This window comes from Nymphalis io, chromosome 23 (genome assembly GCF_905147045.1).
Source record: "Nymphalis io chromosome 23, ilAglIoxx1.1, whole genome shotgun sequence".
Taxonomy (NCBI): domain Eukaryota; kingdom Metazoa; phylum Arthropoda; class Insecta; order Lepidoptera; family Nymphalidae; genus Nymphalis; species Nymphalis io.
Genome location: NC_065910.1, coordinates 1,586,946 through 2,150,634, shown reverse-complemented (window position 1 = coordinate 2,150,634; position 563,689 = coordinate 1,586,946). Strand labels below are relative to the sequence as shown.

At 33.7% G+C, this 563,689-nt stretch overlaps 12 protein-coding genes and 1 non-coding gene across 26 annotated transcripts; 7 read left to right on the top strand and 6 right to left on the bottom strand.

The window, feature by feature from the left end:
* The first annotated feature begins 34,736 nt into the window (after positions 1–34,736).
* On the top strand, positions 34,737–76,819 carry LOC126777701 (putative mediator of RNA polymerase II transcription subunit 15). 5 transcript variants are annotated; one of them, XM_050500845.1, is made up of 3 exons: positions 34,737–35,096; positions 74,544–74,669; positions 75,881–76,819. In XM_050500845.1, the coding sequence occupies exons 1-3, from the start codon at positions 34,916–34,918 to the stop codon at positions 76,201–76,203; spliced, it is 630 nt and encodes a 209-aa protein (XP_050356802.1). In that variant the 5' UTR covers positions 34,737–34,915; the 3' UTR covers positions 76,204–76,819. The 5 variants fall into 5 exon arrangements, with proteins under 5 accessions (XP_050356802.1, XP_050356807.1, XP_050356804.1 ...); XM_050500850.1 differs by lacking the exon at positions 34,737–35,096 and adding an exon at positions 45,338–45,362; XM_050500847.1 differs by lacking the exon at positions 34,737–35,096 and adding an exon at positions 51,826–52,083.
* Positions 76,820–97,474: 20,655 nt separating this feature from the next.
* Positions 97,475–137,429, top strand: LOC126777665 (uncharacterized). 2 transcript variants are annotated; one of them, XM_050500787.1, is made up of 5 exons: positions 97,475–97,658; positions 129,645–129,752; positions 131,531–131,602; positions 135,229–135,391; positions 135,608–137,429. In XM_050500787.1, exons 2-5 carry the CDS (start codon positions 129,721–129,723, stop codon positions 136,625–136,627), a joined length of 1,287 nt encoding a protein of 428 aa, XP_050356744.1. In that variant the 5' UTR covers positions 97,475–97,658; positions 129,645–129,720; the 3' UTR covers positions 136,628–137,429. The 2 variants fall into 2 exon arrangements, with proteins under 2 accessions (XP_050356744.1, XP_050356743.1); XM_050500786.1 differs by lacking the exon at positions 97,475–97,658 and adding an exon at positions 111,968–112,182.
* Positions 137,430–139,926: 2,497 nt separating this feature from the next.
* Positions 139,927–337,958, bottom strand: LOC126777719 (uncharacterized). The gene is made up of 36 exons (XM_050500872.1): positions 337,785–337,958; positions 317,955–318,140; positions 316,223–316,360; positions 303,413–303,577; positions 288,080–288,250; positions 286,891–286,994; positions 285,234–285,358; positions 281,248–281,339; positions 266,844–266,938; positions 266,397–266,520; positions 264,677–264,889; positions 264,261–264,431; positions 262,428–262,565; positions 261,921–262,053; positions 261,122–261,264; positions 260,321–260,495; positions 257,037–257,128; positions 249,048–250,507; positions 233,099–233,240; positions 232,803–232,916; positions 231,981–232,106; positions 230,249–230,353; positions 229,708–229,893; positions 229,178–229,268; positions 184,896–185,098; positions 178,156–178,250; positions 173,197–173,266; positions 147,637–147,690; positions 146,238–146,339; positions 145,823–145,894; positions 145,120–145,228; positions 144,976–145,035; positions 144,678–144,802; positions 143,853–144,014; positions 143,379–143,516; positions 139,927–142,389 (listed from the first exon to the last, which is right to left on the bottom strand). Exons 2-36 carry the CDS (start codon positions 317,955–317,957, stop codon positions 142,216–142,218), a joined length of 5,670 nt encoding a protein of 1,889 aa, XP_050356829.1. The 5' UTR covers positions 317,958–318,140; positions 337,785–337,958; the 3' UTR covers positions 139,927–142,215.
* A 7,996-nt stretch (positions 337,959–345,954) lies between these two features.
* LOC126777673 (homer protein homolog 2) lies at positions 345,955–389,877 on the bottom strand. 2 transcript variants are annotated; one of them, XM_050500796.1, is made up of 11 exons: positions 389,773–389,877; positions 382,850–383,006; positions 378,383–378,514; positions 374,476–374,652; positions 374,153–374,200; positions 373,401–373,466; positions 372,674–372,813; positions 350,962–351,131; positions 349,446–349,561; positions 348,050–348,166; positions 345,955–347,213 (listed from the first exon to the last, which is right to left on the bottom strand). In XM_050500796.1, exons 1-11 carry the CDS (start codon positions 389,796–389,798, stop codon positions 347,172–347,174), a joined length of 1,191 nt encoding a protein of 396 aa, XP_050356753.1. In that variant the 5' UTR covers positions 389,799–389,877; the 3' UTR covers positions 345,955–347,171. The 2 variants fall into 2 exon arrangements, with proteins under 2 accessions (XP_050356753.1, XP_050356755.1); XM_050500798.1 differs by lacking the exon at positions 374,153–374,200.
* Positions 361,472–370,153, top strand: LOC126777708 (cuticle protein 19-like). The gene is made up of 4 exons (XM_050500860.1): positions 361,472–361,525; positions 368,986–369,132; positions 369,240–369,336; positions 369,847–370,153. Exons 1-4 carry the CDS (start codon positions 361,514–361,516, stop codon positions 370,116–370,118), a joined length of 528 nt encoding a protein of 175 aa, XP_050356817.1. The 5' UTR covers positions 361,472–361,513; the 3' UTR covers positions 370,119–370,153.
* A 21,811-nt stretch (positions 389,878–411,688) lies between the features above and the next one.
* Positions 411,689–414,143, bottom strand: LOC126777670 (la-related protein 6). Its single transcript, XM_050500793.1, has one exon. The coding sequence runs from the start codon at positions 414,033–414,035 to the stop codon at positions 412,821–412,823; it is 1,215 nt and encodes a 404-aa protein (XP_050356750.1). The 5' UTR covers positions 414,036–414,143; the 3' UTR covers positions 411,689–412,820.
* Positions 414,144–473,463: 59,320 nt separating this feature from the next.
* Trnal-cag (transfer RNA leucine (anticodon CAG)) lies at positions 473,464–473,547 on the top strand. Its single transcript has one exon. It is a non-coding gene; the product is annotated as a tRNA-Leu (tRNA).
* Positions 473,548–475,278: 1,731 nt separating this feature from the next.
* On the top strand, positions 475,279–477,352 carry LOC126777698 (6-phosphogluconolactonase). The gene is made up of 4 exons (XM_050500838.1): positions 475,279–475,489; positions 475,595–475,795; positions 476,620–476,900; positions 477,009–477,352. The coding sequence occupies exons 1-4, from the start codon at positions 475,372–475,374 to the stop codon at positions 477,105–477,107; spliced, it is 699 nt and encodes a 232-aa protein (XP_050356795.1). The 5' UTR covers positions 475,279–475,371; the 3' UTR covers positions 477,108–477,352.
* A 1,035-nt stretch (positions 477,353–478,387) lies between these two features.
* LOC126777622 (protein lingerer-like) lies at positions 478,388–509,469 on the bottom strand. 8 transcript variants are annotated; one of them, XM_050500706.1, is made up of 27 exons: positions 509,401–509,469; positions 506,524–506,669; positions 505,076–505,150; positions 501,472–501,594; positions 500,856–500,967; positions 500,368–500,532; positions 499,858–499,934; positions 499,498–499,572; positions 498,902–498,991; positions 497,952–498,026; positions 497,616–497,700; positions 497,247–497,332; positions 497,001–497,165; positions 496,612–496,704; positions 496,131–496,215; positions 495,749–495,879; positions 494,959–495,042; positions 489,842–489,943; positions 489,249–489,629; positions 488,782–488,880; positions 488,589–488,669; positions 488,354–488,510; positions 487,572–487,672; positions 486,933–487,052; positions 482,552–482,587; positions 480,212–480,306; positions 478,388–479,702 (listed from the first exon to the last, which is right to left on the bottom strand). In XM_050500706.1, the coding sequence occupies exons 2-26, from the start codon at positions 506,629–506,631 to the stop codon at positions 480,220–480,222; spliced, it is 2,793 nt and encodes a 930-aa protein (XP_050356663.1). In that variant the 5' UTR covers positions 506,632–506,669; positions 509,401–509,469; the 3' UTR covers positions 478,388–479,702; positions 480,212–480,219. The 8 variants fall into 8 exon arrangements, with proteins under 8 accessions (XP_050356663.1, XP_050356664.1, XP_050356662.1 ...); XM_050500707.1 differs by having other exon boundaries at positions 509,338–509,424; XM_050500705.1 differs by lacking the exon at positions 509,401–509,469 and adding an exon at positions 509,146–509,297.
* Positions 509,470–509,861: 392 nt separating this feature from the next.
* Positions 509,862–515,279, top strand: LOC126777661 (TIMELESS-interacting protein). Its single transcript, XM_050500782.1, has 5 exons — positions 509,862–510,250; positions 510,641–510,787; positions 512,880–513,016; positions 513,754–513,947; positions 514,535–515,279. Exons 1-5 carry the CDS (start codon positions 510,112–510,114, stop codon positions 515,256–515,258), a joined length of 1,341 nt encoding a protein of 446 aa, XP_050356739.1. The 5' UTR covers positions 509,862–510,111; the 3' UTR covers positions 515,259–515,279.
* A 376-nt stretch (positions 515,280–515,655) lies between these two features.
* On the bottom strand, positions 515,656–525,211 carry LOC126777681 (homocysteine-responsive endoplasmic reticulum-resident ubiquitin-like domain member 2 protein). The gene is made up of 4 exons (XM_050500813.1): positions 524,816–525,211; positions 519,252–519,691; positions 518,441–518,662; positions 515,656–517,748 (listed from the first exon to the last, which is right to left on the bottom strand). Exons 1-4 carry the CDS (start codon positions 524,948–524,950, stop codon positions 517,499–517,501), a joined length of 1,047 nt encoding a protein of 348 aa, XP_050356770.1. The 5' UTR covers positions 524,951–525,211; the 3' UTR covers positions 515,656–517,498.
* A 792-nt stretch (positions 525,212–526,003) lies between these two features.
* Positions 526,004–545,923, top strand: LOC126777631 (uncharacterized). Its single transcript, XM_050500740.1, has 15 exons — positions 526,004–526,192; positions 526,267–526,409; positions 527,456–527,715; positions 528,764–528,965; positions 533,571–533,696; positions 534,173–534,281; positions 535,493–535,629; positions 538,388–538,465; positions 538,868–538,950; positions 539,659–539,784; positions 540,368–540,515; positions 541,641–541,762; positions 542,697–542,829; positions 543,007–543,306; positions 545,426–545,923. Exons 1-15 carry the CDS (start codon positions 526,179–526,181, stop codon positions 545,632–545,634), a joined length of 2,190 nt encoding a protein of 729 aa, XP_050356697.1. The 5' UTR covers positions 526,004–526,178; the 3' UTR covers positions 545,635–545,923.
* A 1,442-nt stretch (positions 545,924–547,365) lies between these two features.
* On the bottom strand, positions 547,366–552,862 carry LOC126777666 (uncharacterized). Its single transcript, XM_050500788.1, has 4 exons — positions 552,762–552,862; positions 552,364–552,498; positions 549,470–550,495; positions 547,366–549,017 (listed from the first exon to the last, which is right to left on the bottom strand). Exons 2-4 carry the CDS (start codon positions 552,478–552,480, stop codon positions 548,901–548,903), a joined length of 1,260 nt encoding a protein of 419 aa, XP_050356745.1. The 5' UTR covers positions 552,481–552,498; positions 552,762–552,862; the 3' UTR covers positions 547,366–548,900.
* Positions 552,863–563,689: the final 10,827 nt, after the last annotated feature.

Genomic DNA, 563,689 nt, shown 5'->3' with positions numbered 1-563,689 from the left:
GTTAAGATTCACGCGTTCTTACCACAGGGCCATCTCGGCTTATTATTGTTACATACGCATCTATCTTAAAAGGCAATATATACGTTATGTGTAAGTATCAGTTGCGCGATCGTTTAAGTGTTTTAAATGTTTTGCCGCGCTCAAAAAGTGTTAGCGTAGTGTAGATATCATATTGAGTTCGGAATTAATTGCGAATGTTTTTGGAAATTTTAATAATTAATAATATTTCGATTAACAGATAGTGATTTTGGCATCTGTTCGAATAGAAACATTTTCGATAATTAGAAACTGTGATATTTTTTCATTTTTTATTATTGAATAGGTAGCGGACGAACATATGGGCCATCTTATGGTAAGTAGCATTGTAAGAAATATAAACCATCGCTTTCATCGCCAATGCGCCATCAACCTTGGGAACTAAGATGCTATGTCCCTTGTGCCTGTAATTACGCTGGCTCACTCACCCTTCAAACCGGAACACAACAATACAAAGTAGTGCTGTTTTGCGGTAGAATATCTAATGAGTGGATGGTACCTACCCAAGCGAGCCTGCACAAAGCCCTACCACCAAAATTATAATTATACAGATTGTTTCGAAGTTGTGTTTACATGCATTTCATGTAGATGGGCCTCAAAATCGAAATACTCCTGCCTCGTCTTCTATAATGACGAGAATTTTTGCTTCAACAATTACTGGCGACAACACTACGAAAACCCCTAATATACTTATTTGGTGGTAGACCCAGTAAGTATATTATAAAGTATCTCAAACTTACTGATTATTTTCGATTGTTGATTGTTTCCCATACTTGGAACATTCAATTAGGAAGATGTAAATTTAAAAAACATGTTATCTTTAAATGATTATAATATACATGAGTGAAAAAATTTTGATTATATAGAAACTTTTTTTTATAAGCAAATCAATTTTTGTGGTCTCGTATAATTCTTGCTCCGTCCGAGTTTTGACTGTGACGTCATTTCACCCGTTCGTTATTGCGGGCGACTCTTTTACAACACGCGCGTTGATCATTTCGTGTTTATTTTATCCCTCTTTGTGATTTGACACCCCAAATACGTTTTTTCACTTATAATAATATTAGAACGTTTATTAATATATTATTTTATTCTAAAATAAGAGAAGTATTTTCACGTAGACTAACAAATAATCTACCGAAAGTCGATCTTATGATTGCGGATTCTTTCACAAATCATGCGAAATATATTGTGAGCTTATTATTATTGTTTATTTTAATATTTTGTTAATGCAGATTGATCATACCTGTGATCGGCAATAATCTTCATATCGATACTAGTGCTTTCCGCTTTCGATAGAAGATAATATCGATATAGAATATAATATACTTTACCTGTGTTTTAATTTTACTTTTTATAAAATATTTATAATTTTACTTTATTTTTTTAGCAGGAGGCTCTCCTGATGGAAAGTGATAACCACGGTCCAAGGACAACTGCAACACTGAAGTGCTTGCAGGTGCGTTGTCGGCCTTAAAGGAATGCGTAGACTTAGTCTTTTCTTGAAGGAGTCTATGTCATAATAGTTCGGAAAAGTCGCCGGGTAATATGGTTCCGCAGAGTGGCAGGTGCGAGTAGGTGATAACAAGCATATTTGTGGGACTCTAGAATTGACGAATTTTAAGTCAGAGCATGCACAGTCGACAACGACCTTGATGTCTGGTCTGGTAAAACTGGTGATCCAGTTGCATTATTTCCTGGGAAGTTCATAGAAAGAAAGCTTCGAAACAAGCGCTTTATGCCATACCCAATCAAAGGCTATTTCTATGTCCAGACTAACTGCTAATTTTGTATAATTCAGCCCATCGGTCAGGTAAACTAGAAGATCACCGGTGGTAGTTTTACGTTTAATTCTGCACTGTAACGTGGCGATTCAAAAGTGCCCTTGTATCCTATTTGAAAGAAGAATTATTTGATTTCATTTGTATCATATTTACTATACTAGACTACGTATTTGATTTTCAAAGAACCATAATATGGTAAAAATCAACTTCAATGGATCACAAAATTGTTTACAAATAATCTTCAAGATTAACAATAAACTCTTATGACAACACAATCTTATGACACAAGGACGTTATTACGAACATTCTGAATTATGTTTATATTAAACGAATACATATAACAGGCCTGTAAAAATTAAATGATTGATCCTTACACTAAAAACTTATAAATACGACAAATTTTACTACTAAGGTACTCACATTAAAATGCTCATCACGGAAACATCTACTTGTTTTTTTTTTTGATAATATATATGATAAAAGTATTTTTTCAGAGTTCTATTTGTTGAATTAATGTCTTATGGTACTGTATAATAAATATATAAAAGTATTTTGTATATTAACTGAAATATAAATAAAATCAATAATAACGTAAAAATAATGGCGAAATTGTATGGGCGAGCGAGCGACGTTGGGCGATGTGACGTCACGCGTCGATCGGTCGCTCCAGAAAAGAATTTAAAAACTCGTAACTTTAAAAAATTGTAAAAAAAATATTTTTGCTGATATCGTAAAAATTCTTTCGCCAGTATTTCTTATATTTTAAATATGATTTTTTGAGATCATAAAAAAATAAGCTCATCTTCCTAATTCATAGTAATAATAACTCCCTTCTATTTTTATCTTGCATTTAGAATACTAATTTTAATTGATTGTTGTGTTAAAACAAATGACAGCAGTCTTCATTACTGAAGAAATGTTTTTTTGATTTATTTATTCAATTACCGACTTTTTGCTTAAAATAATTATTTTTCATATTTGTTAAGATATCTGCTAGTAAATAAGTTTTATTTAGTAGCAGATATCATAACAAATATGTAAATCATATCACATTGAATAGTCGATGGCCGAAAAATGTCACTTATCAACGCTCCTTTGTCGTGTTATGTTTAAGCCTACTCAGCGTGTTGTAAGCCCTTTTTTATCGCTTTAAAAACGCGTTTCCCGCACGGGAACAGTGAGGGGGAATGTGGGGCTCGCCGCTGTCCAAGGCGCCAAGTGCGCCCCGAACATCGGAATACCCACTAAAATCCAGCGTTACCCTTTCAGTCTTAACGAGGTGCGCCACGGGATCGCTTTCGCATGCTACCCTGACGCTCTGACGTCTGTTAGTAAGCCCTGATACAACATATTAATGGATATATTACCGTGATATTAGCTGATTGATAAAACACTTACATTTCTGATCATATTCTAGGTAGACTAATGCAATCGTGTTTAAAGTATCCCTCTCGTATTCAGGATGTAGTAAGTAGTTAGTGACATTACAATTCCACTTGAAGTCAGTCACGTGAAAAGTTGCCTTGGCTAATTTCCTGAAGATAATATTTGGTTTCTTTTTTTGTTTTTTGAATGGTAAATGTTAGTTCAAAATCAAAATACATAGAGTTCGGTTCTCCTGGCTAGCCTAGGCCAGTCAAGGTACGGGCCTCGGGGTTGCCCCCTTTACCCGGGCTCCTCCTCGACAGTTTCAATTGTCGCGTCTTTTTGTTTTGGCCCAAAGGGTCTCAATGACCCAGTGGCTATTTACTTCAAGGTTGTTGTCAATCTTTGAGTGTTGATGTCCGGTGGTTGTTGTCGTCCTATCGTCAGTACAAAACGTCGCCTTCTTCATCGATGCCCGCATCAGAGCAGATGGTCGGCGACAGTAGGAGTTCACGAGGTAGAATACATTACGCCCATGTTATTTTAATTTATCTTTTCATTAATAGATGGCGTTAGATGTATTTTACATCGCGTTATAACAATATTTTTTTGCAAGTGCTTAATAAGGTTTAGCCAATTTATAATGAGAGAGAGAATTACACTATCTGAACAGCAGTATGTAAAACCACCGGTTTTATTTTTGAAGTCTCACAGTACCAATACTACTGGGTAAACCCAAACAATGGCAAATGCTGGTCTATATCAAGGAATGTTATACGACATCTCCTTGGCTGGCTTGGTAATGAAAATGCCAGGAAACATGGTGTAAGTGACGTAAGAACAGTTAATAAAAATCGATTTTTAGTTTTACTATATTATGTGATCATTCTTTTAAAATAATATTTGATTTCGGATAAAAAAACCATCATTTGCTCTTCTCCTATAAGACGTCTTGGAATGTCGGTGTCTATTTGGTAAATGTGATTAATGACCAGCCAATATATTCAAGAAACAATTCGTTATGCTTATGGTGGAAATATCGATGAGACGTAATTCAAGTGTCTCAGTAAAAAAGTATTATAGGTAGGCGGACGACCATATGGGCCATCTGATGGTAAGTGGTCACCAGCGCCCATAGGCATTGGCATTGTAAGATGTTAACCATCCCCTACATCACCAATGCGCCAACAACCTTGGGAACTAAGATGTCATGTCCCTTGTGCCTGTAAGTATAAGTAAGCCTGTAGTGTTACTTAAGAGTAAGGAGCCTTCTCCTTACTCTTAAGTAAAAACAATCAGTTACTAATGTAAAATAACGACTCCTATCCTTGTCTTTAATAATGAATTTGTTTATTTGTCTATAATAATTTGTCTATAATAATGAAAAAAGAGAGAAAAAACATTTGACATTTACCGCTACAAATATACATTACCTTATTACTTTATTGTCAACTCTTGATATTTCATTCGCATTGGCTAAAGCGATACGCTCAGCTATTAAAACTATCCCAGTTACGAATTCTATTCTTCCTATAAATTAATCAAAGTGTTATTTTTATTGTATATCAAATTAATGTGAGTTGTTTAAGGTTTGAGCGTTTAGGGCTGTTAGTGAATTTGCCAATGAGCTGTCTGTCGTGGATTATAATTAAGCCCCTTGATTAGTGGATACGTTTATTTACATTTCAAAGTATAGGCTGTTTAGTTTTATGCTTTACTCCACAATTATACATTTATCGTACCGATAGCTTAGCGAAAATACATTAAAGCTATCGAAATGGTAATACAAATTACATTACAAGAATTATCACAAAAAATCAACGAAATTATAATACTCGTATAGTAAAAATAATCTAACTGTAGTCACAAGTGAGAGGACTTTAAGACTTTCTTTTAAAAATACATAAAGGGGATACCTGAATTATGTATGGAAAAAATATAAAAATATTTGAAAGAAATTAGTAAATACCACCTAGTTTTACTCTTAACAAGCCAATCCAAGAGTATTTTTCTGTTCCGCTGTTCTTTATATGTTCTAAATCACGATTGGCTATGGCATAGATTGTACCTGAAAATATATATGTATGATATGACATAGATTATTAAATTATGATACTACTCATGTTTTAAGGTTTTACGGCAATTATGAACGGGTGATTAGTTAAATAATGCTGTCTTTTTCTTTTGAATATCAAATCAATAATGACAGAAAGAGCGAAATCAGTGTTTAACTGAACAGCCGCTAAGCAAGTAATAAGTAAGTTTACCAACAATTTATAACATTTGTATATAAACTACTAAAACAAAATATTACGCAAATTTTGTGTAAGCCACATATGCAGTAAGTAGTCAATTACATTAACGGCCTGTGAATATCCCACTGCTGGGCTAAGGCCTCCTCTCCTTTTTGAGGAGAAGGCTTGAGCTTATTCTACCACGCTGCTCTAATGTGGGTGAAATATACATGTGGCAGAATTTTAGTGAAATTAGACACATGAAGGTTTGTTTTCTCGCGATGTTTTCCTTCCACTTTAAAGCGCGATGAATTATAAACACAAATTAAGCACATGAAAATCAGTGGTGCTTGCCCGGGCTTGAACCCACGATTATCAGCTAAGATTCTCGCGTTCTGACCACTGGACCATCTCGGCTAAGTACAACAAGATACGCGATGTTAAACAACAATAAAAATTATATCTGTGTTCAATTTAATTGTAATAATAATTAACTTATATCTATTGATATAAATATATATTTGATCACTTTAATAAACATTCGCGTACTCGATTATGACATACAACATACACGATGTAATACTAAATTAAGTTTAAGTATTTATAGTATATTTATCAGCTATTCCGGTTTCGGTTTTGACGCGTGATTTCAACGACCTGACTCCTTAATCACAAGAGCCATAAACATCACGAAACATGACAAGTAATCGTCGATAAATAAAATTAGTGATTACTAAAATAGTTAATATAATAATATATCCTGGGACATTTTTCACACACTGCCATCTGATCCCAAATTAAGCTTGTACAACTGATATACTACATATACTACTTTTCTTTTGTAAATACATACTTATATAGATAATTACACCCAGACTCAGGACAAACAGACATGTTTATGCACACAAATGTATGTCCTGGGTGGAAATCCAACCCACAACCTTTGGCGTGAAAGGCAAGTATCTACCAACCACGCCAACCGGCTCGTTTACATTATTGATACTAAAATAGTTAAAACAAGCAAACAGATATTGCAGTTACATACCTGTTATTAAAATAAATAAAACAACAAAATTATTCATCTTGTTCAAACTCAATTAATAATAACAGTTCCGTATGAGAACGATAATGGGACTGAAATAAACACACAGTGTTGCCATTAAATCCATTAAGTACATATCTCATCGTTCGCTATAATATTATGAAGTTTCGCTTTGATATTGAATCCTATTACGGCCTTACTTATTTATAAACGTTGCTCAGCGGCTGTTTTGTTAAACACTGTTTTCTCTCTTTCTGTCATTATTGATTTGACATTCGAAAGAATAAGACAGTATTGTTTAACGAATCACCTGCTAAACAACGTGTATGTAACTGCCGTTAAGCAGTAAATTACATTCTCATTAAAATTATCTAAATGATACCATCTTAGAAATTTAGTTGTAATTATTATTAATAGTACTTTGATAAAATTGAAATCATATTTTTATTTGAGAATTCATTTGTTCAAACTATTTTGAACAGGCACTTCCTAATTATACATTACCAATGCGCCACCAACCTTAAGAATTTAGATGTTATGTCCCTGGTAGACCAGGCCTGTAGTTACTAGTTACTAGTTCACTCACCCTTCAAACCGGAACGCAACCATACTAAGTATTGCTGCTTAGCGGCAGAATATCTGATGAGTGGGTGGTACCCACCCAGACAGTCCTGCACAAAGCCCTACCACCAAGCAAAAATTGACAACAACAGAAATAATTATAATTAATAGTTTCCATTTGCGGCTTCGCCCACGAGGGTAGATATCCTCTGTCCTTTTCTGTATCCATCATAGCATGTATGCATAATTTTAATATGATCGGTTGAGTACAGGACATGAAAGCATAACAAACAAACTCACTTTCAAATAATATTAGTTTTAACGATACATAAAATATAAATTAAGTTATAAATAATATGTCAATTCAACCTGGTTTACATTAAAATCAAATTATACAAACTCGTACTGTTTATAGTTTCCATTACGACTCAATCCTAGAGCACTTTACAAATTTTATTATGTACACATCAATACGAGTCAACGTTAAATATTTAATAATATTAATTGAACCTAGAAACAATTATAGTTTATGGTAATTCTATAGGATTTGTAAACAATTACAAGGTTTTAAGATTTAAATACTTAAAGTAAATTATTTTGCAACAGTTAATCTAATTGATTAGAACCTTATTTAAACACCGAAATAATCTAAAGAATAAATAAAATAATTGAAATGGTGAGATTCTCACGTCACCTCTGAAATAATAATGTCATCCAGACCGATTTCGGCCACGGCGGCCAATCTCAAGAGAGATTAGCCAACTACGCAGGAGATATTATAGTGCACAAGTGTGTGCAAGCACAGGCGCACTCTCTATTCCCTAACTCTCATAATCCGATGGGACGGCAATCCGACATGAGTGGAAAGAGTTCAGGCGCAGGACCAACGGCTTTACGTGCTTTCCGAGGCACGAGAGTGTACACACTTCCAACTATCAGACTCCGGGCTGCTACGGAGAATTTTCTAACAGAAAAACCAAATTACTTTTTATTGGCACGACCTGGGAATTAAACCCAGGACCCCTCCGGCCTTACATCAAGCCGCTAGACCAACGAGGCAGTCACCTCTGAAATACATATAATATAAAAAATATTCAATTTAATATTGAAGGGTAAAAATCAGGAATGAGATTATCTGAATAAAAATCAGAAATACCGAAAAAATAGTAGACAGAAGTGACTTATAAGTAAGCTTATGTCGATGGATTTGAGACCGTTGGAGCAAACGAGAATTAGAGTGAAGACCGTGCAGCGGGAAGTGTACAGCCAGGTGGACAGACGACCTGGTGTCGGCGGCCTTGAGTGGATGAGGAACATGGAACTTCAGTGCACCTTATGAGACACATGTAGACTGCGATTGGCTAAATTATCATGGTATATAATCATTGTGTAAATTGTATGAATTTCAGTAATATTACGAAGTAATATTAAAGTTATCCTGTTATTTGAGTCAATTCTGGCAATCTAACACCTACAATAATCATGCACTTAGCATCCTTAAGTCCACCTTAGTTAAGAAGACACAAACTGCTAAGTGTTTTTTATTTCAGTGTAATTTATTTCAGTGTATTCAATGTGGCTAATTGATTGACAGTTAAAATTACTCGTCTGCACTGCTGTGCTGCACTTTGCCAGATGTGCGCTGACCTTATCTTCGACTAACTCATTTAACAAATGAAAATACTAAATAACAGGAGCTGGTTCTCTTTTTGTAAATTAGTCGAATAAAAACTAAAAGAGCAACCGGAGACAATTGATGATAAATCACGACTGGGCTCATTTTCATAAATCTTTTTTGTACTGTCCGCAGAAACATTTAGAATATAAAATTTGATATTTTATACACAATTCATAAAATAAATTACAGTTGGGGATTAAGAGGCTTATTATCAAATGATAAGCAGATATTTTTTTTTATCGCATAAGGTCATGGGCCTACTAAGTATGTTTGTTATGATTTGTTATGAGTTTAGCCTGAGAATGTAATATTATTTATTATATCTTATGTTTCTTCCAAATAATAGACAATAAAAGTTTTATTGTAATTTTTTATAATTTTACTGCGGTCTTTGAATATTTATAAATCATACAAATGCCGTAACCGTAACCGTAACAGCCTTTGAATGTCCCACTGCTGGGCTAAAGGCCTCCTCTCCCTTTTTTTAAGAGAAGGTATGGAGCTTATTCCACCACGCTGCTCCAGTGCGGGTTGGTGGAATACACACGTGGCAGAATTTCGAGATGAATTATAATCACAAATTAAGCACATGAAAATGCAGTGGTGCTTGCCCGGGTTTAAACCCACGATCATCGGTTAAGATTCACGCGTTCTTACCGTACTAATAATACTATATCAATGTCTAGAAATATAGGGAATACAGGTTAATCGCATCTCAATGTGCTATTGTGCACGTATCGACTAATAAACTTAATTTCAAGGACATACTGTATCAAAGTATCAATTCATTGAAGATGGTGTAAAATATCGTGCAAGCAACAGAGTGAAAGCTTTTTCTACTTTTTAAATTAAATGTTTCTAACTTCTCGGTAATTTTTATAAAATAATTTTATTTCTGACGCTACATTATACTCACCGGTAGACAAATGTGTAGGTGCAAATTACGTCAACTGCCATCAACGCAAATGCTTTGTTGCCAAGCCGCTACTGTGAGGTTACATGTATATACAAAAATGCAATTAAAGCAAATAATTAATTATTTTTTTTGTTTTTAATTTGCAAGTGTATAGAGAAAAGTTATTTCTTTGTCTCTCAGTAAACTTACAACAATATTTAATTGTTTTTTTTTATTGTTATTATTTTACGTTTGGTATCAACTCCTTATAGCTACATATAATACGTATTAAAATAATATATTATTTATATACCGTAACCGTAACAGCCTGTGAATGTCCCACTGCTGGGCTAAAGGCCTCCTCTCCTCTTTTTGAGGAGAAGGTTTGGAGCTTATTCCACCACGCTGCTCCAATGCGGGTTGGTAGAATTCACATGTGGCAGAACTTCAGTGAAATTAGACACATGCAGGTTTCCTCACGATGTTTTCCTTCACCGTAAAGCACGAGATGAATTATAATCACAAATTAAGCACATGAAAATTCAGTGGTGCTTGCCCGGGTTTGAACCCACGATCATCGGTTAAGATTCACGCGTTCTTACCACAGGGCCATCTCGGCTTTATTTATATAATAATATTTAATTTAGCGTATTAAGGAAACTACGTACAGTTATTTTTATAATATATAAAATTAAAATAAAAAAACAAATTACACATTACAAATTTATATCAAACACACGCCGTGGTTGGTTTTTATAGTTTATTTGTAGATATTTGTTTACGTTAATTTAGTAGAATTGTTTGTTTAGTAACTGCCTCCTTTGTCTTTTAGCTAATAATTCCTATCTCTTGAAAAGTGTCACTCCCGAACATTTATCTAAAGCTTCGAAGATGCAATCTAAAATTCATTTTGCTATACATTAATTCTTTTTATGATTCAGAATGCCTTAAATTAACAAGACAAGAGCAAATGCAAATAGAAAAAAAATATCCAAAATTTCTTACGAAGCGTGCGAAAATATTAAATCGGAATACTTTGATGACGGCTTGGCAATTTACGTAAATTGACTTTTTGTGCATGATTCATCAGGTACGAATCGTTAGGTTTTTCAACAGGGTACAAATGTAACCGTGTTTTTGCAAAATATCATTAAAAAAATTTGGTTACACCATTCTCAATTATCTATTGAAAGACGATTTTCAAATTATATTTTCTTAATTTGAATAAAAACCTTTGCATAAGCTTTTATGAACTTATAATTTCTAATAATAAGTATATAAAATCTTCAAATACTAATTTATCTAAATTCTCCAAAACTTTATAAGTCAAATTATCAAGCAAGTGTAATTAATTATAACTAATATTAGGTCCTTACATATAAAATTAGCGTTTTGTCGTACTGACCACTTTGACCTGAAATATCTCCTTTGGCTAAGAATTCCAAATTCAAATTTATAAATTCATTTAGCTGGTACATTTAAGTTTTAAAAACAGTAATTCATTTGTTTTTTCCATATTATTATTTTCTTTGGCGTCGCTTATTACCGCACAATGGAAAACATGCAATATCGGTCATCTCATAGGTAGGTAGTAAAAAAACCATGAGGGCGAGAATCAATAAACTCTTTGAAGGCGGTTTGGACTGCCGCATCGGAGTTGAATTTTTTCCTTCTAAGAAGTTGTCCAAATTCCGGAAAAAATGGTAATCTGTTGGAGCAAGGTCCGGTGGATCTCTAACTCATCTAACTTAGTGGTTATTTGTTGTTCAGTGTATGGTCTTACGCTGTCGTGAAGCTGCAGTGGCCTAGAGCCATATATATATATATATATATATATATATATATATATGCTCTAGGTATAAAAAATATGATAATTATGAAATTTGTTATATATATTTGAGAGGTATGAGAATAGGTCGTAAAGTATATTTTATACCGCTAGATGATAAGGGTGTCCCTATCCAGAATTTATTTTTCTATTTTTTAGACTTTTTTTATTTGTAGTTTATTTTAATTTAGCATCAAAAATACATATAACACCAAATTTTCACTCTCCTAACCCATCATCCCATTTTGTAATCACGAATCTCATCGAACTTTTGTCTACGACATTCACGAGAAGCATCGCGTCATTTTGACATTTAAAAATTTGCAAAATATTTAACGATTTATTTACTTGATAAAAAATATAAACGTGTTTTATGATATTAAAAAGGTTGGTAAAATACTAAAAGATCAAATATATTATCGGTATACCGTTTTTATCAGTAAATACAACAATTTGGTCTAATTGTGTGTGTCTGTTACAGTGAAAAATGCCAACAAGACGCAATTTGGACCGTCGAACTAATAAAGCATCAAGCATGCGTAATAATAGAGCAGAAAGAATAGACGAACAAATCCAACAAAATAACGAATATATGCGTTTGAACATGTCACCATTGAGCGGTTTGCTCATCGGCACGTATCCAAATAGCAAGGCTGTTCCTGAAGTCCATTCGCGCACGAAAAAATATCGCAAAGGACTTTGTTCCTCCCTGGGTCTCTTCTTCCCTAATTTTTTTTGTTATTGTTTTAATTTACACGGGACTTATATCGTGTCTTCATCGCAATTTTTATGGAGGAAAGTCAAGAAACCGAAATTGTAGCAAGTGTAAATAATGCAATCTTGAAAAATAAATTAATAAATCATGTTAATTAATTCAAGTATACAAACATTTAATATACACATTGGAGTGTTTACTATTGACAGTATAATCAGAGAAATGATAGTATAAACATATACTCAGCGTCAAAAAAACTATCGAAAGAAAAAAAATTTCAATGAATGAAATAAAAAGAAAATAATGGTTATTTATCAAGCAATTATAACAATATTTAATTTATAGTAAGCTATGTTTTGATTGTTTGAAACTTTTAAAGACATTTTTGATATTTAATTTATTGTTAAAGAGCTTAAATTACTTTGACAATATTCAAAATAAAATCCTTTAGAAATAATATAAATTCTGAATCAAATTTAATTATTTAATGGAATAAGTAAAACTTAATTCCATTTGAATTCTGTTAGCAGCGCCACCTTTGAACAGACTATGTTTGTTTATATAGTGTGTGTGAAATAAATCATCTCGAGTTGTGTAAAATAACAGTAACAGTACAGTAACAGCCTGTGAATGTCCCACTGCTGGGCTTTGGCCACCTCTCCTTTTTTTGAGGAGAAGGTTTGGAGCTTATTCCACCACGCTGCTCCAATGCGAGTTGGTGGAATACACATGTGGCAGAATTTCAATGAAATTTGTCACATGCAGGTTTCCTCACGATGTTTTCCTTCACCGCCAAGGACAAGATTAATTTTAAACACAAATTAAGCACATAAAAATTCAGTGGTGCTTGCCTGGGTTTGAACCCACGATCATCGGTTAAGACTCATGCTTTCTAACCACTGGGCCATCTCGGCTTTTAGTTTGTGTAAAATATTAAACTATATATCAAAAAATATTTAGCAGTAATTCAATTTGTCTGTTTTAATAGAAACTGTTAGTTGCTATTAATTGAATCGATTGTAAAGCAATAAAAAGATGCGGTTGCCTCACTGGAATTATAAAAGGATTAATTTAAATTAATATTTTTAATTAATATTTTTAATTATAATTTAAATTAAAAATATTTCACTTTACATTTAACTTTTAATCAAACAATAAATATGTCCACTACATTAATGAAATACATTGAATTTAGAAAATGAATGGTTCGTGTTTTTTTTTTTTGTTTCTATCGGCGGTAGTTATTAGGCGGCGACGTAGACGATACTACGTCTTTTCCTTTTTCTGTTATAGATCCCATCCCCACACACTTACAATAAATTCGTTATTTTATATTTGAAAACCAAAATATTCAGCATATATAATCTATATGCCAGAACAACGGTTGCCGGGTCAGGTGGTATATATATATATATATATATATATATATATATATATATATATATATATATATATATATATATTTATATATATATATATATATATATTATTTTTTGTTGAAAATCATATGTACAATCTTCATCTTGCTGTCCTTAAAAATAAAATTATCGGATAAAATTATGTCACGATCCATCCATCAACCGACAAACGCATTGGAACAGAGGAATTCGGCCAGAAGATTCTCCTCAAAAAGAGAGAAGGCCTAGCTGTAGAATATTTCATATAAATTAAATTTTATTTATAACATAATTAAGATTTTTAATCAGCAAAAAACTATGCGAGTCATCTGATTTAACCTTGTCAAAATGTCATCCATTTAAAAATGGTCCTTACCGTTCTATATGTTAAAAAGATGTCTTGAAATTTTTGTAACGAAGTATGTCAATAGGTGGATCAATTTGAATTGGTTACCATCATCCGCTATAATAGATAAGAATTATCAGATTATCTTAAAGCATTATTTCGATAATTTGACTCTTATTCTCGAAGAGATAAGATATATTTTAATTTAATTTATAAAATATATCACCCTTCGAATGATCCCTCCAATAGTTTTTCATTTTGATACACAAACTTATCTCGAATAGACGAGACATTTTCTTTTGTTTAAAACATCAACAAATGATAAGAGACTTTATTGTGGTTAAATAAGAGTGTTTTTCGTATATCTACAATATAAATATATTTTAAATAATATTTTGTGTTTTTAAAGAAGTTGATTTTGTTTAAAAATACGTTCGTTTTATTGTAGGAATCATGTTTCTGGGTATAAAGGACTTCTGTTATTTAACTTTTATTATAATAACATTGTTCTTGATATTCATCTATTTGCAAATGTGTGACATGGCGATGGGCAGACTTGTATTGAAAATATTTAGTAAGTATTACACTTTAATACTCATACCTTACTTATAAATGTTGTTTAGCGGGTGATTAGTTAAACAATGTTGTCTTCTTCTTTTGAATGTCAAATCAATAATGACAGAAAGAGATATATCAGTATTTAACTAGACAGTCGCTAAGCAACCTTTAATTATATTTGATTGTATGATGTATAAAAAATATATACCTAAATTAGGACAAATTTCAGTTTTTTCACCCTTTTTCGCTTCCTAAAATACTAGGTATCGAGGCGAGCGGGTCATGATCCCATGAATACAAGGATTCTTTTATTAAATTGTAATGTAGAGTCGATTTATTTCTAGAAAATCGTAACGAAATAACAATAAACTATTATATTACTTATTTTCACAACACGGTAGACGTAAAATTGAACCTGAGACCTGGGTAACACCTGACTGTTCTCGTACTGATTCAAGTGATGCATTTGTCCGATGATGAGTATCGACTACGATAGAAGTTTATTTATCCATGGGATGTAAAATAATTATCACACGTAACATTTTAGTCTAGTAAGCTACTAAAACAATATTTCTAAAATTGTATGTAACGAATACAAATTTCGAATATATTCTCAGAAAAAAATATAGTTATATCAAAGCATTGTTCTTTACAAAACACGGATTTGAGGAACTTTATCATACTCGGGTAATATACTCTACTGGTGGTAGAGCTTTGTGCAAGCTCGTCTGGGTAGGTAGCACCCACTCATCAGATATTCTACCGCAAAACAGCAGTACTTGTTATTGTTGTGTTCCGGTTTGAAGGATGAGCGATGGTTGTCATTTCTTACAATGCCAATGTCTAAGGGCGTTTAGTGACCACTTACCATCTGGTGGCCCATATGCTCGTCCGCCTTCCTATTCTATAAAAAAAAAATATAGATCAGAGGATTCTAGATTATAAAAAACTTTATTTTCTTAACATACGAGACATAATTATAAATGAATGCATAATTAATAATTGTCACGAAGTCGTTATAAATTATATTAATATTTAAGATTTTTATAATGAATTAAATTTCCGTTTCCATTTAATATAAACCGAAGAAACGAGGTAGAGTAAGATTTTTTTTAATGAAAGAATAGGTAAGCAGATTAGCATACGGGCCATAAGTAAGTGGTCATCAATGTTCATAGACATTAGCATTATAAATAATTTTAATCATTGCTTACATCGCCAATGCGCCACCAACCTTGGGAACCAAGATGCTATGTCCCTTGTGCTTACACTGTAATTATACTGGCTCACTTACCCTTGAAACCGTAATACCTTGTGTGTGTTTGTACATATACATATTTAATATAAATACATGTAGCATTTTGAATATATTATATAGGTAGATAAGTAAATTTATAATATGCTATCGCCGTTATCACAATACGTAAGCCGTCGTTGGTCTGAAGCGATGACGTTTGTGACGTCATAATATTCCTATTAGAGTCTTATGATTGGTTTCTTTACATATCTAATCGTTATTATACATCAAAAACAGATGATTTTTGAGTACCTAGTAACTCGAGTCGCATCTATCAGTTTAACTATGTAAAACTTTCGACATATCTCTATATAAAAAGGTTACATCAATCTAGTACCATTTTAATCTTGATCTTGAAAATTAACTCTATGCTTTTTATAACCTTTTTTTTAATAATACGCCTTATTTATTATTATATTTTTAGATTTCTTAATGTTTGACAAAAACCGTACAACGAATAGTCATGATACGAAATATTTGACAAAATATTCTGGTAATATTCTAATAATCTTTTATTTTACAGTGGTGAAATTCGGTATGTTAAAGTTTAATTAATATTTTCAACGTTGTAACCTCACTTAGCAAGTATAATGATTTAATTATTTGTTTGTCAAATGATATTCGACATAATGAAAAGTTGCCTGGAGTAAATGAAAATAAATTATTTGTCAAATTAATTATATTTAAAGAACCAGTATTTTGATGATGAAAATGTATGAATTATTATTAAAAATTAAAAAAAATACTTGTTTTTTATTAAATGTCAATATCTCGATTTCTTAAGATTTCTGTACCAGTATTTATTCATTGACAATTTCATAGTAATAATTTTATCATTACTTATTTCTATCGAATCAATATTATTGTGAATGTATGCGTATTAATATTGTAATTTTGAATATTAATTAATATTATATAATAATAATATTTTTTTCATAAACATCCGGGAGTTTTAATTTCCATGTATATAGGTAAATAGCCCGGACATCCTATTTATAGAAATAGTTAATATTAATAAATTTATTTAAAAACCATCATATCAGATAAGAAACAAAATGTAAACGATAATAACTGCTACAGTTTAAAACTGTGATGCAGTTATTAACCTACGCTAGCGTTGTGTTCGCTCACTCGAGCCCTCATAACTTAGCTAGGTTACAAGCAACACAAAATCGATTCCTACGCATTGCCTCGGGCTACCCGTGGTATATGCGTAACATAGATCTACATAAAGATTTCAAAATAGAATCAATAGCCAGACTATTCAAAGACCTCTCTATAAGATATTTTGATAAAGCATCGCAACACGCTAATCCGCTCATCTCTAAGGCGTGCATGTATAGCCCCTTAGAGCTACCTAAAGGGACCCGTAGGCGACCTAAGCACGCCCTACTCGATCCCGTCGATAGACTCACCGCTGCCAACATGCACTTGTTAGATAGATCCCGATTTCAACTAACGATTTCAACGGAGTCCTAAGCCGAGGTCCGTCCTCACAGGAGGCATCCTTAGGACGTCCGTCTCTCTTGAGCCCTGTGTGGCTCCCAACATCCGGCTGAGTTCAATTCGCCCATCCCGCCCGGTGACGCTGTAGAGGCCAGTAAGGCCAACAGTAATACACAAACCGAAAAAAAGCAGTTATTAACACCCGCAAACAAAGCTACAAATCTCTAAAAACATTTGCGTTGCACAAAAAAAAAACGCGATAGAATTAAAATTAACAGATTACAATATAATTTTTTTTAAACAAATTCAAAGAATAATAACAATTATAAAGTAATAATAATTTAGTAATAAAATAACGGCTTAAAATATCTCTAGCATTACTCGAAATATGCCGTAACAGATAATATTATAATAATAAATAAAATACTAATCCAGTAGTACAAATATCAGTTGTCTTAACTTTCTAACAACGTATACTGCAAAGCTGAAATCGAACTGTTTTCGATTACTTACTAATCCAATGTAGCAACAGTTACAAAAAGATCACTATTGTAGCAATAACCAATAACTGCTGTGTATTTTTTTACACTAGTGCTTTACCCAAAGATTCGCTGGCGTCATAATTCCGTACCGTACCGTAACAGCCTGTGAATGTCCCACTGCCGGGGTAAAGGCCTCCTCTCCCTTTGAGAAGGTTTGGTAGTTATTCCACCACGCTGATTCAGAATTGCTATAATTTGATAAATTTCCAGATTTCTTATTAGAGATTCTCATACAAACTTTCATCCACTTTATCACCTTAGGGATTGAATTTTTAAAAATCCTTCGATAGTGCTAACCTACTGTGTAAAAGAAACACGTACGCTAATTCTCATGGTGTTAGCCCTAGTAGTTTGGGCTGTGCGATATGTTAGTTAGTCAGTCACTTATTATTTTATTTATATATAGATTAATTACTTTATTGTACACTATATTAGGGTATATGCTTAAAACTCGCATTGATAATTACTACGTTTAATATTTTTGTGTTCCGGTTTGAATGATGAGTCGGCTAGTGTAATTGTAAACACATGGAACATCACATCTTATCCCAAGGTTAGCGGTGGCTGGAATGATCAGTATTTTTAATAGAGCCAATGTCTATGTGCGCTAGTCACCACTTACCGTCAGCTAGTCCATTTACCAGCTGTCTACATATTATAAATAAATAAAAAATAAAAAGACTACAAATTTTGTTTTTAGCATTTTAAGCTAAATCTGTAACACAATGTATGAAAGTGTCATATGGTTCTCGAAAAAATCTATCTAACCGCAAGAATATTAGCTATTAGTATTAATTCATTTATTATCAAATCTGTCATGAGTAACAGATTGATAGTATTATCAGTTACGTGTCGATATTTCGATAACAGTACATTGAAAATATATTTTGTTAGTCTTATTAATTAGCCCTTAAGATGGACTTCCTTATACTACTTGCGCCGTTTTTGGTATTAGTGGTTATGTACGGATTGACGTGTTTTTGTTTACAGTGTTGTGAAATATTTGGTAAGTACCTAGTTAAACTGTCAGCCATTTTTATTTTGCCAGTACGTCATGTCACAATTTTGACATTTTTGTTGACTTGAAACGCTCGGCTACGTTGTTATAAATCATGGTATTGTTTTTTTTATTGTTGTCCAAAATCAATGTATTGTGTTAAAATTGCATGGACTGTTATAAACTAAAAAAAAAAAAATTTTGCCAACATAATATAAAATATCAATTATTCGTATTATGAATTAACACATATCACATTTCTATTAAAATATAATTGTTTTTCTATTAGAGTTTAATTGTTAGTTTTAAATGTAACCTATTATTTTGTTATTGTTTTTTTATATATTAAAATTAATCTGAAACATCAGTTATATTTGATGATAATAGATGGCTCTATTGTCGCCTAACAATATATACTGCCACCTAGCGTGGAATAGCAACACTACGTAATTTAAAGTTTACCTTGCTTAATGTATGGATGTCACTGTTTAGTTATAAGAAAATTATATTGTTAAATATTAGAACAGTTGCTTGTTTATATAAAAAAAATAATTACAAAAACATTGTACCAACATACGAAAACGTAAACGTGTACAGTGATATGCAATATACTGAAAACTTTAATAGGTTTTTGTAGATATAGCGCTTCGATTTCACAATATTATTTAACTATTATTTGAGTTCCGATTGATATGACTCTTTCACGTCATAAAGTTTTAGGACGAACAAAAGACATTTTGTCATCAGAGACGGAACGAATATTCTAAAACTTTTTGTGTAACTTGATGTGTATTATAGACAAAAGGTTAAGAGTTTGAAAAGTCGGTGCCTCCTTTAGTCTTAATTTAGATCAATACGTTTGGGAGTGTGAAAATATGTTTTAAAGAGCGTCTAAGTCATGTAAGGACGATAAAGTTTAATACTTTATGCGATGTGTTTTTTTTTAATTCAAAGAAAGTAGGATAATCTAACTAAGCCAATACAGAAAATAAATATAAACTGCCTTGTTGGCTTAGTAGCTAGATATAAGGCTGCAGTTCCCGAAGTCATGGGATTTTCTGTCGAAGATTCCAAATAGCAGCCCGGAGGCTGGAAGATGGTAGAGTATAATTCCCGTGACTCGGAAAGCACGTAAAGCCTTTAATTCTGCGCCTGAACTCTTTCTTGTCGTGTTGAAGAGCCGTCTCATCGGATTATAGGAATACATCACTTGTGCACTATATGTCCTGCGCAACTGTCTAGTCTCACGTTAGATTGGCCGTCGTGGCCGAAGTCGGTTAGGTTATCTTCTGCTTCCTACCCTTATCCCACTACATGGGGTCGGCACAACATGTATTTTCCTTCCACTTCTCTCTGTCAATCGTCATCTCAGTACTTACCCGTTTCATACACATATCTTTTTTTACGCAATCCATCCACACTTTCTTAGCCTCCCCCGTCCTATATCCATAAACATTCATACTCATCACCTTTCTAGGAACATGCTTTTCGTCCCTCATCACATGCTCATACCACGCTAATCTATTACTCTTCAACTTTTCATCTGTTAGTGCTACTTTTAGATTTCCTGTGATATACTCGTTTCTTATCTCGTCTATTCTAGTTACATAAACACACGCACATTTTACTTAACATTAGCATCTCTGGCTCATGCATTCTTGTTAGATCCACTTCTTTTGCTGCCCAACATTCAGAACCATCATCAAAACATCCTCATTATTAAATATATAGTCTATTATTTTCACTCAAATGGCTGCTAAATAAACATTTGAAACCTCAGATGTTTTATAATAATGCAATTGCCGCTAAATAATTAGTTCATAAATATTAATACAATGAAGTTGTTTACGATTGCAAACAAAACGATTAATATCATACCAAGCAACAAATATTATTGACTTTTATTGGTGATACAGCCACTTGTTTAGCGGGTAATAATGCTGAAAATTGCTTGGTGAGACTTAAAAGGTTAAATAAAAGCTTGCTGGATCCTTTTACTTATTGATATGTGTTGATCTGGTTAAGGTGAGTAAGTAAGCCAGTGTACTTTATTATAGGCCGAAGGTACACAATATTTTACAAATCTCTCTTATGATTGGTAACATAGTGACATTCCTAATATATTAATAATGTAAAAATAATGACATCATTTCATGGGACGGCTTAGTTTAGATTAAAAGCAGCGCTGTAACCGCGCATATTTCATAGTTCTATCCTCCTACTATGTAAAAAGAGCCCGCAATTTTTCATGGTGCTGGCCATTAGTTAGCTGTGCTGTCCTTTGTTATGTCACTTAGGCAGTCAGTTATTATCTTATTTATTTATATTATATGATTTTTTTATTTCGACACCAACTATATAAGTTTCAAATATAATTATACAAGTTATGTCCAGCTTAGCAAGGAATGTTACAATCAATCAACAGCCAATCGTTGTCCACTGCTGAACATAGGCCTCTCCCAAGGTGCGCCAAAGCTCCCTGTCCTCCGCCTTCCGCATCCAGTTGGTGCCCGCCACCTTCTTAAGGTCGTCGGTCCACCTAGCTGGAGGGCGCCCTACGTTGCCCTACGTTTGCCGATTCGCGGTCTCCACTCTAGGACTCGTCTGCTCCAACGGCCATTGGTCCTACGACATACGTGACCAGCCAACTGCCATTTCAGCCTGCTAATTTTGCAAGCTATGTCGGCGACTTCGGTTCTTTTCCGGATAATCTGATTTCTGATCTTATCCTTCAAAGATACTCCGAGCATAGCTCGCTCCATAGCACGCTGAGCGACTTTGAATTTGTGGACTAGTCCCGCAGTTAGTGTCCACGTTTCGGCACCGTATGTCATGGCAGGTAAGACGCATTGGTTGAAGACTTTCGTCTTCAAACATTGCGGTATAGACGATTTGAGGACTTGACGAAGGTTGCCAAAAGCTGCCCATTCCAAGCGAATTCTTCGATCGGCTTCCTTCTCGAAGTTGTTCCTACCGACTTGTATTATCTGTCCTAGGTAGGTATATTCACTAACAACTTCGAGAGGTTTCCCCTCAACGTATATCGGTCCCGGCACGACATGCCTATTGAACATGACCTTGGTCTTGTCCAAGTTTATACCGAGATCGACACACCGGGAAGACTCGCCTAGGCTACGCAGCATTTCGGTGAGTTGTTCCAGCGACTCCGCTATGATGACGATATCATCGGCAAATCGAAGGTGTAAGATGTACCGTTTACATTGACTCCATACTCAGTCCAATCCAGCGTCTTGAAAACGTCTTCCAACGCGTTGGTGAACAGTTTCGGGGATATTACATCCCCCTGTCTCACCCCTCTACGCAGGTGGATCGCCTTCGTCTTACAGTCCTGGATGTGGACAGTCATTGTAGCGGCATTGTACAGACATCTCAGTACCTCGATATATCTCCAGTCGATATGACATCTCTGCAATGAGTCGAGCACTGTCCAGGTTTCGATGGAGTCGAAGGATTTCTCGTAGTCCACAAATGCCATACACAGCGGCTGATTGTACTCTTCTGTCTTCTGCACAATCTGTCGAACAGTATGGATGTGGTCCACGGTGCTGTAGCCTGATCGAAAGCCGGCTTGCTCTGGGGGCTGGAACTCGTCAAGTCGTCTGGCGAGACGGTTCGTGACGACTCTTGAGAACAGCTTATACACGTGACTCAGGAGGGAGATTGGTCTGTAGTTTTTCAAGAGGGTTTTATCACCTTTCTTGAAAAACAGTACCGCCTCACTCCCGCTCCACGTTTCCGCGGTCTTGCCATGTTGGATGACAGAATTAAAGAGGCTTGCTAGCTCTTTCAGGACCGGAGTCCCGCCTGCCTTAAGCAACTCTGTTGTGATTCCGTCATCTCCCGGAGCTTTGTTGTTTTTAAGCTGTTCTAGAGCCGCCCTAATCTCGCCTTGGTCAACGACCGGGAGCTCCTTGGGGTAACAGCGCGTAAGAGGGGCGCGCTGGTCATCAATACTGATTCCCACGGGTTTATCCGATCTTGAAGAGAACAACTGCCCATAAAACCTCTCTACTTCTCCGACAATCTCAGGCGTAGAGGTAACGACCCCACCATTTTCAGTTTTAAGTTTTGTCAGACGCGTCCTCCCAAACTTGCGAGCGAACACTTTCGATCCCCGATTTTGCTCAATCGCAGCCTTGATGGCACGGGTATTGGAGCGTCGGAGATCGCGTCGCGTCAGCGTTTTTATTGTTCGGTTTAAGGCCTTATCTGACAAAAACGATGGTAGTTCTCGTCGTTTTCTCATGAGCTCGAGTGTCTCAGCAGAGAGTTTTGGTGCGTTGTCTCTTCTCTGTGGCGGAAACACTTGCGGGATGTGTTTTGCAGTATTTTTATATGTATTCTGCAGACCAGCTTGTCGGTTTTCTCATCAATGCTGCTTACGGTTTCCAACGCGGTGAATTGATTTTGAAGTTCCATTTGGAACTTTTCGGAGCCTTGAGCAGCTTGGAGCATGGTAGGTCGGAGAGTAGACCTCATCATTCTCGATCTTTCGGCTTTTAAGTCGATATTTAGAGTGCCTCGAACCAAGCGGTGATCACTTCCGGTATTAAACCTGTTGATCACAGTAACATCTCTAAATATGTGCCTTTTATTCGAAATGATAAAGTCTATCTCGTTCCTTGTCACGTTATCGGGGCTTCGCCAGGTCCACCTCCTCTCAGGCTTCTTTTGATATAAAAAAATTCATCAAAAAGAACCCCTGCCCTTCGAGAAAGTTAACCAGCATTTGCCCCCTGTGATTTCTGCAGCCCAAGCCGTAAGGTCCGACTTTCGATTCACCGCTATCTTGTACTCCCACTTTAGCATTAAAGTCTCCCATAACAAAATTGTAGTGGGCCTTCGAGGTGTCGTTGAGGGCCTTTGCGATGACCTCGTAAATCGCTTCGACCACATCATCAGAGTATGTCGAAGTTGGCGCATATACCTGTACGACCTTCAGGAAGTACCTGTCGGAAAGTTTTAGGAAATGTAGGTAACCAAGGTATGCTACCCGGTTCGACACATTACTGATTTCCACAATGCTGCTAATAAGATCCTTTTTGACTAGAAAACCGACACCACCCTGGGAGAGGTTATCACCTTCGCGGAAGTAGAGTAAGTTACCGGAGTTATCGTGTCCTCCCCCTGTCTGCGGACTTCAGATAACCCAGTAAGATATGCCAGTTTATATGACTTAACTCTACTTCCAATTCGGCGAGGTGATGGTCCAGCCTCATCGAGCGTCCATTGTACGTTGCCATATGAAGTCGTCTTATATGGTAGCCTGCCGTGAACCGGTGAATCTTAGCACCCCCTGCCCTGCCGATACCGCGACCGCTACCTTGGTCGGGCCTAGCGGGCTTGCCGGTAACTGGGGGCCTTTTTTTGGGCGCATCTGCCATTTAGGAGGGTTTGCCCATACTCGCCGCGCTGGGCAGGCATGTTGGCGAGCGCAGTAGGGGTGTAAGATATTTATGGGGGGGGGGACGCTGCTGCCCATCCCCCCTTTTCCCCGTCCCTCAGTCGCCTCTTACGACACCCACGGGATGAAATTGGGGGAGTACTATTCTAAGCTGGTACTCCATGGCGAAAGGAATGTTTAACGATTTTATAAATAGCCAGTGTAACTTTAGGCACAATACATAATACATATCTTAGGTTGGTTGCACATTGGTGATCCGTCCCGATTTCAACGGCATCCTAAGCCGAGGTCCGGTCTCAGAGGAGGCACCCTTAGGACGTCCGTCTCTCTTGAGCCCTCGTGTGGCTCCCAACATCCGGCTGAGTTTAACTCGCCCATCCTGCCCGGTGATGCTGTAGAGGCCAGTAGGGCCAACAGTAATACACAATCCGAAAAAAAAACATTGGTGATGTAAGGAATGGTAAATAATTCTTACGCCAGTGCCTATCGCCGGTGGTATGCACTTAAAAATTGGAACAGAGGATTACGAAAATAAAATACAGGTCTTTATACGATTATAAATATCTCAGTACTCAGACGATGTCTATCAGTAATGTAATTAATGTATTTAAATAATCTTTGATACCTGTGAACATAATCAGACATGAAATTATTTTCACAAAAATAAACTAATTTGCGTGTATTTAATTTTTTTTTTGCTTTTTATAAAAGAGGATTTTTCTTGCATCTTTTTTTTTAAATATATAGTTATGATACTATTAGTTAAATAGTACATGCCTGTATTTATTTTGCAACTTTTTTTACAGTTTTATCATTAAATATACATAATACATTTTCTGCGTGAAGCCTCACATCAAGGGATTTTTGTCAAAATAACATAAGTAGATAATAATACAAGTAGTATTTTATTAATAAAAGGAAAGCCTTTTTTATCTGTGTCACTGCGCAAAACACCCGGAATTCACGGCAAGGTATCAGTGGTCTGAGATAAAAGTTTTGATTAACCACGTCTAAATTTCGCAATGAAGTGCTTCACAAAATGTAGAAATCTACGTCTAAGTTAAAGGCTTAAGCCATCATGAAAAGCACCGAAAATCTTACTTATCTAGGCTGATAAGGCAATGTTCTCAGCACGCGATCAACGATGATGATGGATGCATGGTGATTGCGTGGTGAGTTTATAGATTGTTACCCTCGCGCGCTTTTCATTGACAGCTGTCTGTGAACAGAAATAAACCATTATTTGTATTTTATTTGTTCGCAGTTGGTACATCTAAAAATGATTACGTTAAGAATTGAAATCGTTGTTATTTTTGTGTATTTTTTTTTTGTCTAAATGAATCTAGTTTTATCTGTCGTAGTTGATAATTTTATTTAGGCTGTTAAGGTGTTAACGTACTCGTGTTACTTTTATTTGTAAGGGCATTAGTTTACAAAACCCTCGAAGTACCGTAATCGTCAATTCTTATATAAAAATTGCATATTTCGAACAACTTTTTTTTAAATAGTCATTTGTTTTTCATTTTACTTTAACACTAAAGCTTCAGCGTTAGCAAGCACACAACAAAAATAAAATAGCTTGAAAACAGAAGAGAAAAGGTTATTTGTCATTTATGTATAGATAGCAGTCTTATCATATAATTAAGAATAAAGTGCAAATATTATACGTTAGTAATAAAAATTAAGTTAATGTAAAATAAATAATCGAAACGAATTGTACGCCTATTCGGAATCTGGTATCGTTAATAAATTATAAAATACACGTTGTTAATGTGCAATTTCTAACGCGAATATGATCTTTCTGCCGATTGATTATATTCATTTTTTTTCATGTACTCTAAATATTGTTTATGTGTACTTTAAAACGTAATACCCACTCAAAATTAGTAAATTTTAATACCATTTATTATTTGTTGCTTCTACTGGTGACCGGAATTCCAATTTTCACGCAGCACGCAGACGCTAGCACACGCTTAGATATATAGTCTGACCTTTGTTTTTAAATAAGTCTTTATTGTAATCCTTATATAAAAAATAATAAAATGCTTTTTACAAAACAACATTATTTATGTGTGCATAATGCAAACTAATAGGTACGTCGGTTGTTATAAATAATACCGCAGAATCAACTTGTGCTTGTTGAATCGCTTGGAGATGTGATAGTGGCTTCGCAAAACAAATCTATTGCTAAGTATAAGGAAAAAGATGAGTTAACACACATTTAAAGATATATTAATTTTTTATAAACACAAAAACAAATTGCATTGACCTCAAACAAATAGCATAAGTGCGCGACAATAATTTTACTGATGGAGCTTTGTGCAAGCTCCTCTGGGCAGGTACCATCTACTCGTCAAATATTCTACCGCAAAATAGCAGTACTTGGTATTTTGAAGGGTGAGGTAGCCAGTGTAATTACAGGCACAAGGGACATAACATCTTAGTTCACAAGGTTGGTGGCGCATTGGCGATGTACGCGAGGGTAATATTTCTTACAATACCAATGTCTATGGGCGTTTGGTGACCACATACCGCCTACCTATACTATAAAAAAAAATCCTATGCACCCAATCCAACTTCATTCTCGTGTTTTGATTCTTATTTCGATATATTATCTACCAAGCTTGCTTTAAGGTCACACCAAGCCAGATATCCTGTCCTTATCCTGTACCTTACACATTACAAACTCTTGTCTTTTTGTTTTCAGTTATATCATTTTATTTATGTTCAACACATCAGCAAATTTACAATAACGAAGCAAATAAAATAAATAAAAACACACGTACGTGTACGATGATTAAATACGTACAAATAAAATCATTGATATTAATTATTTTTCATTTAAAAACAATTTAATGCGACCGTTATCTATTAAAGAGATCGCAGTGATACTCCTGAAATCTACTAGAAAATCTTTTGTGACTTAATTACATAGTCGTAGAAATAAAATAAAAAAAACTTTATCACACATTTAAATGCTAAATCGACTCAACCCGTGGAAACTCAAATGGAGCGCGAGAAAAAAAAACAAAAAAATTGTAGACAATGTAACGAAATCAGTAGATACTTAGATCGATAAATATTTTTAATCTATGATATATTTTTTATTGATAATTGTTATGTTATATATTACCGATATTTTTAATAAATGCTTATCATAACTTATATAAAATTATTTAACTGCTTATCTCTTGATCTTTGTTATATGTGTGGGTCTTTGTAATTAAAATTCAATCAGAATTGTGCTATGATAAGTTGTTTTGCATGTTTGCATTTGTTATGCATGTTATTTTGATTGCCTCGTTGGTCTAGTGGCTTGATGTAAGGCCGCAGACCCAGAGGTTTAGATTCCCAAGTCGGGCCAGTAAAAAGTTATTGGGTTTTCTGTCAGAAAATTTTCAGTAGCTGCCTGATTGTTTTCCAATCGGATTATGAGAGTTAGGGAATAAAGAGTGCACTTGTGTTTGCGCACACATTTGTGCACTATAATATCTCCTGCGTAGTTGGCTAATCTCTCTTAAGATTTGGCCGCCGTAGCCGAAATCAGTCTGGAGGACATTATTATTATTATTTTGAAAACGCTAAAGTGATATGATATTCATCTCAGATGCAATCAAGACTCATATGTATGATTTATCGTTGCAGTGATGTCATTCGAATGTTGAGTGACTAGATTGTTTGACAGGAAGTTAAAAATATTAGGCTGTTCATGGGCGCATCTTTATCTGCATCTAAAAAAAAGATAATGTTGCCATCTTATAATCATACAATAATATTGATAAGCCGGCTAACACACGCCCAAAAAATTTTACATACTGAACTGTTTTGAGTCGAAAGTACTGAAGCTGGTATTATAAAAAAACGTAAATAACTTGTATTGTTTGAAATTGTGAGCCCCTAATTTTATTGAGTATGTTATTTATAATAATTACAATAATTACACAATACTGAAGGATGTATTGGGAGTACTTCCATCAGCAGCCTTTTTCTTTGTCAAGTTATTCAATTAGACTTTGATTCGCGTTTCAGAAACTTACAATTAGATAGAATTATTTTATTATTTTTAGTCGAGATGGTCCAGGGACTATGAGTTCGCCCTTTTGTAGGTTCTAATTACACATATTTCCACATACTATATTTTCACATACAATGTGTTCACATGCTTAATTATTTTATAATTCATCTCATGTTTGGCGGTGAAAATGTGAAAAAAATTGCATGTGTCAGATGTAATTAGGTCATGTACAGTGTACACCAATCCACATTGGAGTAGCGTGGTGAAATAAGCTCCAAATCTTGTCCTCAATAACTGCTACATTACTTTTTTTGATGTAATAAAATCAACTGCGTCGTATTAGAACGACGTTAACTCATCAGTATATCTTATGAATTATCACAATTACATTGAACATACAATTTTTCATGATGGCTATTATTAAAAGAACATTAGTCTCATAGTAATTTTTCTTACGTAATGAAAATGTAGTATATATACATAACTATTTGTATATATACAAAAAGTATATCTATATTTATATATATTATTTAATTTTATCTTGTAATATGACTTTTTAAATATATTTGTAGATAGTAGTAGGGATTTGTGCTCGGGTAGGTGCCACACATATTGTATCGCCAAACAGCACAACATATTATTGTTGTTTTCCGGTTTGATAGGTGATTGATAGTTAATATTTCTTAGTGTCAAAATCTTGGTGACAACTGATCAGCAGGTGGTCCATTATAGTCTGTCTGTTATTTTTAAATAAAAATTAAATAAATACTTCTTTGAAGATCACATATTAATCTGCGTTTTCCATTTTTATCAATATGACATGTGTCATCAACGAATCTATAAACGCGACAGTATCATGTTTTTAGTACATTTACGTTTATCAACATGTGTGTTTGACGCATAAATATATTGTGTACACAGGCCCTTAACCCTGCCCTTCACTTTATTATCTTAAAGACACAACCTTCTTGAAGGATCAATTTGAAACAGCCTGTTATGTTTTCTTGTGTAAGGTTTAGAAATAACAAACTTCATTGTAAATATTTTCCAAGTGATGATAATAAAATATTTCATAATTTAAATAAATGACGCTTAACGTAATGATAAGGAAGTAAGTTCATAGTTATAGATAATGAATGATAACAGTGATGAGAATTTATACCGTAGAGGTGTGTCTTTATAGAGGTCGTATAGGTTTTTTTTTCGGCTCGGATTCATTGCCTTTGCATCTTGTGTAGTTATATTAAATTAAGGTGCTATGATTAAAACTATTGCCACGTTTTCATTGCTACGTATTTGCGCGTGAACGCATTGATCACTCGGTAATATGGTCAGCATATACATATGATTAAAATAATTGTGTAATCCTTAAATTATTCGCATTTTCCATATGATTATCTCATAGTATTCAAGTATCTTCACTTTTTTGTCGTATTGCTCATCTATGTATTAGAATTGGCACTGCGTTAAAAAAAAAGCTGATATAACCTCGTAACAGCGCAATATGGATTAAAAAAAACTACAAAAAGCAATAAGCATTTCTTATTAATTTAAAGTCAATGTAAAATTATTACTTAACATAACCTGTAACGTACAATTACTATAAGTACACAAAACGAAAAAAAAACTTTATTTTACGGTACGTGAAAGTTTTATACATATGACCTAATTTGTAGAGCGTAAAAAAATCTAATTTCAACAAAAAAGTATCTAATTAAAATTTGCGTATCATAAAGGAGGACCGAGTTATCGTAAAAAAACGTTTACTACTTTTCAAGATGGCGAAAGAAAGCTCATAGCAAATCTTCCTTGACATTTTCAAGTTAGGCTTTTCAGACAAAATATTTTATGTTAACAATTTCAGTTCAGTTTTTTGTTGGAATAATAATGTTGGCGTAATTGTGGAAAAATAACGCATTGTTTACTGTGTGTATTTTACACAATTCTAATACCAATATTTTAATGACTATTTTTTTTATAAAAACAATAATCAACTTATAATTCACTATTTAGTAAGCTAAATAGTGAATTATAAGTTGATTATTGTTTATTAATTTAGGGTGGAATCATGGAATAGTAATAGTTAAAAATAGGGAATTGGACACTTGTTTTTCTAACGGTACCGGTGTGCAATATAAAAACTTTAACACTTATATACCGCTATATATAAAAAAAACTAAAGAAAAGGACAATAGAACAAATTGATTATTGTTGTTAAATATTTAAAACATCTAATTAGTTATTTTAGGAGTCAACGTTAACCTTTAATGTACTTTTTCATAATATAAAATTGAACATTTAATAAAATAGAAACCGTTTTAAAAAATAAGACGTTTAAATGATAATCTTAAATTATATTTTCCTATATTGTTTGTTATATAGTAAATGCATAAACGCTCATTGAAAAATCTATTTCTACTGCGATAGCAATCAATCTAACTGATAATGACAAATAGTTTAAAAATAGTTGAATAAAGATGAAAATATTTGTATCAAGATAATAAGCGATAAAAAAGCCGAGATGGCCCTGTGGTAATAACGCGTGAATCTTAACCGATGATCGTGGGTTCAAACCCGGGCAAGCACCGCTGAATTTTCATGTGTTTAATTTGTGATTATAATTCATCTCGTGCTTTACGGTGAAGGAAAACATCGTGAGGAAACCTGCATGTGCCTAATTTCACTGAAGTTCTGCGCATGTGAATTCTATCAACCCGCATTGGAGCAGCGTGGTGGAATAAGCTCCAAACCTTCTCCTCAAAAAGAGGAGAGGAGGCCTTTAGCCCAGCAGTGGGACATTCACAGGCTGTTACGGTAATAAGCGATAGCGTAGTCGTACATTATAAATAAAATATTGCGTAATTTCGTGCTTTGTTTTAATTTATTCTATTTTAATTACTCGCTAGTGCTGATCGTACATTTGAGTAGTGTTATTGTTAGTTTTAGGCTTAGAATGCCAATAGGACTTTGATAAACTAGCTACTCGTCCCAGCTCAGCCAGTTCGCACGGTTATAATAAGGGTCTACATCAAACGTTTGTAGTTCAAACGTTGTTCGAAGGAAAAATATACAAAGAAAAATTCAAAGCAAAAACCTTCACGGGCTTGAGCTTAATAGTTTAGTTTAGATGTTTTTAAGCGGTTTTTTTTTAAATCGCAGCGCGTTATATTTTTACTGAGGTTACGACTGGTACCTAGGACCTACCTAGTTATTTTTGAGCTTTTAGTTCACTAACTAATATACATCAGCGTTATCTTTCTTTTAAAAAAAAAACCCTTGAACTTAAAAAACATTTTTACCCATTATATTTTATTTGTTTTTTTTTTTTATAGAATAGGAACGCGGACGAGCATATGGGCCACCTGATGGTAAGTGGTCACCAAACGCCCTTAGACATTGACATTGTAAGAAATGTTAACCATCGCTTACATCACCAATGCGCCACCAACCTTGGGAACTAAGATGTTATGTCCCTTGTGCCTGTAATTACACTGGCTCACTCAGCCTTGAAACCGGAACACAACAATACCAAGTACTGCTGTTTTGCGGTAGAATATCTGATGAGTGGGTGGTACCTACCCAGACGAGCTGGCACAAAGCTCTACCACCAGTAATTTTAAAAATTACGATATTATTTATTTAAATTATTATTATATATTACGTGAAACAATGTTCTTTCGACACACCGCGGAGCATTCATGAAAAATCACAAAAAGTGATATGCGACATTGATTTATAATGTTGTTTCTGAGAACATCAACCGAAAAATTCTCACTTATCATATACTGTCAACCTTAATAAACAAATATTTGTTCGATGTAGATTGAGCAAATTGTTCTTGATTTTTCTCATTTTCGTCTAAATCTTAAACTAACTGACGTCGTGTTGAAGCTGGTATATTCCATGACATAATACATGACATTTCCATGACAGCGGTATTTCTAGGTGGCAGGGCTTTGTGTAAGCTCGTTTGGGTAAGTACCACCCAGTCATCAGATATTAAACTACAGGCATAATCTACGTTCCAATGGTGGCGCATTGGCGGTGAAAGGATGGTTAATATTTTCATCGCCAAGGTCTATGGGCGGTATGTTGCCGTCCGCCTACTTATAACATAAAAAAAAAAAATATTAATAATATTGACACACATGAAAATGTTGACTAATTCTCCTCTTTGATTTTGTGAACGAATACAAAAATCCGATCTCATATTACTCGAAGCAATTATATTTATTTCTTAATAAAATTTTAATTTTATTTGTCGAATTACCCGTTAAATATTTATGGGAACCGTTTCTTTACACACACAGAAACAAACATGTAAACACCCACATTGACAAGTATAATAAATTGTTTTAGAAAAAAAAATATTCATACTTATATATATGTAACATATTATAAATAACTATATTTATCGCATAGATAGGAATCAGCCGAGATGGCCCAGTGGTAAGAACGCGTGAATCTTAACCGATGATCGTGGGTTCAAACCCGGGCAAGCACCACTGAATTTTCATGTGCTTAATTTGTGATTATAATTCATCTCGTTCTTCACAGTGAAGGAAAACATCGTGAGGAAACCTGCATGTGTCTAATTTCACTGAAGTTCTGCCACATGTGAATTCTACCAACCCGCATTGGAGCAGCGTGGTGGAATAAGCTCCAAACCTTCTCCTCAAAAAGAGGAGAGGAGGCCTTTAGCCCAGCAGTGGGACATTCACAGGCTGTTACGGTACGGTAGATAGGAATCAGACATATACATTAACAATATCTAAAATTGTGTGTTTGTTAAATCATGTATCCGTATCTTATGAGGCTGCGATGTGATAAGATTAATCGGTCAAAGAAATTATAAAATTGATATATTATTTAATGTAGGTCTTGTATTGATTTTAATATTCAAAATAAATAAAAAATATTATTGTTATCATTACTGAATGAGGTCATCTATATTAATATTATAAATGCGAAGGAACTTTGTCTGACCGTTACGCTTTCACCGCTAAACAACTGAATTTTATGAAATTTGTTATGAAGCAAGCTTAAACCCCCTAATGTGCATTGCTTAAAATTTTTCTTTTTGATCGAACACGACTAACTTTTTTTTGTGCCTTTATAGTATAGGTGTAAACATACCCCTGAGGAGGACGGCAGCCGGGATGGCCTCGCGCTGCCGTACGCACTAGCGAAGAGTGCGGGGGGGGAGATTACCTTCGCCCCCTGAGGAAAGCTCCGCCGAACTATGAGCGGAGCACAGCTAGGAAGAGGCGGCGGATGCGTTATATCAACACGATCCCGCAGCCTATCCGATCCGTGCTGAAGACGGCCATCGCAGTGGTTTTAGTGGGTAAGAATCCCACGTAACCCGGTTCCGCCCATGCGACCCGGGTACCTTTCTGAAGGTTTCCACTGCGAGAAAAAAAGGTGTAAACATACATTTTTTTTTAAATATATAGGCTATCGCTTGACTGTTATCACACCTGATGGAAAGTGAAGATACAGTCTAAGGTGAAGCGCGTTTGCTTAGATGCCTATTCACTCTTAATCTCTACTGGTGGTAGGGCTTTGTGCAAGCTCGTCTGGGTAGGTACCACCCACTTATCAGATATTCTACCGCAAAACAGCAATACTTGATATTGTTGTGTTCCGGTTTGAAGGGTGAGTGAGCCAGTGTAATTACAGGCACAAGGGACATAAAATCTTAGTTCCCAAGGTTGGTGGCGCATTGGCTATAAGCGATGGTTGAAATTTCTTACAATGCCAATGTCTAAGGGCGTTTGGTGACCACTTACCATCAGGTGGCCCATATGCTCGTCCACCTTCCTATTCTATAAAAAAAAAAAAAAACTTGAATGTACCCATATTGTACGTGGTGGGGAAAACGAAGGTCGGGAGGGTATTCCAGACCTAAGCGGTGTATATCAGAAACGAGGAAGCAAATCGTTTCGTACCTGTCTTAAATATGTTAACTACGTACGGGTGCATCTTTCCGATGCCTCGTTGTTCTGTGGTAAAAAGGTGACGAGGGAACCAAATTGAGTAGTAAAGTTAGTTTATATATATATTTATTTATAGACAAGACAAATATATTTATTCACTGCTCTCTAAATAGTTATTTATTTAGGACAACCAGCAGTAGATACATTAGATAGGCAAATAAACAGAGATTGAAAATTTATTCGATAAACGTTGAACAATTGATAATAAAAGAAACAATTAATAAAACAACTATAATATTAATATAGAGACCTCGATCATTCAGTAATAATAACAATGATGTTTTTTTTAATATATAGTCACGCAACGTAAACTTTAGGATGTTTTCTTGCCCAAAAATAATTTACAAAACATAATAATATCGAGTATCATTCGATAGTAATCAGCTTACTACTTTATTCCTTATTTCAATATAATTTAAATCACGGCTGATAATAAGAAATTACAATACTTATCTAGTGCTTTAAAGTACACAAACCATTCATAATTCGAGGGTTTTCTTGCAAATCGACTTTGTGATAAGGGAATTAGTGACAACGTATCGTGAATTGTCGACTTATTTAATATAAACCGAGCGAACGTAACAGTCTTATAAACGCGTCGCGCTAAGACACTTCACCGAAAACTTGTAAAATACAGATTCAAAATAATCAATTTTCGCGCGCTTTTTTTATTGACCGACAGTGACATTTCGTTAAAAAAGTTTGTACGTTATACACAAATACAGTTATATATTTTTAAATAACTTTTTTTGGAAATGGAACAAACCGATATTGATAACAGTGTAATTGTTAAAGAAGTTACCGACAGTATCAATAGTACAGAAAAAAGTAACTCGACTGAAATGGATACAGGACGTGTCTTAGGACTTTTACCAATATTTATATTGATATTAATAATGTTTATAAGAATAATATTTGTGATATACAAAAGCAATGGTAAGTTTCCTTCTTTAAATTTTTAGATTTTTTTTATTGTCTTAAATTTGAACAGTTGGTAATTTATACCACAAATCATATTATATATAAAATATTTTAATTAATTCATATAATAATGCATACGTGATTGATGATATGACATAAATATAGATATTAAATTATTTATAATACAATATGCATATAATTACTATAATTAAAATAAATGTCATATTATGAGAGCATAATTCAATAGATTATTTAACGTCATTAAAATATTGTGTAGAATGTAATTAAAAAAAAATTGTCGCTATTAAATTATTATAGCACTTATTAGTATACAGAATTTACATTATATAAAAACTTCTTATTTATTCAAGAATCAAATTAGGATGTTTAGTCAAAGGCGTGGAAATAAAACAAAAATGTATATTAAGGTCGTGAGAATAATTAAATTAGTTACATTAAAATTAATTTGCGCATTTGTGAAACAAAGTGCTCTACAATACGTCATGCTAACCACTTGTAACATAAGCGTTGAACATTTACTTTTAATATTTACTGGTCATCCATTTATAGAAAATACGTGACGTCTTCATTATATCATGTCATGATTTAACATAGAAATGACTGTAACTTTCATTGGACTTAAATGCAATATTATAATATTAATTTCCGTCCGAGGCTTTGTCCGCGTATGAGGGGGGGGGGGGATTCGCTTACAACTTGTATACAAAATTTCATGATAATCGATTGAGTAGTTAAGACGTGTAAGCTTAACAAACAAACTCACTTTCGTATTATAACATTCAGAAGAATAAAATATGACAATTTATTATTAAATTTAAAAATGGAATATGTTTTCAACTAATACATACTTCTACAGTATAGATCATTTATAAGGTTGCGATAGAACGCTAAGCGCAATTACCATGAGTAATTAAGTTTTTGTAATTATTGTGTAAGCTAAATGTGTATAAAAACATAGACATATATACTAGATTATGCACATTAGAGGTCTGTAGCTATTAATTTATAATATTGTACCTACCGGTTGAATCGAACTACAATTATTGTAATGTAGAACTCCTTCCTAGAATTTATATATAATATTATTGAGGAAACAACGATATCAATCTGAAATAATAATTATTTTTAAATAATAGTCAGTGCAATTTTAATAATAGAGCTATCTGCGACTTTGTAGTAGATTTACCTTTACCCCTTTTGTTTATAAGTCTAAATTACTGGTGGTAGGGCTTTGTGCAAGCTCGTCTGGGTAGGTACCACCCACTCATCAGATATTCTACCGCAAAACAGCAATACTTGATATTGTTGTGTTCCGGTTTGAAGGATGAGTGAGCCAGTGTAATTACAGGCACAAGGGACATAAAATCTTAGTTCCCAAGGTTGGTGGCGCATTGGATATGTAAGCGATGGTTGACATTTCTTACAATGCTAATGTCTAAGAGCGTTGGTGACCACTTACCATCAGGTGGCCCATATGCTCGTCCGCCTTCCTATTCTATAAAAAAAAAATAAAAAATAAATAAATGCGCAGTCCATTTTTTATTTTCAATAAAATTCTCTCGGAATCTCAAACTGTCAGTATGCCAGAGGCAGAATAAAGAAACGCCATATATAATAATAGTGATTTAAATATTATCATTATTATACATTATTATTTTTTATTTTTTAATATATATATATATATATATATATATATATATATATATAATAAATTTATCACATTTTAATTATAATAAATACTAAGTTAATTATGACGATATAAATAGCTGTATAGCCTGTTTTTTCTGTTCAAATATTATAATCAACTTTATTTAATTTAATTTATTTATTTAAGGAAAACAACAGCATGATACAAATTATGTTGACATTAAAAATACAATATACAGACAATAAAGCCAATTACTGTTTTCCATTGAATTATGCAAACCTTAACAGAATAGCAACACACTACTTATTAAGAAATTATTAATAATTATAAATATAAAATAATTTTTTTATATACTAACGATAATGACATGAAATGACTACAATTTATTTTATGTTTAAATTATAAGACATTTGTCTTTCAAACTACCTAATTTGTTATAACAAAATTTTGTATTGTGTTAATGTTTCGAATAATAAATAAATTGGCGCGTCTCAAGTTTCATCCAATTTAGCAGATTAGGTTTATTAGATTCGCTAATTGAGTCACGTAATGTATTTGTAAGTTTTCAATGTCTTCCAACTCATAGACAAATATCGGCGCCATCTTGATATGGCAGTAAATGAAGGATGTATTTTTTATTAACTTATTAAAACGTTCAATCACGTGTTTCTGATCTACCCATGTCGAAAAATAAGCATTCCATTGCAATCTGTGTCAAGGTAAAAAAGTTTGAGGTCTTATAGAATTAATTTATTTGAATGGCAAAGTTAAAATATCAACGAGTAATTGTTGTTACAAGACAGTAACATATATATGTGGTTTAAATTGAAAGCAGTTGCGATTGCAATTCTAATTATCTATACAAATAAATAAAATTGTGGCGTCGCTTATTAAGGGCTGTTTGCGAATTTGCAAAACCAAAATATCCACCTTTTTTATTTTGATCAATGCTGCTACTTATAATATAATTTGTTTATATACATATATAATTAAAAATGCATTAATATTTCGTCACGCACTGATTTTCACGCTGGCGAAGCCACGGTCTTTGCTAGTATAAATATTTTTATATATAGTATGTTAGGTATTATAGGTACTAAGCTATTTTTGACAATCTATCTATCTGGCACAAAATGCATATCTGTATCGTTATAGATATGTTTGGAAAAACCTATGTCTAGTACCTCATACCGAAATACTATAGTTACGAATAATAATAATAATGTCGTCCAGACCGATTTCGGCCACGGCGGCCAATCTCAAGAGAGATTAGCCAACTACGCAGGAGATATTATAGTGCACAAGTGTGTGCGCAAACACAGGTGCACTCTCTTTTCCCTAACTCTCATAATCCGATGGGACGGCAATCCGACACGACCGGAAAGAGTTCAGGCGCAGGACCAACGGCTTTACGTGCTTTCCGAGGCACGGGAGTGTACACACTTCCAACTTCCAGACTCCGGGCTGCTACTGAGAATTTTCTGACAGAAAAACTCAATAACTTTTTATTGGCCCGACCTGGGAATTGAACCCAGGACCTCCGGGTCTGTGGCCTTATATCAAGCCACTAGACAGTCAATAGTTACGAATAAGGGTGCGATTTTATGTGAAGTTATCTGATATGTCCGATATCTACACAAGACCGTGCACTTTTAACCCATAAGCCCATACTTCAGACCTTCTTGGTGATTTATTTTATGCCAATATTTTTATACGATCACAATTACATGAATATTTATATTTGTATGTATTTTAAATATATAATTACATACATTCTTTTAACAATAATCTCATTTTGTTATTAAATAGTATTGAAAAAAGATATATTGTGAATCCTTTGATGTTGTGTTTTAACGTGAATAAGTATTCGTATTAATATAATTTATTTAATATAATTAAAAGTAAAATAACAGCCTGCAATTGTACTGCTAGGCTCTCTGTCTGATCTTTAGGAACAGCGTAGCTATTCATTATCAATATATTAGGTTCTTACATATGCAATTAGCGTATTGTCGGACTGACCACTTTGGTCTGAAATATCTTCTCTATGGTTAAGAATTCCAAATTTAAATTTATAAATTCATTTAGCTGGTAGATTTGAGTTTTGAAACAGTCATTCATTTGTTTTTTCCTCATTATTTTTTTCTTTGGAGTCGAATATTACCGCACAATGGAAAACATGAAATATCGCTATATTTACGAGTACGAGTTCTACCGTGGCACCAGTGCTGCAGAAACAGCTCGAAGGATTAGTGATGTGTACTGCGCTGGTGTCGCAAAAGAAAGCACGGTACGTTTTTGGTTTCAACGTTTTCGTTCTGGAAATTTCGACCTGCAGAACCAACCACGGGGTTGGTTCTGAATCTAAAATTTGGCCAAACGATTACGGCAGATACCTATTGTCAGCAACTGCAAACCATGAAGGAAGGACTAGCTGCTAAACAACCGAGATTGGTCAATCGCTCTAGGCCACTGCTGCTTCACAACAACGCAAGACCACACACTGCACAACAAATAACCACTAAGTTAGATGAGCTACAATTGGAATGTCTGCGACATCTACCGTACTCCCCGGACCTTGCTCCAACAGATTACCATTTTTTTCGGAATTTGGAAAATTTCTTACAAGGAAAAAAATTCAACTCCGATGCGGCGGTCCAAACCGCCTTCAAAGAGTTTATTGATTCTCGCACCCATTGTTTTTTTTTAGTAAAGGGATTAATGAACTACCTATGATATGGCAAAAGTGCATAGATTACAACGGTGCATACTTTGATTAATTAAATATATTTTACAAAAAAAAAAAAAATTTTTTTTGTTCCTCTCGTATAAAACGCCAATTTCATATGTAAGGACCTAATATAATTTAAAAAACCATTCTCTTTTGATAGTGGAAACTTGATCATAAATACTGATCTATTAATACGAACAATAATATTATCATGTGATTTGTGCGGCTCTAATTTGACAATAATGTCTTGTGAACTTGAATCACGCGCTTTCAATTTTGTCTTCACTTTGTTATATTGATAAAAATCTTTATAGTTATCGAGTAATACGGATTTGTTAAATTACATTGTTAGATGTTTTGTTTATAACAATGTTAACGAATGTTATATTTCTTTGTAAACTTATATAGACTACACTGAAATGGGACTTATGTACATTCACTTTTGCAGAATTTGCGGTTAAAATAATATTAATTCAGATAGGTAAGGTTCGCCTCTAGGTAAAATGTAATGAGCAAATGGATCACGACCGCCTATAGATATGGACACTGTAAAATATATTAACCAGAGATGGTTTTTTTTTTAATATATAGGCTAGCGTTTGACTGTTATCACATCTGATGGAAAGTGAAGATACAGTCTCACGTGGAGCGCGCTTGCCTAGAAAATGCCTTTTCACTCTTGACTTGAAGGTACCCGTATTGGAGGTAGAGGGAGGATTCCAGACCTCCAGACCAGTTACGTCGCCAATGTACCAACAGTCTGAGATCTCAATGACCAAATTAGGTGGTCCTAATTTGGTAACTGAGATATTGACCATTGTGCCTGTAGTAGCACTGGCTCACTCTCCCTTCAAACATATATATATATATTATGTTTCTATAATATATATATATATATATATATATATATTATAGAAACTATCCAGCATACTTAGTTTCTTTTTTTGTTACGGTACGGTAATATATATGTATATATATATATTAAATCCACAGCCTATCTACAAACAATATTTACAATTATTTTGAAAGTCTTATCTTAAGCCAGTTTGGATATTTTTATTTAATCTTAGCCTAATTAGTAAATTATTTAAAAACTGAAAAGATAAAACAAAATGATTGGTAGACAATTTACGATAATATAGTATCAATTTACGAAAAAAATAAATATACAAAATTATGAACCTCATTTCTTTCTTATAAGCAAATTCCTTAAAATGATTTTCTGTAGCGAAAGCATTAAAAATACTTATCCGTATTACTTTATCTAAATGTTATACAAAGTGGTATAAATTCGCACAAAGGGAAGTCACACCGACAGTTTAATACGTTGCACGTGACAAAGGGAATGAGATAGGAAAATTGTTTCCGTTATATTGTCTTACGATCGATTTTTATTCCAGCAAATAGACATTGAACAAAACGATTGTTGTATTTAAAATATTTTAGATCCGAGCTCAGTGGATTTCACGTTGGTCTTAGAACGCTGGTTCAATTCCAATTTATCCTATCTATCTATATATATCAAAGAGTCTGATAGTTGATATGTTAGCATGTTTTTATTTCCAGGCATTGTCACATATTTTATCGTCTTTCATTTGTTTTCCTTGTATATTTGATCGGATTCTGGATTCCTAGACCGGTTTGAATGGTATTCGCCTATAATGCTCTTTATTATTGATTGTTTGTTCATATTTACTTATTATTTTTTAATGTGTAAACATCTTGGCGCTCGGCCATTACCGGGCTAACTGAGAATTCGTGCGTAAGATTTCGAGCGTAAGATGACGTCAGCGTTAGATTTGTTAATGTGTGCGTAAGATCGGTACACGGTAGAGGTAGGGCTAACGAGAGGGACACCTTGGGGTTTTAGTCGGTAAGAGTCCGACATAACTCCCTCGCCTCCCCGGGCGGGGAAGTATCCGAAGAGGATTTCCCCAAGAAGAAAAAAAGCGACTAACTGAGACTTAGAGCTCACATCAATTTACGTCAGTAACTTGGCACTGACACTATTTTTTAAGTTAAATGTAGGCTCGCAACAATATAATTTCAACTTATTTAGATCATACTTTTAGCAAACCGATAACAACAATCAAGATTTTATTTTTGATTCTTTATGAATTACTTTAAAGACCGACTTATAAATAAATGATAAGCCGTCATATGACTTCAATGACGCATTATCGAGTGTTCGCAATTTGACAGTAAATGCTGAACCACTTGAGTGTGAATGTCGGTTGTTTTGTTCTTGAATGAATAGCTTAGCTTTATTTAGATAAATCGTTAAATCTATGTTGCATGTTATTGCCTTTGTTTTATAGCCCAACTTGTACTTGAAGGTTTAAATGTATTTAATGAATATCATTTATTAAAAGCAATATCGTGACTGTTTGATTGTCAATGAACTACTTAATTTGAGTTAAATTTTAACTGGGTTTTGCAATCTTCGGATCGCGACCCGAATCAGACAGTGGCCTTTTTAGATATTCCTATCCATTTATTTCTTTTGTTAAATTTGCATAATGTACATATATATATTAATGTACATATATAACAATATATATAACATTGATTTCTGTAATACAGGTCTTTGAGCCTAGCTCAGAAATCAGGGACTTGATGATACTTTGTAACTTTTTATGTGAATAAAGATTATTTATTATTATTATCAATAATATAATTTTAAATTATTAAAAAATTTAATATTTACATTTATTTCTAAAGTTACCTTTATTCTGTTTCGAAACTATTCAAAGAGAAAAAATTATCGAAATAAAATATTTTTCTCGCTTGTCAATATAATTATTTTATCAAATGTTTTTGAAGTCTAAACACTTAATATCCAGAGGAACCGCGAAGAGAGCTGCAAGTTCAGCAAAATCGGTTATTTTGTTTAATAACGTTTCGTAGTGCTACGAAATAATTTTGAGAAATATTGATTTTGAGGGGGCTTTGCCACCGACTTTCAATCGTCAAGTTTATGCAACTATTTAAGCACATAACGCAAGTTAATCATGGACACATAGCATTCTGGTATTAAACAAATGCATGATTTGAAAATTGAACATTGAAAGTGCTTTTGAATAAATAGTCATTTTACGGAGCTGTATGGTACATATATACAGACATACAACATACCGTTTGCATACATAATTAATTACCTATTGTATTAGGATTATAATCCTATTGTGTCATATTTACAATAATAACTCCCTTTAGGTTGATAAGATTTCATTTCAGGTAAAACCAGTTGCTATTTATTTAATGAGATGAGACATTAACGGTTTTATTTGTAAACATGTTTTAAGAGGGTAGTTAATTAAACACCTATTTCTCTCCTTCTGCTATTATTGATGTGGCATTTGAAAGAAGAAGACGCAGCATTGTATATCTAATCGCCAACTAAACAACGTAGAAATCGAAGTGGAAGTTGTCATATATGTTTTGGTTTTCATGTAAAAAGTTTTTATTCCATCCATATAACTCGCCACTTAATGGCACTGCTGCACTTTAATCACTATACCATTCACCGATTGCCGAAAAATTATTATACTAAAAAAAAAACAATTTGCAGCCTTACTAATTAATTATTAACCCACGTACTGGTAATCTTGTAAATCAAGTACTGCAATTAGATACAAAGCAATTCGATCGACTTTACTTCACATTTCACTTAATGTTATGTAAATAGGGCGCCTTATTCACGAAGGTCAATCAAAGCATGACGGTTTGAATTATTAAAAGAAAAACGCACAAGGCGTCATGAGCGGGCTTCAAGCCCCCGCCCATCTGGGGGCGCTTGTCAGGAGTTCGGCCGAAGCATTGGTCTCTTCAGTCATGAACGCAAGTGCCTTCGCGATGCTGCTTATGTCATCTGTCAATATATATATTAGCACATTTATAAAAATCATTTGATTGGTTATATTAATACCCGTGGAAATTTTTGACATATTCGCGCTTCTTTCTACCTAGCGCCTCGAGCGATCGCTTCTCTCGCTCTACCCCAGGGACGGCGCTGGTTGTATTTATGAGTCATTTTCGTCATTCCATTAATAACTTATCAGCTTCAATGATTTCCTATTATAACAACGATAATTGTAAAGAGTTAATCTTAATAGCAAACATTACATTTATTTGCATTGAGATAAAATTTCTATGATAAAAAAAGATAAACGACCATTTCACGGCCAATACAATATCATAATAGTGATTTAATTATTATCATAGCTGCAACATTTTAATTCCATAGTGCAGAGAAGTTGATCTATTTCGCGGCTTTTTTTAATTATACAATTTTGATTGTGCAAAGATGATAATTTATGAAGCTTATATTTAAATTTCCTATAAAAACTATTTAGTTTATTTAAAATGAACTCGACAGAGGTGCCAGCTGATGTGGTTACATCGATTTTGATTAAAATAGTGATAACACCAGCAGTAATAACGTTAATATTATTGTTATATCTATTATGGAAATGTTATAAAAGCAATGAAAAAATGTGAGTATTTGTACTTGTTTTTATACATATAATAATTATTTTTAGTAAATACTAAATGACGTAAGATCTCCCGGGGCTTCATTGTGGGCATTTCTCAGAGAAATGTTCTATGTCCGTGTCTCTTACTGTTTTTGAAAAAGTAATTGCTTATTAACTTTTAGTCAAAAGCACGTAAAAATAAACTTGTAACTTATGTAGATACGGCTCGTCTGTTTTAGTTATTATCACAGTATAATGTCCTAAGACACAATGGGGTAATGCAGTTATCGAGACATAAATCTTCCACGACCGAAGATCAGCCAAAGGCTTTGCGGGATTTTTGAGTATTGAGAATATAACCCTGCCAGTTTTCTGACTCCAGACAGCTATTAAGGATTTCTCATTAGAAGATATATATATAAAATATCAATCAAATATAAAATAGGTAACGTAAGGAATAAACATTAAATAGTTTAATAGCATGTCGTATGAAGTACTTTTAACCCTATGACCTTATAAAGGCGTAACTATTCGGCCAGCAGTAATAGTTTAAGCTTCAATCAATATTTTATGGATATCATTAATTGTACAATGATTTCGTTCTCATTGTCATTAAAAAACATTATTTAAAAAAAAAATCTTCAACCACGCTGGGACACGACATCATCGGAGCTACGTCCATAATAATAAAATATGAGACATTAATAATAATAAAGATATGTATATTTATCAGTTATCAAACTTAACGCTAGATGACGGTATATATAATAATATAATGTTTGATACGCCATCTAGTGGTGAATAGTCGTACTATAAAAATACTACTTTTTTTATTGTCATATAGATGGCTGTTTTTAAATGTGTTGACAGTTTGGACAAAATCAAAATAAATAATTTTGTAAATTATTATAGTGATATAAGCTATATAACTTTTTTGTTTAGTTAGAATTAACATTAAACAAATAGCTTCGTTTTGGTTTGTTTGTCAAATGTTAATAAACTATGTTTAATTTATTATGTAAGTTGATAATGTACCTTACGTGCTTACGTCATAAAAGCACTTCTGAATCCCGTTTCCCGATACGAAAATAAAAGATAAGATTTCTTATCTAACACAAAAGTGCTTTTTCATATCCCTATCCAACACCATTCGTTATTATGATTTGCGTTTTGCGTTCTAATTTTGAAATCCGTGCCTAATTTTCATACAGGTTTTATACATTATTTTCATAACAAACTATTTGGTTCTATTTTGTTTTTTACTAAAAAGGTTAAAAATGTGTTATTATTACGAGTGATATTTTTTTTCAAAATGGTGGATTTTTCGGTAGCAATTGTATTGCCAGGGGCGATGGTCGTGACATTGTTTAGTTGCATCTTTTTTCGATATTGTGTAATGTTTTGTGGTGAGTCTATGTGACATTCTTTAATTATAATTACTAAAATGTCTCTTTATATAGGTAATTAAATATCTATTTAATTATATAATAATATTATAATTATTCCACGATATAATTATATTTTATCAAAATTATATTGAAAACAAAATTATTAAGCAATCATTTTACCTTTCTTTTAAATATTATTAAATCTTAAAAGAAACGCGTAAACTGTTACCATTATTTGGTAAATTTTAATTTTTAAATAATCTCGGTTCCCCTTTAATTTGAATCTTTCAAATAGATAAAATGAAAAATATTTTATTGTATTTTTATTGAATGGACTAAGCATTAAATGTAACTTATAAAAAATACTAACTAGGAATTATTAATAAAATAATATGTCTTCTTAGTTTTAAAATCATATACTAATAAATATTATTCAAAAAATAACTTATTAGTTATATTCAACAATTCAAGTCATATTAATAATAATAATAATATCCTGGGACATTTTCACACACGGCCATCTGATCCCAAATTAAGCTTGTACAAAGCTTGTGCTATGGAAACCAGACAACTGATATACTACATATACTACTTTTCTTTTGTAAATACATACCTATATAGATAATTACACCCAGACTCAGGACAAACAGACATGTTCATGCACACAAATGTCTGTCCTGGGTGGGAATCGAACCCACAACCTTCGGCGTGAAAGGCAAGTGTTCTACCAACCACGCCAACCGGCTCGTCAATATTATATTTCGTCATATTGAATTAATTATTATATTTTTTAATATATTTATATAAAGCCGAATGTTAGTAACGTTAAATATATACAAATAAAGACGGCTTTACCCAAAATTTGCTGTGTTGTTGTATCGGCTTGATGAATGAGTGAGCCAGTGTATCAACAGGAACAAGGGATATAACTTAGTTCCCTAGGTTGGCGGCGCGTTGGCGGTGTAAGGTTTGGCTTATATTTCTTACAGCGCCAAGTCTAAGGTGACTCCTTACCATCAGGTGGTCCACCTGTCACTCCTATTGTAAATAAAAAAAAAACAAAAACACTATATTTAAATGTATGGTATATATTTTAAACCTTATTGTGTAAGCAATACGGGTCACAATTCTAGTTAACTCATACGTCTAATTAGATGATGTAAGTAGCGGTCAAATGTCAAGTGGATAATTATATCCTGTGGGTAGGGACAGCAAAACATTTTTTTTAATACATTTAAAATTATTAGGTTTTTTTTCAAAGTTTTATCATTAAGTATTTCGGTTTAACTTACGTTTAATAACGGCTTCCATCTTCATGGAGCAAACGGTTTATTTAGCAGCAAGATTTTTACTGGTGGTAGGGCTTTGTGCAAGCTCGTCTGGGTAGGTACCACCCACTCATCAGATATTCTACCGCAAAACAGCAATACTTGATATTGTTGTGTTCCGGTTTGAAGGGTGAGTGAGCCAGTGTAATTACAGGCACAAGGGACATAAAATCTTAGTTCCCAAGGTTGGTGGCGCATTGGATATGTAAGCGATGGTTGACATTTCTTACAATGCCAATGTCTAAGAGCGTTGGTGACCACTTACCATCAGGTGGCCCATATGCTCGTCCGCCTTCCTTTTCTATAAAAAAAAAAAAAAAGAGACAGCTTTTTTTAAAACCATTTCAATCATATATTTTTTTTTATTTCAATTATGTAAGTTTACTACCAGGTGGCTCTTGGTCTATTGCCTTTTGCTATGAAATTTAAAAAGAAATGGTAATCGTTTTGCCTACATTACTTCTTCGTGTAGGAGTTTTTTGCTGTCCGTATTAAGTTCTGTCTACGGTCACAGTATTACATTTCGCTTTATAGCATTAAAGTATTCAGTAACCCCACTCATGAATGTATTATTAGCCATTACTAAATAGTAAATGACGCCCTCGTGAGTATAAGATAAGATTACCTACCTAGTTACATGGAGATATTAATAAGAAACATAGTCATAAATTTCAACAGTATATGTGCTATGAGCAATAAGAAATTCGCGTGTTCGATCCTGAGGTCTAATGCATAATGATGCAATGTCGTCTCAACTCATAATATAAGCAAAATGTTTTTTTTAATTAAAATGAATGTTGGCAAAGGGTCTGATTGACCACCTGTGTTTACCACTACCCTTGACATTGACACACAACAGAAGTATTGCTGCTTTGCGGTAGAATATATGATGAATGGATGGTACCTAAGCAGACGGGTTTGCACATAGCCCTACTACCAAATTAGAGGGAACATGAGATATTGTTAATTTCTTGACAATTAGCGTTGATAGCATTTTGTATGTATACAATAATTGTGTAACAAATTAGTACACCTCGTGACGTCATTATCATTTTAAGATTTGTGTTAAAAAAATTAAATGTGTTGCGTTCCATACACCAGTATACATAGTGAATATATGTACATATAATATATATCAGTTTAATATTTGATGCGTGTTCTATTTTTAAGGGTGAGTGAGCCAGTGTAACTACAGGCTCAAGGGACATAACATCATAGTCACCAAGTTGGGTGGCGCATTGGCGGTATAAGGAATAGTTATTTCTTACAGAGCCAATGTCTATGAGCAGTGGTGACTTACTATCAGATGGTCCTTTTGCCTATCAGCTAAATTATACAATAATATATTTTGGAATGAAATTGCACATCGGATGGGATTAATAATATTATTAGATGTAATCACGAATCATTGGATTTGCATTGAGACCCGTGAATAGCAAATAATAACTAAAATTCTTACTAATATTATAAATAAATATGTTTTTTCGTTTGTTTTTATTTGGAAGCTAATTTAATATAAGACCTTTAATATAAATTCCCAAAGTTGATGGCGCATTCGTGATATAAGGGATGGTATATATTTCGTACATTACCACTGTCTTTGAGCGGTATGGCCAATTTGAAATACTATTATATATTATGCGCGTGACGGGCCAGTTGGCGTGGTTGGTTACTTGCCTTTTACGCCGAAGGGTTAAGGGTTCGATTCCCACCCAGTACAGACATTTGTGTGCATGAACATGTCTGTTTGTCCTGAGTCTGGGTGTAATTATCTGTGTATGTATGTATGTAATTATGTATATATTTACAAAAGAAAAGTAGTATAATATGTAATATATCAGTTTTCTGGTTTCCATAGAACAAGCTCTGCTTAGTTTGGGATCAGATGGCCGTGGTTGAATGATGTCCTAGGATATTATTATTTATTTATTTATTATTAAATTGAGTGGACTGTCATATGGCTATCCAAAACGTTTGCATATGAAAAACAGTAAAAATACGATAAACAACTATTTATCTAATTCATCCGCATCCAAAGACAACATTCTAATAAACTAAGAAAAGCAGTGTCGTGGAATAAACTCCATATAATTAATCGCAGAAGATTAGTTAATCTGTAATATGATTCACAAAAACAAAAAACAACGTTAAAGTATTTTAACAAACACGATAAGGCAACTAGAATATAAAATACCACGTAACCCTGTATCCGCAATTAATACCAGCCCTTGAAAAGTCTTTTCCTGGGGAATTAAATTTTCTTATCATTTTATATTTTTTTCATTGACACCTCGTTAAAATCATGTTAATTTACTTCCTATTTGATGCGTATTCGAAGACGGAAAGGAATGTTTTTTTTTAAATTATTGTAGCTCTTTAAATTATACAAACGAGGTAACATTAAAACAACTTATACATAGCTTGAAACATATAGAAACGTTGCGTTCAAATTCGAATATAAATCTAGTAAAAAAAAAACAGTTTTTTTTTAATGATTTATTTTTATAATCTGTACTTAATACGTTTTGAAAAAATTAATATTGATCAATCATGATTAATGATTACTTACAAAACTCTCATGATAAGACTTATAATTTTTTTTTTATTCGATAATTTAATTTGTAATAAACAGTTATTAGGTGTTTTAAATTACTTAAGGTGCTATATAATTGTTTTGTACATAGTTTTGGTTATATTGTGAAGTTGTTACAATGGATGACGTTTTTTTAATAATTATTATACAAACCTTACCGGCGCTGCTCGTGTTTTTGTTATTCATATGTATCGTGGCATCTATATCGTATTATTACAGGCTAAGTATGTTTTTATTTATTTTGCTATGAAATATATATATATATATATATATTTAAAATTTGCCCCTAAACATAAAGAAACCCTCATTTAGTTAGTAAATAATTCTATGCTAGCTAAATCGGAAGTAAAAGCAAAAGTATTTATAAAACAAATTAAGATCACATATTCAAAAACTTCTCTTACAATCTTTTCATATATATATATATATATGAATATATTAAGCATGTTTCCAAAGCAACATTATAGATTAAACATTAATATTATATAATAAAATCCAACCAATCCTTATACTAGCAAAAGGAGAGGAGGCCTTAGCCCAGCAGTGGGATATTAACAGCCAGTTATTTTACTTTTATAGGATACATAAAGACAATTCTAATATTCTATTAAAGTAACTTCATTGATTTTAGGAAAGTTTATTATAAAAAATGATAAGGCACCTCATATCCGCTACGAAAACTATGTAATCTTAATATCTTGGCCCAAGTGATAAGCGTGTCTAGTTTACAGTTTTAAATACCATTCAAGACCTATTTTTTTAAATTGATTGACTGTAAAAGCTTGCGATGGCCGCAATAATGCATAAAATAATAATTTGTCTTTCTGTGCGATTTCAGTCACCGTCAATTTAAACCGAGATGGCCTACTGGTTAGAACACGTGAATCTTAAACCGACGATCGTGGGTTCAAACCCGGGCAAGCACCACTGAATTTTCATGTGCTTAATTTGTGATTATAATTCATCTCGTGCTTGACGGTGAAGGAAAACATCGTGAGGCAACCTGCATGTGTCTAATTTCATTGAAATTATGCCACATGTGTATTCTACCAACCCGCATTGGAGCAGCGTGGTGGAATAAGCTGCAAGCCTTCTCCTCAAAAGGGAGAGGAGGCCTTAGCCCAGCAGTGGGACATTAACAGGCTGTTACTACTACAATTTAAACGATGAATAGCTAGTACAAATTATAAATCATTATTACACTCTGACTGGTCCGCAAATTTAGGGTCGCTCAGCGAGCAATGGAACGTGCGATGCTTGGGGTTCTCTGGCAGATAGAATCCGAAATGAGGACATTCGCCAGAGAACTAAAGTCACCGACATCGCGCGTAGAATTAGCTCGCTGAAGTGGAAGTGGGCTGGTCATGTCTCCAGGCGCATTGATGGCCGATGGAGCCGACACGTGTTGGAGTGGAGACCACGCTTAGGCAAACGTAGTGTAGGACGCCCTGTGACAAGATGGGCCGACGATTTAAAAAAGGTGGCAGGTTCGGGATGGATGCGGACTGCCCAAGATCGGGATGGTTGGCGTTCTATGGGGGAGGCTTTCGTCCAGCAGTGGACGGCAAAAGGCTGAAAAAAAAATACACTTTATTAGTTCACTCTCATCCGGTTGGACGATACTCAGGGGACCAATTCCACTAACAAATTGTCACTAGCGCTTTCTATATAATGTATCACGGCAAGTGCTATGAGGAATTATTCTCCCTCATTCCCGCTTCCCCCTCCTTCATAAATCTACGCGAGCTGGCTCTCGATGTCACCGCCTAACTGTGACATCAATTCCATCTCAAAGAAATTTGGCAACTCTTTTCTTTGTCGCACTACTAAAAAATGGAATTATTTACCAGCACACGTGTACCCCTCTTACAACCTGGGTTCCATCAAACGAGGCGTGAAGAGGCATCATGCGGGTCGGCAAGGCGTCTACTAGCCGTCGTCACGTTTGGACTCCACTACCACTTACCATCAGGTGGAGTGGAGTCATTTGTTTTCTCGGTATATAAGAAAACATAAATATAATATAATTGTTTAATTTACTATCGGCTATTGACGTAAAAGTTAACAATTAAGTTTGGTTTTGACATAACGATATATGTTAATAAAATATCGGTTCGGTTCCAATCCGAATAAATATAGAATAGTCAAAATTGCATTGGAATTGAATCGGGAACGTATCGGAATCGTTGTAGATTAGTAGAATTCGGCCCCTGGATGAAACAATGGCAAATAACATTTCCAACAACTAAACTCTTGATTTCTTGGTGAGAGTTTCTTCTTTTTAGGTAGAGCTTTTTATAGGTCCGAATCGGCTTAAACTTATTATGAAGCCTCGGAATCTATAGCTTAATGAACTGAGAAGGTAATCAATATAACATATATATATATATACTTGCCATTATTAATAACAAATGTATATTCTAAATTTTAATAATTCAATGGAACATAATATCAATCAATAGCATTAATAAATCGAAAGGATGTATTAATTCCGACACGTAAGTCAATTGGACAACCACGCAAGCGTTTCTTGACGGTTAGTATCCGAGCATTCATTCGTTCGTGAAGTTCATTGCGAGTTCTATTTTCAAAAAATGAACAATAATCAGTCGCTTGTAATTTTTTTTACACAATATGATACTTCGTACAGATAAGAGTAGATAAGATATTGTTTAAAGGACTGCCACTTCGTGTTTTAGTCGTTGATGTAAACAAATGAAAATGGATCTAATATCGTCTGTTATGGTCGGAGTTTTTATATTTATGTGTTTATATTTGTTCTGGCTTTGGTTCTGTTTCGGTTCCTGTCTGGAAAATCGTAAGTCTTTTACATTTTATATAATTTAAAAAAAAAAAACATAAAATACACACTTGTCACGTCGTTATTCCAAATTCAAAACGGGCGAAACTGTCAATCGCAGCTTTAATAAATATCTAAAGGTTATCTTAATATAATCATATAATATTAACTCCGAAACGCGCTGCATATTCTGGAATATGTTTTGTGTATATTGTTTTTTAGATAGATCTAACAAAAAAGTCTCCTCATTTATTGGTATTGATTATATGACAATCAATTGACCAGAAACAAGAAAGTTTTTATTTCAATTTACTTATTTTTGTTTTTATTCATATTGTAAATCAAATATTATACGTGCAATATATTTTATTTTATTTAAAATATATTTGAGTCTTATATGTAATATCGGAATTAATGTAACACCTGTAAGAGATAATAATAATAATAATAATATCCTGGGACATTTTTCACACACGGCCATCTGACCCCAAATTAAGCTTGTACAAAGCTTGTGCTATGGAAACCAGACAACTGATATACTACATATACTACTTTTCTTTTGTAAATACATACTTATATAGATAATTACACCCAGACTCAGGACAAACAGACATGTTCATGCGCACAAATGTCTGTCCTGGGTGGGAATCGAACCCACAACCTTCGGCGTGAAAGGCAAGTGTTCTACCAACCACGCCAACCGGCTCAAGAAAAGATATTGGTGTTTTTTTTTTTAATTTTAATGACATGTACATGTAAACATTATCAAAAGCTATCAAATTATTTCTAAAATCAGCTTAATATTTATTTAAATAAGGAAAGATAGAAATCGTTGGTAATATTTGCGATTTGTAATTACTATATATTTATATTTATATATATATCATTATATATATCACTATGTGTTTATCTATATCGAATAATAATCAAGCTTGATAACGATGGCTCGTTGTGTGATAACGTATACGAGTCATATTACCCGATTATACTTGTATGTCGTTTTATTTACTGCACAAATTCTGATAAAGTAACGAGATGGGTAATTTTTTTGTTATAAAATTGCGATGTGGACTATTAAACGGGCCACCTGGTCATAAGCGGCAATGGCGCTGTAAGAAATAATAACCATTCCTTATATCGCCAATGCGCCACCAACCTTGGAAACTAAGATGTTATGTCCCTTTTGCCTGTAGTTGCGCTGGCTCACTCACCCTTCGAATAGGACCCGGACCTTTCTGAAGGTTTCCACTGCTAGAAAAAAAACGTGGCTAGCGAATACCGGTGCAGATCAGTGCAGTCTGGTCAATAAGTGAAGTGTGCTTGAACTCTTTGAAAACGACAAGACTAAGCAAGAGCTTGATGGTAGAATATGAAATGAGTTGTTGGTACCCAGACGGGCTTACACAACGCCTTACCAAGTATTTCCGGTGGTGTCAAATATACCATTATATCGGATTATGAGAGCCAGGGAACAGAGAGTGCACTTGTTTTGTTGTACACACTCGAACAAGATAGGGTGTGGACCCATGTCTACGGTGTGGCAGCGGCCACCGTGTGTATGTCCCACGCAATGGGCTAGTCCTGCATGACAATGGGTGCCGTGGCCTTAATTATTCAGAAGGACATTATTATAACAGATATATACCCTATTCCAATCGAAGTAGGAATAAAAATGAACAAACATTAGATTTACATATTCCATACGATTTGCTTAACAAATTATAACCACTTTAATTTAACTTCCAAAGCTTTCGTTACAAATTCGCGAACATTGAAAACGCAATTATTTCGCGAATCCATAGTGAATATCATAGATTATTTAAGATCTCGACCAATGATATCACGTGAATTCGACGTCAAAAATGTTTATTTGTCTACTCTTCTTGTGGTTTGTATAGGCTGTACATAATTACACGGTAGCATGCGAAAGCGATCCCGTGGCGCTCCTCGTTAAGACGGAAAGGGTACCGCTGGTTTTTTAGTGGGTATTCCGATGTTCGGGGCGCACTCGGCGCCTAGGACACCGGCGAGCCCCACATACCCCTACTGTTCCCGTGGGGGAAACGCGTAATGCGTTTTTCTAGCGTTGAAAAAAGGTTCCTACATAATTATATTATAAAGTATTCGAAAGTCACAAAAAAAATCCCGAATTAGGGTAAGAACGTATATGACAGAATATATATGATTTATTTTTTATTCTCAAAAAAATACTGCATATTAAATTACGCTTCAGCTATTGAATATAAAATTACATTACGTATCAATCATTTATTACCCAAGTCACGTTATATGTATGCACTAATTATTCGTAATATAATCCACTAGAGACAAACACACACAATAATATTATATGTATCGAAACGTAATCTAGAAAATATTATTCCTATCATAGAAGGAAGTCTCAATAAAAATGTAGCGATTTTGAACTTTATTGTCAAACGTATAAGAGTGAGCATAATATGACGATCTATGTAATAAATTGATAAAGCTGAGTGATGACTACGCAAGCATAGCGAGTGATTTTTTTTTATTAACAGCTTAATATGTTTGCAAAGGACAAGGCAATAGTAGTATTGAAAAAAATAGAATTAAGCACTTAAAAACGTTATTATTGCGTAAGCAATTTAATTAGCAATAACAAATAAGTCCATTTAAATATTGTACATAAAAATGAGATTATAATTCATATGAAATAATAATTATCGTTACTGCCACTTTGTAAAACAGGTAAAAGAAAATGATGTTAAATTTTTTAAATATATATCTATGAATGCGTAGGAAATATTTACTTTATTATTAGAATGATATTTACATATTGTTTCTCTCTGCTTGTTTTTATTAAATTTACATAAGGCCTTTTACATTAAAGGTTATCCTTCTTTTGAAACGATTTATGAATGAAATAAAATCAAATTTGAATCAAGTAAACTTTACATAGAATTTTAATCATCTATAAATTAACGGTCTTTTTTATAGAATAGGAAGGCGGATGCGCATATGAGCCACCTGATGGTAAGTGATCACCAACGCCCAAAGACATTGGCATTGTAAGAAATGTTAACCATCGCTTACATCGCCAATGCGCCACCAACCTTGGAAACTAAGATGTTATGTCCCTTGTGCCTGTAATAACACTGGCTCACTCACCCTTCAAACCGGAACATAACAATACCAAGTACTGATGTTTTGCGGTAGAATATCTGATGAGTGGGTGGTACCTACCCAGACGAGCTTGCACAAAGCTCTATCACCAGTGAAGACCACACCTTGCTTATAAACGTAGTATAGCTGATGTTACAGTTCTCTCTGTCATCATTGATTTGACATGTAAAAGAAGGAGACACAGCATTGGTCAAATTTCAATTTCCAATGTCACTTTATATGCCTCATAATAAGATTTCATAAAAATAAATTACTTAGAGCTAAATTCTTAATTTAATCATTTTACACAGATAGGCAGAATTGATCGGCTTATTCACTCTTACTAAGCACTGGAACACAACTGTAAAAAGTATTTAGCTCAGTGTTGAATGAATGGTACTTAGGGCAGGGCATTTCTTAGAGTAGAATGGAGGCCCGCATAGACGTGCCGACCGTCAGAGCGTCACGGAAGCATGCGAAAGCGATCCCGTGGCGCTCCACGTTAAAACGGAAAGGGTCCGCTGGTTTTTTAGTGGGTATTCCGATGTTCGGGGCGCACTCGGCGCCTTGGACACCGGCGAGCACCACATACCCCCCACTGTCCCCGTGGGGGAAACGCGTAACGCGTTTTTCCAGCGTTAAAAAAGAGCATTTCTAAGTGTTATATTATCAGTATGAATGAATAAATATGGTACTTGAATACGTTTCTTTTAAGAGTTTTAATTGCTCGATTTACTTAATTTTTCGCCTAAGATAGCACGGTGTTGAATTAATGTCCTTATCAGTCATTAACTATCATAATCGTCCGATACAGGATGCTTATCACACACAGTCTTACAATTCTTAATTTTATACTTTCCGATAAAACATCCATTTGTCGTTCTAATTCCGTCTCAATACAACAATTTATATACTTTAAAACTTACAATAATGACAAGCTTGACATCTTTGTTGATATTTATGGCCCTAAACGTGCTGCTGTTTTGGATTCTGTATGGATTGCTGGTTAAATATTTTGGTGAGTATTTTTTAAAATTATAAATTCAATATGGCCGACCTTATTGTTTATTGATTGTTATATGTTGAACAATATACTTAATTGAGTATATTTATATTGTTGTCGATGATCTATGTATATATTGAAAAATTTTGAAGTTCAAATAGAGCTGTCAAAAAGATTATGACGTCATCAATAAATTTTCTTATCATCTAACTGCGTATGATCAAAAGTAAACATGTAATATGGCGTGACAAATACATGTAAATATGTTTAAAGTTTATATGTTGTGGTTATATAATATCTATTCATTGGTTACAATATTTTTAGTACAAAATGTTGGATATTTGGGTATAATAAATAATTTGACGGTTCTAGTACTTTGCATACCTACATTGTATAGTAGCCATTTTTGATTTTACTTTTTCCCCATAAAATTATATGCTTATTACATCTGTGTATTATAAACTAATTTCTGTAAATAATATTTCATGATAGTAAGCTTTGTCTTAGCGGAATCTAGTTGTGACTGGCACAGATAATAATTTGGGCAATGCTACGTGGATAGGGAATTTTATAATCAGAACTGACTTAAAGTTTACATTTCTGTTGTCAAATTGACAGCTCAGTCTTACTAAGTAAAAACAATATTATTCTCTTTTTACATGACATTGGCAGAATATTTTGCTCAACTAGCAATGTTTCTACTATATTTTTTTATTCTGCTGTTTCAGAAAGATTTTTTTTTTCAATACATGAAAATATATTTGTATACAGGCAACACGAAACGTAACTTATTATTGCAATGTATATCCTATAGTCATAGCTTTAAATGTTTTTTAACTTTTAAATGACACGGAAATATTAACTGTTTTATAGCGATTGTAATAAAGACTATTTTAGCTTTGTATATACATAGATATTCAAAGCAATTACAATAGCATAAGTTGATCGGTGATTTTAGATTATTTTTCCTTCTAGAAAAATCTAATCTTTAATGAACATAGTACATATTATTATTATTCGTAGATCTGTTATGATAACATAATTAACAACAAAAAACTGATAAAGATATTTACCTTTCAGTTTTTTTTTTGTTGTCTATGTTTTGGTTTTAGGCAAAAGTGTATGGACCGTGAATGTAACGGCTATACGGCATCCAATATTAAATACGAGCCAATAAGCGTTATTATAATGCGAAAAATGTACAAACATAGGTGCACTCAGAATTCCTTCTTTTTCATAATGGGGTCGGCAATTTGAAACGTTACGGTGAGATAAACGGCTTATCTTGCTTTCGGAGACACGGGTGTATAAACCTACCCTTCCTATCTCTGGACCCCTAAACTCAAGCATGAAATTAACCTTATGTAACTATGTATAAAACTAGTTTCAAGACGTCACGTTTAATAAATTTATATATATTTAAAGTGAAGGACTCTATTTAAATAAAATATATTCATATTTTAAATAACGGATTTTCTAGTAAAATCTAAATAGACATAATTCCTTCATTGTTGCAGTACACATACATTGTCTTCCTAATTGTTCTAGACGTTAGATTTAAGGCTACAGATACCGAAGTTCAGGAATTGAATCCCGGGTAGGGTCGATGAAAAGTTATTGGATATTGGATTCTCTGTTTAAAAAATTCTCAGTACCAGCCCGGAGTCTGGAAGTTGGTAGTGTTACACTCCCGTGCCTCGGAAATCACGTATAGCCGTTGATCCTGTGTCTGATCTTTTGCCGGTCGTCTCGGATTTGCCGACAAATCGGATTATGAGAGTACACCTGTATTTGAGCACACTTGTGCACTATAATATCCTGCACAGTTGGCTAATCTCTCTTGAGATTGACCGCCGTGGCCGAAATCGGTTTGGAGGTCAACAACATAAGTTACACATAAGGCTTACGTAGCTTTCCAATCAGTAGTATTTTGTAATTGCATTGGGGGTCCGCTTGACATAAATAAATAAAAAATCTAAATTATCTTAGATTGAATGAATGATGGAGAAACGATTTACGCAAATTTAAGTATTCACCCATTCGTTTTGCAAATATTAACTAAAATGCTTTGTGAGCTTCAGAGAGTAGCTTGCTAGAGATTATTTCTAGTTTAAAATGCGTCTCGGAAGCATGTATTTAAATAAACGAACAATAAATACGGATTGAATTAATAATTACTACTTTTTCTCTTGCCTAACCAATTCAATGATGCATTTAATGACTAACTGTTAAGCTCAACATAACTGTTAAACAAAGGGTTTCAAAACCATGTCGCTTTGGTCAATTTGATTGAATTGAAGCGCTTGATGATGTACTTGTAACGTAAGTACTTGTAAGTCTAATTTAATAAAAATATTTGGTTTTATTTTATACAGTAAGCATAATTTCATAATTGAATGATTAAAGTGAGTGAGTGAGTGAGCCAATGTAATTACAGGGACAAGGGACATAACATCTTAGTCACCAAGGTTGGTGGCGTATTGGCAATGAAAGCTATGGTCAGTAAAACACTTTGATAAAATTTAATTATTTACGTATAATAAATGATAAATGTCACGTAGAACTTTAGATAAACTATTTAATAAGCGCAAGGTTCTATTAGCATTTTATATATAGCTTTCTGATAATGATAAAATATATCGCAGGATTTAAATTAACCGTGTTAGTAATGATAAGCAAATACGAATTATTAAAGTATGTATTTATGTTTTGTCTATTTTGAAAAGGGAGGCAATAACAACTAGTACGTTATATCCAATGTATTTCTTATTAATATTTTTTACTGTCCCTTCTGTTTTCGTTGCTGCACACAACACTCCCTGTGGTCTGTTAACCGAGTTGCCATGGGCAAAATTATCTCCTAGATAAATTAGCGAATGACGTTCCGAAATGAGCAATCGGGTATTTAATTATTTTCACTTGACAGTCGGGTGTGACGTCATTAATGGTCATCACGCGGGCGGGACTATTCGGGACTATTATATTCTCGTGGCATGGCTTTGACTTTAGCTTGGCTTGGCTTAGCTTGGCCTGGTTGTTAATGTTTGAATGTAATGAATGAAAGTGTTTTGTTTTGTAAAGTGTGAGTGGTTTTTCGTGCTACAATCATATTTCAAATAAAATAAACGCATTCTGTAATGATATTATTAAATAATATATTATGTAATATTTGTATTATACAATAATTTATGATTTCTCAAGAATTTTAAATGGTGATTGAGCGTTCACCAACATAAAATTTTATGTTATTTTTAAATAAACGATCAAACAAGTAGTAGATAGTCAGTAGTAAGTTGATAGTCAAGCACTTTAATACTTTTATAAAATTGTAATCGGCGCAAGAACACTATGCATGCTGTGTTTGCTTTCAAATGGGTGTACATAAAATATTCCTTTTAGTACACAATTTATTAAGATCATCATCAAGTTTGTATCATCCGCAAGCAAACTTTTAATAAAAAAAATAAAATAAGATTAACGTCTAATTTCTCGTGGATTCCTTGCTATCGATTCCTGAACTTTATCTATTTATTATACATTAATATATCTTGAACAACAAAATATATTTTTTTGCAAATCGAACGGTTTTATCTGTGTGACGTCATATAATATATACATTCGTTCTGAAATGAATTCAATTACGCACATGTTAAGACCTAAAATAATAATTAAATATTTAAATACTTTATCATGTAAATTATATTTTATTTATCTATAAATTATGTATTTCCAAAGATAAAAGATAAGATTGTCTGAATATATTTTTTAATTCGTACTAACGATGAAAATGTTATTATGAAAATATTCTGTTTCGTGGAAGTTTAATAATTACGTGAAAGATTATTTAAAGTGAAAAATCATACCAGTGATGTTTCCGGCATTTCTTTTTTGGGTTGCGCTGCTCGTTATTATAATTATGATAATAACTTTTCGACAGATAAGTAAGTTTACATAAATATTGTGCAATATGTTTTTTTTTAAATACTACTCAGATGGCCTAGAAAAAGCACGTAAATCTTAACCGAAGATTAATAAAAGTGTATGCTGTGATTTCAAAATAATTGTCGCTTTTTATGTTAATATGGCTATTTGCGAGTTACCAATTTGAAAACATATATTTTTGTAACTGCCCCTTTGTTTGGGATAATCTTCAAAAAAACTAAAAATTACAAATGTAATTAACTGAATCGATATAAGGGGTACTGCAATGTATCGTATAGTTTTTATTTCATCAAAATCAGTTGAGTCTGGACAACAGTTACAACAATTTAAAAGTTTATGTATGTATTTTAGTCGTCCACTTTTTTAAGCTAGGGCCCTTTATAAGTTAATAATAATATTTGCAAGTTAACAAAACCAAAACAACCAGACCGGTGCCACCTATTAGTAAGTATTTAAATATATATATTATTCGAATAGTGACTGCCTCGTTGGTCTAGTAGCTTGATGTAAGGCCGCAGACCCGGAGGTCCTGGGTTCAATTCCCAGGTCGGGCCAATAAAAAGTTATTGGGTTTTTTGTCAGAAAATTCTCAGTAGCAAAAAAAAAGGAGTCTTGAAGTTGGAAGTGTGTACACTCCCGTACCTCGGAATTCACGTAAATCCGTTGGTCCTGCGCCTGAACTCTTTTCGGTCGTGTCGGATTGTCGTCCTATCGGATTATGAAAGTTAGGGAATAGAGAGAGCACTTGTGTCATTCCTGCATAGTTGGCTAATCTCGCTTGAGATTGGCCGCCGTGGCCGAAATCGGTCTGGAGGAAATTATTATAATTCGAATGGGCATTATGTACGTTGATTTGAAGGAATTTCGTCACCAACTGAATTCCAAGCTAGTAAAGCCGCGAGTTTTGATAATAGATAGAAATAATCTCTCTTCCAATGTTAGTTTATTTTATTTTATCAAATAATTTCATATCATTGGTCAAAAATATAATGTTTTTATATTCATTATGATCTATCTATTTACTAGACTATATACATTAAGTATGTGTGTCCTTGCATTGTTTTAATGCAAATTAAATTTCCTACACTAATAAATATAATTTAGTATAAGTTCAAGTTACTTTAAAATTAATTAATATAAAGATGTATTTTAAGTTGACCTAGGCCTTGCTTTTTTAAATTTATTATTCTTTTTTTTATTTGAATGTTGAAGATAATGCCATATTCAGTTTGTTTATTTCGGAACTGAAATATTGTATGTCAACTCGTAAAAGTTTTCTGTATTGTTAATTTATTTATGATGTACAACGTTGGTGTCTTTAAATCCAGAGTGAACAGGTATATTTTAGACAAGCGTGCTACATCCTAGACCGGGCCGATGCTTAAGATCAGGCAAGTCAACGGTCAAACAATTGCCTATTAAGTGTAAAAAAAAGAGGATAGGATGCAAATCCCATGGGTTCAAATATCGAACGGGGCAGAAAATTTATTTTGATTTTTCTTCAAGAAAATCAAAGAAATTTCATATGCTCACGTGTGTGAACTCCCGTGCTTCGAAAAGCGCGTAAATACGTCGAACTGCGTGTGAAATCCGGTCATGTCGGATGTGTTGTCTCATCAGATTATTAGAATGTGAGGATAGAGTGACTTGTGCTTGCATATATCGTTCGATCTTGGTTAATCTCCCTTAAGAATGGTCACTATTGCCAAAATCCCTCAGAATGACATCACCATATTTTTATGTGATTCATAATTTCTCTTCTCCCAGCGATAAGAAAATGACCAGTAATTGTTAAAATTTGATTATTCAATTAAATCAAGTATCCCTGAAATACTTATTTGGTAAAGTATTCTAATTGCATTGCTTACATTTTTCATCACAGCCATCGTTTTGATACCGCCGATCCTAAAGCCTCATACTGAATATTTATTACAACTGTTTCATATTGGGTCCATTTTGTTTGAATATACTATTTGAATTAAATCTTTAGGCAGAGCTTTTATTGTATAGGTAGATGAACTGGCAAATAGGCTATTTGACTGTAGCGGTTATTATAAACATTGTTGTTATAAGAAATAATGCACCACCAACCCCAAGAACTAAGAAGTTATGTCCTTTGGTTACTGACTCACTCGACCTTTAAACCGGAACACACTTAGTTATTGTTGTTTATCGGTAGAATAAAGTGATGGTCGACGGGCTGTTTTCTATCGTAATATGATTTGTATAGTTAATCTAAGTTAAATTATACTAAGTTTTTTGATAGCCTAATACGTGTGGTATATCTTCAATCAATCAAATCAACAGCCAATCGTTGTCCACTGCTGAACATAGGCCTCTCCCAAGGTGCGTCAATGCTCCCTGTCCTCCGCCTTCCGCATCCAGTTGGTGCCCGCCACCTTTTCAAGGTCGTCGGTCCACCTGGCTGCGCTTGCCGATTCGCGGTCTCCACTCTAGGACTCGTCTGCTCCAACGGCCATCGGTCCTACGACATACGTGACCAGCCCACTGCCACTTCAGCCTGCTAATTTTGCAAGCTGTGTCGGTGACTCCGGTTCTTTTCCGGATAATCTCATTTCTTAATTTCAATCTTACCACAGGAGAAATGTAATCTTTTTAAGATTTTCACATCGGAATCAATCAAGATACTGTTGACATTGTATTTTCTAGTAAGGTTTTAAAGTCGTTGTACAGTCGTGTAAATTCTGACATATATAACCCATCATAAATAAAATCGTATAAAAATGATACGTTTATTTAAAATTAAAAAAACAATTACGATTAGTAATGAACGTATTCATTATGTGGGTAAAAAAATAATTAAATTCGGTGTGTATCGTGGTTTTTATTTTATTAGCCACATTCGAGCTCGACCATTCGCGTTTGAGATTTGCAATCATTTAATTGCTTATAAATATTTTATCACAACAATGATGTACTAATATTATTATATTTTTTAAGAATGAGGTCCTTTCTTATTTTTAATTCTGTAAGTAGAGTGTGGACATACAAGCAAACAGTGTCTCGAAGTATTGTTTTTTTAATTGATTATTAAACATAAAAAAATATATTGTACTCATGTACCGAAAGTTAAATGTTGTAAATTTATCGATAACCTTTATAAAGAATATAAATTTATCTCAAATATTTTAAATTTCAATATTATATATTTAAAAGCTTGTCAACACTTTCTTAATTCATTATACTATAACATATTAATCTTATGCCTTCAAAAGATAAAACACAAAACCTCTACAAACAGAAAATCCTTTGAAAGATTCATATGACTGAAAACATGCATAGTAAAATGTACCTTAATTCAATTCGAATAAGGACCTGAAATACATACCATAGATATTTAATATTGAATTTATCTCTTAGTTTGATATACGATTATAATATTTATTGTTATAAAAATAAGGGTGAGAATCGTATAAATGAAATTATTAAAAATTTATCATCTTCGAGACCGTTGACAGTTGTCACTGTTAAAAATTTATATATTATTTTTCGTTCCATGAAAGTAGACAATTTAAATAATTTAAATCAAAATGATAAAATTATTAATATTAAGTTCGCTTAAATAAGCTTAGTGTTAATTTGTTCAAACTTCAGCGGTTTTTATTTTGAAAATCGTTCCAAGTTTAAATTTGAAAGTTATTCCAAATTAAATATTTCATTCATAAGTGAATTTAATAGTTTTAACGAAGTGATAACTCGCGGAGTGAAGTTCAAAGTTGTTCAAGTTACTGTGCTTATTAAAAATAATTCAGTCGTCATGATCACTGATCGTCACGAGGTACATTCTGGAGACATTGGTTCCGCAACCAGTATTATTTATATATCAATATTTTCCACTCTACTTGTGATGTCATTCGTTATAATGTGCATCAAGGTGGCAGCTATAGGTAATTATTTTGATAATCTGTACTCTATGATCTTCGGCGTCGCATGCTTCAAATAAGAATCAAAATTAAATGTTTATATCATAATACATAATACAACTATTGGTTTACAAAGTAAAGCTCCTAGTCGTGATGTTTATTCCGACATCTTTAACAATCATAGTCATATTACAGCCAATTAACACAAAACACAACACAACACATACAGACAGATTCAGACAATATGTAATACATAATACCTATTTGAATGATCTATGTAATCATTCAAATACGTATTATGTACGTTAAAATGGCAGATTTCGAAGGAATTACTTCATAAACTGAACTCCACGCTAGCAACACCGCGGGTTTTTCTAGTTGTTTAATTATATCGTCATATAACTTAGATTATTTAATATTTTTTGGTTTGATAAGTCATTATATAATAATAATATTATTACACACCGAAAGATAACAATAACATTACATTACAGTAACAGCCTGTAAATGTCCCACTGCTGGGCTAAGGCCTCCTCTCCCTTTTTTGAGGAGAAGGTTTGGAGCTTATTCCACCACGCTGGTCCAGTGCGGGTTGGTAGAATACACATGTGGCAGAATTTTGATGAAATTAGACACATGCAGGTTTCCTCACGATGTTTTCCTTCACCGAAAAGCACGAGATGAATTATAAACAGAAATTAAGCGCATGTAAATTCAGAGGTGCTTGCCCGGGTTTGAACCCACGTTCATCGGTTAAGATTCACGCGTTCTTACCACTGGGCCATCTCGACTTTAACATTACATTAATAAGGTTAAAATCTAAAGCCATCTGTTCTTGAGCTAGCTACTACTATATATACTATATCATATAGATATTATTTCAGGCGACAGTTCTCTCCTAAATCTGTTTTAGGAGAGCACTGTCGCTGCTCCAGTGCGGTCACTGTCACTGTCACTGTCACTGTCGAGAGCACTGTCACTGTCGGTTTTATATTTTATAGCGATGAATAAAATTAGGTTAGCTTCAACGATCGAAGACCAAAATCGAATTGTTAAGTTCTTATTTACCAATTATGAAGGATACTCTCAATGCCCAGGTCGAATGAAAAGAGCATTTTACTAGTAACTTGTCATTCTTGTCAATTTGTAACTAATGATTCAAGCATTTCCTAATCATATCTAAATACCCACTGTTAATGTTAATGCAATCATTGTAATAACGTTGAGGTTAAATTCTTGCGAAAACCATTGAAATTTGAGTAATATTTACAACTAAAACTAAAATCTATTAAGATGTACATTTTTAAATGAATAAAAAGGAATATTTTTCTGTGGACCTACAAATTTTTAATAGCAACTTCTTTGTTAAGACATGTATTAGGATTGCTACTATTTTTTGGCAGGCTTTTAAATAATTTGTTAATATATTATAATAGTTATTTTTTTCTTGGTAGATTTAAAAATGTCTTTTATTCACCACATTATATTTAAAATACAAAAAGTTTTTTAGCCTCTAAAACAAAACCCTTAATTTTTAAATATTTCTGGACAATATATAATAACTTTGTTATAAAAAAAATGTTATCGAACTTTTGTCCTTTGACGTAATGTATTTGATTTATTCTTGTAACAAAATATAAATATTTGTTAAATGATTATGAATCATTATTTTTAAATGCTCACAATGGATTTAACAGTAAAAGATTACATCGGTAACTATATCTATATGCCTATATCTAAAATAAGATATGTCAATATCAAATGATAACCGTTGTTGAAATACTTCTTATGATATTATTATCATTTTTGTTCATATAAGTATTTCAGACACTTCTTTGTACCACAAAATGAACAAAGAACAGATTTACAGTCGTTCATTTAATATAATAAAAAAAGTATAAAGTGCTCGTAATTAAACATTCCATAAATTTGCTTTAGTAAATTTTTGTGAGTGCTTCGAATATCGAATCACTTATACCGCTTGTGTCGCAAGCGGATTGAAAGTGACGGTTTTTATGAAGAAGTGGTTAACAGTGACAAAATGCCTCCCTACGGTTTTCCTAACTACGATTTCATTGATGACGACACGAATAGTTCGGAAAACGAAAAAGATTATGAGAAAGATGAAGTAAATTTATCCCAAGTGTCATTATGGTATATGGTGGTGTTAATAACGCTGTTGCTACTCTGGATACTAATTTTCTTCTGCCTACGAATTTTTACTCTGAGTATGTATATATTATTTGACTTTGATTTTATTTATTTTGTCAGTTTTATCTGATAAAAAAAAATAAATTAAAAAACAGGAATGGCTTTCAAAAACTTTAACCTTATTTTTTTAAAGATATTATGTAATAATTTTACTACATATTATTATTTTGTCGTCGAATAGAAACATTTAGAGACGCAAGGAAATACTGTATTATGTAAAAATCTGCTTTTGTAGTATTAATACTAATCTCTATATCCGAGCGTTTAAATGATTTATCATTTATATCATATTCGATATGATAAAAGTCATATGACCAAAAATTGTTCATTTTGGCATTATAGCTATCGTTAGTTTGTATTTATCCAAGGTATTCATAAATCACACCATTATGGACTAACTTTGTAATCTATAATATTTTACAAAGCTGCAGACTTTGTTTGCTTGAATGATAATAAAAGGATTTATAATTTCGATTGAAAAAAATGTAATGTTACTTTAATGTTAGCTAGCTTACATAAAATAACGCTACGAGGGCAACGTAGTAGCTTTTAACACGGTGAAACCGCGTGGAACAGCTCGTATGATAAAGGACGTGCTTAGTATACTTGTACGTGTAGTCTACGGTCATCAGAATATTTATACTCCTAAATATACTAAACAAATATAATTGATAATTAAATTAAACTTGACACGAACGGTCCAGCTATGAATATATAGATGTCAGTATATCTTTTAAAAATGGTAATGTACTCATATTTTTATGCGTAATATATTTCTTTAATTATTTCTATCAACTTTATATTAGTTTTATTACATACATTGGTTTTAAAACAAAGCGTAAATGACCCGCCTGATTGTAAGTAGTCACCTTTACTTATAGATCAAAATCAACCACGGGATCTAAGGATGTGTCTCTGTGTTATGTCTCTTGTGTAATTGGTGAGGTAGACCACGTTTGGTAGGGTTTCAACCAGCACTGCATAATACCCTACCATCTTATATTATTCAAGTTCAATAAAATTTTATGTTAGTCAAAAAAAAGTCATATTTAATTATTTGACTTTCTGTAATACTTTTAGTTGAATATTATAATAACCAGGAAATAATATCGTTCATATTACATGTGATATTAAATTACATCATTAAGCCATTATAATAAATAAATACTTCTTTTATTATTACTTGTAAATTAATTTCAAGTTTCATTGAGATTAGATTACATTTCATTAGTAACATTAAAAAAAATCTATTCGAATGTATATGTGATTGTGACGGTATTTACCTAGGTTTCCAAAAATAAGTGTACAGCAATTTTAGGTAATGTACCATCAAAATGTGAATATCTTATCAAAAGCTGTTTCATGATAACAAAAATCCATACATAAGATAAAACTAAATAAAAGTGGAGCGCAGTGTACTTGAAATAATTTAGCAAATATATAATTATGGATATTATTATCACTTTAAAAATTTATTTTGTCTCGCATTATATGTAACGGTAGTGGTACATGATGGTAACTGAATTTCTCTATCAAAATGTAGAAACGTCTTTGTAAACGTCTTTGTCTTGATTGTTCTTAGGTTTTAAACATGGACTATCAGAGTCCCGGATATATAAAGACGCTAATTTGTTCATGCCATAACTCAAAATACAAACAATTTACAATAAAAAAATCAAATTCTAGTGAACCAACATTCATATATTGCTAGAAGCAATTTAACGTTATAGCAAAATTGCTTTTATTTTTATATAGGCGTTTTTATTGTTACTTATAAAGGTTATTACATCGACTAATATCTAATACTGATATTTGTTATGGATATGTAGGAAATTAAATGACATGACATGGTATTTAATCTTACTTTTTTTAAATTGATATAACATTTTTATATGTTTTAAACAAAATAATTTTGAGAGCCGAGATGGCCCAGTGGTAAGAACATGTGAATCTTAACCGATGATCGTGGGTTCAAACCCGGGCAAGCACCACTGAATTTTCATGTGCTTAATTTGTGATTATAATTCATCTCGTGCTTTACGGTGAAGAAAAACATCGTGAAGAAACCTGCATGTGTCTAATTTCACTGAAATTCTGCCACATGTGTATTCCACCAACCCGCATTGGAGCAGCGTGGTGGAATAAGCTCCAAACCTTCTCTTCAAAAAGAGGAGAAGAAATAAAAACGGTAAAATAATTTTCAGTCGCATTTCAAACTGGCTTTAAAAAATGTGGCGACTAAAATACGTTATTGATAGTTTTTGAACTATTTTTACATCTTTATAAACGAAAACATCATATAGCGTTATCGTCACGGATATCTATATAAAATTGTTTCACGGGAGTAAATAAGGATAGATAATTTCTAATTTTAAAAACGTGTTATTATTCAATATGTCACTACCTAATTGCCTATTGTTTATTTTTGTAATAGAGAATATCGTCAAGTAAACATAGATACCAGTAGTGTATATAACTTAGTCTTAATTTATTAGTCATTTCGATATCCTTGCTTAGAGTAAATAGAAGGAACTGGTTTCAAACAATAGGACGTAGTCTCAAGTATAGATTTCTCATTTTTATCCCATATGCATAACAAGATAATATCAGCAGTGGCCAAGACCGTTAAATTTTATCATTGCTGTGGATTTTTATTTGACATATTTATAATATTATTATTGAATATTTCTCCAGCCTTTGTATCCGTGCCATTTAGCATGTTTTATTTTTATTTTGTTTCGTTTCGCTCCACGATTTGCGAATTTCGACTAAATTATTTACACATATGTATCTAACTACATCTAAATTTTATATAATTACATCTACATATTAATCTTATATAGTGTACTATTATTGTTTTGTGACATTGTATTGATAGCCACCTACCCAGCATTTTTTATGGTGAAATCCTCATGGGTGCCTCCATCTCGGTGCCTCAGAGATGCTGGAGGATTAAGTCGGACTCATACCAACTAAAACCACCACGGCGTTTCTTCGCTCCACAAGGGGCGTGGTTACGGGTACTCTATCGCATTCATCCGCGACCAAGGTGTACGGACCTAGCATGAGTAACATTATTAAGTACCGTAACCGTCAACTTCATGGAAACAACGACGTCTCCGTTCTGTGTATACATTTGATATTATGATCTCTTATCGCGTTACTTGGAGCAGTCTTGGCCTTCCGGTTGAGTGAGGTTAGATCATTACAGGTTTTATTGCAACAACTGATCTGCAGTACTGTCGTAGTTACTACACGCACAATAATTACTGTTTTACTTGTTAGTCTATATTATATTTTCTTGGTCTAGTGGCCTAGATATAAGGCCGCTGAGTCGGAGGTGCTGGGTTCAATTCAGGTCGGGCCAGTAAAAAATAATGAGTTTTTCTGTCAGAAAGTTCTCAGTAGCACCTCCGGGTCTGGAAGTTGGAATTGTATACACTGTGCCTTGGTCTTCTGCCAGTCTTTCCGGTCGTGCCGGGTAGCCGTCCCATCGGATTATGAGAGCTAGGGAATAAAGAGTGCACCTGTGTTTGCGCACACATTTGTGCACTATAATATCTCCAGCTCAGTTGGCTAACCTCTCTTGAGATTGGCCACCGTAACTGAAATCGGTCTGGAGAACCTTATTTTCTTATATGTAATTATGAACAGAGTATCCGAGTATTTCCCATCGTTGGTGTCACATGAGCGTTGTTCACATCCTGCGTCGAGCCTAAAACTAATTGAGGGTTTTTTTGTCAATAGGTTCTCAGTTTCAACTTGCAGCTCGTAATAGTCGACAATGTTACATACTCGTAATGTGCGACTGTTTTCGGTCTGATCAGATTAACATTCTATCAATATATAAGTGCGAGAAAAAATACGTGCTCTCTCTTTGAAACGGTTTGCATATAGAAAAAGTATCTAATGCTTTGTAGTCTTATCTCCGCTTAAAATTGTCGCTGTGGCCGAATTTCGTTCAGGAGGGTTAATAATATTGTTATTCACTCTGAAATCCTCGAATGTTGAAAAAAAGGTTTTATTTATTATGCAAATGTATTTTGGGAGTTGTATTCACGTATTTATAACTGATAAATTAATGATAATATTCAATTTTATGACTAAACATTTTGTGTGTCAAACTCATTATTTCAAAGAATATTTTATGACTCAACAAATCGTTTTGTAAGTAGTTTTTTATTTTTTTGTCGTATTTAGTGAAAATAATTTATTATTTTACCAATTAATATCTTATACCTTACTTTATCAGCCAGTGTAACTATAAGCACATGTGGAATAACATCTTAGTTAACAAGGTTGGTGGTAGATGTAAGTGATGTTAATATTTCTTATAATGCCAATGTCTATGGGTGGTGGTGGAACATTAGGTGGGCCACCTGCTAAAAAAATATACTTATGGACTAACAATTTACACCTTTGATATACGAAACAAAACAATAATTTAAAAACAAAAAAAAACAAATATTTTCTAAATCCACAGATAAAACGAAAGTAGGATAAAAGAAAAAAATAACATAACTGACAGTGTTACAATAAAATAAATAGATAATAAATATATTTTAGAGATCTCGGTCAAATACCTCAATATCTCTGCAATAAATCACTGTGATATAAAACTAAATGAAAACAATTCTTATAGCCTAATAAACATAGATTAGACAAGTAATTTAGGTCCCTACAGACGTCATAGTCTTACCTGAGGAACTATATAGTAATCCACTTGATTGAACGTAATCTCGACGATAAAATACAACGTGATATAAATACGTTTGACTGTAAACAGTATTTATTTATTAAATAGACTGCATTTGAAACTGTCGTCGCGATCACAGATAAAAAATATTCGCATAACGAAATGTAAGAAACGGTTATCGAAATCACACGTATTTCGTACACGTATTCTATAACGATTTGTGTTTAAAAAAATAAAAATAAAACTTTTTAGTTTTAGAATTTTAGTTTAAATTTAGAAGATAAATAAAATGGAATCTTTAAATGAATCTGTGAATATAAGTGCTGTTGATTTTCAAAAAGACGAAGAAATACACACTCCACTAGTTAGTTTCGTGTGGTATATAACTCTGTCCTGTTTGTGTTTTATATTTATAACTATAATAATAGCTGCTGGAAGAATGATACAATTAGGTATGATTAATTTTATTATATTTTTTACTTAAACAAATAATTATAGTATAAGCATTTTTACTTTTTTTTTATCATGTAAGCGGCTTGGATTGTACATTTTAAAATATTTGTAAAAATTAAAGCTACAATTGGTTTGAACTGTTCAAACATGAATTCGTAATATTTTACCTTATAATTATTGTATTTAAAACCAAATACATCGAGTTATTATTCATTGATTTCAATGCAAGGTACATTGTAATTTAATTGTAATAAATTATCTGTCATTTAATTGTCTAAAAAGAGTGATTACTGAATTTCTAGCCAGTTCTTAAAATATAATATAAAGAATAGACAATTCATATTTTAACGTTCGTTTCGTGGGTTTTTACTATTAGTTGGGTGCTGTAATCCCTCTTTTTCAACTTCATCTATTTGTTCAGTCTTTTTTTAAGACACTAATACTATTTTTTAAGACGCAAATAGATGTGGCTATAAACATTTTTATGGTCTTCGATTTATAGTGTTTCATACAATGACTGCAGGCAAATATGATAATTGAAGTCTAAATTCAACAAAGTAATACTTACGAATCTGAGGTAACGTTAAAAACCCAAGAATTTTAAATAGAGATAAAGAACAAATACGCTAATAAATCTAACGATTAGACAATCAGCTATCGTTTATTAATCCAATGTCAATTGAATTATAACAGAAATCAATTTGTTAATATTATGCTGGCTGTAATATGTAAATGTAACTCACTTTTCAAGCTTTGTGCAAGCTCTTCTGGGTAGGTACCACCCACGCATTAGATATTCTACCATTAAACAGCCAGTGTAACTACAGGCACAAGGAACAAAACATCTTACTTTCCAAGGTTGATGGCGCATTGGCGATATGAGAATAGTTAATATTTCTTGCATCGCCAATGTCTACGGGTGGTTCCCGTCCGTCTAACTATATCGTAAATGAAAGTCATTTTTGATCATATTATTATAGCAACACAGGAAAATAACGTCTGAACTAAATAGAATAAATATAATGAGATATATATGCGATATGATTTTCAGAACAATCATAAAAATATTAAGAGGAGTTTATATCTTCATATAAATTTAATTAAAATTTAATTTACTCTTCACGTTAATTTTACTTATTTTATTGAAAAACTCAGCTATTATTGAATTTTTTGTCGTCCACCATTGAGGAACTATATATCATAGACATTCCCGCTTTTTGATATAAATATCCTCAAAGATTTGGGTGCATACATATTCCGCTTAATTTCATTATCTATGACGATAAACCGATACTACTGGAGACAGTTCAAGCACAGGTCCGTACGTGCTTTCTGAGGGTGCCAAGTGGCATTGTTAACATACTCTTGAGGCTTGTAACTTTACAAGCCTCAGTACCCAGATGTAATTGACAGATAAAGTTGATAACTTTTCATTGGCACGACGCGTTGTTTCAACTCCAGACCTCGAGCTCTGCAGCTTTTTGGGCTAGTTGGTAATTTAAAGAGGCAGTCATCAAAATTATAAATCCGGTATGAATACCGTAAACTATTACACCATTAACTTATTCATAAACGATAATCGTTTATTAATAAATTCAACTTTTTCCACGTAGATATTGAAGTATGAAGATTCATTAGTAAATTTGTTACGCAAATGGAATAAACATAAGTATTATTATGATATAATTTAATAACAATTTTCCTTATACATATTTTTATTTTAAAAAGATAAATTAAAAAAAAACAACTTTTTATCATCGACCGTCAATCTACCGATTACTAATCCAAGTTAATTTGCTAAAATTTAGTTAATCTCTGAACGTATTATAATATTTTGATTGAAGCTTAGAAGACTTAGAGGTGTATAATCCTTGTGTGACGTCGGGCATGAACTTTAGATTTGACAGTGGATTTGTAAACAAGCTTAATCTAAGAGCACATTCACAAGGTCCGTATTTACGAGAACGTTTTTAAAGCAACATTTGTAGTTTAAAAAATGTATGCAATAAAACGAACCTTAAAAACGAATCGTTGTAAGACTATATTCTAAGTTAACTTGTCTGAAGTTAGGCTAACTTTAAATTTGGGCTATAATATAAAAGTTAAAATCGACTAATTAACGAAGTACATTGGTGGACAACAATTATCTTTTAAGGGGTGCAGTTCCTTATTGTCCTTATTTTTGCAAGAGATCTCGCCTTGAGGTTTCATAGCTTCTTCTTTGTCGCTGATTCTGGTGTTATGCTATTTACAATACTGCTTAACTTTTCATCTCGTCCACTCGGGCGCAGTGTCTTTAAATTCCGGAGGTGGACTTTCCGCAGTCTAGATTCATGAGGACTCTTGGTTTTGATTCTCATTATTTTGAGTCTGATTCATTTTTCTAATGAGCTTCTCCATTTAGCATTGTCTGCTCTTCCACAACTTCCATTCTATAGGGCTCTAGGATCATATTCATAGCAGCTTCTGACATCATTCATTCTTACAGCATACGATAGATTTCAAATAATAGCTTTACGGCTAATCCAAGCTCAACGTTAAGATTTTCGTTTATTTCATCTATTTTTTAAATAAATTTTGATATGACTTGATGGTTGATTGGTAATATTCTTAATTTAAAAAATGATGTATTTATAATATTGTTATCGCAACAACCGAATTTTAGCAACAGCTGCCAGTTTTCAGAATTAACTAACTTATGAGGAGAAACTAGTATTATAATACATAAGTGTGAGTGCAGACTGAGATGCACATTCTATTCCTCCACACTCGTAATAATATTTCTTTAAGGGCTTAATGTGAAACAATATAAACCTACATGCTATTGTAATATGGTTCAGAGCGATAAAAAAGTATAAATTTTCCATGAAATTTTTAAAGCTTTATCAATATTTAATCATAAATAAAGATAACAATTACATATTTTATTATACTAATATTTTAAACATTATCAAATATTCAACGTAAAAAGTTATTAAGGAAACAAACGGTCCTACGTCCACCCAAAAAAGAGAAAACATTCTATTTTATTATTAAAGACCATAGTATGATAATAATAAGTAATATATATTATGTTACAGCATATTTAATAAATTCAAGATTCTTATAAAATTATGTTATGTGTTCATGTAATGTTTATTAATTACAGGGCAAAAGACGCGCAACTCGCAACAGAGACGAACATACATGGGCTCTCGACAGCGACCGTCAGATTCACAGTCGGAACCAACTGTTTACGTCAGCCCGGCCAATTTACCCCCACCGCCCAAATATGGTAAGTTGTCATGATGCAAATTCTTTATTCAATATAATTATAGGTATTCCACTATTGCAAAACCATTGCAATACAGATAGGTATTAGTCAAAATTAAACACCTTTCATCTAGGCGTCCAGCATCTTAGGTACAATGCCACTCATGTCTTTTTTTGGCCCGGGCAAATGGGCCACCTTATGTTACGTAATCACCACCGCCCATTGGCATTGGTGCTGTAAGAAATATTAACCTTTCCTTACATCGCTAATGCGCCACCAACCTTGTGCACTAAGATGTTATGTCCCTTGTTGCAATTACAATTAAACATTTGCCCTTCAAACTTATTAATACTAATTGCTGTTTGACAATAAAAAGATTAATGGTTGGTACCACCAAGTATACGTAACATTAGGTAAAAACCTCGCTTTATTCCATTCCAACGTTAGTAATCAAAGAATATCCGATTTGAAAAGACATTTTGTGACATCGAAAATGTTTCATTCTTAATTCAATAGTTAAATCTATTTTGTATTAGATTATATATTTTTCTTTTTAATATATAAAACCTTTTTAAATTTGAAGTCTTTTATACCTATATTATTTCAGTTCAAGTGCATCATCGTAATTATCTATAATTATGAATTACTGTGCACTGTCATAATAACGTCACAATTTTACGTATTCCATACTGATAAATATGCAATTATTCAGAGAATGAAACATTTTATCTATCGCTAAATTATTTATCTATTAAAGAACAATATTAATATATATTTGAGAACAATATACTTATCACACTTTAGCTGATAAGGAAGGGAGAAAATGAATATTACGTGGGCTGCGGTATCCGGAGATTATTAAAAGTATTCGATTTTTAAATAAGGATAATTTTTTTCATAAACTCTTTTATTTATAGAGATAAGACTATCCCGAGAGTATAAAGATAACCATGAATAGCTTATATAAGATTTTCCCAATATATTCCAATAAGTGACGCGCAAAGCTCGGCTTTATTCAAATTACGCGCGACAGATAATATTTAAGATTAATCTATTTTATCTTTATGAATATATTTATATCCACGGAAATAGTTTATCATATTAAAACATAATAGACGTCTGTAGACACTTTTTTATCAGCTGCTGTATTTAGTTAAAAAAATCCACTTTTGCAGATATTATAAAAGGATATTCAGAATTATCGGATTAAAGTATTATTTTTATCATTACAGAGGCAATGGCACCACCTAGCTATGATGAAGTAGTCGGAACTCACTATCCGAGCTTTCAACCACCAGTTCAACCGATAACTCAACCAATCACAGCAGCGCTTGCACAGAGCTCAAATTCAACGAACAATGAACATGAAAACAGTGCCAATAGTAACGTAAATGCAGTGCCAAATAACGTAAATGGAGTGCCAAATAACGTAAATGGAGTGCCAAGTAACGTAAATACAGTGCCAAATAACGGTAATGTACGTAACGTTGTTCCCTCAACGGTTATAACTGTTAACCCAGATGAACGAACAACCGTAACGGTTGCCGCTTCATGATTATAGAAAACAATATTAAATATTTATTAACCAGGTCGACTGGTGTGGAAATGCATTTATGGGGTTAAGTACATAGGATTATGTACATGTATGAGAGGTTTATAAACTATTATGTAATTATGATTTTATAAAAAAAGCCTAATATTTGACATTTTCAAGGCTATTTTGATTTCATAATAGTCTCTTAATGGAATTATTAGCAATTAAAACTTTTTTTATGAAGAAAGAATTAACGTCACACGTTGCTCATTTCTTTGCACATATATTTTAATTTTAAGAAATTATGCAACGCTGACATCCAACTATTTCACACTATGTAAATACAGATTAATATATAACCCATAAGTAACGTTATTAACGAGTAATGTCAAGTAAACGTAAAAAAGTAAGTCATGAACAAATTAATGTTAAATACGAGATTTTTGTAAGAATTTTCAGTCTTTCACGAGGACGTAAGGCTGACTGTTGTTACAAATAATAATGTTATTAAAATACAAGTTATTTACAAATTAATTGTTAAAATAACGTCTGTTATGTTTACGTACCTGTATTTTGTAATGTTATATTTAAAACGATATATTTTATTGAAAATATTTATAATAAATAATTAGTTATAAGTAAAGTCTCTTTTATTTCATACCGGTGTTAAAAATATTTTATATAATTATAAACAAGAAACAGAATCTTGTTTCAGCTTATATTTTTGTTGTATAATAATTATATAATAAATAAATAAATAATATCCTGGGACATTATTCACACACAGCCATCAGCACCCAAACTAAGCAGAGCTTGTACTATGGAAACCAGACAACTGATATACTACATATACTACTTTTCTTTTGTAAATACATACTTATACAGATAATTACACCCAGACTCAAGACGAACAGACATGTTCATGCATACAAAAGTCTGTCCTGGGTGGGAATCGAACCCACAACCTTTGGCGTGAAAAGCAAGTATCCACGCCAACCGACCCGTCAATTACGTGGTTGTAAAAAGTATTTGTACACTAGGCAAAAAATGTGTAATTTTTTTGAACAATACACATTGAATACAAACATTAATAATTCTTGTTCTCTCAATAATTCCAAACAAAAATAGCTTATAAATGAGAATATTTTAGTTTGGAAAATAAAAATATAACGAAATTGAGAGATTCCAGAACAGAACAAAAAAGATTCGTACACAATTTTGGTTCCTACATAATGTATGGTCGACCACTTCGACTACGGACGAGCATATGGCCCACCTGATGGTAAGTGGTCACCAACGCCCATTGGCATTGGCATTGTAAGAAATGTTAACCATCGCTTACATCACCAATGCGCCACCAACCTTGGTGACTAAGATGTTATGTCCCTTCGGCCTGATTGTATGCGTGCCTTTATGATGAGTAGGTGGTACCTACCCAGACGAGCTTGCACAAAGCTCTTCCACCAGTAATTATAGCCTTTCTTTTCATTTTCGACAAGTAAAACGTGAATGAAATATAGAATTTTCGTCACCAGACCCAAACCGAACGATGTGAACAAGCATACAAATAGTGTTTCCGATCTAAGACCAAATGTTGTCATTGGTAACATATTGTACAAATAGTTTTTGTGCTGTCTGGAATCCTATTTATCCGCTATTTTTTGTTTTAGAAACTAAAATATTCTAATTTATAAGTTTTTAATTTTGGAATTATAGAGATAAGAATAATACAGAACATTTATTTGTTCAATAAATATTGTTAGATATGTAGTGTATTTAAATACACTGATTTTTGTAAAAAAGCCCAGTGAACGAATACTTTTTACACTTACCGTATTTGCATATATTATTTTAAAGAAAATAAATTACATTATATTAATTATTTATCAAATAAAATAAATCACAAACTGTGCCTATGTGGCTTTGTTATTTTTTGCATCGATTTTAATATATTAATATTAGTTAAAACTAGCTAATGCTTGCGACTTTATTGATCACGACACGTCCACCTGTCCACCCACGTCCTGCTTGTTGCTGGGTTGTGCCTTTTTTTATAAAAACCCATTTCCGCGTTTCTCCCAGAAGAAGTGGGGATATGTGAGACTCGCCCGTGCCTGGAACGTCCAGTGTACCGGAATAACCACTAACACACCAGTACCCTTACCGTCCCTTCGGGGGCGTCACGGGATCGGGATTCCGCATAATACCGTGACGTCTCGGGTCTTGCCTGCCTTTGGTCGTGGCTTTATGTTTTTTTAGTTTCCTTGCTTTGGTTCTGTAGTGCGTGGAATTAAAAAAAAATCTGTTTGAACTAAAGCAGTGTGTCATTACTGACTGGGCAATATTTGTAAAATATATAGCAGATAATATTAAAAACATTTTTTTTAACCATGACCTAGGATTTAAGTCCGATACTTGCAGTATTATAAGTTTACTAGAATAATGATATATTTCATAACATACATAAAAAAAATTATGCAAAGAATTGTAATTATACAAACACACTCTCAACTTCATCTATAATTTGACTTAAGACTAGTATGTACTTATGTTCAACATATATCGTACCGTAACAGCCTGTGAATGTCCCACTGCTGGGCTAAGGCCTCCCCTTCTCTTATTGAGGAGAAGGTTTGGAGTTCATTCCACAACGCTGCTCCAATGCGGGTTGGTGGAATACACATGTGGCAGATTTTCAGTGAAATTAGACACATGCAGGTTTCCTCACGATGTTTTGATGTCACGATGTTTGATGTTTGTTGTTTGTTTCTAACAAATTAAGCACATGAAAATTCAGTGGTGCTTGCCCGGGTTAGAACCCACGATCATCGGTTAAGTTTCACGCGTTCTTACCACTGGGCCATCTCGGCTTTTTTTAGTAAGGATATTAATAAAAATACATAATACAAAATTTATGTCTTGTTTTTCGGAATAGTATTTTAATAACATAGATAAAGGTTTACAAATGTTTGAAAAGAGTAACTACTGAATTTCTCGCCGGTTCTTCGAACCGGTTTTCATTAAATATACTTTTTTTAAATGATGATTCACTTAAGCATAACCTGAAAAGTGTATTTATATTCTTAGCTTCCATGGAATTTAGGTCTAGTACGGAGAACAGAGTGATATCAGGCGATTTACATTGCTGCGATATTGATTACTATCTACGCCTACTTTTACTGAGAAGCTAAGCCCGTAGCTTGGACACTGAGACCTTTTTAAGACCTTGGGATCTAGAACATATATAAGCTTGTGATATTTACCATATTATAACACGAGTTAGTCATATCACGAATGAGTTTAATGTTGTGTTTATAAAAACATATTTATGTACATAAAGATCAATATATTATTAATTCTCACGTGCCTTATATACAAACAAATAATTGTTATAATTCTAGTCGGTGGCTTATTTTATTATCATGCGACTTCTAATCCAGGCGCTTTAGTTTAAGAATGTTAATCCTTTTAAAGCAACCGAAATACAATCATAAGCGATATAAATAAGTTATTTTATATTTTAAAATATTTAGAATTTATAATTAAATAAATATTTACTTGAAAATCATGTGTAAATATGGCATTTTAAGGTTTTCATTTATATATAAAAACTCGAGACTCACCGTAGTAAACGGTCGTAAAATGTCAGAAAGTGATATGCGACATTGAACGTAATAATAACATACGATACATAATAACAACATAATAGGGCTACTGTTGTATAATGTAAGTAATAATTTTATTTACACTATTTGTAATTTATTAGTTTTCAAGTTTAACTATTTAGTTCTCAACCGGATTTGTCACTTTTTTTTTTATAGAATAGGAAGGCGGACGAGCATATGGGCCACCTGATGGTAAGTGGTCACCAACGCCCATAGACATTGGCATTGTAAGAAATGTTAACCATCGCTTAAATTACCAATGCGCCACCAACCTTGGGAACTAAGATGTTATGTCCCTTGTGCTTGTAATTACACCGGCTCACTCACCTTTCAAGCCGGAACACAACAATACCAAGTACTACTGTTTTGCAGTACAATATCTGATGAATGGATGGAACCTACCCAGACGAGCTTGCACAAAGTTATACAACGATAGTTATACAACTTTTTTAATGTAAAATAATTTTTCTTTACAATTATACAATACATTGCTTACTACTAGGTTGATTGATTATATGTATTGACGTCAATACAATCATATATTATATAGATAATGTATCATCCTATATATTTGTAATATCCAATAATATACCCAACAAGTATAAAAGAACATATAATTACGCAATATTGTTATGCTATATAATTATATAAATAATAAATCATAAATAACTTTTAAGTGATCTATGAAAATCGACACTAAATATTTTGTATGATAAGAAACTAGGAATTTATTCAGGGCGCACGCTATATAGATATATACATACATACATACGCATCATACGACTCGTAAACCCACATGCAAAAACGTACATGGTCACTTTATATTGCAAGTGCATTGTAATGGCAATATAATTAAACTGGCTTACTGGAGTTGGCAATTTCAATAAGATGGGCCTGCACAAAGATATCGTTATTTTCAGCTCATATCAATTGTTAATGGACATAGGCCTACTGTCTGTAGAGCCAATTTTGATGCTGCTGTGCAAACATTGAGCATCTGGCATTTTTATTTTTTTTCTAATATCCCTTATCTGCCTATCGTGACTACTTTCCTTCACCTTCTGATTTCTGTCTAGCTATATGCCCAGCCAGCTTTACCTTAATCTCACGACACACTTTAGCCTACTCCTACGCTTTCCACTTCGTGTAATTTTTTTATTTGACAAATTTTATGCTCAGTAAGCGTTCATATTTTGGCTCCATAAATGGAGATATGCAGAGCACATTGGTTGAACACCTTGGACTAGAACCTTGACCTTTAAATACTTCTAATTATATTATAACATTATATCATATGAGTTAAAGATTTTATAGGAAAGGAGAAAATACATTTTTTTTTTTATAGAATAGAAAGGTGGACGAGCATATGGGCCACCTGATGGTAAGTGGTCACCAAACGCCTTTAGACATTGGCATTGTAAGAAATGTCAACCATCGCTTATAGCCAATGCACAACCAACCTTGGGAACTAAGATTTTATGTCCCTTGTGCCTGTAATTACACTGGCTCACTCACCCTTCAAACCGGAACACAACAATATCAAGTATTGCTGTTTTGCGGTAGAATATCTGATGAGTGGGTCTGGTAGCCCAGACGGGCTTGCACAAAGCCCTACCACCAGTAAAGCATTTTCAAGCATCATTACAAGACTTGCACCATTTTGTGTTACTATACTATGATGATATATTTAATTAAATAATGAATACTTGAATTATCTTAAGATTTCCTGTAATTATTTATTTAATGCAGTGATTCAAAATCAATATCAATTAAGTATCAATTATGTTATGACGTTTGTAAAATGTCATTGATAAGCAAATTATGCAATATTGTAATAACATGCTTTGACCTTAATCACAGATCAGATGGTCAAATCTGGCAATTATTTACTTTAAGTTGTCATTGCTTTGGAGGAAGTTATGCCACTTTTGTGTTCCACCAACTCGCACAGAAGCTACGTGATAAAAAAAAACTCTAAATACTTCTCTTTCTTTGAAGATAAGTTCTTACCTAAGCAATGAGATATTAACAGGCAACTTACATACTTTAATTTTAATATTATTTTAAAGTTTAATTTTTCTATCTTATTTTTTTATTGTATTTGGAAAGCTAATTGGAAAGTAGACCCGACGGGAAGTGGTCTTCACCCTTAAACTTTAATTAACATTGGAATCGTAAGAAATATTAACCATCCCTTACATCGCCAACGCGCCACCAACTTTGGGAACTAAGATGTTATGTCCCATGTGTCTGTAGTTACACTAACTCACTGACGCTTCAAGCATAATAAGTATTGCTGCTTAGCGGTAGAATATATGATGAGTGGGTGGTATCAACCCACTTGCATTAAGTTAATATGTGTGTGTCGAATCCATTATATTATAAGCAAGTTCCATTAAAAATGCCAGTATTATTATTATTATATTTTTTGCTGCTAATGAGAATACATATACAATTGACTATATCAAGGGATAAATGCTTAGGAGGTTTAATAATACTTTGAGTACATGTCCTTAGTACGTGTCTTTTAGTTCATTATCATTAATAATGCCTAATTAATCAAGGATTATCGATTTAGTAGAAATTTAAAAAGGTTTAGGCTTTATAGTACGAATTATATATAAAAAAAAATATTATTTTACAGTATACATTATAATTTGACATAATACTTATTTAATCCAGAACACCTTAAAACTAGAAGCCGAGATGGCCTAGTGGTAAGAACGCGTGAATCTTAACCGATGATCGTGGGTTCAAACCCGGGCAAGCACCACTGAATTTTCATGTGCTTAATTTGTGTTTATAATTCGTCTCGTGCTTAACGGTGAAGGAAAACATCGTGAGGAAACCTGCATGTGTCTAATTTCATTGAAATTCTGCCACATGTGTATTCTACCAACCCGCATTGGAGCAGCGTGGTGGAATAAGCTCCAAACCTTCTCCTCAAAAGGGAGAGGAAGCCTTAGCCCAGCGGTGGGACATTAACAGGCTGTTACTGTACCTTAAAACTAGAACTGTGTTATGAAAACAATTGATTAGTGCGTTATGTCACTATCCATTGAACAAAATATTAACAATTTTCTAAAAATACGACATAATCATGATTACTATTTCGTTATGCGGAATTTAATTGAGGAAATTTGTTTATTGCCGCCTGGCATTAATGCGTTTCCTTCCGTTTTATTATCGTTTTTTTTTTTAATTTATTCATCTGAAGTTAATGCTATGCTACCTTAAGAAACAATTATTTATATGATTTGAGAGTACTTGAGTTTAATTGATTAAGTGTTTTTGAAAAATATATTTAAATACATTTCCGATGTACAAATCCAAATATATTATGTACCTCTCTGTCTGCTTACCTAATAAAATGAAAAAAAAAAAAAACTATTAAATTATAATTAGTCTCGGGAGATTACTAAGTTCCGAATTATGTTTTGTAAAGTACGCGACACACGTGAAACCAGCTCGTTGAATTTCAACTCCTAAGCTTATCATAATATAACAATATAATAAGTACACGGGTACATCGACCCCTCTTATCGGTGACTAATCTCAAAAATGTAAATAGCCATTTTTATTTGTCTTCGAAAAGTGGATAAAATTCTAAACATGTTGATCTGATGATCTGATGTTTCATTCGTTATTATTAGCTTATAAATTTAGATCTTCAAGTCCATTGCTTAAAGTATGCCTGTCACACGTGATGAACGGGCGAAATTCAACAATTAGGTTCACTGACCTCTTTAAACATCAAAAACTTGTAAACTCGTAGCACGCTACATTATGAAACGAATATCGGGTAAAAAAGCCAAGTTTTCCAATTGAAGCATCCGATACTCTGGTAATGCATAACCATCACATACCTGTATATGAAAATTAATGGCTATTATTTTTTATAGTAAAGTAGTAGTTTTTGAATATAAAACTGACATTTGTTATTTACAAAAATGCAAAAAAAGTAATGTCATGGAATAAAAAAAAACGTCAGTGTATGGTAAAATGTTGTTATAAAACATAAAAAAATATCCATTTTTTTTTCTTTATAGATATAGATAATTTAGAATATCAACTGCATATTTTGAAATTAGCGCCGACTAACATTCTCCCGTTTAGATGCGTTTTTATTTATCAAAACTTAACATGTATCATTACAGGCCAAGGTTGTCCTAAAAGGTTTAAAGGTATAATTCGACAATTCGACAAATTAGCACGTTTAATATTATTGTGTTTTAATTTATTTAAATATGTTACTACATTATATTTCACTGCCTCGTTGGTCTAGTGGCTAAATGTTAGATCGCAGATCTATATAGATAGATTGTCCCGACCTGGGTTCAAATCCCAGGTCGGGCCAATAAAATGTTATTGAGATTTTTTGTCGAAAATTCTCAGCAGCCCGGAGTCTGGAAGTTGATAGTATGTACTCCCTTGCCTCGGAAAGCACGTAAAGCCGTTGGTTCTGCGGTTGAACTCTTTCCGGTCGTGTCGGATTGCCGTCCCATCGAGTAAGGGAATAGAGAGTTGTGTTTGCGTATACATTTGTGCACTATGTATAATATGTCCTGCATAGTTGGCTAATCGTTTTTGAGATCGGCCGCCGTGGCCGAAATAGGACTATAATAGGATATAGTCTAAATGGCTTTCCTTGTGAGCTCACTCAGACTGCAACAAAACAAATTCGGAATGCGCAGCGCACGCTTCAGTGGCGTCTCCATGAGCAACTTGGTGCTCCCGTTCGTTAACGCCAGCAACAATATTTAATTAATATAATTATAATTTGCATATTTTCATAAACTCCACAAACTAAATGAAACGATAAAATTATCTTCACCTTAGTTTAAGCATCGTTAAATATTTCATTGCTTTAACGCCTTATTTAAATGCACGCATTTAAATAGCGTATAATTATATGCATTTTATGTAAATTACTGATATATGGTATTTGTGCTGCGACGTTGAGGTAATTATACCTTATTTAGATATAATTCATTTATTTGATATACGTTTTTTTATTACAAATTGTTTGTGAAAATATATTAGTATATTTATTTAAATTTATGAGATTTTCATATTTCTAAATAATACAGATTTTAAATTAGGAATGATAGCGGACTTTTATTGATGATTTTTTTTTTATATTTTATAACAAAGGTATAATATTTTTTGTTAGAATGTCGTGTCTCAAAATGCTAAATTAAATAACAATCGATTAGATATAATTCGAGGTGAATGTTTATTATAAATCTGATATATTAAGACATTATTATTAATTTTCGCACTAAATATACAAGCAGACTATAACAATATTTATTGATTCAATTTATATAAAATAAAACTTACTATATCAACGGAAGGTGTACAAATTGCAAATATCTTTATTTTGAAATATTAATTGATTTTCATTTTTTAATACCTTTATTTAAATTAAATCAATATTTTGATTGCCAGAAAAAAATAATGTAAGTTTAACTATAAAACCACCTACACTAAGATACAATATAATATGTAATATATATAACATATATATATATATATTAAAATAAGAGTATTTAAATAAAACGAAATTAATATAATTTTAATTTTATGGCTTAAAATCTCCGATGAAATATACACACTTAACATTTATACTACAAATTAGTGTAATTAGTAATAATAATTATTACTTCAGTTTTAAAAGAGACAACCACGTACTATTATTAATCGAATAATAATTGTCCCATTTACAAGTGTAAACTAATGGGATAATAAAACCATTTCACAATGACGAGCCTGTTGGCGTGGTTGATAGATGCTTGCTTTTCGCGCCGTAGGTCGTGGTTTCGATTCCCACCCAAGACATATTTTTGTGTGTATAAATGCGTCTGTTTGTCCTGAGTGTAGTGAATTACCCAGCGTAATTATCTATATAAGTATGTATTTACAAAAGAAAAGTAGTATATGTAGTATATCAGTTGTCTGGTTTCCATAGTACGAGATCTGCTTAGTTTGGGATCAGATGGCCGTGTGTGAATAATGTCCCAAGATATTATTATTATATAGTATAAGCAGATGGAATGATCGATGGATGGAAATGTATGGATAAACTGAATGGTAGATATTTGTGAAGTACCTGTCTGATGCCAAACATAACTGGAAAGCTTTTCCAACGACACTCAACTGATTACTATTCTACAATTGAATTTATCCAAAAGATATTTTGGATTTTTTTTTAATTTATGCAAAAGATATTCTGGATAAATTAAATAAAAGTTTTTTGTAGGTTCTAATCACTTTTCTAGTCTTTTTCAATCAACGCGTGTAAACTATTTCATGCACAAAAAAAACTGAACCAAGTACTTTTAAGTACGACATCAATATATTCAGACCATAAAACTTCAGAAGGCCTCAGTGTTAACTGACTAACTTTGACCGTAAAAAGTATTAATTGCATTATTAGCATCAGATAACTTGTTACACACTCGTTAACATCGTTATAGATACATCTAATAAATAAATAACTATTTAATTATGCTTTTGAAACAGATCTTATTTTCATCATCATAAAGTTTAAATTATATTGCAGTACTGTATAAATAAAATTGTTTTGTAAACGATTCATTAGGGGCTAGCAAGTTCATTTTATTAAAGTAAATTGAATGAAATGTAGTGAAAATGTCTGTATGAATAAAATAAAATAACTAAGGAACACACACAGACATACTTCAACAGAATCCATTGAGTTTCTTACCGGTCATACCCGTTAGCTTCATCATTCAATTTAATCTTATTATGAGATGATTTAAAAGTGCATGTGAAAGCCTACTTCAATAAATTTTGAGCACTGTGATGGTCGTCTTCAGCGTCGGTGGGGCTACGGGATCTTGTATATATAACGAATCCGATGCCCGTTCCGTGTAGTACTGCTCGGCGGAGCTGTTCTCAAAGGGCGAAGGTGATCCCCACGCACTCCGCACTAGTGCGTACGCAGTGCAAGGCCAGATAGATCTGCTGTATCAGTAAATTTTATATTAATAATGTATGACACAAACGATGTTTTAAGCATTAAAATTAACAAACGCTTGGTTATTAAACATTAAGAACTTATGAATAAGTTGAGTTCTTGCGGAAACTGCGTCAGTATGCTATAATACATGTTTATGAAATTTAAATGATTTGGGGGTCGCTATATCCGTTTTATGTTGTTCATTTTATAATTTAATAATTATATGTATTTTTTAAGTTATATTTAATTAGTTCCTAAACAATTGGCATAATTAAATTGTGACACAAACACGTGTCGGTTTTAGATCTAGGTAGACACGTGGATGGAAACGCGAATTCGCTAATAACGTTTTTTTTAGTCGGCGGACGGGCAAATGCCACCGCGCATATACTTTGGCACCGTAAGCGATATTAAGCCTTACATCGTCAATGCATCTGAAAACTTAGCTACTAAGACTAAGCTAAGAATACTAAGTTTTGATGTTTGGCGGTAAAATATGTAATATTCAACTTGGGAGTACCTACCAAATGAGCTTATACAAATCACTACCTTCAACTATATATTTGTGCAAGTGACGTAAATATAACATAGGTACAGTAGTAATATAAGATAAGTATCGTATTCGGAGAGTTAATATACGCATGAAGCATTTATTTGTTCAAAATAGCTTAACTTATATATCTAAATAAACAAGCCAATGAGATATATAATAAATAAGACATTCAATAGAGTCGGACATGTATATTAACAATTCCATATGTAAAATAGGTTTAGTTAAAGCGAGCAATGCCGGAGGCAACACTTATAACATAAATAAGGCAATTATTTTCAATACAAATGCATGTTCTCATAAAATGAAATAAGCAATCAGAGTATTAGCCTTGTTGTAGTTTATCAACTTTGAGTAGTGTGACCATAATTTATTTAATTTTTTTACTTTTATAATAATATTGAAATATATTTACTTGAATAATTTTGTTCTTTTAAAAAAAAAAATTGCTTTTTAATAATAGCAGTTTGTCTCTTGCGAGTTGTCTTTCGGAAGGACAGGTATTTGAAGATGTTAAATTTGACATTTGACGTCATAAGTAATGACGTCATAATGCATATTGATTTTTCATGATAAAAAGGACAATATTAAAATATGAATTACCAAATCATCATAACAATACAAAATGATCACGAGTATAAACAAAAATATTAATGACAAAATGGACTTAAGCTACACATGATTCATTTGAAAGGAAATTATCTATTAAAAGATATAAATTGGAATTGACAACGTGTATGTAAATAATGTAATTTGTTATGACTTGAGTGACTGAACATTTGCATAGAGTCGTTCAATTTATAAACGTATTAGTTTCTGTATAATCTACTTGTGGTAACTTAAATAAATGATTTAAGTGAAGAGGTAAAATTAAAAAGGTTTTATTCTTATTATAACAGTGGAGCCCACGAGGATCTTGAATTTCATTAGGTAATATTCGCACTTCCACTCATAAGAAATGAAATTATAAGAAAATGTGTAACGGATTCAAATTCAGGACTTAATCTGTATGACTTTTTAACGAATCCACAATAAATGACATGTCGGGACTTGATGAGTTTTAGAATCGTTTTGAAATATGTAACGTGTATTGCAATAGACAATATTTACTAGACGTTTATTTTAAAACACTGTAATTAAAAATCCATTGAATATTTTTGAAAATCTCTATTATTTTCTTCAGTAATCTTTGTTTTATACGACTTTTTTTATATTTTCCGAGAATGACTCCACTCCACCTGATGGTAAGTTGTAGTGAAGTTCACACGCGACGTTGGCCAGTACAATATACATTAATTGTACTTAAAGCAGCCAACGCATAAAAAATAATGAATTGCATATATATTTTAAAATTCGAATAACGTTGATTTCATGTTATTCACGTAAAGTTGGTAGCTCTATTGTCATTACCACTTGAGTGACTAGATAAATGAAGGCAACGTGCATCTTTACAAGGTAATAGCAGAAGTACTGTTCTGTAAACACTCACTTCATTACTCACCCGTGAAATGTTGACAACCGACTTACAGTGATATACTATTTTGATACGTGTATTCTTGAAATTTTATATTGATTATGGTCGATGTCGCATATCAGTTTCTGACATTTCACAACCGTTTTCTGCGTTTGTTGTTTATAAAATTCAGAGTTTGTTGTTTATAAAAAATCTATATTCTTGTATATATTGTTTTTAATAATGATTTTAATATCACCGCTCGCCATTGGTTTATTTCGTTCTCACAACTAACACAAGCTTCACTATTAACTAGACTAAATAGAAATATCATTAACTCCTTGCGAACAAGCATTCTCTTTTTAAATATGTTTATTTATATATATGTATATAAAGACCAATACATACAACATTAAAATATAAAAAAATATTTTTGCTGAACCTTTTCTATTTTAATACTTACATTATATTATTAAATTAAACTAATTATTTAATAATAAGGAGAGCATATATGTGCTTGAATTGGATCCTAAACGTGGTAATTTTAAGCAATTTAGCTGTCAACATTAAATTGTTTTATTACAGCTGTAAAGCCTTAGGCATTGTAAATATTAATAATCAAGTTGATATTTCTATCAATGTTGAAACATTACACTTGTTGATAGTTAAAGTATACTTGGAAACTAAGAAATACCAGATAGAAGCATCTTGGAATAAACTCAGTTTTTTTTTTTGTTTAATTTTTCAATATAAGAAAAGCCCAGAAGCAATTATTTCTTTTCGAGGTATTATAACATCTATAAAATCACCAATCGTAATATAATCGTAATTATGCAAGAAAACGTCAATTCACCTTTTTTTGTAGCTAGTGCAGTTTGTACCCGTTTTTTCAATGTAAGAGGGAGAAAAAGGGCAAGATGCTAACCTGGTGGGAAGTGATTACAACACTTGCAACACTGAAGGGCTCGCAAGTTTCTTGCAAGTTGCCGGCCTTTAAGGAATCAGTAGGCTCTTTTCTTCGGTTCTATGTCTTCGGTTCGGTAAAACCGCCAGTGATAACAGGTTCCACAGAATGGTCGTTCGAGATAAGAAATTGAATTCTGGGTGTTTTTTTTATTAATAGTCTCTTTTCTGTTAAATTAGAAGCGTAAAGCTTGGAATATTTAACCCAATCTGGGTTAGTTTTAAAAATCAATCTGAAAAAGCTTTATGCTCAATCTTTATACATGTATACTGTTTGTGTCTTAATAAAATAGATATATTTTTTTGAGATTTTTATCGCTTTCTTACTTCTCGCAGTTGAAAATTGAATAGTCTATAAAAACGTTTTATTATAGATATTAAGTTCGTTTATAGTTTATTTTCTAAATTGCAAACGTTTTACCGCTCCATCAAATAGAGATACAGATTATTTATAAACGTACTCCAACGCAAACAGTGGCTGTCTACGTGAATACGTATGAAAATATTCAATGTTCTACTCGCGACTTTGTCTGGCTGATATAGATATATGATTGTAGTTATTATTGAAAATAATTTATCACAGATACAAAAAAAAAACAATATTAAATCCTTTTCATGATTAACTACAAACTTTTTTTTGAATCATTCCGTTTGACAAATTTTATTTTTTATCTCATCATCGTTTTTTTTATTTGTAATCAGAAATGTTCAATTAAGAATATGTATGTTTAATTAAAACGAAATATTAAAAAAATAAATGTATACGTACAAAATTCAGACAATATTCTTATTTATAAGTAAACATACAAAAACTCCTTCGTTGCGATGACATGAACAAACAATTGAAATTCTAAAATAAGCCATTTGTGTGCTTTGGACTTGGCAGTGACAGCTGAAAGAAATATGGCGGGTAAAATATTAGTTTTAGCAGTGACGTCATTATTCGAATCGAGATTATTGAAAATATAAAGATGGACAGTGAAAATATTTATTGTTAAAATAAAGAGAAGTGGGAAATTGGTATTTTGAACTGGATAAAGATTAATTTCTAATTTTGCCGATTCAAGCAAATACTTGAAGGCTTTTAAAACAGTCGTCATTGATAAAGTTCAAACCTTTACTAAAAAGTAACTTTCTTTAACAGCTATGCAATTTATTAAGTTTTTCTTTCTGTTGGTTCTCATTAGAAATATAAAGTTATAAATATGTGTAATATCTACGTATTATATACTTGCTAGTATTGTAAAACATAAAAACACCTTATGTATATTGAACATCAATTTATGTTACTTATAATTTGGTTCATGTTACTGCCTCCAGCTTCAGCTAAATTCGTTCAGAAATTAAAAAATCCTTCTAATTCCGATGTATATGACAATACAATGCAATATGTACATAAAATTAAAATATGAGGATATTTCTATTTCATGTTTCTCATTCATAAATTAAAAATTATTTGATAATCCTGCGAAATTCATAGAGCTGACAAAATCCATGGGTTCCAACTCTTAATTCAATCTGTCTTAAGGTCATGGGCATAGAATCATCGGCTATGTCACAAATAGGCAAACGATTATAATCAATAGAAAAGCAAATATACTAAAAGGAATTGAATGTCCCACTGCTGGGCTAAGGCCTCCTCTCCTTTTTTGAGGAGAAGGTTTGGAGCTTATTCCACCATGCTTCTCCAATGTGATTTGCTGGAATGCACATGTGGCAGAATTTCAGTGAAATTAGACACGTGCAGGTTTACTCACGATGTTTTCTTTCATCGCAAAGCACGAGATGAATTATAAGCACATATTAAGTGAATATTCTAAAAACTTCAAATAAAACGAGACGGGGCCATACAGCACCTGTGAGAAATTTACATGGATGTATGTAATAAATAATAAAGACTTTAGATATTTAACATATTTAAGTCGAACACGACAAACACTATACACCCACATGAAATGTCTGGAAGTAATATGCGAAATTAATAATAACATATTATGAAGGATACAAACAAAAAACTTACTTAGGCAAACGTGGTGTAGGATGCCCTGTGGCAAGGTGGATCAAAGATTTGAAAAAGGTGGTAAACGTGATGGATGCGGGCTGCCCAAGATCGGGATGGTTGGGGTGCTATGGGAGAGGCTTTCTTCCAGCAGTGGATCGCGATTCGCTGAAAAAACAATGAAGGACACAAGTATCAAAATAGCGTATCACCGTAAATCAACATTCTACATTTCACAAGTGAGATTCGAAGTGAGTTCTTATAGAATAGCCCTGGTGGCAATAAGGGGTAATACATTTTTTTATTGTACTTACTCTTGACTAACAATGATTATTATTTAAACATTTAAGGAAATGTTGTTATATTATATAATGTATAGATACATTTAAAACAATGGTACGTTATTAGATTGTATGTAATTAAGGCTATTATGCTGTTTCTCTGTAAGTCACGTTGTAAGAACCGTGAAGGCTGCATCATAACACCACTGTTACTGTAAAACGTCGTATGTAAAAATTGTCTACTTTACAGAAGAGCATAAGAGCTGAATACGTTACGTTTTATTTGTATATTCTATTTTTTTCTTATGTAAATATTTAACATCCAAAAATAAACGGCTTCAACTTTAAATATAGTTTAGGCCTTGATAAATAATTTAATAAAATGCGACCTTCTTTTTTTGAATTCGAATCAATGATGACAGAAAGAGAGAAATCCGTTAAATAACTATGCACTTGCTAAACTACATACAGCAATACTTGATATTGTTGTGTTCCGGTTTGAAGGGTGAGTGAGCCAGTGTAATTACAGTCACAAGGGACATAAAATCTTAGTTCCCAAGGTTGGTGGCGCATTGGCTATAAGCGATGGTTGAAATTTCTTACAATGCCAATGTCTAAGGGCGTTTGGTGACCACTTACCATCAGGTGGCCCATATGCTCGTCCACCTTCCTATTCTATAAAAAGAAATAAAAAAAATAAACAACGTTGGTAAGTAAGGCCGAAAATGTAAAGATTTTTGGCAGTTTAAAATTGGAACTTAATTTTCACATATGACATTTTTCTATTACCAGTAACGATAAATTGTCTTACGAATTCGCTCCGGTCCGCTGCATTTGAGTACGAATCATGACTGATGGCAACAATGATTGATTTTCATTATTATGTATTTTTGTTGAATATATGAATAATTTTCGCCATATATTATATAGACAACAGTGACTGTGAATTAAGTTATGATACAGTTGGAAAATTAATAATTTGAGTTAACTAGTGTAACCATAGGTACAAGGAACATAACATCTTAGTTTCCAAGATTGGTGGTACATTGGTAGGAATGGTTAATATTAATATTGTAATTATAAACATTTTAATATGACATTTCTAATAGTACCAATGTCTATGTCTATGGCAGTGGTAACCATATACCATCAATTGGCAAATTTGCCAGTTCTATTAGAAGTGATAGATAAATAAATAATTTATAAATTTCGTATAAAGGACTTGAGAAAAACTGGAGACCTGACCTGGCTTTTAATAAAATGAAGAGTTTTTTTTATAGAATAGGAAGGCGGACGCATATGGGCCATCTGATGGTAAGTGGTCACCAACGCCCATAGACATTGGCATTGTAAGAAACCAATCTTGGGAACTAAGATGTTATGTCCCTTGTGTTTGTAATTATACTCATATACACAAAACTCTGCCACTAGTAAAATTCACGGAGGCAAAGGCTTTCTAACCCTTATGGAGGATTAAAGCTTATGCGCTGCTCTAGATTTTTACTGTATACTAAAATTTAAGTCGTTATATTATAATAATTTGAATTCCCACAACTTATTTACTAAGAAAATGTACAATAATCTAATATCCAAATAAAATGCAAAAATAATTTCTAGATATAAAAACAGGTTTCCTGTCCAGACAGATATAATGGCATAGTAGTTAAACAATGACCATGAATCACGTTTGATTCACAGGACAGGAAAACAGGTATAAATAACTTTGCATACAATAACTTATGATTGTACGTTGTCACGTGTTCACTTCCTAACTTACTGTCTAAAAATACTGACTTAACTTACTATCCAATAATTATTAGCTGCCTCGTTGACCTAGTGGTTAGATATAAGGCCGCAGATTCCGAGATTTTGGCTACGATATTTCCGCAGTTGGCTAATCTCTCTCGAGCAATGCTGTCGTGGCCGACATCGGTCAGGACGACATTATCATCATCACAATTACTCCTCAGAAGCTAGAAGAAATTTCTTCAAAGGATTTTTTTTATATACGTATTTGAATAAGGCATACAATAAGTAATAAGGCATATCATAAGTATATATGTAGGTCACCTTTTGTTAAGTGATCAGCTTCGTCCGTAGACATATTCACTGAAAAATACATTTTTTTTTTATATTTAAGATAGCGCTTGACTGTTATCACACCTGATGGAAAGTGATAATACAGTCTAAGATGGAGCGCGCTTGCCTAGAAGATGTCTATCCACTCTTGACTTGAAGTACCCATATTGCAGGTGGTGGGGAAAAGAGGTCGTAAGGGTATTCCAGACCTTAGCAGTGCGTATCAGAAACGAGGAAGCAAATCGTTTCGTAAGTATCTTAAATACGTCATCTACGTACGGGTGTAGATCTTTACGATGGCCAGCATTTCTGTGGTAAAAAGGTGACGGGGGAACCAAATTAAATAATTTCTGAGTACACTCTCCGAAATATATTCTGTAGAATACCGACAGACAGGCAACCTTACGACGGTGTTCGGGTCGCCAATGAGTCATTTAGCACGACGATCTACTGAGTCCAAAGCATCAAGCTGGTACTTAGCAGAGCCGTCCTATAAATGGCTCTACTCCATGCACCTGATCTGATTTGGGCTTGATACAAGGTCAGAAGCTGTTCCGGTGTGAAGTAGTGTTTGATCTTATTGAGGATGCCAAGTTTTTTGCCAGCAGATTTAGCTTTGAGTTCAATGCATTGTCCAAAGTTGAGTTTGGATGTTAAAGTAACTCCTAGAAGCTTCATACTGTCGGTGATGAGTACAGATACACTTCGGAAAGTCGGAGTCACAGGGAATGGACTCCTCTTGGCGGTGAACAAACACGCTTGAGTCTTGGTAGGATTAAAGTTGACTTGGCTAAGGTCGCCCCAATCCGATACTTCTTCTAATGTCAAATTGATGCGTTCTACCAAGGCCTCCCTATACTATATATGGGGACCGAATATGCCGTTACACTGCTGTCCTCTGCGTACCCAGAGATACCGGGTTTCAGCAGATCGTTTATATGCAGCAGAAAGAGCGTAGCGGAGAGAATTGATCCCTGAGGAACACCGGCAATAATTGCCATTAGATCAGACGAGAAGCGATCTAGGAAAACTCGAAATGATCGTTCACTCAGAAAATGTGATATCCAGTTGCAAAGACAAACAGGTATTTCGGAGCAAGGAAGTTTGCTCAGAAGGCCCCCATGCCAGACCCGGTCGAAAGCTTTGGACTCCTCAAGTGAATCGGCTAACGCTTCATCGTACCTGTCCATGGCCTCGCCCTAGATGTGAGTAGCGTGCACTAAAAGATCTCCTGTTGATTAACATTAACCACTTTTTACAACGTAAAAGATCTATTTGCCAATGGGTTTAGGGTTTTATGTTGCGTTGTGTCCGAAATAATACTGAATAATCACTATTTAACTGGAATTTAACAATACAATCTAATTCTGTTTGTTTAATTACTTGAAGACCAGACAGAACTGCAGGTATAAGCTATACCACTGTTAAAAACTGAATTAAAACCACGAAGCAGGCTTTTTGCGCTTTCTTTTGATAACATTTTATGAGTCCTTTTTGTTTTTTATTGGAATATTTTCGCTGTTGCCCATATTCAACCGACTGGAGCTAGACATTGAAAATCCACTTAAGGGATAAGTAGATAAGAATACGATAACAAATGTGTATAGAATCTTCGTCGAATCGTAATTTGAAAGATGAGTAAGTTATATAAAGGATAAAAATTAAAAGTTATATATTAAAAATATATCCGTAATCCGTAACAGCCTGTGAATGTCCCACTGCTGGGCTAAAGGCCTCCTCTCCTCTTTTTGAGGAGAAGGTTTGGAGCTTATTCCACCACGCTGCTCCAATGCGGATTGGTAGAATTCACATGTGGCAGAATTTCAGTGAAATTAGACACATGCAGGTTTCCTCACGATGTTTTCCTTCACCGTAAAGCACAAGATGAATTATAATCACAAATTAAGCACATGAAAATTCAGTGGTGCTTGCCCGGGTTTGAACTTTGAAAAAAATATATATATTTATTTATTATTTTATTAGGAGTCCTTAAAACATGTTGTTTCGTATACTAAGATATAATATACGTTTCAGCGATGTAATTAGAGTTACATAAACAATCGTTTGTGTAATGTTATTTAATTGGAAATGAACTAACTTTAAAATAAATTGATTGATTTAAGTATAGATAACCATCTTAATTATAGTCCAATATTGTAACGTGCTGTCGGTGAAACTAAAACATCATATAAAATTGGGTGTGTGTTTATGAAAACCCATTTTAGTAAAAATTCTAAATAACTAGTTTTTGTACATACTGGATTCTCTAAAGGAAGTTCCAGAAGTGGATTTCTAAATAAGCTAGCTATGGTATTAGTCTAGTGCAGTATTTATTTCTGCGTTCATTGATTTTTATTAAGACGCAAACCTTACATTTTACATTAGGTGTTGTTTATTGATATTTACTATGATTTTACTAAATGTGTTCAATTTCATTATTTAACATTATGACGTTGGAAATATAATTAATTATTTCAACCTGTAGGTACACAGGTAACTTACAGACCTCGAATGTCCCACTGGTGGGCCTTCTGTTCCTTTTGAGGAGACGTTTTCTGAGCTTATTCCACCACGCTGCTCCAATGCGGGGTGGTGGTATAGACACGTGGAAGAATTTCAGTAAAATTAGATACACAACAGTACAGTAACAGTCTGTCAATGTCACACTGCTGGGCTAAGGCCTCCTCTCCCTTTTGAGGAGAAGGTTTGGAGCTTATTTCACCACGCTGCTCCAATGCAGGTTGGTAGAATGCACACGAGGCATAATTTCAATGAAATCAGACACATGCAGGTTTCTTCACGATGTTTTCCTTCACCGTCAAGCACGACATAAATTATAACCACAAATTAAGCAAATGAAAATTCAGTAGTGCTTGCCTGGGATTGAACCCACGATCATCGGTTAAGATTCACGCTTTCTAAGCACTAGGCCGTCTCGGCTTTAACGTATAGGTGTAGGCGGCATATTTTTTTGTTTTTCTTCATTTATTTGTGGATGAAATTAATTTATTTTAATGTATTTATTATTGTTGGGCTAAGGACTACTGGTATGTAAATAAAAATAAAAATATTATATTAAAAAAACTCTTGCTTACGTACATGATTTCCTGTTATTAATATGTGAAATACCTTTATCTCGGGAAAAAAGTTAAGAGGAAATATTATAACATTAAATGATTAATACAAGCGATGAGACCAAAAAGGAAATAATCATTATATTTTTAATTTTTAAACCAAATCACCGTAAATAAACTGTGGTTTGGCATTATGCTGACGATCCGTTGTCACGCTACCAGTTTAAATTGTGCAGACATGTCGACTGCACGTAACAGCTGATAATATAAATTGGCGCGAAATATTTTAAGGTTAAATTTAAAAAGAAGGTTATATTCAGATATCTTTGGTGCTTTCATGTATATTTTTAGCTAGTTTATTAATGTTAATTGTGGTGAAAATTTTCCCTAGTGACTTAATAATATGGCCTTGAACAATATTACAGAGGTAATTATTTTTTTATTTTAATTTATTAATGTTAATTAATGTCGTTCTCTATAAATCCATTAAAAAAAATCTTATTTTACGATTAATCGGTAATTAATTAACTAAGGCTATTTTTTACTAAACTATTTTATTATTATTATCGTGTTAAAATATTTATGTAACACACGATGTCAATATTTTTTTCATTTTGTTACTTTTTTATCACAAAATACATAGTTGTACCATGTTTTTATAAATTAATACAAATACACGCCTTTTTATTACCACGTAGAAATTGCGTTATATATAATATAGTTGATAATTAATTATATTTTAATTTAAATAATCTTAAAGACAATTTCAATGACGACTGTTTTATTATAAAACAAAATAAAAACCTTGTCTATATAAGTAATAAAACAAGGTATTAATTTGTAGTTGTTTTTAAGCACACAGATTTATTTACATGTCATAATTAATTTTCCTTATACAGATTATAAATGCATTTAATTAATTAGCAAGTAGTAAGCCGATTATAGAAATTGAGTGATGTTTTTTGTTGTACAGTTAAATATATTCGATCTCTTTAGTAGGGTTCTGTGTAAGTATTTTTTTTTAATTTAAAATAGGTAGGTATACCGTAAAATATTAACTGATGATAAGGAGTCACCACCGCCCATAGACATTGGCACTGCAAGAAATATTGTATACCCTTACATCGCTAATGCGCCAACTTCCAAACTTGAAACTGAGATGTTATGTCCCTTGGGCTTGTATTGCTGTTTGGCGGTAGAATAAGTGATAAGTGGGTAGTACCTTCCCAGACGGGCTTGTTACCATCTACCACTAAGCTAAAAATACTTACAAAATGATATATATAACTATTTAATTTAATCACATTTGTGCGTGGTAATGCGAACGAGTAACGACTTTTAAAAAAAATCCTTTTTTAAAATTATTAGTTTTAAATATATAAAAACTGCTTAATATAATAAATTTGATGTAACATTAGTAGCTGAAGGTGAATATATTGTTATATAATTGTTAACGTTATTGTGTTAAATGATTAAAATTGTCCTCGTTCAAGGATAAGTAAATATTTATTTCATACATTTGTAACTGAGTGCAACACGAATGAAAGGATCTCGTGCTCCGTTATAATTATTACATTATATTATACATACGATATATATATAATCTTATCGGAGGTAAATCTCATAGGTGGTAATCACTTATAACATATACTGCCAAATAGTATTACTTAGCATTGTTGTGTTCCGGTTGGAAGACAGTGAAACTTCGGGTGCAACGGAAATAACATTTTGGTTCCCAAGGTTGGTGGCGCATTGGCGATGTAAGGAATGATTAATATTTCTTACAGCGCCAATGTCATCAGTTATTCCATTGGTCCGCTCTCCTACCTATATTATAAAAACTAAATAAAATTATCAGTACAGCTAAAGGTAACAGTATCAATATCGAGGTTGCACCATTAAAATCTCTTTTTCTGAAAATATTTGAAGTCGTAAAATTCGATGCCTCGGAAAGCACATGACCCGATGGCTGCCTGAGCCTGATATCTCTCCGATCGTGTTATGTTTATTAGCCGGACTCATTAGTGAGGTAATAGAGAGTGTACATATGTGCACTCTAATATTATTTTCTGCGTTGTTGGCAAGTCTCTGTTAATATTGGTTGTCGTGATTTAAAGCGATCAGGAGGGCTAAGCACATATTATATTACAAGACCATATATACCAATATTATATACACAATCAAGCAAATTTAATATCAGCTTTATATAATACAAATTTTCGCCCACGGCTTCGCCCGCATGTCAGGTAGGGAGGTAATAGGGATAGGGATGTTAGTGTTTGGAAATGTTGTTACAAAAATTAACCCTGCGTATTTTTTCGGGGTTCAAACTGGCAATACCAAATTTCATCAATATATATTCAGTATTCGTAACAGACAGACAAATTTACTTTCGCATTTATAATATTACTAATAAAGATGATAAATAACAATAATAATTAAGCAAATTAAAAAACACCTGACAATACAATTACAAATTAAAAAATTATTCAATGCAATTTGCATTTTAAAAATGCATCTAAATTAGTCTATTTTGCATATACGCGTTCTTGTTACGTCAATAGATTTTTTTAGTTCATATTACATTATTTGCGTAATCATGTGACTACACAATGAGATTTACGGGGACTCGTCGGTTTGGAAAATTAATCGCTTAATCGAATATTAATGTTCGCAATAACGAAAACAATATGAAAATTAACTTAATTTTGTTAAGACATTGTGTTTGTTGTGTCTGTTTTTTTCTCGTAATAAAATTGGCTTAAACATCTTTCCCAAGCCTTCCTCCTCCCCAGAATATTAAAAGTTATTATGCTGCCACCAGATCAACTTTTGAGTGTGTGGTATATAACAGGACGAGCTCATATAACGGCTTTAATTATATTGAAAGATGTTACTAATCTTCGTGTTATTATTCTTTTTATGTAATTAATTTTAATTGACATATGACTCACATCACTAATTAAATTGTTACAAATAATTAGATATTACATAAATCGTTCCGTTTTTATATAAATTAAAATGGGTGCACGTCGAATACAATAGTGCTGAATATTCGGATTGTCCAGCTTTCATGCAATCATAGCCAGACGGTTAAGGTATACCAAGTATATCCTGTCTCTTATGTAAATCGTGGACATAGCATCTCGCACGCCAGGTACGAGTATAGTACACGCGGAAGAATGTCGCTCATTATCATTACTTTCACTATTTTCTCAGTTTACGCTTTTGTATAGTGCAAATCAATTAGACTTGCTAAATTTTACTTAATAAACAAAACTAATTTTTAAAAGCAGTTGATAGTGTGACAATATCAAGTCACGCCTTTTTTTATTTCGCTGATAAAGAAACCTTTACGTTTGGGGGAAACCACATGACGTGTAGGGTATAAAGGACTTACCGGCACTGAGTGTGCCAAATACCCACTAAAAAACAGCGGTATCTAGCTCTTCAGGGTCGCTTACGCATACTACCATGACGTGCCGACAGTTGGCCCGCCAATTCTGGCCTTTAATAGCTAGGGGGTGCCCGGGGTGCAGACAACTCCCCTAGCGGGGAGAAAAGGTTCGCAGTGCACCGATGTCTCCTCCCCGGCCAACTCCGGTGGAGTGAGTCAGCGGAGGCACTCTCCCCACGCTCTCACACTCCGCGGCCTCCTTCTGCGGTATAACGTTCTCGACAAGACCAGGTCACGCCTTGCCTAATGTTTAACCTTAATTGTGATAAGAAATTTCACCCTGGTAAAAGAAAATAAGAATAAATTGGTGTTCAGGTTTCTGTTACCAAGCATATCACAAATTTGGAAATATATAACCTAAGGCTAAGCAGGTTACCTAAAAGTTAACATTTGAGAAAAATCGAATTATTCACGAGACGAGCCCGATTGGAAAAACCATCACATCTCGGAACGGCTATGACATTATAATGCTAATTAAAGCTATAAGAGACATATTTGTTTGCTTTTTAAATTTACGTAAAAACTACTAAGATGTATAAAATATGCAGCGCAATGTTGCCTATTTCGGCACAGCAGATGATCATGTATAAATCATATACATAATACATACTAAAGAAGTTGATGTGCTACGGCGCCGTGTAGATTTATATATAAATATTATATATATATATATGTATAGCAGCGGACATTACTTATAATAATCTGTATTGTGCGGTTAGCATATTTTTCTAGTAAAAACCATCCATTGTTTAGAAGACATGAACGAGATGTGACCTTGACAAAATAAATTCAATAAAAACACGTAATTTTAGCTTCGACATTGAACATTATTGAAAGGCCATAAAATTTATTTTTGGTTGACATAAAAATTCAGATTATTTTAGAGAAGAACATACTAAGTTTTGCTGTTTAGCGGTAGCATATGTGACTGTATCCACGTCGGGCTTGCACCACTTTTGTTTGTTAGTGTTGATTAATGTGTAATATTCCTTATTTCTGTAGTAACATTGGTTAATCTTTAAGCCGAAACACAGTATGTAAACACAGATGGATTTCGGCCACGGCGGCCAATCTCATGAGAGATTAGCCAACTACGCAGGAGATATTATAGTGCACAAGTGTGTGCGCAAACACAGGTGCACTCTCTATTCCCTAACTCTTATAATCCGATGGGAAGGCAATCCGACACGACCGGAAAGAGTTCAGGCGCAGGACCAACGGCTTTACGTGCTTTCCAAGGCACGGGAGTGTACACAATTCCAACTTCCACACTCCGGGCTGCTACTAAGAATTTTCTGACAGAAAAACCCAATAACTTTTTATTGGCCCGACCTGGGAATTGAACCCAGGACCTCCGGGTCTGCGGTCCGTTATCAAGCCACTAGATCAAAAAGGCAGTCAAATCGTATTACTTAGTATATTAATCTTAAAGTATTACACACTGCTAAGTAAGCGGAGTTAAGAGTTCGACATAAAATTATCTATATAAGATTGGTTTCCATTATCTTGTACTTAATAAATGTTCTAAATTAAATTAACTAATTGGTTTGCGATATTGCTATCTCTTTCTCATTTATGAAGTTAAAAGAGGATAGCAAATAATTAAATTCATTCAAATTGCCTTAGAGATTATTTTCTACAAGATAGGTACAATTTACATCGATAATCCATGGAAAATGCATACATACCAATTTCTTACTTAAAGCTAGCCTATTAATGTTTGGGAGATACCCCTTTTTTAATATAACAATAAAAAAAAATTAACCAAAAATTTCTAAACCACAGCGTCAGAAAATGCGAGTCAGACTTGTGCACTATGGGTTCCAAAAGACAAAAGAAGAAAGGGCAGCTCTTGGGCACTGAATTCTAAGACAGTCAAGAAAGATTGTTATGTTAATGGAACAGCTCTGCCATGTTGTATTACACGGTGAACTGGTACCTATTGAATTTATAACAATGAAATCAGTAACAGTTTCATTCAATGGTAATCGCATGTTTTAGGCGAATAACCTGTCAATGTCATCATGCTTTTGTCATTGTTTGATGACATTAACGGCTCATATACTCTTCTGGTTTGATTAACCTTGTATGTTTATTATAATGAAAAAAATGATTATTATTTAATATAGTGTAGGCGGATAAATAATTGATTCGGTATTAAGTTATTGAGGTATTCTGTTAAGAAAATTTCAGAGGGGTTCTACAGAAAATTTGGTAGCGATACAGTTCCTTGCCTCAAACAGCGCGACGGCCAAATGGCCATTTACGAGTATATAATATAATATGATGTGTAGCACAATTGGTGCTTCTTAGTACAAGCACTTATTTTATACTTATATACTAAAACTCCGTAGATGTTTTTAACTTTGCATTTGATTTTAATAATCTAGGTTCAGAGCTGAATTCTTGCATATATCATCGTCATATTATATGTCAAACATTGAATCTATATATCGGTCCTTTAAAAACGATAAATAAAGTATCTTAATGTGTATGTTTGGTTTGTTAAAAATCAGATATGTAGCTGTGTGATACTTAGCTGTAACAACCAAGTATATGCATAAAAATAAGCGTGTTTAGTTAAAACTTTGAATAATTTGAATTGGCTTAAATATTTCAGATATAAGGTTGTGTTCAATAAATAATGATATTTTTTAATGTTGCCTTTTATTTATTTATATTTTATTATAAAGAAATTAATATTGCAAATCGAAAATATAAAACATTATATAAATGTATTCTACCGCAAGGTCAATGCCCTCATTATGTAAAAATATTACCAATATTATCGTAAGTAAATCTAAATTTCAGAGGCACCGTATGAAACAACGGACTGTGAAATTGACATTTATCACGGGTTCGGACTAAATCGGTTATATAACTGTCGTGTAGATACGATAGCAGGAAACGTTTTTTATTTTACCGACTCTCATAATCTTATGAGACGGCAAATCCGACAAGACTGGTATAACTACGACCGAGGCACGGGAGTGATCACAAATCCAACTTCCAAACTACGGGCTGATAAAGAGAATGTTTCGATTAAAAAAATTCGATATTTTTATCAGCCTGACCTGAGGTTTACCTCGGAACCATGCTCTGTCACTTAGGTATCTCTGCTTAGTGTTTCCCCTGAATAAAGTCTGCGGTTAAGATCCTCATGTTCTTTCCACTAGCCCAGCCCTTATTATTGCATTGATTTATAAAGATAATTAGCTATGTGTGTGTCTGTTTATCATGTGCCTTCTAATATCTTATAAATGTTGTAGTCATACAATGGTATATACAATATGTATATAACACACAATACACGAACACGTCCTAACTGATCCTCACAGGGTATCCTTTTGAAGAGGATTAACAATAAAATTTTATTTTGTTACTAATTGTTAGTAAAGAAAAAAAAATATTTAAATTTTATAATCTTCATCTCATTTATTTTTTAGTGTAATAATTGTACAGTGGCAACCCTACGTTACACTACATACATTTATGGTTTTTAACAACCTACTGGTTGTACTGGACCAACATTAGGTCATATACGAGCACCATTAACTGGGCCTTTAATAATTTATTATACGCTTTAACAGCAATCTAAATTCCAATCAACTATATCCAACCTAAACCTATATATTTGTAAATTTATTACTATTATAAACTGCAAATATCAACCTTATTACAGAAGAAATAAAGTATTTTATACTTGGACATAAACTTGTGCTCTGATATAATTATTTTGCAATAAAAACGTGTAATAGGCGCGAGAGTTTGAACCAATAATGCGAACAAATTGGAACCATGTCGCAGTTACTCCTGACAATTTATCTACAGCGTTAATATAAAACGTTTCGATAGCGTAGTGTGCCAGAGTTCTAAAACTTGTAACTACAGTATTACTGTCATACATATATGGAGAAATTAATCGATTCGATGTCAAGCAGAAATGATCAATATAAGTGAATTAGGGCAAGGACATATTTATTTTCATAAAAGCAAGTCAATAAAGGTTGTTCTACACGAACACGTTTTAAAAAACCAAATACATGAATATGGTAAGCCGGTTGTAATATAGTTTTGATAAAAAATATATGACAAATGAAAATAATTTTTATGTCTAGGATGAGTATTAAGTCCTATTTCATTGTCATGTATGAATTTAATTTTTTTATTAATGATCGTACTTTTACTCGTAATTTAACTGTACCACCAAATGCCACACAAAAATCATTCCAGTCAAACTCGTTTATGTACTTTTAATAGTTTCTTATAAATCTTGAACCATTTAGAAATGTCGGGCAACGTATATATAAATTATGTGCTATTTACTCATAAGTACCCCAACAATGCCAATGGTTTGACGTCATTTTAAATAGTCAATAAATTCAAAGAAAGAAAATCCAGTTTGACTATTTTCATATTCTCATGTTTCATTGTTAAATAGTAATTGGATTATTTTGTCACGACGCCTTATACGGATCTAATTTTATTTTTTTCTAATGCAAATAGCCTCACTAACAAACACGGATCAAATATAAAGACACACTACACATTTAGCTATAAGATTTCTACCTGCTTTGCCTAAAGTTTGTTCAACTTTATGCCTACTTCGATTGGAATAGGCATAGGAGCACGAATACTCAGTCATCCTTAAGATGTTTTCCATCACTTAGCTATCTTATAACTCAATTCATGCAAGCAATACTAAACAATTCGGTACAACTTGTAAATACAAGTCTACTCACGCGAAAATAATTTTAAGCGTCTAAAAATAAATTAACACATATTTCTGAAATGAAGATGCGTTCCGAGAACTCCTTGGTCACTTGTTTTCAGAAGTATATTTCTGGAAAAGGAAACATTCAATGACATTTAATTTATAAATATTTTTAGTATATTTAATGCTTATTTGTGATGCTAATGTGTTGCGAATGATTGACCTGTAACTTTGTACAGTTTGTATTAACACTTAAGTAGAACAATTAACAGCGAGCGAGTCATATCTGACTTAATTTGCTACTTGGTTGCAGGACTTTGTGCAAGTCCGTCTAGGTTAGCCATTCATCATATTCTTCCGTTAAGCAGCAATACAATACAAGCAATGGTTGTGTTGTAATGTTTCTTACAGTGCCAATTTTTATGTGTGACCATTTAGAAACCGGTGGCTCATTTGCCGGTCCGCCTATTTTATATAAAAAAAAAAAAAAAACAAAAGATTTAGTTAGACATTGCAACGCATGTCCATGTTCAATAAGAAATATTTATTTCACAGCCTGATTCTGTTTCACATTAATTTACAAGAATACAAATGAAAAAGAAACTTTCGATTTGAAATCACAATTTTTATATAAATAATTATGAATATTATGTTTTTTTTTTATATTATAGGTAGGCGGACGGGCAAACGGGCTACCTGATGTTAAGTGATCATCACGGCCAATAGAGATTGGCGTTGTAAGAAGTATTAACTATTCCTTACATCGCCAATACGCCACCAGCCTTGGAGACGAAGATGTTATGCCCTTGTAGTTACACTGGCTTACTCATTCTTCAAGCCTGAACTCAACAATACTAAGTATTGATGTCTAGCGGTAGATTGTTGTCTAACAATCAGTTATTATTGTGTGATTGTTGTCTAACAATCAGTTATTTTGTTATTACATTAAATTTTGCGCCTTCGGTGTAACGAAATGTATTAGAATTGAAATGTAATAAGTTCATAGCTTTGAATCAAACAATAACAAACAAATATTCATTCAATATCTATGTATTGAAATACATAGATTGCTGTTTTCCCATTTTATTAACTGTGTCATTATGGCAGTTTTACTTAAGGATACCTTAAATGAATTTGTCTGATCCAGCATAATTATTTTTTCAATTAATTACTTTCCAAATAAATATATAGTGAAGTTGGATATAAACTTTGTGAAAACATGATTCTTTAATATGTTTTTTTCGGGAATGATTAATTATTAAACATTTTTATATTAAAGATATATTTCATCGTGCAATTGTTTCCGATATTGTCACCAATGCTAAGATACATAAGATTTCACGTGTATTTCAACAACACACTAAGTTATGTTCTGCCTTTATTACAATATATAATAATTATACGAGAACGTCAGCTTAGCTAACGTAGTTTCTTTCTTTTACTCAAACTTTAAATCGAATATGCAACTATGAAAAATGTTTTGATTTTTTTATGTCCCTTGATATTCTATATTGTGTTCCTAAATGTCACTTATGTATTTCTCTGTTATGTAACGAAATAAACAATAATGATGATCTCAAACTCCAAATAGAACCGATTTATCGCTTTCGAACGAATCACACAGCTATTAATGATTTCATAATGATTTCCTTCAGGCATGTCAAAGGCCTTAACCGGTTTCAATATCCGATTTACGAAACGCCCTTGAAGATTTATTTGCAACGTGTATAAAATAAGGTGATCAGCAATCTTGCCTTTTGATAGGACAAGTCCCGTTTTTAGAGTATTGTAATGTACATTCTACAGTCTATAAGCTTAGTACTTTATTTTTAAGCTGAATTTTGAATTTTTTCCGAAAAGCTACTTAAGTTCACGAAAAAGTTTTTAAGAATATCTTTTGAAATATGTTAGTTTCTTCTTGTTGTTTGTTTCATGTTTCATTAACACGTGTCCTGTGTCCTGGAGAGGTTCCAAAAGCACAAAACACTTTTTTGATGTATTTAGTAATGCACATAGCGATGTGATTATTGGACTAAAACGAAATAAACTATTTATTTATAAGCATAACAATTCGATGATTGGTACCCAAAAAAAAAATTGAAATTAGACGACATTCATAGGAGACATTTTTAGATAATAATAATTTTAAAATTAGAATGTATTCTAATTAAAGCTAACTCATCTGGGTTTTCTTAAATGTCCTTGTTATTAAATTTTGTAAATGGTAACATAGTATAAGGCAGGCTACACTACTTACTATTTAATTTATTAGTGTTATATGATAATGGGAGATTTTAGATAAATATAAATTAGCTTAAATAGATAGATAGATAAAACTGCGATGTACATAAAACATTTGGATCATTGTATTTTTTGTAATGGCGGCGGCTTTGAAGCGATCAAGCGTGTTTGATACAAAAAATAAACAGACTTTGATTTCAATTTCATTTATAATATTAGTAATATTTTTTCATTACCTTTGTTATCAATCATTTCATTAAATATTATGTTTAACAAAATAACACACATTTTTAACAATTAAAGGGTATTAATATCGTTTTTATCGCTGTACACATGCAACAAAAATACAATTTGTTGTTTAGTTTTCGTTAGATTAGTTAAACAATGCTGTCTTCTTCTTACGAATGCGAAATAGATAATGACTGAAAGAGCAAAGTGTTCATAAGTAATGTTAGACAGAATATATCACTTTTTCTGAAATTTATGAAAATCATAATGAAAACGTTTAAATTACTTTGATTTATTTTCAGTTATATTATTTAAACTGCCTCGTTGGTCCAGTGGCTTGATATAAGGCCGCAGACCCGGAGGTCCTGCGTTCAATTCCCAGGTCGGGCAAATAAAAAGTTATTGGGTTTTTCTATCAGAAAATCCTTAGTAACAGCCTGGAGTCTGGAAGTTGGAAGTGTGTACACCTCGTGCCTCGGAAAGCACGTAAAGACGTTGGTCCTGCGCCTGAACTCTTTCCGGTCGTGTCGGATGGCCGTCTCATCGGATTATGAGAGTTAGGGAATAGAGAGTGCACCCTTGTTTGCGCACACACTTGTGCACTATAATATCTCCTGCGTAGTTGACTAATCTCTCTTAAGATTGGCCGCCGTGGCCGATATCGGTCTAGAGGACATTATTATTATTTTTATATTATTTAAAAATAATTCGTGTATCGATCGCCGTAATTACAGCAATATTATATACCGCAACAATTGATGTGTTCAAACGATTGACAGTGTCACGTCGGGAATTGGTCTAGATTACATTACGACCAAAAGACGGCCTTAATACAATAATACTAAGGCTCATATTGTTATACGAAATACAAGTATCATTGAACTATCTAAATATAGGCGGTAACTGATCAGAATGAATATCACATGACGGTTTTATTGTCATGTGGTAATAATAGTTAAGGATTGACAAATTTTCATGAAATCATATTAGTATTTATTTATTTGTAGCGGTGTCTTAGATACCGCTAAGTCATTAATATTTTGTACAGTAAATAACACTATTTATTTATCTAAAACACTGTCGGTGTAAATTCTATCGCCAAGTAGCAAAAGTATTTTTTGTGTTGCGATTGGAAGGGTGAGTGAACACTGGAACTGGAAGGGTGGGTGAACCTTTGTAACAACAGGCAAAAGGGACATGACATCTTAGTTCCCAAGATTGTTGCATTGATGTAAGGAATGGGTAATATCTCTTACGGTACCAAGATCTATGGGCGGTGGTGACCACTTACCATCAGGTGGCTCAACTGCCAGTCCGCTTACCTATCTGATAAAAAAACACACACAAAAATAAAGTAATTGATTGAAATACACTGACTGATGCAGTGTGATATACCAACATCGATTTAATAATAATAATAAAAATATTGGGCATGAAGATAATGTTTCGATATCAAGCGAGAGAGTCAGTCATTCATCTTATAATTTTTATAATATCTTAGATCCATAGACTGCGTTCAACGGTTAAGATACATCCTGCAGTATACATACTGTATGTATAGTGTGACTTTCCATCACGCGGTCAAACTGCTCTTTTTTTATAGTATAGGTTGACGGACGAGCATATGGGCCACCTGATGGTAAGTGGTCTCCACCGCCTATAGACATTGGCATTGTAAGAAATGTTGACCATCACTTACATCGCCAATACGCCACCAACCTTGGGAACTAAGATGCTATGTCCCTTGTACCTGTAATTACACTGGCTCACTCACCCTTCAAACCGGAACACAACAATAACAAGTACTGCTGTTACTGCTGTTTTGCGGTAGAATATCTGATGAGTGGGTGGTACCTACCCAGACGGGCTCGTACAAAGCCCTAACCACCAGTCGTCTCGTCTGTCTTTGGCACAATGTTTTATGTAAGTAGGCTCTATGCCGGACATTTAGTCATTAAAACGTATATAGTAAATAAACAACAAACACCCACACTGTTAACAATTCAATCTAGAGTATTTATTGCTAGTGTACATGAAATGCCTCTTGGTCTAGTGGCTTGACATAAGGCCGCAGACCCGGAGGTCCTGGGTTCAATTCCCAGGTCGGGCCAATAAAAAGTTATTGGGTTTTTCTGTCAGAAAATTCTCAGTAGCAGCCCGGAGTGTGGAAGTTCGAAGTGTGTACACTCCCGTGCCTCGGAAAGCACGTAAAGCCGTTCGTCCTGCCCCTGAGCTCTTTCCGGTCGTGTCGGATTGCCGTCCCACCGAATTATGAGCGTTAGGGAATAGAGAGTGCACCTGTGTTTGCGCACACACTTGTGCACTATAATATCTCCTGCGTAGTTGGCTATTCTCTCTTGAGATTGGCCGTCGTGGCCGAAATCGGTCTGGAGGACGTTATTATTATTATTATTACATGAAATACATAAAAGCCTTTCTACAGTGCTTTCTTCAGTTCTACATATTATCCACTGGCCAATTTGAGATTATTAATAATTTAATATCATAAAATAATAGTTAAGACTATATTTAAATTTAATAAATTCAATAATTTATTATATGAGTTAATCGACAGTAATTTTAAGTTTTTTTTTTTTATAAATAAAACAAGCATTAATATAATATACAAAATTAAATATATTATTTTATTTAAAATTAAATCACTGGTGGTAGGGCTTTGTACTGGTGGTAGGGCTTTGTACTGGTGGTAGGGCTTTGTGCAAGCTCGTCTGGGTAGGTACCACCCACTCATCAGATATTCTACCGCAAAACAGCAATACTTGATATTGTTGTGTTCCGGTTTGAAGGGTGAGTGAGTCAGTGTAATTACAGGCACAAGGGACATAAAATCTTAGTTCCCAAGGTTGGTGGCGCATTGGTTATAAGCGATGGTTGATATTTCTTACAATGCCAATGTCTAAGGGCGTTTGGTGACCACTTACCATCAGGTGGCCCATATGCTCGTCCACCTTCCTATTCTATATAAAAAAAAAAAAAACCAAAATTCGGAGGCCAGAAAAAAGTAATCGAATTCAATATGATTTCTATAACAAAAATGTTAATAGTAAAATAAAACAAACTTAACTTTTTATCCCAAATCCTTTTAAATTTTAATCGTACAACAGGTAAGCTATCTACACTAAAAACCTGATATGCTGTACGTCGCGGCTTTTAACATTTTGGGTGTACAAGTGAAAAGGGAACAGAGATTTATTTTATGTTTATTTTGTCAAGAGATGGCGCTGTAAGACGATTATTTAAATACCTACATTACATATTTAATGTGACTGTTTAAAATTGGAAATACGAACTTACTCGAAAAATTATTTGGATATTTTTTTTTTTATTATAACTGCAATCTATTAACGACGGCTTCCAATGGACCAAGAGGAGTAATTGGTAATACATTGCTACATTCAAAGTATTCTTAATCAGTCTAATTATTTAATTGTTTTAGAGCTCGAATACTATTCTATATGAATTTACTTAGCTCACCCGTGAAGTGTTGACAATCGACTTATGGTGATATACTATTTTGATGCGTGTATACTTGAAATGTTATATCTGTTAGGGTCAATGTCGCATATCGTTTTCTGACATTTCACGAACGATTTCTGGAGTCAGCTTTGAGTTTGCTTGACTTATGGGTATTCTGAGCCCCATTTTGTCAATTGACACAGGATTTGTTATTTGTTTCGTTAAAAGAGTTTGTGCATTAATTTACTTAGTGATAAATATAATATTAAGTATTTTTTTATTATTACAATTATTCGCTCAGTAATCGAAATTCGGCTGTAATCATTATTAATAATTTAATAACATGTTATGCAATTTTTTATGTTTCAAACATATTTTTTTCTACTCTTTTTATCTATGTTTTACTAACATAGGTTGCGAATACTAAAAAGAAAAAAAACATTCATTTTATTTTCAACAATGTAAACAATATTTATACTCAACTCATTCATTAAATTCAATAAGTATATGCTTTTATCGTTGAACGCTATAAGTTTGTACCATACTAAGTGATTCTTGAATGAATCACAAGTAACACTCGACTCAACTCTCAAGTCACGTCAACAGTTTCACTACGAACGCAGCGCGTAATACCCGTTCTAGAATTAAATCGAATATATATTCGATCGTGTTTTGATAAAACAAGTACTAAGTTATAATAAAATCAATCATAATTTGGATGTGATAAGGTTGAAAATAAGTGATTATAATTATTGTTACTTGTGCTATTTATTTATTTATATGTGTTGTTTATTTTCAAAATGTGCTTTTAGAAATTATTTCTGTGTTTATGTGGTAAGTTTCTATTAAACAATTTATTTATGTATAAAATGTATAAATTACCGATTATTTTATTTAAATTATTTGATGAATATTTTATTAATTCCTTATATTTTATTGATATACGTTTGTTATCTGATTATTTATTACAATTCATATTTAAATCTTAGCTTATAATGTTATAATTATGAATTAAATTGAAGTAAAGAATCGTTTAAAAAATCAAGGAATTTGTTTTATGAATTATTATAAAATTTAAATTATCAAAGACTTTAATTCTTCGGTCTATCAATATTTAACAGCAATGTGTTTTGGCTTAAAGAGTAAATGAGAATAAAAATAGATCTATTGACAGCAGAGTAGGTAAGCCACATAATATGAGTTACGGATTATATATATTTTTAATTAAGTTCGCTTGTAAATGCTGGCACAGTAAACAATATAAATCATTGTATATATAGCCAATGCGCCACCAACAGCTACGAGTATATCTCTTATGCCTCTAATTACACTGGCTCACTCACCATTTAAACTGAACCGCAGACGGCACCATTTAAACTGGAACACAATATAATCGAATTTCCTTTCAACCTATGTATAACTGTATTTTAAATTTGGAATATGCTTAGAAAAGTATGTTCGAAATTTAAAATAAAATCGGGTCGAAACTTAGTGGGCTTGTTCCGAGATCAATTCTAAAAATTCCTCAACCTCTATGTAATCGTCAAAAAGACCTTGAAGTGAATTTCTATTATATAACATTGTCAATTAAAACATGAATATCAATTTATTTCAAAGAATTTCCCAATGTCAACAAATATGATATCATACAAGAATATATTACTGGTATACAACTACTTTACTAAATAGCCACAAAAGCCGGTCTATTAGTCAGAATACGTGAATCGAACCCGAGGATTGCAAATTCAAGTCCGAGCTGGCGTCACTTTATTTTCATGTGCTTAATTTATATTTTTGAAACATCGTGCTCCGTAAAGAAAAATATCGTAATGAAAATCTGCTAGTGTCCACAAACCAGTATTGCGGAAACGTGACTGAATAAGTTCCAACCTCCTCCTCAAAAAGAGAGGTGGCCTGACGCTAACATTGGGATATTTCTAGTCTATTACCCTACTTTTATAGTTTTAACAGCTACCACGAGTTTTCTTTTCCTGCAAAAGATGATATGAATTATAACAAATTCAGCACATGAAATTTTAATGGCTGGCCGGGCCAGCCCGGGGCTTGAACCCGTAATCTTCGGTTATGATTCACGTATTCTAATCACTAGATCATCTCGGTTATCATAATGAAATTCAATTGCTCGAATTGAAGTTGAAAAAATCTTATTTCCGGCAAAATTCATCATTGTTACTTGTCTTTAATATTTATTATGTTATGTTTCGGTAATTCAAAGCAGTATTAAATAGTTATAAGCAATTGAATATATACATAAGAACCAGCGTATGCGTAATGCTGTGTCAGTAATTCTCATTTTATTTATTTATTTATTAGATCACCAACAAAGTACACCAACAAAGTCACAGATACATGATAGCACACAGTTCATAAAATAAAAAATAAAAGAAGTGGTACCTAAATTACAGGTGATAACTGCATGAACAATATGGCAACATATACATTATAGCACAAAAAAAAAAACAAATTAAAAACAAATCAAAATTTCAAGTTAAAAAACAATGAATAAAACATTAATAAACTAAAATAAAAATAATAATGAAAACTAATATTTTAAGAACCTTAAAATGTTTATTAAATAAAAATTAAATTTCAATATATGTTTCAACACCTCCCATAGATATTGGTGATGTAAGAAAAAATAACCATTTCTTCCATTGCGCCACCAACCTAGGGAACTAAGATATTATGTCCCTTGTGCCTGTAGTTACACTGGACACGACCGAAAAGAGTTCAGGCGCAGGACCAACGGATTTACGTGCATTCCGAGGTACGGGAGTGTACACACTTCCAACTTCAAGACACCGGGCTGCTACTGAGAATTTTCTGACAAAAAAACCCAATAACTTTTTATTGGCCCGACCTGGGAATTGAACCCAGGACCTCCGGGTCTGCGGCCTTACATCAAGCCACTAGACCAACGAGGCAGTCAAAGTTTTGTGGTACTTATAACATTAATCACATTTCTTATTCGTTTTTAAATAAATAGAAACATTAGGTTGAGTTTTGAAACATTAGGTCCATGGTCGACTGATAAAAATCATAAGCTTCTAAGAAACTGGGCTACACTTCTGGTGACCCAAGAGCTGGCGCTTATTTCGCCCAAAGGCTGAGTCTAGCGGTGCAAAGAGGCAATAGTGCCAGCGTCTTGGGTACAATGGCACAGGACAATCTTTTAGACGGCGTGTTTTGCTATAAATTTGTAACATGTATTTTGATTTTTTTTTTTTTTTTTTGTATATTATAAAAATGTCTTTAAATATTTTAATAGATAAAGTATATAAGATAAAATATAATTACAATTTTATTTTAAAAAATTATCTAAAAATATTGAAAAGATAACAACCATTATTTTTGTTTTAAGCTGTTTTGTCTTACACTGTTGCTTGTTCTTGTCAGCGACGTACGGATGATGTTAATCTAAGACTTATTTACCGTTATCGTTATCTTAATTACCGTCAGAAAGATATCGGCCCTCCCTGGGGGAGGCACCGGGTTATGTCTGACGCACTAAAATCACTGCTATGGCCGTCCTCGTCAGACGCACTCTCTATTCCCTCACTCTCATAGTCCGATGGGATAGCAATCCAATAGAGCAGGAAAGAGAGGCGCAGTACCAACGACTGTCCGTGCTTTCTGACGCACGGGAGTGTATATACTTTCAACTACCAGACTCTGGCCTGATATTGAGATCCTTCAACAGCAACTAGATTGGATTTAGAAACTCAGGCCTTATATGTAGCCACTAGACCAACGTTTTTTTTTATCTGAGTATGGGTCATATGAGTAAAGAAGTGTATGCATAGATTAAATTGGTTAATAAATAGATTAAATATATGTGTGTTGTATGGGTATTTCCTTCGAGACCGTAGACGTATTAAATAGGAATCAAAGCAAATTAATCTTCAGTAAAAGCTCGATCGTGCCTTTGTATATCCGTAACGGCTGACGTCACGCCCATGCCTCAATGACGAATCTACTGCTAGACAAACTCATACCATTGTAATGTGCTGTCAACTTATTGTATGGTAAATATCAATATAAGTTGTTCGAAATTTAAAAAATAGAACGCCTTAATAACTTTTTTATATAAATGCAAGAAATATGGTAATTCTTTAATTAAACCGTTCTTTAAAAAGAAGAAAGAAAAATTACAAATCGCAAAGCACTTTCAAGCAAAACATTATAAAAAATAATGTTAAAAGGGATAAAATATAAAATTCAATTTTCTTAATATTATTAAATTCACCACTTTAGACTTAATACTACAAGTACGTTATGCAACTAGTTATTTCCTAAAACGTTGCGTCTAGAACTTAATTACAAATCGTCTGTCATTGCGCTCATTTCTCACTATAAATTCCTATTATATCACATATATCACTTATACTATAGTAGTAATAGTAGGATAGTAACAGCCTTTGAAGGTCCCACTGCTGGGCTAAGGCCTCCTCTCCCTTTTGAAGGTAAAGTTTGGAGCTTATTCCACCACGCTGCTCCACTGGTGGTAGGGCTTTGTGCAAGCTCGTCTGGGTAGGTACCACCCACTCATCAGATATTCTACCGCAAAACAGCAATACTTGATATTGTTGTGTTCCGGTTTGAAGGGTGAGTGAGCCAGTGTAATTACAGGCACAAGGGACATAAAATCTTAGTTCCCAAGGTTGGTGGCGCATTGGATATGTAAGCGATGGTTGACATTTCTTACAATGCTAATGTCTAAGAGCGTTGGTGACCACTTACCATCAGGTGGCCCATATGCTCGTCCGCCTTCCTATTCTATATAAAAAAAAAAAAAAATGCGGTTTGGTGGAATACACATGTGACAGATTTTCAGTGAAATTCGACACATGCAGGTTTCCTCACGATGTTTTCCTTCACCGTCAAGTACGAGATGAATTATAATCACAATTAAGCACATGAAAATTCAGTGGTGCTTGCCCAGATTAGAACCCACGATCATCGGTTAAGATTCACGCGTTCTTACCACTGGGCCATCTCGGCTTTTTACCTATATTATACTTGTAGTTATTGTAGGTATTGCACATGAGAAGGAATCGAAACCGCGATCATGATTTCAACAGTTGCAATGATTTACTGTGACAGAAACAGTCAACCCGTTGCTTGTTGGTTAACCGAAGGTTGTAAGATATTATAAGAAAAAACGTAAATAAAGTACAGATCTGATGAACATCCTGAATGTGTAAGCTTGCTTATGTGTGAGTTTTTTTAAGTTTTGTTTTAAAGTATTGTTTTAAATCTTTTGTTGTTATCATTTTTCAGTAGTTATATACATAAATACGTATAGAGGCTAGAGACTTTGCTTTTGTTTGTTTTAAATTTGTACATTTTATATATATGTATGTCGTGGATATTTATTTAAACCTAAAAGTATACTTACAATACTAACTCGTAATAAATGTAATTATGGCAGCACTAAATAAAATATAATTCTCCTTTTTATTTCGTATTAAATCGGCACATAAACAAATCCTAATTTTATTGGACCGTTATAAAAGACGATATCAGATATATCGTTTTTTAACAACAAAAGACAATTCGACAACTTTATCGCAATCGTATCGAAATATAATCGTTGCCGTTTAAGCGATTTCACATTAGCCGTTTCAACTATTCTATTAACAAAACAATTCAGTTGCGTTTTGGTTGAAGTTGAACCGGAATAGATTCGAGTACATATCGTAACCGTTACAAATTAGTACAATTGAGCTCCAGCAATTACATCTCGAAAGAATTCGTTTGGTATTTTCCTTAAGTGGCTGCTTATTTAACTATTCTTAATTTAAATAATTATTTTTTAATTCGATATGCTAAATTACTGGCATTTAACTTCAATCCTTATTTACTTGAGAGACGAAATTCTTATTATCAAAAACTTTAAAGATGAATGTCAAGGATGGTCATTGCAATCCGATGTCGTGTGAGCTGAGTTTAAGACATCCAAAGTAATATCGAATATTGTTGAGAGGTTTTCGAATTTCAGAATTTAATTTTAAAAATTATCTGTAAATAGACCGCTGCTGGGCTAAGATCTCCACTCGTATCGAGGAGATTGATGGAACCTATTGCTCCAACAATATTTCCATCATATGTTGTTTATGGTTATTAATAACATATTTTTTTTTTATTTTTACAATTATATTACTTAAGAAAGGTATAACTTATGCCTTTGCTTGTATTTTTAACAAATAAATGACTATTCTATTCTACTTTATGTTTCTGTTTAAGGATGACTGAGCTAGAGTAGCCACAGACATAAAATTACATAAGCTTGACGGAAACGTTGTAATAGTTAAAGTAGGAGGTGACTTACCGTCAAGTTGCCTATCCACCTTCCTGTTATAAATAAATAAAATGAAAGTGAATAACGAATAACGTTTGTATAAAATAATTACTCTTGTCAGTTATTATTGTACATATTATACAAGCGATACGCAGTGAGTAATGCCTCCGGAAGGACTTTTTCATATGGAATTATTTTAATAGTCTTTTGTTCTCGACTCAGGAATTCAAGACAACGACCGTCGACTACAGAATATTCTAGACTCTTTATCGTATTTAATAAAAAGCTTTAAATATTAATGTTGTATAGAGTAATTAATTCAACAATTTGTGTCTTCTTCTTTCGAATGCCAAATCAGTGATGACAGAAAGTGAGGAATGAGTGATATCCTAAGCATCTACTAAAGTTTAAATGCAAAGTAGTTACAATTTACATACATTTAATGAAGATGTTTAGAGGTGAATACCGTAACCGTAACAGCCTGTGAATGTCCCACTGCTGGGCTAAAGGCCTCCTCTCCTCTTTTTGAGGAGAAGGTTTGGAACTTATTCCACCACGCTACTCCAATGCGGGTTGGTAGAATTCACATGTGGCAGAACTTCAGTGAAATTAGACACATGCAGGTTTCCTCACGATGTTTTCCTTCACCGTAAAGCACGAGATGAATTATAATCACAAATTAAGCACATGAAAATTCAGTGGTGCTTGCCCGGGTTTGAACCCACGATCATCGGTTAAGATTCACGCGTTATTACCACAGGGCCATCTCGGCTTTTGAGGTGAATGCTTTAGAGGTGAATGCTTAATCGTTATTAAAATACAATAAATTAAAAAAGAAACGAAAGCAATTTTCTATTCAAACCATGTCCAAAAATAAACAAGTTGTCACTAGAAATTTGATTTAAAACTCAATTGAAAGATTTGACTAACACGGTATGTGTAACATGCAAAATTAAATAAAATCTGTAATAGAAAAATCCTTTAAAATGATGAATTTATATGTAATATATTAAAAACGCTTGAATTGTAAAGCGCCATAATTTGCACGTCAGGAAATAATTTTTAAGTTAGGAACGGATGTTATATAATTAACAAATGAATTTAAGAATTAATTATCTTGGGAGTACGATGAGATTAGAATTTCAAGAATGCGCATTTATGTTTATGTACATTGAGTAAAAAAATTTTGTAAAAAAGGTTTTACTTCTGTACAATTTATCATTTAAGTAGTGTCCGAAGTGTTTGCTCTTGAATTATTTTAATTTAATTAGAGCTGAGATGGCTAACCCGGGCAAGCCACTGAATTTTTATGTGCTTAATTGTGATTAAAATTCATCTCGTGCTTGACGGTGAAGGAAAACATCGTGAGAAAACCTGCATGTGTTTTCACTGAAATTCAGCCACATGTGTATTCCACCAACCCGCATTGGAGCAGCGTGGTAGAATAAGTTCCGAACTTTCTTCTCAAAAAAGGGAGAGAAGGCCTGAGTCCAGCAGTGGGACATTCACATGCTGTTACTGTTCTGTAATTAGAGGAGCCCAACTTAAAAACGCTATGTATAATATAGTAAAGAATAAACTAATTTTTAATCTCGTCATAATAATATAATTACTGAAAACCTTGACAAATTACTATTGTATAAATTCTTCGAATAGTCCAAGAGTCACGCGGTTGTTTTGAAGGTCGCAGGGTTTTTGCGTTCGTTTCGTCAATAATATAAATTTGTAAAAAATGTGTCTGTTTTTGTGCATATCTTGCAATCTTAATTTAGCGAAGATTAGAATTTTGTTCTTTTTTCTTAAAAAGCTCGATATAATGTAGCCTGTGGTATTCTAAAATCTCCAAATCAATTCTTTCTCCTTTTTTTAATACAATTTATTAATTATATATGAAAAGATATAATTTTTATTAATTTATTTATTATAAAATATTACGTTACTTATTTGAGTGATGGTCGTTGATATTCTGTTTTACATTTTTTTCTTTACCTGTCGTGTGTTTATCCTAATTGAGAGGCGTTATTGTATATTTATTTATAGAATTTATATTGATTTAAAATTTTGATTGTTATTAAGAAAGCAATGTTAACGGAAGTGTGACTATAAGTTTATCTTGTACTTATATAATTTATCGTTATCAATAAATGTTTCGATATCTTTTTATGATTATGTAAATCGCTGACAATTTAGATTTTTTATACAAGATTTTATTTTCAAATGCGTTTTTGAAATTAAAAACATATGGGGAATAATCAATTTAATGAATCTGAAAATGAGGACAGTCGCTCCGGGTCCTACGGGCAGAGAGGTTGTCCATTGCCGTACAGCGCGGAAATGCGGCCTGCATTATGGGCAGCTTTGCTTCGGGTGGGGATCGGGAGGGACTATTTTAAATTTGACTTAAAAAATAGATATTCTACCGCAAAACAGCAATACTTGATATTGCTGTGTTCCGGTTTGAAGGGTGAGTGAGCCAGTGTAATTACAGGCACAAGGGACATAAAATCTTAGTTCCCAAGGTTGGTGGCGCATTGGCTATAAGCGATGGTTGACATTTCTTACAATGCCAATGTCTAAGGGCGTTTGGTGACCACTTACCATCAGGTGGCCCATATGCTCGTCCACCTTCCTATTTTATAAAAAAAAAAAAAAAAATATAAAAAAATGACATTAAAAAAATTAATAATAATGAATTTGTAAATCAAAATATTCATATTTTATTTACAGATAAAATTTAAAATAACAGGCAAAATTTAGATTAACAGGCATCGTCACGTGTTCATCGTTGATCATTTATAAACGGCACTTATATGTATTTATTCATGAAGAAGTATTGTATACACTTTATTTTAAATCGCCGCTAGATTCCACAGTAGAAACAATATCGAAAAAATATTTTTTTATAATTTTAAACCGATAGCTGTTACAATTACTCATTAATAAATTTAAATCAAATTCAAAAAAACTTTGATAAATTAAATATTACTAAACACAAGATTATATAAATGATTAAAAAAAGTGTGGAGTTAGTATTTGTTGATTTCCAAGCGGGCTAAGCATAAATTTAATTATTTATTGACTGTGATTAAAAGGATGTAACGGGTTCTTCTCGGTAGAATCTATGTTCCGACCGGTGATAGGTTTATATTTAATTCAATACTGCAACATGACGATTCAAAAGTATGCCCTCATAAGCTTAATTGAATAAAGAATTATTTGATTTGGTTGGTACATACACCGGTAGGGCACGTCCTTTGTTCGTGTTTTAATAGTTCAAGTATATATATATATATATATATATATATATATATATATATAGGGCATACTTTTGAATCGTCATGTTGCAGTATTGAATTAAATATAAACCTATCACCTATATATATATATATATATAGGCCTCGTTAGACTAGTGGCTTGATGTAAGGCCGCAGACCCGGAGGTCTTGGGTTCGATTCCCAGGTCGTGCCAATAAAAAGTTATTGGTTTTTTCTCTCAGCAAATTCTCAGTAGCAGCCCGGAGTCTGGAAGTTGGAAGAGTGTACACTCCCGTGCCTCGGAAAGCACGTAAAGCCGTTGGTCCTGCGCCTGAACTCTTTCCGGTCGTGTCGGATCGCCGTCATGTCGGATCGCCGTCATGTCAGATCGCCGTCATGTCGGATCAACGTCCCATCGGGTTATGGGAGTTAGGGAACAGAGAGTGCACCTGTGTTTGCGCACACACTTGTGCACTATAATATCTCATGCGTAGTTGGCTAATCTATCTTGAGATTTGCCGCCGTGGCCGAAATCGGCCTGGAGGACATTATTATTATATATATATATATATATATATATATATATATATATATATATATATATATTATTTTACATTTACATTTGAAACATACTGTAACTCTAGTTGATATCCGTCTCATAAGCAACCTCTACAATATAATTTTGATAAAAACCATTTTAATTAATTATAGTATGTTTATATATAATTACACAGATTAAACACGTTTGGTAATTGTTGGTAATTAAAAGAGTATTTATTTTATCATTTTTTTTGGAATTATTAAACTTGCTACTAGCTGTTTTTTTTGTAAGCATAAATAAAAATGTTTATGGTTTCGCAACATAATTTTTTTTTTAAAGAAAACTGTGTGTAGCAAGCTCTCGAGGCATTCACGTAAATAGTGATGGAATTGAATACACATTAGTACTTATAAAATTATTATATTAATCGTAAATGTAAATAATAAGATTTATCACCCTCATAAAGTTCTATAGACTCCTCAGAAAGGTCACTTCAATCACATTCAATCTTCCTAGCGATATTTACTTCCATTACCTATAAATTCTAAATACAAATGAAAATTTTAGTTATAGGTATAGGCTTAGAACCCGCTATCTCCGCTTAAGATTCTCGTGTTCTAGCCACTGGGTCATCTGGCTGGAATTTTTAAATATAAAAAGCAATGTCACTAAAGGCAAGTCACATGTCTTTGAACACATGATAAAGAAAAAAAAACTTTTTAAAACGAAATATTTCTTACACATCTGTGACATGCTGCATTTATCTCGGAGTTGATATTTGTGTTCAATGTACATCCAAAACTAAACGCAAAGCGTAAATATAATTGAATATGAAATTCAATTATATATTTATCATATTATAATTATTACTATTATACGTGTTTTATCAACCAAGCTGTTTCATTTCTTATTTACGTATAATAGATATATTTCTGCAAAATATGAGTTTATTCTTAGCTAGTTGTCGAAGAAGGTTTATTACTCAGTCTTATTATTAATAACACAAAACAATATATTCTCATAAATGTAATAGTAATAATAATTTTATTTAAAAACCATCATGTAAGACCAGAAACAAAATGTGAACGATAATAACTGGTATAGTGTAAAACTGTGATGCAGTTAAGTTGTAATAAAATAATATTATAGTATAATCTACAGTAATGTTATAACTGCAAAAGTAACTGTGTCTGTGTGTTACGTTTTCACGGCTAAACTACTGAACTAATTTTGATGTCATTTGGTATGAAGCAAGCTTGACCCCAATGATTGTCAAAGGCTACATTTTTACCTAATACCCGCCGCTATATTCCTAACACGCGAGCAAAACCGCAGGCGAAACCATAGAGAACACTAGTCATTAATATACCTACGTTTTATTATTGAAATGGTAAATAACCTTTTATAATACGTATTCAATTGTTTTTCCAGTTTTGCCTGATTCATCACACAAGTCCTGTTTGTATATTTAATGAATCCTTATTGAAAACCCGTAAAAATCGCTTTTGAGGAACGAGTAATGAGTTATCACTGAGTACTATATACGTCACATACGCGACGTAGAAACTTTCGAAACGTTTTTATTGGGACACTTTTGAATTACGCCTCGTAGATCATTCTAATCCGCAAACGAAAAATTAATTTTGAATAACCGGACATACAAACATAATTAATTGGACATAAAAATACAAACTATAAAATATTAATCATAATTCTTCAATTCATACAATCAAACGTGTTTTTGATTTAAAGATATATATACTAATGTTTTAAAAAAATTTACATTTTCCTCTGGTGCGAGTTATTTTCCTTAAGCTACATATACCTAAAATATAATGGTCTTTATATTAGGAATACAATAACTCTAGTGGACAAGGTTTATTTATTTGACGGGCCGGTTGGCGTGGTTGGTAGATACTTGCCTTTCACGCCGAAGGTTATGGGTTCGATTCCCACCCAGGACAGACATTTGTGTGCAAGAATATTTGTCCCGAGTCTGGGTGTAATTATCTATAAAAGTATGTATTTACAAAAGAAAAGTTGTATATGTAGTATATCAGTTGTTTGGTCTCCATAGTACAAGCTCTGCTTAGTTTTGGATCAGATGGCCGTGTATGAAAAATGCCCCAGGATATTATTATTATTATTTATTCATGTAAGAAATGCAATCGGCATTTTCACAAAATTAACATAAAAATACGACACTAGTACATCATTAGGGTCATTTACAACAAGGTTCAATTTAATATGAGTATATGAAAAACGAGGTACACAAAAGTGACTATAATATAAATTTGTACTATTGTTACTATGTGAACCGGAAGTTATTATGTCGTGAGTCGTGACGGAAAACGGCACGGCTTTCTTATACAGTCATGCCCCCCCCCCCCTCGTCCTCCGACGCCACGTGACGCATATATACTTCGTTGCTATATTATTTAAAAAATGAAGAATATATTTAACGAAGTTCTATGTTTTTATTTATTTCATTCATAATTCTTTCAATTACGCAAAGATCAATATCTGCCAACCCGCAATGAGCAGCGGCGATGATAGCAATGATTTACAATTTTACGTAAGCAGTTTGTATAAGCATTTCGAATGTGATAGTAAAAACAATAACGTTTGTACGATTTGGTAGCTGCTTCTCACGAGTGTCTCTGCATGTCTTATATTTTATCATTGATCTGACTGCACATAACTGTTCTTTTGGTCTAGTCTAGTGGCTTATACGGTTTCTGATATTATGATCCTGCATTCGAATCCCAATAATGTCTCGATGGGAGAAAAGAGTTAGAAAATTGGCTGTGATACAAAAAATCGAACCGCATTGTTCGATAAATAATGAGATTATAATTAACTACTTTCCGACCACAGCTTCGCCCACGGTTGAGGCGTACCGCGCAAGTATCACACTATGCTCTTTTCTGTAACCCAGATAACGAGTATCAAAATTACATGATGATCGGTTGAGTAATTAAGTCATGAAAGCGTAACAAACATACGCATGTACGCAATAATATTAGTTAGAATATAAATATTGATCTTGAAATAAAATTTCATTGAACTGAATAAGCCAAGTTCATTGAAGTGAAACTTGAAGCTGTTTTAATAATAATATTTCTTGTTTTTTTTTTTTTTTAACTTTTATTAATAATTTATCTTTTGATCTATATATCCGGTTTGTAGGTTTTTTATTTGTAATGAGAATTTAAAATTGTTTCCGTAGTTGGTGATTACTATCAATAATAATCGTATATACATATGTATGGGTGCAAAGCTTTGTATGAACATTTAATATTTTCTTTTCAATCTTATCGAATTGCCGTCTCATCATATGACGAACCGGTTGGCGTAGTTGGTAGATACTTGCCTTTCACGCCGAAGGTTGTGGGTTCGATCCCAACCCAGGACAGACATTTGTGTGCATGAACATGTCTGTTGGTCCTGAGTCTGGGTGTAATTATCTATATAAGTATGTATTTACAAAAAGAAAAATAGTACATGTAGTATATCAGCTTTGTACAAGCTAAATTTGGGATCAGATGGCCGTGTGTGAAAAATTATTATATTAAGGCATTCGGTTAAGATTCATATATATTATTATCATACCTTTGCTTTTTTAATATAGCAGGTCGCATAGGTCGAAATTGGTCACGATATCATCTTCATATTTATAATATGATGTTGCAATAATAATTAATTAAAAATATTTACACTTCTAATTTGACAAGACATTTTTGTCTCCACACTTTAGTCTACCAGGAGATTGACTCCTCTCCTGGCAGACTAAAGTGTGACATAAACAACTTTGACAATCGACGTGATATTGATATGATATCGTGATGATATTGGTCGAGATCTTGAATAATCTATGATATTCATTATGGATTCGTAAAAAAATGGCGCTTTGACTATCGTAGAAGTTATTACAGGAAAATTGGAAGTCGAATTAAATTGGATATATAAGCAACTACATATGTAGTTAAGTAGAAAATTGTCGTATTATAAACAAGTATATATATTATTTAAAAAGTAATGGCTCTGCTAGATTATGCACTACAAACATAGTAAATCGTATGGAATACGTAAGCCTAAGTTTTACTGGCATTATCATAACTTTTCCGATTGTAATAGACTATGAAACTACAATACTTATAATATAATTATTATATTCATAATATTTTATTCTTACCTACAATATTTCTATTGTTTTCATAATCTATATATAAATAGGAAAAGACATATCAGTTTCACCGTAACAGCCTGTGAATGTCCCACTGTGCTGGGCTAAAGGCCTCCTCTCTTCTTTTTGAGGAGAAGGTATTGGAGCTTATTCCACCACGCTGCTCCAATGAGGGTTGGTGGAATACACATGTGACAGATTTCAGTGAAATTAGACACATGCAGGTTTCCTCGCGATGTTTTCCTTCACCGTAAAGTACGAGATGAATTATAATCACAAATTAAGTACATGAAAATTCAGTGGTGCTTGCCCGGGTTTGAACCCACGATCATCGCTTAAGATTCACGCGTTCTTACCACTGGGCCATCTCGGCTTTTTTATATTTTTTATATTTAGTATCTACCCTTTTCTCCTCTGTTTTTATCAACCAATTTTCTTTTTTTTTTGTTTGATAGTAATTGAAGAGCTTCAGTGTCGCCGTTGAAAAAAATTAAAATAAGATTTGAAAAAAGAAATATTTTCTTCAGTTTTGATCGCTATTCCGATTACATAATTATAATAATGAATAATTATTTATAATATTAAGTACAGTGAGGCTATTCTGTAAGAACAAATTCGAAACTCACCGTCGTCAACAAACCGAAACAGACGGTCGTGAAATGTCAAAAAGTGATATGCGATATTGACCATAATAATTATAACGTATTAAGTATCCTCAAATCAAAATAGTACATCACTATATAAGTCGGTTGTCAACATTTCACGGGTGAGTAATGAAGTGAGTTCTTACAGAAAAGCATTGCAGTTATTTGACACCAAAACCTTTTATATAACCTAAAATCATTTAGGAAGTGTTTTGAATGTGTCTTGTCGTCGAAAACTGCTGTTATGAACAGAAATCTAAGTCATAACCGATCTATTGTATGTAAATGCGACCTCGTAACTAGCCTACATTGACAAGATAAAGGGCATCATACTATTGTTACACTTAACCTTATAATTAAGTATATTCAGGTTACGACCGTGATCACAGTGTCGTGAAAAATAATAAAAAAAACTATATCGTTGACATTGACTTTATTGTGAGCTAAAACCGCAGGATCCAAATCCACGATAAATTAAAGAAAAAAAAACGTAACGATCATTTTTAAAACTCGAATTCCATATATTTTAAATTAAAGTGTGTTAAAAAACTAGTTACGTCCGTGGACTATCTATCCGAACAAGTTACCCAAACTACGCACAATACTGTTTATCTGATTTATATAATCTCTATTATCTATTTATATATGTATTTCTTTATTTCAGCAAGAATAGTTGTAAATTCGAAATCTTATTCGTATAATTTTATTTAGTTGTAGTTTTGTCATCATCTTTATCATTAAAAGCGCAATTTATTAACGTGAAAACCAAGTAGTATTCTTTGTACTCGCTATCTCCGGCTTAGATCTACGTGTTCAATCCACTATGCCGTTTCTGTGGGCTGTATTGTTTGTATGAAGTACAAATCAAATAATAATCTTGCCATGCAATCGACGCCTAATCTTAATAGCATATTCATGATTTTATTCATATTTTTAGCGTACAATGCGAGTTACATTCCCGCGTTGTACGCTAAAATATTTAATATATTTTGCTTTTTGTGTAATGAGATACTAAAAAGTAATCAACATAGTCGACAACAAGTAGTCGATTGTATAAAAGATACTAGATAGAATAATTTTATTTAGTACTTGTAACTAATTTTTTGTAAGGGGGGCTGTTGTCGGGGGGTTGTTAGGTAGGTAGGTGTATACAAAAATTCATTACGATTTAATAATTAAGACATGAAAGCGTAACAAATATGCAAACCTTTCGCATTTATAATATTAGTAAGAATTACACAAAAAATCGAATATCCTAAGAGAATCAACGTAAATCAATTCCAAGCGTTTTTATCTTTAGTCAAAACTTGTTTAGATATTTATCTACTAACACGATTTTGTATCGGTCGCTTTAAATAGAATTTCCATTCAATTACAAACAGACGATATTAAATTTTATTTATTTTCCTTTAAAAGTTGGTGATGTCTATAAAAAATCGTGTATAGATTTTAGTTGCTGTTTGTTACGAGTTCCATAATATTATTCATGCAGATAAGATTTAGGGACGATTCACGCCAAACGCACCGCATCGAAATTCACCTCAGTGAATTTTACATGTGGTAAAGGTAATTAATATAATAATAATAATAATAATGTCCTACAGACCGATTTCGGTCACGGCGGCCAATCTCAAGAGAGATTAGCCAACTGCGAAGGAGATATTATAGTGCACAAATGTGTGTGCAAATACGGGTGCAATCTCTATTCCCTAACTCTCATAATCCGATGGGACGGCAATCCGACACGACCGGAAAGAGTTCAGGCGCGGGACCAACGGCTTTACGTGCTTTCCGAGGCACGGGAGTGTACGCACTTCCAACTTCCAGACTCCGGGCTACTACTGAGAATTTTCTGACAGAAAAACCCAATAACTTTTTATTGGCCCAACCTGGGAATTGAACCCAGGACCTCCGGGTCTGCGGCCTTACATTTAGCCACTAGACCAACGAGGTAGTCAGGTAATTAATATAAAAAATCCATATTTGGATATAGAAACACTCGGCTACAATCGAATGCCGCCACAAGCGAGTGAACTGGAAGGTTAAATTACCGGAGGACGGTATCCATGAAACTTCTAGAATGTTTGTTTAACATAAATTAAGTCATACTTAATTCGTATTTCCGAATTATTATTTATTAAGAAATCGTCGAAATTAATTAAATTCTTCTTCGTTGAAACCTCATCGAGTCATCGACTGATCTGGTCGTGATCACCATAATTCAGTCCAAGCTGTAGTGTTCTCTACGCCTAGGCCGGCGAACATTCTGCAATTATTTTCGATCCCTAAAATTTGGCACACGTAACCTCTTCAATCGCGTCATATCAAAGGGTCTGCCTCCGCACTTATTTCTGTTGTATTTAGAGAAAAATTATACCATTATTATTATTAGCCATTACCATTATATAAACTATTTATACGGACGGACGGTAATATTCACATACATTACACTTTCCTTACATTTGACCAACGACATCAAATGTCAAAAATTGTCTGGTTTTTGACGAGCCGAGTAACCGAAGACACCGAGAATTCGTCTTAGGCAGATTAATTATATTTACTCGATAATTTATTAAAAATAATAAAACGTTTGCGTTAATATAAAATTGCGTTTATAGTAACATTCCATAGCTTTTGTTTCATATAAGGAAATACAAGACTAGAAATATTCATGAAATTACTTAATACTTTATGCTAGTAATTATTAATTCAAATATATATATTTGTTATTCATTAAATTTTTCATTTATATTAATATTATTTATTTATTTTAATAGTTAGTATTTTATTTTATATATTTTTATTAGTCTGATGTCTCTTAAGTCATTTACTTATACATTGGTAACAAAATATGGTTTACAAAAAGATAAAATTAAAGCATTATAATAAAATTATCATAATCTAAACTAAGGGGGCTCAAAGACAAACCAGAAGAGATTATAGGGCATCCGCATGCACAAACACGGATGCACTCTCAACTCTATAACTCTTACAAAGGTCGTTAATACAAGACATTTCAATTTCTACTACAAGATATGAAAATAAATTAAGTAACAAGTAATTAAGACAGGTTGTTTCAATTGATATTGAAACTCAAAGTTAGACCAACGAGTCAGTCAATGGAGGCAAGATAGTCTAATTGTTAGAACTCGTGAATCTTAACCGCAGATTATAAGTGCAAGCGTGGGCAAACCAATGCGTAATAAAATAGTAGTTGTTATTCATTGTTGTTAATCAAGTTTAAAAAAAAACATTCTGAGGAAACCAACACATGTCAAATGAAAGTCTAACACGTAATAATAAGGAATAGTATTGTTTGAAATCATTAATTAAATTTAATTGTTCACAGATTTCTTAATAATGCGGCGTCTTTTGAGGGAGATGTAAAATAAATCAGTCTGCAAGCGCTATGTGAAGCTATCATCATGCTGTTGAACATATGCAAATCATGCCAGTAGTAAGTAGCTAATATTTTTTACTGACACATAAATAATTCTATCCCTAAACATCAATACTTCCTAAAATGTTTTCCTGTTAAAAAAGGTTCAAGGAACATAAGAATGGAATTTTTGCTTTTTATTTCTTGCAATGTGTATTGGTCCACTTGCTCGTTAGCCTTCATATATGAGATTAATAAGGTTTTTTTTACAATTTAGAGGAATTTTATACCATTGTTCGCATGCACTTAAGTACGATTACTCAAGCGACTAGTTATCTCGAGATTTGCTGTAAATCTTCCTCGTCTGAACGGGGTTTCCGAGTTCAATCATGATAACATTCAAGCTGTCAAGATAAACTTGTTATATAAACGGAAAATTTGTCTTTTCAAAAATCTGTCGTGTTACGTGTTAATGAATAACAATATTTCTCAATTACTTCCTATGAAATGTTTCAAAGTGTTTTTTTCTTCAGTGAAGTTAATTTACTGAAGAAAAAATCATGTTTGTTTAGCATCAATATAATTTGGCATTTATATAAGTAGGTGGAATTAATAAAATCAATAATTATATATTATATATTGCTTGAGAACAACTATGCAAACAATTATGTACGCTAATCTACGAAATTATCTCAATATATATCAACCTAAGTTGAAAATTTTTGGCATGTGTGATCTAAATCTGAACACATGAAATTGTTTTTCGTCATCTGACGAAAAACTTGTGGTGGTAAGCCACTACCAGGGTAGGTACCACCCACTCATCACATTATTCTTTTGCCAAACAGCAGTATTTTTATGGTCCGGTTTGAAGGATGAGTGATCCAGTGTATCCAGGTGCATGAGACATAATATCTTAGTCCCCAAGATTGGGGACGCATTGGTGATGTGAGGATTCGTTGAATGAATGACTGAATGACAACTCTGTGTTAATAGCATAACGAAAGAGAAATGTTCAAAAGGCATACGAACGATCGCATTTCTAATATTAGCATGATTATGTGTTCAACATACACATTTTTTTTTTATATATAGAAAAGGAAGGCGGACGAGCATATGGGCCACCTGATGGTAAGTGGTCACCAACGCTCTTAGACATTGGCATTGTAAGAAATGTCAACCATCGCTTACATATCCAATGCGCCACCAACCTTGGGAACTAAGATTTTATGTCCCTTGTGCCTGTAATTACACTGGCTCACTCACCCTTCAAACCGGAACACAACAATATCAAGTATTGCTGTTTTGCGGTAGAATATCTGATGAGTGGGTGGTACCTACCCAGACCAGCTTGCACAAAGCCCTACCACCAGTAAACAACTTGCTAACAATCCAACATTGAATATATGTTGAATTGTTAACGCAATAAGATGGAGTGTTGTATGACTAAGAAATGAGTATATAAAAATAGTTTGTGTATTCCAAGATACTTATTTAGGTTGGGTGTAAGAAGTGTTTCCACTCACACATATGCTACATATAGAAATGTTACATTCGAATGATCTTGAGATTGTTATTTTATAACGCCCATAAAGCGTAACGTCTAAAACTTCATCGGAACTCTTCTAAAACATTTGATATATTTGTAAAGTAAAGCTTAGAAATAATTGATATTCAAATTTTTCCTAATTTATGCTATTTAGTTAATGAATTTGAGTCGTATATATTGTATGCAAATCTTAATCAGTACTTTTGCTATCAGGCTCACTGCCAGTAGGAATACAATCGTGATTGTGATTGACAGTGATATGGATTTTCTTGTCACATATATAATATAAGTGTGTTTCTATTTTCAGCTGCCTGGAAAGTATGTACTGGTCATGTTGTGAAGAGAGATTTTGCTTCGATAAGAAAATCGCTGCCTATAAGTAAGTATCGAACAAAGATCTATTTGCTATTTAGTACAGACTATATGATGATAAGCTAGGTTCACCCCAAGCACGGATATATAAGTCAACTTGCTTCAGACCAAAATTTATCAAAATCGGTTCAGTGGTTTAGCCTTGAAAGCGTAACAGACAGGCATAGTTACATTCGTATTTATAATATTATAGTATTCATCTCGTGCTTAGCTGTGAAGTTATACATCATAGCGAAACCTTCATATGCCAGTTGAAATATGTACCCAACATTCCCAATTTGAGCAGCGGTGGAATAAACTCCACCTTCTTGCAATATATATCTTTATTTATTTAACATCACTATTCACATAAAAGACATTCTATGTTGAAAACTCAATTAGTACTTACACAATAATTATTATCACAAAAGATAGCTTTGACATTTATTTTTAATCGGATTTAAAATAGTTCCTCCAAATTGCCACCCGACGCAGAGCTGCCCATAATGCAGGCCGCATTTCCACGCTGTGATATATTTTGAGAGAATAGTTTCGATTGATACAAAAGATAACCTCATACATCACAACTACCATTACCAATAGTATATATTTATATATAATATTTGATATTTACTCCACGATATGAACCTTATCACAAGTGGGAGATGTATTAGATTAAAGCTGTTATCGTTTATCATTGCTTATATCAGCTTTGATCGCGAAATACAAGGCCACCATTGTAGTTAAAATACCATACCATAAATATAAATAAGTAATTGCCTAATTGGTCTTCTATGGTACCTCACATTCTTAATATTAATATAAGTAATTAAATATAATTATAGTTAGTGACTGCAATAATATTTAATAGATGAGTATGTATATCAGGAAATTAATTCTGAGAGACGTTTTCACGAAGTCGTATCGTTAAATACCTAAGAGTTATCTGTTATAAATAATCATAGATATTACAAATAAAATCATTGTAATAATGCGTAATTGAATGAACAATGAACATTGCTTTCAGTGAATTATAATTGTTTGTTAATTATTTTTTTAAACAAGGCTTAATGAGCTATGTGAACACATTGATTTATATTTTCTTCAATTGAACATTAAATCTCATCAAATATCGTAAGATCCATTGAATACTAGATTGATTTAATACACAGGATAGTGCTTAGAACTTGTGAATCTTATACGAAAATTGCGGACTCAAATCCGGGCAAGCATCACTGAGTTTCTGTGTGCTTAATTTGTGTTTATAATTCCTATCGTGCTGGCCGGTCAAGAAAACCATTGTGAGGAAAACTGAATGTGTCGGATGATAATTAACAAAATGTTCATCAACCTTGTATTTAATTACAAATGTAATTTAACAGTCTGAAAAGAGTAACTACCGAGTTTCTTGGCGGTTCATTTCGTGAGAATTTACATCCCGAATCGGAATTGAATGAAAATTAAATGGCTCGTAAGTGTCTCATTGATTTGATTTTTTTAATTCTCACTGTGTCAATGTATCATTCATCATTAATATCAGTATCATGATATTCTGTTTTTTATTGTAACTTTACATAATGAAATGTATAAAATGATATTAAAACATAATTTCACAAACCAATCAACCAATCAGTAGCCAAAATATTATATTTGGCTGCTATTTTAATTCTTTTTTTAAATCTTTTGTATTCATTAAGATTTTAGTATCATAATATTATACTTATTTATCATATCTCTAAGTAAAGCAAGCAAGGTAAAACTATCTTTGACAATCGGCTTAACGTTTACATACAACGATTTATTCGCAACAGATAACAGAGCGGTAATTCCAATACAATTAAAACTTTATGATGCACAGATTATATCAAATATCATTTGCCTATATATCGTTATTGTTGTATTATCTGTGCAACTTTAAATATTTCAAAACAATAATTAATTAAAAATCTATTAAACATTTGTTACGTCTTGTCTTAAATTGTTTTTAAATTTAATTTACATAACAATAATATAATTTATCATGTCAATATTATAAAGAGAAAAGTATAATTTTTAATTTCGGAAATGTACACAAGATTTGCTTATCAGTTTAATGAAGAAATTTGATACTGTGATAATTTCTGTCTTGAAGATGAACACAGTCCTTATATACTGTTAAAGTTAATCTTTTCAAATTATGTTAGTTTCAAAAAATCATTGACAAAGGTTATATTTTGTCAAACAAGAAAATATTTGTATTTCTAAAATATAACAAAAATTTAAATCGATTTTTTTATGTGATTTTAATATACTACCTATGTATGTAACATAATTTTAAGGTTAAAATATAATTTAAAACATTAATACATAAAATACACATGAGAAATATGAATGAAACATCATTCGAAGATATAATATATATTCCCTATTATTTTTTATTACGAAAACTGAAATATTCTAAACATACATACGTCAATACAATAAAAACTAATTATTTATTGCCAGTGCCTGCAATACTCACATACATTACAGTACTTAATTATTTCTAGGTGATTTATCATTGTTGATACCCAATGATAACATATGTATATACTACATTATATACACACTATATTTTATACGGCCATGTATTTTGAAACCGATGAATGCAATTATATTAATGGATAAGAATTATACAACTGTAACGCCTTTGAAAATTGTTATATTATTTATTATAGATTTATTGATATATTCGCAGCAGGGTTTTTGATAGATGCTATTTATTTGTGTATTTATTTGGATACTTATAGAAGGTCTCGACCGAAATCGGCTAGGAGAACAAACTGGTAGTTTTTGTTTTACTATACGGTCTACATATATCGGCCGCTAGTAATACATACTATCTCGCCGGAAAGCCTAAAATTGACGAGAATATTTTTTTTTAATTATATGTCCATATATACACAAGATACAAGTCCGCAGATTGCTCTGTCTTACAGTTCGAATAGACTGTTTATTTGTAAGATAATTTACAATAAACATATTATAAATTTTTCTTTGTACATAATTTCAAGAAGTTGTTTTTCGTATTAAAGCTTGCTAAAAGGCAATTTACTTGATATTTTTGTATGATCATGAAAATGCTTTTTATATTATTTTAATTGCATATTAATAACCATCATAATTACAAGTGAAATTATCGCTAAATTACGTACGTATAATACGTAAATATCAAATTATTTATTAACTTTGGTATTTTATCGGTATCAAGGTAGATTCATTGGTTTGAATATTATTTAAATGTCCGAAACAAGCAAAGTAATTAACTATACAAAAGCCTTTCACCGTAATAAAAACTGAAGCTAATAAAAAGAAAATTACGTACGTATTTGCTGTGTAAAGTGAAGAAACGGTCTGTAAACACTGCTGGGCTAAGGTCTCTTCTTCTTTAGAAAAGAATGTTTAAGGCTTTTTTGTCACATGATTGTTAGATAAACATGTAACTTATATTCATCCGACACCATCCGGATCTCTTCAGTTACCGCCAAGCACGAGATAAATTTAAAAACACACAAAAAATCAGAGGCTGTCCGGATGTGGACTCGCAATTTTCAGAATTTTTGGTTACAACATACCTATTAGTACATCTTTTAATGTATTGGACATGTTGAAAATTAATTGATATCTTTTTTTCAGTTTGGAAGATGATAAGACTTACATGAACGGCTACTCGAATATGGGAGCCAGTTTCGACAGTGTGGTCACGCAACAGCCGATGAACAATAACCATCTGCCGCAGGGTGCGATCATTGGCAGAGAGATCAACGAACTACCACTACATGCCGATAAGCTTTATGAGGTGATTGTAAAAAAGATTATTATCTAACGAAAGAAAGATTATTATCTCACCATTAGAAATCCCATAGAATGATATTTATTATAAACACAAAACATATTTAAATACCAACTGCTGCACTTAAACTTTTAATTATAGTTATTAATGTTTTTATTTTGGATAATAAGTTTGTCGATTCATACTTAATTGTTTTTTTAATTAGAATATAAATGTTCACAGGTTTTCTCCAAATCCTTGATATTTAGAGATGAACATGAATTAAAAAAAGGCAGCGCGAACTCTTTAGACGATTTAGAAACGAAATCTGAACCGGATTACTTATCAGACAAACCAAACAGAACGAAAGTTTACTTCGAAGACGAAGTCGACTCCCCAGTAACAGATTTCGAAATAATGTTCAAAGATGAACTTCTTATGAATCACGATATGTTTAAAATAGAGGAAGAGGAAGAAGACAACAAATCTCAGGATACTGAAGAAGGATTAGTTATGAATGTAGCTGTTAAGAAGCAAGATGTAATTAAACCGAGCACAGTAACAATTAAAAACGAACATAAAATAACAACACAGCATCCTATATATGAGTATGATCCTATTTCCGCCGTACTTACGCCTTCTTCACTCACATTACCAAGAGTTGAAAGCGTGAAAGGAATTCTACGAACAAATAGTTCGAAAACGTTAGATAGAATGGATAGTGGAGGTAAACTAACAAGACCAATTCTTAACAGGGTCGAAAGTCTTAAAAATATAGATCCGATTAAAATTAACAAGGTCTTGGCAAGAGTACCACACCGGAGCGCATCGTTCTTGAATATACCAGCTCATTTAGTTCCTGATAAGCCTCCACTGACTAAAAGCAAATCAACTGTTGGAGTGCCATCCTTAGCAGATAGCGAACTTAAATTGAGTTCCCTACCAGACACGCCTATTATTAAAAGTAATAATTTACCAAGATTCTTTGCTGATAGTCCTTCTTTGACCGAATATAAAGGCGAAACAAGCTTGCAAAGTATCAAACAAAAGACGGCGTTAATGTTACAAATGAACGACTTCAGCATGCCCAGATATTATGGAACTGCAACGAAGCCTTCAGAACAATTACCAGTACATGAAAGCAAATCCATGCCCGATTTGAGAAATCCTACTTCAACGGGAAAAGTTAGTAAGCGCCTTGTTAAATTTAGGAGCAGATTAAAGCCGTTAGTTATAAGAAAAAGTTCAGAGGAAAGACTATAAAAGTTGGAATAATTAATTTATTTAGTTGATGGTAATATTGTTTCCTGGTATGGAAAAGGCGACCAATGATAGATTTTAAGATTATAGGTATGTGTATGGTACTTTCAAATACGACGTTTTTTTGATAATGACTTCTCATATGTTACGTAAATTATCTATGACATACTTAAAGAAACTTGACTTTTATGAACAATGCTTTAAGGGTCAAAATAGAATGACATTCGACTTGACATTATTGACGATTAAAATGTTTTTTGATAAAATGTTTCGTATTTAAAGTACAATATCTGTATATCATTTAAATGTGTATTTATTTAATTGTTTTTTGCAATATAAACTACGAAAATAATCCATTTTATTGTGTAAATGAAAAATCGTATAAAAATTCAGTATTCTTTTGCTCAAACGTTGTACCTAAATGTTGTGATTTTAATCAAATAAATGTACTTAATAATTGAACAATAATTTATCTCTAGTCACAAATTAATATTAATTTAAATATAAGGTGACTGTTTACTTTTAATAAATAAAAATTTACTTATAAATCATTAAAACTAGAGTTATTCTGTATTAAATCACTTCATTACTCATTCGTGAAATGTTGACAACTGACTTTTGGACTATTTCGATGCGTGTTTTGTTATTCTATATACTTTTTGACAATTCACGGCCCTTTTTTGCGGTGAGTTTCGTGTTTGTTCATAAAGAATATAGCGACTATTTCGGTTTAAGTATTTTTAATGTATTGTGATATAATAAATACATTGATCTGTTTGTTAATATACATACAAATAGGTGATTACGTTCTTATTATTATTATATGAATTTATTGATTAAATATCATGAAAATTATGTTTATTTTATTTAAACACGATGGTGGCTTTCCTTCGCTATTTTAGTTTTTTAGACATAATGCAGAAATCGCTTTTAGCGCATTTCTTAAATTCATAAATTTTAGTCATTTTTTTACAGAAATTCATCAATTTCTGTATACAAATGGCTTTATTATTATTAAATAGCACCAATCCAGTGCTGAGATTGTATAGTGGGTTCTGAGCGAGCAGGTATGATTTTTTATATCCTTATTTTTTTTATAATTTATCTCACGCAAGTTCTGCACCGTTTACTTAGGTGAAGAGGCGGCCTACAATATATAAATGTTATATTTAACAAACTGCATTTTTTATAAATAATTCTAACTAAAAAAAAAAAAACACTTAATCACAAACACACTGACGCTCGCTCAAATACAAACATAATGTATGAAAATGAATTTACCCATATTTTAAATTAAATTAATTTAAAATTGGAATGTCATTGTTGGGCGTTAATAACTGCAACACACACACACAATATGTGCTAATAATGTCCTCCAGATCGATTTCGGCCACGGCGGCCAATCTCAAGAGAGATTAGCCAACTGCGCAGGAGATATTATAGTGCACAAGTGTGTGCGCAAACACAGGTGCACTCTCTTTTTCACTCTCATAATCCGATGGGACGGCAATCCACCACGGTCGGAATGAGTTCAGGCGCAGGACCAACGGCTTTACGTCTTTTCCGAGGCACGGGAGTGTACACACTTCCAACTTCCAGACTCCAGGCTGTTACTAAGGATTTTCTGATAGAAAAACCCAATAACTTTTTATTTGCCCGACCTGGGAATTGAACCCAGGACCTCCGGGTCTGCGGCCTTATATCAAGCCACTGGACCAACGAGGCAGTTTAAATAATATAACTGAAAATAAATCAAAGTTATTTTAAACGTTTTCATTATGATTTTCATAAATTTCAGAAAAAGTGATATATTCTGTCTAACATTACTTATGAACACTTTGCTCTTTCAGTCATTATCTATTTCGCATTCGTAAGAAGAAGACAGCATTGTTTAACTAATCTAACGAAAACTAAACAACAAATTGTATTTTTGTTGAATGTGTACAGCGATAAAAACGATATTAATACAATTTAATTGTTAAAAATGTGTGTTATTTTGTTAAATATAATATTTAATTAAATCATTGATAACAAAGGTAATGAAAAAATATTACTAATATTATAAATGAAATTGAAATCAGTCTGTACACACTTCCAACTTCCGGGATGCTACTGAGAATTTTCTGACATAAAAACCCAATAACTTTTTACTGGCCCGACCTGGGAATTGAACCCAGGACCTCCGGGTCAGCGGCCCGGAGGCAATCAAAAATCAAGCTAGTAGACCAATGAGGAAGTCACATATACAAATATATACTAGTTAGTATCGATATAATTGTTTTAATATGTATTCCTAATTTAAGATAAAGAGAAATGAAGTAAATTGATTGATTTGAATAAAAGACGAATAAAAAAAGCGCACAATTTATTACAGATTGTCTAGTCCATACAACTTTTTTTTTTTAATATTTTTGGTATATAATTTTAATAACAGTATATTTGAAAACCAATTATAAACATTATAAGAAATATTGGTTTTAAATATAACGGAATTGTTAAAATTCTCTAAAAAATTGAAATGCTATCCAATACTACCTATTATCTATGTGTTCTTAATTACTTAAATATTTTATAAAATATTTTAGCATTTAATTAAATCTTATAATAGGATTGCAAGCGATTGGTAGCGCAACTTTTGCGACGTCACTTATGATTACAATGAACTGACTATAATTGGCGCTATTATGAATAAAGTACAATATTATTTATACACAGCAATAGTTGCGCAACTAACTGGTGTCATTATGCTAGCCTAATTTACATGGCAGCGGAAAAAATAAAGTAATTGATGACCTTTTATTATCATTAATTATATTAAAAGTTAAATTCGAGATAAAATACTATATTTCAAACGTTAAGATTATATTTGGAATTATATCATTGTTCATTGCCATTTATTGTTATCGCAAATGAAAAATACAATGACTACATTCTATTTTCAAAGGATTAATTTTTTTTATTACTTTTTACAGTTTTAAAACTTTTGTGCGTAAATCGTTGATAAGCCAATATTTTAAAAAGTTAATTATATATTTCATTTACGATATTTAAGTACATTCCTTTTTCTATTTGGCAAATCGAACTGATTTCGAAACACAATTGGAACAGATAAAAAAAATATCTGTTGACAGTTTTTCACAAAAAAAGTTACATAATATATGTTAATTATTCGCTATTTCAACTATATCGCCTTATAAATAGATGAGAAATGTTCTAATTTGACTACGAGTGAAGAAGGAAACGCTTTATACACTTTACAATATTTTAGAATAATGCTACGCAATTCATATTTTTATGCGAAATTTTATTCGCATAAAATTTTATTACATCTAACATTGAATATTTAAAGGTTTTACAGAATTAACTAAAATCTAAACCTGATAGATCAGGTGAAAATTGTAATGGAAGTTATATTGTTAGGACAAAACCTATATTATTACTGGTTTAAAGTAATATATACAAACATGATCAAGCACACTACAAGTTATTAATAAAAACCCGACTATTGACTGATAATCGCCATTTGAATATCTTGCAATATGGCTACCGAACGCCATCTTGTACTTGTTATGTCAAAAAGTTAATTTTAATAGATTTGTTTTGTAATTAAAACAGTACACGGTGTAATAAATTAAATGTCATATATATTTATTCTATATTACTAATTATTTATGTTGCTATTCAAAATCTATTAAAATTTCCTTTATACATAATAAAAGTTATGGTCGTAGACCGTAGTCGAGTAAAAATAACTTTAATTTAATAAAAAGGAATAAAATTTGCGATAAACGATTTACATGGGAATATGCAATAAATATTTTTTTCTAAGTTAATTCTAAATGATATTAGGCTATATTGTTTAAAGGCTAACTAGCTTTCTATTAAAGGGCACAGGATGAATTATTTTATAGATTAAACGACCAAATACTATTCAGATAAGGGCAGACTAGAGGAGTTTTAATAAATAAATTAACTAAATATAACTGGCAAGTTAAAAAGATTTTTAAATGTTGCTATTTTTTTTTATTTGTTAAATACTTAGTGATACGAAGGACTAAAAAGTAAGAGCCTAAAGTGATTACAAAAAAAAAAAAACTAAAATTATAATAAAATGTAAAATATTTAAATATTTTTTTTTTTATATATTTATTAATTATATAATTTTATTGTAAAACTTTAGATTTGAGATTAAAATATATTCGAGAATAATTTTGTTTTTTTTTTTTTTAATTTAATAATGTTTATTTAGAATATTATATCAAAAGCAGTTCTTATGGGGATTTGAAGAATCGTAAAATCGTGTAAATTATATTTATATTTTATAAATTAATATATAAACTTGCCAGCTACATATAAAAACATTTCTTAAATAATCATTGAAATAACCTTTACAATTACTAAAAATTAAGGGTCATATCGGCCTATTATTAAATTGTATAATCCGATAAACCAACAATACTGAGTCTCAATGATGTTATTACGTAAAAGCTTATACGAATAAATATGTCTAAAAACTAGTTTGGTACTTTATCTTGACTAATTTAAGACTAAAATTTTTATTTTTATTGAAAATCTTTAAACTACAATTATGAGTTTTGACTTTTGAAATATCATCGATAATAATGAAAATAGTTCGAAATTTAAAAAAATGTTTAATATTTTTTTTTTTTTTTGGATTTTCGTTAAAATGTTAATATAATAATGTTAGTTATCCAAATACCTTATTGTCTAGCCACTTCACGATCTAAAACATGCTTTGAAGTAAATAGGATATTATATGGAATGTAAATTTAAGATAGGGTATGATAAATACTAGATATATATCGATTTACGATCAATAACATACTAGACAAAGCGACATAATAGTCTTTAATATTTATATACTAATATGAAAGTATATATTATGGTATATAATGAAATTATATTGCGGTAAATCGGCACAATAAAAACGCACAAGAAACTTTTATGTCTCTTTGTCTGTCTGTGTCTGCCTATGTTTTTCGTATCGTCTAAACTATACTGAGTTAAATGTACAGCTTTTCAGTTACATTTCAAAGAATATTCTTCTATATTAACAAATAAAATGTCAACACAAGATCTGCCCATCTTAAATATCCATCCTTTATAATAAGTTATAAAAAAAAACACGTTTCACAACTTTCAATGTTTTTTTTTTAAATTAAGGAAGTTATTTGTTACATGCCCCAAAGATTTTGTCATAGAGCTATAGTTGATGTGACTTTTGGATTCATACATTATTAATCATGACTTCATTAATAGTGACCTTATTTTTATTATTAAGAATGATATTTGATAATAATCAAATCATAATTTCAAGAACTAATAACTTCGACAAATGTTTTCTGTAATGCAATCTTAAATCTGCAATTGAATTGTATTTCAAATTTGATATATCACGATAAAATAAAGACGATATTCGTGTGACTAAAAAAAAACAAACTAAAACCTCCTTAGAACTGATAGAAATTCCTTTATTACTATGACCCTATAACTATGAATGTAATAAGCCCTAACTTCCTTCAACGTAGTTAATGTCAGACCTATTTATTTCAAACGGCACCTTATCACAATTATCTAGGGACTACTTTGAATCGCTTAACTTTAAGTGTGATCTTGTTGCTACACAATTTTAACATGGTGGCTATGGCTATGGGATCAGCTGAGGATATATCTTTACCATCAACTGCTACTAAAAAGTCTCCTCTTTGCAGCTTGCCGTCCAGTTCAGCTGGAGAACCTGGGAGCTGGGTTAAAATACATTGCATTAGTATAGTTTTATAATTTATCTGTTCATTAGTCTAATTATTCGTTTACTAAAAATAGTAAAGCTTTAAATTTATAACATGCATGAAATAACTGAATTCTATAAAATTAGAATTAAGGCTTAATAAAAAGAGGACATACGATTTTATTCATAACGTGATCTAGGCGACGGACAAAATATTTCACATAAAAAAAGTAAAGTAAAATTTTGTAATCAATTATTTTATTTTATTGCTCTCATTTCATTTAATCTAATATCGTATGCTTAGGCTAGTTTGTATAAAGTTAAAAATCAAAATATATTTTCATTACAGACTATTACAAGCACCTTTAAGTACTTATTTTAGGATTGAATTGAATGTAAAGTTATTATAGTAGATTGGAACATATTATCTTCCACGAAGAATCGCCAAGAAATTTAGTTACAAAATTTAACTCTAATATAATTACGTAATCAATTATATATAACTACGCAGTTTGTATATCATATATGTAACTCCACACATTTTTATCACCGACTAGTAGACGTTTGACGTTACCGCTCCAATCTCGTCAATCGTAATTTTATATAGTTTATAAACGTTGTTCTGTCTAACGCATATATATTTTTCAAACCGAACAATCAAATAGTTTCTTCAGTTATATAGTCTTTTTTTATAGAATAGGAAGGCGGACGAGCATATGGGCCATCTGATGGTAAGTGGTCACCAATGCCCATAGACATTGGCATTGTAAGAAATGTTAACCATCACTTACATCACCAATGCGCTACCAACCTTGGGAACTAAGATGTTATGTCCCAATAACACTGACTCACTCACCCTTCAAACCGGAACACAACAATATCAAGTACTGTTGTTTTGCGGTAGAATATCTGATGAATGGGTGGTACCTACCCAGACGAGCTTGCCACCTTTATTACAATCCTTTATTGATTAATATGCCTAATTTATTGACTAATATGCCTTACCAATTCTCCTAAATAAACTCCACCACCCTCCAGCGGAGCCACGCAGTTCAGGCCAAACGCTCGACCAGATTTCTTCGTTAACTCCACCTCCACCTCTTCGTACTGCAACGGGTCGGGACGGTAAACTGTCATTTTCATCTGGAATATATTAGAAAATATCCGAATATATCAAAGGTATAGGAAATATAGTAAAAAAAGTAAAAGTCTGTGTATGTCCCACTGCTGGGATAATGTCTCCTCTCCTGTTGAGAAGGTTTGCAGCTCCAATACGGGTTGCTGGATTCACATTTGGCAGAATTTCAGTGAAATTAGATACATGCAGGTTACTCACGATGTTTTCTTTTACCACCGAGGACAAGATAAATTATAAACACAAAGTAAGCACACTCATACACACACAGACACGTATTGCTTTTCCAGTTTTTGTTTCTCACATGTTGACGTCATTATCGTTCTGGAATAAAGTTTCCTCACCTTAGGCATTCTTAGCTTGATCGACAAACAGACCCTCTCGTATGTCATATCTTTGTTTATCGTGATGCCGTTGCATTCTCTGATCTGATCGCCTACTTTTAATCTACCGTCCTTCGCTATCATGCCATTCTTGAATATTTCCAATATAACAGCTGCTGGACCCTGAAATAAATATAATATTGACCTTTCATAAAAAACGGAAGTATAATTCTTTGTTGCATATTTTTTTATTTGTAGTAAAAAGGCAGATGCACTCTGAGTCTGTTCATCATATTGATACTTTAAAATATTAACTCATTTTCATTTTGTCATCAATACTTTGCGAAACATAGAACTGAACTGTTAAATTGTATGTTTTTACATTTCGTTGGTTAAAAGGTTGGTTGAGGCTAGTTAAAAGGCCACAGAACCGATAAAAAATGTGTACACTTCCGTGCTGTGCACGTAAATCCGTTGGTCCTGTGTCTCATCTCTTTAAGGTCGTGTTAGATTGCCGTCCCGTCTATGAGAGTGAGAGAATAGAGAGAGAGACCTGTGTTTGCGTACACATTTGTGTAACGCTGTACTTTTTTTATTTAAAAAAATGTAGGCAGGCTGAAAATGCCACCTATTTGTAAGGCGTAACCACCAAAAATATTAACCATCAACTCAAAAAATTATATTGCCTTTATTTACATTGGCTGATTACCCGTAACACAGAAATTCTAAATTTTCTGTTTGGCGGTAGAATATATGATGCTGGTACTACTTCCCTAGAAGGACTAGCACAAACCCTTATCACCAAGTTTGTACTTCATCGTTAAGAGATAAGGTAATTGGACTTACATTAATAAAAGTATCACTTCCACCCAGTAATGCTATACCGAGGACATCGTTGTTGGTATTAATTTCTATTACTGTATCTTGATTAGGTTTTATTGGTGCTGTTGCTGGATCTGGTGGGGGTTCCGCTGTAAATGAAATGTAATTGTTATTTGTATTTTTAAATACAGTTGACCAAATCATTAGTAAATAACAATCTCCTGACTTCTTTTTTGCCCGGGAGAATGAGGGAAGATTTACTGGATGTTATTATATAATTATTTTATATATTACATAAATATTTGTACTATTTTTTACATACGTTTGGCTGGCGAAGCCGCTGGCTTTGGTGTTGTCGGTCGAGATGTATCCATTTTAGAACCTGAAAAAGAAAATGCCAATAATATATTTTTTTCAATGACATACAATATTAATTGAATAATTTGTATATGTATTTGTTTATTACCTGAAGCACCCGATGCTGATTCATCAGTCTTATCAGCCGGGTCTTTCATATTTGGAGTACATACTGTCAATATGACTACTCCTTCAGTTTGTTTCAATTTGGCTGCTGCCTGTAAAAATTCAATATCATTTGCTTATACATTCAATACAAACTCACACTTACTTCCAATCAGACACACATACATAAACAGACACACAAGCGAATTTCTTTTCATTGATATTATATGAATATTTATAATATATTATATATATTTAAAAAAAATTGACAATTCAATGTATTTAAATGTAGTCAACATAAAAAACGCTGGTCACGTCAACAGACTAAATTTAAAGCGGACTAAATTTAAACTTCTATAATAATATGTATTGGTTTGGTAGTTTTTTCTATTAGGCGTTACAAAGATAAATGAGCCACGAGTGTGTCTATATATAGATATAATTTTTGTATTATATTTGATGAGTATATCTCATATTACCTTGGTTATCTAAAGTTGGAATATGAGTCTCTATTTATATTTAATTATAAAATAAGTTATATAAACAAAATTTTTTTTTATCATTAAAGTCATATAATTATAACAAAGTTCCGCTAAGTATCTGTTTGAGTTTGAGTTACAATTTTTTTATTTTTCAAATAATAAACGTAGACTAACACAAATGGCATAAAAACTTTTAGAAGAACAGTAATTAGAATGAAAACTTACGGCGTCATAGCTGCAGCTGAGAAGAGAGTCTCTATTTACAGCAAGTATCATATCTCCAATGTTCAAGCCAGCCTGAAACCAAACGAATTTGTCTTTATTAACTAGTTTCATCCCGTGGCGTGACGTGTGAGGCAGGTGTTCTGTTTTTATGTGTGCAAAAATTCATAATAATTGTTTGAGTATATAAGCGGATTGGTGGCGGATACACGTGGCAAATTTTAATCCATCACATGCTGGTTTCCTTACGATGTTTTCTTCACCGCCGAGCAAGAGATAAATTATAAGCACAATTAATCACGTGAGAATTCAGTAATGCTAGTCCAGGCTTGAACTTGGAATCATCGGGTAAGATCTTCTGACCACTGGGCCCACGGCTCTTATTCTCAATCCATTGTATTATTAATTTTATTTTTACCTGTTCTGCAGCGCTACCTTCTTGGAGGTCGGAAACGAAAATACCACGACCAGCATCTGTGTGTCTCCCTTCTATTATCATTATGCCCAGCCCAGTAGCACCCTGAAAAGCAAAAGTTATTATAATTAGTCATAACATGATCAGCTCGGCTTCTTAAATATCTCTTTAAGCACTTTTATATGAATAGTTACATAAGATTGAAACATCTTTAAGCCTAAGGAAATCTTGATAGATTTAATACTGAAAATGGCACTTAAATTATTGCTCATCTTTCAAAGAGAGATGAATCTATTTCTCTCTTTGAAAGATGAGCAAGCCTCCATGTCATATGAGGAAATTCTACAGGAATATTTACATACGGAACGTGCAATATAAGACTTGGTATAATGCTCGATATTATCAAGCTGGACCCATGATTAGCAAAATATTCACCTAAATGTTATAAATAAAATACAAATGTATTCTCAGATCCATTTATTTATAAGACAATCAGCGCTGACGTCCACAAACGTACGTATAAATCAAATTATTTCCGTTCGTTTTAACTTCGAGACCGACAATTGTTCTCAGCGAGAGACATTATTTATATTTTTTTTGTATCAATCATAAGAGATTTAACTTAAGTTTTCGTGTTAAAGAAACTTTATTTCTCATTAAGAATAATATTCAGTACATAAAAACATTAGATAATTACAACCAAACAGCATTACTTATATGCAATTGTTTTGTTCCGGTTTGTAAGGTAAGCAAGAGTAACTACGTTCACAATAAACGTGACATCTTAATTCTCAAGGTTGGTGGCGCATTGTCAATATAAGGGATTATTAATATTTCTTACAATGCCAATGTCTATGGGCGGTGGTGACCACTTATCATTACGTGGCCTATAATTTGATAGTCTACCTACTTATTAACAATAACACAATATTCATTCGCAATGCGGTTTTTTATGTTATCATACACGCTCTCTAAAGGTTATCGATTAGGAGATAAATTTCTCGTATCTATAATATCTATCTGTATATGTGTTATGATTACGTGAAGGGTAAATCTATGGTGCTATGAATATTTTTCAAATATCTGGTGATTGGTCTTTTAAATTTCGGTCGTTTAAGAGTTTATTCTGGATCAATGGGCGTTCACTTGTGATTCTCATATATTTACCCTCGTTAAATGAGATTACAGATGCATTTTCCGAATTATTTTCCATGTAAATATTTCAATGAGTTTAGACATCGATTGTGATTTTATATAATAAATGGTCATTGTTTTACGTCGGCATGGGGTCAATGAACTGTAAAGTTGAAGGTAACAGACAGATTCACTTTCTTAAGCATTTGATTTTTTAATTCGAACACTTAATTTACTAAATATTTTTTATAAATAATATATTTATTACCTTTTTTACAGTGATGTCTCGTACGCCTTTGTAGCCAGCGAACCTGTCGTCCGCCTGTAAATTGAATTAAATAATATTAATACAGATAATATTGACGTCCTTGATGATTAATAAGGATGATATTAATTTCCTTCATTATAATACGCCGCTCGACGGCAAATCCGTCACCAGAAATAGTTCAGGCGCAAGACACAGAGTATCTGTACGTGTACAGCACGGGAGTGTGATGACTTCAAACTCTGTATTGACAGGCTGACAGTTTTTCGAAATAATCAATATTTTTTATCAGCCTGAACTGAAGTTTGAATACGAAACCTTTGGATCTGTGACCTTACTAGCTAACTATTAGATAAACAAAACATTCGACGATAAAATAATTCTTATAATTACACACCCATTGACATAAAATCTCATACACAATTTCCAACATCGCAGAAACTTAGTCATTATAAAGATTTCTGAAATTTACTTGAAATATCGCATTACATTATAATGTCTTGAGATACGAGCTCGCTTAAAATAATTCGATTATTTGCAAAGATAAGCCTATTTATAGATTGATATATTATCTGAACAAATTTAAATAATAATCTAAATCAATAAATCGCGTAAATTGTTCAGAAACGTAATTATTAATTTTTTTTTGCGTACACTACTTTGTTGCATAATAAATTGTTTGTGAAAATCAGTAATATTCAGCTGGCTCTTTTTCCATACAATATTATACGTAAAATTATAAAATGTCATTGTTCTCTTAATTTTATAGCGAGTGACAATAAAAAGTTTATTTCAACCTTAATAATAATAATAATTAATAATTATGTATATATGATATATATCTCACTCGTGAAATATTGAAAAACAACCCGATACGCTATTTTAATGCGATTATCCTTTGAGGTGACTTCTCACGGTGTTTGATTCTACAGATTATTCACACACGACCACGGACAGCCACGCACCGCAGCAAGACTTCCGATGGTGCGTGTCGATCTTAAGAACGAAAGCCATTCTCTCATTCCAAAAAGACAAAATTCGCACCGCTAATGACTTGTCTGCGCTTCCACGGGCGATACTCTTTCCACAGTTCATCAGAGCTGTCCGCGTCCGTCCGTAATATCACGCACTTATTAATGTTATAACTAATTCTCGTCATTGTGGCATATCACATGTTGACATATATCGTACTGCTGTATTTATTATTATATCATCATCATCATTATCATCATATCAGCCGAAAGACGTCCACTGTTGGACAAAGGCCTCCCCCAAGGATTTCCACGTTGGCCGATCTTGCGCTGCCCGCATTCAACGGCTTCCTGCGACTCGTTCTAAGTCGTCGGTCCACCTTGTAAGGGGCCTGCCCACGCTGCGTCTTCCGGTTCGTGGTCGCCACTCGAGATATTAAGAATTGCTTATATTAATATATAAGCAATTCTTAATAATCCTCGTTATGCAATGTTATTTAATTGCTTCTTATATTTTTACCTGCCAGGGGAAGTTAAACTAGGCGTTGTGATTTAAGAAGTCTTCTAATTATATTTTGAAATTAGGTGTCGTTAACTTCGTCTTAAGACTCCCGCGAGTCGTTAGCAATTATGATTTAAGATTAAATCCAACACATCCAATATGACTTGCATATTACGTTAAGTGAAAAAAATGTAATTGCATCGAGTTTCGTATTAATTAAAAAAATATGAATTATATATATTAATGTTCGGTGATTTTGCTTAATCGTTTTTTTTATTATTTTTTATGATTCTTCGAGTGTACTTCGGTATTTTATTATGTATTTTGTCGGAGTTGATAAAATATCTTTAATGAAGGATAAAATAATTGTGACAATATATCATGTCAAATAATGTGAACAAGAGAAAATCAAAAACTTTTCTGAATGTCATATTTGTTTTGACTTTCTTTAGCCTAGATTAAAAACCTCATTGGACTTTGTGTACGCGCGCAACGATATTCAAGTTCAGAGATTACTAATACTACCACTAGTTTTTTTTAAAACTATTATCTTGTTTGTTTGTTTTTATATGCTTTGGTAGGAAGGAATATTTTAAAAACAATTAACATTCATTCATTCATTCATTCATTGTAAGAGAAGTAATTCTGTATGTATAATATGATTTCGCAATGTCGAATGTGGAATCCAATACACAGTACTTATTAAGATCCATTACGTATTGGTTAATTTTATGCTATTCATAAAGAAACCCGCTAATTAAAGATGTATTTCACTATATACCAGCAACACCCGAATGACGTTGTCCTACCTATAAACATATACTATTTGTCATGACGATCGGTATGGAAGGTTATGTGGTGAAATTTGACTGCTCCAAAGAGATTTTTCTTCAAATAATTTAGATTTAATAGTTGATAGCATATACATCAGGTATATTAACATACAGCCGAAATTACTGTATCTAGACTACTGGAGAACCATGAAAATTTGCATACATGGAATCTCCATTTACACAATAGATTAACACTACGGAATTTTAAAATTTTACCCGAAAAGGGGATGAAAATTTATATGAAAATACTTACTTTTCAAAAATGAAACAATTCTAAATTATGACGCGAGCGATTCCCTGATATAAAATAATATAAAGTAGGAGTTATCATTATTATGTTCAAAGTATAAAGTAACAGCCTGTGAACGTCCCACTGCTGGGCTAAGGCCTCCTCTCCCTTTTTGAGGAGGAGGTATGGAGCTTGTTCCACCACGCTGCTCCAATGCGGGTTTGTGGAATACACATGTTGCAGAATTTCAGTGAAATTAGACACATGCAGGTTTCCTCACGATGTTTTCCTTCACCGAGATGAATTATAATGACAAATTAAGCACGTGAAAAATCAGTGGTGCTTGCCCGGGTTTGAACCCACGATCATCGGATAAGATTCACGCGTTCTTACCATTGGGCCATCTCAGCTTTTTTATTATTATGTTCGACGATCTCCAATCGAATGAGTAATCCATTCGCGAGATTAAGACATAACAAATATACTTCTTCATATTATTAGGATATTGACAAAACCAATTTATAACAGAAATAACCTATCAACGATCTCTAAAACGTTTTAAAAATAGCGAAAGCAAAAAATAAAATCTTAGACAAGTTTTTTTGATAGAAAAAAAGCCTTGTTTATATATTTGAATGTACTGGAACGATGATAATCAATTTGAAGATTATGTAATACTAGTATCCTCGACGGCTTCGACTGCGTATGACGAGGTCTAAGGTACTGTATCTCATTATTATTATTATTATTATTATTATTATCTATAGCATATATTTCATGATGATCGGTTGACTAGTTAAGACATGAAGTTTAAGTTTAAGCAATAAATAAATAATAGCCAAGTTCACATAAAGATCGCGGGTTCAAATTCTGGTAAGAACATTTTCATGAGCCTAATTTGTGTTTATATCCCGAGCATGAATGTCACATATAATATTATCTAAATTGCCTAATTATGCATGTGTAAAGTCAGGATAAATATTCCATTTAAGTTTAAAAATTACAAATGTATTTCTGACTTAATCTTAACATTTTTTACAATTCGCTTTAAATATCTACCTTTACCCACGCGTTGCAATGCCTCTTTAAATTTATTTGTAAACTATCCGATATGACTTCCGCTAAAATATTCTCCGTGGTATTATGTATTTCGTTGATATCAATTTACATGGAAATCGGTAGAACAGCTTAAAATTATGAGCTGTATACGAATGCAGTGGTAACTTAAAATAAAGTATATGATATAAAAACCTTCATATACTGATATACTGATATATAACTATGTACCAATTTTACCAAGGTGATCTATACATATACGTATACAATCAAATATTTTTATATATGTATAAGATAAAAGCTTTTATAAAGTGTAACATTAACATAATATTTCGGTAATATAAAATACAAGAATGAAATTCGCGTTTGTCACGTTAATAGTCTAAATATAAAACGGGTTAAACTGTGAATCGCTTGTACTTATATTAATATTATACCCTGTACAAAACGCGCTGTATATTTTGGTAAAAAAGTAAAGTAAAAGCCAGCTGGAATGAGCTGGCTTTTACATTCATGCTCCAGAGTAGTTGGACACGCACGTGGTTCTAATCAAAATCAAAATTATTATTTTTTCAAATAGTCATTTACAAGCGTTTATGAATCGTTAAGCGCTACCACCGGTTCAGATGCTACTGATAAGAACTGGCAAGAAACACAGTAGTAACCCTTTTTTTCCCAAAAGTGCAAACTTGAATCAATTACATATACTTAGTTCCTTTACGATATCCAGCAATCATTCAATCCACGCATTACACGAATAATTTACACCAATGTAAACATAAATATTTTATGTTAATTGGTTTGGTAGTTTTTTTAAGAACGACATTCTGAAATAATCCTCTCCTTAATTATTAGTATAGATGTTATAATTATATTTAAAATATACGATTCGAATATAAATATTGTTTGCAGTTCGCACGTGCTGTTGGCTCTCTTTGTACAACTGCTACATCTGTCTGTGATGGTTGAAAGGTTGAAACAATTCTGACAGTTTCAATTGAAGTTTCTTACTTGAATGCGCTACAATGGCCGATAGTCGAGTGTATTTCTGTGAAGGTTTCTCTGTTTTTAAAAGAAATAAGTTTTATTATAGGAAATTGTAATTTTTATTAACCGAGGTTAAAAATGAGATTATTTCTGTCGTTATTATCCATCCAAATATATTGTTACGTTTAAAGAATATTATAATTTTGAGATGAGGTCTTAAATACCTTTACTTTTAGGATCAATTAATAATCTTTGGTAATTATTTTCACCCAATTAATCGCGACCATGCTAATTTAGATATTATGACAATATATATGTTATCGTACATGTTACAAAGTGAAAAATAAAACAGACAAAACAAATACATACATATACTCAAAAAACATTATAAGTATAAAACAAAGTACATTGATCTTTCGCAATATTTATAAATGTGTATAAAACTTACTAATTAAATAAAAGCTAAAGATAAAATTTTGTAAAATTTGGCGCCATTTCTTTATACTTCTTTCTCTACTGATGTTTTTACAGCAGGCACTGGTATTGTTTTATTCAGTCAAATAAAAATTTGCCAGAAATGTTTTAAAAGAGTATATATATAAAAGATCCACGTGCCGCTCCAACATAATTATTTATTTATGTAAACTTGAAGTAACATTTGAATAAATATTAACTTAGTGTCTGCCGGAAAACTATTTTTAGTAAATTTAATTCGACTGAAAAAAAGAACAAAATAAAATTGTAATTTTAACAGTTTTGTATAAATTTAGGTAACGTTGGAACAACGTTTTTTTTATATATTCTATTCACATACAAATCGTTTGTCCTTATTATTATTAATAATGCTATAAATATTAACTAATAATATGTTTTTGCATTAGAGCAGGCCTTATTCCAATAGAAAACCACTACGAATTCCAAGTCACGTGACAATATTAAATGGTATTAATTCCCCAAAAACGACGGATATTCGTCGACATTACATTGATTTTAATAAAAATTTGACCTTAAAATTTTTAATAGCATTAAATTAACATTTTGTAACTGTATTTATTACGATAACTCTGTGATAAAAACTCTATTCATATACATATATTTAAATGTTTTAGGTATTGAATTTTGATAAATATAAAAATAGCCTAATCGCTATATAAACAAATATTTCGATACTGATATGACTAGGAGTTATGATATAATCGTCTTTGTAAGTAATAGTAAGCTGTTACTTACTTAGGTACATATTAATATTTTACCGCAACTGCTCTTGCTGAATGATAATATTATTATTTTGAAAACAATCAACACCATTTCTTCTTAAATGAGGTTTTTTATAGCTGACCAATCATGAACGTTATTATGCGGTTGGTTTTCTTGTGCGTACGTGATACCTGTGCCATTTTTTTTTACGTAGAAGAAAATATTGTAATGACAAAATACAAAATTATAATTATATCAATGCTATTTTTAAACCTAACACTTCGTATTCTATTAAGTGTCATAATATCCTATAATATCCTGGGACATTTTTCACACACGGCCATCTGATCCCAAATTAAGCTTGTACAAATCTTGTGCTATGGGAACCAGACAACTGATATACACTACATATACTACTTTACTTTTGTAAATACATAATTATATTGAAAATTACACCCAGACTCAGGACAAACAATAAATAAAAATAATAATGTTTATATGTATTTGGTCTGTAACTTATAATTGCAATTCGATTTTATCTTACTTCCGGATTTCCGCATAGTTTCTAACTTTACACACATTTAGAAAACCCAATAGACAAGAGTTATAAAAAATAGATTTCAGAAATATTAATACAAAAAATTAAAATACAAACATATATATATATATACTTGAATGATCTAAAATGCAAACGGATCTATAAATACGAACTTTATTATCGTGAAAAGACTATTGTCCTGTCTACATACATTTTCACGACGTTGCCTATTCGTTTAACGATAAAAAATTTACGACAAATTATATGAGAAGCAATTAGCTTTTTTTAGTTCTTATTTATATCTTACACAGCGTAATAAATCAATAATCAATTTATTGATATATTTAAACGCAATGTTATCGTATGAAACGAGGTAGAACTAATAAAAACTTCGCTATCAACAAACTATGTTTAACGACTCATATAAGCTGTTAAAAGTTGAAAACATTCAACGAACTATAATTTCTGTTCACTCAATTAATGAAATCCTGACCAACATACCCTTGGAATGAGATACACAGATGATAAAGAAAATATTTTTTATTGAGCTACGACAGGAGGATTAAAACTTGGACTATAATAATACTTGTACATCCTGACATGACAAAAATATTAAAAATAATAGTCTTTTTAAATCTTTAACAAGATTATGTAGGTTCTAGTATTTTTATTAAATACTTTTATTAATGCGAGTACTGTAGGGGAAGCGTTTTCGGGTGTTGTAATAAAATAGTAGCCTATGATCTTCCTTTGGGTTTGAGCCTGCTACATAACAAGTTTAATCAAAATCGGTTCAGTGTTTTAGCTGTGAAAGCGTAACAGACAGTTACTTTCCCGTTTATACGAAACGGACGTGTACCACGAAACGGATTGAGCTGAATGTTTGTGAATCCTATTCTAATTTTAATTTTTTTTCCTGTACAGATAAAAAAAGTTTATGAAAGTAGTTTAAAGAAAAAAATTACCAATTTTCAATACAAAAACATTTGTTATGTTCGCAAAACTTTTTCAACCCACAGCAATTATAATCTCAATCAACCTTAAAAAAGTTTAGAGGCGTAAGAATAAGATGGGGTATATTTTCATCACAATATCTACTTCTTTTAATTATTCATTCGTGAAAAGTTAGTGGGGAAGAAATATATTTAAGTTTGTAAAAGTATCAATATCTTTATTTTACCGAATAGTGTTTAATAAGTAGTCTATGAAAAAATTTTTGTTTAAAATATTAATTTAAAGCCTGTAGTTAACAAAAAACCTTACCTTTTTCTTTTTGAAGGATAATGTACGCCGCCATATTGTTCTAAGGAAGGCTGTCGGTTTGTAATAGTTATCCGTTTCGCGCCTGCGCACTTCGTTCATTACAGTCATTACTAAATCATTTTTGATTGCACTATGACTTTACACATCATTCACTTTTTACGATACACAACACTAATATTTCATATTTAGAATTCTTGCGATTTCGGGCATGAGCATTTTTTTTAAAGTACCGACAACATCAACCAGTTAACTTAATTATTATATTATACATATCTGTAAGTGCAAAAAAATGGTTGGTACCTTAGTATGTAGAATATAAAATATTTTATTTTGTATATAAATTATTCCCATTGAAGAATCATTAAAATTATTCAAGTTAACACTATATATGTTAATCATATGTAGATTGTTTGTTGTCGTTATATTTAATCTTGACTTCGCCATTGATCTAGATATAAGACCGCAGACCCCGAGGTCTTGGGTTCAAATCCAGGTCAGGCCAATAAAAATTTATTGAGTTTTTCTGAAGAAAATTCTCAGTAGTAGCCCAAAGTCTGGAAGTTGGAACTGTGTTTGCGCACACACTTGTGCACTATAATATGTCCTGCGCAATTAACTACCTTTTCTTGAGATAGGCTGCCGTGGCCGAAATCGGTCTGGAGCACATTATTTAATCTATCTTTATCGCAAAGCATTTCTACTAAAATAATGATTTTTTTTTTCAACCTCACACACACGAAAACGATAGCAACTTATTTAATTTTATTTAGTAGCATCAGTATCCTGATAATCAGAACAGTTAATGATATCTGATAATATCTTTTGACCGACTTCTAGTAGCTAACTGCGTAGAAGATATTATGGTGCACAAGCGATTACACAAATATATATGCACAATTTATTACCTCCACTCTTATAAGCCAATGGAATGGCAATACGACATCTGAGAGTGTGAAAGCGTAGTAACAACGGTTTTACGACCAAAAACCCAATAGCCTTTTATCGGTTAGACTTTGTATTTCAATCCAGAACGTTTTAATTTGCAGCCTTATAATTTAGCTAAAAGATCAAGAGGCATTTCATTTAATGTCAAACGAACGGAGCTAGAAACAATATTAGCTGAAATTGTTCTTCATTCAAAATAAGAACGAAGGCAGCTTTACGAGATTCGACAAACAAGTAATCTGACACACGAAAATAACGCTCAATGAGTTACAAGTACCTGTGACCTATTTAAGTTTAGTACTGGTATAGTAGTATCAGTTATTGTTAAATATAATAAAATAAAGTCCCCCGTTGCGTCTATTTGTTTGTATATGTAAACGCGATAAACTAAAACTACTGAACTGATTTTCATACGGTTTTCACCATTGGACGGATTTTCTAATGAGCAAGATTTAAGTGTATAATTTATTAAAAGACGGTAATTTTTTTTTTTTTTTATAGAAAAGGAAGGCGGACGAGCATATGGGCCACCTGATGGTAAGTGGTCACCAACGCTCTTAGACATTGGCATTGTAAGAAATGTCAACCATCGCTTACATATCCAATGCGCCACCAACCTTGGGAACTAAGATTTTATGTCCCTTGTGCCTGTAATTACACTGGCTCACTCACCCTTCAAACCGGAACACAACAATATCAAGTATTGCTGTTTTGCGGTAGAATATCTGATGAGTGGGTGGTACCTACCCAGACGAGCTTGCACAAAGCCCTACCACCAGTTTGATTTTTTGACAATTGTTGGATATCAACTACTGAAGTCGTTAAAGAGTCGAAATAGAGTTACAAGTATTACGATATAATCGTTCCATGTAGACCGACCCTAATTCGAAGCGATGTCAGTACGGGTAACTAGTTGTTAATAAAAAGAAAAAAAAAACAAATACTACGTAAAAAAGAACTCGAGAAGTTTTACATTTAGCTTTGTTAAAGTTTATTTGGCGGAGATGTGCAGAAGCCAAAATTGATGTGTATTTTTGCTATAAATAAATAATATAATAATAATATCCTGGGACATTTTTCACACACGGCCATCTGATCCCAAATTAAGCTTGTATAAAGCTTGTGCTATGGAAACCAGACAACTGATATACTACATATACTGCTTTTTCTTTTGTAAATACATACTTATATAGATAATTACACCCAGACTCAGGACAAACAGACATGTTCATGCACACAAATGTCTGTCCTGGGTGGGAATCGTGCAACCTTCGGCGTGAAAGGCAAGTGTTCTACCAACCACGCCAACCGGCTCGTCATATTAAATTAAATTAAATATTCAATAGTTTTTGTTCACACTGTCAATGTCAAACATACAGTTGCAATAGTCTATCGTTCATTGTCAAACGTTTTTTGACATTTCATTGGTTTTTTTTACTACTATACCGGCCAGGTTTCGCTAACTATAATCCAAAAAATTATGCATATAAGAAAAAATGAAAAACAACATAATGAATGTTAAATCCTTTTTATTATCAATGACTTAGGGTTGAATTTCGACCACTGCGAGACCTCTAGTAATATTAAATAAGCATTTAAATGGGCTATATATGTTTTGAGTCTCCGAGAAACGGCCGTTAGGGCCGATTAGGCTTAAATTTTATATTTAGATAAGGTTTTGCTCTTTAAGTTTATCTATATATATATATATCTTTTCCAAAAAGACGCAATTTTACACAATTAAAAAAAAGAACAAAACTATTAGAGCGAAGTTCGGTCGCCCATGTAGCATAATATTAAACAATTTTATTTTTGTAAACACAATCTGATAACCAATTTCAGCCAAGATCAAATGAAACTGCGCAGGAGATTTGTACAAGCTTGTCCAAACACAGTTGCAAATTCTATTCCTTTACTATCATAATCCAATAGGAGACAGTACAGCGCCCGGGCAAGCACCACTGAATTTTCATGTGCTTAATTTGTGTTTATAATTCATCTCGTGCTTGACGGTGAAGGAAAACATCGTGAGGAAACCTGCATGTGTCTAATTTCATTGAAATTCTGCCACATGTGTATTCTACCAATCCGCATTGGAGCAGCGTGATGGAATAAGCTCCAAACCTTCTATTCAAAAGGGAGAGGAGGCCTTAGCCCAGCAGTGGGACATTAACAGGCTGTTACTAACTAACTAACTACTAACAGCGCCCAAGGGATTTCCACTCTGTTCGAACCAAGGGAGTATAAGCAATGACAAGCTCCCAGAAGCTGAACATTTCTGACAGATTCCTTTATTGAAAATGAAAATAAATTATATCTGATTAAAGATGAATATCACCATATTATTGACACATACGTCATGGGTTAAAACTTATGAATTTATAATTTAATATAGTATGCGTTTTCATGTGAATACGTTGTTGTTAAATTTACCTTTAGCTAGCCGCAGACAAAAGGCTGTTTACTCGGCTCGAGTTACAATACAAATCTACGTGACCTTTACATTACTTTACAATACGATGGTCTAACAATACACTGCTGCTGCATAATGACTTAACTATAATGATAAATACGAGTATGCATATATCATATTAAAAATATTAGCCAAGACTAATAGGTCCGTCTATTGTATACAAAATTAATAACGAGCAAGGATTTACCAGCCACTCATTAGATATTCTAGTGCAAAATAGTAATACTTAGTATTGATGCATTCCGGCTTGAAGGGTGAGTGAGTCAGTGTAACTACAGGCGCAAGGACAACATCTTAGTTTCCAAGGTTGGTGGCACTGGCGATGTACGGAATGGTTAATAATTCTTACATCGCTAATGCCTATGGGCGGTGATTACATACCTAAGATTTATAAAATTTCATAAAAAAAAAATACAATGAATTTTATACATGAATTTGAATATAATTATAATACACGGTTTTACATTCAAACGTTATGTTTGATAAAGAAATATTATATTCATCGAGCTTAAAGAACTTTTTTGGTAATGTTTTTTTTTCGCGTCGTCACAGTTTATTGCTAATTTTGCTGTCAGTAGTTATCCGGTCTGTTAATGAGAACTTTGACAGAAATGCAATATTTTTTATTGGTTGATCCGATACTTGAACCCGGATCTGGCTTTATAATCTAGCTATATAACGGAGGCTGTGTTTACTTATAAAATTATTTTATTGATTTTGTCCAACTTTATAATAATATAAAAAAAAATTTGTAGATTTTCTAGAAGGTTCATTCAGTTTTTATTTCAAAAAGTAGTCCAACAAACAATCCTTAAGTATAGTAATCAAAATTGAACAGCTCTTGACAAAAAATACATAATATTTATACCGTATTATGTCTTACAATAACTTCAAAGACGTATAGTTTCGAGCCTTGGCTTATAATTTTTTCTTTACTTTTGTTCCGAATTTAAAATTACAAAACTGAACAGCAATAACCTACTTATCTACATCTTATGTACTTTAACTTACAATATCTTCAAACACATGTGCGTCCGTTTATATTTGTTTTCCTATTTATTATCAAATCTTTGTTCCAAATTTAAAATTTACAGAATTAAACAGCAATAATTATAACGTACTCATCTACATAAGTGACTAATACAATTATTTTTGTGTACTAATGTTTTATGCTGTAGATTAAATAGTATGTACTCTTGTGTCGAGCCGAGATGGCCTAGTATTTAGAACGCGTGAATCTTAACCGATGATGACCAAGCACCACTGAATTTTCATGTGCTTAATTTGTGTTTATAATTCATCTCGTGCTTGACGGTGAAGGAAAACATCGTGAGGAAACCTGCATGTGTCTAATTTCATTGAAATTCTGCCACATGTGTTTTCTACCAACACGCATTGGAGCAGCGTGGTGAAATAAGCTCCAAACCTTCTCCTCAAAAGGGAAAGGAGGCCTAAGCCCAGCAGTGGGACATTAACAGGCTGTTACTAATGTTTAATTTATTTCAATCCCGTCTAGTGTAGTTCATCTATTGTAAACTAGTCCCTTATGAGTCCCTGCGCGTCAAATTAATTTTCTTAATTCCCTAATGAATATTACGTTATTTCGTAATTAATATATATGCTTGTATTTAATCATTTCCATATTCAATTTAATTATAATCAGTTCAGCAGTTTCATCGAGATGACGTAACAAAAAAAAGACAGTCATATTATTATTTCATTTATACTGTTAATCTGAATTACGTTTTTAAATTCACTTAAGTATGTAAATAATTCTTTATTATGCTTCTATGCATAAACTTTTAGCTAATTAGTTATTTATTTATTACATTTTATTTCAGCGTAATCATTTACTTATACTAATAATATATTGTTGATCCTTTGTGATATAAAATCCTTCGATATTTATCTTCTAGTCTAGGGTTTATTCAAAGGGTACACAAAGGTATATCAGGTAAGTTAAGCGAATGTATAATAAATCTATAAAATAGAAAGAAAAAGTATAGTAAAACAATACACAGATTGTTTTATTTTGTGTCTCATAGACCTACAGGCTTTTTTAAATGACTTTAGTAAAATTCATATAATCTTAATGCAGGCTTGTCTGGAAGAGATCACTACTTGAGTGATAAGACCGCCCCTTGTATGCATCATATTACAGACCGCAAATATGTTTATATAGCATGACTAATTTTAAGCTTTTTTTTCTATTTTACTTGTATATGGTTTTTTTCTTGTTTTAAGTTATTTAATAATAATAATAATAATCGTTAACATAATTCCCCTTAGCAAAGTTTTGATTTACATGAAACAACAACACAGACACATTAAAATAGACATGTTCTCATGTTTAATTTTCGTAGAATTAAGTGTGTATTTGAATTGTTTGTAATTCTGTATTTCAATACAAACGTCACCATTGTCTTTAAATGTTAAGAAAATGCACGATGCACTGTCAGTATAAAAAAAATGGTAATCTTTCGGTTTAATTGATAAATCAACGTCGTGTTGATGGTCCTACCGTGTTTAGTTATAAATTTTAATTTTATATTTCAAACTAGCTTACGTCGAGAGAGGGCATTGAAAGGTGTTAGGTAAGATAAAAGTTAGTCATGTCCTAGGAGTTCAAACTTATTCTATACCGAAATTAATTAAAATCAGTTCAGTGGTTTAGCCGTGAAAGCGATCAATGTATTTTGTAATATATTTTTTTTTATATTTTTGGATTTTTATATAAACTTTGCATATATAATTACAGGACAAAGTTGTCCTAACTCGACGATGCAGCACGTTTAATAATATTATGTCAAATAATATAACATTCTATAAGATATAATCCAGATGACTATCCTTGTGAGCTCACTCAGATGCAACAAAACAAATAAAAAAAAACTTTCACTTATGGACAAGGTTTGTAAAACAACATGATATTCACACTTGTCACGTTAATAGTCTGAATTTAAAAAGCGTGAAACTACGAATACGCTTATGAACAAAAAAAAAAGTCCACTTTAATGCAAGTTCCGTTTAATTATGATATGCGATGATCCGGACGTGGTCTGCCCTCATTTAGTTCGGATTACTAGGACTCTACTGTGTTTAAATCGCTATGTACACCAAACTAATATATTTTATTCTGTAAGCAACGCTTAAACTTAACAATGAATACTTATATTTAAAATTGAGTTTATCTGGCTCAGTGGTTTGAACAGTAACAGCCTCTTAATGTCCCACTGCTGGGCTAAGGCCTCCTCTTTTTGAGGAGAAGGTTTGGAGCTTATTCCACCACGCTGCTCCAATGCGGGTTGGTAGAAATGTGAAAACACATGTGGCATAATTTACATGAAATTAGACATATGTAGGTTTCCTTCACCGTCAAGCACGAGATGAATTATAAACACAAATTATGCACATAAATATTCAGTGGTTTTTAGATTCACGCGTTCTAACCACTAGGCCATCTCGACTTGGTTAGATCACGTGGCACAAATTGCAGATAGCGTGATCAAATACATACAAGTGCTACATAATTTTTATGTGCTTATTGCTAATATGTGTTTATAATAATTCACCTCGTACTTCGGTAAACTAAAACATCGTGAGTTAATCTGCATCTGATGAAATCCTGACACACGTGTAAGTAGAGAAAAGCCCAATAGTGGGGTATTTAGGCTGTTACTTAATTTTTAATTTCGTGTAAAATAAAAACTTTATGTAAACGCAGTGTGTAGTTTAGCCCCCGTGTGTTCGCTATCGGTTATGTACATAGATATGTATTTGCATCCTGTTAAACAGATTATGTCAATCAATGTGTGGTCACGGTAACTCTGACTAATGGGTGACCCCTTGCGTTATAAACATCGTATGCCTTCTATTAAGTAATTTATACGCTTTTTAATATATATATTTTATATGCAGTTGATTTCTATATAACTTGTCAAGAAACTTGAAATTTTTCATAGAACTTTAGAAGTATCATATCTGCGTTATATTTTTTTATAAAATAGCCGGGCGGGCAAATAGACAACCTGAAATTAAATAATAATAATAATAATATCTTGGGACATTTTTCACACACGGTCATCTGATCCCAAATTAAGCTTATACAAAGCTTGTGCTATGGAAACCAGACAACCGATATACTACATATACTACTTTTCTTTTGTAATAGATAATTACACCCAGACTCAGGACAAACAGACGTGTTCATGCACACAAATGTCTGTCCTGGGTGGGAATCGAAGCCACAACCTTCGGCGTAAAAGGCAAGTATCTACCAACTACGCCAACCAGATCGTCACGTAAATGGTCACCAGACATTAGTACTGTAAGAAATATTAGCTATCTCTTACATCGGGAATACACCACGCCACCAATTTTATGCCTTGCGCTTGTAGTTACAAAAATGAGTGAGTCACTCACTCTTCAAACCAAAACACAATACTAAGTATTATTGTTTGGCAGTAGAGTATCTTTGGTACAGTAAATTTAAAGCTTATCTTAAAAACATTAAAAAATTATGCATATTACTTTGTATAAAATAAAAATACCTTATAAAAAAACGTGTAATTATTCGTTTTCTAAAGCAGATAACGTGCAGAATGAATATATTATAAATTTAATTTTATAAGGAGAATACGACTCTGAATGAGAGTACTGAGTGTCTTGATTTTGAAAGGTCGCTCTTTAATTTATTTTGTAAAATGATAATTCAAAAGTGCTTTTAATACTTGGGTACTTGAATATAGTATATCTAGGGTTTGATATGAGCATCGATTTAGCATGTGTGTAAGTCAGTCTTTAATATTTCATAATAGTATTATACATATTTCTCGAAAACTTCAAAATTATCGAATTTATGAATCATGATAATTTTAACATCAGTATAGCACTAAAGTAACGTATATTACGAGCACGCTAGGCGTATCCTGTATTAAAAATGTTTTAATGCAAAAAAAAAATATCGCTACGTTTGTTATAATAGCTTTATTTCTCATATACTTTGTACGAATGATATTAAATGGTCTTTTTAAAAATGGTGTATTTATATAATTAACTATATACCCCTCCCGGCTGCGCACGAATGGAATACACATAGTCGAATACACGAACACGAATAGTCTACACAAAACGTTTATATTGAATCATGAAAAAAAAAAAAAACATTTTTGTTTTGGGCCAATTACCTTCGAGGACGTTTACAAAACATCACACTAAAGTTTCATCATAATTGACGAATTATTTAGAAACGTAGACAAACAGAAATAAACGTTCATTTTTATTTATATAAGCGTAATCATTAAAAGTAAAAAGCAAGTTGACGAGGTCGCGTCCAAGCAAAAAAACAGTCGAGGTTGGCTATAAGAGATCAAAAATTAAGTTTTTAACATAATATTTACGTGTTGCATACACTCATGCTTCACCGACCACAGCCTATGAATATCAGACAGCTTACTCAAATGTGAAAGGAAAGCTTGGAAGTTACAATACAAATTCTTCTAAAACGTTTCCGTTTTTATTTCATCATATTTAAACTTCAAAATATTTGATAATTATTAGCTATAAGTTCATAAAATGTGTTGGTATATTTTATATTATATGTGATTACGTAATAGATAATAAGAAGTATGTTTGTTACAAAAAAAAAATATGTTTCGCAAAAAAAATATTATTGAAACATTCGAATGAAAGTAATTGTTCAATTTATTTCGAAAATAATTACGGTCCTCGACCTTCGTTGTCCCTTAGCCTCCAGACCTCTACGTCGGTTCAGCCGTAAACAATAAACTTAAAAACACTGTAAGACTGATGTATAAACCATATTTAAAACGCATTTTAATTAACCACGAAACCTATGGGTTATGTCCATGCGTTAATAATTAAACGCCGCCCTCCATAGTCAAACTAGAACACAATTCAAAGTAATGTTATTTGACGGAAGAATAACTCTTGGCTAGTACCACCCTTGAGAGACCTTTTTATGTTAGATGGGGCAAACGATCAAGAGGCTCACCTGATGGAATGTGACTACCACCCATGTTGCCGGCCTTTAAGGAATGAGTACACTCTTTTCTGATTACATGTAATATCGGTTCGGAAAAGTCACCGGCAAAAGCTGGTTCCACAGAGTGGTTGTGCGAGTCAGGAAATGCCTTAAAAAATCGCGCAGTTGCTGATTACCAGGCATCGACCTGCACATACTTCTACTTATTTGCACCGATTAAAAAAATAATACTATCGAGAGTATAAAAGTTAGTTCATTTTAAAATTTGGTCAATTGACAATTATTGATATATTGTTACTTGCCCTTTGGTTTTAAATTGTGCCGCATTATATACCAATTTAAATATACGAGTGTGTGAGTAACTGTTCTTGAGATAGACCGGATTGACCTCTGACCTCTGCTTAGTACATAATCGTCTCTTGTATATATGTATCTATATATCAATCATTCATATATGTACAACAAAAAAACAATACGAACTTAATATTAAGTTAAATTATTACGATTATAATGACGGAGGGTGTGTATAAAGCGTATACATATAACTCTGATTCGATTTAGCGACTTCAGTCGGCATATATTTATTTTTCGACATATTCAACAAACACCTCGTTTTGTGTAAACGTTTCAGTTAATTTACACAAAACCCTAATAATTTATACACTTAAACCGTTGTAATGAATCCGTCCAATGGTGTTGAGCGTATGAAAATTCGTTGTTGAGTTTATCGCGTTTAAACAGAGAGACCAACGCGAAGTGTGGACTACATTTTATTATATTTGGTGGTAAATCATTAATGCGTGGTCTGTGAAGTAGAAATGCAATAATTTCCCGTCATATTGCAGTTTTAATTTTCCTTCATATCTATATCTTGATCAAGCAGATTTATCAAATTTGATCAGTTTACGAGATAAGTATAACATACAAACAAATATTTGCATTAGATACCGTGTGTTAAACTTTGGTTATGAGTATGGCCACTATAGTATTTGACTTGATTACCTCAGTTCAATAATCCATACAATTTGCACATTTAATCCAATTCGATTTATATCTACATATAACACAAATCGCATCAAAATCGTATCAACATTAGGCCGATATGAATCAATTTATATAGACCAAAAAAATAATATATTAATTAAATAACATCTCACTTATTAAATGATCACGTCCTTCCATTTAAGGATAATCTTAATTTAAACAATCACGCTATTAAAAGTATCATTGCCATGTTACGAAAGTGAATTAAAAACAAAAAAACTAAAACCTCTTTACATAAAACGTTAAATATAACTCTAATCGAGTTAGTTAGTTATTAAATAATTTTATGTAAATATTTAACTTCAAAATCCATATATGGTGTCGTTACGAAATATTTGCTTCAGGCATCACTTAAACGCACACTTCACTCGTAAAACACTTTATAACATGTCAATTAATTGAACACTTTAATTTTATATTTAAATTGTTGATTAGTAATTAAATTATAAATTGTGAGCGTACTCTTACGCCGCGGCGTCTACACTACTTACACATATGTTAGTATGACATTGCTATGTGTAAGATAACATAGACAAGATTTCATTTAAATTCACACCTATCATAATTTTATAAGCCATTCGAATTCCGACCTTAAAGTATTAACAATAAGTTCGATTTTAATTTAAACAAACTGCCGCTTATACTGTTTTGTTGCGTAAGTGTAAGATAAACACTGAAAAATGAAGCGTCAATGAACATTTTATTTTATGACGTTTAAAATAAAGTTTATTTTTGTTTGCGCGGATATCTCGTAGGAAAACCGTACGGAAATCAACGGCGTGTATAATATAATTTGTGCGAAAGAGACGAGAGGATTCGACAAGGTCAGTGCTAAGCGAATAAACAATAATAAATTATTATTTAACAAATATCATTCTTTGTATAATGGAATGCTTTTCGTTTTTCTCTTAAAATACTTTTTACTTATAATCTAATGCGGTCATTCTTTCAGTATTATAACTGTAATATTTTCTCGTGATTCTATTCATGTATACTGGCTATAAAAATGCTGTATTCCGACTGTCTCCATTCAACACATTAATTCCGCTGGATAAAAACTAAGCTAATTTACGAGCCTGGATAACCCTTGCGGGTTTCAACAAAAACGAATCCTATCCGCATAATTCTTGACTCAAACGGACAGCTTTAATAAAAAAAACACTGTATATTAATATTACGTTACATATAGTGTTTACATATGTATTTTAAATACATATGTAATATATATATATATATATATATATATATATATATATATATATATTTTTTTTTTTTTTTTTTTTTTTTTTTTTTTCTGTAAAGATACTTTTATTATTATATATGTCGGGTTAAAGAAATTAACTTTATTTCTCATTAAGAATAATATTCACTTACATGAGAACATAAAATAATTGCCTAGCGGCGTAACAAAGTAACATTTATAAAGTATTTTAGTAAAAAAGAAATAAAAATACGAAGAGGGTATCTGTGAAAACCTTGCATTATTGTCAGAGAACAGTTTTTAACGATATTTGGATGTTATTGTTATTTTATTATTATATTTTGTGTAAAAAATATTAAAACCAAATGTTTTATCGATATAATAATTAATATAATATAATTTCTTAAAAGAAAAGTTAAGAAATTATTTTTATTAATAAAATTAATTTTTAACTTTTTACCAAAGAATCAATTATACTAAAACTTTATTGATAAAAAGTTTAACCGACATATTCGGAGAGTTCAGATTTAGGACCGCGAACGAGTTAAGCTTACCCTTTATTTGTAAATAAAGGGATTTTCTGTTTTTTTTTTAAGTATTAATTTTTTGTGTCGTGTTCCATTTTAAAATCACGATCCAAAACATCATTTTTTTATTTTTTTTAACGCTAGAAAAACGCATTAAGCGTTTCCCCAACGGGAACAGTGGGGGGGTATATGGGGCTCGCCGGTGTCAAAGGCGCCGAATGCGCCCCGAACATCGGAGTACCCACTAAAAAACCAGCGGTACCCTTTCCGTCTTAACGAGGAGCGCCACGGGATCGTTTTCGCATGCTACCGTGACGCTCTGACACGATCCACGACATGCGTAGGTTTTTTGTAAATAGAAGAAATCCCTACTAATATTGTATATGCGAAAGTAAATAAACTTAATGAGCTGAACCAATTATGATGAAATTCAATACGACAAGCTCGAACCACTGGTACAGAAATAGGCTTTTGGTAAAGTAAATAACTCCTAAGCTGTACAATAAAGTGCTAATCACACTCGAACGAAATCGTGAGGTTAAGCTAATATACCATAATTTATCTAAATGGCTGCCTGGTACAAAACATTAGGATAAACATAAAAATATGTATTATTATTTTCTCATGTATTTTCGACTAATTTAGTAGTTATATAATATTGGATCATTTAAATAACTTAGTATCTGGAAGACCGAGTATCGTTCGGCTCTTATAATTTGAAATATTTTAAAAAGCAAAACCTTATCTTAACACAAATTTGAGCCAAATCGTTGGGGACGTTTCCTGGATATACAATATATATATATATATATATATATATATATATATATATATATATATATATATATAAAATAATTCCTCATTTAATATTAAAAATAAATATACAATTTACTTTAAATATTATATAAAAAACTTGATATAAAAACAACTCGTAACTGTTTATTGTTATTTTAAATAAAAAATCGAAGTTAAATTGTACTCACTGACGATGGTCCAGCTTCCATAATCCAACAACTTATTTTTTTGCTGTGTATTAAGGTGACACTTCCGACATCAACTGCGTTCTCATCCGTGATGAACCAAGGTACGAAGGTCTTTATGACTACGCATAAACCACCAAACAACGAGCCATCGAGCTTGGGACTTATATATTCAACGCAAAAGAGGGTAGAACAATAATGAGTTTTATCCGATCACCACCTACGCCATCCATTACATTTTACGAAGGCAATAGAAACTCGAAGGCAAGCGGCCTTGACAGGACTGGGGGATCGCAACCGGACTTAAGAAAGTTTAGCGAAAATTTTATAGATTCCGAATCGCAGCACCGAATTACCTTTCGCCATAAGAAAAAGCATCCGGATAATGATTTCGCCGTGAAATTTGATATATTCCAAAAAAACATTAAGACCATTTTAACGGCCTATGGACAAATCACAGAGTGAAAACTTGAATAGAATATCTCAAGACGTGTTATCCACAAAAAAAGAAATCAGTCTGATTAAGGCTACGACAAATAAGTTATCTACAGAACAGAACAAACTAAAATGACAGCTAGCTGATATTTCAAACTTTAAGAATAATATTGATAAGAAACTAGATATTTGGAACATAAAATACAGTGTTTAAAGTCGAACGCCTTTGCCTATCTGCAACCGCAAGAATCTCTTTGCTATGAATATATTATACACGAAACTCAAGAGCGTCAACAAAGAGAACGAACTTAATCATACGAGGAATTAAGGGAATAAAATAAAATCAACATATTCAGAAGTTAGACGTAAACATGATTTTGATGAAGTGAAAAGCGTTACAAATTGGCTATTCCCGAATGCACAGACCCGATAAAACCCGTTCGCCTAGGAAAATATAACCCTAATAGTCACAGACCAATAAAAGTTGTTTTTGAAACCAATGAGATTACACGTATTATATTTATACATTTATTTTATGATATGAACGTGTTGTGCAAAAGATATTGCACACGCATTTTTTAACACAAAACTATCGTTTACAAAAATAGGACAAACACGGAAACGGATGAATAATGTATGTCTCGTACGATCAAGAACCAACTACGGTAAAAAAAGTATATTATAGGAAGGAGCATGCTTATCCAATGAATTACCTAATAACATTAAGCATATTCACTCCTTAACTTTATACAAAAGAAAACATTAAAAGAGTTTTCAAGGCCCTAGAGTATTTGCATTTGTTATGAAATTGTTTTTAAGAGCTTCATTTAATACTATTAGTGACTAATATTCTTACAAATTTTAATTTGTATAAAGATAATAATATCAATTGCCATCTAATTGCTGTAACACCAACGATAGTTAACATTGCATCTTGTTTTTGTCATACCCACATTATTTTAAGTGACGAGTTTAATTTGTTGTACTTTATATTTGTGTACCGCCCGTGTGTATATATAATATTTAAGTACGTTAATATTGTTTTCTCAAATATTTAAAGTAAATTATATTACGCAAACCGTAAAATAATAAATATTTTCTTTTTCTGTTTCAGTTTTTTACAATACGAATTAACAGTGCTTAGGTGTTTGTTTGTAAAATAATAACAATATCATGGGACATTATTCACACACGGCCATCAGATCTCAAACTAAGCAGAGCCTGTACTATGGAAACCAGATAACTTATATACTACATATACTACTTTTCTTTTGTAAATATATACTTATATACATAATTACACCCTGACTCAGGACAAACAGACATGTTCATGAACACAAATGTCTGTCATGGGTGGGTATCGAACTCACAACCTTCGGCGTGAAAGGCAAGTATTTACCAACCGCGCCAACCGGCATTTCAAAATAAATATATTATAATAATTTCTAAGCGTCTAACCATCGATTTTAATAAAGTCAGCCAAGTTTACAAAATGTTTATGATACAAGATGATATTATATGATAAGTAGTAAAATGTGATAGCCGAGATGGCCCAGTGGTAAGAACGAGTGAATCTTAACCAATGATGTGGGTTCAAACCCGGGCAAACACCACTGAAATTTCATGTCACAAATTAAGTGATTATAATTCATCTCGTGCTTTACGGTGAAGGAAAACATCGTGAGGAAACCTGCATGTGTCTAATTTAACTGAAATTCTGCCACATGTGTATTCACCAACCCACACTGGAGCAGCATAGTGGAATAAGCTCCAAACCTCCTCAAAAAGGGAGAGGAGGCCTTCAGCCCAGCAGTGGGACATTCACAGGCTGTTACGGTTACGGTGAAATGTGACATTAATCACTTGACGTGTTCAAGAAACAATCTTTCTTAAAAACATGTGTTTGGATTTCGGATTGTAGATTAGTTACCTTATACTGTAAGAATAAACTCACCATAGAGATCGATCGTGAATTGCCAGAATGTGATATGCGACATTGTAATACACACTATAATAATTACAACTAAAGGCATTCACGCTTTCAAATATTCACCGTAATTGTATAGTATCACTGTAAGTCAGTTCAACATTTCCCGAGTGAGATACGAAATGAGTTCTTAACTTTTAACCAACAAAATTTACATATAAATTTAATTGTATTTTTGCAGATGACTGAGTTTCATTTGAGAAGTTTGTAATTTTTGAGTTTCTCTTCATAATGTTTACTGGTGGTGGGGCTTTGTGCAAGTTCGTCTGGGTAGGTACCACCTACTCATTAGATATTCCACCACAAAACAGTAGTACTTGGTATTGTTGTGTTCCGGTTTGAAGGGTGAGTGAGCCAGTGTAATCACTGGCACAAGGGACATAAAATCTTAGTTCCCAAGGTTGGTGGCGCATTGGCTATGTAAGCGATGGTTGACATTTCTTACAATGCCAATATCTAAGGGCGTTGGTGACCACTTAAAATCAGGTGGCCCATTTGCTCGTCCACCTTCCTATTCTATAAAAAAATGAAAATACATTCATAACCATTAATAGCTTATGCACAACAGTAAAGTAATAGCCTGTCAATGTCCCACTGCTGGGCTAAGGCCTCCTCTCCCTTTTGAGGAGAAGGTTTGGAGGTTATCCACCACGCTGATCCAATGCGGGTTGGTAGAATACACATGTGGCAGAATTTCAATGAAATCAGTCACATGCAGGTTTCCTCACGATATTTTCTTTCACCGTCAAGCACGAGATGAATTATAAAAACAAATTAAGCACATGAAAATTCAGTGGTGCTTGCCCGGGTTTGAACCCACGATCGATGATCGTGGGTTCACGCTTTCTAACCATTAGGCCATCTTGGCTCGACACAACAGTAAATACATACAACAGACCACAAGAATATTTCGATCCTAATGTCATATTGCTTTTTTATTTTTTCTATGATTGGACTCTGACGAAATGTCAATTTGACGTTACGAGTTATATTTTTTTTTAATCTATCAATATTAGCATTATGTTTAATCTGTGCCTCGTAGTATGTATAACTAAAACAAATCTATTATCTATCTTTTAATACAATGAGTTGATAACAATAGCAGAAGATTCATAATTGGTTAGTATTGAATGGATTTTAAAGAGCCCCTCAGACTTCCGTTAGGAACACGCATAGGTAATTAAAGTTTTATGACCCTTCTAAGTGCTTCATGCGTATTCATCGGCTTAGAATGAGCTTGATTGTAGTTCAATTCCAAGTACTAGCTCTTGGCAGTACAGAGAAACGCTATGATTAAGATACTACAACTATCAGCTTTCATTTATCGAATATAATATTGAATTGAATTAAAGTGTACTTTATTCAAATATGCACTTACGAGCACTTTAAAATATTCATTAACAATTTTAAATTACCGCCGGTCCGGATTATATGTGTTACCGACAAGAACCGGCAAGAAACTGAGTGATTAGTCATTGCCACGATTAAATTATAGTAGATGTATATTAAATAAATAACGCAATAGGTATTGAAAATATTTAAAATATATTCAAATTGTTATTTTAAAAGTATTTCCTTAATTGTACATATAGACAGCTTTAATATGGACTCGGTTCTTTTTTTACTCGTAAATAAATTTTATAGGTTGCATATGAAATATAGGTAGGTCATTCTAAACTGCTCAAATTCAGACTCGCAGTGGAAAGAAAGAAAATGAATCTTATAGCTTGCCAAAGTTTTTTCACCCTTATGATAAACCATAAACTAAAGAGATATTCACAAAGACAAAAGCATCTTGCGTAAAATGCCACTTCGTATTTTTTATAATTTACCGTAACTTTATTACGAAACTTAGAATTTTACTGATTAAATTAATTCTGTATTCCTTATTTGTATAAACAAATATGAATTAATCTATTATATAACAAAATATCTCCTCTTCGTGAGTTTAGCGAAGCAAAAAGTTAATGCTCAGCCCCCGAATTGCAGACTTATATCATATATTATACAAAATCTTCAATTAAAAGGGAAATATTACGTTAAGTCGAATCCAACTGATAGATCACAAGATTAGCGTGTTCAACTTGATATAAAAAACTCTGTTATTATTGATGCAAAAAGCAGTGCATTCGACGATTATTGTAGTGGTTCCCATATTCGCTTTCATCTAAATTATTCAATACAATTGTATAACACGTCACTTTTTGGTCACGTGATAAATCATATATCAATTCCATACATTTTTATCTTTCTATTAAATACATAATATATATCAATATATAATCGCTATGTAACTTTGTATAGACCTAATACTTAACAATAGTCAAAAGTGCACAAATTAGTGCTTGGTTGAGTGTTACATTTATATACTAAGCTTATGTAAAAACTTACCTCTTCGTCGAGTCCAACAGGAAACTGTGTAAGAGGTTTTACTGCTACATCTTCTAAGGCCGCCTTTCGTCTGCAGAAAAAAAATATGTAAGCAATTTTTTTTTCCAAGTGATTTCCCTTAGTGTTATTAAAGAATCGGCGTCTAAGAGCTATTTAATAGGCTTAGGCATCGTGATTAAGGCTTGTGCGCCTTAACCCAAGGTCGCAGGTTCCAATTCGAATAAGGACAATAGAAATGTTTCATGTACTACTATTGTAGTGGAAGTTATACAAGTCATGACGTCAACAAAAAGAGCAACATAGACATCAGGATAGTACGCTCTTAGCGAGAGAAGGGCTACATCCGGCACATTAACGATATTTACTTGAGTACATTTTTTCAGCGGTTTTTCGTTCGATTCGAAGATCTCAATTTTAGATTTATTTATTATATAGTTACTCTCCACATTGTTATATGACATATGAAATTTCAATGCTTGGCCGGGTTTGAATGTACAATCATCAATTAGGATTCAGATTTTCTAACTACTGAGCCATACCAGCTCATAAGATATTTTTATATTAAAAAAAAGCAAACCTCTTCGAGACTTAGCCAGCGGAAAGAACAAAACGCGTCATCACTGCAACACGTCGTCTAATCCCAAATATGTATATAAACATATTTTATTGTATTGATGTGCTTAAAGCAATTTTTTTAAACAATTCAATTAGAAACGTTGACAATTCAGAGTCATTCGTTATCGAAGTCTACTCGAACGAAGTCTCGTGAAAATTTCAAGTATATTTTGATTTAAATTCAGCGTTTAAAGCGGTCAATTATGAACATTACCGTTTATGTAATATAAGTATTTCTCAAGCGACACGACTTTATCTTGTTTTAACGACAAAACTCCTATCGAAGTGTTTTCTCAAATAAACATTTATATTTCAGTTTACTTTCTTCAGAAAATAATATGAGAATGTCACAGCTGCGTTGCTATGTAATAAAGTACACACGAATTACTTTGGGAAAAGACAAAGTGTTTGTCGGGAACGTATTAATTTAGAGTTCCGTAGTGTCTTCTTTGAATGCTCAAAAAATACTTTTATTATAATTATTTAATATTTTATTGCATGGTAACAAAAAAAAAAAAAAACAAAAAACAAATGGCGCGCCAGGGTGTTCTTATCGCTTGTAGCGATCTCTCACAGATACCCTTTGGTTGATATTTATAAATTTAAAAAAATCGTCATATATTTATCAAAATTTCATTACTAGTATTTTTTCTGGCATTATGCCAGATCAACGTAATCCAGTCTTGAAAACTTACTACTTTTATTACGCCTGTACATGAACATTGGCAATATTGGAGGCATTAGTCATGATGTATTTCGCCAATGCTCTGCCAAACTTTGAACTCAAGTTGCTTTATTCTTTTTGCCTTTTATTAAGTAATTATAATTTTTTTGTACCACGTAAACATACATACGCGTCGTGACTGCGCATTGTTTATAGTATTACAATGGCTACTGACACGCGTAAAACTTTGTAACGTGTAATAAATTACGGAACCAAAAAACCTTCTTCGTCCGTTTTATGCAGATCCTTTCATTCATAGCCTGATAAGGGGAAAATAGAGCGGCCATCTTTCTTTATATTGCTGATGTTAAAGACAAAGATATAAAGATAAATTGCTGGAAGAGATAAGTTAAAGGAATAATCACAAAGGCCTTTGATAATACTCCTGGCTGTGTACACGTTAAATATACTTAACTACTCAAATTCATCTTCATCTGGTTATTATATATATTTTTATAATTCTACGCTTTTTATTTCTATAAAAACATTAAGGTCTATTACAGCTTTAGTATTTTTATTTAATAATACGTACTCCACAAAGATATTAGATATTATAATACTTTTTTATAATTTTAAAAAATTAAAACCTTATCCATATAACGGTGGTAGGGCTTTGTGCAAGCTCGTCTGGGTAGGTACCACCCACACATCAGATATTCAACCGCAAAACAGCAGTAACAATACCATTATTGTGTTCCGGTTTGAAGGGTGAGTGAGCCAGTGTAATTACAGGCACAAGGGACATAACATCTAAGTTCCCAAGGTTGGTGGCGCATTGACGATGTAAGCGATGGTTAACATTTCTTACAATGCCAATGTCTATCGGCGTTGGTGACCACTTACCATCAGGTGGCCCATATGCTCGTCCGCTTACCTATATATATATAAAATTAATAATAAAAACGTAACGAAAACAAAAAAGATATAATAAAATAAAAACTCAAGAACTCCCCGTCTCCATTGGATATTAGGGTTGACTAAATTTTCGCACAGATAATCGAAATTGTGATGAAACGAGTAAATAGCATACGTCAATACGTCTTTGCGTTCGCGATTTCCACTTGAGTACTTTGTTATGTGTTATAGAACATTGGTCGAGCGTTAATTTCAATTTAATTAATTATAAAAATAAAAACATAAAAGGAACATCTATTCGTCCACTCGTTGATCTAGTAAAACTTTATATATATAATTGTATATATTATTTGCTTTTTATATATTTTACTTCATATTTAAAATCATCTGGAAGTCACTTTTGAGGGCAAAAATGTATATTTCCAAACCACTTTGTAGATATAATATCTGATCCGTTGGGTAATAAACATTTTTACTTGTGATCGATTGGCCGAACATTAATAAAATTGTCTCGCGTATTTGATATTTTAAATTATCTCTTAAACTATGCAACCAAAATACAAACTGTAAAAAATAAATTTTATCTAAATAAAATTTCCTTAGTAATAAAGCAATTTATTTTTAAATAAATTGACGTGTTGTATACGAAAAAACCATCTAATAATTTACGGTTCCATACCTATGTCGTATTATCTCTTTAACCATTGGTCCAAATTATATACAGCAAAAGGGAAAAGACTTTTATTTTAAGCATTTGAGACGATAATTTACTTATTTTGATAAGAATTAATAATTATTGATAATATTACCAATAAACATGACTTAACGATTTAAATAATTTTTTAATACAAAAAACTACTTATTGTGTCTTAAATATAAAAGGCATACTGTTGCTATTTTTTTGTAGGCATTATTATACTCTATAACTTTTTTCTAGAACTCAATCATATATCTCTCATCGTTAAGGCAGCTTTCGTAAGAAACGTTTTCATTCGACTGTTTTTCTCTGACTTACTTTGTAAATCCCACTACCATGAAAAAGTCTTTTAATTTTTCGGGTAAATATATAGCCTATGACACTCACAATGTGGCTTTCTTCTAGTAAAAGAATTTTCAGAATCAGTTAAGTAGATCCAGAGATTACCCCCTACAACCTCACAAACTTTACCTCTTTATATTAGTATATAAGTACAGATAAAATGAACTATAATAATGTTTGAAGCGTTAAATGTATAAGAAATAACTATTATAAAAACCACGATAACACATGAATTTAATTTAATGAAAACACGCCAAGAAAAACTCATTCCAATGATTCGTCTTCTTAAGATCCTTTAAGATCATTCAATATAAATCCGAGTCATATTAAGTCATATGATCGCCTTGATTTAGAAAGGTTCAGCTTTGATATTGCTTAAGCACTCAAGTGCTGAGTATTTTTTTATCAAATTTTAGAATATTTGATCAATTTTGTTGTAATAATAATAATTATATACCAAAATCTGCCCACGGCTCCCCCCATAAGGGGAGTCAAGTGTTAGGATATATAGGGTACCATCCATTTTTACCCCTCACAACGTGTAAGCAAAATTTAATGATGATTGGTTATAAGTTAGAATGTTAAGCGTACAAGCAAACCAACTCACTTTCACATTTATAATATTAGAAAGATTTTCATCAATGCAATGTCTATTATGACTAAGCTCATCATATAATATGTAGATTTAGATATAAATTCTTTGGCGCAGGCAAAAAAGTCTGAAGAGATAAAATTAAATTTGAGTTCGTACTATAGATTAAAAATTGACTGCAAAATTTTGATTTAAGTCGAACCGCTACTATTATTTATCAACAATTTCATCAAACTGGCTTCTTTTTACCACAGATGAAATACACGCAATTATGTAGTTTTGTAGTTTTAAATATAAAAACCATTAGATAATTAAATCAAGCCGACTCTTACAAGCGATTTTGAATGATCATATCATAGATAGAATCCTCATCAGCGGTAGAATATCTGATGAGTGATTACACCGTACCATTAAACAGCATTTGTTGTATTATTATGGTTTGAAGGGTGAGTGAGCCAATGTAACTACAGGGACAGGGGACATTTATAAGTACCCAAGGTTGGAGAAGTATTGGCGATGTGTAACCGCTCCTAGTTAATATTTTTTAAAGCGCCAGGGTAGTGGGCACCGTTTAGAAAAAAAATAAAACGATAAAATAGCGTAAACGGTAAACGGTAATTTTACCGTTTACCGTTTCTATTTAGAAAGTATAGTTTTCTAACCACTTATCAAAGGTAGAAACCTTTGAACAACAATGCTTCGTATTGTTGCCGGTTTGAAAGGTAGAATAACCAGTGTAACTGCAATCACAATAGACATGACATCTTAGTATCTAAGGTTGGTGGAGCATTGGTGATATGAGGAACGGTTAATATTTCTTACAGCGCAAATGTCTATGGGCGGTTGTGACAATTTACCATCAGGTGGCGTTTGCCGTCCACCAATGTATTTTACATAACACAAAACAAATTATAAATAAAATTGTAACAGGACTATGGCTGAAGACATTTATGGCTATAATATTATTAACATCAAACAAAAATAATGTAGAGTCATTTTTATAATATATAAATAAAATAATAAAAAAAATACACATTACAAATTTATAGCAAAAACACGCCGTCTAAAAGATTGTCCTGTGGTATTGTACCGAAGATGCTGAAATTATAGATTAGTATCTGTGTAATTCCTTACCTCAACAAGATGATTTTGAAGACGGGCCCTACAAGACCTTTGATGATAGCGGACGCATTAAGATGACATCTTCCATACAGTACTATGCCGTTCACCTGGGAATGAAACATTAAAATATTAATAAAATGATTATTATAGCGTTTAACTTTAACTATTACTTCAAGGAAAAATTAACACGCTGTTGATGTCCCACTAATAGGCAAACGCCTTATCTTCTCTTGAGACGGAGGTTCGTCATAAGTCATCATCATCACCATAAGTCGGTTTTCAACATTTTAAGAGTTAGATACTCTTCGTATCTTACTGAATAGCTCTGTTGAAACATGTTTTAAAACTACGCTATTAATAGAAAAATATTAATGAAGTACTTGAGACTCAGAGATTTGAACTCACGACCTTTTGGTTTTGGTGTAGTCATTATTTAGTCATTGAGCTTTGACTTTAGGCATTGATTACGGTTTTTTTTTTACATTAATGATTTATTGTGAGATATTGAGTGAGGGGTTTCTGTTAAAACTTCTTTTAACATGATGAGAATAAAATGTCATCTTTTATTTCAAATGCAACACATACTTAAGTAAAAACGTTTTAGATTTAATCAAAGATATATATATATACTACGCACATACATGCACATACATACAACTTATATCTTTGATTGAATCTAAAACGTTTTTACTTAAGATTCACCTACCAAGATAAAATTATATCAAGCAATAAAATAAGACGTGCAACTTTAAACAAGATATTAATTATATTATATACAAAAAAAAAACGAACAAATACATAACCCAATATTAAAAATTATCACTTATATAATAATAAAAATAATTACACATTACTTTATGGTAGTTTTTTTTTTTTATTTTTTTAGTTATTGTAAATTTAAGTTTGTAGGTAGGCGATTAGTTCGGCCGTAAGCCGTTGCTATAACAGTTTGCGCGTGCGCATACTAAAAGTAATGTTTCAATCACGCACGTTAAACAAGAATAGTTTGTCTGGGTTAGTTTCCGGGCCAATTTTGAACAGGAGTAAAATGAAATACGCCTTTAGGTGATAGGCTCATGCGGTATTTTAGTTGTTAACGATGGGGGATAAATTAGAAATACTCCTTTCAATATTGGAGAAGTTTTACGTATCAAAATCTTGCTTATCAATGATATCTTAAATTTAAATGTGAGTGATATTTATATTCAATGGTATGTGTAAGCCCGTCTGAATAAACAACCTCCACTTGTCATATATTCTACCGCCAAACAGCAATACCTAGTATTGTTGTGTTTCGGTTGGAAGGGTGATTGAACCAGTGTTACTACATGCACAAAGAACATCAACTATCTATCTTAGTTCCCAACGTCGGCGGCGCGAAAAAAAAACGAAATCGCGTCGCTGACTTATTTTTCAAAATCGTTAATAATACTAAAATATAGCAGTGCTATTCTGTACAAACTTACTTCGTATCTCACTCATGAAAAGTTGAAACCGGTGATATGCTATTTTGCTGCGTTTTTCTTTTAAATGTTATAATTATTAGTCAGTATGGCTAAATCCTTTTCTGACTTTTACGATCGTGTTTTGCGGTGCGAGTCGAGTTTGCTCCTACATAAGTTTTAATACATTATACTAACACATTCTCTATCAAGTAGTACATAAAACAGCAAAGGTTTTCTCGTCACGCTTAATCGGAAACTTGGGCCATACGCCATTGGCACTTGGCGCGGCGCCAGACCGCACCAACTCAAGAGATCCGCGTTAATGTATGCAAATGCACATAATTGTTTGATTGTGCGCGCTTGACTTTGCGCAATAAACATTGTTATAGCTTTATGCCGATACGGTAGCGTGAATTCGGTTTCACTAATTATAAGTTTGAAATGTTTATCAAATGCTTAGGATATCATGTGAAGTTGATTCCTTATGTCCGGTTCATATCTTTAACCGATTTTGTTTTACGAGGTTAATATTTGTTTAATTCGTTCCTATAAGTTTTTAAATCAGAGGCGTGTTTCATAACTTCATGCTTCGAAACTTACATGTAAATTCAGAATTGGCTGCGGAATTTTATTATAGGATTGAAATCATGTAATGCGAAAATTTCAATATATATGTATATATATATTGAAATATATATATACACGTGTATGTTCACAGTTAGTCACACGACGTGGAATGATTCTTACAAAGTGTAAATTAGACGCTAATGAAAACGTTCAGGTTGAAGAGATATTTAAAGGTAATTGTAGAAATTTTTAACTGGATCTTAGCCTCTAATTTATGGAACAACTTTCTTATACGTAATTATATGTTTTAACGTGACACGAGTAAAACGATATTAGGGATATAAAGTTTCCAGCGATGTAAAGTGAAGAAGTAACGGAACAGCTAATAAATAACTGAGCAGAGACCTTCTCTTTTCTTGAGTAGGTTTTGATATTTTTCCACCTCATTGCTTCAAATCTGACGGTAATATATTATATACACCAGAATTTCTGACTGATGCAGATTTCCTTAAAAAGATTTTCTTCACCACCAATCACGAGCGAGATGAGTTATAAAAATAAAATTTAGCACATGAAAACTCAGTGAAGCTTTCCAGGGTTAAGTTAAAATAACTATCGACTAATAAGTTTTCGAATCGTTATGTTTTATACTTCGTAATAAATGCGAAAAACGTAAAACAATACAGCAACACACTTGAAACCGTTTATTCAAGACCACATCTGTTACATGTAATTACTGAAAGCATACGCTTTTTTATGTTACCGTAAAAGTGGAAATTGCTTATTTTTTGGGTCGTTTCCGGTGTGACTGAATTTGTCTTAATAAAACTTAAAGTAACAGCTTGTAAATATTTCACTGTTGGGCAAATACCTCCTCTGCTTTTGAAGGGTTTAGAGATTATTTTTGTTAGATAAATAAACAAGGGGCAGATTTTCACCGAACACGTGCAGGTTTCCTCACGGTGTTTTCCTTCAACGCCGAGCACAAGGTGAATGCCACGTGATAATGATGATTCAAAACTACTTGTAAAAACTTACTTGAACAAAGTTATTTTTTTTATAGATTTATGCACAAGCTATTTTTTTTAATAGAATAGGAAGGAACCTGATGGTAAGTGGTCACCAACGCCTATAGACATTGGCATTGTAAGAAATGTTAACCATTGCTAACATCACTAATCTTGGGAACTAAGATGTTATGGCCCTTGTGCCTGTAATTACGCTGGCTCACTCACCCTTCAAACCGGAACACAACGATACCAATTACTGCTGTTTTGCGGTAGAATATCTGATGAGTGGGTGGTAAAATTAGATTTATATGCAAAATTAGTTACATAAAATTACACTTCATAGATAATTAAAATACCCCATGTATAACGTACCAATTAAAGTTTTTGTAATGCGATATTTAATCTCGAGTAATGTACACTAATTCTTCCAATACCGGAAGTGTAGACCAGTCATCTAGAAACCAAGTGAACACAAACAATCGCCTTACAAGTAAAAAAATAAATTACAAAACTTATTTGTTTTACTTCTATATATTAAAATTACGAGCGACTGTATAAGTTACATAATAATATGTTAAGCTTATATGTTATGTTATATGTGTATCGTTTCTTGCGGTTTCAACCGCGATTATTTACTATGGTATCAATTAACCACAATGTTATATAAGTTACATTCAAGATTGAGTTAAAATTATATAAATTAAATCATAGATCAAAAGAGCTGAGATAGCTCAGTGGTTAAAACGTGAGACAAAACTGAAGATGACGGGTTCAAGTACAACTGAGTTTTAGGATTGTGTTTATTTTGTGTTTGTTATTAATCTTGTGCTCGGCAATTGAAATGTTTATTATTAATTTCAATTAAAATTTTAGCAAAGGTTGACAAAAAAATTATAATCACCAAAATTGACATAAATGTTTTATACATAATATAGAAATAATACGTTTGTTTTAAATAATTTTATTTTATAGTATGCATTGATTTTATCTTATATTTATACGTTTATTCTAGCGTTATTTCTGTTTTATAATAATATGTGTAGTGTTTATTGTTATATTGTTATTAATATGTAATGCAGGCATAAATATATATATACCGCCTACCTTGATTTCAATTTTGAAGTGTCGTAACCCAAAGGTTGTCTGGAATTAATCGTTAGTAAGAGACCGTCTTTCGTGCTGCACGTATGTATTTTTGTGTTTTTTTTTCATTTTGTAAGGTGGTGTACAGAAAAAGGAGTTAAACAAAACCATTATATTGTTACCAAGTTTGTTTACAAATACTTTTGACATTCACACAAGATTAAATTTAATGTAAAGCTACCATGGTTTCGGAGAAAAACCGTAAAAATCCTCAGTAATTTCTGTTCGATGTATTGTACTCACACTTTAATGCACTTTACTATAGAGTTCAAATTAAAAATTTGTACCTCAACTTACACCTTTATTCTTCTCAATTACGCTTAATCAACATTTGTCACAATTCGAATGATATAGAAAAAAAATGCTAAGGATTGCTTGCTTAAAATTGATACATTAACAATAACAGTAACAGCCTGTTAATGTCCCACTGCTGGGCTAAGGCCTCCTCTCCCTTTTGAGGAGAAGGTTTGGAGCTTATTAAAATTGATACAGCGCCATCTATTAATGATTTTAAAACATCTTGATATAAGCGAATGAAACAGTAATACTTTTTTCATATATCAATAAACATGCACGTAATAATTATATACAGCAATATTGTATTTATGTATCATATACGAAAATCAATATTATATGTGATATTGTTAACTACTAACATATAAAACTATACATCATAATTTTCTTGCACCTGCTAATATAAATACCTAATAAATCGTTGTTACTCTTGGCAAATTGTTTTAAATCAACTCTTAAATAGCAATAATTTACTGGTGGTAGGGCTTTGTGCAAGCTCGTCTGGGTAGGTACCACCCACTCATCAGATATTCTACCGCAAAACAGCAATACTTGATATTGTTGTGTTCCGGTTTGAACGGTGAGTGAGCCAGTGTAATTACAGGCACAAGGGACATAAAATCTTAGTTCCCAAGGTTGGTGGCGCATTGGCTATAAGCGATGGTTGACATTTCTTACAATGCCAATGTCTAAGGGCGTTTGGTGACCACTTACCATCAAGTGGCCCATATACTCGTCCACCTTCCTATTCTATAAAAAAAAAAAAATAATAATAATAATTTTTCAAACATTCAAGTATCCATTACTATAGATAATATCGAGATAAGTTAAAAAAAATCATTCGAATTCAAACCTAAAAAATTTCAACTATAATTTCATAAAATACTCTTATTGAAATGTTTTGTACTCCGAAAATACTTACCAATCATTCGATTGTTCCATTTATTCTTCATTCACTCACATATCATAAAAATAAATTTTATAACTCTTTTTATCTATAATGAAAATTTAGACACACAGCTAGTACGAAAAACTGACTAATCATTCGGTCGTTATTCTCTCCATTCATTCACTCACAGATCAGCGATCCGTCTTGTTCTCGCGTTAATATCACGACTATATCGTTGGCGGTGAGCCAAATGTTGAATGTTAGGGTTTGGATATAATCGCACTACTAACATATTCTAATAAAATTTAATTTTATTTCGTGAACCATTACATGCATCAGAATAAAATTATCACTGCAGTTTGGAATATTATTATTATTGAAATGGAATACATTGGTCTAGCGGGTTGCTTTTAAGATCTCAAGGTCCTTGGCTCAAGGCCCGGATCAGACCATAGAAAGAGTTGATTTTTCTTTACAGAAATTGTCTATAGTTTGTCATTTTTTGCCGATTCTTCTTCATATAATCTACATTTTCAACCGTTAGAATCATATTAACTATTGTCATATTGTATTCCTAGCCCATTTAAATAAAAATATTTTTTATTTCACTTACGTAGACTTATAACGACGTAAATTAATATAATATATCAGTGTGACTAAGCCCTTATTCATGACCTAGCAAAAAGTTTGAATGTTACTGAGACCATTTATATTTTCTTTTTCAAAAGAATAATATGCCCTTAATGCCTTTTTGTTTATAAATTCTTGTATTACATGTCAAAGCGTTCAAAATTCCATTGACTTTGAAGTACCAACCTGCTTATATATTTCTTCTATATATTAAGGCTATGGCATTGTACCCTGAATTCTAATAAAATCAAAATCCTTACTGAATAACATGAATAGAAATTCATGTTATTCAGTAAGGATTTGGAGTTGAAACCGGGGCAAGTACCACTGAATTTTCATATGCTTAGTTTGTGTTTATAATTTATCTCGTTTTCGGCATCGAAAGAACACATGGTAAGGAAACCTGCACGTGGCGTTTGTAAATCAGCCTCGTGTATCCACCGACCCGCAACAAACCGACCGACCCGCATAATTCTCCTCAAAAAAGAAGAACAAGGCCTCACCAGCAGTGAGACATTTACTGGTTGTTATTGTAATTTTCAAAATATCGTCGATTTTATCAGGTTAAAGATGAGGAAGGTGCAGCTCAGAAAGAAATTTACACAAAATCCTCCAAATTTATATGACAAACGTAAGTTAAATTTGGAGGAGGAGGCAGAGAAAAAATTACTTAGTCCTGATATAAAGTTTTTATATCCAAGTAATCGGAGTTATGTTCTTTTCACATCGATATCATATAAATTCGGTCTAGTGATTAAATGATCGTGAACTCACCTCCAAGATCTCATCACCGACTTTGATAGGCGGTGACGATTTCGCCGCCGCGCCAGCTGGGTGCATGCCGCATATGAACACAGCCATGCGACTCCTGTCCCTGTGACCCGCGAGGCTGAGACCGAGTCCAGCTTTCGGGGTCCTCTCCAACTTGACGACCACCACACTATCCCCGAGAGATGCATATTTCTTCTTGATTTTATCTATGAACAAAAATATCACATCAATCAATAAATCCGGCAAAGTAATCAATCATGAATCACCACATGAATCAATCGATAGATGTTTTATTTCATCGGACGATCAATCAATTTCGTCCATTATCATAAAGGTATCCTTTATGATAATGGACGAGTGTTAATAAAGTTAAAATATTCGTATACAAACGAGTAACTGACGCTAAATAGTTGTTTCGTGAAAAATATTTGTTAGTAATTTTGTACACGTGTTGTGTTTGTAACTGTTTTCATAATCGTGGAGGGTATAATGTTTTAATTGATTACATTTAATCCATCGATATCTCGAATTCTTTATTGACTATTTTATGTTAAATCTCCAAGTATTTTAAAAAAGTATATCAACATTTTGGTTCAAATATGCAAGTGATTTCAAGGAACTCTCCAATTAAGCGTAAAGAGGACTAGAAGTGAGTACGCCAATAGAACAAGAGGTCAGGATTCAACCAGAGGCTTTCATATCGCTAGGTGGCCCTTAGACAATCGAGTTTTGAAAATATAATTTGTTTATGAGAATTATGAAATTTATATAGACGACTATGATAGTTACAAATGTAACAATTTTTCCTTTATATACTGCAAACGCCAGTAATTAGTGGTAACGCTTTACGAATCAAAAGTATTTCTAAAAATATATTTAGAATATAAGCTTTTTTTTCATGATGGAAAAATATGCTTTTAAATGAGATGATTTGGTAACAACGAAAGTTTGCGATTTAAATTTATAAAAAACTTTCCATGATAATGATTCACTTCACATTCACATCAAACAGTAATAAAAAGCTGTTGTTACCAAAAAAAAAGTCTATACATACAGGCTTATTTGAAAATTACATTGGGTACATAACCTAGTAAAAGTACAGTAACAGCCTGTGAATGTCCCACTGCTGAGCTAAGGCCTCTTCTCCTTTTTTGAGGAGAAGGTTTGAAGCTTGTTTCACTCCGCTGCTCTAATGCGGGTTTGTGGAATACACATGTGGCAGAATTTCAATGAAATTAGACACATGCAGGTTTCCTCACGGTTTTTTTCCTTCATCGTCAAACAAGACATGAATTATGAACACAAACTAAGCTCATGAAAATTCATTGGTGCTTGTCCGGGTTAAGATTCACGCATTCTACCCACTAGGCCATCTCAATAACCTAACTATATAATTTTACATGAGAGAGAAATCGATATAAATATTGTAACAGTTCCGATAAAATGGACTTATGTGAAACGTGTAGCTAATTAAGGGATTTTAACAATATTGTACTTGTAAAATTAAGAATGAACAAAATCTACACATATGGAGGCTACAAGTAGTTATCCATTTTACAAGATTAAATTAAATTCATAGTTACCATCGGCTTGGAACAGAGATTCTAACGAAAAGAACCGGCAAGATAGTACCATAGGTAATAAAATACAATGAAAGGTATGTTATATATAATAATGGTTGTTCGTGTTATTCTTTAACATTATTTTACCTTGATGAAGGAGATATCCAGTATCACAGTTCTATATCTAATACAGGAACCCTTTAATAGTTTAAATGTGCATATATATAAATCAAATCAAAATATTATTTAATCAAGTAAGCTTTATAAATATACATATTAGATTTTTATATCGCATATTTGATATGTCGAAGAATGACGAAGAATTCCATTCGAAAAGAACACACGGAGAGGTTAGGCCTAACAGTCAGAATCATACTTTCGTTCAGATCATTTAGTTCATCATTCCCTTGATTTTCCGTAGCTAAAAACAAACCATTTTGCATATTCCGCTGTATTTTATTATGCAAAACAAATAATATTTAAATATAATATTGGAATGTATGCATGACGTTACAAATAACAAACGTTACGTGTTTATTTCGGTATAGAAGTTAACAGCCGGACCAGTATGAAATTATTTACATACGTATAATTAAACTAAACGGTGCGTCCGCTTCGTTCTTTTTTATAGAATAGGAAGGCGGACGAGTATATGGACCGCCTGATGGTAAGTGGTCACCAATGCCCATAGACATTGGCATTGTAAGAAATGTTAACCATCGCTTACATAGCCAATGCGCCACCAACCTTGGAAACTAAGATGTTATGTCCCTTGTGCCTGTAATTACACTGGCTCACTCACCCTTCAAACATGAACACAACAATACCAAGTACTGCTGTTCTGCGGTAGAATATCTGATGAGTGGGTGGTACCTACCCAGACGAGCTTGCACAAAGCTCTACCACCAGTAAAATTCGTACAGCATTAATTTAAAAAAAAAAACAGGTATAAAACTACTAGACTAAGGCTTTTTCGCCTTTTGCAGAGAAGGCTTGGAGCTTATTCCACCACGCTGCTCCAATATTCGTAGAATATTTTTATCAGACTTTTGTAGGTTTTCTCTCGAAGTTTTCCTTCATCGAGATGAATAGCATGTTTTATATTAAGCTTATTTATGTATTAATATAGTTCCCACGTTGAATTTAATAATTGTATTTTTTATTTCATTTATATAGAAACTTTTAACTTACAGTTTTGCTGGGATGTAATTTATAAATATTTATAGCTTTTTCTTTCAGATTCTAAAAAAAATATCCTGGCTGTTGACAGTAAAAATATAAAATATTCAACGTAGGCCTGTTTTAATTATCAAAATTTTTAATCTTAATCTTTGACTCACTTTGCCAACGTGTGTTGTATTAAAGTTTAATTTGACAGAGTGCCAAAATGTTTGTTATTGGTACTATTGTTACAACGAATGAATAATTGCAACATCGTATAACAAAGTACAACGCGTCTTAATATAGTAGTATATATAGTAGCAGCCTGTGAATGTCCCACTGCTGGGCTAAGGCCTCCTCTCCCTTTTTGAGGAGAAGGTTTGGAGCTTATTCCACCACGCTGCTCCAATGCGGGTTGGTGGAATACACACGTGGCAGAATTACAATGAATTAGACACATGCAGGTTTCCTCACGATGTTTTCCTTCACCGTCAAGCACGAAATGAATTATAACCACAAATTAAGAACATGAAAATTCAGTGGTGCTTGCCCGGGTTGTACCCACGATCATCGGTTAAGATTCACGCGTTCTTACCACTGGACCATCTCGTCTTAATATTGAGTACAAATTTAAATTTTTAAACTACAATGTCGATTTTGATTCGACTCATTAATTTGTCCGTTTCAGAAAATGTTATTTTTGTATAACTATCTTGACTACCCCGATGGAGTAGTAACTAACTTACAAGTTTGCAAATCCCGAGGTCCTAGGTTCAAACACAAGATATTAAAACATTTCACCTTCTATAATAAAACAATAGGGTGACATAGTATGTACATGGCAGTGTTATTTTCTAGTAAAGAAAATCTCAATGCCATGTACATACTATGTCCTACTATTAAAACAATGGTAAATAGTATAAGCATTATTTTGGTCTCCACGATACAGTTTTACTACTGTGACACCGATAATAATCTTTTTTTTGCTTAATACCTTACCAATGTGCAAACTCAGAATGTATACCTTAAAGTCACTTTTATAATTTCCTATGTACGTTGCATTATAAGCTATGTATATATGTTTTAATTAAAGATAAACTTTTTCAAAAGACGATAAATCCTTTTTCAATTGCTATTCTCCTAAAAATCAACTTGTACGGACTCCTTATTTTTACACGGCCAAAACAAGGAGTATAATGTTTTGCAAGGTTCATCTATGTAAGTTTCTTTATTCCACCTTTAAATGCTTGAACAAATTTGGATGTACTATTAGCTATAAAGTTATTCATTCAGGACAGTTTATTTTTTATTATTTGTAATCAATATCATTTATTTTATTGGCAAAATTAATAGCTTCATTAACTACAATAGTGCCGTATATACTTGAATTCCACCCTAGCATGTTTTATTGTATCGATCAAACATAAATACTAAAGGTAATCTTCAACGCTTAAATTCGTTTTACAAACCCGGTTGTTGGAGAATCGTTCCATTATCTACACTTTTATACGTAACGAGATTTCCTTCAATGGTCCTTTTGGATTGGTTTATTATATAATAAACTAGTTTCGTCTCGACGAATCGCTGAACGGTTTTCTAAAGACCGTTACAACATATACACTAATTAGAAGACCGTAAAAATAGTTTCACATTACTTACTGGCCATTTATATTAGTTCGTGTAATTTGAAAAAAGAATGTTTTTATCGTCTTCTATTTCCACGCACCATTCGTTTTTTTCGCCTTTGTGGTCATCTCATTAATGCTTATCGAAAGAAGATCGCTGCCGTGCGCTGGATTGCTTATTGATTGTGAAATATCTAGTCAGGTTTTTTTTCGAATATAAAATGACATTGGTAAACTCGGAGAAATGACAGATTGATTGTTAGTTATATGCTAAGTTGAATAAAAACTTCGCTATTGCTAAGTAAAAACCTCAGGAATTTTGAAAAGTGATTGTCCATAACTATAAGATCTATCGCGGCGGGATAGAGGCATATTTTTCAGCCAGCCAGAATACAAGCAGTTTCATTTACGAATAATATTGGTTCCCACTAGTTTTAACTTGTTAAAAATATATTTATAAGTTTAGTTAGATATTTAAAAGCTAGCTGTTATAAACTGTATCTTCTTCGTTGTCCAAGCCCTCTTCCCAGGTCTCCTTGTAAACTTTATAAATATTATAAATCATACATAATAATAAATACAGCTATTAAGCAATCCGTAACAACCTGTGAATGTCCCACTGCTGGGCAAAAGGCCTCCTCTCCCTTTTTTGAGGAAAAGGTTTAGAGTTTATTCCACCACGCTGCTCCAGTGCGGATTGGTGGAATACACATGTGGTAGAATATCAGTAAAATTAAATACATGCAGGCTTCCTCTCGATGTTTTCTTTCACCGTAAAGCACGAGATGAATTATAATCACAAATTAAGCACATGAAAATTCAGTGGTGCTTGCCTGAGTTTTATCCCACGAACATCGGTTAAGATTCACGCGTTCTTACCACTGGGCCATCTTGGCTTCATTCAATCATCTTGTCCTAAAGTTGGTCGAAGTTAGTTGTCACGAAAGCAAAAGACATGATAAACTGAATCCATTTCATCTCTAATTTATTCGGCAAGCGACTAAAATATTCGGCTTCCAAATAATGACTGTGCCATTTTTAATTGAAACATTTAGACTTAGTAGATGTAAAAACGCCTTTAAAAACAGTATCGTCTTATTATCTTTACTTTTGAGAGTAGGGCCTGGCTCATTTTCCTCTTTTAACACAAACAATTTCGAATTTTATCCTTTTATCTCTATTTTAAATAGAGGTTCTCTGTAATAGATCGCTGTAATAAAAACCTTTGCATAATTTACAATAAATTTGCTTTTTAAGTTATTATGATTGTGCCCAGTAAGGACAATATTAAGGATAAAGGTTAATACTTCATTTCCATAAGAACTATTTACACTCAAAATGAAAAATAGTTACCGTACAAATCATGACCACGTGGAATGGTGGTCAGACTCCTCCACAATATAAAAGAGTGGGAACACTTTCAGTTCTTCTCTGGCAAGCGACGTGTACTACTAAGGTACGATATTTGTTATTATTTTGTATAATACTATTGTATCACTGTTATAATCAAGAAATAAGTATTAATTTAACTTTTCATATATCACATTGTTATATATTATTACATAGAAAATATCTAATACGCGCAATCGTGTCATTGTGCACTTATTGGATCAATCTTAGTTTTACGCTACGTAGAAATTTTGAGTGTAACAAATTTATTTTATTCCATTATATTTTGTTACAATTTTAGTTGTTTTTTTTTCTAATATCGCATATATATTGCAAAATTAGAAAGAGTGTCTTATTTAAACTTGATACAGTAACATTGAAAACCAGTTATAATTTATTCGGTAAGTTGCTAATATTCTTTACATAAGGTAAAAATATCATAATTTTTCGCAAATATATCGATGGAAGAAGCAATATATCATAACCCTGAAAACTATAAGTCAGGTATACGCCGTGCCAAAAACTTTGCCTTGTATCAAGTCAAGGACGTCCACTTCTCAGTAGCGAGATTCGAAGTCTTAATGACGTCGAAACTTTCCCGAAATCCACTGTCAGCTGTTCAAGATCAAAGTTTTCTTCGTTTACAACGGTCACGAGTTAGACAAGTTGAATAACTTGGCCAAGGATTTGGTGTCTGTTTATACAAATGAAATGGTTACGTATATTTTCGAATTTAGCATTTTTCATCTAACTTTTTTTCAGCATTACAATAAAATAATAATTATATATAGATAAAATCAGCACTTCAGAAACTTCTTAGAAGGATAAATGGAAACATATCACAATCAAAATAGATTTTCATATAATTTTATGGCTTATATAAAGTTAAATGCCTTTAACTAGATTCTACCGAAAAGAACAAACAGTTAACTTAGCAGTAAGTCTCTTCTATCAATGAATGCCAATATATTTCATTTCATCATTTAAAATGTACTTTAGTACTATTGTTATGGTCTTGATTAAACCACGTGCTTCTGGGTCAAGAGTCCTCGGTATAGACTCATGTATGGCCCTTCAGTCCTAAAGATGAAATCGATATAGCATGAACGGGGGCAAAAATGTGATCGGAGTCTTTTGAAGAATTATATATATCATAATTATAAAAGAACATTTTAATTATTTATGAATATTCACGTCAATTGTCTAAATTTTAAAGGGGTAAAGTTTTTAAGGGGAGTTTTAAAGGTAATCGCAATCGCAGTTATATAATTAAAATATATATCTTCTCCGAAATGCACTGCATCTACTTGTATAAGTTTTATTTATAATGGTTTAGTAGTTTTTCAATTAGACATCTCCTCGTTTCATTTTTATAAATAATTGTCAACATCGTTAAAATTCTTCTTTGCGATATAGAAAAAAAGTAAAGACACATACACATGTACACTTTGCACTCACATTTAGAGTGAAATTTTGATTTCATCAAAAATCTGAAAGTTGGTGATTTATATACTTTACAATTCAAGATGTTGTTAGCAAGCAATCAAGGTCCTTTTATTAAAGAGGTGAAGGTTTGGAGCTTAATCCACCGTGCCTAATATGGGTGTGGTGGATGCACATATGACACATTTCACGATGTTTTTACACAAATGAAGCAGTTCAGTGGTTGGCCTGGATTTCATCGTACGATCATCGGAAAATATTCACGTACTTCAACCACTGGGTCATTTTAGCTATAAACGCCAATATTAATAAGGCAGTAAAGAAAGTCTAATTAAATGAGATATGTAGCTTGGTGGAGGGAGTTATTTCAGAATGATATGGCATTTGGAGTGCCCAATAAACAAGAGAGCTTGATTAATGGTACAGTTCTAGATTGTTTGCCGCAATAAAACTCTTAGTAAAACGTACGTAATAAATAGCATAACTGAGTTATGCTATTTATTTCTTTTTTCAAGGGCTTGGCAGTATATTGGAGTTAATACTAGGACATTTATTTGACTGTGACAAAGTGACATATTGTGCTTCAGTACATACTAAAATAATAGCAACGTGACTTTGTGTACTAAATTATTATAAAAAAAAATTTCACTTAGTTTATTTTGTATGTACTTTTTTATAAACATACACACCCATACAATAAGCTTTCACAATCGAAGCAAACATTTATATTATTATGTATCTAGTCTTCTCATTCCTTTTTTTCTTTTTTCCCTAATAATTAAGAATTAATTTCTCGTTATGCCGATTTATTGTTATGTGAAAGAGCGAGACACATAGCTCAAGTTAATATGTTGTAAAACTTTACTTATATAACGACAAAAGCCAAGAGTCAAAAAACTCGCTTGTTATTAAAATAATATAATTATATTTTATTTTATCAGCCTTATTAAAATTTCTCCCTTTCTGTTATCTGTGTCTGTAACATTTGAAAGCAGAAGATATTGCTTTGTAAAACTATATAACAACTACACAAAGCTTATGAAATCATTATCTTTATTCATATGACAATTTATACATTAGGTATAAAAATAAAATAACAATAAAACTTTATTCGACAAAAAAGTAAAGAAAAAAAAGATTTTATTTTATTATCTGATTTCAATCGTCATCATAACTTTTTCATTATGGTTTTCCTATTGGGTTTTTTTATTGTAAGTTTTAATTATTAAGGCAATTAATTAGTAAGGCAGACTGGCAAATAGGCCAACTGGTTGTAAGTTGTCATCTAATTGTGAGAAATATTAAGCATTCCTTGCATCGCTAATGCGCCTTGTGAACCAAGATGTTATGTCCCTTGTGCCTGTAGTAACACTGGATCGCTCACTTTTCTAATCGGAACACAACAATATGAATTATTGCTGTTTGGCGGTATATATGTTGAGTGGGTATTATCTACCCAGACGGGCACAAAGCCCACCGAGTAAGTGATTCACTGGCTGAAAAAATATCTAAAAGTGACAAGCAAGTCTTGTTTTGATTGTTTTTTGTGCTTTTAATATCTCTGTATGATACGTTTCCAGATAATCAGCATTATTTTATTTAAAGTTAGCCCAGTGTACTGCTTTCAAATTGGCTGACTTTAGGTCCTGTCGTATAACTGACGGGAATTCTGTTGTGTTGATTCCCAGCCACATTACAACACTTTTTCTTTTTATGGGCTAGTATATGAAACGTCAACAGCCATAAGACTTCATCCGTCAAAATGAACGTTTCTTAAATATTTTAGTATTCCCCAATCCAGTAGTTTGGGAACCTCAAGCGTACCTATAACGAATCTATTGTAAAATTATACAAATTCGATATATTATAACAATGTTCAATAAAGCAAAGTGACTTGGCAAAGTCAAGTACCGCAAGTTTGGAAACATCTGACCTATATAAGTTCGGGAACCCACTTGGGCGTAACTTGTAAGGAACGGTCGTGTACTTTGCGCACTGTTGGCTCCGACACGGTTCAGTTTAAGTGATAATTTTTTTGTATAATGTTCTTTATTTTCTAGGCATATACTTGGCTGCCAGAAAATACTTTTTTATATATTTCACTGAACGCAACTTAAATTTTGATAAGTAAAGGTTTTATTTATTGCAGGAAGTTACGCAGATAGTTGGACTATGTAATAGAAATGGTTACTATTATCCACATTAAATCAAATAAAAAAATATTCAAATAGACTTTCTCAGGTAAGTTTGAGTAGACAAGTACTACCACCGGTTCGGAATTGACCAGGTTGATTCTACCTAGAAGAACGATGACATTTATTCGTACGTTATTACACGACAAAATTATCTTTATTTTAACAAGACGGGCTGGTTGGCGTGGTTGGTAGATACTTGCCTTTCACGCCATGGTTGTGGGTTCCACCCAGGGCAGACATTTTTGTGCATGAACATGTCTGTTTGCCCTGAGTCTGGGTGTAATTATTTATAAAAGTATGTATTTACAAAAGAAAAGTAGTATATATATTTTTTTTTATAGAATAGGAAGGTGGACGAGCATATGGGCCACCTGATGGTAAGTGGTCACCAAACGCCCTTAGACATTGGCATTCTAAGAAATGTCAACCATCGCTTATAGCCAATGCGCCACCAACCTTGGGAACTAAGATTTTATGTCCCTTGTGCCTGTAATTACACTGTATTAGTATATGTAGTATATCAGTTGTCTGGTTTCCGTAGTTGGTGGCCGTGTGTGAATAATGTACCAAAAAAAAAAAAACCAATATATTCTCTTTACCGTCAGTAAATTTGCAATATGGAATATAAATATTTAATAATTAGTGTAAGCCCAGTGGTCGAAAGTCGAATTGTTTTCCGGTTGAAAGGGTGAGTGAGTCAGTGAGACTTGACAGGCACATATTAGACATGACATCTTAGATTGACGATTTTCGTCACTAGCTGAATTCACTAGTCACTAGCTAGCTTTTGCTAGTAGACACTAAAATTAAAAAATATAATAACATAACAGAAAATACTAATAACCATTTTTTACACCGTTAATGCTTCGCAAACTGTTTGTTCATAGAAAGCCGTTTATTTTTTTACCGTATGTCCTTGTTAAACTCAATCATCGTTCAAAAATGGAACACAGCAGTACAAATATTCATGTTTGAATATAGAACGAATGTTACGTGGGTGGTTCATCCCCAGAGACCTTACACAAAGTTCTATCATCAGTAATACTCTCAGATCGTTTTAGTTCAAGCAAAAGTCTATGCATGTATATATCGTATATCACTCTATCAGATTACTATTTAAACTACACCTCTACTTACATTTAGTTGATTATATAGAAAAATCTTGTACCACTCGTTATTGACGTGGAACTTTTATTCGCGTCAGAATAGTTTCATTTTAAAACGTTACATATAGAAATGCTACACCCAAATTGCACTTTAAAAACATAAGACGAAGAATGATTTAAATTTCTGACGTCTGAAACTCAATCGTCTTTGGTTTTTTAATATTCGAATGAAATTTGGAAAATCTATACAAGTTAAGCTTGAAAACTTTAATAAAAAATAAAATACGCGATCGCGATACGTAAACGAATATTGAGAAGTCAATTGACGACGAACGAACGTTTATCTTGATTCCATTACGCGATGTAAAATGCCACTGTCGCGAACAAACGCGTCTAGACGAAAATAATATTTTAAATATACGAAAAACATCATTACTTACTTTTTGTGCAATACTAATTCTTCCGATATAATAATATACATTAAACCTTAGAAACGAAATATAGTTTTTATATATATATATATAAGCCGAGATGGCCTAGTGGAAAGAACGCGTGAATCTTAACCGATGACCGTGGGTTTAAGCCCGGGCAAGCATCAGTGATGCTTGCCCGGGCTTTGAATTTTCACGTGCTTAATTTGTGGTTATAATTCATCTCGTGCTTAACGGTGAAGGAAAACATCGTGAGGAAACCTGCATGTGTCTAATTTCATTGAAGCAGCGTGGTGGAATAAGCTCCAAACCTTCTCAAAAGGGAGAGGAGGCCTTAACCCAGCAGTGGGACATTAACAGGCTGTTACTAAATATAATTTCTAAATAACTATCCGTGAACTTAGTAAAACGTGAAGAATTTAGTATTTTCAATATACAATCACAATAATTTAAATAAGGAGGAATCCTATATACTTAACTATTTCAGGACGACTCTATTAACGTTTATGTTGGTACAAAGTATTATTCGAATTCATTGAAACAAATGCATATTTTCTAGCGATGCTGTCCTTAACTGCTGACCACGAGATGAAATAAAAACACAGTGGCGCGTGCCTGGATTTGAACCTCTTCAAATCTTTATATCATTAGTTAAGTTATATCTTTATTTAAGATTCACGTGTTCCAGTAAATAGGCAAGTATATAAGTCATTAGTGTAAATTTAAAGATGTAATGTAATAGGTTAAGGAAGCATACATTCAGCACACTAATATTTTGATATACGGAAACAGATACCGGATTTTTATTTCCAATATTACAAGTATTTCCACGCAAATGAAGCTTTGAGCAATAAAATGTAAACAACATCAAGTAGCTTATTACAACTCAAAATAATATTATGATAAAGAGTGTTATATTTGTACGTTCGCCGAAATGTTTTGATTTCATTATTAATCTGAAAGCGAATTTTAATTTTATATTTCACAATTCACTTACATTATATAAATTTACAATAAGTGTAGGGATATTTATTACCAGATTTCTAAATCTAACTTAATACTGAATAATCATTGGTCACCTATTGCGTCATCAACTGTCATTAACCAATCACTATCGCATTCAGAGTTTCAGAAACTGAAATCTCATACCGAAGTTTATTTTTCAGTAAATAGCACTTTTTCATACAGCTGTACGCTGCTCAATGCATCACCACACCTTTTAGCTGTATTGCAAACGACATTACTCATAAGGCTAACATCCACAAACAGATAACTCTCCACGTTATAATCTATGCAACTTAATATCATACAAAGTCAATAAAGTAAGTAAGTATATAAAGTAACTACAAAACAGTCATTTTAAAAAACATCGCGATTAATAGTGCAACGTGATCCTGGAGTCGTTGAGCATACATACGAATAACAGTGACCAGAAATATTCGGCAAAGACACAATTCCTTTTTTAAAAATCGAAAAACTATACAATACTTAATTCTATAAATTAAAATATACAATATATTTTTAAAATTTCAGATCTTTTGAAGAATTATATAACGAAGTAAGATATATAGTGTAATAAGTTACTTAAAAAAATGTAACCGTTTTTTTTTTAATCTTAATTATATTTATAGAATTGTTATATAAATACAAATTACTTTTTAGTTTGTTAAATTTTAAATTCTGGTGAACTAGATTTTTATATTTTGTTTTTCATTATTTAATAATCGTTTAAATCTGTCTGTAATTTTTATATAACTTGACATTTTTTTCCTAATATTATTATTTATTGTATTTTAAAATACTTTTTATTAATGTGTGCTTCTTTGCTATTTTAATGTTTTGTCTTTAGCTTTATTGGTTTACGTGTGTGTTGTGTTCATTAATTTATGGTGCTATTATACTGTTTGTTTCCTGCATTTAAATAGATAAAATAATATTCAAATATTCAAAATCAAGGCTCAAGTCTCACAGTATCGTATTTTTAAATAAATGGTATAATAAACAGTGCTGATGATGACTGACGGTTCCTTAACAGTTAAGCGGTACTTTATTCCGAGAAAAGACGAAAACAAAATGCGAAGCGAAGAATAGAAAGGTCTTGAAAATTTTCATTGCAACTGACTAACGTTCCTTAACAATACAAACACTAGACCTACTCTAGTCAAAGCGAGACAAAACCTCGAGTGTGCAAGAGACAGCTTTTTCCTTTTCAGATTTAAATAAAGTCTTTGACTGTGTAACTTGTCAGGCGCAGATTTTGTTATATAACTATAGTGTTTATTAATTTTCGATTTATTACTTCATAAAAAAGAATTAAGCTCACAAATTCAGAAGAACAGAAATAATTTGCCTTAGAAATTTTGTACTCAAATTCGAAAAAAAAAAAAAAATCTCTTATTTAATAAAATACAGTCAATAATAAAAGGATTAACGGGTCCAGAAGGGCTATTTTGTATGTTATGCTCACTACGTATCCCACTCGTGAAATATTAAACTACGTTATAACTTACGTTATAACTTACGTTATTTTAATGATTGTATTCATTAAAATGGTATAATTATGCTATTTAATATCGCATAATATCTAATATTTCACGATTTTCTGCTGTGTGTGTGTAATCTCGGAATCCATCTACTAATCTCGGCTTTATGCATAAAATGAATCAGAATTTTACTTCAATATTGCTTTTTTTAATTCAGAGAGATAATAAATATATTCTACATTCCACTATATAGATTGATTTAGCATATTTTACTTAAATATAGAGTTTTAATGAATTACAGAATTTAGTTGGTGGGACTTCGTGCTCCTAATAAGTACCATCCATGACAACAGCAAAGGTTGACAAACAGCAATACATAGTATTTTTTGTACAGGCTTGAAGATTAAGTGAGCCAGTGTAGCTGCAGGCACAAAAGACATGACATCTTAGTTCCCAAGGTTGGTGGTGCATTGTCGATGTAAGGAATTGTTAAGATTTCTTACATGGCCAATGTCTATGGGCTGGTATAATCGTCTGGATATAAAGGTGATGATCAATTATTAACAGGTGCCTCATTTGACCTATTTTATTAAATTGAAATATCTTTGCATGTACTATGTAAGAAACACACACTTTAGACATCTTCTAATAATTCCAATAATAAGTGAAGCAAAACTGTGGAAGTCATAAAGTGTAAGCAGATTTGTTTATTTACTTATATATTTCATTAAAATGCTTATATATTCATTATAACAATAATTTCCAATCTATAGCAAAAAATAGCTAAATTTACTCTCTAATATGGAACATGATAAATTTAAATTAACAGTTCATAAACATTCCAAAGCTACGTCAAGCCTTCTTCGCCCTTATGGGGAAAGTTTCGAACTTATTCCACGTCGCTGCTTTTTGCAAACTAAGAGGAACTTGCCCAGATTAACCCACGACCTTCGGTTGATATCCAAGTCGGAAAACTTGGTTGTTTATTATATATCAACGGTTATATATATAAATATCTTGCAGTAACGAACACTAATTGAATAAAGCAGCTTGAGAACAATGCCCCAGTACATCATCAATCGTGTGCCTTAACTTTTGTCATGATCATCAATTTTATCGTTTTATCTACAGTATATAAGGTTCATTATAAAGATTGTTATTAAATAGCTATTTTGATGTTGTATTAAATTATTATTTATAATAATATATAATAAAAAATGACTAATATGATTTGACCATGTATTGCGAGTAACTCAAACTAAAACTGAACTGTACTCACCAGTTACATAAAAATAATATTTATATATAATTAAGTGAGGATGAATTCTTCATCGTCATTCATCATCATCGGGCGTCATTTCAGCCCTTTGATTCGATTCAATTGTGATTTATTCTTTTATTTAATGACCAAGAAAATATTAAAATACATTGTCAATTTCAAAATTTAAAGGTCGTTGTATTTGCAAAGTTTGTAAGCAAAACTATCGCCTCCAAGATGTGATTACATACATGACTTGAAAACTGTTGTAAAAAAACATAAATCCCTATGTTCTCTTTGCAGCGTTCTATTAACCTTTCGAAGAGTAATATAAAGATATTGTATCAGAGCAGTCAACAAAAAATCTTATGACAAAGTTACATTAATTAATAACTATAAAAAAGCGTTGATATTTGGTGTAGTCAGTTGTATTCATTATGTATTAACTTAATTGTTTGTTGTTCAATGTTAAAACATTACATTTTGAGAAATAACTTAGATACTACTCAATTTCTTGTTAGTTGAATCTACTCGTATGTATGTTGAACATTCTTTAAATTCGATTTGAATTTTGTAATATGATGATTCGGAAATGCTCGTAAGAGCCTTTTGTTACTAAATATTTAACGATTATTAATTCTATTTCGATTTAATGTTTGATGATGATTAATGTTATTAAAAAGTTTTCTTTTTCAAGTTCACTTTTCGAAGCCTTCATCCCTTCCTGACGCTGACAAGGCATCTTTCGGGCAAATGGTAATTAGTTTTGAACTATGACGTAGGCTTCAAATTTCCCAGCTGTTTTAGTATTATCCCTCGCACTGAGTAATCCAGTGATGCCATTACAGTTAAAAATACTTTTGGCTTGCGCAAATAGATTTTGGGTTTCTGACTACTTGTAACACCCTCTAAAATCAATAAGTCAGTTTCATGGACAGTTTATTGTTTTTAGGTTTAAATAATTATTTTGTGTAAGCAGACGTTTTATCTTTTTTTTTTGTACAGGTATGAATGCTAATAAAGTCATCTTAGTATCCAAAAATGTCTCACTGATGGACAAAGACATTCTCTATTCTCCAAAAGATAATTTGGATCGTTTTGCTGCTGATGCAAGTTGGTGAATAACATAATTTTATTCGATCATGGCAATTTTCCTTCACCGTCGAGCAAAAATTAGGAAGTAAGCTCATGTGACCGAACTTCAATCCCCGATCTTCGGTTAAAATTCACGTCTTATCTCCATTTCTGTGACTTACCGTCACTTAAGTCTGCGTATACCCTTGAAGATGTAATATCTCGGAGTAGTGCAATCACTGGTAAAATATGCGGCCAATGATTGCGTAATCCAATTTTATGAGTTCCGTTACGTATTTTTTATATTGGTATGTGTTTTACGACATTTTATTTACGATTCACAGCGATTACCATCCGACAAATATTTCTTGAAAATATATGTTGATATTTGAAAACCGATATCTGCAAAAAATTCAGCCAGATTTTTTTGCTGGAAAGTAGATTTATCAAAAGCTCTGGGAATAGAGTAATGCAAAGAGATCTCTCTAATCAATTTGTTAATAAATTAAATTTACATATGTGTTCCATTATTATTGGATTTAGCTAATCAGATTAACCAAACGAAAAATTGACTCTCTCATCATTACACTAATATACAAAAGAGGGGTTTGCTCTTAAAAGGGGTTTGATTTTATTTATTATTTTACTAATAAAATACTGCTATACTATTACAGACGCGAACGTTTGTTAAGATGGATGGGTCTTTCTTACTCTTTCACGCAAAAACTACGGAATGAATTTGAAAGAAATTTGCAATAGAGATAGCTTATACTCTAATTTAATGCAAAGTCTTAACACTTGTCCCATACCCTCGCACACACATATAAAAATATAAAGTATAATATGTAAAAACTGAATAGTAACTGGGCGGGACATGCTTGTCGCATGTTAGATAGAGCTGTGAGGGCTGTGATCATGGTGAGGGCGCGATGGGCTGGACCCCTTGCAGAAGATTAGTTCTTGTTTTGCACATCAGTGAGACATACCAGCAGATAATAATAGTAACTATAATATGTATATTTAGCTCTTCTGGGTAGGTACCACTCATCAGTTATTCTACCGCAAAATAACAGTACTTAGTATTGTTGTGTTCCGGTTTAAAGGGAGAGTGAGCCAGTGTAATATTTAAATATTTTTTTTGAACTAATAATATTCCATGATTATTGTAGCCATTATTGTATTAATTTACATCGCCAAATAAAAAGAGACTTATTTTGTATATTAAAATGATATCAATAGAGTTATTTATATTTTAAGGCTTTCTATAAAAGTAGTTTAACGATTCCTTTATGGAAACTATAAACATTTGACGTAAATATTGAACATCTACCTTATATGAATAGGCAAAGTCAAAACGATTTCTAACCGATTTTTTTTGTAAGCTATTGAAGATTTTTAATTAAAAAATGTATTGGATAAGAGTAAAAATAAAATAGAATAAAAGCAAAATCATATTATATGTCTCTCCTAAAATTTTCAATAATTATTACGGTTGAATTTCGAACACAGGGCGAAAAGTAATTGTAATTAATTGATTAGCGCATGGATTTAATGGAAGTTCACAATTTTGAACTAAACAAACGCCATTGACCGCCGAATTTATAACAAAACGTGAAAGTGTAAGTTCTGTGCCATTACATTCTGTTATTTTTTTTAATTAAAATAATTAAGTTACTGGAAAAAGGCACACCAGATAGTATACATGTAGGTGAGATCATTTAGAAATGTAATTTGCGAGAGTAGGATGCGGCTTAACGGGTAATTGGTACTTGATGGATGGTAACTGACGAGCGTGTGTTACTAAGACGTGTGTTATTTTTCATGTTTAAGTCAATACCAAGCAGTTAGTGTCGATTTTATAAAAAAATAACTTAAAAACAGTGTGTAAATTATTTTGCAAAATTATCCTTATTCTAATTTCATTACATTTAAATAATAATTAAGCTTATATTCCTGAAGCGGAGATGGCCCAGTGGTAAGAGCGCGTGAATCTTAACCGATGATCGTGGGTTCAAACCCAGGCAAGCACCACTGATTTTTCATGTGCTTAAATATGATTCATCTCGTGCTTGACGGTAACCTGCATGTGTCTAATTTCACTTAAATTCTACCACATGTGTATTCCACCAACCCGCATTGGAGCAGCGTGGTGGAAACAGCTCTAAAACCTTCTCCTCAAAAAGGGAGAGAGCCTTAGCCCAGCAGTGGGACATTAACAGGCTGTCATAGCTGTGTTGAAAGGTGAGTGAGCCAGTTTCATTATTAACGCCAGAGTAACCTTACTTAGGTGACTAACCATAGAATTGAAGATCTTAGATTCTATGTTTGGCGGTGCGTTGTCGGTGTACAGTGGTTTCTTGCAGTGCCAATATACATAACTTAACAAAGGTTCGCATCAGATTGCCCATTTGATTCACTGCCTCCAAGAACAATCTCTTGTAATAAGCTATTAGAAAGTTTTTGTATATTTTTAAAACTACAACTATACGATAATTTTAAGAATAATCTATACATGTAAACATAATAAATAAAAAAAACCACAGATAATGTATATCTGAGTATTGTTTATGAGATGCTATAGTGAATAATATCTATATTTTGCACTCTAAAATTATAGAAAACAACACTGACTTGAAAACTTAACTTTATCGATGTTATAATGAATAATTATAAATTACCAAGTTCCAATTCAGCTTCTGCATCCTCAGATATCGTCTCCATGACACGCTCAGGGCATGGCTCTAGGTCGCGTAGGGAGGCACGCGCACGCGCCGCCCTCCGCGCGCACTCCCCACACGCGTGCGTCAACTTGCCGTTTTATATTTAACGCTACACTAAATAAGGTTCATTTTCACTTGCACTAATAATAAGTTCGGAATGTTTTTTTCGTCTGGTGTACACTGTTTTATGCATATGTTTTTGACAATAATTAATTAAAAATGTCCGCTTCACAAAACTATTTAAGGTTTATATTATTTTTTAAACATTTGTGAACTTTTTTCGCTGCGTGAGTAATACGTTAATGACATAAATACATCGTACATTGTATTTAAAAATAAATAGATGTATTGTATACTTATAAGTGGCTGTTGAAATCTACTTGCTCTGCGCTCAACGATAAATCAAGATTATATTAACACATAAATTGTTACGTTTTTTGTATATATCTTGTATCTTGTAAGAAACAACGTGAATTGAGAAGGAAATGTAGTGACTTTGTTTATAATTAAATTTAAAATTTGTTTAAACTATCTTATTACCCCTAAGCTGGTAACAAAGTCTATCTTTTGGCAGAGAGAATTAGAATTTTAATGCATTTTTTGCATACCATGTGATTATGATTTGATATAATAACAATTGTTACGTGTAAAGAGTATATGAATAAATTATTTACATAAATTATACTGTAATATAATCCTCGAATACTCCTGATTATTGCAGAAGTTATTAAATTGCACCTAATTGAAATATACTTGTTGACGCAAACTAGACGAAAAAATGATAATAATTGACTTTATACTTAGATATTGACTTTATATAAAAACTTTAAACGTAAAACTGTACTGTCATTTAAGTACACTTATAGGTTTCTGGAATATAGGCCAAGCTGCCGCCACTAGCGGTATGCAAACGTCGCGTTTGGCACTATAAGTCGGCGGATTGGGACGGTATGCGCGATTACTATGTGTCGGTCCCTTGGAAGGAACGTTGCTTCAGTGGGAATGACCCGTCAGCTAGTGCCGCTGCTGTTGCTGGCGAGATCATGCTGGGAATGGAATACTACATTCCTAGCTCAGATCTCGTCAGTAGGAGTACGCGTAACCGTTGGTTCACTCGTGAATGTGCCGATGCTGTATCATCTAAGCACGCGGCATATCGCAAGTGGATCAACGGCTGCATAACCGGGGCATCTAACATTGACTCACTGAAAGCAAACTATAATAAAAATTCCAAGTCCTGTAGAAAGGCATACACGAGAGCGGATGCACAGCGCATTGTACAGATTGGTCATGACCTTGTTTCGCATCCTAGGGGCTCCCGTAGCTTCTGGCGTCTGACCAAGTCTGTGCAAAACAATTTCTGCCAACCTTCGCTGCCACCGCTCAGAAATCCGGACGGATCGCTAGCTCACAGTCCGCAAGAGCAAGCTGATCTCCTGGCTAAACTCTTTGCCGACAATTCCGCCATCGATGATTGTAGTGCACCTCCACCTACAATACCTGCATGTGGCCATACGATGCCTGACATCAAAATCAGGCAACGTGATGTGCGTGCGGAGCTGCAATCACTTGATGTACGGAAAGCTAGCGGTCCCGATGGAATACCAGCCATAGTGCTGAAGAAGTGCGCAGCGGAGCTGTCTCCTGTGTTAACGCGCCTGTTCCAACTTTCTCTCTCTTCGGGAAGTGTGCCGGAGGCTTGGAGAAGAGCTAATGTGCAAGCGGTTCCCAAAAAAGGGGATCGGTCTGACCCGGCAAATTATCGGCCAATAGCTATCACCTCAGTACTTTGTAAGGTGATGGAACGGATTTTAAACAACCAACTGATACATTACCTAGAAGATCACTCTTTAATTAATGATCGTCAATACGGGTTTCGACCAAAACGGTCCACAGGTGATCTTCTAGCGTACGTAACGCACCTCTGGGGTGCAGCTATCGACAAGCATGGAGAATCGTTGGCTGTCAGCCTCGATATCTCCAAGGCTTTCGACAGGGTCTGGCACAGAAGTCTTCTCTCCAAGCTGCCGGCATATGGTCTGCCTGCTCAGCTATGCACCTGGATTGCCAGCTTCCTACACAAGCGTAGCCTTCGTGTTTTAGTTGATGGTTGCGCTTCACAATTCTATGTAGTGAATGCTGGGGTCCCCCAGGGATCTGTGCTATCTCCCACACTCTTTCTTTTGCATATCAATGATATGCTCTCTCTTGGGAACATACATTGCTATGCAGACGATAGTACAGTGCATGGTGGATACCACGGACGTGCAGTGGCTGGGCGAGCGGAAATTGAGGAGAGGCGGAAGAATCTTGTCATTGAACTCGATAGGACGTTAGAGCTCATCGCCAAATGGGGCTCTGATAATCTTGTTGAGTTTAATGCCAAGAAAACACAGGTATGCGCTCTCACGGCGAAAAAGTCAACATTTTCCCCTCTTCCCTCCCTCTGTGGTACTCCGCTGGTGATGCAAAGCAAAATCGCCATGCTGGGGATTGACGTTCGCTGCGACAGTCCAAGGGATTACATCGAGGCTGTTATAAAAACAGCTTCACGGAAACTCGGAGTTCTGAACAAGGTGCGGCGCTTTTCACGCCACAACAACTGTGCCTGCTGTACAAAACACAGGTACGGTCTTGCGTGGAATATTGCTCGCACCTTTGGGATGGCTCCGCTAAGTACCTACTTGAGGCCTTGGACCGGTTGCAGCGACGTGCCGTACGCATTATTGGCGACGTAAAGGTCACAAACACCCTTGAACCTTTACAATTGCGTCGTGAGATAGCAGCACTGAGCGCTTTCTATCGACTGTATCACGGCGAGTGCTCTGAGGAATTATTCTCTCTAATTCCTGCTTCCCCCTTCCTTCTTAAGTCCACGCGAGCTGGTTCTCGATGTCACCGCCTAACTGTGACATCAATTCCATCGCGAACAAAGAAATTTGGCAACTCCTTTCTTTGTCGCACTTCCAAAAAATGGAATTCCTTACCAGCTCACGTGTTCCCCTCCTCTTACAACCCGGGTTCCTTCAAACGAGGCGTGAAGAGGCATCTTGCGGGCCGGCAAGGCGAAGGCGGCTAGTGCAGAACGTTTTTCCCGTCTGTACTGGCCATCGTCGCGTTTGGACTCTACTACCACTTACCATCAGGTGGAGTAGAGTCATTTGCCCTCCCGGCGAATATAAAAAAAGTTTAGTGGCTTGATATAAGGCCGTAGACCCGGAGGTCCTGTGTTCAATTCCCAGGTCGGGCCAATAAAAAGTTATTGGGTTTTTTCTGTCAAAAAATTCTCAGTAGCAGCCCGGAGTCTGGAAGTTGGAAGTGTGTGTACTCCCGTGTCTCGAAAAGCACGTAAAGCCGTTGGTCCTGCGCCTGAACTCTTTCCGGTCGTGTTGGATTGCCGTCTCATCGGATTATGAGGGTTAGGGAATAGAGAGTGCACCTGTGTTTGCGCACCCACTTGTGCACTATAATATCTTCTGCGTAGTTGGCTAATCTCTCTTGAGATTGGCCACCGGGGCCGAAATCGGTCTAGAGGACATTATTATTATTATTTTAAATAAAGTTACGATCATTCGCAAGACTTAATGTTTTAATATATTATAGTCTACTCATACATCAATAATTTGAAGACATTTTAAGCTAATTCCATTTCAATTTGGTTCTCATACTGTAAATGTTGAAGAATTTTTTAGTCAAAGAAATAAAACATTTTAACTATGAAAATTTATATTTCCAAGCTCTAGTAAGTTTTATAATGAACGAGTTTGGCTCGGTGGTTTTATCAACATAAGGGGTCAATTGGCTCAGCTGTCGCTCCTCGGGAAACATGAAATATTAAAATTGGCAACACTGAGCTTTCAAAATGGCACTTCGTCTGGATTCAGTATATCAAAGAAAATATATTTACATAGCTAATTATCCCTTTTAATTTTATTTAAATATAAATTAACATAAATATTATACAACCGAATATATGTCTATGCAGAACATTTTTTATGTCATAAATATAATCCAAAATATTTACACCGATTGAGCTAAAACAAGAGCCGAGATGGCCCAGTGGTAAGAAAGCGTGAATCTTAACCGATGATCGTGAGTTCAAACCCGGGCAAGCACCACTGAATTTGGAGCAGCGTGATGGAATAAGCTCCAAACCTTCTGCTCAAAAAGAGGAAAGGAGGCCTTTAGCCCAGCAGTGGGACATTCACAGGCTATTACGGAGCTAAAACACCAAAAGTCAAAGTCAAAAATCTTTATTCAATTTAGAAGCGTTACACGTGCTTATTGATTGTCATAAATCGGTTCGGAAATAAACACCACTAATATACTTAAAATATATATCACTACGGTTAAAAAGGTCGTATGTAAAAAATATTTTTGAATGAAAACTTCCTTAAATCGGTATGTAAGGGTATGCTGTGATTGATAAATTATTTTTTGATAGAGAAACATTTATTGGCACGCCTTCGGGGTAAGACCGGCTTGTATGCCGTAACGGCAAACGGCATGACACTCTCTTAATCCGTCATGCCCTATCCGCCACCCCTCTTTTCTATCATTAGAGTACGTGGCGCATTGTATTTTCTTCGTTCCTACTTTCATGTAATAATAAGAAAATTATATTTATTGTATTGACGGAACTCTGTTTTTTAATTTATTCATTTTCTTGAATTACAAATACTTTCAATAATTATCAATTTATATGTTTTACTTCCTGTGTCCTGTCACATTTTTTTAAGATTTCCATAAGAACTATAAATATAATGTTTATTATATTTGAAACTTCGTTAAATTGAATAAATATAAATAATATATCATCGTATGCAATTGTGCTCAGTATAAAATACGTACCCAGTGACCGGACAAAGGACTTTGTTCACAAAATTTGCATAACTACAGGACCTATCCATCTTCTTGGCCCGTCACGCTTAGCGGAGATTTTTTCGTTATTATGTTCGATGACTTTCACAGACATTTTACAAAGTAAATCCATATTTCGAAGTGAATGCTATGGAATCGTTTTTATTTACTCACGATGAAATATTTCGATATATATTGAGTAAAATGTTTTTTATTTGGTTTGGTATAATATATTATTCAAATTAAACTTATACATATATATTTATGGCATATAGGCGGACTGGCAAATGGGCCACCTGATAGTTAGTGTTCACCACTGCCTATAGACATTGGCAATGTAAGAACTATCAACCATTTCTTAGATCGCCAATGCACCACCAACCTTGGGAACTAAGGTGTTATTTCCCTGTGCCTATAATTACACTGGCTCACTTATCCCTCAAACTGAAATAGAATACTAAGAAAGAAGAGTGGGTGGTACCTACCCAAACGGTCTTGCACAAAGTCACATACGTCTGGATTTCTTATATTATAAAAACTGACCTTCAATGAAATATATCAGCTTATACCTATACCTACATACGCAAATGAGATTGATGATGAGATGATGAATTTACTTGGTTCTAAATTAAAAATTGCAATGCCGTTTCACTATACTAGAGCAGCATACTTTTGCCAAAAACCAAGTTACATAATTAGATAACTGCAATTGCTGGAATAATACTGCACTTTGTAATAATATCCCGCACGTTATAATACGAGACTTCACCCGTAGTCTCGGTTACTTAGTCAACACTATTCGTTTCTATGTTTACATAAAAAATGTAAAGATGAAAACTTTTAAAGGAAATATTGTCTTCAAATATAACTGAAAATGCAACTCATTTGGTTTTTTTAATAAAAAATTGTGTAACACTAAAGAGTTTGAAGTCGGTGTTGAGAATTTTAAGATTCTTAAATTGACATTAGCTATGTAAGAAATATTAACGAAGAGCCGGTTGGCGTGGTTGGTGGATGCTTGCCTTTCACGCCGAAGGTTATGGGTTCGATTCCCACCCAGGACAGATATTTGTGGGCATGAACAAGTCTGTTTATCCTGAGTCTGGGTGTAATTATCTATATAAGTATGTATTTACAAAAGAAAAATAGTATATGCAGTATATCAGTTGTCCGGTTTCCATAGTACAAGCTCTGTACAAGCTTAATTTCGGATCAGATGGCCGTGTGTAAAAAATGTCCCAGGATATTATTATTATTATATTAACCAATTCTTACATCGCCAATGCGCCACCGACCTCGGCTACTAAGATGTTAAGTCCCTTGTGCCTGTAGATACACTCGCTAGCACCTAGTAAGCATTTTTTTGTACATTAACATATAAAGTTAAGCCGCTTCGCTCGCAAACTATCATAGTTAACATAATTTGTAAATTCATTATAACTACATCCGTAAAAATCCGATAAGTTAATCATAGTATATAATAATATAAGTATATAAAAATATAGTTATCTTACATTATTTGATCTTGGCACCGACTTCAGAAACTTTTGTAGTACATAAGAAACCTTTCAATAAAAAATTGTACGAATTGAGCTATTTTTCACTTTTTACTGTATTTTCGAGTATTTATGTAGACCGTAACAAAATTTTATACGAGTCGTTTTTTCAGTCACAATGATTCATAAGAAAGAACGCCGTTAAGGACACTTGCGCGCTCTTCGCATTGTTATATGACGATTTGTGTGCAATCAACTTTATTATCTAAGTTTGTTTATGTCTGTTTGACTGCCTCGTTGGTGTAGTGGCTAGATATAAGGCCGCAGATTCCGATATCCTGGGTTCAATCCCTAGGTCGAGGTGATAAAAAATATTTGATTTTCTGTCAAAAAATTCTCAGTAGGGGCCCGAAGTCTGGAAGTTGAATGTGTGATAAATCCCATGCACTGGAATGGAAAGAACTTAAAGTTGTCCTGCGCCTGAACTTTTTCGGATCGTGTCGGATTTGCCGTTCCATTGAATAGGGAATACATCGGTTTGCGTACACACTCGTGCACTTTAATATGGCTAGTGCAATAAATACTACCGTCAAATAACGATACTTATAGAATCGTTGTGTTCCGGTTTGAAGGATGAGTGAACTAGTGTAAGTACAAGGGAAAAAACACCTTAGTACCCAAGGTTGTTAAGGCATTGATACACTTACAATGCCAATGTCTATGGGCGGTGATGACGACTTACCATCAGGTGCGCCATTTGCCAATCTGCCTTCCTAGATTTAAATAAATAAAATAAAGTAAACTAAAATGTATTGTCTTCACCAACAATAGTATATACAAAAAAACGGCTTCTTTCTGTAAATTGATTTTTAATCCAATTGCAAAGTTTTGACCCACATCAACTTAGATGTGGGTCAAAACTATCTATACTAATATTATAAAGAGGTAAAGTTTGTGAGGTTGTAGGGGATAATCTCTGGAGCTACCGAACCGACTTAAAAAATTCTTTTACTAATAGAAAACCACATTATTTTTGAGTATCATAGGCTATATACCAACCCATAAAATAAAAAGACTTTCGTGGGAGTCGGATTTGCAAAGTCGGAGAAAAAACGGTCAAACGAAAACGTTTCTCACGAACGCTGCCTTTACGATGAGAGATATATGATTGAGTTCTATAGAAAAGTTGTAGAGCTTGATAATGCCTATAAAACTTAGCGATAGCATATGCCTAACTTTTATATTTAAGTCACAAAAAGTAGTTTTTTATATTAAAAAATAATTTTAATCGTTAGGTCATATTATCAACAATTATGAATTCTTATCAAAATAAGTGAACTTATCGTCTCAAGTGTTTAAAACAAAAGACTTTTCTCTTTTACTGCATATAATTCGACGAATGGGTAAAGAGATAATACGACATAGGTATGGACCGCGACCGTGTCGTAATCTATTCGGTAATATTTCTATTAGACGGTTTTTTTATATGCAACACATCAATCTACTTAGTAATAAATTGCTTCATCACCAAGGAAATTTTATTTAGATAAAATTGGTTTTTACGGTATATTTTTTGGTTGCATAGTTTAAGAGATAATTTAAAATAACAAATACGCGAGAAAATTTTATTAATGTTCGACCAACGCGACTTTTGACAGTCAGGAAATAAATCATAGCACCCGATACTAACCGAACCACAATCACTATTTCATCACAAGTAAAAATGTTTACCGTCCAACGAAGTGGGCACGGGACAGCTAGTATAATATAATCGTACATTCTTATTTGCAGATACATCAAATAGGATTATCAGCTAAAAAAATATAGAATGTAAAGAATGAAGTCACCAGAAAATAATTTATTACTGTTCACAGAGCTCATAAACTACAAAGTAACTATTTTGATAATGTAAAAAGTCTTTTAACGAGCAATAAAATTGACTCAAGCGTATTTATTCTAACGTAATATAGAGGACGTTATAGTAGGTATGAGTCGTGACTGCGCAAATACATCATTATGACAAAATGTTCATTTGAAAAAATACATTTTTTATTTATTTTGAAAAACGAGGCGGTTTCAGGGAATATTCAACTGGCAGCTAAATCTTGGTATTTTAAGAGTTATGTACTAAAAATTAATTTCATCGTACATTACGTTAAAAAGAATGCTTACGCTTTAATTTAATATCACTATGATTTTATAAGCTTTATTGATACACAACGACAGTATCCAGAATTTAAGATATTTTATAGTTATTTCCAGTGGATTTTTGTGTAGGATTTTTCAGGCTTGCATATTGAAATGAGGTTTCATTAAGTGGTAGAGTAACGCTTTGAGTGATCTTTTACAGCGTGAGATAATCTGAATATTTTAATTATGCATAGAAAATTCCGCTTAGCTAGCTTGTTGTTACTTAGTTATTATTTTGTAGCTCTATATATCTATATTTTTATATAATAATGTCGTTCGTAATGTTAATGTTTAAACATCAAGTGGAAATTAGAATTAAAAATGTATATATTTGATCACATTTGAACGAGTGCAACTTTTTAACAAAATACCATTACAAATGTAAGGAATTTAAGCTCGTTTAACACAATCTAACTTAAAACAGACTAGCCGCGTATCTTATAAAAGATCATTTGCTTCTAAGCAAGTAGTTACAATGTGTTAAATATAAATTAATAAAACGACGATTAACGTAACACCGAACGAAGAATGTAATAACTAATTTTAATTTTAACATTGTTCTCATGTAAGTGACGTTTGTCTTTATGAGAATATATTGAAATATTCTTTAAACGACTTGACGTGACCAAATAAGCCCATTATTATTACAATGGAAGTTTTACATAGGTACCTGTTTAATTAAATTCAAACTTTGTCAGTGTTTCATTATACACATGTGTATTGTATGAAATTAGTTTGTGATTAATTATTTTTATATAGTTCATTACAGTAAAAAGTATTCATGTTTTAGTTTATTTAGTAAAGGGTAAGTGTCCACCGGTTTAAAGCAGGTCATCTCCTGACGCATTAAATCGATCAAATTACGCAACTTATTATGTTCAAAATTTATAATGTTATGTACCTATATCATTTTTATTTAATTATTCACATATATGAAGTCGAGATGGCCCAGTGGTAAGAACGCGTGAATCTTAACCGATGAACGTGGGTTCAAACCCGGGCAAGCACCTCTGAATTTTCATGTGCTTAATTTCTGTTTATAATTCATCTCGTGCTTTTCGGTGAAGGAAAACATCGTGAGGAAACCTGCATGTGTCTAATTTCATCGAAATTCTGCCACATGTGTATTCCACCAACCCGCATTGGAGCAGCGTGGTGGAATAAGCTCCAAACCTTCTCCTCAAATAGGGAGAGGAGGCCTTAGCCCAGCAGTGGGACATTTACAGGCTGTTACTATATATATATGACCTTGAATTTTCGGTTTCATGACATCCAATTTCACACATTTCCTAGGTGGTAGAGCATTGTGTAAATCCGTCTGGGTAACCCGTCTGGGTACTCACTCATCAGATATTTTATCTCTAATCAGCAATACTTAGTGTTGTTGCGTTCCTGTTTGAAGGATCAGTAAGCCAGTGTAACTACAGACACAAGATAATGGAATGAAGATTGGTGGCCCATTGGCATTATAAGGAATGGTTATCATTTGTTTCATCCCCAATGTCCGTAGGCGGTGGTGACCACTTAACATCAGGCGCATTTGCCGCTCCGCCTACCTATAGTTTAAAAAAACACTGTAGAGCTCTTCTTGAAGAACAAACTCAAAACTTACCACAGAAAAAGGCCGTGAACTGTCGGAAAGAGATACGCGACATTGACCGTAATAATTACAACATTTGAAAAATACACGCATCTAAATAGTATACCTCCATAAGTCGGTTGTCAACATTTCACGGATGATTGATGTAGTAAGTTTTTGAAGTAGCGCCGCTGACTGATGAACCAATGAGCGTCCAGTATTTTATTAATTTCTTACTTCGATTATAATTTCAAAAACTCGCGGTAAATAACCCAGAAAGAGAATAAACAATTGAAATAAGTGTTCAATATAGAAATTGTATTAATTTTTTATCGATGTAATCGGTAAAGTAATGAGAATTGAAGTAGGAGCTTTTTCAAAGGTAATTAAATTTATTTTGTTTTATCATTGAGTGCATTCAGATCGAGAATAATAGTAGCAGTATCGAAGTCTATTAATCTCACAAATATAATTAATATTTCTTTTTATACTATTTACGATTTTTATTATTACTCATATATAAGTAAGCTAGTATTGACCAATATAAATCGTTTGGAACTCCAAGGTACTTTTTAATATACTTTTACTAAATACCAAGAAGATTTAACGAGGTATATATATTTAATAGGTAATATCTTTAATATATCAGCCTCGAAAATAGCAGATGCTTTTAAATTTATTAACTAATTCTGTTTACAAATGAATGAATGAATGATACGAAGCTAAAAGAATTAGCCCTGATGTGAACTTTATGACAGGCTTGTTAAACCTCTCCCTTAAAAGCATTCGATTAATTTTCAATCCATTATGAATTGAATCTTGTGACAAATGTCATAAGGTTCAATTTCCAAGTTCATATTATTCATCAATACATTCAATGCAAATACGGCTCTATATTTGATATATAAGGTATAATTTTGAATGTAATTTATAATTGAACGTTTGCTATTGTTTTAATATGTCATTTTATTATAGACAAACGTATTTAAGATATTTAGTATGACGTATCCGAATGATTACAGTAAATAGTGTATTTAGTATGAGATAAGCGAGATTATTTAACTTAAAATATTACAAACGATTGGATAAAATGATAAAATATGTAGTTTATATCTTGCTAGATGCAAAATTTGATCAAAAGTTTGGCCAAATTTTGCACACGATTTTGGCTCTGCTGCCAATACAAAATCATACTTTATTCAAGTGGGCTCTTATAAGTACTTTTGAATCTTCATTTTATCTTAATTAAAAGTCTCATTGGTTCAGAATGCTGACTCTACCGCAAAGAAATAGCAACAAGCTCAGTAAAAAAAATCCATAGTTTATTATATTAAATTTAACGCTTTTATCATCTCAATATTTTTTATTTCATAATACGCGTAAGGCATAAATAAATTATATTTGTAAAGCTAAAATATATGGACAAGTCGTAATATTATCTAGAATTTTTATTTATAATAGTAGGCGGACTGGCAAAAAGCGCTACCTGTTGGCGCTGGCTGACATTGGCGATATAATAAATGTTAATCATTATTACATCACCGATACACCACTGATCTTGGAAACTAAGAAGTTGTGGACTTTGTGCCTTTGCACCAGGCACAGGCACTAAAGCCATTTGCACTTTAAATCGAAACAACAAAACTAAGTAGTATACAATACGTCGAACAGACGGTAGTAATGAATGGGTGGTACCTACCCAGACGGGCTTGCGCAAAGCCCTTCTATGTAAAATAAAAATTACACTATATTAAAATCAGATTGTCTGTACTACAAAACGGTTTTTTTTATAATATCTGACAATTTCGATGAATTTATAACATCATCGTGTGGCTTTGTTACTATAGAAAGTGTTTTTTAAAGCACTTAAATCCAAACCCTTAACCCTTGCCCGAAGGGTTTACTATGATCGCGCCACGGTCTATCTGTTGCAGGATATGTATCTAGAACTTATGTGATTTTGTACTTACACAGTGTAACTACGGCCACTTTTATATGAAATGATAAAAATAAAATTAAATGAAACAAATTTTAAGTTTCAAACATCACACCAAACTAAAAAAATTGTCCTATAATATATTTTAAAATTTAATTTATAAAAAAAAGATGACATTAAAAAATCAAGAGTATAAAAATAAATTATTTTTTAAAACAAGATAAATAATAATAAAAATAGTGACTTTGGTTCGGTGTATTTTGGGTAGTATTTGTAAGCCTTTTTTTAATTTATTTTTTTATTTTTCTCCGCAGAGCTATTACGTAGTAAGTAGTTTTATTTTGGATCATACACATATATTGGTCACACATCTTTTAAAAAAATATCAAATTAATTATATATATCCGAGTATAATATTATAATACAATAGTATTATAATCATAATGAAATATAATATCACGTTAATGCCTTTTTCAGTTGAATATTGTTTTAATTGCTTGTTTGACTGACTGACTGACTGGCTCCATTAAAAATTAATTAAATTTTACATCTACTTAAATAGGTTACTAAATATATAAATATATATATATATATACGTTACTAAAACTCATATATTTTTTTGATACGACCGTGGAGTTACCACCCACTCATCAGATATTCTACCGCAAAACAGCAATACTTGATATTGTTGTGTTCCGGTTTGAAGGGTGAGTGAGCCAGTGTAATTACAGGCACAAGGGACATAAAATCTTAGTTCCCAAGGTTGGTGGCGCATTGGTTATAAGCGATGGTTGACATTTCTTAGAATGCCAATGTCTAAGGGCGTTTGGTGACCACTTACCATCAGGTGGCCCATATGCTCGTCCACCTTCCTATTCTATAAAAAAAAAAAACCCTCGGTTTTGGACAATTCTGCAAACAGCTCAGGTTCTAAGGTCCTTTAACTACAGCAGGGCTAGTCTATTGAAATTTTTATTTTTCTGGATATTATAGTTGGAAAATGTGTAACCTTAAAACGTATTATATAAAGTATTATCATTTTGTATATATCAAAGAGTTTCCGTGGATTTATTGTTGGGCTCTGGGCCTTTAAGATTAATATCACCATTAAACAGTTATTATACCACCTAACATAATTTATATTACTGTTTCGGTGTAAAGGGTGGGTTTACCAGTGTAATTACAAGTAAAAGGCATGTATTTTATATTTAACTGTATAATATCATAGTTCTGAATCTGTTAATATTTTCAGCATATTTAACAGACCTGATCATAATTTAGATTCTGAGTAAATTTTGAGATGAAATTGTATCCTTACAAAGTACCAACGGATGTTTTGTTTTGCACTTAAAAATATTTTAAATAAAAGCTCTTTAGGCGATTTTTTTAAATACGTCTTAGATATCTGTGTCAAATATTTCTTACGTAATTCTTATTCTGTCTTTTTTATCTTTCTAAAAACACTAATATAATATTTTGCTTAACATTTTTGGACGGAATTTTAATTCTGGTATTATTATAAAATAGTTGCTTAAGTTATTTAAATTTAACTTTTATATATTTTAAATGATGTTTATCGTTTATAATTTAGTGTTACATTCAAATATCACTTATTATAATTTATTAATATTAATGATGTTCTCATACATGTAAAATATACAAGAAACAAAATAAAAGTCGTATTATTTGCCTTTGAATATCGAATTTTACATGATTCTATTTGAATTGACGTCAAACATAATAATTCACTGCACAGATCCAAACCACTGTCAAACACAACTGGCCATCATATATTATTCACTAGCCATGCCATTATGATAAACGAAAGAAAACATTACACACACACCTACATTTAAATTTCAAATTCCGAACTAAAAACTTCCGCGGAAACGTCAAAATTCGCGCGAAACGTCACAACGTCTGCGTACGGGTATTTCTATCACGACACTGAAAATCTAAACACGTGTGGCAGAAAATATACCAGCCTTTTCATATGCGTAAAGACTTAATTTTATCATATAACGTCGCAAAAACACTCTTGTCGCACAACTAGATAAGATTCATATTCCAAACACATGTAGTAAGGCTGGAGGAAAACAAAACAGTTCATTTGAAAAAAATCACATTGAAAAATCAACTTTAACTTGTGTACATAAGGTTACGTTAGGATTAACAGCTTGTCAAGAGTATTTCCAACAATGGAAAACTTGGTTCGGAAGAAATCGGCAGTTTTCGCGCTCGTTACGGACTGAGCTTTCGGTTGCAAACAAATATCACTTTCTCTTACTAAACAAATATTGAGACGAGTGATTGGAAATTGAATCTAAATACTATTGTAATAAGGTAAGTATTTCCAAATTCATTCTATTTACATTTTATCACCCGCAAAAAATTTTTTGTAACGTTGTTGTAAACGACAAAATTATTTGGGTAATGACGTGTAAAAATATTCATGTACGACAAAACGTGCATATTATTAAGTAAGAGTAAATTATTACGAATGGAAACTTAAAAAATATTTTAGGGTCTCCCTCGACGCTAAAACATTTTTTAATAATTCCATGCAATAGAAATTAAAATAAAAAAAACAATTATTCAAATATGTATGTTTAATTTCAAGGTAAAATTATTTAAAAAAAAAAAACAAGACAACGTTTCTATAATAAATGCTGTACACATAGAGTATATAAACACTTATAAATGCGAACGGAGCTCTGTATGTCATTTCTCTGTTACGCTTTTACGGCTAAGCCACTGAACTGATTCCGATCAAATTTGGTATGTAACAAGTTTGTGAAACAAAACATTTTGGCTGGTTCATTTTTCACCCATTTGTACAGTAACTATTGTTAATTTTTATTTGTATTTATTTAAGGCTTCAATGTAAATAAATGTTGTATTCTTAATATATTATATCTTAGGACTAAAAAAAAAGATTGAACTAAGACCAACCCTTATACCTCTAATATGCGGCCAAAAACTAGTAAAAAATATATAAAATATTTTTTCCGAAAAAAATCTTGAAATTTCAAAAATGTACCTGAAATTAAATATCCATATGAAATAAAAACTTACAGTTATCAAATAATAATGACATTGAATTGGAGCCGGCTATACTTCTAGCTATCCTTGGAGCTAAACGGAATTTGGAACCTCCCGCTTTTTCATAAATAATATAATAAAACTAATCTTTTTTCAAATGATAATTTATTATGTATTAATATAACTTCGCGACAGCTTATATAATATATTTTTTTTATTGGTATAATCTGCGATCAGTCCTAAGACTATGGACAAATTTGTTGAGAGCAATTGTTGAGGAGCTGATCCTCGTTAGGATATCTGCTGTTAATTTGTCTAAATTTATACAGAGCTACATCAAGGATGGCTTTAAAATAAATAAATAATATGAGTATCAGGTTTATATCCATATTAAAACAAAATTATTCACAACTACATCCAAATTTATTTGAATTTATTTGTATCATTGGAAAGGTTCCTAATAAATAAGTATGTTTACATTACATTAATACTAATTGGTTTGAATATATTATGTATTCAAAATATATATTTTATGAACAGGTTATTATGTATATATATTTTTGTTAGAATCTACATTCCATACCAGTGGTAGCTTTACATTAAATTGAATCTTGTGAGATGACAATTCAAATATGTTTCTAAGTCTACTTGAATATACTTTGATATAATAGAAGAACTTAGGGATAACTACTGTCACTAGTAAAATTGTCATAGGTCGGAAATACTGTCACATATTTTTTATACGATTGTTTTTGCACTGTTTTGGTAATACAAGAACGATAATAATGGTGCGTTTGCGAATAATCGTAGTGAGTCCCCAAATTAATCGTTTAAACGACTCAGACTTTAATTAAACTGAACACAAGCGGTTCAACGACCTAATATAAATAATTTGACAAAACTCACACTCGCGTAATTAAGATATCATAACCCTGGAAAGTAGATTAAATTGTTCATGTGATATTATATATTGTGGTACTTGTGAAGTACATATACAAACCCTGAATCAAGTATTATTGGGTTAAGTAATTCTAAGTAGCAAATTGAGGTTTGGATGTTAGCGTTTACACTCCCGTGCATCTGATAACAAGTATAGCCTTTGGGGCTGCACCTGAACTCTGGCTGTTTCTGATTTCGGTCGGCGTGGTTGGTGGATGCTTGCCTGTCACGCCGAAGTTTGTGGGTTCAATTCCCACCCAGGACAGATATTCGTGTGCATGAACATGTTTGTTTCCTGAGTCTGGGTATTATCTATATAAGTATGTATTTACAAAAGAAAAATAGTATATGTAGTATATCAGTTGTCTGGTTTCCATAGTACAAGCTCTGTACAAGCTTAATTAGGGATCAGATGGCCGTGTGTGAAAAAATGTCCCAGGATATTATTATTATTATTATGTCCCTTTCAATACAACCCTTAAGTATATGAGCAAACACAACTCATGTTTGCTCATATACTTGTGCTCTATATATGTATATATTAATTGATTAGGCTACGTTGTGATTGTCACTAAAACCGATCAAACTTCATCATCATTGCTTAAAAAATTGACAAATGGAAAAACATATCTAATTCGACTAACATCTAAGTCTGTAGAGATACGTTGCGAAATAACTTTTTCTAATCTTTAACAGAAAATCAGGTTTTTGGAGTTGCGACTGTTTCATACGCAATAAGCAACTACCCTACATACTTATATCAATATTTATTTTCTATTAGCTTTTACACGCCTTTTCTGCTATATTTCCTACAGCATAATCTAAGAGAATAAGATTGATGGCATATTGACCCAAAATATTTATGAAATTAAATAGTTGGATTCTCTTAGCGTCAAACTAATGTTTTTGTAAAGATTTTATGTTGTTATAGGTATATATATTACCGTGTATATTTTATTCGATCGATCGTGATTTATTTTTAATTAATTTAATACTTCAGCCATACAAATTGTAAACGGGTTTTTTATACTTTGTTATACATTAAATTAACGCAATACATCGTTCTCCAAATTTATTTTATAGAGCCGTAAAAACGTTCAAAAACAATAAAAGCTAAAACTAAAATAACAGCCAGTCAACAAATATACTATCACTGAGGTGGAGGCTGTTGTTCGCTTAAGATACCTTATATTATAAGATAAGATAGTCTTAGAATAAGAATTTTATATCTAAGATTTATAAATAATGTTCAAGGCTTTACTTAGATATCTGCGGAAGTAGCTACGGCACGTGTATCCAATAAACCTACATCAGGTTTATTAAAATAGATGGCCTTTTTCCAGCAATAGAACAATTTAGCTTCCCTTTTCAAATGTATCGAAACTTTACAATTTACAATACAAAGTCCCTTTATATTTACGACTAAATATACGGGCAGGCACGAATGGCTTTTCTAGTGCTTAATTTGACACATTGAAGCAGCGTGATGGAATACGCTCCAAATTTAATCAGCAATTTTAGAATTTAAACTATTAATGAAATTTAGTATTTATTACTGTATGCAAAAAAGAATATTAAATATACCCAAAAGGAAAGATAAGAAGAAAGTTTGTTAGAATATATCTTCATATGACGAAATTCTTGAGCAATTACAAAAAGCATATAATCAACGAGTATTTTATAAATATTATGATTTCGTTTCGTTTTATTGTCTTCGGGGTTCATAATAATGAACCACTTGATGGTAAGTAGATACCTTCTATAACCATTATGACTTACTCTCAGCAAGAAGAAAAACTTACTCCTTGAACAGTCACTGCTCAATAATGTGGTGAACAAAGAACATAAAACGTATTTGGGTTTGGGATTTGTATATTCCGATAAGAAGAACGTTATAAAAGGCATGACAATCTCCACCTTGTTATTAATGTACATAATCATGTAAATAATAACGTGACTTGTTACTTAATGATTTTCCTATACAAGCTTGTGTTACTTGACATGTGAAAGTATACGTAGGATTATATTACAGAAATAATATGATTCATTTGCTTTTTTATTCAATCTATTTGGGCCAGTCATAATTTAGCATGAAAAAAGATTTGTTAGACTTTTACGACCGGTCGTACACCTGGCGCCAACACTCCTTGGTGATGCTAGTATTTTGTTCACTCACAAAATACGGTTGAGGTGCTAAAATGCTCGATAGTGTTATTAAATAGACTTAACTATAATTTAATTACCATTGTGCAAACTAAGCATGAGCCGAAGCGCGCTGTACAGTTATCACCCGTCAGCGAAAATAGAGCTACGCTGGACAGCCTAACGCGGTGCAATGACCGCGAAGTGTCATGTGTTAGTGAACCGATTAAATGTGTCTGTGACACATAAGAGGATATGGGACATAAAATAAACAAGCCTTAACACCATCATCTAAGGAAAATGCACCCGATTCTCTTGACGCAAAAGGTACTGAAAAGCAGCGGCCAAGGCATCCGCTTTAAAAGTTTTTTTAAAAATAAACAAGGACGGATTTAGATTGATTGAAGGCATTATAAATCTAAATGTATCCGCGAGGCGAGGCAAGATTGTAATAGTTACATTATCCCTACATTGCTCTTTTAAATGTCTCACTTAGACCCATAAACATGAGGAAATAAACGTGTCCAGGAAGATTTTAAATATATGATTGTCTATAAGGTCATTATAATATAATCTATTGTTATACAAATTAATGAAAAAAAATTAATCATATCTTACAAGAATAAAGATGATGTGGTTAACTCTGCCAGAACCATACGAATAAAATAATAATATATTGTCTGTAATACAATAAAAATATTCTAAATATTCATCTAAATCTTTAAACAGATGTTCCAATCAGCTATACTAGTTCATCGTTTATGTTTAGAGTTGAATATTCAAAGTATATTCAATAATATACTTTATACAATAGAAATCGCATTGTTTATATTATAACTGGTGAAGCTGGCTAATGTTAATATCAAGGATAGCTGTATCAGGTTCAGTTATATACAAGTGTATTCAAAGCCAATAATCCCATAATCGATGCAGCAATCGATTGAAGCATAAAAACAAAATACTTTAATAATTGGATTTTGTTATTCCAAAATATAGCAATCTGCATGTGACTGACTTAAAACAATTGAGCTTACATAATTTTAAAATCGTATGCGTGTGTTTGCGTGTTGTGTGCTACTTTAATAAAGAGCTTTGACCTACAATTGCATTAGTGCAATCAATGTTCCAATAATTCTAAGGCTTAACTCACTTTAATCATAGATCTTCCTTCATTGAATTATGTCTCGGTTATTCCCCAGAATATTCGGTCATTTCAAGGTCAATCGGTAAACCAAGCCCTAGTGCAAAAATGATTCTTCAGCTAGAAGAATTACATCCGTTCTAGCGGTTTTATTCCCAAAAAACTTTATTTAATATGTATTAACAACTTTACGTACATCTTTCCGACATTCCTTCTCATTCACCGTCGAGCACGAGATGAATTTTTATAACACAAATGAAGCACATGAAAATTCATTTGTGTTTCTTAATCTTAATCGAAGACTCAGGTTGAAACCCGGTTCTTCGTTTAATATTCACGTGTTTTCACGTATAAGTCAGAATTCTGCGAATCTCTATCTCCTTTGATTATCAATACCTACTTGCGTTTATACTAAATTAAAATGATGACTGTCTATTATTCTCTATAATTTCAAAGGCAACTGGTTACATTAATGATCAATGCAAATCATATCAAATCCAACCTTTAATACCAATCCCGTATCTTCTTAAATCCATTGTCTATATCTAGTCAACGGGTAACACCTGCTTTATCGTGCGACCTTGGTTTAGAAATAGAATCGTTAAAAGTAAATCGATTCACTGAAAGTTTAGTTGATGAACTAATGGTATTATGGTTTCCGCAGATTTGAAATACTTTTGCTAGATCATCAAACGACTTTAATCTCAAATTACATAGCCCATGATAATGTTTGTCACGCCCTTTTGGACGAATATGGTTCCTTTTATTTCGCGCTCCTTGCAACATTTATTAAGATAGTTTTCATTATTACAATGTTCAATAAATGATTCATTTCTTTTTGATTTTATAGTTACAGTCAAATCAACTTGGAGTAGTTTTTGCGTGAGAAGTAGTGAACGGTCAGAAGTTAAATATATATATTTTTTAAAGTACTATTATACATATTAAACGTAATTTTTAATCAGGAATTTCTTCAACTCCAGACATATCTTAGTCATCCTCATCAGATAAACCATTTATTAATTCTGATATTATATTTACAGTCTCATCTCTACCCTGTTTTAATTCCTCTCCAATATCATTACAGCAATAGCATCAATTTTTCCTCAGCTAATGTCATTATAGTATTTATATTTATTGTGACATTTCTTTGCGATGTTAGTTTTCACTATCCTCCATATATTTTTTATAGAAAATAAATAAAGGGTGGTTAAATTCAAATTATAACTTTAATATCAAATAAAATAAAGAATATACCACAACAAATAACGAAGAAATAAGTAAGAAACGTTTCACTTCTAACGCTACTTAAGAGAGACTTCGAGTCACGTGGTCGCTAACTCAAATTGGTTTTTAACTATTCTTTTTATAATAACAGAATTAAAAATATTTTAATCAATTCTGTTGTATATTATTTTAATATTATAATTAATAAATCGCCCAGTACCTAATAAAAAGTTATATTGTCAGCATAGCCAGTACAATAAATATAAAATAATAAATTTTGTCACTAAAAAATAAAAATGTCAATGTTTACGTTTTATCTAATCGTTTGTAAAACTTTAAAGGAATAACACGTTACGTTAAACTATTAATAGGAACAAGAACTCCACTCATGTAAGCCAATAAGCCAAGCTAGGGAATATAATAAAAAAAGCCATAAAATAAATTAAAAAAAAAACATTTATTTGTTAACTATTTAATTATAAAAAAAACTATATAATATAAGCAGTGAAAAGATACATTATTTATTAATAAAATGTAAAAAATAATGTGCCAGATAATTTATGAAAAATCTGGATAACCTAATTTCATGCAATCGTTTTATTATAAATGGATAATTTTATTTCCTCGTCAATGATATGAACGATGTTGTTTGTGAATGTTATTTGACAGCGTCAGCCATATTGAATGAATATATCAAATGTTTTTAAAAGTGACTTAAGCGATTCCGCGGTTTGTTTTTTGGCGACCACTTAACATTTTACAATCGTATAATTGTTATACATGACAAAATGTATTTAAGAAATATATGGGAAAACGTTAGATGAGTATTTTATTATACATCGTACCTTTAATTTTTTGTACATACAACTAGAGCGCCTCGACATTTTATGTATAATAATAATAATATAATAATAACCTGGGAAATTTTTCACACACGGCCATCTGATCCCAAATTAAGCTTGTGAAAAGCTTGTGCTATAGAAACCAGACAACTGATATACTACATATACTACTTTTTTTGTAAATACATACTTATATAGATAATAACACCCAGACTCAGGACAAACAGACATGTCCATGCACACAAATGTCTGTCCTGGGTGGGAATATATTTCAAATATACATCAATATTATGTATTGAGTATAAATTCAAAGTTTGTTTTATAGTAAACGAATTTAAGAATATTATTAAAAATATTTCACGGCTTAGGATTTCATATTACACTACCTGTACTGAAGATCATCAAAAGCTAAAAGTTAACAAACAAAACCACTAGTGTTCTCATTATAATCGAATTTAGTGACATCTGATTAATAGCTTTCAATTATTTGCAATCAGGCAGCTTAAAGTTGATTATGACTTAGATAGGAACTATATTCTTATATCCAAGGTGCATCGAACACGTCAGTATGAGGCAAGAGTCCGATTTTTTGATGAATCTATTCCACTTATGCCATCATCGTGGAAATAAATAAGATTTCCTCATTTTAATAATTTTAATATATTAGCAATGTAAATAATCGACTATAAATTGAGAAGCTTTTGCCATTTTTTTTTGTTTGTGTCATTATAGTCTACAATACATGAGACGGATCTGCTGAAACTGAACTGGTAAACAAATCATTCTATTCGGAAATATTAAATATAAACAAATATAATAATATATATTTATTAATAATAGAAATTGAACATAGTAATTATTACAATTTGCTGCAACCTTTTAAATTAATTCCAATCAGGTAGGTAGGTTGTACTCTGTATTACGGAGTCAAATAAACAAAAATGATCACGCAATTTTGAATACACGTTGTCAAAATTACAGAAAATGCGCGGAAACTAGTTTATAATATAAATGAGAAATTGTATCACTATATTGAAGTTACGGGCCCAGCGTATGTATTAACGAAAAATCCAGTTTCGAACAAAAGCAGATGCTTGGTTAGCGAACAAAAATAAACATATATATCCGCGTTGCTACGAGTCGAGATTAGCCTTGCGCTATTGGCATTGTGGGTCAATGTTTCAGTAATGTTTTATGTAAACATTGAAAGTAAAGTAACAAAACAAAATAATTATAAATTATAATGTATATTAAAATATCGGCATCGTGTTTGTATATCAAAAAGTTTATAGAAGGATAGTTACGATAGCGGAGCGCACGGTGACGCAACGCTGGCAAGACCGCGGCGCGTTGTGTTCTATGAGTAATCATATAAGTACTCATACAGACGGGACGTGGCCCGTCGAATGAAACGGCGCTGTGTGAAGCATTTCATATTAACGGTAACAACCTGTTAATGTCCCACTGCTGGGCTAAGGCCTCCTCTCCCTTTTTGAGGAGTAGGTTTGGAGCTTATTCCACCACGCTGCTCCAATGCGGGTTGGTAGAATACATATGTGGCATAATGTCAATGAAATTAGACACATGCAGGTTTCCTCACGATGTTTCCCTTCACCGTCAAGCACGAGATGAATTATAGCCACATATTAACAAGTACATTACAATTGCTAACGCCCCGTCGCCGTCCCGCCCCGCCCGCTGGCCAACCATACTATTATAATTGACATAACTACAAATTGTGTGCATAGACAATAGAATTTTGTAAAAAATTGAAATTACATTTATATTGATCTATACAAATATTATAAATGCGGAATATGGCTGTTTGTTTGTCTGTCTGTCTGTTACGTTTTTACGGCTAAACCGCTGAACCGATTTTGGTAGAATTTGGTATGAAGCGAGCATGGACGGCAAAGACATTGGAGGTTTTTATAGATAAAACCTGTCCCTTAACACGCGCACAAACCTAGGGCGAAATCTAGTCAATAAATAAATTTAAGGCTCAAAAATATTATACCGTACAAGATTATAAAAGAGCTCGGAGTTAGAAGTTAGAATTTTATGATAATAAGACAGAAGTAAATGCTTGATGAAAGGAGTAACTACTGAATTTCTTGCCAGCTCTTGTCTGTTGAAACTATATTCCAAAACGCTAGTGTATTAATGGCTATTGGAATCCATGTAAAGTCAAAGGACACAAATTAAATACACATTATGTATTTATATTCCTTGAAACAACAAGGCTAATACTACAATGCTAATGATACCTCACAGCTCAAACTTCGCTCGCACACTTAGGCGTGATCGGTCTTGAACAGTAACGCCGACCCGAGTAACAAAATAACCCGTTATACACCTGAATGTTTACAAAACTCTAAAGTTAGAACATCGATGGAAATCGAGGAATTTGCGAGTTCGACTAAGCTTATTAGAATTCGCGCTGTCGGTTTCGCACGTATTTAGGTAACAGTATAATTACATAAAGTGGCAACGTAGTATTTTGCTCATATATAAAACAACACCCCAAAATGTCCAAGCGCTTAAAAAAAGTTAAGAAGAACAGATACTGTTCTTCTCTTACGTAATAAATTTGGAGCTAACTCCACCATATTCTATTGCAGGTAGGTTTTTGGCACATGGTAGAATATCATCCGATCAATTCAGTTTTCCTCACGATGTTAATCCACGACTGTATAATGTTTGCACAGATTTGAACCCATGATATTGGTTAGCATTCATGTTTTCTAGTCATCATACTATCATGTATTTTGGAATATATATTAAAAGAGAATAATAAACGGCCTAGAATTAATAATTACGTATGCTGAAAAGTTTTCAATTTAAGCAAATTCAGAAAAAATGTGAAGGGTTTATAAAAGAATTTATAAATCCTTCACATTGAAACAATAGGTTGCTTGTATAACTGTATAATTATATCTATAAATACAAAAAGCGCAAATATTCATCTCTAATTCCAATATATCTTTGAACATCTATATATTTGTTCCGTTTGTATTGATCCCTCGGAATACACAAACATTTAAAAACATATAGTCCAGTCGAAATAGATTTAAATTAACTATAATTCACATAGAGCTAAAAATTGGAACATGTTATTTTATTATTATAGATAAAATATCAAAAATCCCTGCTGATTTCACGTCAGCTAATAAAATACTCAAGGTTAAAGGTCTAAAGTATTTTTAGTAGTTTTTACTTCTTTCGTGTAAACACTCACCGCGTTATCATTAAAATAATTCAGAAAATACCGTATAGATCATTCATCACCTACAAAAAATGTATATACTTCTTTCCTAAGAACCACCATTACTGTGGTGTGGTAAGTTATTTTATCTCACCTCTCTATATTATTGTCTCGCCTCCACTGGTGACATGGTTCATTTTTCGCCCAGAGAATCAGAAATGCGATTCAACTGGGAAACTTTTGCCACCACTTTTCACACAACTTTTGGACATGATATTTACATTTACTATTTATAATTGCATATAATATTGAATACTTCTCCTCAGTGTAAGCAATTCCTATATTTCCTTATTTACTATCCACTTAATTTTATGACATAAGTAAGTCAAACAATTGTTTTAGAAACAAGTGTTTAGTATTCATTAGCATCAGAGTTTGATAATTATTTTAATAGATTAAATAGGTTCATAATTTAATTTTTGTTTTTGGTTTCGAACCAAAAAAAACATGGATAATAGATGGTATAAAGATGTTTCATTGATTATGAAACTGTTAAAAATCGTGAGGTTAATAAGACACACCATTGCTTAGAATATACGATATTTGTTACACAGGAAACGATACCTATTAAAAACTTACACTAACAACTCATTATGCAACCGTAAGAAACATTCGAAATTCAAATTAACATTTTAAATATTCATTTGTATACATTATTCTTGAGATTAAAGTTAACATCTATGAAATAACGTAACATCTCAAGGAATTGCATTACAAAATAACTGTTTTTATATTGATATCTGTGAAATATTAACATGGTATTTTTAAGACAAGTCATTTTATTCATAAAATCGTAAGCCGAGGTTGTGTATACATATTGATCGTTTTTATATAATTCAATAGTTTAATTTAATGTATAATAGTTATCATGGTATAGAAGCCAATCAGCTAAACTCTATGTATATTTTTTACCTTTTCAAACTAATAAAAAATTTTGCTTATAAAAATTAAATTGATGATAAAATAAAAAACTGAGCAGGAACACATAGTCAAAGTAATTGAAAGTAAACGATTTGTTTCCAACAGAATCAAATGCTACAATTAATGGAAGTATTTCAAGCGATTTTCTTATACATTAATTACAATTTCAGTTATGTTCCACGATGCACGCGTAAAAATAAACATGTAAGATGTAGAATGAGAAATTAACGAGGGCGAATAATGTATCTCTCCACTTACTTGTAGTGTAGCCGAAGTCGTCCTCTTCTTCTGGATCAGCTTCTTTCTCTTCTCTGCTACGCTTAATAGCACCCGCAGAAGCACGATCGATCTAGAAAAATATGAAAACCAATGTAACTCGGTGCTTACTTTGCAGAATCCGCAAAAGTAATTTTGATATCCTTAAATATGCGGCTCACTATAACTTAAACGTAATACGACCTGCGCTTCACTGAATGAGTTTATACCTGACAACTATTTAAAGTTATTATAGATATAATCTCGTGAATATATGTCAATAAAATTGTATAAATTGATTTAAAGTTGAAGTATTATACTTCAAAATATTACTGACCCAAGTAGTAAAATGCATATCCTCTTTGAAAGCATTTTGCAAGCAATTGGTATAAAAAACGATGTTTTTTTCCGTTACCTTTATTGAATATCTACTCAATTTTACCACTAATATTTAATAGTTCCTAATGTTTTTTTTTTAAATATTTCTTGATAAGAATTATTAATTTAACAATTACATCTTTAAATGCATTTACCTCGACTCCCTTTTCTGAATAAGTCCTTCCTTGTAACTCTCTTTCGTCCTCTTCATCACTGCTTTCAGAATCCGAATACACTGGTTTTGAAGGTACTGCCTCTCCATTTACTGGTTTTTCTTCTGGTTTCCCGTTCTGCTCTTCTTTTGGCGACTCCTTTTCAACTTCGGGCTCTGTTACTGTTATCTGTTAAAATGTATGCTTCAGGTTTAATTTTACTCATATTGATATAATATACGTTTAATAATTATCAGGTCAGTTTCTCAGAAAAGCAGAGAACGAAATTATTTTTAAATAAAAAATTAAATAGTTTTATTAACTAGTTATGTCAAACATTTTAAGTTAAACAAAAGAGAGTAAAATAATGTTTTTATTTAAATAATTAAGAGCGCTTGCGACTCAGTGTATTTAACATAAGTAAATAAAACTTATATTCCATCATTTTAGTGTCAGAAATGTTTAATTGTGAAACATTGCACACATCTAATTTAAGTTGTACTGTTTACTATTAAATGTAAATTTATTATTATGAAATATATACCTTTATATCATGTTTTGGAGGTTTTGGCGCGGGCGTCTTTTTAATACTCGGTCGCGGAGGTGACACGGTTGGAGGTGACGCCTCTACGTCTGATGAATCCGTGTTCTATATATATATATACATAAACACTTTATATATAATCAAAAATGACTTATCTAATTATACATTTTTTCTATTATTAATCTTTTAGAAAATGGATAGCTTTTTAATTTCTTTAAAATATTGTTACCTGGTTAAATACAGACGGGCAAAAACCGTAAAAACCCGAAAGGCAGAAACCGTAAACTTTCAATTAAGGTTTTTTAATTTACAGGAGAATAAATATTTAAACATAAAGTAACATTCAAAATCATATAAAAAATAATTTACACAGAATAACGTAAATCATAGAACTTCTCTTAGAAACAATTGTGTATTAGAATTACACAAACCGTTGATGAATTGTATTCATATTCAAAGCAAAAGCTACCACCGGCCAATCGGCTAGTATTTTTGTCAAATACAAACACAGTCTGTAAGTGATTGAATTTTAGAATATAATAAATTTAATGAGATAAATCAAAACTATTCTCATAGTGTTACTCGATTATATAAGTAAAGTTGTAACTTTAATCATTTTATCTAATTATAGCATGAAGACGAACGTAAGATGTCCCTTGAATACCTTCAAGTTACGTAATATTATTATCATATTTAACTACTGTCTTAGAATGTCTTGCAAAAGTTAAATAACAATTTGGTTTCTGATTTTGATTAGTTGTTTTTAAAATACCTTTATATGTCTAATATGGAATTAAATGTATTCTATACATTAAAAAAAAGAGTTAATTTTTTTTATAAAGATTAAATAAATTTGTAATAACAGAATGTTATGATAAACTATTGTTATTGGAATACCTACAAAACACTTTAAATCTAATATAATATAATAACAAATATAACTTTGACAATAAGCATTCACAAAATAATGTCTAGAAATCAAGTAAAAGTTAATCGATTCACAATAAAGGCAAACAAAGACATAGAATACATCTTAAACAACTATCGCGGGCTTCCAATCGACCCGAACTTTTTTGCTTAATTTCATCAAACAAATAAATAATAATAATAACAAATAATAATGTCCTGGGACATTATTCACACACGGCCATCTGATTCCAAATTAAGCAGAGCTTGTGCTATGGAAACCAGACAACTCATATACTATATTTGTTTTTTTTTTTTTATTATAATTATCTATATAAATACATACTTATATAGATAATTACACCTAGACTCAGAAAAAACAGACATGTTCATGCACATAAATGTCTGTCCTGGGTGGGAATCGAACCCACAACCTTCGGCGTGAAAGACAAGTATCTACCAACCACGTCAACCGGCTCGTCAAATCACTTTTATTTCAACATCATTCACTTTCATTTCAACCATCAAAATTCGCATTTTATTGCTGTTTATACCGCATATCGCTCTTGTCTGCAATATGTGCTGTTTCATATAACCTTCTCTTTCTTTCATTTAATGTTTTTTTTTTCAAATTGCATTAACAATTCAATGATAAGGATACTTCCATATACCAGCCAAAATTTTGGTCAAATAAAAAGGCATGTTCGCAAAATTTGCGCCATAAAAAAGCTCCGGAGTCTTTTTAACGATAACTTTTACCGAACATTTTCAGGGGAAATGAAATGAAATGTTGAAAACAATGCATAAAAGAGTTTTTAACCCTTACCCAAGTTACTAAGCTCTGGACAGTCAACGTAACGATATCCCGCGCGGCTTTGATCAACTCGACGGCTCTTTCATGTTGTGCTGTTCTGACGCATACTCCGTCCACTTCAAGGATTCTGTCACCAGTCTAATTGAAAAGATTTAATCGGTAAAGGAAATACTATGTATTCACACTTTAGCATTTTTTAAATAAAAGGTTTAAAATATTTGTACATAATAATATTGACCAGTACTATATAAAAGTAGCTAGACCGATTTTGCATATTCATTAATACAAATTAAGTATTTTATAGGAAATATGTTTAAAAAAAAAAAAAAAAAACAAATATACCCACAATATATTTGCCATTTAATTTTAACCATCTGAGGTATTCTATATATCTTTATCTGTTCGTATGCCAAATATGATTAATTTACAAGTATTATTTTGATTAATAAAAGCTTGCTAAGAAATTGTCCTGGCGGTAGAGCTTTGTGCAAGCTCGTCTGGGTAGGTACCACCCACTCATCAGATATTCTACCGCAAAACAGCAGTACTTGGAATTGTTGTGTTCCGGTTTGAAGGGTGAGTGAGCCAGTGTAATTACAGGCTCAAGGGATATAACACCTTAGTTCCGAAGGTTGGTGGCGCATTGGTGATGTAAGCGATGGTTAACATTTCTTACAATGCCAATGTCTAAGGGCGTTTGGTGACCACTTACCATCAGGCCCATATGCTCGTCCACCCACGTATATAATATTATAAAAAAATGATTTAAAATCATTATTCATTGAATCTCTTAGTGTTTTTCGCAATTAATAATTAATATATAATGTCACTAACCTGTAATTCCCCACTAAGTGCCGCTGGACTGTTAGGTACGACGTTTTTGATGAAAATACCAAATATCGCCTTTTCATCTCCATTTTGACCATTATGGTTAGCAATGATATCCACCTGAGAAATTTATAAATTTGGTCTCACACTTAATTTCATACTAGCTTGATTAAACCTAGAAAATGAATTAACACTCAAAATACCATTTATTTAACATATCAAGCTATTTAATAGAGTACCAATCTTGTTCAGTGTGCGAAGTTAATTACTTTGAAGCTAACTTTGTAATTACTCTATCGAACCTTTCCACCGACAATGCTGACTCCTAATGGTGCTCCAGGTCGTCTCCTCAGGGTGACCCTACGTGGTGGTCCCCATCGTTGACCGGAGCCGCCATCACGCCGGCCGGATGACACCGTTACCGTCATAGTCGGAGTCACGTGACTGTGATAAGGGACAAAACATACATTTTAAATATTTATGTTATACATTTTTAAAATCATTCTACGTGGCATATATTAATTGACTAAATAGAAATTACAAATATAACTAAGAATATAATCCCTGAAAAAAAATTCTCATCATTCAAATATAAATTTAGGAGCTTTGACTAATAACAAAACTTGACAGTATCTGAACTCGTTATCGGATAATAATACTAAATATATGATTAAACGTCGTAAATGTTATTCGAAATCACATTACAAATAACTTACTTCCGCTGAATTAGTATCCATGAAGACATACAATGGACGACCTTAATAAAGCAGGGGACACGTGTCGGAGCGTGTGACAAACAATATATATGGTAGTTAGTAGCCAAGGACAAAGTATTGAACCGCTTTATCAAATAATAAAAAAAGAAAAAACATTCCTTATATACATGGCATGTATTATTGTATATATTAGTATATTTGGAGAAACTGAAAACTGATTGGTTGGAGTTTGAAAGTATATCTATGTGCATCTCGGTCTGGGTGGCTGACAATTTATACTACCCCAAACAGCAATACTTTATATTACTGTATTTTAGTACGAATTGTGGATCGGGAAAAAGTGAATTAATACGGTCACCACAGATGTTGGTATCACGATTTATTGTGCTTATGAAAACAAATATAAAGGCCACTTCTTTTGAAGCACCGTGTGAAAACAGCTTTCACTTTCGAAGTGAAAGTGCACAACGACAATTTTTTATCTGACTACATAATTGAAAATGAAATGAAAATAGTATATTTAACTCCACGCTTTTAAAAACGCAATGAAAATATAGATTTTTTATTTATAGAATAGGAAGGCGGACGAGCATATGGGCCACCTAAGTGGTCACCAAACGCCCTTAGACATTGGCATTGTAAGAAATGTTTACCATCGCTTACATCACCAATGCGTCACCAACCTTGGGAACTAAGATGTTATGTCCCTTGTGCCTGTAATTACACTGGCTCACTCACCCTTCAAACCGGAACACAACAATACCAAGTACTGCTGTTTTGCGGTAGAATATCTGATGAGTGGGTGGTACCTACCCAGACGAGCTTGCACAAAGCTCTACCACCAGTAAAAATTTATTTCGTATTGAGTAAAAAGCGAAAGTCTGATCTATTTATTTTTTTACTCATAAATAGGTAAAGATATTGGGTATTCAAAACGTTAACGGACAGCCGTATAACCTCCATTACTATGTTATCCTATTAGCTTAAGCTAATTAATACGTTAAGTTAATTATTAAGTTGCGGTCAGATCAACTCGTTCCAATAATAATGAAAAGTAAATGTATATTATTACTGTAACAGGAAAGTAGGACAAATTATGCTCACTGGTTTACCTGATATTTAGTGGTCAGTATTGCTAAGGGTTGGTTTGGAAGTTTAATTGAAACTGAGTTTTTTTTTTTACAATTAATAGGCCAGCGTTTGACCGTTGACTTGCCCGATGTTAAGCATCGACACGGTCTAAGATGTAGCACGCTTGCCTATAAGAAACCTTTTTACTCTGGATTTGAAGACATCAACATTGTTCCTATCGGGAAATACGGATTATTACTTATATATTTATAAATTACCTTCCTCGACAGGCTGACAGTTAGCGGTAAAGCTCTGGCTCTACAATTATAAAAAAAAAGTATCAGCCTGGAAATGTCCTACAGCTGGACTAAGGCGTCCTGCTCTTGTGGGGAGAGGATTTGGAATTTCTACTGTCACCCACAACATGTTTGATACAAATGTGGCATTTTTATTCGATACATGCAGATTTCTTCACGATTTGGTCCTGCCGAGCTCTTGCCTTTCGTGACGAGTTATAAACACAGATCAGGTACATGAAAATTTAGCGGTGAATTTCAAACCGTTATAATCAGTCAAGATTCTAGTCTTCTGGCCACTAGACTATCTCGACTCTATAATTAGTAACTTATAGTGCATTATGTTATAACAATTATTATATTATCTTATAGACACCATTTTTATTGGCTATGTCGGTAATACTAATTTTTCGGGACATTAACAAAATATCCTCTCATTTCTAAGCCAATTTGAACAAATAATCAATTACTTGTATTTGTATTAAGCTAGTTTATTTAAATAACGTATTAGTAACGTCATAGATTAAATTGATTAAGTATCACCAAGGATGGAATAGTAGAACTGCTTTATATTGTGGTTATTTTTGTGATTTACATCACAAACAAATGACAAAATAGTTTGTATTCATTAAAATTACATACGAAATGCTTTGTAATAATATGAATAGGGAATCGGATCAGTTATTAAGTAAGTATCATTAAGGGGAAAACAACAGAATTGAAAAGATACAAATATTGAAAGGGTTCATCCAACTGTCATTGTTCGACGACTTCAACCTGATACAGTCAATGAAAAATGTGTTTATTTTTGTCTGAAACACGTTTAATGTATATAATATAATAGTATATAAAAATATATAAATAGATTTTATATGATAAACATTATTAAATACTCATTATTGATATTTTCACCGTATAAAGTCAACTAGTATAAATAATATAATAACTAATTACAATTTTGTATTATTAATTGTAATTGCGTATTGAACAATAATTATATAGGTACTGTGACTTAATCAGAGATTGTGAGTGAACCCTGAGCGACCGTCACTGAATATCTTGTGAAAAGGTAAAGTAAAATAAAGTGAAAAAACTTACACCTGTTCTATGAAAACATGACACTTCTTATTGAATTGAAAGGCATACTAGCAAGTGAGCCACCTGATGGTACGTGGTCACCACCGCCATATATATTGGCGCTTGAAGAAATATTAACTATTCCTTAGATCGCCAATGCGCCGCAAACCTTGGAACTAAGATGTTATGTCCCTTGTGCCTGTAGTACGCTGGCTCACACACCCTACAAACCATTTCGGGATAAATTACCTAAATTATTACTACATTGTATCATAATTATATAAGTGGAAAGACGTGAAAAGCAACTTTATTTTATATTATTTCAAAATAAAGAAATTGACAAATGTTAAACATGTCATTAAAGTGCGCATATGCAATATGTATATCATTATTATAGAATAATATTTAGTAAGATAATAATTATTTTTAATTAAATTAGAAATAATAAAAACGAAACCGAAATTAAAATAATAAAATAAAATCGCCATTACTTCAGTCTAAAATCTCCAGAAAGTGATACTGGTTTGGATTGACTTAAAACGTCCCTTTAGGTAACTTTTTATAGTAAAAATAAATGTTATTTTGACTTTTTATCAATAGGAGCATCTTGGAGTGAAGCCAAGTCAATTAACTAAGGTTATTGAACTCAGGGCTTTAACAATACGTACGATATTTATCAAGAAGTATGAAACAATAAATTTATGGCATTTCTAAGATCCACTTCATTTGATAAGTTTCTCCAGAGTACAGGATTGTATTTTATTATAGTTTCTACAATAAATAGCAATAACACAATCTTACATCGGTGAATATGACCGTATTTTTACAGTAAGGTTTAGTATGGATAGAATATTACTATGACGGGTTGGTCCATTTGCCTAGCTGTTTTATATAAAAAAAAATAAGTTACAATTAAGGAGAAATATGTTTCGTAATAAAGTTACTAAAAATGCTTTTATAACTTGTGCTGTCTAGATCATGAAAGATCCATCTAATCAATGTACTTCTGAAAAATAGAATATATATATATATTATATCCTTAACAGGTAACAATAAGCATTAGTACTGTATATTAATATAAACTTGAGTTAAAATTTTCTATCACAATTTGAAGTCAAATCAAAATACATTACATTCATTTTAAGTTACTTCTATAAATAAAAATGGCTATTATTATTTACAGTAATACATAAGATTTGAATAAGGGACAAACAGTAAGAATCATTAGCGAAGTACAAATGGATACATCGCTTAGTACGATCCTAATTATTCAAATAAATAAAAACAAAACATTGTAAAGAAATATTTTTGTGGTGGATGAAAATCTACCGCTTATATGAAGAGGAAGTCCTCTTTTTTGTAAGAATGTTATATTTGTGGAAAAATACAGACCTCATCTCTCTTATCTCTATTAAATAGTCCTATAAGCCAGACAGTCACAGTTTTCCTTTTTCGGAAATACAAAAGTGTAACACTGTAAGCCTTAGAACTTTACTGATTGTCAATAAATTATTAGCAGCTCACAAAATCCGAACAAAAAGCTCGACCAAGAAATCGAGCCCGACACCTTGTTCACAGCCATATTATTACCTAACCAAGAGACCAATGCAGTAGATAAGTCCAAGGTTTCATCCTAAGAAGAGAGGACCCTTCTTAACCGTGAGATTTACTATTTCCTGTCGAGTTGCTCTTGTCTTAAGAGTTTAATATGTACAATGCCGTAGAAAAATCAAATCAATATTTAATTGACCGTTTGACTTCGATTAAGCTTATTTATACTGTATTAGTAAAAATGATTCTGCAAATAAAAACAAAAAAATAAAAACACTTGATACTTCGACTGTACAGTCCGCATACATCGCAATCACTCAACACGGATCGGTCCAGCGAACACGCCTGTGTGCGGAATAGGTGTGGGTGCTATTTATAACGAGATATTTATATTTTTGTATATTTAGATGCAGCCCATTAAAGATAAAACCCCAATATAAATAATGAAACTAACCTTATTTAAAGAGTTTAAAAAATATGCTGTTGGATCATAAAAGCATATTAGTTTATTAATGATTACGTCAAAGAAATCATTTAATTTAATTTATTCATGATATTGCTTTGATATTCAAATATTTGTGAAGTATTTGCTCAACTATAATATGAAATCATTTCGAATTTTCGTATTATTGTCAATAAAGAACAGCCAACTACGTGAGAGTGCTCGAGTACGCAAACATAAGTGCACTCTCCATTCCACCTTTCTGGCTCCGAGTGATTCCACCACTCTGGTATCGGAAAGATTTAAGGCGTATGCCCAACGGCGAACAATGGGAATGGTAATAATGACACATTCCAAACTTCGGACTGCTGCTTAATTTCTTAAAAGGATAATCCAATAACATTTGATTGGCTCGACCCGAGGTATGAATCCAGGACCACAAGAAGTACAGCCTTATGTGCTAGCCACCGGACCAAAGAAACAGTTTTAATGTATTAGACCTATAGCAAAAAACAATGCATATTTTTTTGGTTTATATTATTATTACAATAATATGATCTACTATCCAAGATCACGGTAAAGATTTTGCATCTTAAAATTATCCTAATGCGTGCCACCTCTGATCATCTATGTTCGACTTTGTGTTTACACGTACACTGATCAGTACATGGAATTACTTCGCACATAGTGGTGATCATTACTTATGTATATACGTACTTTGGAATATATTTACAATTCTTATTGCTCTACCAAAATCTAGTGTTTTCATTGGAACTAAATAATGAGAAGCACGCCCCGTGTAATGTAAGATAATTGTAGAATTAATACACATAATCAGCTTTACATACAAATGTTAGGATGTGATAAGTTAATTTAACAATATGTCTTCTTCTTTCAAATGTTAATTCAATGATGACTGAAAGAGATAAATCAGGGTTAAGCTAGTTACCCTCTAAACAACTTAAGGCTTAAAGTCTTATAACGCTATACAAATGTAAGTATAAAAGTACATAGTATTTTACTGATGGTAGGACTTTGTGTAAATTCGTCTGTGTAGGTACACCGCCCACTCATCAGATATCTGATAGACGAAAATACTTATTATTGTTGTGTTCCCTTTGAAAGGGCGAGTGATCCAGTGTAACTAGAGGCACAAGGGACATAACGTCGTAGTGCCCAAGGTTGGTGGCACAATGGAGATGATTAGTATTTATTTAGGCGCCAATATCTCTGGGCGGTGGTGACCACTTACCCGTCGTTAGGTTCATTTGTCCGTCTGCAAACGTATGATATAAAAGAAGTATAGCGATTCGAAAAGACCATTTAAATTTAAATAAAATTGATGTCTGATTCGATCTGCGATAATTACATCAGGTAGCTGTTGTGATTTTGAGAATATTTGATATTCTGATACAATGTTCGAAGCAGATACAAAGTATCACAAAAATACTACTATTTAATTGCTATAAAAAGAAAACCAATTCTACACTATAATTATGATGTTTTCCTGGCCGATTTCAGCCACAGCGGCCATACTCCATTGAGAGCGGGACATTATAATGAAAAAGTTAAATTCTTGTGCACTTTCTAATGTCTCGTTTTATGTATGTGTGTATGTATATTTTGTGAATTTATATTTGTATTTTTGATGATATAATCTATTAATTACTGCCTTCACGGATTTCTGTTTAGCCTAAAGGTTGACTGGTAGAGATGCCTTCAGGCATTAAGTCCGCGTTTAGTTCCAACTGTATATTGTGGTGGTCAACAAAGTTCAATCTGACGCGGTCGGAGCGAGTTCAGGCGTAGCACCAACCACTACACATGTCTGCAGGCACGGCAATGTAAGCACTGCCTAACCATTCAAAATTCAGCGTTATAACCTTATAATTTTTTATTGATCGATCAGGGCTTTAAGTTCAGCCTCTGGATAAGCAGCCTTATAAAATAACAACGAGACCAAAGAAGTAAGTTAAAATTATATTTAGACATAATTATAACAACCCGTAACAGAGGTTGGTGGCACCTTTCTCAAAAACATTCAAAGGTTCATTATACGTTTATTTTTAAATGGAGTCGTAGAATGTCTGGAGAATGTTAAATCAATGTATAACTCCGAGTTACGATAGCATATTAGGCTCGCTGTTCAACTAAGTGAATAATTCGCGGTTCAATGCGCCGGATGCACAATTCTGATCTTGGGCGTATTCAGTGATATCAAAGTTGAATTTTCTCTGATAATAGAATTAAAATGATTTATTACATTTGTTTCTACGATTATGGAATAAGATAGGTTATTTACTATTATTAATTTGGTATTGTAGTTATTCCTTTTATAAAATTGAAGCTATATTATTAATAAGCAATATTGCTAAGTATATTTACGTAGGCGTTTTGATTTTGTACAATTAAAAAGTCTCATCAAGATTTAACATTTTTCAAAAGATGATTTGAGAGTATATAATATTATGTATATAATATATATTGAAAACGGTGCTAAAGTAAGGCTAAATCTAAAAATTGTTTTTACATATATATTATATGCTTACCAATAAAATCATTCAAATTGATCAGCCAAATAATTTTATTATATGACAGATTCAAGATAACTTTGAACGTCGTAGCATTATTTCCCCACTCACACATTTAAGCCACTCTTTTATTACCAATTTCTATTGAGCAAAGGTACTCTTTAAAGAACTAGAAGATTCCTTCTTATTTTCTCTACACCGGGCTGTTTTATATAAATACATGTAAATATAATAAATAATTAAAACAGATTATTAATGAACACGTGAAAACTCAGTGGCGCCTGACATTTGAACCCGCGATATTCATTAGGATCCACCAGTGCTTTCCACTGGGCTACCTCAGCTCACATTTTATATTCATGACACTTATTATAAATATATTTCATTAATTTATTAATAGCAATTTAAGCTGAATGTTAAACATTAATGTACCAATTTCTTAACTTGCCAAACACTTAAGGGACCTTGTTTGATATTGATTGCATTTAAATAAATATTACATGACGCTGATACAAAAATATCTAAAATATTATAAGATTATTATTTAAGACATTAATTAAATGTTTTAATGTCGTTCAAGCGCCGTTCTTAGCAAGAAAATTGCACATCACTACTCATTAGTAGGTACTGATACAAAATCGTTTAACTTACCAATTTTCGAATTGAATAGCACAACACTACATGTCCCGTCAAACGCCGAATTTCATATAACGTTGTAATGATGAAAATTTGATTTTGACCGAAAAAATGAACCGTAAAACGTGAATAGACAGCAAGTTGTCAATCCGTAATGGTACACTGAGGTCGGCTAACCATAACTCAATTACCCGTATTAGCAATTTTCTTTTAGTGACGCGCGACATTTGTTATCGATAAAATGTGCTTTTAGCTAAATTAAATGAAAAGTAGCTTTTTTAAAATTACTTTTATATAGATAAGAATATGTTTTGCTATATGTAAGGTTGAATTACTTAGCAATCATAGCTTAGATATCATAAAAAATTTTAAAAAAAAACAGTATTATTATGTAAAGTATGAAGTAGAAACTTTATGTTTCGCTATCGTAATCGTAATCGTAAGGTAGCCTCCTACCATTGCTAACTAGTAATTTAAATATAAATTTATTTATTTTTGTTTTGGTAACTCGCAAATATTTATTTAAATTAAAAAGAGGCAGTTATTTGGACAGACATTGGATTGGATCACAGACGCACTTTAATTACGTCACCACTAGTGAATTGTCTTGTAGAAGTTTTAATAATTAACGAACAAAAATGTTAATAACAAACCGTCACATAAATGATAGTCATATTCTCTATAAGCATAGAGCTCTAAAGTAGGTAAAAGAGTACAAGATATGTTTAACATTAAAAACTATAAGCATTGTGGGGTATGTGTTTATACCAATTGTGATAAAGAATAAAGACCACACTCTACATAACAATGTCCTAATTCCATATTAAATAGATACACTCAAAAAATCAATTACAATTGGTCATAAAATTGCATTTATAATATAAAAAACTTATATTATTTGTACCGCCAGACACGATGAGATTTCTTATTATTTATAAGTGTCATCAGAACTCTGCAATTCAAGGCTGAATCAATAACGCTATTGTGAGATTAATCAATTGAGGCGTTAACTATTACCAGGAACGCTGTTTTCATTATTGCTAGACAACGATCATACAATAACTCACAAATATCCGACTGCTGGGAAAACGCCTTCGTTCCTGTTTAAAAGACTTTTAGCTTATTGTCAAAAGCACTTCACTGTGAGTCAGTTGATATTAATTGTATACAAAACTGACATGAAATTGAAAATGGATTCACCTCTGATACCCGAATTTGTATGTGCAGCTTTTATCATTTGAAATCCTTGTACTATTCGAGTATATAACTAATTAACAGTCATCTAAGAGTTAGTTTATTTCTATATTTTTATATAATTACTTCATTTTTCTTGTAGTAGGGCTTTTTGCACGCTCGTCTGGGTCGGAGCGATGTTCGTGAGTCATTGTAATTACAGACTGGAAATATAATGATCTTAGGGTTAACGGAGATTTTAAATGACAAGTCGTTAGTAAGTAAATATTATTGTTCTAATAGTTTATGCGGTTATAGATTCTGTTTTAAGTACGTTCCTAGAACAGTCGCTTTGTAATCAATGCAGATTTTACCTAAGGAAAAAACAAAACATTACAAAAATGTGGGCTTTTTATTTTTATTCTATTAATAATGCTAATACCCTTTAGCTGGATGCTGTCATACGATAAGGGTCTAATTCCTGCTCATGACAAATGTTTGTTTGAACAAAACGGGTGTTTTCATGACCTGGGTGATGGGGATTATTTTGACACGTGTATTCAAACTGATATAGGTAGTAGAGTGTTGAGCATTTATTTATTTATACATTCAAAACTTTTTTATTACATGGACGGGCAAATGGGACACTTCATGGTAAGTGGTCACCAGAGTAGACATTGACGAAATATAGACAATTCCTTACATCGCTAATCTGCCACTAACCTTGAGAATAAAGCTTTTATGTCCCTATTGCCTGTAATTACTGGCTTACTCAACCTTCAAATTTAAGTATTGCTGTATTAATAATAATAATTATAATGTCCTCCAGACATCTCATCATAATAATAATTATAATGTCATCAGACAATCTCAAGAGAGACTAGCCAACTGCTCAGAAGATATTATAGAGCTCAAGAGTGTGCGCAAACACAGGTGCACTCTCTCTGCATTGAGCATAGGGAGGCCTTGGTAGAACACATCAATTTTACATTGGAAGAGGTATAGAATTAGGGCGATGATAACTAAGTCAAATTTAATCCTACCAAGACTCAAGCGTGTTTGTTCACCGCCAAGACGAGTCCATTCCACCTGACTCCGACTTTCCGAAGTGTATCTGTACACATCATCGACAGTATAAAGCTTCTAGGAGTTACCTTAACATCCAACTCAACTTTGGACAATACATTGAATCCAAAGCTAAAACTGCTGGCAATAAACTTGGCATCCTCAATAAGGTCAAGCAGTACTTCACACCGGAACAGCTTCTGACTCTATATCAAGCCCAAGTCAGATCGTGCATGGAGTACTGCAGCCATTTATGGGACGGCTCTGCTAAGTACCAGCTTGAAGCTTTAGATTCAGTGGATCGTCGTGCTAGAAGGCTCATTGGCGACCAGACACTAGTCACAAATTCCAGACCTTAGAACATCGTCGTAAGGTTGCCTGTCTGTCGATATTCTACAGGATATATTTCGAAAAGTGTGCTCAGGAACTATTTAATTTGGTTCCCCCGTCACCTTTTTACCATAGAACTGCGAGGCATCGAAAAGATCTGCACCCGTACTTAGTTGACGTATTTGTATGTATTTCGAACGATTTGCTGCACGGGAGTGTATGCACTTCCAATTTCCAGACTACGGGATGCTACTGAGAATTTTCCGACATAAAAACTCAATATTTTTTTTATTGGCCCGACCTGGGAATTGAACCCAGGACCTCCGGGTCTACTGCCTTACATCAAGCTACTAGACCAACGAGGCAGTCAATTGCTGTATTATATTATATTTATATGGTAGGATATTTTGGTGGTACTTATTGAGACGGGACGAGCGGGAAGTACATATTTCTAAATTATTTTGAATGTTAATAATATTAATGTATTTTTAACTTTAATTGGCGAAAAAATATTACATTAGTTTTACTGAAAGCTCAATTCAATCAAAGTTAGCTTTCATATAATATTCTTGACAATAATATTATTCCATTTGCGTACTATCAAGTCATTTAGAAAATATATTAACAATTTTCCTATGCAACTAAACTATTATTTTTTGCCTCATTAGTTTCTATCGATAATAAAATGTTATAACTTGTACATCACTAATAGTGGTGTTTTTAATCTGCTCTGTCGTCTTTGTAACGTTTATTCCAAACTTGTGATTGTGTTTAACCTAACATGTATTTATTTGGCTTCTTGATATTAAAATGATAAAATTTAACTAATAATTTCATTAAAAAGTCTTAAGGTCATGTTAGACGTAACAGTACAGTACAGTACAGTAATTACAATGATTAATAGTAATGAAAAAAATATTGGTATATATACAATACAATAAAAACTAATTTCATGTCCGTCAAGTACACCATTTTAAATAATATTATCTTATTCATCCTTTACATGTGATATACAATTACAGAATACATAGATTTAAATTATTTTACAATCGAAAGAAGATTCGGTACCTTACTTGCACGTTAAGGAATGGTTTGTAAAATTTTGTCATGTGGACAAAATTTATGACACGATGTGACCAGTATATATTCTATGTACCAGATTTTCTGATGACCTTTGAGGATGCAGCAACATTAAGACTGTATACAACAGTATAGAAGATAGAGAGAGAGAGAGAATACGTATTTTCCAGTAAGACATATGAGGCATCATTAGAGTTTTACGCGGAGTTCTGACACGTACCTAATCATATTATTTTCTGATTATAATCATATTATTTTCTGAGTTAAAAAAAAAACAGAATTTATTACTAGATTTAAAAGGTACACAGATTTATTAAGATGGTCCTTTGTTTGAATATTTTCCTACTAATTGCTTTGAAGCCCACCGATCAATACAAAAGTTTGCTCAGCCGAACAAGAATTTTTAAGAGGAAGTGAGAAGAAACTTGTTCCCTACTATAAAATAAACGATAATTTCGATCAATCCACCACTTGCAATTATTGTTAAGCTGTCTGTTTATGATAGTGTTTTTAGGATTACATATGATATAAGAAAAAAAAACAAGAAAAAAGTTAAAACCTAATAAAATTTACCAAGTTTAAATAAGAAATACACCATTTTAAACTACAATGCGTTGTCGGGTATAGGATAATTGTGATGAATAATTTTGATAGAACACAACAAACTTAGTGAAATATAGACAACAGATCAACAGTACTAAAATCAATATTAAAACCTAAAAGTTGCTTCAATAACTTTAACTAATGCCAACACTATGAGCAGGACGAAAGCCGAAAGAGAAGATAAAGAGAAAGAGAAGAAGGTATATTTTACAAAAAGACTACTGTTATACTATTTTGTTCAAAGACGTTGGAAACGAAGGGTATTATAAAATTGTCACAAATCAGAATTGCTGAAAGTAGTGCCTTTTTTACCTGAAAATTTGCATGTTAAAGAGTTCAGGATGTAAAAAGTAACGATATCCAACATAGGCGCAAAAGAAGAGATAGTACTATACTCTTTTTAACATCACGTTTCGTTGAAAATAAGATTTTTTTATTCAAAAACATGACATCACATCAATGATTCTAACATCATTATGACACTCTCGACTCATAATTACACGAAATAATTATAATAAAAATGATTTATTTCATATTAAGTTTACGTTTCACATTTCAAGGCAAGTCAATTTATATTCATATTCAAAGTTCATGCAAAGTCAAAAGCACCACTTGTGATAGAATTTAAACGATAAAAACCTGATGTATTAAGTGAAGTAATTCATGGGGGCTAAGTCTCACTTACATAATGAAACAATTCCGTATAATGGGACATTTTAATATTCTCTGAAGGATTGCATTTGTTAAATTGTTCTTGATACTAATTTTGGTGAGTGGTTAATTCGCATGGGTATAAGGGTTCTACGAAATGTAATTTTATAAATTATTGCATTTTATACCATACTAAAAGCCAGCCAATTTAAATACAAGTAGTATGTTTATGCTAGTTCATAGTTATTATTCAATTATTTGATTTTTCTCAGTTCGTGGTCGGACCGAAAGTTCTGTTTTATTTTTAAGTCCAGAATTTATCTGTATTTGCCAGGACTAAGAACTCCTGTAAATGCTTTCTCCGGTCATATTCGATTACCATACCAATATAATTTATGAATTAAACAATGAAGGAATATATAAGTGTTAGTCTTGAGTATTGACGAGCCGGTTGGCGTGGTCGGTAGATACTTGCCTATTCACGCCGAAGGTTGTGGGTTCGATTCCCACCCTGGACAGACATTTGTGTGCTTGAACATGTCTGTTTGTCCTGAGTCTGGGTGTAATTATCTATATAAGTATGTATTTACAAAAGAAAAGTAGTATATGTAGTATATTAATTGTCTGGTTTCCATAGCACAAGCTCTGTAAAGGCTTAATTTGGGATCAGATGGCCGTGTGTGAAAAATGACCCAGGATATTATTATTATTATTATTATTATTATATGAGTTTTATAATATTATGACGAATAATCGAGATGATTAGGTCGAGATGGCACAAGACAGCAAAGCAGAAATAGCCACGGGAATATACCGAAATCTTAACCAAAGCCGGGTAAAATACTACTGATTTTTCAAGTGACATGTCGTATTTATAATTAATATCATACTTAGCGTTGAAAAAATCCGCATTGATGAAATGAAATAATGACAGATGAGACAAACCGATCAAACCATAGTAATGAGGCATACTAAAAATATAAGAACCTAAAGAGGAAAGAAGATCTTTGCCCGATAATGGGACATTTATTGGCCCTTAATTCAGAGACTAGCAATATGGGTATATAGCTAACACAATCAATATTCGATCCGAAAATAAGGAGGATTCTGTGTACATAACGAATGTTTATCAAAAAGAAAATAGGATACCTAATTGCCTTTAGTTTTGTAAAGAAATACTTTGTAGGCACTTAGACTATACATTTTATACTACGTTAATAAAAAAAATTATGATGCGTTCATGGACAATTCGTTTGTATATTGTATTTCATAAATATTTCATTTCCATGAGCGGGCTCTTTGAAGATTTATTTCATAATTTATATTCACATGTTTAGGTGTCTAGTCTCGGTGTCGGTGTCGAAAATATTTATTAAACAATATTTTTATTTCTATTAAATTATATTGAAATTGAATTTATTTTTGATTGTATAAATTAATAATTGTTGAATTACAGAACAGACGGTTAAAATGTTAAGTTAAATGAATCAAATATCAAAACGACGCCTTATCAATTCTTTCAGCATATTACGCCAGCAATGAAAACTCTTGAACTTGAGAAACAGATACTATATATATGACGTACATTACAAATCTACAACGGCACACAAAAAACATCCTTAAGATCATTTATTTAAAACTTATATTCAATTGCATTTTATTAACAAATCGAAACATAGGTATTATGGTAATTGTAACTTTATTTCTTATAAAATAGAGTTCATATTGTACATGAGATTTCTTTGTAAGAAGTTTGTCCTCGTTTAAAAGGCTTCATCTCATTAACGATCACGTGTTTGGGAAATCTAGCGTCAATGCCTACCCTGGAGTGAATATTTAATAAAGGCATTGTTATAAATGTTTGAAAACAAATTAAGGTATTTCATTTGACAAAAACAGTCTACTAAAGTAGACACACTTATAATAAAAGCTTATTTACGGTTGAAGATTGCCAGCCCTTCTGACTATGAGAATGAAGTAATGGAAAGTGGATTCCACACATCATTCAAATGTAATATATAAAAAACAATTACTATTCTTATTTCTCTTATTATTTTCAATTAATATATTTTTTTATATTTAATAAAGTTTTATATTCATATTTATATAATATTTCAAATCATTTATATTTTGTGGTTGTATTCATGATTATATTAAAAATAAGTTAATATAATAACATGGGAAGCTGAAGGAAAGGAAATTTTGAAAGGCCGCAGTGGCAGGCGGAATATGCTGAAGCGAATAAATGGCTTTTTTTTTGGGATAAATATCAAATTATTTTTTGTGCTCTTTGCAATTAAAACTACTTTGAGAAATATTGAAAACATATAACATAATTGCTTCTTTTTTTTCGCGTTCGCGATATCTATAGAAGCTATTTTTAATTTTGATATTTATATTAATTACATAGATTTTTTCTTCAATTCAATTTTGGTCCGACCAAAATGAAAAACATATCATTCGAACTTTAGGATTCCCAAAGTTCACTGTTTTATTTATAACACGATTTTGGAAGTTTATAAGAACATTATTGGTATGTAAATAATGAAATAAAATAATAATATTTAGTCTTATACTTCTGTCATTACAATAACTTCCAAATGAGAATCACACTTAAACTTCCTGTGAATATCTATATTTACAATTTTAATTGAAATTAATAATCACACTAAAGCCTTAACATTTCTTATAACAAGCATGAATAGTATATTATTAGTTAAAAAATTGTATCAGGAGTCACCAACTAAAGCGAGTACGCTGAAGACTATTCCGTCAAACGTAAACTCACTCCATTAAACTCCACTTGATCCATCCATCGTATTGTTCATACTGCTATTTATAACTAATGTATTTTTATCCGAATGAAAAACTAGTTTGAATGAAAGCAATCGTGTCATTTTTGTATTTTGTAAACATAACCTTTTGTTTTTCTTTATTATTTTAGTAATTATAATGTAAGTATATATTTAAATAAAAAGGAAAACACATAATATTAATTGTTTTTAAAAAAATAAATTAATTTAACTTACCTAGTTCTTCTAGCAGGTACTGGAAACTTCAACGGACCAGTAGATTTTCTTCTATCTTTTACAACAGGAACAGCCAGGAGATCCTCATCTTCCGTTTCAGATCCAGGACTATCTAGATTTACTAACGCTGGTGCTGATCGTCTTCTACTTGATATAACTGTAGGCACCTCTAACATATCCCTAATTACATCACAATATTTACAAGCTGTAGCTTCGGCTATATATGCTTTAGTTATTTCATAGGCATAGCTTTCGAGAAAACATTTATGACAGCCTGGTACAAAGTTAGGCTCAGCATCTATCGAGTCCTCACTAAGTTGCTGCTTTGATAGCATTTTCTTCTCCATCTTAACTAGACTGGTATCTAAAATTATCTGCTGTTCTTTATTTTTATGTTCTTCTTCTTCTTCTTCAAGTTTCTTTTGGCGTATCTCTTGTAAACATTCAGCTTGGTCGTTATAGTATTCGATGCAACGACGTTCCTTCTTGGACGGTTTCGTTGGACTTTTTTTCTTCAATTTCTTGGTTCCTATGTTTACATTTAGAGGTTCTATTCTTAATGATTTCATTTGCTTAATTATATGCTCTTCTACGTAAGGATGGCCATAAGACGACACTTCGTCATCGGCATTGGCAGTGTTCTGATCTTTAATAGTTTTGGCACCGGAATCGTTGTCTTTGTTTCTAATAACTATTTTATCGTGTTTACCTAACTCTTTGATCTCACTATCGCCGTTAATTTTATGACCGTTTTTTTTCGAGCACTTTACAGACGATGAGTCGTCATCGAGACATGTTTCGTAACCGTCAATTTCATGGTCAATATATAATAGAGAATTGTTATGCTCCTGGACGGAAATTCGTGTGGTTGCGTCGTAAAAACTCGCGGTTTCATCGGTGGGTGAATTTATGGATTCTTTCCAACTTTCGTCATTCTTTAATTTGTCTTTATTGACATCACATTCCTTCCAATACTTTTCAAAGCTTATTCTCTCTAAGCCGGTCGGCGTAACTGCAAATACCATTTCGTCTGACGTTGACAAATCTTTACTTTGTTGCTTTGATAAGCACCTATCACTTTCCGTGCCCTTTATATCTGCGGATTTACTTCTTATGGTTAATTCTCTAGGAGCGACAAGAACATCATCTTCCGTGATTGTCAAATCGTCTTCTTGTCCGTCTAAAGAATCGTCTGATTTGAATTCAGTAATACCATTAACCTTTTCAGTATCATTATTTCCAAGAGAAATAAACTTGCTATTATCATTTAACGAGTCTGCTTTTTTATATTCATCATAACTTATATCAGCCAAGGCAGATAGCTCTTCATCTTTTATAGATGACTCTTCAGGCTCTAAGCAAATTTGAACCACTTCCAAACCTTCTCCGTATTCTTGCAAACATTCGTGAAATGAGTCCATTCCCGTTTGATCGTCAGACGCCAATGAATTTATGCATTCCTAGGAAGAAAAAAAACTACATTACTGTCATAAACATTTGATAATATTTTTGTGTTTTATTTTTTTATTATTTTAGAGCATATTTGGATCTTATGTTATTACGATTTAAATGCTTGGATAATTTAATTTAGAATATTAATTAAAAGATATAGATTTTTTTAAATATTTATTTGCTGCACAAAAACAAAACATTTCAAACAACATTCAGGTAAAACTATCCTTATAGTAACAAACATTAAAAATATCCACCATTTAGCAACAACAATTCATTACAAACTACGTTTCCTAACGATAATAATAGGTGCTCCTGTTTTATAAAGAATAAAAAATAAACAAACAAAAATATTGAACTAAATAGAATCAACAAATAAAGCTGCGTAGAGACGATTGAATAAATATTTACATTTCAGAAAATACTCATGTCACTAATTTAGACTTTTTAATGCTGAATAAATGTGAATCAAATCGTTATACATTACAACACGCTACCATTTTTCTGTGGCATTGCACGGGTCGCTGGTTATAACCCCTCTGAACTACGATGCTAAGTCTTTGAGCTAAGTAAACGCCAACTCTTGGGTCACCAGAACAGTAACAGAAGTTAACGCTAATGTATGGAATAATTCAGAAAAATATCTAGATTTCCGTATACAGTATTAAGAATTGACCATAGTTCATTTAAAGTTTTCTTACTCATAAGAATCAATAAATGCTTATTAATAATATAATTTTTTGTACGGTGAAAAGCGTTGCAACAACGCTGATTAGAAAATAAACAATTATCAAGTTATCCGGTTTCACTTACGTTATTTATCGAGGAAAGCTCGATATATTTTCTTCAGCTGCTCCTAAGTAATTGCAAGCTTCCTAGTCGTAGCGTTATATTAGTATAAATTTATATAAATTAAATTAAATTTACATTTTATATTCTTAAATTTAACAAAATCTTATTGTACACAACCGTTTTTCGATCGTTTTTGAGAAACTGGTACCGATAAAATCATTCATATACGTCAGATAAATGCAACTTCGAAACTTCCGACACGTTCTACCAACTGTAGGACTAAGGTAAGGTTAGGTTTCTTCTAAAAAACTTGAAACACGAAAGAAATCAGTCGTGAAATAGTCAGATAGTCAGAAAGTGATACGCGACATTGACCATAATAATTATAACATTTTAAGAATACACGCATCAAAATAGTATATCATCATTAATCGGTTTTCAACATTTTACGGGTGTGTTATGAAGGTAATTCTTTTAGAATAGCACTACAGTAAGCAAATCGATTTTAACACTAGTCGAATTCAAATTCACGATAAATCACTTTAGTGAAACCAGATCAGTTCTTAAGACATGAAAATTATTTGTAACAATTGTTCATTTGTTTTTGTTTATATAATAGATGTTTTTAATTTATGAATGAAATTACTGGTATTTTTATGTTACGTGTTATTCGCATGTGTAAGACGCAACGTCTTTTGAACATTAAAATTGAATACAAATCCTTCACCATAATCCACTACAGCACATACTACCGCAAATTTAATTGCAATCGTGTCGTTCAAGCATTAGTGAAGGATAAACAGCAAAGTATACGCACCTTTTTTATAGAATAGGAAGGCGGACGAGCATATGGGCCACCTGATGGTAAGTGGTCACTAACGCCCATAGGCATTGGCATTGTAAAAAATGTTAACCATCGCTTACATCACCAATGCGCCACCAACCTTGGGAACTAAGATGTTATGTCCCTTGTGCCTGTAATTACACTGGCTCGCTCACCCTTCAAACCGGAACACAACAATACCAAGTACTGCTGTTTTGCGGTAGAATATCTGATGAGTGTTTGGTACCTACCCAGACCAAAATTAAAAATATAATAAATTACAATTGATATACATTTTTATGATTCCATAATACAATTTAAAGTATTTATTAATATTCGCTCATTCACGAATTACAGTCTTACAACAATTATTACATTTATTTATTTCTAATTACCTTTAACATTCATAAAATATACACTTTTAGTTAAATGTCCTTGGACATTTGTAAAAAAACATCATTGTCCGTTATTAATCTATTTTCAATTGCATAAAACCTTCTTGATTAAAACACACAAATAAAATTTATATTCTATGATATGTCTCAGAATTACCTGTAATACTAGTATTAACCATATAAATAAATAAATTCTAAATTGTATATGATTATTATTATATGTTATAATAATATTTATCTGAAATTAATTAGAAATTTCATTTGAATATTATTTAAGAAATAAAAAAATAATAATAGCATGGATGTACCAAGATGTGAGGCACAGATTAGCTCAGCTGACGCCCAAGCCCTATTTTCAAAATGGTTGAGCAAACACTAGAGTGGACTTAAATGGAGATCACTGCCCCCTAAGTAGTCAGTGTTCGCTGCTTACTTGTATAAGTCTAATTTAATTTATGAAATTGTTTAATAGAAAAAAAATATATAAATTCAATAAATTTTTAAAAAAAATTTTTGCAAAAACTTGTACTCTTAAAACTACAATAAATTAATGACACAATATTAAACAAAAAAACAGACACCTTTTGCCACGATTCTTTGTAACTTAACCGTGATACCTAAGCTGCAATATACTTTGTAATATATATTAAAATTATATATTATAAAACATACATTTCACACGTAAACAATAACACTACAAAGTATTATTGCCATATAACACACTTGATAAAATTTAATATAGTCCATACAACTACAAAGATACAATATACCTATATTCAATAATCGTATTATAGTGCAATATGAAAGTGCGAGAGAGAAAGAGAGAGAGACATAGATAATGAGAGAACGAGACCGCGAATGAGTATATGTCCAGAATCTAGATTTATTTTGAAAATTGAGCAATATGTCAGCTATTTACGTATTACTTTACTTCCAATAATTGAAGAAAGAATTTTTCTTCGAAGAATCCTTATTAGAAACATTATCTAGTGTAATAATACAGGATGCGTTTACTGAAAGCGTGTTTCTGGGAAATAGAACAAATAGGCCTCAATACTGAGACTCGTATTATACATACATATACAGTGGACTCCCGGTAATCCGGCCCCTGTCTAATCCGGCACCCCCTGTAATCCGATATGATTCATAATTTTTGATTATTTTAGTATGTACATTTGTTTGTACACAATTATTTCCTAATGTAAAGTTATTGCATATTTTTTGTAAATTTTGTAAGTTTTATAATAAAATGTAAGCTCCCTATTGTGTTGTTTAATTTACTAGATTTGACATACATAATGAAATATGATTTGTACTTCAGAGTTCATATATGTAACATATAGAATCTTATCATTGGATATGGAATTTGTCGGATTACAAGGTACTCTTTTATAAAAAAAATCCGGACTATATGGAAATATAGTCCATTATATGTATATATAGAGTCTTAAGCAGTAGTCTATTATCCGACAAATTCGATAGTCCGACACTGCCCTGCAAATTGTCGGATAACTGGGACTCCACTGTATATAAGAATTATATAAGACTTGAGTACAATCGCTTAACAATAAAAATTAAGTTTTTTTATACTAAATTAAAAGCTATTTAAGAGCTGAAGAGTTTCAACAAAAATAACTAAAATCTTAATCTTTAATAATCTTAAGTCCTTAAAAAAACAATATTGGATCCTATTATCTGTAAATCATTTGAAGTGGGTTTCGTTTAAGCGTTACATTAAAAATAATGGTAGCTTCATATAAATATAACATCTGCTATTACTCATTCGTATTAGTTTCGTATTAATTTCATTCATATTATTCTAACATTAATATATTTTTATTATTCATTCTTATCACATAAAGAATTGACTACAACACACAATTCGCTAAATTTTACACAACCAATAATTTTACTATACTTAAAGTCACCCTTAACCTTCTCCTCAAAAAAAAAGGAGGGAAGGCCTTAGCCCAGCAGTGGGACATTCACGGGCTGTTACTACCACTATACTTAATGATAAAACTTATTTATTCGATATTCGATATGACATTTACTAAGCATTTCATTCATATAAACGAATTTAGAACAGAATATAATTTTAAATATAATTATATTTGATTGCTTTCAAAACCATTAAAGAAAATGTGACCTATAAGAAGAAAGACCTGATGTTGGTTGGCGTGGTTGGTACTTGCCACGAGCCACGAGCGGAGCAAAGCACGGGAGAGGCCGCGGATGCGTTATATCAACACGATCCCGCAACCTCTCCGATCCGTGCCGAGGACGGCCATCGCAATTGTTTTAGTGGGTAAGAATCGCACATAACCCAGTTCCTTCCCCCCATGGGAGCTAAGTACCTTTCTGAAGGTTTCCACTGCGTAACAAAAAAAAACTTGCCTTTCACGCCGAGGGTTCGATTCCCACCTAGGACATACGTTTTTGTGCATGAACCTGTCTGTTTGTCCTGAGTCTGGGTGTAATTATCTATATAAGTATGTATTTACAAAAGAAGAGTAGTAGGTAGTATGTAGTATCAGTTGTCTCGGTTCCATCGTACAAGGTCTGCTTAATTTGGGATCAGATGGCCATGTGTGAATAATGTCCCAGGATATTATAGAACCCCTTGGTGGACGATGTAAACCAAACAAAGCAACGTGGAATACAACATGGTATCAGATATTATAGTAAACTATATTTATCATTCACTAAAATATTGATAATATTTATTTTATTTTTTTGTATCCTTTCCCATCTATATCAAGATAAATTCATAAAATTCTATTTAATACAGAATATATTCTATCGATTTCCATAAAAACGTAATCATTTTCATTAAAGTTATATAATTAAATGGCTCGATATTATTATTATTTTCCGAAATATGCGTGACAAAAAATTACTATCAATGAAGGCAAATATACAAACACGTCGATCAAAAACATAGACTATAGGGATCCTAATTTTATTATTGGACGTACAAATGGGTCACCTGAGAGTAAGTGTTCACTGCGCAAGCGCATTGGCATCATAAGAAATATTTACCATTCTTTACATAGCCAATGCGCCACCAACCTAGGAGAATAAGATGGTATGTCCATTGTGCCTAAAGTTACACTGGCTCACTCGCTTTTTCAACGGGAACACAACAATGATGAGTGGTAGCTACCCAGACAGGGTACCACAAAGCCCTACCAAAGTGTTAAGGGATGGTTGGTATTTCATAAAGTACCAATGTATGTGTGCAATAGTGACCACTTTTCATCAGATAACATATTTGATAGTCTGCCTATCTATTTGAAATAAAAGGTTATCGTTAAACAGTGTTGAAGTCTATTGATCTCATATATATAACAACATTAATTTTTAATATTTATACATAAGATTTCACTTCACTCGGTCACTTCATTGTAATCTCCGCTTTGATCTTAGGTGGGACTCGGAAGGGCGCGTCCTTTACATCTTGGGAGCAGTGGAGTTCCAAATCCATGATGTCGCGGTGGAGAGACATTATGAGACGTAGAATTTTCGTGAAGTATTCAAGTCTCTGGAAGGAAATATTGATGCTTCAATAGAAAAAAATTCATAATATTTAATTAAACTTAAAATTACCTATTTTTTCTATAAATTTTAGTAAAATGTAATAAAAAAAATGCTATCTCTATTTCACTCGACGGTATAACGAGGTTAGCTAATTTAGGTATTAGAGATTAGCGTCATTAAAATATATATAAATACGAAAATTTAAGAGAAACATAAAACTACGTGTTTATAAATTCTAAATGATTTTTTTATTTGTTTTTATTTGAAAAGTCTTGATGCAGTTAAATAAAAAACTATTTTTTACACTAAGCTAAATAATTCATTCTCCTTATGTTCATATTTGAAAAACATTTGAAGTGAAGACTTTATTAGTTTATAATAAACATTTTCATAGATTAGTTAAATATTTAATTATTGTTTTTACTAATAAAAACAATATATAAAACTATTGCCAAATAAAGCATGCAAAATTTATTGTACACTAAAGGGAAAAAATTATAATTTACAAAATAAACTTCCAAAAACAAGATATAATAAAAAATAATAATAATAATCTTAGAGCGGTAGATGTTCTATTCCCTTTATTGTACAAAATGCATATAAGTAAGAGATGCATGCTTGAAGAATTTATAAATACTGCTCTAAGCGCAAAGAGAAAGCTTAAAATGTAAATATGACTTACTTTTAGATTTTCCCCTCAGTGTACAATAACTCACTCAACACAAACACTTATCACTCAAAAACTAACAGTTTTTTTTTATTATAGAACTTAAATATGTTATTTTATAAATATTAATTTAATAAATACAAAAAAAATTAAATGATATATTTATATCAAATCTTATACAAATTTAGATTTTTACAAATTAATTTTATCTGTGATATTGTTTCTAGAAAACCAATGTCATTTATGTGTTATCATAAATATTTTAAATTAAATAAAAATATTTATAGAATCATAATATTTAATATATATTTCATTCATACCTGACTGCTTTGCACGCTGTGACCGTTCGCCCTTTCTCCGCCTACCACGGTGCTGCAGGGTAGTGGTTTAGCTACCCCAATTGTGACGATACCTGCAATCAATAAACAAATACTCACTTTACTTTAATAACTAAATAAAAAAAGTCACTTATAAGACATGAATAAATTTTAAGAAATAAAAATATTGATAGAAATATACAACCGGGCGTATGAGAAATTGTGGTTACATAACATTAAAACGATTAACAAGAAGAGAGAAAGTTATTAATCGTGTTACTCTTTTGTGGGGCAATATTTTTACAAGAGGATCTCAGAAAATACCCAAATGGAGAGTTGCTAATCTTAAAACGTTTAAATAAATAATAACCTGGGACATTATTCACAAACGGCCATCTGATCCCAAATTAAGCTTGTACAAAGCTTGTGCTATGGAAACCAGACAACTGATATACTGCATATACTACTTTTATTTTGTAAATACATACTTATATAGATAATTACACCCAGACAGGACAAACAGACACGTTCGTGAACACAAATGTCTGTCCTGGGTGGGAATCGAACCCACAGCCTTCGGCGTGAAAGGCAAGTATCTACCAACCATGCCAACCGGCCCGTCAAGTGCCCGGTTTACATAAGGAACGTTTGCGAGCAAATTAGTGAAGTCAGTTTACTGGTGGTAGAGCTTTGTGCAAGCTCGTCTGGGTAGGTACCACCCACTCATCAGATATTCTACCGCAAAACAGCAATACTTGATATTGTTGTGTTCCGGTTTGAAGGGTGAGTGAGCCAGTGTAATTACAGGCACAAGGGACATAAAATCTTAGTTCCCAAGGTTGGTGGCGCATTGGATATGTAAGCGATGGTTGACATTTCTTACAATGCCAATGTCTAAGAGCGTTGGTGACCACTTACCATCAGGTGGCCCATATGCTCGTCCGCCTTCCTATTCTATAAAAAAAAAAAAAAAAAAGTCATATATAGCACAATTATTATGTAGTTGATTACCTAAAGGGAATCGTTTTATTACCAAAGTATGCTATTGTTTATTTAGCTATTTATTTCTAACAAGAACGTGTTACATCCACGTTTTTTACGTCAGTAATAGAAATTTGAAGCAGGTAAAACTGCGAAGCGCTAATACTTGTTAAATAATAAAATCTTCTTCGAAACGCGCTGCATCTCCTGGTATAACTTTCATGTAGATTGATTGTGGTAGTTTTTTCAGTTATTACAAAAAACGATTCTTTAGTCAGTATAGACATTGAAGATTGTATAAAAATCCAAAACATTAACATAAAAAACCCTCTGAATTTCTCAAGTTCTCCTTAGGTTTTAGAATATGTTCTTTTTTCGAACCCGAGGTAGTTTATTTAAATAATTATTAATAAGTTTTTTATCAATAAGTATCTAAATGTAATGCTTCTTATTCAAATATATTAGAATTATATATACGATTTATAAAAGGAATAATCCATCCCATATACAAACGATTCGCTTTCAATCTAAACCAAATCTAAACATACTTTATTCAAGTAGGAATTTCATGAATGTATACCTATGCGTGGTAGCATGGCTGCTTAAATAAATTCACCAAGAGGAACCGCCAAGAAACTCAACAGTTATCTTTTCCAATATTTCACATACAAAGTTAAGTCAATCAAATACAATTAAATTTATGTATTACCTGCCTGCAAGTAAAAAAAAAAATTAAATTATTCTAAAAAGTTATTTTCAGTAGTCAAATAGGACCAGAAAACGGGCCATGCTCAATGTTATGAAAATATGCCGTTCACTATTAACGCACTGCTAACTATATATCATAAATTACACTGGCTCTTTCTCAATTTTGATACCTACTCAGCTTTAACAGATTTATACCAATATTTTTTCACAATTTTTCACGAACAAGTAACCAACTAATTGAATTATTAATAAAAATAACACGACTGTGACACTTTCATATCTCCGTTATCTTATGTCATCTCATTTAGCAAATACAAATATTTTTCTAAAACACATTTAACGTCAAAATTTACATGAGTTATCATCTCGAGATAAGTGAATACTACGATTAAATAATTCTTCCTGTTTTTGATATAAAAGTACATTTGACGCGATCAAAATAGTGTGACGGGTCTTTGCCTTCTTCCTTAAGTAAAAAAAATATTAATCATGGCATCATGTCAGATTATTTTTCAGATATATTGCATACTGTTACGCATCTCTCTAAAATGGACCACGTAATACTAGACCCATACCAAATAACCGAAAGTCCGATTTACCTTTTATCAGAATTGGGGATACACCCAATTCTGATACCCAAAAGGTTTCCTTTTGGGACAGTGCCAGCCAAAATACGGTAAACAAGACATTATGTGAATCAATCAGTCAAAATATTAGGTCCTTACATATGATATTAGCGTTTTGTCGTACTGACCACTTTGATCTGAAATATCTCCTCTTTGGTTAAGAAATCCAAATTAAAATTTATAAATTCATTTAGCTGGTACATTTGAGTTTTGAAAACAGTCATTCATTTGTTTTTGCCTCATTATTTTGTTCTTTGGCGTCACTTATTACCGCACAATGGAAAACATGAAATATCTGTATATTTACGAGTACGAGTTCTACCGTGGCACCAGTGCTGCAGAAACAGCTCGAAGGATTAATGATGGGTGTCGCAAAAGAAAGCACGGTACGGTTTTGGTTTCAACGTTTAGGTTCTTGAAATTTCGACCTTCAGAACTAGCCCCATGAACGGCCGGAGACCAAAGTGGAAAATGAAGAATTAAAGGCTATTGTGGAAGCGGATCCATCATAAAGCACTTCAGAGATAGCTGCAGGCTTTGGGGTAAGTGTTAAAATTGTATTAATTCACTTGAAGCATATCGGGAAAGTAAGCAAACTTGAACGATGGGTACCTCATGAATTGAGTGAATCGAACATGCAAACACTTGTCGACTGCTGTGTTGACCTAGCCAAATCCTGCCCTAAACAAAAATTGACTCAGAAAAAGTTACTTGTGAGTTTGGTGGACTAGCGCCGGTGTCATTCACTACAGCTTTCTAAAATCTGGCCAAACGATTACGGCAGATATCTATCGTCAGCGACTGCAAAACATGGAGGTAGAACTAGCTGCTAAACAACCGAGATGGGCAATCGCTCTAGGCCACTGCTGCTTCACGACAACGCAAGACCACATACTGCACAACAAACAACCACTGAGTTAGATGAGCTACCGTTTACAGCCCGTCCGCCGCCTGTAACGTGACGCGTCGTACCTCTGGGCGCGCTCTTGATGGCGTCGACGGCGACGGCGAGCTCGCAGCGCGCCACGTCGCGGCCGTTGACGGACACGAGGCGGTCGCCGGGCGCGAGCCGCCCGTCCGCCGCCGCCGCGCCGCCGACCACCAGCGAGCGCACCACGATCACCGAGCTGCCGGCCTCCGACGGGTCCTGCGCGGGACCACACACTCTATATGCACTGCTTTCATTATATATGTGATCCGAGTCTTATTCGTTTATTAACTATTATTACCACAATCGGACAGTACCTTATTTCGTGTCAGATCGGTCCGGTCAAATTTACGTAAACCTTTCCAGGAATTACATGCGCGATTTTAATGTAGTACCGAACATATCGGAAATATGTGCGCGAACATATCAGAGAGATACATATAATTCTCAATGGTCAACTTAGACTGCGCGTACCGGATGATCATCGGATAGTCTGTATGCTTGAGTCGACGTAAATAACACTAATTAATGTTCTTCTTCTATCCTATTAAGATATAACCAACTTGTATTCCAAAAATAAAAACGAGTCATCCGAGTGTGACGTAACAGACATCAAATCATACAAGCGTAGCAGTAACAAGTATAATATTAGTAAAAAATCAAATCGACTAAAAAAAATCATATAGGTCAAAGAAAACTGAGCCTGTTATAAAATGAACTCCAGTAAATATATGATGAAATATAATCCATTCCAAAATAGTACTTGTGCTATAATCTCAGCTTAATCGCCAATAAAATAAAAACACACTAAATTATAATCATATCTACATACGTACTGCGCTTACCAAGTAGTCCAGTATTGAAAACCCGAGGCCCCTGTCTTCTTTAAGCAACTGGATGTACTCCACCTGGTCGCTCCACATCGCCAGCCCACTCAAAGGCTCTAGTGATCTGGACCTGTTTCGTTCAAGGTCATCGGAGCAGAATTCTAGAAGGAAATATAAAGTAATTTATAGAAGGTTTTATTTCCTTAAGATTATAAAAAGCCTATAAAAATGACCTGATATTTTTAAAGGACTTAAAGAAAATATATGCTATTTCAAATCATTACACAATTTAAAGTGTTTATTTTTATTTAAAATAGATAAGCAGACTAGCGAATTGGCCACCTTATGGTAAGTAGTCACCACCACCCATAGACATTGGCAATTTTAGAAATATTAAAATTACATTACCTATGCGCCACCAACCTTGGGAACTTAGCTGTTATGACCCTATGTCTATAACACTGGCTTACTCAAAATCATCAGTTCCCTTTGAATCGAAACATATTCTTTCGATTTATAAGTAATAAAAAAGAATGACGCCTCAAGCCTTTTCCTCAAAAGGTGAGCATCGAGACTCTTATGGGCTTAAGCATCAAACGCAATTCTTTTTAACACTAGTAAAATGATGTTTGTAACGCTGTGTTCCAATTTTGGAGGACGAGTGAAACAGTTTTGGCTCCCAAGATTGACGCATTGATAATGTTAATATAGCTTATATATAATGTGACAAGTTTACCTAATATTTTATAAGCACGTTTACATAGCAGGCAAATATAGTTATTTGCGATTTTTCTATAAAAAAATTATGTTATCTTGCCATCATGGTCGTGACCCGCTGACATGACCGTGGTTGCACTACACAGAGACGCGACTGAGCTCTCTGACTTAGCTTTGATGAGACGCTGCGGCGGTGCCAGCAGGTCTTGCAGGCTACCACCTATGTTACCACTCTAAAAAACAGACAAGTAAATATCAATAACTGATACAATACAATATAAATATTTTGTACTTGATAAAACATTTCTACGCTGTTATATAATTATAATTTTAACCGCGATCATAACTTTGAGTTGCACCTGACATGGTGACGAGATAAACTAGAGGAATGGTCGATTACTTATTACGATACGCTTTATAATTGTAAATATTTTTTTAATTGATTTGATCTTTATTAAAAGTATATATTTATGGACCTTAACATATTTCAATAATACATAATAATAATACTAATATATATGTATATATACATATATATATGTAACTAATTCATTATTAATTATGGATAGAAAATAGACATTTTAATAAAGGCCTTAAGTATTTGTACCCTCGCAAAGCTGTGGTCAGATCTGTTGTTCGTTTCGCTCCGCTTGCGCACGACCACGAGCAGTACGGGCGACTTCACAGCGCGCAGTCGCGTCACCACCTCGACGTGATGTGCTCCTAGTACTCGCCACCCGTTTACCTTTTAAGCAAACTTTATATTTTATTTACACATATTTTTATTTATCTATTTTTTTAAAGTTTTTTTTTTATATGCGCCGGGAGGGCAAATGACTCTACTCCACCTTATGGTAAGTGGTAGTAGAGTCCAAACGCGACGACGGCCAGTACAGTCGGAAAGAATGTTCTGCACTATATTAATTTTATTAACAAAACAATTTTTTCATTCATTTTACTTCACATTTATGTATTGGTCATTTTTAAGTATTAGGCCCTTACATGTTAAATTGGCGTTTTGTACGGGAGGAATATAGTCTTTTTTTTTTTGTAAAATATATTTAATTAATCAAAGTAGGCACCGTTGTTATCTATGCACTTTGCCGCAACAGAGTTGAATTTTTTTCCTTGTGCTTAGTTGTCCAAATTCCGAAAAAAATTGTAATGTGCAGGAGCATGGTCCGGGAAGTATGGTGGATGTCGCAGACATTCTAATTGTAGCTCATCTAACTTAGTACATAGTTGTTTGTTGTGCAGTGTGTGGTCTTGCGTCGTCGTGAAGCAGCAGTGGCCTAGAGCGATTGACCAATCTCGGTTGTTTAGCAGCTAGTTCTACCTCCATGTTTTGCAGTCGCTGACGATAGATATCTGCCGTAATCGTTTGGCCAGATTTTAGAAAGCTGTAGTGAATGACACCAGCGCTAGTCCACCAAACAAGTAACTTTTTCCGAGTCAATTTTCGTTTAGGGTAGGATTTGGCTGGGTCTCCAGGGTTCAGCCATTCGACGAGCGCTTCCGATTATCGTACAGTATCCACTTTTCATCACAAGTAATGAATCGATTTAAAATCCCTTCATTATAGTTTGTTCTAATGTTACGCTGTAGTTACTAGCTAATGTAATTTTTTTTTTTGTTTTTTAGCCCTCATATAAGCATGTAATGTCCACACATCGAGAAGACTCAATTGTAAATATTTTCAGTTAAATGAAAATATTATCAGTAAAAAAAAAAAAAATTGTGTCGGTTGAGCAAAGTAAACAGCAGTCGACGCGTGTTTGCAAGTTCGATACACTCAATTCATGAGGTACCCATCGTTCAAGTTTTTTTACTTTCCCGATTTGCTTCAAGTGTATTAATACAGTTTTATCACGTACCCCGAAGCCTGCAGCTATCTCTGAAGTGCTTTGTGATGGATCCGCTTCCACAATACCCTTAAATTCCTCATTTTCGATTTTGGTCTTCGGCCGTCCACGAGGTTGGTTCTGAAGGTCGAAATTTCCAGAACGAAAACGTTGAAACCAAAAACGTACCGTGCTTTCTTTTGCGACACCAGCGCCGTACACATCACTAATCCTTCGAGCTGTTTCTGCAGCACTGGTGCCACGGTAGAACTCGTACTCGTAAATATACCGATATTTCATGTTTTCCATTGTGCGGTAATAAGCGACGCCAAAGAAAAAAATTATGAGGAAAAAACAAATGAATGACTGTTTTCAAAACTCAAATGTACCAGCTAAATGAATTTATAAATTTGAATTTAGAATTATTAACCAAAGACGAGATATTTCAGATCAGAGTGTATATTTCATTTGTAAGGACCTAGTATAAATTATTTAATTAACAATCAATCGATGCTCATTAGGGCGACTCGTGAAAGCCACATTTTTTTTTAAATGAAATTAAATTTTTAAGAAGTTGCATTAATGCAAGTCACACTCACCTCTAATAACTCGTCTCCAACTTTATAAATGCCTAATTTAGCGACAGGTCCATTTGGTGCAATAGCTCTTATGTAGTGTCTTGCCTGAACTTCTTTCCCCGCGACCACTCTCACCGTACCTTCGAGAGATATCCCTAGGCCATTGTCCTTTTCTTTTATGATTGTGCCAACCTGAAAATAAAACGGTAACAAAAACATTAGAATATTTAGTAATGTATTGCGGACAAATGAGACATCTTGTGGTAGGTCACCACCACATAAATGTTGGCGCTGTGAATTAGCTGTGAATTATTAACAACTCACTAACCTTTTTACGAAAGTAGACGAAACGAAATTTAAAAAAAAAATTATAAAGCAAGCTAAATTTAAATAAAAAAACTCATTAAACAAAAAAAACTATATACTGTCATACTTACAATGACATCGTATTGATATTGATGACCAGGCCAGTCAGGTTCTTCTTGTAAGATGTCCCGCCACTTATCCTGTATTCTTCTTATCTCACGCTCTGAGATATCGTCATCTCGTCCGATAACTATCTCTGCCTCGTCGGAAGGAGAGGTCGGAGATGGCAAGTGCGGTTGTATCTCTGATTCTGGCTCTGCTTCTATTACAGTTGATTCGTCGTACTTTATAAGAAAAAGAAAAAGGTTAGTTATATGAAAACGTAATTGTGAAGACCATGAGGGATTTCGTAAGGACCTCATCCACAACCTCCAACAATCATGGGATGTTTGCAAATTAGGACCTAAATAAAGTCTAAATATTTTTTTCAGTTGCAAAATATATGGAGTTTATTTGTAATCAAAATAAATGTAAATAAAAATCATATGCCTCGTTAATAAAAGCATATTTCATATAAAAAAAATAAAATATATATATAATTTCCCTTTATTGAGACTGAGTAGAGATAACTTGATTTCCTCGGTAATTAATGGTTTTTTTTTTTAATAAGGTTGCTAACGTTGTTCTGATAAAGTTTTTCAAAGAATTAAAAACGGCGTTAAATTTATTACTAAAATGCCCCATTGGATACAATAAAATTGTTAATAAAAATAAAAATTTAAAAACTAAACCGACATATATTTTTAAACGAAGGAAACGAGGAAACATTATTGCCTAAAATCCTTATCTGCCAACGATTCAATTATCTTCTAATAATTAGACAATATATATATTTAACACAAATATATAGTGAAGGAAATAGCCGTGGTCACATGCTACATTGCCCTAAGGATCCTTTAATAATAACACCTTAAAATGTATTGCTTTGTAAGCTACCCTTAGGGCAAGGCGGTTTGCGACCACGCCTAAACTTTTAAGGGTATTGTTTCAAATGAAACATATTATATTATATAAAAATATTATTTTGTGGTTTTTTTTTTATAGAGTAGGAAGGTGGACGAGCATATGGGCCACCTGATGGTAAGTGGTCACCAAACGCCCTTAGACATTGGCATTGTAAGAAATTTTATTTTTTTTTTATTTTTTTTATTTTTTTTTATATTTGGAAAACATACAGTGTGTTATTAAATATGTCAACCATTGCTTATAGCCAATGCGCCACCAACCTTGGGAACTAAGATTTTATGTCCCTTGTGCCTGTAATTACACTGGCTCACTCACCCTTCAAACCGGAACACAACAATATCAAGTATTGCTGTTTTGCGGTAGAATATCTGATGAGTGGGTGGTACCTACCCAGACGAGCTTGCACAAAGCCCTACTACCAGTGAAATATAAGAGTTACTCTATCACGCTAAAACGGCTGAACGGATTTAAAAGATATCTAGAATATGCATTTTTATTTTAAAAAAATTTACTAATAATACAGGTAGTTTCGTATAATTTTTAAGATGTTTGTTATGCAAACAAAGAAGAAAGCAGCAAGAGCGATTAATATATTTAGCCCTTATTAAGCATTTTTATTTGATACCCAACACGGCACTTTTTAATATATTTATTTAATAAACACAACAAATTATTTATGTACGTTACATAAATAACCTGGCAATTGGATATTTTGGTCAGAATTAGAACACAATTAAATGAATATTTGCATTGATAATATAAAAATTCTTCATAAACGAATGAAGTCATAGTCCAAATATGTAATATATAAAAAGCGATGCTCACCACACTAAAACTATATTTGGCGAGCGAAGTTACAGAAGGGCTTGGCGGCGCTATCGGTGATCTTCGACCATCCTGAGCCGCTAATGCTTTTTGAAGTCTCTCAAATCCCGCCCCTCGAAGGTATCTACAAATTTGAACATAGAAAACGCTTATAAATTTAGCAAATTCAAAAATTTTTCTTTAGATAATTGTATCTTTATGTTTAAAATCATCAAAACGTCTTCGCTGTCTTAGCAACCAAATTGTTCTATGTAAAATATTTAGATGAAATATGTGTATTTTTAATATAATTCATGAAAAGTATCGCCATTTTATCTAGACATTTATGGATGACTGATATGATATGAACTATTAAAACGATATTTTGCAAATAATGGTCGAGATTATGTGACAAAAGTTAACATGGTATAGCCATTAACGGTTGTTTCTGAATATGATTATATTTACCTTAAAGCTTTTAATCTCACGATAGGTCCTCTAGAATCGCGTAACAAGGCAACCGCTCTGTGATTCGTAACACCATGTAGCGACACGCCGTCCACCTGAAAATATACAATTATAGTAATATAAATTGTATACATCATTACTAGTAAATTGTATGTTGAGTCAATTAAAAAGTTATTGAGTTGTTCTGTCGAAATATTCATTAGCATCCTAGAAATTGGGACTACAATCCCGTATCTCACAAAGCACGTAAAATTGGTATGGAGCCTTAACTTTTTCCGATCGTATCAGTTTTAGTTTCAGGGTATAGCGACTTCACTTTGCACGCACACTTTTGCACTATAGTATGTCACGCAGTTGGCTAGAATCTCTTAATAATGGGCACCGTAGTAGAAATCAATTAGAAGGATATCATCATCATATAACTTGGGACATTGTTCACACACGGCCATCTGACCAGACAACTGATATACTACATATAATATTTTTCTTTTTTGTAAATACATACTTATATAGACACCCAGACTCAGGACAAACAGACATATTCATGCACACAAATGTCTGTTCTGGGTGGGAATCGATCCCAGAACCTTCGGCGTGGAAGGCAAGTATCTACCAACCACGCCAACCAGCCTCTCTATAGTCAATATCATCATCAGTAGTCACGAAAAATATAAAATAAATAATACTATAAACCTATAATGTATGATTAGAGCAACCTTCACTTTGCAATTAAAAGGAACTATTAGTTACTTATAATAAAATAGTAAACTTTAGGTCCTTACATACGAAATTGTAGTAACAGTAACAGTAACAGCCTGTAAATGTCTTACTGCTGGGCTAAGGCCTCCTCACCCTTTTTGAGGAGAAGGTTTGGAGCTTATTCCACCACGCTGCTCCAATGCCGGTTGGTGGAATACACATGTGGCAGAATTTCGATGAAATTAGACACATGCAGGTTCCCTCACGATGTTTTCCTTCACCGAAAAGCACGAGATGAATTATAACAGAAATTAAGCACATGAAAATTCAGAGGTGCCTTCCCAGGTTTGAACCCACGTTCATCGGTTAAGAGTCACGCGTTCTTACCACTGGGCCATCTCGGCTTATATTACAATTTCATACGAAATTGGCGTATTTTTATTCGGAATATAGTCATTTTTTTTTGTAAAATATATTTAATTTATCAAAGTATGCACCGTTGTTATCTATGCACTTTTGCTATCTCATAGGTACTTCATTGAGCCCTTTACTAAAAAAAAACATGGGGGCGATAATCAATAAACTATTTGAAGGCGGTTTGGACTGCCGCATCGGAGTTGAATTTTTTTCCGTGTAAGAAGTTGTCCAAATTGCGGAAAAAATGGTAATCTGTTGGAGCAAGGTCAGGGGAGTACGGTGGATGTCGCAGAAATTCCAATTGTAGCTCATCCAACTTTGTGGTTGTTTGTTGTGCAGTGTGTGGTCTTGCGTTGTTGTGAAGCAGCAGTGGCCCAGAGCGATTGACCAATCTCGGTTGTTTAGCAGCTAGTTCTTTCTTCATGGTTTGCAGTTGCTGACAATAGATATCTGTTGTAATCGTTTGGCCAGATTTTAGAAAGCTGTAGTGAACGACACCGGTGCTAGTCCACCAAACACTCACAAGTAACTTTTTCTGAGTAAATTTTTGTTTAGGGCAGGATTTGGCTGGGTCTCCAGGGTTGAGCCATTGGGACGAGTGCTTTCGATTATCGTACAATATCCGCTTTTCATCACAAGTAATGATTCGATTTAAAATCCCTTCATTATTGTGTTGCTTAAGCAAAGTAACACAGCAGTCGACGCGTGTTTGCAAGTTCGATTCACTCAATTCATGAGGTATTTATTCATTTTCCATTGTGCGGTAATAAGCGACGCGAAAGAAAAAAATAATGAGGAAAAAACACATGAATGACTGTTTTCAAAACTCAAATGTACCATCGAAATGAATTTATAAATTTGAATTTGGAATTCTTAACCAAAGAGGAGATATTTCAGATCAAAGTGATAAGTACGACAAAACGCTATTTCATATGTAAGGACCTATTATATGTAGGTACATTGAAATCAACATTTCATTTTCAGTTTCTGAACACATGGACGTAGTAAGAGCCTAATTAAGGAATTTTCTGTCAAACGTATTCATCAATCGAGCTCGTTAGCGCCTCAACCGCTCGTACATGGCGTAGAAGTACGTGTAAAGCACACTCAAGGAGCGTTAGCATCACAGACATTGCACTACCCAAAGTAAATAGGTTAAAGGCGGAGCGAATTCAAACGCTATGATGATTTATTTGTAATTTTTTTAATCTTCTATATTTTGGTTATCGTGTTACTGAGATTATTAATACTTATTTTCCTTAATATCCTCAGACAGAGTACAGAGTCTCTGTACCTTTGTGAAATTAATTCATATTTTTCTTTATATGTATATACTGATAATGTTCTTGATTGCTAACTATTGTTTAAAAAATTAACTATAAATATATATAGCAAGCATTTTCTTTAAGGATGAGTATTAACATAATGTTCAGTAACCCTTATATTACAAAACAAGTAAGCTTAAAATACCTCTCAGATATTATCCTCTCAACTGCTATTTATAGTTGATTGCCGTTTGTTCGCATAACAAATACATACTAATGAAAGCGTATCAATGTTTTGTGTCATCTGCATGTTCATGTGTATAGAACCTTAATATATTTAATCATATTTGCCTTGTCGTATTATTTATTCTGGTAGATCTATTATTTGAAATATTTCGTTTGTGTAAATTTTATTGATGCCAATTTCTGTCTCGTTGGTCTAGTGAAAATAAAGGAACAAACCCCGATGCCCTAGGTTAAACCCCGGGTCAAGTCTATAAAAAAATATCGAGTTTTTCTATCGAGATATTTAAGCAACTTGGAGTCTGTAAGTAACTGCTTTCACTTCCCTCGAAAAGTATTTTCTGCGTCTGATCACTTTCCGAACATTTCAGATTACTGACCCATCCGATTATGAGAGTGAAGGAAAAGATAATTAATTTTAGCTTTGTGCAAGCTCATCTGGGTACGTACCACCCACTCATCAGATATTCTACCGCAAAACAAGAGTATTGTTGTTTGAAGGGTGAGTGAGCCAGTGTAATTACAGGCACATCTTAGTTCCCAAGGTTTGTGGCGCATTGATGATGTAAGCGATGGCATTTCTTACAATGCCAATGTCTGTGGGCGTTGGTGCCGACTTACCATCAGGTGGTCTGAGTTATACACCATTCAAAACCGAAAAACAATGAGTTGCTGTTTGGGGGTAGAATATTTGATGAGTGGGTGATACCTACCCAGACGGGCTTGCACAAAGCCCTACGTAGTACATTGAAGACTGTCCCTAAAATTCACGTAACTAAGTGTTAATAAGCAGAAACAAAAACTAAAACTAAAGTCACAGAGTTCACTATATAAATGCTAGTAATAAGCTGCTTTGTCTATCTAATCTTAAATTTCCATCCCATACACAACTGCAAAAAATAAGGTTTTATGCGGCTCGAAGGACCAGGATTGTATTAAGGTAGTCAAATGGAATTGACCATCACGTTATAAAATTTTTATTTAAAATATATAATATTTATTTAAACTAAAGGTATTGAATGCTATTTCATGGCGTTAGTTCGGTCAACTCCCACATTTCTGCGATCTAAGTGTGTGTATGTGGAATAATAAAAAATATAGTTTGTTAACCGTGCATGTATGTTAGTTTTTTTAATAAATTTAATGTATGTCCAGCTGAATGTCTAGTTTCGTAATAAAGGATAAAATCGCAAGCAATGGTAAAACACAATATAGAGTCAGCATGCGAAATAAACGTTACGAGGTCAGACCAGACGTGACGTTAGCCATTTATACGTGTAGTGACAGCAAAAAATGTTATAAAAAATAATACAACACTTTAAATATAGGAAATAAAAATCTGTTCAAGTATATACTTTTTTGACATAATTATAAGTTTCATAATAATACTTTGTTAGTTGATTTACTATTTCGTGCGTAATTATGACATACAAAGATATTTGAACAAATATTTGTTTACAATTTTGAACCCTACAATAATAATTATAATGGATTCACCTTCCTTGTCATATTGATAAGCCAGATGTTGTGCTGGTCAAATTTGACAAATCATTCAGATGAAACTTATTCCCATGTTATCTTAAGCTAAGCGAGCAAAACAATAATACTTCAATGGTGTTTAAAAGTTGTAACATTGTAGTAAATTGTGTATTCTATCTGATTTAAGTTTTTTTTATTTTAAATATTCTTCTTAATTTTAATTTTAATTTAACGTCTCTTCCATTTATACAAAAGTAAATTCTAATGCACTGTTATTTGTCTATAAGTTATTGCCTTTTTTATTAATTCTTGTATGTTTTTCTTTATTTTGTTTCGAGAGATATGCATTATTATTAATTTCGATTTAAAAAGAAACTTGTAGACAAGTTTTTAAATAATAAATAAATTAATTTTTGCAATAAAAGGGGATGATTTTAATAGTGACTTTATTAAAATCATCTCCAACTTTTAGCTGAGGTGTCCCTGTGACTATAACAATTGAAAGCCTAACAAGCACGAGTGAGCTTTAATGTGCTTCTTTGTGTTTATAATTCAATTTATGATCCATTTGAAGAAAAAGATCGTGAGGTAAACTTTATGTATCAGATGAAATTGTATTTTATGTATCCACAAAACCCATATTGATTCAGTTTGGTAGCAAGCTCAAAGCCAAGTTCAAGAGGCCTCTGCCCATCAGCGGAACATTTATTTAGAAAATAAATATATGTTTTGAAAAATATTAAATACCGTATACGTTACAATAGAGAAAAATATTTCATTTTTGTTTAAATTTCGAATTTTTGCTATTCGTTTTTTAATTGAGACTATATTGACTATTTTTTTTTAACTTTACCAAGTGGTAAGGTACAACTGACTTAAAACCAACCAAACCGATTGACATAAAATGTTGCACAAATTGATACTGACAACAATACGTAAATAATACGTTAATATGAATGACATCATTATATACAATTAGAATTTACATAAAGTATATGATTTTATATACAATTATTATTTTTAATAGTAATTACTAATATTTTTGCTGATGGTCTTCTTAAGGGCTTTGAATTGCAATTTTGTGCTTTGTTCACATCATTCGAATAAAAACAGGTTTTTTATTGAAATGCAGAGCAAAATAAGCATTTCCGTTTCAAATTTAAGGTCACGAATACAACTCTACTTTAAAATATTTCTTTCAATAAAGATTATTTTTTTCAAATATTCATTTACTATATTTATATAAAAATATACACTGAAATATAATATAAAATATATTAACTGAAATTCTGCCACATGTGTATTCCACCAACCCGTACTGGAGCAGCGTGGTGGAATAAGCTCCAAACCTTCTCCTCAAAAAAAGGGAGAGGAGGCCTTTAGCCCAGCAGTGGGACATTCACAGGCTGTTGCGGTACGGTAATTTATATAAATATAGGATTTACTTATAACTAAACTATTTATAACATACTAAAAAAAAGAGTAACGCTTTGCTGACCCTACACAAAGGTCTTGAATAAGGCATTCGACAAATTGCAATTCAGAGCGCTTTGTCCCGCTCAGACAGTCGACGATTAAAAAAATACACTTATTGTGAAGTGAGACGGCATGAAATGAATTTCTTTCATTTTTTATTGTTGGATGAAAACTATTTTGAAAGATTAAGTAAAGGATATTCCTGTATAGAGAGAGTTTATTAAATATTCTTTCGTCTAGTATTCGAAAATAACGCTCAATTTAGATTTTTCTATATTCACAATAACAGCATTCAAACAAAAGGCGGGAAATAACATAGCTATATTATAAAATTAAAGTAGATCTGTAATAACAATCAACTAAATCGATCTTTACACTAACCGGTATTAAAATTCGGCAAAATTATCAGTCAGAGCCTCTTATTGAATACTACGACGATAACAGTTAAAAATTACAATTGCATGACTATTCACGATTCTATATCAGCTATTATATTTAAGCCTCTATATTCAACACACTTTGTGACTTTTCTTTTACAATTAATAGGCCAGCGTTTGACCGTTGACTTGCCTGATGTTAAGCATCGACACGGTCTAAGATGTAGCACGCTTGCCTATAAGAAACCTGCTTACTCTGGATTTGAAGACACCAACATTCTTCAACTTCTATGCTCACAACAGTCTGTACCTTCTAAATAAATAAAAAGTTGTATGTTTGTCCTCAATGCGTTCTTACACTATTCATGTGGTTTTGATAAAAAAATAGTGGATTTTTCTGCGTAAGTCCAAGAAGGCTCCTGACACAATAAATAAGATTTTTCTACGTATATTTGTCCTTCAATATAACGTTCTATGTAGCGAACCCGTGCAAGCCCGGGACGGGTAGAAAGAATCGTATTTTATATAAATATAATAAATTCTTTTACAAACATTGTATACAAAAATAACGTTTGCAAACATTGCTTTTACGTTGAAATCCTGTTTTGTTTGTTAAATAATATAAACGGAACATATTGTTTGAAAGTTTAATAAAAACGGAAAGCTCTATTAAGCGAATTGAAGGGCCGGTTGGCGTGGTTCATAGATACTTGCCTTTCACGCCGAAGGTTGTGTGTTCGAATCACACCCAGGACAGACATTTGTGTGCATGAACATGTCTGTTTGTCCTGAGTCTAGGTGTAATTATCTATATATGTATTTACAAAATAAAAGTAGTATATGTAGAATATCAGTTGTCTGGTTTCCATAGCACAAGCTCTGCTTAGCTTGGGATCAGATGGCAGTGTGTGAATAATGTCTAAATAAAAAAACAAGAATGCTCGTAAAGGAACAATTACGATAGTCATATAAAATACGACTGCGAAAAACGTACAGATGTAGGTTATTAGATTTTCGAACCTCTTAAGGTACTCGTATTTATGTATAGTTATTATTAGGAACATGTTTTTTTTTTTATAATGTTTGGCTATCTGTTATTGATTTGCTGCTAAAACAATAAATGGTTTTTTCCATTCGGATCTTCCTGTCCATGGTCTTTTCTTGTTCTTTAAAAGCCGAGATGGCCCAGTGGTAAGAACGCATGAATTTTAACCGATGATCGTGGATTCAAACCCGGGCCATTTCAAAACCACTGAATTTTCATGTACTAAATTGATGATTATAACACATCTCGTGCTTGACGGTGAAGAAACATCGTGAGGAAACTTGCATGTGTCTAATTTCACTAAAATTCTGCCACATGTGTATTCCACCAACTCACATTGGAGCAGCGTGATGGAATAAGCTTCAAACATTCTTTTCAAAAAAGGGAGAGGAGGCCTTAGCCCAGCAATGGGTCATTCACAGGCTGTTACGGTAACGGTTACGGTATTGCTTAAAAAAGGAATTCGTAATTTGACATACCAAATGAAAAATCGAAATTCGAACAATCGTGTCACTGTTACAATAGGAATTAATACAATACGAAGGACTACTTTGTTGATTAAAAAACTATCGATTACAATACTTATATAATTTAACTGATCGTTTCTCCAGCAGTGACTTTAACGAACTGATACTTCCTTAATTTACTTTATACGCAGTTCGCTTAGTGGATAAAAATCGATCATAATAATTATTGAAAATTTGAGTTCATTGCGTATATTTCTATATATTCTATTGTTTTTTATTCATGACACTAAAGCTCGTCACGAAATAATTAAAATAGAATTGGTTGACAAATCGGTTAAGAAGATACCTATATACCCTACGTACTTATCTGTTTATCTATCAATTTATATAATAATAAAATAAAACATGTGGCTTTGCAAGCGTGGATGTCAGTTTGTGACGAAAATTATCTCTATAATTCGAACGATATATATTTAAATTATGTTATTATAATTATATAGCACTGGATATTCTACAAAAAAAATCTGTTTTCTTTTTGGTATCTAGCAATAACTTTTAATTAAAAAGTGACAATTATTTTGAAATCGACAGACAGACATTTAAATTTCATTTTTATTGATTTATAGATAAATAATAATGTCCCGAGAAAGAATGAATTAAGAATGATCCGCATTTATTAGTTTCTTCAACAAATCTCATATAAAATAAGTATCAGGTATTATTTACCGTTTCCCTCTATTGGCTAAGCTATCTGTGTTCACTTGGCAGAAACAAATGATACTTAAGATCGTACTTAGAGTACCGTAAAACCTATTTTAATTTAAACTTTTTTCAATAAGAACTTTATAAGTTCTCTTGTAATAAAAAAATAGGTCAAAGAACTCTGATAAAATGTCGGAATAAGTATTCTCATAAGTTTTCTTGTAGAGGTTTATTAAATATTTGATTACCATCTCATATTTTACTTTTATTCTTTTGATAGACTTGTAATCATTATACATTTTTTAAATGATAAGTGTTTGTATTATATCATGTGATTTTAAGTATGTCACGTATATTGTATTTGTTTGTACTACTATAAATAACCTGTTTTTTCATACAAATTCTACAGTTGACTGTAAAAGGACTTTTTTTAACATTAAAGGACGGATATACCACCTGATGGTAAGTGATCACCAGCTCCCTTAGACATTCGCACCAAAAGCAATATTAAATTCCTTACATTAACAATGCGCCACCAACCTGTGTCTGAAGTTACACTTTTTGTATATTTATAATGTTTTGCAAGGTATAATTAATTGATTATTTTTTATTATGTATTATAAATGAAGGTTTTTTATTCGAATAATAATATTAGGACTTCTGTTTATTCTGTTTATTGTTTCAGAAAAGCGTTCCCAGTTTAACTATCTTCAGGGGACGAACTTGAAAAGGAAAAAATGAACGTTTGAGTGAAATAACAAAAACCAAACAGTGTAGGTATTAAATCAACGCTTATTTTATAACGTGTGGAATGCTAGAATTCCAGCCACTGTTTTTCTTCTTGATTAGGGGACTTTAATCGATAACAAGATTGACTAATAATCTTCTTCTTCTTCTTCTTCTGCCTAGCGTTTTCCCGGCCTAGTAACGCCAGGGTCCGCTTTCCTGCATCTATGCCTCCACTTTGCCCGATCTAAGGCGTCCTCCTTAGTGAGATCGTGCTCTCTCATGTCGTCCCTCACAACATCGAGCCAGCGCTTCTTGGGCCTGCCGCGGGATCTAGGGCCTTCGACAGCAAAGTCCAGGCATCGGTTCCCGACATAGTCTGGTGGTCTGCGGCTAATGTGGCCAAACCAACGCAGACGGCTTTCCTACAACTTATCCGCTACATCGCAAACTCCAAGGCTACCACGGATGTGCTCGTTACGAATGCGATCTAGTCGCGTAACGCCACACATCCACCGCAGCATCTTCATTTCCGCGACGTGAAGTTGCTGAACGTGTCTCGCGAGAGCTGGCTACGTCTCGCTGCCGTACAATAAGACTGGTCGGATGATGCACTTGTACACAAGGCCCTTTAATTTCACCGGTATCCTGCGATCACAGATTACCCCGGTGACTTCCCGCCATTTGGCCCAGGCTGCGTTTATTCAAGCTCTGACGTCGTGGTCGACTGTACCAGACTCGTGCAGTACGGACCCGAGGTATTTAAACTTTTCCGTCTTGATAATGAATTCTCCGCCTATCTTTATGGATTCGAGTTCCGTACTGCCACAGGCCATATACTCGGTCTTCGCAACATTTAGCATCAGACCTCCCCTCTCTAGCACACCCTTCCACTGGTTTACCTTTTGCTCCAATACCTGTTTGTCCTCATCTACCAGTGCAATGTCATCAACATACATCATGAGCCAGGGAGACGGCTCATGGGCTTTCACTGTGACAACGTCAAGCACTACACTGAACAGAAAAGGACTCAGGGCCGAGCCTTGGTGGACACCAACTGTGATCGGGAAAGGGTGTGTGTCGCCAACGGCGGTCCTTACTATTGATTCCGAATTATGGTACATGTCTCGGATAATGTGAATATAGATTTCAAATCTCGGATAATGTCAATTAAATCAACAAGATTGACTAATAATAGTTTGTCAAAAAGCCTGTCAAATTTAAAATGTACCCTTAGCTAAATCTTATTAAGATAGATTAAGGAGTCCTCAAATTGGAATTTTTTATTTCGTCAACACTTTGAACGCAGATTTTATGTTCAACTGCAATTTTTACATTTTAAATTTCATATCATAGATATTCAACTATTTGAAGCTGGTTGGAAGTTATATTTAATATGAAAATTTTAAGACCAATAATAATTCCATTTCAATCCAACTCCAAGATATCGAATATCCAAGTTGTGGAATTCTGAATTTCGCAAACTAAGCGAACAGGAACTAAAGGAATAATTCAATATTGATAGAGGAGGTCAAATACCTTTCTATCTCTTGAAACATCATAAAATGCAAACATACCGACCGCTTTGAACTGCCCTTCGCTTAGATGAAGTAAATTCAATTGATTGTAGCCAAAACATTTCAAGCTCTTTCGACCATTTAGATATGCTATAAAACTACTTTACGGTAATGGACACAATTTTATACTGTAAGAACTCACTTTATTCCTCAGGCGTGAAATGTTGACAATCAACTTATGGTGATATACTATTTTGGTGCGTGTATCTTTGAAATATTATGTTTATTAGGGTCAATGTCGCATTTCACTTTCTAAAATTTCACGACCATTGTCTGCGTTGAGTTTTGAGATTGTTTTACAGAATAGCTATACGTAAATATTCCACTGCTGGGCAAAGATCAATCTGTTGACGCGTATTTAACCACGTGACTACTAGAGACATACGACAGAATTTCATTCTAGAAATACATTCCATTTACCGCTAATAGTCTAATACGATATGAATGTTATAAGAGAAAAATCGGTGATGCTTTTTCGAATTTGATCGTTATCTTTGGATCAGAACATATTTAACCAGTGACTCATCTAAGCTGTAAGAAAAACCATTAATATGTAAAGGTGTCAATCTTGGGTCATCGCTAGAAGTGACCACTACGCCCTGATTATTTCATTTCAACTTTCCGCTTTTTAAAAACAATTGTACATTTTTAAAGTTATGTCTACTGAAGGATATAAGCGATACTTAACTTTGTAACAACAACAAAACTTATATATTGTTAAATAAGGTTTCCTACTTAATTATTAGAAGCGAGTAATTTAAATTTTCAGGATTCAATCCCAATTAATTTCAAATTTACATCCTACATTGAAATAAACTCCAAGCATGCTTTTTCAAAAAAGAGGTGGCCATTTGCAGACTGTTACTTATCCAGACAGCCTCGTACACTATGTATATTATATTAATATTATTGTATTAGTTTTTAATTAAAGTAGACTCTTAGTAGCGGAACTTTTATTTAGATTGCTTTTGCGGTATAAAGTAATATGAGTTTTATTTTCATGAAAGAGACTTATGTGGCTTTCGACCCCAAGTAAGTTTCAAATTTATTTTGTTTCAGAGTTGTGTTCTACTCGTATGTCGTGTCTACTGTTGCTTTTGCGGTTTTACTCTGTAGGAGTTCCCTTTGTAGAAGTTTTATAGTTACGAGTTGGTTTACACTTTATAACTATCCAATGTTTTTAAACAATTTCCTGTTATTTGCTTTTGTGTTCGAAACAATATTTTTTTCCAACGTAAAAATAAGTAATGGAATAAAAATAGCACTATGTTTTCTTTTTTGTCTGACGGTTAGGGATAGTAGTTACTCGCCGCTAGGCTGGTTTTGGATTCGATACACGCATATGAAATTTGTTGAGTGTACGAATTATTTTCTAAGTTGGGTTGTTCGTATGTATTTCAATTTTTTTCCAGAACCATACCAAGTGCGGACTCTATTGATAAATTTATGGTTTTAATCATTTTGTTTTCGATTTAAAATATAGATATAATTATGTCAATAAATAAATATTATCTAAAATATACGCCCATCCAATAATATAACTTCGGCCCCCGTGGTGAATAAATTGCCGTATCGATAGCGTCGTCTCACGATAACTCATTTCCATTATAACGATCCGGATGTTCAGCTGTATACGATTCCTCTATTTTGATAAAACAGTAGATTGCTTTTATAACGAACCTCTTTCAGTATAGCATTTTTAGTAGAAGTTCATTAAAATTGTCATTAAACTTTAATTTTTATTTTACTTAGTGGTATGATTTTGTACAAGTCCGCCTGGGTAAATGCCATCCAATCTATACTTAGTCTTATTTTGTTCCGGATTGATGGGTGAGTGAGCCAGTACGCACATAAAGAACATAAAATCTTAGTTCTCAGCGGTGGTGACCGCTTTTTTGAGAAGGCTCACCTGATGGAAAATGACTATCAACGCTCATGAACACTCGAGGGTTTGCAACACCCGAGGGTTTAAAGGTCCGTTGCCAGCCAATTTTATACGAAAATGGATAGAACTACCTGCATCGGTCATTCATAATTTCAGATTGTGCATGTTTGATTTTACGTGGCATTTTTCCTATACGCGAGGTTATTTTATTTCAAAGTCATACAGCACAGTAAAACTCACAAAATGTTCGTTCTAGTGGACTTTCTCCAATCTATTTGTGTAATCCATAACCTAGAACTGCACTGGTGGTAGAGCTTTGTGCAAGCTCGTCTGGGTAGGTACCACCCACTCATCAGATATTCTACCGCAAAACATCAGTACTTGGTATTGTTGTGTTCCGATTTGAAGGGTGAGTGAGCCAGTGTAATTACAGGCACAAGGGACATAACATCTTAGTTCCCAAGGTTGGTGGCGCATTGATGATGTAAGCGATGGTTAACATTTCTTACAATGCCAATGTCTAAGGGCATTTGGTGACCACTTACCATCACTGGCTTACTCAATCTTCTATATTAAGTATTACTGTTTTATATTATATTTATATGGTAGGATATTTAGGTGGTACGCTGCTTGTGATAAAACTGGCTCACTCACCCTTTAAACCGATCCACAACAATACCAAGTACTGCTGTTTTGCTATAGAATATAATATGATGAGTGGGTGGTACTACCCAGACGAGCTTGCACGACCACCCACACAAAGCCCTACCACCAGTAAGTAATATTAATGCAAAGAAGTCACGAACTCGTCACGACTAAACCTCTGAACCGATTTACACAAGAGATATCCTTGGAACCAGAACAAGATATAGGATAAGAGTATAAATTACTGGAAAAATAAATTTGACGTGATTGAAGTTGCCCGAAACTTCTGTATGCTGTATATAATGAAAAATCCGTCAAAAATAAATCGTTTAGTGACAACGGAAACATGTCGTAACATGTTTAAAAACAAATTAGTTGAGTTCCGCTTTGCGTGCAGCTATAAATTAATACGTTAGCCGTTTCCTAACTTCGTATCCGACAGGATAAAAACAATTATTGGAAAATTCCTCATTTATGGTAAACTTCACATCCAAATAAAGTTACGAATATATACTGTGAGACTAATTTGAGTCGAATGGGAATTTTCAGTTAAGTTTCGAAGACAATTAGTGTACGCCGTTCTGATATTTCACTTCTGTTAATTTAATAAACTGACTAAAATAATAATGTCCTCCGGATCGATTTCGGCCACGGCGGCCTATCTCAACAGAGATTAGCCAACTGCGCAGGACATAAAATAGTGTACAAGTGTATGCGCAAACACAGGTGCACTCTCTATTCTATCATGATCCGATGGGACGGTAATCAAAGACGACCGGAAAGAGTTTAGGCACAGGACCAACGGCTTTACGTACTTTTCGAGCACAAGAATGTACACACTTCCAACTTCCAGTCTCCGGGCTGCTACTAAACATTTTCGACAGAAAAATCCAATAATTTTTTATTGGCCGGCTGGGAATTGAACCGCCACTTGACCAACGAAACAGTCAGAAACTAACTAAAATATATATTATAATTAACAAAAATCATTACACGTACGACTACAGTGTATTAACAAACTTTCGTATTTATTACTGAATCACCAGTTGGATTTATATTTTTCTTTGCAACTAAAAGTTTATGACACTCCAAGGACCTATCCCAATAAAAATGCTGGCAACGTCAACATTTTATCACACAGAAACTGTATAAGACTATTTGAAAATGTTTAAAACTAGTCTTATTCGTCTTGGTATCGACAAAATAAAGTCTATTCGAATTGGATAAAATTAAAGAATTGAGGAGTGAAGTTGTGCGCCTCTACAAAGGTTTCCTCACAATTCCAAGTGCCTATGCACGTCATATAGTTAAAGCTGTGTCTTGATAATCAGTAATAGAGACCTTATAAGTATATAAAAAAGTACGAAATGTGTGTTGAAATGAATTATATAGAATAAATACCTCAACAATCCTGTCGTTGACTTGGATCTTGCCACACAAGTCTGCAGAACTGCCGGCGCTGATACTCTTCACGAATATACCGCTCAACTCCTCTGTAAAAGGTGTCTTACATAAGCTAAATGTTGCAGATATAATAATCTTATTCTATTATTACTCTCGGTTATAATGCACGAAAGAAAGAACAAACCAAGACACAACAGTTTTTAAATTATCAGATGGTTTTTTAAATTCAACCGTAAAAAATATCAGTCAAATATAGCTATATATGTATGCATATAGCTACATGCTATTATGATATAAAAGAGGGATAAGATATTTATAATTAAAGGTGGTTTGTAATAGTGACGTACAACGTATTCATATATTTATTATCCTAATCGCTCTTTGTGATACTATTTTATATAAGTTTCCTTGAAATAATGCGAATAATTTTAATGACAGGAACAAAAGCAAAATACGTGATTAATGCTTTACAATTCTATCTCCTTTGTCTTTCCGAAATGACAAGTTAATATTGTAATATTGTAATGTATATATATATATATGTAGTAATAATCTTATATTTAATTTTACAGAGGGTACAAGATCGCTTGGAGCATAGAGACCTTTTCATTGTTGAATTTGTTTAAGCCTTTGTTATTCCTTTCTGCTCAGACCCTTTATATTATACGCTGTGCTTGTGATATCATTATTTTTATTTTAAGGAATGTCATTGTAACAAGATATCATATATTTTAACTTTGCGAGTACGATGTACTTCACAAATGTAAATATATTATATAAGCTTTTACTCAAGCAACTCGGTGACCGCTCAAAATGTTTCAATTGTCCAATTAAAAACAAATTCTTAAAACATTTCTGTTACAGTTTACTTTTCGGAACTGACCGTAGCTTTTTGACAAACAATAAGCAAATGCAAAGTTTACACCAGATAAAGCTTATAATATCGAAACATAAAATATATTTCGATAAAATGGCGAATTGGTAGATCTTGAACCAGTAACCTTAGATTCCACCCAATGTCACCAATTTAGCTATCATTGAAAAATAGCAGAGTAGAAGAAAAACAAAATTTATTTTTATAGGAAATTGATAATAATAACAAATAAACATAATCTTCAAAGAGTCGAGATGGCCTAGTGGTTAGAACGCGTGAATCTTAACCGAAGATCGTGGGTTCAACCCGGGCAAGCACCACTAAATTTTCATGTGCTTAATTTGTGTTTATAATTCATCTCGTGCTTGAAGGTGAAGGAAAACATCGTGAGGAAACCTGCATGTTTCTAATTTCATTGAAATTCTGCCACATGTGTATTCCACCATTTTAATATGTTACATGGAAGCATAAAAATATTTCATATTGCTTTAATATAACTATTTTCAACACCTTCGAAACATTTTATATACGCGACTTCAATGGAATATTTTTAATAACAAACATTTCCAACCCAGATGAATATTACTAAGCGTTGCAAAGAGCGCGCTTCGGGCTATTTGGACTGTTACGAATTCAGCTATAAAGTTCACACACTTTTGCGATTTGGCCTACTTTATTGCTTATTGGAGACTGCTAGATTTTTAACTCTGGTTTCATGTTTCAAAATAAGAATGCTATAGTATTTGAGCTCAATAATCAAGATGCATCCGATCCAATTTAAAATAAGGAGCTAATCGATTAAGATAAATATAAAATTGGATAACAAAAAACTTTTTTTTTATATAGAATAGGAAGGCGGACGAGCATATGGGCCACCTGATGGTAAGTGGTCAACAACGCCCATAGACATTGGCATTGTGAGAAATGTTAACCATCGCTTACATTACCAATACGCCACCAACCTTGGGAACTTAGATGTTAACCCTTCAAACCGGAACACAACACTACCAAGTACTGCCGTTTCGAGTTGTAATATCTGATGAGTGCCTGTAATTACACTGGCTCACTCACCCTTCAAACCGGAACACAACAATACCAAGTACTCCTGTTTTGCGGATATTCTATCTTATGAGTGGGTGGTACCTACCCAGACGAGCTTGCACAAAGCTCTACCACCAGTAAACTTACTTATATTTCGAAATACGTAATCATCGACGAACGGATATGAAAAATATTAATAAAGGCAAATTTATTTTAGATATTTTTAATGTGTGCAATCTTTTGTGCAGTGAGTCTTTTCATTAGTATGAAAAAAGAATGTTACAAATCCCTATCACTAGAACGAGTATTTAGTGCAGCTACAGTTTGCACACTAATATGGCTGATTTAATACTTCTGGCGTCACAGCCTTTCTCGAATGTTCGAGATACATTTTACGAGTCAACCGCAAGTTATTTATCAAAATCGATCCAAGAGTTTGGGTTCTAGGTACTAAAATATATACTACAATAAATTTCAGCATGCATTGAGAATGTTACAGAACTTCAAATAACACGGTTTCGATATTAGAAAAATGACCATCTTTTAGTGTCCGCAATGCCTAATATATAACAAATGAGAAACACACCATATAATAAGTTAATTTACCGAAATTGAAAATATGTACATATGAGTCTTCAAATATCTTCGCACCAAAAGGATGAAATTATGGTATATTACTCACTTTTCTAATAAAAGGATGCTTGTAATCAAGAAATTACAGAGCGAGTCACCTTTACCGTCTATTACTTAAATAAATTAGATTTTGGGACAAGTTAAAAGAAATGTATTATATAAATATAATTGTATTAGCAAAATTAATCGCCTATTTTTAATTTTGCAAATACATAGTGTTATTATAAAATGTAAAATATTTGGTGATTCGATGCGATGGTCAAATAAAAAGAGTTATATTTTTTTCAATCTTACTAAATAATAATTTTGTTTTTTAGAAATAAGGAGTTATAAACTCCTTAGTAGTAGATAGTGAAATTGTACCTTTATTTATTTATTTCATTCTTGTCGTTGTGTTGTGTGCCTCTTGTTAGTTTTAAAGCCTTTAACGTTTTTGGATTTGCAATACGACGTAGGAAAAGGACAAAGAAAAAATTCATATTATTATCACAATGAGCTTTAATACTTATTTTTATATTTAATACTAGTACGAAAAAGTTCTAATGCCAAAATCGTAATGGAAGTAAAACGATTTCTTACTTATCGCAAGGTGAACTCGCCGTGAAGAAAGTTATCTAAAAACGCCACTAGCGGTTTCATCAAGAGTTTTGGACCAAACGTCAAGACTTGATAAATTTCGCCAGTCTACCCTTAACTATACGATCATACTAACGGAAATATCCTCTTTACGTAAGCCATTATGACCACATAATGTTTTATATTACTACTTACTAGTATTATGGACAATGGTAATTATACAAATGGATGATCAGTTTATTTTGTAAGATAATTTCACGAGACGATATTCTCATTTGCAGTTATAAAATCCATTGGAAAACCGCTGGGATATATGATAATAAAATATTATTGAAATAAATAGAATATCATACAACGAGACTTAAACAAATGTGGCAGTTTAGGAGACTTTCTAGTAGAATTGCTACGTTTAATATTATTATTTTAAAAGCCTATCACAAATAATATTATTTTGCAGGTATATTGTTAAAACTAATATTCTTATCCCTCCCATATATTATGTGTAAAGATTTGTTAAAATTGGAAATGACAGACTTCTGAGGATGTTGAAATGGAACTTTAAGTTTAAGCCACTTCCTTATACCATCAACACGCCACCCCCCAGAATCTAAACTGTTTCGTGTATGTTCTTTGTGCTTGTAATAATACTGGCTTATCCAGCCTTTAAACCAAAACACATATATGGTAGAATAGATTAATGTGAGGTACTCACCCAGACGAACTTGAACAAAGCCCTATCCACCAGTGCGTTCATTTCAGTACGTTCACATCACTAGTTATTTCATTTCTTCCGAAAAACAAACGTGCATCTAATGCTGTCACCTATTTTTCTTTATATTAATTAAAAATATTCACTTACCTTGCTCACAGACGTATCCTGCCACGGTGATACCGAGACCAAGAGCTGAGTCCTTATTGAGGTCAACTTCGTAACTTAACGTCTCCGGTTCTCCCGTGCCTCGCACCGCCATGTCCAACGGTAACCTGAACAGAACATTTTGAATATGGAACGCTAAAAAACGCTTTTGAATGTGACAACAAATAAATAAAAATATATAAAAAAAGTTTTCGAAACTACAAAGTCAAAGCAAAAAATGGAATATATAATTAATTTATTCTATACAAGATCATATCGAGATAATAAACAACACATAATTCGTATTCGTCGATGTTCATCTAATATACATAAATTTTAATATAAATAATGAAAATTAGTATTTTATGACTTATTTTTATATATAAAATGTCGATTTCAAAACGCTTGCTTTCTTTCTAAAGGGAATTAAATACATTTTTGAGAAACCCAAAACGATAATTATTGAGAACAGTATCGGCAGTCGTAAAGTGTGATACAATTACAATTTTATTTGACCAATTAACATCCTATTATATAAACTATAGTTATAAATATATTTAAGCGGTGAAATTTATTTCTGTTCGAGCATCACGAAGAAATAACTCGTCCGGTTTATCCTCGACAACAATGATCCGTCTATCTAATATATCAAGAGTCAGATTCCTAAGTGACATAATTGAATTACACTGGGGGTGTAACAACTAATATCATACAATTTGCATTTATAATAAAGCAAACATGCATATGCAAGCTTTAATTCCTAGTCATTTCCATAGTTAATAATTCCGATGTCATATTTTTGCTCGCTACCGTCATAAAATACTACAGAATATTAAGAATTACGGAATAATTGTAAGATCTTAATGAATAATGGCCGTAATTGATTAATTAATGTTTAGTTAAACACTGACTTCTCTCTTTCTCTCATCATTGACTTGACATTCGAAAGAAAGAGATACACCGTTAAACCAATGACCCGCATCATTAATTGTAGGTAACGCCGTTAGGAATTACCAGAAATACATTAATAGTAAGCTTATATACAATGCTAGCGTATGCACGCGGCCTCGCCTGTGAAAATTGTAGTTGATAAATTTTTCGTCATCGATTTCATCGCATGCTTTTTATTAATGATTTTATTGTTATAACGACAATAGACAAATACTAGTTTTCAGGTCTGACCACAATTAACCTTTTGAAGACAAAAGTTACATTAAAATCGATCGAGTTATTTCTTAGTGATGCTTAAACAGAAATATATTTCACCGTTTTAATATATTTATAACTATAAAGTTAATATAATAGGATACTAGTTGGTCAAATGGGATAATTTAAATAGAATGAAATTGTAATGCAATTGTAAATATATTGATCCGGAATTGCAGAGCTCTTACCTTAACTTTAAAAATTGATTAGCTTCTATTCAAAATTAATATTATTTTATTATTCAATAGGAACTAGTGGTTTGACTTTATCCTAACTAATATAATAAATGAGAAATGAATTTCTGTATTTGTTTGTTACTTTGTTACGCTTTAACGTTTTTACTACTCAACCGATAATCAAGATATTTTCCTTCACGTTCCTTGAGGTTCAGATATATATATACTAAGTAATAATTAGAATTTTTTTTTTCAAATATTTTATATACCAATCTCACCTAAGAGGTGGTGGCTGGGGTTCCGAAGTAATTATTAGTGGTGGTGGACGAGGTGACGGCGCAAGAGCTCCCCGTGGTACTACTGCCACTATTGACGCTACAGGCTGGTAAGCAAATTATATTAGTATTATATATATATATTTATATTTAACAAAATACGCTTCTATTAAATTAAGCAAATTATTAAGACAGTTACTCCCCCAAATTAGAAAGTTATAATAAATTAAAGTATTATCAAAATTGGTTTAGTTATCTTTGAAAAAAAAAATCTTTTACATGAACTTTTGTAAAATTTTTGATACACATAAGTATTTTAATCGATCCAACATGATAATTGATCATGCAAATGATCATTTATGATTATATATAATCTGATGTTCAGCGGTAAAGGTAACCATTGTGAAGCAACCCTGGAGGAGTTGGATTAAATCTTTCACATGTGTATCCAGCTACCCGCATTAAAGTAGCGTGGTGAAACAAGCTCCAAACCTTTACAAGGAGTCTTAGCTCAGCGGTGGGATTTTTCCAGGCAATTAGTTTTAACTTTATTCACATAATGTCCAACTGGCTGTTTTGGTAATGGCGGCTATTCTCCACACACACGCAAATTTCGCATGAGATATAATAGTTGTTTTACATTGAACCATTCCAAAATTTCCTTCCAGGATCTCAACATATACCGCTTAAGGTAGTCACTATACTAGTGAGTCAGATAGCCATATCGTCGGTGCAATAATACAGTTCGTACTGCTACGGGCAGATCGCTCATAAAGAGTAACGAAGGTCAGGTCAATTGCTCAGTGATTTGATTTGATAAAAACTATTAATCTGTCAATCAATCTTGATTAAAGTAGTACGCAGATCCAGGAAAAATACTGGGAAAATATTCAACAGTAAGTACTACATAGTAAGTACTACATGTTTTTTTTTAATAAAAATTACATCTTTTTTTGGTTTATGAATCGTAAGAAGAACTTTTTGACCATAGGTAATGTGTTTAACCAAAATGTTATGTAGTAAATATTACAGTTCTGAGTCAAGGTATTCTTAAAGTGTGTATTCCGTTGAGAAGGTTCTATAACTATGCAGTTCTATTCTTATTTATATTATTATCGTTTTTTTAAATGTTATAAATAAAATAATTTTACTTTATATACTTTTCACGTTTTAATTTTGCATTCAAACTTACCCGATGGTGCAATCTTTCCTCGATTATCGTGGGTGGTGGTGACGGAGGAGTTGTGTCTTCGGATAGTGCCCCGAACCCATCATGTCCCGCCTCAGCTAAGCCCCGCTCCAGCTCTATGGGATCAGCTAGTAGACGTGACGGTACGATTGGAGCCTGAGACGCACCGAGAGACTGTTGAAAAAAATTCTCAATGGATTTTTTTAACGTACGTGTAATTTTATGTTTTATTAATTTATACATTTATTTCATAATCAAGGCCTTACGTCGTAATGAAACTTGTCGTACAAATACCGACTGCTAGAATCCTCAATTATCTCAAGAAGATCAAAAACTTTGACGAAAACTGGTTACGATAAGAACCTAAAATTGCATCCCTAAAATTACACGTAAAGTATAGTTTAGTGTCAGTCATAAGCTATTATTATTACGAGTAATAACATTATAAGCATATGACATGAATCGCAATGACGCTGCAGTCAAGAACCACTTAAATAAGCAAGGAATTATAAATGAATAAAGTCTCATTTCTTCTCGTACAAAGTGCCTTTCTCAAACCACTCTCGCACGTGCTAATTGCAACGCCCAGTTTTCTTGGTAGTTTATTTAGAATGTAAAAACTACCTAATTTTTTATATTAGAACTATATAATACATAAAATCAAATAAAATTATTATATACTTTATACAATTAGGCTCTTACAAGCACTTTTGAATTGTCATTTTACAAGATTATTTTTAAATGAAGTCGTTTTAAAATGAAATTTCTAGAAAGTGGTCAGCACGGCCCACAGAGATTGGTATTGTAAAAAATTATAAACACCCCTTACATCGCCAATGCGCCACTAACCTTGGAACTAAGATGTACCCTCATGCCCGTAAATATACTGGCTCAAACACTCTTCAAAAAGGAACACAATAATAGTAAGTTATGTTGTTTTACGGTAGAATATCTGATGAGAGGGTGGTACCTACCCGGAAGAGCTTGCACAAAGCTACCACCAATTAAAGATCTACATTATTGTAAATATACATAATACAACTGTAATGATACTACCCACTTTGTTAAGAATCTCAAGTTTCAAGATTGATTGTATAGCGTAATATCAATCACATAATTCGTATAGCTGTTGCTAATATTTCTAACTCTCCCAACTTATATTTGTCCATGGGCTGAAGAAGGGAATTATGAACATTTAACAACAATATATTCATTTATTTATATCCATGAAATTAAACTGGTAGTCATATTAAAGTCGTCTGTATATTATGAGCTTTGTGTATACTGCTATCGCTACGACTACGGCTGTAAATAATGTGTTTGCTATCTCCTTTTAAGTTTTTGGGTCTTTTCTTTAGCCTGGATTTCGTATTTTGACAATGCTACCATGGCTTTCAACCTACCACGTGACCTGTGATTACGCGGATCTTAAAAGCTGCCAATTTTATTTGGTTTAGATTTGCCGCAACCAAACATGCTGTGGGCTGAAAGGAAAAGAATAGATAGTGATGCTGTGTTTACCTACATATATATATGGACTATAATTATCTTTGGTTAAAGCAGTTGGCTGTTAAGAACGAGCATATATTTACTAACTCGTCTCTGTTTCTTAAATATAATTTTTTATTTTATGTATAAAACAGTTGATTGTTTTGACAGAACCTACTCTGACATAATTAAAAAATCCATACCCAGAGTTCATACTCCAAACTACTGTTAATTAGTTGTTCAAATAATATATAATCAATTATATTATGATCTATTCATGTTAATTAAAGATCCACTACATTTTAATCTTATCTCCTTATTTTCAACGACAGTGAAATAATAGTCAATATTGGGCCAAAATTTCGAAGCCAGAATATCATAACATTTCTTAGTACGGTCAGTCCATGCCTACAGAACTGATACTTTATTCAGCCTTGTTAAATCTAGGTTGGCCATTTCAAAGATTAATGTGAAAAGTTTGCAAGCCGATATGTGGTTATTATATGCTCCGTAATTGTGTTCGTTAAAGAACTCGTTTTATAGAAACCGGCTCCTTTGAATTTGGAAACTTGGTTTAGCGATTAAATTTCGAAACTAAGAAGTTGTTACGGAGATAAGTAACTTTTGGTGTCCAGGTTAATTTATTACTTAAGAATAGGCAAGTAAGGAAGACTTTTGCAAAAAAATCATATTGTTCGAAATTTGAAATGGATCACGTTAGTATATAGCCTATTGGTATTAAAATTATTAATACTCTGCATCCGTAACTATTATGAAAAAAGTTCAAGGGATTACATCTTATATATATATATATACAGAGAAATGGGTTTTAGAATAAAGTTATAAAAAAAAGTTATTGAAATAATATATAGATACTAAAGGCACGGATAACTCGTTTCATTTTTCAATAAAAATTTTAAATATAAATTAAATACAAACGGATTATATTTTATTTAACCACTACTATTTATATTGATAGCACTCGTGGTAAATTCCATAGTGTTTTAAGCACAAATGTGAACTATAATTGAATTATTTCAGCCCATAAATAAACGTTAAATTTGTGGTTTTCGTCAAAAACATTAAATTAAATGCTTTCAATGTGCACTAATTGTAAAATGTAATACAGTTTATGTGTATTATAATATAAATGACGCTTGCCGAGAATAGTAAAGTTATTATGTAAAAACGTAAAACTAACCATAAAATAAAAGGACCAAAATGTAGCTGCAGCGATGAGTTGTTGATGAACCCAAGAAGATAGAAAGGTGGTGATGAATTTTGGAGGTGAAAAAATAAAAGATGCGTTAGGTTCACAATAAAAATTGCATATAATGGCCTTATGTAAAATTGTACAGAGATCAAGGAGAGGAGGTGTGGATACAATATTTTTAACTTAACCAATCGTGGCCCACAAAAGGTATGACGTTGCGTTTAGTTAAGCTTCTTGACCTGAGATGTCGCTACCAGTCCTTAAACAGGAAGGAAACACTATGTATAAATGAGTAATTACTTTCAGGCGCGACCCTATAAGGGTAACTTTCTATCATTTAGGGAGTTTACCATTCGATCACCAATTATTTTATCGTTAAACAACAATACTTTACTATGTTGCGATTAAAATGTTGTTAAACGAGTTTAGTTATCAAGAATATCATATACCGTTGTTGGTGGCACATTGATGGTGTAAATAGTGATTACCTATATTTCTTACAGATCTGAAGTGAAGGTGAGCACATATTACCATAAGATGGTCCTTTTGATCGTCTGCTCTACTACTACATCTCTTTTAATAATTACTGAGATTTTGCCATTCTTTACGGTAGAATCTACGTTCCGAACTGGTAGTGGAACGGTAGTTTCAAGTTTAATGGATCTCGTGAATTTGCAATTCAAACATGCTTGTAAGTCGTACTTGAAAAAAGTTTATTTTTGTTTTTTATTTTTGACAATTTTAATGCTAAGCCTAATTGGTACGCGACGCACAAGATGTAATCAAATAATCTACACATATAATGAACATGTAACTGATCGCTAAGATATTTGAGTAAAACTATATTATCGGGGGTGCTTACCAGCACAATAGAATCCAAAACAATGATTGTTAGAATTTTTGTCTGTTTATCTGTTTGTCTGCCCGTTTATGCGCGATATTCTTAGAAACAGCTTATCGGATTTTGGTGCAATTTTCACTAATGTATTATGGCTAACTTCGCTTAAAATTTAGCGTTTATTTTATTTCAATCGGTTCATGAATAATAAAGTTATATTAATTTAAAGAAACATGAACATTTATCCGATAAAATTGCTATAAAATAACTGTTCAGTTGAATTGGCTGAAATTTAACTACATATAAATGATAGTCTGTAAAATGACGATGATAGAAAGGTTATTGGGACAATGTTAAAAAATGGAAATTTTCAGAGATTTAGATACTTCCAATTTAAATTGAACTCAGATCGATATGATCAATCATACTAAATAGGGTTCAGCTTATACACGTACGTTAACGCGCCCACGCGTAGATAGCAACATGGCTTTAATTATTATGAAAGATATCAAGGTAAGGCCATAGAGAGTTTTTAGTATTTTTTATAATTTTAACATATTTCAACAGGTAGTCGAGTAGGTTGTTTGAAAATACTCATACATACATAAGTATTTGTTTTTTGTTTGAAAATAACTTTGTAAGTTAAAGTTTGTAGGTCAGGAAGGTATTTCGTTTCGTTGCCGAATATATTTTTTCATGATTCTGTTAAATTTATACTTAGTCGGTTAATAAACTAACTAAGTACTTAACTTAAAAAAAAAATCACGTTTTAGTTTTAACACAATTACCTGTGAAGGTATCGTTTGCAGTCACAGTAAATAAAGCACAGGGAAAGACATTCAAGTATGTCGCAATCGATTTAAAGGAATAATGGTTGTCTCATGACCAATTGTATGTTGCTATCTGGATCTGGGTGCGACCAAAACCAATAAATAGTAATATCCCAAGAAAATAAAATTAAAAATGTTGTATATACTGAAATATTTTAAGTCTGCACTTAGTGATTTCTTTAAGTTAGACGCAGGTGAAACCGAAACACAGCTAGTAATTATATATAATTTGACCTAACTAGAAGGAAGGTAATGAAGTTTTATCGTACAACCCTCCATTGCATTAAAAGTTATGACTTTAATCATTCTTGTCTCCCCATTTACTTTCTGCTTCTTATTTGTATTAATTATTAGTGAGATTGGTTTGTGTATTATTTTATTGTTTTATATTATTTCTGTGTTATTGTACTGTTTGTTGTTGTTGTCATGAAAAATTAAATAAAGAAGTTTTAAATCTAGCTGGTTTATTTCCCCACAAGTGTTCATATGTTAAATGAACGTCCAATCCTCGCAAAAGAAAGAAGAAAACGCATTAAAAGTGTCTCGGTAATAAATTAAATGAAGGACTTTATGCCGTCTAAATTTAAAGAAGCAATATAAATTGTATTACGTCTTTTTTCTTACATTTTTGTTAACATAGTCACATTGATATCCGTGTAGTGACGGAGAAAGAATACATTTCACTGCCTCTCTCGTTCCCATGGGTGTCGTAAGAGGCGACTAAGGGATATCTGAGCGACCATCTGCTCATCTGGTTAGTTCTAGCTACCTTAATTACCCCGGCTACAAGCTTGAAGAATCCTTCAAAGCGAAAGCCGGAGTATGCTTGTTCGTCAGGACGGATATTTGCTGTCACCGACTGCGCTGCTTGGAGGACCCCTCCTTCTCCATGTTGGTGGTACGTGTGGACCTGGTTCGTCAAAGCCGAGTCTACGTGTGCCTCTATAGATCCCACAATGGTGACTTGGAGACAAGCCGATTATTTGACCATCTTAGTCGGGTGGCAGATGCTGCGCAAGAGCAATTTCCCAACGCGGAATTTGTGTTTTTGGGGGATTTTAATGCTCACCACGAATCATGCTTGAAACCCCTCAAAACTGACCATGCTGGAAGGACTGCTCATGCTTTTGCTCTCACACATGACTTGACCCAACTGGTTGATCAGCCCACCAGGATCCCAGACATTGATGGGCAAGCACCTTCTCTGCTGGACCTTCTGCTGACTTCTCACCCGGTGGAATATCAGGTTGTGGTTCAGGCTCCTCTTGGCTCTCCGTATCACAGCCTTATATCTACCAGAGTGCCACAGGCCAAGCTGCCGCCACTAGCGGTATGCAAACGCGTATAGTTTGGCACTATAAGTCGGCAGATTGGGACGGTATGCGCGATTACTATGCGTCGGTCCCTTGGAAGGAACGTTGCTTCAGTGGGAATGACCCGACAGCTAGTGCCGCTGCTGTTGCTGACGAGATCATGTTGGGAATGGAATACTACATTCTTAGCTCAGATCTCGTCAGTAGGGGTACGCGTAACCGTTGGTTCACTCGTGAATGTACCGATGCTGTATCATCTAAGCAGGCGGCATATCGCAAGTGGATCAATGGCTGCATCAGCGGGGCATCTAACATTGACACACTGAAAGCAAACTACAATAAAAATTCCAAGTCCTGTAGAAAGGCATACACGAGAGCGGATGCACAGCGCATTGTACTGATTGGTCATGACCTTGTTTCGCATCCTAGGGGCTCCCGCAGCTTCTGGCGTCTGACCAAGTCTGTGCAAAACAATTTCTGCCAACCTTCGCTGCCACTGCTCAGAAATCCGGACGAATCGCTAGCTCACAGTCCGCAAGAGCAAGCTGATCTCCTGGCTAAACTTTTTGCTGACAATTCCGTCATCGATGATTGTAGTGTGCTGCCACCTACAATACCTTCATGTGGCCATACGATGCCTGACATCAAAATCAGGCAACGTGATGTGCGTGCGGAGCTGCAATCACTTGATGTACGGAAAGCTAGCGGTCCCGATGGAATACCAGCTATAGTGCTGAAGAAGTGCGCAGCGGAGCTGTCTCCTGTGTTAACGCGCCTGTTCCAACTTTCTCTCTCTTCGGGATGTGTGCCGGAGGCTTGGAGAAGAGCTAATGTGCAAGCGGTTCCCAAAAAAGGGGATCGGTCTGACCCGGCAAATTATCGGCCAATAGCTCCCCTCAGTACTTTGTAAGGTGATGGAACGGATTTTAAGCAACCAACTTATCCATTACCTAGAAGATCACTGTTTAATTAATGATCGTCAGTACGGGTTTCGACCAAAACGGTCCACAGGTGATCTTCTAGCGTACGTAACACACCTCTGCGGTGAAGCTATCGACAAGCATGGAGAATCGTTGGCTGTCAGCCTCGATATCTCCAAGGCTTTCGACAGGGTCTGGCACAGAAGCCTTCTCTCCAAGCTGCCGGCATATGGTCTGCCTGCTCAGCTATGCACCTGGATTGCCAGCTTCCTACACAAGCGTAGCCTTCGTGTTTTAGTTGATGGTTGCGCTTCACAATTCTATGTAGTGAATGCTGGGGTCCCCCAGGGATCTGTGCTATCTCCCACACTCTTTCTTTTGCATATCAATGATATGCTCTCTCTTGGGAACATACATTGCTATGCAGACGATAGTACAGTGCATGGTGGATACCACGGACGCGCAGTGGCTGGGCGAGTGGAAATTGAGGAGAGGCGGAAGAATCTTGTCATTGAACTCGATAGGACGTTAGAGCTCATCCCCAAATGGGGCTCTGATAATCTTGTTGAGTTTAATGCCAAGAAAACACAGGTATGCGCTCTCACGGCGAAAATGTCAACATTTTCCCCTCTTCCCTCCCTCTGTGGTACTCCGCTGGTGATGCAAAGCAAAATCGCCATGCTGGGGATTGACGTTCGCTGCGACCTTAGTCCAAGGGCTTACATCGAGGCTGTTATAAAAACTCTTCACGGAAACTCGGAGTTCTGAACAAGGTGCGGCGTTTTTTCACGCCACAACAATTGTGCCTGCTGTACAAAACACAGGTACGGTCTTGCGTGGAATATTGCTCGCACCTTTGGGAGGCTCCGCTAAGTACCTACTGGAGGCCTTGGACCGGTTGCAGCGACGTGCCGTACGCATTATTGGCGACGTAAAGGTCACAAACACCCTTGAACCTTTACAATTGCGTCGTGAGATAGTAGCACTGAGCGCTTTCTATCGACTGTATCACGGCGAGTGCTTTGAGGAATTATTCTCTCTGATTCCTGCTTCCCCCTTCCTTCTTAAGTCCACGCGAGCTGGTTCTCGATGTCACTGCCTAACTGTGCCATCAATTCCATCGCGAACAAAGAAATTTGGCAACTCCTTTCTTTGTTGCACTTCCAAAAAATGTAATTCCTTACCAGCTCACGTGTTCCCCTCCTCTTACAACCCGGGTTCCTTCAAACGAGGCGTGAAGAGGCATCTTGCGGGCCGGCAAGGCGAAGGCGGCTAGTGCAGAACGTTTTTCCCGTCTGTACTGGCCGTCGTCGCGTTTGGACTCTACTACTACTTACCATCAGGTGGAGTAGAGTCATTTGCCCTCCCGGCGAATATAAAAAAAAAATTGAATTTGAACGTAAGGTTATATTTAACTTTTAATTATATAATTGAAGGGGAGCTTATAAAGTATCTTTATAGTATATTTCAAACATTACCCAGTTTAATTTAAATCAAAGAGTTTGTTATTTAAGCACGTAGAATTATTTGAGAAACAAACAAACAGCCTACGCTTGGACGACGCATTATTAAAAACAAATAACTTCGTTACTATTTTAATTATGAGTGACCCAGAGTAATTACAGAGTAAATAATCCATGTAATCTACACATGGATTAACGCTTTTAAGATTGATTTATATTTATTATTGATTACTTATCAGGTGAAATTTGATCTCAGAAAATTAGGAAAGAGAGATTCCAACAAAAGCGAAATATAACTGTTATCGAAATGAAAAAATACACAGGAAGTTGTAGATGCTACGCCGTATCCAAACCATTCATTCCAAGGCTCGGCCAATCGGACGCGTCGTAATTGGGCGCTCCGCAACGCCCGCCTGTGACAACTCACTGACATATAAGCCGGATATTATATTAACTGTGTACATTATAAATGTAATATATACACCGAATATAGTATCCGACTACCAATAGGAAGCAATAAACGGTACCAAAAGATTGTGATGATGTCCTCCTGACCGATTTCGGACTGAATAATTGGCTTTATGCAAGCTCGTCTGGGTAGATACCGCCCACTAATCATATATTCCACAGAAAATAGCAATACTTAATATTGTTGTGTTTCAGTTTGAAGAATGAGTGAGCCAGTATAACAAGTCAGATCACAAGATTGGTAGCGCATTGTCGATGTTAGGAGTGGTTAATATTTCTCAGCGGTGGTAACAAGTTACCATCAGGAGTCCCATTTGGGCGTCCAAATACCTATATTATATAAAAAAAATATCTGATACGCAGACTAGGTGTGAACGGCGGAAACTTTCTTTGTTTTATTCACCATATTTTGTTCTCCCGATTACTTCAGGCGCACATCCATTTATTAAGCGCTTCGTAACATAATGTGCGTGTCGGCTGTTCGCTTGATGAAAATGTATAGCTTTATTAAAGCTTCCTTTGTTTTTCTAGGTATTTGATCTGCAAGGATATTCATAAAAATATATTTTATACAAGATTATATGGATCAAAAATATGTAGACTCCTCTTAAGGTACATGCAAGTTTGGAGCTTGTTCCACCAAGATAAGCACTGCTGAATGCTCGTGGATGTGAATTTATGTGACTAACTTCATAATCAATCGATAAATATAGGTGACCACGAGATGAATAAACTCATATTAAGAACATGAACACTAAGCGATGTTCATGCAGATATAAGCCCTCGAACCATTCGGTTAAAGTTTAAATTCAATCCACGTGGTAATTTCAGCTCCTAAGTCTGAACCAATATAAAATAAAAACCAACTCAACATTTATAAAACTCCCCATTTATTCGTTTAGCTTTTTCCAAGCGTTACCAACATATCATCTCCTTTATTTACTTTTTAAGCTCGTATCGGATCTATTATGTAGCTTGAGTTTAGATATTTTGTAAAACTTTAATATAAGAAAATTTTAAATTATTTTACCTTGACATATTGAACAATAAGTTAAACGTTAGTTTGGATAAACAAATGGCAGCTGGCCAAAGTGGAATCTGAGTTCCATATCATTGGCAAAAAAGATTTATACTTGTATAACATTTTATAAAATTAAGATTTGATCGTACCTGTGCTAAAGATCTGAAAATAATTACGTAACTACCTAAACTTCAAAACTGTTTTACATGACGTTCTTATAAAGAAACAATTCAAGAAGCAAATGCGTCCTGAAAAATACACACTTAAAATAACCCACTGAAATGTGAAAATACTGGGAACCTTAAGTCAAATAAAAGAATAGGATGCCCTAATCTTTTTTTAATCTACTTTTTCCGTAACAGCCTGTGAATGTCCCACTGCTGGGCTAAAGGCCTCCTCTCCTCTTTTTGAGGAGAAGGTTTGGAGCTTATTCCACCACGCTGCTCCAATGCGGGTTGGTAGAATTCACATGTGGCAGAATTTCAGTGAAATTAGACACATGCAGGTTTCCTCACGATGTTTTCCTTCACCGTAAAGCACGAGATGAATTATAATCACAAATTAAGCACATGAAAATTCAGTGGTGCTTGCCCGGGTTTGAACCCACGATCATCGGTTAAGATTCACGCGTTCTTACCACAAGGCCATCTCGGCTTTTATCTACTTTTTATTGTAATTAAAATCTAATTCACTTTTTGTCCTACTTCTTTCTGTTTTTAAATATTTTGTTATATACATTTATTTAAAAATCGAACAGAAATATATACATTAAGGTTTCAGGAGCGTGGGCATTATTTTCTAGATAAATGGTCATCTTTGTGCATGATCACGAACGAACAAGCAATATATGTCGATTGTTTGAATACTTGGGTTCTAACCAAAATTCGTGTATTTGAATTAAAGCAAGCATAAGGCTTCGCGTACATGGCACCGCAGCCGCGCCGTTATCGCACCGCAATGTTGTGTGTACATATAGCTTTAATATAATGACATCTAATTTATATCATCTTATTTGAATATGGCGACATCTGTTTCTAAGAAACAATAATGAATTGAGTTCATAACGTTAATGTTAGCTGTTACTGTTAGAATACATAATATTAATAAAAAAATGCTAAATATTATTATGTATATACATCCATACAATGGCGAGAACAACAGATAGATTGAGAGAGAGATAGAGAGCAAGAAAAACAGAAAGCAAAATAGATATTTGGTAATTAGATGTTTTAACCTGCCGGGAAGATAATGATGCACGTCCAGTATTGAAAACTTTAGAGATTCCTAACATTGTTTTTATTTGTACGAAAAATTATTAAAAAACAAACGTAATGCGCATTTGAACAACTGCTACAAGCCGCAGGTGTTTGTTTATGATCAAGAACATTAATACTCTTGACTAAAAAGGTAAAGGATAGGTTAGGTTAGGTTAGGCGGTCTGACAGACACCATTGTGGCGGAGGAGCCGTGGATACGGCGGAACACACGCGCGTAGAGTGCCCGGCTTGGGCGGAGCCTCGCGCGGTCCTATCCACGGCCGTAGGTGGAGACCTGTCGCTTCCGGCCGTCGTCGAGAAGATGGCCGGAAGCGAAAAGATCTGGGCGGCAGTGTCCCGGTTCAGCGCATGCGTCATGTCGCAAAAGGAGGAGGCAGAGCGGGAGCGGGAGGACGACGTGGACTCGCTCCCGCAACGAAGAAGGAGACCTCTTCGACGGCGACGTGCCTTCGCAGGCCGGACGCTGCCGCAGAGTTAAGGTGTGGTTGGCGGCGGAGCCAGTCTGTTGATCCGCCGCGGGGCTTCAAGCCCTGACGCCCAGCCTCCAGTGGCGGACTCGGGGGAGTCCGTCACGTAACAGGATGGAGGCACAGAGAGGAGGGAGGCGCGCCCTAACATCCTGGCGCGTTTCCGAGATGGGTCGCCTTATGGCGACGACCGCTGGCGGGGTTGCGGTTGTAAGTCACAACGTTCCCGTGACCCCGCCGCCTTGCGGAGAGGCGGAAATCCGGGGAGGTTTTAGTGGGTAGGACGGGGCCGTCTGCCCCGTGAGTCCCACATACCCGTCCCGGTCCCCCCGGACCGGGCGGCAGGCGTAAATGCCTTTCCTCCCCGAAATAAAAAAAAAAAAAAAAAAAAAAAAAAAAAAAAAAAGCGGTCTGACAGACTATCGGGCGTCCGCCGCTGCAGGACTAAGATCCAAAGTTCGCAGCGGAGAGTGGCCATCCGCATAGTGCGGGGATATCGCACGATATCCTACGAGGCGGCAACCGTCCTAGCGCGCTTTCCGCCCTTGGATATTCTGGCGGATATGGATGCGAGGGTCTACCAATAGACCCGCATCCTCCGCCAGAACAGTGAAAGCGCGCCCACTTCGAGTGCGCTCGAGGCGTTGAAGCGGCAGGAACACCGGAGGGCTCTTGCGACGTGGCGCGACCGTCTCTGTGAAGAACGGTAAGCACGCAAACGCGTCGTTGGAGCGATCCTACCAGCCTTCGAAGCCTGGATGAGACGAAAGCGACGAGTCACCTTCCGACTTACGCAGGTAATGACCGGTCACGGTTGTTTTGGAGATTACTTGTGCAAGATCGGACGCGAATCGACGGCGATGTGTCACCACTGTGGCGCGGACCGGGACACAGCTCAGCATACGTTGGAGGTGTGCCCCGCGTGGAGTGCGGTGAGGGAGATCCTGGTCCCTGAAGTTGGACAAGACCTGTCCCTGCGAGCAATCGTGAATCGGCGTGGAGGGCCGTAGCCTCCTTCTGTGAGACCGTCATGGTTCAGAAAGAGACGGCGGAGCGGGAACGGGAAAGGGCCGATCCTGCTCGGCGGACACGACAACGGCATCGTCTCGGCCCTCCCATAGCCCAGACGCCCGGAGCTTAAAAGATAGGGCGTAACCCTGGGGCCGTGGATGCGTGAGGTGGGGGCCACACGTGTCCTATTTCAGACGGCCCTGTGGAGGACGACAGCCGTGATGGGCTCGAACTGCCGTACGCACTAGCGAGGAGTGCGGGGGAGCGAGATTCGCCCCCTGATGTGAGCTCCACCGAGCCATGAGTGGAGCAAAGCACGGGAGAGGCCGCGGATGCGTTATATCAACACGATCCCGCAGCCTCTCCGATCCGTACTGAGGACGGCCATCGCAGTAGTTTTAGTGGGTAAGAAGCCCACATAATCCGGTTCCACCCTGATAGGACTCGGGTACCTTTCTGAAGGTTTCCACTGCGAGAGAAAAAAAAAGTGTAAATCCACCGTCTTATCCACCAACACTTGTGAAAACACCATTAGACTTCACAACAGTTGCCGTCGAATAATGTAAATAAATTTGTAGCCTACAATCAATGCGATATGCAGTTTTTTATACGAAGTAACCTACGCGATACGTTAATATTTACATATTCTTAAGTACCCACCTATATATTTTAACAAAAGAAAAACATCAACACGTAAATGGCAAATATTTCTTAAAATGCTCCAATCTTCAACCAGTTAACAAAGAGTGATAAAAAAGGTTCCGAGTTCTCTTCAATAGAAGAGGCTTTTAGAAATGGAACGTTGAGGCTGCTTTACATTTAACAGAAAATAACATAATAGATAACTGTTTTATGTAATAAATAATTTTCCTAAATAAACCACCATGCCGGAAGTGATTGAAATATTATTATTATATAATCTTGGTTATTTGACGTCTTCAGAGACAAGACTGAGACGCGACCGCTCATTCATGTTCACCGTAGTTTTCCGAAAAATGGGTTTATGTAATAACAAACCTCTGCATTTAATAGCGTGTGTCAATTGTTATATTGTAATAAAGCTTAAAGAGGTTACTGTGTATGTATAATTAGGTATAGGTAGGCTTTTTCGTCACATTCATTCCCACATTTAAGTTTCTACTCTTATTGAAGCTTTTGGATTTAAACGAGGTGATAACTAAAGACCTGATGGACAAACTAGTAGGAGCTTTCCGAGGCGCGGAATTGTAGACACTTTCAGACTCCGAGCGGCTGAGAATTTTTCAACAGAAAATCCCGATAACTCGGTATTAGCCTGACCTGGTTTTTGATCCCAGGACTTCGGTTTCTGCGGTCTTATATCTAAAGACTAAACCAACGAGAAAGTCAACCTTGCAAACATGAGTCGTACAAAAGCACCACTGCTTGTCGAACGTATTTTCATCATGCATACCGCATAAATGCGCTAAATCATGTAATCATTTTTGCTAATATACTAATATAGATGTAATCTATTGCGTAATGCCTACATAGATAATAAACCATATTCATGTCATTTCATAGACAATATTTGAAAGAAATTATAGTATTTAGGTAAACCGTAATGGCACAGTGATAAGACTTAAATCCGATGATTACGTTCCAATTTTCATGTGCTTAATTTGTGTTTATATCATATCGTGCTCCGCGGTGAAGGAAAACACGTAAGGAAACCTGAATGTAAATAAAAATCGTCTCGGAGCATCATAGCGGAATAAGTTCAACCGTCCGTTATTTACTTTATACTACTTATGTAGTCCAGCAGCAAAATTTTTTTGGAATCGTTGGTATATTTTCTTATTCTGTTCTACCACTAAATATAAGACTTTGTTTAGTTATTTAATGTATTGCAGTTTGAGGAGTGAAAATGTAACTACAGGCTACAGGGATATATATATCTGACATGGAGAATGTCACGTGCAGTTTATTAGTATTGCATAACAAATACATGTGTGATGAACAAGATGTTGCGAGAGTAATAACAATTCTAGGTGCTACATGTAAATTCACGAACTCACATTCATGTAGCGTGGTGAAATAAGCTCCAGAACCTACGATGAGAAAATGTCCAGGATTTCAGAGCAGTGGGAATTACAGGCTGTTACTTTACTTTATTTAAATAAAATCCGAATCCGAAACAGCCTGTGAATGTCCCACTGCTGGGCTAAAGGCCTCCTCTCCTCATTTTGAGGAGAAGGTTTGGAGCTTATTCCACCACTCTGCTCCAATGCGGGTTGGTGGAATACACATGTGGCAGAATTTCAGTGAAATTAGACACATGCAGGTTTCCTTACGATGTTTTCCTTCACTGTAAAGCACGAGATGAATTATAATCACAAATTAAGCACATGAAAATTCAGTGGTGCTTGCCCGGGTTTGAACCCACGATCATCGGTTAAGATTCACGCGTTCTTACCACTGGGCCATCTCGGCTTAAAATAAAAAAAATAAAATTAAAGTGAACAATAACCAAGGTGACCTATAGCTCGTCTTCCTTACAAATATTATTTAAAAAAAACTATGTATTCTAAATTTATAGAATTAAAACATAATGATTGAGTAACTAATAGTAGAACATCACTTTAATCAATATAAGAAGTGGTGACACTTCTTATATTGACCACATTAATGGAATGTCGAGTTAGAAATTATATAATAACTTGCGGCTTCACCCGTTTGTAAGGGGTAGGGGGTTTCTGGCAGATGTTAGGTAAAAAAATTAGTGTTTGTCGTTCTTGTGGTTCAAGATTGCTTCATACCGAATTTCTTCAAAGTCGATTCAGTCATTAAGTCGTGAAAACGTAACAAGCAGGCAGATTTATAATTACAGATAATATAGACAAAAAAAATTACAAACTTGTGCAGCCCCTTAAATGTTCCACTTACTGAAAACCTTCTTATAATGTATAATGTATAGGGCCGAAAAAATAATTTTATCAAACAGTGTAAATATCAAGTGTGACCTTAGCAATTTTGTACATATCAAAGGAATATAAAAAAACAGCATACTTGTAATGTCGGTTGCAACGTGTTACTGTGTGCGGGCCGTGCAACCAGCAACCGCACACAGGCCCCGCACTGCCGGAGTACCGCTGCGGCTTGCCGGGCGCACATTCCGACGACGCACACCGCGCCAATACGAAGCAGCATGTCACCGCTGCGTAAGCGGCCATCCTGTAAAAAACATGTATATAGTAAAGAGTTCAGAAGAGTGTACGTGAACACAGGTGTATATTCTATTCCCTCACTCTCGTAGGCTGATTGGACACCGTAATAAGTCGCTGGACAGCAATACGTGCTTTACAAACAATTTTACACATATAACTAATTCTTAGAGCCGAGCGTATCTCGGTTGCTCAGGTACTGAAATAATTGAATCACCAACTCTACTTACTTTGTATGATTACATTTTTATTAACAGTAAATAGATTTTATGTATAGAATGGTAGTGACTAGAATTACAATAGCCTACAGGAAGTATTTTAAAATTGCAGTAAACACCGAAATTACATGTCAAGACGTAAATAACTTATACCGGTAAATAATTCGTAAGTTCGTTCCAGTAACTCGGGTAATTTATCGTCAATCTTTTAGATTTTATATATTTGAACCCGCAGTCTTTATGTAAAATCCACTTAATCCACTGCATCATATGCATATAAAACCACAGCTTTAATATTCAAAATTAATAACTTTAGGTAACAAAAGCTATTAAATTTAATTTAATATGAAAATTCTTCGTAGCCTTCACGTTCCGTCTCTACAAGAGCAGCGAAGCGAAAAGATAACAAAACATTTTGACGTTAACAAACACATGTTAAAATGAGATCTGTTTACCATTTTTATTCCATTGCTAAAAGGAATCGAGTTAGCTAATGCATTTCTCATTATCTGTCAAAATCCGTTTTTTTTAATATTATATGTAGGTGGTCGGACAAATGCGCCACCTGAGGGTTAAGGATCACCACCGACCATAAACATTTGCGCCGTTAGAAATACTTATCATTCTTTACTACGCTAATGCACCACCAACCTTAGGAACTCAAGTTCACCCAATCTTCAAAACGAAATACAAAAATATGAAGTATTGCTGTTTAGCGGTAGAATATGTGATGAAATGATGGTACCTATGTACTTATATAATTAAATATAAAGCTACCACTGCTTTGAAATGTAGACCGTATCCTGAATAAATGTTTAATATCATTCCGGGTGAATCGTAAACTTGTCTCCATAAAAAAACCACCTATATTTTTTATGCATGTTCACAAATACTATGTGTATGATCTAACAGAACGATTCGACTCGACCTAATAACTAAAAGTTCAAACATCCGGATCTATGGACCAGCTACTCGACCGTAGTCAGTTCATAGATTATGTATTGACTCCACAATTGAGACTTAATAAGTTTTATAATAAAATTTTAAAATAAATTGAACATCAAAAAATGCAGTGTTAAATTCGTTATTTTAATTAATGCGTGAAATATAGCAATATGTATAGGTGATGATGGTGACGGTCCTCCTGCACACTGTCACTGCGGCGCAGGAGCTATTACGAGCCACCAGACCGAAAAGGCATACCATATATATGTATATGTATGTTTAAATAACTAAATATAACCTCAGATTACGCTCATTTAAGTTCGAGTTCCACGAGATGATACGAGAATGTTCGGTCTCGTTACGTAATTTATACAGCAAAAGCGGCTGTTCTGAATTAATTAGAAAAAGTCCACGTATCTGCTACCAACTTGAATACAAATTATGAATATAGTCTTGTTGATGTTTTTTTGGTTGATTGAATGTTAATATGGTTAGGTAGTAAAGTATTTTGCTCCTTCACTCAGTGTAACGTCTAAATAAAAAAATGATATCAAATTAGCCAACGAATTAATTAGTGCACCGATCCAGCACATTTGGTGATCACACATGGTGATCACAGTCGGCACAGAAATGAATATAGGAATTAGAATAAGAAAAAGTTTTTTTTTTATATAGGCCGGGAGGGCAAATGACTCTACTCCAACTGATGGTAAGTGGTAGTAGAGTCCAAACGCGACGACGGCAAGTACAGTCGGGTAGAATGTTCTGCACCAGCCGCCCCCGCCTTTCCGGCCCGCAAGATGCCTCTTCACGCCTCGTTTGAAGGAACCCGGGTTGTAAGAGAAGGGTAACACGTGAGCTGGTAAGGAATTCAATTTTTTGGAAGTGCGACAAAGAAAGGAGTTGCCAAATTTCTTTATGCGCGATGGGATTGATGTCACAGTTGGGCGGTAACATCGAGAGCCAGCACGCGTAGACTTATGAAGGAAGGGCTAAGCAGGATTATTTGGGACACGAATAACATAAACAAAAATTAGAAATACCATATCATATTTATCCATATTGGGTTATTTTGAATGCTATATTTATTTATTTTAACAATAATATATATTTATATATATTTTAGTGAACATTACAGTATATATATATAGTAGTACATAGGCGAGTATCTTTTTCATTAACAAAATAATACACAGGGAAGCTGCCAATAAACAAAGCATATTTAATATTATTATATATTAAATAAGCTTTGTTTTGCTTTATACATATACATTTTAAGGATGTACACAAGTATGAACATACAAATAAACATACTTACAATATTAAATATCATTATTATTAAATATTATCACAAAAGTAAGGGAAAGCAGAAAAGATTAGCAAAGACAGCTTGCGCTGTGAAAATTTGGTTTATTATTGAATTTTATTGGATAATAGTTTTTCAGTAAAGTGAAGCAATTTAAGAGATTTGATTTAATTGGATTTTGTATTCACATGAGAGACTCCACTCCAACGGATCGTTGAGCTTATAAATCCGGAATAATACGGAAATGTCTGGCATATAAATGTGAGCCTTTAAAGAGGATTATCTGAATTTTATTAAAATTGCATCAAAATACAATCTATTAGTACTGAAGCTTTTTTAACTGACATACTTGTAAAGTATATAATAATAAATATGTTTATTATCTTTAGTATTTTATTGAGAAGATATTTGTCATTTACAATATATAATTTATATTGTCCAAACGCTGTCTGCGTTTAACTACGTGAGCCAACACAATATTTTTATATTATCAAAACGCTGTCTCATCTTGCACGATAACCACGTAAGCCTAAACAATATCGTCCAAAAACGTAGGCTTTAATCTTGACTAAACCATTTTATATAATAATAACACACCGGTACTACTAAAAATAATAAAAAATATAAGAAATAAACTGCTATTATTCTGGTCAAAATAGTAGTAAGCTTACCATAATTCGAATCCAGCTGAAATATGTCTAAGGTATACTATTATACGTCTGCTAAAAATATATTTAAGGTCAAAGTTCAATAGCAGATTTTTGCTTTTTTCTGGTACGCCGTGAGTGTTATCATAAAAATAGTTCAGGCAAAAATTTTAGGTGATTGCATATCATATTTAAATTTGTTCATATTCTCTTCCTCCTAAGAACCACAATTCATGGATATTTTATGTATTGTCATTATAAAAGTTAATTTTGGTAGAACTTTGTGCAAGCCCGCCTGTGTGGTACCTACCCACACATCAGATACCATTAAACTACTAATAATAATACTAATACCTAGTATTTTTGCGTTCTGTTACTATTTTTTTCCGTTGTGTTTGAATGATGAATAAGGCAGTGTAACAAGGGATACAGCATCTTAGTTCCTCATTTTAGAGGCGCATTGGCGATGTAAATATTGGTTAATATTTCTTACAGCGCGAATATCTATGCGCCATGATGACCACTTATCATCGGGTGTCACATTTGCTATATATATAGTCCGCCTACCTATTTCATAAAAAAATAACTTTAATATATTAATGCATGCATATTATCATTTTGTTCACATATATCATCTTAAGTTTGATTAAATAGAGGAGTCGAATAATAAAACAATTTTGTTTAATCTAATATTATTTAACTAGTATTTTAAAGTTTGCATATAAATTATTCCTTGTTTCGTTTTAAATAAACTCTAAAATTACCTTCCCCACGTAAATTTCCACATTAAAAACTTTTCACTGGTTTTCAGTTTCGTATGATCATATCTTAGGAGCTAACTTTCTAAATTTTGTCCTTTAAAAACTTTAATGAAGGTAAGAAAACTTATAATTATTTTATAAATATATGTATAGATTGTTTTGTTTAAAATAGCTTGGCAGACTGGCACATGGACCTCTTGATGGTAGTACTCACCAGCGCCCACAGATATTGGCACTGTAAGAAATATTAACAATCCGCTGTATCGTCAACGCCCTTGATTATTTTGTTACACTGGTTCAATCACTTTTTTAATCAAAACATAATACTAAGTAATATTGGATGGCGGTAAAACCTGTGATTACAGGATGGTACACACTCAGTTACGCTTGTACAAAGCCAAAACACCAAGTATTTGAAAGTATTGTCCCATGTATTCCTGCCGTATAAATTATCTGACCAAAATAGGTCATAGTTCCGACATACCTACCTACATCGTCATCATTATTCGCTTGCCTCTATTCGATAGGGGTAACTCCATAGGGATTATCCTTGTGAAGAAATACATGAATATTGATGTCAACTTTGTCATCTGACCGTATGTCTTTAATCTTCGTTGGTTTAATTGGATTAGAGAATTGGTTTCTAGGCACCATATTTGAGGTTGAAGTTTCTTACCCGTTCGATTGATGGAATGTCTTTCGATCATTCCCTTACTCGGCTCTCATTTAGTATAAGCATAGGGTGGGTCTCTTCTTCAAACCAGGAGGTCAGCGTTAAGACTAGTCACCACCCTCTCGGCAAGGTTACCAAATACGCACAGATAATTGGACGAGGGGTGCCACATATGTGTTATATCAAAACGATTACATAACTATTAGATCGCTACAGAAAAATGTCATTGCAGATTTTAGTGGGGCTCTATTCTACTCTGAAGAAACCAGGCGACTTAGTTTATTTCTTATTACCTACTTTTGACGGTAAGGATTCGATGCGCGTCGCTATTTACCTGCCCATGTTCGATCTATGGTGTCAGTGCAATGTTACTCTTAAATTTATATCAGCCCATATTGAACTAAATATTTAATAATACTTTTGCGTCACAAGCGTTTCTCTCCTTACGTCAAAAGAAGTTTAACTTTGAATTTAAAATATATTTTATAATAATAAATTTAATATTTTGCAAAAATAATTACATAATAGAGGCGGAGAATTTTCATTATTGTTAAAAAGAGATGCAAATAAATATATTCAATGAAAATGTTTAGTAAGAGCAAGATATTTAATCAACCTCGTTCGAAAGAAAACGTCATTGAATCCAATATATAGTCGTTCGCCGGGTAGTAACATCAGATAGCAAGATCCCGTATAAATGCAAATTATGTCTGAGATGAATCGGACATTATCTAATATCGAACATTTCTGTTCGATATTCAAAAAGAAATTATCCACTAGGGGAAACCCGACAGATGTTTATATTGACATAGTTTATAATTAAAGATTGGCTTCTTTATATAAATCAAAATGGAGTAAAATAAATATAAAAATATAGATTTTATCATTATTATTATATATAGCAACAAAATATGTGTATAGTATACGCGCCATACACACAGAAGGCAAGAGTGGGGCCGTAGAGCACAAAGGCTTAAAAACGTCATGCTGTTTGATGTCAAAATCCCATCAAAAGTGCTAGGAAGTTAAGTCATTAATATTTCTCCAAAATCCAATATCCGCAGAAAGACTTACTCCCTTTGGGGAGCACGGTATACTTACAAGAACGGAAACGGAAATGATACGGAATAGGACTGCGGTCGTTTCAGAACTCAAGAAGTTAGTTTTACTGACCACAGCTTCAGTCTAGTTTTAAAATTAAATACAATGTCACTTTTAAATTAATCGAGTTTTCGTAAATATAATAAAATATCCACAGACGTTGTCCATGTGTGCATTTTGTGTAATTTTGCTTCGTTTTGATTTCGGTTAGTTTTGATGAGCTTGCATAGTTTTACTTCCAGGTACCATATATATATATATATATAAACAATTTCAATTTTAGGATTATTGTTGACTGTTCAGGATATAATTGGACTTTAATCATGTAAGATTTTGCGAGATGTCAATATATGTTTTCTGGTGTCATCACTTTTTTAAATAAATTGTATGATAAAATTTGGTAATTTGACCTACATGTTTTTTTTTTCAAACAGCAAAACAATCACAATTTTTAGATTACAATTTAAGTGTTTATCTTCTTCTTGTTGTTTGTTGTCTTATTTGAATTAGTGAAACTACTTCTACTCTTAAGTGTTTATAATATCGATTATCTCCGCAGCGGTAACATGATAATAGGAATAGTAATCTTACAGTAACAGCCTGTTATGTCTCACTGCTGGGCTAAGGCCTCCTCTCTCTTTTGAGGAGAAGATTTGGACCTTATTCCACCACGCTGCTCCATTGCGGGTTGGCAGATTACGCATGTGGCAGAATTTAAATGAAATTAAACACTTGCAGGTTTCCTCACGATGTTTACCTTCACCGTCAATCACGAGATGAATTATAAGCACAAATAAAGTACACAGTAATCTTGCTAAAAATTAAATATTTAATAATAATAAAAATTGTCTTCTTACGATTGATCTACTCAAGGTATCAACCATCCATTACCGTCCTTCTACACAAAAGATTAGTAAAAATTCGGTTATTATAAATCAAATGGAAAGGTCTTTTTAAATATTTATTTCAACTAAGCAGTCAAACGAATAGGATTCATGATAAACGTCCTTTGCCCATAAAATCTGTCACTTTAAGAATAAATAGTTAAATCACGACACACCGTAAATTATGGAATACAAGATATTATCCTTCGTGCCTCTATTGACACAGGCAATTCACAATAATTGTAAATAAATTTAAAAAATAATTGGAGTCGTCCACGCATAGGGCTTACAGAAAACCCTTCTACTATCATTTGAACTAAAATGTATTCTTTTACACTATAAATAGCATATTATGTATACAAAATTCACTTTGTTTAAATGAAGTCCCAGAATTACAAAAACTAGTAGTCTAAATAAACGTTTTATTGCCGCTATTAACGTAAAAATACAACGCATACAATTTCAAAGATCTGTATTTAAAATAGTTTCATATTACATAGACGTACGATGTTTTTTTTTTTTTTCTAAATGTAAATGGTTAACTAATGAGGCGTTTAAGGCTTTAAAAAAGGTCTTATATATTATTATTCTTAATGTGTAGATATAATACAAATATCTTAGATAAAATGTATGTTATACCATATGTGTAGTTTATTAAATATATCTCCTTTTTATATGTAAATGCCAAAAACGAACCAGTTCTTTTACAAAAAATCTTTCACCAAAGGTAGTCTGTGAGAGATCGCTATAAGCGATAAGACCGCCTTTGCGCACCATTTTTTATTATTATTTTCCTTTGATTATTTCCTATTTTTCTTATATTATTTATATGTTGTGCAACAAGTTTTAAATAAATAAATAAATGGTGTAACTTACTTATATGGCTACAGATGTTTAGATCGCGCGCGCGGGATCGATCCTGGGTCGGACCAATAAATGTAATTTTGTTTTTCTACCATGAAATTCTCATAAGCAGCTGGGACTTCCGAAGTTGGTACTATTATATTAGCTCGATCCTCAGAAAGTTAAGAAACACGTTAAGCCATTCATCCGTAACTGTGTCTATTCTCTTTCCAATCGTGTAAGATGTCCTATCGGTATATAAGAAAGAGAGGCACATAAAATGCTCCCTTACACGCCTGTGTTTTTGCCCAAATTTTTATGTACTATAATTAGTTTGGTTACAATGGCCAAAAGCTGTGGAATTAACATATTATTAATAAATCTACTGACGTAAATGCTATTACAAAAAAGCATGCTTAATTATGTACTACATTTGATTTTATTCTCTATTATAATAAATCCGAGGTGACCCAGTGGCTAGAACAATGGTGAATCTTAACCAAAGAGTCACGTGTTCAAATCATAAATTGTACTTCAAAGCACAATTTGTGTGTATAATTCATTTTATACTCTACAGTGAAGGAAAAGTCGTATGAAATCCTGCATGTGCAGGATGAAATTCAGCCACGTGTATCCACCGACACGCTTTCGAGAAGCGTGGTGGGATAAGCTTCAAACCTTTACAATTGCGTCGTGAGATAGCAGCACTGAGCGCTTTCTATCTACTGTATCACGGCGAGTGCTCTGAGGAATTATTCTCTCTAATTCCTGCTTCCCCTTTCCTTCTTAAGTCCACGCGAGCTGGTTCTCGATGTCACCGCCTAACTGTGACATCAATTCCATCGCGAACAAAGAAATTTGGCAACTCCTTTCTTTGTCGCACTTCCAAAAAAATGGAATTCCTTACCAGCTCACGTGTTCCCCTCCTCTTACAACCCGGGTTCCTTCAAACGAGGCGTGAAGAGGCATCTTGCGGGCCGGCAAGGCGAAGGCGGCTAGTGCAAAACGTTTTTCCCGTCTGTACTGGCCGTCGTCGCGTTTGGACTTTACTACCACTTACCATCATCAGGTGGAGTAGAGTCATTTGCCCTCCCGGCGAATATAAAAAAACCTTCTCATCATTATGAGAGGAAGCTTTAAAACAGCAATAACACGTTTATAGGCTTTTACTTTACTTTATTATAAAATGCGATATTTTAATTTATGAGTTTGAATGTTAAATATTCATGATCAAACGGATAAACAAATTGTAATAAACATAACATTTTATTTATTCATAGACACATAATTACTAAAATTTAATTAAACCCTAGTGAACTTGGCATATAAAAACTAGTATGCATATAAATTAATATGGCGCTTACATCATGTCATCGTTATGAAATTTAATATTGTAAATGTAATATTGTTGCGTACTAATTTTAAGGGTGATTAAACCAGTGTAACTACAGGCACAAGGGACATAACATCTTCATTCTCAAGGTTGGTAGCCAATTTTATCCAACATGTACTCCTTTATTACTCAGAGTACGAGATGAATTGAAAACATAAATCAAACACGTGAAAGCTCAGTGTTTACATGCTCAATTTTGTACCTAGTACATTCGGTTCATCAAACTTTACTGGTGGTAGAGCTTTGTGCAAGCTCGTCTGGGTAGGTACCACCCACTCATCAGATATTCTACCACAAAACAGCAGTACTTAGTATTGTTGTGTTCCGGTTTGAAGGGTGAGTGAGCCAGTGTAATTACAGGCACAAGGGACATAACATATTAGTTCCCAAGGTTGGTGGCGCATTGGTGATGTAAGCGATGGTTAACATTTCTTACATTCCAGTGTCTATGGGCGTTGGTAACCACTTACCATCAGGTGGCCCATATGCTCGTCCGTCTTCCTATTCCATATATAAAAAAAAACTATTTCGACACTCGTTCGATACTATTATTATAAAAAATATACATTTTTACATTACGTATCGATGATAAAATCCACAGCATTATTTGAAATAACATTGCACATAAAGACAAAACACATTACAGTTTCATTGTATATACTAAGCTTTGTAATTCGAGTGAATTTTGCACGGATTTTTTGGTTTCCTTTTATCTCACAAAGTTCCTACAAAGCCTTTTCATCTGCGGTGAGAGCTTTAATTAAATGTAGTACCTACGTTTTAGACGTTCGCAAAGGCGGTTGCCAACATTCATGGTAACACGTAATACAAAAAGTGCAACCCATTACTGGATATTAAAAATAATTTAACAACTGCATAGTTTCAGAATTTTATTAATATCATAAGTAAAAGAATGTAATAATTGGTAAATGTCTCATTACAGGGAAAGGTCGAACAAAATCTCTTTGCTTTTTTTGGTTTCCTTTATTTGAATAATATTTTAAAATATGTGTGCTCCACACATATTTTAAAACATTATTCCACGGGAGTACTCGTAAGTGTATCTATTATTGGAGATCCTTAATAAATAAATAAATAAAATAATATTGTATTTTTTTTAAAACAACCTTTTTTTATAAATATAAAGAATTATAAAATATAAAGAATAATATAATATAAAGAATTATATTTATAAAAAAATCCTGTCAGTCAATAGTAGCATGACGCCAATATCCTTCTTGTATTTCGGCCATGGCAGCAAGTCTGGACTACTGCGAAAGAGATATCATTAAGCACGAGCATGTGGGCCGACACAATTGTAGTGTACATTTCCTCTCTCGCATAGACCGATTAGAGGCCGAGTCACCACGACCGAACATGGATCAGGTGCACGACTAACGGATGTTATTAGACACCGCTAACTTCGCAAGTCCGGTCTGTTACTGATAAAATTTAATGTATAATATATCCAACAACTTTTATTGATACGATTTGAACCAGGTTATCTAGATTAACTTTTTATAAATAGAAAAAAAAAAATGGAAGAAAGACGGGCAGGCAGGTGACCTGATAAATGGACACCAACGGCCAAAGGTGCCGTAACATTGGTGCCGTAAGAAATATTAACCATTTCTTACATCAATGTGCCACCAAACTTCGGAAACTAATTATTTACGGCCCTTGACAAAACATATTAGACATGTCACATAGTTTGCGGCGCAAGTTGGTTTCAAGAGTGATTGCCACTACTTTCACTGTCAGTGGTACATGTCTACCACCTGTCATCCAAAATTAAATAAGCAAGAGATCTTTTCAATGTAGCATCGTTTTTTCTCTGAAAATAAATATAAAATTCTACAACTGCTATTCTACACTTCTACATTCGCAATTTAAAAACTGTGACACTTGACCGCATTTGAGCACTTCGACTTGAATCTGAATGATTCAAGTATTCTATATACTGGCTCGGAAGAAACAATACCATTTAGTTTGATGTAAGCGAAAATTTTAATTATCTGTTACCCGATTCGCTAGACGTGATAGATGATTCATAGTTAAATTTAATAACAATTTTCTTATGATTTTGAATTGTGGAAAAAGTTTCTTACAAAATAACCGGGAAATAAATCATGGAATATAAAGATTAATAATAAGTGTTCAACTTATATATAAAAAATAATATTATATAACAGTAATAGCCTGTGAATGTCCCACTGCTGGGCTAAGGCCTCCTCTCCCTTTTGAAGAGAAGGTTTGGAGCTTATTCCACCACGCTGCTCCAATGCGGGTTGGTAGAATACACGTGTCAGAATTTCAATGAAATTAGACACATGCGGGTTTCCTCACGATGTTTTCCTTCACCGTCAAGCACGAGGTGAATTATAAACACAAATTAAGCACATGAAAATTCAGTGGTGTTTGCCCGGGTTTGAACCCACGATCATCGGTTAAGATTCACGCGTTCTAACCACTAGGCCATCTCGTATTCATTTCATTCAGTATTCGAATCATCGTTATTATATAAACACAGACATATTGAGATGATTATTATTGTTGATGATATTATACCTGAAAACACTGACTGTCTCGTTGGTCTGGTGGTTTGATGTAAGGCCGCAGACCCGAAGGTCGTGGGTTCAATTCCCAGGTCAGGCCAATAAAAATTTATTGGGTTTTTGTGTCGAAAATTCTCAGTAGCAGCCCGTAGTCTGGAAGGTAGAAGTGTGTTAACACCCGTGCCTCGGAAAGCAAGTAAAGCCGTTGGTCCTGCGCCTGAACTCTTTCCGGTCGTGTCGGATTGCCGTCCCATCGGATTATGAGCGTTAGGGAATAGAGAGTGCACCTGTGTTTGCGCACACACTTATGCACTATAATATCTTCTGCGTAGTTGGCTAATCTCTCTTGAGATTGGCCGCGGTGGTCGAAATCGGTCTGGAGGACATTAGTATTATTACATGAAAACATAAAGCGCCTATTATAATGATTTATGATTCGAATCTAACACACAAGCTTCCACATTATATGTAAGTAACGGAGCGCCTCATTTGAACGAAATAAAGTTGTTTTCAATTTACCTGATCAATATCATTCGAATTATGAAATATTGATTCATATACGTTCAATGCTTGTTCTTGAATGATTAACGTACACTTGCTTGGTCAATTTCAATAGAATTAAAACTAAAGATTAATAAACAACTTCAACCTTGAATTGACGTGACGTCATCATTGGTCCATAGCACCTCGCACAACAAAGCCTAATCTAATTCTTGTACATCATTAAATTTATCCTGCTTTACAGGGAGGCGTCAGGGAGCCAAGCGGCAATCCTCCACAGTGCTGAGCAGTTATAAAAAAATGCGTTTGATTGAATGTTAGTGAAGTTACTCTCGGAACTTTGTAAATAAAATTAGTTCAACTTATATCCATGAGAAATTAAGTGGAATAGTCTACTATTATAAATAAATATATAATAATTATGAACTGTTTATAGTATATAATATAGCAGAGCTATTAGCAAAGGAATATGTAAATATAATGTTTGTTTATTTTTACTCGTCTGGCCATTGGAAATTACTACAGACGGAGCATCAAGAATTCATTAATTCGCTTCGTTCGTTTCATAAATTGCAGTAGTAACAAGTAACTCTTAAATATTAAATGGCTATACGCTCTCTTTTGGCATAGCGTTTCATTCTCATGTCATGCTAACTGAGATATGCTTGCTCGTATTCAAACCACTGATCTCAGTATAAGCCCGAAGTTCCTCTCTAAAGTTGTCTTATTTATAAAATAATATCCAAACGTTATAATGAAAGAGAGAAATATAGATGTAAGTATAAGAAAGAGATAGGTGTAACGTAGTAGAAATATAAATTGCCTTACCCTGTCAGCCACACCTCCAGGCAGCACGCTCTTGACGACGACGCCGGAGGATCGACCGCCGACGATGCCGAATGCGAGACCCGAGCCATCGTTCACTAGTTCCACCACCTCAACTTGCGCCCATTCGCCGAACACCTGCTGCAATTTTATGTTTTCTTAGTACATTTACATTACAAAGAGTAGAATTATTTGATTTAACGTTCGTTTACAAAAAAAATAATTACTTAGGTATAGGTTTAGGGCATAGGCGGTTCATTGATTAATCCGTGATAGACAAACGGACAAACATGCAGTGCTACTTGCGCATTTATAATAATATTATACTTATATTATTGGTTAATGCCCGATTATAATTTCGATTCAAAAAACTTACATCCAATAAAACATAAGTTTAAATTTATTAATGTTTAATATGTAAGCGTTTTAAATGAGCTCGTACGATTAACATGGTCATAATATGTAAAAAAAAATGAATAATATAGTTATAACTATTTAACAACCAAAATTGGAGCATCATTGTGAAATAACCTGCAAATCCAGCAGAGGGACGGGAACAGTCAGTCTTTAATTCACATTTCAATTCAAACTATAATAATATAGTTGTCTTTTTTCCAGTAAATTCAAAGGAATAACGTCAGAATTTAAGGCGAATATCTACACAGAGTCAGCATTGATAACAAGAGAATGAGTTTTCTGTTGTATGCAATCCTCTATCTTGTTCGTATGCTTATGATTAAAAAGGATAGCAATATTTCAGAACTCTCAATTATGTTCCTTTATGATATGGTTTCCAATAAAATCGTTATAATTAAGCTTTATATATTAATTCTATTCACAGATAATTTCATACCAAAGGTTTCATAGAATTTCAAAAGAAATGAAATTGTATGAATAAAGGTACCACTTTTTATGACACTTTACTTAGAAACAATCACGTATCATTTTCGACTATGAATTTCATGATATATATATGATAGCCAACTATGATTCCCTCTATTTTACAACAATATATAATTAGTACAATAAATTATTCAAATCGTCTGTCAAAGCTGCCACGAGAGTTCACTTGTCTGAAGTCTGTTTTGGTGAAACTATTGGTATGCTGAAGTAGATTTGAATGCTAGTTTGTCGGATGGTTTGACTGATAATATATTCAATTAAAAGAACAAATGAACTATCAAATAGTTCGTCTGCCCATTGCAAGACGCATTAGCAAGTCAACGTCCTACAGCGAAACTCTTTAATTAACTGATATGCTTTTACAGCGGTTTCCGAGCGATGTATTATATAATCAATTCAGTGCATAATTGCTCTTTTCCGTGATGTTTCGTGTGCGTTGTAATTATTACCATGGATCTAAGATGTTACGTGTATGTTGAGCGCCGCTCGTGAAAAAAGTATACAGGTTATAAGGCACTAGAAATACCGAAAAATAAAGAATGAGATGTATGAGGGATCGTATAAGACAAGTATACTATATAAGTATAGAAGATATAGAGATAATAATATAATGGAAGAAAAATCTTACTCGAAAAAATGGGATAAGAACAAAATTGATGAAAGAATTACGTGTTTTTGTGTGTTGTTGTATATTTTTTTTGGTGATATAACTGCATTTTGAATTTTTACAGTAAACTAATATTTTACGAAAAATAGGTTCAAAAGAAAATTATGTTACCTATATAGAATTTATGAGTTTGTACGTGCGTGTGTATTTAATTATTATATTTACCATGATGCGCCCTATAAGCCGCTTGCGTGGTTTGCGCGGCTGACTCCTCGATCATCTGAACGTTTCCATCTTCACCGGGTCGCCCGACCGAGCAGAGAACACACATACACAGTGACACCGCACATTGTCGCGCTAACACATTGTATTTGATTCACTTCAATTCACTTTTGCGCATTTTGATGATATCTGAAACAACGATATAATATGATTAAAACTTTTGGTTTATTACATGTAGCTTTATTAAGGGTGAATTTCCCTATGAGACGAAATGTGTACTCTAATGCGGGTTAGTAGAATTATCATGTGGTAGAATTTCAATGAAATTAGACACATGCAGGTTTCCTCACGATGTTTTCCTTCACCGTCAAGCACGAGATGAATTATAAACACAAATTAAGCACATGAATATTCAGTGGTGTTTGCCCGGGTTTGAACCCACGATCATCGGTTAAGATTCACGCGTTCTTACCACTAGACCATCTCGGCTTACATGGGTACATGGCAACTCGAAAAAAAAATACTCGTATGGAGATTCGAACTAATAATGTAAAGCATCCGTATCTAAAGACATTTTTTGAGATGATTTTATAATTTACAGAGATTTTTATTTTAATGTAATTTGTACATCGTTAAAATTTTCTGAGCTTTATAAAGTAAAATAGCTAGTTTTTCTTAGCTTAGAGAATTAGCAGACGATTAACATAGAATGAGTGGACCGGATCGTCTAATCGCGTCTCTCGATGAGACTATGACGGTGGCTGGCGATCTTGGTTAAACTTTCATACCGAATCATGTTAAGTAAACAAATAAATTAACTAAAATAAAATATTTATTTTTACAAAACATATATTTCTGATAAGTTGTGCTGTTTTTACCAGCATTCATATTATATATATTTATTTCTCCTCATTGGAATAGGTTGAGAATATAAGTAATTTTGGTTCTGAAATATAGAATCAGTCAATCAGCCTAAATATAGCGCCACCTATCGGAATTCATAGCAATTATGAAACATCGTCTCGACATAAAAATATATATTGTGTAAGCATGACCTCAATCTGTCAAGATGTTTTATTTAAGTATTAATTCTCACAGAGACGCGTTTTGTCCACGCCTTTGGTGTATCTTTCTATCCATGTACCTGCGAGTTCTTATTTACACGCAGCATCACAATCTACTTGTCTATTTATCAAAAGTTTCAAGCACTAAAAAACACATAAACGATTATTCATGTATAGGAAAATTAATCACTATAATAAATTAGTTTTAGTAAATTCTATCACATTAAAATGAATTAGATAATGTATCTAATATTTGGGTTGGTACCACCTAGTACCATCTAAGCGGACTCAGGCGCGACCTAATATTATGAAGTCTTAATTATTACAGTAAGTACATATACTACCAGCATTATGTAAACTATACAAAGGGTTTAGTGGATTGCTAGATATCAGTATGGACTCACCTAGCACTGTTCGTAAAGTTGTTAAAGATTGTTACAATAATATTTAATATAAATGTAAGCTTGTAGTATTTTGTAATGTATCATCTAAGACATTTTTGTTATTTCCATTCCCTTTGTTTTTTTTTATTTTAAGCCAAAATGTTCTTTTTTTAATACTGCAATATCCTATCTTTGTCACATTTATTTTTAAATTATTTTTTTTTTAATCTTTTTGTTATTGTCACTTATAACACAAGCACTTTAATACTTTTATAAAACTGTAATCGGCGCAAGAACACTATGCATGCAGTATTTGCTTTCAAATGGGTGTACATAAAATATTCCTAGTTTTAGTACACAATTTATTAAGATATTATGTATATAACATCCGCTAGCAAACCTTCAATAAATAAATATTATATATATAATAAAAATCATTTATTTGCATGACACATAGTTTTACAGATGTTATGATTTCTTTATAAGTCTCTAATACATTTCGCCCACGACAGACACACAAATATATTTGTCAACAAGTAATTAATATTAAAGATCACATCAATTGTACATTAAAATAATTATATTAATATATACATAAAATGATAGGTATAAAAATAAAGATAGGTTTAAAATAAACAATAATTAATTAAATTCAATGATTTACTGAAGTTTATACATTTAAGTGCATAGCTGCATAATAAATAATAAAATATACATTTACTTTATTTAAAATAGGCAAACACCCTTAACCGTCAAATCGTCATGGTTAAAAACCGGTTCGAAATGTAGATTCTACCGAGAACCGACAAGGAAATTAATTCACTTATATTAAAAGCATCTCTTGTTAACCATAATTTGGGGATAAAGTTGAGGATAACGCTGATTTTTCTAACTTAAAAAAATAATATTATCCAAAATTACACATCTACTACATCCATTATATACAATCCAGCTTGTGTCAAGATTTTGTTAACTTTAAAAATCGGTCTACATAAATCTCAAGGTTGAATTCCAAAAATAGACTTTTTCTGACAGATAAAAGCATAATTAAAATTAGGAGAATTAATAAAAATATAAATAAAATTAATCCATAATTTAATAAAGAAACAACATATCCATAATATGAAGTGAGAGCAGCATCTTTGCCAACAGTACGTTGTAGTTTGCGAAGGTCATATACAAACTTATTTATTCTAGAAGTAAGATTACTTATATCCAGTTTCCAATCACAATGATGATCCAATTGTACACCAAGGAATTTTACATCATTGTTTTCTTCAAGTTCCATTCCACGATAACCAATTTTTAGTTTTATTTTTTTAGTTTTAGAATTTGAAAATTGGATAAATCGCGATTTTGATATGACACATAAATCATTTGATTCTAGACAAGACAACACTGATTCTACAGCTTTATTTACATCATCCTCAAAGGCGACGTTAGTTTTAGTATGAGGTACAGCTAACGCTACGTCATCGGCAAATAAAACACATTGATATTGGGTAACTCGTTAATGTACAATATAAACAACAGGGGACCCAAAACGCTAACTTGTGGGACGCCATAGTTGTTTTGTAGATTGTGAAATTTATAAGTAATTCGAATTTTTTGTTTATTTTCGATATTTCTACATGTTTTAAACGGTCTTTTAAATAGCTATTAATCCAACTTAAAGCGGGTCCTCTAATGCCGTACTTTTAAATAAAAAGCAATTATAAAACTTCTCTTTGATAAAAAATAAAAACTCCTTATTTATTTAATTTTAAAGTCGAACAAGGTATTCGTCTACGCTTCGGAACGCAAATACTTTCTTGTAAAAGTTGTAAGCCGTTCCAGTTTTTAGGAATTGGTGTTTCAAATTGAACCTTTTACATACATTTTTTTTTATAATACGCGAATATTGTGCACAGAATATTATGCCAATTTAGGCGCAAACTTAATGTTAATTAAGTTTTTCTTTTAAAATATATATTTATTTTAAACATATACTAGTAAAATCGTAATCAAATAATTAGTTCAAATCACCAAAAAAATCAATATTTATTCCTTTTTATTCTTTAATGTATCAACCTTAATATGTGCATTACGACGAATATCAAACTGTATTCCCAAAAAAGTTCATACTGTAAAATATAATACTTTTAAACATCATTTGGAATACCTGGTTGAAATTTGTGGAACCGCTGCAAGGGAAAACTTACAAAAACTACAATTTCTGCAAACAAAATAAAATCACTTTACAAATACGATTATTTGACACAAGCTGAGCACCTAAAACTTGCATTCTTATTCTTAAAAAATCACATACACACTCGACAAGAAGACTAAACAAACTTGAGTTACCAAACATTAGAACTAACTGTGGAAATAAATATAATATTCGAAGAAGTACAAATGCTTGTACAAGTGCAAATTACCCAATGTAATTGTAAAAAGTGAAGTTTTCTTAAATTTAAGAAATGCTTTTAAAATTTAAATATTTACAAATTAGCTTTTAGTTTATGTTGTCTCACCGCTATGCAACAACACAAGGTTGCTACTTTTTTAAATTAATAATATTTTTTATAATACTTTACCTTCATCTGTTTTAAGTTTCTAACTATTTATTTTACTGTATCCGATACACTTTTTAAACTATATTAATGTATTTAATAGTAACTTCTCGTTTTGAGTGTTTTTTTTTTATAAAGAAATAAATGTCTTTAAGCCGAATGTTACTATTTGTGTAAATTCAATAAAATCACTTAAAAGTTATTAACATAAAAATAATAATTAACAGAATATAACACCGAATGGAATAAGCTTCAAAACTTCTCCTCAAAAGGGAGAGGAGGCCTTAGCCCAGCAGTGGGACATTAACAGGCTGTTACTGTTACTGTTCCTGTGGTGTTATACCTCATAAATCCACGTAAAAAACAATTAATCACAAATTACATACACGAATGAGAAAGCGCAGCTGAAAATGTTTACAAATAATATAATAAGATTTTCTTTTAAGACACATTTTGAAAAAATAAATTACCTTCTGTCATAATTGCTGTCAGTTTTGATCTTTACATCGTCACCGGGTGAGTACCATCACACCACGATGACCTAGAATCAGCTTAGAAATTTTAACTCAATCGGGCTGTTGTATTAACCCGTCCTGAGAATGTTACCGTTGATAACGGCGCATACCTCAGGACATGGTCGGTACGATAGAGCGCTCTCTTATCGTAGCTTGGTATCAGCGCTTGGTAGCGGTTGGCATCCGTCATAATGTAATTGTACTTTGTTTGTTAGCAGTTGGACCTTTCCGTGGATAAGACTGGCGTATCCAGCACGGGAGCCATTTTCAAAAGACTAGCCAAATACGCGGGACATTTTATAAGATATCACACTCACTATTCCCTCACTCACAAAATCGACAGGATGGAAAATCCGATACGACCAGAAAGAGTTCACACAAAGGACCAATTTTATGTGATGTTCGAGGTAAGAGAATGTAAATTCTTTCAAGTTTCGAGCAGCTTCTGAGATGCTCGACAAAAAAGCTCAATAACTTTTTTGGCCTGCCATCGTTTGAACCCAGGACTTCGGGATCTGTGGTATATCAAACTTCTAGAACAACGAAGCAGTGGTTAAAAATTCTAGCGAAAGAAAGTTATTTTTTTTAATGAGACTTCCAAATATTAAACTGTCATAATTATTATGATTATCGATGTTGCATATCACTTTTTGACATTTCAATCAAATTCTGCTACTGCGGTTACGTTGTTATACAAGTTCTACCATGTTTTGTAAATGCATTTACATAAAAAAAGCATTTTATTCAACTAAACTACACAACTAACAAATTTTATTCAACTTAACTACTAAACTAACAAATAACGACGTAGCGGTTTTTGCAAATATGAATGAGTATTCAATTGTTCTCGACTAAAAGGAAACCATTCATTAATTTCTTTGTACTTGTAATAGGCGCTGCCTGAGTAAAGACTAGACTAGAATGTTCTAATAAAGTATTAATGAGATCTTTTGTGCCTATGTTTGAAAAGGCAATGTGTTCGAGGAGTATTACTAAATGTTGGTAAACAAATTTCTGTTTGTCGTATTTGTACATTTGGAATATAAAAGTGTTATATGTCGATGTGACACATCGCAATTGATGGTTATTAAAGATTTTTTTTTGTTTTATACGCAGGCGGATGAGCATATGAGCTCCCTGATGGTAAGTGGTCACCACCACCCATAGACATTGGCGAGGCGAGACATAATAACCATTCATTACCTCGCCAATGCGCCACCAATCTTGGAAACTGAGATGTTATGTCCCTTGTGCCCGTAATTACACCGCCTCACACACTTTTCAAACCGGAATGCAACGATACTAAGTATTGCTGCTTAGCGGCAGAATATCTGATGAGTGAGTGGTACCCACCTAGACGGGCCTGCACAAAACCCTACCACCAAGTAGATTTATTATTAAAGAAAATCAATAGAGAAATATAATAATAATAATAATGTCCTCCAGACCGATTTTGGCCACGGCGACCAATCTCAAGAGATTAGCTAACTACGCAGGAGATATTATAGTGCTCAAGTGTGTGCGCAAACACAGGTGCACTCTCTATGCCTTAACTCTCATAATCCGATGGGTCGGCAATCCAACATGACTGGAAAGATTTCAGGCGCAGGACCAACGGCTTTACCTGCTTTCCCAGGCACGGGAGTGTACACACTTCCAACTTCCAGACTCCGGGCTGCTACTGAGAATTTTTTGACAGAAAAACCCAATAACTTTTTATTATTACATTATTATATCAAGCCACTAAACCAACGAGGCAGTCAAGGATTATGAGTAAATATAGTGTAAGATAATATATACATAGTTTCGTTAAGAAATATTTATAAATTATAAACGAAAATAAAGCCCGTAAAAATTCACTAGTTGGTATTTTCGGCATTTGAAACAGCAACATATCCACCAGGCTAACTATGTCTTCATTTTTATATATATGCAATAAAGAAGTAATCGCTTAATCATTATGGATAGCTAAGATTGACCTGGACTGCATGACTAAGGAACGTTACGGCTTACCTCCCTTCTTACGGCTGCCTTCTTAACCTGAGTTAAAAATAGATCTTAACAAAGATTTATTTGCAAACGTCATGACTTGCCCTAAATCTAAGGAGGGTTCGTAAGAAAACAAACCAATTCGCTCTGACATAGATGAGTTAACAAACAGGACGATATAAAACATTTGAGCGACTTGATAACTGGATCAAGGATTATATTATGCAAAATAACTCTCTATATACTCGTAGTATAGTGTAGTAGGTTGACTAGGTAGTCATGCTTCTGTTAACAATGTTTTTTGCAAGCAATCAAAACTAGAATATAATTTAATTAAAGACAATAATGGCTACAATATTTCGTCTACATATTTAGTTTTAAAAATATACTACGAACATTTTGTGGTAATCTCTACTAATATACAAGAAGATATTTTTTTGTGCCCAACTGTAAAAATTAATAAACCAATTTATGTACAAACAACTTATACCACTATATGCAACGCATTTTAGAAGAGGTTTTAGTACATAATATTATTATATAAATGGATGCACTTCACAATTTCACCCACTTTACTTTTAGACTATTGACGTCACAAGTTTAAATTTATATACAAGAATATATATTCTTGTATATAAATATAAAGCTTTATTAACATCCTTAACTTATCACAAAAATGATATTGGTAAACAATAGATTTTTGTTGTTATTTTTTTATTACTAATAGGTAAGCGAACTAGCATATGGGCCACTTGAAGGTAAATGTTTACAACCGCCTATTAACCTTTGGCACTATAAAAATATTAACCACCCCTTACATCGTCAATACATAGTCTCTTGTGCGTGTTATACTGGCAAACATACCGTTCATACCAAAACACGACAATGCCAGGTACTGCTGCTGGTGTTAGAATATGTGGTGAGTGGGTACTTACCCAGATGGGCAGCCTATAACTATATATTTTTGATATAAATAGAAAAATATTTTTAATATATATTTTCTATCTGTGATACGCTTTACATAAAAAAAATCTGAATAGATTGTAATGAATCCCGACATAATGAGTAATATCGTACGTCAATTTAAATTTATCTCTTCAAGCAAAGTTCACGTAAACAAGTTCCAAAGAACTTGTGTAGATAACTTCGTTTAATTTAGTGTTCATGCAAAACATCCCCGTTGGTGTAATTTAAAGGGCTTACATCCTAAGGTCCTGGGTTTGGTTTCAGGTCGGACCCGTTAAGTTGTTTCCTTTTTTTATTTATTACTAGTTTTCGCGCGGCTTTTTTTTCATAGAATAGGAAGGCGGACGAGCATATGGGCCATCTGATGGTAAGTGGTCACCAACGCCCATAGACATTGGCATTGTAAGAATAGTTAATCATCGCTTACATCACCAATGCGCCACCAACCTTGGGAACTAAAATGTTATGTCCCTTTAGCCTGTAATTACACTAGCTCACTTCATCAGCGTTAGGGTAAGAGCAGGTGCTTGATATAAAAAGGTTTATGGCCTTACTTATGGTTCAAGCTTGCTCTATAAGAAATTTCATCAAAATCGATTCAGTGGCTTAGTCCTGAAAGCGTTACATACAAACAGTTACTTTAGCATTTATAATATTAGTTGATATATGGTTGATGGAAAAGAAAGCCCATTTGTACTTGTACCGTGACCTTATGGTATCTGTTCTGATGATCCTTTTTTTTCAGGCAGTGGAAACCTTCAGAAAGGTACCCAGCTCCCATGGGGAACTGGATTATGTGGGATTCTTACCCACTAAAACCACTGCGATGGCCGTCCTCGGCACGGATCGGGGAGGCTGCGGGATCGTGTAAATATAACGATGATGATCCTATTACAACACATCTGTTCTTTCAACTGAACCATTGGCCCTAAATGTGTATGTTAAATAATTAATATATGTATCGCATCTAAAATTCTTATTATATTTTCGGGATATCAAATATATTCAGATTGAAATACAGAAATAGGTTAAATCGTAATTAGACTCGTTTCCGTTCTCCCTTTGGGAATTCTCTGAAACCAGCGTCAGTACGATGAAATTTATCAAATATTATCCCCTTTAAAAGTAATTGACAATAAAATGTTCCGTTTTCCTTTATGTTAATGATTTTTTTTAAACTCTTAATCTATTTTAAGCCAACTTAATAAAGCAGAACCTCTTCCTTTCTTGAAATCGCTTATATTTTTATGATAATATATGTTCACGTATAACATTTTTATTAATTAACGGATTGTGATAATTTTTCTCAATTTCATTGGTATGGGACGTTTTTAAGTTTTTAATTATAATACCTACAGACAGGAAAATTATTGCAACTTATCATCATGAAATTATCCCTAAACGTTGTCAGGGGTACTCATAGAAAGGGGAGATAAGTGTTAGGTTACACTTGGTGGTAGGGCTTTATGTAAACCCTCCTGAATAGGTACCACCCATTCAACAGATAAATAGCAATAGTAAGAATTGTTGTGTTCCGATTTGACGGAATAAGCCAGTGTAATGACGGTTATTGAGCCAGTGTAACTACAGGCGCAAGGGACAAAATATCTTAGTCCCTTATCCCAAGTCTAGTCTTATCCCAAGGTTGGTGGGGTATTAGCGATGTAAAAAACGTTTAAATTTTCTTAAAAGGTCAAAGTCTATGGGCGGGGATAACCACATACCAACAAGTAGCACATTTGCCCGCCCGCCTATCTATTTTATAAAAAAAGGTAAAACTAACTCCTATCTACCCCCAAACATGGAAGAAGCCACGGGCAGAAGCTTGTATCGTATAAAATCTATATTTTGAAAACATTGATATCTTTTTCTGAACCCGGAGATAATCATTCTCATAAAGAGAATAAATAGCCGGAAAAATTCAAACAACTAAAAATGTCTAAACATTCGAAATTTAAATATTTTTATTACTTCTTTTTTTCGTAAAAGTTTGTAAGAGATACTTGCATATAAATGTTTGTTATTATTTTACATAAACACACTTTTACATAATTAGTTCATAATCATTATAAAATATACTCTGTTCATAAATGGAACAAACAAATACAATAAAATATAATGCGGGCATAAATAGACGCCCGCATAAAAGGAAATTGTTATGTAATTGTAACAATGCTTTGTATTTAAAAATTATAAATATGGCATAGATTATTCAAGTTACTTTTTTAATATAAACGAATAATTATGTTATTTACTTACATTTTGTTAAACAAAGCCTGATTTATTTTCGGTGGTGTCGGATTTGCCGTCCCATTGGATTATGAAAGTGAGCAAATTACACTACACACTTATACACTGTGATATATCCTGTGCAGTTGGCCGCAATCGGTGAGAAAAACGTCAAATCAATATCAGACTTTATTTAAAGTATTTTGCTTTGAAGAAGCCATGGATTTAAGGGGTAAGAAGTGGGTATGACGTCATATAAAAAAATATAAACAAAACGATGCATCTTCACCGACGCTTAATTAATCATGCTATTTTTATTTTTTGCTTATAAGCACACTGGTTCACTCACTTAAAATCGTATATCATAAGTACAGTGTTGATGTTTGGCTATGTACCACCCACTACGTTTTTTTTTTTTTTTTTATATCGCCGGGAGGGCAAATGACTCTACTCCACCTGATGGTAAGTGGTAGTAGAGTCCAAAAGCGACGACGGCCAGTACAGACGGGAAAAACGTTCTGCACTAGCCGCCTTCGCCTTGCCGGCCCGCAAGATGCCTCTTCACGCCTCGTTTGAAGGAACCCGGGTTGTAAGAGGAGGGGAATACGTGAGCTGGTAAGGAATTCCATTTTTTGGAAGTGCGACAAAGAAAGGAGTTGCCAAATTTCTTTGTTCGCGATGGAATTGATGTCACAGTTAGGCGGTGACATCGAGAACCAGCCCGCGTGGACTTAAGAAGGAAGGGGGAAGCAGGAATTAGAGAGAATAATTCCTCAGAGCACTCGCCGTGATACAGTCGATAGAAAGCGCTCAGTGCTGCAATCTCACGACGCAATTGTAAAGGTTCAAGGGTGTTTGTGACCTTTACGTCGCCAATAATGCGTACGGCACGTCGCTGCAACCGGTCCAAGGCCTCAAGTAGGTACTTAGCGGAGCCATCCCAAAGGTGCGAGCAATATTCCACGCAAGACCGTACCTGTGTTTTGTACAGCAGGCACAGTTGTTGTGGCGTGAAAAAGCGCCGCACCTTGTTCAGAACTCCGAGTTTCCGTGAAGCTGTTTTTATAACAGCCTCGATGTAATCCCTTGGACTAAGGTCGCAGCGAACGTCAATCCCCAGCATGGCGATTTTGCTTTGCATCACCAGCGGAGTACCACAGAGGGAGGGAAGAGGGGAAAATGTTGACGTACTGTCTTATACAGATTATAAGTGGATAGTACTAATCCAGACATGCTTTTAAATGATCTACCACAAACATAATTCTGTAAGATGAAAGTCAGTTTTATTTATTTCTGATATCGACTAGTTGGTCGTTACGATAACATAAGAAAAATATAATCTCCTACAAAATGGGTTTATTGAATAAAAAAAAGATCTGTAAAGGAGGCGTTTTGTGTTGCGAAGTTGAAGTCGAGTATAAGTTGATGTATGAGCATTAAGTTTTTCAGTCAATCTGGAGTTAGGAAGTTGGCAACTCTCCCATACTTGGAAAGCATGCTGGTCATGTGAGTTGTGTGACTAGACTCCGGTCGTGACGGAATGACGTCACATGACATTATGTGTATGTAGTACAGAATGTACATGGAGTAAAATACACAATATTATATCACGGGCACAGTTTGCCGAGTCCTCGAGATTGCTGTGATCGAAATTAGGTCAGGAATAACATTTTTTTACTACAAGATTTTATTTAACTTGCAACGTTTGTTTGTTATTTTTTTATATCTTGCAAGAGGATTTGCATGTGAGTTCATCCTGATTTTATACGCAGATTGGCTCTAGAAGTAGGAACTCCGCAACTGTCAACAGCATAGATGCAAAATATTGTATTTTTAAACAAGCTGGTAAAATATAAAAAAAAAATCTTAATATTAATTTATTTCTGTATTATATTTCGCTCGATTAAATCAAGATATGTATATTTATTATACACAGTACAGTAACAGCCTGTTAATGTCCCACTGCTGGGCTAAGGCCTCCTCTCCCGTTTTGAAGAGAAGGTTTGGAGTTTATTCAACCACGCTGCTCCATTGCGGCTTGGTAGAATACACATGTGGCAGAACTTCAACTAAATTAGACATATGCAGATTTCCTCACGATGTTTTCCTTCACCGTCAAGCACGTATGAATATGAACGTATGATATAAATTATAAACACAAATTAAGCACATGAAAATTCAGTGGTGCTTGCGCGGGTTTGAACCCACGATCATCGGTTAAGATTCACGCGTTCTAACCACTAGAAATTCATTAAAAAAAAGTGAGAAGTATGAATATAATTTTAACATTAAATCGGCGATAATAAATCGAGAATCTAAATAAAAATCGAAATATACTGTAATAGGTACAGTAACAGCCTGTTAATGTCCCACTGCTGGGCTAAGGCCTCCTCTCCCTTTTTTTTTTTTTTGAGGAGAAGGTTTGGAGCTTATTCCACCACGCTGCTCCAATGCGGGTTGGTAGAATACACATGTGGCAGAATTTCAATGAAATCAGACACATGCAGGTTTCCTCACGATGTTTTCCTTCACCGTCAAGCACGAGATGAATTATAAACACAAATTAAGCACATGAAAATTCAGTGGTGCTTGCCTGGGTTTGAACCCACGATCATCGGTTAAGATTCACGCGTTCTAACCACTAGGCCATCTCGGCTTTTTAGGTACATATTGATTGATTTATTTATAACAACAAAATATTAATATTTTTATTCTTGACCCATAAGCCTTGTAAGCTCGGGTGCTGCTTGAACATAGACATCGGCTTTATTTTATATATATTTAATATATAATATATTTAGTCGAGCGAAACATATATATAGTGGTCTTTCTTTCATTACAAATGTGTATTATTAAACAATAATTTGTATTTAAATGGAAAATAAATGAAAGCACATTGTGGAAAATACTTTAAATAACTACAGAAAGCTTCACGTTCACAAGACACTAATCGTAAGACCCTCGCTCACTTATGCCGTGATTACAAGTTATTATTAGACTTTATATTCTGTTATAGAACTCGGAAACAGATATAAAAAATAATAGGACTTTTCAAGACCAGTATGTAAAAATATTCTAAGCACGCTTGATCAAAATTTAATACCATACTTTTGATTCAGACCACGCATTCGAGTTGAAACGACGTACGTATTTTCACAAGAATTATCACACTGCCACGACGCGTCGCTAAAGGTTTATCTTATATTTTTACCAGCTACCCGCTACGACTTCGTCCAGGTGAAACAAGTTTTTTTTTATTTTCGTAAAAAAAAATGCTAAACACAATAAATTGCATCAAAAGCGGACCAGTTGCTTAGGAGGAATTCAGAAGAATTATGTATATATAATGGTACTTAAGAAAAATGTACATACATTTTTTGGTTAGTCACATTATTTGTAAGCTCAATTCAAATTATACAACATCCAATACATCAATCATTTACTGGTTGTAAAAAATAGTGTACCATATTACGCAATGTATTTTAATATTAAAAATATATAAACTTTAGCGCTTTATAAGAGGAATGCAGACCAACTCTTAGACAAAAAATTAAGTCGTAGGGACTGAATCTTTTATAGAAATCAGTTGATACATTTACTGTATATCGCTAAGAATAAAATGAAATGTACTAATAACAAATTGTCGAAAGCTTTTGTTTTTATATTTTGCAAAAGTAATTTGCCGACCACACACCGTCATCCAATATTTGAACTCACCGACCTATCTCAAATTCCAAACACGAGCGTACACCGATCAATCATCAAATCACTTCCGCACACACCAAGATTGAACCAGAAACTCATAATAATGACGGACATAGTTTGATAACGATGCGCTCTGATGTGTGGAGCCAGTTCATGCGAGTTTACCAATCTGTTCAAACTTCTTTGAGGCTTACCGCAGTTAGCGATATTAGCCCAACATGTCCAAATCGACTCTATGCAAATCTTCACACCGTTGGTTTGCCAATTCGTTCGGAAGTTGGCCGATTATGTTGAACTGGCGGTGTATCCAGCGATAATCTTACTAAATCAGTGAAAATTTCTCGCATGCCAACAGCTTCTACTCATTTTTCATAGAAAATCAAATTACTACATAATTTATCGATAACTTTCTTTTAAAAAATAGCGGCAGCTGTAAGACTTTTCCGAGAGAATCCTGTCAAGTTTCCAATGTGATTAATTATTTGTTATAAAACTGCCTCGAGTAACTTCATCGTCTATACATGAAAAAGATTGAAGAAATAATGAAAACCTACATCAACTATTTTTTTGTTTATTTTGTTTAAAAGCATGCTACTAATTTGCTACCGCTATGACGATAGTCAAATTTATCTATATGTTTGATAAGCAATGTTTTGAATCATTAATATTTCGAATGTAATATCATTTCATGTTTATCTATCTACTCAAAAGCGTTGACAAAAGATTCATTTGGATTCAAAACGATATTAGTAAGTTAATATCGCGAATACGTTCCGATCAATGTATCATTGCTAAACAGAATCCTCCCCTCTTATTAAGAAGACTTATTCATATCTTTTATCATGTCAGTGGAATTTCAGAGTTTCTTACAAAACATGAAAGTTTTGACATATTTTCATACTTCAAATCTATGAGAAACGCAATTTCTTGGTTAAGATCTAAGCGACCAACATCGAAAGAAACAATAAACAATGCTTGAAGTATAAGGCTATAAGCACTACATAATACTTTAACGTTTTCATAAAATTAATCAAGAAATGTAAAAGTACCGTCAATTAATCGTAAATAATAATAATTAATGGTAACACGACATCGTAACGTCGGTTTTAGGATAAAGAATAGAATTCATAGGATAAGAAATAGGACTCATTAAACCTTCCAATAATCACTGGTCAGTTATAAAAAGATAACGTCAGAGAATACCATAAAAACGTAGAATTTTAATTAAAATAAAAATCTTCCTCGACAGGTCAATTAAATTTCATAGCTCGAAGGAAGGAGAGAGAAAATATGAAAATACTCTCATAATAATAGCTTGATTTGACAAGCACGAATGACATCAGCCCATCTTAATAGCTTCGAAGCAAAGCAATAACTTTCAAAGCTGATTAATTTGCATCGGGTCTTTGTAAACACCTACAAAACCGCTACGCTATAAGATTGACGGCTTGATATTTTTATGTAACAAGTTGAAAGCTATGTATTTACTTAGGGGGCGTTTGGTAAATAGTATGTAACACTGGAAATTGTTTTTCTTCTAGTAAATTTGTTATAACATTGTGATATCTAGGAGTGGAATATTTCCAGGTTGTACTTTATCGACTAGTAATTTTTCATTTCTTTAGAATGATATATTGGAGCTGAAATAGCCCAGTGGTTAGAACACATGACTCTACACCGACTCAAACCCAAGACCACTAAATTTGTAGGTACTTAATTTGTGCATATGCTCGGCGGTAAAGAAACTTATATATCAGATGAACAATCTGCCACACAAAACTCGCATTAGAGCAACTTGCTGGAAAAAGCTCCAAGCCTTCTCCTCCAAAGGGAAGCACGCCTACGCCAATGGGATATTTACAATTTGTTCCTTTTATTATTAAAATACATGCTTATGAAAACGAAACTTAACTCTAAAGCAAAATGACTAACAAGTATAACGGCAATATACAATATGACACAACAATACTTAAATCTTTAGACTTGGGAAATATTTTACTTATAATTTGATATTTCAAATTAGGAACATAATAATAAGGAAACCGTGTTCTTGTCTTTGGGTGTATGAAAGTATATGGGAAATAAAACAACAACTATTCAAATATCAATTAAATAAATTGGAAAACTCATTATTTTAGAACATGTTTCTAGATCTTGTGAACTGAATCACAATCAATTAGCCACATGCTGATTTCCGACCAACGACATTTCAATTCTAATTAGAGTCTAACGACTGACTTTCTTGCGTCAATTACCAATCACCTAAACTCTATTGGACGCCATTTGTGTTGTCGGCGTTTACATTACAAGGTCCGCAACGTTGTATTTTTAAAGGTACCCAAATGGGTTCCTTTCCCATTTTAAATAGACTTTCCCTTTTCTTTCTAATATAATGAGTCAATTTTATGATTATAATGATTATGGTGTCTTAATGATTGAGTTGTCCATGTCAGCCAATTCCGAGGGACTAGTGTTTGTGCAATTAAAAGTGTGCTCTCTACGTCTTTACTCTTATAATCATAGTATGAAATGTCAAATTCGACATGACTTGAAAGAGTTCAGGCGCAGGAACGGTCTTATGCACGAAAGCGCAGACACTGCTAACTTCCAGAAAACCCAAATATATTTTAACCAGACTTGGAGCTTAAACCGCGATCTGCGGCATTATAGGCTGGCCACTAGACAAACTACAATCAAAACGAAAATTTTGGTGTTCGATTTTGTTTTTTTGGAAAAATGGGCGTGAGTGCTTTTATATCCTAGGCTTGAAGGAAGCTCATTGAGTGAAAAACTGCTCTAAAAAAAGCTCTACGCTTAACTGTTTGCCAGTACGGTTAGTACATGATGTACTAACCGTACTGGCAAACAGCAGAACTATATGCTATATATTAACAGTATAGTTGGTGCATGACATCGGCAAAGGTAGCGTTTCTCAAAGACCAGCCAACTAGTAATATTATAGTGCAGGCGTGTGTGCAATGCTTTCTCTATCCTCGCAATCACATAGACCGATGAGGCGGTAAACTGACGTGATCGGAAAGTTTAGGAAAGGAATGTACTTCTATTTATAAGGATATAAGGAATGTAAAAAATGTGTAACTTCATAGTATTTCAAATTCGAACACTTTCCAATCTCCAAAAATTATTTAAAAATACATGAGGATGAAGTCACATACAATGTACATGAAAATTCAGTTACACACTCTCACTCACACAGTACTCACAATCTTAATATATGATTCAAGTGATCACACATCATACGGTAAAAAAAACAGATAAACAAATTTTATCCCTATATAATATAAGTGTATGTCTTTTTTTAAATATATTATCTATGTCAAGATTGTACGTTTATTTCATCGAAAATTAATTAGTTATAATTAAACATCGTTTTTAGTATCGACAAATATAATAAATAAACATTTTTTCCTTACTAACAATGACGCATAATAAAATATTAATATTATTACAAATAATTAAAAATATATGATATGAGTAAGTGGGATTTTTGAGATGACATATTTTATCAATCAATTGATGTGTATGCTTTGTATGGTGGTATAAGTAAAGTATTTACTTATGCACAATTTATTTAATTGACTGCCTCGTTAGTCTAGTAACCACATGTAAGGCTGCAAGCCCGGAGATCCTGGGTTCTAATCCCAGGTCGGGCAAATCAAGAGTTTTTCTGTCGAAAATTCTAAAGCCGTTGGTCCTGCGCCTGAACTTTTTCCGGTCGTTTTGGATTGCCGTCCCATCAGATTATGAGAGCTAGGGAATAGACACACCGTTTGCGCACATACTTGTGCACTATAATATCTCCTGCGCAAATGGTTAATGTCCCTTGCGAATGGCCGCCGTGGCCAAAATCGGTCTGAATGATATATTTACTAATTAAAGCCACTAAATGTCCCACAACCGGGAAGACTTTACTCGATACGTATGACAAGAAACCCACGAAGATTATTGGTCGGTACGTCTTAAGTCGATTGTTTTTTTTGAAACGGTGGTAATTTTTATTTAAGTATAAAAATATGTTGCTTACTATAACATGCTTATTTTTATCTTATTTCAAGCGTTCAAGCCTCGCTTATCCGACACTATTGAAATTTTGTATAGTTATTTTTAGAATTTGTGTAAAGGTCTGGTATAATACCATCAGTGTACAAGCGCGAGACGCATGATTTTATACAAAAATAATTTATAAATTTTATAAATTTACAAATTTATAAATTCATTTAGCTGTTACATTTAAGTTTTGAAAACAGTCATTCATTTGTTTTTTCCTCATTATCTTTGGCGTCGCTTATTACCGCACAATGGAAAACATGTACGTACGTTTTTGGTTTCAACGTTTTCGTTTTGGAAATTTCGACCTTCAGAACCAACCCCGTGGACGGCCGGAGACTAAAGTGGAAAATAAAGAATTAAAGACAATTGTGGAAGCGGATTCATCACAAAACACTTCAGAGATAGCTGCAGGCTTCGGGGTAAGTGATAAAACTATATTAATCCACTTGAAGCCAATCGGGAAAGTAAAAAAACTTGAACGATGGGTACCTCATGAATTAAGTGAATCGAACTTGAAAACACGCGTCGACTGCTGTGTACTTTGCTCAAGCAACACAATAATGAAGGGATTTTAAATCAAATCATTACTTGTGATAAAAAGTGGATACTGTACGATAATCGGAAGCACTCGTCGCAAAGGCTCAACCCTGGAGACTCCGCCAAATCCTGCCCTAAACGAAAATTGACTCAGAAAATGTTACTTGTGAGTGTTTGCTGGAATCTGGCCAAACGATTACGGCAGATATCTATTGTCAGCAACTGCAAACCATGAAGGAAGAACTAGCTGCTGAACAACCGAGATTGGTCAATCGCTCTAGGCCACTGCTGCTTCACGACAACGCAAGACCACACACTGTACAACAAGCAACCACTTAGTTAGATGAGCTACAATTGGAATGTCTGCGACATCTACCGTATTCCCCGGACCTTGCTCCAGAATACCATTTTTTCCGGAATTTGGACAACTTCTTACAAGGAAAAAAATTCAACTCCGATGCGACAGTCCAAACCGCCTCAAAGAGTTTATTGATTCTCGCCCCCATGTTTTTTTTAGTAAAGGGATCAATGAACTACCTATGAGATGGCAAAAGTGCATAGATAACAACGGTGCATACTTTGATTAATTAAAAATATTTTACAAAAAAAAAATTGACTTTATAATTCCTCCCGTACAAAACGCCAATTTCTTATGTAAGGACCTAATACTAAAATATAATTTAGTTAAATTAAAAAAACAAATTAAAGATTTTATTATTATTTAAGAAAGTAATTAAATCGGTCTGTATATAAAGTTTTAAACTTTATATTTAAAATGTATTACTGCAAAGCATCAGGACTCTGACTATATAGCTAGGCTTGAATTAAGAAGTTTGATTAGAAAAAATTATTCCGACGATGTATATTTAGGTCTTCAAGTTTTTCTAGATATTTAGAAATTTGAAAACATTAGTATTTGCGCGTTTTTCGGACAATGTAGAGATTGATAGAAATTTATCTCGTACTATCCCCTAATAAGTACGCTCGTCGGAATCCTTTCTTATTAAATATTAAATCATACATTAAGAATAGATTTTTAATGAAATAATTATGTTACACCAGAAAGGAAAAAGACAATTCTTTTATTTCTCCAGAAAAAAAAGGTATCCAATTTGTTGACCTAAGGCATAAGCTTATAAGATCCGATAAAATCCATGAAGTGGAAAAAAGAAAAAATTATCAATTTCATATTTCCGAACGGACTCGACCCTGTGTGCCGTTCAGATATTTTTAAAACTTTTTTTGTGTAGTTAGTTAATATTAAATCAAAAACATTATATATTATATAGTAAAATTTCCAACGATTCATATATTTAGCACGTATTTATTTCATACAACATCGTTATTACAGTTATATTATAATTATTTATTCGAATTTCAAGTTTTTATTTTTAATTTATTTAAGCTAACAATCGACAAAATAGTATGATGGATCAAATCGTGCTTTCTCAAAACTTTACTTATTAACTAACACAATAATTATTTGAAAATATATAGATAAAAATATAAAGGTTAATAAAAACGAAATTCAATTTCTTAAGGAATGACGCAAACTAATATGTACACGATTTCTGTGATAAATCTCCTAACCAGCTCTTGTATATTGTTTGAAACAAAGCTGAGAAATTATGTAGCAAGACAAAGTTAGTGACAAATAAAAAAAGATAGAGGTTTTATTGTCAGTGACTGTTCTTTATTCAAATTTTAATTAAAAGTATGAACAAAAAAAATTTTAATTCGTCATATCACAGATTAATACACTGAATCTAATTATATTATTTAAAAATTTATTAATTAAAATTAATAATTTTAATATACTTACATATATTTACAGTTATCGATCTATCGCCAAAAAGCGGAGACGAAATTCGGGATACCGAAAACACTTACCGCTTTATTTTTATGAAATAATCTATTTACACATATATTTTATAATTTCTAATACGTTTTTAATTTTATTTATGATAACGTAATTCACAATTTAATATTATTCAATATATTTTCGCAGAATACGCGAGTACTACGTGCGTATCGTAACAATGGCCGCGCGGTACTGAAATGGCGGGAAATGTGACATGCGCTTTAGGAAATCGATGAGAAAATGGCCAGTGAAAACGCGGCGTTTTCGAAATAGTGCTCGGTCAGCGGATTTTTATAAGTTTCATGGCTGATTTATCTCGAAATCAAGGTTAACGGGCGAAGTTTACTGGATTTGTTATTTCATGGCAATCATTCTAGACAATGTTCGTAATAGTCGATAAACTTCGTCATGTGAAATGAAGGGAACACAAACTAAATAACATGTAAGAAATATTAACATGAATAAGTTTTAATTTATTATTCTTAAATCGTTCAATAAACGCATAAAATTGCCCATAATATCTATCATATTTTCATTAAAACAAGAAAATGGGTTCTTAGTATCAATTTTATTTTATTTTTTTCTTTCTGGTTTTTTCTTGTTTCTTTATACATCGTGATTTGTGATATTAGTTCCATCAAAATCAGGACATTATTTTAATTGAACATTCAACAAGATGTTGATCTATTTGCTATGAGTTTTTAAATCATAATTAAATATTAATATAATCAAAATATACTTTATAGGCACTTTAGAATTATTTTATATAATTTAATTTACAGTAACAACCTGTTAATGTCCCACTGCTGGGCTAAGGCCTCCTCTCCCTTTTTGAGGAGAAGGTTTAATTTAATTTAATTTTAAGTAACTCTTTGGTTGATCTTTAGTAAAAACTTAGTAGTTAGATACATCTTTTCCGATGATTACATTACATATATTTTTATTAAAATAAAAATGAGGCAACGTCACGTTTTTCCGTGCCGTGTCCTTTATTTTTATTTTTCAAATGACTTCATCAGGACTAAGCTCTAATGCATACATCCATACAAGCTACATATAAAATGTACTTTAACCGTAATTGGAATCATCATCATTATCACCTAATATTTTTGTGACATTATTTAATAGTACGCCTCGTTGGTCTAGTGGCTTGATGTAAGGCCGCAGTAGCAACCCGGAGTCTGGAAGTTGGAAGTTTGTACACTCCTGTGCCTCGAAAAGCACGTAAAGCCGTTGGTCCTGCACCTGAACTCTTTCCGGACATGTCGGATTGCCGTCCCATCGGATTATGAGAGTTAGGGAATAGAGAGTGCACCTGTGTTTGCGCACACACTTGTGCACTATTATATCTTTGTAATAAAATAGTTGGTTAATCTCTCTTGAGATTGGCCGCCGTGGCCAAAATCGGTCTGGAGAACATTATTGTACCCTCATACAGACATACTTACAATATTAAATAAGCTTTGTTTTGTTTATTGAGAGCCCACCCGTGTATTATTTTGTTTTACTTTTTTTTATTGTTTGATGTGTGTTTTTATTATACGAGGGGTGATCCAAAAGTTATGATAATTGGTTTTCTAAAATCCTCGTAAGCATCCAAAAAATACTTTTTTCCGCTTATATACCTACTACTTCACCATAAAAAAATCATATTTGAATACGAACTGTCGAAGAGAAAACTGCGCGTTGCGTACCGAGAATGTTAACCGACGAGCAAAACCAGTCGACATTTCAAGGCTGAATCGCAAAAAGTTTTCGCCGATTGGGAAAACTTCTTGTCACGTTTTGTGACCATAGATGAGACCTGGATCCACCATTTTGATCCCGAGACCAAACAACAATCTATGAGTTAGACTTACTACGCATATCGAGGAGTTTCCGGATGAGATTCTGGGAGGCGATTAAGGAAAAATGACGCGGCAAACTGCGAGCTGGAGTGCTATTTCACCAAGATAACGGACCCTCACACAAAGCTACAGTTACGATGGCTACCTTTCAAGAATCAGGATTTGAACTGCTTGAACACCCTCTCTATTCGCCAGATCTGGCTCCCAGCTACTTCTACCTCTTTCCTCAGCTCAAGGAAAACCTCCGAGGCAAGAAATTTGAAGACAATGCCGAAGTGATGACCGATGTTGAGGCGTTTTGGGAGGATCAAGAGAAAGTTTTTTTTTCTAAGTGTATTTTACGTTAGAAAAGAGATGAACTAAATGTATTGACTTGTTTAGAAACTATGAGAAAAATATTTTTTAAGCATCAATCATGAGATTTATATTAATTATCATTACTTTTGGATCACCCCTCTTATATGTTAGTTTGTCTATGTTTGAGCAACACCCGAGCTTACAAGGCTTATGGGCGTCAAGAATAAAAATATTAATATTTTGTTGTTATAAATAAATCAATCAATATGTACCTATTACAGTATATTTCGATTTTTATTTAGATTCTCGATTTATTATCGCCGATTTAATGTTAAAATTATATTCATACTGCTCACTTTTTTTTAATGAATTTCTATATACATATATTATATTCCTGGGCCGAGATGGCCCAGTGGTAAGAACGCGTTAATCTTAACCGATGGACGTGGGTTCAAGCCCGGGCAAGCACCACTGAATTTTCATGTGCTTAATTTGTGATTATTATTCATCTCATGCTTTACGGTGAAGGAAAACATCGTGAGGAAACCTACTGTGTCTAATTTCACTTAAATTCTGCCATATGTGTATTCCACCAACCCGCACTGGAGCAGCTTGGTGGAATAAGCTCCAAACCTTCTCCTCAAAAAGGGAGAGGAGACCTTCAGCCCAGCAGTGGGACATTCACAGGCTGTTACGGAATTTCACTTACTGGTAGGGTCATGGAAACCCAACAAACACAAAATATTCTTTGTCGAAGACCGTTGGAATGCTAATCGTCCATGTAATCGTATATAAACATATAATTAAATTATTCCATAAGATCAAATCGTCACATTGGTTATACTGTTCCAAATTTTTTTTTATTTTTAAATCATTCAAAATCACAATCTAGGAACAATAGATAAATTTTTGATTGACAAATAAAATGAGCTGATTGTAATGTATTTTGAATGTCGATTTATTATTGTAGACGTTTTCGATTTGCTTTAGAGATTTTCGTAACATTTCACATGGATCCAGTATTTTTAAGTTCATCTCGGAAAGAGTAAATTCATTTGTTATCGTATTATTTGAAATAAGAATCGGTACGAAATATAAAATTAAAAATTGATATCTAGTTTCGAAAGCGAGTACTAAACATATTTATTCCACGTGATCTCAAATACGATCTTAAAAGTTCAATCAATATAGCAAGCATTTCTTTAGATAACATTTACAAAAGATTAATTTTATCGGTATTAAAATGTAGGTAAAATAAAAGACACGAAAAATTAAATCATCATTTATTTATTTATTGTTAAATACGCATATGGTAGCACGGAGCGTCTACGAATCTAATGGAAGAGAACGTACGTACACATTTAGTCTGCGCTGCATTTGATTATATCACTAATGTCATCGACAAATCTTTATTATAATAAAATAATATTACAAAATTATAATCCCATATCAAATAGGAGAGCACCAAATATAACAATATAGCAGTCAATTATAATAAGGTAGAGATTTGCACGAAATAAAAAATAAAAAAAATCCTTTACAATAAATAAATGCTATAAAAATTTTACTCCATTACATTATTGTAATGGATAAGATTTTTTAAACCAATAAATAATATAATTATCTAAAGATGTATCTTATTAAATATACATTTGAATATATAAGTATATAAGTATGTAACAAACGCAATGCAGACTATCTAATTACATAAATAATTACAATCTATGATGCGATTACAATACAACAATGTAAATAGACAAGAGACAACGACCCGTTTTCATTAATCTATATTCAACTTAACGCAACATAAAAACCTTTAATATTGGCACTCCAATTAAAGAAAAGAATCGGTGGGAGAAATAACAACGGGTCATTGTCTCTGACAATTGATTATTATTTTTAATCTGTATATTATAATTTTATTTAACTATTTTTAATTTATTATCTGTAATCTCCAGCCAGATTACATTCATATGATTTAAACCTGAATCGGAATTAGATTATTTATTTATTTTTTTTATTTTTAATCTGTATATATTGTAATCACACTTAACACAAGTTTATTAGAAATTAACACTTAATCTATGCCTATTGTACATTCAGATAACAGGATCGTCTGTCTACATAATTTATCTATATAATTTTATATATAGTGTGAAATATATAGCATGTACAAATAAATACTGTGTGACTACGAAACATTAAATTTTTCTAGAAACTATTTAATTATTTATTATTATTATTTTATTTAACTAACAAATAAATCGTGTATCATCTATTTAACAACTGCACAGAAGGTTAACATATCTTACATCGAATATATATATATAATACAGGCTAGCGTTCCGAAACATTGGGACAAGTTTCAGTAAGTTTGTATAAGAAAACGTGTTTTTTTTTTTCTTTTTGTTTCAACAAACTGTCACTACGAAAATGTACTCTGTTTCATGTAGACGAGAGTTAAAAATCGAATAACAACATCACTATTCAAAACGTACACAACAGTAAATAAAAGTACCCTGTTCAGAAGACATTGTATATTTTAAAAAATTGTGTCCTCAGCCTTTTTTTATGATATAGTTGTTTTTTTTTTTTTTTCAATTTCAACAGACAATAGTTGCACGGTTCGAATAAAGTTATAAATCATTTAAAATAGAAATAATAATCATCATGTAATATTGTTATTGAAACTAGTAAACATGTATAAACTTAATTAAAACAATAAAACAAATTTACGTATAACGTATTACATTGAAGTTAACGTTTCAGGTAACTATTATCTGTGAAATAATTTTTACTAATTTGCTAAGGGGTCTATGCAATACAGGGTTTCGAAAAAAAATAAAATTAAAAAAAAAATTGTAAATAAAAAAAAAAATCTTAACTTTATCCGGTAAATGTTAGACGGACAGAGTAATGATTAGTTGTACTTAAAACTAGGAATGGTACAATTTTATATTACACATAGTATAACTAGGAAACACTAATATCTCTAACATATTTCGAGTGGAAATTTTATATATATGCATAGATATTTATTACTAAATAAATATATATATATCTTTTTTTATAGAATAGGAAGGTGGACGAGCATATGGGCAACCTGATGGTAAGTGGTCACCAAACGCCCTTAGACATTGGCATTCTAAGAAATGTCAACCATCGCTTATAGCCAATGCGCCACCAACCTTGGGAACTAAGATTTTATGTCCCTTGTGCCTGTAATTACACTGGCTCACTCAATCTTCAAACCGGAACACAACAATATCAAGTATTGCTGTTTTGCGGTAGAATATCTGATGAGTGGGTGGTACCTACCCAGACGAGCTTGCACAAAGCCCTACCACCAGTGATATAAAAATAATATAAAAGTAATCGTTATATGACATACAAGAATCATATAAAGACTTTATATATCTTGTTGTATAGATAAATAATGTCTAGTCGAAATAATATATTGAAATGCAGTACAGATCCGTGTTTCAAGGAATCATTTAAGTTACGAACACTTAATATTATTACATTAATATCATATTATTTTAACTATCATTCTCAAGTCTCCGGTCCATATTCAACCTTAGTGGACTCAACATTTCTCTTTATAGACAATGTACTTTTAGTTATTACGCGCCAAATCAAAACCTTCTCTATTTTTTTCTGAACTACCCAGAACTACACTGGGTAGTAATCACTCACTAATAATAATAATAATAATAATAATATCCTGGGACATTTTTCACACACGGCCATCTGATCCCAAATCAAGCTTGTATAAAGCTTGTGCTATGGAAACCAGACAACTGATATACTACATATACTACTTTTTCTTTTGTAAATACATACTTATATAGATAATTACACCCAGACTCAGGACAAACAGACATGTTCATGAACACAAATGTCTGTCCTGGGTGGGAATCGAACCCACAACCTTCGGCGTGAAAGGCAAGTGTCCTACCAACCACGCCAACCGGCTCGTCAAAACTACTAATAACACGGTTTGAATGTGAGTGAGCCACAGTGTAACTACAGGCGAATAAGGGATGGTTAATATTTCGGACAGCGCCAGTATCTATTGCCCAAAGTGGTGACGACTTACCACCAGGCGGCCTATAAGCCAGTCTGCCTACCTAGGCTCTAGAGTCATCTAAGCGTCCGAGGTAAATGCCACATACTAGCTTTTCAGTTTATATCCAAATGCGCATCAAATAATGCTGCCAATTATGATATAACTTTAAAAATGACCTTATCGATGTCAGAAAACGATTCATTTAAGAAACAAAAACAATACAAAGGCCTCCTTCATAAGGAGAAGGATATGGGTACAAGCAAGAGATAAATTATAAATATAAATTAAACGCATGATAAATTTGTAGTGCGTTTGCTTTTTAGTCCGCAATTTTCGGAGAGATTTTTTTGAGATTCACGCGTCCTAACTACAAGGGCATCGGGGCTCTTCAGCTCTATATTTATCGTAAGTAGGAAAAAGAGTACATACAAGACCGATCAACTTTATTGATAGAAGATATACATTTAATTGACAATATATATATATATATATATATATATATATATATATATATATATATATATATATATGTGTGTGTAAAACGTCTTTAAATTGCTCATAAGAGCCTACTTGGATAATGTATTGAATTTCTTAGATGCGATCTATGAACACATATTACCTTAAGCTAACAGGTTTTATCGAGCTGTATATTAGTTTGCCCTTATAATTACGTAATTAATGTCGATATCAATCTCCCACGTGACTTAAAAATTCACATTGTATGTAATCGTGTCCGTTGAGCAACACACGGTGCGACGCGGTTTGTTACGGCCAAATTTTTTAGATCTCCGAAAACAAAATCGCTACATTACGCTACGAGTCAAATTACGCTGGCCATTTTATACAGTTGTAAGCGAAAACATAACGACAATATTATTAATTGGTTAAAATCAATATATTCCTATAAATTCCGCTTTAATCACTGTATTTTTTTTTTATATAAGACCAGTGTCCGTACACGTTATTACGCTTTGGCCTCATCTCGAATTGGTAAAAAAAACTAAATGAGCAAGAAAACTGTTTAGTTCGAAGTTTAAAATCACGACTTATATATATAATATTTTTTTTAGAAATTGTCACAATACTTTATTATTTTGAATTAAATAAATTGTAACGTTTTGATTTGGCGCGTAAACTCTCACTTTTAGAAGCACAAAATCAGTTCAAGTCATACACCACCCGAGCTTCAATAATTAAGGAATACTTATTATATATTCTACACATTTCATACGGCCCATCGAAAACCAGACGAAAATAGACGAAATTATTAATTAAATCGGTATTTCTACGTGCAACCAGTTTTTTTATTACTACTTTTTTAATAGTATATTTTTTTGGCATGGCATCGTGTTCGCACGATTTTAAACTTTATTTATATACTATTAAAGGTGGGTATCAAATACTTATGTTATATAGCCACCGAGTAGAAATAGCAGAAGAATAAACTCATATTAATATTTATATAATAGCAGACTTAAGGACAATTTGTATATATATTTAAAATTGAGAATTTTTTAGTTTAACATTTACGGACACAATGTTGCCCTTATTTAAACCAATTTCTAGGAGCAGGATTATTGCTATCTCTTTCTTATTCGTGGCTTTAAAAAGGATAGCAATACCATTAGTCCTGTCAAATTACTTTAGATTGTGTTCGAGAGTTACAAACACAATTTAGTCTAAAATATCATAAACAGGTTAGAATTGGTGCAAGATAAAGTTATACAGACTTTTAATGAATTTAATCGAGAAATAAGGGAGCAGAATTATAAAGAATATTCATTTTATTTTTTTAATACGAATTGCGTTATATTAAAATTATGATTACAGCGAATTATTAAATTATCTAATAAGCATATATTACTTTTTTTTTCGATAAATTAATTTATGTATCAAATTTAGCACATGAATACAACGGTCAAGATTATTTGAATAACAGATAATAAAAACAATCAATATGGCCATTTCGAGGAACAATTTAAAAAATCCAACGGTGGGCCATCCAAACGCTAACATTTAATTAATATAAAGTTAACAAATAATATCAATGTGTTATATTGCATTTAAATAACATAGCGACTTAGATTATTACATATACGGCAAAAATATATTAAAAAAATGCGAATATCAGCAATGACTTCAGAATTGATCGTATACTAGGAATGGTATTAAATATGTTCGTTATATAACCCGTGCGACTTCAATAGACACCTGTGACGTAATACACGCAGCGGTAACAAATGCGGCGGGATGTGTCTATTCAAATCGCACGGGTTGTACTGAGTCTTAAAACTCTTAAATACGCGACCTTGTCTCGCAGAGGCGCTGGGTATGCGATGTCGTTCGCATGTACCTCTGACATAGGTTTTTGATTATCGAACATTTATTTTACTAAGCTAACTAAGCTAAGACGCAACAAAAACTCTGTCAATCGTTTTGAAAACGAATAAAATTAATTTATTTCGTTAAAATTGTCACCGAATTTATTTTTATATTATATTCGGGTTTTAAACGCGATCGTGGTCAACTTTTCGATAGAGCCAAACATGTCAACTGACGCTGACTAAAGACGCGAATATAATATGTATAATGTATAGTATATATTGGAAAAGTTTAAAGTATATTGATCCTTACTGCTTATACTTTAATATACATTTTAAATGTTATAATTGCATTAATTCAAATCGAATGAGTTAAGAATCATATTTGTTAATCATATGACAATATAATGAACGTCCAAAATAGAACAATAAAAAAATTCGTCTAATATTAAATTGACATAAAATTTTGAATGCATCAACATTTATTGGCCATAATAATCAAAAGGGGTTATAAAGCCCCACTGCGTAGAGTTATGTTTAAAAAGGAATTCGGTCAATGTCATTCCCGTTGGTGTATTGAACATTTCAGACAATTTGAGAACAGAAACAAGAGACAAATTAGGAGTAATAATATTAGTACCACTTCTACCATACATCGAATTCTAAAGGTCGAATATCGTATTATAAATGAATATCAAAACAAAGAGTCGTCAATACGAACAGACGTACCGTCCAAAAAAACTCTTGCACCATCCGAAATACCGGTCGCGGTTCAGTCCCGGTCGCGCAGCAACAGCGGCAGCCGGCGCCGATCTCATGTCTGCAGCGCCGTGCTGATCTCGCGGTGGATGGTGGTCTGGTACACGGGTTACATTGTTTAGTTTTTTTTTTATATAGAATAGGAAGGCGGACGAAGCATATGGGCCACCTGATGGTAAGTGGTCACCAACGCCCATAGACATTGGCATTGTAAGAAATGTTAACCATCTATTACATCACCAATGCGCCATCAACCTCGGGAACTAAGATGTTATGTCCCTTGTGCCTGTAATTAAAATTGCTATTAGTAAAATTCCAATTAGTTTCATGTTAAAAGTAACGGCCTCTAAATGACCCATCGCTGGGCTAAGTTGTCTCTCCTTTTGGGGAGAACGTTTGGAATTTAATCTACTTTCAATTCGTGGAATAAGTGTGAAACATAACAGAACAAACACGAAACTGTGTTGAACAGGATCGTTAAATGTGAAAGTAATATTAGCATATTGTTGCATTGACAGCAAAAAATCAAAATATAGACTATTTTGATCATCCATTGATATCTGGATATATTTACTGGTGGTAGAGCTTTGTGCAAGCTCGTCTGGGTAGGTACCACCCACTCATCAGATGTCCTACCGCAAAACAGCAGTACTTAGTATTGTTGTGTTCCGGTTTGAAGGGTGAGTGAGCCAGTGTAATTACAGGCACAAGGGACATAACATCTTAGTTCCTAAGGTTGGTGGCGCATTGGTGATGTAAGCGATGGTTAAAATTTCTTACAACGCCATTATCAATGGGCGTTGGTGACCACTTACCATCAGGTGGCCCATATGCTCGTCCGCCTGCCTATTCTATATAAATATGACTTATGGATGTGTAGACAAGAGATAATACGGTACCAATTTGTTTATAGATTTATCACTATACTCTTACCAGTTCATTAATCTGCCTCGCCAATTGTTCGTTGATCGCGTGCATCACTTGCCGCTGGCCGTCTTGAGCAGCCAGCGCCAGCTCAAGCTGACTTTGAGCTAGCTTAGCCTCTTCATCCTTTAATTTACAACAATGATTAAATTATAGAGTATTATTATAAAAGAATATATAATATGAATTAGTATTGGAAAATTATTGTTCACCATCAACCATTTGGTGAATTAAAAATAAAAATTTGATCGCGTTGTGCAGAAATGTTGCTACAGAGAAACACTAATAAAAGTTATAAATATTTTAAAGAGAAAACCACTTTTCATTCATTCTGTAACATAATGTTACGCATATATTTTAATATCATTTCACAGCGTTACATATAAGTGGTTTTCTTTTTTAAATCTTAATAACTCATTTATAAATATTATGATCCTCTGCCCAAAGGTTGCCTGGAAGAGATCGCTGCTTAGCGATAAGGCCGCCTGTTGCACCTCATGCAACTTTTTTTTTTTTTGTTTAAAAATTGTAATTTTTAATTTTAAGTTTGGGTGCAATATAGTGTCAATAATAATAATAATAACTTTTATTTGTATTTCTTTGTAGGAAGACCTTTTTTTTGCTGGAAAAACGAGTTTACGCGTTTCCCCCACTTGAAGTGGGCGGGTATGTGGGATTCGCCGGCGCTGAGCATGCGCCGGAATACCCACTAAAAAAAAGCGGTACCCACACCGCCTTTTCGAGGGGCGTCACGGGATCGCTTGCGCATACTACCGTGACGCCCCGACGGTCGGCCAGCCTCTGCAGGCCTCCAAATCCTAGGGGTTCTCGGGGTACAAAAACCCCTAACCCCAGCAACACTTACGGCGGGAGAAGATGCGCATAGCGCCGACGCCTTCATCCCGGTGTAGGAACATTCCTGCACAAGACGATCCAATTAATCATTTGAAAACTCATGCATGCTGAACGTGACCTTCAATTAAGATTCACAACATTCCCATCTCTGTTTAAAGAATTCAAATGTTTCAATGACCAACATCGTACTGGTGGTAGGGCTTTGTGCAAGCCCGTCTGGGTAGGTACCACCCACTCATCAGATATTCTACCGCAAAACAGCAATACTTGATATTGTTGTGTTCCGGTTTGAAGGGTGAGTGAGCCAGTGTAATTACAGGCACAAGGGACATAAAATCTTAGTTCCCAAGGTTGGTGGCGCATTGGCTATAAGCGATGGTTGACATTTCTTACAATGCCAATGTCTAAGGGCGTTTGGTGACCACTTACCATCAGGTGGCCCATATGCTCGTCCACCTTCCTATTCTATAAAAAAAAAAAAAATCGAACAGTCTAGAAAGGAATGCCTGTTATGTTTTCATTTGCTGTATTTTACTATTCATACTGTTACCTGTTCGCTTTTCTTAGACTTCGTTATCTGTAGTAGTTCTTCGTTCTTCTGCGCTAATTCAGCTTCGAGCTGCGCGACGCGTTGTCGCAATTGATCTACTTCGTTTGCTTCTCCCCCTGCAATTATTTATAATCATTTATGTATTAGAAAAATGCATGCAAGTCGTGTCGTATCACTAACACATGAAAAACACGATTGTCACGCCAATAGTCTAAAATCAAAGCTGGTGAAACTGCATCGCATAGCCACTTACATATTAAATATACTATAACTTTTCCAAAACGTATTGCATTTTCTAGAATAAGTTTATATATTATGTATATGTATGTATATATGGTCAAATAGTTTTTTTTTACTGCATTTTTTTTAAATAAAATAGAATGGCGGAGATGCAAATGAGCCACCTCATGGTAAATGGTCACCATCACCCATAGACATTGGCACTGTAAAAAATAATAACAAACAGCATTACTTATTATGGTCGTGTTCAGGTTTGAAGGTAGGTGAGCCAGTGTAAATACTGACACAAGGGATATAACATCTTAGCTCCAAAGGTTGGTGGTGCATTGACGATGTAAGGGCTGGTTAAAAAAATCTTGCAGTGCCAATGTCTATGGACGTAGGTCTATTAGCCAACTTGTAAAAAAATGTATTTTCGTAAATTAGTTAGCAACATTGTTATTTTACCAATAACCATGAAAATTGGTGCATGCATTTGCGCTTGCGCTGCGGCATATCAACTTGTATGCCGTTCAATTGATCACCATGACAACTAGTATACGTTTGAGCACGATGAATATTATAACGCAAGTGGTATTTGATTATAGTTGAAAAACATTTAAATAGGCATTGCAATGCCACAACGGCACGTCAAACTAATATCCACATACTGCTAAGTTCCTCCTGTTACGGCTAAGTTTACTGGTGGTAGGGCTTTGTGCAAGCCCGTCTGGGTAGGTACCACCCACTCATCAGATATTCTACCGCAAAACAGCAATACTTGATATTGTTGTGTTCCGGTTTGAAGGGTGAGTGAGCCAGTGTAATTACAGGCACAAGGGACATAAAATCTTAGTTCCCAAGGTTGGTGGCGCATTGGCTATAAGCGATGGTTGACATTTCTTACAATGCCAATGTCTAAGGGCGTTTGGTGACCACTTACCATCAGGTGGCCCAAATGCTCGTCCACCTTCCTATTCTATAAAAAAAAAAAAAAATCCTGCTGATCATAGAACGAGACTCTGGCGATCGAAATCGTGGCGGTACAACTACACAAATGCTGCAATCCGAAAATGCAAATCCTGATAGCGGTCAGCATCGCTATCAGCGAAAGATTTTCAGTTACTTCGTTCACCAACCCACCTGCCAAGCGTAGTGACTAAGGCAATTAACCCCCTAAATGAGCGACAACCCAAATGCACGGCCCCCAATTCCCGGTAGTCACACTATTCCTGGCCACGGTACCGGCCATGGTTTATTGTCTTATAGTAACATAAAATGAGAGAGTTGTCTGTACCTTTGCCTGTAGCATAGTGTCTCGCACGAGCCACTTCCTCCCTGTACTGATGGAGCTGTCGCTTCCACTCGTCGACATTGGCAGTGCTTTCTTGCAAAGCAGCTGTGAGCCGAAGGTTATTACTCTTCAATGTAGCTAATTCCACCTCCCATTTCTTAGCATTCGCTGAGCTGTTAACAAAGATAAACATGACAACAATACTTTATAAAAAAAAAATCATTACTTTAGAAGACTATAAATATGAACAAAAAAGTGCTTGTAAAAGGATTTCAATGTTTTAAATTATGTCACGAAAACATTAATTTTTGTCGCATCATTCAATATAATTTTACAATATAGGAGATGTTACACGATCAATTTTTAATCAACTTGATAAATGATAGATTATTGATATTAGTTGAATTTATTGATGGACCCGTGAAGCAGATTGTTGGGTTTATAAATTTTAATTATTTTCATTAGATATTACATTCCGATCAGAGCGATACTCGATTGAAGGTGTAACTTTGAACCCTAACCTTAAACAAACATAAAAGCATATTATCTGCCCATTCATATCGCATCGAATCTGAAACATACTTTATTCTCACTTTAGAAGCTCTATTTTGTATCCTGTATACAGAAAAGATAGTTCTTGCAAGATAAGAATGTAAAGTCACAAACGCTATGCCAAATATGGCGACGGCGACGGGCCGGTTGGCATGGTTGTTAGATATTTGCCTTTCACGCCGAAGGTTGGGTTCGATACCCATCGGGGACAGACATTTGTGTGCATGAACATGTCTGTTTGTCCTGAGTCTGGGTGTAATTATCTATATAAGTATGTATTTACAAAAGAAAAGTAGTATATGTAGTACATCAGTTGTCTGGTTTCCATAGTACAAGCTCTGCTTAGTTTGGGATCAGATGGCCATGTGTGAATAATATAACCAGGATATTATTATTATTATCTAAAAATAATTAGTTCCATTTGTTGCGGTTTCTTGTTAAGAGAAATTGCATTCCATTCCATGTATTATTTTAACGTTACCGTTGTTCGCTATGGTATCGTTGTTCTGTCTTGAAATATCGTATAAAATCGATCATGTAAAAAAAACTAATCATAGCAATAAGTCTAATTTAAATTCTTACATCTATCAAACAAATCTCACCCCTCAACAATTTATAAACAATGAGTACGAGGGTAAAAACCCTCTTTTTTTCTCTTGTATATCTGACTGCGTCAATGTTGTCAATTACTCTGCAAATGTTATACCTAGGTTATGACCGACCTACAACGATTCCGCTGTACTATCGCACCTTTTATTAAGTCTCGTCAGGTAATGAAATGACACACCGCAGCTATACAAAACAATAAAAAAGTAAATTGTTTTATACGTCCATTGACATCGGCCTACTTTTATTATTTCTTTTATACCAAAAACTCTCGGAAACTTACCGATTCTCGTACCGGAAAAATATACTTTAATATATTATAGCAAAAATATAACGAATAACAGTCGAAAACAACGTAATAAGCGATATTTATGTTCATTGTTCTTGTATTAAATAATGTCTTATATATTTACAAAACCCTGTCTAATTAAAAAACTATATACTTTAAAAGGGGTATTGTTTGAACGTACATAAAAGTTAGCAAGGTAAAATAAATTAGAGAAGTAATTACAGTGTACCCTTTTGTTTTGTTATATCTTTTTCAGATCCAACGTATAATTATAAAGGTTCTGAATATTTTATTCAGAACATTTATAATTATACGCAATATATAAACAAGCCGTATATACAAATAAGTCTTGAAATTTGGTTGTTTCTATCATTTGAACAACATTAAAAATACGAAAGAGCAGAGGTGGCTCAGAGTTATTTTTTAATATTAAAATAAATCATAGTGGGCCGACAATAACCCAAGGGGTCGGGATCGAACCTGCGACTTTGACATTGCTAGGTGGTCCGTAAACCATTACGCTATTGAAGCATAACTGTATAGTATGTACGAAAATAACCATCCCTTACATCGACAATGCGCCAACAAACTTGGGAACTAAGATGTTATGTCCTCATACATGTGGCAATTCCTACAACAAACAATTTCCTCGTGGTGTATTCCTTACCACCGAGCACCATATAAAACCAAGCATATAAACGTGCAATAAGCTTGGTGGTGCTCACCCGGATTGGAGATTTGGGCCGTCTAAAGTCTAATTTATCGAATAGCACGTAATGCACAACTATCACAATGACGACGCTAAAACAGCATCACGTGTGAAAAGATCCGAAACACTTTCGATCTTAAAGTGAGAAATTTTATTGCGTAACGTGACGACGCTTCTTGTATACCGTTTACACGAATACGTTACGAACACGATACTAATACAATGCAATATCATATTTTGTATTTTCACCCGCTGCTTAGCTCGATAGACAGATTTATCATCAGGTGGTCAATATGCTCGTCCGCCTATATATATATTTATAGTATATATGCTACACATTCGAAAAAAATATATTAAAACACTCGTAACTCAGCATATACATGTGATTTACTAAGTGAAACATTTTTTCCAGTTCAAACATTGTACTCGTACGTTACGCTGCACTTTTTTTATTTCAAAATAGGCGGTTTGGGCCTCCGGATGTAAATGGTTACCACCGCCCATAGCCATTGGGCATTATATATCCGTTGTTCCTTTGAGTACACTGACTTACTCACCCTGCAAACCGGAACATAAAAACACTAAGAATTGCTGTTTGGCGGTAGGATACGTGATCAGTGGGTGGTGCGCAGACGGGCTTACACAAAGCCCAACCATTCACCCTTAAAATTTTACTTTAAAAACATCGTACACAATGAAGTTTCACTTTTAAAATACCGAGTATAACTGTACATCTTTAATTATAATGTTCGAGACAATATCGTTTAAACGCGATTTTTAAACGATAAAAAAAAATTACAACACAGTTTGTGATATCTTGTCGCGATAATAATCCTTATTTCCTTGCAAAAAAGTTTTATAATCGCGTGCACGGCACTAATTGTATTCATCCAGGTAACAGATACCGTATCGATTTTGACGCATCTGCGTGTTCATCTCGAATTATATACGCTAGTTGCTCTACTTGCTGCGAATAAGAAATATACGTGATACAGATTTATAAATATTACTGTAATAAAAGATATCTTTAAAATATTTCGTAAACAATTATTATTTAGCCTTTTACATTTACAACAAACACTCAAGTGTGTTCCAACTCCAACTTCATAACTTAGCGTTGAGCATCCTGTTTTGAAACCCAAGCTTTCAAAATTTCGAAGTTGTTACCATCAAGCCTGTCATTGTCACAGCGGCCAAGCTAAAATATTATCTTATTGTTTAAGACAGCTTAGTCTACAAGTCTACATGCACAAAACACAGGTTCTGTGTTAAAACATTCTATCATACAGGTTTCCTCATTATCATAGTCACACTGAGCGGCAATACAACACAACCGGACAGAGATCAGACAGCGCCAACGACACCCGGGTCCCCGGTCTGAGGGATGATAGTGTTATCGATAGTAGTTCGCCACTAGACAAACAAGGAAGATATTGGCATATTATGAAGTATTATATTATGTATATTAGAAAACTTCCCATCATTTTATAAGCAACCAATATCTGATTATTATGTTTGCAAGTATAACTCCGCGAATAATTAATACGAGTTTATTTTTTAAAATGTTGATTATAGAGTCGAGATAATTTACCTTTATATTTGTAATGTACTATTGGAATACAAGACGAACAATATAAGTAGCTTTTCACAACAAAAGCTCATAAGCACTGTATCTGTTATGGTATTTATTACTGTACATGTGCATACATGTATGCAGCTTATTGTATATGTACTTTCTCTTCGTAATCTAAAACAACATTACTAATACATTTTGGACGCCTATTGTAAGCGTAAACGGTAATTCCTTCCAACTGAACAAGTACGGAATTAGAACAATCTATCAAAATCGAACCTGCAATATTTACATAGCTATTAACCCCGTTGGCTACTGAGCCATCGAGAAGTAATTCGTTTTATTACCCTTATGTATTCCTATTATAAATAAATAAATATATCCTCTCATTTGTATGTAAAATAAAGCAATTGTGGGACAATTAACTGTTTCGTACACACCGCGCACGAGAGCGCTTATCCCCGTACTTAATTGAGAATTTTAATTGGACATACACAAATATTACTTTATAAAAAGGATGAAACGAATACATTTCACATGTTTGGATGTGTTTAATATGTTAATCCAATTATTTTCGATACTACGAAATCAATGTATGAAATTAAATAAAGCACTTGAAATTTCTTACATTCGATATATAATGAAATGAATTTGTTAAATTTTATGATATACTCTATGGGATAACACAATGACTTGAACCGCTGTAGTGATGGATCTGACACAGGTAATTGACATTAAGTTCTTTCACTGATAACGTATATTGAGAATTCATTGTCAGAAAAATCCAACAAAAATTTACGTGCAACCTTACAACCTTACCTTACACAAAGACAAATATTATCTTGAGTCGATTTTACAATTTTAAAGTTCTCACTCGTGATCTTTACGTTTCATTTTACAAGTGATTTTTTGAATCATAAAAATAAACAAAACTAATATTTATATAATATTAGTATGCATTAAAAAGTCAATAGTTATGCATGTATAGTGTTTAAAAAGAAATTATCTTATTACGATTCTTACTAGCTCACAACATAATTGAGTTGCGTTGCTCAAGCTACATTACGATCGACCGTAATGCATTTTCCGGATATTTAAGTAATGAGCACGATGATTTTCTACGCCTAGGTATTCAAATACAGTTATTATGTTTCGTATATTATATTCATACACTTGTCTTGACACGCGGCATCGCTTTCATTTGCTTTGTCGGAATTATGGAATACTATGTCACTTCTCGTGGTATAAAGTAAAAAATTAACAATTTATAAATGCGCCACAGATGGGCGCTTTGCTTTTGCTTTGCTTGCCCTAGGTTCAAACCCGGGCAAGCACCACTGAATTTTCATGTGCTTAATTTGTGATTATAATTCATCTCGTGCTTTACGTGAGGAAACCTGCATGTGTCTAAATTCACTGAAATTCTGCCACATGTGTATTCCACCAACTCGCATTGGAGCAGCGTGGTGGAATAAGCTCCATACCTTCTCCTCAAAAAGGGAGAGGAAGCCATAGCCCAGCAGTGGGACATTCACAGGCTGTTACTGTATTGTACTGTCTGTTGTTTACCTCATTACGACTAAGCCGTTCCTAAATAATTTCGAGATAGAGGTACCTTGGTAAAAGACATTCATAAATATTACGGAGTTTGGACATGATACGGGATCCACAAATTCGACTAGGGCGGATGACGATCGCAAGGAATAGCTCATTTGTCATATTGGTGATGACGTAATCGTAGATTAGACGATTGATTGGAGAAGTGTCGATTATAATTCGATTTTACTCTAACGAATGCGAAACAACACACAATACAATTCTAACTGATGACATTATGTTGACTTAGCATTGTGGTCGTGGAATATAATTGTTTTATCGAATGCTATATGTATTCCAATATAATAATATACATATATCATCATCATCATCACCATCACCCTTTTCGCGTCCACTGCTGGACATAGGTCTCTCCAATGGCACGCCACTGAGCTCGATTTTCAGCTCTCAATCTCCAACCGCTGCCAGCCACCTTGTGTCTATCGTCACCCCACCTAGCTGGAGGGCGTCCTACGCTACGTTTGCCAATTCGTATAATATACATATCTAATGTAAATATATCATTTCTATAGTTACAACATATCACATTAGATATATACGACCTTAACAATAATCGCCGCTTAGCGGTTATTTATTGAAACACTGATTTATCTCTTTCTATCATTATTGATTTTTCATTCGAAAGAAGAAAACACAGCGTAGCGAAAGTGTGATATTGTCTAAGAAATCTGTCAATTAATTAACTTTTGTAAGAATATATTATATAAATAATAAAACTAAAAAAGTACCTATGTAATTAGATGTGATTACACTCGAAAAAAGCCGAGATAGCCTAGTTAGAGCGCGTGAATCGCGCGATGATCGTGGGTTCAAAGCAAGCACCACTAAATTTTTAAGTGCTTAATTTGTGTTTATAATTCATCTCGTGCTTGACGGTTTAGGAAAACTTCGTGAGGAAACCTGCATGTGACTAATTTCATTGAAATTCTGCCACATGTGTATTCTACCAAGCCGCATCGGAGCAGCGTGGTGGAATAAGCTCCAAGCCTTCTCCTCAAAAGTGAGAGGAGGCCTTAGCCCAGCAGTGGGACATGAACAGGCTGTTACTGTTACACTCGAAATAATTTTTATGTACCGTATATCGATTTAACGATAAATATGTAAAACTAACGCTGATATGATTTTAACTTTCCATCCAGAATTGGATTAAATTGAATAACGATAAACAATGTTCAAAATTTCACACTATCCTGAACGCGTCTATACAATACGAAGGTCTCTGCCAAATTCGAAATTCTGTGTCATATCTTAAGCCAATCTTTGACAGTCATTCAGGACATTATTATAATTACCAAATTAGCATTAAATAACTAAATCATAAATATACATGAAAATCAATTAATTTACATAATAATCAATCATAGAGTTAACAATCGAAGAACCATAGTTAATTTACCGGCACGTTAGTTCGATCGAACGATAAGAACACATCAATCAAGACACGGTAATAGTTCGAAAGTAAATTATCTTCATACATAATACTTAACGTTGGCACGCTTTATTAAATAAATACATTTTCAATGAGCTTATTAAAATAAAAATAAAATAGAATCATAATCACGAGTAATTTTATGGTGTATAATAAAAAACATTCTAGAAATGTAACAAACTATTCATATATAAGAAGCGCTAGTTTACTGCGTCGAAGACTTCTTTGCATTTACAGCTTTTTTAAATAACACATTACCCTTAAATTTATTAATTATCTATATATATATATATATAGATAATTAATAATCTCGCCTATATATATATATATATATATATATATATATATATATATATATATAGGCGAGATGGCCCAGTAGTTAGAACGCGTGAATTTTAACCGATGATCGTGGGTTCAAACTCTTGCAAACACCACTGAATTTTCATGTGTTTATAATTAATCTCGTGCTTGACGGTGAAGGAAAACATCGTGAGGAAACCTGCATGTGTCTAGTTCATTGTAATTCTGCCACATGTGTATTCCACCAACCCGCATTTGAGCAGCGTGGTGGAATAAGCTTCAAACCTTCTCCTCAAAAACGAGAAGAGGCCTTAGCCCAGCAGTGGGACACTCACAGGTTGTTACTTTTAAATTTATTTATTTATTTTATTACAGTAAAAATTATATAAACACGTTTTTATTTTACTTCAGCTATCAGTATCCAGAGATACTGAAAGCTGATCAAATTTTATACAAGTCCCACACAACCCATTAAGACGAAATGTTGCATATACATTTGTTAACCATACATGCCAATACTAAATATATTATTAATTAGAGGATTTCTTTTGTTTTATGAAGGGAGTTTTTTTTCTGATAACTCCTTTTTAATTGAATTTTATGTAACAGTATTATTAATGATAATTTCCTTTTGGCCGATTTCCGAAACGGCGCTCATTCTCAAGGGAAAATAGCCGACTGTGTAGGGGATATTATAGTGCACACGTCATCAAATCGTCACGAAATCATTCTGCACAGGAATGAAAACACTACCACCTTCCAAACACTGGGTTGCTACTGAGAGTTGATATTTTTCTGTCATTCTTAACAGACAAATTCAAAAGCTTTTAACCCAGGACCTCGACTCGGAATCTGCAAATTCTCTAGCTAGTCACTCACTACGCACTTAACAGTAAAACAAAAATAACTGTCACTCGCAATTGAAATTAAGTCCGGATGATACATTAATCAACGCCCTCACATGATGCCCAGTGTAAATAAAGCCTTGATTTATTTTATAACGGTGTCGATTCAACTTAATGCTAATGAAATACAAAATAATTCAGTGAATAACAAAAATAGAATATATTATGTGATTTATTTAACAAATAGTAATTTACAATTTAATTTTACGTGGTGGTAGGACTTTGTGCTAACCCGTCTGGGTAGGTACCACCCGCACATCATATATTCTACCAACAAGCAGCATGATACATAAAATACACAATGACATATATAAAACAAAGCGTATTTTAAACACTCAAAACCATTAAATCCATCTATATGTATGTGTCAAATTTATTTCAAGACCAAAAAAGAAATTCTTATGAATATTAATAGTGCCTAATAACAAAAAAGGCATTTTAATATACATATTAAAATACGTAATTTACATCTAATAAAACTTTAATTAAAACAAACAAATGTTCCACGTGACTAGACAAGCGCTGTCAACGTATTTCATCGTTATCATTTGCCGGGTTAGTCGTTTCCACATCAATTATTCAAGTGGATAATCGATGTAACCCATACACACTTATGTTTTGCGACAGCGACAAAGAGTACGAACGGCCAAGTGTTTGTCAAGCGAAGCTCAAGTAGTACCGTTGGCACGCTAATTAGATGACCCGTTTTCTTTACAATTACATATTTACGCTAGCTTCGATTTGTGAAATAATACAAAAGAGCGAGTGTGTATGTGTTCTTTTTCCAAATCTAATCAATGGATTCGATTCGCTTCTTCGACAATAGATTCACCAAAAAGCAAATGCAATATTGCAGTTTATATTTTCAGCAAAATCCGATTCGTTTGAGCATTTTTTACAGTACATATGTATGTATACATATCGTTTAAATTTGCATCATATTTTGTTTAAAAAAACTGGTATTTACTAGTTATTACTGGTGCTAAGGATTTTTTTTTTTTTTTATAAAATAGGAAGACGGACGAGCATATGGGCCACCTGATGGTAAGTGGTCACCAAACGCCCTTAGACATTGGCATTGTAAGAAATGTCAACCATCGCTTACATAGCCAATGCGCCACCAACCTTGGGAACTAAGATTTTATGTCCCTTGTGCCTGTAATTACACTGGCTCACTCAACCTTCAAACCGGAACACAACAATAATAAGTACTGCTGTTTTGCGGTAGAATATCTGATGAGTGGGTGGTACCTACCCAGACGAGCTTGCACAAAGCTCTACCACCAGGATTTCTAATACCATGTCATACTAACAATTACATTATACTGCGACACAATACTTTGGTCTGTTCCATTTTGAGGAATTAACGATAACAAAAATCAAGTGATAAAATTACTTTAAAAAATAAACAACATACAAAAACCGATCTGCTACGATATTTTTTTATCCGTTAAACGTTTTATTTATTCCATTTGAGAATGATACTACCGACTGCAATTAGTTCGATTGGTATAGATGTATGATCTTGATAAAGAGACATATCGAATAACAAGTTACCTTTACAAATGTTAAACAATAAAGAAAATTGTATTGGCCAAACATTAGTTAATCAAAACCAATATTTGCGTGCTCCACTTCACCCGCTACTGTCATCGTTAGTTTTTTTTATTATTATTATTATTTCCTATTAATTCCATTAACTAGCTGTCCGCGCAAGCTTCGATAAACTCCAATATTGTTAAGTGACATATGACTTTAACATTTTTCATTAAGCTTCGAATTAATATTTAGTTGAAATCAGACAAATACATATTATGTGTATATACAAAAACAATAGACTATAAAAAATTTATATCCTGCTTTGTTTTCAATTTAATTCAAACCTAAATAAGGAGCTACATTTATTAAATTATTAAGGTTTTATTTATTATTTGAGCATACTCATAGATAGCTTAACAAATAGAAATATTTAATATACTATATATATTTAATAGAATTATATTATTCTTAAACTTTTGGGACAATCTTCGCCAAATCAGTTTTTATCTTTCTTTTCTTATCTATAAGTAGAATCTCTGAGTCGAACTTGATAAATTCGAGTTATAGTTATCGAGTAACGTAGGATTTCAACTAAGTTGGATTTTGTAAGCAGATATTCGAATTGTAGAGATTTAGATTAATTATATTTATATGAGAAATAAATAAAAACAAATGTAATTAATATATTTCTCAATTTGTAAATAAATCAGCGTAATAATGTAGTTTTATTGAGCTAAGCAGCGGAACTAAAACAAGACAGAATATAAAACATCGTAGATTCATCAAATATAACACAAATAATAATTCAATACGTCACTTCTTCTGCGCCAAATGTAATATTAACAATGTAATATCTTACTTAACATCTTGTAATAAAGTTCTAAATCGCGTGACGCAAAATAAACACTCCTAGAAGAGAGGGGTGAGCTGAATTAAGTATTTCTCCGGTATAAGTTGGAACGCGCCTACGAAATAATTTGCATTCAAACGTGGGACTACTTGGAATATTGTTTTTTTTTTTATTTGTGAGCAAAAAATGGAATTGATTGTGAGTAATTTCTTTTTTAATTCCGTGTGTTCGTTGTGTTGTGCTTTTATTTATTTAATTTTGTGATTTATAAAAAAGCTGCAAAACTCTTTTATTTCGTAACATTTGAAGCACGATCACAACTTTATATTTTTTATTGTGTTAAAAAAGTTTCATTTAATTGTCCAAAAAACATTTTGTTATTGTTTTTAACTGATACAAAAATGATTGACGAAACCAAACAATTGTAAAAATTCACTTGTATTAATGTTTTAGATTTAATATTGATAACAAATAATACATATTCTTAGACATATATTTAAACAAGTTTAGTGTATACGACGTGTATGTTATTTAATCAGTTTTTCGTCAATATTACTTTCGTTCTGCATTTTAGAAGCGACTAATTTATTACCATTCAATTTTTTAACATTGAAAACGATTAATTTAGTTTTAGAAAAGAAAAAGTAAAAGGATTCTATTAGTGAGAGTGGAAACGCGTGTACCGTCGCACACGCGATCGACACGCGTCATATCATATTAATATATACATAATAGGAAATGAGACATTCGGTCTATTTCACAATTAACATTAATTAATTATCTAAAACACTATTTATTTTTATGCACTTCAGGGGATGATTAATTAAACAATGTTGTCGTCTTCGTTTTTCGAACGTCAAATCAATTATGATAGAAAGAGAGATCAGTATATAAATAATAACAAGCTAAAAACGTTCAAAAAGCTTTTATAAGAACAGCATTCGAGTATTTGAAGACGTAAGTAGAAAAAGAAATGAAACAATAAGATAATTTTATGTATAGTTGGCAATTCTATGTTTTCAATTTATATAAACTTTATTTAAAGCGATGGGAAATTTGAAGTTTTATGAAAATATAAAATACCAGTTACATCTGTTTTCAGGGTATCTTCATTCAGGGTTTTTTATCCTTTAGTATATAAATCCTTAATTTTCGAAGAAAGCGCTATGGAAATTCATATTTAGCATAACTGAATAATGAATGGTAGCTTATTATAAAAATTTTAGCGAAAAATAACTCTTGTTTTTTAATAAATATGAGCATGTTACCTTTATTCATGTAATTTATGAGCGTTTAATGAAAAAAAATTAATGTCTTAAATTTCTTTTCTTTCTATCATTAATTACGTAAATTACTTATACGTGTACACGGGCAATTCATACATTACGTTTATAGCTGTTTAAGTATTAAAACGTGAGAATTGAAGATTTATTTTAAATATTCATTGATGCTAAATACGCAAAAATTTTAAAAATGCGACAACAACAACTAACACTCAAGAAGTCAACTAGCCCACATTCCGAGTCAAGGAATAAGTCACTCTAGTGGAATAAGTCACTCTAGTGAAATAAGTCACTCTAGTTCACTGGTGGTAGAGCTTTGTGCAAGCTCTTCTGGATAGATACCACTCACTCATCAGATAATCTAACGCAAAAAAGCAGTACTTGGTTTTATTGTATGTCGGTTTGAAAGGCGAGTGAACCAGTGTAATTACAAGGGACATAACATCTTAGCTCCCAAGGTTGGTGACGCATTGGCGATCTAAGCGATGGTTAACATTTCTTACAATGAAAATGTCTATGGGCGTTGGTGACCACTTACCATCGGGTGTTTTATAAAATAAAAATAAATAAATAAATAGTGCAGTCCACTTAAGGCCCATTTTTCGAGTCAATTAAGAAGTAACTTGGACAATTAAAGATAATATACAACAAAGGCACGGTCAGCACGTATGTGGAGATACAAATGGCAAAAACAAAATAAATGCGACACCACCTTAATTAGCTTATCACATAACACGTCGCCTTGATCCATTTTTGCGTTAAAGAAGGACAAACCAATATATACTTACTCATATATAATATTAGTATCGATTCAACATTCATCAGGAATTCAGGGAAAGGAGGCCTTAGCCCAGCAGTGGGACATTTACAGGCTGTTACTGTTTTACAACATTCATAAATATGTATCATCGTATGCATCTACACACGGTCGGGATGTTCCTTAATAAAATATATTAATGAATATAGAACAGGCTATCGAGAAAAAAAATGAAGCCGAGATGGCCTAGTGGTAAGAACGCGTGAATCTTAACCGATGATCGTGGGTTCAAACCCGGGCAAGCATCACTGAATTTTCATGTGCTTAATTTGTGTTTATAATTCATCTCGTGCTTGACGGTGAAGGAAAACATCGTGAGGAAACCTACATGTGTCTAATTTCATTGAAATTCTGCCACATGTGTATTCTACCAACCCGCATCGGAGCAGCGTGGTGGAATAAGCTCCAAACCTTCTCCTCAAAAGGAAGAGGAGGCCTTAGCCCAGCAGTGGGACATTAACAGGCTGTTACTATCGAGAAAAAAAATAGTCAGTTTAGAGACTAGACTATTCACCATCAACTAAACAATATGTACACGCCTTTACTTGCTCATCGTTTGAAAGTATCTTACGAATAAATAAAATTAATGTCTGTCCGTGCTTACAAATAGCTGAAAAGTTTTATACTAGTCATAGTTAATTTAGTTTTTTGCAAGTTATCAAAATTAAAACATATTTAATTTTTGTGTTTGTGTTTCTGTCTGTTTGTCGGGAGGATCTTCAACATTGGAAAAAATTACAAATGTAAATATATATATATATATATATATATATATATATATATATATACATATATATTGAGTACTCCAAGGTACACTATTGAGTACTTCAAGGTACACAAGTTGTGTCTAAAAGTTTATTAAGATTAAGAAACCAGCAATTGGTTATTTCTTTATTATATTGAAAATTGACAACAATCACAAAATCTGCCTAAAAAGTCTCGCCGAGTTATGTTATGAGTATATCAGTTGTCTGGTTTCCATAGCACAAGCTCTGCTTAGTTTGCGATCAGATGGCCGCGTGTGAATCATGTCCCAGGATATTATTATTATTATTAAAATGTTACGCGGGTAAAACCACGGGGCACGCTTAGTTTGAAAGTAATAAAGTATTTATCAAAATCAGTTAAGGCGTTTCGTATGACGGTGCAATAATTACACGCAGTGACTGTTAGAAATAGTTCGCACTAATGAAAGTTACCGCGAAATTTATTAAAGACGTAACTAACGTTCGTTACGACTAAACAACTACGATTACGTCGAATGTCACACGTTACTTATAATTCCGTAGAATGTATAGAATCGTATCTCAATTACTCAAAGCAGTTGTCATAAATACACTTTCTTTTTTTATTTTTAAAATAATATATGTATTTATTGGTTTTTGATCCTTCACTTCAATTTTAATTTCTAAAAAAATTCTTAATTATTCTAAGCAAATCATCAATTTTGCATACAACGAGTATGTACCAAACGCCTGCACCCCCGCCCTATTACACTAACTAGTTAATAATAAGTACAAACACTGTACATTGAGAGGAATTCGAGGTCAAAGTCATTTTATCTTCACTCCTATTGCAATGGATGCAACTCCCTTACTTTTTTTACAATTATTAAGGCAAGCGCTTGACCGTTGACTTGCCTGATCTTAAGCATAGTGACGGTCTAGGATGTGGCGCGCCTGCCCAGAAGGAACTTATTATTATTTTGTATATATATATTACTTTACTCCATTAGGCAGCTTCACTGTTCAAACTCGATTCTCAGATACCTTCTATAACGTTATCTTTTTATAATAAACTAGCTAATGATATGCATTGTAATGCTTCTTAAAATAGTTTTATAAACGGTTATTCAATTGGGCTCACGCGCCACCTTTTCGTTAATACTTAATGGAAAACCTTCACTCGAGTTTCAGTAGATATATGAATATACGATAGGCATACGGTCGCAGCGTATAAAGCCGATGTGGCCTAGTGGTTAGAACGCGTGAATTTTAACCGATGATCGTGGATTCAAACCCGGGCAAGCACCACTTAACTTTCATGTGCTTAATTCGTGATTATAATTCATCTCGTGCTTGACGGTGAAGGAAAACATCGTGAGGAAACCTGCATGTGTCTAATTTCATTGAAATTATGTCACATGTGTATTCTACCAACCCGCATTGGAGCAGCGTGGTGGAATAAGCTCCAAACCTTCTCCTCAAAAAGAGAGAGGAGGCCTTAGCCCAACAGTGGGACATTAACAGGCTATTACTGTATACGATTGCAACAAACAGTCATTTTATATAATATACAGGCGAGATTACGATGAAAGCGTAACTGAACTAATCGTCGAATCAAGTATTGGATCGTATGCTGTTTCGTTATGGTTGACTAGCTTTGTTTAATATAAATTATATAATTATAATCATATACATAAGGCATTATATAATTATCGTAATCATATAAACGACCTTACCTAACTTCAGACTATATCTATTCTATGGGACCAAACTCAAAACTCACCGCAGCAACCCGTCGTGAAATGTCTCAGTGATATGCGACATTGACCGTAATTATTATAACATAATATATTATTATGACATTTATATATATTATTATCAAATATAACCGCTGAAGTTGTAAACATTTCATCAGTGAGTAATGAATAATAATAATAATATCCTGGAACATTTTTCACACGCGGCCATCTGATCCCAAACTAAGCAGAGCTTGTGCTATGGAAACCAGACAACTGATATACTACATATACTACTTTTCTTTTGTAAATACATACTTATATAGTGAAGTGAGTTCATACAGAATCGCGCTGCAGTTCTCACGTTATAAAACTATAATAAACGTCAATATCGCAATGGTTTATGGGATGCGTAGCGATGTGAAAGTCGCAGGTTTGATCTTGATAGTTGGGCTATTATCGTCCCACTCCTAACACAAGTTTTATTGTAGGAGTTAATAGAGGAATATAAGTAATTCCTTAAAAACGGGCATTGAATTAATATGATGAAAAAACAAAAAAAAAAAAATAGGTCCCGATATTTTTTCTCCAAGCAATCATCCAAAAAGTTTATTATTATGGTTTTGTAATATCCTTTAACACACAAGCGTTCCTTAACAATTATTTTAAATTTTACAATTGAATCTTTTTGAACGTTTTCTGGGATCCTGTTATAAAAGCGTATACATTGTCCCATAAAAGACTTGCTCACCCTGTTCAATCGGGTAAAAGAGAACAGCTTAGCCAAGCTGTGAAATATTTACTGGCCGTTACTTTCATTCCTGTTCTTATCGATATCTTTGATAGATTGTTTCATTGCATCTACAATTAGATACCACCATTCTACGACTGCAACTGCAGTAAGCCTAGACGCAGGCGAAACCGCGCGGAGCAGCTAGAACGTTGCCAATGGTAGCATTACAAAAGTGGTATACAAAGATAGTACAGCCTATTGGAATAAGTAATAATTCGATTGGATTTGCTTACGTTTCTTGTTTGCACAAAGGTATTACATACATATGTTTGCTCGAAGCGCCCCAGTTAGTAAATAACACATCGTACATGCTCATACGTGACTCGGCTGATGCTTCCGGGTGTAACATATTATAATATCGACGACATGACATCCGAGAAAATTATAAATGAGCAAAATTTCAAACACATTTCGTCACATCTTACCTAATATTATAAATGTGTTGTTTGTTAAGCTTTCACGCCTAACCACTCAACCAAATTCACGTTGTTAGAGGTACAGAAAAGGGTACCTGATACCGAATCATTGCTTATTATAAACTCAAGTCAGTTTTCAATTTTAATTGAGAGTAATTTGTTAAAAGAAAATAATTTTGTAATAATATTTCGAATCGAAATTACCTTACGAAGAAAATAAATACAAATACTACATATTATACTAAGCGTTATTACGGCTCTTTAATATAGACACGCTTATAAAAGCGGCGCTGCAAATAAATTTTATTTATCATACTCAAGTCTGAAATTATATTTTTTATCAGATTGTAAAATTATTATATAATGAAAGGAGGCTCGTGATATTGTTAAATATATATTTTAAATTAATTAAATAAAAAATAAAAAAACATTTTATAGATAAGCTATTATTTGAAAGATTATTAAAAATTTGTACCATATATATATACTACGTAAAGTTGCCACCAGTACTAAAACACAAAATGAATATTTGATAATACATTTAGTTTCAAGATTTCACAAAATCATACTCAAGTTTTAAAAAAAAAATTTTTTTAAAAAAATAGCAATGCAATAAATTCCTAAATAAATTCCTACAAAAAAAAACCTAATTTTGCTCGCAACACCTTTACTTTTACATCTCACTAAGAACGTTAGCATCAAAGGACAAAATCAAGACTTGATTATAAAACTTATCTCATAAGAAAGTTTAATTAAACACCTCACCAATATATTTTTCTCATCTAATCTAAATAATTCAACAACAACAAAACAGAATGAATAAAATATTTTGTTTTTAATTTACGTATCTAAATTGTAGCGAGCGGTTCTTTGTTAACAACCATTTTTTGTTTAGTACAAAAATTACCTTGTGTTTTAAAAGAAAACATTGCGACGAATATGTTTACACGCTCGGAATGTAAATAAGGGCGATGTTTTTAGGCAAGGCCGTGGTATAAGTAAAGAGGAATACGCTTGGAGCATATACTTAAGCTAGGTATTACCTCAGTAATGAATTGTATATATATAAAGCCGAGATGGCCCAGTGGTAAGAACGCGTGAATCTTAACCGATGATCGTGGGTACAACCCGGGCAAACACCACTGAATTTTCATGTTCTTAATTTGTGGTTATAATTCATCTCGTGCTTGACGATGAAGGAAAACATCGTGAGGAAACCTGCATGTGTCTAATTCATTGTAATTCTGCCACGTGTGTATTCCACCAACCCACATTGGAGCAGCGTGGTGGAATAAGCTCCAAACCTTCTCCTCAAAAAGGGAGAGCAGGCCTTAGCCCAGCAGTGGGACATTTACAGGCTGTTATAACAATATGAATAGAACGTGTACCTTAATCGAAAAGCGCGCATTTTTAATTGCTTAATTATATATTTCATAAACACATTTCAGACGTTTTTTTTTTAATTCATGGTAAGCGATCACCGTCGCCCATAGACTTTGGAACCGAAATTAATTTCCTTTACATGACCAATCAACCTTGGGAATTAAGGTGTTACGTCTTATTACTAAACTAGATCACTCACCTTTTAAACCGGAACATAACAATACTAAGTTTTGCTGTTAGCGAAAGTATATGCGATGAATGGGCGGTACTTGCACAGACGGGCTTACTCAAAGTCCTACCACCGAGTAATTGTATCGGATGATCCGTCCCATCAGATTCAGGGAATAGAGAGTGCACTTATGTTAGCGCACACACTTATGCACTATAATAGTCCTGCCGAGATGTCTATATTCCCTTGAGAATGGCCGCTGTAGTCGAACATCATCGTGACGTCATCATCACCATCCATTTCTCTTTATAACTAATCATATTCTTTCTGTTCTAGAAATTCGCGCCCATATTTCTGCTTATCGTATCGTCTCTAGCCCAATATGACAGCTACGAGAGATACGAAGATTACCACCACAAGCCATTAGTTCACCATGAACACTTGGACGATCATCACGGCGAAGAATATGACGTGGATTATCATGTAAGTCAGTTTAGTTGTGAAATTCCAATTACCGTCTACGTTTAACGCTCGCTCTGTTTCAAAAATAAATTGTTTACGTATTAAAATTGCCTATTCGTAAATTATAGGCGCATCCTAAATACTCTTTCGATTACTCCGTCAAAGACCCGCACACCGGTGACGATAAGGAACACTGGGAGACCAGAGATGGTGACAAAGTTAAAGGTAAGAAGACGGCTTTATTATTTAGTACTTTCATAGAAATTCTAAGAATATTTCAATCCAGATTGAACAACAAATATACTTATAAAAATTGACTATTAAAGGAATTTGACAATACAAAGAAGATTATATTATCTTCACATGGAATCCCAAACAAACTTGCCATTTACATACATACTATTAGCATTGCCTTAATTATTATTATATACATTTCATAAGATTACTTATATTCCTTTTTAATTAAAGGTTTAGTTTGTCTTGTCTTATGGACGATATAAGCCCAAGTGATCAGGAGCGAATATGCGACCTCCAAATCACGTTCAGCATTGACACTTGGTATACGTCACACGTACACTTTTTTAATATTTTTTATTTGGTTATAAATTTGCTCTACCAAATTTCCATTCCAATTTCATTCATTCATTCAGAACCAGTGCTGGCTTTAATATCATTCTGATCTTGTAACAAGACGTTTATGGTTACTTGAATAAAGATAATTTTGATTTTATCCAGGCTCATACACGGTCGTCGAAACTGATGGAACAAAACGCATAGTGGAATACGAGGCAGACGATAAAAACGGTTTTAATGCTATCGTCCACAAAATTGGCACTCCACACAAAGAGAGCGAGGAATACATTGCCAAGCCTAATTATGAAGAATACAATGCCAAGCAGGAATACGAGGAATACAAACAGAAACCGGTATACGAGAGTTACTCTCATGACGATTACCAACAATTAGATGGTGGTTTCGTACCAATTGTTGGTAATTATGAACACTAAAAGCACAAAATACAACCTACCTTTGACTAGTAAAACTAACTTTGCAATATATATATATTACAATTTGCTCAAATTAAATTCCACTTTTCAAAACAATAATCAAGTACCTACAATAAATTTTAAGTGCTAGATATAACAACTGAAAGGTAATCACAAAAGTAAAATTAATTATATACATTGCAAAGTTTTACCGATACGAATTTACCTAAAATGAATTATACTATACATAAAAAATGTAATAACAATAATTATAATTCAACATGCACCTAAGAAAATTTAGATTAATTGTATTCAGTATTACGATTCGATTTGTTAACTAGTTTTTAAGACAATTTGACTGTATGATGGCTTATTTGAAATTACCAGAAACTACCAACATTATACATTGTTGGCTGAATAGAATCAAGCTTACTTTAGATTGCTATTAAGATTCTCACAGGCGTACTTCACTGAATGAATAATAATGTCATATGCTTATGCGTACAGGCGTTGATTACTACTTCAAATACTTACTCCATCAAAATTTTGAAATGCGTTTCCACGTTAGCTTTCGCGCTACAATTGTCATTAAAACATTATATTTTGTTACCATTCCGAAAAAAGCTAATATTATTCTTGGACAGTGTACTTTGTAAGTAGACTCAATTGTGTGCATGGATTTGAGTAATGCTTCTCAAGTGCTATTTATTAGACGCTTTAAACTTTTAAGAAATCTGTTATTGTTTTTCTTTGATTTTATGAGACTGTATCGTGTTAAAATTTTTAGTAATAAGAATGTACAAAATCTTGCGATTGAATAAATCTTTTTTATCGTTTTAACATGAGTTTATTATTTATATTTTACAAATAACTAATAATACTTTGGTCAGGGAGTTCAAAAAAATCTCTATTTTTTTTAAATATTATTAGTACGCAGATAGGCCACCTGGTGGTAATTGGTTACCATCACTCAAACTCAGTAAAAAATTGCACCGTAAGAAATATTAAAAGCACCAACAACCTTGGGAACTAAGATGTCCCTTTTGCCTGTTGTAATACTGGCTGACTCACCCTTTCAACCGATTCACTATTCTATTACTATCTGGCTTTCAGAATTTGTGATGAGCGAAAGGTACCAAACCAAACGCGCATGCACAAAGCCTTATCACAGAGTATAAGTCTTCTGCATCTTTATTAAGAATGTGTGTTCCAAAAGCAGCAATTTTGGGTCTTTATTAATGTTTGGTATATACACTTGTATATGACCTTCCTTTCCATGTTAAAGATATTCTTGAAAGTGTGATGTTTGTTTTACTTTTTAAAGATGATAGAAAATAAGCTAATTGCGAGGACGCACAAAATGCAACTTTATTATGCATTTGTATTTAAAACTAATTTTAATCATGAGAAGTTAGCGCAAAAGATATTGAAACTCTTTTTATTTAAAAAAAAAAAGCTAATTCGAGTTGAAGTTTTATTTATGATCTTGCTACTCAATACTTCCTTCTTAATTTAACTTAATTAATATATAATATTATTAATATAATATATTATGTATTTTAATAATATATATGTTATTAATTGAATCGGCGACAATCATTCTATTATATAAAAATTACGTATAACTACAAGTTGGGGCATGATATTCTTTTCTATAAAAAGAAGACCCATTTATTTTTAACTCTGCCATTAAAAAATATAACAAAAAAAAAATTACCAGTTTTTTATCGTAGAAGCTAATCGGTAACTACATGTAAATAAGGTGCGAGCGAAATAGCACGATATCAGCCGCAATTAATAAATATGAATATTACTTTTTTCTCAATATGACTCACATTTCGTATTACTGGCAGCTTCAATTTCAGTTTATATGATTATAAAACAATGATTTAAAAACTGCTATTACATACAATCCACCTTACTATACCTTTTTTATAAATAAAATGATTTGAAAAATAGGTAATTTAATATATTTGTTGATTGTTGGGCAGTTTTCTTATCGTAGTTTTCAGTTCTTATTTATTTACTACTTAAATTAACTTCAGTTTGTAAGCTACAGCTAACCATAATTTACTCATAAAGAATCATCAAAATATCTAGTAAAAAAAAAAACAAAAAATATTTAAAACAAAAAAAAGTAAGTTTCTTAAAACGAACTACTCGCTTAAAATTGATTAAACTGCTTTTATAGATCATCATAAAGTTATTGGTTTTAATGGCAACAAATTTCGAATACTATCGCCTGAGCGAATATCGCCACAGGCAAAACTATGTACATCGACTAATAAACTCTCAAGCTAAACACTACGGCACTCGTCGAGATGTATTACTGCAGATGCGTCGTCAGCTGAGGGTTCAACAGGGGCGCCGCGGGAGCACGCGGAAGCGATCTCGTGGCGCTCCTCGTTAAGACGGAAAGGGTACCGCTGGTTTTTTAGGGGGTATTCCGACGTTCGGGGCGCACTCGGCGCCTCGGACACCGGCGAGCCCCACATACCCCCCACTGTTCCCGTGGGGGAAACGCGTAAGGCGTTTTTCCAGCGTTAAAAAAAAGGGTTCAACGGGGCGGTACCGACCTCTGCGCGAGCGCCAGCTTGAGGCGGTCGTTCTCGTAGCGCAGCAGCTGCTCGGCGCTGTCGGCGCCGTCGGGCGCGGGCGCGGGCGCGGGCGCGGCGCGCGGCGCGCGGCCCACCGTCGCGTACCCGCCGCCCGCCGCCTGCCACCGCGCGCGTTAGTGCGACCGACACAACACACGCAGCTCCACTTTTATTGTTTCGTTTGTACGGATGTTACCGGCTGCTTTGTTTTATTTATTTCTAGCAAGTTGTTTTTTCATATAGTATAGCTGGACGAGCCACCTGATGGTAAGTGGTCACCGATGCCCGTGGACGTTGGCATTGTAAGAAATGTTACCCATCGCTTACTGCCAATGCGCCTAATCTAACCCAACCTTGGGAACTAAGATGTTATGTCCCTCGTGCCTTTAATTACGCTGCCTCACTCACCCTTCAAACCGGAACACGACAGTACCAGGTACTGCTGTTTTGCGGTGGAATATCTGATGAGTGGGTGGTACCTATCCAGACGAGCTTGCACAAAATCCTACCACCAGTGAGTACCCGGTGTTTGCTTTTAAATGATTTTGCATTACTCTGTGCAAATTTTAATCTTATATTAAATGATCTTTTAGTATTTACTTATGTAAAAATCGCTAGCGACCGAAATAAATTAAATAAATAAAATTAATAACGTTGTATATAGTGTAATATTGTAATAATTCTATGTATATCGATGAGATCTTACCTGCAGCGTAGATGAAACGGAATGGGCACGCTGGTGTACCATCATTTCGTCATTTTCTACTTTTGGCTGGAACAAAAAGAAAATATTACTATTGAAAATTCGCTAAATCGCAAACTACTACCGCTGTAATTAATTATCTTTAATTTTTTTTACTTGATAGTGTCCCGCACACACACCGCTGTTCTATGTTGGACTTTGTTTTGTCATTAGTATATAAAATATCAACTTTTCACTTAAAAACTATGACTTTAATTTTTTATTTATAGACGAAAGGTTACTTTGTTTAAATTATCGTATATTTTATATAATAAACGTGGAATGGTGGAATATGACTAAAATTAAAATGGATGTTTATTAATCTTTAACGTATTTATTATTTAATTTATTATCAACGATACTGAAAAATTAAATATCTAAAACAATAAGGACAAAACTTTTTGTGTGAAGTGATTTTTTATTTATTAAATTTTAATTGGGTGTCCCACAAGGTTCTGTCTAGGGTCTTGTTTTATTATTCATATATAATATCATATATTATTGTTAATTCTTGTTAATCCTATTTAGTGTTTACTTTAATATAGTAATTTTATTATATTACTCTGTATTACAATACAAAGTACAGCGTTTTTTTTCAATGCCATGAAATCCAAAAAATGACCGTTATAAAGTAAGTAATTTTTATTTATAAGTTATGATAACCGACATTAGGCCAATCAAAATAAAAACTGAGACACTACAGAATTTGAACCTACCCTTCGGCTATCGCGGCCAGGTTGCTCCGCCATAACTGGGACTGGGAACTGTAATAAGAGCACGAGGAAGAAACACGCCATAATAATTTGTCCTTTTTTTAGTTAAAAATTGTTTTTGAATATCAAAAACTTTTCCCAACTTTTCATCATATTGAATTAATTAGAAAATATTGTATTACTACATATCATATTTATATAGCGCGCTCATATTATATATATATATATATATATATATATATATATATATATATATACTTTAAAAGCCTATATAAAGTTAAAAAAGTATGTCTAAGCAGGATCTAAGCGAAGGGTTGTTTACAAACCTGTGCCGGCGATAGTGCCGGAGGTTCCTCCCCGGTAGTGGCTCGAGCCGCCAGCAGCGGGCTGGCGGTGGCCGAAGCTACCGGCGTCGCGGCTCCAGAACCGTTTGTGGCTTTCGCTGTTGCTCCACATTGCTGTGCTTGTATCGCCTCCTTCACCTCTTGAAATTTCTCAATGAACTATGGAATAGAGATAAATCTTATGTAACATAAGTAGTGGTATCTTATATCGTTTATTTCGAGTAGGTTGTAATATAAAATGTTTTATATGGGTGTAGAATTATAAAATTGTTAAGATAAATTTAAAATTCTAAAGAGGCAAATAAAAATAAAAATCGGTAGAGATGGAAAAATTGAAATTAAGCAAACCTCTAAGGAACAATGCTCCGGAAGTCAGAAAAAGTACCCATATCATTACAATACACATTTACCAAATAGATAGTAAATCTATTTTGTAAATTATTAATTCCAAAATTCAAGATGCTCGGGCGCCAGGATGATTATATCCGTTTGAAGTTAATATAATGCTTACATCTAAATCTTTCTTCTTCTTTTTTTTAATTCTTAACAAGTGTTAAAGTAAAATTTTACAAAATAAGTTTAACAAAACCATAAGTTATCTAAATATATTATACTTAGTGGTAGGGCTTTGTGCAAGCTCGTCTGGGTAGGTACCACCCACTCATCAGATATTCTACCGCAAAACAGCAATACTTGATATTGTTATGTTCCGGTTTGAAGGGTGAGTGAGCCATTTTTTTTTTATATGTCCGGGATGGCAAATGACTCTACTCCACCTGATGGTAAGTGGTAGTAGAGTCCAAACGCGACGACGGCCAGTACAGTCGGGAAGAATGTTCTGTACTAGCCGTCACCGCCTTGCCGGCCCGCAAGATGCCTCTTCACGCCTCGTTTGAAGGAACCCGGGTTGTAAGAGGAGGGGAACACGTGAGCTGGTAAGGAATTCCATTTTTTGGTAGTGCGACAAAGAAAGGAGTTGCCAAATTTCTTTGTGCGCGATGGAATTGATGTCACAGTTAGGCGGTGACATCGAGAACCAGCTCGCGTGGACTTAAGAAGGAAGGGGGAAGCAGGAATTAGAGAGAATAATTCCTCAGAGCACTCGCCGTGATACAGTCGATAGAAAGCGCTCAGTGCTGCTATCTCGCGACGCAATTGTAAAGGTTCAAGGGTGTTTGTGACCTTTACGTCGCCAATAATGCGTACTGCACGTCGCTGCAACCGGTCCAAGGCCTCCAGTAGGTACTTAGCGGAGCCATCCCAAAGGTGCGAGCAATATTCAACGCAAGACGGTACCTGTGTTTTGTATAACAGGCACAGTTGTTGTGGCGTGAAAAAACGCCGCACCTTGTTCAGAACTCCGAGTTTTCGTGAAGCTGTTTTTATAATAGCCTCGATGTAATCCCTTGGACTAAGGTCGCAGCGAACGTCCATCCCCAGCATGGCGATTTTGCTTTGTATCATCAGCGGTATGCCACAGAGGGAGGGATGAGGGTAAAATGGTGACTTTTTCGCTGTGAGAGCGCATACCTGTGTTTTCTTGGCATTAAACTCAACAAGATTATCAGAACCCCATTTGGCAATGAGCTCTAACGTCCTATCGAGTTCAATGACAAGATTCTCCCGCCTCTCCTCAGTTTCCGCCCGCCCAGCCACGGCGCGTCCGTGGTATCCACCATGCACTGTACTATCATCTGCATAGCAATGTATGTTCCCAAGGGAGAGCATATCATTGATATGCAAAAGAAAGAGTGTGGGAGATAGCACAGATCCCTGGGGGACCCCAGCATTCACTACATAGAATTGTGAAGCGCAACCATCTACTAAAACACGAAGGCTACGCTTGTGTAGGAAGCTGGCAATCCAGGTGCATAGCTGAGCAGGCAGACCATATGCCTGTAGCTTGGAGAGAAGACTTCTGTGCCAGACCCTGTCGAAAGCCTTGGAGATATCGAGGCTGACAGCCAACGATTCTCCATGCTTGTCGATAGCTTCACCCCAGAGGTGCGTTACGTACGCTAGAAGATCACCTGTGGACCGTTTTGGTCGAAACCCGTACTGACGATCATTAATTAGACAGTGATCTTCTAGGTAATGGATCAGTTGGTTGTTTAAAATCCGTTCCATCACCTTACAAAGTACTGAGGTGATAGCTATTGGCCGATAATTTGCCGGGTCAGACCGATCCCCTTTTTTGGGAACCGCTTGCACATTAGCTCTTCTCCAAGCCTCCGGCACACATCCCGAAGAGAGAGAAAGTTGGAACAGGCGCGTTAACACAGGAGACAGCTCCGCCGCGCACTTCTTCAGCACAATGGCTGGTATTCCATCGGGACTGCTAGCTTTCCGTATATCGAGTGATTTTTTTTTTTTATAGAAAAGGAAGGCGGACGAGCATATGGGCCACCTGATGGTAAGTGGTCACCAACGCTCTTAGACATTGGCATTGTAAGAAATGTCAACCATCGCTTACATATCCAATGCGCCACCAACCTTGGGAACTAAGATTTTATGTCCCTTGTGCCTGTAATTACACTGGCTCACTCACCCTTCAAACCGGAACACAACAATAATAAAAAAATGGATATAAATTAATGGTATATTATATAAATATTACTAAAGTTTAATTAACTAATCTAAATACAAAGTAAATATTTTTTGAATCCTTTGAATGCCAACTTTTTCGAATAAAATATCAAGTATATATAAATCACACGCGGTTCCACTACAGCGGCGAAAATAATATGTAGAAATTACATACCATAGTCCAGTTCTTTAATTTACTTAATTAAAGTTTAAACCTCCTTAAAGTCTTTTCAAAGAATATCATGAAGACATCTTGAAATAAATCTTCCAAGGGTAGGTTTCTTAAGAATCCAATTCGAATTTTATTCCCACGAGGTGTACCAGGATAATATCAAATCCACGTTTATTTAAACAATCGAATATGGATTATAATTAATTTAACCAAAATGTGGAATATTGTTCATAGAAACATTACTTTTAAACAATATTATGAGTTTACAAAAAAAAAAAAGTTCCAAAATCTGCAAAAACTAATTTAGGTCACCATTATGACCCAATGACCGGAAGGAAAGTGAAGCCTTAGACAAATCTCAAAGAGCATCTCAAAGAAAATAAATTAAAATTAGTTCAAAAATGCATAATGCATAAAAATTTGCATTATGACGAGACGTCAAATTTAGCGGTATTTTTCAAATGTTGAATAAACATAATTATAGTTGCACCTGTCAAAGACAATTGACACATGACAACTAATGTTTTTAAGTCAACCATGTAACGAACGCCAAAACTACGTCATAAGGTGCAGTGTGTAATCTTAAAAATGTTTATGCTAATACACAAAAGCATTCCCAAGGTCTTTACCGTTTATTTATGAATATTACTACACAAATCATGATTTTTTAAAAAAAAACTTTTATAACGATGAGCCGGTTGGCGTGGTTGGTGGATGCTTGCCTTTCACGCCGAAGGTTGTGGGTTCGATTCCCACCCAGGACAGATATTTGTGTGCATGAACATGTCTGTTTATATATAAATATGTATTTACAAAAGAAAAATAGTATATGTAGTATATCAGTTGTCTGGTTTCCATATAACAAGCTCTGTACAAGCTTAATTTGGGATCAGATGGTGTGTGAAAAATGTCCCAGGATATTATTATTATATTCTTAGAACATTTTAGTATTTTATCCCGCTGAAATATTATGTTTTTATTAATTAAAATCCAACGTAGGCGAACCATAAGAAGCGAAAATAGTTCTTTCATCTTTGGATGTAAAAGAAAAGATTTAGGTCAATTAAGAACTAAAATAATAACAAATGCTATTAACTTTAGTTATGATCAAGTCGACAATGTTCAACTTACCTTCCCCAACTCAGCTTCCGAAGCAAATCCGAGTCCATACACGGTGTTCGCCCTCACGTCGCTCCACTGACCGAACTTCTGCGATGTCTTAGTGAACGTCATGTTTGCTGTAATCGTACTGTTGATAACCGCCTGGAACAATTTCGTAAAAAAAAACATAAGTTATATAATAAAATATTTATGGTTTTTACTTAGTACTAACTACCCCGAAACCTACCCCTTTCGCACGAAGATAAACATTTTGAAGGACATGCAAAGCAAAATTCTTGTTCTTTGGTCAAATTTTGGTAAGAAACTTCGCTGGTTTATGCAGAATCAGATGAATAGTTTAGGAACGCATAGCGGACAATAATAAAAATATTATTTATTTTATTTATTATTAGGATTGAAGAATCATATATAGTTAATTGACTTGGTAGGGCTTTGTACAAGTCCGTCTGACAAAAACACTTAGTGTTCTTGTGTTCTGGTTTGAAGAGTGAGTGAGCCTGTGCAGTCACACGCACACACTCTTGTACACAGGGACAAGAGAGAGAGGTTAGTGGCGCTATCCAACAAATAATGACAATGCTATAGATAACAAATATAAAACACATACTAATAAACACACTACCAGACGTGGGAACGTAATTGTCACGTAATTTTTTTTTTAGTATAGGTAAGCGGACGAGCATATGAGCCACCTGATAGTAAGTGGTCACCAACGCCCATAGACATTGGCATTGTAAGAAATGTTAACCATCGCTTACTTCGCCAATGCGCCACCAACCTTGGAAACTAAGATGTTGTCCCTTGTGCCTGTAATTACACTAGCTCACTCACCCTTCAAACCGGAACACAACAATACCGAATACTGCTGTTTTGCGGTAAAATATCTGATGAATGGGTGGTACCTACCCAGACGAGCTTGCACAAAGCTCTACCACCAGTAAAAAGTCCTACCACCAGTACACAAAGCCTTCACCTAGGCTTAGTTTACGTGCCACTATTTCGAGTTAGATTCGATGTAATATTTGCTAACCGTTATATATCCCGAGTCCCTAACGTGATTTATCCGTACCTAAGGATTCAAATAATGATTATGTACGTAATAAAACCGAACCTCGAATGCATTGGGAGATATATTTTTTCTTAAACAATTAAACTGTGATATTTAATTTGTTAAGTTCATTGTTTAATCCTCATTACCTATTCAGTAATCTTTCTTATCGTCTATATTAAAATTTACCATGGTTACCTTACTGGTTGCTTCGGACTTTATGTTATAATGTTGGCAGTTGTCAATTTTCATGTATACTGATTACTCGCTGCTCGCATTAAGGTTTTCAATCAATTTGCCCAATAAATTAAGTAACGTTTAATTTATATAATTTACGATTGATTTGAATATAATTCAATAACAACACGCTCTTGCTCAGTGATGTTATACTGTTATCGCTTTCTCATTGAGAAAAAGATTATTTACTGTTTACAAACCAGCAAATGCATATATTTGATTCTTCATTCGTTGAAAACGTTGCTGTCAATGTACGTGTATGAATTCTGTTTTTCAACTAGCTCTATAAAACGAGACGTTGAGTCGTTTTTCCTAAATATATATTTTCTGTTATTCTAATATTTTGTACTAAATCTAAACCGGTCCAACGAGATGATAATTTTCAATTTCGACGCAAGCTATGTGCATGGCACGCCACATACGTAAATAGTCTATAAATTTGCATAAGCTTGGTTAGATAGCAAGAGATACATAATAGATCGTATTCAAAAAATAAACGGTGATCATCAATCATCATCTAATATACACGATATAAGAGATGCTTTATCAGGACCAGGTGGATGAATTGAATAGAAAAAAACAACTGAAATTTCCGAAAACTTCATGAACACCACCGATTGAGTTGGACAAACTGTCATCTTTTGAATGTCTAGATGTAATAGTGTGCTGTGTATCATTGACCGGAAATATTTAATTAGCTGTGATGTTCGGACGCTCAATGTCTGCACTATTTTTTTACTGTCCTGTAAAGATGACTAAGTCTTATGAATAAGTGGTTTCTAAACGAGTGATTTATTAGGATTGAATAAAATAATATATAATACAAGATACAATGTCCTGGCTGACTTCATGACTATTAGTATATATATATATATATATATATATGTACTATAAGACAATAATTTGATATATGACAAAAACCTAATAAAGAGAACGAACTAACGAAGGTTTTTTAAGTATTTATGAGATTTAGCACCTTGTCAAACTTCGACATCGACAAGGCAATTGACTTATTCAAATTGTCATTAATTTTAGAACACCAAGAAACATGAATACAGTAATACGCGTGTGATTTATCTTGTTGAAAACTATGTATACATTTTGTGTAACTATCCACGATCGAAACCGCGACTTATTTTGCTAGACTACAGTAATCAATATACATATTTTCTTATGGATAGTGTCATTCTTAGAAATTGACCATTCCGTGCATCGCACATGCGCTGCTAACCATGAAATCGGGCCTCAAGCATTTCACGTCGCATTACCACCATTCAATTGTTTTGTGGTGGCAAATTAATTCTTAAAGAGGAAAAAAATGTATCTACATAGAAAATAACCAGTAAAGATCGAATTTAAAGATTGCCATTGCCGAATATTGCAACAGAACAATGCATTTTAACGAAACCAACCAATTTTTATATTCAATCTATTGCTTAATTGGTTTTTCTTGTGAAGTTTAATTATTTGTCATATTTCTTTGGTACATAATTTTCATATATATGACTTTTTTTTATATATAGAATAGGAAGGTGGACGAGCATATGGGCCACCTGATGGTAAGTGGTCACCAAACGCCCTTAGACATTGGCATTGTAAGAAATGTCAACCATCGCTTATAGCCAATGCGCCACGAACCTTGGGAACTAAGATTTTATGTCCCTTGTGCCTGTAATTACACTGGCTCACTCACCCTTCAAACCGGAACACAACAATATCAAGTATAGCTGTTTTGCGGTAGAATATCTGATGAGTGGGCGGTACCTACCCAGACGAGCTTGCACAAAGCCCTACCACCAGTATCTGTATGACTGTATCAGTTTCACATTATTTGACGAATTAATATCGCTGGCCGTTTATGTCAGTCTCTAAATTGTTTAGCTATCTAATTTGATAATGAATTACGAAAAAAGGTACACATTCCATATTTAAAATGCATAACTAAAATAACATTCGTATTTAGTATTTGCGAATACATAGATATAGAAAAGAAAATTTGTTTCTATGATAGCCCATTTTCCAGAGCCTCTAATAAAATATTTCCTTAACAAAAATCTACAAATATTAAGCATTTGAAATTTTAATCTTATCACCGTATCGCAATATATCGTCCAACACATCTCATTGCAACATTCAATAACGAGATAAATGTTGAAAACGTTAAATTATCTGGGTTTCCTTATGTAACGATGCGGAACATATGATCGATTAGCGCTCGGAAAATAATAATTCATAGCCGAGTTTCACTTAAACTGATATGTGAATGTCGAAACTTTTGTTCCACGCTTAGAACTATTGTATTTCGTTTTTAGTTTTACATTGTATGAAGTTTCTAAACGTTTTACTTTAGTTGGATATGTGTGCTCTTTCGTTCGTTTTAATGAAAGGCTTTCGCTTGATTTTGAATAAATAGTATTTCATTTGTTTCTACGTAATACATTTGAACGAATGAGAAAATAAGCTTATACCGTAAATTTCCCACTTTTTGGCAAAGACTTATTTTATTAAAATACTAATTGGATCATTTGCCAGCAACCTGGTGCAATACTAGTCGGTACTAACATGTCCTCACGATAAGTTTTCTTTCACCGTCAACACGCGATGAAACTAAACATGAAAACCGATGGTTGCGTCACGTCTGTACTGGCCGTCGTCGCGTTTGGACTCTACTACCACTTACCATCAGGTGGAATAGAGTCATTTGCCCTCCCGGCGAATATAAAAAAAAAACCGATGGTTGCGAACCTGGGTATGATACCCAGGCAAGCCACAGTGAATTTTCATGTGATCACATGTGTTTATAATTTATCTTGTACCCAGATTGATTGTGTTGAAGGAAAACATCGTGAGAAAACAACCCACGTGTCTCTGCATTGGAGCATGATTGAATAAGTTCCAAGCTTCCTCCACAAAAGGTGGCCTTAGCCCAGCAGTGAGACATTCACAGGCTTAACTTTTACTTTACTTTACCAAGATACCAACTCATGGTCCTCGGCTAAGGTCCACGTGTTCTATCTACTACAGAATTTCATTTGTCATATTGTAATATTTTTTTAATATTATCTGTCTATCCTGTAATCTCAGCATGATAGCTTTCTACCCTTGTCTCTAATTTAAAACGAATATTAAATATTTCCTTTCATTTACGTTTCATCGTAAAAATTACTCGTCAAGACTACTATTTATCATACCTTGGTGCCTTCAACGCTGATGATGCGGTACAAATTCCGTGATGAATCATAGAAGAACGACACGGAGACCGCCGCAGAACTGGCCGACATCCAGGAACGCTTCGTCTTTGGGTCTATGTGGAACACGTGCGCCTTGCACGTGAAAATCGGCTGCTCTCTGTAACGAAATATCGTTATTAAATACAACCGTTTTATGAATATTTTTAACAATGGTCGAAGATATTAACCGAGACGAAATGGCCCAGTGATAAGAGCGCGTGAATCTTAACCGATGGAAGCAGCTCTAAAATCTTCTCCTCAAAAAGGGAGAGGAAGCCTTAGCCCAACAATGGGACATTCACAGGTAGTTACTGGAAGTTATTACCAATTTCTTACAATATAATAGCAACACATTATATTTATTTACACGATACATCATTATTTATAATTTTCCCAGCAAATACTGCGCGTATTATATAAAAGAATACTATGTATAATTACTATGTATATACAGAAAATGGGTAAGCAAAAATCTTCCGTTCCTGGACAACGTTACATTTTTTCATGATGTTATTATATATTTTGTTAGTGAGTTACATTTAATTTGAACATTAAAGTTCGCACTGTTTGAAAATACTTTTCCAGAAAATTAGAAAAGTTATTTTTTTTATTTGTTTCTAGAACGTACAATTTTAGTTACAAATACAAACAAGCCTTACAAACAAGGTTTATATAAAATGGCCGCTATTATATGTATATACATATTACAAATTCAGACTTAATAGAAGTCTCGATCCAGCAATTATAGTTCAAAATCAAAGAGCGGTATCACGTTTCCTTCAATTGGGCCACTCATAATTAGGTCGTGTACGAAGGCTGATATTTATATAAACATGATTAATTTTCTTGTTTTGAATGCAATTGGAACGATACAGTGACAGGGTTTTTAGGCGAATATACATATGTATATATACATATATATACATATGTATATTCGCCTAAAAACCCTGATAATATATATAATATAATATATATATATAAATACATATGTATATATACATATGTATTTATATATATATATATATAAAATGCGGAATTGAGATTACTTACACCCTCTTTTTTTTTAAAACGCGCGTGCCCCAGGGGATCATATGTTGGGTTCTCCGGTGTACAAGGCGCCGAGTGCGCCCCGAACATCGGTATACCCACCAAAAACCAGGTACCTTTTCCGTCTTAATGAGGGTCGCCACGGGATCGCTTGCGCTTAAAACTTACGCTGGAAAAACGCTTTACGCATTTCCCCCACGGGAACAGTGGGGAGGGGGGTATGTGGAGTTCACCGGTGTAAAAGACGCCGAGTGCGCCTCGAACATCGGAATACCCACTAAAAAACCAGCGGTACCCTTTCCAACTTAACGAGGAGCGCCACGGGATCGCTTTCGCATGCTACCGTGACGCTAGATAAATTATACCCTGACTTAACACATAGGCTATCTAACACCTGCCCCCTATTTATTTAAACAATCTTCACGTTTTTTCACCCCTGTTAACGTGACTGCTCCGCCCTCGTGGTACATAACGCGATGTTATATATATCTTTTATAATAAATATATATATTTTTTACGCACTTTCGTCTGTTCCTAAGTCAGGTATCAGCATCACATACAGTATGTGAAAATATGTATTTACACATATAATTGAATTTTAAATAAATATACAGTGCATACTTGCTACTTAACAGCACCAAAGAACTAGTCATAAATGGGTTATCTAACGAAAAATAATGATATCGAAGATGTAGATACTGAAATCAGCGCATTAAAACCAACCCAACTGATTGGTGCAGATTTTCAAATGAAATATAATTTATCAGGCTAATATTATAATTAATAAAGTAACTCCGTCGACTAAACCTCTGTTAGTATAGAACTTGAGTAGTAAAATTTACGAGTACTAGACGATCAATTGTTCTAAGAAGTTCTCACTTTGTACCGATCGAATCGAAATGAAATCGTTGCCGTTAAACCGTTTTTCTATTCTATTAACACAACGATCCAGTCGAGATACAGTCGAAGTTGGATCGGAATCGAACCGGCAACGTATTTTAACAGTTATTTAAATTAGTAGAATTGGGCTTCTAGGTTGAAATTAATTAATTTAAATTTTTGCAACTGTTTAAAATCTAGTATAAAAAATACCGTTAGCTTCATTCATTTTACACTTTTTAAATCTGTATTATTTATAAATAAATTTTATTTTATAATATTAATGTTAAAATTGTTTTCATGCTTTTTTACATACTTAGTATCGAGTATGATACGTTTAATATAGAATCGCTTCATATTTCATTATTTAATGCGTTATTTATATACAAAAATAGCCGCATGCAGTCATACATTAATATAAATATGAACGATTCTCTAAGCTATGTTATTAACCCGCTAACATGATCCCCGTATACTATAGCAACTTGATAGTTCTTTGTACAATACGTGACGCGTGTTTTATACTACATAATAAAAAGAGTCAATATTAATCAATGTGTTGATAATATTATTTAGTGTCCCGCAGTGCTATTCTCTAAGAACTCACTTTATTATTCGCCTAAGCTGATATACTAATTTGATACGTGTATTCTTGAAATTATACAATTTCAAGACACACGTTCACGACCGTTTTCTGGGGGTGAGGAATAGCCCTTCTGAACATGATATTTTAATACCCTAACTACGTTTTACAAATTTGATCGAGTGAGATGAAAAACTTATGCTGCACACGTTAGAGAGAGATATGTACATATGTACCAAATAACAAAGAACATACAACCTTCATACACATTTTAAGGGTAATATAAATAAAAATTGCCTGGTTTTTCTTTGTTTATATTAGGAAAGTCAATAGTCGTATTGTAAGTCATTGTCCTAGACACTTCTGCGAGCCAGACACTGCTAATGACCTGCTACCCTTGAGACAAAATGTTTATATTCGTTTTGGCCAATAACAACACTAGCTCTCTTATGAATACAATGAGCTCCGACAAGTACCATCGAGTAACAATATGCTTAATTTGTTTTTATAAATCATTCATTAAAACATATGTCGCACGAAGAGCATGTCAGATTAAGCTCCACGCCTTATCCTTCAACGGAAAGAAAGTCTTTGCCCAGTAGTGGGACAGAGTGGGCTTTACGAGCTCTTTCAATTTACTAGACAAATTGTGCGTGGTGAGACTGCTATATACTATTAAAAATATTTAAAAATAGAACCAGTAAATACATATACAGCAGCGATTAAAGTTATATATAAATGGTACATAATGTACTTAAATAAACCGAGATGTAAAGCTTGCCTCGGGGAAGTTACATAAAAGAAGTTTTATGCATTCAATTTTCCATTTCCCTAGAAAACGTTCAGAAACCTTTATATAGATATTATATATACGTATTTTTAAATAACCTATATTTTATAACAGAATTGAAAGTAACAATTTTGTTGGAGGCGGGAATAATTTAAATACATAATGTGTGCTTTTGTTTCTATTTGTCATAAATAAGAAACTAATATCAGTAAATACGTCAAGAGTATAGCCGAATTAGGCCATGTAGAAGCCCTTGGGCGACACGAATCTCGGGGCCACTGTCACCTTATATATACATATAGTTATATATAGTTATATATATATATATATATATATATATATATATATATATATATATATATATATAGTTGTAGAGCTTTGTGCAAGCTCGTCTGGGTAGGTACCACCCACTCATCAGATATTCTACCGCAAAACAGTACTGGGTAGTGTTGTGTTCCTGTTTAAAGGGTGAGTGAGCCAGTGTTATTACAGGCACAAGTAACATAACATCTTAGTTCCCAAGGTTGGTGGCGCATTGGCGATGTAAGCGATAGTTAACATTTCTTACAATACCAATGTTATGGGTGTTGGTGACTACTTACCATAAGGTGGCCCATATGCTCGTTCGATAATAAAAAATACACTTTTATCACATAGGAATTTACGCAAACGAATTTTCGCCAATTTATCAAGCGTTCGTAACATGTGCGTGTACTGTAACTGTCGAGCGGTTGTGTACCACATACATCTGTACCACATACCACTGTAATGTAGGCTGACAAATTATTATTTACAATATACAAAAATGCTCTTGATGATGCTTCTTGAAATGTATTCATAAATGAGTGACTCAAAACGAGTTTAAAAGAGACTTTGGATGAAATACTGCTTAATATTTTCTATTTACTATCAAGCAGTGACTAACTGAGTTCACAGCTAAATGCGTTAAACTTCTAGCAAAGATGTTTATTTCAATCAGTCTTATTGATTTACACTTATACTAACTGCTCCGCTTTTCAAAGTCGTAACATAAAGTTATATAGCCTTATTCAATAAATGGATATCTAACATAGAAATAATTATTCAAATTCCACAAATACAAACCTTTCATCTTTGAAACATAAACCTTGACGAATAAATAAACAAATTAAAATTGCAATTTTGAATAATCACAGTATCCAATTTCTAAAACACGAATCCAAATAAAATTAATTAATTTCACGAACTTTCATTGGTCGATTGCAACCGATGACGTGATAGACGACCAATTAGCTTTGACTATTTAGCCGAAATAATTAATCTGACTTTATTATTTCGGTAACTGGTGGTTACCCTAATCCAGATTAATAATATGACGTATGTCTATATCGTTTTAACGACTGTTCCGATTAAAATGGAATTAGGAAGATAACTAACAACTACAGCGAAAATACATACCTAATTAAAATATTGATTAGACATGTACCACCAAACTAGCACCATAAATTAACCACTACGAGATAAGTTACATATTTGTCTTATCACATGCAACGCATAGTAAATTATAATGAACCTTATTGGTAATGCTCTGGAATGCATACAGGATATGACTATGAAATAACAATCTACATACGGTAGTTTTAAATCGCAAGCATTTGGGATATTCCTTAACATACAAATAACATCAGACCCCAATAATCTGTTTGCTGATAATGCTTAACTATAAATTCTGATTATTATTATTATATTAATATAGTTTATTATGTCGGGCTGGTTGGCGTGGTTGGTAGATACTTGCTATTCATGCCGAAAGTTGTGGGTTCGATTCCCACCCAAGATAGATATTTGTGTGCATGAACATGTCTGTCCTGAGTCTGGGTGTAATTATCTATATAAGTATGCATTTACAATAGAAAAATAGTATATATAGTATATCAGTTGTCTGGTTTCCATAGTACATGCTCTGTACAAGCTTAATTTGGGATCAAATGACAGTGAGTGAAAAATATCCCAGCATATTATTATAATTAATTATAGACTCAATTAAGTACAATTCTAATTTTATTTTGTTTTTTTTTTTTTATGACTTGTCACTATCATCTTATAACCAAAAAGATCTATTCAAAAAGGAGTTAGCAATTTAATGCCCTTATTTACAACGGTTTCATTTTATTTTTGTCGAATGAGTTCAAATAATTATATTGCTATCATGTTTAACCGCACAAATGAGAAAGATATAGTGATATAATTTATATTGTTATTAAATATGCAGAGAATCTTTGAATATTGTGTACAACATAATGAGGATTGACAGTAATTAATATTGATATCAATGATTGTTAATATATTTGAATATTGTTACTTAATTCAATAAATATGATACTAAATGGTATTGATATAATGGAGTAAATGTATTGTGATAGCAAATACTTTCATGTATATTAATATATATATTTGAGGTTTATTTCGCAAGAATTGTTTTTTTTTATTTCATTCATTACTTAAGTTTACTAAAGTATTATTGGCACTAAAGTCATTAAACATACCCATCAAATTGATTGATTTTTATAACACACTGACGGTTTTTATTAAAACATCTTTTGTAATATAAAATAATTTTTGTTTAATTTAATTACAAAAAAAAAAAAACAAAAAAAAATTTGAAGCCAGAATTATAAAAATACAAAATTAACTATTATATCTGCTTAGAATTCATTGAAAATATTAAGACTTATAAAGATCAAAGCAAAACTTTAGCATTATATGCTACATTCGTTTATTCCTATTTCACAACCAATAATTTAGTTCAATGAAATCTTTGTCTTTTTTTGCAATTAATATTATTAATATAATTTTTTTTTATATTCGATGCTGTATATTCGATATACAGCAGTATCATATGTCAATCACCATGTGCGTATGACAGCTGATAATGTTATCACACGTCACATTAAAGTACTTTGACCATTTCAAATATCTTATCAATTACAATAACAACAGTGAGAAACTTCAACGAAATAATAGAGTATAATATCTACCCTCATTTTTTTTAGTTCTATTTGCGATTTGTATTGAGATTACAATCATCAATAAAAATTAAAACATTATTCTTATTGCTAACGAAAAATTCGAAGAAGGGTAGAGTAGCTAGAGTAAAAATACGCATGTTATTTTCGCCGCGAGCTGCTAATGAAGGCAATTCTGCTAATTTGCTCTCTCGGCTCGTCAAACTCATTCAAGTATAAAAAAATATAAATAGCTACGGCCCAGCGTCCCCCGACGACCTTACAGGCGAGGTAATCGAATGCAATCAATGAGGCAAATGCAATCGCTTCGACGGGCATTGCGAAATTTGAAATTGCACATTGATTGTTAACGATCAAATGTTAAGTATGAATAAACGTAAGCACCGAATTCTTTATTTGTTTCAAATAAAAAAGGCAACAATTAAAGGAAAACCCTAAAATATCCCTTCGCATTGGTAAAATGCATCCCCTCCCTAAAAATATCGAGATCCCAGGTAAATGGAATTTCCTCGGAACTATAAGACAAAACTAGTTTTTGAATGTTATAATATATGTATAATAACATTATTATAATACTTACCCCATGGTTTCTTTTCCTGCTGTCATTTAAACACAATAAATTGGAAAAATATCCTACTTCATAATTCTTAATTTTCCCTATACAACTGTCATGCGGCGATTCCACCATAAACTAAAGATTCAAGCAATGTTGCCAAGCAAACAAATAATGTCACTCATATATTTAATTATAAATGGTATTTTGTTTTAATAAAACAATGTGTACGTTATATTCATTTATTATTCAGATAATATAAAATAAAAAAATATTAAAGATATATTTTTTCATACTCGTACAAATACACCGTTACCATCTAAGAATATATTTAATAGTTATAACCGAATACCGCTACTATTTGATAGATGGCGTACAAAATCATAAAAATTTTAACTCTCAACACAAGATGGCGGATTTCGCGGAATACGTAAAAATAGTATGAAAATATATTATGATGTTCTAAGAATATTAAAATTTGTTTAATTGTCCTTAAAATAACGACTACGACTTATATAAACAAGAAATATTAATGATCGTATCTATTAATAAATTAAAATAATATATATTATGTCTTTATTTATCACATCTTAAAAAATCATCTAAAAATATTTGGTAAAATCATTAGAAATTGACGTAGGTTTTTTTGGCTTTAACTTATTTATGTTTTGTATTATTCATATCTTTAAAATTTTGTAGCTTAGCTTACATAAGTATGCACTATTGTCGCGACGGATGCCATACATACATTTTGTAGTTACGGATATTTATATCAAGAAACTTAATCCAATTTTTTCTGAAATAACTTCTTCATAATGTATATCATAGTTTGTCATAACGTCTTGAAGTAAGCAATATAAAGAAATATTTTTTCTTCTTAAAGTTCTTCTGTAACAAAAATGAAATGGGATTTAGTCAGTTCTGAATCATTTCGGTAATTCGGCTATCAGTCGATTAGTCATATAAAATATTACTCGTTTAAAAGTGTATGAATGAGGTAAGTATGTAATTTTCCCGAAATTGTTCCTTCCTTGTTTATTATTAAATCATGTATTAATATATTTAGATAAGAATTATTTTCATTATGGTATTAAATAACAAAATAAAATTAAATACTATATATATATTAATTAATCGAGTCCTGATAATATGTAAGTGATTAATTTAATTAAAATAAATAATTTTCTGTCGTTCAAGAATAAATTACATCATTGTTCAAATACGTATATATCTACAGAAACATTATTTAAATTTATTTATTACACTTATTTATTGCTAAAAAAATACCACTATCTGTTGGTAACTCTCTCTAAGAGAACTAACATTAACACACGTACCAACTCACGGGTGAAGAGAAATATATTTCCTTCATTTAAGCTACTTTGATTCCTTTACCTACATAAAGAATTTCCTTTTCCTTTAGAAATAAAAATTAAAAACAGTTATAAGTAATAGAAATAAACGTAGAAATTAATCTCTGTTTTTTTAATTAGCTTTTTTTTCTAAGCTGCTTATCAGATTTTTTTTTATTTACATCGTAATATTAAGCAAGACAATAACTATTGAAACCTTCGTCTTATTTTACGGAATGTATTTTTAAAATTTTCTAACTATTCTTCTACGTAATCGATACGCGGAAATCGCAATGCATCCTCTCTGTTGTCAAATAAATCGATGCGGGAAGAGACACTGTGGTAAACAGACCTGAAACGCTTTTCCCCGCAATCACAGTGCAGAAGTGTTGTTAGGTCTCCGCGCAGCATATTTATCGATAATGCCCAATGGAGCAAGGTCAACAACCTTGGAAGCCGTGGAAGGCTTTACACAGAATAAAGACACCAGCTTAAAAATGTTACAGAAATAGAAATAATAAATGTATGTATCTACACTAGCTTTCTTAAAATGCGATGTGTTAGGCATATCCTGTTTGTAAAAAAGCATAAAAAGTGGTATTTGAGATGTTCCTCTTTACCGACAATCAGATTGAAAAAATCTGATACGCATGCATGGCTGACCGTTTTGGATTAACACATTTTCCAAGTATAAGTTCCTACATTCTTGCACTTGGCCCTATGAACAGTATTTATGTGGAAATCATTTGATTAATTTAAAACGAAGAATATTTGAAATCAAATAAATCGCGTTGCCGTTGATCGTTGAATGTATAACTAAAGGGAAGAAAGAAAGATTATCGGAAATATGTATGGAAGACTTCTTCTTCTTACAAATTTTGTGTGATGTTCCTGTCTGTGCTGACTCAAAAGTTATTTAGTCCTTTCATTTTGGGAAGAAGCCTCGAAAGGCTTTAAAATTTCATTTGTTTTACTTCACCGCACGAGCACAAACACGAGATGAATATTATCAAAAGCAATTAGCACATGAAAATTCAGTGTATGAAACCGCAGTCATATTCACGTGTACCGTAAAATCTTCTCTTCTGCTGGTTCACCTCGGCTCACTTTTAGCCATTTCTCAAATCTGCTGACCTAGACTCAAGCCTATTCAGTTTGTAGATCAGCTGATGGTTGAAAAGTAGTTAATTTTTTATATATTTAAAACAGGTCAGATTACTAGCCAAATAGGCCATCTTATTGTAATTAGTCACCATCGAAAATAGACAGTGGTGATGAAATATTAGCGCAGCGTAGGGCGCCCTCCAGCCAGGTGGACCGACGACCTTAAGAAGGTGGCGGGCACCAACTGGATGCGGAAGGCGGAGGACAGGGAGCTTTGGCGCACCTTGGGAGAGGCCTATGTTCAACAGTGGACAACGATTGGCTGTTGATTGATTGATTGATTGATTGATTGATGAAATATTATCACATACATAGTCAATACCCCACAAACTATCGGAACTAATATGTTATAGCCGTTATGCCCGGAGTTACATTGGCTCATTCACCCTTCTAACCGGAACACAACAATAAGTACTGCTGTTTGACGGTAGCATATGTGATGAGTGTGTGGTGTGTACACCGACGGTCTTGCACAAAGCCCTGCCACTGAGAATGATTAGCTTGTATATAATATCTTCATATAAAATACAAAATCCGTAATCCGTAACAGCCTGTGAATGACCCACTGCTGGGCTAAAGGCCTCGTCTCCCTTTTTGAGGAGAAGCTTATTCCACCACGCTGCGTCAGTGCGGGTTGGTAGAATACACATGTGGCAGAATTTCAGTGAAATTAGACACATGCAGGTTTCCTCACGATGTTTTTCTACACCGTAAAACACGAGATGAATTATAACCACAAATTAAGCACATTAAAATTCAGTGGTGCTTGCCACTGGGTTTGAACCCACGATCATCGGTTAAGATTCACGCGTTCGTACCACTGGGCTATCCCGGCTAATATAAATAAATATATTATGTTATATACTAATGTCTTTCTGACCGACTTTCGGCCATGACCTTGAAGTAAGCGGATACTTATAATGTACAAATGAGTGTGAAAACTCAGGTACACTGCATACCTGCCTTACTGCGCCAGCTATTTTGCTTGCCCAGCCGGTGAAGCGGCTTCGCATGTTTTCCGAGGAGCTTAACATTACCAACTTCCTTCAGACTGCTACTAATAATTCCTTGACTGAAAAGCTTATATTTTTATTATAGCTTTATTGCCCTGACTTGGCCTGGCCTGGCCTGGCCTGGGGTTCTCTCAGAAATTACGACTTATAAGCACATTAGACTAGCAATCCGGTTAAAACCGGTATCTGTATACATATAGTGAGTACATGATATGACGATAAATTTTAATTGTGATACAAATTTTAGTCGCCAAAAGAAAATTACAAATTTCTAATCTTGTAGTAAACTACAACAGTTAATTAATAAATTAAATACTTAAAAGCTGATGTCAAGGTTATTCCCCGCGTGTATTATTCCGACATACGACAACGTGCATGATAATAATAGCAAGATTTTGTTTACGATAATAATTTGTAATTACAAACCAAAAAACTAAATCATCACTAAGATCTTTCCGTAAACAAGATAATTAAAAATAAATTAAATAAAGTTAGAACCCACGATCATCGGTTAAGATTCACGCGTTCTTACCACTGGACCATCTCGGCTTAAAATACAAAAATGAAACTGCAATGATTACTCGTCAAAAAAAACATTGCAAGTATTTCCTCAATTTAGTAATCAAGTAAAAAAGGTCCTGTTTGTAATTATAATGAAGAAATAAACAATAAAACTGAATGTCTTTGTAAATATTTTGACGGTTTATGCAATATTATCCCTTAACTAGTCCACAGTCTCTCTGATGGGAGTGAGTGAAAGTGAGTTACATAAAAAATTGAACGCCGATCGCAGCGTGTGTATTAAGGCCAAGTCATTGTACTCGTATCTTTCACTATAAAACAGTTATGAGTAATTATACAATATACATTTTATACAGTTACAATATGACGAACCTCGTCATATTTATTTCTTTGCGAATACTTTTTTCTATTTTTTTTTTTAAATAGGAAGGCAAACGCGCAAATCGCAAGTATGATAATAAGTATTTATGATTTACCGTAAATAATTATAAGAACTAAGATGTAATATCCCACAGAAATATTAAATATATCATATTTATATGTTACGTCTCTTGCATCTGTAATTACACAAGCTAACTCACCTTTCAAGCCGGAATGCTTTAAAACAAAGTATTACTGTTTGACGTTGGACTAATAACCGATGAAAAACGGCCTTGCACAGAGCCATACCATTAATAAATATGTTGGGTCAATTAAACACATTTTATTTCGTATGTGTTAATTTTCACATGAGATTGAGAATACGGAAGCTGACCGGTCTTTATATTATTAGATTTTGATGAACATAAGATGAATATATATAATAATAATATGCTGGGACACTATTCACACACGGCCATCTGATCCCAAACTAAGCAGAGCTTGTACTATGGAAACCAGATAACAAACTTAAATACATACTTATATAGATAGTTACACCCAGACTCAGGTCAAACAGACATGTTCAAACACACAAATGTCTGTCCGGGGTGGAAATCAAATCCACAACCTGCGGCGTGAAAGGTATATCCAACCACGCTAATCGGCCCGGCAATATAGTTATCTACGTTTTCAATAATCAATTAATAAAATATCCGTTCGTCAAGTGTTTTGCTATAATCGCTTTATTTTTGTCATGTTACATATATAAATAAATGATTTAAGCTGAATGTAAAGTAACTAGCAGCCGAACCCTTTTTATAATATGGCTAAGGTGACATCAGACTGTAGATTGAACTGTAATGAACCGGATATAACTACACACTAGTAACTCTTATCAAATGAAGTATATAATCAATTATATGTAATTAAATCTGTCAGTTCATATACATGATACGAATAATAATAATGTCCTCCAGACCGATTTCGGCCACGGCGGTCAATCTCAAGAGAGATTAGGGAAATGTGCAGGAGATATTATAGCGTTGTGCGAAAACACAGGTGCACTCTTTATTATACAGGAACTACAGTACAGGAGGTACTGGGTACCTCCGGTTCTGCGGCCTTACATCTAGCCGCTGGACCAACGGGGCAATCAATACGAATAATAGTAAACACATTTGTGAGTAATATCTCTAGTTAGAATAACTAGGAATCTAATTTTTTTATTTACATTTGCAGACGCGTATATATTGTAAGAATTATTGCTTCCATGATAAGAATAAAACAGAGTTCTATCTATGTGTGCGATAGTTCATAATCGAATGATTAGTAATAATATTCAGAATCACTTTTTAATTATATATAAAACGACTTATAATATTTTAATGATAGGGCATTCTCGAATACAATATTAATAACAATATTATAACTTATGCAAAACATTTATAAGATCAGTTTTCAATAATTGATGGAACACTTTAATTACTGCAATACTTATTTACAACATTTTATGTGATATAATCGCGCCGTCATATATATATATATATATATGACGGCGCGATTATTGATATATATATATATATATATATATTTATATATATATTTATTTATATATATAAATTTATATATTTATATATTTTTATATATTTTTATATTTATTTATTTATATTTATTTATATATATATATATTTATATATATATATATATATATCAATAAATATATATCAATTGATTATCGAACTTTGTAAAAAATTAGATATATTTCGTTTTTTATATGTTGAAATTTAAATTAAAACGAATATTAAAATTCATGCAATAATAAATTATGATAGCGGTTTGTATCTTAAAATAATAAAATTTATTTAAATTACTGTTCACAAAGAAAGTAAAGTAACAGCATGTGAATGTCCCAGAGCTGGACTAAGGCCTCCTCCCATTTTTATGGAGAAGGTTTTGGAGCTTTCTCCACCACACTGCTCCAATACGGGTTGGTGGATACACGTGGCAGATTATCATGCACCACGTACAGGTTTTCTCACGATGTTTTCCTTCACCACAGAGTACGAGATGATTTATAAACACAAATACAACAAAAAAACTGTGGTGCTTTCATGGATTTGAACGTCAAATCATCGCTTAAGACTCTCGTCTCCTAAATACCAAACCATTACGGCTCATCTATAAAACTAATCAAATAGTGTGTGCATAATTTGAAATCAAAATGTTAAGTGAAACTTATTTAGAATACAGTTGCAAAATTTGAGTCACGTTTATTAAGAGCTGAATACTAACATATTTTTATATGTTTTAATTTAACATAAAAACGTATGAAGAATGATCAACCGCTTTTTACAAGAAGTAATTTATGTTATAGATATAAGCTTCCTCTTAATGAACAAAGATCAAACTTAATGACTGAACGTATAAAGTATTACACAAACAATACAAAATGAAATAATATTGGACGGTGAGTTGTGTGACATAAGAAGTTACTTTATCTTGTACGAGCATTTTAAAGTCACGTTCACGTGGATTTTAGATTTGGAGTAATGTGTTGTTAACACAATATAAGCTATCCTTACTAGAGGAAGTTAATTTTTTTTTAATTAATCTCACGTTACATTTCTTTTGCCTTGCGTACGATCTTATTGAGCCTAAACTTATTTCATCCGTCGTGTAATTGCTTTATGAATAAATTTTACATTTTTCAGTAAATCCGACGAATTTCATACTAAAAATGATTTAAAAAAAACTTAATATAAGTGCGTTCTTATACAGACACTTTTAAATAATCATTTTATATAATTAAATTTAATAGAAATCTGCCACTAGCTTGATATGTAAAATCTTCCGGGAAGGACAAATAAGAAGTAACTATTTACACTTTTAATACACAATGAAATTTTATATATACAATATCAAAGTCAAAATATACTTTATTTAAGAAAACTCGCAAGCACTTTGGAATCGCCTTTTTACAATTTTAATATTAACATAAACCACCGGTTCGGAATGTGGATTCTACCGAGAAGAACTGTCAAGAAAGTTAGTAGTCTTTTATACCAACCAAAAAAATGTACATGTAATAATCATATACAATTATATTTATATATGTATGAACATCGACTACTAGCTCCGAGCTCTTCTACCATTTATATAATCCTTTATGTAAATCAACGAATAAGAAACAAAGATATACTTTACTGACTACACCTTTTCAATACAGTAACAGCCTGTTAATGTCCCACTGCTGGGCTAAGGCCTCATCTCCCTTTTTGAGGAGAAGGTTTAGAGCTTATTCCACCACGCTGCTCCAATGCGGGTTGGTAGAATACACATGTGACAATTTCAATGAAATTAGACACATGCAGGTTTCCTCACGATGTTTTCCTTCACCGTCAAGCACGAGATGAATTATAAACACAAATTAAGCACATGAAAATTCAGTGGTGCTTGCCCGGGTTTGAACCCACGATCATCGGTTAAGATTCACGTGTTCTAACCACTAGGCCATCTCGGCTTTTTTTCAATAATTGTCTTTAAATATCACAATTTTATAAATAAATAATTCGTGAAATAGTCGATGATTACTTATATTCGTTTTGAAATCATTAAACTTCAAGTCATTCAACACTTCCTTTTAACATAACGCTTCCTCGTAGTGTCCATGAGCGCGAAATTCAGTTTTCCTTTGTATCGATAAAACTCGCATACGAAGCTAACAGCTCAAGGTCTCCGGAACATTAACAATATGGAATAACACTAAAGAATAAACAAATACATTATAATACTGAACGATAATGTCACTTTAACTTTTGTAAATGTTATTCGTTACGAATTCCGCTCCATCGGAAATATAATTTTCGATTTTGGTAACTCGCAAATAGCCATATTAACTAAAAAAGAGGCAGTTTTCTTAAATCACAGACAGACAATGCCGCTGGTTTCGCGTCAGAAGGTCTATCGCGTCTGGTCTATCTGGTCATGTCGGATCGCCGTTCGGGATTATGAGGGCGAGCGAGAAGGAAGTGTTGTCATTAATGCACACACTTTTGCACAAATCATATCAAAGTGTCACCGTAAAAAATAGAGGATAAAGAATGCAAGAATCGAATTTTAGAAAAATAAAAATTATAATTGACAAATGGTATAATAAATACTTTCATAAAAAACGTGTGCAACTCAATAAATTTATTGAAAGAAATGGCTAATTATCCATAAGTCTGCATCCTAGTACTACACATTCAATAATTATAAGCATGTTTCTGTTTTATTTCTTGTGGTCTACAATAACGTATAAACAAATAAACGTTACACATGCAAACGCTTCACTCTTATTTGACCTTGAAATTGAATTGCTTACATGCAAGTTACCCAAAGAAGTTTCTAATAATTACGCGTTAACAAGCCATGATTAATCTTAATTGTAAAACCAGAAACTTGTAACTGTTAATAAACGATGAATATAATATATATGAATCGCTATCATCCAATCATTTCCTAACTTCCTCCCCATCGACCTTTGCAATACCTTGACTCTGACGTGATGCGAATAAGATAAATGCTACAGGCCTGTATTCTTCAGACGTAGCAATTATAAGACAGTATATTTTAAATTTTTTTATGTTGAACAAAAAAAAATTAACAACTTTTAGACAGCTATTAATTAAGAGTAATGAATTTTTTGCTACAATTTCACCGTACCTAATTACAAAATTGTTATGAGTGTATTGTTATATATGTATGTATATATCGTCCGTACTTATAAACGTCGTTGTTGACCGTTTAGTTAAACACTGATTTCTCTCTTTCTGCCATTATTGATTTGACATTCGAAAGAAGAAGACACAGTCGTTTAACTAATCACCCCCTAAATAACTTTATGCGTAACGCTATAAATCTTATATACATGTGGTATATATTTTTTCATGGCCATCTGACGATCACTATGAAAGTGGGCACATTTATGTTTGTTTTTAAGAAGTTTTTTTTATATTTACTATGTTATAATTCACCACTAGATTGGTGGTGGTATAATGAGTAAAAATATGATTTTGAATTATGTAATTTTACTTCATAAACAGCTTATAGGTGATAAAAATAGTACTTAATTAGTATATAACTAATTTATATAACTTTAATCCAACTACAATTACTATAAGTAATTGTCCCACTGCTGGGCTGCGGCTTCGTCTCCTTCTTCACACGGGTTCCCTAATGATGATTTCCTTTACCACCGAGCACTAGATTGATTATAAAAACCAATAAAAGATAATGAAATTCAGTGGTGCTTGCATGGGTTTGGACCCACAATCATCTCTTAGGATTCACATGTCCACCACTGCACCACTAGGCAATCACAGCTCATCTCACTAAAAGGCATGATTTTTCCATTAATAATTGTGATTCACGTATCAGCTGTGTCTGGTAACTATCTTATAAGATTTCGATAGAATCATATCGAACCTAGGTTCGAAATCTGAATTAGGAAGTTGACAGTAACTCTTTTATCGTGTCAAATTGCCGTTCAGTGCATGAAAGTTAGAAAAAATAGAGCAATTGCGTTTGCAAGCACATTTGTGCACTAGAAATCCTACACAATTTGCCGCTCTCCGTTGAGAATAACCAGCAACAGTTTCGTTACTATCAGTAATTATTAACATATAGGACTTCCATAGATGATGAATTGCAAAACAAGTTCAACACTTAAGCAATATCCTTTCTAGGCTTCATTGGAATTTCATTTCAGCTTTAGAGTGCGTCATGATCTTACATAAACTGAATAATGAAACGAAATCAATACCCCTTAAAACTATATGGATCTTTAGCACTTTTTAACAAAATTGTATGTTTATGGCTTAGTTGTTTGTATTATATATTATGAATGAATAATTTTATTTTATTTCTCCACAAATTACACGAACAAATCAGCTATGTACAATATCATGTCTCCGGAGACTGGTGCCTAAAAAAGGTACAAGATATACATCAGGTGACTAGGCCCTCACCCTTTAATTGATGCAAATTTATTTGTACGCTCACAGAAATACTAGATTTTTTTGAGTTAAAAAGCTTATAGTTAGACTTAGGTAAGTGAATATAAAGTGAATTTATTTTTATATTGCTTACTATAAGAAGTATGTTGTATATGTATGTTTGTAGTGTGAATGTATTTTTATTTTATTTTTATCAGGGAAACATACAGCAAATATTACATACATTATACATTAATTAACTTGTTCATAAGCCAATCAAGTTTCAACTTAAAACTAATGCATACGGCAGTAAGCATGCATCAATAATTATAAATATTCTAAAAGTTAAGTAAACAGCAAATAAATAAAAATATAAAACAATAGCTAAATTGACAATTGACTAATTTTCTTTTTGAATGTATTGAGCAAACAAGAAAATATGTCTAAGAATTTTAATTTGTAATTGTAATTCTTACAGCAGCAATAAATAAATACATTTTGAGCATATTTTATTCCAGTAAAGGGTAAAATGAAAGAGTTACGGACACGGAACGGAAACGGAAAGCTAGCGGTCCCGATGGAATACCAGCCATAGTGCTGAAGAAGTGCGCAGCGGAGCTTTCTCCTGTGTTAACTCGCCTGTTCCAACTTTCTCTCTCTTCGGGAAGTGTGCCGGAGGCTTGGAGAAGAGCTAATGTGCAAGCGGTTCCCAAAAAAGGGGATCGGTCTGACCCGGCAAATTATCGGCCAATAGCTATCACCTCAGTACTTTGTAAGGTGATGGAACGGATTTTAAACAACCAACTGATCCATTACCTAGAAGATCACTGTATAATTAATGATCGTCAGTACGGGTTTCGACCAAAACAGTCCACAGGTGATCTTCTAGCGTACGTAACACACATCTGGGGTGAAGCTATCGACAAGCATGGAGAATCGTTGGCTGTCAGCCTCGATATCTCCAAGGCTTTCGACAGGGTCTGGCACAGAAGTCTTCTCTCCAAGCTACCGGCATATGGTCTGCCTGCTCAGCTATGCACCTGGATTGCCAGCTTCCTACACAAGCGTAGCCTTCGTGTTTTAGTAGATGGTTGCGCTTCACAATTCTATGTAGTGAATGCTGGGGTCCCCCAGGGATCTGTGCTATCTCCCACACTCTTTCTTTTGCATATCAATGATATGCTCTCCCTTGGGAACATACATTGCTATGCAGATGATAGTACAGTGCATGGTGGATACCACGGACGCGCAGTGGCTGGGCGGGCGGAAACTGAGGAGAGGCGGGAGAATCTTGTCATTGAACTCGATAGGATGTTAGAGCTCATCGCCAAATGGGGCTCTGATAATCTTGTTGAGTTTAATGCCAAGAAAACACAGGTATGCGCTCTCACGGCGAAAAAGTCAACATTTTCCCCTCTTCCCTCCCTCTGTGGTACTCCGCTGGTGATGCAAAGCAAAATCGCCATGCTGGGGATTGACGTTCGCTGCGACCTTAGTCCAAGGGATTACATCGAGGCTGTTATAAAAACAGCTTCACGGAAACTCGGAGTTCTGAACAAGGTGCGGCGCTTTTTCACGCCACAACAACTGTGCCTGCTGTACAAAACACAGGTACGGTCTTGCGTGGAATATTGCTCGCACCTTTGGGATGGCTCCGCTAAGTACCTACTTGAGGCCTTGGACCGGTTGCAGCGACGTGCCGTACGCATTATTGGCGACGTAAAGGTCACAAACACCCTTGAACCTTTACAATTGCGTCGTGAGATAGCAGCACTGAGCGCTTTCTATCGACTGTATCACGGCGAGTGCTCTGAGGAATTATTCTCTCTAATTCCTGCTTCCCCCTTCCTTCTTAAGTCCACGCGAGCTGGTTCTCGATGTAACCGCCTTACTTTGACATCAATTCCATCGCGAACAAAGAAATTTGGCAACTCCTTTCTTTGTCGCACTTCCAAAAAATGGAATTCCTTACCAGCTCACGTGTTCCCCTCCTCTTACAACCCGGGTTCCTTCAAACGAGGCGTGAAGAGGCATCTTGCGGGCCGGCAAGGCGATGGCGGCTAGTGCAGAACGTTTTTCCCGTCTGTACTGGCCGTCGTCGCGTTTGGACTCTACTACCACTTACCATCAGGTGGAGTAGAGTCATTTGCCCTCCCGGCGAATATAAAAAAAAAAAAAAAGTTCAATTTTGGACATCTAAAGTAGTTTTACTTAAGCGAAATGGACAGTCATTTAAATTATGTATTAGCTTAAATAGAAAACTTTGAACTCGTACTGTTCGACGATCCAATAAGGAAGTTATTTTAGGCGGACTTTGATGAAGTTGGGACATTTAAAATCAAAAAATTTAACTAAGTTACGTTGATTTTCTCTACAGTATGTATAAATTATGATAATTTGTGTAAAATTATGTAGTTATGTGAAATCGTCGTTACTGACTTTTTTATTATAGACAAGTAATACAAGGTATAAATCAGATGCTACAAAATAAAGACGTACAAAGGTATTTTTATCATTTTAGAGAAGTAGTCTTAGTAAGGCAGTGTAACTACTAGCACAAGGGACATAACATCTTAATTCAAGTTTGTTACAGTCCTGGCGATATAAGTGTGATAGTAATAGTTACTATTTCTTAAAACGCGATTGTCTAGGTGCGGTGGTAACTATTTACCACCAGGCACCTCACTTATACGTCCAGTCTACAAATTCTATAAAAAAATAATAGAATAATGAATGGAATGAAATACAATCCAAGAAAACAAATATTTCTAAGAATGATATGTATTATCAAATACATTTTATAAATTGAATTTCTTCTACTGGCTTTACGGCTTATTTGTACGAGCGTAATTAATCTTTAACACAATTTAAAATTTCTTTTTATACATACGAAATATAAGAAAAATAAGGAAAGAGCCAGACGAGTATGTCCTAAGTATGAAACAAAGATACTCAGTCATTATGTCATGTATTAACTTGGCGCCAACTCTCAGGACATCAAAGAATTACAAACCAATCAAAGTATCATTAATGAATTCTTGACCCTAGAGACAAAAGAACTGATTGTACAGACAGGTTTAATTATCCGATAATATAATACAAAATATTATCAGTGATTTAATTTTCATAATCTTCCGCTGAGATGGACTAGTGGTAAGAACGCGTGAATCTTAACCGATGATCGTGGGTTCAAACCCGGGCAAGCACCACTGAATTTTCACGTGCTTAATTTGTGATTATAATTCATATCGTGTTTGACGGTGAAGGAAAACATCGTAAGGCAACCTGAATGTGTCTAATTTCACTGAAACTCTGCCACAAGTGTATTTCACCAAGCGGCGAGGTGGAATAAGCTCCAAACCATCTTCTCAAACAGGAAGAGGAGGCCTTAGCCCAGTAGTGGGACATTCACAGCCTGTTATTGTACTGTACTGTACTGACTACGATTTACTTTACAAATAATATAAGTAGAGTATGTAGAGAGCATACTCGTAGTCGTAATTCTTTTATAAATTTATATATTTAATATAATCTCCAGACTTATACTTCTGTCTCCATTGTTAAAAATAATTGTTTGTTCAAATTAGTTCCTCCCGACTCTATTAAGCGTTTACATAGTCTTTATGCTTATCATTTTTATAAGCATTCATAGCAAAATCGTCATTCCAACTTCCTCAAAGCTTAAAGAATGGAATGTGACCTTAACCCGACCCTGACTCAGTCGCAATGATGCCAAACGTAATCGTATTGTAATAAATCTGTCCATGAGAAGTACACCATTTGTTACGGACGTCCAACGTACATTTCATTTATTGATGAGAGCTGGCCTTATGACAACAAACATGGCCATTATCATTACCTAATTGTAATCCACGGAGGACAAAGACCTCTTCAATTATGTTATAAAGGTCTTCTTCGCCTTTACCAATAGGTTGGGTCCCACCGTCTTCTCCAGGTACACGTGACTGGGGAGAAATAACCGAGAAATTGGCCTCTTGTTCGTGCACAGTTTAATACTACTACTACCACTAGATCTTAACTCGTAAGTGACGTAAGAGAAAATCAATCGAGCGAACAAGCGCCTCAATGAATGTTGTTATAAGGAATCAACCCAATTTCAAAAGGTTTTCCAAAAAGACCGGAAATGTCTACCGAAACCTTTTTCATACTGCAAATAAAAAAACAATGGCAAGTGAATGATGAATGATGACAAGACCGAGAAAACAGACGTACGACAGAAGGCAGAATTTGAATTAAAAGTTTCAGATAAACAGACTTAAACCGATTAACGTTCTACAACATCATGAAAAGTAATCAACAGCTTCTATTTTTAAGTTTCATCACGCGAAATATTTACATATAATAGTCTCTCTCTAATAAATATATTTTTGTTTCGAAAACATTTTAATGTTTTCAGTGTTGTGTGTGAAAATATAGTTCTCCCTTGGCACAATTAAGAATAACTCAAAACTTAAAATGAATTTGCAAATGTTTTTCATACTGGTTTCATTAAATTCACTTTTTACCACACTACTAGAACACAATATTAGCAAATCATTTTTTTCTCGGTGACATAGATTCATTCATATTTAAATTTGGAACAAATGTAATAATCTAAAATGACAACACGAAAGAAATGATATATGCTTATATTATTAAAAAAAATCTTTAAGTCATAATTATTTATAGGTTGCATCTGATCAGCCAATTTTAGTCCTTAAATATTACAAAGTTATAAGCAATCAAAACCGCATTCTTTGGTTTCTTAACTCTGTCGATTTATCGATAAATGCACCTTAATCGATCATTCGATCATTCAACCGAATCGAATTATATAATCTGTTACGATGAATGTAACAGAAATTTATACGAACTGAATGGAAATGAATTTAAATTTTTCTATGATTTGAATTTTTTAAGATTTCGAATCGAAATCAATCAATATTAGTTAATATTTATTAACGAATATTCTGATACTATAAAAATAATTATTTTAAATAAAACTAAATATTACCATTATTTATAGTAAGAACTTCTAGAATTATAAAATTGTAAATAAACTGATACAAACAAATAATTTAATCAATTATAAAAACATCGTCGTATTGCTTCTACACACAATTTCTAATTATTCTTTTTCTTCTTAAGTTTTCTTGCCGTCTTTAGTAGCAGATGTGACTCGCCACGAGCTGTTTCACGAGCAGTGCACGAGCATTACCCTGCTGGCCGAAAGCCTGACACTGAAGGACCACCAGCAGATTCAACTAGGTCGGACCAACACATGGCTGACCTTTCACACCCTTGCGATACAAGGCTGATTCAGTATCATATGTTTATGGTAGAAAAAAAATCATTCGAATTATATTTGACTATATAAGGCAGTACAGTCATTTTCAGTTATATAGATGAAATGGGATCGGATTTTTAAATATGACTGTAGCAAAGAGGTTCATGTGTTAAGGTTTTATATGTTTGCATGAAGTAATGCACATTTTGACACGATTGGCGCGAAAAAATACATAATTGTCGTCGTTAAATAATATGCACCAGTTAATCGGATAAGCGGCACTTCATACATTTAATTTTATGTAATCTGTTTCACATAATAAACCGGTCGAAAAACGAACATTTATTTTCAGTTATAAGCAGTTTTGTACCAAAATTTTAACCTTGATGCAGATTAAATAATGACAATAATAAAATACAATTACTAATTTAATATTATACGAGATACTATTTTTTAAGTTAATTTTATGCAAAAAAAATAGGGGACGTTTACACGGTGTTACTGTATAAAGTTTAATAATAAGAAAATTTCATATTAACCGTAAAACCGGTAAAACAAATAAACGAAACTCTTTATAATAATCACAGTACTAGTAGCTGCCCGTCTTAAATTTGTACGAGTGAAATAAGAATTTTAAATATTTCGCATGTAGCGCATCCACTTTAAGAGATCCAAGGACCAATTATAACACACAAAAACATTCATCAAAATTGGTTTAACTGCTTAGGAGGAGTTCGGACGAGCAAATAGATCACCTGATGTTGAGTAGTCACGACCGCCCGTGGACATTTGTACCGTAACTAATATTAACCATATTTACATCGTCAATGTGCCACCAACCTTGAGAACGAAGTTGTTATATCCTTTGTGCCAGAAGTTTCCATAGCTCACTCACATTTCACACTGGAATACGACAATACTGAGTATTGCTATTTAGCAGTAGAATATTTGATGAGTAGGCTGTACCTAGTCGGGCTAACACAAAGCCCTACCAGCAAGTAAACATACACAATTATATAATAATGATATATAAAAAATGTATATGTAATTATTTATTATGTTCTACTGCGCATTATATGATATGTTAAACAATTATAATATAATGTTGTTATATATTGGGGGTTATAACTGGTTACTCATGATAATCTAAGGTTACGTTTATATAACTCTATATATCGAGTCGTGTAAATCATCTTGAGACAATAATTGTTATCATAAGACAACATAATTATTATTAAATTCGTATTAATTATATATTAAATTACCGATTGCCTCGTTGGTCTACTGGATATATATAAGGCCACAGATCCAGAGGTCCGGGGTTTAAATTCATTCATATCATTAATAATGCATTCGTATAATATTATGATGACTGCCCCGTTGCTCTAGTGGCTAGACGTAAGGCCGCAGACTCGGAGGTCCTGGGTTCAAATCCCAGGTTGGGCCAATAAACAGTTATTGGGGTTTTCTGTCGGAAAATTCTCAGTAGCAGCCCGGAGTCTGGAAGTTGGATTTGTGTATACTCCCGTGCCTCGGAAAGCATGTAAAACCGTTGGTTCTTCGCCTGAAATCTTTCCGGTCATATCGGACTGTAAGAGCTATGGAATAGAGAGTGCAGGTGTTTACGCACACACTTGTGCACTACAACATTTCTTGTGCAGTTGGACTAATCTCTCATGAGATTGGCCGTGGTTGTTTTTTTTGTGTGAAACCTTTTGGCTACATACATATATAAATATATGTATACATAAAATTTTAATATGCTTACAAAGTTACATAGAAAAACAGTGAAGCAACCGCCTGTAAATGACATACCATTGGTCTAATACCTCCTGTGTTTTTAGGGAGAAGGATTTTAGCTTATTTTACTATTTTAGATTTTCATTCGATACATCTGCATATATAAACTAAATACATAGTAGGATAGTATCAATATTAATTTAAATTCACAACAGGTGGGCTTAACGTTTATGTATCTTCTGCCATTCAACCTTAAGACGCACATAAAAGGTTGTTAGAAGGTGCAAAATGAAAGGAAAAAATTATCACACTATTTAAATTATATATATTATACAGACGTACGTACATGCAAAAATGCATATTTAAATACTAATAATATTAGTTGTGATTTTTTTTTAATCTGAACAGCAAGACTTCAAATATCATTATCGCTTTCGTCCCGTAGACGAATTGGAACCACAAATCAGATATAAATCCAGATTTATAAAGAAGTAAGGACAGCAACAACTGTTCAGGGATCAAGGTGACATACCGTCGGCAAAAGTAAAAAAATTAAAGCTATTAATTATATTAAATTAAAATTTTATTTTTAGAGCCGAGATGATTAGAACGCGTGCATCTTAACGGATGATCGTGGGTTAAAACCCAGGCAAGCACCACTGTTTTCATGTGCCGTGTCGGTGAAGGAAAACATCGTGAGGAAACCTGCATGTGTCAAATTTCACTGAAATTCGGCCACATGTGTATTCCACCTACCCGTATTGGAGCAGCGTGGTAGAATAAGCTCCAAACCTTCTCCTCAAAAAAGTAGAGGAGGCCTTAGCCCAGCAGTGGGACATTTACAGGCTGTTACTGTACTGTGTGTAAAATTTTATGATTCATATACGAAAACAATATTAATTATAAGCATCCCGATTTTTGTATTGTCATGACGGAATTAGAACAACGTCTACAAGTTCGTCATGAGTCAATATTATGCGGAATACTCAAATGGTCCTTTCGCAAATCCCAAGTTCTTTGCAGCTTTAATTAATTACGCTTGCGTAATAATTAATATATATATTAACTTACATAATTGCTATTACATAAACTTTAATTCAAATATCGCGTTTGTTGAACTTTTTTGTGTAACTATTACCTAAATAAAAACTTTTTTCTATAAATATCAAAACACCGGACTGCAAACAAAATTGAAAAGAAATAAATGAGTTTCAAGTTTTTGATTTAAAAAAATTAGTCGGAGTTGTTATGAGTTTCCCTCCTTTGATAGAATCATCTAGAATCTTTAAATGTGACTTTCATAATTCTGCTTGCAATGTACATTTTTAAATCAAGAATCTAAATTTTATTTATCTATTTAAATTGAAGCATTTGTTATTTTTTTATATCTATTTATTTTTATTTCAAGGCTTTTTTTTCTCGCCCCTTTGTCCCTGAAGTAAGACTGTCTCACTCAGTCTTTGAACCGAAGTCGCTCCGGGTCACACTTGGCACTAAGGTTGTCCATTGCCATTCAGCGCGGAAATGCGGCCTGCATTATGGGCAGCTTTGTGTCGGGTGGGAATCGGAATATTTTAAATTTGACTAAAATAATAAAAATTAATAAATCAACATATTATATTTAATACGTTAAAAAAAAAGATTATTAATTTTGTTTATCTTTTGTATTACCATTACATATCCAGTAAGTAAATAAAATCTAACACGTCACGTAAATTCTTAAAAGCAGATTCTGACATACTGACAGACATAAATACGATTCCAGTCTTCGTCGGATAAAGGCAACTTTGGATTAGGTTGTCGGAAGTCAAAAGGATGAAAATGAAATAGCAATATTTCATCATAATTATGCAGTTAGCAGTTGCATATTTACCTACAGGTAAGTTCAAATAAAGCGTGTTAGGAATGTTTGTAGGTTCATACCGTTGTATTGAAATGAGACGTAATTGTACAAGTGAAGGCACTTGCGCGAAGTTGTGGAAGGTAGTTAATAGATGATAATATTTACGAGCGAAATTGGCACTATAGTTCAACCAAATCATTCTAATTATAAATAATTAAAATCTCATTCCGATTTGACATTGACGAAATAATCTATATTAACTTGGCATTAGAATTGACTTGAAAGTTTTGTAATGGAACAAAAAAAAATTGTGTATTAATCAAACGATAATTAAATTATTATTTGAAATATCATATCGTACTAACAGACGACTTTTTTTACTAAACTTGACCTAAATATTTCTATCGCAAGATACCTATTTCGCAAGACCACTGTAATTTGACCTCTGAAAATTGAAATAGGAACGAATATCTGTTGTTTGTCGTTAACTTTATTACCATCGTTATAACTTAAACAGAAAGTTATCTCGTCGAGTTCACTTAGTTTTAGTTTTAGTTGACCAATATGTGTAACTAAACGAAACTTTATTCACTATTTATAACCAAGGCTGAAAATATATAATTCACAAGTATTTCAGTCCAATTAATTTATTTTTTTCATTTTCATACATTTTATAATCCCCTGTATATCAATAAAAAAGTATACTATATGTAAAATCAATTAAATAATTGAACATTAACTTTAATCAACAAAATTTGAAAGGCAAACTTTTATTGAATCGATCATTTTTGTTTTTTTTTTTAGTATAGGTAGGCGGAGGAGCATATGGGCCAAATGATAGTAAGTGGTCACCAACGCCCATAGACATTGGCATGATAATAAATGCTAACCATCGCTTACATCGCCAATGCACCACCAACCTTGGGAACTAAGATGTTATGTCCCTTGTGCCTGTAATTACACTGGCTCACTCACCCTTTAAACCGGAACACAACAATATAAAGTTTTCTCATTTAGAAGAAAAAGAGATTAACGTCTTGATGGTCTTCTGACGTAAGTGGTCACATCTGGTTATTACTCCGGTCTAATCCCCAACTATCCCATTGATAGAATTTTAAATAATATTTAGAATTGTATAGTTGTAATATATATTTTTTATTAAGTATGTTATGTTGATATAAAATGACGTTGACTTTATCTTTAAAACAAAGAGAGTAAAGATTAATTAGTAGTTACTAATAAAATCTATAATTTCTTTGCTTTATATATGTATATTTATGAACTATGTATAAGCCAAAGACAAACTGTTTTTTTTTGTTTGATAGATATTTAGGACAAACAAATAAACAAACTCACTTTCGCATTTATATTATTTACAATTATCCTAATGAAGCAGTATTCATCGATATTGGCCCTGAGACTCGTTTAATCATTTTCTGGTTTTGTATAAGGCTGCCCATGCACACTTGTAAAACTTATTTTATATATCATTGTAATGGTTTGTGTATTTTACTTCTTATGTTTATTTATCACTTAGACTAGAATAGTAAATAAAGTCGTTAAAAACATAAAAATAAAAAACGCCTTTATGGAAATTTAATTTGTAAATTCAACTTCGACTATAATCTATACAAAAATAAAAACATATACATAATACTTTATGAATTATATACCTATTTAGTGGCTGTATAAAAAATTACGTTGACCTAATATTGTAAAAAAATGTCTTATTCGATATTATTCAAATAAATTATCCGTATCCAGTGCGGGTTGGTGGAATACACATGTGACAAAATTTCAGTGAAATTAGACACATGCAGGTTTCCTCGCGATGTTTTCCTTCACCGTAAAGAATGAGACGAATTATAATCACACCCGCCCGGGTTTAAACACACGATCATCGGTTACGATTCACGCGTTCTTACCATTGGGCTATCCCGGCTTATATAAATAAATATATTATGTTATATACTAATGTCCTTCTGACCGACTTTCGGCCATGACCTTGAAGTAAGCGCATACCAAAAAGCGCCGAAAGAAAATTACAAATTTCTAATCTTGTAGTAAACTACAACAGTTAATTAATAAATTAAATACTTAAAAGCTGATGTTAAGGTTATTTCCCGCGTGTATTATTCCGACATACGACAATGTGCATGATAATAAAAGCAAGATTTTGTTTACGATAATAATTTGTAATTACAAACCAAAAAACTAAATCATCACTAAGATCTTTCCGTAAACAAGATAATTAGCAAGATTTCCGTATTTACAGCAATAGTAATTAAAAATAGCTTTTTTATCCAATTTCATATTTAGGTTTACTTGATAATTAATTAAAAAAAAACCGATAACGAAATATGGATTTACAAATGAAATGTAAATTTTTTGCATCGATCTACAATGTTGCGTTTTTATCTATTATTAAAAACTAATCGAGAAAGGATAATAATAAAAAATATCCTTACTTAATAAATAGCAAATATAACACTTAAGCTGAGTAACGATTGTGTTTGCGCATGATTAATTATAACGAGAATAAGTACTCACCTCAAAAGAGTTTTTAACCTGTGAAGCAACAGTTATCTGTCACAGCGTGAGAATCGATCCGTCAAGGTGAACTGGGGTCGAAAAAGAACCTACTTTCCATCACGAAGGTCGTACAAAATTAAAAGAAAAACAAAAGATCTCTCAAAAACTTATATTTTAAAAAAAATCATTAATGTTACAAGGCGAGGAGGATCGCAAACGAGTTAAACACTTGGAGACATTATTGTGCTGTTATTTAAAAACGAATCCCCTCTTAAATAAATGAAATAAATATAAAAAGAAACGCAAGCTCGTCAACGCAACGTAACAAGTCGCTGTGAGATAAAACAACCAAAAGACCAATATTTATAATGGCCACCAGTTCCGAATGCATACGAGCTTTTTTGATTAGCTTACTATATACAAGTAAGAAACAAGCCAGAAGTAATTGATTTGATTTGTATCACTAAAGTCGAGCGTGATTTGAATGTTAGCCATAAAACAAATCATCGTTCTAAATAGATGACATACCTCTCACTTTTACGCAATTATACAATAAAAATCACAACAACTTATAATCTAACATTAAAAAATCTTAAATAACATATCATGACATGGCGCGACTGACTTAAATTATCTTATTAATTAGTTTATACTAATAAAAGTTTAAAGGGACGGATGCTTCCGTCGCGCATTGTGGCATTTCATTTGCACGAATCCAACGGTCGAGTGCGAGCAAATTGCATAGATAACTGTTTATCTCAGATGTTATGTAAATATGGAATGGGCATCTATATAAATCGCAATCCCATTTACGCAACTTGCTCCACGCTCTGTCGTCTCCGATCTCCTCCAACTTAACATTCCAGATGTCGAGTCTACAATCGTTACGATGTCGATTTTGTTTATTGAGTTTTGTGCTCACAACTCTGACACTCGGATGAAAACTCGTCCACAGCGCACGCCCTACCCGCAATAAATACGCGGTACAATAAATAATTCCTAAATACTAATAAATTACGAATAAAAACTTTTACAAATTAACAACTAGTCTAAATGAGCTTCGATCACAATCGTCAACTAAACAATAGTCGACTTTAAAACTAGGTAACTTTATTACCAGTTATGCATTCCATCATACCAACTCTCTACAAGCATTCTTTTATAATAAACTTAGAACCTAACACGCGAACACGAAACGCTTCCTCGTAGAATAAAAACCAAGTGGCCAGAACGTGAAAGGTGGTTACCCAACGTTATTAGAAAGGTGTCACGGTTGGCGGGCGCTTTCTAGCGAGAATACAACGCGAGGTCCGAGATTCTGCGTTGGCGAGCGGCAGCGTGGAAGCCTCGTGTGCCATCCGGAACGACAGGGGTGCGGGGCTCAAATCGCGGGGTAAAGGACAGCCTCCTTCCGCCACATTCTGTGCCAGTGAGCGAACAGCCAGACAGCCTCCGCGCCAACCAACCTTCAGCACTACTACCACTTCCTGTACTTGCTTGCGATGCTCTTCTCGATCCACAAAAGAAGGAAACTCCGGAATCGGAACTATGACTGCATGTTGAGGTTCTACGTGGTACCCATGTTTGAATTTCAGGCGAGCGTGGTGCAAAGAATCCACTTGAGTTTCTTCTGTAGAACGGTGTGCTGTATCTGTAATCGTACTCGGCTTCCGAACCGCTACAACACGATGAGTATTCGCACTCGTGACGTCGGGGTGTTGGGCGACGAACCGGTGCTTTCCGCTTCGGTTCTCGAGGGACGCCATTTAATTCGTATACTCGCATACCCTCTTCATCAGAACTTTGAAGACGTAGGGCACTTCTTGCAGCTTCTGACTCAGTAAATTCTACCAAAGCACATACACAGTTCACCAAACTAGGATTTTTATTCAAAAATTGACGGACATCAGCAGGAACCGGATTACCAGGCCGAAGCACCCGAACTAGTGCAATTTCACCACAACTTGCAAACAGCCTTGATACATTTTCGACTGAAGGTCGATCTATCGGCATTCTAACTGCCACAACAGTCCTGGAAGGCGTAGTTTCGTCGTAAGCCGGGAGTGGTTCAATCCGGCGAAGCTTCGTTCCTGGTTCATTAATTTCCAACTTAGTCGATCTTTTTAATGCCTCAGCTACCACTCGCCAATCCTTAGTCAGATGCTTGACTCGTTTGAAGCTAGAGATGAGCTTGAGAGAGACGTACCCTTCCTTGTTGCGACGCACATGTTTAAGAAGGAAGGCATCCTTAGTGATGTTAGCGTCCGAGAAATAGAATTCCACTTGAGATACAATACGGTTAGCTAAATCCTCATCTGGTGGAGCGTATGGGGGTTCTTGAGGGTCGGGAGCAACTTCGCAGCCAGAATCTTTTCCTCCACCGGACCCGGTTTCGGAGGCGGTGTCAGATAGGTCAGCATGATCGTCGGTGGATGGGCGTCGGTCGGTAGCGATACCCTCATCGGGCTCGGGCATGACCTGGCTGGGAGGGGTCCCCTCCATGTTTGTAGCGCGTGGGATTACCACTTTAGCATAACAGGAGCGTGCGACTCGCTCAGTAGCGCGGTTCAACTGCGGGCGCGCGGCGCGCTGCTGACTGTTTTATAATATCGGGGGGATGTGCGGTAAAAGGCGTTCGGAAACGGCGAGCGAGATGACATTGCAGACTACGAGACGCTTTACGTTAATTACTTAACATGTGTCGGCCGATTAATAGCATGTTGTTCAGACCACAAAAGACTATTCTGTGGTCGAGTTACAATTGGCCGCGGTCGCACGCACAGTACTATTTTTGCATAGATATGAATAATTGATATAACACGCGATGTTACGTTGAATCTATGTTAGCACGATAATAAAACGCGTTCAGAGTAACAAATAATACTAATTGTTTTGTGAAACAGAGCATATTTGTATAATGATTGAATTTCCGATTAATTTAGCGAACAAGAATATATCATAAATTTTTTATTTTTATTTGAGTAATTATTATAGCTTACCAATAATATTAATACTAACCAGTAATTTGAAGTGATGCTCTTATTATTATTTATTTAGAGTCTCGGATTGCATCAGTTTAAAAGTAATTACAAATAAACTCTCTTATCATAGAATAAATAGTTCGTGTTGAAAGTAAAAATCAAACTGTCTGAATAAATAAAACAGATTATAACCGACTCAGTTTATTTGCATAAAACAATATGTAGGTCGAAGATTTTTTTATCAGACGAATATCTTAAGACAATAGCAGTTTAACTGGTTGATTGGTAACCTCTACCACGCCCTAACACATCAACAGAACGTATACTTGCTACTTAGTAATGCGTAAATACTGGCTGTTTAAGGCTGATATTTGCTAAAAAAAGCATACTGCTGTCAATGACAAAAAAAATACAGTATGAAATTAAATTAATCTAATACGCGTATTATAATTTTAATTTTCCCGTTGTTTTTATGGTTCTTTACTCGAATAAGAATGGTAGATTAAATATGTAGGTTTAAAGGCATTAAATAAATTTTGGCTCTTAATTAAAAAAAAAATATATTTTTAATCTGTATACAATATAGCGCCTGAAATTCTTAGAAACAATCTATATTGTATTGTTAATATATTTGTCAGGTATTTTTGTTTTATATAAATACGTACACGTGTAGAATAGACACGTAAGTTTTTAATATTTAATAATAATTTTTCATGACATACAAACAAACAAAGATAATTATTTAAAAAGAAAGAATAGTACTGTTATTATTATTCGTTTGCATGTTTTGAAACATAATTTTTCTCTGTTACTGAGGATTGATTGTGCCAAGTGTTTTAATTACTGACAATAAAAAATACTTTTTGCTTACATTAGATATCAATTAAAACGGGTACATTTCTTACAGATTTATCTAGATCTTTATAATAATTATTTATAATAATGTACTAATTTAATGCTAACCTAATATCGAGTTGAATTTACATAATGTTTTTTTTATTATTAAGCAATTATAATTTTTTTTAAATAGCTTGTTACTAAAATTTAAATGTCATCGAAGATGACGAAGGAGGTTGTCCTTCGTGTATTCTCATTCTTATTTAATTGGCGAATTAATCTGTATAATCATGACACCGCTTTAAGAAAAAAAAATTGATGACGTTAATTTGTTTTGTTTTTTTTTTAATTTAAAATCTCAATAACTTTCTTACGTTAATTACTAAATAAAATTAAAACTAACATTGAAAATTTTAAATTAAATCATTAAACATTTCACAAGTTTTAGTAAAAATAAATCATCACAGTATGCAAATAAAACGCGTTAGAAATACAAGTTAAAAGAGTCATGGAAGTTTTAGGGCTTCACACAGGAATGCTATCGTAATTCTTAGACTGTAATGTCTGGCAATCAGAAAAAAGGTTAATATAGTATTAACATGTTTCATAAACATTGGAAAAGGCCGTATATGATTAAATATACTTTTTAACAAGATTCGACGTTTTAATGCATTTCTCTTTTTTTTAATTAAATTTCTGTTTTATTAACAAATGATTGAGAAAAAGAAAAAAGCTTTTGATAATATAAACCTTGGCATATTTTGAATCACACGATATTACAAATATTTGTTAAATAATATTAACTCCTTAAATTGTAATAAGATTATAATCTTATTCTTAAAGTGTTGTTAAGTGTATTATGATTTCGATGACTAATACGCTTTCATAAAACTTTCTTTATGCACATATAAAAACATTTGAAATGCAACAATATGATATATTACATAATACATTTCATTTACAATCTTTTAAAGGAATTCAATTTAAAAACGGAAAGTGTTGAAAATGTTAAATACCATGTTTAAAGTTCGTTAAAAATAATTTAATTTAAATAAAATAAAATGTTGTTTTGTTGGATTTCGAATATTTTTGGCGCTTTTTTTTGGCTTTCTTAGTATTTAAAACAAAATCTCCTAAATTATCAACGATTTGCCAAATCCTAATTGATTTATTTATTTACGATAGATACAAATAAACTAGATAAAAAATATATATTGCTTTTTTTGAATTAGGAATCCTAATTCATGCCCCTTAGTTTAAAGCTAGCTTCTCAAAAACGTCAGTATATCTTTAAGGTCTTTGGTATTCTGATCCTTCATAGCGTTGTTTTGAGTACTCGGACTTACAGATTGAGAAAGTGGTTGCATCGTCGCAGGTTTATATATCTGAGGGTCTGTGTTTTACGTTTTAACCAAGAAAATTAACATCAAGTGAGACTAAAAAGGTTCAGAAGCACACCAAACATAGCACCGCTATTAATTCTTATGTCCGTCTTAGAAGAATAACGTATAAAGAATTTTACGTCTCAATAGAACATTTTGTTATAAGTATTCCAGCTATGAATGACCTTGAAAGAATTGTACACAACATTTCCCTCGTAATGAACCGTCTCCTTAAGGTTGGCAATCATTAAGATCGGTCGAGGCGTTGAAGCGGCTGGAACACCGGAGGTCTCTTGCGACGTGACGCGACCGTCTCTGTGAAGAACGGTACGCACGCAAACGCGTCGTTGGAGCGATCCTGCCAGCCTTCGAAGCCTGGATGAGATGAAAGCGACGAGTCACCTTCCGACTTACGCAGGTAATGACCGGTCACGGTTTTTTTGGAGAATACCTGTGTAAGATCGGACGCGAATCGACGGCGATGTCCGTGGGTCCGCGCCACAGTGGTGACAACTGTGGCGCGGACCGGGACACCGCTCAGCATACGTTGGAGGTGTGCCCCGCGTGGAGTGCGGAGAGGGAGATCCCGGTCCGTGAAGTCGGACAAGAGCTGTCCCTGCGAGCAATCGTGTCGGCGATGCTTCGCAGGGAATCGGCGTGGAGGGCCGTAGCCTCCTTCTGTGAGACCGTCATGGTTCAGAAGGAGACAGCGGAGCGGGAACGGGAAAGGGCCGATCCTGCTCGGCGGAGACAACGACGGCGTCGTCTCAGCCCTCCCATAGCCCAGACGCCCGAGGCTTAAAAGATAGGGCGTAACCCTGGGGCCGTGGAAGCGTGAGGTGGGGGCCTCACGTGTCCTATTTCAGACGACTCTGTGGAGGACGGCAGCCGTGATAGCCTCACGCTGCCGTACGCACTAGCGAGGAGTGCGGGGGGGCGAGATTCGCCCCCTGATGAGAGCTCCGCCGAGCCACGAGTGGAGCAAAGCACGGGAAAGGCCGCGGATGCGTTATATCAACACGATCCCGCAGCCTCTCCGATCCGTGCTGAGGACGGCCATCGCAGTGGTTTTAGTGTGTAAGAATCCCACATAACCCGGTTCCACCCCCATAGGACCCGGGTACCTTTCTGAAGGTTTCCACTGCGAGAAAAAAAATAACGGTAATCATTAAGATGCTTTCGAATTCCGAGAACGCTCTAAATAGGCTGTCGTTCTCTTCCCAAACCACTAACGCTGTTTCTTAAGCAACGATATCCTGCTGCACCCAGCCTGCCATTTAGAAGTATTAGGAATTCTACAAAAAGGATGAAGATTGTAATAATAATATAGACAAATTTTCATTAAGTAATATTATTTACCAGGTAATAAGAATCTACACAAAATGTTTATTTTAAAGGACAAACATAAAGAAACAAATGTTGTTTTTCTTAGACTAGGAACGCTTTCGGCTTAGGAATACGTAGGACAAACATTCATTTTTATTTATAAAAATAGGTTAAGATTTTAGTTTATTGTAATTAATATTGTAGTAGTGGAGATCGAGAGTGACCTGAGAACTCAAGTTAAGAAATAACACAATTATACTAAAAAATATACCTATTTATTTAAAAACTGATATTTCTAATATTAATATCAAATCTTATATTAACAATATAAATAACAATTCAAAAATCCGTTAAATCAACATACTAAAGCATTGACGGGCCGGTTAGCGTGGTTGGTAGATACTTGCCTTTCACGCCGAAGGTTGTGGGTTCGATTCCCACCCAGGACAGACATTTGATGTCAACATGTCTGTTTGTCGTGAGTCTGGGTGTAATTTTCTATATAAGCATGTATTTGTACAAAACAAAAGTAGTATATGTAGTATATCAGTTGTCTGGTGTCCATAGTACAAGCTCTGCTTAGTTTTGGAATCAGATGGCCGTGTGTGAATAATCTCCCAGGGTGTTATTATTTGACTTGACTTTTATCACACGTACTGAAAAGTGATGACAAACTTAAGGTAGAGCTTGCCTAGAATATGACGATTCACTCTTGTTTTAAGGCACCCGCATTGTAGGGGGATGGGGGCAAGACGGAGGTTGGGCGATTATTCCAAATAAGGTCTAGAACTGAAGGTGTTACATAATGAAAATGTCTATGAGCGGTGGTTACCATTTAATATCAGGTGGTCCATTTGCCCGACAGCCTACCTATACCATAAAAAACGGGTATATCATCTATATGTACTACACATACTAACAACAGTTGCATTCGAATTTGAATAAAAGCTTTTAAATATATTAAATCATAAATCGTCACAATATTTAAAATAAATATCCCAACAAGGATGTTGTTGTAACAAGTACCATTCTACACTTTTAAGTCGAAATATATTTTATTCTTCTATAAATAGAATATTGAATAAATATAATTACTAACATATATTCATATAAGATTGCAAAATTTAAATCTCTGACATTAAATTAGTTCAGAGGTTACTTATGTTAATAAGTGGTATTCAACCATTATTTCGTCAAATTGTTCTCAGAAACTAAAGTGAGTACTCCAATTTACATTATCTTTCAGTGCAACTGTCTATGTATGCCGTGGTTATCTGTTAATAGGCAATTGTTAGATTAAGACCTATTCTTAATATTATTCTTCATTTTGCTTTTGATTTAGTCAAAGTCGAATTCACCTCATGACGTACCTACGTCATTACACGTATTTACGACTTACCGAGGAGAGCAGGACCCCTTTTAAAAAAGCCGAGATGGCCTAGTGGTCAGAACGCGTGAATCTTAACCGATGATCGTGGGTTCAAACCCGGGCAAGCACCACTGAATTTTCATGTGCTTAATTTGTGTCTATATTTCATCTCGTGCTTGACGGTGAAGGAAAACATCGTGAGGAAACCTGCATGTGTCTAATTTCACTGAAATTCTGCCACATGTGTATTCTACCAACCCGCATTGGAGCAGCGTGGTGGAATAAGCTCCAAACCTTCTCCTCAAAATGAGGAGAGCAGGCCTTTAGCCCAGCAGTGGGACATTCACAGGCTGCTACTATTTTGCTACTATTTTTTATAATCGGAAAGAGAATCGGAACAGAAGCGTTATCCCGGTTCTAATGTTAATAAGATTATCGTATAGTCACCCACTGAGTGTTAAGTAACATCACTAATTAGATTAGTATTAGCCGTTTATAGCACAACCCCATTTTTGTTACTTTCTAACTTTGTTCGCTATTTATTTAACAATATATTGATTTATTAAATACTATTAACTATTTTAAATTTATTGTAATTTTTTATTATAAATTACAAGAAACTTTTATGATACGTATGTATTTGTTTTAATACTTTTCTTTAAATTAAATTATAGATATTATTTTCGCATGTATCCTACCTACAAATTAATTATCTTTAGCTGATTTTGTATAGAACGTATAATAAATCATATAATAATATAATAATCATATGATAATAAAACATTTTCTTAACAAGTTAGTTTTTAATAATTGTTCATTTTTCACTCTCAATGTATAATGAAAAGAAAAAGGTTTTATTGCCCAGTGTTAAATTATATTACTCATATGTTTTTTTTTTATATAAAATGTCATATCATAGCTCAAACTCTGACAATGATATATGTAAGTAAACATTTCTAAAAATACTTTACCAATGTTCCCTTGGCAATTGGCAAGGGTCAGAGATCAAGTTCATTTGGAAGTTGCGGATGCTACATTTTATTTTTGTTGAAATTAAATAATATTCAAAGGCTTGATTAGGTCCTTCTTTCTTTTTACATTATTTTTTTAACTTCAATACGATAAATTCATAAGAATAGATAATAACATTAGAATTTGGTCTTATTTCCAAAAAAAATTGCGAATTTCGAAAATATTTATATGACCAGTATTCTAAATATTCTTTAAGCATATTGATGTGTTACTAATAACAAAGATGTTGCCAATTATGAAACCAAAATAAGCAATTAGCGTTGTTTTGGTACGGGCTCGTTATAATGTACATTATATACACAGCAAAATATTTAATTTAACTAACATCAACGGTGAATTGTCTATGGCGAATTTTAGGTCATTTACGGTATGACATATGTGCTTGAGACTTCTTAAACGAAAATACTCAATAATACTATTTTTACGGCTTATTCACTCCATTGAACGCATTGCCTTTCAAAGCAGAGTTGAAGACATCAGACCTTGCAGTCGGGCGCTTATGCGATGGATTGACCAAAGCAGATCTGCGGATTGCGAACCATTGCTTAAGTGTATTAGAATGACAGCAGACAGAGAAAGATAGCGTAACATCCTGAAGAGAATAGCATCAGCCACTAACTACTTCATGACGACTACGACCGCTCAGCCAAGAGCGTATCGACTAAGAACAGTTTATTTAACTTTAGATTACGTGATTTAACCTTAGATTTGTATTGTACGCGTTTTACAATACAATAGATTTATGCATGACAGAAGCAGAAATTAAAAAAAGTTATTGTTTATGATATAACCAAATATGTTCTACGAGATTTTTTTAATGTTTTGGAATACAAAAGATGTTTTACGACTGATTATGCTCATATTATAGAGTTTTGTTTTTTATTTATTATTTGGAATTAATGAAAAACTGCTTAAAAGATTGATGGAATGTGCAAACTATATTTAAAGCTTTGGGTCGGAAACGAGATATATAATAATTTTGTACGTGATTCTTTAAGATATATCTGATTATGCCAATGATGAGGAAATCAAATGATTTCACAACTAGATTATGTATAACTTTTATCTGAAGACAAACCACAGAATATATAATACTTTTTAAATTTTTTGAATATTATGAAACAAATGTGTAAGTCTTCCGAAGCCATACTTTGTTATGTAACCCACTTATTTGTCGACCCGAAATATTTTAATAAGATTGTATGCCGTGGGCGAAAGTTTACGTCACAAGTGGTATACGTAAATTATTGTCTAGGCTCGTATTGTTCACTTATACGCATTGTGACATCATATTCCCTTTTTAAATATTTTTTGTGGCTTACACGATCAAATGGATCATTTGTTTTTATATGGGTTTTACTTCACCCATAAATAGGGCACTACAAATTAAAAATTTAAATCTTTTTCTAGAGGACACCGACCTATGATATAAAAAAATCTACGTCAAGAGCTGTCTCTCTTCTGTTAAAATCAAACAGCCTTAGTAATTTTTGATGAAAGCCATCGCGATTAATTCAGAAGTATTTACTTTCCATATAATATCAAGCGGATTTTGCATTATTAATCTCACTGAAGACTAAGATATAATCTTGAATTACATCTTAAAAGTCTCAAAATACGTGCCAAGCAAAGATCAAACGATGTCGCCGAGATTATATAGATTCCAATTACTAAAAGTCTTCGACATCAACAACTCTCAGGCTGAAGTGAGAGCATTTGCTATTCAAGGCAAAACATAATCCAAAAAATAAATCCAACTGACGCGTAGTATTAAAAAATCATATACAAATCTAGATTTAAGAATAACTTAATGTAATTTTAATTGTCATTGAAAAAAATATCATCAAAATAAACAAAACAGATGAAAATGTAGGTCATCTTAGGCAATATCGAATCTCAGACAGATTGATTTCGAATAACGCCGTGAAATTAGCCTTAGAGAAAGAGAAATCGAATCTTTTGTCTCGATCGCACATAGTATTCAGTACAGTTTATGGTTGATTATAATTGAATAGTCCAATTAAAAAGTCACTCAAGTATGCCTTATTGGCAATTAATTGACGTTTTTAAAAATAGTCAGACACGCCATTTTGTCACTGAGCTCATTCAGCCTATCAAAGAATCTTCTATTTTATCTGTGACTTTTTGCAGAATTGCAGAATAATAATACAAAATTGACATTTTTTAAGTCTTAAGGAACGAATAATGTTTAGCCTTTATGGAGTGTTGCTATGTAGTCTTCATTGCTTTATATCACACTGCGTTGTAACCTTCCCAAACTCAAGGAAAAAATATAAGATTTTGAAAGCATATAAGAAATTTTAATTCTGTGTTTATTACGTACATCTTCTTATATTGATGTAAGGTTTTATATGATTATGAGAATGTCCATATTAAAAAAAAAATTGTAAGCGAATGAACATCATTTAGTTTTCAAGGTTCAGACTGCATGTATTGTGATATGATATTTTTAGTACCCGACGTTCGTAATGGCTTGCATACAAAAATACATCTTATGTCATTAATTGTATAGCTTAAAATACTTTTATATATAGCATCAATATTATAATTTCAACGCATTTATATCGGAATTTTTAATTATCACATTCAACTGGTTGTATAAAAAGATTCTTATTAAAAGGAAAAGAATTAATATATTTTAAACATGAAACATTATACAGACACCAGGGATTAAAAAAGCTGATTAACACAATCCCATTAGGTATCGTATTAATGATGTAGGCATAATAGCCTTGACAATACTTATAAGCAGAGGAGACCACTTACGTCAGAAGACCATCAAGATGTTAGTCTCTTTTTCGTCTAAAAGAGAAAACTATGATGCCTACCATCGTGCAAGCTCTGTACAAGCTCGTCTGGGTAGGTACCGCCCAATTATCAGATATTCTACCGCAAAACAGCAGTACTTGACATTGTTGTGTTCCGGTTTGAGGGGTGAGTGAGCCAGTGTAATTACAGGCATAAGGGACATAGCATCTTAGTTCCCAAGGTTGGTGGCGCATTAGCGATTTAAGCGATGGTTAACGTTTCTTACAGTGCCAATGTCTATGGGCGTTGGTGACTTACCATTTGGTGGTCCATATGTTCGTCCACCTACCTATAAGATAAAAATTATAATAATAATAAAACTTAAATTGTAAAAACTATTAAGTAAATATGATTCGGGTTGTTTGGATTATTTCGCAGCTATAGTGACAGATAAAAGGCAAAAAACTCCAGAGAAGACTAGATGTTTTGTAAGGCAAGGGGAAGGGGACTGTGGGTATGACATGTGCAAGAACAGATCAACTGAAGATATGGCTGGAGATGAAAGATGGACAGGAGCTATAAAACGCATTCCACTAAACGCAAATAAATGGAATGAGGATAAGCGAATGACTGAAACGGGTCTTGATAAAGTACAGTTACGTTACGTTTGTTAATACTTTCATATGAAACATTTTTAACCTTTATATTAGAATATCCAATGGATTGTCAGGATTAAGACTATGAAGAACAAAGTCGTTTCAGTGGTTTTCAAGATCGAATCATTTCAATATAAGCGGCAATGTTTTAAATTAATTTTTATACATTTTGTGACCCTCTTAATTTGCATTTATATATAGTATATGTATGTTTACAAAATAGGTCATTCTTTTATGATCAAAGTAAAAAAAACTGCAACTAAAATAAGATGTTGATTAAAATTAATAGATGATACTAGAATCATCGAATCCGTAAAATACCTTTACTATTTACATTTTTATCTATGTACTAATCATCACATATAAAACCTTCGTATCTTAATTATTATAAATACCATAAGTAATGGTAAAAAATAATAACGTCTAAATACAATACAGTATTACATTACTTCTTTTTTTTTAATCATTAGGCTGAATTTATTTATATAATATTTTTTTGGCTTAAAGAAATGATAGTAGTAGGGCTTTATGCAAGCTCGTCTGGATAGGTACCACCCACTCATCAGGTATTATACCGCAAAACTACTACTACGTACTTGGTATTGTTGTGTTCCGGTTAAAAGGGTGAGTGAGCTAGCGTAATTACAGGACTATAACATCTTAGTTCTCAATTGGTGACCACTTACCATCAGGTGGCCCATATGCTTGTCCGCTACAAATACTATAAAAAAATTACCGTACCGTACCGTAACAGCCTGTGAATCCCACTGCTGGGCTAAAGGCCTCCTCTCCTCTTTTTGAGGAGAAGGTTTGGAGCTTATTCCACCACGCTGCTCCAATGCGGGTTGGTAGAATTCACATGTGGCAGAACTTCAGTGAAATTAGACACATGCAGGTTTCCTCACGATGTTTTCCTTCACCGTTAAGTTACTTAACGGTAATTAATTTTAATTGTTAAAATATTCTTAATAGTCCTTGGTGTATTATCAAAAAATATAACACATCGTCTTATTGCCTCTACTGTTGACAGGAGAGCTGGTGCATTTTTCACCCAGAGGATCGAGATTGCGATTCAAAGAGAAAATGCTGCTAGCAATCTTGCCACTATTTCACGCGGTAATAATTTGTACAATAGCTTTTATGATATATACTTAAGGACTCAATGTAAATAATTCTAATGTTAATAAATAATTATTCAATTGACTAATGTCTAAATTTAAAAAGTTTTTATTAAGGTGTTACGAGAGATGTTACTTCCAAAAAACGGACTTGAGAATTTAGATTCAAAACTATACTAATAAATCTGGAGATGTTTGTTTTTTGTAACGGGCAACTGCAAAATTGACGTGAAAAGCGTGAATTTAATTTTTTTGTGTGAAATAAAAGTGTTTTTTTCCATAAAGCAATAAAACACTATGGCATATAAAAAGTTATTACTCTAAAGTATATATTCAGCCTATCACATTGTCATAAAACAACAACACTATTAAACACAACGTACATGCACATGTCACATTAAAAGCATGTTTACCTCCTTCCGTTTGTGAAATCTAAACAGAAGGAATTCCAACGATGACACATAGGTACTCGTGCGCAGTTTTGATGAGCCCAAAGTCACACGCGGCCAAGATCTTCAGTCTTGACCTTCATACCAATCGTCTTGAATACTGATATATGTGTAAGATATTTTGTCTCGCTTGAAGGTAATTAATACACGAATAGTAACCAAACAAGCCAATTTAGTAAAATAAATAAAAAACTCTAGAATGTGATAGACCTTTATATTGGGTTCTATAATGATTTATAAATCAGACAGAATCATACTGTCCACGATAACTGAATTATATTTTGTAATAAGAAGACACTTCATTCTTTAAAAACGTTATATCATAATTTTAAGATTTATTATAGTGTATTAAAGTCGAGATGGCGTAGTGGTAAGAACGCGTGAATCTTAACCTGATGATCGTGGGTTCAAGCCCGGGCAAGCACCACTGAATTTTCATGTGCTTAATTTGTGATTATAATTCATCTCGTGCTTGACGGTGTAGGAAAACATCAGGAGGGAACTGCATGGGTCTAATTTCACTGAAATTCTGCCACATGTGTATTCCACCAACCCGCATTGGAGCAGCGTGATGGAATAAGCTCCAAACCTTCTCCTCAAAAATGGAAAGGAGGCCTTAGCCCAGCAGTGGAACATACATAGGCTGTTAGTGTGTAGTGTTAAATAGATTAAATATCTTACAATAACAATTGATTGCGCTTTAGCCCGATATAAATTATTAGCTTTTATTGAGCTATACCAATACAATTATTATTTATAGATTGCCTTGGTCAATACTGAATATAAAAAGCCATATTTTTATGTTTTGACAAAGCGAATATACATAATTCTACCGAATAGACAATACTGCTAAACACTTCTCTAGTGGCTCATACATTTTTCTTAGTCAAATGTGAAAATATATTTTGCTATATTATCTGTGCACACAAAATTAAGCCTTCATCTGATTAAATGTATATTTTACGTTTACACTTTGAAACAATTCCATAACGAATATTGTCTCATATTTTCAATCTACAATTGAGGATTGCATCTCTTATGTATTGAATAAAATTGCTTTGCAATATTATTCATCCGATTCTGCTGTTTCCTTTTCCGCATAAAAAAAGATGTATTGAATTGATATGCAAATCCAATCAACGTCATTATAAAATATGAATCTGTAATATATCATCTTGAGAATTTGACTTTAAATTCGTATTGTATTTTTCTTTATATTTATTTTTAAGTACGTTTGTTGAACTTCGTGTAGTTTCGTATGTGTTTATAGCACTCACATATCAGCTATTCTATTGTCAAAAAGTAAAACTCCATATTCCCTTTTTAAAATGAGATAATTTTTATTAGTAACACGAGGCATGATTTATACTTGTAATAATATTTGTACCAGCACTTAATCATCAGCGCTATTCTGTAAGAACTCACTTCGTTCTAAAACGTCAAAACCGACTTAAGTTGATAAGGTATTTTGATATGTGTATCCTTGAAATGTATTAATTGTTTGTGGTCAAAGTCGCATATAGCTTTCTGACATTTTAAGATTGCATTGTACGGTGTGATTTTATTCAATATTGTTACGGGATAACCCTATATGCGACCCAATTCATCTGTCCTATCTTCTATAAATTAAAAGAAACTTGTATTAAATGTAATGTACTTTTTAATTCTTTTGATATAAATAAGTCCTGCCTCTTTTCCCCGCAGGCTGTTTGTGATATTAAAAGAATTTTATTTATATTAATTTGAGGTCAATAACATGACCTTACTTATAGATCTTAATCGAATAAATATATTTGAATAATAAAAAATATCACTGCACTCTATAATCACATAAAATGTTCGTAAAGTCGCTACATGTCAAAGCTAATAAATGAATTAAATTTTTTATAGTGTGATAATTACGAATTAAAAATTTGTAATGACAGTAAAAAATAAGAATCGTGTCTGGTTTTTTTAATGTATTAGTAATGGAATGTTTTCTAAATTATTTAAGAAATTTCGGGGTGAAAACTATCAAAGTGAGGACAGTTGAGATACGATAACCCAAAAGGGGCATTCAAGGTAGCGTGTTATTTATTATATATATATATATATATATATATATATATATATATATATATAATATTTCCCAGTAAATAGGCCATCCATAGCAAAACATATTTACAAATCGAATTATAGTTCGTTATATTAGTGCAAACAAACAATCACTTCGGCTTTATAATACATATGATGTGTGTAATAAGAAATGGTCCAATTAAGTCCAAGAGTTGTTTCCAGTATTTTTACAGGCACAAAGGACATATCATCTTAGATCCCAAGGTCGCCGGCGCATCAACAGTTCTAGGAGGTTTTAACCTTTTGTACCGGCAGTGCAGTTTATATAATATAATTATTCATTGGTGGTAAAATTTGTTTTGCTTTAGTTTGCAGGAGTAAAGAGACGGGTCATTAAAAGCTTGTAGTCGCTTATGCTTGTGTTCTTGTAAAGGTATTAGTTCCCTTGTTGGGTTATAGATGATGCTAAGTTTTGTTAATAAATATATAACATAATTAGTACATTTTACAATATTGTGTGCTTATGGGTGAATGAAACTAAATATCTGGTGTAACATCATCTATCTGCCTAAATAAAAAAAAAAACCGTAAATCAGATGTTATTACGATACATCTTATACATTCCAAAAATACATACCATATTTTTTCGATAGCATAGCTATACTATTTTTAACGTTTTATAGTCCCGACCCGACGCTTGAGGATCTTGAGTTCTAAGATAGCCTTATTATAAATAAGGAGCGATTGATAATCGCTCCGGGTCCTACTTGCCACAGAAATTGTCCATTGCCGTACAGCGCGGAAATGCGGCCTGCATTATGGTCGTCGTTGTATCGTTATAAATATAATAATGTAATCCTGATAAGCCCTGAAAGTCCCGTAGTAAAATACTAGTACAACGTGACAGTTAGATACACCTTGGTGCGAGGCAATTTTTTTCTTTAATTTTATAATATAATATGTATATTTAAGCAAAGTCGGATAAAGAAACAAAATCGCAATGCGTTTATTTTTCAACCTCGAACGAGTTACTAATGGGCCGTTAAACAGCAACGGGTCATTAGGTAAATTGATCTTCTCAAATTATATAATTTAGCAAAAATTTATAATCAAGGCCTTGATTTTATTAAGATGAGAAGCTTTAGACAACGGAGTGAAGAAGTCGACGCTACTTTTTGAAGTAGTTTAGTTTTACAATCTTATTCAGGTAATGGAAATTGTTTTCCACTATCTGCCTAACTTTATTCTAGAGTAGATGTAGTGTACACACATCTACAATAATATATTGATTAGTATTTTTAATATGAATATATATTATCCGTATGTTTATTATTAGATTTAATCAAAATTAACAACCTTCATTTTTGTATATTCATGCAAATATGTATAATAATAAATATTTGTACGTATATACAAAAATGCATCAGCACTATGCACTTAGGTTAGGGTTAATATATACCGGCCGTCAGAGCGTCACGGTAGCATGTGCAAACGATCCCGTGGCGCACCTCGTTAACACGGGAAAGGTACCGCTGGTGTTCAATGGGTATTACGATGTTCGAAGCGCACTCGGCGCCTTAGACATGGGGGTATGTGGACAGTGGGGGGACTGTTCCCGTGGGGGAAACGCGTAATGCGTTTTTCCAGCGATAAAAAAGGGTAAATATGTATATTTGAAATTACTATTTTTTTATTTAATAGTATTCCGTCTTATATAATATCAATTATAAATTAAATTAAATATCACATACACAAACACTCCGACAAAAGTTTACAAGCAACAGCACCCTCAACCTCCGGCTTTATAATCCGTAAAGTCAGACCTATGAACATTTCAAAAGAAAATTAAGCATTTCAAGATTTAAAATAACAATAAACCATACATGTTTTTCGACCATGACAGTTCCATAAAACAGATAAAAGCCATTTACCTCACATGACACATATCAAGCTGTTAGTTAACCTAGACCCACTCAGTGTAGGAAGACCTTGGAGTACAGGAAATTGCACTGAAGTTCAGCAAGTATCGCTAATATACCAACAATTTCATCCGGTTTCGTCCGATATCAGCGGCTCATATTGAATTATTTGATCGCTTTTTTTATTTCAAACAAGTAGGCTGGCAAATGTGCCATTAATGTGGGTAAGTGGTCACCACTGCCGTATCATGGGAGGGGTTTAAGGTGCGGTCCGTACCAGGCGGCTCTTTGGTGGGGAAGGCATTTCACAGGTGGTAAAAAAAAATGTTTACCAATAATATGAAACTAATTTTTATTCATTTTTTTTACATATATGTTGTTCATATGTCAACAAATGACATTTTCATTTATCAGTTGCGCGTTATTGAATAAGAGTATTGTTTTTATCATGCTCCAAATTTTTTATAATCAATTGCAAAAATAAGAATGTTTCAAATTTGAGACCCGCACCGGTGCTCGTGACCTATACTAAGGCACTGGCCATCCCTGAACATCGCCAATGCGCCACCAACTTTAGAAACTAAGATATAATTTTCCTTGTGTCTGTTGTTACACTGGCTCTCTCAAACTTAAACACAACAATACTACGAGTAAGTATTGATGATTGGCGGTAGAATATCATCACATGTAACCTCTTTACATCAAACAACCCTCGATCAAATATAAGAAAGATTCGGCAAAGGTATAGACGTCTGTCAACATTAGAAAGATTGAATAAATTTATATAATTATTTATATATTTGGCTCTTTATATATATAATGGACCAAATAAAATGCGCTCTAATTAAATTCCTTAAATAAAAACGACCGTGTTTCCAAATACTGTGAGAACACTAATATTTGATATTGTATTATTTTAGAAAATGAATTTTAAATTTAAACGCTACTGAATACTATATATACTGCACATATTTATTAATTGAACAATTTCTTATTAATCAAGGGTTCTTATTAATTAAGAATATGGGTAGGTGCCATCCATTAATCAGATATTCCACCACCAACTTGGTACCACAGCTTGTTCGTAGCCCTACCACCAAGTTAATAGTTCATCTTGTGACCCGGAAACGAAAAAAACCGTATCTGCATAGTTGGATGAAATACAAACCCACGACCCGCATCGGAGCCTGGTGCATTAAGCTCCAAATTCTTTCCTCAAGGAGGCCTTTGCCTAGCTATACAATGCTTACAGGCCTTTTTTTATATCATGTATACACTTAGAGCTTTGCGACATTTCAAAGTAGGTCATCTGAATAAAAAACCTAAATGCGAATTCCGTCTTAACCAAGTTTCCGATAAATTCCTTCCACATACATACAAACACACCATTTATGGTATCACGTATGATTACAGAAAGCGAAAACAACATTTACTTTTAAATATTTCACGCTAATTTTACAAATAAATTTGGACTTTATAACATTAAACATAAGGTATATAATTGCTCGATGTGCAACTGTAAGAATTACTGAATCAATTCGTATATAACATTACCTTTTGTATAGTCAATGCCGACAACGGAAGGAAATAAGGTCGAACGAGACATATTATTAATTACAGGATAAGTGGAAATAACCATTGTTTATGTAAATTATGTGTGTCGACGCGACCTTATGTACTTTTATTTAATTTAACATTATATATTACACCAATAATACAAAAGATAAACATTCAAAATCAAGGATTTTATTATGAGCCTTTTTAACATCCGAACAAAAGATAATGCAAGCTATGATAGCTCAATGACTGAAATATGTAAAGATTGCAGGTTCAAACCCGAGCAATCATCACTGAGTGAGAAAGCAACCATGAAATTCCCCCACATGTAACTATTTACTTTTAAGCATACTCGTATAATCATTGAATGCCATATTACGTTTTAAAGAGTGTGTCAGCCAGTGTTATTACAGACCCAAAGAATATAACATACTATTTATCTTTAGCAGCGCCAGTGACTATGAAAGAGTTTTGTTTGTCAGGTGGCCTGCCTGTGCATGTGGTGCTCTACCTTTCAAAACAATATTAAAAATATAATCTCAGAATCCAAACCAAATAAAGCAAAGGTTATATTCATTGTCACACCACACACTCATTAAGGTTCATTGTCCAATATTATGGCGGTGGAACATCGCACTCTTTAATTTGATATACCTATTTCGTTATACGGATTCGACCTTATTTATTTGATTAAAACGGTTGCGAGAAAGCGTCACCATAGGTATAATTACCTATCGTCGATCTAATAGTCAATTGAAAGCGTATGAGAGAGTTACAACTGATCGACTGTCCCATTGGTTTGGTATCTAATATAAACTGCTAATCGATCTTAATTCGATCTCAAATAAAATAAATTGAGTTTCAACCTGATGTTTTGTGTGTTTTTTGTTAATTCACATACGGTTGTTTATTATACTACTTCTACAAGAACGTTTTTTTCGCAAAAACCAATCGTAATCGTCTTAACCCAAATAACTATAAAAAAATTATATGTATTTTATATTGATAAAACATTCATCTATCTGCCCTCTAGCGGATTTCCAAATTTGTGGCGATAAAACGTCACCAATATAGATTTAGGTTAAAATAATTTTTTTTTAATTGCACACAATCAAGTTATATACAACAAACCTACGTAACTATACAAATAGTATACATATTTTCTTTCAAAGCCAAGCACTAGACGCTAAGGCTAAACACATCAGCACGATACCTTTTACGTTTCAGATAAAAGAAAACCATTTATCAGTGGAACCCTAAGACCTGACATGTCACTCACGACTCCATTCGCGATACTTTCAATGCCAAAATATAATAAGGCCAAGATCACACTACATACTTGTGTACTTAAGTTCTTTAAGACTCGTATGGATGTGTAATTAACGAGCGATCGCCGATTGAAATATTCAACGGTATATTAATTTTGTGTATTTAAAGTTTTTAATGTAGAGACACCTAGCAAATTGAGCCAAATTGAGACAACAAGGCAAGTTACATCCAATACCTAAGTCAATGAACCTTTAAAATGATATTGATCATTTGGACCCTTTTGGTGTATTTATTTATTTATTTTATTTATTAACCACAAAGTATTAATGTTTATTTTTACTCTTGATAAGCATTGTATATTTTTTACAAGGTCAGTAATAGATAGTGGTGTCGGCTGTGGTGACCACTTACCGTCAAGTGCCATATTTAATCGTCTGCATTCTTATATTAAACAAAAATAAAATAATAAGTAATATCGTTCATAAAAATAATAGTGACAATTACAATCAAATGAAATAAAATATATATAAATAAAAAATCATAATTTACAAAAAAATACACAATACAATAAAAGTAAATTACGAAAAAAAACTAACATCAACATACAAAAATTACACCATGCTGTACAATATCGCTGTTCCTATGTTCACGTTTAACTTGAAAAAAAAAACATTAAACAAATAAATCGTTCGGTGTCTTACTCATTACTCGTCGCTATCATTCATAATAACTATAGCATTAAGTCAACAATATGCTATTTATAAGCTGAAAAAATAAAAATAATCTATAACAGTTTTGCTCTTATAATTTAGACCGAACATGTTATTGTCGATACACCTGTGTCAACACACATCACGAACGAATTAGGTGCATTAATATAATATCATATATTAGTACTGGCGACTTGTTTTCTTAACAAAGAAAAACTAAGCAAATACATTTATTACTGGTGGTAGGGCTTTGTGCAAACTCGTCTGGGTAGGTACCACCCACTCATCAGATAATCTACCGCAAAACAGCAATACTTGATATTGTTGTGTTCCGGTTTGAAGGGTAAGTGAGCCAGTGTAATTACAGGCACAAGGGACATAAAATCTTAGTTCCCAAGGTTGGTGGCGCATTGGCTATAAGCGATGGTTGACATTTCTTACAATGCCAATGTCTAAGGGCGTTTGGTGACCATTTACCATCAGGTGGCCCATATGCTTGTCCACCTTCCTATTCTATAAAAAAAAAAAAATACGGCTATTTCATTTTGTCACTACATAAGGACGAAAGACATCGAAAATATATGATAACATCTCGACATTTTATCTTCAAATAAATCAGTGATGCCAAATTCAAAAATTTTACTCAACCAATGGGCTAGCCTCTATAAGTTTTCTCATTAGTCGAAAAAGTCGAAAAACATCTACAATTAATTCGGTAAAAAAATCAATATTAAATCTGATTCGGATCCGGTGAATGAAAGTCTGTGGCAGATTTTGATTTTTTTATTTAAGTAACGCTTACACATTCGTTTTATACATTTTTCCTTTTAACTTGAGAGGAATACGACGGTGGACGTAGCCTCTACGACCTGTTGCCATTTCATCCTATGTTTTTATTCTTATTAGAAAACGACATTACGCGCTCCTCTAACGTGAAACGGAACATTGGCCGAATGCCAGATTACCTACTAAAACTAAATACCTTCTTTCGGGAACGCCATAGGATCGGTTGTGCATGCAACCGTGACAATTTCATCCACCCGAAGCGAACTCTGTTGCGGCTCTATCTATTTCACTATTGGTCGTTGTGAGTCGTCTATCCAGGAACTGAAAGACGACCGCTTACTGTCAGCAGACTTTTATGTGAAACCGTAAAACTGAAATCGTGAATTAAAACATACTTATCAATTATATTCCATAAACTCATATAAAAGTCTGTGTAATCTTATTGTGAGAGATACAGCGAACTAAATAATTTCTAGTAATTAACTACTAAAGTTATGGTTTATGCTATCTGATTGTTAAATTAAATAAAACACATTCAGTAGATAGTTCCTTTAAATTATACAAGGTTATATTTTTTCATAAAATAAGTTTACATAACACTTAAGTACCTATAAAGCACGTAGTCGGTAAGTTGATAAAAGTAATGTTTAAATATCAATTTTGTATATGACGATTTACTTACAATTCTTATGTTGAAGGAATTATTAATATTAATATTTTCATTCTAGTGAAGTGTAAAGGTCGTATCACGAGTGGGTACGACAATATCCCAAGGAGTGAAGATCAAACGTGCGACCCATAGACCATTGAGCCATTGAGACTCAATTATTTTATTTTTAAAAATCATGACATTGTGTAAATTTAACGATATGAACTTTTAATTTATTACAAAATCATTAACTTTAAATACCTTGATACAATATATATTGTGCGTTTACAGTAAACTTAAATTGTGCCGACTGTTTTATTATTCATTTAGTTGTATTTTTATGTTTTGATTAATGTCGTGAGCGATCACCTACTCGATTACCTTTTTTACAATCCAAAGCATAAAACTCATAATAAAATATTATTTTTCCACTTAAATTGTATAGTTATTTAATTTGCAATAAATCAATTGCTTAAGCAATTATAATTTTATTTTGAGATAAATTTTATTACAATCAATTTATATATATACAACAATCCCATATAGACATCCAGATTATCGGTTCTTATTTTTCCAATATAGTCAAAAATCAAAACCTCCTTTAGTCACACAGGCACACTCACACAGGCACACTCACATAAGCACTTTTATAACGTCATTACACAAGGCTCGTCAAGACAATAAACTCAGTCAGAAAATCATATGCATATAAATTTACATACTCGAATGAAAATAATATCAACTCTAAGGTCTGATATCGCCTAAATAATTTAAGGCAAAATATTAATTTGACGAGCCGTTTGGCGTGGTTGGTAGGTACCTGCCTTTCACGCCGAAGGTTGTGGGTTCGATTCCCACCCAGGACAGACATTTGTGTGCATGAACATGTCTGTTTGTCCTGAGTCTGGTTGTAATTATCTATATAAGTATGTATTTACAAAAGAAAAGTAGTATATGTAATATATCAGTTGTCTGGTTTCCATGGCACAAGCTCTGCTTAATTTGGGATCAGATGGCCGTGTGTGAATAAAGTCCCAGGATATATTATTATTAATAGCAGTAGTTCGTAGCAACAGAGATAGTTTAATCGCTTTCAAGGATCCTGTTGAAAAACTGCTTGCATCACAAATCAGTTACTAACTCTATACATACGAATAATCACATTTTTTTTTTTTTTTTTTTATAGAATAGGAAGGCGGGCGAGCATATGGGCCACCTGATGGTAAGTGGTCACCAACGCTCTTAGACATTGGCATTGTAAGAAATGTCAACCATCGCTTACATATCCAATGCGCCACCAACCTTGGGAACTAAGATTTTATGTCCCTTGTGCCTGTAATTACACTGGCTCACTCACCCTTCAAACCGGAACACAAAATCACCACATATCTAAAAATAATTATTATACAATATATATATTAAAAAATTATCGTGATTAGTCATACTGTTTCAAATCTCAATTTACTGCACTAATTGTTTACAACTTGTCGCTAATTGACTTTAAGGACAAAGATAACAATTAATCTACAAGCGATCAACATTAACGAAACAACAAACAATCGTATCACGATTACAACAATATTTAATTACTTAATAATTGTATAAAAATATGTAGGGCTTTGTGCTAGCCCGTCTGGGTAGGTAGGTACAGTACTTGTTATTGTTGTGTTCCAGTTTGAAGGGTGAGTGAGCCAGTGTAATTACAGGCACAAGGGACATAACATCTTAGTTCCCAAGGTTGGTGGCACATTGGCAATGTAAGCGATGGTTAACATTTCTTACAATGCCAATGTCTATGGATGTTGGTGACCACTTACCATCAGGTGGTCCATATGCTCGTCCGCTAACCTATACTATAAAAAAAATGTTTACGAAATTAAGGAAAGCCTTAAAATAAACCTTGAATATTTTAAATGTTTAATTCGAAGTCAATGTCAAGGTCGAGCAGTTTTCTGCTTTCTAGAACTTTCTATACTTTCAATTCAAAATGCTTTGTTGGTAAAAGTTACTAAGTCTTTCTGTCAAGAAATTCTCAGCAGCAGTGCGATTCTAAGAACACACTTACTCATCCGTGACGTGTTGACAACCTACTTTAGTGATATACTATTTTGATACGTATATTCTTGAAATGTTATAATTATTATGGTCAATGTCGCATGTCACTTTTTTACATTTCACGACCGTTTTCTACGGCTATATACGCTTAATTAAGAAATGTTACACTTCCATAACTCGAAGCACGTAAAGTCTGATCTTTTTCAAGTCGTTAAAAATTTCTATTCCATAGGATTTTGAGAATAATATCCTAAAAATAATATCCTGGGACATTATTCACACACGGCCATCTGATCCCAAATTAAGCAGAGCTTGTGCTATGAAAACCAGACAACTGATATACTACATATACTACTTTTCTTTCGTAAATACATATTTATATAGATAATTACACCCAGACTCAGGACAAACAGACATGTTCATGCACACAAATGTCTGTCATGGGTGGGAATCGAACCCACAACCTTCGGCGTGAAAGGCAAGTATCTACCAACCACGCCAACCGGCTCGTCGAATGAGGAAATACGATATTTTGCTCATATAGTAATGCAATTTCACCTAAATATTTCTAAGTCCAGTTTTCACTAGATCATACTAGTTTCACGTAGATCACTACGATGATGAACCCTATGATGAGTTAATGCTTTGGTATATGATAAGGATCACTAAACAGGACCGAAGGCTTATGCACGCGCAGGTGCTCTTATGCAAACTGGATGACCCAAAATGAACAGTATTCAAAATAAACGTTTGTATAACTAGTACAAATTTAGAATGGCAACCGAACGTCGCATCGCATGAACGTAAAATATCACACTTGCGCCAGACCGTCCTCAGGATTTAGAAACATTAAAACAGGACCATTACCTTTCATTTATATATTATAAATGCTATTGTTGCTTAATAAAACCAAGGAGGGAAAAATATTTATATAGTAAAAGATTATAAAAATATTATATTATTGGTTGAATTAAATAAATAATTCAAGATTTTGATTTGAATTGAGTTCCAGTGTTAGTGTTAAGATTTTGCCTGTGACTTCGTACGCATTTTTATATATTTTATTATCTATGTTTCATCTCAATTGCTGTATGGAAGTTATTGGATCTAAATTTGATTCGATCTTTTAAGCTTTCGCTCCTTAGAATCAGACTCTACCCGATTTCTGCTAATTCTATTTTGACATATTAACACTTTTTGTTAATTTCTAAAATCAAATTATGTTTTTTATAGCAGAATTTCTATATTATTACTCTTTTTTAGGCAAATGACTACTCCACCTGATGGTAAGTGGTAGTAGAGTCCAAACGCGACGATATGTGTTTATCTATGTATATAATATTATATATATATATATATATATATATATATATAATGTATTTAAGTATATTTCTTTTTTATTAGACAGATAAGGAAAACCTGTTTTTCATCAATTCAGCTGGTGTTGCAATAGTAAAAAAACAGAAAGTGAGTGATGCTATCTCTAAGAATCATCAAATAAACATATTGTGCCGAAACCAATTTGTTTCTGTTTATTTTTCCTTTAGACTTTATATATTTTTTGACTTTGACATAATTCGATTCGAAGAAAAATACATCCTAGACTAATGTTGATAAAAGTAAGGTTGTATTTGGGAAAAACCTTTTAATACGCATAAACTTTTAACAAACTAGCTTTGCGGTTTTTATAACCTTCGTACATGATATCATAGAATCGTGTGCAGATTATACTTTCTCGCATAATATTTTTATAATTATAAGTATTGAGAGGTTACAAGGTCGGAAACAATTTTATCATAAGAATTAATATCTTACCGTAAACCATTGCAAATACGTAAAAGCAGATATACATTGGTACATGTAAAAGAGGATTTTTAGATCATTTTTTGAAAGAGTATATAGTGGTCACCATAACATCTACTTCATATTAGATGATATTGATTCTATAACAAAACGATACTTTCCCATACAAAAAGAAAGAAAAATAGACCTTCAGATTTCTTAAAAGTTCATGAGGTTGTTTATGATTAGCATGATAATAAATGGCCTTTTGAACATTTTTCGGTCACGACTGTCATGAACGTGACCACACGCACACAAACACAAGTTCAATCTCTATTTCCTCGCTCTCATACTCCAATGGAAGTACTGTTTAATCGGACCGAAACAACTTAAAAGATCAGGTGTCAGGTGCCCCACGCCAACGGGCTTTTTGAGGCACGAGAGTGTTATTACACTCTAGTTGAGTATTCTCAACCAGCATCCTAAACGTGCTCAAAGTGAAAATTTCTTCGCGATTAAGCAATGTATGCCTTTAAGGTCGCTGATCACTTTTAATAACAGCGTCATTTATCACGCGTAATAATTCGCACTTTCCATTAAACAACAATAACATTAGCGCAAATAGCGTAGTTATAATTGTGATTCGCACAGCATCTATACAAGGTCTACATCACGACCTAGCCTGTCTATAAATAAACGAGCTATAGATAAGGAAACAACGCGGAAGATACGTTTATACGACAAGGATGAGTAAAATATTATGTGCATTACCATTAACGTGATAAATATATTTTAATTAGTTATTTTATTTGCTTTCTTAAGCACAATAATTTGTAACATTTTTAGGACTACCATTAAATAACTTACGTCATTCTGTAATGCAGAAGTGTGAGCACAGATACTATGCAGATATTACCCGAGAATATTCAGGTGCAAAACCAACGGCTTTACGTGCTTTTCGTTTTTTGAACACTGGGTTATTCGTAAGAAATAATTGCCAAAAAAATGTTAATTTAATTATTGTCATTTTATATTATTCTTAATTGGTTAATAAGATCTGATGAAGCAATAGGCAAATAATGAGCGTTCGGTGTTTATTCGTTTTAAATTTTGTTGATCAACGATTCAGGCACTGAAGATAAATTTCGTGATATTGCTCTCTATAACCGTATTCTATTGTATTCTACCGGCTAACTAATATAATAAAAAAACAGAAAAATGGTATAATGCCGACCAACGGAACATTCACAGGCTGTAACTTACAATTCCGTATCCGGAACTGAAATAAATTTGAAAACATTGTTGCATTGAATAATTGGTATATTTAAAAAAAAATAAAGGCGAATAAAAAAAACGAAATAGAATTTCATATTTAGATAAAAAAACTTACATATCTCTGTGATCTTTATATAACTAATAAATCGTGTCGTTCATAGCTTTTTTCGTGAATCAACAAATAAACGCTTATTTTATACTTTATACATACATACAATGTTTTATAACTAGTTAAAGTAAGTTTTTTGCTTGTTTGCTTCGGGAATTTAAATTTCAAACTGGTGGTTGCTTTACACTTAATATAATAAAAAAAAATTATAAAATGTTCGAATAAAATAAATTGTAATTTTGTTTTTTTTTTATAGCTGTTATTGATAGGTACGATATTCATTTAAGAATAAACATTAAAAAAAGCTCATCGAAGCAAAGTATAATATATAACATTTAGTTAAAAAAATTAAGTTTTTCAACGTAATACGGTTTTACTTTCTAAACATGTAAAATGTTAACTGTTTCAACGATCAAGTCATTGCACTAATCCGCTTCCGAGACACCATTTTAATGTTTTGTACTTTCTAAAAACTACTCGATTCTTTAAACGTAACATACTCGGATTGTATAGATTATTTTGTCTTGTATATTTTTTTATCATTGTTATGTAACCAACGAGAACAATTTCTTATGATTATTTGTTTTATTTATTTCCGTTCCACGTAAGTCAAGTCAGAATGAACAACACGAGAACTGAAGATAGAGATGAATTCTCTATCCGTTATCCGTCTAATCCGTTCGAGAATCACTGATTTTTCACGTGATTTTCATCATTTTTGGCAGGTTAACATGAGATAACCAGCATTTGTATACACACGTACGCGTACGGTTGCTCATTCCACATAAGCTCCGAACCTTCTGCTAAAGAGGAAGGAGGTATATACCTAGCTGTCAAACATTGACAGGTTGACAGGAAGAACCCTGTATTTGTTTACTCCCTTACCTTGGGACATCGTAATCCCCAATAGCTCCATAGCCTTAAGAGGAGTGACTGAAAAGAATCAATCAATTTACGTTTAGTATTTTTTTCATAAATTAATAAATTATTCATCATTATAAAAAGATTATTATCAATAATTACAACGCTTCATATATCTTGATTTGTCCTTTATATCTACAACAATAATGATTACTTTCCTCATATTATATTTCTACACGGAAATTAATTCAAGGTAACAATCGACATGACTGTTAGTAAGTGGCATCGCTAGAGGAAATATTTACAAATACATAGTTTCCCATCCCGACTTCGCATGTATCGAAAACTCACACAAATATAACCTCTTAAAAGTTCAATTTTTAAAAAAAACTTTTTTTAACTTAATATGCTTACCTACATTTTAATAAAACCTATGTTCCAACTGGTGGTAGGGCTTTGTGCAAGCTCGTCTGGGTAGGTACCACCCACTCATCAGATATTCTACCGCAAAACAGCAATACTTGATATTGTTGTGTTCCGGTTTGAAGGGTGAGTGAGCCAGTGTAATTACAGGCACAAGGGACATAAAATCTTAGTTCCCAAGGTTGGTGGCGCATTGAATATGTAAGCGATGGTTGACATTTCTTACAATGCCAATGTCTAAGAGCGTTGGTGACCACTTACCATCAGGTGGCCCATATGCTCGTCCGCCTTCCTATTCTATAAAAAAAAAAAAAAAATTTTAGCTTTCTAAACTCTATTATTTTGGCTGTGCCTTGATATATATTAGTAATAGTATATATGTTAAAACAATGCAATATCGATTAGTATTATTAATTAAATTAGTAAAAAAAACACTTAAGTTTCTTGTCGGTTCTTGGTAGAATATATAGTTCAAGCCAATTGATTCAAGTTTTATTAACGATTTAATAATGCTAATAAGAACTTACTTATAAAAATTTATTATTTTAATTTAATTAACCAATTACATGGACTCTAAAAAGTATCTTATTAAATATTTTTATACCTCGTTATTCTAAAAGAAATTCTAATTAGTTTTTATAACAGAAATAAAAGTTTATCGGCCTCACTTATAAATATCTAACGAGTGTTTAATAAAACTTTAATTTCTCTCTTTCCTTCATAATTGATTTGACATTCGAAAGAAGAAGACAACATTGTTTAACTAATCACACTTTAAATAATGATAAAACTATATTTCCATAAAATAATACCTCAAGCAAACGTTACTTCAATTAAGGAAGTGCTAAAGATCGATAAATCACATTACGATGTCGATAATTTCGAAAGATTTTTTTTTCCCGTTTCCTATGTTTATCGACCGATTATTACTGCGCCTGCGCAACCAACAATGTTTCGAAATAAAAAGAACAAGTACTTGATATCGTTACGATCTATAATAACTAAATTGTTTTTTGTTAAAAAAAATAGAATTTTATATAATAAAAATATAATTAAATAGTAAAAGTAAGATGTGACTGTGATTTAGCGTAATGGTCATTGAACCCGTCTTCTGCGTTGTTTCCGTTTGTCTAATTGGTTAATACATACCAGTTTCAAAGAGGTTTTTTTATTATATTATAAAAAGGCGGATGGGCAAATGGGCCACCTGATGGTAAGTGATCACTACCTCCCATAGACATATTATAACATGACATATATGTAAATAATTATAGCCACAAGGGACATAACATCTTAGTTCCCAAGGTTGGTGGCGCATTGGCAATGTAAGCGATGGTAAATATTTCTTACAATGCCAATGTCTATGGGCGATGGTTGGTTGGACCACTTACCTTCCTATTCCACAAAAAAAACATTGGCGATGTAAGAAATATTAATCATTCCTTTCATCGCCAATGCGCCACCTACTTTGGAAACAAAGATGCTATGTCCCTTGTGTCTGTTACACTGGCTCATTCACCCTTCAAACCAGAACAATACTAAATATTGCTTTTAAGCAGTCGAATATTTAATGAGTGGGCGGTACCTCGCACACGGGCTTGCACAAAGCCCTACCACCAGTTTTAAGTTAAAAGAAACACAATTTATCGTCAGTACTCGACCTTGTACTGTCTACATAGTGTTATGTCGTAGATAATAATCAACTTAAAATGCGTATTTTAATACATTACAATAAATCAAATCACAGAGCAAATAGATCGCGACAAAGTAGGCACTGCAGTGTCATTGACATAAAACACACATTTCCTGCGCGCGCGCCGACCTCACATAATTCAGCGAGGAAACGCTACCGGTGAAAGATAAAAAGTAATAACTGCAAAAAAATAATATACTTTTTTTTTTTTTATATAGAACATTGTAAAAATGTAAGTTCATCTTATCTAAGTCAACCATCATAGTAATGGAAAATAATTACTTTTTTTTATTTTGATACTTTTCAACGAGTAATATTGTTTAATATCAAAAGTTCTTTGATTATAATTTACAAAAAAAAAATCAAATTAAATATAAATAGTATTAGTATAAGTTGAACCAATATAAAACATTAATAATTTCACTAAAAAAAATTATCATTTTTTTCTGCTAACTCTACATTTCAATAAAATGACCTTCGCCAATGTCGCATCGCTGTGACAATAGCGAACTGTTGTACCGTGGCCTTACATATAAAATAAACTTTATACCTTTATAATAAGGTTAAAAAAAATCTATCAAGTAGTCCAAATTCCCAGATCAACTTTGGACCAGAACGTTTCACCTTTCTTTAAAATGTATCTTATTGCATTGTAATAAAGCTCTTTTTGTATAAGTTTCCAAATGATGTTTTTAATTATCATGACTTTGGTTTCACCTTTCTTTAAAATGTATCTTATTGCATTGTAATAAGGCTATTATAAAGTTTCCGATTGATGTTTTTAATGATTATCTTTGATATATCGTATAAGTTTCAAAACTTAGTAACAGTAACAGTAACAGCCTGTTAATGTCCCACTGCTGGGCTAAGGCCTCCTCTCCCTTATGAGGAGAAGGTTGTGGAGCTTATTCCACCACGCTGCTCCAATGCGGGTTGGTAGAATACACATGTGGCAGAATTTCAATGAAATTAGACAAATGCAGGTTTCCTCACGATGTTTTCCTTCACCGTTAAGCACAAGATGAATTATAATCACAAATTAAGCACATGAAAATACAGTGGTGCTTGCCCGGGTTTGAACCCACGATCATCGGATAAGATTCACGCGTTCTAACCACTGGGCCATCTCGGCTTAGTATTCAGTCTTATCTTGAATCAAAGGGACAGTGAATAATCAAATTATTATCTCGACGCGTAATTTTGTAATTATATTATTAGATATATCAATCATCTGTCAGTATCAACCTTGGTTAGGTGAAAAGTAAATAAGATTTTTCTTTGAGATACGATACAGAAGTCGTGATGTCATTCTGATTAATTGCAGATAATATATTAATTTGGTCATTGGTCTAGTAGTGTCAAGGTTGTGTTTTCGACTTTGTAACTTTTTAGTTACAAGTTAAATGAAAACAAACTTTTATCGAGATATTCTAAACAAGTAATTACTGGTGGTAGGGCTTTGTGCAAGCTCGTCTGGGTAGGTACAACCCACTCATCAGATATTCTACCGCAAAACAGCAATACTTGATATTGTTGTGTTCCGGTTTGAAGGGTGAGTGAGCCAGTGTAATTACAGGCACAAGGGACATAAAATCTTAGTTCCCAAGGTTGGTGGCGCATTGGCTATAAGCGATGGTTGACATTTCTTACAATGCCAATGTCTAAGGGCGTTTGGTGACCACTTACCATCAGGTGGCCCATATGCTCGTCCACTTTCCTATTCTATAAAAAGTAATGAAACCTTTATAGTAACAGTCAATAAAGTATTTACTCTATGGCCAAGGGGAAACGTAATAGGGCGATAGGTCTTTTATGTACATACGGCATCTTAGGTAACATTCATAATAATCGTTACCCATATTTTGACACGTTTTAATTTAACTTTTCTAAAGGAATTTGAAGACTCCCTAATCACAATCACACAAGTACCTTAACACTTATTATTACTAACCCACTTTATGTATATAACACGAGTTTTCCTTTAATTTACTTATGTATATATATATAATACTTGTATTCTAATATTTAAGTAGCGGATTTTTTATGGCGGATTATAATTTATTTAATGCTGTGCCTTACCTTGAGGACAAGAATTGGAGCATATTCTACCACGCTATTCCAAAGCTTGTTGGTAGTTATACAGGTGACAACTTCATTTAATAAATGCATCCTTACGATCTTTTTCTTCACTGCCAAGCTCAATAAGAATTTTTAACAATCTGAGCACATCTAATCTCAACGACATTAGTGGCCAAATACGAACCCGTGGTATTCGATTACGATCCACATGTTCTATCACTAAGCAATTTTTTTATTTTAAATATCTAATATAAAATAAGAATAACTGCCTCGTTGGTCTAGTGGCTTGATGTAAGGCCGCAATTGCGGAGGTCTTTCAATTCCCAGGTCGGGCCAATAAAAAGTTATCGGGTTCTTCGGTCAGAAAATTCTCAGTAGCAGCCCGGAGTCTGGAAGTTGGAAGTGTGTACACTCCCGTGCCTGGGAAAGCACGTAAAGCCGTTGGTCCTGCGCCTGAAATCTTTCCAGTCATGTTGGATTGCCGACCCATCGGATTATGAGAGTTAAGGTATAGAGAGTGCACCTGTGTTTGCGCACACACTTGAGCACTATAATATCTCCTGCGCAGTTAGCTAATCTCTCTTGAGATTGGTCGCCGTGGCCGAAATCGGTCTGGAGGACATTATTATTAAAATTAGTATATAATTCTGTATGGAGTCACGTTTTGTATTAATAGACTAGGATATAACCTTGAAATGTTATTTTATTTTACGAATAAATCAATGTATTCTAATTATTGTTTACAGTAAATTTTGAATATGATTTAAACCCACTTAATACGTTCATTTATAATATATATAGGTGCGGCTTCTATACAACGTTAAAATGACGTAAATTTTAAAACAAAAGACGCTCCTAAGAATAAACATTAAACAAAATACATTCTTATTTTAGAGAGATTAATTTATTTATCGTCATGTTAACTTAATAAGACGATAAATATAACGCGCCTATTGTCACTATTTATTTATTTGTAACACCATCGGCGTTTCACGATAACAAAATAATCGAAATAAATACAGACTGATGCAATCGGTATTTACAAGACTATTAAATTATAGTAACAGAAATATTAAGGATAAAAAATTAAGGAATTTCATACTAATTTTCATCTCTTACATTATATCATCTCAAGATATTAATACTATCTTAGAAGTTAAATTTCCAAAAATCCTTCTTACGTGCTATCCTACTGTTTAAAAGACTGCCTCGTTGGTGACTTGATGTAAGGCCGCAGTTGCGGAGGTCCTTCAATTCCCAGGTCGGGCCAATAAAAAGTTATTGGGTTTTTCTATCAGAAAATTCTCAGTAGCAGCCCGGAGTCTGGAAGTTGGAAGTGTGTTCACTTCCGTGCCTCGGAAAGCACGTAAAGCCGTTTGCGCCTGAACTCTTTCCGGTCGTGTCGGGTTGCCATCCCATCGGATTATGGAGTTAGGGAATAGAGAGTGCACCTGTGTTTGCGCACACACTTGTGCACCATAATATCTCCTTCGTAGTTGGCTTATCTCACTTGAGACTGGCCGCCGTGGCCGAAATTGGTCTGGAGGACATAATTATTATTACTGTGTAAAAGGAACCCGTATGGAAATTTACATGATGCTAGCCCTAGAAGCTTGGGCTGAGAGTCAGTCATTTACTATAAGGATTTTCTCAATAGCACTTCTTCCATACCTCGAAGAGCACGTAAAACTAACTGTCGTGGTTTGATATCTCTAGTTATGTCGAATTACCGAAAATTTAACTATGACGGTGAATGAAGATATTTGTTCCTCATATAGTAAGTCGAATTAGATAGATTTATTGATGGCTGTGGCGCCATTTTTTTTAGTAAGAGTAAGTAAGTATTATTATATTAATAGTCATAAAGTAAAATTCACTTAAAAAATATCTAAAACGAATTGCTCTATCTATCAAATATAAATCAATTATATTTACGATCGTTGAGACCATAAGGGTATAAATACAAAAACATAATTTGTCACATTACATGACCTCATGTATGCCATTGTATGGTAATGCGAAATTTAATTCATATTAAAGCACACGCGCCGCGCCTCGCAAGGCTTTCAATCCACTTATAATTATGTACGTTAAAAAATTTTTGAGTTAAAGTAATATATTTTTTAGGTTATGTTACTTTTTTTTTTTTTATAGAATAGGAAGGCGGACGAGCATATGGGCCACCTGATGGTAAGTGGTCACCAACGCTCTTAGACATTGGCATTGTAAGAAATGTCAACCATCGCTTACATATCCAATGCGCCACCAACCTTGGGAACTAAGATTTTATGTCCCTTGTGCCTGTAATTACACTGGCTCACTCACCCTTCAAACCGGAACACAACAATATCAAGTATTGCTGTTTTGCGGTAGAATATCTGATGAGTGGGTGGTACCTACCCAGACGAGCTTGCACAAAGCCCTACCACCAGTAGTACCACTAGCGAAACTTTGCTAAAGAACCTTGAATAATTTCAACCCTTAACTTTGCCTATTAAATAATTACTAGCATTCGCTTAGTGGTCGAAATTTGGCAATAATCATTATTGACATATTGCAAATATCATATATTAATTTCTATGTTACGATTTTTTTTTAATAATAACATTAATACCCGTCGAAAGCTACTAAATAAAAAAACGGTTAATAAACATGGTAAAAAAAGGTACTGAACCGTTTTGTCTTTGTCTATTTATAAATAGATAAAGTTTATATAAAATAAAAACAACATAAGGCTCATTACACAATAGAAGAATATAGACGATAAAAAAAAATAATACGAGTTTTCTCCATACGGAACTTACATTTAATTATACAAGTTACAACTGTGTTTCTTGCCGGTTCTTTGCGCTACGACTAGAATCTTCATTCTGAAATGGTAGAGTAATGCTAACACTTACACAAAAGTGCCCTAGTCTTTGTTTTTTAAAACTGAAAATTATATTACATAAAAATTATATGTAATTTTTCATGTTTTAATGATTTGGTTTTGACTATGGTTCAGTTTTTGCATCAATTATATTAAAGTTATAGTTTAAAAATAAAATTATTATGTAAATTGTTTATAATTACATAATTTTACATATTTAGTATGTTTTTTAATTTAAATTCACGTGTTGGTCTTCTAATGGCCTTAAGCAAATTGAATAACTAAAGCCTGCTCTCCACTGTGGGATAATATAATATAAAGTACATCCCTCCGTTGAACGTAACTCATCGTTATATAGTCTTTAATCTTTCTTAATAAGTGTATAGTATATGTAAGAAAAAAAACATATTTTCAAATCGGCCTTGTAAATCTTTTTAAAAAGATTAGCGTTAAAACAAACTATTTATCTTCACATTAATCAAAAATAAATTATATGTATTTTCTAATGAAAGAATGGCTTAAGTGCCATGCTTAGCAATAGTTTTCTACATATTTCGCATTATAAACATTCAGCAACAGCTTGGGTTATGTTATTACTGGTGGTAGGGCTTTGTGCAAGCTCGTCTGGGTAGGTACCACCCACTCATCAGATATTCTACCGCAAAACAGCAATACTTGATATTGTTGTGTTCCGGTTTGAAGGGTGAGTGAGCCAGTGTAATTACAGGCACAAGGGACATAAAATCTTAGTTCCCAAGGTTGGTGGCGCATTGGCTATAAGCAATGGTTGACATTTCTTACAATGCCAATGTCTAAGGGTGTTTGGTGACCACTTACCATCAGGTGGCCCATATGCTCGTCCACCTTCCTATTCTATAAAAAAAAAATATGAGTCATTGTTCTAAGGCATCTAAGGAAAAGGAGGATCTTAGCTTATTCTACCAAACTGCTCCATTGCTGGTATACCTTTAACAGATCTTCATCAGCCACATACATCCTTATGATTTTTCTATCACCATTGTCCATTCTTGAAGCCGCAATCTACGGTTAAGATTAACGTCTCCTAATCACTGGGCTCTTACATCAACTCTGGTAAAATACACAACGTGGTTTTTAACATCCTGTTACTTATTTATTAACAGGCAAATTTATTTCCAATAAATTTATAAATGCTTATGATCATTTGTAACTTTAATATCGAGAAACATTAAAAAAAAACCTTTATTATTTGTTTATTTATTACTGCTAATGTTCAAGGACTCGTTGACTGGTTTGGTTTTAAGGTATTTCCTTGAACTTCTACGAAGGTTATTGATTGCTATATAATATTATAAGCCAACTCGGACCAATCTGTATGAACTGTATGGTTGATTACTAGCGGTATGGTTATGCGCAAACCCGTTTGGGTATTGTGATGATTGTCCGCCGGATACATTGCAGTCACGACATCCGATCTCATTGGAGACTTGCCAACTGCGATGGAGTTTTTATAGAGTACAAATGTATGCGCAAACATTGGTCTACTCCATGAATCTCATAATCCGATGTGACAGCAATCCTCATTCGTAGATATCCGCCTAAATTAGCCTCCGGCTTTTCAATTTCATATTTAAAAAAATAAGAAATAAACAAAATAATTGAGTACATTAATATGTCCATGATGATTTCAAATAAAAAATAATAATAAATATGCTTATTATAACAATATTATGAAGATCAAAACATTTCCGCTATACCTAAAAAACAATAATTACATCACATCACATATAATTATCTAAACAGTAATTTCCGCAAAAAATGTTATTTGTTATCTGTATTTATGTTATATGTTATCTGTTCTTATTATGACAAAAATCTCAAAATTAAGTCTTATGGAATATTAATGACATCCGCGTAAAACGTGCTTAATAATAATATATAATTTATGCCTTGTTGATCATAAATTTTAATAGTTTTACACTTCATGTTAATCTATAAACATCGTTACAACAGTATTACGCTGTAGTTAAAATTATAAAATGGCCACTATTTAACACAAGTTGTCAAAGAAATGTCAATTGAAAATAAATGCCTACCTTTTTTTATTTTACTACTGACTAACTGACCAATGTACGAAATATAAACTTTATATATAATAACAATAATAACATTGAATAAATATAATTAATCCTATGGTTTCTCAAACTTATATTAAACAAACATTAATTTGCAAAGGTTAAGCCTTAAATAATTCAGCATCAGCCACATAACCAATCAAAAATTAAAAAAATGCGTGCTTAGGTCTATGAATCTATGTCTTAATAATTAAATTACTCTAACACCATATAAATAAATAAAAATATATTGACCAATGGCACTTCCTTTTCCTTCGATACAGTCCAAGGTCTATAGGAGAGTAATTAAAAATAATATTCCCGCGAACTCGTTAACCCTGTGGTTGCCATATTCGAAAAAAAACTCCCGCCATAATTATAAGCTTGATTGATTTATTTGGACGCGTGAAAATATTTAGGACCTTATCTCTTTAAAGTTGTATTGCAAAACTCGTGGGTTGATATGATTTTTTACTTCGACATGGTAGCATGTAACTTGCATATAGCTAATAAGAAGATATTTCTTTTTAAAAATCAGTGGTAGACCGTGACATAGTTTTGGTGCGTTGTCGCTACACACATGGCCCATACATACATACGGTGGGCTACACCCACATATAGTTTTTTGCAATTATAACCTTTATATAAGATTAATTTAAGGTTATAATCGCATAAATTAAAAACGATTCTTTCTGTACTTATATTATTGACACATGAACATTGACTTTTAAGCTTATTCAATAAGACTTTCTGTTCTTAGTTGCAGGTATAAATGTTAACACTTTAAATAAATATGTATCAAAATGTTCTAAAATACTCGATTACCTTCAGCGCCTTTTTCTTTATATAACAGCATTAAGGTGTTTTTGCACATGGTTCTGTATATTTGAAATTGCTATTGTTCTTCTATAAGCGTCTTGATTTGTCTTCTAAAAAATAAATGAAAACAAATCCTCATATAAGCCCTTAAGTCATTTTTCTTTTATAGCCTCACAATGTCAATAAAAGTTTTCTTCCAATTTAGTCGTGTAATTTACCAAACGCAGACGATATTAATTAATATTTGTTTCAATAATAATACTAAACATTTTGTGTTACAGTAAAATCGAAATATTTTTTTTATTTTAAAATATATTATAATTAATAACGATGATTTATTCATAACAAACTAAGTTCATTTTTTTTAATTATAATGTAACACCAGAGTTACGAAGCAATTTGTCAAATGCGAATGAATTGCTTTAGTTCTATCAGGTAACATGTCTGAGAAATATGATAAATAAACATGAGCGGCTGGGCTAAGGCCCTCCTTCGTTATTTAAAGGAAAGGTGTGGAGCTTATTCCATCAAGCTCCAATGCGGTTTAGTAGGCAGATATGTGGCTGATTTTCTTCCGACTTATCCTTCCGATGTTCTTCTTCATCAGCGAGGATGAAATCAATTAGAAGCACTTGATATTCATATGTTTCTTCACGACTCATGGTAAATTACCCTATTTACCTGCATTGTAGTTGGATAAAAATAGCAATTATTCAATTATACTTGGCTGTATATCCGTAATATTGTAACTGCGCACGCGCCTAGTGATAAATACAAGCATTTATGGTAATTTCTAATACATATGTATAAATTATACATATTATATGTGTTTCTTAACATCCTTTAGAAATCACTAATTATATGTTTATTTTTTTAATTTAATTAAATTGCGTATTTAATCGTAGTTGTTTAAATTATTGATATTATATAATATACAGGTACATATTAGTTATTTCAAGTTACAAAATATATTAATATAAACTAGTTCCTCCATTCCTCCTACATTTATTTATTTTATTTTTGTTTGAAATAGGTTGGCAGTAAGGCAAATGGGCCACCTGATGGGTCTTGGTGGATAAGTGATTATTACTGCCCGTAGACATTGGCACTGTAAGGAATATTAACCGTTCCTCATATCGCCAATGCGTCACCAACCTTGGGAACCAAGATGTTATTTCCCTTGGGCCAGTACTTACACTCATTCACCCTTCAAACCTGAACACAACAAAACTAAGTGTTGCTGTTTAGCAGTAGAATACCTGATGAGTGAATGGTATCTACCCAGACACAAAGCCCTACCAAGTAAGTATTTTACTATTTCATAAATATTATGAAACATTTTACAACTCATCTAGTAGGAACAAGTTCTAATCTAATAATGTATCCTGCCTAACGTCGCCGACGTGAAAAAATCACCCCATACGCCGTCTACCTTAGCACATTAGAAAACCATTGTAAAATAAACCATAACCTGTTACGTTTAAAGTTTATTTTCAACTATCTTCTTAATATATTACGTATCTAAACCAACTTGTGTTAAAATACACTCTATGTTCATATATTTAAGGAATAATTTTATTTGAAATTATGTGTATACAGGACGTAGGTTTTACAGGTTGCGTAATGCCGTAACATTTAATCCAATTGTCTGTATTGCGGCTAATGCTTAAGTTTCTTGTTTTTTTTTTTAAATATAATGTTAACGCGTCTGTAAAAACAATCTATTCAGCCAGTAACATAAACAACATTTTTCCATTACAAAATTAAATGCTTTTACAAAATATTATAACATAATGAAATAAGGTTGCATACCAGAATATATTTGACAGTTTCATGGTTGTATAACAACTTTGTTAGTTTTATAATATTCTATAACAATGAAAAAGTATTTTTTAGTTTAAATATATTTTTATTCGAGTTAGTTTTTAATTTAAATAATTTTACCGTAATTATGACACATAAAAAAATATATTTTAAAACTTTAATGTAATAATCTTTATTACCTTAATTTGCTGTTTTTTTATCTATTTCATTATTTAAAAAATAATAAAAAAGTAAGTTTCAAAGAGAACAAAAATTCTACAATCAAGTTTCATAGCTAATCAAAAACACACATAACCAAATCATTACAACTTGATGAAAATATAACTGCAAAAGCAGATATCAAGGACGTTTTTCTTACGCAATAAAATTACTATCCGTGACGTCACGTCTGACGTTTATGTTTTTACGCCTACGTGTGATAATCTACTTATGAGCTAAAAATAGTAATTCTTACTCCATTACAATAGCAGTTACTAAGCGAAATAATATAAACATATGTACTAACTTATATAGTTACGTGCGTATTATTTTTTTATTATTATGTATTGTATCCCCTCCCACACATACTTTACAATAAATTCACTTTTTCACTTTTTCGACCTTTTTTTTCCCACGGGATCGCCTTTTCGACCTTTTGTTTAACGTTTACGCGTAACGCGTTTGGAAAAACGCGTTACGCGTTTCCCCTACGAGAACAGTGGGGGGTATGTCTAAGGCGCCGAGTGCGCCCCGAACACCGGAATACCCACTAAAAAACCAGCGGTACCCTTTCCGTCTTAACGTGGAGCGCCACGGGATCGCTTTCGCATGCTACCGTGACTCGCCTTTTCGACCTCTGCAACTTTTGTATATACATAAAAATGTATAATATATGTTTAATTGTTGGTGTGTAATAAAAAATATTTGTATATAAGCTCTCAAAATTACTTTATTAGTAAGACCAAATGGTCTGACTGATTTAGAACACAAGCTAACAATGAAAAAATAGGGCAAAAGCACAGACAAAAGTTCTGCTGAGATACGATTAACGAAAAAAAAAACTAGTCCCTTAGTTAAACTTTATATAAAAGCAATATCGACTATTGTATTGCAATAATTAGTTAAATTATCCGATCTAATGCGGATAACTATAATCGAAATATTATAAACACAAAATACGACATACACTTGTGACCTACATACATAACCGAGAATACGCTCGATTTGAATTACCATACATTTAATTTAATTGACGGTGATATTTATGACCATACATGCATAATGTGTATGATATTTATACGAAATTGTTATTGGCTTTTAAACTGGCTTTACGATATAAGGGTTCGAACTTCGAAAGTCGTTATTCTGAAATATTTAATGAAAATAGGGTTGTTACAAATTATAAAACGATAAGATTAAATTTTATCGGTTTTTTTTAATAACTTTTTATATTACACACAATTTATATGATATCACGGTTTCGTCTTTACAAAAGGAATCTTAGAATTACATTATCTCGATATGTCTTAATGTAATCATGTCTTTGTCATTGGATTGGCATTATTAAAAAAAAATGAAGAAATAAAAACTTACACCCTATAATCTCATGCACCGTATACGAAAGTAATAACTTTAATAACAAGAAAACAAAAAAATCCTAGATTTTATTAGCAATTTATTAACAAAAAAAAAAAGACAAAATTTACAAATTTTATAGATAATAAAAATTTATTAAGCCATTTCGTGTTTACAAGTTTCTTTACCACTAACGCTATTGCGTATGTATATAACCCCGAGGGGTACAACGAGTTGTCAAAATTTGGCAAGAAAAAAAATTGCAAGCGAAGCCTCAGGCATTTATTAAAGCTATATTGAATTATGAAATAAGTATATAGTATTAAATTAAACATATTTAATATAGGAAACACGGTCAATTAATGGCTTGCTTGGCTCGTGCAGTAAATACATCTCTGCAAGTTCAAAGGAAATACGCGATCACTTAAATTGTGTACTAAAGTGTAATTAATTTAATAAATTATAACCTAACTGCGATCTCGATTACCAATAATTTTATATATAATAAATAAATATCCTGGGACATTATTTACACACGGCCATCTGATTTCAAACTAAACAGAGCTTGTACTATAGAAACCAGACAAGTGTTATACTACATACCCTGCTTTTCATTTGTAAATACATACTTATATAGATAATTACACCCAGACAGCACAGACATTTGTGTGCATGTTCATGCACACAAATGTCTGTCCTGGGTGGGAATCGAGCCCACAACCTTCGGCGTGAAAGGCAGGTATCTACCAACCACGCCAACCGGCCCGTCAAAAAAAATAATAGAATCTACATCGGTTCGTACGTCGTACTCGTTTGACAATTAGCGTTATTATAACAGCTGTAGGCATTATCAATTAACATATATACTAATATAATACATATTGAGAGTTCGTTGCTATGCGTACTGCTACAAGTTTGCTCATTTTTGAAACCGTTTCGAAATCGTCGAAATGTTATAAGCTGTCACATGACGCTACGGCCCCCGGGTCGGAACAGTAACGGATGACACCGTGTGCAGTAGCTAGTCTTTTAAATAAAAACTTAAAAAATCTGATTTAGTAATCTTGAGACAAACTTAAAGTCTAGTCGTAGATCTAGTATTTTTCTAGTTTATGTTTAATTTTGTGTATAAATTTGAACCGTGATAGCGCAGGTGCTTAGGACACGTGAAACCTAGCTGAAGGTTCTGTATTCAAACCCGGGAAACCACTGAATTTACATATTGTATTTATAATCTGCTGTTTAAATAACAATTGATGTAACTAAGATAATGTTATCGATAGAGCCTAAAATACAATAATGTACAATTATTTGATGAATGTTATATGAATGAATGAAAGTATAGAAAATGCAGCGAACCATAAGTAATTATAAGAGTTATAACTTTTTTTATAACCTGCCAGTGCTGAAAACATGAATGATGTACGAATGAATGAATATCTGACGATAGTATTCCTTCAGACAGCCCTACTACATATTTTATAACATGTATTAAAATAAATGTCCTGGGATTATTATAATATAACTATTTGCGAAATGATTAGTAATTCCATTATTATCTAGGATCACAAATCTGTACACGCAATGCATGTGTCAGAACATGTGTGCAAGGCGAGCAACCGCGCCCAGACCAGAGCTTTAGGGCTGTTACACTTATCGATAGTTGATTTATCATTCTGATTTTTCGATAAAATAACAAAAAATACAGCAGCCTGTAAATGTACCACTGTTGGGTTAAAGTCTCCTCTCTTAACATAGAGGCTTAGAGATTTATGGATAATCATGAGCTTCACCGCCCAGCACCCACTATCTTTTTCCATTAAGATTCACGTGTCATTTGCACTAGGCTATATATCGGCTTAAAAACATAAATCATTATATAATATCAGTAACTAATGACAAAAAAAATTAAATCTATTTAAATATATAAAGTTGATATATAATTATATATATTGGTCACGTATGTCGTAGGACCGATGGCCGTTGGAGCAGACGAGTCCTAGAGTGGAGACCGCGAATCGGCAAGCGCAGCGTAGGGCGCCCTCCAGCCAGGTGGACCGACGACCTTAAGAAGGTGGCGGGCACCAACTGGATGCGGAAGGCGAAGACAGGGAGCTTTGGCGCACCTTGGGAGAGGCCTATGTTCAGCAGTGGATAACGATTGGCTGTTGATTGATTGATTGATTGATATTGGTGACTTTCAATTGAACCGATATTAATTCGTTTATAAAAAAAATTGCATTTCTTTGGGCGAATTATAAAACAGCCCACCAATAGTGGAAGCAAAAAGAGGAATATTAGAAGAAAAAAAAAACAAAAAAAAAACTATTTTCTAAGCTAACATTGATTCTACCATCGTGGATCTTATATATTATTCGAATATAGTACATCACTAAATTGCACCGGTGACACGGCACTAGCGTGTCGAAACACACGCGTGTGTTGTGTAAGAGTGGGCACGGGTCGCTAAAATTATAGCTAAGATACCAATACTTTCTTATTTATATTTGTTACGGCGCTTTTTAATTATGCAAAATAGGAAGGTAGACTGGCAAATACGCCACAACTCCAAATTATAACCAAATTTATTCCATGTATGTATTGTGACCAAAAAAATTAATATATGATATTTAAACATAAGAAAAATAACAATCGACTTACGATTGGTGAGGGCCAGACAAAGATTCATGCTCCTCGTTAAGACGGAAAAGGTACCGCTGGTTTTTTAGTGGGTATTCCGATGCCAGGGGCGCACTCGGCGCCTTGGACACCGGCGAGCCATACCCACTGTTCCTGGGTGGGAAAGGCGTAACGCGTCTTTCCAGCATTAAAAAAAAAGAAGGCCAGACAAAGATTGTCAATGACGAATCGATCACCACTCGTATTGCCATATACAACAATCAAACGTCCTTTTCCAACAAAAGCCATATTTACATGCAAATATAACAATTTAGCTTAATAAAACCACTAACGCTCGCCACATATAGGCATTAATTTACAAAATAGTTTTTTAATTATTATTGTTGTAAATAACAAATCCGCGAACATTTTTTTAATCTAAGTTGATTGAGTCTTATTTCTGTGCTGAAATATAAAAGCTTTAATGAATAGGCAATGTTAATGGGGAGTCATCCGTACAAGTTAGTAAGATTTACATTTTTTTGCTTCATTTAAACAAATTTCCTCAGATTAAATTTAATCTTTTTTGTAATTATGAGTTTTAGCACTCCAATCTTATATTTATTTTATAAGTAATTTAACAATTTATTAAAGAATTTCAAATGAATAAGGATATAAACCTTCTGGAATTTCTTGCAAAATAAATGATTCCATTCTACGTTTTAATCGCTAACACCATTTTAATCACAAAAACACTTGCAATCCAACCTTCGCTTATGATGGACGTGTTCTACCCAACAAACCATCATTGCTCCTTGAAACTTTTAAGAAAAACAGTTAAAATAATAATTACTTGTTAAAAATACACGCTTATTGATTTTTAATATTTTATAAGGAATGAAGGAGATCAAGTTATATAAATTAATTCATAATAACGTTATATATAAGACCTGTATAAATTCGAGATATGAATATATTATTACTATAAAATTATCTCGAAAGAAATTCACAGAAAATAGTTTCAATGATAGATATTTTATGCAATATTTGTCTCTTCCTGAATTATATGTTTCATCCCCTTCTCGCAAATTTCAAAATCTATTAATAAAATATTAAATTATTAAACACTCATCACTGAAAACAACTAATTTGTGTAACGGTAATGCTATTTTTAATTTGTTTTTTTTTTTATTACAATATATTTCCAAAAATCCTTTTTAGCTTTTCGCTTTCACCTTGATAAAATAAAATAAAAATTAACACGCCTTAAATAAATTAATAATTAAATAGGTATTAAATTACATATATTTTTAGTTCAAGTAACACAAATCCCACACAAGAATAAAATACAGAAAATAAAACCCATATGTATGTATGTACATTTAATTCAAAGAAATAATCTTGAACCTGGCTTACGGCCAATGGTGTCATGGTTGCACAAGACGCCTTATTAATGTTGTAAATATAAAAGTATGTTTGTTTTGCTGTCACTCTTTATCATAATATGTCTCCTTAAATTATTCATTCAGTAAAGGTTTCCTTTGTAAGAGAGACTGTTATTTTCTCAAAATTATCAATCAAATCTGAATTAATTTTATAATTTTATTTAAGATTTAAAAACTATTTATCCAATTGACCAAACATATATGTAAACAGCTACGTAACGTCATCGAAGAAAATATTGAAAATATCATCGAAATTGAGAATCTTACATGCGTATTTTAGTGCAGTAATATATATGAAATACATAATTTTTAATATATTGCTCAAGTAATATGTTTTGTAGGAATTTGATTCACATAATAGACAGAATCGTTATAAAATTACTAGTCCCTTTAATCAGATAAATAAACAATGTCAGAGTGATCAGTCTAATATATATACGAGTATATCTATTTAAGAATGTCATATGTCGTGTTTCTACTAGTTGAGATAGTTCAAGATCAACTTAACTTTGAAATAAGAATACGTAGGCATTATAAGGTAAATAAAACCTTTAAACGTTAAAAATATATTCATAACACTTTTAATAAACATCGCGTTTTTATACGATTTTTTTAGGTATAGATAATACAATTTCACATATATAGATAGATAAAATTGAACAAAACATTTATTTATTTATTTATTTATTAGGGAAACATACAGCATATCGTATATTACAACTTAATATAATAATCATATTTTAACACTTATGCCAGTTAAGTTTCCACTACTGTTTTAACAGGGAAGTGGACTAATTTTGATGTTACATAAAATATAACTATTTATGACAAAGTAAAATTTTAACGAAAATATGGTTATGGTTAATTACTAATAAGTATTTTTCACAAGATTATAAAATTTACTTAAACTATTTTTAAACAGATCAATGTGGTTGTATTTTCTATTATGACTATTACAAGATCTTAGAATAAAAGAATTTTTGAAATAATTAGTTTTATAAATGGGTATCGAAAAAGTATCCTGAGAGCGAGCGTTAAAACGAGGACACTTAAATAAAATCTCACTGAGCAGATATGGAGAATCAATTAAATTATTTAATATTTTGTAAAGAAACATTTGGTCTCTTTGTTCTCTACGTTCTTCAAGTGGCATAAAAACAGAGTCAGGAAAAGTAAATTTGTATCGCAACCTCCTGATAAATTTGTTTTGTATATTTTCAATTAAGTTGACATATTTTGCATATTGTGGATTCCAAACAGTTGACGCATACTCTAAATGTGATCTAACGAAAGCATTGTACAAAATTACAAAGGTATGAATATTTTTAAAATCTGCCCCTTGCCGAAAGATAAATCCAAGCATTTTATACGACTTCATCACTATTTCCTCAATATGCTTATCGAATATAAGTTTTTTGTCTAGTTGTACCCCAAGGTCTCTCACCTCGGTTACCCTTTTTAATTTAGTATTAAATATGGAATAGTCAAAAATTATTTGTTCTTTTTTTTTCGAAAATGTAATTACACAGCACTTGTCAACATTAAGCTGCAAATTTATTTTTAGCAATGCAATATTGTCCTAATTTATTTAAATCCTCTTGTAAATGAAAACAGTCTTGATTATTTTTTATTATCTTAAAAATTTTAGTGTCATCAGCGTATAATAAAACTTGAGAATTTTTGAAACAATTAGTTACGTCATTAATAAAAATGTTAAAAAGTAAAGGGCCAAGGTGAGAACCTTGTGATACACCCGATGTTACAGGAATAAAACTAGACATATATCCTTTAATAGCAACGGCTTGAGATCTTTCGCGGAGATAAGATGTAAGCCAACGTAGAAGGTCACCATGTATACCGATGTTGTTAAGTTTTTGTAATAACAAATTGTGCGATATCTTATCAAATGCTTTCGAGTAATCAGTGTATACGACATCTACCTGGAAGCCAACTTCCATAGCACTCAATACTGTATGCAAGAACTCACACAGATTGGACTCAGTGGATCGCTTATTAATAAAACCATGTTGGTTACAGGTAAGTAGAGGCCTTAATAATGGAAATATCGTATCATAGACAATCTTTTCAAAAAGTTTTGGAATAACTGACAATTTAGAAATACCGCGATAGTTTTTTATATCGTTTTTATTTCCAGACTTATAAATCGGCGTAATTAAAGATTTTTTTTTAGAAGAACATAAGAACATATATATTTTATTTATAGAATTTATTAAATATGATATATAGATGTAATAGAAAAAAAAAATTTAATATTCAAGTAGTTTTTTGTGTATTTTTATCTTGTAAATGGAAAAAAAAAATAAGAAAATAAGATTTGGTTTGTCCTACATGTTAATAATAGCAAATTAAATTATGTCTAGTGATATATAAGTCGCAGATGCGATCTCGCCCCTTGGTCTATTGTCATCCTCACTACTAACACTAGTCTTACGCTTAATTTGAGTGCTAAATAAGAATATTAGTAATTCGATTAAAACGGGCATCACTATTATTATTAAAAGAATATATGTTCTTTCTCAACTGGTATTTCAATACGCTTAAACAAAAAGAAACTAAACACTTCGTTGTAAATAAAAAACTTATGTCTTATTAAAACACAAATTAAGAACATTCACCGCCGCCGCCGTTAAAACATTTGAACTGTGATGAATCGCCGTATAAGGGGTCATCTATAATTCAACAGCGGTAAAAAATCATATCAAATTACTTTATTATACACGATTTTTATATCTAAGTGTAATATTTTTTAATAAATATAATTTAAAATTAAAGTATGATATAAATTAAACAATGAGTAAGTACAAGCTGTTTTGCAGCTACCTCTTCTGGATAAACTTTGACGACAATAATCGTGCTTTATAAAAATCTTCCATGAACCATAAATATATTTAATTAGATAGTAAGGATACATAGATATAATATACTGGTAGCATTAAAAAAACATTTATTCATTAAACATTAAAAAAATATCGAAAGATTATGCGTTATTTTATTTCGATAAGAAGTATGCATTAGTTACATATGTTGCAAAATAAAAATGCATGCGTGTTTGTAATTTAGCACACCAATTAATATCAAATACTCATAGTATTAACTCATATTAAAGTAAATACTAAGCACAGGTCGCTTGTCAGCAGACGGATCTCGCACGCAACGCGCCGCGCCCGTTTTTAACGCACATTCTTGTACCGTTGACCAACACATATAATGCTATTATCATTTTCTAAAAGCCTTATCTATATGGAACATACAAGATATAAACTAAAAGCAAGGCAAATCTATCTAATATAAATCCGACTTTACTTGGTTATAGATTTGGGCAAACCGTCCAGGTAGTTCCATGCATCACGTATGCTAGTGTCAAACAGCAATACTAGGTATCGTTTTGAACCAATTCGAAGCGTGGTTGGTGGCAAACTTGTAATGGTTAATATTTCTTACCATGCCAATATCTATGGGCGGTGCTGAAAAGCACTATCAGGTGGCCTACCTACCTACTACCTACCTACCTAGGCTTCAGCCTATTTTTGGGGTGGCAAATATGGCGGTTCGAAGAAATCGAAATTTTACTGGTGGTAGGGCTTTGTGCAAGCTCGTCTGGGTAGGTACCACCCACTCATCAGATATTCTACCGCAAAACAGCAATACTTGATATTGTTGTGTTCCGGTTTGAAGGGTGAGTGAGCCAGTGTAATTACAGGCACAAGGGACATAAAATCTTAGTTCCCAAGGTTGGTGGCGCATTGGCTATAAGCGATGGTTGACATTTCTTACAATGCCAATGTCTAAGGGCGTTTGGTGACCACTTACCATCAGGTGGCCCATATGCTCGTCCACCTTCCTATTCTATAAAAAAAAAAAATCAAAAATATTTCTTCTTGACGGTTTTCTGATGTTTTACAAATAGCAGCCGGCAACAAATTTTGCCGATGACTTGTCATTGTACATTTAACGGTGCAGCAAAATTTCACATTCTAGAGTAAAACAGACAGTACGCCGCCCCCTAACGGTGAGTCCTGCATATCTTCATACTCATGTGGGAGAAACTCGTAAACGCGTTTTTCCAAACGCCTCCAACCCGTAGTAGGACTGACATGTAAAAATATGACTGTTGTGGAGGCAAGGGCGGCAAAAACTTTACAGCCTATACATTGAAAATTTGTAAATCCGCCACTGCTGATATTAAAGTCTATAAAAACCTAAATATGAGTAATTTATACTTTATACTTCCGTCATTTATACATCATCGTCATTTATACTTACGTTTCGTCATCTTTTAAAGGTCTACTGTTAGAGACCGACCCTTTACCTTCTGAATCCCGCTGTTTTCACAAATGACAATGGTTTCTCACTATCATTTTTGAGCCGTCACATCACCTCGGGGTGCTGTTCTTTTGTGCCCCATTTTTAGGGTGGTCTCCATATATTTTAACATCGGATGTGAAATTGGGTGTTTTCACTTTAACTGGTTAACTCTGCGAGCTATATATGTATATTATCCTCATTCTTCTTTAGGTCTTATTATTTCGAATTCGTTCGTATAGCGAAATACCGAGTATTGCTAAGTCTACGCTATAGCCTTGAGCTTACGTATGACCATTCAGATCGGCATCAGTGCTTCAGTTGGATGTTTGTGCGTGCTTATATGTTATATGTACGTGCAGATATAATCGTAAATCAGCAGTCGACTTACGATTATGTCTGTAATTGTTTTTGGACAGCTTCTTCCTTCTTCTTACATCTATCTTCCTACATGTGGTTATGTTTAAATAAGAAATCGATTTAATCTACATTAGAAATGTAATGAGGGCCTAATAATATTTATATATTGAATATTACTGAAATTTTTTTCTATTATAATTGACGAACAATCACGTCTAAAAGTATACGTGTGTACACAAGTTCCATAAAATGGCAATAAATAGTAGTTAGATACGGGTAATAAAGTGTTACGAGATTAGAGGCTTGTAGCACGCGTTTGCACGGGACAGCACAAGACATTACGGATGGAACACGTGGAAAACACGCTTAGAGAAAAATGTTTTGAATATATTATACTTTAAAACGATTTTGAGACTGAAATATTGAATAGTCTAAGAGTATTTTGTGGGATATCTTTATGTATTATCTTTCTCTATCAAGGCTTTCATTTAGGATCTAATTTGTGTTAAATATTTATATACCTGATTAGATAGACATAAGTTAGGAAAACACCTAATATTATCACAACATTTGGTAAAAACTCCTCTATGTCACTATAAATGAATTATTTTAATCTATTGTATATACTAAGGGCTGAATTTCTCATTCAAGGCTACAGACCCGGGAGTCCCACATTAATTTCTTAAATGATAAAACGGCCCTATGCTAACGAGTACACACTTTTAATATATTAAGTACACAGATACAAAAAAAAATCAAGTAGAATTCTTTTTTTTTACACTCCATATCAATTTATTAATATATATATATTTTTATTATAAAATAATAATGCGTTCATTCCTTTATTGCCATGGGACCTCCAGACCGCTAAATCCGGCCCTGTGCCACTAACATACAATGTATTGGTCTATTGCCATATTGTAATTTTTGTTTATGGATAAAAGATGAATAATAAAATTTATGAGGTAATATTTGTATGTAAAATAATATATTTTTCAATAAAAAAATAATATATTTTTCAATAAAAAAATAATATATTTTTCTATAAAAAAATAGTATATTTTTCTCAAATCATATGTCTTTCTTTTATTTAGACTGTAATTATCAAAATATTACGAGAAATATTCGACGAATCATCCGCCAAATGAAGTAAAATTAATTGTGCAACATTACAACAAATATTACCTTTCATACAAGCGACATTCAACTCGTCTGATGGTATGTCGTGTGGCATTGGACCTTATCTGAGGACGCCTCGATTGTTGACAGCTGGTGAGTGGTAGATAGTCACCATTTAAGGTAACTACAAGATTTATAATATGAGTAAACATTGCCACAGTGTACTTTCTTACGTTACTTGTTCTGATGAATCTCAGAGGTCAGATGACAATCGCTCTACACAATAAACGGTCATCGCTCAGATCTTGATTAAATTAAGCAGTACCTAAACTAGTGTCAAAAGAATATTAATAATATTAATTTCTATCATGTCTACCTAAGACATGATAGAAAAATTAGCGCATGTAACTCAGTACGCGTGACTAATGTGAATCTTTGCTACACAAATTGTTTACTGAAATGTGTACATATTAAAACGTACTCAATTTCGTAATATTCTTCTCATCGCAAGTAATTATGTTTGAATTATGAATTCGTGACTAGAAACGAAATTTACGTGAAAATTACAGTGAATTTGCGCAACTAATTATTGCAAAAAATAGTAATAATCATAAAAAATTACACCAATACAAGTATAATTACATATCAAATAGAAAAATATAAAAGATTCAGAGAACACAGACAATAGACACGTGAATTTTATCTGCATGGCTTGGAGCGGCTTGGTAGAATAAAAATCTTAAAATTCTTCCATAGATAGACGAGAAGTAAGGGACATTTAATGGCTGTTATTATATTTCACTTCATAAAATAAAATGGAAAAATAAATGTAATTAAATAAATTTATATATTTGTGTGAGTTTTTTGTGTACAATTATAAAACTTAAATAACAAAATATATTATAATAACTCTTCATAAAATGTCATTAAGAAGTTTAAAAAGAGTATTTTATTAAAGCAAAACAAATATTCGTAATTTTTTTTTTGATAAAATTACAAACAAAAAATTGAATACTTCATACTTATACAATCTGTATTTGAAAATATTTGTTTTACTAAATTATTCAAGCTTATCTTAAGGCATCGTTCACACGGGAGTTAATTATGCGCAATATAAAAAGGGCTCAGACTTTATTTATCGCTTTGCTCCCACAATTCTTTAAGCAGGAAATTAAATTATCTTAAATAATCAAAATCGTGGAATGCGTAAGAAAGGATATGTGTATGAAAGGTGTTTAAGTAATGAGATAACGAGTGACAGAAAAGAACGGAAGAAGAATACGCGGTTTTTGTTTTTTTTTTTTTACGCTGGAAAAACGTATGTAAGACTTGCCGGTGTCTACAGCGCTGAGTGTGCACCAAACATCAGAATACCTACTAAAAACCAACGGTACCCTTTCCGAGGAGCGCCACGGAATTATATGTACGTGATACTTGTTGAGCAAACTCCATGATAAGGGATAAGGACATGAAGAAGAACTTTTATAAAAGATCAATTTGATCCTTTATGAAAGACTAGCTGCTACGAGCCGTTTCACCTACGCTCAACGCTATTGTTTCACCTCGTGGGTTGTAACGTGATGTTGTGTCACATATAACCTTTCTACTAGAATACAATTTCTACTAGAATACAATTGGGATAGAAGATTATGTGATAAGTGCAATCAGTTTTTTTTATTGTAGTATCGAGAAGAAAAACTCCTGTACAATTTTATTGAAATTTTGAAAAGAGACGAAGAAAAAAAAAAGTTAGATGAAGCTATATTACTATAACCGAAAAGGAACTGCTGTTCCTAAGTGTTTTTAAAGTTTTTTCGAAAACGATTACCGAGAAAAAAGGTTTTAATGGAACTCAAATAAGCCATACATATAACTCAATAAGCCATATTACAAATATCCATGATTTAAGGGATAAGTGTGTGCATCCTAAACTTAGTTCTCATTTGCCTTATAATAATATAAATATATAATAAATATCCTGGTACGTTATTCGCGTCGGATGCCGTACCATCGCATTATGAGAGTTAGGGAATAGAGAATGCACCTGTGTTTGCGCACATACTCGTGCACTATAATATGTCCTGCGCAGTTGGCTAATCTCTCTTTAGATCGGCCACCGTGGCGGAAATCGGTCTACTATTATTATATATTAGGCACTTTACGGCCATAGCTTAAAATACGTAGTGAACTAATAAAAAAATTCCCAGTGTCTGTTTTAAACTTTAAAAATAAACCGCATTTAAACATTGGAAAAGCGCTCGTGTCAGCGGTGGTTAAGTCAGGTAGTTGAATAAACTTGATTTTAAACGACAACTTTATTGCATTCTTTATCACTAGAGGGTTTTTTTTAATTAACATACGTCCTACGTTGTGTGCAATAGCACACATATACACATATAACAAAATTGTCACAGTACCGTCTGTCCATGCAATATTATTTAAGCATTTCATTCTGAGATTATTGTCATTGGTAATCTCTTTTTACAATTGGAAAAGGTTTTTTTTTTAATTATAAAATTATTTTATTACTTTAACAACCTCAAGCGTAAATCGCTTAATAAGTCCTAATTCAGCATTCATTGGAATCTCACGAAGTTCTTATGTTATTTCCAAACAACTGCAATGATATTTTTACTTTATTTAGAACACAATTTCTTCAAATATTTATATTGATTCAATTATTCGACTTTAAATTTCAAGTTATATTTGTAAAATTTCAACGAGGAGTGAGGTTACCCAAGAAGAGGGATCTGCTATTGTAATAGTAAAATAAAGTAACAGCCTATAAAGGTCCCACTGCTAGGCTAAGTTCTCCTTTCCTTTTTTGAGGAGAAGGTTAGGAGCTTTTTACACCATGCTGCTCCAATGCATGTTGGTGGAATACACATATGGAAGAATTTTAGTGAAATTAGACACATTCAGGTTTCCTCACAATGTTTTCCTTCACCGTCAAGAACGACATGATATAAACACAAATTAAGCACATGATAATTCCGGGCTTGCTCGGGTTTGAACCCACGATCATCAGTTAAGATTCACGCTAACCACTAATCCATCTCGGCTATTGTAATAACAATAAACTAAACTACTATCACTAAAATGTTAATATACATATATTGTTTATAAAATATTAAATTCATATTTCAGGTACGTCTTTAAAGCAGTGCTAGTATTATATATCGACATATATGTATTGAGTGCAGAAAGCAAGACATACAATGTAGGTCAAGTGCGACTGCTCATATGTGTAAAGGCTGAGATATGGGTTTATTTAGACCTTTATATCAATTGTAACACTTGTTAACGTCCGCGACTATATCTCTTATGTAACTTTCCTTATATAGAAGTGCTATTGAATTAATTTCTTTGTCCGTTTTCACACTTCATATATTTACTGTTTACGAATACCAAGCGATTGACACATAAGATAATCTTATCGTATATTAGTAATAAATAATGCAATACATTATTGTTACCTTAATTTTCACCGGTCGTAGAAATGCAACAGTTCGTTCATGTAATCTTTTCATAGAGCGCAATGGCAGAAGACCGCCTGACTTATGATTGAATTGGAGCCTGTCAGTTGTAATTAAAGGTTATTAAGGTAACATATTCGATCCCTTAGACGATAGCGTTACAAGAAATGGTTTATATTTCTTACAATGCCAAAGTTCATGGATAATTGTAACCACATGCCAGTGGACCATTTCGTATGCTTTCGTAATACACTGAAACACTACAAGCTTATATTGTAATAGTTCTCCAAAAGAAAAAAAGTTCCCGTACACGATTTAGATTTATAATTTATACGAGTTATAATGTCATTGAAAATTTTCATAAGCAGGTCGTAGTCTGGACGTTGGAAAGTAAAGCTATGAGAGTAAGGAAATAGAAAGCGCACCTATGTTTGCGCACACACATGTGTTCGATAATATGTCCTGCGCAGTTGGCTAGTTTCCTTTACGATTGGCAGCCGTGGCTGAAATCAGTCAGGAGGACATCATCAATGTCATTAGATCTTCTAAATAATGATCATTACTATTACTTATATATTTTATCTCGGAGATCATTAAAGACATTAATGGGCGAAAGAGGCATAACTTAAGAACAGTGGGAGCGCATTGGGGGCTTAAGGATTGATTGATCTTAGGAACAGTGTCTAATGGCGAAGGTAAACACTTATTGTCGGGCACCAATCGTAATTGTATTTGTTTTCTAATACAATTAAAAAAAAAATTAAATTCATAAATTTAACTTTATTTTAAATCTACTTTATTTTTAAACAACGTAAAAGTGCACTTTCACATAAACACATAATAAATTAACGTAATAAAATCTTAATTATCATAATTCATCTAGAAGACGCTCTGGTAAGTGGTGATATCAAGAATTTCATAGGATCAAATATTTAAATAGCCAATAGTAGAAATAATTCACCAGCGTGTGAGGAGGTGGAGGTTCTTTTCAGTACCGTAGTATGTAAAATATCAAGAATCTAAAACTATGCAAACAAGTTACTTTCCCTTAAAACAAGAACATTTTTGGGTTGTATTTGGCGGTTATGTAACGATGAGTTAGTCAATATAAATAGAGATATATCACTGCTTGCATTTCTTCATAATAATTTCAAACTCATTTTGCTATTTTTTTATTGATTGGAATACTTATATAGTTGTTCTTACATAGGCCATACAATTCCACTATAACTTGTATGTAAAAAATTAAGATGCTCGATAATTATGCAGCCTTGTCTTAAAGTATTCATTTTGAACGTAGATATTTTCGTTAGTTTTAGTGTTATATGTGGCTACAGTCTTCGTTGTCAGATAAAATGTTTAGGATCCAAGGAACCAAGACTTCTTATATTATTATTTATACCCGTTACGATACTTTATCAATTCTATTTCGATCCAACTTCAAACCGCGAGGATCGTTATATTAGTAGTATTATATAAGTAAACGGTTAAGCGGAGAAGACGTTTCGATTCGATAGCAATGAAGTGACGATTTATTATTAAAATTAACCCCAGATTGCATAATATCTACTGACACGGGCCTAAGACGGGCCGGTTAGCGTGGTTGGTAGATACTTGCCTTTCACGCCGAAGGTTATAGGTTGGAGTCCCACTCAGGACAGACATTTGACAAAAAGAAAAGTAGTATATGTATAATATCAGTTGTCCGGTTTCCATAGTACAAGCTCTGTTTAGTTTGGGACAAAATGGCCGTAAATAACGCTACAAAAAATATATTTTTAAACGTACAAATATTCGTTAGTTTTCATTTTATGTTTGAACAAACATACATATTACAATTTTATAACAGTATACAACTATTGATAACGATTACTTCACACGTTGAATTTTTATTATTAAAATATCAAGTTCAGTTGCTGCTCATAGTTCAATAGACAGAAGGCCGTTCAAAAGCCCGCGGGCGAAATGAATTTCAAACGTTCAAACTTCAAAACTAATTGAAGTAAAATCGTTGTAGGCGATAACACACCGATACACTGTCCAGTAACAGGCCATCGGCGTAAATAAATTATATTTAACCATTAATTTAGATTATTATAATTGTTTTTTTAAATTAAATGGTTCCGTTTAACGTTATGTAATATATAATTAGTTTTAATATACCAATTGATTTGAGTCATATACGTTTTTATGTAAATAGAACCGAGTAAATAGAATACGTTAATTTTAACCGAGTGTTACAGTCTACAGATGTACTATCTGAGATTTAATGTGATTAATTTGTGCTTACAATAATTCCCTGCTAGTGAATATGTCTAGTAATAAGTCAATAAATAATAATTATTATTGATTTAAATTAAATTTAAAAATTAATATATCAATACTTGTGAATCAGTTACGAATGATATTGCAGTATTATTTTTATTTATGTAAGTAACATAATAATCACATATTAATATCCCTTTGTCTTACTTATCAAATGAAATTTAAAGCGACTAAAAATTGCACTCCGATTTCTTGAAGCTCAATAATTCTATGATATTTTTACTTTATTTATTATATAATAGTATAAATTACTGATATAGCAAAACAGCAGACGTCGTCCTCCCATACATATATAGAGAGTGAGAGTTGGTTCCTCCTGACTGGCCTTAGCCAGTTTGGGTACGGGCCTCGGGGTTGCCCCCTTTACCCGGTCTATTCCTCACCAACAGGTTAACCTGTCGTGCCTTTTCATTTTGGCCCGAAGGGCCAGTCTCTCAATGACCCAGTGGCTTTCTTAGTCCCTGCTTAGTTCGTCTTCTTCGGGTGATTGTCTTCCTACCATTCGTGGTCCTGATCGTCACTGTCATCGATGCCTGCACAAGGACAGTTGACAGGCGATAGCAGGAATTCCCAAGGTAGAGGACGCCCCTCAGGTGGTCGAGCATGCAGTGGTGCAATTCCGTGGAGGTGCCCGCACGCACTATTGTCCGATCTTCCGAACATTGTGCGCGCGAGATGGCGGACGAACTCCTCCACGGTGAGCGTCCTGGTGTCTCGATGTATGATGTCATTTCTGACGTACCTCGGGGCTCTTACTATCCATATATGTATATTCATTATTGAATATTTGAATTCCGACTATTGCCACTAGATGGCGCTGTTTTCATTTAATACAAATCGCAGTTAATGTCAACACTATAGAATAAGTGATAAAAACTTGCACTACAGACACAAATATTGTCGAAGTCTATTAATCTCAAACAGAAACAGAAACATAAACATCGATTTTTATGCATAATATGTAGGCAGTGCCAGCCATGATTTCAGTAATAGTTCAAGGGCGATAGATTTATTAATATAACGTTACACCGTCTGTGCATCAAATACGAATAATTATTGGTAAATAATAATTTGAAACTGCAATTAAATTCGCACAAGTGGCAGCTATGTAATTTAAAACCATTCAAACTCATTTGTATTCAGTTCTATTACATTATTTATCTATTATTTTCATTTCAGTTGAAAGTAAAACGATTTAAATAATTGTAAATATTTTTATTGCTAAATTTGTAATCATACATATTTAGAGCTGGATTATTAAAATGTAACCCTGGGTCAGATCTCAAGCTGGGGCAATAAATAATCAATAAAGTTATAAGGTTTTTCTTTTAAGAAATTCTCAGTTCTCATTCGGAGACTGGAAGCACTTTCGTGCTCACGTATCTGAAATTACTCCGGTCGTGTCGGATTGGCAATCCCATCGGATTATAAGAAGTAATAAAGTGTGCACTTAGTGTATATAATAAATCGGTGAGCCATCATCAATATACGCATTACATACATTGCGTATTGATATAACAAAAAAACTAATAATATTTTTATTGTATGCTTAATAGACAGAGGGCCGTTTTTTTTTAATTAATAATAATGTCCTCCAGACCGATTTCGGTTCGATTGGCCAATCTCAAGAGAGATTAGCCAACTACCCAGGAGATATTATAGTGCACAAGCGTGTTATATAATACAGGTGCACTCTCTATTCCCTAACTCTCATAATCCGATGGGACGGCAATCCGACGCGACCGGAAAGAGTTCAGGCGCAGAACCAACGGCTTTTCGTGCTTTCCGGGACACGGGAGTGTACACACTTCCAACTTCCAGACTCCGGGCTGCTACTGAGAATTTTCTGACAGAAAAACCCAATAACTTTTTACTGGCCCGACCTGGGAATTAAACCCAGGACCTCCGGGTCTGCGGCCTTTAAAACACACATACCTGATAAAGACATGTCTCATCTTATTAAATAATATTAAATCCAAAAAAGATATTACTCAAGCCACAACCACACTACGACAGAGCTTAAAATATATAAAGCAACCGTCGTAACGATTAAATAATGATTTAATTTGAAAAATCAAAAACAATAAGCTATGCTGTAATACAAAAGCACTTACTCAAAGCAATTGCTGCTGCGTGTGAAAGAGAAAAGGATAGATATTAAAAGAAGAGAAAAACACATGAAATCCGTAAATAACAGATCTACTAAACTATTGGTCCTGCTAAATAAACTCATATCAGTGCAATAAGATCCCAAATATTAAGTCAAAGATTTGAATAAATTTTGACTTACCTATTAATGCCATCGATACAGGGTCCGACATCCGACAAGGGTTGGGGTAGCACGGATTGTGCCGTCCAAGCACGGCTTTCCTTTTCCGCTTTAACGATTTAGTTTTTGTGCTAAAGTCAATATACAATATTTGTTATTTTAACTGCCTAGAAACTACGTACCTCCTAAGTATTACCTTCTTGAGAAAACGGTGCTTAACATGCCTTGGTGTCTCCGCTATTTAGTCCAGCCCAGAAAAAGAATACCTGAAGATATCAGAAAACCTAAGAATGATTTTGAATCATGTATGACTCTTGTCTAACACTTTCAATTGTATAATTGTTAAAATTATAACTTTTATATTACTCAACTAAAAATAAAAAGCAATAAGGCTACAGTGTATTTGTGTAATTATTATCCTTGATTAAGTATTAAGAAATATATTTATCGGAAAAGGGCAAGTGATTCAGTGTAAATGAAAGCGTCAGAGGACGATATCCTTCAACTATAATTTTCGCCTGCGGCTTCACACGCGTGGGAGGAGGGAGATGATTAAGAAAAAAAATCCTAACTGGAGTTCCAGCTTGCTTCATACAAAATACCATTAAAATAGGTTCAGTGGAAACCGTGAAAGCGTAACATACATACAGACAAACGAATTACTTTCGCAATTATAATATTCGTATAGATATTAAGAAAAATATAGAATAGCCGTTTCTAAATCATTAATAATAATAATATCCTGGGACATTTTTCACACACGGCCATCTGATCCCAAATTAAGCTTGTCCAGAGCTTGTACTATGGAAGCCAGACAACTGATATAGTCAGACATACAGACTCAGGACAAACAGACATGTTCATGCACACAAATATCTGTCCTGGGAGGGAATCGAACTCACAACCTTCGGCGTGAAACGGCAAGTGTCTACCAACCACGCCAACCGGCTCGTCAATTAAGTATCTATATTATATAAGTATACAATATATTTAATCATAAATTAGCACTAAGTTTAATGGAACACGGCAGACATTCTAGTATAAGCCGAACACAAAACAGTCACCGAATTACCACCATTACATCATGTAGAAATATTTTTGACGGTCAACAACCGTTCGGTGGCGGTCGACGTGCCCATTTTTAATAATACTTTCACTTTTTCTCACCCTATATGTAAAAATTAAACAAAATGGATCAAACAGCGCCATCTGACAAATCATGTACGAAAACAAAAATATATACCGGTTACATTTCTATCTAGTGTCAAAAAGCAAGAAGTAATGTTATATATTTAACGCCATCTATTATCGAGCAGTATATTTAAAAAAAATGAGAAAGTAAATAATATGAGACTATAGAAGTAATACTACGTTACGGATTTTAATAACATATTGTAAATGAAAAATTCTGTTATTAAGTTATAGATTATTTTAAGTGTCTTAAAATGAAAAACAATTTTATATACTTAATGTTACAAAAATGAGCTACAATTCTAATAATATTAAATATTACTTGATTGATATAGTGACATAAATATATATAGTATACATATCTCATCTCAACATAATTATTGTCTTGCACAAAAGTTAGGATTATGATATTTTCTCGTGATATTGATAATTACAAATATAATAAATCTTAATTAATAATGATTGGTTAATATTAGAAAACAAATTTCATTCATTACAAATAGGTCAGGATGGCCGAGCGGTCTAAGGCGCTGCGTTCAGGTCGCAGTCCACTTCTGTGGGCGTGGGTTCGAATCCCACTTCTGACAAATTATTTTATTTCTATTATACTACACAAAATATTTTACTTTTAAGATTAATATATTTTTTAATTACGTAATATTTTCTTATTATTTATGACATATAATTCAAAACAGCCATATATTCAAATACTTTTTTGTTTGTATTTATTATACATTAAATTATTATGAATAAACTTTCTCTAAAATATGAAAATAATTAGTCAATAATTATTCTATATATATATATATATATATATATATATATATATATATATATACATATAGCAATTAAAACAAAAAAAAAATTGAGATATTAAGATCCATTGTAATACTTAATTTTTACATCTCGGAAGTGCTTAGGCTTGCCGTGGCTTGGTAATACTTTTTTTTTTGTTTCGCTGGAAAAACGCGTTTACGCGTTTCCCCCACTTGAAGTGGGGGGGTATGTGGGACTCGCCGGCGCCGAGCATGCGCCGGAATACCCACTAAAAAACCAGCGGTACCCACACCGCCTTTTCGAGGGGCGTCACGGGATCGCTTGCGCATACTACCGTGACGCCCCGACGGTTGGCCCTCCTCTGCAGGCCTCCAAATCCTAGGGGGTTCTCAGGGTACAAAGACCCCCTAACCCCGGCAACACTTACGGCGGGAGGAGAAGATGCGCGTAGCGCCGACGCCTTCTCCCCGGTCTTCTTCGGCGAAGCGAGTTAGCAGAGGCCCTCTCCTCACGCTCCCGCTCCGCTGCCTCCTTCTGCGACATGACATTTTCGCAGAAGGAGACCGTCTCCAACCAGCACCTCTCGCTACCAAGCATGGCGTTTATCACACTCGGCAACGAGAGGTCTTCACCGACTAAGGCCGCCAGGGACAGGCCTTGGTAATACTTAGTAAAATATAGTTTTACGTATATATATTTTATTGGCATATTTTTTTAATTTATTGTTTATAAATTTGAAATATAATAAGTTTTTATTTATATTTCATAAGAAACTAATACATTCTATTGCAGTGATAGTTTGAGATAATGATAATCATATTCGATTCATTTTAATTACGTTTAAAATTTATCTGTAGCAGCGAAACGAGTACCAATTAAAGAAGTACTTAATTACATACAATGACAATGAGTTAATTAATTACCTAAAATGACATCCCATTTTCCAATATATTTGACAGTTAAGACACAAATTGAATTGCTGAATGAGTAGGTACCTAACCTGTAAGTTTGAAGCAGTGATGCAACTTGGGGGTTTTCCCTACAAATTTGGGGGGAATCAAGTTGTCCAGGAGTTTTTTTAGGGGTACATTTATTTAGGGGATTTTTTTAGGGGGTCGATTATTCAAGTTTATTTTTCCTTAAAAAAACGTACGATTCTATACACTTTATATTAAACTTCGAACGCAACCAGCAATCTAAACCAAATATAAACTCCAAGCGGCCATAACTAAAATCAAAAATATAATACATTGAGATTGAAATAATCAGATCAACGGTCAACGTGCTTGTACAACACGTAGGAGCCCCGGGCATCGATTTCTGGTCACTGAATGAAAATCGTTTAATTTCATTGTTATCATCATTAATATTATTAGGTCATTAATTAATGTATGTAAATGTGTAAAATGCACCCACATAAATACAACAGCTATTTTATACTAATTGAATGTATTTTTATTTGTATTTGAAATTACGATATTTAGGGGAATTTGAAGTTGGTCCTAGGGGGAATATTCTGTAGAAGTTGGCATCACTGGTTTGAAGTTTGAACACAGCTAGAATTGAAGAACTCTTGAAGGTTGTATTTTAGTCGATCTAAGGTTAATCAAAATTCTTATTAAAAGACTGTTATTATGACTACAATAAAGGTTGCAAATGAACAAGAATTAATCAAAAAATTGGCTTCGTGTGTAGAAAAAATTTCAAACGATTCTATTCTCAATCGGGGAAAATTTTTCGTCGGTCTTTCCGGTAAAGTTTACCAAAATGTTTTCAATATTTTATTGTATAATAGAAGTTTAATATCATTTTATATTTCATACTTTTTATAAATATTTATTGTTTTCTATTAATCAGGAGGGTCAGTAGTGAAATATCTATGTGAAGGGTTACCAGGCATTAACACAGAGTGGTCAAAATGGGTATTAGCTTTTTGTGACGAGAGAGTGGTACCGGAAGACAGTGAAGACTCAACCTTCGGAACATATAATAGACAATTAATACCTAAAACTAAATTAAAAAAAGATCAATTTATTGTTATTAAACAAGGTGTTACTGGTGAGTCATTTAAATATACACCTATTTATTATATTCCTATATTTTCAAAATTATATATCGTCTTATAATGTGATGGGATAACTATGTAATGAGACTGGAGACATAATAATAATATCCTGGGACATTATTCACACACGGCTATCTCATCCCAAACTAAGCAGAGCTTGTACGATGGAAGCCAGACAACTAGTATACTACTCTTTTGTAAATACATACATATATAGATAATTACAACCAGACTCAGGACAAACAGACATGGTGACAGCCCGTCTAAGACAGTTCTATAGGTGGGGGTGCATAGGGAAGCCATCAGATTTATCTACTTCAAAATATATTAATTACTGTATATTGCTTGCACAAAGCCCTACCACCTAGCAATGTCTCTTTGTTTTATCTTTAAATATTAAAACAGTAAAGCAAACTGGCAAATAACACTACAGGCAGAAACAAAACAAAATCTCACTTATACTTCCAATGGGAACACACAGATTATTGATGTTTAGAAGTTAAACAGCTGTAGTGGTTAGGAAATGTATATTTTTTTATAAAATCCCTACCAACCTTAGGACAGAAAGATATTGTGTTCTGTGTCTATAATTACACTGGCTCACTCACCCTTCAAACAGGAACACAACAATGCTAAGTATTGCTGTTTGGCAATGATAGTAGAACATCTGATGATACCTACCAACTAGCTTGCACAAAACCCTACCACCAAGTATCCATACAGTTTGGCTTGTGCTATGTCATATGACTTGGACCATTCTGAGCAACTTACCGCATAAAAAACAAAACAAATATTCAAGCTAGTTTCTTTTTTACAGCTGAAGAAGCAGCCAAGGATTATACTGATAAATTGAGAGAATCATTTAAAAGTAACAATTTCAAATTTGACCTCTTGCTATTAGGTATGGGGCCAGATGGCCACACATGTTCCCTTTTCCCAGGTCATCCCTTACTTGAAGAGACTGTGTTAAAAATCGCTCCAATAACCGATTCACCAAAACCACCTCCGAGCAGAGTAACAATGACTTATCCGGTCATTAACAATGCAAGAAACTGCATTTTTGCCATCAGCGGTGCTGGCAAAGCTGAAATGGTAAAAGTGAGTAATATTTTATCATATAATATTGTAGTGTACTGCTGTGCTTGTACTATAGTACTATATATATACATAAATAGTGGTTTTACTAACATGCTTCATTATTTTCAGCGCATATTAAAAGATAAGGAAGACTTACCTGCGACTAGAGTAAAGCCAGAAGGTTCATTATATTGGATCGTGGACAATGCCGCGGCGGAATATTTGTAGTCGCTTTATGAAGTTATTAAAGACAGAAGCAAAAGGAACTTAAAGCAATATTAATATTTAATTTTTCTTTAATTCAGATGCAATGATTTTTGCTATTATATTGTGATATAAATTTTGTGCCTTAAATGGAGGGGTTTTTATACGGAATATTTTTATAATATTTTTTAGCTATTGTTATGCATTTATTGTTGGTGTAGGAAGAATACCATATAAACATTCCTGTATTAATAAAAAATATATTAGCAGTTCTGTTTTATTATTAAAACAATCAATTATCCCATTGAAGTGTCATTAAGATACGTACATTTTAGTACGACGAAATAATATATATATATAAATAAGATGAGAATGTAATGTATGTGAGGTGTAGTATAATACCCTACATGTAACTCTTGTATTACATGTTTAAACTTATTAATATCAAAGGTAGTGAAAAAAAAAGTGATATTTTAATTCACACAGTGCGGGCTTCATGGTAGATTTCCTCAACGAAATGAGAAAATACCTGGTCTACAGACCGCATCTTCAGATTTTAATCTAACAGTATGTTGGCCAAAACCCCTAGGGAATATTCTTTTTAACCAGCAATCATGATCAGATATTGCAATCCATTGCATGCCATCTTAACAACCAATCAAATGTTTTTTTAAAGTAATATCTGTGAAATACTCTCCAAGAGTTATCATCAAATATCAAAGTTACAGCCAAAACATAAAATAATACAGTAATACCTTCGTTGAAGACATCAAAGTTAAATGGTATAAAAAAGCAAGTCAAGTAAAGGCATTTGCATCAACAACTGCAATATATATAACCCATAATCTCTTGCATAACATTAGGGATTTGAAATTCATCCCGCAGGAATATTCAAGTCATTACTAATCCTGCTGTTCGGAGAAAACAATTACCAAATATAACTTACGTATCATATCAATATATTTTTTCCCTCCCATGAATGAGTGAATATATTTTTCTTAACGTAACTCACAGAAGACTTTTGGTTTCTGGGACAGAAAGGTTCTCGAGTGGCGACCACGAACAGGAACACGCAGCGTGGGCAGGCAATACAAGGTGGACTGACGATATCGGAAGGGTCGCGGGAAGTTACTGGATGCGGGGGGAGGGGGTGTGTTTGTCAAACAGTGGACGTTTTCCGGTTGATATGATGATGATGATGGACTAGGTGGTATATCAAGCCAGCTGATCCACGTATAAATTCTCTATTAATTCAATTAAGTATTCAACCCCTGCATAAACGCCAACAGTAATAAAAAAACATGTCATGTTCCAATATGTGTATTCCCTCATAGTTTCAAATGCCTGCGAGATCATCTCGACATTCCTTCACAATAAAAAAGACCTCGACTATTTTAATACGATTGTTACATTACCAACTACAACGTCCATTTATTTTTATTTTTTTAATAATAATATGTAATTACAAAAAGTATGACAACTAAATACAAAAGTTTCGGCGCGCATAGCGCACCAAACGCTTACATACATATACATATTTTTTTATATATAAAGATAAATGTAGCACTACTGTTAATTTATTTAAAAAAAAGTAACCTAACGGAGCGGACTTACGCGTAAATGAGACTCGCGCGGGACGCGGCGGGAGCGTAGGGCGCGCACACACTGGGCGGCAGGAACACGGCGCGTACACGTTGGGCCCGCAGGGTGTGCTCGCCGTAAAAATAACCCAAATAATAGCTAACTAACCTAATCTCGCGTTAAAACGCTGTATTTTCATAATGTTATTACTAAAAAAAAAAAACGCTGCGCCCCGACGCTTAAATACACTAGGAATTTCCAAAGAAACATTTTATTAACATAGATTACCTTTTCATTCAATTACCTTTCATTTTATTTTACAATATCAGTTACACGTTTAAATAGATACACGTACTGTCTGTTTTTATGTAGTAATAATGTATATATAATATATCACGCACATAACAAAATGAAGAGGGCCGGTTTCGTACACTTGTTACACAAGGTCACGTTCGCACGCGAGCAGCACGAGAGATTGGAGAATAACACGCCCACACGTGCGCCCGACGCTTGTCACATTTTATACAAGTAAATAGCACGCCAGCACGAACGATACAAAAGTTTCGTATTCGCGTCAATATTACAAAGTGTTACGTAGCTAGTCGAGCGGCATTCGCTTCGCGTTAGTTTTATATATTTATTTTAGGAGAGCATTTACAAATCGACACTATACACTATCAATTATTTTACTTTTAAAATATTTCCATACAAATTGACACATTAGAAACGCGCAGGAAGGCCGCAGGAGTCACCTTAACAAAAAAAAAATACCTAGAAGCGATCGGGTACGGGGTGAGCGCGTCATTCTAAGCTTAAATCTGCAAATATCTATCAACAAGTGTTTCTCGTGCGCACGCGACGATAACGCGACAAATGACATGATTACACGTTACACAGGACAGTGCGGGTACGCCGGCGACGGGTCCGGCGGCCGGAGCGACCGGAGCGACCGGCGCGGCCGGCGTGGCCGACGACAGTTGAGTTCTGAGGGGAGCGGTCGCCTTCTATGTACACGTGTTTATCTTGTGTGGTGAGAGCCTGTCGAACATATAATATCGATATTATGATTTTACCACAAGATATTAAGTGAGTAAATGTGGATAGTATTGTACATATTTTTTTTATAGAATAGGAAAGCGGACGAGCGTATGAGCCACCTGATGGTAAGTGGTCAACGCCCTTAGACATTGGTATTACCGTTGGTAATGCGTAACCAACCTTGGGAACTAAGATGTTATGTCCCTTGCGCCTGTAATTACACTGGCTCACTCACCCTTCAAACCGGAACACAACAATACCAAGTACTGCTGTTTTGCGGTAGAATATCTGATGAGTGGGTGGTACCTACCCAGACGAGCTTGCACAAAGCCCATTACAAGTACATTAAATAAATGAATTAAATTAAATAAATGAATGACATTAACACATTATTTTATTCATGGTTAAGTCGACATCAAAATCCTTTTTTTTTTAAACAATATTTTGCTATATATTGTTTTATTTCACAGATAATATATATGTAATTCGGCGCACACGGCGAGACCCACCAGGAGAGCTAGTTGGGCGCCCAGTAGGACTGCGAGTAGGAGGGCTTGCTGGCGGCCGGCTTGGCGGCGCCCGAGCGACCCGCAGACCCGCTCTCCTGCAACAACACCATGACGTCACATTTAACCCTTAGACCTTCGGTCTATTTCCTTTACAAAAACCGGCACACATCTTGAACATTCTACTGCGCGGTGAGAGAAAATTTACGCACGTGTAGGCGAATCCAAAGGCACAGGTAAAAGTTAACTTTAACCTTGAATTGACGTGACATTTGGTAAAACCGATATATATACAGTAACAGCCTGTGAATGTCCCACTGCTGGGCTAAGGCATCCTCTCCCTTTTTGAGGAGAAGGTATGGAGCTTATTCCATCACGCTGCTCCAATGCGGGTTGGTGGTACGTACATATAATATTATGAATTTTACTTCTAATTTATAAAAGACACATTTTTTATCTGTTATTGTTTGTATAATTGTTCGTAATCTCCAAAGTAAATGGACAAACTGAAAACCAGTGCTGTGTTTCGACTCAGCATACCATACTGAGTTGGCTCTTTTTGCCTCACGACATTTTAACATGAAATTTTTATTGTGATCATATTTATGAGCTATATGAAAATCTCATTAAATATGTAAATATAAAATTTGCTTATTACTGCAACTCCTGTCATTATACAATTTAGTATACAATTATATGCAAGAAAATATTAAGTCATTAAGAGAAAAATGGTCAATATATAATCTGTCAAACGTGTGACGAACAAAGATACTTAAAAAAACGTCAGTTATAATAATAATAATTTAATAATAATGATAATAATTTATTTACACACCCAAACGGTACATGCACACAATTTGTTTGCTGCATTATCTAACTTTAGGGTTTTTATTTACATTAGCACCACTATTGGTGGATCTCGGACTACGAAACTAACATAAATTGTACAATCAGAGTCAGCGATTCCTCGACAATTCATTGCGCACTAGATTAGATTCCTAGATACCTTTAAAGGCGCAGTAAAATATTATTATCAAGATGTTTGCCGGTTACTACATACATATCATTCCATACTATATTATATAAATTAGATCATCGTTACCTAAACGACAACTATACTTACACACAATTACTTATTTACGAGTAGAATAATAATTTCGCAACAAGTCGCCTACGAACAGTACGTGAATATAATTAACGAACTATTATAACAGAGGCATTTCACATAAATGGGAGTTTACATAGCGCTACGATAGAAAATCGTATAATTTTTTTTTTAGCCATCGCATGTAGAACACATAAGCTGAAACGATTTTTACAACAGCAACATCCGCATCCGAGTATTATATTAGGGTTATGGGGTATGTAGGTAATATACATAAGTATTAATAAAGTATAAAACTAAAGACACCATATTTTTTTTTATATTAATGTATTTAAATAAATGAAATATATATATATAAATATCAGACACAAGAGTAAGCAGGAAGCACGTTATTAGTTACATGTCACATACATATCACAAAAAGATATATTATGTTCTCATTTCAATAGAAGTTGTAGAAAATTAAACTATTAAATCAATTTATTAATTATTGATAAATATACAATAATATACATGGCTGAATAGTTATCAACGTTTGCATAAATTAATTATGATCAATAAAAAAAAAAAACAAATACAACCAGAACGATTGACAGTATTTTAATTCTGGCTGGTACAGATAATAATTTAACAACTTCTACTGACATAGAATATTTTCATAATACAATTACAACACGGTCACAGTAATATCTTTAGGGCCGTTCTATAAGAACGAACTCGAAACTAACTAAAGACCGACTCATATAATATTACCCTTTGATCTGTGAACTACTAATCGGAATTATATTTAACATTGGCTATATATACGTAATATATATATAGTTTATATGTATTTTTTTGAGTATATCAACTTATTCGGGAAGAAATTCGGAAAATAATTAGCCAGAAGTATAACATCGGTGCTATTCTTTAAGAAAAAACTTGAGATTCACCGCATGAATCGGAGTGTAATGCGACATTGGTCATAATAATTATAAAATTTCAAGAATACACGCATCAAAATAGTATATCATCATAAGTCGATTGTCGACGGTTAGTTATTAATATTTTTTAGTGATGTTTATTCTTTAGACCGTACCGATATGACGTCATCGGCGTCGGGTCATAGATATTGTAACCGGGTTGTATAGATTTCATGCGATATGAGGATAAAGGCGGGTAACACGAATATATAATAAGGAGCGACAACACCAGTGCACGTTTAGACATCGCAAAATAAACATATATTTATAACTTACCCGCCTATTATGACTACTGTTCACCCGACCATCCATCTACAAACGAAAGCAAACTCTAAGAATATAACAAATTAAAAAAAACACCTCCTCTATGTAAAAATCCCATGCAATGGTATTATAATAACTGAAATGTGTTTCTCGATCGCTAGCTCGATGTTTTCTTCGTATGTTTTGATGCTATATAAATACAAGCGTAACAACTGTAATGAAATAGTTTGTTTAAATTATGTTATAATATTTTTATTATTAATGATAATTTTTTTTTAATATATCACGTTTTTTATGTGTAAGCATCTTATCAGATGACGTCAGCTTAAGATTTGTTGTTACAAGTGCGTCAATGTGTGCGTGAGACCGGTACACGGTAGGATCTAATTGAGACTTGGAGCGTCAGACGAGTAAGCGTAAGATTTAGGGCATCAGATGACGTCAGCGTAAGATTTGTTGTTACAAGTGCGTCAATGTGTGCGTGAGACCGGTACACGGTAGGATCTAATTGAGACTTGGAGCGTCAGACGAGTAAGCGTAAGATTTAGGGCATCAGATGACGTCAGCGTAAGATTTGTTGTTACAAGTGCGTTAATGTGTGCGTGAGACCGGTACATGGTAGGATCTAATTGAGACTTGGAGCGTCAGACGAGTAAGCGTAAGATTTAGGGCATCAGATGACGTCAGCGTAAGATTTGTTGTTACAAGTGCGTCAATGTGTGCGTGAGACCGGTACACGGTAGGATCTAATTGAGACTTGGAGCGTCAGACGAGTAAGCGTAAGATTTAGGGCATCAGATGACGTCAGCGTAAGATTTGTTGTTACAAGTGCGTCAATGTGTGCGTGAGACCGGTACACGGTAGGATCTAATTGAGACTTGGAGCGTCAGACGAGTAAGCGTAAGATTTAGGGCATCAGATGACGTCAGCGTAAGATTTGTTGTTACAAGTGCGTCAATGTGTGCGTGAGACCGGTACACGGTAGGATCTAATTGAGACTTGGAGCGTCAGACGAGTAAGCGTAAGATTTAGGGCATCAGATGACGTCAGCGTAAGATTTGTTGTTACAAGTGCGTTAATGTGTGCGTGAGACCGGTACATGGTAGGATCTAATTGAGACTTGGAGCGTCAGACGAGTAAGCGTAAGATTTCGAGCATCAGATGACGTCAGCGTAAGATTTGTTGTTACAAGTGCGTTAATGTGTGCGTGAGACCGGTACATGGTAGGATCTAATTGAGACTTGGAGCGTCAGACGAGTAAGCGTAAGATTTAGGGCATCAGATGACGTCAGCGTAAGATTTGTTGTTACAAGTGCGTCAATGTGTGCGTGAGACCGGTACACGGTAGGATCTAATTGAGACTTGGAGCGTCAGACGAGTAAGCGTAAGATTTAGGGCATCAGATGACGTCAGCGTAAGATTTGTTGTTACAAGTGCGTTAATGTGTGCGTGAGACCGGTACATGGTAGGATCTAATTGAGACTTGGAGCGTCAGACGAGTAAGCGTAAGATTTAGGGCATCAGATGACGTCAGCGTAAGATTTGTTGTTACAAGTGCGTCAATGTGTGCGTGAGACCGGTACACGGTAGGATCTAATTGAGACTTGGAGCGTCAGACGAGTAAGCGTAAGATTTAGGGCATCAGATGACGTCAGCGTAAGATTTGTTGTTACAAGTGCGTTAATGTGTGCGTGAGACCGGTACATGGTAGGATCTAATTGAGACTTGGAGCGTCAGACGAGTAAGCGTAAGATTTAGGGCATCAGATGACGTCAGCGTAAGATTTGTTGTTACAAGTGCGTCAATGTGTGCGTGAGACCGGTACACGGTAGGATCTAATTGAGACTTGGAGCGTCAGACGAGTAAGCGTAAGATTTAGGGCATCAGATGACGTCAGCGTAAGATTTGTTGTTACAAGTGCGTCAATGTGTGCGTGAGACCGGTACATGGTAGGATCTAATTGAGACTTGGAGCGTCAGACGAGTAAGCGTAAGATTTAGGGCATCAGATGACGTCAGCGTAAGATTTGTTGTTACAAGTGCGTTAATGTGTGCGTGAGACCGGTACATGGTAGGATCTAATTGAGACTTGGAGCGTCAGACGAGTAAGCGTAAGATTTAGGGCATCAGATGACGTCAGCGTAAGATTTGTTGTTACAAGTGCGTTAATGTGTGCGTGAGACCGGTACATGGTAGGATCTAATTGAGACTTGGAGCGTCAGACGAGTAAGCGTAAGATTTCGAGCATCAGATGACGTCAGCGTAAGATTTGTTGTTACAAGTGCGTCAATGTGTGCGTGAGACCGGTACACGGTAGGATCTAATTGAGACTTGGAGCGTCAGACGAGTAAGCGTAAGATTTCGAGCATCAGATGACGTCAGCGTAAGATTTGTTGTTACAAGTGCGTCAATGTGTGCGTGAGACCGGTACATGGTAGGATCTAATTGAGACTTGGAGCGTCAGACGAGTAAGCGTAAGATTTAGGGCATCAGATGACGTCAGCGTAAGATTTGTTGTTACAAGTGCGTTAATGTGTGCGTGAGACCGGTACATGGTAGGATCTAATTGAGACTTGGAGCGTCAGACGAGTAAGCGTAAGATTTAGGGCATCAGATGACGTCAGCGTAAGATTTGTTGTTACAAGTGCGTTAATGTGTGCGTGAGACCGGTACATGGTAGGATCTAATTGAGACTTGGAGCGTCAGACGAGTAAGCGTAAGATTTCGAGCATCAGATGACGTCAGCGTAAGATTTGTTGTTACAAGTGCGTCAATGTGTGCGTGAGACCGGTACACGGTAGGATCTAATTGAGACTTGGAGCGTCAGACGAGTAAGCGTAAGATTTCGAGCATCAGATGACGTCAGCGTAAGATTTGTTGTTACAAGTGCGTCAATGTGTGCGTGAGACCGGTACACGGTAGGATCTAATTGAGACTTGGAGCGTCAGACGAGTAAGCGTAAGATTTCGAGCATCAGATGACGTCAGCGTAAGATTTGTTGTTATAAGAGCAATGTGTGCGTGAGACCGGTACACGGTAGGCTAACTGAGATTGAAAGCTGATGTTTACAAATTTCTCGTGAATATCTTGGCACTCATACCATTATTTTCTTTTTTTGTTTTTGCATTCCAACCCTGAATTTAATATAGAATTTTGAAATCTCTGACTCATCAGGAAGATAGTTAAAAATAAATTCAAAGACGTTTGCCAAACCGAGTTAATAAAAACGTGGTAAAAATAGAAATTATAAAAATAATTATACATGACCTAATTTCTCTATTATATAGCATATTAATAAAAAGTGAATGTCTATATTGGTATCTTCCAGATGGAAGGATGACATCTGATGGCACATAAAGAAATTTTTTTTTTTTATAGAATAGGAGGACGGACGAGCATCTGGGCCACCTGATGGTAAGTGGTCACCAACGCCCATAGACATAATAGACGGTAGAATATCTGATGAGTGGGTGGTACCTACCCAGACGAGCTTGCACAAAGCTCTACCACCAATTAACTTTGAGGCTTCAGTTACTATTATAAAATGCCCTCGCCTTTTCGGTCTTAAGGAATGATCTGGCAATTAAATTTGTTTTCGGTGAGGAATTTCGCAGCTAGTGGTAAGACTCAATGCCCATACCCAGATGATGAACTTAGCAGAGTCCAAACAGGAAGAGCTCCCCACCACTACAATTACTACTATAAATTTGTTAAAAATATTAAGTAATATAGTGTGCGGTCCCTATTACAAGATAATTTTTTAACCATGGTCAATTTCATATTCAGCATCAGGGGCATGTTAGGTTCGAGAGAATATTTTGTATTTCCGACCGCACCAATCTTCTCCATCCTACGTATTCTATATTTAAAAAAAAAACCTACAATTGACGTAACAATATGTGCCCTGTTGACATAACTAAAAGCCATTAAGCTAAGAAATTAATTGAATTACACATTTTACAATTACATTGTATTTTACGGCTTGAGAGCCGGTTGTTGGTGATTTAAAAAAAAACCGTAACTACATTTCGGCATGATTATTAAGCTCTGCTCATATATCAGATCTCAATAGAAGCGACTAGCAAGCTCAATAGCGTTTGAGCATTTGCAAGTTAAATCACTCAATAGGCTGGTCGATGAGAATTTAGTTATGCTTAAAGCGTAACATATTTATAATTGTCGTTTCGGTGTATCTGTAATGCGATGGAAGTAGAGTGTTCATGGTTTGCAATTAGTAATATTATATATATATATGCATTAGTGTGAGTCACATGCACGTTTATCTTCATCACCCAATATACGTACTGTTGTATGTGTTTACGTGTGTAATGGCTGTTAGGTAATGGTGCCGTCTAAGTGTGTCGCGGCGCGGATGGCGGCGGTGGCGGTGGTACCTGGTGCTGCTGCGGCGCGTGGTGGTGCGGGTGGTGGTGGGGCGGCGCGGGGATGTACAGGTGCGAGCCGGCGCCGAAGGGGGGCGGGGTGCCGCTGTGGAAACCGGCCTTCTCGTAGCTCTGCAAGACACGGCCGGGGGTGAGATATAATGAGACATCATTTGAAATGTATTAGATACTTATAAAGAAATCATAACATTTGTAAAACTACATTTCATGCAAATAAAATGATGATTATAAGGACAGATTTAAGAAAATCTCATAGTTATACACAGTAGCCGAAAAAATTATATCGTATTTTAAGTTTTTTTTTATGTTATAGGTCGCCTACCTATGACGAGCACATGGGCCACCCGATGGTAAGTGGTCACCACCACCCATAGACTTTGTCGAGATAAAAAATAATTACCATTCCTTACATCGCCAATGCGCCACCAACCTTAGGAACTAAGACGTTATCTCCCCCGTGCCCGGCTCACTCACCCTTCAAACCGGAACACAACAATACTGAATATTGCTTTTCGGCGGTAGAATATTTGGTGAGTGAGTGGGACCTCCCCAGGCGGGCTCGCACGTAGCCCCACCACCAAGTAACGTATACGGAAGTGACGTGTCGTGGACACGGCACGGGCGACTCACATTGACCTTGTTGAGCGCGACGTGCGCCTTCCCGTACATGGCGCTGGAGAGCTCGGTGGCGCCGGCCGCCGCCTTGCTGGCGCTGCCCGTGTAGGGGCCGCCTGGTGAACACGCGACTTGTTATTAAGTTACATTCAATATTTGTCTACTTATTACGTTTCATACAAGATTCGGTTGTATTTTTTTGATTATAATAATAATAATAATATCCTGGGACATTTTCCCGACAAGGCCATCTGTTCCAAATTAAGCTTGTACAGAGCTTGTGCTATGGAAACCAGACAACTGATAAACTACATATACTACTTTTCTTTTGTAAATACATACTTATATAGATAATTACACCCGGACTCAGGACAAACAGACATGTTCATGCACACAAACGTCTGTCCTGGGTGGGAATCGAACCCACAACTTTCGGCATGAAAGGCAAGGTAATCTACCAACCACGCCAACCGGCGGATTATAGTTGATTCTACCAAAATAATTTAAAAATGTTTAGAGTATGGTAATAATTGACAATTATTATGTTTATATTAATGCGATGTAATGGAAATATTTAAATAATTTAAATTAAATATGATTTGCAAAAGTTATATAATTATTATTTAGTTCTAGTTACTTGTATATTAGGTAAGTTATATCCAAAAAAAAAAAAAAAATATAAACTTCGGACTTTACTGAAAGATGGAAATACAGTATGATTTAAATTTACCTTTATATTTTTACACTGAGGGGTCCTATGAACTAAGGTATGTAAATAGTAATCGTGATCTGTTTACCAGGTTTGTAAGTGTCTTGCGCGTCGTAGGGCGGTTGCTGCTGCTGCGAGTACGCAGAAACCTTACCACCGCCGGACACACCGCCAACTCCAACTCCGCCTACACCACCGACTCCTCCCACTCCGCCAACACCCCCTACGCTGGATCCACCACCGTACTGAAATCGATAAATACATTGAGTTGAGTATGAACAAAATATGTATAACAATAAAAATCTATAGATAACGACACTTACCGTGGGATAGACACCATACTGGTACGTTGTAGGCGGTGGTTGGTAGAAGTATGCATAGCCTGGAGGTAACGCGGCAGGAACCTGGAGTTTTTAATGTTTAATTTCAGAAAATATATAAAAAAGAGGCCAATTTTTCATAACAATTATATAAGCATATCTTTAGAATTCAACTATAAGCTTATATTTGTCTCACCTGTTGAGGTGACGCAGCGTCTGTCCTACCAAACCTCTCTCCAGCTCCCAATCCAAATGTTCCTTCCCGCGCACTGTAGCCAACTTCATAGTATCCACCCTGAATATTATCCTTCCAATAAATACTAACCCTACATTCACATTTCTTCATATAATACATTAGCTGAAGTTATAAACATTATTACGCGAATTTATAAATTTTTACAGTTTAAAATAAAAAAAATATTATATGTTATTATAAGAAATATACACGAGGTTGGATTACTCACAAAGTAACCATAAATGTGTGCAATGTAATATTATAGGAGAATATAAAAACGCAATGGGAAGTAGTTCTCTACTTGTGTCGAAAGTTTTGTATTTCACATTATGCGGAACAGTATGGATTTTTTCTATGATTTGTAACTGCTTTACTATCACTTTATTGACTTGTAATATTGTAGGAAAGAATTGAAATTGTAATCTCACCATGTGGTGCGGCAGGCCACTCCTCATGAGCTGCTCGTCGTAGGCGTAGGCGCCGCCGTAGAGCGCGCCGCCCGCGTAGCCGGCCGCGCCCGTAGCGCCCGTAGCGCCGGCCGAGCTGGCCGCCGACGACGCGGCGCCCGCGCCGGCCGCGCCGCTCACCGTCGTGGTGGCCACCTTGGCCGTCGACGTCTGCGTGGTGGACGTGCTGGTCAGGCTGTTGCTGGCGGCCACGGAGCTGTCGTACTGCGGCTGCGCGTCCTTGTGGTGCTTGGGCGGGTGGTGGTAGGGCGCGGGGTGCGCGGAGTAGGGCGCCGCCGTGTACAGCGCGCTGCCGCCGTACGCCGCCGTCACGCCCGACACCGCCGACGACGCCGGCGTCTGCTGCGCACCAGCACGGGGACTTTACAAGCTGCTACTTACTTAGTATTGACTCTAAACGAGTTCGAGTCAAACGAGATATGACCATTGCATTTTAATTTGATTTGAGACGATTGTTCCGTGGACGTCAACATGTCCACGGCAACTGCAAGACCACTTCATAGCTTGTGACATATGTTGACTGTTGTTAACTGTGAAGCACACTGTGCGAGTACCTGGTAGGAGTTGATGATGGGCTGGTACTGTGTGAGCGTGACGCTGGAGGGGTACGCACTCGCCAGCGAGGCGCCCGTTAGCGACGCGTTTGTGGAATTCACCTTTATGAAACAATAAATGTTGATTTTATTACGGTTACGATTTATTTTTTTAGTATAATGATGTTTTATTCAAACGAGGAGTCACCGTTGAAAATGTATGACTTTCAAAGCATCGCCCAATCAAGTTAATTTGATAGAACGACACATAAGGCCGGGTTATCTAGCTCGGGTTTTACACCGATATCGACAAATAAAGTCGAATCGCTCTAGCTTCGAGCGTTATATATATAACTATATCTAATATTTATTATTACAAATTAATAAAAAATATTTTTAATTATTTATAAAATAATATATTTATAAAATAATCAAAGATAAAATAAAATATATACCTATTAGATTTAATGTTATAAAACTGGGCCAATAACCATTGACATAAAGCCAACTTTCACACCGGCTTTCGATCAGGCTACAGCACCGTGGACCACATCCATACTGTTCGGCAGATTGTGCAGAAGACCGAAGAGTAGAATCACTTTCCGTGCAGTGACGGAGAAAGAATACATTTCACTGCCCCTCTCTTTCCCATGGGTGTCGTAAGAGGCGACTAAGGGATATCTGAGCGACCATCTGCTCATCTGGTGGTAGGATGCTAACATCCGCCTGGCTTGTTACCACCGTACGCATGGTGAAAAACTCGTGAAGTGGCTTGCAGCCGCGTTTCGAGGTCAGCCAGCGTACAGCCAGTGCCCGAGCGAGTATTGCCGCGATGGGTGTTGGTCCAGTGGAGACGGCTGTTGAACCAATGCCGGGGGAAACTGTATTGACCTGCCGGACAGGGAGACCCGAAGAAACGGCTGTTCCGCTGGCCGCCCGTGGCATAGTACAGGGGCCCGAGCGTGCCTAACCAGCTCTCGAGGCTGCCCCACCAGGCCACGCATAATCTCGGGGTGGACCGTCGTGCCGGTTGGTGACCGGAAGGTGGGGTCCCGGCGGCCACTTCCGGGGGGGTTCGGGGGCCCTTCCGTCCGGCGGATCAGTATATTTTCCTTTTTGGCAAACATTTGGGAAAACACGCCTCCATACTTTGCCCATCCCTATCGTGGCAATACGTCGCTCGCCTCACGTCTCTTTTCCTAATTTCCAAATGGTAGCGCAAATAAGAAATAACGGTCGTTCAGCGGTGCACACCCCCACCATACCCACGCTGTTTGAGGTCGAGTTCTCTAACATCCGAGGACTCCATGCTAACCTCAACGCTGTCCACCACCATCTCGAGACAGCACGGCCAGCAATGTTGTTTCTCACGGAGACGCAAATACTCCGCCCTGCCGACACCAGCTACCTTAACTATCCCGGCTACATGCTGGAAGAATCTTTTAAAGCGAAAGCCGGAGTATGCTTGTTCGTCAGGGCGGATGTTTGTTGTCACCGATTGCGCTGCTTGGAGGACCCCTCCTTCTCCATGTTGGTGGTACGTGTGGACCTGGTTCGTCAGAGTCGAGTCTACGTGTGCCTCTACAGATCCCACAATGGTGACTTGGAGACAAGCCGATTATTCGACCATCTTAGTCGGGTGGCAGATGCTGCGCAAGAGCAGTTTCCTAACGCGGAATTGGTGTTTTTGGGGGATTTTAATGCTCACCATGAATCATGGTTGAAATCCCTCAAAACTGACCATGCTGGAAGAACTGCTCATGCTTTTGCTCTCACACACGACTTGACCCAACTGGTTGATCAGCCCACCAGGATCCCGGACATTGATGGGCAAGCGCCTTCTCTACTGGATCTTCTGCTGACTTCTCACCCGGTGGAATATCAGGTTGTGGTTCAGGCTCCACTTGGTTCTTCGGATCACGGCCTTATATCTACCAAAGTGCCACAGGCCAAGCTGCCGCCATCAGCGGTATGCAAACGTCGCGTTTGGCACTATAAGTCGGCAGATTGGGACGGTATGCGCGATTACTATGCGTCAGTCCCTTGGAAGGAACGTTGCTTCAGTGGGAATGACCCGACAGCTAGTGCCGCTGCTGTTGCTGATGAGATCATGTTAGGAATGGAATACTACATTCCTAGCTCAGATCTCATCAATAGGGGTACGCGTAACCGTTGGTTCACGCGTGAATGTGCCGACGCTGTATCATCTAAGCAGGCGGCATATCGCGCGTGGATCAACGGCTGCATTAGCGGGGCATCTAACATTGACTCACTGAAAGCAAACTACAATAAAAATTCCAAGTCCTGTAGGAAGGCATACACGAGAGCGGATGCACAGCGCATTGTACAGATTGGTCATGACCTTATTTCGCATCCTAGGGGCTCCCGTAGCTTCTGGCGTCTGACCAAGTCTGTGCAAAACAATTTCTGCCAACCTTCGCTGCCACCGCTCAGAAATCCGGACGGATCGCTAGCTCACAGTCCGCAGGAGAAAGCCGACCTCCTGGCTAAACTCTTTGCCGACAACTCTGTGATCGATGATTGTAGTGCGCAGCCACCAACAATACCTTCATGTGGCCACACGATGCCTGACATCAAAATCAGGCAACGTGATGTGCGTGCGGAGCTGCAATCACTCGATATACGGAAAGCTAGCGGTCCCGATGGAATACCAGCCATTGTGCTGAAGAAGTGCGCAGCGGAGCTGTCTCCTGTGTTAACGCGCCTGTTCCAACTTTCTCTCTCTTCGGGATGTGTGCCGGAGGCTTGGAGAAGAGCTAATGTGCAAGCGGTTCCCAAAAAAGGGGATCGGTCTGACCCGGCAAATTATCGGCCAATAGCTATCACCTCAGTACTTTGTAAGGTGATGGAACGGATTTTAAACAACCAACTGATCCATTACCTAGAAGATCACTGTCTAATTAATGATCGTCAGTACGGGTTTCGACCAAAACGGTCCACAGGTGATCTTCTAGCGTACGTAACGCACCTCTGGGGTGAAGCTATCGACAAGCATGGAGAATCGTTGGCTGTCAGCCTCGATATCTCCAAGGCTTTCGACAGGGTCTGGCACAGAAGTCTTCTCTCCAAGCTACCGGCATATGGTCTGCCTGCTCAGCTATGCACCTGGATTGCCAGCTTCCTACACAAGCGTAGCCTTCGTGTTTTAGTAGATGGTTGCGCTTCACAATTCTATGTAGTGAATGCTGGGGTCCCCCAGGGATCTGTGCTATCTCCCACACTCTTTCTTTTGCATATCAATGATATGCTCTCTCTTGGGAACATACATTGCTATGCAGATGACAGTACAGTGCATGGTGGATACCACGGACGCGCAGTGGCTGGGCGGGCGGAAACTGAGGAGAGGCGGGAGAATCTTGTCATTGAACTCGATAGGACATTAGAGCTCATCGCCAAATGGGGTTCTGATAATCTTGTTGAGTTTAATGCCAAGAAAACACAGGTGTGCGCTCTCACAGCGAAAAAGTCACCATTTTACCCTCATCCCTCCCTCTGTGGCACACCGCTGATGATACAAAGCAAAATCGCCATGCTGGGGATGGACGTTCGCTGCGACCTTAGTCCAAGGGATTACATCGAGGCTATTATAAAAACAGCTTCACGAAAACTCGGAGTTCTGAACAAGGTGCGGCGTTTTTTCACGCCACAACAACTGTGCCTGTTATACAAAACACAGGTACGGTCTTGCGTTGAATATTGCTCGCACCTTTGGGATGGCTCCGCTAAGTACCTAATGGAGGCCTTGGACCGGTTGCAGCGACGTGCAGTACGCATTATTGGCGACGTAAAGGTCACAAACACCCTTGAACCTTTACAATTGCGTCGCGAGATAGCAGCACTGAGCGCTTTCTATCGACTGTATCACGGCGAGTGCTCTGAGGAATTATTCTCTCTAATTCCTGCTTCCCCCTTCCTTCTTAAGTCCACGCGAGCTGGTTCTCGATGTCACCGCCTAACTGTGACATCAATTCCATCGCGCACAAAGAAATTTGGCAACTCCTTTCTTTGCCGCACTACCAAAGAATGGAATTCCTTACCAGCTCACGTGTTCCCCTCCTCTTACAACCCGGGTTCCTTCAAACGAGGCGTGAAGAGGCATCTTGCGGGCCGGCATGGCGGGGACGGCTAGTACAGAACATTCTTCCCGACTGTACTGGCCGTCGTCGCGTTTGGACTCTACTACCACTTACCATCAGGTGGAGTGGAGTCATTTGCCATCCCGGGGCATATAAAAAAAAAAAAAAAAGAATCAGCCGCTGTGTATGGCATTTGTGGACTACGAGAAAATCTTCGACTCCATCGAAACCTGGGCAGTGCTCGACTCATTGCAGAGATGTCATATCGATTGGAGATATATCGAGGTACTGAGATGTCTGTACAAAGCCGCTACAATGACAGTCCACATCCAGGACTGTAAGACGAAGGCGATCCAACTGCGCAGAGGGGTGAGACAGGGGGATGTAATATCAACGAAACTGTTCACCAACGCGTTGGAAGACGTTTTCAAGACGCTGGATTTGACTGGATATGGAGTCAATGTAAACGGCGAGTACATCTCACACCTTCGATTTGCCGCCGATATCGTCATCATAGCAGAGTCGCTGGAACAACTCACCGAAATGCTGCGTAGCCTAGGCGAGTCTTCCCGGTGTGTCGGTCTCGGTATAAACTTGGACAAGACCAAGGTCATGTTCAATAGGCATGTCGTGCCGGGACCGATATACGTCGAGGGGAAACCTCTCGAAGTTGTTAGTGAATATACCTACCTAGGACAGATAATACAAGTCGGTAGGAACAACTTCGAGAAGGAAGCCGATCGAAGAATTCGCTTGGGATGGGCAGCATTTGGCAACCTTCGTCAAGTCCTCAAGTCGTCTATACCGCAATGTTTGAAGACGAAAGTCTTCAACCAATGCGTCTTACCTGCCATGACATACGGTGCCGAAACGTGGACACTAACTGCGGGACTAGTCCACAAATTCAAAGTCGCTCAGCGTGCTATGGAGCGAGCTATGTAAGTGAATGTAATGTATACATAATACCTGTTGCCTTATATATCTTGTAATTTTTTTTAATATCTGTTTAGTATGCAAGTGAATGTAATGTATATATAATACCTGTTGCGCGTAAACATTAGCTCCGTACACGGGCGGGTGATGCGACACTGCGTGATGGGCGTACACGTTTTGCTGTCCGACCGTCTGCAGGAAATTATTGTCACTATATAACATGCTGTGTTTCTATAATCGTTATGTATTAATATTTATATAATCGTAATAATATTTATGTAATCGTTTGCTAACAAGTTTGCGGAATTTGGTTAACAATTTTATGATCGTCCCATTATTATAAAGTCTTTCAATGTATGATGATGTCGTAAGGTCAGTTTGCTGACAAAATTCCGTTAGCGGAGTTTATTTTTTATGCTCATTTAATTCATATATATTCAGTTAAAATATCGTTGCAAGTACTGCTTTTATTTATCTTAATTATACAAAAAAGTAGAAAGAAAAAGGAAATTGTTCATAGAGGTCTGTAATAATAATAATTTCCTCCGGACCGATTTCAGCCACGAATAGTTGACGAGATTAGTCAACTGCTCAGGACATATTATAGTGCACGTGTGTGTGCGCAAACACAAGCGCACTATCTATTCCCTTACTCTCATAATCCGATTGGACGGAAACCGATACGACCGGAAATTGTTTAGACGCAGGACAAACGGCTTTACGTGCTTTCCGAGGCACGGGAGTGTACACACTTCCAATTTCAAGACTCCGGGCTGCTACTGAGAATTTTCGACAGATAAACAATTAGCTTTCTATGGGATTCGAACCCAGGAGCTTCGGGTCTGCCTGACGGAGGAGGTCATGAGATCTACAGTAGACCAGCGCTGAGCCCCTTCACCTTGGGCCGGTGGTGCGCGTAGTGGTGGTGCGGCTGCGGCGGCGCCGCGTCCGCCGCGCCCGCCGCGCCCGCCGCGCCCGCCGCGCCCGCCACGCCCAGCTGCTTCATGGACGCCGACAGCTTGTCCAGCGCTGCGACACGACAGGCCTTGGTTACTGGCTACACTAAGCCATATTACATTATATAAAAAAATGGATGTTGTTACATTCGTTTGGGATTAGGAGTTTGACTTTTACACTATCCACCATTATGATCACTCTTGTGTACTATAAAAAAATAGTCCATACATACAATATGTATGCATGACACAATGAGATATACCGGTAGTGTTGCCATAGCTCCCCTTCAACTTCGATTCGTATTCATCGTTAAATAAACTTACATGTGCTGTTTGTAACTGTAGATTCTGTCGTAACCGGTTGACTCACTGGCGTCGTTTCTGCTACCGATAAGCTTTCACTTAACTGCTAAACAAGATATTCCGTATTATTATCAATTTAAAGATGTTTGAATGCCATTATTATGCAAAGCACATAACTTGTAAACATTTGAAATATTTATTATATCAAACTTATAGAGATTTAATATTATAATTAACTTGTTTATAAGCAAATACCATTTTAATTGACATATAAAACATATAATTATATAACATGTGTAATTTTTTTTTTTATAAAAATTGCCAAAGACATTTCTGTGCCTTTTTCTCCACTTTTTTGTCTACAGATTTTTTTAAATTATGTTGTAAAAAAAAAGTCGATATATTGAAATTCGTATGTGTTTTCCTCAAATATTCAATGATTTTGGTCAAATTTCGACTATACGATGAATACTAATAAGTATTATGATGACGTTGCACTCACCATACTGTTTGTGTTGGGATAACTGTTGCTTGGGGCCTCTGTCGTTGTTTCATGACTTGAGGATACTGGCTGTGTTTCTGCTTGTGTGACCTGCTATATATAAAAGAGTTACTAAAGATAATACAAAAAAATAATGTAGTGAATGCTTGTGAAATTGAAACAGGAATAATTAGCAATAATAATATTATGAATATTTGTACGATTAGTTATCTACTCTGATAAGACAAACTATTAATTAATAATTAAAATAGATAAAATATATTGAGATTAAGAAATAAGATTAATTTGTGCCCAATGTAATCAACATTTGGAGTGTTCGAAAATGATGTTGCTCATAAGTGACAGCCTGTAAGCGCCTCTCAGCCGGGCTAGGCCACTTCGAGGCTGACCTTGGGCGGCGCGGGCGGCGCGGGCGGTGCGGGCGGCGCGGCGAGCGCGCAGGCGGCGGGCGCGTCGTGCAGCGCGTCCGACTCCAGCGCGCCGAACTGCACGTCCAGGAACACGCCGCCGCCGCTCTCCGGCCCGCCCGGCATCTCCACCGCCGACGACGGGATCTGCGGGCGCCGGCCGGCTCGTGAGTACTCTCGGGGTGCACGGGTGGGGCGCATCGGTATCGATGACGTTATCGTGCGAACCTTAGATGGCGGCGGTACTCGTACTCGCTGCGTCTTGCGCTGTGTGGAAATGTCGCCGTACACGCCGTAGTTGCTCGTGTAGACACCTGAAATAATCGAAGTTATTGATAGGTAATAGTACTCTTTATTGGTTTGTTTATTTCTTAATACATTAATAAATATTGTTGAAAACCTATTAACAAAATAAAATTGCATTTTGTTATAAAATTTAATTGAAAAAAAAGTCATAAGGACTGTGACAAATATTAAAATCACAATAAAAACATAAGTTCAAACATTGAAAAAACATTTGGGACTTAAATTATGCAGCCTAAGTCTGCCAATATCGGCGAAACAAATAGGTATAAACCGTGTTACACAAGCACTCACTGGCGTCGTGCCTCTGCGCCTGCTGCGTGAGCTGCGACAGGTACTGCGTCTGCGCCGCACTCAGGCTTCCTGACATACCCATCGGCTGAAAAATCGCAATACATATTGATTATATTATTTGTTTTAACATAAGGACCCTATATCGCTATGATTGTATTAACTTAAAACAATAAGTATATTATTTTGGTTTGGAATATGAAATAAGTGAGCTTTTGTAGAGAAGGTCAAACATTTTTTTAATTTCGTTTTGTATATTATAAAAGATAACATTAATAATAAGCTAATAGTATTACTAATTAGTAAGATGCTGTATTTGCAACCAGCGAATAATGATACCTGGTGGTGCTGCGCATGGTAATTGCTGTCGGGTTCGCTTTTGGGCGGCGGGGCGCTGTTTGCGCTCAGTTGCGGCTAAAACACAAGTATTAGTATTTTAATAAATAATTAAATAATACAACACAAACTTGAAATAACTTTTTTTTTTTATCATTTTCACTGCATACAACAGGAAAATGCTGCAAATATGCTTTGTGCAAGCCCTAATATCTGGGCAGGTACTGCTACTCATCAGATAATCTACCGCCAAAAACAGCGATATTCAGTATTGTTGTATTCCGGTTTGAAGGGTAAATGAGCCATTATAACTACAGGCACAAGGGATTTAACATCTTTGTTCCCAAGGTTGGTGGCGCATTGGAGATATAAGAAATGGTTAATATTTCTTACATCGCCAAAGTCAATAGGCGGTGGTGACCATCAGGCACTTACCATCAGGTGGCCCATTAGCCAGTCCGCTTACCTGTTTCATAAGAATATACATACATATATTCTTACGCCAAAAAAACATGCTGTCATGGTCAGCAGAATACTTTTTGATGAAAAAATCTATAAAAAAATAAATGTTTATACTAATATAAATTATAATTAAAAAAAAGCCGAGATGGACTTGTAGTTAGAAGGCGTGAATCTTATCCGATAAGTGAGTTAACCGTGAGTTCAAACCCGGGCAAGCACCACAGAATTTTCACATGCTAAATTGTGATTATAATTCATCTCGTGCTTGACGGTGAAGGAAAACATCGCGAGGAAACCTGCATGTGTCTAATTTCATTGAAATTCTGCCACGTGTGTATTCTACCAACCCACATTGGAGCAGCGTGATGGAATAAGCTCCAAACCTTCTCCTCAAAAGGGAGAGGAGGCCTTAGCCCAGCAGTGGGACATTAACAGGCTGCTACTATATACTATTACGTTATAATTTGTGAACCATGAATAATTAATCTTACCGGGATGTGTTGCTGTGTATTGTGGTAGGTGTAAGTTGGGATGTGAGGTTCCCGTGGACCATTTGTCTCCGCGGTACACTCCCAATCCTCCTGTAACAACAATAACAACATTATCTTAATAACTTTTTAACCAATATTATATTATTATCAAATTTGCGATAAAAGCATATGATTTTAAATAAATTACTCACAACAAATAAGCAGACACGAATTATTATCGATTTATAATTTAATATATATTTTTTAATGAACTTGAACATATAAAAACCTGATATTAACTTGACAACTTAGAATTAATAATTTTACAGATGATTTCTCACTATCTACATCAAATTTGGATGTGTCAAAGTTTCGTTAACAAATCCACCGAATTGAAAAACACCATTCACTCACGAATCCATACCAACCATAGAATATTTAAATTCCAAACAATGACGTCATGACAATTCAAAGTCAAAGTTTATTTATTTATACTCCTGGTCCTAGGAATCTGCTGAGAATGAATGAATGGAAGAGCACGAAACACAAAGTGTAGAACCCAAATAATTGAGATGAGAGTAAGCAAATATTAAATGTATTTATATGAGACAACTCACTGTGGCGGGCGGTTGTGCGGACGTGCCGTCTGCGTCGCTGCCTGCGTTCTGCGTATTCACGCTCGGCGTGAACACCTGCGAGACGATATATAGCATATTTTGAAAAAATTGAGTCATTTCATTTTGTGACCTTATTGAAAAGTAAATAATTTTCATAATTATTATTTATAAATTACAAAATTGCTTGTTTACTGTCATACATGAATTAGTTTTAAGTGGAAACTTGATTGGTGTGCGAACGAGTTAATTGTTGTATAATGTATGTGGTGTGTACTGTATGTTTCCCAATTATAATAAAAATAAAATAAAATAAATTTTCTATTCGTAAACTATAAAATACATTTTTACTATTTTTAGTACCTTAGTATCTGAAAGAGAGCCAGACCACTCCTCATTGTCCCAGTCTTCTGTGGTAGGAAATGAGTCGATGTTGCCACCTGAAAATTTAAGTTTTTGTTAATTTAAACATACGCTTATCAGCTGGTGACAACTAGTTAATTTTTATTTTTAGAAAAAAGTTAAAATGATTTTCGTAACTGATTACCTTCACCTATTTACATTAATGTAGAAAATTTAAACAAGTCTTTACACTGAGTGCTCTTACATGTACCTCAGATGTTAGTTCCTTGTACTCTACAATATCTTTGGCTCACTCAACCTTTAAACCAAATATCTGACGAGGGGATTGTACCTAACAGGTTGGGTTTAAACGAAGTCGAACCACCAGTAAACCATACAGACCTAGGAAGGGTCCCGACAAAATTATAAATTGGTTTTTGGAATTTTTTTTTGTTGAATGCAACGAATACCATAAGATGTACGTCTCGGTTGTTGATAAATAAATGAAAGCAAAGGGAATATATCAGTGACCGGTGTCGGGCGCGTGCGGCCAGTCGGCGCCGTCGCGCGGCGCGTGCGCGCGGGCCGGCGCGCCCCGCCGCGCGCCGCGCCCCGCGCCGCGCCCGCCGCGCGCGCCGCCCCGCCCGCGCCCCGCGCCGCGCCCGCGCGCCGCCCCGCCCTCGCCCTCGCCGCGTCCTGCGGGAAACGCTACTTTGTTCACCTGCGCCCGGCGTTCCCGACTCGGGGTATTTGAGGAGCGACAATTTTTTAGAAGAATTCTCCTTTGGGATTAACTCTCCGGTTCGACTTAATCGAGTTATGTTCAAATTTAGTGCTGCTTGGAGTACTCGGTTTGCTTTTTTTTAAACATAGTATTATAAATGTTTTTTCGCCCCGACCGGGCTCCTCGGGGGATGCGAATTTTTTAACAGAAAATCCCAGTAGTTTTTCGGTCCAAATCGGGATTCGAACCCAGGAGCTGGGTAGATGCGCCGCCGGGCGCGGGAGTCAGTACTGACGTGTGCGCGGCCCGGAGCGGCTGCGGGCGGTGTCTCGCGGCGCCTCCACGTCTCCGTTGCCGGCGGTCGAAGCGGGCTTTTTCTTCTTCTTCTCTCTGGTTTGCCATTCACCCTGAGCGAACAAAATAAATAGATATATTTCATTTGCAGACCGCGAAAAAAAAACTACTTTAAAACTATAAGTTTGTCAAGTTGTAATAGAAAACTGAGCAAAAATAATAATATATGAGATCAATTGGGCATTGTATTGTTTCCTTCCATGTGTCCAATACAATCCAAATATATATATATATTTTAGGTATTCATTCCATTTTAATACGTGACTTTCACATGTAGCCTGAGCAATCGCAAAAAAAATCGTCGGTTCGGGCGCTTTTCTGGCTACAATTTTATAGTTATTAGCTACAGTTTATAATATATTAATTAATTAATAAAACATACCATTTTCAAAGGTATCCAAAACAGCATGGCTTGGTTAAAAGTGCTGGATACAGGGAAAGAGATAAAGTCAGGCCTATATTGTCTCTTATTTCTTTATTGCTTATATAGCTGTTCATTAAAAATAATATAACTCTATTGTTGGCTTAATCCCGTGCGAAATATAAAATAAACGTACCTGTATCCGCTGACTCTCCTCGTACAGAAGATTGCAAGCAGCTGCCATGTCGTTGTTGGTGTCATGTAGTGCTGAACAGACCTCTTCTTCGGTACGTCGAGTCATATCCATGAGTTCGGTAACCTTTAACAAATAGTTCATCATTTGAGCAGACTGTTTATTATTGATATTTTTTTACTGAAAATATGTAGGCACACTGGCAATGAGCTGCATGATGGTGAGTCATCACTGCCGCCCTATGAAATTGGCACTATAAGAAAAATTAACATCACATCGATAAAGCGCCAAAATCTTGGAAACTGAGATGTTATGTCCTTTGTGTCTTTAGGTTTACTGGTTCACTCACTCTACAAACCAGAACACAACAATACAAAGTACAGCTGTTTGGCAGTAGAATATCTGATGTTCGGGTGGTACCTAACCAGACGGGCTTGCACAAAGCCCCACCACCAAAAGCACATTTCTTTAGCATAAAACAAAACAACATACCATAAACATCTCACATCTTGGCATAAGTTTCCTCCAAGGAAAGTTTCTTAGTGTATATGTGTGGCAGAGTTTTGTCTGTTAAAAATGCAGGTTCCCACAGAATGATTAACCTTTCGAGTATGTGATGAATTATAACACAACGAATATAAGAATTGCTCCGTTCTTTTTAATTGACCATATAATAATATTATTTTGTAATAAGTGTATTAATATTTTCATAAGCAAATAGTAGTTGCTCTATTTTCATTTGTTATTATGGTTTTTTTTTTTTATAGAATAGGAAGGCGGACGAGCATATGGGCCACCTGATGGTAAGTGGTCACCAACGCTCTTAGACATTGGCATTGTAAGAAATGTCAACCATCGCTTACATCACCAATGCGCCACCGACTTTGGGAACTAAGATGTTATGTCACTTGTACCTGTAATTACACTGGCTCACTCACCCTTCAAACCGGAACACAACAATACCAAGTACTGCTGTTTTGCGGTAGAATATCTGATGAGTGGGTAGTACCTACCCAGACGAGCTTGCACAAAGCTTTAACACCAGTAAATGTTTATGTAGCCAAGTTTTTCTATTGTTTATATTCGTCTCATATTTCATAATAATATATACAGTTTCTTTTTACCTATAAATGCAATATGATGCGAGCTGGGGTGCTCATCTCAATAATTACACATGTCTTTGTTTGACAGATTATTATACAATGAATCTGTATCCTTTAAGAGTATTTTTTTTTTCTAATTAAGAAAAAAAAACTCATTTTTGAATCAGTTTTTTGGAGATTTTTTTTTTCAGTTAACTATCGAAATATTGCACTTATTATTATACTAACTTGTCAAGAATAAAATAACAACGATATACATATACACATTGCATTGTTTTTATAGTTTATGCAGTTTATGTGTTCATATCATAAATTTAACATTGTTTTATAAATTACTGTAAGTTGCCAAGCCATGCAATTTAAATTTAATCTGCAGACATTTACTGTTTCCCTTTTATTTTTTATTTCAAAAGGATCTCAACACATGACAAGCTTTAAATAAATAAAGCGAGTTATAAGTCAATGTGCTCCTTCAGTTTCAGGAAACCACAGCAAACATCACGTACAACTAAGTAACAGCTAATATAAATAGTATTATTAAAATTAAGAACTTTACAAATTTAAAATGATACGTAAAATGAAAGAATTTCGTAGGTATATTTTATTTTATCATAATTTTTACATCCTTTGAATAGTTTACAGAATACGCTTAGCCATTACGGCTACGCTAATCTATTTCGCGGATAATTGTACTGATCGTGGTTGTAATTGGAGATATAAACTAACAAACAAATAAAAACACTACTAATATACTTCTATACAAAATATCGATTCTTTATTTTAGGACGGGGGGATCACAGAATCATAAAATAACCATTATCTTTAAATTTCATACACAGATTGTATAGTTTCAGCTCGAATACCTCGAAAAAGTCTTATATTTAAATGTTTTAAATTAATAATAGCTAGCATTGCAATGACATTTTTTATTTCTTTATAACCATTATAGGAAACTTATCGAGTGGATACTCGTCAACTATTTCAAATTAATAGTAATATATTACAAACCGGCACACAAGGTTCAGCAACGACTTTACGGAAATGTTAACTTATCACAAAATTTTTCAAAAGTTTTTATAATATTTCCAATTTTCTTGCCCCTATCCATGGGCAAACTTTTGTTAAGTCACTACTACTACTTTTTATTGCTAAAAGTATTGAAGATTAATGCGTGTCATACTTTTTTTTTTATAGAATAGGAGGGCGGACGAGCATATGACCTGATGGTAAGTGGTCACTAACACCCATAGACATTGGCATTGTAAGAAATGTTAACCAGCTTACACAGCCAATGCGCCACCAACCTTGGGAACTAAGATTTTATGTCCCTTGTGCCTGTAATTAAAACTAGAAGACGTATTTACTAACATAAGGCTTCCAAGGCAACTGATTTCACTAACTATAGTCATTGATAACTCTTTTGGTTTAAGATATTATTATTTCACTTTATTGACTAAATTAAACTATAAACAAGAAAATTAAATAGTTCATTGAATTCCGATAAAATAGAACCCTTAGCAATAGCACACCGCTTCGCGTTGGAGGCGAACGGTATCCGTGCGCAATTACAAAATACTAATTTCCGACCGCGTGTGAGGGAGAGGGGAGATGTTAGGTACGCTATATCCTTTCCTATATCTTCCACAACGTGTACGCAAAATTTCGTGAAGAACGCTTGAGTAGTTAAGACGTGAAAGCTTTTCAAAAAAACACACTCACTTTAGCATTTACAATATTAGTAAGCATTATAATTACTGGTGGTAGAGCTTTGTGCAAGCTCGTCTGGGTACCACCCACTCATCAGATATTCTACCGCAAAACAGCAATACTTGATATTGTTGTGTTCCGGTTTGAAGGGTGAGTGAGCCAGTGTAATTACAGGCACAAGGGACATAAAATCTTAGTTCCCAAGGTTGGTGGCGCATTGGCTATAAGCGATGGTTGACATTTCTTACAATGCCAATGTCTAAGGGTGTTTGGTGACCACTTACCATCAGGTGGCCCATATGCTCGTCCACCTTCCTATTCTATAAAAAAAAAAAAATTATAAATATAAGGCTTTGTATTATACAGCGCTGTATAAGCAGATGTAACTATTGAAACACGCTGTATAATCAGTCTTGATATTAAACACGAGTAATATGTAACGGGTAAACGGCCTCCATTGTACGCGAACGATTTGACGAGCCAGTTGGCGTGGTTGGTGGATGCTTGCCATTCACGCCGAAGGTTTTGGGTTCGATTACCACCCAGGACAGATATTTGTGTGCATGAACATGTCTGTTTATCCTGAGTCTGAGTGTAATTATCTATATAAGTATGTATTTACAAAAGAAAAAGTAGTATATGTAGTATATCAGTTGTCTGGCTTCCATAGTACAAGCTCTGTACAAGCTTAATTTGGGATCAGATGGCCGTGTGTGAAAAATGTCCCAGGATATCAAAAAAAAAAAAAAAACTTTCCCGTATATAATTAGAAATTATAATGATTACAATAAACTCACCATTCTTCGTACGTCAGACGGATCTTCGCTTTTGCAGTCGATCATATTTGCCATACGAAGTTGTTCTGTGGTTGCCTGAAACAATTAAATGTATCCAATTTTATACTGTACGAAAATAATATTAATGTTGCGTAAATAATATCCTTCTTATTGTTTTTTGGACAATGGTAACCGATCTCGAAGATTCTATTCCCTATTCCAATAACAGGAGTAAAGAAGCAAAACATAGATTTACACTTTCCTTGCGATTTGTTTATAGTTCTGATATATTATGCACTACAAAGAGTTCTTGATTAATGTATCCTTATTTATATTAATACAACACTATTCACTTAACCACTTATATAGGAATATATACATTTTATTTTACTACAAAAATTCCTACGAAAACTACGGCGACATTCAAAACGCCATTTATTCACTGATCCGTAATGAAACCATAGATTTCATTACAATGATAATAATAATCATTTCAATTCAATGTCAAAATTATAACGAGCCGAGCCGAGCTTTTCACGCCGAAGGTTGTGAGTTCGATTCCCAGGACAGATATTTGTGTGCATGAATATGTCTCTTTGTCCTGAGTCTGGGTGTAATTATCTATATAAGTACGTATTTACAAAAGAAAAATAGTATATGTAGTATATCAGTTGTCTGGTTTCCAAAGTACAAACTCAGTACAAGCTCTGTACAAGCTTAATTTGGGATCAGATGTGAAAAATATCCCAGGATACTATTATATATTTAATATTAAAGTATATTATAAAGAAATGTAATAATGAGTCTATATATTAAAATTCGTTCATTACTCTTGTTATAGTCGGAAAAGGCTGTAGACAATTGTGCAGGAAATATTATAGTACAAAAGTGTGAACCTAAACCCAAGTGCACTCTCTATTTACCCACTCTCATTGTTAAATGGGGCAGCTGGGCTATAGGCTTTACAAGCGACTGTTCAGCTCCGGATTCCAGTGGTCAAAACTTGGACGTCGAGCTTTATAAACTAGCCACTATACAAAAGAGGCAGTCAGAGTCAAGAGCTTTGTGCAAATACACATTACTTTAATACTTTTATTGTACATCACACCACAAAGAGAAAAATACAAAACATATATATTGCCTAAATAAATGTACAATTACATTATTGAATTTATTATAATTTTGTGCTAATATATTCTTGCAACAGTGATATAATAATATTTTATTTATTCCGTTTCTTATCATATTCTAATAAATCTTTACTTTTTTAAACATAATATGCTTATTTTAAATTTGTCTTTTAAAAAGTACAATAATATTACAATAGTTTACTCATATATACTTAAACACAATTATGCTAATACAAACATTTCATTTGTCATTTGCGATGATAGAAATTTCAAAAGAGCAATTATCATTCATCACAACATTATTGATGTTGATGATAGGATTTAAAAAACAAAAATTACCTGTGGTTTCGTCTTTTCCTTAGGCTGAGGCTTTTCTGCGGCCTTGCCTTTGTCCTGTTTCCCATCCTTCTTCGCACCACCCTTGGTGGCGCGCGCACCCAAACTCATCTTTATCTGCTATATTTACAGCCTCTATTTACAAGCAGCTGGAAAAGAGAAAACAAAAAAACAAATGAAAACAAAACTACATAATACTAAATGATTAACTTGAGTTTAAAAATGAATGCATGGTGTGTGCAGTGTATATAATACCTAGTATTAACATTATTTATCCCTGTAAATAATCTGGTTAGTACCATGAACAGCGAAACTTAAGGCATTCTGCAATCGGCCCGGTAAGTGGATGTATAGTCTTATACATATTAAATTGAAACCTTAATAACAACAAGTTGGTATACCGAAATACATTTAGAATGCTATCAGGCTTTTTTTATAGAGTAGGAAGGTGGACGAGCATATGGACCACCTGATGGTAAATGGTCACCATCACCCATAGACATTGTCATTGTAAGAAATGTTAACCGCCGCTTACATCTCCAATGCACCCCCAACCTTGAGAACTAAGATGTTATGTTCCTTGTGCCTGTAATAACACTGGCTCACTCACCCTTCAAGCCGGAACACAACCATACCACTTTTTGCAGTAGAATATCTGATGAGTGGGTGGTACCTACCCAGATGAGCTTGCACATTAGTAAATAAATCCCTACCACCAATAAATAAATTCTGCTTTATGTATAAAGAGTCCTATGTATATATTGTATCACCAGTACAATAAGTTTGAACAACATTTTCCTTAAAAATTGGCCAGTAAACTAAACCCACACAAACGTACGATTGGATAGGGCAATAACATCATTCTATACATCCTAATATTCATACCAAAAACACATATTATAGTTTTGAGGTAGAAAATTGTATCTGTATTTAAAAAAAAATATCCATATGATACAAATTGTATTGTATTGTATTTTAAAATTATAAGCCTTGTCAAGTAGACAATATATAATAGTATATGCTTATTAATTTACTTATTTATTGTTATTCAAATCAAGTCGACCAATGTCCCACTAATCCTACCCGGTAATAAGTTAATAACTCTAAACAGACATTACTTAAACATACATATATAATTTTAACAATAGTCTCACTAATCCTAGTTAACTTAATAGGGTATAAAAACTAAATATTTAATAAGCTATTCAAAACAACTGTTCTATTATTAAAAGTAATGGTTAGTTGAGTCAAAAATGTATACTAACAAATACATTGTGTAGTATCATAAAAAGGGTATGTATTTACACTTTTTGGAGATTCAGATGAGTTCCTATCTACTCCACTCTACAAGGTAACTATTTTATTCCTGTTATACTACTATGAATTCGCTCATAATATTATGGTAATTGGCAAATTTTAATGAAGCCAAACACTTGTAATTTACAGGACTTAAATAAATCTATATTATGCAAATTAAAAATATATACATATATATATTAATAATGCATAATGAAGAGATTTAATAAATGCATGTGAATTTGAAATGTGCTAAAACTATTGAACTTTTGATAAGCCTATGAAAAACAAAAAATATTGTTAATATTTATTGTGTAATAGAAATTGCCATGAAAATCATTGAAATAAAATATTATTGTCATAATAAATTAAAAACTATTATTAAAATTCAATCAGTGTAACCAAAATGTATGATAATTTAGTAAAGTAAATGATAAATAATTTCATTTCATCTTGATATTAATATTTACCAAAAGAAATTTAACTAACCAAAGACAATTTAATGTTTATTTTATTGTTAAGCTCTTTCTGCAAAAAATATCACACAATGGAGCAATATTGAGAACATCAAAAGAAAATATTGTTATAAAAACAATAGTGAAGTCACATCACTTTTTAAGCAAATCTAAAATGGTCTTTGTAATCATTTTAAAAAAAGAAAAAACAGTATTTAAGTTTAGATTTTAGTATATGTATTAAAAATATTCATAAAAAAAGAATAACTAATGCTAAATATTTAATTATTATCTTATTTAACACATTGATATATCAACTAATAACATTTAAATGATTTATAGCCCACAGGATACTATGCCACTTATTCTGATTTAGAATATTGAATATAAATACTTAAGGACAAACAAAAACAACTTAAAAATTTATTTAAGCACATAATAAAGGTTTATGTTTTTAAAATTGAAATAGTAAAGATATATAAGGTATATAGTCTCTCTAATCTTAGATTCAACGTTATAAAAAATAACTAAATCATACATCGAGCAATTAACTGAAAGCCACTTCACGGAAGGAACCGCCAATCGGTATGAAAGCGGTAATCGAAAAATAAATAAACAAAACAGTTTGGTGGATAATTGTCTAATGATTGTTTTAAACTGAGGGAAAAATCTTGACACCACGAATATTAACTATAAGCATGCCTAAGTGTGCGAATAAAATGGATTTTTGCGTTACTTTTCGCTGAAATCGGGAGAATGATTCATTGTAAGTGGCAAGGGCGATACCAATTTGAATTTCTATAGTGTGATGATTAATAATCGAACACAATCAATATTAATGCATTTGCACACTGGCACGTATACGAGAGCTCACGTCATCAATTTCTCAAACTTCCAAAGGAGACGAAATTCAATAGGCGGCACATGTGGGGGACGCCATTCCTGAAGCACCTTTCTTGGTATCAAAATGTCAGTCTTTGTTAACGAAATAAACGTGCACGACACCATTTTACACCTTAATTATACACTCATTAACACAGTTTCAAGCCTAGACTTAAAAATTTACCTTAAAGCTATTGTTTTATCCGTAATACAACGCGATTACTAATAAAATTACGAATTTCCATACCTGTGAATGCGCTCTCAAAACGCAAGCTGGTCACGTGACTTACTAGTGGTGAACCATGTTCACAATTACGATTCAAAGAATGGCCAGATTTATTGCCAATTTTTTATTGCATAACAATTGATATGCATTTGATAAGGCATTTATGTTTTTAATGTTTAAAAAGGTAGCATACTTTCACATATATCAAATAAAATATCAATCTTAAGAAAAACCATGTAATTTAGTTAAAATTATATAATGATAACTATGAAACTAAATAAAACAAGTTTTAATTGCCCAAGTTCTGAATACATTTATTGATTCATACTAGTTTGAGCAAATATTAATTTTTTTAAAGATTATTGTATAAATAAATTTTTGTCTAACTTTAAAAAATAATTATATTTTATCTACAATTTATAAAAACAGAAACTATAAAGTTCTCTGACCTCACTTACCTGTGACTGTGATGTGACTGACATTATGACATATGATATTGACAGTTAACACTGTTTGTCTACTGGACTGGAGCTGACCGCCAAAATTTAATGTGAATTGTGAATGTCAAAACTCTCAAGCAAAGTTTTATTTTCACAATAATTTAGAAATCAGACTAAAGATATTTATTCGTATTGGGTTAAAGTATTTATTATAGTTTACGATTGGCATCTTGTATTTGGGATTTTGGATTTAAAGAACTGATCAAACTTAACCTGAAACATCTAAATTAATATGTCACTTCTGGAGGATGTTTTTCTCCAAGATGAGGCAAATGAAGCCCAGGAATTAGAAAGAGTTATAGAAGGTGACGAATTTGAAGGAAGACCTCGTTCAGATAGCGATGAAAATAGCGAAAAAGAAGACGAAGCAGGTAGAGCTATTTCTGCTATTAGCACAGTTACACTTAAAAACTCTTTCCAACATAGATAAACCTACATTTTAATGGCAGTATTTGTACAGAGGAATAAACAGCAAAAAAGGCTGAGTATGAAGATACTCAGCCTTTTCCTTCTTTAAAAGAAAAGCTTTTATAAAAAAGAAGGAAAAGGAAGCCTTTTCCTTTTATAAAAGCTTTTCTTCTATCGTGGTATTTGTCATTTTTAAGGAATAAACTTTCTTGTTATTATAAATGAATTAGCCATCTCAAATAATAGCCATTTGATTGTAATTAAATAAGTATCAATATCTTGCCCCACAAAATGAAATAAAAGCTAAATATTTCCTATTAATTACCTATTTACATATTTTGTTTTTATTTTAGAGGAAGATAAAAGAAGAGTTGATCCAACAACCACAAAGACCAGACGTGTAGTTAAAAATCCAAGGTTTATTTTAAACCCAGCGAGGCTCACTGGACCTCGAGGTATACAAGTTATACCTGAACATTTCAAGGATTTCAAATTTAAAGGTAAAGTCATGTCATCAATCAAAATAAAAGCGATAGTAATAAAAAAAGTATGTAATAATAAAAATAATATAAACAACATGTTAGGAATATCTAAAATGGTTAAAAAGTTTTAAATTGTCTTTGGTTACTTGTTGCATGGACTTCAAGTTTTTGTTGAATGGGGATGAATTGATACATAAATAAGACCAAAGACATAGTGATAACAATACACCATCTTGTGTGTATTTTTTTTTTTAAATATAATAGTGTGGTGGCATCCCTTTAGTCTTCTATCGGATACTTTTGGAGAATGTGCACAGGAATTACATGAACTAATTCCTTCTGCACTTTACTATCGAACAGCCAGGCAAATGGGACCAAAGCGCCAAAGGTACTCAGTGGAACTTCCCCACCTACGTACGAAGTGCTTTGAATCTATTTTTATTATTTGCACTGCGAAACTGTGGAATGTTTTGCCTGAGTCCATATTTCCTGATAGGTACAATGTTGGTATCTTTAATAATAATAGGCCTCTGCATCTTTGACAGATGATTTAAGCGGCATCGCGAAGGCACTTGCGTTCATGACTGAAAAGACCAATGCGAGAGAGGATCCTCCGGCCGCACTTCCGACAAGTGTATGCGCCCCCAGATGGGCGGGGGTTTGAAGCCCGCTCATAACGCCTAGTGCGTTTTTCTTTTAGTAGTTTAAACCAGTCATTGTCATGCTTTGATTGACCTTCGTGAATAAGGCGTCGCCACTTGGCACGGTCCTCTGCCAGTTCCTCCCATCGATTGCTAGGGATGTTAAACGCAACCATATCACGCTTAGCGCAATCTTTGTAACGGAGCATAGGCCGCCCAACAGACCTCTTTGCATCCACAACCTCTCCCAGTAGTATTTGCCTTGGAAGACGGGTCTGCTCCATTCGATGCACGTGTCCCAGCCACCGTAACCGTTTTTTTTTGAGAATGGCCATGATGCTAGGCAGCTGTGCCTCGCCTAGAACAGACTCGTTTGTCACGCGATCCTGCCATGTGATGCCCAGAATGTTCCGAAGACAGCGCAAGTGAAATGTGTTTAGTCGGCGTTCTTGTTTTGCGTACGTTGTCCACGTTTCTGCTCCATACAAGAGTGTGCTTAGGACACATGATTGGTAAACAAGTATTTTCGTTTTTACCGTAAGGTGTCTGTTATCCCAAGCCCTTGAACAGAGCCTCCCGAACGTAGAGGCTGCTTTGCCGATGCGGAAGTCGATCTCTGCATCAAGCGAGAGATTGCTCGACAAATGCGACCCAAGGTAGCAAAATTTGTTAACCACCTGTAAAGGTGCGCCGTTAAGCAAGATGACTGGTTGCTCTAAACATCTGGTATCTTTATATCCAGGGTAAACAGGTTCCTTCTGGGCAGGTGTGCTACATGCTAGACCGTGACTTTGCTTAAGATATGGCAAGTCAATGGTCAAGCGCTTGCCTATTATTTGTAAAAAACAAAAAAATATATATATATATTCATTGGAGTTAAAAAAAGTGTGTTAAATGTTTATTAAATAAATTTACTTATATATATCAAATTTACAGCCTGTAAATATTCTTATGCTCTGCAAAAGTATCTCTCCTTACAAAGAAGGTGTAATGTTCATTCCATCTACTTAACTGAAATATTTATACATATGGTAGAATTTAACCAGGGACACTGGTTTCACTGGTGATAGTTTCTGGTTTGACTATCGATAAGCAAGTGTAATGCTTCAATGTTAAATAAATCATTTTGATTTGATTTCATCACAACACAAATTAAACATGATAGGAAAGCTCAATAGTGTTTGTCGGGGTTTCAAATAACAATCTTTAGTTAAGACACATGTGTTAACGGCTCTAAATTTTAAGATTGCCGTTTAGGTAACTACCTATACCATTGTCATATCAGGATAGCATAACTGCTATCCTGATATGACAAAGCCTTTAAACATTTATAATTATTACAAGAGTTAAAACATATACTTTTCGCATCAATAATTTTCCAAGCTGAAGCCTGGTCTTTCAGGAAGCACCGTTAGGTTGTGCAAATTCTAAACTTCATAAGAAAAATAATTCTGAATGTTTTTTAACAGGTAAAGGACATGAAAAAGAGGATTTAGATTTAGTACTCAAAAAGCTAGAGCACTGGGCCTACAGGTTATATCCTAAGTTTCAGTTTGAGGATTGCCTGAAGAAAATTGAAACACTGGGAAAAAAACGACCTGTTATGGTTTGTGAAGTTTGTTTATACTGTTTGTCTAACTTGAATAAAATATACAAAACTTCAGATACTTACTTTACATGGTGGTAGGACTTTCTGTTAAAGCCTGCCTGGGTAGGTACAACCATCATCATCATTTAAATAAAAAAAATCTATATGATAAAGTTGTTGCTTTGATTTTAAAATATGATGATGACTTGATTAATGACGAGCCGGTTGGCGGGGTTGATGGTTGCTTACCTTTCCCCCCCCAAGGTTGTGGTTTCGATTTCCACCCAGAACAGATATTTGTGTGCATGAACATGTCTGTTTGGCCTGAGTCTGGGTGTAATTATCTATATAAGTATGTATTTACAAAAGAAAAATAGTATATGTAGTATATCAGTTGTCTGGTTTCCATAGTACAAGCTCTGTACAAGCTTAATTTGGGATCAGATGGCCGTGTGTGAAAAATGTCCTAGGATATTATTATTATTCCACTGTGCTGCTACACTGTTTGATGGTAGATATATGTTATATTATACATGTGATGGATATTCAACAATCACAAGATGAATAATTAATAAGTACACTAAATACATCAAATTCAGCAGATTTAAATCCCTTACTACACAGCTAAATAGAGTATAGATGATTAGTATCAACCATGAGCTGGGTGGCCCACCCATATGGATCGGCACAAAGTCCCACTACCAGTCATTTCTTTTAAAGTCAATGGTAGTATAGGCTCTTAAAAATGATTGCAGGTACATCTCCAGAAAATAAGAACAGATCAATATCTGACTGAAGAAACCGTGGTGCAGAAGGATTCTAGTGATGAGGAAGCACCCCCAGAGGATGAATTTGACAAATTGCTACAACAACAAATAGAGTTGGCAAGGTCAACTCCCGCCCCAGGATCAGTTAAGAAAGTGCCGTTTAGCCCCATTAAAGAAATCAAGTAAGAAACTAGAATGACTTCTATAATATAATTATTTCTATATTATATATCTTATGAGTGATATATTATTCATGCTAAAGATTTCTGTTGCACGCAGTTTCATTTTCTTATATAAAGTAATTGCAAATAAGGTACCTGACAATATATATTTATTTAATAAAAAAGGTAGGCGTACAGGCAATTAGGTCACTTGATAGTAAATGGTTAACTGCCCATAGACAGTGGCATTTTAAGTTATATTAACCGTACCTTACATCGCCAATCACCAATGCGCCAATCAACTTTGTGAACTAAAATGTTATGTCCCTTTGAGCCTGTAGTTAGACTGGCTTACTCATTCTTTAAGCAGGAACACAACAAAACAGTAGTAGTAAGTTTTTCAGTAGAATAAGTGATGAGTGGGTGGTACCTACCCAGATAGGCTTTCACAAAGCCCTACCACCATATAATAAGTAATTCCTTGTGTCTATAGACATTTGAATGGTAATAAGTTAGTTATTCATTCCTTAGGTTTTCAATGTGTTCCAACTTTTACTTTAAATTGGTTTCCCTTTTTTTATAAACTTATCTTCAAAATATTGTTCTAGATCTTTAACTATGCCAAAAGCAACATCGTCACCATCCATCAGCGAGGAACAAAGAGAAAGGATGATGAGGAACAGAAAAATCGCCGAAGAAAGACGTTTAGCAAGACTTAAAAATCTTTCAAATGCAAATATTAATGTATCGGAAACTCAGAACACGGGTGTTCAAGAAATATCGAACGTACAAAATGGTGTAACAGTTAATGAGAATACTGAAAATATGAATATAAATGAAAATACAGATAAAATAGTCGAGGTGAATACAGAAATACCAATTAGAAGACATAATAGATCTAATGTTATTGATAGTTCCGATGAAGATGAAATAACATTAGTGAATGAGTCTATTACAGCAGATGTACATATACATAAGCCAATGGATAACGGTACAAAGAGAGATAATTCTATCAACAATACGGTAGAAACTACATCTCCTAATCAAACTGATAATAATGACATTGAGAGTGAAATTGAAGAAATTCCAGCCAATAATATTGAGGATGTAAATAAATTAAAACATGATTTAATTGAAAGTGAAGTTAATGATTCAGAAACTACTGAAACCAACATACAAGAAACAGACATTGATAAAATTGGAGCTCAAGATGATAGTAAAAATACAAATGGAGATCAAGTGAATATGAATCAAGATACAGTTGGAAATCAAAATGATGATGTTGGAATTGTCGAAGATTTAATGGATGTTGATTTTAGTGATGATTTCTAAAATAAAACTTTGAAAAATTAATCAATTTTGTCTATTAAGTAGTAATTGGTGCTGTATTATACTGCATTCTACAACTAGTTAGCAACAAACATGTTAGTATGGCAAACCATTAAAATGTTGTGATTTTGTTACAGAATTGTTAAGTCCTTAAGTCAATTTTGATAGATTTTTTTTTCTCTTATCTTTTAAATAAAATAGATTTTTTTTTATTAGTTAGACTTTTAAAATATACTTAATATCTGTATATTAACAGCCTGCTAAGTCCACTGCTGGGCTAAGGCAAGAGGCCTTAGCCCTGCAGACAAATCGGAACCGAGTCGTGAAGCATAATACATCTTAATATTTCATAATCTACAATCTTATAAAAAGACGAATAGTTTAAAAAAAAAACAGTATGTCAATTTTAGAAATTTATTCACGAGATTGCAAACGAAAACAGAACTTATCACAGTATGATTATGATTTCATTTCGCATGCTCTTAAATCGTTTACATAAATAACCTTAATTATATTACAAAATGCGTGATCTTTGTATAACATAAAAACTGGGTATAGATTTATGTATTTATAAAACAATATTTAACTAAAATCATGGAAATGTAAAATTCCTTTTATACACAGGCTGGTTACAAGCTTTTTTTTCTCTAATATGTTTACCCAAGGCTCGGTAGGTGAGGAGTTGATAAGTCAAATTACTATATAATTTTATCATGTAACAGAAATAACAGAATCAAACCACCTTTCAATACCCTTTTTTAAGCGACTGAACTAAATCCATTTGAATCATAAGTAAATCTTACAACTTTCTAACCATCGTGCAATTCCAAAAATATTTAAGCTATTATATTATTTTAAATAATGTTAAAGCAATATTAAATATTACATTTAACATCAAATTTTATATTCAACAAACATTACCGTTTATAAACAAAGATTTTTTTTTTATTAACTCATTACTATATAATACTTTAAAATCTACAATTACATAAACGTTTCAATATTTATATACCTAATACAAGATAACTATATACCATATAATTAATAAATGGCAAATTTTAAAAGCAAAAACGATCACAAAAATATTTACAAAAGGACAAAATTATATTTCCTCTGTACATATTTTTTTTAATATCATCAAAATATACGTAATCCTAATAGCTAAACTAAGTTTACATAAGTTATATACAATTAATATTTGGTTTAACGTCAGTTCATACAACCATTATATTTCTTGATATTACAGTTTTTTATTAGGCTTAACTACCACTGAATTCGGAGCGACCGCAGATGATGATGATAGATTATAAATGTCAATAAAACAGTATTTTAACCCATTAATTATATAATCAATAAGTTTTGCCATGTTTGTATTAAAATTCTTGCTTATATGGATTTATATCCTCATTCAATGGTCTGAAACAGACCATTTTATCAAGCCCGCCTGTTTTATCAAGCTAAAGCAAGAGTAATGAAAATTTCAATAACTCTGTCTAAGAGTATACTACGACTATATATATACGCTTGATTTTATTTCTCTCATATATATCGGATATGACAGAAAAATGTGAAAGCTTAAGACTTTCACATTTTACATAATAAAAAATAAAATAATTACACTCATAAAATACCAGTTACGTGTATTTTTGCCTACCTTTTTAATTTGATAAAATATCACGGACCAGATTAATTTGAATAATGATTACAAATAAAAATGGACGCTATAGTGTCGTTACATTAGAATTCATGGGGTTTGAAAATTTCATAAAATAAACATCATCGTTCAGACCATCGGGGCTCATAGATGTGTCCGCTGACTGGTCCGCCGTTAATGTCACTCTTGACATTTTATAAATTGCACAAGTGTCATAGTAGCCAATAATTGACCAATCAAATCGCCTGAAGCTTCTACGTCAATTGAATGTTGCTACTATTAAATTATTAATTTATAGAATTTCAATTTCACTAGCGAAATGACATAACACGGCTTTGACAATTACTCTATGACATATACAATATGGAGGTTTACAAGAAGATACTACAACTTACAACATCCTTACATGTACAATTTTTGTAAAGGAAAATACGGTTTAACTGGCCATTCATCCAGTTAGGCAAGCAAGTGAGTGATATTAAAAAGTTATTTTTGTCTCAATGTGAAATTAATATGAAGTCTAAAAATTCCATTTTTAAAATACTTCACAGGTGTTGAGAAATCTGATTCGATATCATAAAAAAAAACTTTAATTTGTATCCGGAATTAAGGAAGAGAAAAATGACGTGAATATCATCCAAGTAACCGCTAGCAACGATTGTTGATTGTCGTTATCATTTTCCTGCTGTTCGTTCGGTTGTCGACTGATTGTTTCCTGATTTGGTTCCTGATCATCGTTATTCTGCGGTTCGTTCCGTTGTCCGTTGCGCGGCTCGTTACGGCGTTGCCCGTTATTTACTGGATTCACGTTGAGGTCGCGGAAGAAACCGATTTGATGTCTGCAATAAAATTGTCATTTTTTAATTACAGAATAAAAGTGGCGTACTGTTGCCTAAATATTCATTTTACCATTTTATGAACGAAATATGAAATCATTTTGTTATGTTGCTGTTATGATATTATATTCTGTTACAATCACGTGTCATGATTTTGTAAGTTTTGCCAAGGGTTGCCAGGTATAATTTGAGTTTGTTTTTTTTTAATATAATGCATTTAAAAGCTAAATATAATTATATGTCTAAGTGTAACATATTGCACGTGAAAAAATAATTTCTAACCTGATTGATTTTTTTTTTTTTTTTATAGAATAGGAAGGCGGACGAGCATATGGGCCACCTGATGGTAAGTGGTCACCAACGCTCTTAGACATTGGCATTGTAAGAAATGTCAACCATCGCTTACATATCCAATGCGCCACCAACCTTGGGAACTAAGATTTTATGTCCCTTGTGCCTGTAATTACACTGGCTCACTCACCCTTCAAACCGGAACACAACAATATCAAGTATTGCTGTTTTGCGGTAGAATATCTGATGAGTGGGTGGTACCTACCCAGACGAGCTTGCACAAAGCCCTACCACCAGTAAATTAGTAATTGATTAGTACTTAAGAATGTCTACAACAGTTTTCTGGCCCCAGTTGGATCATAAGATTATTATTGAAATTGTGATTTAATTAAATATTTACTTACAAATAACCCGCTGCGGCCAACAATATAACGAGCAAGAGTCTCGCAGGGCTTCCGTATAAGCAGAATAATGACAAGAGTATCGCAAATCTTGAAGCCGCATACAAATGGTCCAGCCAGTCTCTCGCTGCACCATCATCTAGTTCTGGCTCTGGAGCTTCCGCTGGTGGTGGTGGGGTTTCGGTTGCTGGTGGAGTTGGTGTGTCTGGAGCCATTGCTTGTCTCCTGATAATTGGATTGTATTTAAATTTATGTCCAAAACTGTCTGTTAAGCTTTCACAGCTAAGTCACTAAATCGATTCTGAACTTGGTATAGAGTAAGGTTGAACTTGAAGTATTATTTAATTGAGTCTGCGTAAGCGTTAAAATAATGTTTAGTGAACCCAGTAGTTCAACAAGGAGCAAGTTCGTAGCTATTTTTGTTAAAAAAAAACTATTCTTATGCCAATTGTATGCCTAATTTCAAATCAAATGGTAGGGTTGGACTGGCTTACAATTTAGAAACACGTTTTTACTTGCTCAAACCAGATTTAAGTATAAACTTCTAAAAACAAGTGGTTTTTTTAACATTATTTTACTCTTAATTCTACTCAATTCAAAAAACTAATCAATTTCAATATTTCATGAGATACCTGAACGTTCCATGACTCAAATCAAACAGGTTTCAATTGGATTTGTATGGATTTATAATTAAATTCTATGGATTTATCCTCTAAGTATGTTGTTGTTATTTATTTATAATACTGTTCTAGCTTGAGTGGTAATAATGTTTAATAAAATCATCGATTTTTAATATTAATAATTTTCTACTTACATGTTGGCATATTGCTGCATATATTGCATATATGCTTGTTGCATCATCAGCATATGGTTCGCCATTGATGCCGGATCATTCGGAACAGGGAGATAGCCACCTCCAAAATTGTAATTAGGGTACGGCGGTACCCTTCCGTAGTTGTTAACGAAGGAAGTTAGATAGTTCTGCATTTCGACCGTGTGGTTTTGATCGTTTTGCCTCATTTCCGGTCTAGGTGTAGTCTCGGCTGGGCGCTGGGCACTCTCTGTTGTAACGTTTCTCTGCCGTAGACCGTCCGTCTTGTGTGCTTCTGGTGTATTTTCCTGCATTCTCTTGGATGAACAAACTAAGTGCATAGTATGCGCTATTTGACTCTCATAGTTTCTGAGTACGTCTTTTAGAATGGCGTTGTCCTCTAACAACTGTCCAGAATAGATGATTTTCTGCTCGTCTGCTTTCTGAAAATAAAAATTCTTTGCTACAGACTATTTTCCTTTTATTATAGATATATGTCGGTATGTATACAATCATATATGCCTCTGCATCTTTGACAGATGATTTAAGCAGCATCGCGAAGGCACTTGCGTTCATGACTGAAGAGACCAATGCGAGAGAGGATCCTTCGGCCGCACTCCCGACAAGTGTATGCGCCCCCAGATGGGCGGGGGTTTGAAGCCCGCTCATGACGCCTAGTGCGTTTATATTTTAGTAATTTAAACCAGGCATCGTCATGCTTTGATTGACCTTCGTGAATAAGGCGTCGCCACTTGGCACGGACCTCTGCCAGTTCCTCCCATCGATATATACAATATGCCTTTACATTTAAGATACATGTATAGCTAAAAGTTATACAATATTTAACCTTCATCAATAAACGGTTTATATAAGATAAAATAATTTCCTTGAATCAAGATGCTTAAGTGAGAATACTAGATGGACCTTAAAGAAATACATATGTCTTTTTCTTTCACACAAGTTACGTTTTTAGAGCAATAAAGACAGAACATGGTTTATTTAAAAAAAAAAAAAAAACCATTAAGCATAAAGGTATGTTAAAAATGACGAGTGTTTTTTTTCTAATATTTATTGTTTAAACTTGTAATACGACACAAATATATAAAAACTAGTTATAGTTATAACCTTTGATCCGTAAGTCGATAGTTAGATAAACGGATGAGGGAATTAATGCCGCCAGCGAAATACGTACATTATCTCTATCTATTCAAAGGCTCATATCATACACTTAGGGACTTAATGCCCCGCGGCATTTATTGGCGGGAGAGAAACACATTTGTGACGGTGTCAAACAGCAGCTGTTAACAATCAACGTTTATTTAACGTTACACAGCAACGTTTTCTCCCGATTGCATCATCCTTTTGTAATAGGTCAAGAACTTATTAGGATCAAGGAGCACTAAATATTGACTGAAATATTTCCGAAACCACAATTATTACACGATTAATGAAATTTGGTTATTATGAATCGTAGTACTTTTTTTTCCTTTCTTTTATAAGGACGAAAATACGACGTTGCATCATGTGATGCGACGACGAAAGATATGCAAATATATATATCATCTTAAAAGCAATATCCGAGTTAGGCCTGTTGTTACGCGTGAATCTTAACCGATGATCCACGCTATGAACCCGGGTAACCTGAATTGTCATGTGCTTAATTTGTATTTATAACTCAAAGGAAGGACAACATCGTGAAAAACCTACCTACCACCCCTTCCCAAAGGAGAGGAGAGGCCTTAAAGGCCAGCTGTGGGACAGTCAAAGCCTGGTACTAAAGTACATAATAAAAAAATATCGCATCGTGGTACGATGCACTACAAAGGATTGAAGCAAAAGATATCGGAAATCTACAATCAGTGATAACTTTCTCTACTTAATCCAATATGGTTTACCCATATCCCTCGAACGATACAATAAAATTTAATCTAATAATATTTTATTTTGTGTGAGACAAAATATCTTAGTTTTTTAGCCGTTAACTTTATTAAATTTTTACTTACGTTTTAAAATACAAAGTGAAAGTTAGTATAAACATTTGTTATCATTATTGGACTATACCTACATCATACAATTTCACTATGTGCGTGCAACAATATTTTGTACAATAAAGCCGACGCACGTCTAGAATTTTCTTTTAAATACTAGCCAACATTAAACAATATTTTACGATCGCAAACTGTTAGGTTGTTAGTTGTTATCAACAAAAAGCGATAATATTTATTAAAAACATATTAAAAATGTACAGTTAAAAATTAAAGACGTATTTCAAGGTTCTTGATTAATGATTTTATTTAAAGAGAAACTGATTTGGACGCCTTGAGAGTAAAGTTTCATAGTTGAATTTAAGTTACAACATTTTCATCTATTGTGTAATGTTTTAATACAAAAAAGTTCTAATTTCTATATTTCTCAGATGTCATCCTTCTTCTATGGGTCCGATAGAAGAAGTATGACAGCGCGCACGCATGAAGTTTTCAACAAAATAAAGCACCGCGTACATAGATGTGTGCGTGACCTTGTCTTTTACATAATGGAGTATCATATTAAGGGGCTCAATAAATATAAATGAAACCTTTTGTTCAAATCTGTTATAGTCTAGTTAGCGAGAGCGCAATTTAGCATCACATAACAGATAATAAAAATATTGGTAACAAAATTATAAATGGTTTTAATATTGTTTACAATTACCACATAGGATGGCATTTTAAAACAACAAACAATACGTTATTTTGATACTGTAACGCGTAGCGCGTCCGGTATCTCGTATAGCACTGAAGTAATAAGTTTCCTATTTCAAAACCATCTTCCCTTACCTTTCTTTCCTCGTTTTCCTTTGTGTACTGGACTGACGGTATAAAAAAAAACTAAACTTTCAAATAAGTATTGGCTATTTTAGTTACCGACCGAGTTTTTCGTTTCAGTGTTAGACTCGAAAAATCATGATTTATTTAAAAAAGTTCAAGATTAAATTTAAGATGACCTCCGCCCTAGACGGTCGATTGAGAAGAAATTTAGTATTATATTAAGATGCTTGTCTCAAAAAGAAACAACTATTAGCATTAGTTGGGAGTATCAGACACTATAATTTTAAGTATTCTTTAAGATAATCATGACATTGTCATTGAGATGACTATGTTAGTGCAATATGTCTGAGAATAATAATAATAATAATGTCCTCCAGACCGATTTCGGCCACGGCGGCCAATCTCAAGAGAGATTAGCCAACTACGCAGGAGATATTATAATGCACAAGTGTGTGCGCAAACACAAGCGCACTCTCTATTCCCTAACTCTCATAATCCGATGGGACGGCAATCCGACACGACCGGAAAGAGTTCAGGCGCAGGACCAACGGCTTTACGTGCTTTCCGAGGCACGGGAGTGTACACAATTCCAACTTCCAGACTCCGGGCTGCTTGGCCCGACCTGGGAATTGAACCCAGGACCTCCGGGTCTGCGGCCTTATATCAAGCCACTAGACCAACGAGACAGTCAATGCCTGAGAATACCACACGCATCAAGAGCAACAGCAAATTGACACATATAGGCCCTTCTGAGCTATGTAGTGAGGAACCTACATTGTTTTTAGAGTTGATTGTGACTGTGAATAAGACATGGGTTCATTACTTTGAGCCTAAGTCAAGTTAAAGTTCATGGACAATAACAGTAAAGGAAAACAAATGTTTATACAACAATTAATACAAGATATATTTTAAACCTATTTTCGGAGCAAAATCTTCCTAACAAAGAAGTTGGTACCTCACAAGAGTTATCTGCTGGCTGTCTTAGTGTGTGGGAAATTGTTATTCCATAGAAGAAGATAATGATTTGAGTCATAAAAACTGAATACATAATTTTGATTTGTATTCAGTTTTTATTTCAAAACTAATTGATGTCTCCAATTTTATTATGTACAAGCTAATTATTACCTTTAACAATTACTTCATCAACCTTGAACATTATTGGTCACTAAATAAAGAACGCAAACTTGGACATAAGCTTGATAAAAATTGAAGATTACAGGCTCATAATTAGATAAACAATGACATATTATCATTAATTAAAATTACTTTAAAATACAAAAAAATATTCCATATTTTACAATGACGTTTAAAAGACATTTACATTTTCAAGACATACAAGAAAAGAATTTTCTTTTTTTATAGAGTATGAAGGCGGTCCAGCATATGGGCCACCTGATGGTAAGTGGTCACCAACACCCTTAGACATAGGCATTGTAAGATATGTTAACCATCGCTTATATCACCAATGCAACATCAACCTTGGGAACTAAGATGTTATGTCCCTTGTGCCTGTAATTACTCTGACTCACTCACCCTTCAAACCGGAACACAACAATACGAAGTACTGCTGTTTTGCGGTAGAATATCTGATGAGTGGGTGGTACCTATCTTAGAAGATAAAAAATATTCATGTATAATATATATTTTATTATTGAACATATCGTTGAGTTACTCTGGGAAGTCTTTAACTATGATTTATTACATACCAAAATTAATAATGAAGACTTTATTTACACATCTAGTACATCTAGTACTGCACACAATGCAAGTAATTGTTTAGAATATTATTATTACATCCACTTTAAAAATGCTTAATCATTATATGGCTAACATAGACTTCTGGAAAATGCTTATACTGCCATTTTTTTATGCAAAAATATAAATAACAATAATATCAAGATATTTTATTTTTTTATTATTGACTAGCATTTCATAATTTATTTAGTTATTATATATTTTTAAATTATTCATTTATTATTATAATACTTAACAGTTTTGCCCGATTTTAACGACTCTTTTTTTTTTATAGAATAGGAAGGCGATAGAGCATATGGGCCACCTGATGGTAAGTGGTCACCAATGCCCTTAGACATTGGCATTGTAAGAAATGTTAACCATCGCTTACATAGCCAATGCGCCACCAACCTTGGGACCTAAGATTTTATGTCCCTTGTGCCTGTAATTACACTGGCTCCCTCACCCTTCAAACCGGAACACAACAATATGTTACTGATGAGTGGGTGGTACCTACCCAGACGAGCTTGCACAAAGCCCTACCACCAGTAAACTACCTGCCTCTACTGTGACATAACTGGACAGGAGGTTCATTTTTGGCTAAGGGAATTAGAATTCCGATTTAAAGTTGAATTATTGCTATTATTATTGTCACCATTCAATGTAGTCACAATTTGTACAGTAATCATTACTATTTTTAATATTGATTCGCATATAATGTATTATTCAATATAATACATATAACATATTACGTCATATTGATGATTTTTTTTTCTATTAATACTGTTATAGATCCTATATTATATATAAAAAATATATCAAAAGTATTCTTTATTCAAGTTGCCTTTATGTTAAATGAAATTTCGTACTTTAAAGTAGCAATGTAAATGTATTATAAAATAGTTCTATGATCAGATGTGATAGGAATAACGTAAGAGTTTATGATAATACGAATTTATTTATTTTGTTATTAGACTTTAACCTTTACTGTTTGTATCTGAGGAACGATATCAATTAAATAATTACCGGTTTGCTAGGATAAACTTCAGCTAGATGTCCTTTGAGCTGTCTGACTGTCCATGAAGACTCGCACTCAATATTCTGATCTTCAATTTGCTGATTAGGCGCCTTTACAATCAGTGTCACGTTATCTGGTATCATTTTTGATCAATTGTCACACTGGTAGATAATAACCCAAAAAAAAACACTAATTAAAGCACTGTATTGTATTATCAAATAGAATTCGTATCGTACAAATATTATTTGTATGATGTAATAGAAGTCAAATTAAATGGCACTGTGGAACGACTGTTATCAACACAGGACAGGAATCGTCACTGATCAAATATAATTGGATTATACGTAAATAAATACTAGCTAAAATAATTTAAGAGATCCGAGTACTTGTCAATTTGCCATCAAATTATCTGTCCATTTTTCATTGGTCCAGTAACGAATATGAATTTGAGATAGTAGTTAGTTGTTTTCGTTGATGTGAAGTCTCTTTTGTGATTGGTCTAAACCACCGTACTTATGTATAAAGGTAATATGATTGGTTGTTTGTTAAAAAAAAGTTTCTACCGCAAGAATATTGTATTTAATTTGAATAACGTGTATATTAAGCAAAATCTAATTAGGGAAACAGTTTTTTTACTAAAAATACCCAATTTATATACAACGTTGAATTAGTAAAAATAGATTACTACAAAATGGCAAAATTCTAACTGTTATAGAATTTTATATAGGTTCATAATCTGTGAAAAAATGCTCTATCTATCTAAACCGTAATTTTCATAAAATATATATATTTCATATAGGGACAAAAGAAAGTTTAGCAATTATGTAGTTAAAAAGTAATAGGCACAATTTAAAGTAACTTTTAAAATCATTGTATTATTATAAGGTTTACACTTTCCATTAATTTTTTATCAACGATTATTATTTTATTGAAATATTAATATTTGAACCTATTTAATGTTACATGATATTGCTTTACTTAGTTTTTTTTTTTTATTTTATTAAAAAAAACATTAATTTGAATTCGTTTACTTATCAATAATAGTTTGTAATAAACATTAGTAAATTAATTTTGGCAACAAAACATGTATTTGTGATTTAATTTAGTTATATTATTTTTGGAAATATTATTTTGTAAATTCTAAAATATTTTAGAACGGTAATTTGGCAACTCACTGTCAATCTACTGTTTGTTGATTGTTACCGCTTTAATTTTATTTTTCTTTGTAAACTTGGAAATTCGTATGTAATGAATACAATACTTTGTATGTTTTAATCTAAGAATGTTCTAAATCAAGATCTAAAATTACTAAAATATATAATGAAAGTTTTCTTTACAACCTTAAAATAGTCTATATAAGTTTTAGTAAGGATGGGTGTCACAGTGTTAGTATTTTCTGGAAAATTAAGGTCTTTTAATGTGATGATTTTTTTTAATAAATAAAATGCACGTTTCACAGTTTGCAGCAGTATCCAGTGCCCGAGAATAAAACCGGTACATACGTAATAGAGTTGTTAACAAAAAGGATATTAGCTCTCGGCGCAACACAACAGGGACAGTTTCTTGTGGATTGCGAAAGTTATCTTTCACTTCCCCAACTGGGTAAGGAACTCTTTTTCTCTACATTATAATTGCAAACCATTTTACCGTGCATAATCTAAAAGTACATAAAAAATAAAATGTAATAAAATTTTTTTGCTAATAATAATTTGAATTTTGCACAATGGCAAAGTAATATGATAATATAAAAAGGTTTGCTTTAGAAATTCGCATCTCGATTTTGGGTGGGAAATGTGGAGGAGAGGTATGGGGGGAAAGTGTACAACCCTCCTGTACCACTCTCCCCCCATGGAAACCCATGGTTACCGAGATATTCATGATTAAAGTTTTGAGGTTTAGTTACCTCTGAACTATCATTTCCTATAATTTTATTCTAAAATAGTGTCAGATTAAAGGGAAGGGATAAGGAGGGCTAACCCTCCTCCCCTTATTAATTGTCGTTTATATCTACTCTGCCTTGATTAGTTAATATGGGCCAATTCGGTTCTGTCACTAACCAACCTCTTGGCCATTTTTGAAGTTATAGAATACTTTTTTATGATGATTTTGTTTTTAAAATATTTATTGTTGTTCTTTTATAATCTATTATTGTGTAAAAATTAATTATTACCTTAGAAGAAATTAAATAAAAATTGTATGATCATGTAACAGATCATTGAAAGGCTTATGATTGTGTGGATCAGTATTGTTATATCCATAAAAAAATGAACTATAGTGATCCAAACAATGACAAACCATTTGTGGCCGAAGATGGACTCACTGACACACTGTATTGATACATATATCGAGTCCCAGTGGAGAGTATTAAAAAGATTCTTCTACGAAGACAATTACAATCATACAGAAAATTAGGCAAATAAGGTAAATTAGGGCAAAGTCATATAGGTTAGGTTATATTTGACCACAACGTCAGAACCGAATCGGCCAATGTTTACTAGTTTAAGGCAGAGTAGGTATGAATGTCAATTAATAAGGGTGAGGTGTTAGGTTAGTTTAACAATTTTAAAAATTATAATGAGATATCGTAACTCACAATTCTATTATATTATATTAAATAAAATAAATTGTAATTTGATATTTATTTTAAGGTACAACAAAAACAGTCCACATTCTTCATAATTCAGAGCAACCGGCATCTGTCTTCTCAATATTAGAGAGTGGTACGAAAAATATCCATGTCATAGCGGATGGGTTGTTCGACTTATTAATGATGAAGCTGTCACAGCACTACACATCTAAAAAACAAACAAAAATAGAAAGCAAAGGACCAAGATTTGAGCTTGGTGACTTCTGCGTGAAACTGGGCTCGGTGACGATGAATCAAAGTTTCAAAGGTGTTCTTGTTGAGGTGAGTCATATGTTTCTTTTTGCTTGTTAATATAATATAATTTTTTGTTGGTTTGGTTTCAATTTAAAATAAAGGATCTACTCCTGTACCACACACAAAATATAATTGGTATGAATAATAAGAGTGAATGAAGATTTAGTTAGATTATAAAATATCTTGATGAAGTAAGAAAGGTAGTATGAAACAAATGAAAAATATATACATAGATTTGATAACTGATTACATGAAGTGAGAATGTTGAGATGAATGCGTGTCCGGAAAAGAATTTATTTATTTCTTTATTTGACCCACAAAATATTTAATGACCTAAAATATAAATCGGCAAATGAATACACTTACATAGATCTAGTTGCACACCAAAACCCCTACATTACATTTTGTTCTGTTATTTAAATTTTACAAAATTATTAGAAAAAGTTTGAATGTTGCCTTAATCATAGACAAATCTAGAGGAAATTGTTTATTGTGATTTGAGGATTAAATGAAAAGAAATAAATGTGACAGTGTTGAATAGTTATGAATGAAAATGGAGGGGAAGACTAAGGAAAGGTAAATAGGTTGTGTGAAAGATGATATGCATAAAACAGGTGGAGTGAGTGACAGCATATGAATGGAGGACGAAGGCATACCTTGCTGACCCCAAGTGAAGGTACAGGGAAGGAAATAATCATAATAGTACACATTTGTGATAAGCAAAACTCACTGATAATTAATAATAATAATATCCTAAGATATTTTTCACACACGGCCATCTGATCCCAAATTAAGCCGTTACAAAGCTTGTGCTATGGAAACCAGACAACTGATATACTACATATACTACTTTTCTTTTGTAAATACATACTTATATAGAAAATTACACCAAGACTCAGGACAAACAGACATGTTCATGCACACAGTCTGTCCTGGGTGGGAATCGAAACCCACAATCTTCGGCGTGAAAAGGCAAGTATCTACCGCCAAACGGCCTGTCATTTGCTTTAAGAAAACACGAAAATTATGAAACTGTTACAACAGTTAAGTGAATAGAATTTTTTAAATCCTGTAGGTAGAATATCGTCCATGTGTAATGGCGAATGCGGTGTGGGGTCTACTTCGTGAATTCCTACAAGGGCTTTTAGGCCCGTCTGTACCCGTCCAGCCACCGCAACACCTCGTTAGCCGAATGAACGAAATCTATACACCAATGGACACTATCTATCAATATTTAGAACATTTCAGTGCTTACAGAAAACTTACAGGATTAAGAGGTGCATAATAATAATGATAATAATAATACTTTATTTCAGATTAAACAATCCATATTAAATTAAAATTAACATTAAATTCAAATAAAATTAAAAAATAATAAAAAATAAATTAAAATAAATAATTAAAATTAAATAGATTAGTAACGAATGCTTAAACTATGTTAGTACTTAATCCTAGAATTAGACCCGCTTCACATGTACACCATTCCAGTGTTCCCAGAAGTGACTGTCCAATTTACAAGCCAATGTGCTGAGGAGGGTGTTGGTACTTTTCGAAGTTCTGCTCATAATGGAGGCGACACGCTTGCGTATTATAGATAAAAAATCGTCTGTCAGCATAGTGTCAGTGATTTTTGCTTTAATCCATCTTTCTCTATTTCTAAAATTCGGAATCGATATTTATTCCCGGTTCCTATATATGACGAATATATACAGCGTCGGCCTTGGGTCAGAGCGAGAGGAGCGATCTGTCGAGGCGCCAGGCAGAAAGAGCGCAATAATGTCACAAACAAATCCAAGGATACATGAGCGTTGTTTGATTTATATAAATGTGCTAATTGTTATTTATTTAACATTATATTTCGATAGTTAGAGATAGTTCGCTGAAAGATAATGTAGCCCCTAATCAAAGTCTGAGGTCGACGCTGTATGGTCTTGTAGTAATGTTCCTATAAGTTTATACAGGTCACGTACGTTTTTTTAAACTTTCGGAACGTTTTTTATTGGGACGCTTTTGAATTGGTCCTGTTAGCCGTAAGCAAAACGAGTCGTTTCTTGAATATAGTAACCGGTAATGAATGATCAAAGCTAATGATTACAGATTTATATAGAGATAGATAGTTTACGTGTCTTTAACTCTTACAATCATTGATATATAAAAAAACCCTAGATGCACACAGCGTCTCAAAATCGTCCGCATAAAATGAGCGCACAAATCAAAATTGTGCGCTCATTTCAAATAGTCTCGCGTTGCCCGCGTCACGGCGCGTAAAAGCGTAAGTAAAAGTGTTTTTGATTTGATAATTGATTTGTTTTTGTTGTTTTTATGACAATATACAACGCAATATGTGATTTTGATTTAATTTGTCTCAAAACTTCACTCACCGGTCCAAGTATAATTACGGCAAATTTCAATGGCCGCATTGTCATTGTAAGAACAATGCGTAACAGCCGCCTTTTATTTTAGTCGTATAATACAAATGACCCTGTTCTTATTCAATGGAGTCGATTTTTTTTTATTATGTTTAATAAATTAATAATTTTGAACATTTCTGTGTTAAAGTTTTTGACAAGTACTTATACCTTATATATTATAATATAGTTTTTAATCGAATCCCACAAGCAGAATTGGTCGTTAATTCGACGATTATATTTTTATGTTCGTAAATATTATATCGAATGTTCTACTAATATTATTTGAACTTTTGAATATGTGCTTAGAACACAATAACTGGTGGTAGGGCTTTGTGCAAGCTCGTCTGGGTATGTACCACCCACTCATCAGATATTCTACCGCAAAACAGCAATACTTGATATTGTTGTGTTCCGGTTTGAAGGGTGAGTGAGCCAGTGTAATTACAGGCACAAGGGACATAAAATCTTAGTTCCCAAGGTTGGTGGCGCATTGGCTATAAGCGATGGTTGACATTTCTTACAATGCCAATGTCTAAGGGCGTTTGGTGACCACTTACCATCAGGTGGCCCATATGCTCGTCCACCTTCCTATTCTATAAAAAAAAAAAAAAAAATCAACAAACTTAACACCTAATTCAATGTCGTATAAAAATAAACAGTATAAATAATATTCTAATTTCGGTCGTGAAATTTTATTTCTCTATGCACACTGTTTGGTGAAAACAAATTTAAGCAATCAGCGTAAGGTTGAATTTGCAAAAAAATGTTTATAGTATAATTATAACTATTTATATATAATGTAGTGTAACACCGAGTGTTCGGTGACAGTTACGAGTGTTACTTTCGTTCGTGACTGTGTATTTAGTGTTTTTTATATATCAATGCTTACAATGCACAATTTCCTTGTCCCTTCTGGACGGGTTTAACAACACGCAAGTCATAACTAAAATAATACTTAATTGCTCCAAAATAAAGTAAAAACTCTAAAATTATTTATAGATATTTGAGAAGCAGTTTTGCTTTTAAAATCATTGTTCTTTATTTTAAAATAAATTACTCGAGCTCAGCTGAGGCAGAGAATTATCGAAGTTGCTACTTAAAAGTACTACGCCTGTCTTATATATAACGGCGTGGGGTCGATCACGTGGGGCAATTCGTTGTCGGAGGCGTCATCAGACATGTTGGAGGCGCACAATAAGAGTTCAGTCTCGTAGCATTGCTGTTCATTTGTTCGCTTACAATCGATAATCACAAAATAACAATTAACCACACCGATTAGTGGTTGGAAACGCAGCAAGTTCGATACAGGAAGACAACCGTTCGCCCCCGAAGCTCTTTCCAAAGTCCCATGCGCGAGAGCGTTCAGCAAACCTCAAGTCTCCGATGTCAAATTATTAACAACTCATAACTGGGGGAGGCTTTCGTCCAGCAGTGGACGGCAAACAAAAAAAAAAACTGTCAAGTTGGGAACTCTCACTTCGTGTATCCACCACCTCAATCAAGCGTTTCCGAGAACCGCTAAAAGACGCCGTTATACTCTAATTATGGCGTCCTATCTTTGATTCTGCGACTTATACATTTATCATACTACTGGTGGTAGGGCTTTGTGCAAGCTCGTCTGGGTAGGTACCACCCACTCATCAGATATTCTACCGCAAAACAGCAATACTTAATATTGTTGTGTTCCGGTTTGAAGGGTGAGTGAGCCAGTGTAATTACAGGCACAAGGGACATAAAATCTTAGTTCCCAAGGTTGGTGGCGCATTGGTGATGTAAGCAATGGTTAACATTTCTTACAATGCTAATGTCTAAGGGCGTTTGGTGACCACTTACCATCAGGTGGCTCATATGCTCGTCCGCCTTCCTATTCTATAAAAAAAAAAAAATCATACTCGCGATATACATCTCTATATAAATCTAAGCTAAATAACTGTAATAATTGAATATTAAAATATTGTAAATAACATTTTTTTAATGATATTTTATTCTACTTATACAAAAATGTAATTGCATTTTATCATTTCAAGATAAGACATTATGAAATGAAAATGTCTGCAGAATAAATCCTTCTTGGTTTTCGAATTATTGGTAACCCTTATCTGGCCACAAGGTCGTTTTCGACCCATTAAAAAAAACTTTTAAAACGACAAAAGACTAGTAATAGTCTTTACTAAACAACATATGTGAATATAATACAAAAATTTGTGGCAAAAAATTTCTGAGCACATAAATATAAGAAAAAAAAAAATTGAAGAATACGTTTTAATAATTTTCGAGTTATATACGGCATATTTGCAATCTCCGAAATAAAGTTTATTTAAACAAAAGTTTGTTTAATTTCTCGTCCCATCTTGTAAACAAATATTGATATTATAAATACTTCTCGCATTTCATAATAATACATAACATTTTGCATTGAATCATTTTGTTGGAATACTCTGAATTATAATTTCATTATAAGAAGTACATTTGTAAGATAAACATTAAGTTTTCATTGGATATACGATATTGTTAAGTAAAATGTGTTTTTCGCACTTTAAATTTGTGTTATTAACAATATTATGTAAAGGTAGGTGAACCCTTTTTTTCAATATCATAGTTCATTATTTAATTCGTTTGTATTCAATTGTTGTCAATCATTTATTTACAAGTATAATTAAAAGGATTATTTATTCATCGAAGCACAGTGATGGTGCTCTATTATAGGAACACTAGCTGCCTTTTTTTAATTTTATTTAACGCTGGAAAAACGCATTACGCATTTACTCCACGGGAACAGTGTATGTGGGGCTCGCCAGTGTCTTGTGCGCCCTGAACATCGGAATACCTATTAAAAAACCAGCGGTACCCTTTCCGTCTTAACGAGAAGCGCCACGGAATCGCTTGCGTATGAATACCTTCTATGTGTAAAATTAAAACAAATTTTTAAAATTGAAATAGCTAAATATTCTTTGTTTAGTGAGCGTCTACATCGCGGACGGATTAACAATGTTTATTTTCAAGTCGATCGCATCAATAATTTTTGGATTCTTATGATGTGTCAGTCTGTGAGTTGGAAAATTAAAGTAACAGCCTGTATATATCCCACTTCTTGAGGCTCAGGTTTGGAGCTTGTTCCACCACGCTGCTCCGGTACGGGTTGGTTAATACATGTGGTGGATATTCATAAACACAAAGTGTAAGTTTTTTTTATAGAATAGGAAGGCGGACGAGCATATGGGCCACCTGATGGTAATTGGTCACCAACGCTAAGATGATAATAAGATGTTATGTCCCTTGTGCCGGTAAATACACTGGCTCACTCACCCTTCAAACCGGAACACAACAATACCAAGGACTGCTGTTTGGCGGTAGAATATCTGATGAGCGGGTGGTACCTACCGAGACGAGCTTGCACAAAGTTCTACCACCAGTAAGCTGTACTACCAGTAAGTTAATTACGATTAATCTTATGTGATAAATATATTACAGTGTTACACGTACATCTCGTGGAACTGGATGTGATAGACTGTGGGATAGATCATGAAGTGGATGTGGCGGAGGGCGACGTTGAGATTTCACAGTACCCGTGGCTCGGAATACTGTATTACTCTTTCTGTGTGTATTACAATTGTTTTACATTATTTATATTGTAAAAGTCCTCGATGTTTTACCGATGATCGAAGGCTGCTGTTGTTATGGCAAATTTTACCAAGCCGTTCTGTTGATTTATTCCAATAGAAGCAGGTTCCCTGATGACGTCATACTACCGTGTAAAGTATAAAATATAAACACAAATGAAGTTCATGAAAGTTTATTAGTGCTTCTCAGCCTCTCAGGGTTATAACTCATAGCACATTATGGTTTATCAGCCAATATGATGTACTATAAGTGGGGCGCGCATATTAAATAATAGATTTTTAAATAAATTTACATATATGCTTACACCCAGCATTAGATGGTAAGTGTTATAAATGTAACGATAATGATTACCTCACTGATAACCTGCACTGATTTAGGACACGGCGGCCATTTTAACGGAGACCAGCTAAAGAAGGAGATATTTAAAATGTTTATTTGCGTATTTTTGACAGACGACAGCTTTGGTGAAGCACGAGCCGTGACAACCGTTGCGCTAATACAAGCTGAGTTTGTGATAGCTTCTGCTGCAGATATTGGACCAATGCCTAAAAATGATTTCAGGTAACTTTAAAAATTACCTTGATACACTCATCCATATGCCTATGTCCATATCCCTGGCTCCTTACTGGCTGTCTTACTTATGTTAAACTAGCTGAGCTCGCGGTTTCACCCGCGTATAACTCACTCAAAAGAAATCACTAAGAGCAGACTTATAATATTTTATACTAAAATATTATACAACATTTTTAGTTTTATTATCGTGGATATTAGTATTTATTGATTTTTGCCGCAACCGGATAAACAAAGTTATTTACGAACCGAAGACAAATACTTATGTATGTATGAGTATTTTCAAACAACCTACTTAGTACCTGTTCAAATATGTCAAAATTATAAAAAGTACTAGAAACTTGTTAAATATGTTTTTTTAAAGCATGCTAGGTTTACATCCAGAAGACTGCAACTTATTAACACTCTGTTTAGCGTAGATTTTATTTTGTATGCACTAGTTGTAAGTCAGTTTTGTAAACTTATGATCATATCTCGATATATTTTATATATTATTAATGGCATGTTTCTAAAAACGACTTTGCAAGTAATGCATTCTTTTAGAAGAAATTTCATTAAAATACAAAAGATTCAACTAAAGATATCTACGTGGATGCGTTGACCGACGTGTGCCAACTGAACTATTATTTTATAGCATTTTTATCGAATAAATGTTCGACGTGATTCTTTAAATTGACATACTTTTTTTATTTATAACCGATTGAAATAAAACAAATAACTGTATTTTAAGGGAAGTTAGCCACAATACATTAGTGAAAACCGCACCCAAATCCGTTAAGCCGTTTCTAAGATTAGCGTGCACAAATACACATACAAACAGGCAAAAATTCTAACAATCATTGCTTTGGATTCTATTGCATTAATAAAGACCTCCGATTATAGTTACTCAAATATCGTCCATGTACAGACAGCGATCAGTTACATTTTTATTATATGTACACTTGACAAGACTTGACAAGAAATAAAGATAAATTTCATCGAAAATACCTATGTATTTTCTATGAAATTTATCTTTATTTCTTCCGATTATTTCTTCTTTTACTAAATCGACATTTCGAAACGGTGGTGATATAGTTTTACATATATATTTTAATTGATTCCAAAGACCTTGTAAAAAAGCTCACTTAAATAAAGAACATTTTTAATAAGAAATAACGTTAAAGTAATTTAAAATATTTTTTCGATGTCACAAATAATTCCAGAACAAACAGTTTCGTTCTTCTCGGCGATGACTGGCAGCACGGCGAGCGTCGTGTTCGCAACTATGTATTGCATCCCGAGTATGGCGAAACATACAACACGGTCGCTTTAGTGCAGCTCAAAACGCCTGTTCGCAGTGGTAAGTGACAATCGTTGCTCGTATTTTTTTTTTTTAATTTTTTATTAAGGTCTACCAACAGTTGTATACTAAAAAGAACATTTAATACATTAAAAAACACACACACACAGAATAGTGTAACAACTAGTTATAGGTTGTATCGTTTGTAATCAAACATAAAAAAGAAAAAGCAGTTTGTTACGTACAGGGATGGACGTTCGCTGCGACCTTAGTCCAAGGGATTACATCGAGGCTATTATAAAAACAGCTTCACGAAAACTCGGAGTTCTGAACAAGGTGCGGCGTTTTTTCACGCCACAACAACTGTGCCTGTTATACAAAACACAGGTACGGTCTTGCGTTGAATATTGCTCGCACCTTTGGGATGGCTCCGCTAAGTACCTACTGGAGGCCTTGGACCGGTTGCAGCGACGTGCCGTACGCATTATTGGCGACGTAAAGGTCACACACACCCTTGAACCTTTACAATTGCGTCGCGAGATAGCAGCACTGAGCGCTTTCTATCGACTGTATCACGGCGAGTGCTCTGAGGAATTATTCTCTCTAATTCCTGCTTCCCCCTTCCTTCTTAAGTCCACGCGAGCTGGTTCTCGATGTCACCGCCTAACTGTGACATCAATTCCATCGCGCACAAAGAAATTTGGCAAGTCCTTTCTTTGTCGCACTACCAAAGAATGGAATTCCTTACCAGCTCACGTGTTCCCCTCCTCTTACAACCCGGGTTCCTTCAAACGAGAATCGACTGTACTTACTTACTTGAAAAGATATACTATCGTATTCCAAGGCGCAATGTTCGTAGTTTTCTGGGCACTTTTGATGTCAGAATATCAAAAACGAAATTAGGATGTAATGCACCAATGCCTAGATCATCACGGTTGTACAATGGTTTTTGTCAAGATCTAGATATTTTTAATGACTCTGCCATGATTTATCGTAAACGGGCGCTAGAATTGTTGAGAGATGCAAATAAATAATAAATAAATAAATAAATAATAAATAATGTTATCTTAATTTTATTTTGTATTAATTAGTATATTTTTAGTAATTTTTTTGTAACGTAAACTTTGCATGAATTTAATGAATTATTTAATTTTAATTTGTACCTATATCAATTTCAAACTATTTGTGTTATTAATTTTAATTTTATTAAGTGCATGTTTTTTTTTTTTATGATCTTTAATTTGTACCAATTTGGATTTTTTTTTTTTTTAATCTTTCTACTCATGTTTCTATAATTATGTGTTAATGTATTTTTAAAACAAATATTGTAATTGTTGTGGCTACTTTAAAAAGCTTCACATGTTAGCTATTTTCACTAAATTGTTTTACATTTGTCATTAAAACATGTAGTAGCTACTAGTGGTCCTTAAAATAAATAAATAAATAAAAAAAATAAATAAATAAATAAACGAGGCGTGAAGAGGCATCTTGCGGGCCGGCAAGGCGGGGACGGCTAGTACAGAACATTCTTCCCGACTGTACTGGCCGTCGTCGCGTTTCGACTCTACTACCACTTACCATCAGGTGGAGTAGAGTCATTTGCCATCCCGGGGCATATAAAAAAAAAAAAAAAAAAGCATCTCAGGGGGGATCGCTGACGCAGCACGTAGTCGCGAAGTCGCCGCCGCGAGTCAGCTCTACACGTATCACCTAGTTAATCTAAGTGATCAGCATTTTAACACTATATATTAGGATAGAGTAATTATTTTTAGTATTCAATATCTGTATCCAGTATCGAGAAGTATTGTCTCTTAGGATTAAGTTGTATGTAATGTTTAGTAATTAATTAAAGTGTTGGAAACTTTGGTTTTTTTAAATCCTCCGGCTGTCGTAAACGTAATTAGTTATAGCAAATTCATAACACTCCATATAAATAAATTTAAATTTAATTACAACAATAGAAGAATATGCGAGACAAGAAAAAATAATGTATAACTAAGTTCTTATATCTGAAAAAGTGTATATTTAATATTTAACACTGTTTTTATTCGTATTTCCGGTTTTACTAACGTTACGTCGAATATTTCTAACTTGAAAGACTTCGTTTTGATAATTATGCCTTCGCTTCATGATTCCTTAGAATCTTAACTAATATTATAAAAGCGAAAGGGAGTTTGCGTGTTACGCTTTTATATCGTTATTACTCAACCGATCACCATGATATTTTATATACACTTTATCAGGGGTATAATAAACCTCGAACGTCGTTCGACTGCCTCGTTGGTCTAGTGGCTAGATGTGAGGCCGCAGACCCGGAGATCCTGGGTTCAAATCCAAAGACGGGCCAATAAAAAGTTATTAGGTGTCTCTGTCGAAGTTAAGTTTAAGTTTTTGTCTGTCAGTACCAGCCCGGTGGAAGCTGGAAGTGTGTACATTCTCATGCCTCAGAACTCATGACTTGACTCTCGGTCTTATCGGATTGCCCTCCCATCGGACTATGAAAGTTAGGGAATAGAGGTCGCTGCTGTATGCGAAATCGGTCTGGAGGACATTATCAGGGGTATAGCAAAAGAAAAATATACTTGTTCCCCTCAATCACGTAAAAGAAGCCGTGGGTGGGAATTAGAGAACTAGTGAAATACGTGCTTTCTGAGGCACGGGAGTGTATACACTTCCAACTTCCATATGATGATAACATAAACAATTAGGACGAACACAGATTAAGCAAGCTTTCTAGTTGAAATAGTTTCTATAGAAAAATCAATATTGCGTCGGTGTTACCATTAAATTTTATTAAGACACATTTTCTTTTTTACAGAAAAGATAAGACCTTTATGTCCGCCTCCAGATAGATTGAGAAATCCTGAGTTTTACGTTGTGAAATTTAAAGATAATGGTAATATATTTTATTAGACCGTAACCGTAACAGCCTGTGAATGTCCCACTGCTGGGCTAAAGGTCTCCTCTCCCTTTTTTTTTGAGGAGAAGGTTTGGAGCTTATTCCACCACGCTGCTCCAGTGCGGGTTGGTGGAATACACATGTGGCAGAATTTCAGTGAAATTAGACACATGCAGGTTTCCTCACGATGTTTTCCTTCACCGTAAAGCACGAGGTGAATTATAATCACAAATTAAGCACATGAAAATTCAGTGGTGGCTTGAACGGGTTTGAACCCACGATCATCGGTTCTCACCACTGGGCCATCTCGGCTTGTTAAACACTTCGGTTTATAAATATCTCTTTTTCCATGATTTTTTATGTATACTTTTAATATATATAATAATGTTTTTTTTTTAGATTATACTATTCTCCAAAAGCAAGTAATCCCCGTGATATACGTGATGCCAAGTTTGTGTAAGGAGTTTTATGTTCGCGCGAATGTAAGTATTCCAACGTATAGTTATTAATCGAAAAATCGGATTTAAAAATCAGCTTTTTACTTAAGTGACGTGACAAATGCTATTTTCTTTTTCAGACTGTACTTTATATTTTATTACAGTTGAGTATAGACAAACAAAGTTCTTGATTTATATATCATTAATAGTATTTCAACGCCATTTTACGTAACTATACATGTTTGTAGGGCTATTCTGTAAGAACAAACTCGAAACGCAACGCATAAAATGGTCGTGAAACATCAAAATGATCGGATTTGATTATAATATTTATATCATTTCAAGTATAAATAGTATATCACCATAGACGGTTGTCCACATTTTACGGGTGAGCGATGAAGTGAGTTCTTACAGAATAGCACTTTTTTATAGTAGCATATGGGCCACCCAATCTTAGTTTCCAAGGTTGGTGGAAAATTGGCTATGTAAGCGATAGTTGACATTTCTTACAATGTCTAAGGGCGTTTGGTGACCACTTACCACCAGGTGGCCCATATGCTCGTCCGCTGTCGTATTCTATATACAAAAAAAAAAACGACCAAAAAGAGTTCGGTTTATGATTTGACGTTTTTACGCGCTATCCGAGGCACGGGAGTGTAAACATTGCGAACTTCCAAGCGTTTTAGCGGCCCGACCCAAGATCGATCTGAAATTGCAATTGCACCGTGATAAAAAACACGTTTTATCTGTTAGTTGTACGCAAAGAAGATGCGTCCCCCGCACGTGGCGTGCGCGGTGTCCGTGGAGCGGAGCGACGTGTGCGTGTGGCGCGCGGGCGGGGCGCTCGTGGCGCGCGACGTGTGGGGGCGCTGGCAGCTGGTGCGTGCTATGTGTTTTATTCCATTTCATTTATTCCATGGGTTCTCGTTCAGGCACGAGATAATCAAGTATAATCGAGTTGCAATTGAGGTTCGTTTCGTTAAAATCCGGGGAATTTTATTTGGCGAGCCGGTTGGCGTGGTTGGTACATACCTGCCTTTCACGCCGAAGGTTGTGGGTTCGATTCCCACCCAGGAAAAACATTCGTGTGCATGAACGTGTCTGTTTGTCCCGAGTATGGGGCAGTTGGTAAAATAAGTCGATCTTTATTAAAGGTCGCTCTTATCTTCTACATCTCAGATCCTTGTTTATAAATTACCTACTAATGTGTTCGCAATTAATCGTTAAAAGAAAAATTAACATGAAAAAATCTGTTAAGGAACACTGAAGTAGAAACTTAAATGGAGCGAATTTTTAATTTTCAATGAATTTCAATAAATACGGGTTAACATCAGTGTTAGGGAGTTGAAGACTCGCTTCATTTGATTATCTACTACACTGTTCCTCGAAGAGTTTCTTCATGTCGCGAACACATTGGAGGTATAATCTCATCCGACTGAATGTAAGACCCTCGCGTCCGCAGCTCGGGCTGGGCGTGCGCGGGCCGGGCTGCGGCGCGCCGTCGCGCTACCTCGACATGCTGGCGTACTCCCCGTGGGTGCAGGACAGCCTCGGCCGGTTCCGCAGGGTCAGCATCTCGAAGATATCGAGGCAGAAATATATCCTGCGAAGTACGAATCGTATTTGGTATTGTTTACTGTTAAGAATGTCAAAACTGTAAGTACTGAAAATTGTCTATGGTCTCATCTTGACATATTTCGTAACAAAGTATCGACAGCCTCGAGGCTGTGTGAGCGAGGTGTATGTCAGTTAACTCGCTGACCATTAATACGTTAATAGTATATAAAAAAAAACTAGGGCCAATTACAACAATAATACTTATTTTTTATTTTATTTTATAATATAAGTAGACGGACGACCATATGGGCCACCTAATGGTAAGTGGTCACCGACGCCCATGAACATCGGTATCGTAAGAAATGTTAACCATCGCTTACATCGCCAATGCGCCACCTTGGAAACTAATATGTTATGTCCCTTGTGCCTGTAATTACACATGCCCCCTTACCTTTTAAACCGGAACAAAACGATACCAAGTACTGCTGTTTTCCGGTAGAATATCTGATGAGTGTGTGGTACCTACCCAGACGAGCTTGCACAAAGCCCCTACCAACATTTACTAATTGTAAAACACAGATAGTTTATTAAATAGAATATCAATTAATGTCGTTTTTGTTCGCATGTACGCAAATCGACACATGTGTCTTTCACAGGCAGATAGACATCGTAAAAAATATACGAAATATTTATGCATTTGAGCCGGTTGGCGTGGCTGGTAGATACTTGCCTTTCACGCCGAAGGTTGTGGGTTCGATTCCCACACAGGACAGACATTTGTGGCATAAATATGTCTGTTTGTCCTGAGTCTGGGTGTAATTCTATATAAGTATGTATTTACGAAAGAGAAGTAGTATATGTAGTATCAGTTGTCTGGTTTCCATAGTACGAGCTCTGCTTAGTTTGGGATCAGATGGCCGTGTGTGTATAATGTCCCAGGATATTATTTATTTTATTATCTATACCTAGTTATTATATATAATATATATGTAAATAAGAGAAAATGTATTTATTGTAGGTACCAAAAATATCATACATTTATTAAAAAAATTGCAATCAAGCAATGCTTTCCACCCCGCGGGGTGTACGCTAGATTTATTTCAATTCAGCGGAGTTCGAGAGATCCCGCATAGAATATGAAAATATAATAAATTAATAAGAAATATTACCCTTTTCAGGCGGGAGTCATGCCTATCAGAGATTTGGCAATTGTGACGAGGAAGAAAAAAAAAACTTGCTTTACCGGGAGGTGGTAGTGTTACGAACAGACAACAATCAGTATCAATTTTTGACGTACAATGTGAGTATAACACATAATGAAGGCCTGTCTAGGTAGCATGCGCAAGCGATCCCGTCGCGTTCCTCGTTAAGACGGAAAGGGTACCGCTGGTTTTTTAGTGGGAATTCCGTCCGTCCGGGGTCCGTCCGTCCGTCCGTCCGGGGGGGAGGGAGGCCGGGGCGCACTCGGCGCCTTGGACACCGGCGAGCCCCACACTACGACCGCTGTTGCCGTGGGTAAATGCGTAATGCGTTTTTCCAGGGTAAAAAAACAGGCCTGTCTAGGTACCAAGTATTAACCATTTATTCTATAGCCTATTCCAGTGAAATATAGATAAATAAAGAACTTTGATCTTGTTTACATAAGACGTGTGCACAAAAAACTCAATAGCTTTTTATTGGCCGAATATGAGATTTGAACCCAGGACCTTCGGGTCTGCGGCCTTACCCCACTGGACCAACGAGGCAACGATTTACGGTATTTATTTAGTATGTATCCATACATGACGGCATTTTGAATTTTCGTGTATGTGTGTTCGGAACTTTTGAAGTAAAATTAATTTAGGTATAAGCAGTAAAGTGGAATAGTGTTGTAATAGAAATATATATTAATCAAGAACTGTTTGTAGTGCATAAAGGCATGGAATACCTATTTGAGTCTAAAGCCTGCCATATAAGTATATTATAAGTAGTAAGTGCGATGTACAATATGATAGAATATGCTTTATTGTACACCAAAAGGGTTACAGAAACACAGTTATAAACACAAACAAAAAGAGCGATCTCTTCCTGACAACCTTTGGGTAAATGACATGAGATAAATAAAGCGGTAAGGAAATGTATAGATCAATTTAAAAAAATAATTGTAAGTTATAATAAGGTTAATATTATTGATTTAGTTAGGTCCATTAGTGGGGACTACTGATTGGACAATTTTCGATAATCTGTTTGTGCAGTTCTCATTGTACGAAAACGTGGAGTTCACGTGCCTGACGATGGAGTTGGTGAATGCTTCGGCCGTCTCCGAGATGAGGGTCAAGCACTTTTGCACGAGGGAGTCTAGGGGACCGCCATGCTATAATTTCAAAGGTATTTTTTTAACAAAATACTTCTGTTCGTAATTGATTTTTATGCTCACAAGCGACCAACGTTAAAATTTGGAACGCATAGGTTACCAAAGGAGCATCCATTTAAATGTAATAATAACATTGGTACTAACAACTCTGCCAATGGTTTATAGATATTTAAATTTTACTTCTATTTCAGGATCTGTCTTCGAAATATCGGTATACCTCATGTTCTCCGACTCGTGTAGCTTCGAGATGTTCGCGTGGGGCTGGCCGAAGAACATGACACTTATCGATATTCACCACTGGAAGTTAGAAGAGGGCACCTACTACGAAGACTTCACCATGCAGCCAGTGGAGTATCGCGGCCCGATGCACGAGACGGAGTTCGGCTACGAGCCCGAGGACCGCGAGATGTGGACTCCGGACTACGACGTGTGGTCTACGAGCGAGCCGCCCGACCCTCGTTGCACCACCACCACGAGACCCAAAAGAGGAGGTAATCCCCATGGTTTATGTATGGACATGACTAACGCATCTCGGCCGCTCCGTTTCATAACATACCACAAGTCAACACGAAATTTGATTCTAATTTTTTATGACACGACCGGAAAGAGTTCACGCGCAGTCAAAAGTTGCCTCGTTTATCTAGTGGCTAGGTATAAGGCCGCTGATCCGGAGGTTCCGGTCGTGTCGATGTGCCGTCCCATCGGATTACGAGAGCTAGGGAATAGAGAGTGCGGCTGTGTTTGCGCACACACTTGTGTACTATAATATGTCTTGCGCAGTATAATAATCTCTCTCGAAATTGGCCGCCGTGGTCGAAATCGGTCTGGAGGACCTTATATAAAATTTACTAGAAGTTTAACTACAAAAGTTAACCAGAACGATTTTTTAAAGAAATACTCCTTATAAATTCCATTATATATGAATAGAAAAAGGACTTTAATTTATATATTTACATGTTTCATCCTAAAAATCACGTTGAAGTAAATCTCCAATCATATTGAAAAAAAAAAATATACTTACGCTTTAAAAATGACTGTTTTGTATACTTCTACAACTTTTGCTCGATTAGTGCTTCTGTACGAACATTCTCGAATTAGCCCGCGAATGTTTCCACACAGTTTCTCGCTACCAATATAGCGATATTCTCGATAACGTTCCTTTAAGTCCATTAATCATTTCTTGTTGATAAACATTCTTCTTACTCTTCTGAATCCTTGGAGGATAGTAATCCTTCAACTGGTCCAAGTGCATGTTGCATGTGTACTTCAAAGTACATTCTGCAACCTGAGCTTAAAGTTATTAACAAATGTCGACGAGCCGGTTGGCGTGGTTGGTAGATACTTGCCTTTCACGCCGAAGGATGTGGTTTCGATTCCCACCCAGGACAGACATTGTGTGCATGAAAATGTTTGTTTGTCCTGATTCTGGGTGTAATTATCTATATAAGTATGTATTTACAAAAAAAAAAGTAGTATATGTAGTATATCAGTTGTTTGGTTTCCATAGCACAAGCTTTGTACAAGTTTAATTTGGGATCAGATGGCCGTGTGTGAAAAATGACCCAGGATATTATTATTATTATTAAATGTAAAATAAGCTCTTTGTAATTCTCAGTTTTTTTAATTTCCAAGAAAGTCTGTCGTGTTGAGGATTGGAGATATTCACTGGCCATTATTATTATTGTGTGTCACCAACAAAAATATCAGCTTTTATTCTGTTTTTTCTTCTAATTTTGCATTTACCATATGGTGACCATATTTTATCTACCAATTTGTTTTAAGCTTCATAGGCTTTACAGAGATGTGTATTAATTGCAAAACATTTTTATTGTTTTTAATTTCTTGAATTTTCCGATAATGTAGCAAAGTCATTTTAATATTTTCTTGAAGAGGTTTTTAGACGCCGTGTCGACATGTGCTTTCACTAAATAGGAACGCATGTTCGATAGACTACTGGTGTTCCCCTTCTCAATCTTTTATACGTATTAAATTGTAACTCTTTGAACAATCTGCCAAAATATAAAATACAATATCGAACTTTATTAATTATAAATGGAGTTTTTATTTACATTTCGGTACGAATAGTCCGAAATCATCAAATAATAGACAAAAAAATAATCGTTTTTGTCTCATGTTTAATTATTGTAAACAGAAGTTTTAACGGAACTATACCTTTAAAAAACTCTATTTATGAAGACAGTTCCATTGCAGTATATGGTCCTCGTTGGTCGAAATGAATGATTTATTATTATTTTCTTATTTTACATTTTCTCTCGTAACAAAAACCTAAACACACGGGTCGTAGCCAAGCGCGAGTAGGGGCTAGGTGATAGGTGAGGTGCCGTTTGGAGTAAATGATCAGTGTGTTGAGGAACCTGTAACATATCAAGACTTCGTTGCAGACTTAGGTACGACTCCAATTGATGATATAACAATGGGAATCAATTCAATTCGATTGCTAGATCTTGGTATTTACTGAGCTTTTCCGAAATTGTCGACTGTATTTTATGGGTGTTAGGAATAGCTATATATATAAGAAAATATTATTAAACCATATATGGAGTTTATGTACATATACACGTAAGTACATATCGCGAATATGATTTTCAGATAATGAAAAGCCAGATACATTAGAGGGCGCTGTCGTATCAGATACTGGCAGCCTTGACGTCGGAGTCCACGCAGCCACGAAAGCACCGAACATCACTTTAATTCATTTTATGACCGGCAAACCTAATCTCATACCCAAATTTATACCAAAGATAAAGCCAGCGCCGGAACAAAGCGATAATTCAATTGCTACTTCGAAAACAAAATAAGTTTTCAATTCAGTTTGGTCAGTTTTCAGTTTTTTTTTGTTGTTGCTACTTGAAGTCACAGATAACGAACTTTTTTTTCTTTATTTAATTTAGGGACTGTTGTCCTACACACGTCAGTCCCAATGTCCCTTTTATATTTTGTAACATATAAAATTCCAAGAGCATCCTAGCAGATTCTGATAGAATGCTCTGAACTAATCCAACATCGAACAAAAGATAACGAACTTTCTAATGTGATATATTGTTTGCATGAAATTTATTGATACACTAAAAAATTATGTAATATTATGTTTGGAACGAAAAATGATGTATCGGAGAAATATAAAGTTTGTATTGACGATTTGTTCTTATTTATCGGTTTAGTAAAAATGTTTAACTTTTCGGTATCTCTTCAACTTCAAAACTTCAGGTAACAAAATGTTATGCAACCTACTAGTCTGCCTACCTATTATAATAAAAAAAAAATGTTCATCAGAAAAATACCACTCATCACGAGATCTCCTAAGCTAACCACCCGATTGACTTGAAATTTGTCACAGTTAAGTTTCCGCTCAATAAGAACGTACGCAAATCCTATCCAAAATGCATTTTCCTTATTATCTTCCGTACGAAGCCGGGACGATAAGCTAGTTTGATATATAATATGAACATCTCATCAGATAATAAAAAATATCGTTCTCTTATAATAAAAAAAGCTTGGTAGACAAAAATGGTATAAATAAAGCATTTAATGTGCAATAAAATGTATTAGTATGAATAAAAAATATATAAAAAAAACTGATTAAAGGAACAGACAAGATTAATATATATATATAATAAATTTTATATATCAAATTTAAAGCCAGTACTAGTTACGATTAATTATTTTAACTGAAGTTCTGGAGCTGTTACGAGTTTTAGATTCAAATACCGGGCAAGAAATTATATAAATTAATATAATATAAATAACAAAAAGCAAGCACCTTTAACGTAGTGTAGGACGCCCTGTGACAAGATGGGCCGACGATTTAAAAAAGGTGGCAGGTTCGGGATGGATGCGGACTGCCCAAGATCGGGATGGTTGGCGTTCTATGGGGGAGGCTTTCGTTCAGCAGTGGACGGCAAAAGGCTGAAAAAAAAAGCACCTTTGGAGAGGGCTATGTTCAGTAGAACTACGATTGGCTGTTGATGAAAAAAAAAAAACAATATTTATCACTATTTTAATGTAATCTCAAAACAAACTCAAACATAACATATACAATTTACATAGTTTAAAATTAATAATATGAATACATTATTTATTGTAAATTTGTTGTGTATTAATGTCATTGTAGAAATATTAATTATATTATATAGTTATATTTGTATAAAATTATAAAATAATTCATAAAAGTATTATAATACTGGGATGTTAATCAATTTCTTATAAATTTTATTAAATAACTTGTATAGATGCTTTGCCTGAGTCCATATTTCCCGATAGGTACAATGTTGGTGTCTTCAAATCCAGATTAAACAGGTTTCTTATAGGCAAGCGTGCTACATCTTAGACCGTGTCGATGCTTAACATCAGGCAAGTCAACGGTCAAACGCTGGCCTATTAATAGTAAAAAAAAATATATATAGATGGCAATGTCTTGGCTGACTATATCGACTACCAATATCCATCCTTGACTATTATATTATAAAATTTCAAGGCGTACATAAATTATTTATAATTATTCTAGTAAACACAGTGTGTATTCATATTATATATATATATATATATATATATATATGTATGTATAATATGAATACACACTGTGTATATAGTGTATAATTATATTTTACATACTAATTTTTAAAGCTATCACTATAGAAATTGATATGCAGCACCATCTAGCGGTGAGGTAGAACACTTTTGTGATAAATATTTAATCTGTACTTTATTAATTTCAAACAAAACCAACATGAAGATTTGTATATATAATATGAATACATGCGTATCTTTCTATATATTTCTTCTAACTTAAATGTAAGCCGGCGAAGCAGCAACAATTATAGTTATAACATTCAAGTTAATTTCACAAGCCTTATTTATAAACTTTGCATAGAGTTAATCCTAACAGTGTAACGGTTAGCGATAGGCATTCGTCCGATATATCAAAACGAATTCAAAATCCGATTTCAAAAAACGACCTAGCCGAATCAAACCCCAACGCTCTATAGATCGTTACCACTAAATGGTGATCCCAATAAACACAATGGTGGCGAAATCATAAAATAATTTATTCGTATTTGTCGGAAATATATCACACAAAGTGCAATGTTGTTGCAACTTCCGTTTTGCTGTAACTTTTTTATAAAACGGGGTTATTAATAAATGAAAAAAGGGGTCGTCTTAAGTCCTCAAAAGTCGAGCAACTTGTGTTTTTAAACGCCAATCTGGATCCAAATAGATTTGGGAAATAATAAGTTAAAAAAAGGACAATTTTTTTTATTGTTATAGAATAGGAAGGCGGACGAGCATATGGGCCACCTGATGGTAAGTGTTCACCAACGCCCATAGACATTGGCATGTAAGAAATGTTAACCATCGCTTACATCACCAATGCGCCAACAACCTTGGGAACTAAGATGTTACGTCCCTTGTACCTGTATTTACAGTGGCTCACTCACCCTTCAAACCGGAACACAACAATACCAAGTACTGCTGTTTTGCGGTAGAATATCTGATGAGTGGGTGGTACCTACCAGGGTTTGTACAAAGCATTATCACAAAGTATTAACATAATACAAAGTATTTAACTATTCTATATAATAATTTTTTTTAAATATATATATATTGACTTTAGATATGTTTGCACTTATACCCATACCGCCTAATTAAATACTATGTTCTTTAATATTATCGTTATTTGTAACTTATCTTTTGGAAAATGAATATCACTATTTATAGTATATTGCAACGGTAAGAGTAGAGATAGAAAAACAACTTGAACCTTTAATTGACATTATTCAAAGAGTTCAGGCGCAATACTCTAGGCTGCAACTGAGAATTCGTCATAAAACGCACTAACTTTTCATCAGCCCGACCTGGGAATTGAATCCAGGACCTCGGGACCTGCGGCCTTATATCTAGCCACATCCCAACGAGGAAGTTATACATAGATAAAGATATATTAATAATTGTTTTTGTTAAGACACAGCAGAGCTGATTAGCAAATCGCATGGATTATGTAAACTAAGGCATGTTTATCTTAACTCCTGCTAATGGAATGCATATTATATATTAAAGCTTTTATATTTTATATATATCCTCTGTCAACGCAATGTACAACATTGTTTGCTTCCCTTTGTCGCCCAGCTTTTGTCTTGAACGGCGGAAGTTGCCAGAAGTCATCAATGTTCATTTTTTTGTCGCCCTGGAAATAATTTAAAGCACTCTTATATATAAAGTACATAATAATAGAACTTGCTTTGCTAAGGTCTTCTCTTGAGCAAGTTATTGGGGTTAATTCCACCACTCCGCTCCGATAGGGGTTAGTGGATACACATATAACACATGGAGTTTTATTTATCACATTTTCACATGAAAACTCGGTAGTTTTCGGTATCGCTTGAGTTTGCCCGCAATGAAAATCTCCGTTAATGAATTCTTGGCGAACTTTGTTTAATATAATTGTCTATCAACAATTAGTTTCCGCTGGTCTTACCTAACACCCCCTGTGTTAGCTACCCTATGTCCTTTTCTGTATCCCTGACATTGGTATCCAAAATTTCATGACGATCTGTTTAGTAGCTAAACGTAACAAAAAAAAAAAATAGAATCACATTCGCATTTATAATATTAGTAAGGATTATAAACAATACCGACCTCCATCTCCATGTTGATTGCGTCCTCTGGCGCCAAAATAATAAACGGTGTTGATTCAAAACTAAACGCCAAGCCGAAGTATGAATATTTCTTCACTTCATCCATAAACATTTCCCACGAATATACCTTGTCCGGGTCGCTGCCCAACTCCTTTATCTGTTTGGAAAGCGTTTCATAATAGAATTCCAACAATTCATCATAATGCTTGGATCTCAATTCTTGGTCCGTGCATGCGGATATAGTGAACGATATATCTAGAACTGGACTAGCGCATCTGGTTAGCTGGAAGTCAATTAATTTCGCGTCAATTGGACAGCCATCTTGATACTTGTATAGGAAGTTATTGGTCCAACAATCGCCGTGCGATATGACGCCGTTCGTTTTGTCTCTGACCGCCCTTATCATATCCTCGTACTTTTCTGGCACAGCGAACTCTTTAATTTTCTCCTCGTATATCGAGTTTGGGTATTCTTTTTCAACCGCATCGATAGCGATACCGCATATTCTGTGCCAAAATCTTCGATACCAATTCCAGAGCCTGGGGTCGTAGTAGGTTTCAAAGATAGCATCGGTCAGGCTATTGAATGTATCCGGTTCTTGGTCTTTCAGAGCGAACGAGAGCGCGTGGTACTTGGCTAACGCTTTGAATGTGAGTTTGCAATGAGCTAAATCAATACCTTCTTGGCGTACAGCGCTACCAAAATTCTCTAAGGCCGCGTCTTCGAGGCAAATCACGCCATTCAGACCATCGGTATCAGCCAAAAATAATTTCGTGTAGTTTGTAAATGGTTCTGTGACATTTTTCTTCGATTGAAACTTGAGCAACGTAGGAAGAACTTTTTTATAAAAATTAATTTCATTCTGAAAGAATTCTTCGCTTCTATATGTTAATCGTCTGCAAACATTTTTTGGGATGTTCTTCAAAATCACTTGCACGTGGTATGGCGTACCATCGGAGTTACCGTGGATTCTGATTCGAATTAATTCGCTTAAAAAGGAGTCACCTTTGCCTGTGTGACTAACATACTAAAAATGAAATGGTCATTTAGACATATGATAGAATAAAAATTTATTGAACAAGTTGATCTCAATCAAAATTTGGTAAAACCATGCGATATGTGCATGATTTTTTTTCCGCCCATACTTGCTTTCGCTAAGCCTCTGCACTAATTGGCAGTTCTTGAGATTCTCTAAAATTCAAGAATCTATGAATTACTGGTATAAACTGTGTGTTGGTATATACATAGATGATGAAATTCAATATTTTATACAAACACTTTTTTTTTTTTCCTTTTTATACAACAGTATTAGGCTTAGCTATATAATTAATTAAAATAGTATATTTTATTCTCTTTTATCGTTTGGTTTATGTGTATTTCTGTAACACACAACACACACCCATCATCTATTTATTTATTTGACTAGAATAATTAAAATATTTACATACTGAGCTCACTTACATGCAGATAAAATTAAAAAGTTACCTTACAAATGATGGCCGCGTAGAACGCTGCTTGAGCCTGATCTATTCTAATATTAAAAAAGGGAAAGTAACTCTGCTAAAGCTTATATGCCTTGGCCGAAATGCGTTCGGACTTATTGCTAAGCCACTGAACCGATTTTGATGAAATTTGCTATGGAGCAAGTTTGAACTGCAAGGAAGAACTCAACTTACTGTTTAGGCTAACACCTGCCATCCTCCTAATAGGTGTTTGAAGCCGGGAACACTAGTTAATATTTTAAAGATTGATAATGCAAGTGGTGTAATTCATTAGTTATCTAGAGCATCATATATTGCCATTTATATATATAATTGCCAAGTGCACCAGAAACACTCTTTGTTCACAATTCCTATCATTAAACAAATCATTGTTGCAGTTACATATGATAAGCTATATTTGTTATTCTATTCATATTTTATTTAATATGGTATTTTGAATTCACTTCATAAATAATATTATGAAAATGACTAGCAACCAACATGTATGAAGATTTAAATAAAATAAAATACCAATTAAAAAAAAAAGTTTCTACATTTAAAACATATAGTCTTAAAATTATTATTATTAATCTATATATTTGATTTGGTCATTAATGTTGAAGCGGATCTAAGTTGAGGCATACTATTTTGCCAACAATCATATGTCCAAATATTTGACTTTATTAATATTTATTAAATGAATTCTGAGTGAATTGAAATCTTATCAATAATGAAAAACATTGGTTGTTGATAAGATTTGTCTTGTTTTTTTTTAGATAGAATGTGGAAAGCAATCGAAGGAGAATTCTAGTGTTCTTGATTAATAAGACCGCATTGAATATTTTTTTTCCTGAATGAAATGGGTGGGCTATTTATGGCACGCCCATAGTATTTTAATGAGGCTTACTATGGGACAAAGATATTTTTATTTAATTTTAATAATGTCTTAATACATTAATTTATTAAAAAAAGAGAGCTATATTTCAATAACATGGCAAATAAATTATTTAGAGTAACAAGTAACAGCCTGGTCCCACTCCAATTCATTCTTCCTCTACCCTCGAGGCAAAGGTTTAGATCTTATCCACCAGGCTGCTTCAATGGATGGTTAACGTGGTAGAATATCATTTGACACATGTTTCCCAACAATCTTTTCCTTCACCACTAAGCAAGAATTATAAACACAATTCAAGGGTTTTGTACTGAGCCATGTCAGTTCAGAATTTTGAATTGTGTACGCAGATACAGTAAGTATTATAATATATTATTTAATAACATATACTTTGATAGGTTTTAAATCATATTAATATTGATGTAATCTGTATATAAGTCTGCATAATTTTGTATTGTATTATTTAGCTTTATTTTCATTTATAGTTTATTTTAAATATACAAATATAAGCTTTTTTATTACCTCCCAGTTCGTAAAAACGACATCAGTATGGAACCATTCAGAAAGTGTTTTGCTCAACATGTCATTGGTGAGCGCTGGAGACACATGCAGCAGGGATGTAAAGTCCTCCTTTTCCATATTGTAATTGTGGATTTTCTATAAAGTAAAAATTTTATATTATGTACTATAATATAGTAATTCATTATTAGTATATAAATAATAAATATTAAATATAAATAATTTTAAAATATTACTATATACAACTTTGTAAGTAATATAATTAGAATTTATTTATTTGATTATTAATAAAAAAGAATTTCTTTAAATAAAGCATATAAACAATTGTAATATAATTTATTCAATAAAATTACAATATAACTAATCAAAAAGAAATAACATTGTATTCATAGCTTACTTACTTTGAGAGTTATTAGTCAACTTTAAAATAATCAGAGCTAGAGCGCTTATTTACAAAAATAAACAAGAAATGTAACGAAATTTGAAACCAACTTTCAATAATATATGACTAGGCGAATACAAGTTGACTTTTTAAACCGCTAGCATAATACGACCACGTCAAATTTGCTTACGAGGTATACTTCCACCGGATATTTCGATAGATTATTATTTATTTTGCTTGTTTTTTCTTGAATATTGTAATTCACAAATTTTATAGTTATTTAAAAAAAATTAAGTAATGAAAATTATCTAATTAGCTTAGCCTATTTTCATAAAATATTTTTTTATGCTGGCAATTGGCATAACTTTTCATGTTTCAAATTTGACATTTAAAGTATTTGACGTTGAAATAAAAATACGATATGATAATCAAGTTCATTTAAATTATCATTCAGTCTTTTATATAAGTACTTAAATAGAAAATGTTTGCGAGACACTAGTTTATTATACTTTACACATTTCTTATATATTAAAAAAGGGATATTTCATGATTACATTTATAATTTGTTTGTTTTTTTTTGAATATTATTTATAATTGTAAGACTTCTTTTTAGTATCTTCAAACATATTTCATAATTGTTCTGTACGTAAGAATGTCATCGAACTCCTACTAAACGGCTGGATTAATTTTCTGTGTGGGTCTCTGGAATGTTTAGATTGGACCCGGTAGGTGGCGCTGCGATCGGGTTACAGTATTTTTGTAATAAAAAAATATCTTATTTTACCGGGACGCAGTCGGGACCGTGTACAAGACGTGTTAGGATACGCCTTTTCGAATACTCGACAGAGGTTGAGTTTTAAAAAGACGTAACATTTAGATAAGTTTGCTGGTAAAGATATATATTATGTATAAATATGTAGCGTCCAAAAGTTATACTGATTTCATAAAAACTTCGGATTTGTCTTTTTAAAAATAGAACACCAAATCACACAAATTGATGTAAATAATTTAATTCAATTACTTTTCAAAATCTAAATTATATATTTGAACACATTCATTAACATCACAAGTCGCGCCAATATATAGGCCCTAACAAAATGGCGGTATTAAAATTAGCGCGTGTCTTTTTTTATTAATAAAGCTGTTGTATGGCTCATTGAATGTCCTAACTATATACATTTATGTAATGTAACAAATCAACAATCAAAGGTAACTACTGCACTCAAACTATAAAGAACATAAGAAGTAAATCCTTAGGGGCCTTCCGTTGCCACAATCAACCACATGTACTAAAAATAAGACTGGCTATGAAACAGGTTTATTGTTAAATTGAACCTTTGTTCCTTGACATAAGATTCAGTTTGAAAACATTTCTTAATAATAGGAGTAAAAATTGATGTAGGTTTTCGAAAAGGAAAGGGTATAGGGAGGTGTGAACCAAGGATTTTACGCGCTAAAAAAAATTCGCCATCTTGCTGGAACGTTGAACCGTGAACGTTTTTTAAGTTATGAATAGAAAAACAATCATTGGTTACTTTAAAAATTGTTTACTTTGTCATTCACAAATAGGTACCTATTGCATAAATAAGATATTTGTGTTATTGCTGTTAATAATAATCAGTAAATAAAAAATAGCCGACAAATTGTTAAATAAAAAGTGTTACCATTGCTCTCAGAATCAGATTCTGACACTTCAAGAAATATTAACAACTTCTTGTACCATCAAACAGCGGAACTAAGGTGTTAAGTAGATATTCTGAGCCTGCGTTTACACTGACTCATGCTTGCACTGTCAAACACCATTTAAGCAAGAACACAATGTAGATGTTTATCGGTAGAATAACTAATTATTGGGTGGTACCGTATGGACCCAGAACTTTACTATCATAAAAATATGTATTTTAAAAAGATATCTATTTTATAAAAATCCATTTAAAATGAAGACACAACCGACTTAAATTCCGGTTTTTAATTTCACAGCACAGATTTGTATTTATTTTTATAAATTTGAAAAACAAATATTGAACCTATAAACAATTTTACACTATAAATGAATGTAGGTTTAATTTATTTCGTGAAACCATTATATTTTGGATAAAATACCAATTAATCAGCTCGGCTCAACAGCGTTGTACTGTCAGTTACTTTTTTACCTTTATTTAACTTGTAAAAGAAATATAGTCATACAATTTATATTTTGTCCAAGTTTCAATTATTAAAAAAAAACACTGCCGTTAAATACCTATGTTGTTTACGGTCAGAATTTAAACTTTACTACAATATGACATACTCGTACCATCCACTTATCGGATGTTCTATTAAAAAGCTAATTCGTAATCAATATTAAACATGTTCCGGCTTAAAGGGTGAGTGAGCAAGCGATCTGCAGACACAAGGTTCCCAAGGTTGGTGTTGCAATGGTGATGTAAGGAATGGTTATTATTTCTTACAGCACAGTCTATGTTTATGAAATTAGCAGTATCCATAATCGGTGGTTATGACTCACCATCAAGTAGCCCATCGTGTGTGGGCCAAGCTGTTTTATATTACAAAAAAAAATATTTGAAAAACATTGTTTAAGTAAATTGTAATCGTTTATTCTTTGACTACTTAATAAGCGTTTTTTTGTTCATTTCAAAAGTTTTCAAATGACCATAAATGGATGAAGGATGACAAATGTGGACCTTTACCCTTAGACATAAAGGATATTAGTACTGTAAGAAGCATTTCACACTGTAAATGTGCCTTTATCACTTATAATAACACTATATCTTACTGGTGGTAGGGCTTTGTGCAAGCTCGTCTGGGTAAGTACCACCCACTCATGAGATATTCTACCGCAAAACAGCAGTACTTGGTATTGTTGTGTTCCGGTTTGAAGGGTGACTGAGCCAGTGTAATTACAGACACAAGGGACATAACATATTTTTTCCAAAGGTTGGTGGCGCATTGGTGATGTAAACGATGGTTTACATTTCGTACAATGCCAATGTCTATGGGCCTTTGGTGACCACTCATACCATCAGGTGGCCATATGCTAGTCCGCCTACCTATACTATAAAAAAAATCAAATTACTGTTGAAACCAGAATATACCAATTTAAGGTTTTATGGGCGGTATTATAAATTATGGAATTATAAGTAATCAGGGGTGGGCCCTTTTGGGATGGGAACAGTAAGTAGGGGTATGTGGGGCTCGTCGGTGTCCGGGGCCCCAAGTGTGCCCCGAACAACGGAATACCCACTAAAAAACCAGTGGTACTCTTCTTAACGAGGAATGTCACGTGATCGCTTGCGCATGATACCGTGACGCTCTGACGGACGGCCCACCTATGTGGGCGTCCATTCTCTAGGGGGTTTACCAGGGTAGTGAGAACTCCCCTAGTCCCGGCGACGCTTAATGCGGCGGTGGTAGAAGCTCTTTCTTCTCCTGGTTTTCTTTGGCGGAGCAGCAGTCTGCAGTGGCCCTCTTCCCGCTCCCGCTCCGCGGCCTCCTTCTGCACACTTATCACACTTTCACAGAAGGAGACCATTTCCGACCAGCACTCCTCGCTTCCGAGCATCGCATTGGGTGGGTCGACCCCTGGTTGGTTTGTTATCTTCATTTCATACCTATTTACATTGTTGCACTTAATAACAGAATGTATGTACCTTATATATGTAGTAATAAAATGATTGTAGTAGTTATTTTCTCTTTTTTTATGTAGAAAAGTCACACCTAAGTATTTTTTATTAATTAGACAATATAGATTAAACTAATTGTGAATTTCAACTAAAATAGTTGGAATTTTAGGCGCATTTATGTGCACAAAACTTTTTGTAACTAGAAATTCACTTTGTCTATTGTTTTTAAAAACTTAAGGTGAACTTAGACAGAGGTAAGGAGAACTTAAACAAGATGAAAAACTTTTGAATCAACAGTATTCAGTTATTTTACAAGATTAAATTCCTTTTAAAATCACAAACAGTTCGTATTGTACATTACATTCGATCGAAAAAACAGTAGTTAGACTTTTTTTAGCAATTAAATTACATGGGTAACACAAAAGTTGCCAATTTTCCTTCTGTGTAGACGCAGCTTAACATTAATTGAAGTATCAAACTACAAACGATCACTAATTGCAAACGGTCTAGAAATAATTGAATCTGGTCTCTGTTCAATTCAGTCTAGATATTGGCAATTGCGTGTACGAATACTAGGATTCTATGAGATAGCCATTTAAGCTTGGCCAATTTAAACAGAGATTGTGTGAAGGTTTTTTAAACAATATGACTTAAAAAGTTAATCGAACCAAATTTGAACATATACTTCCTTTTTTTATGTAAGAGGGGGTAAACGTGCAGGCGATAGACAGACACCTGATAGACAGTGACTACCATCGCCCATGGACACCTGCAACACCAGAGGACTTGCAGGTGCGTAGCCGGCCATATATTTTGAGTCGAATTTTGTTAATATTATACATCAAAACAGAACAGTAGGCTATTCTGTCAAAACAAACACGAAACACACCGCTGACAACGGTCGTGAAATGTCAGAAGTGATATGCAACATTGATCATAATAATTATAACATTTAAAGGATACACTCATCATAATAGTATAGCACCACAAGACGGTTGTGAACATTTCACGGGTGATTAATTAAGTGCTTTCTTACAGAATTGTAATCATAGAAAATAAATCAAGATATAGTTATAAAGCTTAGATGAGTGTCATATTTTTTTATACTCAAAATGTATTTCTTTATTATCTACCTATATCAGTGTAGATGATATTTTTATTTTGTTAAACATAATCGTAGGTAAATATTTGTCACATTATGACCCAGAGAAATTCGATATTCGTTTGCTAAAATTATCAAATTCAACTTTCCTCTTCCCTTGTATTCTAACAACTCTATCTCGCTAAACATTTACGATATAAAGACCCTTAATACATTGGTCATAAGGCTGATTGTACTGCAGCATTTAATTTGCGCGTATTGAGTTCACTGTCCCGACGAATTTGTACGAATCTGTCCCATTTTCACCTGCTCGTTGACACCTCCGCTCGTTCCATACGTTCATTTATAATTCATTCATTCACTCACGACCTGAGTCGGCAACCGAGTTTAAACCCCATTGGAGATACGTCTATAATGCTACTAAATTGTAAATGACCATCCCGACTTTGAGTGAACTTCGAATTTCGGGTGTTTAAATTATTCATCTTAAATTGGCTGCGTGCCATGCGGGTGTGGTTTCATGAATAATTTAGCGTTTAGAAGTGTTAAAGGAGCTGTTTGATAACATTTAATTTTATTTCTACGTGATTTTAGTGGCAACGGTCTTGTTCATAGTTTTAATCCAATGCTAGCTATGATTTGAAAGCGAGAAATTGAATTTAGATTTTCACAGCTAAGGCCTTATATATATTCTTTTTATCTCTAACAATTATAATATTATTTATCGCCATTATATATTTACTACAAACGTATGAATAAAGTCTGTATTTTTTCAATTAAAATACGTTTACTACAGGTTGTCTAAAATGCAATAAATGTTCAACGGTCCTTCATAGAGTATGGACCTAATATTCATGATATTGATAAATATTACATATTATACACAAAAATATATATATACATGCTTAGATTTGTGGTCTCCTATACACACCATCGACCGTCGTAGAACTGTTTTATTGTGGTTTCTTTAAAACGTTGATGTCGGCATATTGATTTCGTAGGCGACGTTCAAATGTTTGGTCTCCAGTTATTTCAAAGCGTCAGTACAAAATGTCAAAATTTCAAATCGAATTTTGCTTTGATCAAGATGTCGTTCGCTTCTGAAATATGTATTGACCGATGACACTGTTGCCTGGCGTTGAAACGTCGAACGGAACGCTAAGGTCGGACGCTACGACCATAGCCTTACATACACGTAAGTAATAATATAAAAATGCTTATATAATATATATAGTAAACAAAAAAAGTAAAATCCTGTTAATATTCCACTGTTGGGCCTTAGACTTCCTCTCCATTAGGAGAGTTTAGGAGTTTATTAAATCACACTGCACCAATTCTGATTGGCTACACTTTACAGATGAGACAGATTTTCATTCAACACATGCAGGTTTCGTCATAACGTTCTCCTTCTCTGTCGAACACGCACTCAAATTAAAAACATAAAAAATCATTCGGCCATTTCAGCTCTTCACTCTTAATCAAAAGTAATAAACAAAATGTACAATTTTCTGTACATTTGTAATGTAAATTGTAACAATTTTCATCAACAAGATATCCCAGTCGTATTAAACAATGGACCACAAATAAGACATTTACTGGGTAGCGGCACAAAGCCAGGCAACTAGGCATTGTCTTCCATTGTCCGATTACTTAACACGACCTACGAAATGATGACCAATGTAAGGGTGTCTATGATGTCGAATGCTTGGAATTATGTGGATCACTTTAATATTAATCTTGTTTTATTTTTAACTTACAATAAACTGAGGTACTACTAAAGATTGTTTTTTTTTAATATTATAAGTAGGCGGACGAGAAAATGAACTATCTAATGGTAAGTGGATACCACCATACACATTGGCGCCATAAGAAATATTAACCATTCCTTACATCGTCAATGCGCCACCAATCTTGGGAACAAAGATGTTATGTTCCTTATGTCTCAAGTTTTACCGGCTCACTTACCCTTTCCAGCTTAACATAACAGTACTGAGTAATGGTATTTGACGGTAGAATACGCGATGAGCGTGTGGTACCTACCCAAGCGTACATGCACAAAACCCTATTACCAAGTAATAAAGAAATTCAATGGTGGTAGGGCTTTGTGCAAGCTCGTCTGGGTAGGTACCACCCACTCATCAGATATTCTACCGCAAAACAGCAATACTTGATATTGTTGTGTTCCGGTTTGAAGGGTGAGTGAGCCAGTGTAATTACAGGCACAAGGGACATAAAATCTTAGTTCCCAAGGTTGATGGCGCATTGGCTATAAGCGATGGCATTTCTTACAATGCCAATGTCTAAGGGCGTTTGGTGACCACTTACCATCAGGTGGCCCATATGCTCGTCCACCTTCCTATTCTATAAAAAAAAAAGAAATAATGGTGTTCGTCCGACCAATACTGGCTACAGCGGTCATTTACAAGTAAGAACGGCAACGATTCGAAATATATAATAGTGCTTGAGTGAAAGCTCCACTCCTCTTAAGGGTAGACTTTCCTCAACAGCGGAGCAGCCGCTGGTCAGTAAATATACTCGTACATGTGGCCAATCTTATACGATTCATGTAAGCTTTCTCAAGATGTTTTCCTTCCCCACCGAGCCAGAGATTAATTATAAACACGAATTAAGCAAATTTACACGCGGTGCTTAAACAGATTTCAGCTTGTGTGGTTAAGATACGTGTGTCTCATTCACTAAGACGTCTTTGCTTATCATTATGGATTCGCTAAAATAAATTATATGCAAAGTGTAGTCCATTGTGTGCATTGATTTATCCTTGATCCTGTGATTAATTCTCAATCTTTCTAGAATATTAATGTATTAGTTTTCTTATCGATGTTATAATATAGAAATATATTATAATAGTTGTCGTACATTGTTTATGAACATAGAGACCCGTGCCCCTGAAGTACTGTATATCGTCTCAACAGCGTTGTTCAATTTTCAGTAAGTATTACGACACCTATACTGCAAAATGTATATATTTTAAATATTTTTTTACATATCATAAGATAATAATTTTTGAACGTCGAAGTATGGTTTTATCCGCCATGTTGAAGCTAGTCTTTGCTTCCTGACATCACAACAACATAGGACATTAATATCATGATTATCAATTTCATTGTAATATTCAAGAGTTTAATGATTTTGACTACATCTACTAGACTAGGATATAGGCTGAGCATGTTTTTTGATTATGTAACAAACAAAATGTAAATACAATAAATAAATAATAAAATAAATAACTTATTTTTTATAACGTTTTTCTATTTCCCTACACATTTGAAAACATTCGATAATATTAATATTTTTTTAAATATTTAATGTGTAATATAAATTAAATAAACGTCTAAGAATTTTTAACATTGTCCCGAGTTACCATAAATAATGGTTCCACTAAATAATTGACTATAATATTCAGACCAAAACGTAGATGCTATGGTTTATTGTAATTGAAATGACCCGTTAGTTTTTAATTCGATTATAGTTATTTATTTTTTATATAATCACTGTATGTGACAGCACTGGCCCCTAAGACACGGGTCTTCCTAGTTTAGGGTGTCAGAGTATCTTTGAATGTGCGTAAAATAACTATTTCAAAAAATATTTTTTTATTATAAAATTTTTTTCTTGTCATTTATCATTTTAATATTCAATTATAGTTGATCAAAAACAAAGCATACGACTTTAATTTATATTTCTTATCATGAAGATTGTGAGCGAAATTAATAACTGTATTACAAAGACCCCAACGTATATTAGTTATTACAATAATTATTAAATAGTATTGCAATTATGTGAATATTATTTATCAATAATTTTTTAATTTTTTTTTATTTAACTTGATATCTACATTTATATTTATTCTTTTATGAAAACAAGTACATATTAATTAATATATCTTATAACTAAAATTAAAATAAAAACAAACTACACATTACAAACTTATAGAAAAACACGCCGTATAAAATTTGTTCTGCGGCATTGTACCCAAGACGCTGGCACTATTGCCCCTGAACCGCTACTCAGCCTTTCGGTTAAATAAGCTCCCAGCTCTCGGGTCACCAGAAGTGTGGACCAGTTTCTTTGAGTGGTATTTTATAATTTTTTTAGTACCCAACCCAGTAAAATCATATTCGTTGGATAAAAATAATATTTGCAGCGCTTGAGTATTCGAGCAGCTTCAGCAGCTGCACTGACTTTACCAGACATGTTCTGAATATGAGATACTGCCAGCGTATCTATGCAAGTTGCATCTCACACAAGGACAGGTTCCGTCGACCGTCACTAATGTTGCTTCAGCCATCATGTCTCTTGCCATCATCTCTGCATAAGCCGTTCGGTTCATTTTTATGTTTTAGGTAGGCGGACAAGCAAATGAGCCACCTGATAATTACCAAATAATTACCATTCCTTACATCGCCAATGTGCCATGAACCTTGGGAACTGAGATGTTATGTCCCTCGTGACTGTAGTTTTACTGGCTCACTCAATCCGGAAACCCTTCTCGGAACGCAACAATGCTAAGTAATGTTGCTTAGCCGCAGAATATCTGATGAGTGGGTGAGACGGGCCTGCAAAGTCCAACTACAAGGAAAATGTAAAAAATCTAAAATCATCAATAAAATTGATAATAAGAATATAATGGACACATATAATAAAAAAAAGGAAACTTAAAAGAGCACAGACGCTTGTTTGTTGGTTGAGAAAGAAGGTATATTCAATTAAATATTTAAAAATGTAAATTGGTATATCCGTTTAATAATAATCTGTCTAATAATAGTCATCGATTTTGTTTAACCGATGACCATGAAGACGCAAAAGTATTTTTCCTGCATAACGTTTTATCAGCTTTTGAAATTATCAAGATAGATTTATTTATCTCTAAACAATTATGGCGATATTTATCAAACAGATATAAATCTAACAATCCTTTTTAAATGTTGAACATATCAATATTTACGTTAAAAGACATTTAATAAATTATACGCATTTAACAATCATGGTATTTTTTTATCAAACTCACAAACCGTAATACGAGAAGATACAACTACATACTACTTGATTTGTATAATTTATCAGTGAAATATAGTCCGTATTAGCCTTAAGTATCTGGATCAGTAAGGTTATTTTGTATGAACAAACTCGCCGCTGAAAACGGTTGTGAAATGTCAGAAAGTGATACGCGACGAAATAATAATTATAAAATTTCAAGGAAACACACGTCAAAATAGTATATATCACCATAGGTTCTTAAGCACTGCTATATCTAAATAATTGAAAATCATTTAAGCACTTTCGATTATATTTATCAACTTATATTTATCTTAATAAATATCAAAGATCAAGAAGTTTTGTCATCATCATTATGAATCATGATGATGACAAAACTATTTTTCACTAGGTTTTGTCGTTAGCACAACAAAGTGTTGCCACTGCATGCATCACATAAACTTCTATTACCTTCAAACGATCACCGTGACAATTGGCATTTGCAGGACACGTCTGCCGGGATTTTCTAGTTAAATATATTTGGTTTTGTTTGCACCCGTCTGTAAATGGTATATAATGAATTATTATTTGAAACAAGCTTAGTGCTGCCTGAAGGAAAAATTTGCTCATATATTTATCATTAGTTTTAATGGTGTATATTTTTAAATGTAACAAAATAACATTCGTTTTTAGAATAATATAATGTAGAATTTGATTTACTTGGTAGTAGGGTTTTGTGCAAGCATGTCTGGGTAGGTACCACCCCACTCACCAAGTATTTATTCTATTCTATAGTATTGTTGTTTGTGAGCCAGTTTGATTAGAAGCATAAGGAACATAGAATCTTAGTTTTAAAGGTTGGTGGTGCACTGGCGATTTAAGAAATGGTTAATGTTTCTTATGCCACCATTGTCTATGGGCGGTGGTGACCGCTTACGATCAGGTGGCCCCTTTCCCCGTCCGCCTACCTATTTTATATGAAACAAATAATTCTGATTGGTCAAATACAGTTACTTAATTAAACAATCGTGTTCATATTCATTGTAAAAATATTCTTCCGATTCAGGAAATTAAAGTTGTTAATTCAGGAAGTTTTTTTATATCATTTATATTACGCACTAAATGACTTACCATTCAATCCATTTTCAATGAAAAGTAGACCAACGAATCGTCCATACAACACCGAACATTAATCAGGCTTATCGGATGCCGGCTCAATATAGATAT

Bases quoted from the DNA above. Each gene is read 5' to 3' on its own strand.
- LOC126777631 (XM_050500740.1), top strand. The intron at 528,966-533,570 runs GTGCATAATAAT...AATATATTACAG, and splicing joins AAAACTTACAGGATTAAGAG to TGTTACACGTACATCTCGTG. The intron at 533,697-534,172 runs GTGTGTATTACA...TATTTTTGACAG, and splicing joins AATACTGTATTACTCTTTCT to ACGACAGCTTTGGTGAAGCA.
- LOC126777665 (XM_050500787.1), top strand. From the start codon at position 129,721: ATGCTGTTGAACATATGCAAATCATGCCAGTA. The intron at 131,603-135,228 runs GTAAGTATCGAA...TCTTTTTTTCAG, and splicing joins AAGAAAATCGCTGCCTATAA to TTTGGAAGATGATAAGACTT. The intron at 135,392-135,607 runs GTGATTGTAAAA...AAATGTTCACAG, and splicing joins ATGCCGATAAGCTTTATGAG to GTTTTCTCCAAATCCTTGAT.
- LOC126777681 (XM_050500813.1), bottom strand. From the start codon at position 524,950: ATGATACCAGATAACGTGACACTGATTGTAAAGGCGCCTAATCAGCAA. The intron at 519,692-524,815 runs GTAATTATTTAA...TTTTATTTTCAG, and splicing joins AAGTTTATCCTAGCAAACCG to AAAGCAGACGAGCAGAAAAT. The intron at 517,749-518,440 runs GTAAGTAAATAT...ATTTTATTGCAG, and splicing joins TTGGCCGCAGCGGGTTATTT to ACATCAAATCGGTTTCTTCC.
- LOC126777698 (XM_050500838.1), top strand. From the start codon at position 475,372: ATGACTACAATAAAGGTTGCAAATGAACAAGAATTAATCAAAAAATTG. The intron at 475,490-475,594 runs GTAAAGTTTACC...TCTATTAATCAG, and splicing joins ATTTTTCGTCGGTCTTTCCG to GAGGGTCAGTAGTGAAATAT. The intron at 476,901-477,008 runs GTGAGTAATATT...CATTATTTTCAG, and splicing joins GCAAAGCTGAAATGGTAAAA to CGCATATTAAAAGATAAGGA.
- LOC126777661 (XM_050500782.1), top strand. From the start codon at position 510,112: ATGTCACTTCTGGAGGATGTTTTTCTCCAAGATGAGGCAAATGAAGCC. The intron at 510,251-510,640 runs GTAGAGCTATTT...TTTTTATTTTAG, and splicing joins CGAAAAAGAAGACGAAGCAG to AGGAAGATAAAAGAAGAGTT. The intron at 513,017-513,753 runs GTTTGTGAAGTT...AAATGATTGCAG, and splicing joins GAAAAAAACGACCTGTTATG to GTACATCTCCAGAAAATAAG.
- LOC126777666 (XM_050500788.1), bottom strand. From the start codon at position 552,480: ATGGAAAAGGAGGACTTTACATCCCTGCTGCATGTGTCTCCAGCGCTC. The intron at 550,496-552,363 runs GTAATAAAAAAG...TTTCATTTTTAG, and splicing joins TCGTTTTTACGAACTGGGAG to TATGTTAGTCACACAGGCAA. The intron at 549,018-549,469 runs GTCGGTATTGTT...AATTATTTCCAG, and splicing joins CAATCAACATGGAGATGGAG to GGCGACAAAAAAATGAACAT.
- LOC126777673 (XM_050500796.1), bottom strand. From the start codon at position 389,798: ATGACAGCAGGAAAAGAAACCATGGG. The intron at 374,653-378,382 runs GTAAGTTGAACA...TCTATTCCATAG, and splicing joins CGGAAGCTGAGTTGGGGAAG to TTCATTGAGAAATTTCAAGA. The intron at 374,201-374,475 runs GTTTGTAAACAA...CTCTTATTACAG, and splicing joins CGGCACTATCGCCGGCACAG to TTCCCAGTCCCAGTTATGGC.
- LOC126777708 (XM_050500860.1), top strand. The intron at 369,133-369,239 runs GTAAGTCAGTTT...CGTAAATTATAG, and splicing joins AATATGACGTGGATTATCAT to GCGCATCCTAAATACTCTTT. The intron at 369,337-369,846 runs GTAAGAAGACGG...GATTTTATCCAG, and splicing joins AGATGGTGACAAAGTTAAAG to GCTCATACACGGTCGTCGAA.
- LOC126777701 (XM_050500845.1), top strand. From the start codon at position 34,916: ATGGAACAAACCGATATTGATAACAGTGTAATTGTTAAAGAAGTTACC. The intron at 35,097-74,543 runs GTAAGTTTCCTT...TATTAATTACAG, and splicing joins TGTGATATACAAAAGCAATG to GGCAAAAGACGCGCAACTCG. The intron at 74,670-75,880 runs GTAAGTTGTCAT...TTATCATTACAG, and splicing joins ACCCCCACCGCCCAAATATG to AGGCAATGGCACCACCTAGC.
- LOC126777719 (XM_050500872.1), bottom strand. The intron at 262,566-264,260 runs GTGAGTGTGACT...TTTGCTTAAAAG, and splicing joins TTGGAGACGAGTTATTAGAG to GTAAACGGGTGGCGAGTACT. The intron at 232,107-232,802 runs GTTAGTGACATT...CTTTTCAATTAG, and splicing joins CACTTAGTGGGGAATTACAG to ACTGGTGACAGAATCCTTGA.
- LOC126777622 (XM_050500706.1), bottom strand. From the start codon at position 506,631: ATGAGTTTGGGTGCGCGCGCCACCAAGGGTGGTGCGAAGAAGGATGGG. The intron at 499,573-499,857 runs GTACTAAAAATA...ATCGTCTCGCAG, and splicing joins GCTCTCTTTCAGATACTAAG to GTGTTCACGCCGAGCGTGAA. The intron at 498,992-499,497 runs GTGAGTTGTCTC...TTGTTGTTACAG, and splicing joins CCGCACAACCGCCCGCCACA to GAGGATTGGGAGTGTACCGC.
- LOC126777670 (XM_050500793.1), bottom strand. From the start codon at position 414,035: ATGGAGGGGACCCCTCCCAGCCAGGTCATGCCCGAGCCCGATGAGGGT.